This window comes from Cylas formicarius, unplaced genomic scaffold (genome assembly GCF_029955315.1).
Source record: "Cylas formicarius isolate icCylForm1 unplaced genomic scaffold, icCylForm1.1 PGA_scaffold_7__23_contigs__length_41026272, whole genome shotgun sequence".
NCBI lineage: Eukaryota > Metazoa > Arthropoda > Insecta > Coleoptera > Brentidae > Cylas > Cylas formicarius.
This window is the reverse complement of record NW_026844352.1, coordinates 34,053,789-34,611,855: the sequence shown is the minus strand read 5'-3', so window position 1 is coordinate 34,611,855 and position 558,067 is coordinate 34,053,789. Positions and strand designations below refer to the sequence as shown.

General features: G+C 36.4%; 14 protein-coding genes and 1 pseudogene across 36 annotated transcripts; 7 read left to right on the top strand and 8 right to left on the bottom strand.

Annotated features, from left to right (window-relative positions):
- Window positions 1–5,459: 5,459 nt before the first annotated feature.
- Window positions 5,460–7,092, top strand: LOC132705192 (uncharacterized). The gene is made up of 4 exons (XM_060675648.1): window positions 5,460–5,657; window positions 5,714–6,128; window positions 6,182–6,363; window positions 6,463–7,092. The coding sequence occupies exons 1-4, from the start codon at window positions 5,491–5,493 to the stop codon at window positions 6,692–6,694; spliced, it is 996 nt and encodes a 331-aa protein (XP_060531631.1). The 5' UTR covers window positions 5,460–5,490; the 3' UTR covers window positions 6,695–7,092.
- Window positions 7,093–161,217: 154,125 nt separating this feature from the next.
- On the top strand, window positions 161,218–164,830 carry LOC132705217 (GATA zinc finger domain-containing protein 14-like). Its single transcript, XM_060675686.1, has 4 exons — window positions 161,218–162,522; window positions 163,538–163,921; window positions 164,245–164,488; window positions 164,540–164,830. Exons 1-4 carry the CDS (start codon window positions 162,426–162,428, stop codon window positions 164,781–164,783), a joined length of 969 nt encoding a protein of 322 aa, XP_060531669.1. The 5' UTR covers window positions 161,218–162,425; the 3' UTR covers window positions 164,784–164,830.
- A 2,562-nt stretch (window positions 164,831–167,392) lies between these two features.
- On the bottom strand, window positions 167,393–170,035 carry LOC132704547 (general transcription factor IIH subunit 1). Of its 4 annotated transcripts, none has more exons than XM_060674603.1 (8): window positions 169,951–170,035; window positions 169,582–169,799; window positions 169,191–169,529; window positions 168,928–169,129; window positions 168,639–168,870; window positions 168,402–168,587; window positions 168,055–168,277; window positions 167,393–168,004 (listed from the first exon to the last, which is right to left on the bottom strand). In XM_060674603.1, the coding sequence occupies exons 2-8, from the start codon at window positions 169,733–169,735 to the stop codon at window positions 167,712–167,714; spliced, it is 1,629 nt and encodes a 542-aa protein (XP_060530586.1). In that variant the 5' UTR covers window positions 169,736–169,799; window positions 169,951–170,035; the 3' UTR covers window positions 167,393–167,711. The 4 variants fall into 4 exon arrangements, with proteins under 4 accessions (XP_060530586.1, XP_060530584.1, XP_060530585.1 ...); XM_060674601.1 differs by having other exon boundaries at window positions 169,582–169,788; window positions 169,840–170,022; XM_060674602.1 differs by having other exon boundaries at window positions 169,582–169,810; window positions 169,854–170,022.
- Window positions 170,036–170,073: 38 nt separating this feature from the next.
- Window positions 170,074–171,820, top strand: LOC132704548 (NADH dehydrogenase [ubiquinone] 1 alpha subcomplex subunit 9, mitochondrial). The gene is made up of 5 exons (XM_060674604.1): window positions 170,074–170,229; window positions 170,312–170,514; window positions 170,570–170,997; window positions 171,046–171,207; window positions 171,339–171,820. Exons 1-5 carry the CDS (start codon window positions 170,190–170,192, stop codon window positions 171,706–171,708), a joined length of 1,203 nt encoding a protein of 400 aa, XP_060530587.1. The 5' UTR covers window positions 170,074–170,189; the 3' UTR covers window positions 171,709–171,820.
- Window positions 171,821–171,919: 99 nt separating this feature from the next.
- LOC132704546 (synembryn-A) lies at window positions 171,920–177,469 on the bottom strand. Its single transcript, XM_060674599.1, has 8 exons — window positions 177,211–177,469; window positions 177,012–177,154; window positions 176,729–176,959; window positions 176,451–176,649; window positions 176,052–176,390; window positions 174,522–174,765; window positions 174,242–174,465; window positions 171,920–174,183 (listed from the first exon to the last, which is right to left on the bottom strand). Exons 1-8 carry the CDS (start codon window positions 177,373–177,375, stop codon window positions 174,010–174,012), a joined length of 1,719 nt encoding a protein of 572 aa, XP_060530582.1. The 5' UTR covers window positions 177,376–177,469; the 3' UTR covers window positions 171,920–174,009.
- A 1,003-nt stretch (window positions 177,470–178,472) lies between these two features.
- LOC132704617 (uncharacterized) lies at window positions 178,473–179,654 on the bottom strand. The gene is made up of 2 exons (XM_060674733.1): window positions 178,872–179,654; window positions 178,473–178,818 (listed from the first exon to the last, which is right to left on the bottom strand). The coding sequence occupies exons 1-2, from the start codon at window positions 179,652–179,654 to the stop codon at window positions 178,570–178,572; spliced, it is 1,032 nt and encodes a 343-aa protein (XP_060530716.1). The 3' UTR covers window positions 178,473–178,569.
- Window positions 179,655–179,867: 213 nt separating this feature from the next.
- LOC132704616 (probable asparagine--tRNA ligase, mitochondrial) lies at window positions 179,868–181,555 on the bottom strand. Its single transcript, XM_060674732.1, has 2 exons — window positions 181,203–181,555; window positions 179,868–181,150 (listed from the first exon to the last, which is right to left on the bottom strand). The coding sequence occupies exons 1-2, from the start codon at window positions 181,320–181,322 to the stop codon at window positions 179,873–179,875; spliced, it is 1,398 nt and encodes a 465-aa protein (XP_060530715.1). The 5' UTR covers window positions 181,323–181,555; the 3' UTR covers window positions 179,868–179,872.
- Window positions 181,556–182,582: 1,027 nt separating this feature from the next.
- Window positions 182,583–184,202, top strand: LOC132704843 (uncharacterized). The gene is made up of 2 exons (XM_060675120.1): window positions 182,583–183,129; window positions 183,187–184,202. The coding sequence occupies exons 1-2, from the start codon at window positions 182,786–182,788 to the stop codon at window positions 183,563–183,565; spliced, it is 723 nt and encodes a 240-aa protein (XP_060531103.1). The 5' UTR covers window positions 182,583–182,785; the 3' UTR covers window positions 183,566–184,202.
- Window positions 184,203–184,873: 671 nt separating this feature from the next.
- LOC132705393 (uncharacterized protein CG43867) lies at window positions 184,874–330,987 on the top strand. Of its 10 annotated transcripts, XM_060675952.1 has the most exons (14): window positions 184,874–185,028; window positions 224,481–224,716; window positions 224,835–225,042; window positions 227,745–227,967; window positions 312,114–312,176; window positions 319,892–320,197; window positions 320,383–321,037; window positions 321,129–321,302; window positions 321,851–322,074; window positions 322,135–322,311; window positions 325,572–326,183; window positions 327,029–327,386; window positions 327,773–328,662; window positions 329,906–330,987. In XM_060675952.1, exons 3-14 carry the CDS (start codon window positions 224,972–224,974, stop codon window positions 330,368–330,370), a joined length of 4,218 nt encoding a protein of 1,405 aa, XP_060531935.1. In that variant the 5' UTR covers window positions 184,874–185,028; window positions 224,481–224,716; window positions 224,835–224,971; the 3' UTR covers window positions 330,371–330,987. The 10 variants fall into 10 exon arrangements, with proteins under 10 accessions (XP_060531935.1, XP_060531939.1, XP_060531937.1 ...); XM_060675956.1 differs by having other exon boundaries at window positions 224,481–225,042; window positions 321,138–321,302; window positions 325,572–326,153; XM_060675954.1 differs by having other exon boundaries at window positions 224,481–225,042; window positions 321,138–321,302.
- On the bottom strand, window positions 283,433–288,092 carry LOC132705395 (probable cytochrome P450 6a13; annotated as a pseudogene).
- Window positions 330,988–331,229: 242 nt separating the features above from the next.
- Window positions 331,230–493,596, bottom strand: LOC132705392 (cadherin-related tumor suppressor). The gene is made up of 14 exons (XM_060675951.1): window positions 489,921–493,596; window positions 486,464–488,411; window positions 379,080–379,388; window positions 375,487–375,720; window positions 364,036–364,237; window positions 357,749–357,936; window positions 355,834–356,244; window positions 355,542–355,775; window positions 355,204–355,483; window positions 340,063–341,300; window positions 338,610–339,757; window positions 335,381–338,341; window positions 333,352–335,265; window positions 331,230–332,130 (listed from the first exon to the last, which is right to left on the bottom strand). The coding sequence occupies exons 1-14, from the start codon at window positions 493,160–493,162 to the stop codon at window positions 331,479–331,481; spliced, it is 14,961 nt and encodes a 4,986-aa protein (XP_060531934.1). The 5' UTR covers window positions 493,163–493,596; the 3' UTR covers window positions 331,230–331,478.
- Window positions 347,126–515,601, top strand: LOC132705394 (uncharacterized). 11 transcript variants are annotated; one of them, XM_060675964.1, is made up of 8 exons: window positions 502,295–502,535; window positions 512,306–512,496; window positions 512,575–513,034; window positions 513,091–513,421; window positions 513,474–513,734; window positions 513,939–514,117; window positions 514,173–514,353; window positions 514,677–515,601. In XM_060675964.1, the coding sequence occupies exons 1-8, from the start codon at window positions 502,418–502,420 to the stop codon at window positions 514,963–514,965; spliced, it is 2,010 nt and encodes a 669-aa protein (XP_060531947.1). In that variant the 5' UTR covers window positions 502,295–502,417; the 3' UTR covers window positions 514,966–515,601. The 11 variants fall into 11 exon arrangements, 1 of the variants encoding a protein (XP_060531947.1); XR_009619416.1 differs by lacking the exons at window positions 502,295–502,535; window positions 512,575–513,034; window positions 513,091–513,421; ... (2 more) ...; window positions 514,173–514,353; window positions 514,677–515,601 and adding exons at window positions 347,126–348,539; window positions 351,331–351,405; window positions 510,528–510,629; window positions 510,688–510,837 and having other exon boundaries at window positions 512,306–512,426; XR_009619415.1 differs by lacking the exons at window positions 502,295–502,535; window positions 512,575–513,034; window positions 513,091–513,421; ... (2 more) ...; window positions 514,173–514,353; window positions 514,677–515,601 and adding exons at window positions 347,126–348,539; window positions 351,331–351,405; window positions 510,528–510,837 and having other exon boundaries at window positions 512,306–512,426.
- Window positions 515,602–518,081: 2,480 nt separating this feature from the next.
- Window positions 518,082–522,331, top strand: LOC132705377 (vascular endothelial growth factor A-like). Its single transcript, XM_060675930.1, has 6 exons — window positions 518,082–518,647; window positions 519,030–519,132; window positions 521,514–521,555; window positions 521,613–521,797; window positions 521,849–521,959; window positions 522,016–522,331. The coding sequence occupies exons 1-6, from the start codon at window positions 518,396–518,398 to the stop codon at window positions 522,274–522,276; spliced, it is 954 nt and encodes a 317-aa protein (XP_060531913.1). The 5' UTR covers window positions 518,082–518,395; the 3' UTR covers window positions 522,277–522,331.
- On the bottom strand, window positions 519,152–522,737 carry LOC132705378 (uncharacterized). Its single transcript, XM_060675931.1, has 3 exons — window positions 522,345–522,737; window positions 520,717–521,000; window positions 519,152–520,661 (listed from the first exon to the last, which is right to left on the bottom strand). Exons 2-3 carry the CDS (start codon window positions 520,983–520,985, stop codon window positions 520,196–520,198), a joined length of 735 nt encoding a protein of 244 aa, XP_060531914.1. The 5' UTR covers window positions 520,986–521,000; window positions 522,345–522,737; the 3' UTR covers window positions 519,152–520,195.
- Window positions 522,738–536,269: 13,532 nt separating this feature from the next.
- On the bottom strand, window positions 536,270–546,579 carry LOC132705424 (uncharacterized). The gene is made up of 2 exons (XM_060676004.1): window positions 545,857–546,579; window positions 536,270–538,102 (listed from the first exon to the last, which is right to left on the bottom strand). The coding sequence occupies exons 1-2, from the start codon at window positions 546,263–546,265 to the stop codon at window positions 537,972–537,974; spliced, it is 540 nt and encodes a 179-aa protein (XP_060531987.1). The 5' UTR covers window positions 546,266–546,579; the 3' UTR covers window positions 536,270–537,971.
- Between the last annotated feature and the right edge of the window lie 11,488 nt (window positions 546,580–558,067).

Genomic DNA, 558,067 nt, shown 5'->3' with positions numbered 1-558,067 from the left:
CGAACCGGTACTGAAACTGAATATAAATATATATTTTATTCGTGGAGATTCCGGTGCGAACTGAATCCGCTGAACACAATGTATTTAAATCTGCTCAACTCGCGTATCACATATACGCTCGACTTACCCCAAAGTTAACGCAGAGTTTGAGCAAATTTGAGGCGACGACTGTCGCGTATTTAGCAAGACGCGAGAAAATAGACGACGTACAGTATGTACGATACAAAGAAAGAGTATTGAAATGGCAATGAGGTTATGGTCAAACTTTGATTCTTTGATAGATTTTAGCACAGAAGGGTCGGCATATCCTTGTTTAACTTTTGAAGTTAATTTTTACTTGTTTAGAATTAGCTGCTAAATAAAAATTCAAGATTTTTATTAGTTTTGGTTAGTTAGCTACGAAAGCGCTGAAAGGCCACCAAATGTTAAAATAAATTTTACTTTAATTTGCAAATTTTTGCGAAATAAGTCAGCATTTCTGAAAAACTAGTGTTAAATATTAGCTTTTATTGCTCCTCGGACATTTTCATCTTTTAAGTATGTATTTAAAGAAAACCCAAAAATACTTCGATTTTTTTAAATACGAATAGGTGACAAACCTAGAGAGTTAGGCGGCCTTTCTATAGAAAATTGACAATTTTTTCACATTTCCATCATGTTTCAACCAGAACTCGACAGATAAAAAAATATTATTCGATTTGTCTATTAGCGGCCTCTAGGAGCAACGTCCAAATGAATTCAAAATTCGTAATTGTTATATCAAGAAACAATAAAAATTTACCTCTACTTGAACTTGAATTTAAAATAAAAATCGTTTTATACTAATAATTTTTTTTTTTCGTAGGAAATTAGGGACAATGTTTAAGTGTTTTGTATATGTTTCAATAGAAATGGCGAAATAGTCTCGTTTGGATCAACTTTTCGGCCTCTCAAATCTGTAAATATTTTATTGCGAAATAAAGCGAATCGCTCTAACTTGCTCTAAAAAAAGACGCACGTGCATTATTAATTTGAAGACCAGACCTGACGGTCTCCTCGCGGTAAATAAAATAGAAATAGGTGATTAAGTATTTAACGTTTGTAAGTGATAGATCGGGTAGACATTGTGTGTGGCAACCGAACACGTCAGATCGAGTTAACAATGGAATCTATCAGTCGCCACAATGGGCATTTCCGTCAGCATAAAAACTTCATTTCGATTCGTCTAACTGTGAAAGGTGTCTTTTATGCTGTGGGTGATTTAATTTGCGGCTCATATTGTATTCGCGTCTGTACGTCGTCGGAAACTATAACTCGAGAAGGGTGCGTAGAGGAGTGGGTCAACCTTCAATTTTGACGCATTCGTTTTTATCGACACCCGAAAATTGGGCCTAGGTGCGATTCATTTTCCAAAAGTATACAGTCGTGAGTAAAATATACGTAAATGCGCGCTTTTTTAATGTCATTATAAAACCTCAACTAAAAAAAAATCTAAAATATTATCAAATTATATTTGCATTTGTGTGATTTTATCTATGGTTTCAGTTGACAGTTATGAATTCTTTCATCCGAGCCTTCATGTGTTTTTACGTTACCTCGTTACCTCCCTCTAACTTTATATTACATTTTAGGAAAAAAAGTTTAATACAAAAGTTGTAAGATTACATACTTGTGTATATGTACATGTGTATATGGTATATCAATTAAAAAAAAATTATTTATATATTATTACACAAAAACAAAGGTTAAAATTTTGAGGGCAAAGACTTGGCAGTGCATTTATATCAGGTTAGGTTTTTAAATTACATACGCGAAGGTATTATCGATTAACAGAAGAGTTTTGCAACAATCTGCAGATAATATTAATTGCAGTACTTTAAATAATATGTTAGATATGTTGGACAATGATCCACGGATTTCACTTACACTACTGTTGTATATAAAGTTAAAGGTTCTGGACCTCGATCCTTACACATATGGTGTGATAATGTAATGGAAGATATAGAATTGTTTTTAGAAAACTTCACAATCAATGAATTAACGAAAATTATATTGCAACAAGATGGCGCCACTCCTCATAATATTGCACCAGTGACAATATAATTATATATAATAACAATCGTTTTGGGTAAATTTTAATGATAATGACAATAATTCTTTAGTAATAGAGATATTTTAGATTTTTAGTTTTTTTACATTAATAAAAAGTGTAGAAAAGTGATTGAGCAAGTAAGATTTTATTTGATTTGATTTTATTATTGTGTTTGTGATTAAATAAAAATTACATTTTGTTTTGAATTTTTGATCAAAATGTTCTTAGGTTTACGAGTTAAATAAAATACAAAATGCAATGCCACATGGGTAATATTAATTATGTGCCTAAACAGTTGAAATTCGCAAACATCAATCGACATGTTTAAGATTTTTTAATACGCCCCAATATCATCAGCAAATAATTTGGGAAAATATTGACAAATTTTTTTAGGTTTGTGAAACGTGCCGAAGAAATTGATTGACAAGTGATTCCGAGTAAAACTTGAAATTAATTTCGCCAAAAATGACAAACTCACTTACTATTAACACACTGCACACTATATACACCGCTAATGATTTATATAAAATTATTATTTACATGCGTCGATTATATATATTTGAGTGCTCTGGTTTCTCTTTTCGACTAACTGATGAGCGAGCTCGGCGCTTTGCTTTTGTAGAACCCAACGCCTGCTCGCTATATGGGTGGAACATTGTGTGGAACGTTGTGTTTGTAAGCCTATGCTAATAATACAAGTCCTTTTGAAGCAAACATTACAAATTTTGAGATATGCACATGAGCGAGTCATTCCAAAACATTTAACCAATAAGACCTGTCATATCAAATCATCATCTGGATCAATAAAACCTTGCGGAAACTCTTGCGCCGTTCAACAATCAACATGATCGCTGGCAATTTGTCAGTTTGACAGATCAAATTAATTTTTCAAGGAAAAAACAAGTCCACTGTGCGGATAGCGTTTAAAAGAAGAGCAGCGCGAAGAGCAAGTTAGATTGTGAAACCTAGGTTCATGCGCGGTATTTACGGCCCTTATAATATGCAGAGGGGTCCATAGCCTGCAAATTAATTGAGTTGTCTCATTATTGGTTGTGTAGCAGTTTGTAGTTCCGGAAATCGCTTACAAGCGTTGTATTTGTGATTTATTTTTAGTGGTACCTTGTTACTCGAGTAAACATGACTGGCGTTACATTGGATAAAAGGAAGTCAGTTTTGGAGCTATATTTCAAGGAGTAAACCAGGTTCAACTGTATTGGCGAAATGATTATCAAGCAGAGCCACCGACACGTCTAACTATTCGCCGCATTCGAGACAAATTTGAAGCCGAGGGCTGTGTTAAAGATATACGCAAACGACGATCTGGACGACCTGTAACAGTGACAAGTCCATCTAACTGCTATCTCACTCGCTCACCACATCGGGTGAACTTTAAGAGCCCATCGTACATTCATGTGCAAATATCCTTGTAGTCAGTAGTTCGTACTGCAGTTCGGTGGTATCGTTTGTGTGTGGATGTAAATGGTGAACACATTTGGAACACCTACAATGATCTCTAGGTTGGACTTTAAGCTACACTTTCACAAAAAATGAAACAACTCTGTCAATCAGGTGGATACATTTTATTGGAACCTCTCTGTATAATTAATTAATTTACAAAAACTCTATCGTAACTTTTGTGAAATAATTTGCATTCATTCGGAAGGTAAGTTTTCGAGAACCATCCAAAAATAGACTCAGGCATACACCGCTCCTTCCTCGGCCCTCCGCGCCTCCACCCGCTCCCACGAAACTTAATTAACTCGTTCCGAAAGAAAGTTAATCTAGTAAATGATTTAAACAAAAGACGTAGAAATGTCGCCGACGATAAGAGAGAAAGCACAGCTCCCAATTAAATATGTAAAAGTTTAGTGAGTTTCGAATACCGTTCCCGCCGGCCCCTCCCGACGCTACCACCACCTTTCGCGCAAACGGGTTTAAAGTTAAGGGCTGCCAGTTTAAAATAATCTTATGTAAATCTGTTGGGGCTTAAGAAGAGCGAGAAAGCTACGCGGCGCGGTCTCGACTGCGAGCGAGACGGTGCGTTCCCAAGTTTCGGATGAAGAATAGAAGCATTTAACGAATAAATTTGCTTCCCACCTGGTTGTTCTCAGATTATTTAAACGTTTCTTAATACGGGCCATTATTTAAGATCCCGGTATGCTAATTACCGACTTAGCGTGTGTTCGTTTCATCCCCGAGCCGGGGCGGGAATCTCCGATGCTTCTTTTGACTTTATTTATATTCCCCAGGCTGGGAGTATATGTTATAGGGGGGTACGCAAATTTACTTAATATCCTCGGCTCGCAACACAAACGCAATCGGTTGTTTATGATCTCACGTGGGGGAACCGCTGATTATGCCATTCACGAAAGTCAAATTTTCAATTTCAACCAAATCAAGAAGTGGAGACACAAAACACCCATAAGAAACGTTCGAGTTCTTAATCTAAGGGCTTTAACTCAGACATTGAAATGGGTTTCAGTTTGGGAGTCACTGATTGATGATGCCTTTCAATATTCTTTAAATGAAGTAGGACTTATTGTTTACATAGTTGACGAGACTTACAAGATATATAAAATTATAGTTCAGGAAAAGAATATATGCAAAATAATACAAACTTAAAAAAAAAGAATCAAGCGAGATTTTATTTAAATCCTGACAAGAAAACCCAGGAACTCTCTTTTACAGATATTCAAGACAACATGTTGGCGTTGGAGCTACTAATTGGACAAGTTCGTCTAAAAAGTCAATTGTCGCATTTAAAAGGCTTTCACAAAGATCTGGAAAACACAGAACCAATACCAAGAAATGAACCTATCAGAGCCCTTAAGCACTGAAAGACTTCTTCATTTCAAACACCGAACCAATACCAAAAAATGAACCTATCAGAGCCCTTAAGTACTGAAAGACTTCTTTATTTCTAAGCAAGATGGGAAGCCATATCAGTGGAAAAGGAACATTTCAAAAGATATGTTAATAGTTCAGTGATAAAATCAAATGTATACTATGAAGCTGAACACTTAATGACACCATAATAACCAGAAGTACTTTTCTGCCAAGCTGGGGAGTATGATTCTAAGGTGGAAGAAACTTTATAATTTATCTTCAGTATTAATAACGTAAAGATTAATCTGTTCTATTAGAGATTTAATTACCAGAAATTATTTGGGAAGTACAGAAGAGGGTCAAACTTCTTTATTAATGATATTCCTTCCAGTCAAGAGAAACTCTTCAATTTCTGAAATAAACTAGAAACATTTTTTCCAGATTCAGCAGCAATTCCAAATGTTTGTACAGTTCATCGAATAAGTAAATAAAATAATGTTAATTTTTAATTTGTTAAAAAAATCTCACCACAGACGTTGCTAAGTGATGGACTGTCATTTTGACAGCGCTGCTTTTAAGAATCCAAATTCTCAATGGCTGACGAGGAAGTTCCTCCCCCCGACTTAGACGTAGAGCCCGAAATTGAAACACAGCCTCCACAGGAAGAAGCTCCGATGCTTCAGCAGCCTTCAATTACTTCTGCTCCACGAGAAGAAGATGCAACTAAGGCACCTCACGCCGAACCTGGCATTAGAATCCAGTACTCCCAATAACTCTAAGAAATATTAGGCCTGGTGATGACGCACCATGTTTCAGATCAGCGACTGATCCGCTGAATACAGAATTCCTATACTATAGCGCTATATTGAAGACGTTGGGACCGACATTGTCTCACGAAGACGACAGACGTCACATTATTCCATGGATCAGAAAACTGTTCAGGCCAGAATATCAAAGTACCGCTCTCAGAGAGAAACGAAACAAATATTTGGCGTTCCTGACCACCTCACTGCTACTGGACGAAGCAGTATCCATTTTCCGACAGTATCCGCCAGATGGCGCGTTGCCTGATATGAGCAGCATCCGCTCGACGCCAGTGACTGCGGCTCAGTGGGAAATCGACGGGACGTGGCAGGACACGCTCAGGAATCTCCCGGACAATTTTCAAATGCTGGATTGTTCCGTTCACGAAACTCAGGAGGAGTGTAACAAGGACCATTCTCTAGACAGGGTTTGTATTTAATGGTAGAGTCGAATGTTACATCGACGGTGCACTTGTCTTAGATTTTAGACCAAGAGTTTCAGTTTTTCCTGTACCTAGCAAAACCTTATGCCGCTATGATAACGGGAGGAGCTGAGAGGACTAGGGTGTCCGCTTGGCTCCAAATACTGTGCTCTATTCACGGTATCCAAAGTTGCTCGAAGATGAAAGCTATACGAAACGACTACATGATGGCTTTATTAGGGTACCGGGTGATCCGTTTTTTAAAATCTGATTATACCATTCGATAATAACGGAGTCTCCTATAAGGACAACATTAAAAACCGAAGATGATGACTTTTAGGTATATTCAGGACATGCGGGTGGTAGGTCCATTCGCAGAACTTCCTTCGTGGCAAACTTTGAAACCTCTGGCGGAGGCGGCGAAATTGGCAGCTGAACATTGCCCTATAACAGATCCGAGCGGAAGTCATGCCGATGAATTTTTGGCTGAACAGCCGATGCCGGACGATGGCGCTTTCTGTTATATAGCCCTTACGGGGGACCTGGTGTCGGGTAATTTGCAGCAGGGGTGAATTGTTTGTGAAGTACAAAGAAATTCAATATTCGAAAACGGACAAAGTTTACATTATATATTGAAATATATAATATACGCGCTCTTGCCATATTGTGAAGAAAACGCTTTAAACGGCGTTTACATATATTATTGTTTCATTTATAAAAAAAATGGCAATTTTTTTTTGGGCGCGCGAATATTTTTATAAATAATATTTCAGAATATATATGTATGTGTTTTAAAGTAAAACCTTTTAGTGCAACATGGAAAATGACTATAAAACGGGAAACAACAAATTCAAAATTTTAAAATGAACACATTTTAAAGCATTAAGTTTTAAACGAATCTGCAGCGTATTGACATGGCCCAATGATTCTCTATTTCTGCTAATTTGTCGAATAAACTAACTCAAAATAAAACTTGACTGGAAATATGTGTTTGAAATTATTTATATAATACTTGTAAACTGACTGAAGGCTCGCTCCTATAACAAATATTGTGAATTATTTTTAAACCATAGTTCATACACTAAACAATTTAAACTTTTTACTGTCTACTACTTCGCAAATCGCAAAGTCGTCAATATAATGTTTGGAATTGTCACAAATGCTAACACATACACACAGCACCTTTTTTTCACTTCTCGCTACGTCGGTCAAAGGTAGTTAAGAACACTCGTCCATTACAGACATTCGCCGAGAATTCAAAACAGCACATAGGAGAGAACTGAGCGACAAAACGTACGAAAAAGATCTCAAACCTAATCAATATTTTTGAAAACGTATGTACTTGTACCCAATTACGATGTGCTGTAATGTGTTGTCTTACAATTACGGCTTGTCGGCTCTTCACTTGTGCACTGAGACAATTCTCAGGATCTCTTCCCAGATCTCTCTACCAACCCCAGTTCCTTCATATGCCAATATCATAAAGCTTGTTGCATGGCCTATAAGTCTTTATTATTATTTATTATTTCTGCCGCGTCCCTCGCATAAGTGCTGTCTCCTGGTGGGTGAAGAAATCTTTTGGGTTCTTTTAAATAGGGTATCCCCCAGAATAAAAAGGTAGTCACGTTGAAGACTGATTCTAGCAGAGGTGACTGATAGCAGTACAGAAGAAAAGAACTTTGCTTATGAACAACAAAATATTTTACAAAATATTAGTTTACTAGAGAGAGACTAACGAGACAAATAAAAGGACGGAAACGGATTTACGCATTGAAACGTCGATACCTCAAATCTGGGATGACGGGAAAACAAAAGGGGACGCGCTTCGAAAAGTACCGCGGAAATAAATCGGGCAACGCGGCGTTTAAACGAAAACGATTTTTAAAATTAAGAACACCGTCAGAACAAAGAACGAGGTAATATTTCAGGGGCGGGTATATTCAAAATAATAGTGTACACATTCCGCGGCAACGGCCGTGTGCAAATCGCCTGTCAGACTGATTCAATTACGATCTTATCTTTAAAATAGATGACAGTTATTTCCATGAAAGGGCACCGAGCTATAAAGTCGACCGCCCTTCGGTTTGTCGTGAAATTTTCGGCCCCGACGCGCCAGTGCCGCGCTTATTTCGCCCTCCTTAGGGGTGAGGAACCGCGTTTTCATTTTCTTCATTTTTTTCTATTGTTAACACTGTTGATTGATCGGGATTTTAATTTTGAATTTTTTTGTAGCTTTAGTAGATTGACAAACAAGGCGGCTTAATCAGTTTTTCTCATATTTGAACTTTAAATAAACAGTCGCAAAATCCGGCAACTCCGCATATTGCAGCCTGTCGTTCGACGAATAAAAATGAAAAAAAAAGTTACGTTTTTCGCAGTCCGCGTGCTTGATCGGTTAATTGACGAACTGCTGAATCGCTAATTGGATCCTGTCGTAAATCGAAGCGAATAAACACTAACATTCACCAATTATTCAGCTCATTGTCGGATGTTGCCCCCCTTTTGAACTTAACCGCCACTGCAATAATGCATTTGCGCTTTGCCATCGCTTTAATGGATCCGAATTAATCTTTAAACGGGACACCGAGAAAGTCCTCTGAATTTCTGGTAACATCCGCGCACCAGATGATAGTTGTGAGGGAATACAATAGTGAACTCAGTGAATTCGATTTAAACTGGAATACAAACGAAAGAAAAAGAAGGCTAGTAATCGGGATTGCTGTCTTTCTCTTGCTCATTTATGTTAACGGGAGAATGGGGGGTGGGGGTCTCATTGTTTGCTTATAATATATTATTCGCTATACTTAGTAAACGTTTTTAGACCAAAGTCGATTTTCTTGGTCTGGTAACGTTATATATATATATATATATATATATATATATATATATATATATATATATATATATATATATATATATATATATATATATATATATATATATATATATATATATATATATATATATATATATATATATATATATATATATATATATATTAGTTTCTGGGCATATTTTTGCAAAACAAATCATTTACCCGAAAACAGTAAAATTGAGAAATAATATAAATCAATATGTTATTATACTTTTCTTCCATTAGTATCAATTTGTTTACAGAACTTAAAGAAAGGTTTTACTTTTCGAACCTAAATTTTACACATCAACCTGCGCCATTTTCTTTCTAAGCGATCTCCACAAATTCAATTGGTTTTTTCTCTCAAAATTAAATGGAGCTTGGGCATATTTTAACACAATAATTCCCAATCCACGCTGAAAATTGTCGAATTGATGCACGCTCAGCGGCTATGTTGATTGTTGACTGCCGCAAGTTGTTATTCGCCGAAGGAGAGATTTAAAATGATAGTCCTTATTGGTTGCAAGCGAGTTTTCAAAGAACTCGCGAACGCGCAACATTTTTTGCCTGTATTATCAGCATAAGCAAGGCTTTTGTTGAGCTGGTAGCTCCATGAATTTCCCTAGCAAAGCGGAATTTCAAAAGTGAATAATTATAGGGGTAACTTATTAAATAATAAACCAGTATTTATTATAATTCTTGGTGAATTGTGAATTGAGAAGTCAACGAAGCAAAATTGAACCCTTCGATTTCGTATTTAACCTAAAAATTGGCCGCCGTAATAAAAAGACGCCTCCGCGTCGTTTAACCCTCGTAAGCGATACCGTCCCGACGTCGAGCACCCGTGCCGGCATCAGTGGCGTCGCAAGCGTCCGCTTAACCTCGATGTCGCCGCCGTCCGGCCTCCGTCGACCCCGCGCCGCCCCCACCACGCAATTGCAGCAACATCGCTAATCTTTATTAATGATGTACTTAATTACGCCCTTGTCAGTTGGTGTCTATGTAGAAAAGCTAACCCTAATCCCCGGAATACTGCGGGGATTGTTTATATTAACGACTCAGATTCTCTTGCGTAATTTAAAAGGGATTCCCTGATTGATGCGCCGCCGCCGTCCTCCGAGAAAAACAAACTCTGGGGATGAATATTCCGGGTAATCTTTAGTTCGACGGAGCGTTCAAAAAGGACCGCGGATGATAGGGTAGTTGTGGCGAACTAAACGGAATTTCCTCTTTTCTCAGTGATAATGTCATTTAGTCAAGAGATTATTGCCCAGGTGTTATTTTAAAAAGTTGAAAAGCACCTTTTGAAAAAGCCGCGTTCATATACTTCAAAGGTCTATTCCTGATCTCATTGTCGTTGCCGTGTTATTTGTGTTTTTTAAAACTTCTGTTTTTAAATAAATGGAAGAAAATTGCTTTCAATACTGCCTCGCGCCAAGGAAAAAAATAAAACTCTCAGAGCGACCACGAAAATGTTTATTAACTTGCCCTTTGTATATGCCAAGAATAATCTATTCACAATTTCTTGTTACTTGGATTTATACACTCAGAAAAATAATGCATTTTAAAATTCGTAATAAATGAACTCTTTTCTACAATTTAACTAATCAAAATATAACATTTTATGAACGTTTCGATTGTAAATTAGTAGTTTATGCACTTTAAAACATTACCTATGTATTGCGTTGCGATGACTATATCAATCAAACTGGAACGTTTCTATTTTACCAGCCGATGGAAGAAACGGAAAAAGCCGCCATTTCGTCTGCAGACTTCTTCTCAGAGTCCGCTTGTTGGGTTGTTAGGTAGTGTAGCCAAAGGTTTGCATTTTCAATGTCCCACGTGGGGTGTTTTAAAAACTGAGGCTTATTGTACGGTGAGTACGTACTTGCTTGTGTCTATTATCAATTATTATAAACTAGCACTGTTAAGATAAGGATGAATTGCGATATGAAAAATGTCAAACATCGAAATTGTATTTGGCAATTCAAATGAAAACGAGCATATTGCTGAGGGCAGTGTCGTCGTTGTAAATTTATCTCTGGATGAACTAAGCAATTTAAACATAAGAGTAACAAACCATGGTGTTTCACTAGATCCCAACTCAGCCCAGACCGTCGATGAAGATTTAACTCAGTGAAATTTATTTCACCTGCTACCAGTACTAACAGGTTCATAATTAACTACCAAGTTCTAATTATTGAACATTTAAAAAAAGGTTTAGTTATTGAAAAATATTTTAAATGATTGAATACTTTAATCATTCTAACCAAAAAAATCAAATCAAACTAAACGAAACTACATAATTAAAAAAAATAATCAAATCAAAATAAAAAAATCAAACTAACCAAAACTACATAATTATTTTAGATAATGGTGTCACCTATAGGAGTTTAGTTCATTTTCCCAAAGACATTATTTACATTTACATTTACATTTACATTTACATTTACATTTACATTTACATTTATGATTTCGGATATTGGTTTGAGAGCAGAATTCCAAGAAAAGTTTTATTTATTTATTTTTATTTTTTTTAGCATAATGTAGGCGAGAAACAAGCTTGGATCCAAACACACCAACATTCTTACTAATTTTCTTTCATTGTGTAAGATTTTAAAAAATCTATTCGTTTTATTTAAGTTAAACGATTTTAAAAGTCGCGTTTTGTTTCTTTTTTAATTCGTGAAATTTAATTTAATTATTTTGCTGTGTTGGCAAACAAATATGCGCTACATTTTCATTTCCACAGTGGAATTCCACAGGCTACAAGTTTCTTTGAACTTCAACAGGTTACTGCAATACGATTTACAAATCTTCTGGATTCCTGCTAAATATCTTCACTATGTTGTGCTCACTGATTAGTGGTGTTAAATCACCACGAACTTGTTTAGAATAAATATCCGTTTTGACGTCACCGCGACCCTCACATTTCACACAACTATGATGCCTCCGCCACTCGCCTTCGCCGTTCCACTCATTTTCACACGAACTCGGTCTGGGGTCGGGGGAACTGTCGCGGTGGGGTACATCGGGTGTAATTAGTCGCATTTGGGGGCGACGCGACGCGGCCGGCCTCCCCGCACCCGTACCATTAATAGTAGCCCGGAGCGGACCGGACTTTCGGTTACTCCACGATAGCCTATCTACATCACGCAGACCTCTAATGGAATAGCAATGAAATTAGTAAAATAATGTCCTTAGTTTAATTGCTAAGCGGGAAGTCCTCGGCCCGGTCAGCCAGGAAATTAGTTTTGATTAAGGGCTCTCCCGGGGAACTCTGGCGGCGGCGGCGAAACAAAACTTGAGAAAAGTAGTCCAAAAAAAAACAAGAGCTTTGAATAACTATATTTAATTCTATTAGTAGTTGTTAGGGGTTTACCAGCAGATTTTTCGGTTCGATGTGCGGCGTTCTCTTTTTAACAGGGGTTGTCAGGTACTCCCCGAAAATTATCGCTCACCAGAGGACGCTTTGAATGCCGCGGGCTCAAAAAAAAGTGATACCCTGCGAAAATTAATTATCGCGAAAATAATAAATGTAGCTAAAAAGAATATGTTAACTTCGCATCAAGTTTCACGACTAACTAAAATTTAGGTGCATTTCAAAGTTAAATTTCTCGCGAACTAGATTTAAATTTAAGTTTTAGGCATGTAGAGAGAAACAGAGAAAAACCAGTTATGTACTCAACGTTTGTCATATTTGTCATAAATGCGGAATTTAATGTCCACCATCAAAATTACATTTTATTATAAAAAAGTTGTAAGATAATAAATATCAAACAAATAAAAAGCAAATAAAGGGTGTCTTGTCCCTTACTCTTTAAACCAATTGATATCGATGACCGATATTTTCAACCAGACATTTAATTTGTGCTTGATCGATATAAGCTAATGACATCTAATCTGCCTTTGACCTTTGATATTGACTACATTTGACCGCATAAATTTTCTGTTGGCACTGGACTGCGTGGAGGTCTCAATATTCACTTGATTGAGATTTCTGAAAATTTAGGCTACAATTAGGAAAACATAAATCCAAATCGAATCAGCAGTCACGAAAAATTACTATGAAGTTGACTCAAACTTTGCTGGCGCCTTAATTTTAATGCGAAGTTTATACAGGGTGTTTCAAAACAAATGCGAAAAACTTAAGGGCATAATTCCTTGTTTAAAATAAAAGGTAGTTTGTTATGTAACTTATATAAATGTTGGCCCAAAAGGCAACACGCTACAACGTTTTTTATTAATTAGAAATAATTTTTTTTTATATTTTATTTAGATCTACTTTTGTTCCCTGCATTTTTTTAGGATTCTTACCGTTTCCAAATAAAAAAAATAAATCTAAAGCATAATGTTTTCACGTCGTACGTATGAAAACTATTGGATAGGAAGAGGTGATTATTTATTATTTTTTCTATTCCCGCCTGTAAAATGCCTAATCACTTCACCACGTCAGTTTCGTTTCGCACGGATCCGAACCACTTCGGACATTTTCGGAATTTTTTCGCAAGGGCTTGGTAGCAATCGGATGTTTTCGGAAATATTGGCCACGCCTTGAATTTTGACGTTTGTCAAGTTTGACGGTCACGTCAGTGAATGTGTTCGTATTGTTTTGCGAAAATGTACCAAAAACTAACAGTCTTAGAAAAAGTATAGTATGCAACATGTTAGGTAATGTCGTTTACCGCACTTGTTGCATAATATACTATATCGTACAATATAAAATACAAAAAAAAACATGGTTCAATTTGCCCAAGTAGAATGAATAAACGAAGGTATATAATGTTCTGGGCTATCTATACGGTGAAAGTACTTAACTAACTAGTTGAACAAAACGTACAAAGAATAGTCAATCAATAATTATATATTATTTGAAATATCTACTAGATGAATTGCTTGAATTGCTACAGGAAAGTAGAGAAGATCACAAGAGAAGAAAAAAAATGCGCAAAAATAAATCAATTATTGGCTTTCTAAAGGAGATTTCTTTAATTTCTTTTTAAATTTGAAAAATGTCAATTAAATTAAAAGATAATGAACTAACATAATGACAAATATTACATGAGAACGATTTTTTAAAAAGGTTTTTTTCTTCATTTATTTATTATATCACCAGATTCATATCCTTCCTTCCATATCCAAGATATCGAAGACCTAATAAATTGGATAATTGCGCCAAGCCGCAAGAAACAATCCGGGCATATTCCAGAGTATCAGTAAATAAATCAACATGTGCGTTTTTCCTTTTTATTAGACTTGGACTGTCGTATTTCCAAAAGACATGCACATCCCCAGAAGCATATTCCCAATTGAAAGCGTCGTAGTCGCCAATCTACATAGCTAAATGAACAGGAAAACGATTATTTATATTTTAGATGCTGTCTGTATTACGAGGAATCATCTACAAACAGTTCAAAGTTTTGATACTTGAGAATGCCACACCGTTACAAAGCATATAATCTAGCGATATTAAGCGAAACAACAGCGTCCTCTGAAGCCGGTCGGAGAAGTATATAGAGCACCCGCATTGCATACGAATAGAGTCGTAAGCTTGCCAATTAACAACTCCTAACAAGATTGGCAATTTGGGCCCACCCTACTCTATACCCGGATCAAATATAATCGCCGATTTTTCTCCCCGGCTAATTATTTTACGTCAAAGTAATTCTCTCCTACGCTGTACTCATTTTAATTGGACCGCATTTCAGGGCCTCTCATTATCAAAAGCCCACGAAAACGAGACGGGTCCCAAAATTGGAAAAGTGCTAATGACTTAATTTCACGGAAGGCGGACTCGTATTCAAAACGGTCCAGTTTGAACGTCATTGTTTTACATACATCATTATTTTAATAGAGCAGTTATTTTGTTTGTTTGTCTGTAACTTTAATTTACTATTTTTATTTTTTCTTTTCGTTTCATGAATAATTAATTTATTGAAACTGATGTAAGTTTTATTACTTATACTGTGAAACGTCTTGCAAACTCAATAATTGCAATAATAAATTTCCGAGTGTCCAAGATAAGGATGTCTATTACCAAATACAGTTTCAGATCACGATACCGTATTATCCCATACAGGACAAATCTAACGTTTTTGGGTTTCCGCGTCAGAAAAGAGTTCTAGCAAACATCTAAAAAAATTGAAATAATTTGCGAAAAAAAAGCTGCATTTCTCATTTTCTTTCTAGATGTAATTGGAAACTTTCTGTGTTATGTACACCGTGTGCCAAACAAAACGATCCACTATACGATCTGGAAACCCATAAGAGATACGAAAAAAGTTACCTACAAAAGCTTCTTGGATTCTCCTGAATATTTAAAATATTATAATTTTGTTGCTACAGGGTGTCCCAAAGTGTCCCACCGACATAAACTTTGTTATTTTAAATGGAACGCAATGTATATTTCAATATTTTTGGAATCATTGGTTAAAATAAAGGTCACTTTCTTATGAAACTCCTACTCGAATATTGCATAGTTTGATTTGATTGATTGATTTGATTTTGATTGCTCCATATAAAATTGTGTTATTATGCTACTGATCCAGTTATTGCAACCAAAATTTAATCACAGACTAAGGAGATGATGCGCAACTAACCAATCGTTTGACAGATGCGCCTCAGCTTATACAGGGCGTCCCAAATAGGCGGTGCCGTTTAAGCGAACTCAATTAACAAAATCTCAAGATTTTCAAATGGAACATACTATATTTTTATTCAGATATCAATTCTAGGACAAAAATAAGGTAAGTTTGTAATTTATCTTATATTTAAATTTTACTATCTTTTTGAGATATTCGAGGTTTAAGATAACACCGGTATAAATTCTTGTTGAACTTAAAGCTGCCCCCATTAGGTCACTCTTTGGCAATTTTAGGTATTTTTTTAATAACAAAGACATGATAATACTTCTTTTAATGATATAATACAGACATAGGGACAAAACCTATTGCTAACATACAGGAAGGCCATTATTACGTGCAAATTTTGAGAAAAATCCACTGTATACTACACACTTTATTAGATCTAATACCTCTTTAGAATTCATATTTAAAGAAACATTTAGTAGTTAATTATCTAGCTTGACTGAAAATACCTAATAACAAAAAAGTTAATAATTAAAGTTTATAGGCTGACTAAACAAGGTAAAAAATTTGATTAAATCAATGTATAAAAAGAAAAGTTAACTAAAAAGACTTCGGGAATTCGATCCATAAAGTTCAGTTAAAAATGTTCCTCTTAAAATACTCGTTTAATCTGGCATCAAAACAACAAAAAAATATCAAAATATTTAACGTATAAACAAACTTTGATATTTCTGTTTGTTCTTGTTGTTTTTCATATTTCTAATTAAAAAGTATGGTGTGATATATCTTTTAAAGAAGTAGTATCATGTCTTTGCTATTAAAAAAATACGTAATATTGCCAACAAGTGACTTAATGTGGGCAGCTTTAAATTGAATAAGAATTTATACCGGTGTTATTTTAAACCTCTAATATCTCAAAAATCAAGTAAAATTTAAATATGAAATAAATTACAAACTTATCTTATTTTTTGCCCTAGAATTGATATCTGAATAAAAATATAGCGTTTTCCATTTGAAAATCTTGAGATTTTGTTAATTGAATTTGCCAAAACGGTGCCACCTATTTGGGACACTCTGTATAAGCTGAGGCACATCTGTCAAAGTGATTGACTTAGCCTGTGGTTAAATTTTGGTTGCAATACCTGGATCAGCATCGTAACCACACAATTTTATATGGGGCATTCAAAATATGCAAAAAAAAACATGTAACCTCAATTTCTGCCTAAACTGTGTAAAATTCGAGAAAAAATGTCGAAATATACAGGGTGTTTCATTTAAAATAAACAAAGAGTATGTCGTGGGGACACTTTTGAAACACCCTGTATCATAAAATGAAAAACAAAAATTCTTATGGCCCTGATACTGTGAATTTTGTAATATTCTGACTATATCCTGAGTCCATTGACCTCCTTCATAAATGCAACATTAGCATCTTAAAAAAGGGCGACAGGCATTCTGCAGAAAATTATAGCCCAATCTCAATCACATCATGCTTTGCTAAAGAATTTGAATACACCACGTTTGACAGCTTAACCGATTATTTAAGTAAAAACAAAATTTGGTCTGAACAACCCAACCCAACCCAAACAGCAATACATTCATTTTTGGATCTCGCTATCAACTATATTGAGTCTGGACAGCACCCTGCTGGGCTATTTTGTGATCAGAGCAGGGCGTTTGATTGTATGAATCACGAAATTCTATTGAATAAGATGAAAGAATATGGAATTCGTGAAATTGCTCTGAACTGGTTTAGATCGTTCTTAAAAAATCGTAGGCAGTATGTTCAAACAAGTGTTTAATTAAAAAATCTCCAAGTCCAATCGCTCGATAGAGGTGCACCGTAAGGTACAATTCTTGGCCCTGTTTTATTTATCCTTTTTATCCTACCTAGTTTGGGTTTATTAAAGTTGGCTGACGATTGTTAGCCACAAGTAATTCAGCACTTGTACTGTTAAAGAGCTGGTGTAACACAAACAAGCTGACTGATATTCAAATGCCCACAAAACAAAAAAAAACCTTTCTGTGAGTGTCTGGTCGGGCGGGCGGGGGAGACCGTTGAAATAAAAAAGCACGCCAAATTTTTAGGACCAGAAATAGATGAAATCAGGAAATTCAATTTTTTTGAAAACTGTACAGCTATTGTTTCCCAAAAAAATTAAAAATTGTTTTTAGTGAAAAATGCATGGTAAATTTCTACAATATTCACATCTATTTTTTATGAGGTTTATAAAAATAAAATTACCTTACAAAGAAACTGTTATTTCTACGACAATAATACACGTAAAAAGGACTTTCTCTATAAAAAAATAAACTAGAATTTTATACACGGTACACTACTTCAATAAACTTTCCCAGAGCTAAAGAGCAGTAGTAATGTAAATTAATTAATTTTCTCCTAGAAAACTTATTATAATTTAAACGAATATTTTACCTTTTAATATTTCTCATCACTGTATTGTTGTGCTCGGTGGTATATTTTTATTAAATATATTTTTAATGTAATTTTCTGCCTCATTTGCGTAATCTATATGGTGTACCTTATTTTCACCTACTTGACAATAATATAGATATTGTTATTATCGTTCTGATTAGTATAATATTGGTTTTGGAAACCATAGGTGATATGAAGATGGTAAAGTTCGAAAAAAAATGCAAAATTTAAAGGGTAATAACGTGCTGTTCAGAAAATTAAAAAATGACCATCACTTCCCAAGACAGATTAAAAAAAATTGCTGAGTTCGTTTCTTTTTTTTTTCTCGTTGGTATATTGGTATGTGCCGTTTTTTAACGCTGGTGTTACTTCGTTTTGCTGTTGGTTAGCTGCCAAATGGAAAGAAACCACATAAACCGTCCACGATATACGTTTACTTTAATAGCGTAAGATCTGCAAGGTGCAACGTTTGAAATGGGGTGACTATTGAATTAACCGGAAGAAATATAAAGTCCGGGCGGTTATTACGTCTTGGGCAATACCATTAAATTTAAGAGGATTCCTTTTTTGTCGGGCCTTAATTAAGAGAAGCAGCTAATGAACTGCTCGATCGCTATAATCCTACCGCTCGTTCCCCGCCCGTGGCCCCGGTCCCCCGCCGACGACGAATCTGATACAGTCCCCGCCAGCAGTTAATTTATTCAATACTTAATTATACGTACTTCTCTTTTATAAATGATTTTTGCGGACCTTTAGCTCGGAAATATTTTTCTCCGGAACGGAAACGCCGCGTCTTACCGTCTTATTGTTAATTTTCGAGCGGACCTTTTGTGTTTTAAGCGTCGCATTTTAATTAGATTTAAGACGCGGAAAAGGAAAAAAAATATGTCTAACGGGGAACAGAAAAATCGAGCATGCGCAAATGAATGAACGAACGCTTTGCGTGGTAAATCAGCCAGCAAATCTGAAGTCCATCGTCACTGGGGACACCTTTGCCAAACCCAAAAGTCGGTGAACTACTAATCACACGACAACCCCGTAAAAAATTTAACCGGAAAATACAATATGTCCACTTTGAACCTAATTTTTTTCAAAACCCTGAGGGAGCACAGTCTAGTGCCTTAACCCAACTCACGAGTAAGGTTTGTTGTCGACGAGGGACCGGAATAACAGATTTCATTAGAAATTTCGATACAGGGTACGCAAAAAATATGATTAAAAATGCAATACAAAAAAAAAACTGCCAAAAAACTTTGTTTTTTCAATTTTATTCTGTATAAATAATGTATACGTAATCTTTGGATCTTCAGAACCTCGCCGGCAAGATTATGGTCAACTATGAAATGGTAAATCATAGTGACAGCACTTTAGAACTTGTTTTGTTTAAACGCCGTCATAGCCACCTTACACTAACTGAACTTATCTAGAAACAGCATATTATTTGTGATAGACAAATATTTATAAGGAAATATTTCAAAAAGTAAAAATATTAGGCATATACAACTTTACATGAAATTGCCTTAATTTTTGATGCTATATATGACGAGACTTTAAAAAGCTTATTTTTATTTTCACCTATGTGAAAACCTTTTTAACAATTCAGAATCATTGTACTATTGCTGGTTTCCATTAAAAAAAAAAATTTTTTGTCAATTTTTTTAATTTTATTTTTAATATTCTTATGAAATCGGTTATTCGAGTCTTTGTCTACAACAAAACTTACTCAAGTAAAACAACAAATGTTTCCGACTGAATAAATTGGCAGATATTTTATGGCTTGCAAATGTCATTCTCTACATAAAGAATTTAAAATGTTAAAAACGGATAGACCTAAGTTAGGCCATTATACGCAAAATATGTCTAGAATTTGGTGTAGAATTCAAAAATGCTGTAATATACCAGGCGTTTCATTTAAAATAAGAAAGTTGAGACTCGCCTACGAAAAATGAAACGCCCTGCATATACAGCATTAATTGAATGAATGAATTCAATTGAAGGTTTGTAATACCCCCATTAACTTTTGTATTTAACTTCTAGATCCATTCCCTATAGTTTCTCAGATAAGGTGGTGTCCCAAGATAAACGGCCCACCCTATACACACAAGCGTGACGACTGTTGTATCTTGGCAGACCGCATTCAATGCAATTAATATGTACATAATTATTTAAACTGCTATATCCTCACACTCAATAAATTCGTCTTAATTAATAAAATCGTATTTTTCAAATATTTTCATAAAATACACAAATGCACACACATCCATACACACACTTACCTAAAAATATTCCTCCCTATAGACTCTACCTCATACCGGAAACCTTTTTGGCATTACTTCGGAATGTCTTAGCTCCTTCTCTATAGTCTCTATTATTTTGCGAGTTACTCTATCTATTCTCGTCTGCGTTTTTACGGGGGTGACTACGTCCTGATTGACTACGTCAGCTCTTTAGCTTATATAGGTAGTTTCTGAAGCATCCGTGACTTGTTAGTGTCTGGATTATAAAATAGTCAGTATAACCGAAGCATAGTTTTGCTGTCCTTTCCACTTTTGCTACTGTTTATTGGATGTTTTCTCCGAATGTCAGCTTTGCATCAAACTGAAGGTACATCTGGCCGCATGTTAAACTCCAGCGCGGTGAACATCCTTCTCCTTAAAAGTACGATTTTTGTTTATTCCATTGCAAGATGTGTTATTATTCACCTCCATTCAGTTGGGCACGGCCATCAGGCCCATATTGTATTACATTTTCTCGTGTTTGTCACTCGCAACCATCATCAGCGAAGCCAATGCTAGTCTGTCGGGTAGATCATAATCTAAAACAGTCAACGTCGTAAGTAGTCTTAAGAACAGACCCCTGAGGTATTCAACTGTTTACTAGTATCGTTTATGAGTCAAGCTCCACAATTTAAGAGCCTCTGACGTGCAATTGATGCCCAATTTGATTTAACTTTTACATCTGTCTGTCTGCTAGTTCTGGTTGATTTGGTTCAGTTCTATATTCGTTTCTCGATTAAGGTTATACTTATTTACCTCTACAACGTTCAATTTAGATCTGATGTTACCTGAAAAGCGGAATTTCGGGATAATAGAATGTCCTTCGTCCGGGCACGGTTCCGAGCATAAAGAAAAACAAATAGCTGTGAGCGGCGTGCCTCTTGCGACCAGAACAATTCGCCCTTTTTTGTTCTCAAACTTAAATTATAGCGGAAGAAAGTATGGAGAACATTAGGTCGGATGCAATTAGGCAGTGCCGCGTGCATTATTTACGTCTCGCTTTTATATCGCTGAAAAGTTGAAACAAACCGGTTGAGAACGCAACGTTTCGCGAGGTGAAGAATAAGGGAGAATTGCCGGAAGCGAATTGCCCGGGCTAGATCTCTACTGTTTACTCCACCGAAGGTTATATTCAAAGCAGGCCGGTATTATGTAGCCTACATATCAAATCCCAAACGTTCCCCCTGTCGACAGTTAAAATCTATTAAGCGATAGTTAAATAATAACATGTCCTCCTCTTAGAGCAGAGGTATTCTGTCACTAAAACCAAGTGTTCAAAGTTCTGGTCGGTTTTAATTAGTGTGTTAGTGGTTAGTTTTTAGGACCACAAACGCCGGTTTCGTACCAAAAATTATATATATCGTCTGTTTACTATATGATAGTTAATTTCTGTTTTATTATACAGCCATTCACAACTCAAGTGTCTCTGAGTGTATTTGCGGTTTAACTTCATTTATCTTTTAATTTTCTGATGGTAGTTTGGTTTAGTTATTATATTTTATTTTATAGGCCTTCACAACCTAGCTGTCTATGACATGCATTTTATGCTGAACTTTAATATATTTTAAATTCCTGTTAGTTTGGTGAGTTTGCTTCGGTTAGGAACATGCTTACATGTAAGGAAATAGACTTCACACTTTTACTTTGTTATTTTTTATTTAATATTTTATATGCATTATTCCCTATATTATTTAAAATAAATTTAAATTATTTTTAAATATTTTGCTCTATAACTACTAAACATAAAACCTCGTATACAGCAAGAAATATTCTATTATGCAACAAGTGATAAAAGGCCATTTTAACCATTAACCAGCCGTTTAGAGCTGAATTAGGCATAACCGGACTGCAGCGAGTGACTGGAGAAGCTTATCAACATATTCCATAATATACCTTTAGTTTTTGGGTACATTTTTGCACGAACACATTGACTGAGTGCGCTGCGCTGCTCTTCGCTGATAAAAAAAACTCTTGACTTCTGAACTTTATCAATGTGTTGGATGCTCTACAAAGAACAGAACTGTCAAACGTCAAAATTCATGCCGTGAAGTAATATCTCCGCATCAGTAGGTAACGAAACTGATGTCGTGAAATGACAATTTCTGCAAGTTAGATTTGTGTATAATTAGATATTTTAATTAAATTAAATTATTAATTAGATATTTTAAATTATTTTAATAATATTTTCGCTTGTGCTTCAATTTTGAGATGTGTATTCGTGTTGTTTTGCAAAAATGTACTCAAAAACTAATAGTAGCAGCAAAAGTATAGTATGCAACATTTGGTAAACTTTGTTTCCGTTTTCTACACTTATTGCATAATGTAGTATTATAACAACAATATTACAGATATGTCAAATTGTTAAACCTGTTTCATTTTACCGCGGCGGTTAAAAATTTGTACTTGAATTCAATGCGCAGAAAGCAAGATCGAACAGGTGATTTAAATTGTCAAACTTGATGGGCCAATTTTTTTACGCATTGTAGTAAAACAATTCCAATACAATACACAAGCCGTTTCTATTTTCTCCGTCTCCGTTTTCTTCCGGGTTTTCACCGGAGTCATTCTAATAACCAATATTTGTCAGCAAAATTGAAACAGCAAAGCCGCTTAGCGAACAGCAATGTTCGGAGGGGGTGAATGTGATCAGATAAGGGAATGAAATCAGCGCATAACAACGTGGTTTACTCCCATTATAACGCTGGAGGGGTAAAGAGACCATTTTCTCGCCCCCTCGGTGTGTGTGTGTATACCGAAGCTCGCCTTGGGCCACGTTATATTAAATGCATTTCCAGATAAACCGACTCGATAAAATATAGACTTTAGTTTCGTATTAATCCTGCCTGATTAATGTGTTTTTAACAAGCAATTTATGAGGTTTTCGCTGCCTCGTAAATGTTGCAAGTTGCACACGAGGCTAGGCAGCAAGAAATGCCTCAACTATAAATTCAAAAAATGTATTCTAATCGAGCTTCCTCGTGCTTTGAAGAATCAACAAGAAAATATCTTCATCTTCCTAATTAGTGGTTTCCGTTTATTTAGTTTTCCTTCAAACTAGATCCAAATTATGTTAGATATTGGTTGTAATTGTAGCTGATATTAGATCAATCCTTGTGGGTAATAAATAATATAAATTAGACACATATTGACTGCGTCTGTTTGCTGAGTCTTCCGAGTTCCGTTTTTCCGAAGTGAAAATTGTTGTTATCGCCAAGGGGCGGCGGCGGCATAATCAAAAATCCCCGCACGTACTTTGCCGGTCTTACAAGAGGTTTGATAAATTTTAAAAAGTACCTTAAAAGTCGTTTAGATGAGCCGTCGGCAAATTGGTCGGAAAATATGCTCAAACTTTTTATTTCCTCCGACAAAGATTTCCGAACTTAATCTGCGTCTCTATCAGGACAGGTTTCGGAGCATTTCTTGTAATTTAATGTTAGTTTAATAAGTCCTTGAAAACTATTGCTATGCATTTCTTGGGTGTTTTTTTTCAATTTCAATTTAAATGGAATTTCAAATTATATTGCTCAGTAAAAGTAAAAAGATTTTCTATGAAGGACTTTTTTATGTGTTGACAGTAAACTTTTCGGACTGTCAAAATGGTTTGAACAAAATGAAGGCGCAAATGCAGCAATGTTTTATTCAAAGTTAGAACAAAAATAGGTAATGGTAGAAATGTTTCATTAATATATTAAAAATTTAGGAACGACTGAAAAAAAAATGCAGCTCTCGTTATAAATTATATGCAACAACGAATCTCCGAAAACATCCGGTTGCTCCCAAACCCGCTCGGTAAAATCCGGGAAATGTCCGAAGTGGCTCGGATCCGTGGGAAGCGAAACTGATGTGGTCAAGTGACGCTTCCCGCGAGCTAGATCGGTGTGTAATTAGGTATTTTACAGAAGGGAGTAGAAAAATAATTTTATTTTAGTATATTTATATTTTTATATGGAAAACAAGGAAATCCTCGCAAAATGCAGTCCGGACCTGAATGGGAAACGCGGACCTACACCTTATAAAATTTATTTTAATTCCCCTGTTATCTTTTTTCTCGTCTTTCTTTTTCGCGTTAGCCTTTTGAAATATGGCCTTAAGTGGATTTTGATAAGTGGCAGTTTAAATCTGCGTAATCGTCGATTTGGCTTAATCTGCGTTTTTTAAAAATCACCCGCCGGAGAATATCATTAATCCGCACTTATCTGTTGTTTTACGGTCGGTTAGGCGCGGCCCGTTAAAAAGCAGGCGAATTTTCTCCAAGTTTTAACGCTGCGAAAATTTCGTTGCGAGTATATTTGAAGAAACATACTTGTTACCAACATTTAATTTAATTTATTTCAACATTTACATAGTTGACCGTTTTTCATTTATGGCTAATATTTTACTCCGGAAAGAGGCAATTTTTAGAGATTTATAGGTTTTGCCGATAATAAACCCACCCTGCACTTAGAAAATACAAGAAAATATCCGCGATACTGGTTCAAGAATTTTTCTGGTCGAGTAAAAGATTTTAAAAAAAAATTTTCTAAAACCCAAAACAACCCAACAAAATTTAAAAAAAAATCCTTAGGGAAATCCAATTGCGCATAGAATTTGTAGGGCAAAATTTTTACCCACCCAATTTTCAAGTCTATAACTACAAATTTCAAGCACTAACGCGCCTTGTGTAATATGCGAAAACCTAAATAAAACGAAAGTTTTGATTAATCGGCCCTCTAAAATATTGAAAATCCGTTTTCGTAAAAGCTACAGCCTGGATTTTGTATGCCTCATGATTCGATTATTTTTCGACAGATCTAACGGTTTTCAAGAAAAGAAAAATTTAGAAATTAAAAAAATACATCCTAAGTTTCGGACTTGTAGCCCGTTGCCTTTGGTTTGGTTATGGAACAGATAAAAACGCACTTTAGATAGGCTTTCACGTTGGCATGGCACGTGTGTCGTTGTTTCCACCTCTTCTGGATGCTACTTCAGCCGGCAGTGACCCATCAGTAGACTTGCAATTATTCTTACGGCTTTTCTTTTGTAGCTTAGCAGGTTCGCTGTAAATTTGGAGGGTGGACTTTTCACGAATTGCTTGGCCTGTTTTGGAACGTCTCTTCCAGTGTCGGGATTCTCCTTCTCTGATTTTAGAATGGATTTAGCCCATTCTGGTTCTCGTGCAATCAAGCGCGTTATCCATGCTTTCGTGCCCTGGTATCCATGGCAGCGTCATTTTATTCTGGCCCGTCTTATAACAATCCAAAACATTATTGCCCTTGACTATCTTGAAATTTTTATTTTCGTCCTTGGTTCATATATTCCAGCTCCTACTCCTTGAGGTTTTGAGCCGTACAGGTGGGCAGTTTCTTCATTCTTCTCTGGTCGCGGTTTGAGTCGTGTAATGCTTAATAAATCACAACTTGGTTCGAGTCCTCTCCATAGGCATTGGATTTTATCTCAGTGTAGAGCTTGTAATGCTTGTTGCTATGCCTTGTTCATAGATCTAAAATGGTGAAATATTACAGTAACGTACAGAGTCGCTAGCCTTTGCACACTACTCAGTTGCCTTGTCGCCTCCACCTACACTTGTCTTACTCCTGTTAAGTACAGTGAAAGTAACGACAATAAGCTTTTAACTACAAGATTGTGGGATGAGTTTTCTGATTGGCATACTGATCCTCTTGCTGCTCACAATATAAATTAAAATTTAATATTACTGGTACCATCTTCTTCCACAATCCACTTTTAAAGCAAAACTGATTTCTGGTTTAATTATATTTTTTATTATTCGGCTTTAAAAACGTGGAATTACAATTTAGACGATCGTTTAACCGAAATCGGCGACGTATACTAATCAAAACTTAAAATCCTCGGTCGCGCGTCGTCGACGAGGAAGCAGAACCGTGATGGGGAGCGGTCGACCCCTAAATCAAAGAAAAAATGTTGCCGGGCACCTATCGAACGAGCTCCGGCAGTCGGTGTACATTGTGTAACCGTTCATTTCGAATTCAGCAATAACCGCGATGGAATTCTGGACGGACGTGTTATGAAACTGTGGTTCGTAGTCCGCATATCGGCGGAGTGCGCGTTTCGGCTGTCAGTCAAAATACCTTTCGCTAATTAACTAATTAATAACATTACTGGCTTCGGATCAAAATCTATAATAACCGGGGATACTGCTCAAAACGCACATACCCCGCCAATCTAGTCGGGTTCATTATTTATCGACGAAACTTGTTTTGTGGAAGGGGCGCCTCGAGGACTGCTGCGTGAAGGGGTCAGGTCGAAATCGCCCCAGGTATTTTTCGGTTATCTTGGTGGGTACTGTGCATTTGCGTAAAAGTACTTAAAAAAAATTGTTCTTGAAGATAATCGATTGATTTTTGTCTTAAAGGCCATCGAAAACCAAGATTCTTTAACGCGATTGATTACCTTAAGTAATAATTCTTAGTGGAATAGCCGAAAAGGTATGTATCTATGATAGAAATACCAGGTGATTATAACTTGCCTGGACAGTGATTGTGAGTGATGGTAAATTTTACAGAGTAATTTGAATTCGCATTTGCGTGGGAGGAAAAACCAAAATTTTTATTTGTTTATTTTACACTTGATAATGATGTGCACGAATAATTTTCCAAAAAATGTGAAAAGTATTTGTATTATGTTTATGTGGTCAATAGGCAAAAGATATTTTTCTTATTTTTGGTTTCCATTATTTTGTAAATAAAATATTCATTTGTGTTTTAAGTAGGCACGCTTTATAACTACTATGAACAATTATTTTGTATCTGAAAGTACTTACTTATTTTAAGTTCAAGAGTTCAAAAAATTCAATAGCCTTTTATATTATTTTACTTTCCATATAATTTATACAATATAATTTAGTAAGTATATCATCGGAAATTGCCCATTACTTTTTGAACGTGCCCAATGCAAAGAAAGAAAATCCATGAATTTGTGAGAGGGCAATTTTGAAATCAGGGGTAAGCTCATCGTCCCAATTTAGTCTTTTTAACCAAGCATTTTTACGCTGATAACTACTGGGCCAATAAAATCAAGAGGAACAAACATTTGAACCAACTGCGATAACATCTGCCTTTGTGTTGTTGAGAGAATACGGAGAAGGGCCAGTGATATTGATAGCCTGTTAGAAATGGATTTGTTAGTATGTTTTTTTATGATTTTGTTTAAAAGGGCACCAGTTGCTAAAATAGAAAAATCTGGTGACGGACATTTCAAATGAACGCTTCCTTTCATATTAATGTGGTTGGTGGTTGAGAAACTGAGTCTAAAAGGTCACAAGATTGAATTTTGCAACAAGTTTTAGACTAGAAATAGCTGGAAGAATTTGAATGTTATTTAGAGACGAGCAAGAAATGTTATTTGGGGAAGGATCTTCATTTGAAGTGCTGCATGTTTGTTCTGAGTATCGGGTTCCTGACTTGCTTGAATATTTGAGCAGAGTTGCTCATTGATAGCCGGCAAAGGTGACAACATTTCACCTTGTTGGTTATATATCAACGTGTGATGTTTTTCTGCGCAAACTGAACAACATCGTGTGGGAGTACAGAAGTTACCTAGACAATTTAAACACAGCTTGTTCTTGCATCACAAATTGTTTTCCTTGAGCTGAGCTCAGTGATTTGATGATTGTAATGTATATTAATTTGAGTGAGAATTTCTGGTTTCTGGTGTCAATATAAAACTTTCTGCGATTCGTCCACCTCCTTAATCTCGTCTGGAACCGTTACTTAAGAATGGTAGCCTTTATTTATTTTATTATTTATTATTACCTTACAATGTCATTTTCAGTAGTTTCGCAATTTTTTAAAAGATTTTCTACGCGAGTTATTATGCTTGTTGTACGCGCGCGACACATCGTATGGAGTTGACTTTGTAAATGTTGACGAATCGAGACTGAGCTACTTTGATGCGCTGCCGGCTGACGTGACGATGTGGCTGGCGCGTGTGTTGTTTTGAGGTGGGTAGCTGTCTGGTCAAAACCTCGTTCCAGCGAATCCAAAAGTTCTGCGCTTACCTTCTCTTTGGGATGAAAAAGGGCCGTGTGCTTTTTTTATAGTTTTTTTTTCGGTCCTCGGAAACAGCGGAGTTGCTGTTTGGTCGAAACTAATTTCGTGTCCTTGAGTTTTTCTCGAGTTTTGAAAGCCTTCCTGGGAGTTTAAAAAGCCTGGTGCCTTGTTCCTGGCGAGTTTGAAAGCTGAGTGCTTCCTTTCTAAAGGTTTAGGAAGTCAGGTGCTTTCTTCCTGAGGGTTTAAAAGTCGAGTGCTTTCTTCTTGGTGCTTAGAAAGGCGGGTGCTTCCTTCCTGAAGGCTTAGAATGTCGGCTGCTTCTGAGGGTTTGGTGAAAAGAGTGACGAATTTATTACGTGGGGATTTTAATTACACTTGAAAACACTATCGCCACAATCGACGTACGAACCGAATAAATCATCCGGCGAGAAGACCAAAAAAAGGAAGTGCGGGAACGTAATTGGTAGAGTCCTTCGATAAAAACGAAATGCTTTCAATTTAAACCTTTTATTCGCACACTTGGACAAACACGAACAGAGTATGCGTCTAAATTCGGGAGGTGTTTTAAAGAGCTTCAGCGCGTTCAGTTTTTTTTGTTTTAATACTTAAATTTGATCTCAAATTTTGTTGTTTTATAATTTAGATGTTATTCTGAACTGAGCTATAAATTTGACTTTCCTTATTAATACACATTGATATTGAAGGTGCGATATTAGGGAAGCAGATGCTACCACTTTTTCGAATATTGACTATAGAGTGAGTATCATTTTCATTCATATCTTGTTCTTTAGTGCTCTTTGCTCTTTGGAACTCCGACAAGGCTCAAGAAATCTTTAATGCAAAGCCGGTTAAGAGGAACTACACTGTATAAGTCGTCGCCAAGCCACTAAATATTCGCAAAAGTATATGAATAATTATTATTCAGCCATATTTTTTATAGAGTTTCTTTAATGCCTTTGTCCAGACGCTGAAAGTCGCACATTGTAAGCGGTAATTTTTGCAACAACATTGTCGCGTTGTTCTAAACAAGACCATTTTCAACGTGGCTGGCGTGCCAGGCTTTCGTGACCCGCGTCAATTTCTCTCGACAAACTTTGACATTTTCCAGGATAAGAATCGCGCGTGCCGTGACAAACAGATAAGGCGTCGAGCTCACGATCTCCGCTCACATTCCACCCCACGAATTAAACCAAACTGACCTTCGATCGCGACAGGACATCGACTCCCTTTCTTTTACTTTTCGACTGTTCCCCGTATAACGTGCGAGCGCGATTAAATTAAATAACCGGTTATGGTCGCCGCGGAAAAATCACCGACGGGGGGGCATAATTCAATCTCGGCCTACCCCCCGACCGAGGGGGGGTGTTAAAAAGGTAATGAACGCGGGTAATGGGAAGATAAACAATAATGGCGAAGCTAGGCTTAATGAATGTCCTGTATCGGTAAAACATGCATGCATGCCATCTACTGTTCAATATTTTACGGGGCTAAATGCCCGCCGTTATGAGATAATGGCCGTTATTGTGCGGCCGGGGTCGCATTTAGTCGACCTCCGCCCGCCCGCCGCGCCGCCGCCGCCGAATCTGTATATACGTGTGTATCTATTATTGGAATGCTTTACTGCTGTCCGAACGAGTCTTTAGTTAAATATGACGTAGGATAAAAGTAATAAAACAGTTTATTTAATTATTAAATAATAAAATCCAAGTTATGTACAAAGATCATTGAACGGATGTTTTGTGTTATTTGTTGAAGCTAGATCAAACAGTTAGAAAAGACAAGTATTCAGGTATCTGTACAGGATGGCCGATTTTTTTTACCTTAGCTCGAAATCTATGAATGTTATAAAAAAAAGTTTGAGTATAAAAGTTGTTTCTAGTAAAATGATCTTTAATTTTTTTGTCACTCAATTATATACAGGGTGGCAAATAAATTCAGATTGATTTTTTAAATGGAACACCCCATATTTTATTACATTTTTAAATACCCCTCTAAAAGACGAACCCAAGTATGCATCCCTAAATATCTGTATATCGGTCTCTTTGTTATTTAACGTATATTTTAATGTACACGGTTCATCAGTTTGTATTGTACATTTAATTTATTTTTATTTTATATTCTTGACGATCCCACAATGTATTGTATGAATTAACTGTATGCATTACATTGAGCGGAGTTAATAAAAATAATGCACCGTTATTAGCGAATATCTTCGGGATTCAGTTTATGTTGGAAAGGTTTTTGTGACGTTGGATATTAACTTTAAGAAGATTTTTCTAGGTAACATATTTTAGAAAATAATACTTTCTCTTAGACAATACTCAAGATTGAAATATTGTTATCAAACACGGTGTTGCAATGTTTCACAAAATATTACTCAATTTTTTTTAAATCAAACACAGCGTATTTTTTTGCATTTTCGGATAGCCCCTTAAAAGACGAATCCAACGATATATATAAATATTGGTCTTGTAACGGGTTCAATTTGTCATTGGCTACTTCGACTTATGTTTCTCACATGTAGGTTAATAATGCTCGGAGACTACCTATTAAATGTTTTATTCTTACAATTACACACTGTCTTAATCCTCAAAACTACTGGTATTGCTACTTCATTCTGTTCGAACACACTGTAACTGTTTAATTGCTTGGTGTGATTTGCCTGTCCTAAAATAAATGTAAATAAGTGTAAGTCCTTGCATTTTTGCTGCAATTTAAGATGTTACTGCGGAATGCGGTTGGATTGCACGAGACGATCGTCCTGTATTCCTTCTTATTTCCGAACTAACGACAATTTCTATTCTTGTCCCTTGCTTTCATTTATTTACACTTGTTGCTTTTCGGAGAGGTTATATTTCAATCGTCTGTCAACGCGAATGCATTCGGCCATTAGTACAGTTAAGCACTCGACCTTTGGCCCACGTTCGTCTTCAATTTCCTAAGACGTTACTGTGTAATCTCATTCATGTGTGTGTAATAATTGATTATTATTGGTAATAGCGGGTAGTAGTTAGGTAATATTTAGTCTCCTTGCGTTGATTAACTTCTGTCATTATTGGCCCATTGACCCTAGTGGTGCCGGAACCGAACATCGTATTGCCAGCACCATCGGTCTCTTTTTTTGGAACTTTGTGAAACTTCATCGGTCTTTCTTTCTTTGGCTCTACGATTTCCGCCGGTGCAAGTGGTTGCAAGATTTCAATCCGAATAAGTTTGTGGCATCTCGTATAGAAGTTGCGGATCGTCGTCTTGTTGGTAGTATTTTGCTTGGACGTCCCCAACATTACAGCTTAGGCTGGATTAAAGCTAACCAACCTAGCACCTGGCACTCTTCACCGCCACCCACGATCATCAGGCGGTTTCTGGTTCTGGTTTTGGTTCTGTTTTTGGTTTTGGATTTGGTTTTCCTTTTGGAACCAGTTTTTGATTGTTGGACTGGTTTTGGCTTCCCCAGTTCCGGTTCAATTGGATTTGGTGCCTCCTTACATCGTGGACGGCACGTGTTATGAATTCTGCAACCCAAGAATTCTTCAAGTCTTCAAGTTAGCTCGGTTCAGGACGTTGCAGTGCATATCTCCTCGTCCAAGAGTGATAAGCATTCGTGCCTATCCCACTGACTGGTGAACCCGTAGGCAGGCAATTTAAATTAAAGAGCTCAGTTAAGGTAAAGATAAAGTACCCATTTATAGAAACATTTGTCTGTAAGAGTTATTTGTAAACGATCGATCGTAACCAAGCTTCCTGTGCTTAGTGTGTACTTGAGCCAATATATGGAGATTTAAACTGACGTGCCGGTTTATTTATTAATTATTTATTTGGTTTTTGGTTATTTGGGTTCGAACTTTGTTAACTTTGTGAGTTTGTTCGGTGGCTAGTGAGCAAGGACACTAGTCACTATCACTAACTTATAGTATAGGTTGGGGTTTTGTCCTAGCTGGCGCCCCGGTTTCCAACCTTTGATTTATTTACTTTCTTTTTTTATACCCCGCCCATATTTTGAGAAACTGAGCTGCTTGGGCCCTATACTTACTGCTTCCAATCGGTAGCAAAGTGAGCAAAGTATAGTAGGATTGCTTCGGTCTCCCCTCCACCTTCAGTGGAAAAAGAGACGTGGCAGTCTGCGATCACTTCGACCACAGTATTCGAAATGATTTCGGACCGCGAGTGAGACCTTTGCGAAACATCTGCAGGATTCCAGTCGGAGTTCAACAAAAAACGGATGATATCCTGAAAAATTTAAAGATCCTTTTACTGAAGAGAACTTTTGTATTCAAACTTTTTTTTTATAACATTAGATTAGATTTAGGCCCCTCATCAACCGGTTACTCTGTTCACTATAAACTTCTCGCGTAGATTTCCCCTCACCTGTCCTGATTAAAATCTACGAGTGAACAAACAGTCTACCTAGAGTTAGTCTAAGCTCTATCTAGATGATGGTAGAAGAGCAAGAGCTCCAGTGGATCCAATTCATAGAGTCACTTGTTGTGAGATTAGCCTTGGTTTACTTGTAGGGCCAAACACCAAAAGTGAAAGCTAAAGCTAAAGCAAAAACGCTAAAATTAATTGATCAGTATGAAATGCGTCCAGAGTTGTGGAAATGTGTCTTCAAAGAATATCGGAATAGAGATTAGAAGACGAGACTCAAGATGTCAAATGAACGGTAAAATAAGAAAAATGAGAAAGAACAGTCAGGACAAGGAACTGATGAAAATGTGTGTCAAAATAATTATTCGATTATTTGCAATTTATATGTAGACTGCAAGAGAGTACGGAAAACAACTTTGATGACACGGAAAGCAATAATTTTAAATTTAATATGTTGTAAATTTATTAGCAGATGATATATGATCCCGTTGCGGCACCTCACCTCACGAAGTAATTCCTTTATTCATTGCTCCAATTTTAGTTACTAACTGCACCATTAGTTTCATGATCGAATGTACCAAAGGGCGCATATGAATTTCTAGAATTTTCACACACGCACATTGCTCTTCTCAGAACCAGAAATCGAGCTGCTATTAATCTATAAGCATGTTCTATCACACAGCGCGGCGTGGAGACTCTATAGTTAAACTGCGATATAATCCAGCCCGCCCCTCCATGCTGGTTAGTAAAGGGAAACTATTTTAAAAAAATAGTGTCTCATCCCAAAAATGTCGTTAGCTATAACAACAACGTCATGGCAAAAAGGCCTTTGTAATTAAAATGAAGACTTCCGCTATTTTCTGAAGCTTCCATTCCAATATGGATCGTCGTCCCATGCACCAATACAGTTAGGAAAATCCCAAATTTCCTCAAATTCTTCAGCTACCATTGACCGTCGATGTCAAAATTCATTGTCCCAAGAGTAATCGAAGATTTTCAATACAAATATACCATCTATATCAAAAGTGCCTACTCCTCGGGCGAAGAAAGCTACGAAGGTGTTGGATAATGACAATGAATTGTTGTAAAAGTCTTCAATATTATTAAATACTTTATGAGATGAATTGCGATAAGAGACCAAAATAGGAAAATTATAATGCGTTATACAACTACAATAATAAATCTGAGTGAAGAAGATGACAACGAATATTCTACATCAAATGTTTCAACTCCTTCATCCCATTTATCAAATGCTTCTAGACTGCAATCGTTGGAGGATGCTCTTAGCACCTTAGCACCTTACCACCTTAACACATTAGCACCAGTCTTGGGGGAAAAATCTCCATTTTTCTCAAGTAACAAATTTTTAATCAACTTACTTGCAAGAAAATAATCTGTTTAAAAGACGTTAAATATAGATTCACACACTTCGGGAATAATCTTTGCCATGGTTGCAAAAAAGAATACAGAATAATGATAATGATAATACGGTGTAAAATGTTTTTTTTATGTTTCAGTTTATATTTCGTAGTGCATAAAATACATTTAATGGAAACGATTGTTTTTACATTAAAATATAATTTTTTTTAATTTGAATTTCAAATTATATTTAATGTAACTCGAAGTTTCTCACCTTTTGCCAACTCTCTTCCTGAAATCGTAAATCGTTATCTTGTTTTTTGATCAGCGGCTCCAGTTTCTTTAGTAGACATTCATAATCTTCTTGATTTTGTATCTTCATCTTCCAAATTCTTTCAATAATTTGTAGAGAAACCCATTTTCTTGCCTCTTTTCTATCCACTTTCAAACCCAATCTAAATCACTGCAAGTCTCTCAGTAAAATCTCGATCACGCAGGAATCGAATAGTCATCTCAGCAAGTGTACAATAAACTTTACGGTAACAATATATACAGTATAGACGAGATATAGATTTTAACCCTTTTAACGCCAATCGCAAACTGGTAGCGCTTTCAAATATTTTGCTATGCGTCGTTTTAATTTTCATGTTTGAACTCTATGAAATTCAATTACCTTAGTTCTTATCTAGAAATAACAAATAACGTAAGCTGCTATGCAAAAAATAATAATCATAAAATATATACATAAAGTTTACAAGGAGCCCACATATGCGGGTTCGTACATCACATGACACATTTTGCTTAGCTTTAGTTATAGTTTGAAAATAAAAATATTACCATTTCAATGAACAATACAATATCACGCACAATATCAATACTGATCACACAAGTTTGTAAAAATTATTATGTTATGAGCAAAGTGCAATAGTATTTTTTGAAACTAACCGAAACGAACAAAGCATTGCTGTTATATACCTCTCTTTTCACTATCCACTTTGGATGTTCAAACTCTTTAAGTGATTTAGATTTTGAATCTTTGGTTGTCGGTGCAATATTACGATATATCCAGAACTATTTTTTTTTTGTTAGTTAGGGTGGGTTTGTTCATTTTCCTCCTTTCTCTCGAGAATGCGGATGTGGTTTAAGCAAATCGTTTTTCTTTTAATATGGCGTATCCCAAATATTTGCCCAGACAACAACAACACGCGAGAATTTCGCTTGCTTTGTGCATAGACAATGGTCGCCGGATAAATCGATGGCAGCGATAAATTGCCGTATCCAAAGAAGAGAGACCGCGAGACGGCGTTTATAGAGATAGTTGTTGCATAAATTATACCTTAGGTTAGCACTTGTAATTGAGTTAGCGCGGAATTAGAGCTAATAAGGGTCCCCCGTATATATCAAAGTGTGTCGCCGTAGCGGTGCGCCGGCTATAAACAGAGATACCGGAATTTGCGGCCCGGATAAATCACCGGACTCTCCGGTCATTAGTTCCAGCCGCACACATTATCTGGTTACCTCCGGAATGGGCTCTACCGAAACCCCTTGTATGTCTGGAACGACTACTGTCCGACGATGTCGCGTCCAGATTTTAATCGTCCAAAAAAATGCAGGGACAGTTGGGGGATCGCCTAACATTTCATTATGGAATGTGGTTGGCAATAAAAAATAATTGATTACTTATTATTAAAGCGCGTTTTGCCGTTTTGCACTGAAAAATTCACTGAAGTCATTTTCACGTATATTGCAAACTCTAGAGAGATTTTTTATTAGTGTATCACGAAAGGCCCGGTCGGTCTTGCATTACAATGCGATTGTTTGCAATTATATTTTTTTTACTCCTCAGCTGCAGCAGAAATCCCTTGCGAAACAAAAACAAAAGACTGCGCGATCCTTCTAGTTAATCGATGCCGTTCAATTAGCGGATCCGCTATTTGTTTATAATCAAATCGACATGTCCCTCAGCGCCATGTTTGTCTTGCGGATACACCGTCATAGGGCTAATTAGCCCGTATCAGAGCACTAATTAAGTGTACACTTGTTTACGCGAACCCTCGCGTATACGTCATAAACAAACGTTTACACTTGGCTTTTTAACCGATGCCGCTTTTGCGTCCGCCATTTTGATGTTGACTCTAATGCGGGCAGGTAGATTCCGATTCACCCTCTTCGTGCGTTTCGGTTCGGTTTAACTAGACAAGTGAATAAGTAAAAAACGAAGCTAAGCGTAACATAAACATGATCTGCCTCCATTGAATATATAAATGCTGATTACAGATGGTTTGTCTAAGATACTGGACGTGAACACAATCCCTATACGGATTCTGTAGGATAAGAAGACGACTGAAACATCCACGAACTCGCTGGTTGGACCGACCATTTTTGCTCGAGCCAAAAATTGAGTGCAAAATATTTAACATGTGATCTCGCAGTTACAACACGACACTACAGAGATTACGATGAAAAAAAAAGAGGCAAATCCCAAGGATAAAAATTTATATACACTCACCTTAGCACTTTTTTAGGAATAACTTGAAAATCTAAATCTTTTATATACTTTTAAATACTTTTTACAAAACTTCTGGATTCCTCCTGCGTAGGTAGACTGACGTTTCGCTAATCATTCTATTGGCTTCTTCAGAGCTTGACTGAAACTACAGTCAGCAATTTCGACTGAGCAAAAACCGACGCAGGAGGAATCCAGAAGTTTTGTAAATAGTATTACGGCATCCTGTCGAAGTTTCTTTGAAAAAAAAGATTGAAGAAAGATTGGCGACAATTCAAAATTTCCAAAAGTGGTTTAGGACCGGCTTTACTCTACTACTGTGACAAAGATAGTTAAAAAACATGACAATTCGAACACTATGAAAATAGGACATTTTGTGTGTCCTCACCTGCGAATTTCGTGCAGAATCAGATATGCATATTGCAGACATTGGTGGTATTAAAAAACGATGTTTGGGACGTATACGTTTATACGAAGTTCTTTAAAGGGACCCAGAAATCCCATTCCGTAAGTTCGCGCGTGCGCACAATAGAGCAATCGGCTCAATTAACGTACACAAATAGCCGATAGAGTAATCCCAATATCCAATTACAAAATATCCAGCTCGCGTATAAGAGTCGAAACTTTTTTTAATTATCAAGTTTCGTGCGCCATGACCCCTCGGCGTGGAATTTCGACGTAACAAGGTAAATATTTTAATAAATAAGGGTCTTTACTGGATTAATTAATTAGTTGTTCATTACAAAGCATGTATCCGAGCGCTCGAAGTTTAAGGGAACAACGCCGGGCTGAAATTTCGCTAACAAAGTATCCTTCATATACCAGGTAATATTAAACTTGAAAATTCCTTTGAATTAATTTCGTTATTGTCGGAACTAGCAAAAACAATTTTCAAGAGTTACATCCGAGGGAGTTTCGGTGTGTATACTAATTAAAATCGCTCAGCGCGAATATTTTCGGTTTCTATTCGGCTCTAATTAAAAATGGAAGTCGGTTCGAAAGTATTCAGACATCTCGGCGCGATCGAGGCACCAAAAACAGTTGCCACATTCTAAACCAATGTTTTATTTGTTTCTGCCTGCACCATATAGAGATAATCGAAAAAAACAAGAACGAGAAGAGAAAATTTTAAGACTCCAGAATAAGCGCTTTAAAGACTAGGACTTTTTTTCTGAAATAAATATAAAATTATTTTGCAAATGTAAAAAAATATTATTACAAATGTCCAACACTATCGTTAAACAACTACCTCGGTATTCAAATAACAAGCACCAAGAACGAAAAAGTCAGAGCGCAAACTATTAAGGCGTGCGCTATATCTGGATACCTCAACCATACGGTGTGGTCGGACAAGCTTCTGGCAACAGGAACAGAACTCCGTAACTGTAAGTGCGGCCAGTACTAACATGACATGATTGGGGTCTGCGAAATGAAAACATTGAGAAGAACCGTGGGTAAGACCAGGATTGCCAGAATTAAGAATAAAAATATGCGTCCAAAAGAGGAGGGTAGGACATGACACCGTTAATTTATTGAAGATAAGTCGCGATCGACAGTACTGTCGATTAAATTCTACATAAAATTGTTATACCATGACTTTGCACGTCCCACTCATAAATGACCTTGGAAAATAAACATTGTTCGAAATAATTTAGCCCAGTGACGATTATTAGTATGACAAAAAACTTAACACAATCGAAATAAAATGAAATGTTTATGGTCAAATGTTAGTAGTAATATGATAAATATTTCATATCTGTGATTGTGTACTTTGAGCTCTATTTATAGTTTTTACCACTTATAATTCTTCTAGATTCCTCCTGCATCAGTTGTTGATGAACTGAATTTGCTGACGTTTCGCCATATTGGCTTCTTCAGAGCTTAGCTAAAACTGGTTAGTGAAACTAACCAAAACTAATTATAACTAGGTGTTTTAGTTAAGCTGTGAAGGATGAGTTGGGAAAAAACGGTCAGTTCATTAACAACCGAAACAGGAGGAATCCAGAAAATTTGTAAATAGTATTACAGTAGATTGTGGGAGATTCTTTGGTGTGTAATCAGTGTACAGCGAAAAACTAAAGAGGTTAAAGCAATAAAAAGCATCAATCGAACAACGGGAGAAAAAGTAAGTAAATTTTGGATTTGGTAAAATGAAGGTAAGGCCGATAAAGGATGAACCGCCGAACCGCTGAGAAGGATGGCGCTTTTCTCTTGGCATTTGAGAGTGACGAAGGGATCGACAAAGGGAACGAATGTGACGAGTGTTCCACTGATGAATTCAATAGAAGCAAAAGACACAGAGCAGAAAAGGAGGCTTTTCAGAACCGGAAAAGAATAAACCAAACTCAGGGCGGCAAAGAATATGGATGAAAAAATGTACGTACTACTGAACTAAATAAGAGAAATGAGAGTATACGCAGAACAAGTCAGAGAAATTAGAAGAATGGAAGTATACATAGAAGTGCAACAGTTAAGGAAATAAAACAATGACTTGAAGGAAGAATACAACAAAGTTAGGATAAAAAATAGAGAGTTGAAAAAAGAAGTGGGAAAATAATGGAACAGCGCAGCAAGGAAAGGAACGTAATAATAACAGGGCTTCTAGATAGACTCTAGCGATGGAAAGTTGCTTAAACGGTCGATGAGCAACTATTTTCAGACAGCACCTACAGATAAATATAAAACCAAGAAAAACCATCAAGCTCAAGATCAAGGAAAAAGCGAGGTAATGCAAAAATGGTAATTACAGAATATAAAGTAGGAAAAAATCTTTATAAACGAGGATAAAAGCAAGTGCTTAAGAAGAAATGTCAAAAGAATAGGAAGCCAAATGGAATGGCGGGAGTGGAGATGCAGTAAGTAAGAGGCTAGATAAAAAACAGGAAAAACAAGAAAGGATATACAGAAGCTGGGCAGTTGGAACGTTAGAAAACCCAATTGAAAGGAAATAGAATTAGTCATACCCGAAATAAAAAAAGACACGTCAAGGCACAAGCAGGTTGGATCATTCAAAGGGATATTAAGGATAAACTTTTTAAGTGGGGTATCACAAAGAATGTTGGTAATAGAGATGAGACGTAAAACAATTACCAGAACAGTAATAGCTGTATGTGGGCCAGATGAGAGAGAAAGCGTAGAAAAGAAGGAGAAATTTTGCGAAGAATTCAATGCTGGAATGAAATTGGCTAGGCGTAGCAGATATAGTAGATGACTTTAATTGCAGAGTAGAAAAAAGGGATAATGTAGATATATGGCACAATACTTTAATTTCATTTTCTGTAGTGTGTAGTAGACTTATGTTGTTATCCTTTTTTTTTTTCAGTCAATCGTGCACAATTTATTAATTATATAAATAGTTCTTTAGCGGTTCAGTAGAGTAACTATTTAAAGCTAGACTGCGCCGCTTTTGAGCTATCTGTTTACTTTGTTTCGAAAAATGTTAATATTGTATATTGTTTTTTTCATTTATTATTAGGCTATTGAATATTATTATTATTATTATTATTACTTGGAATGCACAGAGAAAAGATAAGGAACAACAATTTAAAAGGACCACTCGATTTTTGTATTGCGTTTCAGTTCAGTTTCAGTTAAGCTCTGAAGAAGTCAACGGGATGATTTGCGAAACATCAGCAAGTTTGATTTATAAACAACGAGAACTGGAGGAATCCAGAAGATCTGTAAATAGAGTAGAAGCTACTTGGAAAATCTTTAAAATGATAATTTTAGAGTCAGCGCAAAGAATATGTGGAACATGCAGGTACAATGAAGCAAATAAGAAAACAGCTTGGTCGTCGGAGGAAATTAAAAACAAGTTGAATATCAATATGTTGAAATGGCAAGAGTATTTAAAAAACAAAACCCAACAAAGTTACGAAGGGCACAAGGAATGAAAGTTAAAAATAAACTGGGAGGCCAAAAGAAGCAAATGGGAGGAGCTAGGGGATAAAGTGGAGGCAAAGAGCAAAGATAATCAAAAATTGTTGTTTAGGGAGATAAATAGCCTGAGAGAAAATAAGGAGGTGAACAATAGCGCTATAAAGAAGAATACTTCCAAACATTATTGAATACACAAATAGAAACAGCACAAGGGCATGAAGGAGACCAAGTATGTGAGAAGGACAAAGAGAAAATGAAGAAAAACTTACCAAGGAGGAGCTGATGGAAGCAATAAACGAGCTAAAAAGTGGACAAGCGCCAGACAGCGACAGAATTACAAGTAAAAGGAAATGAAATATCAATTGACTGGGAAATGGGGTTAATACTGCCTATATTCAACAGAAACTGCAACAATTATACTCAGCAAACTAATTAAAAATAATAGAAAAAAGGCGAGGACGGAAAATAGAACCTACACTTTCAGAAGTACAAAGAGGCTTCAGAAAAGGAAGTTGAGTTGCACTCAGAACCATGTGTTCACCATCAAGGAAATTCCTAGGCGTATTTCAGAGGGAAAAAAGACAGCATTTATAGCATAAAACTAAGATTAAGACCATTTTATGTTGGCTATAGAAATCTGGAACGTGTCAACCTTTGAGCATGCGAACTTGTAGAGGACTTAGCTATCACAGCGGGAAGAAAAGCAAGGTAATTTAAATATGTGGAATGACATACTGAAAGAAGAAAGTAGCAGAATAAAATACAAACAAGATTACTTGAATGGAGAGTTAATTGAACAGGATAGCAGCTTCCAGTATTTAGGAGCAACACTAAAGAGACAGTTAATGAAAAAGTTAAACTTAATACAAGATTGGATAGAGCCGGTCAAAAAAGTGTGGGAACGCAGAGCGAGTGAACGTAGAAAGATAGAAAGATCTGGAAGAACTTGGATCGAAACAAAAGACAAGATTTTGAGAAAAAAGGGAAAAATCGGGGATAAGGCAAAGCAATCACTGGACAAGAAGAAATGTAAGCAGTTGATAAATAGTTGATTATGTAGAGACATTATGTATGACTCTACAAAGAGAAGTTTTTAATTTATAGGGATTAAAATGGGTACACACCTTTAGCGAAGCTTGAGTACAAAATATTAAAATTCAAAGGTATCTGTGATCAAAATTTCATTGTAGCGCCCGGTATAACCAAGAAAACACTAAATTTATTTCAACCCTAGGAAATGCTCCGCCCGGTATAAAATCGTCTTAAAGAACGGAAAACCGTCGCCGAACAACTTTCTAGAAAACGTGAAATAATCCTTTAGGCGCGGAATTTGCATATTGTTCGAGTCTCGGCCGGTATAAATGTCCTTTTTAATTGTCCTGTCCTGCTCACCCCCTTCCGTTCCTGCGACGACAAACTGGTTAAACCGGAAACCAGCCGTTCTTTGTTCTGCACGCGAAGCCTGACTTTTGTCAAGTGTATATACAACCACCCCCCCGCGACACCGACCCCGTAGTCGCCCACCCTGATCGAGCTACTTATTTCGGATTTCCCGTTTTATTTTGTGAAATTGCAGTTTGCCTTAATTAGTATAAGCAAGATGCTTGGCCTTTCTTCCTTCTTGGACTTGACAGTGGCATTCGATTGCATATCCTTAGATATTCTTTATATAAAACTTAAATACCATAATTTTAGGGAGGAGAAGAAAGAAAGCAGTATGTATTTTTTAATAATGGGCAAGGCTGGCGTCCTGCAGGGTTCAGTCCTCATCTATTGTCAATCCTCTTTGCTGATATTTCAACAGGTCAATGCCAGTACCCAGTATAATATTAATCACTCAAACTAGAAGACTCGTTTTGGGCCAGAAGACTCAATCTTAACAATAATATACTCTAAAATCTCCTTTTTAACCTAAGATCGAACCAACAGATTGAAGTCGGTTAAGTTTGATATTGAATAAGAGCTTCGCATTATAACAATTTTGAAATTAAATAAAATCAAATTTATTTCCATATATCTGATTTCAGGTATCGGATAAAATCAAAAATATTAAACAATATATTTGAAACATTAAACATATACACAAATACAAATATAATATACAAATACAAAAAACGGTTACAACAATATGTTATCACAGTCACCAGCGCTATGTGTCGTCTGTTTCAGTGAAGTAGGCAAATGATTATACAGTTTTTATTGGCAAAACAACCGTGCTATTGGCACTACAGACAATTTATGCCTGGGATTTTTTTTAATAAAAATTGTTCCTTAACCGTTGATGCAAATTAGGATTTTCAAGTGGCTCATGGATAGTAGGATTAGATTTAACAATTAAAACACAATTATAAACAAAAAACCAGAAAGAGTTAGTATTCCCATATCATGAAATAGTTGATGACAAGAGAAAATCTCCGTTTTCTCCCCATTCAAAATAAGATTATTAGATCGACAATAAGATTGTATGTTAAGGACCGGCTTCGATTCAGAAATATAACTAGTGTTACCATCTTTAAGCTGCACCGCTTGACTTTTATCAGACAAAAAAGATTCAAGTCCATTTCTACGCACACAATAAGCAAATAACTTATCGAAAAGCATATGAATATTGATAACGTCGAATGTACGTTGCAAATCAAAAAATACGCTGGCAGTTCTCCGGTCTTGATCTAAATGGAGAAGAATATGTTTGTAGAGTGAAAGAATTGCGTGATCTGTTGCACGCTTTCTATTTCTATTATTTCGATTATTTTAAGCAAGATGGAAAAGTACCAGTGGAGAATAATTTACAAGATATGCTAATAAATATATAAATAAAAAAATTCAACCATATGCTTTAGGATCGAGTATGGCACACCAACACAACCGGAAGTATTCTTCTGTATAATGGAAGGAATAATAGCGACCATCTTCCCATCAGTAATTGGGGCAAGATAAACACTATTAGAGTTAGAGATGGTAAACAAATCAAAAGATACAGCAACTGGGTCACTACGCAACAGCCCCTGGACGCTATTGAGAAACTGCCCTCCAAGTTATCTCTTGATCACTCAAGTTAAAAAAACACTCAGGAAGTTTGGAAGATGGCCGCACTTCAGTATTAATAATACTCCATGCAGTTCTCGAAATATTATTAGATCTACTCAGAAGACTATTGTTGCAGTTCTCCTTTGCTAAGCTGACATTTTTTCCATATATATTTTTTTAATTCTATAGAATTTTCGTTGTCATCTATCACTCTCACTAATAGTGTCTGGGGTTATCCATGGTTTCCTGGAATAGGTATTTTTGGAAACTAGCAAAAGCATAATTAAAAATATCTAAAAATGTGCTATGAAAATAATTAAATTTAACTTATTGCCCACAGCCCCAAATAAAACAGATCAGTCAACTTTTGACAGTTCGAAGTGAAAGTTAAATATTTGAAGTTTTCCGTATCCTAATAGGAAATGAAATCAACACGAGAAAATGGTCTGAAATATCGGCACACACTACCTGGGAGCGCAAAATTGATGGTTTAATATTTAAATATATATAAAATATGACATTTAAAAAATGACCTGGTCTATAACGGCGCTGTGTTAGAGTTATCGCAGAATAACTCTAACACAGAGTTTATTGTAGGGATAAATTTACTACACTAAAACCCCTAACTTTCCCCTGCCTTTTTATCTTAAATTATGCAATATTAGATAGGTAAATAAGGCAAAACAAGCACCGTTCAGAACACAAAGTGCGTGTTTGTTGTGCAACGAGCAATAGGGATAATTTGGTTCTCAGAGAGTTAATAGAACGAGCCGTAACTACTTAGCAAAGCGTTCTACTCGTCTTAACAGTGTTATAAGTATTACTCAAAAGTCATATTTACCAACTTGTATTATAAATTGTTATCGTTTAAAGTAAATTAAATGGAAGGTAGGTATAGTAAACTCTATTGAATGTCATTTTGGTGTCAAAAAGAGATTTCCGATAGAATACGTTTTGTATTTTTCTGCAACATTATGTGCAATATTTTATTTATAAATTGAACGATACTAACCCAATTCAAAAGAAAAACATCGGGGTAAAACCAGACCGGATATTTTTTTGCGTTGTACCGATACCGTAACTAAATCATCCCGCCGTCACTAATTCTATATCATCGCGCGGCCACCCCCCAACCCGTCATCGCTTTTTATTCCCGCATTCCCCGTTGACGTTTTCTAATATCCGATGTACTTTAATTACGAAATTTTAATATATATCTGTCCTTGTATTGTGCACGCTTATAATTGCGGGGTTCGCATGCCTAGAATAAGTAGGGAAATTGGCTTTTCTAATTTAAGCTATCTAATATAAAGGGGTTAAAAGCGCGCGGTTGCCGCATTTACATCGTGCCGTCGTTTAACGCCGTCCGACGTTGCCGCCTATTTGTGGAAAGGAATTACGCGAGCCGTTGTATTCCAATAGTAATGTTTCGTTTGTTTAATGTTTATTACTATAAATTGAGTTTTTACGCAAACACGAATGAAATATCGGCACTAAGAACCTGATCTCAGATAACATAAAAAAGAATTAATCGTTTTCTTTAAACTCATATAAATCAAGGTCTCCGAAAATCGATTAAACACCAAGCTCGCAGAAAAAGTATCAATAATTAACCACAATCAATTAGAAAATATTAAAGTAGTATTATTAACTTATAACACAAATATAAAGATATAATACTTTGTTTATTTTATATTTTTTTTACACAAATGCACAAATGTATGCCAACGTCAAAGTTAGGTTTACCTTCAAGGTAAAATCTCAAAAAAATTTGAAATATAATTTTTATTTTATAAATGATATAAAATAGGAAAACCAAAGAAGGCATCAGAAAATGTAAAAACAAGGGCATATAAAATGTTTCCCACTTTAGTGACAAAAATAAAATTTCTTTTTTTCTTTTTGATTTTCTTCCGGTTTTCTTGACTCGCTTTTACTCGTGTTTACGTTTTTCGTTGTCTGTCCAGTCGCTAATTTTTTATGCGGCAAACTGTACGCGAAACATTATAATCACGCTGTCTTCGAGGAATTAACCGTTCCACTCCGGAAAGTTCTTTATTCCGGCTGCGGGCTCCGGGTTCCCTCATCAAAGTTGGACCGCGGAAAAAGCCGAACGCAGGCGTTGAGTTGGATGCGGCGGCAACGAGAGTTTGATGTTTTTATGAACTCATAACAGTTTCTCGACTGTTTTACAAGTCGAGTCGCCCTGACGAGCTTTAAACTACTTAAAACGGAAGATTTACAACTCTTACCGTGCGGTTTAGGAGCTTTTCGTTTCTAAGTCAAATGCGATTCTTGTTTCGGTCGGTTTGAAGAGCTTTGTCAATTGTATACAGTCCCAAGTTAGATAATTGTTTCAGTTTACTTTTCTTTAAAAAGGAATGCTTATTTTGTCCTTTGCATTGGCGATTGCTTGTCCCAAAAGTTAAATTTTAGTTAATAAAGAATACGCACATGTCTTTAAAATAACATAAGTAAAATCTTACAATTTTCGTTATTATTTCACAATTATTTATATAAGCATATTTATGTAGTAATGCAATGTTATGCTATGTTATAATGAAACAGATGTAAATGCTTCACTAAAAATTTTTGTTTTGTTTTCAGCCCGTTATTGACAGCTTCTTTTCACTTTATCTCACGGAGACAGAGAAAGAGAGAGAGAGAGAGAGAGAGAGAGAGAGAGAGAGAGAGAGAGAGAGAGAGAGAGCGAGAAAGAGAGAGAATACAATAAGCATATTTATTTCGTTTATACGGGGGTTAATAAATAAAATAAGATTGCTGGAGTTGAAACTGAAACTGTGACTCGAAAACGGCGTTGAATTGGAAAACGGACGCCGCCAGTGTAGAACGAGATAATGGGCCAACCCTTGGCCTAATTCATCGTCCCGGCTTTTACGAAATTAGCAGGTGTTGGTAATTGAATAGATCCTAGTTTACAGAAACGGGGCCTTATGTTTTATTATACACTGATCATACGGCTATTCAGATTGAGATTAGTTCTCTCTCTCTCTCTCTCTCTCTCTCTCTCTTTCCCCTCTCTATCTCTCCCCCCCTCTATCTCTCTCCCCCTCACTATCCCTCTCTCTCCCTCTCTATCTCTCTCCCCCTCTCTATCTCTCCCCCTCTCTATCTCTCCCTACCCTCTCTCTCTCTCCCTCTCTATCTCTCTCTCCCCTTCTATATCTCCCCCCCCCTTTTTCTTTCTCCCTGTCTCTCTCTTTCTCTCTCTCCTTTCTCTCTCTCCCCCTCTCTCCCCACCCCCTCACTATCTCTCTCTCTTTCTCTCTCTTTGTATCATTATACTGATACTTGCAACCTGTATCGGTACCCATCTCAAGGTGGCCATTATCAAGCAAAATAAGAACTACTCTACAAATTATGGAGAATCTTTTTATTACTATGAAAGGCGCCATCAGACGATGATACTCCATCGTCGGTTTAATTCGTGATACGCCCACAACTCGCAATAACCGGTTACGATTTGGGCTGGGGGGTTAACTAAAACGTGTCGGTGATAGGATAAAGCACCCCCTCTAAGTTTTAATTCCCGTCTGGACAAGAACGACACGTAAAGGCCACAGTTTGGCGGTGGCTTTAACGAGATACTGGCGCATAACGCGTTTCCGAATGCTATTAGTGCCATTATGGCCGATATAACTCGGATTTGGAACGCGTATAGGGCAATACACGGAATTTTACTTAATGTATCCGCTGGCAGTTTTTTATTTCTATCGCATCAACGATTGATTTTGGAAACTGGAAGAAAACTAAAACATTTATTTAAATATCTTTTTTATAGAAAAAATCCCCACACAGGCATTAAGGATTATATCTCGGAAGCTACCTCTCCTAGAACATGAGAAAAAAAAGCGACTAAAATGGGCATGAGAAAACTGTGAAAATTATTGTTAATTTCTGCATTGTACCGCAGAGGGGAGCAAATTGACTATTTCAACGAACTCAACAAAAAGAGAAATATTAGTTTTTTCAAACAACATTTGCGTTGATACTCTATAGCATCAAATAAAGTTGCTAGAGGGACCAAAGCAGCAATAATATTATTTTTTATTCTGCCGCAAGAATTGATAACATACAGTTTTGATATTTTGATACAGATTAATATCCTCGTCCGGTTCAATGTTATTCCGAAAAGAAGACTTTTTATCACCTTATTTAAAAATTTCAGATGGGGGAAAAACATATTAAAACCAAGCACCAAGTGGGTATGTTTTACTGGCACTATGTTTGTTTTTTTCTGAATTTTTGATAGTTTTGGTTAGTTCAGTTTTCAATTCCTTCATTTTGGTATAAAACTGTAAAAGTTGGTCACTTTTGATAAGTTTTGCTATTTTCGGTGTAAAACCACTTAAATTTAGGCATTAAACATTAACATACGTCCTAAAAATGATGTCAGTCGAACGCACTATTCCAGTTTTAATCTTTTCGTTGTTTGCATTCGATCCGAAATGAAAAATTCCCTTTGTGTTGTTATATCCCGGAGGGAATATTTGCCGCCGCCGTAATTAAAGAACATTTTTGCCCGGGTTTAATATCGAAAGCAATTTACCATGTTTATTGGATTTTTAAAAGTTAATCTGAATTTAAAGCCGGCCCTAACGAATTTTTAATTACGCCGATGATTTATTATGCTTTAACCTGTATTTTAATTTCAAATTGCGATTTTTCGCAGGCACTGTGCGAAGAATTACAAATTAGGCGGTTGCGGTACACAGGGTGTCCCATTATGAAAAACTCCGTCATTTTTGAAGGGACAAAGATTGTGCGTTACTGGCCTACTTTTTTCAGACTAGAAAATGGTATAATTATATTTTCAATATAATTGATAGATTTTAAAAACCTGACTTATCTTCCTTAATACAAGAGATATTTGGATTTTTCCATTGCCACTTTTCCACTTTTCCAGTGCAAATTTTTAACAGGAATAAAACGCAGCTTTTAAAATTTGACAGACCTGATATTTTTGCCTACATTTTTGGTAATACGGCCCTGTTTGCGGTTGTTTTTTGTTATATAAGAAACGCAGGAAGCAAGAATGAATATCCTTGATCGGTACTATACCGAAGTGGGAAATTATTTCATTTAAAAATCTATACAAGTAAAGGTCACAAATTTTCATTGTTTCGACATTTCTTCTTCGAGGGGTCACCATCAACTTCGTTATATTAAAATGCTAATTAAAATTAAATTATTATGTTGCGCCCCTGTTAGGAAAAGATCGGTTCACCAACAGGAAAAACTAACCTAGGTGAAGCGCGCCCGTGTCGCCCGAAACGATGGAGAAGTGGAGAGATCTGGGGAAAGCGGGAAATCCGCGGAAATAAAAACCGCGATAAATAACGCGGAAAATAAATACGTCAAGTCATATTCGGAGACGCGTGGTTCCCCCCGACCCCGAGAGGCGCCTCAGGCGTCGCTGGATGTGCAAGTAATCTGACGAGGAGTCTGTTAATGTTTCCCCGGGGGGTCGTTACGCGGTGCTCTTATCGTCTACTGAGCCACTGATTGCTTCATTTCAGACAATTGCCTGTTTATATTCGGAGGACCGCAACCGCGATACTTACACGCCGATAACGACGCCACGCCACGACCTATTTCCTCTTCCTCCCTTTCTCTCCGGACCCTCTTCCCGGCCACTTTGTTATTCTGTGTGTCTGTCTGTCGCCGTACGACGTTGTCCGACGCACGACGAGATGGTCCGAGTGTGACGTTTCATCGTAGCAGGCCGTGCCACCCGGCAGCGCCTTCGCGCATGCGTATAACCACTCACCGATGTTGTAATAATAATAATAAATTATAAGAAAACGTAGTCTTTATGATGCACCTAACGAAAAATATCGATAAACTGAACTTTCCAACACGATTGTACGAAATCATGCAAAAATGCAAATTTCTGAATGGGGCAGAACTATGAAAGAAAAAAAAACCCGAGCTTAGTCCAAACATACAGAAAACACCAAAGAAGTTATTGGGCAGGTGAAAGTTCCAGTTTCAGCTGAGGAAAAGAATAATAATAATAATAATAATAAGAAGAAGAATAATAATAACAATTTTAGTAATAAGACATTTATTAACTCAATATACTGCAACAACAAAAAACAGGGTTAAACAACAATGTCATCACAGTTAATTAGTTAGTTGTTAACATTTCAGTAAAATAAAAAAAAATAGTTGACTTGTTTCATATCAACTAACGAGCTAACAACTATTTTTACAATTTCATCGATCTGTTACGAGCAATTAATTTGGAAAATTAAAAAATTCAAATATTATTTTTTAGGGGGAGGCTTTCCTGGATATACCGAAAGTGGTTGTCAACTTTATTATTTTAAATGGAGCACCCTATATATTATTGCTTTCTTGGATTTCCCAGAAAATTCTAGACCATATAATTGTTTCTGAGACATTTAGCATTTTATGTCAAACATCAACAGAACAAATCTACTCTATTCACTTACCATTTATAAAATGCTCCGTTGAAGAAAATTAGTTAGTAATTTTGGTTATTAATATTATTAATAATACAAAATTTTGAAAAAAAACAATGAGAACAAAATTAAAAACCTTAAAAAATCGTTTTTTTTTTTCAATAAAACCATCTATTTTGATAACCATATCTTATCAAGAAATAAAAATTAGTACTACCCTGTATTAGGTTGTATATTCCAAATACCTATAATTTTTACTCTGCTAGACGGGGAGTTATATATTGGAAACCATTTTGTTGGAATTGAACTTCTCTAAGGTAAGTCGTTTAAGTCTAAAATTATATATCACATTTGGTTTCCAATATATAACACACGGTAGATGTAATGTACAATAACTAGAAAAAAACAAAAAAAAACAATACTGTCAAAAGATTCTAAGCCAAAATACATGTACTATTTATTTCTCAAGTTGGAATAACGTAAGTTACAAAATGAAATGCAAAATAAATAAGAACTAAAAGTTCAGATTTTCACGAAATTATATATTATGACATGACAATTGTTTCAACAACATCAATTTGATAAAGACACGGTGTTGTTCAAACAATTGTCATGTCAAAATATATAATTTCGTGAAAATCTGAACTTTTAGTTCTTATTTATTTTGATAAATGGATTTTCATCAAGTAAAAGCCATCTCAGTTCAAATAAAATGCATAATATTCAATGCATCTATCTAATTATGATAGAAAATAAATCTAAGTCGATGCCCGGGATTTAGTAATTGCAAACCGGCCTCAGCAAAGTTAAGTTTTTGTGCTAGCAATCTACCAGTCCACTACTCATCCAATACTGTCAACATTCACTCCCCCACAAGCGGCTGCGAATGTTATAGCATGTCTTGTTGAATGACTTTTAAATGTGTTAGTGCCAATGCCGCTCTGCTTAAGTACAGACTTTACCCATCAATCTATTGTTTGGATCCAGGTAGAATGAATCGATTTTTAAAAATAACCGTTTATTGTGTTCTGTTCGAAAAGGCTTTATGATTTCAGGATAACCCAACAAGTAGAAGTTATACAAAGCTCCAGTTTCTCGGAGAAAAAGAAAATGAAAGAAAAGCTAATTCCTATTGGCATGTGTGTCTGAATTCTGTGCGCCGAAGTGAGGTCAAGGAGAGTTGCTGCCATTAATGTCAATTCTGACCGTGATAACAAGTGTATATGGACTTGCGGAGAACTGACTGTGTTTGAAAACCCTTCAATTAGTAATTTTTCTTCATCGGTTAGCGAAAACACAAGTAGTACAAGAAGCTTGAAGGTTTCAGAAAAACTATTTTAGAAACATCTAATCTGCTAAAAAGTATATAACCACGCCTATGGAAGCCAGTGTGGTACGACTAATAACTAAAATTATATTGTTTAACACACGCGATATTAAAGCAAAGGGGATAAAAGTGAAAGAGAAACAGTCTCTACGTGATATTGAGAATGCATCCACTGCGCAACAGTCAGGATCTTTATGCTACGGCACATATGTTAAACATTCGGAGTTAGTTTAGAAGAAAAACGGTCCAAAGGTATGAATTGTAAACGCAATTCTATTGAAAGCAACCGAATTCAATTCAAATTCAGTTTTACGAAGCGGGACTCCTTATTAGCTTCAACATAATGTCCGAATCGAGAATATTCTATCTAGTCGAGCCTCCCACCTTGGCCGTTAGGATATTTCATTCCCACCGTTCGATTGAAATTTGATATTGTTGCAGTGCATATAGCTATTAGCTACTACGGTAACAAAGTGATGCGCCGAGAAAGTTTCAATGGATATTCGATCCACCAGTTAGTGTGTTGACCGAATCAAATAGGAATACTCATAATTTTGTTGTAGTCTTGTTTTCTTGTGAGTTTAGTCAAGCTAAATACTTTTTTTGAGTTCACGAAGTTTGAGTTCAATCATTGGGACGAACACAAAAGTGGCCTAGCTTGAAAGTGATAACTTAATCTCATACGATTTGAGCTGGGATAAGTGGAATCCTGAAATCATTTTCTGAACATGAATATCTAAGCAAATTATTGAATAGAAGAAAATTACCATCACGAATATCTCCTCACGAGATATTGACTATTAACGGATGATGAGGAAAGATGGTATTTAAATGTTTCGAAGGTACGGTGAGGGACTAAATTAAACTGTGAATTCTGCAAAGGGCAAATCTTCGTGCGAATTATTATTAGGATATACCACTCTCTGGGTTAGTAATCTGAGTTAGTTCTTAACCACGAAGTAATAATAGAATCGCAACGAAATCCGACCTTAAACGAAACTAGAGCTAATGTAAAGGGTTAAATTGACGAACAACAGAAGTTCCTAAAAGACGATGTTTGATTCAATTCGTAATTCAGGAAGATCATTTAATGTTGGGGATTAGGTTTTAATACAAACGAATCAGAGGTCTAACTATAAAAAAGTAAAAAGCTACTTCGAAAATATAGTGGATCATACGTTATAGCAATGAAGCTAGGCCACGATAGAGACTTAGTAGAAGACTAAGGGATCTTCCCAATCACAACGGAAATATAGTGGAGTCGTTTCAGTTCTGATTCCAACGAGGAATCGAGCGCTGATCGTAATTGATAAACGCTTATTACGTTATCGGCCGAAGATGAGCTAATCAACAGACGTTATTTTGATCACTAAATTTGTATGTATCAGTGTCTGTGATAAATTCTGAAATATGCATATTACTAAATTTTGAAACAGTTGATGCATCAACACTGGACAAAGTTTCACTACCCTTTAACTTGTTTACAGGCTTTCCAAAAGAGTAAGGAAAAGAATGGTTTTGCTTTCATTAGATTTGGCTGATCTCTGGAAATAAATCTCATTGTGCAGTCCGTATACATGGTCGTTTTCGATTTGAGTTCTCGCTTAGACTAACCGGAACGGAGTTAATCAGCTTTTTTTCTCGCCGATCGTAAATATCGACTTTATAAACAAACAGGGAGGCGACGCGTAATAAATCAGAAGAATCAGCTTAGCAGCAGGAACGGGCACCTGCGCGTGATTTGGACAAATAAAAAGATTTAAAAAGTTTATAAATGATACAGGTAAAAATCCCACAATTGATAGTCGGCCGGGGATTAAAGAGATCGTCCTGTGCGCATCCGCACACCTACGAAGCGCGTCCCTGGCCGTTGTCGCGACGGTCCCTGGCGCCTTCAATAATAACTTTATGATATTTGCTTCTGTCGCAAACGATAACTATTATTAGTGAACAAATCACTCGCCTTGGTATATGTTTCGCTATACTTTTGCTGTACGAAATACCAACAACAATATGTCAAATAGCCAGCAGCGGTTAATGTAGACGTTGCTTTATCATCTTTTCATTTGTAGATATTTTGAAACCCTTTTTGGGTGGGAACAAAAGTGACATCAATTCATGTAAAAATTCTTATAAAGCAGTGAGTTTGTACTGTTTATTTAAACATATTAGACAAGGCTAAATATTGATAAAATTAGATATTTTAGACTTTCATTGTATTTATAATTTACTTTCACAACTTTTAAACTGATTATGTCCAGGGGTCTACTGGCTAGATGTACATTTACTGTAAGAAACAGATACTGACTAATAAAATGCAAATAATAAGAGTACTATATTTTTTTCTCTTCCCCTATTCGTATATTCCATGCCCATATTAAGCACATAAAAAATGAATGTGCCAGTTTTTGTATGTTTTATTTGGTGCTGTTGCTAGAACCTTGCGGGGGACGAACTAGCAATACAGTAATAGCACTAACCTATAGTTGCTGGAAAGATATATAGCAAATGTACACCGTAACCCAAAACTCAATACTGCCAGGATCCAATAAGGATGCCATGTATTGTTCAAATGAAATATTTCCAATACAAGGGCGACTTGGTTGCAGACTTTTTCTCTGAATCCCCCATCAAAAATCCGTACTACGTTTAACTGGGTTATAGGTCTTTTATGCATATAGTAGGGCCGCCGGAATGGTGTTTAGCTGCCTGTAAGTTTGATCAGCGCCATAAATTAGGGGCCTAGCTTAATCTCGTTATGATCCAAAACTACAGCTAACTGCTACCTGTGTTTAACAAGCCGACATTTACGCTAGGAATGTTATTTATAGGACACTGAGTTATAGGTCTGCTTTGCGCGGGTGACCCCTTCGACATCTCTCGTTTTCATTTTAACCAATTTCGTGGGGCTTTGGTGTCGGCGAATTAACGTTTGGACGAGTGTTTACGACATCGCTTCATCACATTGGTCAGCAGTTTTGGTCGGTAATGATATGGGTTCTAAAACACTGAATTCTGTAATAACGTCCACATTTGTAACGAATATACCCTCTATGCATTTACTGTAAACCAAAGCTCCATTACAGATTTTGAATTAGCTTTTCTTAAGACAAAAAAATATGCTCTTAAATAACAGAAGGACGTTTTGGTTGGGTAGACATTTATTTTTCCAAGAAAGTGTTTATTTTGAAAAACAAGGATTTTTGTCTCATAGCGCCAAAAATTTAAAAGGTTTGAGAAGATCTTTGACGAATTCGTAAAAATAAAAGAAGTAAGTTAATCAACAATTATCACGAAAGCTAAAATTAGGCTGCAGCGTATGCAGGAGTTTTTTTGATTTGGACAAACTGAGTGTATGATTATTATTTTCGTGTTTTCAGTTGATAACAGAAATATTTGCACTCCTATTTAAGTGATCTTATTGGAGTTTAATTTTTAATTTTTCCCTATGTGAAACATAGTTATCAAATTTAAGAAATATGTTTAAAATGTATAACTTAGTATCGTAATATATAAAAATAAATCAATCTTAGAATTAAACAAATTCTTGAAAATGTAACAAGAACAAGGTTTAGCGACAATTTTGAAATTGTAAGGCGCAAGGAATAATGAGGTTACAGAGTTTAAAACACCTTAAAAACATTTCATAATTAATAACCGTGAATTTAAAATTAAACGTTAATTTGTGTCCGTTACGCGGAGAAACCAATTTACTTCAATTAAAGGTAAATGTATCGTATTGTTAATATAAGTATTCCACATTCTTAAATATAGATTTTTTTTTATATTAAAGATTAACCAACTATCCTTAATATACATTTGAGAAATCAGTTGTTGAGTTCACAGTCTATTACTTACACCCTACCAAACCGGAAATTTGAGAATAAAATAGCATATACTATTTTAGAGTCAAGCCACTTCTAAAAACCGGAATTTTAATATTTAGTGACTTAAGTTGACTTAAGTTTTTTCATTTTCAGATGAAAACATTAAAATTTTGAATCAATAATGTCATTTCCTTTTTAATATTAACACATGAACCTTATTATTTTGAATATGAAGAAGTTACTCTTTCTTAATAAAGAATCATTTAATTAATCAAATGTCATTTTAAGAAAACTACATTTTATTTCAAACGAAACACGTATTTATAAACATAAAACGAAACATAAGGATAAAATAAATATATAAACTAAAAAACAAACATAAACATTTCTTGAGGAAACCTAGAAAAATATCTTATGAAAAAGAAATAAAATAATTATTGTTTACATAGCGACCTTTGTCACCCAGTGATTTTCAAAATGGTCTATTTTATTATTTTTTATGATAAAAATTTGGTTAAACATATTTCGTTCCAAAGATCATATTATTAAAATTTTATTTATATTTTCAATTTTTAGAACTTTGTCTCTCACGTTTCGTAAGAAAAACAAACGAAGTTTGTTAATAATCATTATCACTGCAAAATATGAGCAGCACTGTAGGACTTAGTAAACTAAAAAACGTAGATACTTGAAATATTAGTAAAATATTAGTAATATGTAATATTAAATGTTAAAAACTGGCTTGAGCCGACAACAATGATTAAATAACTATTGCCTAGACAAAGATGTATGTAAACATATTTTTTTAAAATGCAACTAGAAGAGAGAAGAATTATAATCAATTCAAGATTATATTGAACAATATAAAATACTTGGTGTTGGGACTGGTCAATTGACCACTTCTTTGTTTTAGGTAACATCTTGCAATTTTAAACTGTTATCTATCAGTATTTAATAATAATATGTATTTTATAATAAATTGTTATACATTTGTGATGTTCGATTTACCTCTTCAAGGAATGTCCGAATACGATACTTGGCGATTCGGGAAATCCCAATAATAATATCGACTCCATTTGGTTCCCACGACGCGACGGCGACGTAACGCGCAATATAAATAAATAAATATAAATTCCATGGTATTTTAAACATCGACCAGTCAATTGACAGGTTAATTGACACACAAAAAATGGACCTTTTTTATCTTTCAGCCACTGATTTTTTTTTTCAATGTCTCTCTTCCCCAATTACTGGTATGAGTTGCCTCATTATCATGTTATCGACGATGTATGCTCACTTTCAATTTTGTTAGCCTGAAAAAGATGCATATTTTAGTCATTGTATGTCATATCCACAGTTAGCACAATACATTTTATATGCTCAAATACGCATACTAAATTGACAGGCATAATCAAAATAAGGGACCGAGAGAGTATTCCTATCCAGCCATGTTGGCACTATTACCTGCTTCTTCATTACCCAAGTATATTTATATACCAATCGATTCGCACTTCTTTTTTCAAATAGTTATTATTAATTTGGGTATAAAAGCAAAAGTAAAAAAGTTCTACTTTTGTCTAGTTTGCTATGAAATTTAATAAAAGTGTTAGAATATGGGATTCATTATCGCCATCTGAGGATCTTCGTTATTGTCATGTTCATTTATTGTGTTTTCAATACAACCATTTTAATCAACTTGATTAATTAACCGATATAGCTGTAAACGTTGGAAAATAGAAATTTCTTTTCCAGTGGCGGGCTCTATGAAGGTTAAACTTATTAAAACGGACGTAGGCCCTAACTCAAAAGTGTTTATTGGCCCACAACAGATTACTACAGTATCTTTAATGAACAAATGCCCGTCGGTTAATTTTAACAACCGTTGAATTGATTAGTCAGAAACGCGTTCAAATACGAACCGTGTCCCTATACGCGCTCGCAAGCAGGCCAAAAAAAGAGAGCGGTTAATTGATAAATTGTTGAGGGAAAACGTTTTAAATCGGAAAACGGAACAGCTCAATTAGGGGCCTCTAATGGAATGATTGAACGCGAAAGGGCTTCGAGGCGGTTTTCCTTTTTGGCCCCGTCGTCGACGCGGTGAGTAGGGGGGACCGTTCCCGTGTAACGAATGTGCCGAGAATTATGACAAACACAGAAACAATAGGGGCACTCAAGTTAGTTTACGGCTTTCTATAGAGGGCACGTCCATATTTAAAGGATTTACGGACAATGTAGGTTTAACAGTGGCGGAAAATTAGTTGTATAATTTGCCTCCATTGTTCGACGGGACGTGAGTTCAAAACCGGTAAAGGCTTATACGGCAGCGTGAAGGGGTGGGGGTAGAAATGGAAATGGTCAGGTGAACACAACTCGGTTTACCAGGACGATCGCTTCTGTAAGGGCTCCGTAGCAGGGCGAGTGTTAGGAAGCCCTTTTGTCGCTGCTAGAGGCGCGCTAATTGTGTTTTCTAATGAATTTCGAACCAGAAAATTAAAAAAATGAAATATCTGAAATGTCTGAGAAAAAACGCAAGATTAAAAACAAAAACAAAATCTGATGCCATGGAAAAATAAAACGATTGTGTCGTTGATGCAACTTCTAGTTAAAATATGAACAACGAGATGTGTGACTGGGCGACTTCTCAAGTGTTTTTACGTGTGATATAAAATATTTCTTTTTTGAAAGAATCAAAGTTTGTTTTTGCTTAATATCCTTTACAACCCTGATTTCTATTCGAACATATGTATTGGAAAAATAAAAAAATTTGAATTTGATCTTAGCTTAGCTCTTCTCACTCTCAAAGGCTTCGTGACATTTTGGTATTACATTTTTGGTAAAAGAAAATAAATTCTCAATCGTTTTTAGAAAAAAAGAACTTCTTATTGAAAGTCGTTAGGAGTAACCGTTTTCGAAATATTTTTTGGTTTGAAGTGATTTATGCAGGAGTTAAAAAAGGGACATAAAAAACAAAAAACATCTCAGTAGACTTGTGAGTATATTATACAATGCATTTCGTTACTGTTGTCACGCAAAAATACAAACAAAACAATTTGGACCTACAGTTGAGTAATAGTTAATTAATAAAAATAAAAATAAAACTTTGTCACCCTGTATCTCGAAAAAAAATCATTTGAGATCATAAATTTGTAGTAACTTTTTACTTTAAAAATAAATTTGAAATGGTCCTGCCAATCATTGGGCACTTATCAAATAACACCCTGTGTCCAGTGTTTTTTTAAAATTTGTCTCTAAAAGGTGCGAAAAAACTGCTACTCCAAATTTCTCAGTGCAAAATATGACGACCTGGTCCGACTTGGCTCAGTCCAAAATTGGATTCATTCGGGAACACAAAATTAAGCAGTAGAGACATATGCCGAACTACAAATGACTGCAGGAATGGTTCTGAATAATACATACAAAATCCCAGAATTGGTTTACCCAAGCACCTAGTAATCAGTAAAGGGTATGACGGTCAGAGGTGACGCGTGGATTGGTGACCCCCGCCGAAACCTTGGAGGTTGAGTTGTCATCATTAGTGATACGCCGTTTCTTGTCATGTTTGCATTTACAAAAGATGTTTTTAACAACATCAAAATAAAGGCATTACAAGCTGGAAAAAAATGTTTTATTGATTCTCTAAAGTTAAAGAAATTTAACGTCTCTGAGTTCAGACATGTAGGATCAATGATAGTAAATGAGTGAAAATTGTCTTTCATTCCAGAGTAAAGAAAAACCAACATTTATTGAATAGAGATCTTGAAAGTGGTCATAAAAATCAGTCAATCAGAAAATGTCCCGCAATAACACCAAAGACATTGAAAGAAAGGACGCCCTGCTATTGAATTGGAACCAGGAACATGTTTTTAACAACGAAATTTAGTGGTAAGGATTAAGTGTTAAATATAAAAAGGGACTTCCATGAAAAATTGTTTAAAAAATGAAAAAAATGGTAATAAATATATACTTTATACCATATGTTATCAATAAGAGAGAAATGGTTTTGTTGCTTGCATTTTTTATTATTTTGTAAACAAAATATTCATGTTTAGTTAAATAAATAAATCCAAGAGATTATCCATTATTAGGCTAAACATATAATGAAAACTCTGCATATTATAAATACTGAAACAACGTGAAGTTTGTATGGATTTTATTTTAAAGTCCATCTATTTCATAAAAAAAATTATTAAGCGTACTAAAAGAACGGCGCTATAAGCAATAAAAGGAAAAAAGAGCGTTTGATATGAGCTTTGGAGTGTTGAGTGACCTTACACCATAGTATCATAGTAGGTGCACGGACTGAGGCGAGAGGAAGCGTAAAGCAACGCATTGTATTTAGGGATTTTGGTGCCATACCGCCCCTAATTGAAATATGGAATTTTCGAAAAAATAATTTGTCAATAAAAAAATTGAAAGTTATTTGCTTTTTTTCGAAGTCTTTTCTTAGGAAGAAAGTTTGCGCAGGACTTCACGGTGTTCAGTTCAAAATAATTCACTCTTGACGATCCTCAAATACATTTCCTAATCCAAGTTTTCTCCCGATCGGGTTTGTTCCGATTTGCGCAAAAGTCGGGCGGCGGCATGTATAGGTTGACGCAAATTTGTACTAATGAAAATACGCACCGTTACACAACGTAATTAAAACGGAGCAGTGGCCAGTTCAGCTGTGTCGTAGACAGATTGCTGTCATGTAAATATGCCCCGCCCCGTCCCTCACCCCCGTCGACTGATTTAATTAACAATCTGCATATTGAAAATAATACGAGATAACGACGCTTCGTTTGCCGCGACCCTAATTTACTAAGCCGAACCGAGGGGGGCGAGAAGTTGATGAATTTTTTAAAAGGTTTTTCCAAATAATACTAATAATAATAACACTAAATCTAGAACAAGTAGGGAACCAACACTATTCGCACATAACTTTGTATGAGTCGGAAATAAGAGGAAAAGCGTCATGCAAAAATTTAAGACCCATTTTAATGTTATTTCAGAAATTGCTGGACATTTTTAAATGGATCATCCTGTACATTATAAGGTTTTTGAATTTTGTTGAAAATTCTAATTCGAATTTTAATTTTATTATTTGTTCTTTGAAAGAGAACTATAAACGCAAGAACCGTGGGGTGTCAGGTTTTTTTTTTTTAAATAACGTTCTTCCGGATATAGATATTGGGAATGAGAATTGTCATACATTTTATCAATATCCATTGTATATTCCGGGCCACTCCTTAGCTCTTAAGAATTTTTTACATTTTTTTATTTTTGATATATCAGAGAAAAATTAAAAAGTACTATATTTTCGTGAATTTTATTGTAATATTATTTGTTACCGGCAACGGAACCAAGGCCGGTCTGTATAAAAGCTTGGTACTATAGAGGGTGTTCTACCAGGAGATTTGTCGATCTGTTATGGGAAAACTAAATGTAGCAAAAATTTGTAAATTTGGAATTATACTACTGTTCCTGTAGGTGATCTGTCTAAAATATTTTCAAGATCGACATACTGGTTAAAATTGATTATCAGCCTTCGACACAACACAAGAGATCGGCCGAAAGCCCTTTGCATATGGTTTGGTTACACATCTGCCGACATTGTCAAGCGGCAGAAAAGAAAACCCTATATTTTTTGAAATTATTGGAAAATTCTAGACACATTTCATATAGGTATAATACCTAAATTTTACTGATTCTGATATATTTAATATTTTATGCTTGCAGGTCTAACAATATCTGTACATTCGGAATCCTCTAAAATTTTACTCTAATAACTTACCCTGTGGAAAATGGTATGTTGAACAAATTTAGGTATTAATACTGTACTGTACCGTATTCCACGGGATCTAATTGTTTTTAGTAATGATGCCGGTTGTAACAATATGGACTAAATCACCATTTTCGAAAATTACCGTTATCCCCGTGCAAAAAAACAAAAATCGTACCTTTTTAGTCAGCTGCCAACCGACAGTACTGCACGTCACTGCGTAAAGGTGCTGCAGTCTGGATCAGCTGTAGTGTACAAGGTTGGACAACACTCTATACATTTAACTTTCATTACTCCCACCAAACACGTAGACATAAGAAAAATAAAAATAAATCTGTCGGCATGTACTTTGATGAGGAACAATAGTTATTAATAATACCAGAGAACGTTTTAATACTGCTTTCCTTAGTCGTCATCTGTTTGAGTAATGACAATTGATAAAACATGACCTGCAGTGCCTCGTCTCCTGTTAACTTTGGGTACTGGAATTCTGACTGCTGTACCAACAAATACTGTAGTAAAGTTTTTGCCACTATATCTCCAAATTCTTCCTGATTATTGTTTTTGGTTTTCTTTTGCGGACTTTTAACATCTGGGACTCAAGCCCTTCATCACTCCTTGAATTATGTGATACAGCTTAGATTCCAACGGTTTCTCAAAAACATACATAACATATATTTTTTGACAGCTTGCTAGGTTTATCAAATCGGTTTTCTATAAAATCCGTAGGAAATGTATAAGTAATATACTTTATTTTATACAAAACCTGATAGTTTTAGGAATTCTGCCGTTGAATATGTAATACATTTTACTATGTTCATCTTTTACACACGAAAACTGTGCCTAGAAATCTCCCAGAATATTTAATATATTAATTAAAACTAATCAGATCTGTACCGCTGCTCGTTTCCAATATTCTCATAGCGGTATTCTTTAACTCGGAGCCAGGGTATATTTAAGTGATTTAGTGACACCCTGTACTAGTCAGCGCCATCAAAACGTCGCCACGTTTTGGGTAAAACCCGATCGGGTCAAACAAGCGGAACGCGTTTTATGTCCGCAGTTTTTTAGCTACACTTTTGCAATAAATTCGTTTCTGTAAGGGGGCGCCACGTGCGTCACCCCCGTCCTACCAACGTCCGCCTAGTTTTCTCACCGTGTCGCGGTCGTAAAACCGGGTTCGTTTGAAAAATGTCGCCGGTCAGAGCCTACTTTATGGTATGTTTGGACAACACATGCCTCGCCCCGTTTATTTCGAACTAACGACGTCATAATTTTGGTTTTACGCGCCATTTTTGTAAGCAATTTAACCGGGAGAAAATAAAGTCAGGTGGCTCGACTTGATGCGACAAAAATTACAATCTCAAGTAATTTAAGAATTCCTTTTTAATTTGCGCTTTCAGCGTTTCATATGTCCACAATATTTTTTGTACTGTACATTCTGACGGCCTAAGCCTAAAAGACGCGTCTGAATATCTTGACGATTTATATTTTATGATTCTTAAGGATCCCACACACTGTGTTTATCTTATTCCCGTATCAAAAATGAAGCATTTCCACTCCATAGCGCCTAAACAGTGGGAATAAAACCACACGATTATGAAAAAAAAATCGTAACCCAAAGATACCAGAAAAGAGAAAAAGACTTGAACAACGAATCTTTTATTTTTCATCGTTTCAGCAAGACCCGTGAAACCTTACAGAGTGATCTGGGTTATCAAATAAATAATACTTATAATTATACACTTAAAAATGAAAGCCTTTTCTACTGACAGCTCTTTAGCGGTTAATTAAATGTTTCAAAATGTCGCAACGATTTGGTGAAAAATTATTTTAAATCTTGTGGATTACTCGAGAAAAACATGCGGTCAACGCGCTTTTTGCCTTGAATGCTATACACAATTTACTATCTCCATACTTGAAACCATCTCGTTTGTATGAACGAGCAATTTAAGTTTCTAAAAGTTATTAATTTTTGTAGCGTGTTGCTGATGCATTAGATCTTTCTCTAAGATAGGTGCATAAGCTTGTTTCTGGCGGCATCAAAGCCAATCATGAACATAAAGTTAATGTTCAGACCAGTCATATCGCAGCACACGGAACAGCCATTTATAAAGTACACGAGCATAGCATAGGGACACGAAGTTATGCTATGTAGGCAGCAGGAATGAAATAAATTTCAAAAATTTTCCTTTTTTCCAAACGGACAATATAATTTGTGGCACTGGTTCTTTGTGCATAAAGTCGAGAATCTATATAACTTTTTCTTGGTTTTTGGATAGAAAAATTTCATTCATTTTAATTATTACTTTTTCTCCCTCGTGGGAGAACGTGTCACAGGAGAATCGCTACACAAAAATTTACAAATCGATGGAGTTGATGTTTAACACGGTTCATTAATTGATGGATTAAAAAGATTGAAATTTTGTTGAAAAAATTTCAAGCTGGAAAAATCTAATGTCTAATATAAAATAATTGAAAAATCAGAACGATGCCTTTTCATTCAATCCAGTATTTTTGAACGAGACTTGGATATTTAGTAAAGGAGCGTCTGAGTAGACCAGAATTTTTACAAACACTTCGGAAAAAATAGGAATTCACTATATAATTTTATATGCTGGCTCTAAAAATGGCTTTGTGGAGTGCGTTATTTTTAAATCGGGTTGCAAATCGGGGGACTACCATAATTTAATGAAAACTGAAGATTTTAAAAGTTGCCTTATATTTATTTCTTAAGTTAAAAGCTGACTTTTTCTAACCTATGAATAGAGATAAAAATTTTACTTTTATACCTACTTTCATTTGCTCAATACTAATATGCTTTGGGAAAAAAAATGACTTACATAATTATCTTTTTCTACTAACGTTTGTAAAATACCTAATTACTCACCGATCTAGCGTGCGGGAAGCGTCACTTTGCCACGTCAGTTTTGTTTCCCACTTCGGACATTTCCGCGATATTACCACACGGGCTTGGTGTTTTCGGAGATTTCTAACGGTCATATCAGTGAATGTATTCGTGTTAATTTTCAAAGAAACTTCTACAGGCTACTGTAATACCTTTTACAAAACTTCTCGATTCCTCCTGCTTTGGTTTTTGCTGACACGAACTTGCTGATGTTCCGCCAATCATCCTGTTGGCTTCTTCAGAGCTTGACTGAAACTGGCTCGCATTTTACTGTATCTACTTATATATTGTTTGACATGACTGACTGGTAACAGGTAGAGACCTGATTCGCGGTTAAGATTATTAGGTTGTTTATAAATTTCTATAGACTCTCGGATTTTTCGTGGGTAGAAGAATTGATTGCATGCAAGAATTTTAGTTCTATCGAATAAAATTTTATGTCCGGTTTCGTAATTGTATTCGGCAACAGCTGATGAGTTTATTTGTCTTAGTCGTAAGAAGGCTCTTTCGTGTTCTTTGAGCCTAGTTGATGTTTTTCGAACGTTCTCTCCAATATATTCTTTGCCGCATATGCATGGAATGCTGAAAACTCCTGGCATCTCAAATGGAAATTTGTCTTTGACGGACCTAAGATGTTGAGAGATTTTTGAACAAGTGGTAAATCCCGGTTTTTGAAGTTCTACTTCTTTAGAACTTTAGATATATGATTAGTAATGTTTTGAATGTAAAGAAGGGTGACAGTGGCAAGTGTAGGATTGCTTTCGGCCTCATTGCTATTGGAAGGTTGTGGTGAAGTGTATTTTTTGATGGAACGCTTAATATCTTTAATGTGGGAATTATTAGAGGGAAGAGCAGAGGTAAGGTGTTTAAATTCTAGGGCCAGTGACTCGGGCTGAGATAGTTTCACGGCTCTGTAAGCAAGAGAGTTGATAACCGATGATTTTTGGGCCGGATGGTAATGTGGCCATGCCCTGAAGAAGCCAACAAGCGAAACGTCAGCAAGTTCAACTCAGCAAAAACCCACGCAGGAGGAACCCACAAGTTTTGTAAAAAGTGTTCGTGTTGTTTATTAAACACTCGCTCAGCTGCTCTCCGCTCCTGCCAAACAAACTCGTGACTTAAATGCCTTTTACCGGGCTATATGCATTATATACTATTACTTTAAAAGGTGCTTCAGTCAACAGCTGTGGCCTAATCCTAGTGAACTTTCATTAATAATAATGAAAAATAGCATCGCATCACTATGGACTTGCTGAGCCAAAAATTAACTAAAACTGAGATCAAGCAATCTCCCATCGCGTGGATTCAAAAACGGAATATTCCATTTCAGCCAATTTCATAGCTGGATGTGGCGTAGGTAGTATGTAGTATTTTTGTTTGAATATGAAATTATTGGAAAATATAATTTTTTAAGAGTGGGCGCCTTATCATTGCCAATTTAATGCGATTGAGATGGTTTGGTCAGATTGGAAACGGTATTATGATGCAAAAACTTATTGCGTTGATGGATCGACGCACTTGCTCAAATAGAATATAATAATACTTCTGATGGAGTATTCATCGCACTTTGTTTCAGCAACACCCGAAAAATAAAAAAAAATATTGTAGGCACACAGTCCGCCTGATAAGTGAGTCTTGGGAAAGGGAAAAGGATATAATTGGTTAATTGTTGATGACGCTTCTGGTCTGCTTTTCGTCTCCTACTAAGCAGGTATTGGTACTTTTTTTAATGAACTTTTGGAAATTACTCGAAAACCTATAATGCAGTAAAATGGGCCCCTAAATAAATTAATTTACAATATAATAATCAATAGTAATATTTGATTTCTTTTATTTTAAATTCATGACATTGAAATATTATAAATTAACCATAAACAAAACAAAAAAGAAAAATACATATAATACCTATAACTTAAAATATATTTATAAATCATAATAGCTGGAGAATAAAGCTATCTAAATTTCACAGTCTCTAAATTGATATCATCTGCTCCCAGTAGAGATAACTACCCCCACTGTGAATTTAACATATAACATATAACAAAAAAAAACAAAAATGTTAGAGCCATCGGATTGGGAAACTGGAAGCTCTGTTCAAAACTTTCTTTTTGGATGGAATTCCAAGAACCTTTGGTTGTTTTTCTGGCGGGGAGTTTATAATTTCGACATGTCATAATATGGAAGGGAACCTCTTCGGACGCATCCTTGGACTATTTCATTCGCATACCGCAAGGGATCGAGTCGACCAAGTTTATATTGCGAAGAGTAATCCTCCCACATTAAAAAATGCTGTAATTCCGTTAGGAGAACTTCAGTTTGCCGTCAGGCTAGTTTTATGGCTTCTTCGGCAAAACCAATATATTCCCAGGTTCGAAATAATTTACAAAAGGATAACCAGTTCTTATTTTGCGCGGGCAAATATCAAACCATAATGTTATTATGGCAGCGTCTCTTTTGATGAAGAAAAACTGGTAAAATGTTTTTTTTTTCAAGTTGGTACTAAGCTCTCATTATAAACTGCTAGTGATATGTTAATTTTCTAAGCCATTTTTCATTAGAATTTTTCCTGATGCATTTCAAACTAAGGTCACTAGGAAGGTAAATAAGTTGAGGTGTATGCTCTCTGCGATAATACAAAATAGTGGGGTTGTATACTCCATTCAGAGCAATTGTGTAGTTGTGTCACGTATAGTGACTTAATCAAAAATTATCCGTATGTCTTAGCTATATTGCTACCATTTTTTAGATGCATTCCGATTCGAATTAGTTCATTAGTTTAAAGTAGATATGTAATCCTAAAAACTAAATTAAAATTATCTTTTGGAAGAAGTATCTTCCTCCGAGTTTGATTCGTTCATATCGATAACAACTGGGAGAATATCAGGTGCATCGATCAACTTTTCCCTTTCCCAAGACTCACTGAGCAATATTTTTTCAACATGGAATACCCTGTATAGTATTCTATTTCCGGATTTCTGATTATTTACTTATTTTCAACTGTTCGATTTGCTGTAACTTTAAGTATAGGTATTTTCAACGGTCAAGTCGATATAAAGTCGATGTAGAGTATGTATCAAGCTTTGATTTTGACACAAATGTTATTGGTTTTTATATAAAAGAAATATCAGTTCGCATAAGTTTTATTATTTTTTTTATTATTATTTTTATTATTATTATTTTATTATTATATTATATTATTATTATATTATAGTTTTGGAAATTTTTAAAGAATTGATGCTCGGTTTATCAATTGGAAGGATAAAAATAATCCGAAATCATCCAAAAGCCGTAGTTGATAATAAAGAAAACGAGGTAAATATTACGGTTTATTTTTAAGCTTATCCATAATGTTCGGCTTCACCAGCAGAGACGGCTTCAATACACAGAATATTAAGAAAACTTAAAACTCATCCAGCTTCCTTTTAAGATTGTCTGGACTGATGAATTAAAATTTAGCAGACCCTACTATTAAACGAAAACCTGCATGGAAAATAATCAACAGGCAAATTACAGTTTTAATGTTTTTTGCATTGCATTGCAATTATGCACAAAAGCATGGCCTAACCTAAGGGTATAGGATGAGAATTTCATTGGGGGTAAATATCTGGAACTACTTTGAGGGTTTTAACTTGATTTTCTAAATACCTCATGCAATTTATCATAAATATACACGGTGGTGCATTTAAAATAAGAATGTTAATGCTAACCGGTGGTGTGACTTTGAAAATATTTTGAAAGGAAGGAAAAAAAGATGTCTTTAAATAAGTAAAATCACAATAGGGAAACCACTGTGTTATCTTTTTTAACGGATAGAGTCAATAATAAAAGATTATAGGTCCATTAGGTACTTCTAGCTTTTATTTCTTTGCTTATTGCCGTTAGGTTTGAATGTTGACAGACATCACGATCATCCTTCCGATGTTCCGTATTTATTGAATTTTATACGTTTTTTACGAGAATAGTTTTTAGCTTGACGGATATTTTTGCCAGGTTTACTATCCTATTTAACTGTTATAACTGCCAATCGTGTAAGTAACAATAACGTATAGTATTTTGAAATGGCAAGATGTTTTTCCATATTCCTGAAGAAACCCACTACCCTAAGCTTGAAGAAAGAATCAAATTAAAATTAATTAAGTTAATTAAACAGCTCCCGCAAAAACTTTAGCAATACACGCCCGTGGTCGGGTGAACTGGCAGAGTACCAAATACCGAAGTTACCGCCATCGGCTCAGACCATTGAAATGTAAAAAATATACATAGACCGAGGACTCGGTTGCGGCAGTGTCGACGCCTATCTGTGTCTCCCCGTTCGTCGAAATTAAGGCAATTAAGTAGTCGTTGGCAGCCGCTGGTCAATATGGTGCCACCGTGATTGATTTCATAAAGCGAATATCCAGCTCCAATTTATCAACTAAAACCGTGTGCTGAATCCGATTTGATTACGCTGCCGGCAGGCATACGAGAGAATGGGGAAGTGGTCGGCTGGCGTTTCTGTGCGGAGATTTTTTTGTTTAGGCGAAATTTAAAATGAAAATGTACAAAGAGAAAATCGAAGGGTTTCATGAGAACAGCGCGCCTTGGAAAGGAAAACGATAAATAACAGCAAAACGTGTGGTGGAAACCATGTAAGTTTAAGTGGAATTGAGGAGAATGGTATGTAACATTTTTGTCTTCAGATGTTCATTCGGTTGAGGGAATACATGGTCACACGAAACTCTCGTGGAAGAACTCAATCATCATTTCTATTATCATGAAGTAGTAATTATTACACGAAATAATTTTAGCAACTGACGCGGTTTCTTATACAAATACAATCAAATCGCTTGACAGCCACCGATGTAATTGCTGAATAAGACGAAAAAATGGTTTGTGGATGATAAATGTTTGAGCAAACCGCAAAGACAAAAAACTGTACAATGGCGCATACTGAGTTAATTCGTATTTCCAAATTTGAAGTTACAAACTTCCAAAAACGAAAAAATATATTATCACTTTTTTAATTATGAGCCTTATGACTATTAATATTAAACAAAACGCACTAAAACCTTGTTTTGCTTATTGCTTCAACTTAAAGTCATGGCCAACTGAGACTATTTAACAAAAGAGAAAGAAGAGGGAAGTACTATTAGAGATTTTTTAAAGAATAAATTGCCGACGAATTGAGGAGTACTTAGAACTATACCAATATTAATAATGTTTCACTACATGGTGTTTGAAATATCGTTTGCGTCCCGCTTAAGGTCGTACATCGTTGTAAAATGTTTGATTACGGTTTGATTTTGATATTTTTTTGATGTTGGATAGATCTCTCAAAAACACACCAAAGCCTTATATTTCCTATTACATGAAGCCATTGCGAACTGGGACTAATTTTTGATGTCAAATATCGGAAAGGGTTATTAGGGATTTCTTTAGAATAAAATGTTAACAACACAGGGTGCTCAAAATATTGCGGGCGACTAGCTTCAGAATTCTTTTTTGCTGGATAGATTTTACTGAAAGAAACTAACTTAAAATTGACTTAAAATTGAATATGATTAGAGAGGATTAGATATGAACTAAACAGACTTTACAACGCTGTATTTTTTAATAGAAATAGTAATGAAAATAGCAGAAATATCAAGAGTGATTGACGTCGGCATACTGTGCTTTGTGAAACCAAGTTTGCCATATGCCGAATATTCGACAGTCAAATTCACTAGCTAATTTATATTTTAATTTTATTTACATTATATCTTTCGAATACTAAGACATATTAATGCTGTTATTTTAAGATGACACTAAAAAATAAATGTCCTTTAAAACGTCTTTTTTATCAATATTCTAGAAATTTGTATAATTAAAATTTTTAAGATCTTAAAATCACATACGAAATAATCGTTATTTACAACATTTATTTTGTTAAAACACTAGAACTTTGGTCATTGGTCTAGTTACTTTTAGGTAGTCCTGAACACGAATCTGTTGTCACTTTCAATTTGAAAAAATCTCTAAAAGTACTTCTCGACTTTCCGCATCAAAAAACTGTGTCACTTAGCCATGACTTTAGTCGATGCTATACGAAAAAACCGTTTCATTTCTCTTTTTCTTTTATCAAAATTGAGCTATGAACAAACATTCTACAGGAGCAATGCTAAAGCGAACATTAAGTTTTATATAGTCCCGAATAAGAATTAGTTGACACTTAAAGAGATCCCTAATAGCCCTTCTCGATATTTGACACCAAAAATTAGTTCCAGTTGGCCATGAGTTTAAGTAGAAACAATAAGCAAAACAAGGTTTCAGTGCATTTTTCAGAGATCTATCCAACAAAAAACATTATCAAAATTTATATTAAACCTCAAATTCGACAAGCTTTCTCCGAGATTTTAAATGAAGGAAGCGAGATGGAAGATAGAACAAAATGTTTCGTTATCCGTGTTCGTACATTATTATTATTTATTGATAAAATAAATTATTACTGCATTCCAGAAAATAGTAAATTTGTTGTGTTATTATTCTAAATCATTGAAAGCTTCACATTTTTTTGATATACATCTCACATAGTATATCTTCGAATTAAGGCAACGGAAGACATTCGTACGTATCGAATTTTCAGCATCCCTTGGCACAAAAACAAAGCTGACTGCTTCGCTTCGTAAGAGAGAAAAATAAATTGGCAAACTCATTTAAACGGTCTCGAGCGAGCGGGAACAGTGTCGCCATCTCCATCTCCTCGGTATTAACTAAAAGGTTAATTAACCGATTCGTGAACCGACTCAACGAAAACAATCATGCAATTGACAATGACATTTAATTAATTTTAAACAAGGAGCGACCGGGCGCCTCCCCCTTCGCCTCCCACACGGCCTGCGTTGCAGGAGCTTCGTTATTTCGAAACAATGTAGCAATAGACATCAATTAGTACGCAGGAGTGAACTTGTTTAGTTCCAATTACACGCGACGGACGGCCGTTTCGCGTGCACCAAACTGATAACTTTCCTGCTACAGCCGTCCTCAAAATCCTGTCATCTGTTTGGGGGGGTCTGATCCTCATCCCCCAGCCGCCAACTTTAAATTAGACCCCGGGCGAGAGCATTTAATACTGGAGGAACCCGAATCTCAGCTAAAATTTTAAAATTTCTAAAATCTCTTCATTTCATTCGAAATTTTAAAGAATGGAACCAAGCCTAGTCATATGGAACGCGAGAACAAGGAGAGGTTCACAGCAGTTTCAACTTCTTTGTGCGTTGCTATGCGAGCAACCTCATACAAAGCCATGAATGATAAATGACACCTTTGCTCAAATGATTTTAGATGTAATCGCTATGAGAATCTGCTGTGCTGTACTGCGCTTAATTAAATTTCCAACACATCACATACTTCGGGTCATAATAAATACAATTACTATTCGGTTCTGAGAGATGACCATTAGTTGATGGCTATGACAACTTGGAGTGAAACTTTATTTTGTAGTGTAGAATTTATTCGCTACGTTGTCTGCGATGCTTGTTAAAATGTGTGAGTTCAGGGACTAAAGCTAAGCAAACAATGAAAATAAGTAACCCATTCATCGGAAAATAGTGCAATGGGCTATAAAAATAGAATTAATAAAAATGCACCCAAAAAAATGATTTTGTTTTAAATTTCATTGAATTGAATTTCATTTTAGGGTAGCAAAAGCCTTGTACATTCATATTCATTATCATTATTTAATCAGTCAATAAAACAGGATTATACATTATTAGTATCTTTAGATGGGCTGGATATATTTTTAACTTACCTCTTTTTGACCACTTTTCCTACTTTGCTACTTTGGAGACAACCATTGTTGGTAATTATAAACACGTTATCATAAGAAGCCTGTTAAAAAAATACCTTCCATATTTCATTTGCCGCCACATGTTAAAAACGATTTTCAGCGAAAAGTACGCCAATTAAATCTCCCCAGCGTTAATACTAGAAACGTTGCGAGCGAACATCCAGAATATTCCTCACTCCACTCAATCCACTCACATAGGTGGAAATTTAGCTAAAAAGCAACTTTCGAATTAGGTTGGGTATTTTTCACGTTTGTTGGGGCTTTTGATGTCGCATAGTTGGTTATTTCGCGGCCCTTGGCGTGTTTGAGCCGGGCTCCTTGTAGCAAAATATGTGCTTAATTAAAACATAGCATGACAAATACTTAGCGGAGCGTGCTAACGGCGTTCCTCAAACGACCCTCTGCGTACACGCTTTCCCGACTGAAAACGGTCTCTCACCTGGATATTTAAAACGAAACATTTCTCTCTGTTTTAGTGGAGTCGGGAGGCCCCGCGCCCGCCTATGTCGAGGACAGGACAGGACTCGCGGATTTCGCGACCCTTTCTCAGTTAATAAAACAGAAAAGATCACTTAATATTTACTGACTAACAACAAACTGGGGAATGACCGAATGTTGTTACTCCTGCGTATCTATTCATTAAAGTTGCATTGATAGAGGAATCATTCTCATGCTAATACAGTTGTGCAGGTTCAAGAATTAGAACCCAGGGCGATTGCAAAGTAGTTTTCTTTTTTTTACATCTTATGGAACAAATACTTTTTTCTATAAACCAAAAACGGCAATTACTCAGTTTTTAAAAAATTCTCGTTGCTACGTACGGAAGTCCAACGTGCAAGAAAATTTAAGTATTTTTAAGAAGAAAAACTTTCAAAGGTTGGTATAAATTTCCAAAATTTGATGGATTTATAAATTTAAAAATTTAACGTAAAACAAAATGTCGTCACAACTTAGTTAGGAATGAATGAAAGATAAGAATTTACTGATAAAGCTAGTGCAGTGTAGATTCTACACTGTAAGTAGAGTCTACTTATTCCTAGTGTCTTTTCGAAAGTCATTTTACGATGTTTTTTTAAGGTACTATTCGATCTGTTGCATGTAACTTATTCTAATAAATAAGTGGTAACTACGTTAATCGCCTGCAGTCATAAAGCATAATAACAAAATATGCAAAAAAAAGTAATTATAAGAATATATTAGAGAATCTTTCGATTTGAAGTGAGTTTAAGACATATTTTGACGCATCGATCTAAAATACGCCATTATGATCTATTAAGATTTAAGGTTACTTTTTATTTTTAACAAACATATTTTATATTATAAAATCACCTCCCTCCGGAATTAACATACTACTTGTAAGTTGGGACCAATTTCAATATATACATTGAAATAGCGTCACTCTACAAATGTTTTCAATTTGTAAATATATAGTGTTCTACAGTTAGTAGAGAATAAATTACCTGGAGGACGGTCCTGGGTCCCACTTCATTCGGTAGCGAAACGAGTGGATTTAGTTCTCGTTTTTTTTTTTTATTTCGGTTTAAGTTTGCGCCGTGCCGGTGCGTTTTAACCAATCTGTGAAGTGCCTTAATTAAAAGGTTGAATCACTAAAAATTCGCGATTTATGGGTAATTTCTTTCTCGCTGGAGGGCCTCCCGGACGTTTGGTTTTAATTCGTCCCATTTAATCTCAGTAGAAACGAAAATGTTTGCTTTGCGACTAAAACGAAAACTACAGAACTTCAATAAGAGCCAATTACCATATACAAATGAGACGGGACAAAATACCGATAAAATGCTTAAAACTGTTTTATAATGTCTGTACATTTTTGCCCATAGCATTTGTCGGTTGTCAACTGTCGTTTGGGCCAACTAAATTTTTGTTGCAATAAAATATATACCATATTAATGGATGACCATGAACAACGTAAAAGTACGGTTTATGCCTTAATAAGTGATTTTTTGCTTCTAAAAATCAATTTTCACACGTGACCAATGTCATGACCGCAAATTTTCCACATGAAAAAATATCAACAAAAGTTATCTGAAAAAATTGTTTACGACGATATATTGTGGCTGTAGATAAAATTTGGAAGAAAAATAAAAACATAAAAAACAATCCAATTTCTTACAAATATAAAAAATTGCATAATATTAATTCCCTGTAGCAAATATTATGGGGGACACTGTATATATAAATTAACAGGCAAAGATTTTATTATCCCTAACCTAAGTTTTAAATTTTCGTTTACTTTTTGTCTTAAAGTTCTTACTTACATTGATGAAGACTAAATGCAGGTCGAAAAAAAACTAGTAAAATATGTCCAATAAATTTCAACTCATAGCAAACTATGTAGATTCTTCTTATAAATGCAATTACATAATTTTTTTGTAAGTAACGGCAAATAATTATTAATACAGGTTGATAAAAACATAACTAACAAAATAAACGAGAAAATAGGCTAAAATCTTTTTTTCCAATGGAAACCACAGCATTTCTTAATATTCTCTTATTTACAATTAAAAATGAGGGTAATTAGGGTAATTTGCTGTAAAGTTGTATAGCCCGAGTATTTATAGTTGTCGAAATATTGTCTTTTATTGTAAAACGCGTCAAGTTAATACCTAATAAACATGAAATTAAAAAAAGTGTTTAAAAAGCAGGTTAATACATTAAACATCTGCCAAACGTTTTTCATGGTTAATAATGATAACATATTAATTTCGCAAATAGGATGAAAACAATTGGCACAATTTTTGTTTATCAATGTCAAATGTTTTAATTTACATGAATTTAAAAAACTCACTACTTCATCTTTTTAAGCAACCACAATATTTATTATGAATCGTACAAACCACCCATCGCAGATAAAATGTTGTTCCTGTAGTTGTTTTGAAATTGGCTCAGAAGAGGGAAACCACTGGGGAGTCCAGAAAAAGACATTTTAATTTTTTATGGCATGGAATAACATTAACGAAATCAATAAATATTTGATACTAAACTTCAATATTTTTTTAGATTTAGTGAAAACAAACAATTATTCGAATTGGGTCAAATCGTTTCAGTGTAAATTCACTTTGATATGTAGTGCACGTTTTTTAACCTTCCATTCCTGCGCGTATGTATATTAAGCTTACAAATTATGTTTCATTACTTTAAGCTATCGGTGTTTTCTAGTGTGATAGGTTGCATCGATGGAACTTATATTAAAATCAAAACCAGAGTCCATAAGTTGATGAGAATATATAAAATGGTCACGATAAAACTTTGCAAGCTATATGCTATCGTCAAATCATATTTTTCAACTCATAGCGAAGAATGTCTGTAGATTCCTCTTATAATAGGCAACTTCATAACTTTTTTTGTAAGAAAAAGCCTAATTCGATAGTTATTAATAAATACAGTAATACAACGAAAAAATGAGCCAAAATATTTTTTTTTTCAAATGGAAGGCACAGAATTTCCTAAATTATCTTATCTACAATTAAAAAATGATGTAAAGTTTTTTTTTATAGTTATAGTTTTCGAAATAAGTCGAATAAAATATCAAAGTAAAAAAACATTAAACATCTGCCAAAAGTTTATGATAATATATTTTCTAATTTCGCAGATAGGATGAAAACAATTGGCACAATTTCACGAATTTTTATTTAAAATTCCCGCTATTTAATTTTTTTAAACAATCGCCTTTTTCCGGACTGTCAGTTGTCCATACTATTACTATAGAATTTGCGATGTGTTTGTATGTGCGTATATATTACGGCCAAATACCGATTGTGGTATCTGAATCTCTTGCCAAAAATGCAAATCCTTTTTCAGATTAGTTCATCCAGCCCCTACCTCCCTCTACGAATCAATATGAAAATCTTAAATCCGCATTTAAACTTTATCACCTTGAACGGAATAACTAACCCTTTACCTGGCAGTTGGCGCCTCTTCCGGAGAGTGTCCGCCTCCTGGTGATGCGCCAGGTCCGCCTTCATGCCCGCCCCTACCAATAAGGCCGAAGACGTCGCGACGCTACGGGAACACGTGATGCACCACGTGGGTCGGCGGCACCGCGACGACGCCGTATCCTGGGGCAGGGCCAAGCCTGAATTCTGATATTTTTCGAATCCTCTGTGTGGGAGTAACTACCGACGTCGTCGGGTGGCGGCCACGCGCTCTATGGAGGAGGCGGCGTGAATTCGTAAGGTTCTATTTTCCTTTTTTTTTGGGTTTTGAAAGTATAAGGCCCCCCCGCCGACCGGATTGGTCCGAGATTAAGTTTTATACACGAACGGCGAAAAACGACTTCGATGATTTTACTCGTTCGCCATTTGCTTTTTTAAAGTGACGTCTTTCATTTGGCGTACCGCCAACGGCTTAGGCTGTTTATTTTGCATGCAAATTTTTAAATATTCGACAATTCACAATTATTACATTTTATTAACAAACAATATTGATTAGAAACGAAATTTACAAGAACCAATAATCCAAAAATAAACCAAATTTTAATCGCAAGAAATTTGAAATTTTCTAAAAAAATGGTCTCTTTTTTAGATATGTTTTTTTGAAAACCGCCCACAAAGACAACTTACGATTTCCACTAAAAGAAGAACTGGACTGATTATGGATTCGATGCTCAGATGTATTGAATTTTTAAGTTATTCCTAATAGGAAAATATATACTCTTAACATTTAAAATTATTATTAAATATTATTTTTAATATTAAATGTTACTACTCTTAACACTTAATTACTGTAAATACTGCCCAGGCCTCATAACTCATACAATATATAAGTAATTGATCTTGGCGGCGCTGTACCTTGACGTCAGGGGACAAATGAAATCGAATCAATCCGAGTTACTAATCGACGGCAATCAATCAGCTTTGCATGTGAACCCCAGCTTCAACATCTGCCACCACACAGGCAACGAACCGGTGTAGAGGATGAAATAGTTCCGCTTGCGAAGTGACTCGTCTAGAATATGACACGCATTCCAACGAACTAGTCGGTTAATTAACGCGACTAATACGACTCACTCTCCTCGAAATTGGATGTTTGATATTCGAGGTTAAAGGAAAGGCGGGTAATTTAACGCATATAGGAAGTCAAATACCAACTGCAAAAACAAATTCCTCTTTGCTTTAAACATAGGAATTTAGGATAATGATAGTTGAGCTTTTTTTTGTCTAAAATATTATTCTTTGGTGATTCCGGAAATACTAAATCATGTGGAATGAATTGAGAACCAAATTCTTTTATTTTCTGGAATAAAGCCGATTTTTCAGAACTTTGATGTCAGGAGGTGATATTAATGCAAAACTATATATAATATAAACATGCAATAGATTACCTTGTCTCACTTTATTTTCGAGTTAGAAAATAAAATTTTATTTCTAAAACTAAAACTAAAAACTCGCTCCGCTGCGCCCCGCTCGTGTCAAATAAACTCGTGAGTTAAAAAGCTTACCGAACGTGTTGCATGCTATACTTTTTCTACGACCGTTAGTTTTTGGGTACATTTTCAAAATTCAAAACTCAAAGCGTGGGAAATATCTCCGAAAACACCCGATTGCTTCCAAACCCGTGCGGTAAAATCTCGGAAATGTCCGAAGTGGGTAGGAATCATGGGAGACGAAACTGACGTGGTAAAATGACGCTTCCCGCACGCTAGATCGGTGGGTAATTAGGTATTTTACAGACGGGAGTAGAAAATAGTATATTATGCAACAAGTGCGGTAAACGACATTTGACTCAGGAGTTTATTTGACACGAGCAAAGCGAGTTTTTAATAAACCAGTCAGTTAAAAAGTTCACCCAACGTGTTGCAGACTATACATTTTCTGCGAGCGTTAGTTTTTGGGTGCATTTTCGCAAAACAATATGAATATATTCACTGCCATGAGCGTCAGAATTGACAAACTTCAAAATTCAAAGCGTGGGAAATATCTGCGAAAACGTCCGATTGCTCCCAAATCCGTGTGGTAAAATCCCGGAAATGTCCGAAGGAAGGAAGGAAACTGACGTGGTAAAATGACGCTTGCCGCACGCTAGATCGATGGGTAATTAGGTATTTTACAGACGGGAGTAGAAAAAAACTTTAAAAGAAGATTCTTTTTAAGGAAGGCCACAAATCATTTCACCAAATATTCTACAATTCATATGCTGTTAAAAATCAGTTTAATCCGTAGTTTTTTTTTACAAAAAATAAGTGGAACTGGAGCAATTTGTGTTTAATTTTTTCAAAAACGGTGAGGTATTGAATGAAATGTATAACTTTTTGCATATAGCTACTACTACTACAATCACTTATAACTTATTGAGTCGGCAGAAATTTCTTTTATTCTATTAGTAACATTGAAATTAATAACTAAAATTTTGTTTTCGCAAACTTATATAATACACGAAATATATATTATGAATAAACAAAAATGTCTCATTCCAGATCAAATGCTCTTTCTGTAGTTATTATCCAAATAGGCTCAAAAGAGGGAAACCAATAGAGAGTGCAGGAAAACACATTTTATTTTTTTTTTATGGCATGGAGTAACATTAATAAAATAAATATATATTTGATTCTAAATTTTAATAATTTACTTAGGTCTTGTGAAAACAAACGATTGTTGGTAATGGGTCAAATCGATTCAATGTAAATTCAATAATGCATCCAATGTTGACAAGAGCGAGGAACTTTTTAGTCTCCCTAATATTGTCACAAAATTACATTGACTGACAATTTTATATGTAGTGCACATTTTTTAACCTTCCTTCCTGCGCATGAGTATATTAAACTTACAAATGATGTCTTATTACTTTGAACTATCTGGGTTTTCTAGTGTGATAGCATGCATCGATGGCACTTAGATTTAAATCAAAACCAAAGCCCACAAGTTGCGTTTTTAGTTTAAGCTTTATGAAAAATACAGTAAAAAAGGACCTTATTGATAACCCCCTTTGAGATTCGAGATACCTACAGTAATAAAGTTGAAAATATGAAGCTGTGTATTGCAGTAGATTTCTTTCATCTAATTTTAGTTTTGAAACCAGACGCATATTTTATTGTTAATTTTTTTAGAGGTAATGGATAAAGGTCAATTTTGTGTCGTATCACCATGCTCAAATAGGTCAGATTTCACTAAAGCAACTCTTTCAAAAAAAAAAAAATATATTGTATGTCTATTTCAAGGCCAACAAAGCAGAAAAATATTTGATACTCATTTAACCTTTTCTAAATAGTATATTATGCAACAAGTGCGGTAAACGGCATTTGAGTCAAGAGATTATTCGGCACGAGCGGAGCGAGTGACTTAAAAAGTTTACCAAACTTGTTGCATACCGTACGACCATTAGTTTTCGGGTACATTTTTGCATGACATGATCGTCAAAATTGACAAACGTCAAAATTCAAGGCGTGCGGTAATATCCCGGAAATGTCCGAAGGGGCTCGGAACCGTGGGACAAGAAACTTAAGTGTTATAATTTACAAAAAGAAGTAGAAAAAATATGTTACCATTTCCTAACCTGACATAATATTTTTGGCAGCAGTAATTTCGTTTAGAAATTTTTATAATATAATTATGGAACAAATACTGTAAAACCTAAATATTGGGTTAATGGCGTGTTTTATTTTGATGTCGGGCAGAATCTGAGACCATCATAATAAAGACAAAACACCGATTCCTTTTTAAACCGAACTTAAGGGCCATGAACTGTCCTCTTATCGACACGGTTTTATAGAAATTGCCTCAATCGTGCGAAATTTTCCCGACGGTCCGGTCGCTAGAAGAAAAAAAATCCGGACGAACGTGATCCCGCTGGACGCTGCGGCGCCGCCAACGTAAATAACGCGAAATTCCGGTGGTTGGGGGGCAAAAACCAGAAAAACCTGAAGGACGCATTTTAAATTTTAATTCCACCACGCGCGCACGGGCGGGGGGTTGGGGGCATGGAATTAAACTGCCACGATAAATTCCCGTCTACCGGACTATAGCCCCCGAGATTAAAATCCTCCCGAATCGGCGGCGGGACGGCCGGGCCGGGGGGCTTCGAGGGGGCGAAGCTTTGTATTTCACATCGGACGCATTAAAATCTCAGCTTTTCTGATATGATATCCACCACGCGCTCCCCTGACGGCATTAGAATAAAAACCGACTCAGGACCAATTTATAAACGGATTTACTCCCGGCGGATCCGCGGGGGCGAGAGAGAGAGGTGACGGAAAAAAAAACACAAATCAGCCAGAACAAATGAGACCGGACCCGAGAGCGGTCGCGGGTGGGGGAGAGGTTTAAATCCGAACGGCGCCGTTTCGACCACCCGCCGCCCCCGCTACCGCGGCTTCGCCCTCACCCCTCCCGCGAAAGCTCGTTAGTTGCCATAATTACCGTCGCTAATTACTGATTTTTATCGACGCACGTACCCTAAAACGGGACGTGTTTTTGGCCGCCGCCGCGCGCGGACCCGATGAGATACTAATTATGAATCAGCGTTGCATGTTTAACCCCTTTTGTTTCGCTGGTATACAATATATATCGATTGTCATGCAAAAACTCCGGCAACGACGCCAATTATTGAAAATGAACTCATACGATTATATTGAAAAATTAGGGCGTTATGGGAATAATTTAACAGGTGAATCTTAAACAAGTATACTGAGTGTAAGAGCACCGAGATATTAGGGAAACGGACGGTTCTAGAAATTGGGAAGAACATAATTAAGTATGTAAATCGACCAAGAGAAAATGCTCGATATTATTTATTGCTATGTTGATTTTTACACGCGGTCCTCGCTAAATAGTCTAGTCGAGAAGTTCATTTCCTGCCAAAAATAGTTGCCCGGCTCCTAAAAATATGGTTGGTAGTTCATTCTATCGGGAATATCATATGGAAAAAAAGTGAGTTCAGTTTTTCGACACAATCTTCAAAACTATAAGCAAATATTACAAAAGATTCTGAAAGAGCAAGAATTGCAGAAAAAAATTAATTTAAACTTGCGGTCATTACAGTAGCGGTGCTCGCATGCCGAAAACTGCTACGTGGAAGCTGATTTTCAATGTTAAATAAAAATTATTAATATTGGTCCTACAATTTCGGGAGTAGAGAACTTATTGCTCTTTTAGAATCTTTTGTAATATTTGATCTATCATTTATAGTTTTCGACATTTTGTCTTTTTTTTTTAGTTTTTTGTTAATAACTATTGTAAGTAAGATTCCCGATCGAATGAACCATCCAGTATTTTTAGGAGACCGGCAACGGGAAGGAAATGAACTTCTGGACTAGACTAAAACTGGAGATCTCGGTAACGGTAAGTCCTAGGGGACCTAGGGGACCGCTTGAACTAGACGGCACAAAGTAGGTAAAAATGCCCGCGGTCGAACGCCGGCGGCCTGTGGTGCAATTATTACAGATTTCATTTCAGATCATTACTTAGTTTTATGCGAGTTACGATTAGAGTTCAAGCAAAATGTGTACACTTTTAGGTCCTTCAAATTCTTTAGCGAGGACGAATTTCTTGGAGACTTGCAGAGTATTAACGGGGACAAAGATTAACTTTTCAAGAGTCAATATTGTAGCACTTCTTGATACTCATGTGCCAGTTAGAACAGTTACGCTAACGGATGCGGTAAAGCAACTGAAATAGATACAAAAGTCTACGTAACTATGCTTCGTCATCCCTCCGACGTGAAAAAGCTGCCTATTTAAAATTTGTTACCTCTGAAGATGCTGCTACAATCTCAGAGACAATCTTCGCAGAGGCTCTGGACGGAATCGAGTGTGGGATTAAGGTCAACGGGAAAATAATCAACAACATCAGATATGCCGACGACACCGTTGTGCTAGCCGAGAATGCGCAGGACCTGCAGAGGCTAATGGATCACATAGTGCGATATAGCGAAAACGCTGGCCTCCTCATAAACACTACAAAAACTAAGGTCATTGCATTTAGCAAGACACCTGTTCAGGATCGTCTGAATGTTGATGGTGCTGCGGTGGGACAAGTGTCTTCATACGAATATTTGGGGAATATCATAAATGATCAATGTGATCCAAGGAAAGAAGTCAGATGCCGCATAGAACAGGCCAGAAAAACATTCTTGAATATGAGACGACTTTTCGTGAGATCAAATTTGAGCGTGGAGCTCAGGGTACGCATGGTCAGATGCTATGTTTTCTCGGTTTTTCTGTACGGATGTGAGAGTTGGACCCTAAACCCATCACTAGAAGAGAAAATAGATGCATTTGAAATGTACATTTACCGTCGTATACTAAGAATATCATGGGTCCAAAGAGTAACAAACGTAGAAGTTCTCAATCGCATGAGAAAACAAAAAGAACTTATGCTTACCATCAAAGAAAGAAAAACTCATATTGGGCACATAATGCGAGGTAAAAAGTATGAACTTCTGCGCCTAATCATAGAAGGCAAAGTCCAAGGCAAAAGGTCGGTCGGCAGGCGCCAAAACTCTTGGTTGAAGGACATTCGACGATGGTTTGGTTGCTCATCGCTCGACATCTTCCGTATATCCGTATCTAGAACCACGTTAGTTATTTGGTTCGCCAACCTTCGAAAGGAAACGGCGCCATAAGAAGTAGAAATTTTCAATTCTGTTACTTAAAGATTGAATAATTGAAATGCATAATTAGTGTTCCCAAGAGAATCAAAGACCAAAATACTAGTAATAACAAGTAGATCAAATTTAGCAAAAATTGAAGTAGTAATTTACCTAATCTTTTTAGTTAACATTTTTGGAAATAGAGAAATTTTAACACGTTGCTTAGATTTTTAGTGCTAGTTGGTAAATTATTTAAAAATAAAACAATCCTATATGAAAAAGAACGTTTAAAAACTTCAATTACTTGCATTGATGGAGTAAAAGTTCAAATAATTCATATTTTAAGGTTATGTACATCACAACGATGGAATGCGGAATGAAAAATATTCTATTTCTTCTATTTAACTAATGTTTGAAGTGTGTGATCAATTCTAATTTTCGAACCTCAAAAATCATCTGGAGGCACGAATTTTGAATCTTTTAAATTCGGCATCCCGACAATTTAGTCCAGACAAGACTAAATAATCGTCAATAGCCAAATCGTTAACGCAGGACATTTAGAGCAGGACACTAAGGGGAAAAACATATTATAAGACAAAAAAATCATGACGCTGCGTTTCCAAATTAAATATGAAATTATTTCCCCCCAAGCGGCCCCGATATTTTTACATAAAAACGAAAAAATAAGAAACGGAAATGATTCCCAGGACGGTAATAAGTATAAAGATTCAGTTGCCTTTTCAATAATTTAGGCAGTGTCTTGCTAAAGACCGGGTGGTGGCAGTTGTGACTTCTCATTTCCGCTCCCTGACAAGATTTTTATGCTTTAAGGGTACTTTTATCAATTTCGCGCCCTGTGTTTAACTCAGAGATTGCGTTTATTATTTATTCTGATGGAAATTAAAACGGAACGCGAGTTGTCATTTTTTTCTCTTCTTCTTTTTTAGTCTCCGTCCTCCTTTTCGATCGACCGTCGTGGGACGCTTTCGCTTGTTCAGTTTAAGAATTTTTAGCATTTATCTATAGCATAAAAAGCATTTTTGGTTAAATTATTTTTAAGTACACTTTTAAAGGCACTACTTCTTTGTATTAACCTCAGTGGGAAGTTTATTATAGACTGCTTGAACTATCGAGTTATTCGCTACCTTAGCCAGCCTGTGCATAGGCAACGACAAGTTTAAATTGACCCTAAAATCATATTGACCGTTTCTGGTCTAATATATAGAGACAGGACCGTTAAATAAATAAATTTAGTTTAGGAAGTAATGTTTTGCAAGAGTATGTATATGGCTTAAATAAAATAAACACACGATATACCTAGCCATAATAGTAAAGTAACAAAAGCTGAACATCAACCTTATATCTCAATTGCCAAAATACATACGCATAAACTTACAGTTTCTTAAGTACTGCATCAACCTGATTAGTCCAAGTAAAGTATTCATCAAAGAAATCTCCCAGATATTTCACAACTCTGGATTATTTAACAATTACATTATTTAATTTAACAAAAATACTCTTATTATCTGTGAAGCTAAAAAGCATCATTTCCGTTTTTGATTCATTTAATGCAAGTCCATTTTCATTAACAAAAAAAAATCGTTTTATTCACCGCACAGATTGATATTTTGGAAAAAACTAGCATTTGAGGTTGTGTAATGACTAGGAAATTGCTGTTATCAAAGAAAAAAGCGCGTATGCCTCCTTGAGGTACTCCATTGATAACTGGAACATATGATGAACTAACCGAGATATCGTTATTTTTTAAATTGGTTTTTTATTCTCTTCCAGTGAGGTAAGATGTTATCCAACAATCCACCACAACCACCACAACCACCACCAACCACCAACAATCCAATTCCACGCATCCCGCACTTATAGAATTTTACGAGTATTAATTCTACACCTATCACATCAAAAGCTCTCCTCAAATGAAAAAAATAGAGACAAAGACTTACTATTCTTTTAATAAAATAAAACAAATTTAAGTAAAGACATTATAGCTTCATCTGTCGAATAGCCTTTCCGAAAAGCAAATTGGCAACCACTTAAACAAATGTCTTTATTCAAAAATGATTCTAATCTTTTATAAAAGCATTTTTCGAGGATTTTTGGGGAGACCGACAATAGACACATACCCCGGTAATTAGCCAAATGCCCGTCTCCCCCCTTATGACCATAACTGTCTTTTTCAATGCATTGCGGAATCGAGCCTTTCGTAAAGATAAGCTAACCAGATATGTCATGGGTGGTACTAGACTGTCAGCAACAAATTTGATAAGAGAGCACGGAATCCCATCCTCCCCAGCTGAATGCTTTTTACTAACAGACACAATAACCTCGAATATTTCATGCTCTTCATACAAGTTTAAAAAAAGTGAGATTGTTATTATTTTGGTTTTCGATATATTTTTTTGTTTTTATTAAATATATTAAAATTCTCAACAGATTCATGATGATTAATCAATCGGTTTCCGTCCTCATCAATAAAGTAATCTGGTTGTTTTTTGTGGCATTGAACGTATCGGCATTGAAGTATTGAAAATTGTTGTGGCAATACCTCCAAGAAGAATTTAATATTAACCTAAGCGCATTGCTCTTATTCGCTCTACTCTGTATATTACACCCTTATTACTCCGGTGGCTGATGTAATGTTGGCATTTTTACAATTACGTCCTCATTGTCACAAGCCTGATCGATTTTCTTCTCTATCGCCCGGGCCATTCGGACGTTTAGTGGGCACAGCATACAGTATTTAATATTCCATTTGGAACGAACCAGAAACCACGATGTTTACGGCCTCTTGCAATTGCAGAATTATACGTAATTCATGAGTCAAGTTGGGAAACTTACAAGTTGGCCTCCATATCTTGCAAACCACTTAGGGGGGCGGCTGCATATTTCATGGAATTTATGGCTGGAGAATTACGCGCCCGGAACCAAACTTAAACATTTACACAATATTCTCGTCGGGGTTCGTTACGAATTGATTTGCTTCGACGTCGGTGTACACTTATGAGAAATTCAAGATGTTGATACTAACGCTGTCGCCCATATTTGTTTCGTCGGTGAGGTGGGAAAATACGCCATCGCGCATTAATTTAACAGGCCAAAATACCCAGTATCCGATGTTATTGCAATTTGCAATAAAAATTTACAAAGTTTGTTGTTATTTGGGTGTTTCACTCCATTTCACTTCATTTTGTTCTCTAACATGTTCATATAGTTAGCATCAGTGTAAATCAGCAAGTTTAGTGAGGTTTTATTTTTTGAATATTTCAAGGCAATAAAAAATTTGTGATGACCAAAATGTTTTGTTGAGGTTATCTTAAACAGAGAAGTTTGGTAATGCCGATGTTAAAAAGGCGGGATTTCGCGGGAGTCTAACCAAGCTGCAAAGTACGGTATTAATTTTTTTTATACACACATGAATAATACAATACCTTTTTAATCATGAATTTGTCAAAACAATAATAAGAATAAAGCTAATAGGCCATGATTTAACGCAAAATATTAATTGAAAATCAAACAATAATGCTGAGTTATTAAAAGTTTTGGTAATTATTGGGCAGTTTGTATTTTGTTAAAAAAATTTGTTGTTACGTTTGTGTTATTGGTCTTTAATTTGTGGATATTTTAAAAACCACCCGTTTATGTCAAGTTTTTGAAGAAAAAAAAACACTTTAACAACACCTCTTCGCTTTAATCTTTTTTATATTTCTTACAGCGGTATTAGTAGTTGCTTATTTCAAAAATACTTTTTATTTTCGATCTGCAATAGGAAGAGAAATAACTTACGCCAGGAGATGGGACATTTTTTTAAGGAGTGATTAGAAAAAGGATATGTCAAAAAAATTATAAACACAAGTTGTTTAGAGCTGACATGGCGGCTATCGCACTCTGGTCTTATAAAATAATGTGCCATATAAAAAGATATATTTCGCTATTAGCGTCGATCGCATGCTACAGTGGGGGTGTTGGATAAAAAACCGTGGAAAATAAAAGAAGCAAAAATTCAAGTTACAAATAAAGGGACCGCCAAACATAAGTGTTTTTTAATAAAACATTTACTTTTATGAATATAATACCATTACTTGAGATATTTAAACTCATCTATTTCAATTCCAATATTTCAGAAAATATTTATACCGAAGATCATACAATCCAAACAAGGGCGGATGGTACACTGGCCACCCAGTTGGTGAGGGTTCGAGTAAAACTCAGAACAGATTTTTTATGACGCCCGTTTGCACACGTCGAATAGAATGACAAAACGAGAAAGGAATATAACTACAACAAAAAAAGGTTCGGGCCTTAAATTAACAGCAGGCGTTTATTAAAATGAACAAAACAAAAAAAAAGTTTAGTTTACAAACTAAATTGATTCAAAGGAAAAGGACAACCAAATATATGCAGTCGACACACTAAATATCGTTGTATGAATAGCAAAACCGACATTACGTAATACTTGTGGTGGTAAAAATATTTCCTAAAAAAGTTGATAGATATTGAGAATTTGCCATTTTTATAGTAAGTTCACTTAGTCTTGAGTATATGCAAAGCTTGCTTATGCTGAAATTGAGTTTACTCTATTTGAGCCAAGTATTTTGTTTTTCGGTGTAGCAGCGGGTAACCAAGTTCCCCAGCTAGCCAAACGAGTAACGTGAAATAGGTTAGGATAAAATATTTTTGAATTTTGTATTCCCTTAACCATATAGGGTGTAAAACTCCTGAGCAAAAAAAATTGTTAATGTTTCTTGGACAAATCTAATTAGACTTAAATTGTTAGTTTTCTGCAATTGTTTGGATGCAATTAAATAGTAGTTATCATGACCAATGGATTCATTGGTTTCCCCTAACACTCCGACCACTATGTATGCAATAAATCTCCCACATGAGTTGAGTCAGTTGTTTCATCAACCACAAGATAAAAATAATTTTCACAAACTTGTTTAATGCCTTTAACAGTTTGCTTGTAAATGAAATCGTTATCATCATATCACTTGCTACAAGTTATTGGATTAGAGAGTTCAATAGGTTTTTTTGGTCTTGCAAAATGCTAGTACATATTATGAAAGAGGCTTGAAAACTAAGAAGAACTTAAATTTGCTTAGCATATTATTTTTCTGAATACTATTTTAGTATTGTTATGTGCTCTTGTTATCAACAACCGTTAATTCTTTGCAACCTTCATTATTACGAATGCTAATTATATGTCTTTATTTTGGGACTCTTCCTGAATGTACATTTCTGTATCTGAAGACATTTCGCCCAACCATCAGTGAACTAGCAATAAAAAAACAACAACAAACCTTATCATATCCTGCTCATTACCGAACAGAAGGAATAAGATAAATGCTACACATGTACTTCAACATCAAGGAGCTACTAGAGGAAATGACGAAGTGCCTCATGATAGAAATAATTTTGTAAATTTGAATTCATACGACCCTGTTTCACTTTTCAGCATCCCCCTCAGTTTAAGACACATATAATGGCCTCCTTGCAGAATTTCAGCAACGATACACACGTCAGGGTTAATCACGGGAAGCAAACAAACCCATAATCGAGCAAGCTCGGGGTCTCCGTTAGACCAAACAACAATGGGCGAGGAAAAAAGGACCTCGCATCGTCCACCTTTCTTGAACGGGAGGCCGCGTTCCTTTTTCCGGGAAACTTTATAAATGAGTCGTTAGTGAATGCGGGCGTTGCTTAAAGCCGTTGAAATCGCCTCGGCAATTTTTCTTTACCGTCGAAGGGGCGAGAAAAAACGGGGGACGCCCGCAGGTCGTCAATATTCGGCGAAAATAATGGCTCCGGGACTTAATCCGCAAGTCCCACGGGAATCCCGACCCGGGCTCACAGGATGACCGGCAGTCTCTCACACACACACACACAGACACGCGAGCACTCACAATAGCCCCGGTCAACGACTGCATTATTTAACTACCGCTAACTACTAAATCGTGGTAGCCCGAGAGGCTTTCAAGGGAACAATTTCAAGGTTCCTTCCCGCCCTACACACAGAACAATGGACCAGTTAAGCAGTGCATCGACAGCTCCAAGACGACAATGATTTTTTTTTATTTTCGAAAAATCGATGAAATCGATTCTTTTGGAAAGTATTCGCGCTCGTCACTAAACTTGATATCTAAGAAACGGTAGCTCCTATGGGAGCGCAATTGGTACAGAACGCATCAGCGTCGAAAAAAAATTTTTTTTTTATGTTGTCCGTTCTCTGTTCTGCGTTCCCTGCTTTTGACTTTTACGTTGATAACTCCAGAACGGTTTGAGATAGACGGTTCAAATTTTGCTTATTTCAAGTCGTCCGCGAGTTGCACAAAACTTGTAAAAATGGCGACGAGCGAATCTCGGCGGCCATCTTTTTTTTTCAATTTTCGGCTTTATTTTGAACATCGCTATTAATCGCGATAAGTGTCCGAAATTTGAAGTTACCGACTTTATGGTTAGCTAGAAGACTGCGATTCAAAAGTCAATTTGTATTACACCAAAATATAGCTAAGACTTGTATTTAAGGTTTTTACCTATTGTACAGGATATTCGCGATATTTGCAGCTACCGACTTCAGATCTGGCAGAGAAGTAAAAGTCCAGACCCGCATTTGAACCATTAAAGTTGGGCTCAATCAAGTAGCGCAAAGTATTTTGTTTTAATTTTTGAAAATTTTGTGCGCTTATTTTGGTTTTTCGAAAAAAAAAATCCAAAACTTTTAACTCGATCGGCAAAATTCGTTAACCAACAGACACGAAAGATCCAGTACTATTACTTTTATTTTACGCACTTTTTCGATTATATCAGGGTTTTTTCAATTATGGACAAAAATCTAAAAGACAATGAAAATTGTCCTTTACCAGAGGAAATTATTCGGCGTAAATCAAAATTCGTAAAAACTATGCTTAATTCTTAATTGGTTTAAACAATGTTATAGGCCACATTACGGTTTTCGTCTGTCACATACGCTGTTCGAGATACTTGAAAAAAGTATGAAGATGGTTTCAGAAAAGTATTTCCTCGAAAACCATTGAATCTATTGAAAAAATTCATGTACCAGGAAACGTGGGAGATAAAGGGGTATAACGTCTATTTCGAACATTCACTGCAAAATGTGGTTCAAATTTCTGCAAAAAGGGCGGACGTCTGCCGACGTGCCTTTGCCCACCAAAATATTTCTACTGTATGAAATCATATCATACAACTCAGTTTGTCGAGAAAAAGTGTGCTTTTAAATCAATTCACTTCCTAACCCCAAATTTGCCCACCCTTTAGATGCTCGTTTTGAAAATATATTTGGAAAACAACAATTTATATTTCACAAAACGTAGATGCCCGGCTCGTTATTATTTTTATTGTTGTGCAGGCTTTTTCATATGTTGCGTTTTTGCTATTGTACTGGTTGGTTTAATTATTTTTTTTATCGACTCTGCGTTCTGCATACTCTATGATTATTACCCCCTCCACGTCTTAACTTTTTTGTCACTTCGTCTTTATTTCAGTTGCATTAATACATAAGTTTTGGTTATGGAATTGTTAATTAATTGGTGTTGATAAGGAAAAGAAATTATAGGACCGAAAAAGAAGTATAGCAATATTATAATTAAAATATTACGGCCCAAAAGTTGTGCACTTCCTTCACATTTTTGATACCTTTTACCTCGACCGATAGGAAACATTAAACGTCGAAACACATACATACCCGAAAAAAATAATAATAACGATTTTTCGCTTGGCATTTTCACCGCCCCCGAACCGGCGGCGGCGGTAGACGGGCAAAACATCGCCCCGCGTCGCCGTGGGGGCCGTAATAGTATTCAATGTACGCCCTCGCCTCTACGTAACTTTTTATGATTTATACGCGGGCCGTTCCGCGGCAAGTTTCCCTTATCAAAAACCAGCTAGTTTCAACTATACAATGACCGTTTGATGCTTTTTCTTTTCGATTCCTCTTTTTCGGGGGTCTTCCCGTCCGCCGTGCATGGATAAAATACTTTTTTTTTTCGTATATTTCTGCGTCAGAATGATATCGTGTGATTTATGGCGCGGATTGTTTCGGAACAAAAACCGACGCCTCGCCGTCCGATAACTGAGAAGTTGGAGGGGATGATTTAACGGTTTTTCGGACGCTAGCGATGATCCGTTTTGCGGTTTGGCCGCCGGAATCCATGTTATACAGAGCGTTTTCGAATTGTATGGATTTCTTGATCCTCTTTCTAATGAAGTGCACCAAAAACAAAAGAAAACGTTCCTACAACAGTGAGGAGCGTGCAACTCCACCAAAGCCCACCGCCCTAAAAGGCGTGACAATTATGAAGGGCACATCTTAAAGAAAGAGAGAGCCTCTCGCTGGAGAAAAAAAGGAATATGGTTCCCAAAGGCTGTGACCACGCCCTAAAAGGTATGGCGAAAATTATAGGAGTTACATTAACCGGGCGGGTGGTTGGTACCGATATGGGCAAGTGGCCTTAGTTGTTTTACCCCATCGAATATGGTCTTTTAGATTTGCGGAAAAGATACAGTGCGTTTCTCAACCCTATCGAATTAAAAAAAATAATCCCAAGAAAATGAAGGCTACGTCCTAAACGATGGAAGGAAATTCGCAATAACAAAATGCCGCTTGCCGAAAAAAAAACATAGAGCACAGGGTATGTGCCTGTGAGATGAGTATTCAAATTTATTTTGAGCAAAGATTTTTTTAGAACGTAGACGCACAAGATTTTGCAAAAAAAGGTTGTTTAAAAATCACTAAATATAAAAGACTTTCATATATCGAACATACATATGATTATATAGATAGTAGTAAAGATTTTTGAAATATTGGTTGTGTCCAAAAATAGCGCAAGAGACAACTATTATTATTATAATTATAATTATTATTATTATTATTATGTATTAGCTAATATAACTATAACGTAATAAAAATAACTTTATTATACATACCCCCTTTAAAATACATCTGTTTAAAGATCAAGTTTTTTTGATATCTTTACACTGCGGTCAGATCGATTATTTTTATTTGTAATGTTTTCATTATAAAAAGGAGCATACAAAATTAGTTCCCGACTTGGTTAATTCTTAATTGTCTCTAATGGTATTGGTTTAACATCATCTTGATCTCTAACAGCACAATCAGAACGTTAATTTTCAAATTTAATGTCATGCCTATTTCTATTCCTTCTAACAATGTTGCCAATCCTGTAGGACATAAGATCTTATACATCTGTTATCTATCATTTTAGCTAGATTTCAGGTTTTAGTAATAAGATCACAGAAAGTTACATCGCCTTCTTTTTTGTAATTTTGCAATTTTTCTTTTATATTTTGGCACAATGAAAGTTCCAATAACTCTACAGAAAACTGGACTGTAATATGTAATATCTATAATTTAAAAAAGTAGACTGACGATCAAGACTTTTTAGCATGTTTTTAGAAATTGAACTTGCTTTTTGGGCTAAACGAGATCAAAATTCTACTGCCGTAAATAAGTTCAATCCAATATACATCAATAATTGTGATTAGCAGGTTTAAAATATCCGACACTATTCTTTCCCGCGGACATTGTGGCCATTGATAAGATAAAGAGAACTTCTTTGGAATTTTTTCTTGAATGATTTTCACAGAAGTTGCAAGGCCTCTGACATAGGTAATGATTTAACATTGGAGTTAACTGCAAATTAGATTTCGTTGTTACTATTTATTTTATTTATTTATTTATTTATTATATTTTTCAAAATCAAACCCTTTATTTACACTATCATCTCTGCTGGAATCTCTATCTTGATCCTGTTTGTCTGACACTGCACTTCATGGATTTTTTCATGAAATGATTTCTCCCGTGACATTTTGCTGAAGTTTTCCCTATGCAACGCATTTTTCATTTGCTCTGTGTTCACAGCCAGAACAGGGTAGATATTAGGGATATAGTGACCCTGCCTATGCCGATAATACAGGAATTTATGAAGCGACTACGAAAGATTTTTTTGTGAATTTTCATTCAACATGAGCATACGCGAGATTTAATTTCGTTTTTAATCAATGACTTTGACTCATTCAATAAAAAACATCGCCGCGGCGAATCAATTTTTGCCATAATAGGGCTACAGTTTTATTTAATAACAATATGGACTCTCCTAACTTGAATTGCACGGTATGCATTAATTGTTGCTTTCTTTAGTTCTGATTGTCGAAGTAACTCCTCTTGAGTTGATTTATCAGATATGCCCATTACTATACTGTCTGGTATCATATCATCTTCTTTACTTCTTCTTTACGTAATTCTGTAACAAAACTGTCGAACAATTGTCCAACTTGTTGAACTATACCTGATTCGTTCGAATACGGCATTTTTCTTCGGCGAGAAGTATTGGTCAAATTTTTATTTTTCAAGCGCCACTGTTATTGTTTGACCACATGAGAACGAAAACGTGTGGGATAACTCCAACGCTTCATTGCCAAGAAGATTAAAAAAACTGCGAATTTCCTAGCATCATCTCTGTAATGTAAGTTTTAAATGAATTTTTGGCCAATTTTCGGAAATATTGCCGCCCGGCTGCAGGGGCCCTGATTAAATTTAGTTGAAACAGGTTCTGCAGTCTCCTAATTGCCTTGTCTATGTTTATATGTTCTGTATAATAGTTTATTACATACGATTAAGTAATTTCAATCGCAAAGAGCAAAATGAAAATTATAATTATCATAAAGTACAGCACACCCTTTTAGATTAATGTCTTTCAGAATTTTAACGAATTAACGAACCCAGTAGACATAAAAAAACACATTATATCTTGAAAAACGAAGGTGTCATCGATCCGGGGCCCTGCGGGCGGTCCAATTCGCCAAATAAGACATTAGAAGCACCGAGGCTTCAAATTTATAACTGAGCCGAACGTAACTGGTCCCCTGACGATACCTGCGGCCTCGGTCCCGGTGTGTCCACTACTGTCCGCCCCCCTTAACGACTCTCTGATCTTGATACATGCGGGGATCTGCCCTTAATGGAATGCTTACGTCACGGTCAGCGATTGTCCGACCAAAAACACACCAAATAAATCTAAAGAGACGACTGCCTTCGGGGTGATTTATAAACGAGCGAAAAAATATGGGGAAAATCGGACGGTTTACAATTCTCCCCCGTTGTAAAACCTGCCCGACGGTAATTTTACTTAGGACGAGAGTATCGGGGTCCCAAGTGTTTTAGAGCGACTGTCATACGTATAATTTTTATCGTGAAATAAAAAAATGACCGTCCGGTCGGGTAGATTGGGATGGCATGTCAAATACACCTCTCTGAGGACGTGACGATGATAGGTTTGACTTATAGGTAAATGAGACGGAGCTTCAAATTTTGGATACTTGTCATTTTCAATGTTTACTCATCGAAACCATTTGAAACACTGGGCGTTATCGGCGTATTTTATATCTTACGTCGAAGCTCGTAACAGTCTTGATTAGTCAGTATCGTCGCAGACACCGCCCACCGGATTATCGCGTTGTTTACTTCATCCGATGTTAATTGCGATATAGCAATTGGCTAACAGTTATTCCCTTAATGTATAGCAAGATATTAATGCACCTTGTTCAACACGAATAAATCGGTGTGGGGGACACTGTTTCAGTGGTGAAACCGAAAGAACTTCGGACGTCCATCGTTTACATACATAGACACATCATTCAGACATCAATTCCGAATACTGGTTTAATTTGGGCAGTTAGCCATGAAGTTAGGAAGACGCCAGCACTGGCGCACTGTATTAGGTTGTCAAATCTTTGGTATTTTGACGGTTGGGTTGCTAAAAATGTTTTTACTATTTACAGTGGGCTACACGGGCTGCTGGCAAGCATGTTTTGCTAAACCAATCTCAATGTTTCGCCCTTTTGGATGTGCTTTTTGTGTTCATTTACAGGATATGTGATCTCTTCAACAAACGACTCACGGAATTGGAATTGGTTGATATTCACTACTGACTTTATGTTGTATTTTGTCGCTATTCGCCTTCTTCTAGATTACATAACGGAACTTTAAGAGTGCGTCTTGATCAAGTGAACGTACTATTGCGTCTGTTTCACAACAGTTTATAATTCTATTGAGAGAGTTCCCGGCTATAACCATTCTGGTGCAAATCTATTTTAATATTATTCAATTCAGCATTGAAAGAAGCTGCTTAGTGGTGACACCCTTAAAAGACGAGTTAGAATAAACGACAGCATCTAATTGCGACAAAGACAAATAGCCTAAACCAATATACAACATTGTGCAAATTAGGTTAGTTTACACTAACGTAAGTGATGCACCTGTCTGACATAATGACAATGAAAATTCTTTTGATTTCAGCAGCACTCTCACAATCGGGGCAATCTGATTGCCATGGCGGTCGTGCGTTTTCGTTTTGTTTTTCTGAAACAGGTATTAATATTTTTCAATTCAACGCAATATTACGTACTTTAATATTCACGCCTATTCTTTATTTCTTATTCCATCCGTCACTCTCTCTCTATTGTAGCGATTAGACCACACCATATTTAAAGATTTCAGAAAACAGCTTCTTCGAATTTTTCAATCATCAGGGGCGTACGACCACCCGAACGAACCAAACGGCGTTGGGGGGTTGCATTTTCCCCTCAATCCCCAAAAGCTGACGTCACGCACTGATGGGCGACCCGGTTAAATAAACGGTCGACCCGCGGCTTACACAAACGCGCACAAAGTACTGATGATCGTTATGAAAACGAGTTCGAGCATCATTTATAAAGATAAGCCTCCGAATGTCGGCCTGACAGCCACTATTGGTGATCGATTAGGAATCAATCCGGCACGGAGAGCAGTCAATGGGCGTGTGACGTCATTTCCTTTGTGCCGTTATCGCACTTCTGGTTCATAACGCCCGAATAATGGCCAAAATGGAGCGAGCAAACACACACACACGTACGCGTTTATACATTCGCCGAACTGAGGACGCTTGTCGGGCAATCATTCTCGACGGCAACGATGATGGCGGTTTAGGACCATTATCGGTGGTTTAGGGAAACGAGATTGTGTGCGAACATAACCTCGAATTTTTTAAGAGGGTTATGCAAAATTCTACTTTCTAGTTAGCTTGTAATAATTCCTGTACACCGAAACTCCGTAGATAAAAATGATTTGGGACACGAACAAGTACAAATTAGGACACATTAACTGGTCGAGATGTGCGGTGTGAGTTTGCAAGCGACGCCATGGGACAACAACCCGAATAAAGGGATAGTTAAACGTAACGTATATCGCGTCAGATTGATAGAGTCGGAGTTTCCGGTCTGACGAGCTTTTTCCTTTGAGGAAACCGTTCTAGCTATGCAAAGAACGCGCCGGTAGGTTCATTTAATATTGGGCGATGTGTTATTTGATTAATGTGGCGGAAGCCATTTCGGTCCGTGTGAACACCACCGTGCCTGGAAATAACTTGAAAAAGCGACCAAAGGGGTGAAGTTTCATGCGGGAAGTGGAACGAGAGGCGCCGGTGACGACAAATGGAAAAAGAGACGAGCTTTCTGAAATGCCGGTTACGATGTTTCGTCCAAGGTTGAAATGTTTTGATTTATGTGATTTATGTGATATAAAATACCATACTGGGTATTACATTAATCCGCTCCCCTTGACATTGTTTTAAAAATTCTCCAATGTTATTGTTATATCTTGTGATAACCATAGTCCCAAGTCACACCCAGAATGCAGTGTGGGTAGAGATAGCGACACAGCGTTGCCGATAATCGTATAGCAGTCTCAGAGTCGATTCAGCCGAAAAGGTATGGTCTGTTCATAGATATAAGAAAATGACCGATTGCTTTTGAATGGGATTATCCAAGGGTGGTCATTAACATATAATGCAACAAGATTATTACCTAAAGTTTCGGAATTTAAATTCAGGTAAAATTGTAATAGAAAATAATTTTATACCTACCTGGGTTTAATATTCTCTGGTTTGGTATACTACTTAGTTTAAGTTTATTAGTAATCATTCTTATTTCGTGTGTAATACAGCGTGTGTTGAATCGTGTGCGAATTATGCAAAATATGTGTAAGTCTAGTGTATCTCAGGAGATAATCCCGCCCAAATGTAGAAAACACTATTCTATTGAGACTAAGGAAGTTATAAACAATGTTTATTTGACTCTCATTGAACGTGATGCCAGCAAGCAAGCATATTTAGAAGGAACGGCCACATTGACGAAAATTCCAACATCAACTGTGTGGAAGATTGTGAATAATCCCATTTCAGCGAGGAAAAAAAGAAGCGATGCTGACATTTTCTCGAGTGTTGATGGAAGTGATCAAGATATAAAACGGCGTAAAATTTACCAGTTATACGAGGAACAAAGCGTACCTACATTAAATATCTTAATTAGGAGGCTTGAAAAAGATGAAACCGGTATTAAATATAACAGAACTACCTTATGGAAGCGTATTCAACAAATTGACAAAAGGCAGGTTTTAATGGAATCTTTTAGAATTCGGAAATGGCGACTGGAATATCTAGAAAAAATTTGGATTTACAGAGAACAACAAAGGCCAAATATTTACTTGGATGAAACCTGGTTATAATACTCCGGAAAACGGTTGCGGTGACTCAACTGATAAGTGTAAATCAAACGCGCCATCAAAAAGAAATGAAAGAATAACTATTTTGCATGCTGGCTCTAAAGATGGTTGGATTCCAAATGTACTTTCTCTGTCTGCGAAAAAAATTAAAGATTCTTCTCTGGATTACCATGAAGACACCACCGCTGATTTATTTGAAAGTTGGTTTAAAAACAAACTAATTCCAAACATTCTTCCTAATAGCGTCATTGTAATGGGCAATGCAAGTTATCACAATAGACAGTTGACTAAAGCCCCTTCCTCGTGTGACACAAAAGCAACAATCCAAAAGTACATGTATAATAACGACATTTATTTTCACGAAGGTTATACCAAAAAGAAATTAATTGAGGTTCTACAAAGCTTGAACCTACAAAAGGATGTGATAATTATGCAAAAAATCTAGGACATCCAATTTTGAGGCTTCCACCTTACCACTGTATATTTAATCCCATTGAACATGTTTGGCACCAACTGAAATCTGCCATTTGTCGTGACAATATTTTTCCCCGTGTTAACTCCAATGTCCTCAAACCTATAGAAACCGAAGTTTTAAACATCCCTCCACACAGTTGGGTAAATTCTGTTAAACATATAGAAAAAGCAGAACAATCTTATATCCATATTTCAAATAATATAGAATAAATAATAACTATAACAGGCGATGATAGCGATAGTTATACTGATATATTATGTAAATACTTTTAAGTGATTTAAGTAGGTAATAAAAATAATTTGTAATTTTATTTTAGATTTAAACATAAATACATAAATAAATAAATATTGTTTAGTATATTTCCTAACAAAACCCCAAATAATTAAATTCTAAGCAAAGTACGGACCTGTTCGACCATATTTCATTCTTACAGCTCGCCCGGGTCTTTCCTTAATTCGTATCAGTTAGTCACTTTCTTATATCTATGAACAGACTTTACCCGCGTGTCTTGAATTTCTTTGTAAGATATGCAATAAAAGTTAAACAGTATCAGTGTTTAAGCGCAGGTATATTGGATTAGTTTAATGAGGTATTAATGACCGAAAGGAGCAAGTCCGTCAAAGTGGCTTATAATACCTCCCCAATATGAAATTTTTCTTTTGATTGATTTTGTATACCATTTGCTGTTTAGTGAATGATGAAGAGTTGGTATAACTATAGCTTGAAATGGCGCTTCAAAACTGAGTGGCATTAGTTATAAAAAAAAATAACATCAAGAAAAAAGCGGAACAGAACGACGGCGAATTTAAAAACTTACGTCAAGAAAAAAGCGGCCAAGTCAGTCAAATTCTCGTGATATACAAATGATGAGTTTACTCAGACAAATTGTTCATAATGATTTTTTTTTCAAAAACATTCTGCCAAATTTACCTGCAATTTATAAAATTTTTCCAGTTTTGCCAAGTTTTTCTTAAAGTACCTTAAGTGGATTAACGATTATATTCCTTAATGTAGGATTTTACTATGTGAAGCCTGATCGCAAAGGTATAATGTTAGAGCGAACAAACATTATTAATTGGCGACAGAGGTGTTTAAAGTCATCATCAATCATATCACATATTTAGATGAGAGTTCAATGCCGATCATACGATTACTTATGCAGATGTAGGTACGGTTTTTTAAAGGTTTTAACAAACGGACGCCCGCCTTTAGTTCTGCTACATGCAGGATATGCAAGAGAATTTTAAGATGTTACTGCTGCATGTTATTTGCACTGATATACATAACAATTAATTAAAGTAAAAATGTTCACATTTAATTTGGACCCGAACTGCAAAATTTGTTTGAGACCGGACCCTATTTTTGCACAACAATAGCAATGCTACTACGGCTGGCAATGGTGCTGCGCTCCATAAGATTTCATCTACAAGAGTAGATTTACCATTTTTTTTTGCAATACACACAGCTACGCCGCAAATAAGAAACTACCTCTTTTGCAATTATCGCGTACGAGTTGTAAGGCTAAAATGATGACGGCGATGTTGCTAATGTAGAGAATATTCGACGTGCTTTTAAAATACCTGAAATGGAAAGTAAGTCGAGGAAACATTTGGGTTTATGTGTCGGCAATATAAATAACAATATTAAGTTTGTTTTTCTTTCTAATTGAGAAAAATACTCTGACCTGTGTTATTATTTACTACTGAATATAATATTGATGAATTTTGACAGGAAGGAAGGAAGCCGTTAACCAACTTTTTTACCACACAATAATAATAGTAAGAAATAAAAAAAAGCATCGTGACTCGAGTTTTATATTTACATAAATTCTACTAACTACTCAAAAAATAATTCAATTAACTGATTAGGAACAACACTTTTTTTGTAAAGATATAATGGAGTTTTATAAATGATCTCCCTATTTAAATTATTGATATTTTCTTGTCCAAGTATGGATTGAAAAGTAGAATAATTATATTGTTTTACGACAATTCAAATTTTCTCGCCCAAAGTGGCTCCGAACACAGGTTACAGGTTAGTATACTACTAAGCGAAGTCCGTCGACGTCAATGAAGGGAAAAAAACAGAATTCAATGACGTAATCGCGGGGACGTTTTTATTTTGACTTACTCCGGAAAAATAACAATATTGTCATTTCCGCGCGATATAACCGGGCCCATTGTGCGGGAAACCCCGCTTGATTCGCAACGATCGAACAAAATTTCCACAATCAAATAAGCTATTATTCAATAGTTTATAAGATTTCGGGCAAACAATAGAGGCGCAAATGGCAACTTTGAATTTAATAGGGACAATAATGGAAACCTTGCCAGGCAAACAAGTTGCCAACTTCTAAATTGTAGCATTTAGTCAAACAAAAGCGTCCCCCTCCCTTTCGAGTCGGTATTATTGTGACTCGGTTCGGTTCACGGTTTAGAGCTGAGATTTAGACGCCGGGGGTCGGGGCGTGCGGGGGCGCGACAGAGGGGCAAGGGCGACGGCTTCGGCGGCAACACGGAGGGATTGTAGTAGGAGGCATTCCGAGATAACGGAAACTTATATGACAGGGTTAAGGGTGATGAAAATGATAGCTCGAGGGTTTAGTTTTGTGGTGGCCACTATAATAAAGTGATCAAGATACACTTCGGGATGCTTAAGGCTCCCCCTTTTCGTTGGAATTTTCGATAACCCACAGTTAGTAGGTATTTTTTCGTCGACCAATCGACGGAAAAACAAAATTTTCCTAATTGCAGAACGGAGTGAAAATGTTATTACTTTTTTGTTATTATGGACACTGAATGTTATTTTTTTAATCAGAAATAAGAATAAGAATAGTAACAATATTTAGAAGTAAATATTCCGTGTTTAGGACGAATTTTAGAAACAACAGGCTGACAGTGTCATCTTAATATGGTTTAAAAAAATATATTTCAACTGTGCTCCTCCAACGTCCGTGAAATTAATAACGAAACTAATAACCCCTCTCTACTACTGACCACGCCCCTTTCGAATATTTAGGTAAAAAACTTTTACCTACTGAATTCCTTGTCCGCTTGTCCGCTCATTCATTATAACTGAAAAACCCCGACCTAACTTTCTCTAGCCGCGCACGCATTACAAATTGTACCAATAAATATCGTTTAAGTCGAGCAGCTTTCGTTATTAAAAAGATATGTGCCCGTTTTATAGGCAATTGCCAGTCCGAATATTGGAACAAATTGCCTCGCAACCCGTGAAATATAAATAAAACGCGCAATCTGTCTGCGTTTTCGCAAATCCCCTTTATGACGGCCGCCGACCCTCCCCCGCACTACCCCCCGACGGCAAAAATACGACCGTACGTCTTGATTTTTCCTGGAGATTTACTCCGAGTCGCGACAGCAGGCCGGACAACCGCCCATGACGTTACAACAGTGATAGTTATGCAACCAAGATTACATTCCTCAACACACATTGATAACGTGGTTCAACTTTAATTTTTTTTGTCATATATTCAAAATCATAGTGGCCCGTTTTTAGTCTTAATTCCTAAGAAAGTTATAACAATTTTTAATTTAAATGAAATACAATTAAGGAAGACTGAAGCACTGGCATTATTTTATAAAAATCTGCTTGGTGCAAAACAGGAAAGGCGAAATGGTAACGAAACATAAACTTAAGAAGAATAACGCTTATTAAGAGGATTGGGGTGAAGATCTTTTAGTAATATTTTTATAAAATAATTAAATAATATTTGTTGAAAATAACGAACTTGTAAGTCAATATATTTACAGGTTATAAAGAGCTGTATAATTTGTGGGGTGACTGTTATCTCTTTCACGTTGTAAAACTTATTCTAAGACGGTGGGGGTACGAATGGTTTTCACGACGTTACGGAGGGGGTCAAACGACCGTCGACTTTTGCGCGTTTTTTGTCAACGACTTGTCTGGTCTGCTTTGGCGTAATCCTACATCGGTATCAGCCATTAAAATTCTAAACGAGACCGTCATTTATACCACCAAAAGAAATTAAAGCCGGTCGGACGGAGGGAAGACCTAAGCAATAATTAAAATTTAAATGGAGATTTGTCCGTGATAAATGACAAGAGGAAAAGGGTTCGGATACACTCTAATACCTTCGATGGCTATTCGAATGTCGACTCGACACACGCGAAACTCACAGGAAGGCGTGAAAAAGCTGCTGCAGCATCTGCGCGACCCTCCTCCGCCGCCACCCTAATTAACACATTCCGGAATTAGGGAGACAAGGATAAAATTTAATTCCACTTTGTAATGGAACGAGATAACGGCGAGGCCAATTAGAATTATGTCATAAACAATTGGTCATATCCCGAAGCTTCTGAAATGGTCCTGAACACATGCTGCCACTATTCTGTCAGGATAATACCGCCGTAGCGTTGCCGGACAGCGGCGCGCGGTATCCTTTTGCTGCGGGCGAGCCCTTCGACTCGAGCGATGCAGAGTAGAGAAGGAAGAAAACAAGAACAAGCTTCTTGAATCGTTATATTTACCGGATTATAATTAGATCGAAGAATTTTTAACATGATCAATAACAGAGAGAGCCTAAAACCTAAAACAGAGACAGAGCAAAGGATTATTAAAGAGAAAGCCAAAAGACCTTACAAGCAGACATATGCTATTTAATGAACCATGAGTAAGCAGCTGAAGGAGAGTCTATGAATAAATTAGTCAACCAAAAGAGTTTTTTCTAATACAGTTATTAGTTCAGTTGTTAGAAACTGTACTACAATATCACTCACTTCTTCTATTCTTTTATTTTCTTAGTTCTACAACAGCAAGATCAAGATTATTCATAAAGCATTCTAATAAGAGTTTTATAATAATCATCATATGCTCACTCACGTTCACACTCAAAAACGTGAAGTCTTAATTGGTTATTTGAATAAAATATATTGGAAACGACCACATCACCCGCTGAGCCATATCTCGCAATTATTAATCATGTCCTTATTCCTTGTTAGCTGATGCACATAGCTGAGGCGATTACGGTTCACTAGAAAAATTTCAGTATTTACGGCCCTGCAGCATTTTCCTTAATCCACAAAAGTCTTGAAAAATATTCGGGCAAACCTAATGTTAAAGTCGTTCCATTCAATTCAAAAAATTCCTGACATGCAAATGTCTTTTTTGTAACTTGGAAAAGAGGAAGAGTAATCTAAACCGTAATCTTAAAAAATCGAAATCAAAAAGGCAGAAGCGAGTTCTGATTTCCACCAATTCGCTCCACTAAAAAATGCGATCGAGAATGTACAACCCATTTTCCGTACCGTATTTTGTCTACGGTGCGTCCCTGTTCTAACGTACTTCCATTGCGGAAGTACAGTACCTCTTTCATAGAGAGTTGGGATAGTTCCTCAGGCTTCTAGTACTCGTAATCATGGTACGCAGCCGGTTATGAGGTGCATTGGAGTTTCCGGCTCTTCTAAACACCACTTACATATGCTCTCGTCATCACCCCATGATATGAAGGTGCCTTTTTATATGGCAATCTCCTGTTAGTAGTCGTAAGTGACTGATACTGAAGGGTACTGACGTACAGGCTTCCGCCATTGGAACCCTTATTGCATTAGTCCCTGTAAACTCTCCCAAGGCAGATCCGATTTTTCCAGCACACTGTCTACTATTCCAAAGAAAGGCTCCGGTCCAAAACATGGCTCTATGGCCGTATTTGGGGCCGGTATCATTTTTCCGTAAAGCTTATAGTTACAGCGATCTCCTATCGAAACATCCAAATCTTCCCGCCGTGTACATTCTTTCTCCCCGCAACCCTCGGGTGCTGTGGCGCCGCCGCTGCTAATCTAAAGCACAGGTTCCAGTTAAATTAACAAAGAGTAAACAGCGATACGGTCGCATATTATTCGGTGCTCTCTCTGTGATTTCCGAATTGGTTGATTGATAGATTCAATAAGTTGACGTCACCGGTGAGCGCGCGGATATGCACAGCACAACGCACACACGTGCGCTCGTGTGTGTATGTGTGAGCCGTGTGTTTGCGTCGAATTGATTGCATACAATTAGGGGATTTTTGTTGTTCGAGCGCGGCGTGTATAATTGGAGGTCCTACGGTGTTTGCTTTAAACTCATTAGCGACCGAACTGGATTTGTTGTAATTTGGTATTTGCGTTTCAAATTAACAATAATTAATTGGGTGATTAATTTGATCTATGCGTTTGCCGCGATTCCGCCGCGCCGCCGAGAAATATTTGATATTCGACTCATTATGCGTAACAACAGAATGAATGTTAATTAAACGTTTAGGAGATTATGGCGGGCGGATTAAAAAAAATTGATTGCCTATATCGACGCGATCCACGCTAGATATGATTTGCTGCACTTGGTAACCGATATACAGGTCGGCTCTGCATAATGACTATGCTAAAACGGGATAATATTAAATAAATACGCGGAAAGTTAATATGAAAAAGAAAAAAAACAATGAGCTTATATTGAAACTATAATTATTATTTATTCCCCATTTTCTTTTACGCCTTCTAACTTCTTCATAATAGTTTTCATCTTTGATCTGCTTCTTCTCTTTTTCTTCTGAAGCGGTTATTCACCATATCTCTTATCAAATTACAATAGAAAGTTTTTTGCAGCGACATTTTTCTTTGTTTCCTTAATTCTACTTTAAAGAATAAAACGTCTCTGTATTATGCGTTCCATCTCATGATTATATTCAAATACTGAAACCTGAAGTATAAACTAGCTAAGAAGATCCACAAACCATGAGACCTGTCAAAATCTTCTGTCTTAGACCAACCTTATTCATGCGGCAGTGGAGTGTGATACATATAGTCGGCACGATTTGCGATGGCATAGTTGGTCTTAAAACCAAGAGAGAAGGTGCCTCGGTATTTTACCTGTTTCCACTGGTAAACGAAGAATGGCAAAATCCACCCATTTACCTGTCAGTGTTCTACCATTGTCTATCAAGTCCCCGTGTCGTACACTCTATTACAATAATTTCCACTACAAAACGGGTCGCATTTTTGAAAAACTGCTGCCGAAAGTCGAATGGCCGTCTTTAATTATTACGGATAATACACGATATCATTTTAGACTTAGTGAAAGTGTACCAAATGCATCGACAAGAAAAGAAGAAATTATCAAGTGGCTGGGCAGTAAACGGATTAATTACCCAGAAAAAGGAATAAAATTTGAGCTGTTAAAAATTGTGATAAATTACAAAACAAACTTGCCGTGTGCTACAGACGAAATAATTGCTGAAATGGGTCGTCAAATTTTAAGATTGCCTCCTTAACATTGTATATTCAGTGCCATAGAATTGGTGCAAAATATTTTTTAATAAAAATATTGTAAGTGAGGCAAGGCACTATAGTACTACAGCAGTATCTATTTGGAAGGCAGTTACCAAACACAATTGGATCAGTTGCATAACACATACAAAAAATTTAATAAAAGAATACTGGGAAAAAGGGAATGCAGTATATAAAGTTACCACCACTTGTTATTAAGGCAGTGGAAGGATCATTTTCGCGTAGTACAGCTCGAATTTTGGCTCTGAGGATGAAGATATTTCTTCGTAAATACATAAATATTTACTTTTTTAAATTATATTTTATAGGATATAATATGTTTTTTTTTATTTTCCGATTTTTTTATTTAATGTTTTGTAATTGTCATTGCTTGGACAGAGTTTTCCGACCCTTGTCTTCAAAAGCTATATATTGGTATTTTGGAAAATTGACTGGAATAAGCATACATTTCCTAGATCTAATGAAAAAAAAGTCAGTCAAGGTCTTAACTTCAATCAAAAAGCAAGCTGAGTTAAAGGGAATAAAATATACTGAATTGGAACTTCTTGGAACTTAGTTAAGAAAAAATATCCTTATCAATGCGTCCATTATTTATACTTTTCAGACCTATAATATTGAAGAAATAAAAAACAAATTATCATTAAGGGTATTTGTTTAATGAGTGGTACGTAAAACCAAAATAAATAATAATCGTAACACTGTACTGACCTTAAGATTATGTTTATTAACTTGGAGAAGTCAAGCACTTCGCCGGAGTTCGAACCTACAAGCTTCCACATTTACAGTGTTCTATCAACTGAGCTGTCGCATTGGCTCATCGGTTCTGCATTTTTCAAAGGAAAGCTCAATTATATTGCGATTTCAAAAATAACGTAATCCATTTATAGTTTTATTTGATTTTTTCTTTTTAATTTTTAGAGGGTACTGAATTCCACTATTCTAAATATGAAGGACTACTGGTACATTTTTAACAGGCCTCAAAGTGGCATTTAGTTTGGGTTTTATTTTGAATTTGGATTATCCGATTCAAATTATATATTTTTTTTAAATCTATCCGGATCAAGGCAACAAGACGAAAAAGGTGTCCGCCTCAAGAAATAAGGTGTTTACTTTCAAGACCAAGCTGAAGAATAAAAATCTTTGACATCATAATTCATATATTTCATTTTGGTTTTTAAAATATAGTTAATTTTTAAAAAGTGATAATATTCTTGTTTTTTAGGGCAGTATAAGTGAGTTAAATAAACTAAACGAACTATGAAAGAATTTTTAAGACTTGTATATGGGTAGTTTTGACAAACTTTTATTTATATTTATTGCATTTTTTATTTAATTTGTTTATTTTTCTTGTAAAACTTGGTGTTTTTTCCCAGAGCTGTAAGCAACTTCGGAAATATTTCTTATGGACTGAATTTTGGTTAGTTTTGGTTAGTATTTAAAACAACCTGTGTTTCACAAAATTAACACTTTGAAAACCACATGACATTAGGATAATAAAAATAATAAATATAACTAAATTCTCCTAAAATTATAAAAGGGCATCATAGCAAATAATAGAGGTGTGATTACACACCGAACGCACATTACACCCATTTGTCAGCAAAATCTATTTAAAATTGAAGTCTCCTTTCCGGCCATCGCGACGGTATTGGCGGGAGGTCGGGGGAGTGTTGGTAATATCGGATTCGGGTTTTCCCGGGGTCCTAATTTACGAAAATGATTTTTATCCGGTTTATTTAAGTGGTCAATTTGTCACTTTAATTCGTGCACAAATCACAAGGAAAATCGACTCTATTTAGAACGGGGGAGTAGTGGTAATCGGGAAACAGGAACAAAACCTGCGGTGATATAGTTGGTCAGTTGGAATCGACTGACCGCCGCGATATTTCAGTGTCCGGCCTGAGAAACCTCAAGTTAAATTTAGTTTGTTAACGGTCAGGGGTGGACGGGGTTTATCCCGTTCCATATGTGAAATGGTATTGGCTTGGAAAAATAGATACACGTAATGGCCAATTTATTATTTACATACATTTTAAAAAATAATAAAAGTAATATTTCATTTTAAAATATAAATTTTATAATTATAATGTTATTTTCAAATGCCGAAGGTGTAATTTATAAATTTAATTCAAAAGAAAAATATTTTTTACTATTGAAATTATTTTTTTTTTAATTTCATAAATTGATAATTGATAATTGATTATTGATAAAAATTAATAAATTTAAGTGGTCGATATTTTCCCATATTTCGCTTTGGGCGTTATGGAATGTTTATTTTTGACTCGTATTATTTATTGATCTAGCATAAACAGTTCCGTCATTCTGTCATTCGTAATATTGTAGATCTATGGGAACTCACTTAGGTGTTTTTTACAAAATGTCCGAGAGGTCTAACCCTGTGTCGCATCTGTCGCCATATCAGGACCCGCCACTCCGGGATTCTATTTCTGTTTTATTATTTTTATTATATTATTTCGAAATCTAATTTAAATATAATAAAATAATAGCATCAATGAAATTTGTAATTTACATATAAAATATTAAAATAAAAAAAAAAAAATTGTAGTCTAAACCGAGGTTTATTTATTTATCGTATGGCTCTACAAGTGCTATATAATAGGTAACAAACAAAATTCTTATGAAAGGTAGGTATAAATGACAATTAATACAAGTAATGTAAAACACAGTAATACACATTAAATATGACACAGACAGTACATATAACAGGTGCATGCGAGCAACCTAGCGGTATGGGAAAATCAAATCTACAGGTCCAAATCCAGTTCAGATAACCATGCAATGGCAGCGGGGCTTGCATCAGTAAAGTCTTTCCATTGTCCAGTAAATCTTCTCAGTGGGCAGTCTTGGACTATATGTGTTAATGTTTGCTCTTCAACTCCACAGTCACATGCTGGATTGTCGGCAATTCCCCATTTGTGCATCGCTGATCTCGTTTTTGCATGTCCAGTTCTAACTCTATTTAATAGGGACCATGTTTTACGAGGTAGTTGCATCCCTGGGAGCTGTTTATTAGGATCTTCTATGTTGTGTTGATTGACATTGCTGTTATTCCATACGGATGTCCATGATTCAGAAGCGTCGTAGGTTTTTCCTGGAGCAAGTGCTTCCAAGTTCCATATTGGGGCCCTTGATTTCAGTCGATTCACACAGGGTTGATCGATTACCTTGTGAATAGGCCACGTTCTTGGCTGGTCTGGGTGATTTATCTTTTGCCATTCTTGGAATGTAGCCTGTTGTCTTCGAATTCCTGGGGGAGCGATATTTGATAGTACGTGGAGCCATGGTAAAGGAGTCGACTTCAGTGTCCCTGTTACTACTCTCATGGCTTCATTAAGTTGGGTGTCAATCTTATTTACATGAGAGCTTCTGCCCCATACAGGAGCGCAATACTCCGCTACAGAGTACACAAGTGATTGTGTTGCAGTGCGTAAGGTAGCTGCATTTGCTCCCCATGTGGTGCCTGCCAATTTACGTATGATGTTGTTTCGGGTTTTAAGTTTCTGGTATGTCAATTCAAGGTGCTTTTTAAAGGTGAGAGACCTATCCAGGACTACGCCTAGATATTTGGGGTGTTTGTTGTGTTTGACTGGTTCTCCACAAAACGTGACATTTAGTTCTCTGTGCGCCATCCTGTTATTTAAGTGGAAGGCACATGTCTCTGTTTTATTTGGGTTCGGGCGCAGTCTCCATTTTTGGAAGTATTGGTTTAAGGTTTCTAAGTCGGCTGTTATGGTTGTTTTTCCTTCTTCAAGGTGTTTATTTTGAGTGGCTATAGCCATGTCGTCTGCGTAACAAAACTTACGTGACGTAGTATTTGGGGTGTCACTTATGTAAACATTAAAAAGTAGTGGAGCCAGTACTGAGCCTTGAGGGAGACCGTTTTTATTGCTTCTTGATTTGCTACTTGATGTGCCTAAAGTGACCTTGAAATAGCGACCTTTCAGCATTCTTTCCAGTAATCTGGTTAGTTTCATGCAAGGGATCATTTTCATGAGTTTAAAAAGTAAATAATCGCTTAGGTTTTTCTGGGATCGTCTTATTTTTGTGTATCGTAGGTCGTCTTATATTTCAAACAAACACCGTTTTAAAATTGTATTCGTATTGTAAACTCAAATACATGATAATTTTTCTCCGGAAACTTAATATGACCATTATTTGTTATTTTCTACTGTAATTTGGTTTGTAAATTTGTAGCTGTGAGAAGTTATGCTTAAAGTAAGAAAAATTAATACTAGTTCACAAGGATCATTTTTCTCTCTTTGCAAATGCAATTTTTTAAAAAGCTAGCACCAATTTGTACATATTTATTTTGCATAAAAAGAGATTCCTATAATAATAATATTCTGCAAATTTTGGAACTTTTTTTAATGCCTAAATTAGGAATGGTTTCTTTTTTGTAATATGACGACAGTCCTTAATTGTTACCAAATAGAACATGCAACAGCAAACCAAAAAAAAATAAAAAGATGGATTGGAAGGGGACAGAAAAAATCGAAGAAAGAAAAAAAGAATTGAAGATTGAATGAAAATAACAAACAGAAGAAAGCGGTATTGCTAAAAATTAAATTGAGAGGAAAATTCGGAGGCTCTTTCGAGGTCCTGCGTCGCAACAAGCATTGTAATTCGAATCAGGTTCCGAAACTGCGAGAAATAAATACGTCGATAAATAAAGCTTAACAAAAACCTTGTCCTTATCCCGACAAAGATACGGGGCGGTAAAACTTTTGAATAGGTGCGAATTGGCCTCCTAAAACGACCGAAAGGAGGACGATAAAAGTGAACCGTGACGTATTTTTGAATAAAACAACCGGAAATAGAAAAGAGCAAGATAAAACGGACCCGTCTTCTGTGCCCGCGCTACAAGACGATATAACCCCCACCCCTATCCTGCATACATATATTCATGCCGTCGGGTTATGCACGACGGCTAAATTGATTTCGCTGGATAAAATCACTTTAAACAAAAGGCGGTGTCGTGGAATTTATGGTCACTAGAAAACTGTATTTAAATGCCATAAATAAAATGAGGTTATGGGTTGCGGCGCGGGATGCTGCCGTTCGACGGTTTCTTCTTCCTTTGTATTACAACACAGCGACGCACAGGAAGGCGACAAAAAAGATGATAAAAATCTACAATCTAAAAAAGAAATAAATAAATAGGTAAAAAGTAATTTCTTAATACTGGCCAATCATATCATCTCATATTATCATATTAAATATTAAAATATGGCTCCATCAATTACCTGGTGTCATACAAATCTATATTTAATTTCCCAACAACTCGTTTGATTTTTCTATTGCGGTCGGCGCACAATTCTTGGTTTTCAATAAAAATACCACTGTCTTAGGAAAAACCTAAATTTCCCTTAACTACAACAAATCCCTTTCATTAACTCATAGTGTAAACAAAAAATAGAATTCTTCGTTTATAGTGACGTCTCAATCGCAAGTGAAAACAAATATGCTGTTATTAATACCAATATTTACTAGAGATATGGAGACCCTGCATATACCGATAATACTGAGACTTATGAATGCTCTGGGAAACGAGTTAAGTGTGTGGATACCGCTGTTCGGAAAGAAAATGGAGCAAAGTGCAGGTTAGTGCCATGGGAGGAAAGTCACTACTTTCTCTATCAAAATATAGATGCCGCCTGCGGCGCATCAACTTTTACGATTTTGCTAATGTGTTTCTTAAATTCCCCATGGTACGTCGAAAAAGCGACTATGGAACCAATATATCTAGTTGCATGGCGTTCATAATATCAAATAAGGGCGAAAGAGGTTAAAAAACACGTTTCAAAAAAACAAATATTTTGATCTCACACATAATTCCATTGGTATCAAGGACGTCGCGAATACTGTTTGTTGTCATTTATCATCACTTTTCATGATGACTCTTCGATTGTTTATACAGTCTACGTTTGACCGCCTTATTGTAGAGGTGATGGTGAGTGCAGTATTATAAAGTGAAATCGCAGTAATGAACATAGTCTGGATAAATGGGACGATTGTAATATATTTTGACTATTTTTGACGGTGACAATCAAGTGTATACATTCTATTTGTTGGTGCATATATTTTATTTATAATTCGGCAAAAAAAGTTCATTTTTATGGGTGAATATAATAGCATTTCCATAGCAAACATATTGTATATTACATGGCCCTATTTTGTTTTATACATAAATTATAACTTATCAAGTCATGGTGTAAATAAAATATATAAGATGAAGTGTTTCTGTGTAATAAATGAAATTCTTAATTCGATTTTATCATTTATAAGCTATTATAATGTACATTGTGCGTATAAGTGAAAAATAAAAACTAGATCAGTATTTTGATATTCTGTACCTAATTAGTCGTCACCAAAACTTAAACAGAAAATATTTTTGTGCCTTTTTTGAAGAAATAAATACTACTCAAATACTGCGCCTGAAAAAATATATATTGCTTATTTCTGTTCAGCAAAATTGTTTAAAACGTTGAAACGAATCTTTACAAATTCTAAAGTATGAAGTTAGATTAATAAAAAAAATATGCATATATTTAAAAAATATATTGTTTGGTTACAAACCTTTTTTCCCACATTTAATAAGTTCATATTTCACATGGTGATTTTTAAATCATTTTAAGGCAAACAGATATGTTTTCTTTTTTTCAAGGGGCATTTCCAGTATTTATTGTGCTTTTACTCTGATTTTTGCAAACGCTTTGCTTTAGTGTTTGTCTTTTTAATGTTACTTACAATAACTTATGTTGATTAAGTTACTTTACAAAATTGCTAGTTCTAATAAGAGGACCTTTTTCAGGTAACAGTGATCGATAAAATAAAATACGGGGTCGTGCAAAAAGTTAAGAGCCTTTGAAAGTGGAGAAAATACATTTAAAGCTAAATTAAGAAGAAATCCAAATTTATAAATTAAATATACAGAAATTATACAGAAAAAACATAAATAAAAATTAACCTTTGAACCCTATGAAATATTGGTAAGTTATCTGTATAAATGATCAAATTAAAGAATACAGTCGCTATTACCAGCTATATTTCTCTGTTATTGTAAATTTGCCTAACTTCTGTTGCCATTATAGTTTAAATCAAGTTCAATGAATAAGTTTGCTGATTTCTCAAGTTGAAGTTATTTGTCGACTATTCCATGGTTATGATTACCAACTTAGCACCGATACCGACCTTGAGCCTCGTTGAGGTGAGGTTAGATTTTAGTTTTCAACAGTTCCCAAAGGTGGTGGTTTCGGCAGCAACTCAACCGATTAAGGACGACCGCAAACGGCCAGCCCGCCCCCTTCGGACAAGTCAAAAGCAGATGTTACATGCTTTATACTTGTTAGTAAAGTTGCGCAATTTGTCACCCCCGCGTTTTTGGCCCAAATTAATCGGAAACAAGGTCTACACGGTTTCCAGAAAGTCCCTTATTTATCGTTTTCGTCTATTCGTTTGGGCGCTATTAATTTCCAGTACATCTCGGACTGAATGAGGTCTTGCAAATTGTAGGTACTAACTTGCATTTTAGAAAGGATATAATAAATTAAGCCAATAAGAATATGTAGAGACCAAAAAGTGACAATGCTCGTCACATTAGGAATAAATAACATTATTTTTTACATGCAAATGTTGAACTTATATACTGGTTTGGTAATATTAGTATTTCCAGTTTTGGTTAGTTTTGGTTAGTTTGTATTGTTAGTATAAGTTCCAGTTTTTTATATGTCTAGTTTGATGAGCAATTAACTAATTTTATTTTGTGACCATTGTTTTTTAATTAAGAATTGTACTGCTATTTTTTGGAAATAAGAATGTTTGAATTTTTATATTTTATTTGTAATAAATATTTTTAAAACGTTTTAATTGCATTTCAGTGTCCCTTTCCAAAATTTGCATGGCAAATGCTCAATTTTTGACACAATAAACGCAACGCTGGTTTCGGAACACCTACTCCGAAGATCTCTGCGAATGTGCGAGAACTTAACCCCGAACAAGGTGTGTGAATTTGAATCTCCACCCACCATCGCATCATCGGGAAATAGAGAAAAAATTTCACGAAGTCTTTTTAATCTTATCAACTGGTAGTGTGCCTCTTGAATTATTATTTATGTTACAAGAGTATTTTGTAACATCAAACCGAATATTACCACCAAAGGATATTAAAAAAAAATTACAACTATTTTTAACGAAAAAGCTCTCCAATCAGATTAAAACTCGAAACAAAATCAAGCGAAAAAAAAACGGCCGACACCATCAAAAAATTTACAGGCCCTAAAAAACCGGCCCGCATCAAAAACCCAACGTTTGACAATGAACTTTGTGTATTCGCCAAAATTACAGCGTTTTTTAATTAAAAACGAGACAGTTCGCACCGCACTCACACACATGCAACCGCGAAAGTTGTTCAGTTTCCCGTATACGTCACAAAGTGTCTCAGTTGGTCCGCTTATCTTTTGACAGCCTCCAGTTTTGAGTTAATGGAATGTTTTATTCGCGCTCTGGCTTTCCGATAACGCTGCCCCATTCAAAACTATAACGGAATAATGGCGGCCTAACTGACTTGCAGACACAATGCCTCATACTTCGGTATTGTCTCAGCGCTTCCATTATTTGGTTTGAAGGCTGTACAGGTACATTGCCGAACCCTATCTTAATACCAACACACACGCGTTTCATGTCGACCATCTTTGTCGAACGACCTTGCTATGTTTTTTTTTAACGTAATCTTTCCGTTCTTATTTCCTTAGTTTCAAATAATGCAGACGAGTATTTAACATGTTAGTATATTTATAAATCAAAATCATAATGCCGTGCCATTACATGAAATACACAACTGTCAGCACCTTTTAACTGACTTGTTGTATTATAATCAACTTGTTTCCCCTCAGGAAAGTTACTCTAACTTGGTCACTAATTCTCGTTAACTTTCAATCCTAAAGATCTCCTCCAACTTCACATATATTTTCTTCGATCCCTATGCCTTTGTATATGTATCTAATCTCATTCCGTTAGATTCCTAGTTTCTTTTAGTGATGGTATTTTCCGGATTCTGCTCACACAATCCCAATATAGAGGAAACTCGCGGGTTCCAGCTAAAATATAATTCTTAGATTTTATAATTAGGGTTTCACATCTTTCGATTTTATTGGATTTTGGTTATTGTTGACAATATCGATTTTGGTTTCTAGAAACAAAACTAGGGATGCGACTGATCAGTGAGCAGAAAAGTAGAAAGGAGCTTGTAGGGTTTTAAAATTAAATTTTGCCGTTTTCGGGATTTCCTCCCCCAAGTATAAATCGCAAATGGTTATAGTTTTGGTTTGCTTTGAGTGGTTATCGATATTTCCTCCGTAAGGGATTTAATAACCGTTCTGCCTAGTTGACAAAACACATCCACTTTTTTTGATCTACCAACGCAATTGTTCTTACTTCGTGAACCGTCCAACTACTAGTTTGAGGTAAGCTCCAAATCTCCGTTTCTCCTATTGTCTAAGTAGAGTATTATGCTTTTTGTAAGGTTTCTTCTTCTTCTTCTTCACATTTTTCGTCTTAGCAAATATTTGGAGCTATTAAATTCCGAGCAAGACGGCCTTCCGCCTAGAGACGTTTTCCTAACCTATTGGAACCAAAGTCAGTGCTGCTAAGTACTAAGGGGTTTTTTTTTTCCATGTATAGAACTTTAAGTTGAAATAAAACAACGATGGATTATTCGATTGACATGAATTTAATTTATCCGAAAGATAATCTTGTGGCATTACATTTTAAATATGATTTCAGGCATATGACCGCCACGGCTGGCGCGGATGTAGTCCAATCTGGACGTCCAATTTTCGATGACTTTTTCCAACATTTGTGGCTGTATATCGGCAATAACACGGCGAATGTTGTCTTCCAAATGGTCAAGCGTTTGTGGCTTATCCGCATAGACCAATGACTTCATATAGCCCCACAGAAAGTAGTCTAGCGGTGTTAAATCACAAGATCTTGGAGGCCAATTCACAGGTCCAAAACGTGAAATTAGGCGGTCACCAAACGTGTCTTTCAATAAATCGATTGTGGTACGAGGTGTGTGACATGTTGGGCCGTCTTGCTGAAACCACATCTCCTAGACATCATGGTTATTCGATTCAGGAATGAAAGAGTTAGTAATCATAGCTCTATCACCGACCACCATTGACTGTAACGTTCTGGCCATCATCGTTTTTGAAGAAGTACGGACCCATGATTCCACCAGCCCATAAAGCGCACCAAACAGTCAGTTTTTCTGGATATAACGGTGTTTCGACATACACTTGAGGATTAGCTTCGCTCCAAATGCGGCAGTTTTGTTTGTTGACGTAGCCATTCAACCAGAAGTGCGTTTCATCGCTAAACAAAATTCGCTTATGAAAATAGGGAACAACGGCAATCTCGTTTTGGGTCCATTCGATGAATGTACGCCTTACTTGATGATCGTTTGGCTTCAATTCTTGCACAAGTTGGATTTTGTAAGCACGTAAACCAAAATCCTTCCGCAAAATCTTCCATAAAGTGGATGGACACAGATCCAATTCCTGTGCTCCATGGCGGATGGACTCATTCGGGTCTTCCTCAATGCTACGCTCTATAGCAGCAATAGCGTCTTCTGTATGCACCGTACGTACGTACATTGCCTTTTTTTACCCCTGATATTTTTTTATAAGATTTCGTAACTCTTGAAGCGACAGGGGAAGAAACTCGCAGCAACGTCCTTATCCGACCTGCAAATAAAAAAATATATATAAAGTGTTTTTTGTTTTGCTGCTGTTCATAATAAATAAATAATAGCCATTTAAGTCATAGCTTACGTAACATGCCCCGGCATTTTACTGGACGAATGGGCCTGCGAATATTTAAAATCACTTTTGCCACGTGTTACTTACATTTTATATTTTTAAACCGACTCAGTGTTGTTTTTTTTTTAATGCTATTAGAAATGCTTCCATGTCAGTACTTAAAATAAAAAGTATAATACTATATTATTCAAGATAATTTATAAACGACAATAAATAAAGTATGAGTCTGGTGAAGTTTGTTGAAGTGTTAGTTATATGATAGAAGATGCTAATGACTTCGCAGGAAGCGCTAACTTCAACGTTCATATTATCTACTATGTTCTAATAGGATTTTAAAATATGTGTAAATGTGCTTTATAGTCATTCTTTACCTTTCGTTTGATCGAAAGCTCAAACAAATAATAAAGTTTTTAAAAACGAGATTTGGGGCAGTTTCTGGTTAGTCTTGGGGGCATGTTGATCGAGAAACGTGATTACAACAAATGATAGACTGTTTTACACATCCAAAATGATTGAGTTCGACTGAGGGCAGAAGACGACAAGACAAGACAAGCAAGTAAATAATTCAATATAATTCAACATTCAATAATTCAATTTCATTGGTCGAAATATTTTTAAAAATCAGATATAAAAGTAGAAAATAGTCAAACTAATTTAGAAGTTCTAATCAATCGCCAACTGCACAAGGTGTAAATTACACATTACTAAAAATCTTTATCGACACTATTTTGCCATATCTTGGCGACCCTAGTCCTTTCAACAAGAAAACTACAAAGTTTAAAATATTATAGCAGCTTCGTTAAATTGTTTTGGCGTTAGAGGAGATCGGGATTGTTTAGAACGCGAAATAAAAAATGTTGCACTTTTTTAACCTTTCTAATATTGACCACTGATGTTCAGCAATATTTAGTCTGTGGAATCATAGAAGACACGAAATCGAAGGAAATCGATTTAGCCTGCCAATCGATGATTGTACGACAACCCTCACCAAGAATGCCAAAAATAAAATCCAACTAGTCGATATATATTTTGATAATATCATCAACACAAAAACTTTATTTGCAATTGGATTGTCGAACTAAGGAAATTTGTTTTATTGTTAAATAAGAACAAATCTTCCGAAAACAACGCTTTGTCTTGTTGTTTTCCAACACGAAGGCAGCGAAGATGCTGGTGACTTCACAGGAAATGCAGCATTTCTATTTTCTGCCCCGTTCCCGCAGGAATGTTATAAACATGTTTAGAATTGCACTCCTCCGTGTACAGGTATGACATAAAATCGAACGCTTGAAGTGAAATATTCAGGTCAGGATTCGTCGACTCCATCAAACGCATAAAAGAAATCGAAATAATATGGAGGGGCGTGTCAAATGGCATGAAAGGTGTAATTTTAAAATTAGGACCGATTCGCGGTATAGCCGTTTTATCTTTTCGGTTGCCTGACGTCACGGTTGGCAACGATTGGACGAACGCCAAACCGTCGAGACGGGCGCAGAAAGTTACATTAGTTGGCAAAAAGAAATTTATGAACACCTTTATTTGATATTTTGCCCACATTATTTACATTTAAAACTCTCTGGTTTTTCTCTGACGCTTCCGCCAACTACAGTGAGAATTTCGCAAGTGAATGATTTTGTCGAGTACACTCTGGATAAATACCCTTTCGTACCCTGGCGTTTTCGCAAGGGAACCTGAAAAAAATCACTGGCGACCCTGTGACTACGCCGCTGATTAATTCGAAAGACGTGAACCGGATAAATCTTGGATGCACGGAAAGTCCTGCGGGCTACCAACTCCGCTTCCTGTCGGACAGTGATGTATTCCCGTGTCCACGATAACATCTTCATCTGCCAGGAGGTTTATTTTTTTCGACTTAGATATGCCACGTATTAAATCAAACAGAAATAGGAATCCATTTGTAACTTTTATCCCGGAGACGTTAATAAATTCCGGACGTTCTGCGGCCGAAGATAAAACACTGAAATTAATGCCTATGTACGTGATAGTCCATTTGGAGTAAAAATGATGCTTAGTACAACAACTATATAAAAAATCTAATGACAATAAATCTGTGAAACGTGCTGGTTATTCTGAAGAACTGCGAGTCTGATTGTTGGGGTTAGGCTGCTGGGTTAATGCCAAAGAACCCAAGGAACTCATAAGATGATAAGTTAGAAGGACCTGCAGAGAACAAAAGTATACAGGGGAATCAAGAGGTAGGAGGTTGGTATCCACGAAAGAAAAAATATTCTAAAGTAGATTTATGTGAAATGTATATATTATGTATTATTATTAAAAGTGGTTCTAGATTATTGAAACTGAAACGAAATTTCAATAACCTATGAGAATTCCGATAGTTTTGCTCCGGTAAAGAATCCTACATAATTTTGTTAGGTGTTAAACTGTAATTTAAAAAAAAATTCGCTACCATATTTAAAATATCTTTGCTTGGTGACACTGTGACACCAAATGCCCGATTACAGTCTTCCCAAATCCTGAGATTATTATAGCTTAGTTTCCGGTCAACTCGTTTGCCAATTTTTTTTCTCGGAGATTTCTGCAAGTCTGCGCTATTGTTTACGAAGATGTTTCTTAGACTTTAGGGGAAAACAAACCAAACTGAAGAGGATAGCATTATCTCCGTTACTACCGCACTCGCGGGCGGTTATTGTTAAAGATTGGGAAACGTATAGAAAAGTTCGGATATCGGCGACGATGTGTTTTTGTAAAAAGCGCATAAAACGGGCATTGTTGCCGTTTGCGGGGGGAAAGGATCCGTCCGGAAACTGGAACGATAAAATTCACGGAAAAATGCGAGAGAAAAAGAGCCAAAGCGCTTATGTCGGCGGGTAAATGTCGTAACCGATAAGAATAACTCCCCAAGTTTTGAGTGTGCTGTTATTCTTTTGCCAATAAATCCGTAGTTTCGCTTATTATTTGAAAATATTTGGTGAGTGAGGGCCGTAGTTATTGATCCAAATGGAAGCAAATTCTAGAAGACGAACCTTCGACGCCTACAAGCTACATTAAAAAAAAATACAGGAAATTGCTAAATTTTAAACTAAAAAAATGCACGCCCCAGTCAATGAATCTGGTAAAAAATGTTAGGCAAAATAGAGTCGCAGATTTACAATGCAAAAAAAAATTTGATGAATTTGATATCTTCCTCAGTTTCAATTTCACCGTTTCAACAATTAATTTGTCACGACACTTATTGAATAATTTTTTTTATTTTAAATTATTTATATCAGCTATTGATCTATGACGGGTAAGTTATGGGATATTACTGTGCCTTAAGATTTTTGAGTAATTTTTTATTTTTGTTTTCTTTTTTTCTTCTCGTACAAAAATATGACGAATATGACATTTTGGTTAATGACGGTATAATTAAATAGCGAATAGTAGATATAAAGCAGTATATTATTCAACAAATTCGGTAAACGGCATTTATTGGGCACGAGCCGAGCGAGTGTTTAATAAACGAGTGACTTAAAAAGTTTACTAAAAGATTAGGGACACGGTACAGTCTCCGAGTTGAAGATTGTAAAAGCAATTGAAATATATGTAAAAAAACATTTGTGATCAACAAATGACCTCTCGATCGCCTTTTTCAGTTAAGACCAATCTGGTTAGTTGCAGACGTACCTATTTAAACTTTATATGATTGCTTGAGTGAAGAGTGCTGCGGAATATGGAAAAACAAAAGAGATATCGGATTTTTTATTAAAAGTAGTTTATGATCAGGAAAAGGCCTCCTCCTGGAGCTAGGACCACGACTTATGAAACACCCTGTAAACTTCTTAGATGTTTTCTTACGTCCGCGAACAAGCCTTCCGGCCTTCCATCTCGGACAAGTGATGCTTAATTCAGAGTCCAATGTAGTTTAGTTAAACCGGTCCAAAGCTTCGGCCACGCGGGAACCCCGTACGAAAACAGCCGTAATGTTTTGAAATAATCTCCCCCAAGACTCTATTATTCCACCCTGCTATCTCCCAGTATATAAACAACCTTAAGGAAACCCGAATTACCTGAATATCTCATCATAACTGACGTAATTCTAATTATAACCGCTCGGGAATGTTAAACCAACATAACCCGGGACTCCGTCTCAGCCCTCGAAAATCTAAACAATAAACAAAGACGTAATATAGAGTATACGTATCGTTGCAACGCAAATATCTCGATTCCTTATATTGCTGAATTATGCGTGGGGTGTGACGAGCCGAGTCGTTTTTGAACGTTAAGTCGCCGAGCAAACCCGGCGAACGCGTATCTGGTCCACAACGTGGCGTCTTAAGGGAAGGTTTAAGGCATCTTAGAACAACATCGCGGCAATTATACGCAGTAAGACGAGGTTCATCCGAATTCTCGGGATCCCTGGCGCGTAGGGATAACGTCGGATCTGCCCCGAGACGTTGTGTTTCACTTGGTGCTCGTCTGAAAAGGGACACCGGCCTTGTTGTCTTTGGAAAATTAGGCGCCGCCATCAAGCAAAATCGCGATACGGAAGAGCGAAGGTTAGTTTGGGACAAAGATTCCTTTAAACCATTTTTTTTTTACCGGAATAAGTTGAAATTTAAAGATCTGAACAGTTTGAAGAAAAAACGGAATCAGTCTGTTAATTATAATATTGTGACCAGTGACGCGGCGTCTCTACCAGCAACTACAGAGTCCGCCTGTGCGGAGTTAATTCGAACATTCCATACTCATCACGGGGAGGCGCTGTCATCTACAAAACCGAAAATATTTGGGCTGAGAGCAGAGTAGATCTGGCTGAAGTTAGATTTGGATTTAGATTCATATTTGCAAATATTACAGTGGCCCAGTTCCTTACTTATCTTAATTCAAAAAAAAACATACTCCTGTGGATGTGCTGGGTAAGTAAGCACGGAAATATTGTAAGGGAACTCCCAAAAACCATATCCAATGTAGCTACACAAAAAATATCAATTTTTCCCCTCGCATCTCCACAAAAAAATAATTTAATAACTATTTGGCAAACTCGAAAAAATCTGACGTTTTCCCAAAGACTTGAAGAACATTGAAGAGCCACTTAGGAGAGCTTCAAAATAATGCATTACTCAAACCACCTTGAAACCGTCGGGAAGGTATAAAACTACCCCCCATAATGAGATACCATAAATTTCGTTTTATTTATTTCGGAATCTCAAAAAAATCAGACGTCCCGGATATTGAATTAGACCATTGAAGAGCCACTAAGGAGAGCTTGAAACTGATGTATTGCTCAACCACCTTAAAACCGTCGGGCAGGTATAAAACTACCACCGATAAAGAGATGCCCTAATTTTTTTTTTAATGGTTGTGTTATTTAAAATGTTAAGATGCATCAATTTTTATTGCTTAGTTTGGTTGGTATTAATTTTACCTCATCATTGATTTTACCTCATTAATTTTACCTTTGATCGTTTAATTGATAATTACTAAAATAATTAATAAAATTTTCCAAGTTTTTACTAAATAATTGACAAAGGGTCAGGGCTTAATTCTTGACAGCTAATTTACTTTCTAACCTCAATTTTGCTCACCCATTACTTAAGACCACTGGATTAGGTGTATCCATAGCTCTGATGAATACTTCAAAGTTGGTCGGGATTGCTTTAGATTACTTAAATAATAGAATACCTAAATAAAATTATTAAAAATGTAAAAGTTTATGAATTTATACAAATTATTTATATCCTTTGAATACATTTGATTGACTGAAGTATTCTTTTAATACACAATGAATTACTTCAATATACAAATATAATATAAAATGGTGTCATTTCCCTCTGAATAATTTATTTTAAGACCAAGATTAAATTGTAAAAACGTAGAATTAAACATTTTATATCAATGACATTATATCCAGAGGAGACCCCACGAACTCTTAATATTTATTTATTTTAATCTAATCACCTACGTGATTAAATTTTTCACCAATCAGATTTGACAATTCTTTACATTTTGAAGCAGTATTGCAGCATTTCCTTCGGAAACACTCTCAATATAATGCTTACTTGGTATGTGATAGGACAAGTGCACGTTATTTTTACAGCCTTTTTTTCTGGAAATAATGCAAAAATTCTCTTCTTATTTCAGTTACTGAATGATTTACGTCGATCGCTGATTTCACGTCGTTGTTTTTCAATTTTGCCCCTAAAAATGATTCAACCGATATTATACAGCGCCCGAGCGAGCACAGAAACTGACTTAACGCGAACCGGCCCTAATTGCAAGTTTCTAGACGGCTGGGGCTTGAAAACTGTCAGACAGGCATACATTATGGAACAAGGAGGCCATGAAAGGATTAGTGCGGCCGGTCCGGAAGTGGATATGCTTGTTTGACTAATGCAGACACAGAACTTCGATAAGTTAGAAACCTGTAAGACTTTGCCGTTATCCTTTCGGAAGACTTTATCGATTCAGCCCAGCTTAGAAGGGAACTTGGGTAATTATCATTGGAGTCTAAAGTAAGTTAGCGTAGGGATTTAGTTTGAACAAAAATGATTCTTTGAAGTTGATCGAAAGTAGTTCAAATAATTATCGATACTTTGTTTGCTGTAAAGGATTCCTTCCTTCCTTTCTTGCTACTAGCCCGCATCCCTCCCAATGAGTGATACTCAGAAAGTGGAATGCATCGAATAAATTTCGTTTTCTCCTATTTTATGCCTAGCCTATGCTTTGGGTCACTCCAGCCAATTCGTTCCTTGAGTATTTGTCTAAAGGTCCACAGTGTTAATTCTATGTCACTTTAATTTTCCAAATTTTCCAATATTTCCAAAACAACTGTTTCTGATAATGACTGTGTGCTTGTGCTTCTGTTTAATTATTGATGAGGTAAGACAATATTAATTAAGATTCTATGATTAATGTAGTCTCTGCTTGTGGTTAGCGATAACCTGTGGTCGTTACCTGAAGGCAGTATGTTGGTTAAGTTAGGAGGGTCTGCCCCAACTTCGCCTTTTGTAGTCCTTGCAATAAAGTGTTTTATTATTATTATTATTATTATTATTGTTAATATATCAATTCCATTCATCAAAATGAATCTTAATTCATATTTCGCCTAATATACTACTATTCACGACTGAAGCAATATTTATTGCTTGTTTGTAGTTTATTATATTACGACTCACTCATTATATCACGACTTACATTTGACTCAGGAGTTTATTTGATACGAGCGGAGCGCAGCGAAGCGAGTGTGTAATTAACAAGTGACTTAAAAAGTTTACCGAATGTGTCGCATACTATACTTTTTCTACGACAGTTAGCTTTTGGGTACATTTTCGCAAAACAACACGAATACATTCACTTTCCGAAAACATCCGATTGGTCCCAAATCCGTGCGGTAAAATCCCGGAAATGTACGAAGTGACTCGGATCTGTGGGAAAAGTGACGCTTCGCGCACGCTAGATAGATTTGTGTGTAGTTCGGTTTTACAGACGGGAGTAGGAAAAATAACTTATGGATCAATATATTCAATTGGACCAGTTCCTAATAATTCAACTATAACTATTTTCCAACCACTAACATAGCATACGTCTCGTTAGCTGTGGTTAGCACATTCCGTTGTCAGCGTGCTTGTCGGCAAATATTACAAATAATTCGGTATTCAACAATATTGAAGTACCATTTAACAGTAGTGCAAAAGTGCAGCGTATTGTCGACCTGACGTATCGGGCACGCAAGCCTGGCTAACCTATATCACTTCCAACTATAAAAACAATGTGTTGGCAAGGCAAACTTAACAAAAACTGTATAGTTTCATAATTTCTTTACATCGAAAGCTACAGGTAAAGTATATCAGCTGGCTTTGAAAAAATCGGTAGTACAAATCGTCTAGTGACAGCTGTCACGTAGTCTTTTTTCATTCGCACATTTTGACCCACGCAAACCCCGCGAAATTCAAATTTCGCCTTAAGATTGGGATTCGCTTTTCTTCGAAAGGTAGATCTTGACGATTATTACTATCATATTTGTTTAGTCACGGCAACGATTCGAGACTGCCTCCAAGCTGAAATCAAATGTCGTGATCGGGTAGGGCGGAGGTTTTGGCGGCGGATTATAAACAGGCAATATCTGGGTCCCGGGGGAGGGTTCCCTCCCGGAACGCAACCGCAACATTGCTTATGACGTCAACTGTCACGAAAGTAACGCCCGCGAGCGACAACGACTGTGTATAGTCGAAGCTTTTGTCCAAAGCATTGTTTAAGGTAAACAGACGTGCGGTTAACAGACGAGTGTGTAACGAGCGAAGAACACTGCCCGAAGCCTGCGGGCTAAAAGGTTAAACTAAACAGAAAATCGGACAATCCCTCCGCGAGGAAACGAGGGGGGCGGCGGGGGGAACGGCGGACAGCGGGGACGTTCCGTATCAAAGGAAAATTTTGTTTGGTTTGTTTTATTCGCCAGTTCCTTTTGTCGTGCCGAGTTAATGCGGTGGGTAAGAGGTAAGAGACGGTCGGTACGGTTTTTATTGAACCAAATACTCGCTCACTCGCTACAGGAACTCCATCGTTTAATAGTAATATTAATGGTAACGGATCTTTTCGAAATTTGACTACCATTTGATACTTGAAATCATTGATTTTATTAGCTGTAGGCAAATTGAACCTACATACACTTACACTATATACAGATATGTTTTTTTTACTGTAACACATGAAATAAATACTACTTGTTTTTAATACATTTAATCGTTCGATCTAAACATTAAATGCGTTGCGAAGAGTTGTGCCGTTACATTCAAAGCTTTTAACTTAATAACTGAAAGACCCAAGCCTCAAGTACTCAAATCTTTTTTCGATACTACTCAAATAAATACTCCGAAAGTATCGATACCTACTCGTATTGATACTTTTAGCACTTTATTGTTTTAAGGAAACTAACAATGAACTTTGAAGGGCAATATTTAAAACAAAATTAAAGGTTTGCGTCACGTTAAGCACGTACTTTAAACAAAACACTCCATGATAACATTGGAATTATAAGCTGATGATTACAATAAATACAATTATTCGTAAGCAATCTCTTGTATGTTTGACAATTTACGTTGGTTGACAATGAAAAAAAATGAAGGGCGGACGTCTTTCTCGCGTTTGGCTCGGGCTCGGTCGAGTGAAGTCGGACGAGTTCGGCTTGGCTGGCGCGAGACAACGCGTCACCATAGATCAGATAGAGATTGTTTGTCTGATGCGTTCGGTTTTTTTTTTTTAATGGTGAGGCTGATTCGTACTTTTGTTTCGATACCGAGTAAGTATCGCAAGATTGATTCGATGCTATAAATACTTGGTATCGAATCAAAAGTATCGAGTACCTACTCGTATTTCCTAGTATCGGAATATCCCTAATTTGGGAATACGGGGTTGAGTCGCTGGTAAAGGATGCCTGCCGAAGATATCGTTTTGGGCGGATGACGTGACAGCACGTCGCCAAGATGATAAAAAGGGTGTCGAGGGCAATGTTAAACTCGTTTTTCTATTTAGAAATAATAACAGAGACATTTCCTATGCGGCCCATGAACGATTCGGTATTTCTATCTCAAAAAGTTAATTCCGAAACACTCTGCATATGTGTTTTCGTCAATTTTTTAAATCCTCTAAAACCTGCACAAATTTAAACCATAGGTAGCTTCAGGAAAGTATAAAGTAAGAAAATGGGAAATGTATTATTATAATCTCAAGAGGAGATGCCAGTTCCAGATATGAGTAAGTATAATGCTTAATATAAATTTAGGGTACCTAACAGCGAGGGGTAAACCGGGAAGGGACAAGTGACAATTTCTTGAAATTCGTCGAGGAATTCGTTCATACTCTACACCAGAATTCCTTTGCAGTTGATTGCTCGCGTAATATTATGTATATAATGTCTAATTTTTATTCTGTTAGAGTAAAATTCAAACAGTTTTACGAGTATATTACGTGGAAGCTTTTGGCACATCATTCTCAGTGTTGGTTCGTTGGAAACCAACTGGATACCCGTGTGGTACTACCTGCACTCGATAAAAAGAAAGAATTTTGCAATGAAATCAATGGAATCGATCAATCGATCGATCGAAACCTATAACTATAATCTTTAACGGCTGGTGGTATTGGTGATAATAAATAGAAAAGATCTTGACGATGTTTACAAGTATAATTTGAGGAACAATGATAATTTTCATTGGTCCAGTTGTCAAAAATGAAACTGTAGAGAGCGATGTATAGTAATACATAATTTTTGGATAACGCTAAGTCCGTTTTAAATATCCGGAACAGATATTCGATATTATTCGCATCTTGTTTAGCCTCTCTGTCGATAATATATAGTATTTTGAATGTTGTAAAACCCTTTCTAAAATATACTGAGTACATAGTATATTCAGCCCGTTAATTTTAATAAATTCTGCCTAATCAACCACTTCGTTAATATAAATGCCTAGGCATCTAACAATACAAATGGTTGTATATCATTTTATTACTAAATTTTTTAGCATTTTACAAAAACGGTGTCATTAAAACGTGAAAATAAAGCCCAAATAAATATTAAGTATAAGTAATATAGAAACGATAAATAAACAGTTGAAACTTCGTGAACTTCAGTATCTACCTAACACAAATATGAAACTGTTATAATTTACTTTAGGACATTTACGAATATAAAACTATACCTAAATATTGAAAACAAATTCTTTATTACTCGATGTTATACTTCCATGACTTTTGGAAGAGCATCTTTCAAACCTACTGACGATTCTTGAATATCATTTGAAGTTTAGTTTAGGTATTTTTTCAAATTTTGGAATGTGATTATGTGTATAAGATAAACGAAGATTTTCAACTTTGTCATGAGTAATATTTGAAAGACTATCGAACTCGAATGAGGAGAAGATGGAAGCAATTTTAAGATTTAAATACAGACAGACAGAATCGGTCCATTTCTTTATGGGTGTGATGAATTCTTTCTCGAAGTAAAGCAAAACTAGATTTACGAATAAGCAGATAAGAATTTGATATGAACTTACTAACGTTTCGGCGATCATCCTGTTGGCTTCTTTAGAGCTTAACTGAGCATTCTACTCTGTATCTGCTCATATACTGTTTGAAGGGAACGAAGCTCAAGGAGCCGCATGGTGACTGTAGAGAAGAAGTTGAAAAATTTTTGGACATATGGTTTTAACGTTATATTTCTTAAGAGTGATGTTTTGAATGTAAGCAACGCCCTCGACGTGCGGGGTTGCTTTCGGACTCATTTTCTTTGGAAGATTGTGATGAAATATATTTTGTAATAGAACGCTTCATATCTCTGATTTATTAAATTCTTAGACAGTAGAGCAGTTTTAATTCTAGGTTCAGTGACTCAGATTGAGATAGTATTTCGATTCTGTAAATATAACGTTAAAACTAAACCATTTGTCCGAAACTCTCTCAACATGTTCGATCCGTCAAAGATAAAATTCCGTTTCAGATACCAGGGGTTTACAGCATATGCGGCAAAGAACACACTGGAGAAACAGGACAAAAAGTATCAACTAGGCTAAAAGAAAGAACCTTAAGACTACAAATAAACTCATCACCAGTTGCCGGACACAATTATTAACCAGACAACAAATCTCATTCAACCCATGGAAATCTCTAACCAACCAAATAATTTTAACCGCGACTTATCGATATGGGACAAGTTTATGTATGAAAAATAATTTAAAATTTAAATGTAGCTTTAAAAACTTTGCCTAAAATAAATAAATTGTTTCGTAAATACATCTAATATTCAATCAATCAATCAGTAAGTAGCCTTTAAAAAAAAAAATAAATTTAACATCTGTGCTGTATGATTAATATCAGTGAAGAAAAATCTAAATGTAGGGTCGCAAAATTTTAAATGCAAGTGCAGTATTATTAGTGATGCTAAAATGCTGATGAAAATTGTAGCGACCATGTTTTCCGTTCTTTGCCGTCTTATTCTTAAGCGATACTAAACTGCCTAAGTTCAAAAAATAGACGCTTATTATAAATAAAATTTTATAAAGTAATATTTCAAAAGTTTTTGACTAGATAGTTAAATAAAATTTAAGTATAAGTTAAATCCTCATATTTTAAGTGGAAGCAGGTCATTGTAGTTATGGTCAGTGATAAATAAAACCGAAATATCGCCAACAAAATGTTTTTTATTAAACCTTTCGATCTTAGATTAAGGACTTGATATTAAAAACCGGGTTCTTTAACTTCACTTCCTATATAAGGGATGAAGCAATAGTTTCTACTATTGACATTTTAGGACAATGTTTTGCATTCACTTTTATGCATTAAATGCCTCTAATCCGGTGACAGCTGACCTTTTTTTCTTATTTCGCGAATTTACCGGACGATAACCTAATTTTAAGTATTGGATTATGTAAGGGGTGGTCCGTTTATGACATTTATTTTATTATATTACTCTTGTACTGGTGTGTACTGTTGGTCCGGGTATTACATATGAGTAAAAGAAATACCTTAATTACGAGTGCCATTAGTAATCAAGTATCTAAGAGTTCAATATAATTTTATTACTTTGATCAAACAACAAATAAATTTTTATTGTACCAAAATCGAAAACATGCTCGGTAAACAGAAACCGACGAGTTTTCGTTCGCCGAAACGACTAACAAAAGCGATTAAAGAAAATTTAATAAACGTTATTAGATGCGCGTCGGAATTGCTTTATTCCGGATTTAATACGTTTACGATAGGTCGTTACAGTTTGCGTTATTGCACTAATAACGTTTTATTTTGTTTCCCGACAGCGGAAATCAGCGTCGTTCCGAGCCGAATTCAAATTACGAATTTTTATCGGTATTCCCGAGTCACGGGCGTAACCAGTTAAGGGGCGTCAGTAGTGTCGGTTCTAAGCCACTGTTGACGGCAGATTTTGATTTTTCGCGAATCTTCTTCGGCTACGTTAGGGCTGATTAACAATAATTACATTGAATCCTCCTCACCAGTATTATATTAGTAGATATACGAGGTGGTTTTGATATATCGATTTTAGAAATTAGCTTCTACGACTAGAAACGTACAAAAGTCAACTAAAGATATATCGTACAAGGTAAAAGAAGTAAGTTTTTGAAATTAAAATTACAATCTAGTTCCAAAACTATAAATTAAAAAATAGAACTTTTAAAATTACAATTACAATATTGTTAATATTATTATTACAATATATTATTATTACAATATTTCAATATTACAATTACAATGACTGACCTAAACCCCCAGGTTTAAAAACCTAATTAACTAATTTATCTAATTACAAATCTACAAAATTAAATCCTAATTAAAATCAGAAATGTTAGGCGTACCAGCCAAACCTGGAAGAGTTTTATGGAAACTCTCTCCAGAAAATATCTTAATTTTTTTAATTTTTCCTACACATATAGCAAGCAGACTGTAAAATTTTTCCACTAAATAAATTATTGTCTGCTGATTAATGGACGACGACATTTCGGCGCATATTAGCTTTAGTTTCATATTTATGGTTGATTAGTGGCTGCCTGAAGAAATGTCTGAAAATGTATATACATGTACTCAAGGTAAACAATGTGCTAACACTGCAAATATCTGTACCATGAAGTACAAACAAATTCTCGTAACATATATAATTTCTGCAATGATGATCTGATTTTTTTTGTTAAGTACGCGACATGACCCAAGGTTTTTGTCAACCGTCGTTCCCAAATATTTCATAACATTAATTTCCTTAATTGGTTATATTAAAGTGTCAATATTTTTTCTGAAAAGTCGTGACGATTTTTCCCTGTTATAGATGAGGCTATATATCTAGTGTTATTTATATTAAGGGAGAGTTTAAAAGTGTCCAAAAACATTTTTAGAATTTTAAACCATTATCCATTTTCACCTTCACACCTCACCTTTCCAAGAAGAACCAATAAAAACACTCACTGTGTCGTCCGCATAGGAAACAGCCCTGCCTCCAACTTCTAACTTTCCTAATTCATTTATATATTACATTAAATAATAGAGGCCCTAGCACAGTTTTTCCCGGTATATCCCATCTTGGCAAAGCTTTAACCATTTTTGTAAATTGAGGCCTATCGGTTGATAATTTCTAAACAAATCGCCAACAATGTCGCGGACTCCAAACTTTTCAAGTGTAGAGAAAGACAACCACCAGCAGACAGTTAGTAATTTCGTTCAAATTGATAACTGTTTTAATAGATCATTACTTGTAAGAAAATCAAAATTATGATGACATTTTTCAAATATTTTGCTTAATTTGGAGATTTCCATAATTGGTCTATAATTACAGGGGTCCGATCTCCATCCTGCTTTATGTAGATGTGATACTACAGACATTTTAAACCATTTCGTACATTACCAGACTCAAATATCATTCTTATTATATGACATATAGGATCAGCAATGCGTAAGTGTAAATATTTTTAAATTTTTGAAGAAATTTTATGTTTTTCTGGAGCACAATTGTTTTTTAAATTATTCTCATTTACTGCGACTGGAGTGACTGAAACATTGATCGTACCCTTTTATTTAGCCACTTCTTTTTATTTGTATTTATTCCACTAGTTTCTAGCTTAGTGGTCGAGGAAACAGTGTCCAGTGAAGAACTATGAATAAGTATGCCAACAAAAGAGTTAAAGCTTCCATGGGCATATTACAAAATTTTTATATTTGGACCAGGAAATCCCATCTCTAGTGAATTAAGAATACGTTTAGCTTTTCGTTTTTCTGTAATTGCAGATTTAAACGTTTAAGACTTGAGAGTAACGAAAATAGCTTTGTAACACTTTTGACTAGTGAGTTTAGTATCTGATGTTGGTCTGAAGAAAGGCCAAAATTTATAAAAAGTTTGGTCACATCTGCAGAAACTGACGTCTGACTGAGCGTCTCATTTTCTTTTTTCAAAAGTCTGTTTTCTGCTACCCGTAAGTTGCCCTTAGTTCTTCTATTCCCGTATTATTAAAAACCAAGGATTGTTGACATTTCCTTCATCAAGTTCTCGATTTCCGAAATATCTGTAGTTCGAAGTCCTCTCGATTTTTAAAAAAGAATATCAATGCTTCATAAATATATAAAGCATATACAGTAAAAATACCTTCAGTCTTGAACACCCCTCTACAGCTCTCTCTAAATTGCATTTTTTTGACAGTGCGAAGAGTCCTATTTTGAACCACGAAAATTTTCTGCACTTGACCACTACCCCCCCAAAAGATAATTCTCTTCCTCATGCGCGACTGAAACTTTGTAAAGTACATAATTTTTAAAGTTTCCTTATTCATATAATTTGCAACGACTCGAATTCCATAACAAATTGAATTTAATTTATTTACCAGATAATCAATATGTTCAGACCAATCAAGAAATTCGTCAATTTGTAAACCTAGGAATTTAGTGCTATTTACAATACTAATATTTTCTTTACCTATATATTAAATTCGCTTTCTCTTTGTTTAACATCAATTTATTTCCAGGAACCAGTCATAAGCCCTTGTAAAAATATTGTTGCTTTTATCACTAACCTCAGTGAGATTATTTCCACCTACAAGCAGGTTTGCATCATCCGCATAGCATATTATGGTCTCTTCTTCTGACAGTGTTACGAAAGACAAGTCATTCACAAAAATGATAAATAAAATTGGACCAAGAATACTACCTTGTGCTATGCCCAGACTATTTTCCTTAATTTCCTGAATTTCCTTCCTATTAAGTATGATTCAAACAATTTTAGATGATTTTCTCATTAATATTAGATCAGCCTGATATGTTCTTCTTCCGGAAAAAATCAAAATAGTGCATCCAGCCCAGAAACTAACAACAATTCTGTGCCGTCGATTACGCCCGGAGGAATCTGATTTCTCTCTTGTGAAGTGAGACACTTATATTACTGATGAACCACTCTTTCACAATGTAATCTACCCGCAAATTTCGATTTTTGGTCATTTCACTCAGCCACGTTTGAATACAGTGTTAGTTCTTACCGTCACACACTGTTAGACAACTGAAAGTTTTTTTAAGCATGTTTCTTATCTACCTATAATAAATAGCTTGTAATTAATTTTAAAGTATTTGCCTCTAAAGAGGGTTTTATCCCAAATCTCACTAGAGATCTTTAAATCAATATTCCAAAAGGAAGGGATACCCAGAGGCCCCCGATAAGAACCTACTAGGTAAATCCAACTTCACCTTTTAATTCCAATGATTTTCTGCAATATTTTTTGCATATTTGTAAACTCCGGTATCGGGTCGTGACTCGCCCCGTAAGCGACATTTTGCGCTCGAACCTTGCAGACCCTCTCGGTAAAATCTCGGAAAATTCGGCGCTCGTAAAACACAAGCAGGTTTTATTTTCATCGATACGATTTGCGGAAATTTTCGACGGCATCCGTGGCGTGACGACCGACGGGCGGACATGTTTTTGTTGGTTTTGGCGAGTGTTCCCGCAAAATCCCATCCGCGTTGAAAACGATCCTTACTTAACGATAGTTTGTCACGGAACGGTACACGAAAATCTAACGAGTTGGTTAATTAGGCTGTTTGATTTATTACCGAGGCACGTACGAGTATTTAACGTATGAAATATCTCCTCACGACCTCCGTTGATAACAAAACGAAAAAATAATAAAGATTCCTCCACAGATATACAATCTTGAAGGAAACCACATTTTGTATTTTAAACTGCACCCTAAATATTTTTATTATGATTACATTACATTATTATAAAACTCCAATTTTTTTCCGAATATATTGGAACATGCATCAAGTCGAAAATTTGTTATTAGGAAAAAATTACTAAGATTAGTTAAAGAGCAGTTAATTCTTTTCTTATAATTTGAAAATCAATAACTTCAGCTTCGTAAATTCAAACAAGTCTTTAAACAACTAAACCTGGGAATACATACAATAACAATTAGTCCTTTTTCTTTATTTTTTAACACTAAATTACTCCTCTTTTTGAAATAGCAAGTAACATTTTTTTAAATGTAATTTTCCTGGTTTAGTACAAAGTCATTATTGTGGTTATATTTATACCGGGTGATTCAAAAATTACTAATAACTGGTAAGATTCGATTTTGGTCTGATGGTATTCCTATTTTTCATAGCGTGCTATACTCTTTTTGGCATTTTTGAAACAATTGTTTGCAGTTAAATGTTTTTCTTGTAGCACCAAAAAGATAATTTTTACTTGAAGAAAAACCAGCGGAGTGTGTAACGTTCTTCCAAATCTACCTCACCCACACCGTTCAAGGAAGCCATTAGTAGCAAAAAATAAAAAATATTCTGCGTCCATGCCAATAGATTTTCAAAAGGCGTGTGCCAAATTTCATAAAATATTTCTTTTAAATTAACCACTTTGTAGCTTAAGAGGTGTGTAAAGTAAATTTTATTTTTCCGAAAGATAATCTTGTGGCATTACATTTTAAATATGATTTCTGGCATATGACCGCCACGGCTGACGCGGATGTAGTCCAATCTGGACGTCCAATTTTCGATGACTTTTTCCAACATTTGTGGCCGTATATCGGCAATAACACTGCGAATGTTGTCTTCCAAATGGTCAAGCGTTTGTGGCTTATCCGCATAGACCAATGACTTTACATAGCCCCACAGAAAGTAGTCTAGCGGTGTTAAATCTCAAGATCTTGGAGGCCACTTCACAGGTCCAAAACGTGAAATTAGGAGGTCACCAAACGTGTCTTTCAATAAATCGATTGTGGCACGAGCTGTGTGACATGTTGCGCCGTCTTGTTGAAACCACATCTCCTTGACATCATGGTTATTCAATTCAGGAATGAAAGAGTTAGTAATCATAGCTCTATACCGATCACCTTTGACTGTAACGTTCTGGCCATCATCGTTTTTGAAGAAGTACGGACCAATGATTCCACCAGCCCATAAAGCGCACCAAACAGTTAGTTTTTCTGGATATAACGGTGTTTCGACATACACTTGAGGATTAGCTTCGCTCCAAATGCGGCGGTTTTGTTTGTTGACGTAGCCATTTAACCAGAAGTGCGCTTCATCGCTAAACAAAATTCGCTTATGAAAATCGGGAACAACGACAATCTCGTTTTGGGAACATTCGACGAATCTACGCCTTACTTGATGATCGTTTGGCTTCAATTCTTGCAAGAGTTGGATTTTGTAAGCACGTAAACCAAGATCCTTCCTGTGCTCGATGGCGGATGGACTCATTCGGGTCTTCCTCAATGCTACGCTCTACAGCAGCAATAGCTTCTTCTGTACGCACCGTACAGCATCTCTGGAGATGCGAGTTATCAATAAGAGTAAACGTGTTGCGAAAACGTTCCATGGTTAATCGAATTAACTGCTCTGATGGACGATTTTGTCGACGATAAAATAGACGTAGTGTTCGATTATTTTCGAAATAAAATTGTACTATTTGCAAGCGTTGTTCAGGCGTGAGTCTATTCATGATGAATTGCCAAACCAAACTGAGAATAAATCACTTGACAGCTGTTAAATCAGTCGCCATCTTGAACAGTAATGCCAACTTAAAGTTCTATACATCGAAAAAAAACACCCATTAGTATTGACACCTTTAAGGATGAACGTATTTTTCTCAAATCCTATATAGAACTTAGTTGAATTTTAGCAGAATTTCACTCGTCAGTCAGGGGAAAAATATCGGAGAATTTTTTTCAAATTTGCTTTTAAAATCTCGTATCCGTGAGGTTCCCTATTTGGTGAGGCTTAAGCTAATTGTTAATTTATGCATCTGCAAATCCCATCGCGTTTGGGCGTGTCGCACACCGCAATTACGGAAATGGCCTTTTTCTCTCACCGACGGATTAAACGCAATTTGAAAAGTTTTAAATGGTCGTTTTTTTTCCGAATCCATTACAAATAGACTCAATCGAAACCAATAGCTTACAGTAGCAAAATAAGAAAAAAACTTTTAGGTTACCTTTTTTAGGTTAGGTAATGTTCGGTTAAAACGTCATCAAAACAAAAGCAAATTAATAATTTCACTACCATTCTGATGTTATCAGTACAAAAAAAGAAACAATTTGGAGTGTAAAAACTATTTGTTCGGATTTCCATTGCTTTTATTTTAAACTATATCTCAACGTTTCGGTTAGCATGTATCTCCAAACGTTATCATAATAAAATTCTTAAAACAACGAACTGCTGTTTGCACCTGGTGTAACTTCTGATTTTCTCATCAACAAGATCTCAACTTTGCTGTTGCGCAGGCAAACGTACGAAGTTTAGTAATCTAGTAATGATTTCAGTGGTGTAAACAGTAAAACTAGAATCAGCACTTGCTAATACCAGATGGCAAGTCAGAACGGAACTACAGAGGAGGAACAACCAAAAAGCAAAATAACGAGGGAGCAAGAGGACGCCATGAACGAACCACGAAGAGACGAAACTATCAAATTTTATCAAATATTTAATAGAAAGAAAATTCTTTTCAACTGCAAAGGAACACAAGCATTACATTGATGACTCAGAAAGAAGTAGACCCACACCACGCCACCTCTATTTACTGTCGAAAATTCATAAACAAAACATGCCCCTCAGGTCGATTACCAGTTCTAGAGATACTCACACCTATAATCTAGCAAAGTATTTTTTGCCGATAATACAACCCCTCCAGAATGGCACCTCGTATGTCAAGGGTACGCAGCACTTTCTGGAGTTAATAAAAATAAAAACCCAATCCAAAGATTAGTTCATCAGCTTCGATGTAGAAAGCTTATAGTCTAGCGTGACGCTGACGAAGCTCGTGAAAGCATCAAAGAACTAATGGACAACACTCTCATACAGGACAAACCCTAGCGATTGCAATCATCATTCTTATTTTCAAGTTAACAACACTTTCTTTTCACCAATGTTTTCATGAACTGATTGGAAGAAGAAACTACCAGAACACAAAGACAAAACCTAAGACCTGGCTTAGTTACGTTGACGATACCTTAATCATCTGCAGCCACAATGAAGGGGAGTTCAACATTTTCCTATCGCATCCATATATAAAAAGCCGGCTCACACCGGCTCACCTTAATGCCGTTACGACGTAACACACAAAAAAATTCGAATACATCAACAAAGATCTGATTAACAACACTTCATTCAAAGGATCCAGGCACCTATGGAGCAGAAGAAACAACTAAACAAGCAGAGAGAAAAATACTCAGTATCCCATATGTCAGGGGATTATCAGAAAGCTCCAACGCATCGCCCGCCAATAGAAGAATAAAACAGCTTCAAATCTGGTGATCATTCCGCTACGCACTCACTAAGCAGCACTCCTAGCAGAGCGACATAAAAAACTGCATATATGAGTCCCATGTCAATGCGGAGAGGGAAACCTGTAGATCTATGGAAACCCATAATAGGGTGCACAGGAATAATGTACAGCATGGCGAAATATCAATGTTTCGGAGTAGCACAACAAGCATGGGAAAACAGGGGAATAGCATCACTGCGTCCTCTCGTCAGCAACAACAATAATTCATAGATACCACTGGTATACAAGGTATTTAAGGAAGCAGCTTTTATCCAGGCAAGCAAATAGGCCTTCAGCAATCCATCAGTTGAGGTAAAAACAGGTAACAAGGACCACCAAAAAAGACGTCACACACAAGCAACCAGGAATCACATTCCGTCCACCAGCAGTTACAATCCAGCGGTCAGCTGTCACACCCACTGTACGCAGAACTATATTTACGTTTTACGGATGAAACTATGTGTATTGGTGGTAATCCGGGTGTTCATCCGTTCGTTGTTTGACTCTGGAGTAGAATCATTCGCCTGACGTTTCGCAAAAATATCACTTGGCATCTTCAGAGGCTGCGCGTCCATGTCACTCGTACGTGTCCGCACTTAAACTGAGGTGAAAATGTGCGGTGCGGCGCTTTTTATAATCGCGGTCCCCTCCGCCGTAAATTGTATCCTGGCGGGGTGGGGGACACGGCTGCCGCGACTAGCGGTGCTACCTCGCTATTGGTTCGACTTGATTGCGCCGCGGTGGTTGGCGCTTCCTCGCTATTGGTGGTGCAATCACGCTGTTAGTGTGGTTTAGTACCACTTTCCAAACTGCAGGGAGGGTTGAGACATCATCTCTGTTGTTTATGTTATCATGTTTTTGAATTTCAATTGCTTCCTTATTGTTCTCTGTTTGAATTTTGTAATGTTTGCGATCTCCTTGCTTTCTCCAAAATTCATTCTGTGACCCGTCTGCAGGTGGTCCTTTGGATTTCCTATTAGGAAATCCAAGGACCCTTCCCACCTAGAAAATCAAGGAGTCTATCTAATCCCGTGTAGAGACTGTCCAAAATATTACATAGGACAAACTAACAGAAAAATATCAGCCAGAATCGAAAAACACATACTGGCTGTAAGCAACAAACAAATGACATCGACAATCTATATATATATATATATATATATATATATATATATATATATATATATATATATATATATATATATATATATATATATATATATATATATATATATATATATATATATATATATATATAGACACTTCCAGAGGCTACTGTAATACTATTTACAAATCTGGATTTCAGTTTCACTTAAGCTCTGAAGAAGGCAACACGATGATTGGCGGAACGTCAGCAATTAGCATTTTATTTAGTATTTTAATTAAACACCCACTATTCGTATGAACATGGTTTGCCCGAAATGCCTGCGTATATTTTAGTCAATATTGAACCCCATTACTCACACGCATGCATGATACGTGTGCCGCTGCATATTTTACACGTGTCACTACCTTGTTTAAACGTTCGTGAATCTGCGGGTGACAAACGACTGCGGAGATATCCGCGCCATTTTTTACCAGGCTTCAATTTTAAATTCGTCGTCATTGTTTTCGAAGAAGGTTTTGTTCCCAATCCCCCCCATTCGACGAAATGTGTGTCTTGTTTTGCGCTGTGTTGATCTAATTTTATAAGGGGCTTTAGGTGAAGCTCGACCAGTCGCAGCTACTTGTGTAGATCAAAGAATTTCGGACCCTCTTGTGAGTATTTTGTACGATGTATTTCTGCAAGTTCACTGGAGTTGTGCTTCAAAGCACCAAGTGTATTAATGATCAGTGGAACAGCTAATCTTGTACGAGCGGATTTCTCTCCTTCATTATAAATAAAACTAAAAATGGCTTAATATACATCCAGCCTTAGTCGTTAAGGGCAACTTCTTTTTCCTGAAGAGCATCCGGTTTCTAGTTGCTTTACTGACTACGTCGGGAAGTTATAAAAAATGTTGGTTAGGTTTCCCATATTACCAAGCCATAGGCATTACTGGCAAACTCACACAGACCAAACTTAATAAAAAGCTTGTCCCGATTTGCTAGTTTGTAAATTTGGGTTGTTCTACGGTTATATAAGCTCAATTAGCTTATAGACGCAACAAAATTACGAGCTTATTTCTAACTAACCAGAACTCCACCTGCTGATGGGGAAAACTTCTATCCTGAGGGAAGGGCGCATAATGTTGCTTTATATTATTATTCCGAAGAAAAGTTTTGATGGCTCCAAGCGCGGCAGGCTTCGGAAATTCCTAGGCGGTTATCTTTCGGCGTGCATAATTCATGTTGTTCGAGCTATCGCGGCCAGATAAAGCTTAAGTTGCTAAAAGTTAAATCTCCTCGTCGTCGCTTGTCTGGGATGCGCCTTTTTGGGAGCAAAATGGAAGGCACTCCCGAGTATACGCATGCCGCCTTTATCGAATATCTGTTTGTATGGACAAAGTTGCAAACGGATTGGAATGTCCATAGTGTGTCTCTCAAGGAATCACGTTTTTTTAATTGTGAATTGTTTTCAACAATCTATAATGAACCATAGTATGTGTCGTTTATAATGCATTTTTTTGCCAACGTTTTGTATAAATTTGGCTAAATATCGTGCTCATATGTTCTGTCCATTTTTGTATTTTCTTTTTGTTTTCAGAATTATTTTTTAAAATGTACTTTAACCCAGACTGACACTTTCCGCATGCTGGATCGGTGTATAATTAGGTATTTTATAGAAGGTAGTTGAAAAAAAATGCTGTCGGCCCCTGTAGGAATAACCGGGTGCGGCAGTTTTATGTGGTGTCGTGCTCTTTGTGTTGCCCATGTTTGTTGAAAATTATATAAAAAGTTTTAAAAAATGGCCGAATATGACATCAGACTTGCAAGGTGCGTATTTTGCAAAAAAACCTTTTGATAATTCTAGTCCAAATAAATGCTAGCCGTTGGCAGCAGCCCGCCGTCCAATATGGAGTTGGCTACGAATTACAGCTACTGTATGCATAATTGATAATGATGGATGGGATCTTCTCCTTCTATCTTCTATATATATAAAAAAAAAGACGAGAACGGGAGAAAGGATTTATCTTATCTTGGTCTTGAAAGGTTCGGGGAGGTCTAGGGAAGGTTTAAAAGGTGAGAAAAGTTGTAATAATTGCCGGAAAAACCCTAAAAGCAGCCCTTTTCTTTTTCCTATATAAACTTTTTTTTTCTAAATAAAATGTAGAGTCAATTTGAGCTTTATTGTTATTTAATAATGTTCTTATTAAATTATAATCACTCACTGTTGTCTAAGAAATGTAGGTATATTCTTAACTTCAAGGAATCCATTGCACAAAGTTCAAATTCAATCATATCTATCCAAATAGTCTCTGCGTGCGCATCGTTGGCTTCATCTGAAATGACTGCGACTCTGCTAGAAGGCTGGCGAACTGCCTTGAAATTACCGTTAAACGTGCAAATAATCGAAACACCAATTTGCAACGTCGCAAAAACTAGCGCAATTGCCAAGATCCTACAGGTATGAAAATTAATTGTTTGGGATGAATGCACCACGGCCCATAAGAGGTCACTGGAGGCACTGGACAGAACTTTGAAAGACCTTCGTGACAACCAAAATATTTTTGGTGGGGCCATGATTCTGTTGTCAGGTAATTTTCGTCAGACTTTTTCAGTTATTCCCCGATCAACCGTTGCTGATGAACTAATTGAGTCAGTACGAAGTCTGCCGCGTCTGTACGAATGTACGAAGCGCAAAAGCACAAAAACGGAGATACCTATGAGGATTGAGGTCAAGAAGAGAAAGTGTCTGAAATACAAGTCTCAGTCTCGGAAGACGATAATATTCCCTTGGCCCAACTAGTTTCTAAGTCGCCATAACCTGTTCCAAAACGGGAAAAACAGCACAAACAGCACAACCAAAACTCTGTGATGTCGCTTATTGCAGTAGAATCTCTCAGAAAGTATGACCATATTTCACAGTGCCTCTCTGATTCGGGTTGGCTCAAGCTTGAGGACCGATCTAAAGTTCAGTTAGCCACTTCTGTCTTTTAACTAAACTCCAATAAGACCCCGTCGTACTTGTTTGATAAACTTTGCAGAGGAAATGATATTCATAATCGAGATACCCGTCATTGTTTAAGATATTGCGTTCCTAGACATACTTCGGTAATTTTCCAGAGATCTTTTAGCTATAACGCAGTTAAATAATTTTTTTTACTCCCGTCTGTAAAATACCTAATTACCCACCGATCTAGCGTGCGGGAAGCGTCACTCTACCTCGTCAGTTTCCTTTTCCACGAATCCGAGTCATTTCGGACACTTCCGGGATTTTACAAGTTACAACGTCAGCGAATTTGATAAAAAACGGGATTTTATACAAAGAAGTCGTGTCATCTCGCAGGCAGATTCGTCGCCAAATCGCCGTTAAGAAAAAAAGATAATAAAAAATAACATTGACGACTACTGAAGTGTTAATTCGACTTCGGCTTCCGCGTTTTAAGGAAGGGACGAGATTTTAAAACTTTATAATTCTGGAAGGCGCCCTTCCCGTTTGCCGACAAACTTCTAATCCTTTTGCGACTAAAAATGTTATCTACGGAACAATTATCTGAGGCGAAATAATTCCTTCAAGGCTAATAAAGTACGAGATTTAAAAAAAATATTAATTGCCAAAGTTGGCAAAGCGTCAAGTGCTCGTGGGAGTACTCAAGAAGTAAGAAGAAAAGCACGAGAGGGTCACATAGTCACTGCATATTCCATCGGACCGGCCACGAGCGGAACGCACGGATAAAAATAGCGACCGGAAATTATTCCATGCTTTTAAATTTGACCTAGTAAAGTTTGACGACATCGAGCATGTGAAATCGATAATCGCTCATGACACGCTATTTTTTAATAAGCGACTTTTGCCACGCTATATTTTGTAATAACAGTCATTTTAGTCACTAGTTTTATTTGACGCGAGCCGAGCGAGTGTTTAATAAATGAGTAACTGAAGCATTTTAACAACGTGTTGCATACATACATACATGAATTTTTAAGCCATTAGAGTGACTAAATCCGAAGTGACTCGCGAACGTGGATAACAACGCTGGCGTCTTCTAAAAGTGCCACTTTCCGCGCACTTAAATAAAATTGCTGAAACAGTCGGAAAATTTTTGAAAAGATGATGTTTGAAAAAGAAGGTAATAAATATTTGCAACATTTTTTTATTGCCATATTTATCAGAAACATTAAAAAAGCTAAAATCATCATTGTTGTGAGGCCATGAAAAAAACTACCACGAAAAATGCTAAGAAATCGTCAGTGTTAAATAAAATGGATATTTAACATGTCAACGGTAAGAAATTACTAATACATTACCTGTCGCCACAACAAATAAAATATTCATTCATAATGAATGGAGAAAAAACACTAAATTTATATAGAAAGAATACATGTATAAGGTTACACCCAGCCAACTTTCCTCATCGTACAACTCTCCATAACTTAGAATAAAAGAAACTGCAATCAACAAGTCGGTGGGATACATACAGTAGGCAAAGGCCCCTTCCAAAAAGTTACTTTTATTAAATCACCCAACCTAGAGGAATCCGGACTTAGCTAACAATATTCAAAACGCGCTCAGTTAAAACACACAATAAATGCTAATATTAGAAATAATGTTTATAGTTTTTGCTAAGCCCTCAGATTTTTAAAATTTGGCAACCTTCAAAAATAATTTTACTTCGGGTTGGTATAAAGACGTAAAAAATTGTTTATAAAATAGTAATAAAAACGGAAGAATTGCAAAATAATATTTCGATAGTGCAAATTTCATATAAAATAAATTAATGGTGTTGGGGCCGATAACTTCAATGTGTTAAATATACCTAAACGTTATTTTTAATTTTTATTTTTGATTAAATGATTTGATTAATAGACTGGATTTAGCCACAAATGCAAAATGTTTGAACATTAAGAATCTAAAAAATTACTAAAATAGATGCAGCCTGTTGGAAATAGCACGATTGCCTCTGGTTCCTCTTGGATTTCCATTGACTATAGAAAAATAATCGGCCATGAAGAATTCGTATATACACTAATTCTCTGTACAAAGAAAAATCAGCCTGAAACGTCGAAGAATTAAGGCGCCAGAGAGAAAATCCGTCCGTGCGGTCGGTATGCGCCCAACAAAACCGAAGACTAACTTAAGGGTAGAACTAACTACAATTTGCTCATTGTTCCGGTAGAGGGGTATTATCTTTATTAAGTTTTGCTCGAATCGCCGGCTAACGCTCCGCAACAACGCTCAACTGTCTGCGCCAAGACGTCGCTCCAGATATTTAATATTGATAATGTAACCCCTTCACGGCTATCCAGTGTGAAACCGCGACTGAAGAGGGGTGGGCCGGGCTAATTTATTTCCCGCTGGAAACTCTTCGAATAAACTCCTAACCGTAATAATTAAATCTGCCGGAATAAGTTCTAATCTTTAATTGTGAATCGTAATTAAATTTTACAGAGTCCAACGTTGCTATGATTAATAGTCTCTCAAGACAAACGAACCCGACGGGGAGTTCGCTTTTCATAGAGACGTGCCTTGTGATTATAGGAAGATAAAACATTTTCTTCGAAAAACACGTTCAATCCGAGTAAAAATATTTTTCAAAAACTATTGAAACAATAATTATTTATTTAAGAGAAAATATGTTTTGGAAGCCAATTAATTTAACAAGAGGTACATCGTTCGTATTGTAAAAATAGCTATTTTTTATGCCAAAAAGTTCAAACCTTTATTCTTCTCATTATTTTAAGAATGAGAATTTAATTTACGTGAACATTACTGTCAACAATTCTAAATTAAAAACGAAGTAAAATTTATCTGAATCTTCTTAGCTTAAATCTGGTGGTTCTATGCCCAAAAACATTAAATCTTTTTTTAAAATTCAAGATTTTTTTTAATTTCATAGAAAATAGGGTCGAATTTGGAATTAAATTTATTTTAATTAACGTAAAAATTTAACGTCAAAAAATGTAAATTAAAGATGAAGTAAAATTTATCTATTTATACTATTTAATACACGATTTTAAAATAAGTAAATTTCACTAATACATTTAATTTTCTTTTCTTTACTTAAGTCAAATAAAATGTATTCCTACTCTGCGAAAACCTCACACCTCAATACAATAACCAATAACTTCGAAGATTTCCAGAATCTATTGAGCGGAAACGCGGAATTCCTCCGCTACTATAGTACTTAATATTAATTCAAGTTTTCCTGCTATTGCGAAAACTATAAGAGAAACAAAATTACATAAATTGGTAATTTACGTAACCCTCGAAGAAATTACAAAATGTTTTGAAAAGAGATGCGCAATCTTTTTTCACTTCTTTCTATCACCATTGGGTCTCATCCCATTTTCTTATCATCTGACTTCTAGTTGTCTAAAAACAGTTAACTCTAACTAACTAACTAACTAACTCTACTCTCTAAGTTTCGTATCGTAAGAAAAAAGTCCACGTTAACAGTTGATTGATTCGCAATCAGATGGCGCGCCTATGCACTCGTTTGACGCCATCCCTCGCTAATTACTTCAAAAATTGTTCCCTGAAAACTTTTAAGATGCCACGTTACTTGTTACTTTTATTTTATTTCCCTACTTTGCCGACATTACCCATCTAAATTCCCAATTTACATACTTCGAGCCTCGTTGCTTTTAATTCTCGGGAAAAGAAAACTTCCCGTTGTGTTTTTATCGTCGCGAGTGTCGGAATTTTTAATTTTTACCCCCATCCACTCCCTTACCCTCCAAGAAGGAAGTTTTTCTGTTTCCTGCGGATGTATCAAAAATAAATATATTTAAAATATAAATGAGGGATGAAATCTATGCGATTGAGGCATACGTGTTGAAAATATTTGGAATCGTTTGAAATCCGTTTAGAATATTGATGGGGTTCAAATCTTGAATTATTCCGTGTGCGCGGGGGGTGCGCTGAATATTGTATGATATTAGATTTCGTATTGGGAGGCAGATTTGCTACAGAAAGATTAATGATTCTTTAAGCACTACGTCTTCTCTATGTTGAATCAGTTGTGCGTCGGGAGCTGGCAATACCCACGAGAGAAAAGGCAAATGAAAAATAAAGAAAAAATATTCGAAAAATAAAACACTAATTATAGTTTTTTTTTTTGCGGTCAATACGAAAACTAAAAAGGTGCGGAAAATGTGTGAAATTGACATATAATAATTTAGCCGCTCTCTTCCGGTTATGGTGTACCTCAGGGCACGGTCTGGGGCCAATCTTGTTTACATTTTATATGAATGGAATATTTTCGATTTTATCAAGTGACGGTATTGTCTGCTATGCGGCTGATACGACATTGATTATCGTAGAAAACGCTTGAAAAGAAGCCATTGCAAAGGCTGAAGAATTGCCGAAGAAAATGGCTAGATTATACCCTTCTGTCATTTAATTTAGGTAAAACTCAATTCATTACTTATTCCACAATGAAAGCTAGTGCTCCAGACTTGCAAAGATTATGAAACGCTTCCCTTATTAGGAAATATAAATCTTTAGTATCTACCTTAAAAGAGTCGCCAGAATACCAAGTCGTAGGCTACTATTTTATTTGTAAAGAAACAATCTGCCATTCAGTACAAACCAGATTTGTATTAAAGCCAGGCCAGGCCTTGCCACTAGTACCAATGGTAAAATTTATTTCAGTGCAGAGCAACTGTTTGTTTGTAGCGCCTAGAATATACAACTCCCTTCCAATATATTTGCAAAATAGAGAACATGCAAAAATTAAAAGGGCCTGCCGACTCCTGGTTGTTTAGTGTTGACTATGACATTTTCGAAGTGATAAATTAACCGAGAATAAAATCAAGTAACCGTAATAATCAAGTAAAATTAATATAATTAGTTTCAAATTATAATAAGAACTTAGCCATTCATTATAGATTTGATATCTTTTTGTATGGATTATTTAATTGCTGAAAAACATGGTACCTTACCTTATTTTATTTTCTGCAAATAAACATTTTTATTTTTATTATTATTATTATTATGTTGTTTCAACCTTGTTTAGTTTTGGATTTTTCTTGCGATTTTAAGAATTTTTATTCTATTTCTTCTATTTATTCAATTACATTTTTGCGATTAAAGTGTGTCCATGAGAGTTGTGATATGGCAGACTAACCAGACCACCGCTAAGTAAACTGATTTTTTCATAGATGCAGATTGTGAATCTTGCTGCAGTTAATTCATATGAAGCGCAATGATATTCTAATAACTATAAAAAAATATGAAAATATGAAAAACATGTTACTTTACCTTATTTTATTTTCTGCAAATAAACATTTTTATTATTATTATTATTATTATTATTATTATTATTATTATGTTGTTTCAGCCTTGTTTAGTTTTGGATTTTTCTTGCAATTTTAAGAATTTTTATTCTATTTCTTCTATTTATTCAATTACATTTTTGCGAATAAAGTGTGTCCATGAGAGTTGTGATATGGCAGACTAACCAGACCACCGCTAAGTAAACTGATTTTTTCATAGATGCAGATTGTGAATCTTGCTGCAGTTAATTCATATGAAGCGCAATGATATTCTAATAACTAGAAAAAAATATGAAAATATGAAAAACATGTTACCTTACCTTATTTTATTTTCTGCAAATAAACATTTTTATTTTTATTATTATTATTATTATTATGTTGTTTCAGCCTTGTTTAGTTTTGGATTTTTCTTGCAATTTTAAGAATTTTTATTCTATTTCTTCTATTTATTCAATTACATTTTTGCGATTAAAGTGTGTCCATGAGAGTTGTGATATGGCAGACTAACCAGACCACCGCTAAGTAAACTGATTTTTTCATAGATGCAGATTGTGAATCTTGCTGCAGTTAATTCACATGAAGCGCAATGATATTCTAATAACTATAAAAAAATATGAAAATATGAAAAACATGTTACCTTACCTTATTTTATTTTCTGCAAATAAACATTTTTATTTTTATTATTATTATTATGTTGTTTCAGCCTTGTTTAGTTTTGGATTTTTCTTGCGATTTTAAGAATTTTTATTCTATTTCTTCTATTTATTCAATTACATTTTTGCGATTAAAGTGTGTCCATGAGAGTTGTGATATGGCAGACTAACCAGACCACCGCTAAGTAAACTGATTTTTTCATAGATGCAGATTGTGAATCTTGCTGCAGTTAATTCATATGAAGCGCAATGATATTCTAATAACTATAAAAAAATATTATTATCTGCGACTACAGTAATCGTAAAGAAAACACTCTTACTGTCCTACGATCTACGGATTTATACAGGGTGATTTTCATAAGTGTCCGAAATTTCACAGGATGTTATATATGTGTGTGTGTGTTATATGTCTTTTCTGGATAATTTCCCAAATAATGCCAAAATCTGACCGAAATTGTTTTGAAATAAAAAAATTGAATTCCTTTTATTATGTTTATACTGTTTAAGCTAGTCTAATAAGGGGTCCTTATTTATGTCAAAACGATTAAAGATTTCATTCATTCATCAGAGTTAGTAAATGCATTATCAAATTCAGAAAAGACGTGGGGTAAGTTGGGGTTTTCAAAAATCTCCTGCAACTCTTTTGTTTCTGTTGGACTAAGATATCCCACAAAATGCCGATCCAATGAACAATTAGTATGTATACTAAAGGCATATCTCCAGAACTGCAACATTCAACTTTTTTTTGGAAAAAAAAACTAAAAAAAGTAAAAAAATGGGCACGAAAAAGCAAAAAAAAAAAACATTCTCTGCATGTCACGAATTCGAGCGATGTAGGTAAGGGATCGTGCATCGTTCCCCCTTCCCGACGGAATCATGCACCCAAGAGGCGGCAAGAAACGAGCTAACGACAGTTATTTATAAAGGTATGTGGGAATATGGCAGGTGCCTCGCATTAGCGTTATCTCGGCCGTTTTCTTGCTCTCCTCCCGGCCTCATTCGAACTCATCAACTCGGGAAATGTCTTCATTGTGCCCATAAAACGCCCCTTTTTGATAAAGCCGCAAACGCCGATGGATGTTTGTTCGGGGAGAACGCGTTATAGATTTTTAAAAGCGCGCGCTTTCGAGAACGATTGCGTCAACAGGAAATGCGACTTTGAAGCCGGTAATTTTTATCGCCCGCCTCGCCAAACGAAAGTGCGGGCGACATTTTGAACACCGTCGAACAAAAGCCAGTGCGAACTAAAAAAAATCTTATTGGTTACAAATCGTTAACGTCCGTGGCAGTCGTAAAATGAAAAACGACGTGGACCATTTCACGAAATATTAATTAATGAGAATCTTAAAAAACGAATGGGTATTTAATGCCGCAATGCTATGCACGTCTCTGTAGCACTCATTGCATAATCGTTACGACCTACGACTTATGAGATCATTGGTTGGAAGTCAATTTAAACTGGAATGACATTTTCATCAAAAAACTTTTTAATGAACCTGATAATATGGCCACTAAAAATAAATATAGATTTTAGTTTAATAAAGCAAACGTTTGAGTACTAAGAATTTCTGAAAAATTAATCAGAAAAAATTCTTGACATTATTAAATGCAAGTAAGTCAGAAACCGCCAGAGTTAGACGATTTATTAAAAAAAACACCCAAGTAAGGTTCAAATTCGAAACTGTCATTTCAAAAAACCTCAATGTGTTCAGAGCTCCTCGCCACCAAAATTCAACATTCCGAGTTACAACTTGGACTTGTGCACGGGGAGAAACGCGGCCCCATCAAATACCCACCTTTAACAAAATATTGCCTGAAATGGTAATGATTTCATTCCACCCATTTGTAAGAATTCTGCAACGAAAAGTATGAAGAGCCACCTGCTGAAGAATGGATTCAGTGCTTCAAATGCGAAGATTGGTGGCATGAACAATGCACTTCTTATGACACAGGGGTATACCCCAATGGGAGGACAAGTGCGCGCATAATAACTGAGAATCCTAAAGTTTATGTTTTTTATTTTCCATATGTTTATTTGTAATGTGTCAATCTAATAAATACTTGGTTCTGTACTTCCTAAATATAATAGTTTTCTTTTTAACATACTTTAAGCGTGAAACTGCGTTCACTTACCCCAAGCGACTCTAGCAAGAAAGCACTTTTAGTCTTTCCAATGCTGCACCGAACCTCTCGAGAATTGTCCCACGATTCATTAATTATAGTTTCCAGGTAATTATATTGTGAGACTGTGTGGATTCTACTTTGATATATTTATAGTTTGATGTCTTTCTTACTCACTATCGGTGTTTATATCAAGTCCATATTAATTAATCACTGGGTTGGAACGAATCTATCGTAAACAATCTGTTATTAAGGTGTATGATAAAGAAGAATTCGTTGTTTTCATGTGACGTCTTTTACCCATTGACAACGACAATCGCTAGTCTTCGGGCGCGTTTCCCACTTGAAATTCCGCAAGGATCCCCGTCATAAGGTTTAAATTCGCAATAAGGGCGGTAGAATGGAGTGTACCCGCGGTATACGAGCGAGCGCGATATTATAGACAGGAAGCATATGTATCCAAGAAAAATTTAATCTGACGGCACAGATTTAAAAGTCGGGCACGTACGGAATCGGACAGCGACGCGCACAGATGCTGTTCGATATTAAGGGTGCGGGGTGGAGGGCTAGACCCTTTCGAAATGCCGTTCAGGCATTACGTACACGGTTTACGTTACCGTAACGACGTTTGGATCGGTGTCGCGAGGGCATACCGACGCCCTTTTGCGATTTTATTTCCCACCGCGAACTAACGGCCCGTCGGTGGCGGGGAGTGGGGGAAGATATTTATATTCGAGTTATAAAGGTAGTGAAGGGACAACCACCGTACAGGGTATTAATTTTAAACATTTGAAAATTAAAGTGAAGTCTGAGCTGAGCTGAGAAATCCTATAAAAGCTCAGCACAGGGCTTGGTGCTTAGGTCGGTGCTTTTCCCATAATCTATTTCATGTAGATGTTGATTTTGGAGCGCTCTGGAGTGGAAGAGGGAAACAACCCGGGCACTTGAATGTGATAAAATATTGAAGATACTCGATAATTTTGATGAAAACAACAATTAAAGGATAGCACGTTTAGAATACAATGGAAAGTAAAATCAAATATTGACTGACGCAAGCAAAAAATTTCGATTTAGCGTCTGGACAAAGAAATGTAACTAACAGTAATTCTGTTGACATAAATGGCTAATCGATTAAATTTTTGCAATATCTGCACGTTTAGACAAAGAGGAATACACTTATTGTGCCTGAGATTAGTGTTGCCTCAAGATTATTATTTTCTTAATTATTTACTTGTATCAATTGACAAAAAGAAATTTAAAAATACAATGAAATTTATACTTATTTATATTGTCCATTACTTCGCCTTCGCGTTGTTCTGAGAACTAAATGGAATGGATATTTTTATTGGGATTCCCCGAATCGCTAAGTATCGTATTAGGTATTCCTTGAAGAGGGTTATAGGCAAATTGTACATCACAAACGGATAATCATTAATTATAAAATATTATTATTAAATACCTATAGATAACACTCTACAATTACAAGATGTTATTTAAAAGGTTTTAATCGAATCAACTAGTCAATTAAGAAGAGGTCAATTAACCGACCCCAACACTAACTGTTATTGACTATAGCAATAACCATTGCAAGTAGAGAAAGGAGTTTCTCTACACTAACTAACCTATCAAAACTAATCAAGAACTTTTTACGTCCTACCACTACACAAGATCGTAGCCATTTTGGCAAATGAACAGAAATAATAAATAAACTCAAAAGGCATAATTATAATAAAAAGGGTTTCCAGAAATAAAAGTGAAAAAAGAATTTTCTTTAGTTTTTGCGTTTTTTTTGATAAACATTGTTGCGGTAGCATTAAAAATGCATTTTTAATTATAAATCATTTCTTTTAGTTTAGTGTATCCTATATAATATATTGTAATTCAATTTATAAATTATTTTTATGTATGTTTGCCCGGGTAGGACTTACCGCTAGAGCAAGAGTTGTGTTTTCCGTCAAAAACACAAATATATATGATATGCAACAGTGATGCTCCCAGACGACGATCGCTATGGGTTAGATTTATTTACATTATTTATTGTGGATCTGTTAATTTCAGTTTTTTAACATACGGTAGGAGTGCCGCGGAGTACTCAGGAATATTCAGAAAAAAGAAACGCTACGTTAACCTATTAGAGTGTTCATTTTATATTTTTTAAGTTCGACGCTGTTGGCCAGCTTAGATAACATATCGTTTTAGAATAAAAGTGTTCTGGATAACGAACCGGGACTTACGATTGTCTCCCCTCCGCGTGTCACGAAGCTGTTTCCCCGAGCGACCGCGACTCTATGAATTAGAGGCGTTCCTGACGTCGCCGTCAACTTACTCGTTTAGTTTAACATGTTGTGCAATCAGACACCGCACCGAATCGACTTCGTCGTAGGTGTCAGAAGATCTCGACTCGCATAATTAATCTACTTAAGATGTTTAACCTCTACCGCGCCGTCGTCGCCTGGCGCGAAAGATTCAATTTGGCGTGGGGAACAGTCGCGAGTTGTTTGGATAACTCTCTGGCGGGTACCGACACGCCGCAGCTTCCGTTATCGTTATAGAGCAACCTGTCGTCGATTTTCTCGGCATTAACTGCGGAAAAAAAATTGCAAAGGTGGAATCGGAAAATATTGCCAATAAGATCCGAAAAGGGAAAACATGATGCACGTCACATAGATGAAAATATTCTCCGAATTTTTAAATATCTTTTTGGTTGTTAATAAGCGAAAGCTTAACTAGGTACCTGGGAAATCATAAAAAAATATACGTAGAATTATTATAAAAAAATATGGAATGAGATAAAAATAAAATAATAAATAAAACTGTCAAAAAAAAAGCTACAAATATTTTTCCGAAACTGCTTCGTTAATGGGATACAGGATGTTGGATTTGTATTTTTGTGTCTCTTTATTGATTCTGCGTTCCAAGAAACTCGAGGAGCGGGGCATGGATAACATTGCATTACATTCCACAATACACACTATTCGACTCGCGATCTGTAAATGCAAAGCACTGCCCCAGTCGAAAAGTAAAACCGTACACCGTGCAAATATCAACTGATATAAAAATAGTAGGGCTAATTTGAGCGAATACTATTCATAGTAAATCTGAAAAATGCAATGAGCGCCCCGTATTTTTTTTGCAGAAACATTATGCCTATTGGAAGTCGTTCAGAGGAGCAATTGTCATTTTAAAATTAAATTTTAAAAATAAAATATATCGCAAAACTAGATACAGTCTATTTAATTCTCTACCTTTCATGTTTACAGACTTATTTTTTCCTCCTGCAATACCATATGAGATTAGATACTTCTTTGACATCTGTAATTAATATTAGTATATTATTAAACAAATTTGATGAACTGCCAAATCAAACTCTGCTACGAGTTTCATTTGGCCCCAGTCGAGCACAGCGAAACGAGTACTTAATAAGCAAGTTAAGTATATCAAAGTGTTGCATACTATATTTTTTTGCGACTATTAGTTTTGAGTTGAGTGGCGTGTGGCGTGGCCATCAGAACAAACAAACGTCAAAATACTATGCTAATACTACCGAAATATCCGATCGCTCCCAATCCTGTGACTTAGGTACCTGAAAAAGCCCGAAGTGGCTCGCGAGAGTGAATAATGAATCTGATTTCTTAAAGCAGTGTTTCTTAAAGTGGGCGCTAACGCCCCCTTGTGGGCGTTTAAGACCTAGAGGCGGGCGTTAAGGAACCCAGAAAAAAAAATGGGGGCGTTGACGTGGATTACGATTTGTAATTTCATTTACTTCATATTTTAAATTTCACTCAAATTAAACCTACCTACTAGACATTAAAGAATAATTAGTGTATATTTCTACACTGTAGGATGGTATAAAAACTTAATTACTTAAAATAGATCCGGTAGCAATCAGCTGGTTCATCGATACGATACAGTACGATTGAGCGCCGAAAGAGATAAAATAGTCTGTGAGTGTTTGTCTTATTCCTGTCGGTGTTAAATTCTATATAAAAGTTCATAATTCATTAGTGGTTTCGCGCGCTATCCTAAAACAACTATTTAAGTTCAATACTTCATTTGCATATTTGTGAAACCATAGGCATGTCGGACGCAAAAAAGAAGAAACGGCAATACAGTGCAGAATTTATTAAATATGGATTCATAGAAAATTCGACAAACCCATATTGTCCTTTGTGCCTTCTTTGTTCAAAAACATTTTCGCTGTGAATGACAGATTATTTAAACAGCTTCGTGTATTGATCTTTCACAAAGAAGTGCAGAATTTCGCGAAAACCTCATCGCATCAAAGAATAATATCCCATACTTGTCCGACCTCTAAACATTGCTTAATGATTTGAATCTCCGCTGAAAAATAATTTATTTTCAAAGGGGGCGGTAAAAGAAAAAAGTTTGACAATCACTATATTAAAGTGACACTTTCCTAACAATAATTAGATATGTGCTATCTACGTTATCTGGGACCGCTTTTACCCCCTTCACATCACAATACCCATTCTACACGAGTGGTTTTTCATCGGTAATTTCAATTTCGTCGAATCAGGCATAAGTAAGAAGTTTGCCTTTTTGAAAAAAAAAACGAGGTAAAACAATGTGGAAAATCAAAAAATAAAGAGGTGGTGGCATCGCCGGAGAGTCCGCGGCAGTAAATCCAAGCCAAATTACCCTCGCCCTTCCGCCCCTTCGGCCGTACACCTGCGTGTTTCCCAACGCCTCGAAGAAGAGGTTTAACAAATGACACGCGATTTGAGCGGTAATCGAGAGGGCCTGGAGATAAGACTAACGTCACCGAATGTGCTCCGCCACTATAACGTCGCGTTTTGCATAAAATTGCCGGATACCGCAAAGTAAGATTAATGATCCGGGATAAAGCATAGTTTTTAAGTTGGTAATTTGAATCGGGAAGCGACGGCGACGGTGACGCCGAAAGGCCGTGTTTATCTTTCTGAACCCAACGTTATTGGTGATTGCGCAACAACTAAAATCACCTAAGCGAAAGGCATGTTAACTCAATAACTTGATAGACCCGGCAGTCTCTTCTTTTCCTTCGATTGTTCATGACAATATGAGTCATGAGTCATCATTTTCTGCTTAATGTGCAATCAAGGTTATCTTGTTGACAGCCCAAACCATTGCTTCAAATTCTTCAGCCATCCAGGCCCTCCATAACTTTCGACCATGTCTTCCATTAGTAGTCATAGAAGACCACGTTTCTCTGGATAGTGCCTAATAGTATTTAATAGCGTTGGACCTTGGACAGCTTTCATACCTGCTGCAAAAACTAAGGCTGGTTTAACTTCATAGTAGAATTCTTTCTACGCAAAGAGTACTCTTTTATGGAACTGAGGTGGCTTTTACTTGATGAAAATCCATTTATCAAAATAAATAAGAACTAAAAGTTCAGACTTTCACGAACTTATATAATATGACATGACAATTGTTTCGACAACACCGTGTCTTTATTTTTTTAATTTGATTGTGAATACACCCTGTATACAGTGTCCTTCAAATCTCGTCAAACTTCAAAATTACGGCACACTTCGGTAAATATTAAAATTTTTACTGATAATTGCAATTTAAAATTATATTTTTTCAAATATCTTGCGTCCCCTGTATTATAGACGAAACCTTAAGACAGTTTAAGATACTGTTCATATCAAATTATCACATCTATTAGAATTTTCTGATCACAAACGACGCCCTGTATATAATTCCAACAATGTTTCCTGTATCCAAATTTTTCCATGGTTTTCAAAAAAGTGCTTGTTTTCTGAAACCATGCAACACGTGGTAATATTAAATGACTTCATCGCGTCTAGATTGAGGGCGAGAATAGTGATTTTCATTTGGATTTTTTCAAATATCTCGTGTATGTGATAGACGAAAATCGTAAATACAAAAATTGTAGCCCTTGATACGGCCTATAACACTGTTTGAACGGATTAACGTATATCGGATGTAAAATTTTTCCCATCGGAAAGGAAAAGATGTTTTTCTGGATGCCAAAATTACCACAAAAAAAATCAAAAATTAAAAAAAAAATACTTCGCGTTCTTTTATTGCTCCCAATTTAAAGAGTCTAAATGCGGGTCCAGACTTCTACTTCTCTCCCAAGTCTGAAGTCGATAGCTGCAAATTTGGAGTACTTATTATGTGTTTTAATATTGCACGGAATATCGCGAACGCCCTGTACAATATTTAAAAGCCGTAAAATAAATTTAAGCTGTCTATATGGGCTATATCGTCATGTAAAAAAAACTGACATCTAAAACACACATTTGAAATTATTGCCAATTTTCAATAATAGGGGGACCCATTTTTCAGATTTTTTGAATTTGCGGCGCACCCTGTATATTTTTGAAAAATTATCAAGAATATGGAGTCGTTTCCTCTGCGTCTTCTGGTTCAAGAATTTCTTCGGTATTGTAAACGGTTTCTGAAAAATGATCTTTTTTGTAGACCCTTGCACACGAGATTTTTATTTTTTTTTTTTAATACTTCTAAATAATGTTTTTTCCCTGAATCCACCGTTTGGGTTAATAAAATTATGACGTCCTTCGATCAAGCGACCCATCCGCCATAATGTCATCACGGTATTATAAACGAAAATTGAAAAGGTCAATCGTACGGGCGAAATCCCTGATTAAATTATAAGGGCAATAAAGATAAAGGTTAGTTTCCCTTTCATATTACCAAATTGACAAGCGGATAAGGCGGAAAGGTCGATATGTGGCGGAACGGGATCAGTTTTTAATTAAACGCGTTAAATTTTTAAGATAGACAAATCGACGCCCTCGCCCTTCTCCCCTCCCATTGCGATTTATTTATTGTTAGCAAAGGTCCGAAACTTTAACAAAAAAACGACCTTTTTCGAGTATAGCGATGCCTGACCCACTCATGAGGGGCCGATATTAAAAAAAAACTGCCGCGTTGCCATCTCCCAAAGAATGGAATGTAATAAACGAAATATTAAATAAAATTGAAAAGTGTCCGTACAAAGAAAGTTATATAATATTGAAGTAGTAGTATGTCGTGGACACACGAGGTATTGTCTGCGCCTTTCTGCACAAAGAATGCCCCAGAAATCGAATATAAAATATCCGTAGTCAATTTTCTTGTTATGTGCCCCCGCGTCCTCGAGTTCATATTTTTATTTATATAAAAATCAAGTTTTATTTTGTTATTTTGTACTTGTCGAGAAACGCTTTGCATAAATTTTTGCGTTTGGTTTTGATTTGTATTTGTTTCTTTGTTCTGTTAGTTTTATTTGTTCTTGTTTCCATTTTAAAATAGACTTTCATATTTTCCATACCAACGACATAAACGTCGGAATTCAGTTACATAAAAATAAGTTTCTACTTGACAACAACACTTCGCAAATTACTTTTCTGAACATAAACACAAAAAAAAACTGAAACTAACCTAAAATTTGCCCTTAACCAAGGATTCGCGAGGGAATCATTGCACATAGCGGACATTGCTCCTGTCCGGTTGTATGATGTAAAATACTGTTTTTTATATTCGTTATCTGAACTGATAGAGGCTCAGTGCCTATAAATTTTTGAAACAGTTTTCGTCTTAAGCAGATGTATATGGGTTTGTGATATGTTATTCCAGTAATTGAAAAATTTGAAAATTTATTTTATTGAACTGAGGTGGCTTTTACTTGATGAGAGTCCATTTATCAAAATAAATAAGAACTAAAAGTTTAGATTTTCACGAAATTATATATTATGACATGACAATTGTTCCAGAGGTCTTATATTCACGCTGGTAACCAGGCCAGATGGGATCGGTTATCCCGTATGAGATTGCAGGAGCCGTAAGAAGAATCGGTTGTCATTTTGTGACTATTTATTTAGAAGTTGTTCCACTGTACAAATATGTTAATAAACCTGAAGGATGATGGATTAGTCCAGAGCCTTTCCTTACGAAGGCTTCCTTCAGGAATTTTTGTTACAGTTACCTGTTGTAAGCTGGCTGAATGACCTTATGTACTCGTGGCCATTAGAAGTAAAAAAAAAAAGAATAAAATAAAATTTAGTTAGATTTCTGTGGTTCTGTGGTGGAGCATTGCACGCGGCGGTTTAACCTCCGTTCGCTCCCGACAGAATCCCATGTATTCGTCCCAAAAAGTTTGATTTCCACGGTGTGGATTTAGTGTTTTGAGTGTTCAGTGTACGTCTTAAAGTGATAATCGTCGTCGGCACCGTCGTTTTTCTCCGTTCACGCCGGTATGGAGGCCGGATGGGCCCGGATGGTCCGGGGTGGAAGCGGGGGGAAGCCGATTTTTTTTGGTATCGGTCAGAATCGTTTTTTGCTAGCTGAGCAAATTATTGGTTATTTTTCTTCTTTGTACGTGGTGGTCAATTGACCAGAAGCGAAAATCCTCGACGGAAGTCGGCAATGGGCAAATGATCCTAGCAGTCGCGCCCAACATTTTTTGTGAAACGCATAATTGACTTGACTTGATTTGTGTGGTTAGACGTTGAAGGTTAGAGGATGAAATTCATCCGCCTAACGACAGGTGACAGGTGTTCTATGTCGGTAGATACGTTTTGACATATACACCTAGTTTCTTAATACGAGAAAGCAATAAAATGTAAATTCGTATTTTTGAAATTGCTTTTTATTTAAAGTAAGGCAATGAATGATGTCATTTTTTTAAAGAAGACATGGGTATTTTTGCAGATTGGTAGCTATCAGTGCGTTTTGATTAAAATGCTAGTAAGCCACGGCGAACAGATCCCTTTTTGCTACCAATGTGAGTAATTATTCTAGCGGGCCATCTGGTCATAAAAGCTTTTCGTAATGAATTTTTTATTTATTATTTATTATATTATTATTTTATTTATTCGTAACCAATATTCATTCATTTATTAGTTTTTTTTTTCCTCTACTTCTCTTTGGTGATAAATAGGGCCGGATTTATTGCTGAGTGTCGAACACGTTTCAATTATTTTTGCAACTCCAAATATTGAGTTTTGGTGATGAAAATCTTTGAACACATTGGGAATAACAATTTTCTCATTTTTAGACTAATCCGTTTCTCAGCAACAAATTTAGAAACACCAGCCATTTTCGAGGAAGAACTTTGCCAATTATGTACTTGACACATAAATAATTTAAAAGGTAAAATAAAAAAAAACTAAATCGGCCCTCATCAAATTAGTTAGATAATATACCATCCGTTGCATGGAAGATATAGAGAGATTTTTCCCTGATGACAATTGTATCCCTTACCACTTGACCTTGAGTAAACCTGTATAATAGCCAATTTCTGATAATCATGCAAACACTTGCAATTTTTTTCTACAAAGCTTTTGCGCGACATTGACAATTGAAACTTATCCATTTTCCATATAAATAATATATATAAAATGATTTAAAAATGGGACAATGTGCCCTATTAAAAAAGCTGAATTACTAGCTGAGGTGTACTAATGCAAAACTAATTCTCAGACTTGGTTTCCAAAGTATAAGTCTACATAATCATATTTCTTGTCAAAATTAATACAACGTCCTTTACCCGAATTGCTTTGTGGCGAATGCAAACGGCAAAACTCCGTTTCTTTCAATTGAGATTAATTAAATTAAAAACACCGTGTTTCCACAATTAACCTTAACACCGACAAGGTCGTTCTACGTTCTATTGAGCGATTTTCCGTTACGATCAATCGGTCTAGAAATTTTACGATTGGCTGTGCCCCCAAAAATTAAATTGAAATTTTCGTATCCAAATTTACACCACTATTTGTTTCAGTGCAAAGTCTCTAGTGAACATGTATAAGGTCAAACCATTGTATAATTTGCGTTCCGATGATACTTAAGGATCTCAATCGTTTTAACAATTTTTTTTCTATCCAAACATTCAATATCCTGGTCAACCGTGAAATTAAAACCTTTTGTCCCAAAAAACAAGTATCCATGTATGGTGCCTACCAAATCACAACAAATTACCAAAAAGTTGTAATTTGTTTGAAAAGTACACGATTGTTAAATTAAGCATGTCAATTAATGTTGTAAACAAAATGCTACGACCAAAAAGTGGGGAGACGTTTGGTTTTACATGCATACCTTTTATTTCCCTTTGTTGATATTGACGGCGTTTTGTCAATGACTGATTCCTTTTCTTTCGAACTGATCGATATGGCCGGCTTTGTGTAATTTTTCTAGCTGGTTGTCTTCAACATTCTCGTGTCTGAAGAAGTTCGCAGCCGCATAAAAATTAACGGCGCTTCGCGCTCGAGAACTTATTATCAGAAACCGTTTAAAAGTAATTAAAAGTAACATTATTTTTAAGAAGGTTGCAGGCAGTAAGGAGTTTGAAATTAGTTGGACGAGCTAACGTTAAGTGTCCCGTCGGACGCCTTTTTTATTGTCTTGTTTTCGAGTCGAAGTTTGCGAGAGGCAGAAAATTTTTAGAAAAATTGATACTTGCATAAGTTTTCACTTTCTTCTCATTTTGTGACGCTGCTCCCTATCTTTTTCTTAGTGTTATCATCACCGTCGGCTACTTTTTGCTTTGTTTTTTTTTACAAGTAATTTTTAAATTTCAAAGCAAAAACCATCCTTTGAGTGAGTCGCTCTTTTGTGTTCTTCAGGAAATATGACGCAAATCTTCATAATTTAATCGTTTTCCTAGGAGAACAACTTATTTCCAGAAGTGCCTTGTATCGGAGATTTTTGCCAAGAATTAAAAAAAGACATATGTACAATCGACTATCAAATTGATTAAAACTCAACTCAACAAACTGAGGAAAGTGGCCTTTTTCTTCACAAGTGAGGAAAAGTAAATACGCAAGCTTATCATTGCTTCCGTGATTTCTTTTTACTGCTTTCTAGCGTCCAGATTTAACAGAAAAAAAAATAGCTTTTTAAGAAAACTTGTATTTTAGAACCAGCCACTTAAAAAACATCTCTGGGAGCAGAGTACTAAATGTAATTCAGTAAAAATATAAGTGGAATTATTAATACTAGAAGGAATAGATATACAATCATCCCGATTTCACCACGTTTTTAGTGTCAGCGGTTTCCAGAAACCAGTAATTGCATTAGACGAGAAGACAACCCTTGCGGAAATGTTCAAATCATTGTTGTTTTTGTATTTAGACTTAATCTACTGTTACTTAAAGCTTGGTTGAATTTCGAATATTTTTTAATATTATTTAAAAAAAAGATGGTACTAGATTTTAAGTATGATTTCCGATTTTAATGAAGATAGAAAATGTTTGGGTACATTTTTAAGCACTTGCGAAATGGCTATTAGTTTAATTGATACAAGTGTTAAGCAGGATCTTGAACCAAAATTATTACAAAAAATTTGGGTAATGAAATCAGAATGCTCGTATATCTATTTCTTCTAGTATTACGAAGAACAATTGATACTCGGGTATTTTCTGTTCGAGATGTTTTCTGCTTTAGAACTAACACTAGAATACCTCATAAAATCTACCTAAAAACCTTTTGCCCTCGCACAAACTTTTACTTGCCGCCTTTCCGAAAATTACCTACTGGTTTATTACGTTTACCCAAAAATTAGGAATCCTCGGAATTATAACTGAAAGTGTTTTTTGAAAAGTAACCTAAAGCAACTTAAACCTATGGTACATTATTATTATATGACAATTGGACAGCCGTCTCATAGCGCAGTGGCGAGTATGTGGCTGTCCTTTTTTTAAATTGTGGAAAAATGGCTTCGCTCATATAGCCAACGCGTGAAGAAAAGACACCAAAACACTCAACCCACAACGCCGGATTTTTCGAAGCCCGTTCTGCACCAAGGCTCAGCCTGGTCGAAAAAAAATGCAACGCGCCAGACCACTCGAATTACGAACAACTCGTCGACAAACGACATTTCGTCCTCCCCCTCCCCACCGGTACTCAGTTTAATTGCGAAATAAAGTTAAACCCCGACCGGTGCCCCGTCAGAATTAAAATTAACACAAACAAACGGGTAAGACAGAGAGAGAAAGAAAGGAGGAGGTGGGATACAGTTATCTCTTCCCGGAGAAAATCTTCGTCGCATAAATCTCGAGTTCGAGAGAGTTTTCGGCTATACCTTAGTTAGCAGTTTGCGAAAGCGGGATAATCACACGTTTGTTTTCGACCGTTCCCGAACGATTATTAGCTTGTTATTCCCCTAATAGGACCGCTGTATCTTTCTTTCTTTAGACCCCCTCGATCCCCCCGGCCGTGAGGAGTTCCGCAGGACTGACAAACGGCGCCGAACTTAAACTGATCGAACTAAACGGGTCGTTTTATTTACCCGACGAGCGTTGTTCTTTAATTGAGAAACTTCGAGGATATAGAAGCGAACGTTCGAAGGGTTATTCTATGCCCGCGCTAGTGATTTGTTTTAAATAACGACAGGGAAGAGTGTAGTTAATAAATTTTGCTGTTTGCGAATCAATTGGTTAATGAATTTTCAGACTTTTCCCGGGTTTGGCAGCATCGCATTATTAAACATCACTGCTTCCTGCGCAAAAATTATTTGTAACTCTCTCAGATCTCTATTGTTTTTTACAGTTTGTGTGGAATGTAGAGCTGCATTACTTGAGTGGCAGGAGAACGTGAAACAGCGTGAATTAAGAGAGATGAACAATGTTTTTGTCTAGCAACTGATGACGTCACTGTGGAAAAGCCGAAGCAATTTGTAATGAAAATCATTTTAGGAATGTCTACCAAGAGAGATTGCTGGAAAGTTTCATTGAACGTGGAAAATTCATAGTATAGGTGAAGAAAAATTCTTAAAAATTCTAAAAAAATATTGATAAAAATCTCATTCCCATAAATTAGGTTATAGTGTTATACTTTATAATTTCTTCACCATATTGATAGTTGTAACTGTTTTTTTCCCATATCTGCTAAATATTATAAATGCATAAATGTCATTATCTATTTGTAAAAAGGGAAATAAGGACATTTTTCACATTTTTTTGGTTTGTTAACCGGTTGTGACGTTACTTTCGACCCAACATTTTCAGTTTTTTGCCCTGGGTATGAACTTCTGAGTGTATGAACTGATACACTTTTAGATGCAGAAGAGCGTTCTAGGATTCATTTTTCATGATCAACGATGCAATGGAGTCCTGGGAAGACCTTCTTGTAATTTAAGAAATAAGGACCACGATTTTTCAGTCAGTTCTAAATGGTCCCCTGAGTCCTTACTGCAAAAGTATTCCCATCAGGGACATAATGTTGTTCATACATTATACCTCGGATATTGAGGTTTAAAAATAAATTTCAGCCTAGAAATAATATTTAAGATGGTTCACGTGAGCCCGAGCGTATGACTACCAAAATTCTAGTGCATTTATTGCTTTGACGTTTTAAGTGTTTAACAGTACCTTAACCGCAGATCTTCGCCAGACCGTGGTAAAACCCATCCAAACAGATTTATTCTGCATTAAGTAAGTCTTGCCTGAAATTAAGCGTAACGAATATTTGTAGAAACTTTCATTTACGTTTCAGATTTTCATTTGAAACGTAAATTGACCGTTTTAAACTTGGTTAAGTATTGACGCTGGGGGGGTATTTTCGAATAAGTGAAGCGTTTATGTTAACAACAAGTGATTGCAATATGCTCGTATATGTTACGGAGGTGTTTGAATGTAATCCTTCCAGTAAGTACGTATTTATGTACCTGATTCTCGACCTTTGACTCCAGGGTAAAGATACTCATCTTACAGCTAAGTTTGAAAATAATCATTTTTGTCTTGTGTGCCTGTCGATTCAAAACATTCTTCTTATATTTTTGTGCCTTCTACATAGTTCTTACCTTCGATTATATTCGCGGTAGATAAATGTATATCATAAGAATACAGATAAATATTTATTAGAATCTTACAATTAAACATTTTTGAAGGTTCCTGTGTTTTAACACTTTAAAATGTGAAAACCGTGGAAAGAACCAAATATTCCCCCTTGTTAGAAGGAAACATTAAAAACAACGCAGAATTATAAGATGAAGTGAAGATGGTAGTCGAACCTAATGACAATTTAGAAGACGAACTACCTCGGCACATAAAAAAACAGATCCATCCAAAGAAATTATCAACTGGCGGGGCAGTAAGCGGATTAATTGCCCAGAAAATGGTCTAAAGACTAACTAAATATTCGCATATCATTAAGGAACACCCTGACCTATTATGACATAGAAAATACATGAATCCGTCTGAGTATGGGCGTACTCTTGCTCCCAAGTAATATAATCGTGATCGTTAGTGACGGCTGCCAAGATCTACAATCTATTTCGTATCGACTATATAAATGTCTCTGCTACAAAAATGTTCAAACCACTGACTCAAATATGTAACGACCATAGAAACTACTTCTTTAGTATGACGAAATTGTTGTTGATGTATTTAGATGTATTTTAGAATAAACTACAAAGGAAAACGTTATTTCTCATTTCTCAAATAGGGGATAAAGTAAAACAACGAGAAAATGAGAGGTGCAAGAAGTCCCAAATTATTTGCGTGGTAAAACCCGCTTAGTTTTTTCACGAGATTCAATTACCGCTCTTTCTCGTTACCTCTGGACTAGCGAATCACTTCTAGACCCTGTTTTGTGACACACAAAAAGGCTCGTCGGAACCGGCGGCGATACCATTACTTGGCGAAAATTCTCCTTATTCAAACCAATACGGCGTGACCGAAACGAACCGTAAAAATCTTATAAGACAGGATGCGAGGCATAATAGCTATTTGGAAGGACGAAAACACAATGACCCTATATATAAAAACCCAGGAGTGACGATTTGTTTTGCCAGTTTCTGATCGCGTCTCAGTGCAACGTCGCCGTAGACGACATGAGCAAACTTTTCACATCAATCCACGTCTTGGTGACTCTAGTGGTGATTTTTGGAGGAGGCCTCGTGGCTCCAAGTTCGGTCGTCATCAAATCGGGTTAGGCCAATCAGATTTTGGTGTGACAAAAACGCCACTAGGATACCGGTAGTGCTGTCATGAGAAAGGTAGTAGTTGTACAAGATGCCATATTGAAAATGCTATATTGAACTCGCTAATATTGTGCCAACTTCATACGATAACTTTATTATTAAAAATTATGGTAGAGTGACAGTTTATAATAAAAAAAATGTATACTGTAGCTTTCCCGACTAATCAATTTATTTTAAATATGTTTCTCTTCTAATATAAGCTTTAAACATATAGCCACTATCAAACATCAAAAGATGTTGAGAACGACATTCAATAAGCCCACACGCTATTTTCTTCAGCGTTAGTTTTTCCCTTCACACTACTCGCATTCCAGCTAAACTTAGATTATTCCACTAAATTTACGTACAAAAGTTTGTCATATAAATTGAATCATGCTGAACTTTGTCCAATCTAAAACCAATAGTTCTCTTTAATGAAAACCTGAAACGTCCTGAAATATCTATCTGCCGGCGTCCATGTTAATTGTTTGCTTCAAAATTATCAACACAGACAAGGCCTCTATGCAGAACATGCGCCAATACTAAAAGGGGTATTTCTTGGACTTGTTTTAAGAAAAAACTTTCTATGAAACGTATTAACTTTTGAGTGTTAAAAAAAATATTATCTAAAAAACAATTCTAGGTATCTTTGTAAAATAAGCTGAAGAGTGGCTCAAGAGGAGTTTCCTGGTGGACAACACCTATTCAATTTCTGCCGGTTGCGTGCCTCTGTGGTTTTTCTTTTCATAGTCATAAGAAATAAGACTGTATAACTAGTAACTATATGGTTTTAACAGTTTGTTTGTTACAATAGGTTGGCACATTTTTGGTATTTTAATATCACTTGAGCTGTATAGAAATAATAACGTTTCATTTCCAAAAAAAATCAGCAATAGACTACCTTTTTTGTGACGGCACGATGGGTACTTCGGTAGTATTTCAATCGCAAAACTAACCATCTACTTCTCCACTGGCGGATCTAGGTATCAGCAAAAACGAAGGTCAAACTAAAAAAGAAAATAACGAAGGAGTACAAATCCGCAAAGGTATCGCGAACTATGAAGGAGAAGAAGGCTTCAACAAGGACGACGAAACAAAATCGGTAAGCGCCCAAGACGCCGGTAGATACGGAGAACAGGCTGCCAATAATAAGGCCCATTTGGACTCAAAAGACTTCAACGAGGAAAACTTCAGACAAAATGGCGGATCGCACAACACGGACTTCGGGACGAAGGTGGCCCACAAAAAAGGTCACCACAAGTCCGGGTTCCAAAACAGCTACCACAAGGACGAGAGTGGAAGCAACTCGAGTTACTTTGATGACGGCAGTGACGAAGGGGACGAGGTGGTGAGGAAGACTTCGCAAGGTTTGTAACTAAATATATTTTATATAATTGTGTGTTAAAGCAGGTGACACTTTTTCGGAAGCGAAATTCTCATGCGGTGATTCCGAAGAATTAGCGAACTTGCAATGCAGTCAAAAGTAGAGCTACTACAAAATGAGCTTAGCCCACGGTTTACATATATTTTCCTTTCTTTTCTAATGAAACATTTAACATCGGAGAGAGGGTTAGCGACACCGAGATAACAAACTAGAACATCGGCTATACAAACGGCGAATCTAACCACCTGGGGAACAGCGACTCTTCCCGTCATCTACAGAACATTTTAGCTTTGATTTGGTTTATAGGAGCTTACGGTGATGCTGGTCGCCAACACCAAAATGGCGGTCACCTGGACAGTGCCCAATTCAACCAGGACCAGGCGAGACAGGGCAACTACAACAACGCCGGCAGGTACGACAAAGACTACGGCAACCGCCGTAACTACAACCGCAACAACAACTACTACAACCAGGAAGATTTGGACAGGAGGAATTTGGATAATTACTACCAAGGCGGTAGAAGATACGCCGAGGAAAATTACGAGCAAAGGTAAGTTCGACACGAAAATTGCAGAATTTTGGATTAAGGTTGTATTTGCAGGCCGCATTATTACCCGCAACATCCGATTCCGGTGCCGCATTATCAAGAACACTACCGCCCCTTACCTGTACCTTCCCCCAAGCACATCACGATTTACGAAGATCCTCGGTACGTCGAATCTGATTTGAGATACCGGAGATCAGACTACGGGGACGACTATGTTCAGCTGGACGTACGAAGCCCTCTGGAAAGACCTAATCATTACAGGGTTCCCGACAGACTGCCAGATTATTATTACGATTAGGTTTCTTTTCATATTGTTTCTGGCAGCGGTCTGCTGCTAGTAGGACTTCGACGACTTCTTATATTTCTAAATAAATTATTTCCATTTTTTACTTGCATTGTTTATTGTGCTCACTGGCTGTGTCCACCGTCACGCAGCGGATATATAAAGCGCTGCACCGATAGCGCAGAAATTTTAGCAGCAGCTGGAAAGACGTTGGACGCACGTTAGGCGATAGGTGACGATAGGTTCGACTAACCATAACTCAACATAACCACATACCACCCAAAGAAGTGTGCCGTCGTCCGTGGTGGACGTACAGACATATAAATTAGTATTTTCAAGCGCGCGTGTGTGTATATGTTTGGTAACCATAACAAAGAAAGTCTGGTCGTTACGAAAAAGATTGAAATCTCAAAATAGAGATCTTATTACTCTACTAACATAAAAAATAGGCGAGAAATACGATCAGTTAAAGCAATTAATCAATAATGAAATAGACAAGAAATTTACAAGCAAAATGGCTCAACTAAAACTTAAACTTGGTGGTATTTATCGTGCCCGAACAGGAAGCTGAAAATTTTGAACAAATAGTTTTGCATATTTTCTAGAGTCAGCTGGGCTCCTCTATAACCTCTACTCCGTATTTCGCTTAGCTCATAAATTAAAGAGCACAAAAATTAAAAAAAAAAAATAAAAAAAATCAATTTCTCTTCGTGCAAATTCGCAGTTGAACTAACTAAAATAAATTTAAAGGGAATGTTCGATAATATTCGGCAGCAGATTCGCCATCGTCACCTGCACTACTTCTGCTATCTGCATCAGTAGAAGTCCGTTTAAGTCGGACGGCGTTAGCCAGGCGAGGCAGTGATGACAAGCGGGTCCAGACTCTGACGCTAAACGACCAAGTGACTTTCGTCAAAACTATCAAAACCTTCAGTGCCTAAGAAAAAAACTACCAATGTTGAAGTATTCCGTAGTGAGACCGAACTAAATGTTTCTGTTGTCTGTGTATCCGAACGTTGGCCTAAAAACTACGAAAAATATGTAAAACTTCGGAGATTTTTTCTGATTTCTAGTTTTTGCCCTTAGAATTTTAACAATGAAGAAACTGCGATATTCGAAAAAAAATCTTATAAATCGAGTGCAATTCCGATTAATTACTTAAATTTAGTATAGTTGCTGTACTTGAATTCGTAATAATATGCGTTTAGGTATCATCAAAATCGAATTTTAATGAATTTTTCTTTAATTTAGAAAATCTGTTGATATTTTGGGTACATTTTCGTAAAACAACACGAATACCAAACGATACCAAATACGATCTTAGAGAAACCCGAGTGATTTCTATATATTTTTCTACTCCCGTCTGTAAAATACCTAATTACCCACCGATCTAGCGTGCGGGAAGCGTCACTTTAGCACGTCAGTACCTTTCCCACGAATCCGAGCCACTTTGGACATTTCCGGGATTTTACCGCACGGATTTGGTTAGTTTTGGTTAGTTAGTTAGGCAATCGGATGTTTTCGGAGATATTACCCAGTGAATGTCAGTGAATGATCTGATTTTTTATTTCACTTGTTAAACACAGATAAAACATTAGGTAAAATAGGTCTTTGCTATGTGGGAACAAATTGAAAGGGTACTGCCGAATTCCAAGCTGGTTTATATGATCTGTACCCTATACAGATTTAAAAATAACAACGAAACAGCTAAGAAACGGGATTGTTACATCAGCACTTTCCAGCGTCAACCACTCATATAAACGAAAAACTTTGCTCCAACCTAGGCACGAGGCGAGCAACACCATCTCAACCGGTCCCGATATCGAAAAAAATATATCGCTAAAATGTAAAGCCATTTTTAGAAGCTATCCGCTTGGAAAAAAATATGTTGTATTTTATACTCCCAATCGCACCATCTGGCGGTTGAATTTTTACCTGCAAATGTAGCCGATTGTGCAGCGCCATCTGCCGGTCCACACTCGAGGTGTAGAGCTAGAACAGACCTAGATTAACTTTGGAAATATTTAAAAAGCAGTTATTTTATGTTTTCGGCGCTAGGATATTAATTTTGATAGTCCTGGGATAGGCATTTGACAAATTCATGGTTCTAATTATACCGTCATCTAGCGGTATCGTTTTTCAGCTTTTTAGAACTAGACTGAGGGGTAAATCATGCTTCGAGTCTAGTGTCCTACCTCTTTGTGAAAATTTTTGTTAAATGACAACGTATTTCTACAATTTTATTGGAGATTCGAATAGTTTCCATTGATTGTGACGCTTGCTGGCACCTTGACCAATTTTGACAAATGGCAGTGGGTAACTATAACAGCTACATAATATTAATTTAGATTTTTCCCACTTAACTAACTATATCGTCGCTGCGTTTGTTGAAAATCGATTTAAACATACTCATTTGGCATACTTTAGGATATAAGATCAGATAATGAGAAATAGGCAGTTATGCTTTAGAAAAAAACTATTTCCACAACTTTTTTTTCTATTTGGCTTCAATTGTAAGTAACCTATATTAATAGTTACTAATGAAATGTATTTCTTCCATGAATACGTTTGGGTAATAAAAGTTAAGAAGAAAAACTATTAAGAAACCAATTAAAAAAATATTTTTAAGTCCGTTTTTTAAACTTGTGGCATTTATAAAATATATTAACCACTTCTTAATTCACTATTCAAATTCAATATGTATTTTATAATAAATTATTATGCGTTTACGAATTTACCAATAACCCTATTTAAGGAATAGCAGGTGGTTATGTGAAATCTGGTGTCCGAATTTTGGATGGTGATTTGTACCTTGTTAAAAGCAAAACGCAGAAAAAAAAAGACACTCGCATTTATTAAAATGCCTAAAAACATAATAAATTATCACAAAGAACCAGCTAAGGGCTGCAAACAAAAATTCGCGTTGAACATTATCTTCCGCCACTATCTGCCTTTGATCTTTTGCCAATTATTAAACTTTTGGTAAGCTGCATTCAGCAGTTGATTCAGGTGTTTGGTCAAGTGATGCGATAATGGCGAAAACTCCCTAATCAGTTTATCCTCGAAGGGTTTGAGTTTCACGGTTTGAAATCGTTGCAGGGCCTCGTGCATTTTCATCACTTTCTGCTCCGAATTGCTCGTGGTCGGCGGGAAACATTTCCAAAAATGAGCCAACAACTCGCACAACGCCAAATACAAATTCCTAACCTCCTTTTCAATGTCGGAAGGCACCAATTCTAAAACGTCATCAATAGACAACTTCAGAGATGCAAAAAAAAATAATTACGTGCTAAGGATTGTTCCTGAAAACCCCTCATTAAGGCGCCTCCCGGCGACAATTCGCCCAAAGCACCTACTGCGGCGGCAGGACTGACTAAACTGCCTGTGTGAGATCTAGCCTGCCACTGTCTTGTTTCCTGAAGGACTCCTCTTAGAACAGAAGACGCTTCATTGGGACTAATATGCTCTGCCGACGAGTCGGGCATAGGCCCGTGCAGGTACCTTTCCACCTAATTTTAAATTGAAATTACACCACTATTGCAAAATAATATAATGGGCCTTTATTTTATGTTTAAGTTTAAGAACAAGTTTCTTTTTTATAACTAGCGGTTAGGTTGAGAAAAATTCTCATACTTTGGACAAGTTTAGATGAACTCCATTAGTATGGCCCATATCTTCACTTTCCAAGTCCTCATAAGTTATTTTTTCTATAATTTTTTGCTTTTTGTTAACGGGTACATTGCTAGTATTATTCGCGCTAGCTTTATCGTTATCGCTGGCAGAGGGTACATTTGATTTACCATTACTCGCTTTTAATACCTATAAAAATGATTATGCTAAATCAAATAAAACATTAGCGTAATTATCTACCATAATCGAGTGCTGGTTGAATCTTTTGATCATAGACTGACTCACGGTTCCAATATTGCCAGCTGGTTTGTCCCTAGCGATCCCATATCCCTCATCTAAAGATTTATCCTCAAACTCGGTTAAATTGACCAAGGGATCATCAACACCTTTTTGGATATCTTTTTTCATTTCCTGATCATCTAGCTTGCCACATTCCGTAAAAACATCTTTACTTTCCGCATACTTGCGGTCTCTATGAAAGAAAAAAAATTATATCTCGCAGGGGTTTGAAAAGTTATAATCACCTAACCTGTGAAAGTAATGGGACTGAAAGAACTTGGTCCAAAATTGAGTTTCTGTCAATTTTGCAGGGACATTTTCTAAGTACTTTTTCTTAACGGCAGGGTAAGTTTTGAATATACACTCTATTATGTCAGGAGTGATATTATATTTCAATCCGTTGCAGCCGTCAGTTTGTGGCTTAATGTCAGCCAAAAATGCACCAGAGACCCCTGAAACACCACAAAAAGAAAACTCCTAACATATTTAGATTTGCTTAATCTATCAACCCACCTATGCTTTGCTGGGGTTGTTTGTGCTTTTGAGTATACTGCACGGCGTGTTGAGCCCAAAATTCTTCAGAAGTTACCACTTCAGTCATAACCAAATCCTTATATAGCTGAAGCAAGGTGGGGTTGGTCGACAATAATTTGTTTTTCTCTTCCAGCTCTTTGTCGACCTTTCTTTTGAACTTTGGCAGCAGACTTTGCAGCATTTCTTTTACTTTATCTCTGTCAGCCAGTTGACCCTGAAGGCCGTTTTTGTTTGTAAAGTGGAAGGTTGATGAAACTCCATTGTGAAGAACAACCTGGAGTTGCACTTTGGCTTTGCCTTCTGGTGAAATTTTCTGAGCTAAAATTAATTGACTGTAGGTGAATATTTATCAGTAGCAGCATACCTATACATTTAATATCAGCATAAGAATGGGACACTGCGACTGTGTCTCGGTTCTCAACCATCCAAATTAAACGGGTATCCATTAAGAACAAACTGCCATCTCCTTTTTTGTAGCGCACACTGGGGACTTGAAGCAACACATCTTCGCTAGAGGTCGACATTTTAGTTGTTCCTAAGCTATCATCAGTGTTCGTACATCATCCCAATTACTAGCCTTAAAGGAGCCTAAAATTACGCTGAAGGACAAATCTTGCTGCTTCATTACCTATCATATTTTACATTAATAAATTTATTTCCAACGACAAACAAATGACAATAAACTAGGCACTAAAATGCTCTTGTGCCACTCAATTGGAATTCTAAGCAAACACCTAACCTGAAAGGTATAGAAAATTTTCGATTTTCACTGCGCTAACTCGACTATTCCATTTGCTTTTCCCAGCACTACTAAAAAACTCGCGTTTTCCATTGACAACCATCTGTGTTCTACCATAGAAAAAGGACTATTAACTTTGACAGATCATTTCAAAAGCAAAGAATATCCAGAAAATGTCAAGTTGCAGTACATCCTTACTTTGATATTTTCAAGTTCTATATTTTCAAAAAGCATAAGAAATGACCGCGAATGTATTCGCGATTAGTGTGAAAGCATTAAGTACGTTGATTTCGATGTTTTTAACGTGAAACATACATTCTAATTATCAGCCTTGGAAAATTGTTATGTAAGCAATTTTTAGAACCACAAAACGGGGTAGTTAGCATCGCATACGTAGGATGTAGAAACTTTGGCACCGAAGACAATGGCTATGCAAACTTATCTAATTATAAAAGAGGCACGGGTGGTCGATCCAGTTTTAATGGAATTGTAGCTACTGTTTTTGGAAGTACAGGATTCTTGGGCCGTTATGTGTGCAATCAGTTAGGCAAAATAGGCACTCAAGTAATAACTCTCTGGTCATACTGATTTTTCTTTTTACGGAGGCCTTTACTTCTAGCTAATTTTACCATATCGTGGCGATTGCTATAACCCAATTAGATTAAAGCTAGTAGGTGATTTGGGGCAAGTCTATTTTCACCACTATAATCTCAAAGATGAGGAATCAATAGCGAAAGCAATAAAATATTCGAACGTTGTCATAAATTTAGTGGGACGCGACTGGGAAACCAAAAATTTCAGCTTTAATGATGTTAATGTGGAGGGAGCTAGAAGACTAGCCCGGATAGCTCGGCAGTCTGGAGTAGAGAGGTTTATTCATGTATCTGCATTGAATGCATCCGAGACACCTCGAAGAGTGGTTCTTAAAGACGGATCACGATTTTTGGCCAGCAAAGCACGTGGGGAAAAGGCTGTGCTGGAAGAATTCCCAGAAGCAACGATATTCAGACCTTCAGATATTTTTGGGCAAGAAGACAAATTTATCAGGTAAAAATCTATAGGTTGATATTGCCTTTCTTTAATAGTTACATGCAGGTATTATGCCCACCATTGGAGAAAGACAGGAGAAACCATAGCCTTGTATGATAAGGGGGAAAAAACCATTAAGCAACCCGTTTTTATAAGCGACGTCGCTGCCGGTATAGTTGCCGCCATTAAGGACCCCGATACTGCGGGAAAAATATATCAGGCAGTGGGGTGAGTAAAATTTTTTGATTAAATCAAAATTGTTGACAGAACTAAATGTTAGCTGCACTGAACATGTGACTGCAAATTTAAACAGGGATTAACAACCAAACTAACCAATTTTTGTATGGTTCTTCTTTCAGACCCAAAAGGTATTTGTTGTCTGAAATTGTGGATTATTTCCACCGGGTAATGAGAAAAACCCAAGAATTGGGTTACAAACGGACTGATCTCAGATGGGACCCTCTTTTCCAATTAAAAATTACATTAACAGATAAACTGTCACCCAATTGGCCAATCGGTCAACTGCATTGGGAAAAAATCGAACGGGAACATTTAACAGATGTTGTGGAGCCGGGTGTACTGTCCCTTGAAGACTTGGGAATAAACTTGACCCAGTTGGAAGATAGGGCGCCTTGGGAACTGAAACCGTTTATGGAAGCACTTTATTACGGGTTCGAACACATAGATGAACCAGTAGAAGAGGCTGAGCCCCCCAGGTCCGTTGCATAGAGCTCGATCTGTTATCGAGTAGTTATAAGGTTTAATTGAAATTAATAAAATATATAAAATTAAATACATTTTTATACATTACCATAGGCTACGACGACAGTTAAGGTTATTTTTGTGATTATATTTCTAAAGAAAATCAGACTGCTTAAACATTTTACACCAAATTCTCAAGTCCTAAACGTTTACAATCCAATCAGGTAGCTAGGTTGTTGTCAGGCAAAAAAAATGCATAGTCAATTCTTTCACATTTATTTCAAGTTATTAGTAATAATAATTCTAACCAAAAAAACCTTTGCGATTACCACCCAACTTTTATTTCATACGAAAACCTCAACTTTTTGCAGCGCATGCTCCTTGGGTCTTGGTAATTAAAAATATAGTAAAATTGAAGATATGCCATAAATAATCCATGACTTCAATTTATTGTTAACTCCTTATAGCTACAACAGACATTGAGGTCATGCCTATAGCGTTAATACATTAACTTACGAGGCAACTATGAAAATTTTTTTGAAAAGGCTCATTCAACATGCGCATGCGCGAGATTTAAGATCTCGCTTTTAACCAATAAACCTTTCAACATTTAACAACGAACATGGTCGCTGCATTCTTGCTCTCCAGATCCCATTAAATCTTAAGACAAATGGGAGTTTTCTGCGCATGCCTCTGCATTTCAGCCACTAACCTGTAGTTTGGGCTAGGTATGTTGAGAAAATATAACTGTACAAATGCCTCATCCAAACTTACTGACGATCTGCCAGCGGCCATGTTGGTTGTTGAATGCCGCAAGGTAATTGGTTAAAAGCGAGACTTCAAACCTGCTGAAAATGTTTTTCATAGTTGCTTCATAAGTTCCTGTAGGCAGGGCCTCTATATTTTTGGTATCTATGTGGTTAAAACTCATTAGCATGTCAAAATATCAATTACACAGTGTTTTCGCAAAGGCGCTTTGAATGTAAATAATTAAAAGTGTGTTTACATTATAAACCTTCCATTAGAGGACATTAGCGTAAAAATATCTTATGATTGTCAGCTGGATTCGATTTTGACAATCAAACTATCTGATTTTATTTGTATTTTGATATTCGGAAATAATGGCATTTTTCGTAACTGTAGTATCATGATAAAATATAAAGTCTAAAAAAAAAATTAGTTTGAACGAAAAGATAACAAACATCGCTGCTACTTCATTGCTAAATTTATGTTAAAGTTCGGAAGTGCGGCCAAATGAAAAATAATTTTTAAAAAAGCCCTATTGGTCAGAAAATGGCTCCTAACCGTCATAACGAATGACATAGTGTTGCAAATTTAGTATTAGATGAACTCGGAATATTCCCTAATTCCAAAAACTCTACTACGTTTGAGAGTTTCTTCTGAAAGTCGCACATTGCAGCTATTTGTTAATAACATATTAATAGTAATTTTACACACTATGATTATTTTGAATGTGGTCTGTGGCATTTTACAGACTTCGCAGAAATAAAACACTAAAGAAACATAAAAATAACTCTAAATACACCATTAGCGAGTTGTTTGGCATGCGCGTTGCATAATCGGACGATAATAGGTGCTGTTTAAAAGGGCGAGTCAAGTGTAATATCTAATGGTGTGAATACATACATTTTAAAAGCGGAATCGAAAATCAAATAAAAAAATCAGACAGTGTAAACACACTTTAATATGAGAAATATTAATCGACAATAGGTAATTGCGACTTAAATCGGGATAGTAAAATATTGAAAACCGGTTTGGCAGTTAAATCACATGAGCGATACATCGACAAAGACGACGACGACGACGACACTGAAAAACTGAAAGCTGGTAAACCCAAAGCCATCTTGTCTAAAGTAAACGTCAACACCATATAGCTATCAGATAATATAATTTTTCCACTATGGTAAACATTGATGCACCGCAGGCGGCAGTGATATTGTCGAAGGGAACGTAATGATTCTCAGCGCATGCCTCTACATTTCATCCGCTAACCTGCACTTTGGGCCATTTTCTGTCTAAACAAGTATTTCCCACACTTGACTCGTTTTTCCAAAACATTTAATGATATCTAGGCATGTACCTGAATGTCGCTAGGTCATTGCTTAAAAACGAAATTATTTTTCATAGTTGCTTCATAAGTTCCTATAGTACTGGCATAGACAGGGTAGCTTGTGGCTATATGGTCTACGCAAATAATCTCGAATGTGGTGAGGACGTCTACTAAGAGTTTTCGCTTTGTACGTTTTAATATACCCGTAGATAGACGGACATTTTGTGTTAGAAGGGACATTAAGACGCAAAAAATATTTAATCAGTATCGGAATCGTCCGCCGCCTCGCGGATCTTCAACCCCTGCTGCAGCTCCAGAATGTGCTCAATGACGTGCGGCTTGCCATCCGCCCCTACCCTGCAAGGTTTTATCGCTCCCGACCTAGTCAAACTGTCCATCAACTGGACTAATTTCATGGCCTCATACTCTTTCTGGCAAACGTAAACGTTATTGGTAAAACCCCGCTGGTGGTCGCTTCTTTTTAAATACCTGTTCGTCCGTCATACCGGCCATCGGATCTTCGTGGGGCTGCTCCAAGCACCCCAACACCGGATTTATGAGGTGTTTCTGCTCGGCGTACTCTTCGGTCTCGCTATCCTCGCTGCTGGAGCTATAATCGGCTTCCGCGTTGTCTTTCCTACCGCCCAGTAAACCTCTCTGCGCAAACAACCCGGCAGCATTCCCATACCCAGTATATTTAATCATTCGCGACACTGAAAATCATCATCGCGAGGGAGTTGATGATGCGCCCGTCACTCTCACAACTCACCATTGCATTTGCAGAGCACGAATAGTAACTCAGCAACCAGGTCTCTGACCTGAGTAATGGGCGTAGTTAGCATTTTGCAGAGGTAACCCCTTAGGGTGTCCGTTTCCTCTGGCCTCTTGTCCACATCTTTCAGAGGTGGCAATATATGCAATCGTAAAAACTTTCTTATTGGTCTATGAGTCGTGGCACCTTTTAGCAGTACTGTTAATACTGGTGAATAAACCTCCAATTGTTTGGACACCCCCTTGAAACACACGTCCAAAAAAAAGAAATTAAAAAAAACTGACTAATACCACAGGTCTACAGTGATTTTGATGTTTGAAAGATGTTTGCTTATTTGTATATTTTTTGGGGGTGGGGGGGCATTTTTCCAAAAAAAGCCATATCTTTGCTCTATCACGTATTTTTTTTATAGCGCTATATATCTTAAAAATGTTATTTTACTAATATAATATATTAATATAATGAATTGATTTTTATGAAATTAAATGTGATTTGGCAACACTGTATATTATTAGATTTCTCTGCAAAGCAACAGAGTTGGCGCAGAAGCGTCAATAGAGCGTTATAACCTGCTTATACGTAGTTTGGTTGTATTGGTCGTCGTGCTACTGTGCTAGGGGCTGTTGTCTTTGTTGCATATTTCTAATATTCTCAACCGTATAAGGAAAGAAGACATTGTATGAACAATTCAAATAACTTTTGTTACATCTGTGGTAGTTTGTCATAGTAAAACAAAGGCAAACTATAACTTGTTTTGTCCTGGGCTCTTCTTACAGTTTGTTCCGTTTGCGTTGAAGCCTTAAAAAACTGGCAAAAAGTTAGGAAGAAATGTTTAAGCTTTGGTGTTTCTATGGTATTGCGAGTGCCTAGGAATCGCATTGAAAAAAGAACAGAAACATAAGAAACAAATTGTGTATCCTAATCTTGACCTTGGTATTCGACCACTTCCTCATGGACCAGATGCACCGATACCTACCGTCCCAAAAGAACTAGAAAACGTTATATTGTCAGAATCAGAGGAATCTAATTCCGACCCAGATGACTCAGATTTCACACCACATTTATAGAGAACCCGAAGTATTTAATCAGAGCGAATTAATAGATTTAATTTGAGATTTGTATCTTCCAAAGGATGTATCCAAATTGTTAGTGTCCAGACTTCGTGACAAGTATTTACTGGCACCTGGCATCATGTCATATCAAGCTTTTACTGGGATCATGAAAAAAAGTTATGTCAATAGTTTACTCAGGAAAGACCGCTAGTGTATTGCAACAATATTCTTGACTAGGATCCTAACTGGGATTACACTTTTTTACTGAATAAATGAAATAAATTATTTTAGAACTATCGTTTTTTTCCCTATATTTGCAAAAAAACCTTAGGTGATAAAAATAAATCCATAGAATTTTGGAAATCACCCTACCAAAATTATATAAAATCAGTTTAAAAAAAAAACATCTGTCAACAAGTTTAATTTTGCAGACCTGTGCATGTAATGAGAAAAATAAGAAAATAATAGCTCTTACCGTTTCATCGCTGAACTTAGCCTTCAGGAACATTAGTATTTCATATATAACAATCATATTCAAACCTTCAAAACATAAAACCTTGGGTACAGTAACAGAACTGTCAACAAGAGTGAGCAATTCCCGATAACATTCAGAGGGTATGTTGGTCAATAAGTTAACTATATCATTGCGCAGTTGCCAAGTTTTTTCTATGCTCGCGGTCGACGCTAAAAGGTAATCCCTAAGTACGCGCACTAATTCATTGTACTTTGCTAATGAATCGTCGTCACTTGAGCAGTTTAAGGTTATGTTAAAGAGAGCTTTCAAAGTCTCGCAGCTGATTTCTGCCTTTTGGTCCTAAAAAGAGGAAAATTAAATGAATCCTAAAAAAACACTTAAAAAGAAGGCCTATTTTACGTCAAGAATGGCAGGAAGGAGATCGGACTGTGCCAAGTTTTCGGCGGCTTCCCTCAGGATAACCCGCAAAACATTTAAAAAACATATAAACCCATTCAATTCGTCCTCCAATTTTTGTCGTACATTAATGGATAAAGCAGATATCAGAAAAATAATTTTCATATCATAAAACTTAATGCTATCTGGGACAGGGGCCTTACTGAAAATAGAAAATAATGATTTCATCAAATTTAACATTTTGCTTCTGTCTAGCAGTACACTTAGCATGCCATACTTACTCATATGTTTTGATCCTATTTACAAGCTTCTCCAGGAGGCTGTTTGTCACAGTAGCTTCAACTTGCTCTCTGCTGTTAAAAAGGACATTCCATAGGACCTTGTGGGCTTCTTCTATTTTACACAGAGTAACTTCGTCATAACCATAATCTCTGTCATTTAAACCAATGTGCATTAAAACTAAACCAATCCATTCATCTGTGACCAGTTTGTTAACTGATGATTTATCACGACTGCAAAAACAAATCTCAACATTCCATTAAAGATGACAGGAAACCATAATACCTAACGATTCGAAATACTGTAAACACGTCCGCCAAAAGAGCACTTTTCTCGGGATTTGCGATTAAAATCTTCAGTAGAGCATCCCACAATTTTTCCCTCTTGTTTTCTTTGTTTAGTTCTAGGATGTCAAATTCTTTGGATTCCTGAAAAATTACACACAGCTAGGTGTCAATAATATGGAAAATTCTATATAAACTACCTTGACCAAGAAATTTACCAACGCTTGTTCGTAGACTTCTTTAGTATTATCTTGAACGCCCATGATGATATTTTGTATATCGACATCCAAAGACGTCTCATGTATCGGTTCGTATGCAAGCAATTGATATGATACATCGTTAATTTTCTGACTATCTGTTGCCATCCTATTTTATTAAAAATAAATGTGTTTGAATTTCTTTCTTTCAAATAATTTTCAAAGGCATCAATCGCAGAAGAAGTTCAAGTTAATTATGCGTTTCATAATTCCAGTTGGGCAAGACTACTAAGATCATTCGCCCATTGCCGACTTCTGTCAAGGATTTTCACCATTAGTTATAGACCAACACGTAAAAAGAAGAGATATAACCAACATTTGCTCGGCTAGCAAATAAGGACTTTGAACGATGCCTCCGCTCCCTGCAGACGAACCAAAACCACTGGGCCCTCAGTAAACACTTAAAAACGATCATCAAACACTACCGATGTAAAATCACACGAAAAAAGACCGATATCAAGGTTTTTGGGATGAATGCAACGGATTCTGCTAGGAGCGAGCTGAGGTCAAATCGCCGCGTGCAATGCTCCACCACAAAATCAAGAACAAGAGAGAATTAGAGTGAGAAAACTTTTCACAAACAGTTGGACAAATCCACAATGGTCATTCGCCCAGTACCGACATTCGTCGGTAAAAGGCCAACACGTAAAAGAAATATTACCAACATTTGTTCTTTGACCAATAACAAAAAAAAAAGTTCTCCTCCCGCTACCACCACGGACCAACCGAGCCCATCCGGCATCCAACCGGCGTGACGGCCAAAACAGCAGCGCCAGCAGTCTTAAACACCTTAGAAAGTTCACCAAACACTTCCGAAAGAAAAAACACGATATCCAGGTTTTTGGGACTTATACAACGGATTCTGTCGGGAGCGAGCGGAGGTAATCACAGAACAATTTTTTTCGTCAAACATATTTTTAACCTATAAATTGGATGGAAAATGCTCAAATGATCCCAGTAACTTGTCCAATAAAAGTAAAAGAAGAAGAAAAACATATAATTTGGACGACTATTCAATGAGGATGTTAAGGTCCATAAAATGGTCATCGTTTAAATGATAGTAATATTCTTGGTCAATAGAATTAAAATAGTGAAAGTAGAATAACAGGTAACTAATGGACATGTGTGAACATTACTTTTCTGCTTTCTTTCTGATTTAGTTAAGTTGGTAATAAATTTTTTAAAAATAAAAATATATATGCATACACAGTAAAATTTATTCTGAATATAATATAAACTTACAAAATTAAAATTACAGTCTTCATTATGAAACATGTATAAACAATAGACCCTTTAGTTTTATTATACAAAAACTTTCAAGCTCCTATCAATATGAGTCCGGCAGATGGGACACAAGTCATTGTAGTACCTCAGCTCAGATTGGCATTCGGTGCATAGGCACAAATGTCTGCAGGGCAACAATAAAACGCATTTGCTACGCTCCTGGCATATAACACAGGCCCTTTCATCTGCAAGTTCTGACTTCTCTGCAACATGTGCTTGTCTGTTTCGAAGTCGCTCCAACGGACGGCCAACACGCGCGCGCCGTCTCTACAAAAAAGAGACTTTTATTCAATGGTATAATAAAAAATCCAAAATCTCACCTCAATCTCAATAGTTGTACTTCTCCCATATATCTGTTCATGCCTTGCAGTTATCCTCAGGGTTATGGTCCTTCTAAGCCACCCTTTGAGTTTGCCCAATAATAATTTCAACCATCTCGAGGTGATAGTGTAGAATTGAGCGAAAACGTAAGAAATGCTTAAAATTACAAACAGTCCAGCTAGGGATTCAAGTGGCACGTCTAAAAGAAACTTTATGGTATCTAGAGAGACATTTTTAACACTAATGGCGATGTATATAATAATTTCGTAAGTCTCAATAATGAGCCCTGACATAAATTGAGCGAACAATGAGCAGAGATATATAAAGAAAAATGGAAGTAGCGTTACGGCGAACCACGCGCCTGACCCACACAAGAGAATCAGCTTCTTTGTTAATACAATCAATTGCATCACAGTATTCCAGAAAACTAGAATAACGTTGGTGATTGTGGAGTAAATAAGTGCTAATGATCGAGCGCACTCGGTAAAAAACCACGCAATTTTAAGATAGACGGCAATCACTGTCCCACAAACAAGTTCTGTAACTGATGTGACGCCAAAAAATAAGCTCTGCAAAATTTGTAATATATCAAGACCGAATATCGACAGCGATTCTCCGAAAACGCATAAACATCTTTGTAGACCATTTATGTAAGCCCAGACGAATTCGAAGATAGTTCTGATAACGGTTACGAGGACATGGCCGGTTTGACAACTGTAGTAAATAACGCCCCACACGAATGCTTGAGTACAATTCACTACCGATACTAACGTTGCCAGCATTGCTCAAATAAATCGCATAATGTCTATTTTGAATAACTAGGATTTGTTATTTAATATACCTATCGATGAGGTTATAATTACTGCGCCACCTGCAATTTAAATCTTTTGACAGTTACGTCCCAGAACAGAAAAAGGTGAGTTAAGGCTTAAAATTTCATTAAACATCGTAGAAAAAACAGGATTATTAATTGTAAAGGTTTAATTTACGTTTTTATAGATTATAACTGGCAATTATGGGGCCACCGAGGAAAAGGTATAACGTCCTTTATACTACTGATGCCTAAAATGGATTGAATATATCTGTCAAAGCCTAATCCAAAACCGGCGGTGGCAACCCCACCGAATTTTCGTAAATCGAGGTACCATTTCAAGTTATTTTCATCTTGGGAAATTCGGGAATACAATTTTTCATAACTGTCTTCGCGCAAACTTCCACCCACAACCTCGCCCACTCCCGGCGCAAGCAAATCTAGAGCAGCAACGTTTTCACCATCCTCACACTCTTTCATGTAAAAAGGTTTCATTTGCTTGGGCCAATCAATTATAAAAACCGGAATATTGTCAAAATATTCAACAAGTTCCAATTCATATTCTTTAGGTATTTTTCCAGATATGGGCATTTCCTTGTGCATTTTGTTTTTAAAAATATTCATTGCTTCCTTGTATGTCACAACTTCAAAGTTCTTATTTAACCAAGTAAAATCCCTTTTGTCACCTCTGCACATTTCGATATCACCTGCGCATTTGTCAATTAAAATTTGTGTCACACTTTTTATTAAGTCTTCTATAATACCCATCAAATCTTCCAACTTTGTCAAAAATGCAATTTCAGCTTCCAGCATATAAAATTCTGACAAATGAAACCTAGATTTCGAGTTTTCGGCTCTAAATGTGGGTCCCAAGGTGAACACTTTGCTCAAAGCATGTGCCGCCACTTCTAAGTGTAATTGACCTGACACACTTAAATACACCTTATTATCAAAATATATCTCGTCGTGTGAAACATTTTCTTTTGCCATAGACTTAACCAAGTCGATTCTCTCTGGCACCACGTTAAATGTTTCTCCTGCCCCTTCGCAATCATTTGAAGTTAAAATCGGAGTGTGAATATTTATATATCCCTGGTTGTTTAAATAATTATTAATTTCAATTACTGCCCTGTCTCTAACTCTTAATACAGACATAAAAGTCCTAGTTCGTGGCCTCAAGTGTAAGTATTCCCGAACATATTCAGGAGAGTAGTGTTTTCTTGGCGCAAATGGATAGCCGGCATTCACATCACAATCACAGTAAAGATGCACGTTATCAGCCGACACCTCTAGATTACCCTTTGGTGACAAAGTGATGGTTCCAGTTGCTTCAATTGATGAGCCGACTGTTAACTTCTGTGGACTCATTTTGGAAGGCAGCAAAATTTGAAGCCTTTGCGGTGTTGAACCATCGTTAAGATCGATAAAAATTAATTCCTTTTGTTTTCTTAATGATTTTATCCAGCCCTAAATAAATACTCAAATCAATAACATTGCTAAGATGAATAGCGTTTTTTACTTTTACGGTTATATCTTGTCCCACTTTACCGTTTTTCAAAAAATGTGCTATACTTTCATTTACCCTGTACAATCTTTTAAAAATTGGGTTTACGTTTCTGAAAACAAGGTGTTTGAACATTTCGCAAATAGAAGCTTTTTAAATTTATATACAATTTTTTTTTACTGACAATAGCCTATATGCCGGGGTCATTCGGCCAGGTTTTTGTTTAATTTGGCCAATTCTTCATTGGTAATTCGGCCACCTTACAACAACCTAGTTTTTAAACTTTTTTACAAGTTTCCAACAATTAAAACACAGGGTCCGGGAAAGAATCGAACCCACAACCACTGGCAAGTCGAGTTGGCTGGACTAACGCCTTGCCAACAAAGCCATCCTCGGTCACCAAAATTAAGGTTCTGTTTTCCGTCTTCTTCACTTATAAAACCCAATTTACACAATGCAATTGAAAAGTGGATATTTCAACGGGCGTATGTGCCATTTTTTGATATATCAACATTTTGCGTTAGAATTGTAAGTGCCCCGTCGCATGTCCTGAGAAAAGTGCCTATCGTAATAAATGAGTAACCTGCATTTGCCTTGTTTTTACGAACAACGGCAATTATAATCATTGTTGTAAATTTAAACAAGTTTTCTTGATTATTTCAAAAATGTTATTTTGGCATATACTGCCTTCGGGATTTCCACGCTTCTGCCTGTATGTTTTCATGTAAATATTGCTAACAAATTGAAAGACATTTGGCAGATAAAATTACCGAGTCTTTTTTCGCGAATTTGTGCCTGGAAAACGGCGCAAAGCGCTTATTTTCAAAATCTTGTAGGAGGAGTGCAGTTTACTGAAATTTTAATATTTTTAAATTTAAAAAGAAATTTACTAAACAAACAAATTCCTAATTTTATAGCATGTTAAAAAAGTTCACTTATGAACTTCAATTATATTAAACATTTTTGCATAAAATTGAACCATTTAAAGAAAACGTCGTTTATTGCGTCAAAATTTAAGAAATATCTGTTACAAACAAAATTCGACCAACATATTTTGATTGAAGCAATTGCATCGACCATCATGGAAAGAAATCTGAAGTAGATCTCTTGGCTCAAAGATCTGCGTCGATGGACCTCTATAAAAACCTATAGGGATGCAGTCTCACTCACCCGAGTGTTAGTTTTCGACGGGTTGAACAATAAATAATTTATCGTATTATTTTGACGGTGTGTCTTGCACTCTATTTTGCCTTTTAATATAATTTTTTGGACAATTTTGAAAATTTATTACCAGCTGACTATCGGCGCCATCTTGTGTATTCGCATATAATTATATGTAATAATAATGAACGTCCAGATATTTCTGGAATTTTTTTGCCGGCTATAAACTATAGAATGTGCAGTGCGCATAAACATGTTTGTCAGGTTTCTGCAACGGCAGGTTTCTGTACTCGTTTGGTGTATGTAAATTGTTGGTCTAAAGAGTAAATAAGAATAGTCCTAAATATATTAGCTTTTGTTGTGGTTTTGGAGATCTCTAAACTTCTGTGCAATTTTTGGTAAAGTTTTTGACCAGATACTTGAGGTAAACCATTTGTATGGACCGCAATCAAATAACTGGCGATCCTAACCACAAAAGTCCTCTTTCTGTTTTTGGTTTCGATTCTTATCCCGGACCCAGCAACCTTCCGCAGGGGAATACACAATTGCCCCCTAATTTTCGCAATGCGAACGTTCCGTTTAGCAATTTATCGTTTCCGCAAGTTCCTATCCAGCCCATTCAACCATCTAGTTTTCCACAGGTGCCTGACACATTTTCCTTTGGTTCTCAGAGGCACAACGAACAAGTAGTTCAATTTCCATTCGAAATTATTGATCATGGTTTTGGTAACAGGACTTTCACAAATACACTTCGTGGCAAACGAAAGACTGACTCGCCCCCGTAAGTATTAGGCGTATTTGTTTGGTTTTCTATTTATGTTAAATAAACTTTTTTTAGGTTACAACCCAACAAACAACACATAACGGAAGAAAAAATGGCTGAACACCTTTCAAAGCTTCACATAAGTTCAGAAACTCCCCCTTCCCACTTGGAACCTGAATCAGTAAAACACAAAAGACTCTATATGTGCGAGGAGATGAGAAAACTTCAGGCAGATCCTATCATACCACCTTGTCTTATGTCTCAGCTACAGCGACCTTGCATGGCCTTGGTTTTGTGGCAGCCACCTAGTAGATTATTGCCAATTTCAGATGATAATAGTCAGTCAAGTGAATGGGAATTAAATAGAAAAGAAGGTGATTCAAACAGTGTCTGTGATGTGGATCAGTTAGATGTAGACATCCCCTCAGGGAATGTCATGGAAATGGATCTTTAACCTTTTCCTATATGACTTTTAAGGTAGACCCAAGACTGATTGTTCTAACAAAGTTTTTTTTTATGTAACAATTTATAAGTAAATTTTTATGAGTGTCATTGTTGGGACTCCTCGACAAAAATGCCAACTAAATAATTGCATCAAAGCTTCTCATTTATTTAAATATTTGTAAATATTTTATAGCGCGAAATTCAAAATTGTTTCAAAATGTTCCCTATTCTTGATAAAGTAATTTATTCACATATATTTTGGTTACATCTTTATTAGTTCTACTGATAAACTGATAAATTAACATATGTATTATATGCCTTCTTTATTAAATTCCTTCATAATTTGTGATTTTTATATTTTTCCTTTTTTAAATGGTCCTCTAGTGAGTAGCCAAAATATTTTGTTTGTGATAATTTCATATACCAGATTTATGTAGGACTCAGTTAGCTCATGTGGGAAGAAGTGGATCAATTGGTAAAGCAATGTTGCAAATTTATTGTTAAGCCTTTCAGCAGAAATCGCGCATTTCAGGAAACATCAAATGAAAATGCCACTATCCACATCACTGTGTTTTCCCATTTGTGAACGTTTGTCTTGAAATATAATTTTTAGTGCTTTTTAGTTATCTGGGTTTTTGAAATAAATACGTTAAATTGAAATTGCTTTTTATTCACTAACCACAATCATGAAATTATTTGTTTTAACGATTATGCAACCATTAATTTTATTTAGATCATCCAGGCTAGGACCATAGAACGAGAAGCGTTAAATGTTTGACTTTAATCCGTAATTACCAATTTGTACACTCTCCTGTGTTGGTATTTTTAAAAAATAGTATAAATACGTATAGGCTCTTTCTTTTCTGTCCACCCAACAGCAGAAACAAACCAAATACTTGCTTATTTCTATACAATTAAAACGCAAAAAGTCATCGAAATAGATTAGTTTTGGGAATGCATAAATTTTACAAAAATGTGTTCTATCACTATCATCGCTGAAAAAAGCAGCCAAAGAATATGAGCTACAGTTTTCTCCAGCAGCTTTAAAAAACGGCTTCCATTTCTACCGACGTTGTATGGGTTTTTACCTGTAGCTTCCGCTATCGGACAAAGTGTGTCGCTGATTCTGGGAATCTGGCATCCTATTTTATTGATGCAGTTTTATAGGCAAATATTTATCAAGTAAATGCTTTTCGTTAAAGAATGGTGTTAATTGGACAACCTAATCATATCAAACAAATTAAAAAAAAAACACAAATACAAACACAGCTGACTGATTTCGCGCAGGCGCAACGCTCACTCCAGCGAACAGCATGGAAGTCCTCGTTCAGGGTGGTGTAAATTTTAATAATAGATACGTTATTTATGACTTTTCAAGGTCGGAAAACCTCGGTGCGGTTTTGTTTACGTTTGAAATAGTTTATTGAATCGTCCGTTATATTTCGGTGTTTGTTTTGCTAAATCTAATCATCGGTGAGTCGAATATTTGTTTAAACGATTGTTGTTTATAGTTATTTCGGCGGTTGGCCGATGAATGTTTGCTTTTTGCCTCGGTCAAAATATCCAGATGTCTTGTGAAAGGTTTGCTCGGCCGTTACCGCAAGGCGTGTACAGGTTATAATACGACAGTAGGCGTAATTAGCTATGACCTATATTATAAAAGGTAGCCTTAATATTTTGCAGGATTTTATTATGGATGGTCTGTCTATTTTAATAATAATCTTAAACAATTAAGCTTTTATATTCTTATACAGGATGTTCTTAGGACGGATTTGATACATAGCTACATCTAAAATTCAGGTAAAATTCAAAATTTTATTCGTTAAAAATTGGAGGGTTTTTTTCAAAATAAGCAAGAATGAGTACGTGTGTGTAAACACCCTTTTAATAAAAATTGCCATTAATAAAAAACACTAAACCTCCCAATAATATCAAATGATGGATGGTTGTGAGCAGCTGTCAAATACTGAAAATATAGCGGCCCGTTCCGGCGAAAAGAATTTTTATACTCGAAAAAACTGGGGGAGGGGGTGGTCGTTCGGTAGGCTATTGGGATTTATCCCCAATAAACTATGTGACCCGCGAAGGCTACGAGGCCTTCAGAATCTGCGTGAAATGGCGAGAATACACGTAAAATCTAAATAACGCAGTCGTAAATATCTGTCGCGTATATTTTGCGGCAAATACCCGGGGATAAATATCGGACCCTTTTACAGTACACGACTCGCGAAATCGTGGAAAAATTGTGGAAGAAATTCGTATTCGTCTTTTTGGTATATACTTTGGGCGTTTAAGTTTTAACGGAACTTATCTTGCTTTTTAACTTCCTACTCCGAATATCTCGACGAGCCCAGATGAAAAATAAAAAACAACTTAATATGTATTATTTAATTATTATAAATTGTCGCTCTTTGTACACGGAAACAAAATAGTCAACAAGCTTGATAAACGCCAATTAGTCACGAGTTTCATTTGTCGAGACAAGTTTATCAAAGTATTGCATACTATACTTTTTTATGACCATTCGTTTTCGGGCACGTTTTTGCAAAACAGCACGAATACATTCACTGAATGATTTGTGATGTGACCGTCAGAATTAGCAAACATCCAAATTCCATCCGTGGCAAAGATGGAAATGTCCCAAAGATGCTCACGACCGTGGCTAACGGGGACTTCTTAAAGTGACACTTTTCTTACGGTTCAGCAGTTTTGAACAGTAATTGGGTATTTCAGAATAGGTAGTAGAAAAATATACGCAATTATATCATTAAATTTGTATAAACACGCATATTACTTATTAAATACTGATTTAACTAAAAATGTAGGAACTAAATGTTATAATAACTCTATTTAATAAAAATTAATATATCGTAATTTTAATAAAAGTATCCTTAAATGATTATTACTGAAGATTCTTAACAATTATTTTATTTAAACTGTCCAAAACGCCTGTGTCTCGTTGTAATAAATATTTAAGTACTAAAAGTAGCAAACATTTTTTAAAATATTAAACATCTCATAAATCCTATACCGAGACCTATACAATTAACAAATAAAATAAACTGTACATATAAAACTAATTATACTAAAAAATGGAACAAAAATCTTATAACGGTAAAATATTAAACGATTCTTAAAACTTCGCTTAAAACTTTACAAGAAAAGAAAAACAACTAACGAAATTATACACGAACGAAAACAAAAACATTTTGAAAACGGTAAACAAAATAAATATTACGTTATAATAAATAATATTAAATATGACCGGTGAATGAGGCAAACATGGTAACCCAAAAATGAAGATGCAGTTGTGCGCTTTTAACCACTAATGTCTGCAAAATTACACAGAAAATATAGGTAGTAGCAGTAAACAAGTAACTATCTATAAAAAAAAACTCGTTCGAACAGGGTGGTCACTAAGGCAGTCGAAGGTTCTAATTGTGGGAACCTCTAAGCCTCAAGATCAAAAATGAACACTGAAATCTATCATGGAGGGGCCATGTCATGGAGGTATGCTACAATTCATCTCCAGCTGCGCACCACTAGGGAGTAACCGACCAAGAGCGGAATTCATTGACCCGAAGAACTAACTAAACTCCCAACGAATGGTTAATTAAATTATATTGATATTTAATAACATTTTATTGATTCCATGAGAGGTATTATGTAAAAAGTATAAAACTGTATTTGCAAATTATGAAATAAGCAATAACCATAAATGAGTTATAGGAGAGAGAGTTATTAGTTTTATAAACAACACAACTTCAATAATACATTGTTTATAAATACAATCTAATGTGTCATCTATTTAACTATTATATCGTGTTCATCTTTTCAGTGTGACTGTCTATGCCCGTTGTTCATCGTTGTTGTTTTTGTAGCTAATAACAAATATTACTTTTCAATGTGAAGAATTGCAGGCGCACGCCATTGGAATTCCCCTCATATTGAATCTGGAAAATTCTAGTGCAGCTCTTGAGAAGAAAGCGCCCAAAAATCTGTCCTCTCAAACGACAGAGCTATGCGTAATATTCAAGAGATTTTCAATATATTCGGCGCCTTTCAAGCAAACAACCGTTTCCGGAATGCTTTCAAACGCCCGCTACGTTGTTAGAGCCCTTTGGAGGGACATTTTTTTCCCTAAACGCAACCTAACGTCGCGTCGGTATTTAATAGTGTGGCGTTGCCGTACTAATCGGCTTAAGCGTTAATTGGCGCAGTCGCGATAGGTTATGATTTTCGCTTTCGATTAAATTGTTTTTCTCGTCCATCCGTTTATCGCCCAGACAACCGATCGGCGTCGTGGCGGGTTTAGAAACAAAACGACCCCCTTATTTTACGAAAGCCTCGTTATAAATCAGAAATATTACGTCATAAATAACCGACCGGCTTTACGGCGGAGGCCCCGTTCTATTACAATGGCGTTATTGTCAATATTGTTGCCGGTGCGTTCTGTTTGGACGGGTTCGTCTGTAAAATTCGGAAGAATTAGCAAAAATCTTACAATGTTTTATTCAACTTCTTGCTAAACGACAACCCCGCATCATCGTTTTGAAGCTTTATATGAATATACCGCGTGTAATAAGCCCTTCTAAATTTTAATTAAAGTTAGACAAAAGATAAATAAATTCGTTTTATTTTCTATTTTCAGTTTCTTTTTTTATTTTTGTTATCTATTAATTTTTTTTGTAATAGCGAGGTGCAATTGTCTGAAAAGTATTGCCTTTGTGTAAAACATTATTTTTTCTTTTTTTTTTTGGTTTTATATTGGACTCGGGTTAGTTCAATTTTCTTCTATTGCGCCTTTTTTTAGTTATTCATTATTTTGTGTAAACTATTTTTTTACTTAACTCACTCATTTTTTGTACTTCATCTGCTCTAAAAATGCAAAAACAGCACGTAAAATATTAAGGGAACATTTTAAATTGACTCCCACCTCTCTCTTCGTTGACCGTCATTATTACAAATAGTTAGCGTCTCCACCACCCATCCTTAAAAGAATTTATTAACTCGGTGCCCGGAAATCTCTTAAATCGATTAAATTCGGTTTCTTAGATTTCGGCAATAACGGTTAAACGCGTCCGGGAAAACTTTTCTTCTCCCCCTCTCGTTTCCCACGGACTTTCCGAATTTTAAAATAAAACTTTTCAGGCGGCCTTAGCGGATTTAAGACGTGCACCGGCCTAAAACGAAGACGTCCCTCCTACCCTGCGACCCCCGCGACCGAATAATTTAAATTGATTTTGTTTCGGATAACCTACGCAACCGCCGCCTTCTCCCCCTCCCACTCCCCATTATCCCCACAGTCGCGAAATCGGGGACGATTCGCCATTATTAAATTCCGACGATAATTTCTCGAAAGAAAATTTTCTTCGACATTTTAATTTATAAGCTGATGTCGATATTTTTAGCCTGGTATCTGTCCTGGTAAAAATAAACCACGGTATCGAAATTCAATGTTTCATTTTTTTTAGATTAATTTTGCAAGCCTTTAATAGTAAAAATGAATAGTAAAAATAACCCTTTTTTATATAATTGAACTGAGGTGGCTTTTACTTGATGAAAATCCATTTATCAAAATAAATAAGAACTAAAAGTTCAGCTTTTCACGAAATTATATATTATGACATGACAATTGTTTCGACAACATTTGATAAAGACACGGTGTTGTCGAAACAATTGTCATGTCATAATATATAATTTCGTGAAAATCTGAACTTTTAGTTCTTATTTATTTTGACCCTTTTTTATTATTAGTTATACTACAGCTAATTTCTAGAATATTAAAAATTATGTTAGATAGGTTAACAAACATGCTTATATAAAATTTTTCTTATTTCTGAATTGTTTACTTATATGAAATGTAGACAACAGTTACGTCTGATTGGTTGACAAAAGTTACCGCAGCCATGATTTTAATATTTTGTTCAGTTGCTATTGCAAAAACTTTTTTTAGCGGGGATATTTTTATTTTTTTTGCTCAAAAATAATATTATTCTACTCCCTTCTGTAAAATATCTAATTATACATCCATCTAGCCTGCGGAAAGTATCATTTTACAACTTCGGCTGTTTCCGGGATTTTACCGCACCGATTTGGGAGCAATCGCATGTTTTCGGAGATATTACCGCACGGCTTGAATTTTGAAGTTTGTTAATTTTGACGGTCATGTCAGTGAATGTATTCGTGTTGCTATGAAGTACGAGTAATTAAAATTATATTGAACTTAAAAAAGGTTGTAATTGTATAACATTAACACAAAACAAACAAAATACACAATTAAAAAAAACAGTGAATAATACAAAATAAAAAAATATGATTGCAATACTTGCGTCACAGTTCTTACACACACAGTGTTTTTTTCATCGGGAACACTTTTCCCCAATGTTAACAGTATATCAAATTTTAAACATTAGAAAGAGTAGTAAGAGAGTAGAGCAGTAACTTTTGTGAACCGTTCAAAAGTATTTGTGGTCTAAATTTCATTTAAATATCTTAAACCGTTTCAGAAATAATAATAATAAACGAGTTTTGGGGCCCCTTTCACCTATCTAGATATATACCATGGAGAATAAAATGTTCTGTATTTTGTTTTACAATTTTGCAATTTTGCAAAATTATTTGCGTGTATAATATATAACATGTACATAATTCAATAATCTTTCGCTATTATTTTCCTTTTCCCATTGTCTTTTAAATTGTCGCGTCGAGTACGTCCCTTGCTCCGTCGGCGTTGGTAATCGGTTAAAGAGGTGACACGATAGGGTTGCGATAAACTGCAGTTAATTCGGCCATGTTTTATTAAGCAAACACTTTTAATTTTGCCTGGTGCTGCAAACCCCTCGCGTTTGCGACGGGCCCGCTTTTGCTGGTCTGTTTTTTACATTGGTTAATTAAAATTTTTCGCAGTCCGTTCTTTTTTGGGAGGTAAATTTTTTATTGGAAGCGGTTAGAGCGACCCTTGCGGGCAAATGCATTTGATGGAAAAAAGCGAAATTTTTTTGTTTTCGTGACTATGTTTTCTAATATTTGTCAATTTTTAGACTTGCCGTTTTGCCTATACGGATTTATTTAGCTCTATAACTATAACACAAAGAGCTTGTTTTGCAAATTTAACATAAAAAAAAATAGTTACTTGTAACCAGGATTAGAATTAGAAATACTTTTATTCCCGCCAGTTTCAGGCAGATTAAAGATGTTTGTTCCCATTGAGTCACGATACTTCTGGTATTATAATTAGGAGAACTAGGAGCTGAATTCATTGAGCCGAGAAACTATCCAAACTCTCCATGAAAGAGGTATTTCCCCTTCTATAAGAGATGCGCGGGCATCATGAATCGGAAGACCTGAATGCAGCGTCCTTGTCCTTAGGACGGAGATAATCTGCAGATAGAATGAAAAGGAATAGGAATTACATGTTTCACTATTTAATATAAATGTCAACAATTGCCTGCTCCTAAAATGGGCTATACATAACTATGAAAATCGAACTGAGGTGGCTTTTACTTGATGAAAATCCATTTATCAAAATAAATAAGAACTAAAAGTTCAGATTTTCACGAAATTATATATTATGACATGACAATTGTTTCGACAACACCGTGTCTTTATCAAATGTAATATTTACAAACCACCTGCTACTATATATACCGAAAAATGACCGTAAAACCTTAATTAATGTCGTTGCGAGAATTTAAGTTCAATAAAGGAGAGGTATTTAAATCTAATTGATCGTTCAATCGATTGATATCAAAATCTCTTCTAACGCAACTCTATTGTCTTTTGATGTACAAAACTTATTTCCCAGTATTCCATCTATGGATGTGATAGATTTAGTAGATTCTACCCTAACTCGGAAAAAGGTTAACCCATTGGTGAAACAAGATTTATTAGATTGCTTAATAGTATCTTTAGACCAAAATTATTTTGAATTTAATGGACAGATTTATATCTCTAAAGAAGGTTTGATTATGGGAAACCCACTTAGTCCTTTGTTAGCCGAGATTTTTATGAATAATTTGGAAAATATCATACTAGAACATCCTTTAAGTAAAAGTTTTTTGTGGTTGTATAGATATGTGGACGATGTCTTTGCTTGCTTTGTTGGTATGGACAGACAATTGAATTCTTTTTTAAATTACATTAACTCAATACATAATCGTATAAAATTCACTATCGAGATTGAACAGGATAACTCTATTAATTTTTTAGACTTAACTATTACGAAAGTGCAAAACAAATTAGATTTTTCAATATATCATAAACCTTCACACACGGACACAGTCATACATAACAACTCAAATCACCTTTATACACACAAAATGGCTGCATTTAACTCTTTTATACACAGACTTCTTAATACGCCACTCTCAACAGAAAATTACAACAAAGAACTTAATATCATTAAACAAATAACACTGAACAACGGCTACAATCCGTCCATTATAGATAAAATTATAAATAAAAAACAAATACAGACAACAGTAAACTCTATTTATCCGAAACCAAATACAGAACACAAACAATTTAAAACAATTACATACGTAGGAGAACCTAGCGAAAAAGTTTCAAAACATTTGTCAAAATGTGGTCTAAAAATAGCTTTCAGAACTAACAACACAATAGGAAAATATTTAAAAAACAATAAATCGAAATGTCCAAAATACCAAAAATCAGGTGTCTACAGGTTGAAAAGTGGATCTTGTCCTAAAATTTATATTGGACAAACAGGTAGATCCTTCAAGAAACGCATTAACGAACATATAAGAGCGTTTAAAAACAATAGTCTAGATTCTAATTATGCTACACACTTAAACACAGAAAAACACATTTTCGACGACAATTTTTATATATTACCCACAGCCACAAAAAGTAGAAAATTAAATTTATTGGAAGCCATGGAGATTAACAAAATGAGACATTCAAATGTATTGCTTAACGATCAATTAGATTTAAATACCTCTCCTTTATTGAACTTAAATTCTCGCAACAACCTTAATTAAGGTTTTATGGTCATTTTTCGGTATATATAGTAGCAGGTAGTTTGTAAATATTACATTTGATAAAGACACGGCGTTGTCGAAATAATATATAATTTCGTGAAAATCTGAACTTTTAGTTCTTATTTATTTTGACTAAGAAAATCATAGAATTTCACCATCAATGAAGGAAGTGCTGATGACCTATATGCTTTACTTACATTAAATTGTTTTCGAAGAGTAAGCGTTGAGAATACTTCGTGGACGGTATGCGATATTCCAATCGGAATTCAACAAACTAGCGGAAGAAATAAATGTATCATTAGTTGAGTGAATACTCCAAGAAATCCAAATTGCGGCTTGTGCTTATGTATTCTTCTAACTTTTGTGGTTGCGAACAATGCTATTTGTCAAAATTTGTTACGGTGCAACCAAAATAAAGAAAGAAAAGAAAGAAAACCCCCTGGATCTACGAACAATAAAGGAAAAACGGCAAAGGCGTAACGGACCTTCCGCCGTAACCCCATTACGGACTTCTATAGCAGAAACCCTTGCCGATAAACTGCCGGGAAGCGGAATTAACGACCTGGTATAATTAAAAAAATCTAAAGAAAGCGGCCGGCTTTCATTAAGGAAATATATCACTCTGTTACTGATGACGGCGAGATCTTGGAGTGAGATATGTCGCAAATTCGGATCCTTGTCCCGCTCATAATCAAATTTAATCAACAAATGGAGCGAAAACAGAAGGAAGTGACCTTGGCTGAAACTCTATCGGAGTTTTATGCGAGTTCGATGTTTTTTTCTTTCCGGTTACGCCTCGCAGGTCGCTGTTAGTTTATCCCGCAAAAGCTTCCTTATTACGTTCAACGTTAATTATGGGTTTAATTAAAGTCAATGCTGCGTTCTCTCTCCTTGCCAAATGGCTGGCGATTTACGCCGAGTACTCCGCGAGTGCTCGAGATGTCATTGTTTAGACTGGCAGACTGCGGAAATTTGACTCTCGATGCGAGCAATTTAAAAGTGTAATTGGAATTTTTGAGACTGATGATATGGATCAAGTAAAACGCAAATAAAATAGGCATACCTAGAATAAAAATTACAAGGAACAGCAAAAAGGGCCGACATAAAGAAAAACAAGCCCAAGTCCCTCATTATTGTCATAAAATATTCTGTTAATAAAATAAAATGAAATGGAATCAAACGTTCGTCATAAAATTGGTGAATAACCATAGTAGTTGCGCCAAAAGTTGTGATGGTTTAAAAATTGGTAGGGGTATACTGTGTGGTGGTGATGTACGGAGCGCCCTCTATTGCTAATTGTCGGAGACGAAGTCGGCAAAGGAGCGCGGAGTGGCCAGTTCCTTTTTAGGGGACGAACTGTGTTGACGTGCTATTGATTGTTCTGTTCGATTTCGATCTGCTGGACCAGAGTCGGTACGACCGGTCCATGCAATTTGTACTTTTGTTTTTCACGTATAGTAATACACTCCGTTAGTATAGTATAGTGTGTGTATTGTTTTCGCCGCTTCTGAACCCGGTATGCTTCGGTAGAAACATATCCATCACAAAGTGAAGAACCTAATATGAATTTAAGGATGTCCTAGAAAACTCTGTACTTGTTTGCAATCCTGCGGTTCAGGAAATTTCATCACAGCTAGTGTTTTTGAAGTTTTTAATGGATAAATATGTCCATTTTCATTTAACTCCACCCGCCTTTTTAGAAATTGACCTTTATGCCACTTAATTTGTAGACCCTGCTTTCGGCTACACTCAGCACTGCGCTTAATAGACGTAAGGCCTCTCGTTTTTTGGTGGATCGGCTTATTATCAGCGACAACAATTTACATTTTTATTCCTACGTTATCGCATAACTTAGTATTTGAATTATATTTTTGCACCAATCATTCAACCACTTCTTTCTTGTGACACATGTGTCGTCGTTTACTCAACCACTAATTATCAAATACACACCAGGTTTAAGATAACGGTGATGATTGGGCGGTAATAATCTTCAATATGCCTTTAATTTTCCAAGGACTTCAAGGATCGCTCCCTTACTCCTGTATTGTATAGAATCTTGATCTTTGACAGGAGCAACCACCAAAAGTGCAAAGGGGTTCGAGATGTGGTTCTGCCGTAGGATACTAAGAATCTGTTGGGTAGATCATGTGACAAATGAAGAAGCGCTTCCAGCAAAGCGGGGACCTGCCAGACGAAGAATTTCTTAGTTACAGAACGTTAGAACTTGGTTCTATTACTCTTAAATTTTGCTTTTATCACACAATGTGGAGCTTATTATAAGTACAATAAGGATATGAAAATTTGATAGGACGAGGTATAATCTAGTGGAAAATAGCGAGATAACCGTAAGAAAGGAGCGAAGACATTCGATTAGTTATTATTAAGTTTATTTTTATAAGAATCACATCGCGCAAAAGCGCGATAGAATAATTTGCGAATTGTTAGTTTAAAATTTGGTCCCTGGACGAGGCAATTTAATTTTCCTCCGGAAACGGAAAACCAGGAACCCGGTAGTTATGCAGTTGTCAATTTGGTTGAATTACTTCTAGCGGAAACCGCGGAGTCTACAGCCTACGTGTAGACCGAGCTTTAGAAATTTTCTTTTTTTATTGACGCGTAAAGGGTGGGTGGCGGGTGCGGGGCGCTTTTCCAATTATTTCGTCAGTGTCACCGAAAATAACGCCGATGTAAATCAACATGCGTGTTGGTCGGCAGTAAAAATGTTGATAGGCAGGTATGCGGATAACTACGGTACAGGTTTGGGAAAAAACCGTCGTTTTGAGCTTTATAAATTACCGCATTCGTGTGGCTAAAAAAAGGTGACTTTTCGGCTTGTAATTTAAGGTTATATCGGTTCGACACGAAGTTCTTTTCTAGTGTAGATTAGAAAGCAACCGTTATATTGTTGCACTATAAGATTTAAAGCTCTGGTGTAATTTATGTAGTTTGGACGATATAAAGCATGTTTCGCGATAGTATAACAATACTAGATGAGAAGATAATTTCAAATCAAAGTAATTTATATTGTCAATCTTACCATAATTTATAATATATAAAATATATATTCAATTAAAATTATAAAAGTGATTTTGATAAAAAAAGGTCTTTTTCGCGATCATTTGTAATCCGGAAGTAGTGGATAATTATAAATAGATAGAGTTGCGGCTAGTGTTACACAAGTCATGATACAATGAACAAAAAATATTCGTACCATTACAGACACAATCTATGTTTAAAAATTGCAAACAGTAGAGGATTAACTATGTATCAAAAGGCATTATTTAATGTACCAAAATTTTTGTAATCTACACCAGTGGCAGATATTGATGGTACGTCAGTCATTTCTCTTAGAATATAAATTATTCTTACCAATCTCCAAGCATTTCTAAAGAAATTTCGTTTGTTGATTTTTTTCAATTCGATGTAAGGTTTTCGCATAAAAAAATAAAAGCCTCTTCTCGGCATGGTCATAACAAAATCGTTAATATATCGTTATAAATATATCTTATTATTGAAGCAAGCTGTGTCTGTAAGAATTATTAACTCTGTTTTTATTTATTTTATTTTTTTTATTTATTTATTTATTTAGCACTTTGCTATTTACATAAGCAAGTAAAATTTGCATAAACAAAACTCTAAACTTCGCAAATACCCCGTAGGTTTCTTCTTGAACACTCTTGGGCAAGGCGCGCCCTTAATATTATCCGGCAGTTCATAAAAATTACAAACACCATCGTAGAATAGAGTTTTCTGTAAATTTGTTGTTTTTACAATAGAAACATTGAAGTGCTGATTGGAACGTATATTATCTTGATAAAAGTTTGACCTTTTTTCCAACCATAATTTAAGATAGCATGGTTGGTGATCGTGCGCAATTCCATAAACCAACATTAAACTTTCTCTTCTAATGAACTGCCCTACATTTAGCCAATTTAGCTGGTCTAACATACTCTTTATATGAGTATATCTATCAAAGTTCAGGATGATTCTCACTTATTTATATCTTCTTTTGTACAAGATATAAGCAATGAACAAACATATGAAAAATGAAGCAAAATTATACTGTTATACACTAATATCCTAGTCCACTGTTATAAAATCCGCGATACACGGTTAAAAAACCCTATTTTCTTACCAATTTTTTTGCATATATATATATACAAATATTTAATTTTCGAAACAAACTCAATTTTATTACCCTGTATATCCACAGAATACCCCGACTTATAAAATTTTTGACAGTTAACCTTATAACCGATAACCATGCACTTGGTTTTGGAGCTATTTAATTTCAGTTTATTTTGACACAGCCATTCATAGAAATACTGCATTTCGGTGTTCAGTTTGGTAGCTATTTCTTTGCAATCGTTTCCAGAGACTGAAATAAGCGTGTCATCAGCAAATAAGTTAACAAAGGAGTTTTTTAAAACCTGATACATATGATTTATATAAGGCGGTTGTTTGACATCAGTTGTTAAACTCAGCTCTTCGCGTCTTATCAATTCGGTGTTTAAAATATCCGAGCATTGTTATTTCTAAAAAGAATGTTTACGATTTTACTAATGAGGAGTTGGCAGATATGCATTTTATGTATGGTTTGGCTGATGGCAGGCAGTGCTCCGGAAGCTAGGCTAGAGAGCTTTCCTAATAGAGTGATCCCAGGTAGGCGTACATAGAAGGTGGACCGAAACAGGTACTTTGAGGGCAAATAATCATTTAAAAGGGGCCGAAAGGACTCTAAGAACTTCAGAAATTGAAGAAGCAGTTTTAAATTGTAGCGTCGTATTCTCCCTAATATTTACATAATAATAATAATAATAGCATTTTATTTCCAACAGGTAACATGACCCAATTACAGGAAACATTAAATGTAAATCATCCAATATATATACTAGGGGACGTAGAAACTAATCTTAAATCTACTAATCTTATTACTTAAAAAAATGAAGAAGGATAGAATGAGAAAGAGAAGGAAAAGGATAAGACTTATCGGTACGCATAACCCGACGCCATTCGAAGTTGCTGAAGTATGGCCTGGAGACCATCATAATATAAATCGCAGTACGATGATAATTTGTTGAAGGTAGCACACATATTGTAAATAGGGTTTTTAAAATAGATCTTCGAGCTGGGTAACTGCGGTAAGAAAGTTAATTGATGTCTCCCTTCCAGCCGCGGCACACGAAAACGTAATTGTTCCAGAAGAAACAATCGACTCCGTAATGAACTAACTTATAGAGAAATGAAACAGATTGCAAGTCTCTGCGCAAACTCAGGGGCAGTACAGCGAACCTTCTTAGTAGAAGATCGTGATCAACTCCCCTCTCAGGATAGGAACCGTCCTCCCTGAATGTTAGATACTTTAGTAACCTTCTCTGCACACTCTCAATGGACTGAGTGTGGCAGTTATAAATTGGTGACCATATCAGCGAGCCATAGTCAAGCTGGGACCTAACGTAACAGTTAAATAACAATTTAACAGTAGCTGAGCTACAAAAATGCCTGCAATTTCTTATTACGAATCCTAAAATTTGCATTGCACTGGAAACCATTTTTGTAATGTGAGGTACAAAAGAGAACGACTGGCCAAATAAAATCCCCAGATCCTTCACAGTAGCAAGCCTAGTCAGGACAGTACCATCCATATTGTAATTAAAGACTATAGGAGTTTTTGTGCGCTGGTAAGAAACCACATTACACTTGCTGATGTTAAGATGCAATTTATTTTTAGTACACCATTAACAGACAACATTGATGTTGTCCTGGAGAGTCATGCAGTCCATGCCAGTTTCAATGCTCTCGTATAGCTTTAGGTCATCCGCATAGACATAGCTTATATTTTAAATTGGGAGGGTTAAAAGACTTTAAGGTTTTGTATATTAACACAGCGAATAGGTACTATTGTCTATTCTCAACCACTGCAACCGTTTAATTTTAGGGCACATGGTCATATTTCATTAAGCCACACAAAAACCTACAACAATACGGGGCAATATGACAATGCAGACATAATATATGACTCACACAGTTTTTCCTAACTTTAAATTTCAATATTTGCTTATTGGCGTAGAGTCTTAAGTAAAAGGTAAGTTCTTTTAGTTAAATTTGAAATGTGCCCATTAAATCTTCCATTACCCCTAAATTTTTGACGTTGGTAGCAAACGACAAGGTTTCTCCATTTATCTCAAGCTGTAAGTATCTTTTCAGAAAGTGCATTGCTGAGTCGCGAGCTAAGAGTAGCACCTGAGTTTTAGCGGCATTTAACCTTAAAGCATGTCTCTCACTATAAGTAAAAATCTGGTGCAGATCGAAATTAATATCTGCTTCGACCTCATCATAATGAAACGGGTCAAAAAAATAAACAAGCTGTGTATCATGAGCATATGACTGGCAGAACTGCGGCGTGGTACCCAAATCAAATGTATACAGTAAAAATAATAGCGGCCCCAAGATTGATCCTTGAGGCACCGCTTCTGAATTAACATTTATTTGCGAGTGGTAGCGTAAAGAAGAGTTTACTCATTTTTCACTCTACGCTGTACAAGATCATTTAGTTTTTAGGAGAAGATTTGCCAATATTTTATTGGGAACAGAATGTGGTTCATGCATTACGCGGCGCCTGCTCACTTTAGTGTTGCAGTAAGAGAATATTTACATCACACATTTAATAACCGATGGGTAGGTCCGGCGGACTTCAACCATGCCCTCCTAGGTCCCCATATATATTTGAATAGCTTGGACTTTTTCTTGTGGGACCATCTTAAAAGTCTGATTTATCGCACCCAGTTAACACTCTAGAAGAGCTGAAGGATTGTATAAGAGCGTGCCGCGATTCAGTAAGAAGCACTGGATGTATACTTCATAGAGTGGTCGGCAATATGAGGAAAAATGCTGAACTGTGTATCCGTCAAGGTGGAGGAGACTTTCATCATCTATTATATAGTTTCTATGTTCTATTTTTTTTCAAAAAGTGTTTTTTGTTAACAAACAATTTTGTTAAAAATTATTAATAGTAGGTAGTGTGTTTTTTTAAAATATGGATGGTCTATTATTTATCTTGTTATGTTATTTTATTAAAACTGTAAAAGTAAAAAGAACTGTCTTCTAATATTTTTTTTGTGAAGGACACTAGTTGGTAACTAAAAACTAGATATTTTTCTTAGATATTTTATTTTTCACAAAAAAAGTTCTCGATTTAACCAGTGCTGTGTCGGCCTATTTAATCAAAATATTATTTGTTATGTTGTTTTTACTTAAAAATAAAAACTGATATCCCTGCTTGCGGTCAAATTAACGATATTGTTATCACCATGCCGAGAAGAGCTTTTATTTTTTTTAGCGAAAACCTTATATGGGATTGAAAAAAATTAAGAAACTAAATTTATAAATATTGTCTCTTTATACATAGTACATGTGTGCCCAATTTCCTTAAAATATCTAAAGTGGTATTGCATATATTAAAAAAATATATTCAATGTTTGAAAATTTTCTCGCCCTTAATTATTGACTTAAAAGGGATTTGAATAAAAATACTAGAAATCATTCAGCGAAAATTGGTACTAGGTTACTTGTGTTATAGTTGTAGGTATCAATCATGTATTACAACTTTTTAATAGAATAATATAAAAGAAAGAGTTTCATGAGATACAAATGCATCTCTAGAGTCCTCACTGATTTCCAGCTTAACCAGCACTCACCCTGCGTTTTGTATCAATGTGTGTAAAGGTGTACCCTTGCGATAAAACCCTAAGGAGATTATAGAAATAAAAAATTAAGCAAAGCAAAATGCATAAGAAGAAGTTCAGGAATATCCAGACTGTATTATAGCAACAGAATGAGCAACCGTAGTTAGTGACTATGTAGAACCTCTTAAATGACATGGGCTTGCATGGAAAGCCCATGTCATTCATTTAATTATAATTCATGGACGATGGATGGATTTGTGTTTGACTAATATTTTTAACCACTGTTTGTCCGCAAGCAATATACAGGTTGGTACAAGTTCTCTCCTCGCCATTGAGATCTGAGTAACTGTACGAGACATGAAGACCACAAAATAGATACAAATTTTGCGTTCTCGAGCTGAGACCATTTTAATCAATTTAATTTAAATTTTAATTACTGATACTTTAGGTCTAACCGATTGCTTTTCGTTGTAAATTTCGTCCTGCAATCCCACTCCTGATTTAGTTCTTTGTAAGTCGAAAGAAGTTTCCGGGGATTATAAATCACCACAGACGTCGCATCCCCCTTCCCCTCGTTTCGTATATATAAAAATGCGGATCATCAAACACAACCACGCCGCTGGTGTCATAAGCTTTGCCCTCCGAAATTAAACTTTTTCCGTACGAGTTTTTCGCCGCCGAATGAGGCCGATAACAAACGACGTTGTGTTATAAGAAACCAGGACCGAGCGCCCCCCCCACGGTCCCTCCTCCGACGGTTTTTGCCCTGTCCTCCAGGATCGACGGAACCAGAGACACGAAATTCGGGATTTGGACTCGCGCGATACTTAATTTGGTTCCCGAAACGTCGACAGGCTATTTTCTCTTCCCGAACGAAAGGCTTAACGAGCGGAAGTTGTTAAGCGCGAACTTTTTTTTTAATGCCAGTGAGCGACGGATGAAATTGAACTCAATTAGCTATTTAATTTTTTAGGTCGCCTTACTGCATTATAATAGGATGTTTTGGTGCAGTTTCTGTTTTCAAAATGGTTCATTCTTTCAGTTTTTTTGTTCGAAAACCCTTCTTCTCCGCTTAGTTGCGGTATATCAAAGTTAGAGCAAAATTATTGCTCAATTTTTTTCGTTCTTCATTTATTTTTTTTATTCATTTCTCAACAAATTAATGATATGAATTGAAATAAGAAGCAAGATAAATTTTCATATTAATCTATAATCAAAATCGTATTTCGCAGATTCCGTTATGTAATTTTTTTCAATTTTTATACAGTTCCACTGTTTTATACAAAACCACTGTCTGTTGTTGTTGGTCCAAAATACTTTGATTCTCAGTGTAATATTAACATATGCTTCTTTATTTATTTAATTTAATTTATTATTCGGCTGTATCTCTACAATTCACCTTTTTGTTTCATTAAATTACATAAATTTTAATCGTTCCGTTCATATAGGGTCGTGTTTTTCATATATTTTTCATAAGAAACCCTTTCTTTTCAAGTTACGGTTTAACGCATTTGCCACATTTTTTGGAGATGTCTATATGGCACCAACCACTGAGAACATCTCTGTGAACAAAACAAATCTCAATTCTTGTATTAGGATAAGCTATCTCTCGGATGAAGCTATTTTAGGAGCAGCAAAGAAGTTATAAAATAAGGCTACCCAGGGACCCGATAGAGTACCATCCTTTGTTGCCAGAGGTTGTATTAATGCTTTCCTTAGACCTATCGCTTACATATATAACCTCTGTCTCAAGTCAAGCACCTTCCCTAGAGTATGGAAAGAGGCGAGAATAACTCCTGTATTCAAGAGGGGCTGTACGATATTACTAATTACAGACCCATTTCCATCCTATCGGTCTTCGCTAAGATTTTTGAGTCTTCTGTGTACGAGTGCATACCAATAGAAGTACTGCCAGTAATCTAACATGTCTTGATGTACTATACACAGATTTGAACACTCTATCTTTCTGAAGAAGATTGATGGAATGGGATTCAGCAATAAACTGGTAGACTTTTTTGCTTCATATCTACAGGATAGATATCAGTATGTGGAGATTCGTGGACACCGCTCTTCAAGGTTTATAGCCACAAGCGGGACACCTCAGGGCAGTAATCTGGCTCCACTGATCTTCCTATTATTCGTTAACCACATAGCCGACCACATAACTAGGTGCGCCCTATTGTTTGCCGATGACCTGAAGCTGTTTAGGAATGTGGTGGTCATTGCCGACTGTACGGCATTGCTGAGGTACCTGGAGTCGTTGAATAACTAGTGTGTGACAAACAATCTTCATCTGAATGTGAAGTGTTCGGTGATGACGTTTTGTAACAGACAGCGCCCAATAGTTTTTAACTACAGCCTGGAAACTTCTCCAATTACCAGATGCACCTCTTTCAAAGACCTTGGCATTTTGTACGACCCTAAACTGTCCTTTGCTTCTCATATTGAAACCATTTGCAAAGATGCAACAAGAACGATGGGCTTTATATTTCGTAACGTTAAAGAGTTTCGCCTGAATGGCTCTCAAAGCATTGTTTTTTAGCTATGTCAGATCCAAGCTTGAGTACAGTCATTACTTTTAGAAAGATTCGAACTCCCGTTTTTAAAATGGCGAAGAAACTATCTAGCGGTTATCTTCCTGTGCAAAATTGTTCTGTCCAGGATTGACTGCTCGGAGCTCTTAATGCAATTACCTCTCCATGTTCCTCAAAGATCTGTAAGCAGTTCGCCGATTTTCCACCTGCCTACCCCATCTACAAATTTCCTTATCAAAACCCCCTTATGCAATGCTATGTATCTTTTCTATGACCGTTGTAGTGATATTGACATTTTCAACCTCTCCTGTAATCAGTTATCAAACATTCTCAAAACAAAATTTTTTGTTTAGGCAATTGATATTGTATCACGCATAGGCAATAAGGTACGAGTACAAGTGTGAGCTCTTTAATTTGTTTATACATTTTGCTATATTCGATTTAAATGATGTATCATATGCTTGTCAGATTGTCTTGTAAATGGATGTAGAATCTGTTAGACAATAAATGATTATTATTATTATTATTATTATTATTATTATTATTATTATTGAAGTTATTGTCTGAGTAAAATTTTTTCATTACTTATAAAACAAAAGTGGAATATATATATATATATATATATATATATATATATATATATATATATATATATATATATATATATATCCTCACGTATTGATACACGGATGGAAACATGTGTGATGACACTATATTCCGGGATATTATCCGTTCGCTCGTTGAACTCCGACTGGAATCCTGCATCCGACTGGAATCCTGCAAATCCTGCATCCGACTGGAATCCTGCAGACGTTTCGCCAAAATCTCACTTGGCATCTTCAATGCTCGCGCTCCGAATATATATATATATATATATATATATATATATATATATATATATATATATATATATATATATATATATATATATATATATATATATATATATATATATATATATATATATATATATATATATATATATATTCTCACGTATTGATTCACGGATGGAAAAATGTGATGACACTATATTCCGGGATATCATCCGTTCGCTCGTTGAACTCCGACTGGAATCCTGCATCCGACTGGAATCCTGCAAATCTTGCATCCGACTGGAATCCTGCAGACGTTTCGCCAAAATCTCACTTGGCATCTTCAATGCTCGCGTTCCGAAAACACTTCGAACGAGTGTTCGAAGTGTTTTCGGAACGCGAGCATTGAAGATGCCAAGTGAGATTTTGGCGAAACGTCTGCAGGATTCCAGTCGGATGCAAGATTTGCAGGATTCCAGTCGGATGCAGGATTCCAGTCGGAGTTCAACGAGCGAACGGATGATATCCCGGAATATAGTGTCATCATATATATATATATATATATATATATATATATATATATATATATATATATATATATATATATATATATATATATATATATATATATATATATATATATATATATATATATATATTTGACTTTGTTTGTTAGTTTATTTTATTTATTGCTTGGTATACCTATAATTAGATAGAATAGATTAGTAGGTGCTATAATTTTCTATATTAAAGCTTTATTCTTCAGCTTGTTTATTATTTACTCAAATAATAAAAAAAAATAAACATCTTTACATCTCATAAATTTAAAGTGACACTAAAGAGAAAGAAGAGAAAATAGAAAATTTCTTATTAATCCTTTCATTGATAAAATTTCACAATTTTCAAATAACAAAATATTTTAAAACTTTCTTTACTTTTTTAAATTACTGCGACATAGTTGAAAAATTTGAAAATAGTTTTTTTTTTACTTTTTGAACATTTTTTATATTTTACTATTTTTATAATTATTTCACAGAATACTTAAAAATTTATTAAACCAACTTCCAATTAACTTATTGTATGTTTTACTGCATTTGTTCTATTTTTTACTCAACTTCGAATAAATCTGTAGATATTTGCCGCAGCTGGTTACGGTCGAGTTTAACTTTGTCGTGCCTTTCCCATGTCGCTCGTAAACATGGAATTATAAATTTAAAATTTTCCACCCCTGTGAAAAGTTATATTGAGTTTAAAATTGATCGGGTTTGTCCATCGAGTCCGGCGGGAACTCCGCATGAAATGCTTCTACTCGGAAATCGCGTTACTGACATAAATTCGATCGAACCGTCATCATCTCAACAATAACCGCAGAAATTTAAAAAATGAAAAGTAATTCACCCCAAAACTAAATTTTATACTTACAAAGGACCGCATGTCACGATGAAAGTCAAAGATCGACTAAAATTCGTAATAAAACAAAAAAACACGTGCAAATGTTTATTGTAATGTCAATTTTAATACCAATAATATCTGTAAATAGAGAACCAGTGCGACAACAGACATCATTATCGAACTAGAAAAATTGCGAATGTTTTCGAAGAGAGAATTCAGTAGTGTGATACGGCGAGCTTTACGCGTTCGTGTCGTCGAAACCCGTTTATGGGAGCGTCGTCGCTTCGGCAACCCAATTTTAAAAAAGAAACATGTTTTTATCATAAACCAATCATCCCCCCGTGATGTTTTCGCTCCCCCATCTCGCGCGCCCCGAAATATGGCGCGACCCGTATAAATAAATAAGGTCGGTTCGCTATCTGGCGAGTCGCCTCGCATAATGCGGAACTTAAAATATGCAAGCCGGTCTTTTGTCACATCCATTGCCATAATTTTGAGATTTGCGCGATATGATGCCCGCGGGGGGTGTTATCGTCCTTTCACGCTTGCGCCCTTTATAGACTGTGTAAATTTTTATTATTTATTTTTTTTTTTTAATATTTTATTATCGTACCCCTTTTTTAAGTTTTTGAATTTTAAGAAATATATATTATATATATTTCGTGTTCGTAGCAGTCAGTTTTTTACGACTTGTATAAATTTTATTAAGTTTTCGCCTTTTTTTCTGCTTTCCAATGTCCATCTAAGCCGGACCCTGTCAGTAGTTATATATATGCCTTGCCTCCCAGGTCATCCAGGAAATAATTTTTCTGGACAAGCTTGTGTCGATTTTGTTTTTTTCTTAATCGTTTTGAGGCTAACGTTTGGTCACTTGCCGGATTAGCCGATATGAAGAGATAGTTGAAATATTTTTTCCTTTTTTCGTTGATCTTTTTTTTTTTGGTGCTCAGCGTCCCAAAGGCAGTATCGCTTTTTTCGTACTCGCGGTTGACCTTCAAATGATTTGTTCGAACCGCTTCGGTTAAATAAAATAAGTGGCTAAATTCTTTTCGCTTTGTGCCTTTTGAAAATAAACTCGAAATAATTTATTATTTATAATATTATTTCTTTTTTTTTACTTTGATTTAGTATTCGCTTGTTGTGATAATTCCTGAGGATTTAGCTCTGACTGAAATAGCGTCTGGGAAACCTTCATCATTATGTCGTATTATCATCAACAATTGTTAATAAATTATTGAAATTGCCATTTTTAGTTTCTTTTTTTCTTTCGGGATAAGTAATCGCGGATGTTTATTTCAACAATAGTTCCCCGTGAATTTTATTTGATTATTTTGTAAACTATTTTTTTTTGCCCATTGTTTTTTATTTTTGCGCTGATAACAAAACGTAAAAATGTGTGACTCTAAGACAGAAAAGAAAAGAAAGCAGTTGGCAGTTTAAAGGATTGGCTTACCTTCATTGGTTGGGACTTATTTGTTGAGAAACCCTTTGTCCATTGTCAGGGCAGTTCCCAATGTAGGCGACAACTATTTGATTTCAGTTGAGGCACTGAAAAATAGGTACGATAACCCTAGTTTGTGAGCCCTCGTCTATTATCATGAAATTGTGGACTTTTGTGTATCGGAAAATTTGGAAGCTCTGAAGGCGACAGGACTTTCAACTCAAGAATGGTCGTTTGGTATTTTTCAGAACGTTCTAAAAAAAATAGATTCGACGACAATTCTGCAGAACCAATGTACCGCTCTGGAAACGACAATACTATAGTTTAGTTTCTAAAAATATTGGTTCAACTGTAATCCACGGCTTTAGTAGAGGTTGAGGTAGAGGTATGGCATGGGGAGCCTTACTAGATTGTGAAAGCCACTGAAATATGTCTTAATATTTTGCGTGTTAAGTCCGTGCATACAGATCGTTCCATTCATGGCCTCGGAGATCTGTCCATTAGAGTCACTGCCACCATAACTCGCTTAGTTCGGTCATGCTATTCAAGAGACATCCCATAGAAGTGGATTTTGTTGTGGTTGATACGATTCCATTTGCTGTACCTGGAAGATATTAGATTATTATTTCCCCAATTCGAATTGATTGGTGTAGCTTTTATGGGAAAACTATCTTAGGCATTATGTCAACCTTCAACTTTGTTCTGTGGGTTCATAGACACTTCAACTCGACTTAAAGACGATTTGAACAGACTCTGTCTTTTGATTCTTGATTGTAAGAAGCATTTATTCACCTTTTAAGGGACCGGAACCCCCATTTGGGAACTCGAGAGCGGTAGAGAGATAGAGATTTGCAAACGATCCATGGGTGCGTCGTTCATTCGTAGCATTCTGGACCCTGGGTTTATGGAGAAAATTTATGATAAATCTTCTGGGAAGCAGCCCGCCAAATATTACTACCGGGTATATCATCCAGTTTCTTCTATTCGCTTCGTTGTATTAATTGTATTGTATTGAACTTTCCCGAAGCTCGTAATGTCCTGAAGTCTGACATTTATATCGATGATGTCTGCACTGGTGCTTCCAATTTAGAAGGTGCTGTACACCGGCAATCGGAACTGAATGAGGTCCTGAAAAGAGGAAGGTTCACCTTGCGAAAATTTGTCAGCAATAATCGAGGTTTGCTGGAATCAATTCTTGTGGATTTTTGTAATCAGAGAGCCTTAGATTTCAATAGAGAGCAGACAGGTATCAAAATCTTAGGGTCAAGATGGAATTCTGTCACAGATGTATTTATTTACAATCGAGGACAGACCTTGCTGTAAAAGAGTGATCCTATCGGAATTATCTTCGACCCATTGCGATTTTTAGCTGCGGTATGTTTTCTCTTAAAATATATATGTTTCGTTCCTCAAATTGGATTGAGAAGAACCACTTTTAGTTTTTTGTTCGCAATTTAAAACTCAACTTATAGCTTTATCACGATTAGATATTCCTAGATTTGTCGATTTTGTGATAGCGCAGAAAAGGGCTATGCGGCTGTTATTGGCCTGAGATATCTAACTTCGGATAGGATATACAAATATTCTTTGCTTTGCACAAAGACAAAGGTAGCCCCATTAAAGAAAATTTCTCTGTCCAGATTGGAATCGTGTAGTTGCCTCCTTTTGACTTACCTGTTCAACTTTTTTTGGTAATTCTCTCGCCACAGCTTGAGCGTAAAAATATTTTTGCCTGGACTGACCCTTCTGTTGCACGTTATTGGATACCTTGAAGACATTTGTAAGCAACAGAGTCAGTTCTATCCAGAGAAAAATGACCCCTGACAGGTGGTTTCATGTTCGGTCTATAGATAACCGATGTAGCTTCACTTTAGTAATGAAATTACGGACGATGAGAGTCTGATTAGAGTGGAAGGAAGACTGGTTAATTCGACACTTTCTGAGAAGCACCCTTTACTTCTCCCTAGAAATAGCAGTTTCTGATATCAACTTCTGATTCGTCGCCACCAAGACTTCTGGAAGATATGGTTATGGCATTTGCACACGTTGATGCATGGAAATAACAGCGTGTGGTGGATGTCGTTTTTCTACTTCCATCTGTAACATGCCTAATTATACACCGATGTAGCGTGCGGGAAGCGTCACTTTACCACCACCAGTTTCGTTTCCCATGGATTCGAGCAACTTCTAACAGTTCTGGGATTTTACCGCACGGATTTGGGAGCAATCGGACGTTTTCGGAGATATTTCTCACGCTTTGAATTTTGACGTTTGTCAATTCTCACGGTCGTGTCAAATTATAGTATGCAACACTAGTGTATTAAACACTTTCCCCGCTCCGATCCGTTCGTGTCAAATAAACTGGTATATATGTTTAATGTTTTAACATTGTGTTTATTCCGTTGTTTATATGACATATCCAATAATACACCTCTCTCTGTCTAACGTACACAGTTAAAAAGAGACAGCAATAGCACAACCGATCGGAACAATAAACAAATAGGCTTAATGGCCTCTAGTAAATATTTTGTTAGAAATTTAGTAATCTGACAATCTGTTATTATTTTTAATTTGTTAAATTGTGATTTTTTTCGTGAGGGTCGTAGAGAAAGTACAGTACGCAACACGTTTGATAAACTCTTTATCTCACTCGTTTATTACACACTCGCTCCGCTGCGTTCTGCACTTGTTGCATAATATACTATTTTATTAGCGACTTATCGAGTGGTTTTTCTTGTTTAGTGATACCAACTGAAGGGATTAAGGGGCACAATCCAATAGGAGACTCGTGCTTAATTAGAATAACGAGATTAGAAAATCTCTATATCCATAAATAAATCTGGATGTCTTTAAAGAGGAAACAAGTTATGAATCAATCCCGAACTATAAATAAAGAAAAGGAGGAAACGTTTCGTTTTTCGGGACGTTTCGTCAGTCGACATAGTTTAATTTACGATCTGGCCTGTTATTGAATCGAGTTGGAAATAAACCTTTCAGATGGTCGTTTTATTAGATATCCGACGAAGTCCGGACGTCTACGATGTAAATGTAGTGCCGCCGTCGCCGGGCCCGGGTATTTTCCGCCCCAAACAGATCATTAAGCGCAGGTTAATTTGGAAAGTTGCCAAAATACTTTTAGTTGTGCGCGGATGACGTTCGCATTACCTTCCAAAGAAAGTAAGTCAAAAAATAACCGGAAATTCAAGTTTTGCTTAAAAAAATCCTACATAAACTTCTCTTATTTTTTCATTTGTTCGTTGCTTTTTCTTTTTTAATTTATTTTGCCATGCGGTAGAAGAATATGTATTTGAGAAGATTGAAAGGGGAAAAAGATGGGTGGGGTAATGGGCTAAAGAAGTGTCGTTTTAGACTAAAAAGGGTGATGATATATCAAAAACCAATGGTTAAATTAAAACTCAATTATCGTAAATGTTAACTCTATTATATTAGATTTCCTTTTCTTTTGCTTTCTTTTTCTTTACCATTTTTCTGTTTTCTGAGTATGTCCTATCGTTGGTGTAGTAAGTGCTAAATACAAAATTCCTTTTCCTCTGTCGTGAACACTCAGCGTTATCGGCGCTGGTCCAATACGGATGGCCAAAAACAAAACTTTTTTTATCGGAAATGGTGCAACTTTTTCAATTACGCGGATGTTTTATCACCGGCCCAAAAATCGAGTAAAATATGCCTTCGGACCGGCGGAAACGCGCCGGGGTAAATGAGAATAAGATAGTAGTGCTGGGGGAATAGAGATAATGACCACGCTCGTTGAGATAAAAAAATATTACGCATTCGAGGTTGCATTTGTTTCGAATAAACTCCATAGGACATGAACATTGACGCTCAATGAAGTAGACTCTTAAACTTTCACAAATGCTTGCGAACAAAATATACTTACAGGAGTTTATAATTATAGTTTTATATATTCCAAAATGTAGAATAATTTGAACCAAAATATAATGGCAAAGCGGACCTGTTGAGGGACACCCGCCCTCACCTATCTCGTCGTAGAGGAAATTAAAGCGAAATTGGTTTGGATCGACGGCCGATCTGGTGGACATGTATAAATAGGGTCGGAGGGAACCTGAGGGCCGGACGTGGTGGTAGATTGGCTTTATTTCCGCATATACGGACTGCAATCGCGATGCCGGAATTTGATAGAACGTTTTTCGGGTAAAAAATGTCTGGAAAGGTTTTTTGGAGTCCATTTTTATCGAATGCCTCAGATAGAGTTGAGTTTTTCATTATGCACGCCAGCAATAGTCGTATAGGGCTTCCGAGAATACTACTAATAATAATAGAACAGAGTGCATTAATTGAATTGCAGCTACAACTTTCTTTGCTGATGTTCGATTTCAGTCAGTGGTCCAAAGCGTCATCCTTGGTTCATTTGTTGCAAGCTAGATTTAATCCAAATCAGAAAATTGCTTTTATTTAAATTCCTAAGTTTAATCCAGCAATATTAATTAACATAATTTTAATAGGTACCAAATATTAGGCATACACACAAATATGAAAGGATACTAATTATTTTCAGCTCAGCTATATGGATTCACGTCTCGTCCTTCTGGGCTCGAATCCTGCAGTTGCCAGTAAAACACAAAAAAAAATAAAAAAGCAAATTTATAAAATTAGTTTTAGGAATATCTATCGGTTACTAAACTATTTAACAATTTTTGGAGCGACTTTCCTTAAATTCACTTAGGTGTTCGTCATAATAAATAATAACTGGTTTCGCTCAATTTCACTGGCGACATCCAGGTTTCCAATCCAAATTGATAGAATATTTGACATTAGCGGAGATTTAAATTACTAGTTGCGTTACCTTGGCCCGGAATTACTAGTCGCGCATTGAAAATAGGGAGGCGATCCCAATCCCCAATTTAATTCTAACTTATCTCAGCTACATTGTAAATAAATGTAATTAAGGTTAGAACTTCCAAAGTTTAACACTCTCACGTAAAGTAAAAGGTAGCACCTTCTATTTTGTCATGCTGCGTTGGCGTCGCATGATGTAACTGGGTATGGTCTGTTCATAGATATAGGAAAGTGACCAATTGCTTTTGAATGGGCTTATCCTAGGGTTGTCATTACCATACAATGCAACAAGATTATTACCTAAAGTTTCGGAATTTAAATTCAGTTAAAATTGTGGTCCGTAATAGAAAATAATTTTATACCTACCTGTGTTTAATATTCTTTGGTTTGGCATACTACTTAGTTTAAGTTTATTAGTAATCATGCTTATTTCGTGTGTAATACAGCGTGTGCGAATTATGCAAAATATGCGCGAGTCTAGTGTATCTCAGGAGATGCTCCCGCCCAAATGTAGAAAACTCTATTCTATTGAGACTAAGGAAGTTGTAAACAATGTTTATTTGACTCTCATTGAACGTGGTGCCAGCAAGCAAGTATCTTTAGAAGAAACGGCCATATTGACGAAAATTCCAACATCAACTGTGTGGAAAATTGTGAATAATCCCATTTCAGCGAGGAAAAAAAGAAGCGATGCTGACATTTTCTCGAGTGTAGATGAAAGTGATCACGATATAATACGGCGTAAAATTTACCAGTTATACGAGGAACAAAGCGTGCTTACATTAGATATCTTAATTAGAATCAGAATTAGAACTACCTTATGGAAGTGTATTCAACACATGGGTTTTAGTTGGGCAAATCCTGTTAAACATATAGAAAAAGCAGAGCAATCGTATATCCATATTGCAAATAATAATTAAAACAGGCGATGATAGCGATAGTGATACTGATGATAATTTAGGTAGGTGATAAAATAATTTGTAATTTGATTTTAGATTTAAACATAAATAAATAATATTGTTTGTATCTTTCCTAACAAAACTCCAAATAATTTCTAAGCAAAGTACAGACCTGTATGGCCATATTTCCTTTTTACAGCTTGCCCCGGTCTTTCCTTAATTGGTATCAGTTAGTCCCTTTCTTATATCTATCTACAGACTTTACTTAAGATGTTTCTGCTGCATCAGAATAACAAGCACTAGTTTGTTCAGACAACCAGCGACGCGCATTTTTTTGTCAGTACCACCAAGAAGGTCGACCAAGGTGAATGGTGAAGCGCGTGTCCCGGCAACCGTTGAAACTGGGGACCGTCCCATTCTAGACCATTATGCTTTCCTAAAGTGGATTGTTTTGATTTTGGGCTTTTGTGTATTACATGCCTGTTATGCGACCGGCTCATGCAATATATATGTATATGTATTGGTGGTAATCCGGGTGTTCATCCGTTCGTTGTTTGATCCTGGAGTAGGATCATTCGCCCGACGTTTCGCTAAAATATCACTTGGCATCTTCAGAGGCCGCGCGTCCATGTCACTCGTACGTGTCTGCACTTAAACTTATATATATATATATATATATATATATATATATATATATATATATATATATATATATATATATATATATATATATATATATATATATATTTCACGTATTGATTCACGGATGGAAAAATGTGATGACACTATATTCCGGGATATCATCCGTTCGCTTGTTGAACTCCGAGTGGAATCCTACAGACGTTTCGCCAAAATCTCACTTGGCATCTTCAATGCTCGCGCTCCGAAAGTGTTCCAAGTGTTTTCGGAGCGCGAGCATTGAAGATGCCAAGTGAGATTTTGGCGAAACGTCTGCAGGATTCCAGTCGGAGTTCAACAAGCGAACGGATGATATCCCGGAATATAGTGTCATCATATATATATATATATATATATATATATATATATATATATATATATATATATATATATATATATATATATATATATATATATATATATATATATATATATATATATATATCCCAAAGCTCGCCATATAGCGCCAGTACACTTGACAAACATTAGGGCGTCACTGGTATACGTTTTTTCATATACTTATTCGCATTTAAAGCGTCACCAACGTTGCCGCATTTGTTCTTTCAAAAAGTGCCTAAATTTTTTACATATTCTCGACGCTCACTTGTAACGTATTTATATGAGCTCCAGTTAAAAAATACCTCCACATGACATTGTGGATCAGAGTTTTTCGAGTCCGTAGGATATTTTCATTTTTTGGTTAGTCTGGTATGGAAGCATTTCAATAGTTTTTTACGAATTTTTCTAATCTATCTGTCAACAGGAAAGAGTTGAATTTTAATATGAAAAACGGTCAAAAATTTTTTGGAATGTTTGAATGTTTTAGAACCACAGAGTGTTGAAAATGAAATTTAGCAAAAATAAATAATTTTTCAAAGAAAATTCCACAAACTACAACATCCTGTTGGCCTCTTCCGAGCTTAACTGAAAGTGGCTCGCATTTTATTTAATCTATACCTGCTTATATATTGTTTGAGACCAACGTGACTTTCCTCTCCTCAGCCACCCTCCTCAGTACCCCTTTGCACTCCTTTATCAACAAGGAGCGCGTACGCAGTGACTTCAGCGCCATAAGTGCAGCCGTACTATCCGAGCAGAAGAAGACCCTCCTGCTTCCGTGGTTGAGCCGAAGCACCTCTCTGGCCGCCATCAATAAAGCGAAAATTTCCGCCTGAACACAGTGCAGTACTGACCCAGAGGGACCGAAAAGCTCGATCCCGTTGTCTCGCAGTACGCTCCAGCTCCGGCCAGATCTCCCATTCTGGACCGGTCCGTGTACCAGACAAGTCCATCCCAGGAACCGACTCTGCCCTCTCTTCACTCTTCCCTTGATGGGAAGAGAAAGATCAATTTGTCAAAGAAGGTCATCTCGGGGATCATGACGTCACTCGGCATGCCCATGACCCCGCGATCCCCCGCGCCAGCCCCCTAAAATGTCGTACGGACCCCGATTGAAGGTTCCCTCCCTCCAGAGCCCGCAACTCGGCAGCCTCACAGCTGTCCTGGCCACCTCCATCTGCACCCGATCCGCCAGAGAGGGCAACCCCACCAGAGCCTCTGAGCCTCAGAGGAAATTATTTAAAACGTAAAAGACAGAGGAAATTATTAAAAACGAAAAAGACAGAAGAAATTATTAAAAACGAAAAAGACGAAGGAAATTATTTAAAACGCAAAGGACAGAGGAAATTATTAACAACGCAAAAGACAGAGGAAGTTATTGAAATCACAAAAGACAGAGGAAATTATTAAAAACGCAAAAGACAGATTAAATTATTAAAAACGCAAAGGATAGAGGAAAATATTAACAACGCAAAGGATAGAGGAAGTTATTAAAAAAGGCAAAAGACAGAGGAAATTATTAGAAACGCAAAATAAAGAGGAAATTAATAAAAACGCAAAGGACAGGGGAAATTATTAAAAACACAAAAGATAGGAAATTATTAAAAAGGCAAAATAAAGAGGAAATTAATAAAAACGCAAAGGACAGAGGAAATTATTAAAAACGCAGAAGACAGAGGAAATTATTAAAAACGCAAAAGACAGAGAAAATTATTAAAAACGCAAAAGACAGAGGAAATTATTAAAAACGCAAAGGATAGAGGAAAATATTAACAACGCAAAGGATAGAGGAAGTTATTAAAAAAGGCAAAAGACAGAGGAAATTATTAGAAACGCAAAATAAAGAGGAAATTAATAAAAACGCAAAGGACAGGGGAAATTATTAAAAACACAAAAGATAGGAAATTATTAAAAAGGCAAAATAAAGAGGAAATGAATAAAAACGCAAAGGACAGAGGAAATTATTAAAAACGCAGAAGACAGAGGAAATTATTAAAAACGCAAAAGACAGAGAAAATTATTAAAAACGCAAAATAAGGAGCAAATTATTAAAAACGCAAAAGACAGAGGAAATTATTAAAAACGCAAAGGACAGAGGAAATTATTAAAAACGCAAAAGACAGAGGAAATGATTAAAAACGCAAAGGACAGAGGAAATTATTAAAAACGCAAAGGACAGAGGAAATTATTAAAAACGCAAAAGATAGAGGAAATTATTAAAAACGCAAAGGACAGAGGAAATTATTAAAAACGCAAAAGACAGAGGAAATTATTAAAAACGCAAAGGACAGAGGAAATTATTAAAAACGCAAAAGACAGAGGAAATTATTAAAAACGCAAAGGACAGAGGAAATTATTAAAAACGCAAAAGACAGAGGAAATTATTAAAAACGCAAAGGACAGAGGAAATTATTAAAAACGCAAAGGACAGAGGAAATTATTAAAAACGCAAAGGACAGAGGAAATTATTAAAAACGCAAAGGACAGAGGAAATTATTAAAAACGCATAAGATAGAGGAAATTATTAAAAACGCAAAGGACAGAGGAAATTATTAAAAACGCAAAAGACAGAGGAAATTATTAAAAACGCAAAGGACAGAGGAAATTATTAAAAACGCAAAAGACAGAGGAAATTATTAAAAACGCAAAAGACATAGGAAATTATTAAAAACGCAAAGGACAGAGGAAATTATTAAAAACGCAAGACAGAGGAAATTATTAAAAAGGCAAAGGTCAGAGGAAATTATTAAAAACGCAAAAGACAGAGGAAATTATTAAAAACGCAAAGGACAGAGGAAATTATTAAAAACGCAAAGGACAGAGGAAATTATTAAAAACGCAAAAGACAGAGGAAATTATTAAAAACGCAAAAGGCAGAGAATTATTAAAAACGCAAAAGACAGAGGAAATTATTAAAAACGCAAAGGACAGAGGAAATTATTAAAAACTCAAAGGACAGAGGAAATTATTAAAAACGCAAAAGACAGAGGAAATTATTAAAAACGCAAAAGTGAGAGAAAATTATTAAAAACGCAAAAGATAGAGGAAATTATTAAAAACGCAAAGGACAGAGGAAATTATTAAAAACGCAAAAGACAGAGGAAATTATTAAAAACTCAAAAGGCAGAGGAAATTATTAAAAACGCAAAAGACAGAGGAAATTATTAAAAACGCAAAGGACAGAGGAAATTATTAAAAACGCAAAGGACAGAGGAAATTATTAAAAACGCAAAAGACAGAGGAAATTATTAAAAACGCAAAGGACAGAGGAAATTATTAAAAACGCAAAAGACAGAGGAAATTATTAAAAACGCAAAGGACAGAGGAAATTATTAAAAACGCAAAAGACAGAGGAAATTATTAAAAACGCAAAAGACAGAGGAAATTATTAAAAACGCAAAGGACAGAGGAAATTATTAAAAACGCAATAGACAGAGGAAATTATTAAAAACGCAAAGGACAGAGGAAATTATTAAAAACGCAAAAGACAGAGGAAATTATTAAAAACGCAAAGGACAGAGGAAATTATTAAAAACGCAAAAGGCAGAGGAAATTATTAAAAACGCAAAGGACAGAGGAAATTATTAAAAACGCAAAAGACAGAGGAAATTATTAAAAACGCAAAGGACAGAGGAAATTATTAAAAACGCAAAAGACAGAGGAAATTATTAAAAACGCAAAAGACAGAGAAAATTATTAAAAACGCACAGGACAGAGGAAATTATTAAAAACCCAAAAGGCAGAGGAAATTATTAAAAACGCAAAGGACAGAGGAAATTATTAAAAACGCAAAAGACAGAGGAAATTATTAAAAACGCAAAAGACAGAGGAAATTATTAAAAACGCAAAGGACAGACGAAATTATTAAAAACGCAAAGGACAGAGGAAATTATTAAAATGCAAAAGACAGAGGAAATTATTAAAAACGCAAAGGACAGAGGAAATTATTAAAAACGCAAAGGACAGAGGAAATTATTAAAAACGCAAAGGACAGAGGAAATTATTAAAAACGCAAAAGACAGAGGAAATTATTGAAAACGCAAAGGACAGAGGAAATTATTAAAAACGCAAAAGACAGAGGAAATTATTAAAAACGCAAAGGACAGAGGAAATTATTAAAAACGCAAAAGACAGAGGAAATTATTAAAAACGCAAAGGACAGAGGAAATTATTAAAAACGCAAAGGACAGAGGAAATTATTAAAAACGCAAAGGACAGAGGAAATTATTAAAAACGCAAAATACAGAGGAAATTATTAAAAACGCAAAGGACAGAGGAAATTATTAAAAACGCAAAGGACAGAGGAAATTATTAAAAACGCAAAAGACAGAGGAAATTATTAAAAACGCAAAAGACAGAGGAAATTATTAAAAACGCAAAGGACAGACGAAATTATTAAAAACGCAAAGGACAGAGGAAATTATTAAAATGCAAAAGACAGAGGAAATTATTAAAAACGCAAAGGACAGAGGAAATTATTAAAAACGCAAAGGACAGAGGAAATTATTAAAAACGCAAAGGACAGAGGAAATTATTAAAAACGCAAAAGACAGAGGAAATTATTGAAAACGCAAAGGACAGAGGAAATTATTAAAAACGCAAAAGACAGAGGAAATTATTAAAAACGCAAAGGACAGAGGAAATTATTAAAAACGCAAAAGACAGAGGAAATTATTAAAAACGCAAAGGACAGAGGAAATTATTAAAAACGCAAAGGACAGAGGAAATTATTAAAAACGCAAAGGACAGAGGAAATTATTAAAAACGCAAAGGACAGAGGAAATTATTAAAAACGCAAAAGATAGAGGAAATTATTAAAAACGCAAAGGACAGAGGAAATTATTAAAAACGCAAAAGACAGAGGAAATTATTAAAAACGCAAAGGACAGAGGAAATTATTAAAAACGCAAAGGACAGAGGAAATTATTAAAAACGCAAAAGACATAGGAAATTATTAAAAACGCAAAGGACAGAGGAAATTATTAAAAACGCAAGACAGAGGAAATTATTAAAAAGGCAAAGGTCAGAGGAAATGATTAAAAACGCAAAAGACAGAGGAAATTATTAAAAACGCAAAGGACAGAGGAAATTATTAAAAACGCAAAGGACAGAGGAAATTATTAAAAACGCAAAAGACAGAGGAAATTATTAAAAACGCAAAGGACAGAGGAAATTATTAAAAACTCAAAGGACAGAGGAAATTATTAAAAACGCAAAATACAGAGGAAATTATTAAAAACGCAAAAGTGAGAGAAAATTATTAAAAACGCAAAAGATAGAGGAAATTATTAAAAACGCAAAGGACAGAGGAAATTATTAAAAACGCCAAAGACAGAGGAAATTATTAAAAACTCAAAAGGCAGAGAAAATTATTAAAAACGCACAGGACAGAGGAAATTATTAAAAACCCAAAAGACAGAGGAAATTATTAAAAACGCAAAGGACAGAGGAAATTATTAAAAACGCAAAAGACAGAGGAAATTATTAAAAACGCAAAAGACAGAGGAAATTATTAAAAACGCAAAGGACAGAGGAAATTATTAAAAACGCAAAAGACAGAGGAAATTATTAAAAACGCAAAGGACAGAGGAAATTATTAAAAACGCAAAGGACAGAGGAAATTATTAAAAACGCAAAAGACATAGGAAATTATTAAAAACGCAAAGGACAGAGGAAATTATTAAAAACGCAAGACAGAGGAAATTATTAAAAAGGCAAAGGTCAGAGGAAATTATTAAAAACGCAAAAGACAGAGGAAATTATTAAAAACGCAAAGGACAGAGGAAATTATTAAAAACGCAAAAGACAGAGGAAATTATTAAAAACGCAAAGGACAGAGGAAATTATTAAAAACGCAAAAGACAGAGGAAATTATTAAAAACGCAAAGGACAGAGGAAATTATTAAAAACTCAAAGGACAGAGGAAATTATTAAAAACGCAAAAGTGAGAGAAAATTATTAAAAACGCAAAAGATAGAGGAAATTATTAAAAACGCAAAAGACAGAGGAAATTATTAAAAACGCAAAGGACAGAGGAAATTATTAAAAACGCAAAGGACAGAGGAAATTATTAAAAACGCAAAGGACAGAGGAAATTATTAAAAACGCAAAGGACAGAGGAAATTATTAAAAACGCAAAAGATAGAGGAAATTATTAAAAACGCAAAGGACAGAGGAAATTATTAAAAACGCAAAAGACAGAGGAAATTATTAAAAACGCAAAGGACAGAGGAAATTATTAAAAACGCAAAGGACAGAGGAAATTATTAAAAACGCAAAAGACATAGGAAATTATTAAAAACGCAAAGGACAGAGGAAATTATTAAAAACGCAAGACAGAGGAAATTATTAAAAAGGCAAAGGTCAGAGGAAATTATTAAAAACGCAAAAGACAGAGGAAATTATTAAAAACGCAAAGGACAGAGGAAATTATTAAAAACGCAAAGGACAGAGGAAATTATTAAAAACGCACAGGACAGAGGAAATTATTAAAAACGCAAAAGACAGAGGAAATTATTAAAAACGCAAAGGACAGAGGAAATTATTAAAAACGCAAAAGACAGAGGAAATTATTAAAAACGCAAAAGACAGAGGAAATTATTAAAAACGCAAAGGACAGAGGAAATTATTATAAACGCAAAGGACAGAGGAAATTATTAAAAACGCAAAAGACAGGAAATTATTAAAAACGCAAAAGACAGAGAAAATTATTAAAAACGCAAAAGACAGGAAATTATTAAAAACGCAAAAGACAGAGGAAATTATTAAAAACGCAAAGGACAGAGGAAATTATTAAAAACGCACAGGACAGAGGAAATTATTAAAAACGCAAAAGACAGAGGAAATTATTAAAAACGCAAAGGACAGAGGAAATTATTAAAAACGCAAAAGACAGAGGAAATTATTAAAAACGCAAATGACAGAGGAAATTATTAAAAACGCAAAGGACAGAGGAAATTATTAAAAACGCAAAAGACAGAGGAAATTATTAAAAACGCAAAGGACAGAGGAAATTATTAAAAACGCAAAGGACAGAGGAAATTATTAAAAACGCAAAATACAGAGGAAATTATTAAAAACGCAAAGGACAGAGGAAATTATTAAAAACGCAAAAGACAGAGGAAATTATTAAAAACGCAAAGGACAGAGGAAATTATTAAAAACGCAAAATACAGAGGAAATTATTAAAAACGCAAAGGACAGAGGAAATTATTAAAAACGCAAAGGACAGAGGAAATTATTAAAAACGCAAAAGACGGAGGAAAATATTAAAAACGCAAAGGACAGAGGAAATTATTAAAAACGCAAAATACAGAGGAAATTATTAAAAACGCAAAGAACAGAGGAAATTATTAAAAACGCAAAAGACAGAGGCAATTATTAAAAACGCAAGACAGAGAAAATTATTAAAAACGCAAAAGACAGAGGAAATTATTAAAAACGCAAAGGACAGAGGAAATTATTAAAATCGCAAAAGACAGAGGAAATTATTAAAAACGCAAAGGACAGAGGAAATTATTAAAAACGCAAGACAGAGGAAATTATTAAAAACGCAAAGGACAGAGGAAATTATTAAAAACGCAAAAGACAGAGGAAATTATTAAAAACGCAAAGGACAGAGGAAATTATTAAAAACGCAAGACAGATGAAATTATTAAAAACGCAAAGGACAGAGGAAATTATTAAAAACGCAAAGGACAGAGGAAATTATTAAAAACGCAAAGGACAGAGGAAATTATTAAAAACTCAAAAGACATAGGAAATTATTAACAACGCAAAGGACAGAGGAAATTATTAAAAACGCAAAAGAAAGAGGAAATTATTAAAAACGAAAAAGGCAGAGGAAATTATTAAAAACGCAAAAGACAGCGGAAATTATTAAAAACGCAAAGGACAGAGGAAATTATTAAAAACGCAAAGGACAGAGGAAATTATTAAAAACGCAAAAGACAGAGGAAATTATTAAAAACGCAAAAGACAGAGGAAATTATTAAAAACGCAAAAGACAGAGGAAATTATTAAAAACGAAAAAGACAGAGGAAATTATTAAAAACGCAAAAGACAGAGAAAATTATTAAAAACGCAATAGACAGAGGAAATTATTAAAAACGCAAAGGACAGAGGAAATTATTAAAAACGCAAAAGACGGAGCAAATTATTAAAAACGCCAAGGGCAGAGGAAATTATTAAAAATGCAAAAGACAGAGGAAATTGTTAAAAACGCAAAGGACAGAGGAAGTTATTAAAAACGCAAAAGACAGAGCAAATTATTGAAAACGCAAAGGGCAGAGGAAATTATTAACTACGCAAAGGACAGAGGAAGTTATTAAAAACGCAAAGGACAGAGGAAATTATTGAAAACGCAAAAGACAGAGGAAATTTTTAAAAACGCAGAAGACAGAGGAAATTATTAAAAACGCAAAAGACAGAGGAAATTGTTAAAAACGCAAAAGACAGAGGAAATTATTAAAAACGCAAAAGACGGAGCAAATTATTAAAAATGCAAAAGACAGAGGAAATTATTAAAAACGCAAAGGACAGAGGAAGTTATTAAAAACGCAAAAGACAGGGGAAATTATTAAAAACGCAAAAGACGGAGTGAATTATTAAAAACGCAAAGGGCAAAGGAAATTATTAAAAATGCAAAAGACAGAGGAAATTATTAAAAGCGCAAAGGACACAGGAAGTTATTAAAAACGCAAAAAACAGAAGAAATTATTAAAAACGCAAAAGACAGGGGAAGTTATTAAAAACGCAAAAGACGGAGCAAATTATTAAAAACGCAAAGGGCGGAGGATATTATTAAAAATGCGAAAGACAGAGGAAATTATTAACTACGCAAAGGACAGAGGAAGTTATTAAAAACGCAAAGGACAGAGGAAATGATTGAAAACGCAAAAGACAGAGGAAATTTTTAAAAACGCAGAAGACAGAGGAAATTATTAAAAACGCAAAAGACAGAAAATTATTAAAAAGGCAAAAGACAGAGGAAATTATTAAAAACGCAAAAGACAGAGGAAATTATTAAAAACGCAAAATAAGGAGCAAATTATTAAAAGCGCAAAATAAGGAGCAAATTATTAAAAACGCAAAAGACAGAGAAAATTATTAAAAACGCAAAGGAGAGAGGAAATTATTAAAAACGCAAAAGATAGAGGAAATTATTAAAAACGCAAAATAAGGAGCAAATTATTAAAAACGCAAAGGACAGAGGAAATTATTAAAAACGCAAAAGACAGAGCAAATTATTAAAAACGCAAAGGGCAGAGGAAATTATTAACCACGCAAAAGTCAGAGGAAGTTAATAAAAGGCAAAATAAGGAGCAAATTATTAAAAACGCAAAAGACAGAGGAAATTATTTAAAACGCAAAAGACAGCAAATTATTAAAAACGCAAAGGGCAGAGGAAATTATTAACCACGCAAAGGACAGAGGAAGTTATTAAAAACGTAAAAGGCAGAAGAAAATATTAAAAACGCAAAGAATAGAGGAAATAATTAACAACGCAAAAGACAGAGGAAATTAATAAAATTCAAAATAAGGAGCAAATTATTAAAAACGCAAAAGACAGAGGAAATTATTAAAAACACAAAATAAGGAGCAAATTACTAAAACGAAAAAGATAGAGGAAATTACTAAAAACTCAAAAGACAGAGGAAATTATTAAAAACGCAAAGGACAGAGGAAGTTATTAAAATCGCAAAAGACAGAGGAAATTACTAAAAACGCAAAAGACGTTACTAAAAACGCAAAGGGCAAAGGAAATTATTAAAAACTCAAAAGACAGAGGAAATTATTAAAAACGCAAAGGACAGAGGAAATTATTAAAAACGCAAAAGACAAAGTTAAAATAAAAAAGTTTCCTTATCTGGAGTAGATTATAATAGATATATTTTCTTCTAAGTTGTAGGACTAACATGAGATATGGTCCTAACTAACCAAAACTAGCCTGACTAGGTGACGCTCTAATTATTTATTTTTGCTTTTTCCCTTATTTGGATATTTTGTTTAATGACAACAAATGTTTATTGTTAACTTAGGACTCAGACCATTTTTTTAGCTTATACTCCTGTTTTGTGATAATGAGTTTTCCACTATTTGGGGGGTTACTTCCGGTGAAAAAATGTAGGACGTACACCGCAATTTTAAACAACTTTCGAGTAGTGAATCACCGAGTACAATTATCGATTCCGACCACCCGCAATGTAACGCTTCGGTAAGAGGTTACTTCCCTGGTTTAAGTCTCCGTTGAAGTGTAAGTGTAAGGCAACGAAAAATTTCAATTTTTTGGGAACAATTTGTAAAGAGCGAGAGTCGTATGTTGAGCCAGTCATTGTAATTTAACATTTCTTGACGTCTTTGGTGCATTGGCTTATTATGGAAATATGGAAATTCCGCTGTTATTTTAAAATGAAAAGTAAATAAAAGCAGATACGGTTCAAACTGCAACTGCAATTTTATTTTAGGTTTTTAATAGTAATGCTGGAAATAAATTAATTAATTGGAATGAGTTTAACATTGAGTTTATTGTCTATATGTGTCTATTGTTTATTGTCTATAGAGTTTGAGCTTGATATGTTAAATATTCGTATAGTAATAATAAGGATTTGGCCCGTCTCTAACCTAATTACTGCCCTATTTTATAACCTCCCTTTGCGCGCCGCTGGTTTTTATTTAATATTTAGTTCCAATTTTAAAATACCTATAACTTGTATATCATGCCACAAATTTGATAAGCTAGCCTGTGAAGAAGTTTATCGACTTGTTGCGTACTATACGATTTTACAACCATTAATTTTTGCAACAACCCGAATACAATCGCTGAGTGACTTATGACGCGACCATCAGAACTGACAACCGTCGAAATATCAGTGTTTACATTCTAGCGAAAACATTCGATCGGTCCCAAACCGATGATTAAAGTACCGGAAACGCCCGATGGACTCCCCTTTTTCGAATAGATATTTTTGGTTGTCTTACATTCAGAAAGGATTTTAAAAAATCCTGTATCAAACTCATAGACCAAGTATGACTTACTGAAAGCCTAAGATCAGCAAAGAAACAGCTAATCAAATTTAACCGACTTCTTTGATTTGTCACTTTATCTGCCCCTCAGTTTAGTTAACACATTAGCGATTTGTTAAATAGTGGTAAATACGTTTGTGATCTGTGGCGCGAGGCATTTACACCAAGGTCAACAAATTCCGCGGACTTTCGCATCTATATTAGGTGACTCTGTCGCTAACATCTTTGCCGACTTGGCGTATATCAGATCTAAAATCTGTCGTCGTATTCAACGCTAAATCGCATTTTTTTTTCTTTCAGGTACGACAAGGAACCTCCCTCCACTACCCGAACGAAGCGCTTCCTTCCCTTAATTAAAATAGACCGTAATTTATATATATCCAAACGTAGAAGCTGAAAATTGAATGAAAAACCTCGGAATCAATGAGCTCGCGGCATAGGAGGAGGAGAGGAGTCCCGACCTTAACTACCAACTATTATAAGGTCATTGGCCAGCCGTTGCATTTCTAGCAAAAGACGTCTCGGTCCTATACCCAGTAAGCGTGATGCTCTCTGTTACGTCGCCCGTTAGATTACGTGAACGAAATTCGGTCGTTTAACGCGGTTGTGATACATCCCTCCATCTAGTTCACAGGGTAGTACGTTGTTTTGTAGTTTTTAGTGTGATCCTTAATAACAATGTCCCGTACACGAAGGGCTTCCAATCGCGGTTCGCGCTGATGTCGTTTTTAGTGTTCGAATTGCGATTCGGGTTCGGTACGATGGAGGTGACCTGATACGGGGATAGAAAGATGGGAGAGGATAATCTCAGGAGGTTGAGTGGAGCGTTCGATCCACTGTCGAGGCTGGGAGAGCTTACCAGGTAAGAGATCTAAGGAAAATCAGTTTGTCGTAGTGGTTTTGGTTTGGGGCAAGAGTTTTTCGTCGACAGATTGTCCTCATGCCCGACTTTAATTTCAAATGTGCCCAGAAAAAGTAGTTCTCTAATGAGCGGAAAGAAATACAATATTTTTCCAAAAAAAAAAATCTGGGTTACCATTAATTTTGTCCGACAATCTATATTTTTCTTTTGGTATTCCTGTAAGGGTGTTTCGATGTTTTGTTAATATATTCCTTGAATTTTTTAGTTTTAAACTATATCGACCATGCTGTAGTACAACTATTCGATGCGGCTTTCTTAGACCTGCCGGACCTATCACATATTGTTTATAGAAAATTGGTTTAGAAGTTTTTTCAAAATTTTTCATACATGTAATAAAAAAACAGATTATAAGATTCACATCTAATTAATGAAATGGTCGTATTTTTTTCACTTTATTCCTATTATTTTCTGGGAATCGAAGGTTGTTTTACCATCGAACTGATGACCATCCCAACTGATGACTTATTATGCGAATGGTTTTTGCACAGAGGCCTCTCAGCTGTATGTACAGAAATTACCCTTCATTACGGGTATAAAATTTCTCTCAGCAACTTTATTGATTGTAGAAAATAAAGTGTTGCCGTTTAGTGTTTAGTGTTTAGTGTAAGTGTATACATTTATAGAGGTTTAGCCTTGTCAAAAATATCCATCTCTGAGTTGCCGTTTGAAATTATGAGTTTGTTTAAAGTAGCAAAATGTAAATCAACTAATAACATTAAAAATAAAATATTTGTCATCTCTGAACATTTAAAGTCGCTATACATAAGGATATAACTGGAAACATAAAAATTATGTTTGTTCAGACGTTGCTAAGTGTTTGTTTGAAGTGGTGAATGTGAATGAAGTGGATTGAAAATCCCGGATAGAGTAGTGTTAGTGTCTTTAGGGCTGCTGGTTATTTTCGACGAGTTCCTTTTTACTAAAGTAAACCTATTCCTGAAATTCTCATCATTATTTCAGGTAAAATGTTAGTAAAAAGTACCGCAAAGCTTTAATATCTCGAATACTGCCAAAGCTGGAATGATAAAACTCAATACCTGGGGATTTTGAACATGCAGAATTTAAAAATGCTAACAGCAATGTCGTCAGATGTACCACTTTTACGTTATACGTCATAATTTTGTTATTTTAATAAAATGCCCTATTTATTTTTGTTGCAATGAATTACGCAGGTCGAATTTAGTAAACTCCCGTATTTTTAGTTTTTTTTTCTATTCATTACGGAGCTACGGCAACGCCGTAAAAACTAACGGAATGCTAAAATATCTCCAAAACTGTCCAAGCTGGAACGAGAAAATTAAATAGTTGTTGTCTATTTCTTGATAATATTTGTAATTCTGGTAACCTTTCACTGATACATTTCTAAAATTTTCAATTTTTCAAAGAGTTTTTTTCTGGTTCTGGTTATTTAAGTGTTCCGGTACTTTTTACTAACCCTGTATATTAAAATCCGAGAATCTGGAATCAAACCTTTTCATTTTAATTGAAAAATGCTTGTCTGGAACATGTTTTTCTTGTGACGGTCAAATTTATGAATAAATATCAAAAACACCCATTGGTGTTATTATCATGAAATTATCATGAATTATCATGAAATATCATGAAATACAGAAGCTTTTTAGACAAAAGCTCTGGACACCTTCTATCTAAAACTCAAACTATGGAAACCCTGCGTCGATGATACGTTTGTTATTCGACCTCATCTCCCATACTTCCGAGATTTTCTTAACCATTTAAAGTTTGTACATGTTAACATACCTTTCACCAGTGAATTAGAAACTAATAACAATTTCCCATTCTTAAATATTCTTGTTAATAATAAATCAGGCCTAACAGTGGGTCATTCAGTATACAAAAACCTAGGATATCTTAATGAATTGTCACATCACCATCCGACCCAGAAATCTTCGATTATCGACTCTCTTGTTTCCAGATCCGTAAAACTATCTCAACCCAAATTATTGAACCCATAATTAAAAACCTGACATCTGCTTTTTTCTTTAATAATTTACACATTCGAGATATTAAGCGTTCCATTACAAAATACACGTCACCACAACCTCCCAAAGAAAATAAGTCCAAAAGCCACCCCACACTTGCCGGTGCGGTCCTTTCTTACATTCAAAACATCACTGACCACGTAACACAGGTTTACAACATTCCATGCATATGCGGCAGAGAATTGGAAAAACGGGACGAAAAATATCAACTAGGCTAAAACAACTCGTTCTAACAAACTAAAATTCTTGCATGTAATCAATTCTTCTCTCTAAACAACCAAACAATCTTAACCACCCTTTCACCAATATGGGAATCAGTGATCCGAAGCAATATATAAGCAGAGTAGAATTTAAACCAGCTTCGGTCAAGCTCTGAAGAAGTCAACAGAATGATTGGCGAAACGTCAGCAAGTTCGATTTATCAACAATCCACGCAGGAGGAATCCAGAAGAGTTATAAATAATTTATAAGTAGCCTGTATAACTTTGTTTGAAAAATTTGTTAGAAAATAAAAGTGGTTATTCTGAACTTTTAGTCAGGCCTAAAGTATTGTTATTCTAACATTTTGATGTGGTAATGTGGTTTTTTCTTTTATCGAATTCATTGCAAAATGTGGATCAGCGCTATTATATCCCGCTCCAGGTTATCCCAATCTACTCCTTCATCCCCGCGGCTCTTGCCTCGCAGAGCCCGCGACGCCGCGTCATCGGCGTCCACCATACCCCGCGATCACTTCGACAGCGGACAAGGTTCCTCGACCGATGGCGCCTCCGTCAACTGGTACGAACGATGCCTGGAACTGCAGCTTGAGTTGCAGAGGTGCAGGACCCAAGCGACGCGAACGAGAGACATGCTCAGAGAGAAGGTAAGTGTATGCGGCTTTTAGCGAACAACGGTTAGCGATTTTTTAATTGGCGTATTCGATACTGAGGAGCGCGCGGGAGCTCGAAACCAAGGCGACCAGACGAGCCGTATTCCGCTGCTAGGCGACGGTATCCTCTTTCATCCGTTCGTCTGGTAAACTAGAGATATTTTTGTTGTTGCAAATTTTGGCCGTTCTGTTTATTCTATTGTCATGGGGGGCCGTTTATTATGGGATGACACCTTATCCCAAAACCTAAACAAAAGTAAAAAAGACTTAAAGACAAAAGTTGTTTGGATTCACTTGTACTTTTAAAATATTTGGATGTTATATACGCAGAGTGTTTCTCTTTTCGTGGACCTGTAACAACTGTCTTATTTTTAATTTACTTACAGTTAACCATTTATCAGTTTCAAACAAATGAAAATGAAATGAAAATCATTATTGGCGTTAGTGCCAATAACTGGTTGTTTTATTTAATTATTACAATTTAAAATTTTATGTTTTTCTTGCGGAAAAACAAAAAAAAACTTTACAATGTCCTTTAAAAAATCATCAATAAATAAAATCCTACGACGATGAGGCGTTTCAGATTGCTCTTGAATAAAGAATTTTATATATGTAAAGTTTGCACGCTCCACATGCTTAAAATTAAACATATTCTATTCGATCCTATTTGCGTATTATTTTTTATGATATTTTCAGTATACACCTGTTTAATAATTTTTTTTTTTTTAATGAAAAATCAGAACTTTGCCATCAGTCAATCAGTGGATCAATAGCATTTCAATTATCTGTCTTGCCTGCTCGAAGCAAGTAGATGAAGAGAATATTAATAATAATATCCGAGCCACTTCACACATTCCGAATGTTTTCGGATATATTCCGGCTTGCATTTTAACCTGTTGTTTTGCAAAAATTTGCCGAACAACTATCGGTCGTAGAAAATGTATAGTATTCAACATGTTTGGTAAATTTTTAAATAACTCGTTTTTTAAAAGTGCCATTAAATGCCGTTTACCTAACCTAGAATATACTATTACCGTTATTTTGAATTTTGCTTCAAAAGTGACTTTTGCAGGTAAACAGTGAACGACTGAAATATGAAATAAATTTATTTTTCTACTCCCGTCCGTAAAATACCTAATTACACACCGATCTAGCGTGCAGGAAGCGTCACTTTACCACGTCAGTTTCGTTTCCCACGAATCCGAGCCACTTCGGACATTTCCGGGATTTTACCGTACGGGTTTGGGAGCAATCGGATGTTTCCGGAGATTTAACCGCACTGTCACTGTTTGTCAATTCTGACGGTCATGTCAGCAAATGTATTCGTGTTGTTTTGCGAACACGTAGCCAAAAACTAACGTTCTTGGAAAAAGTATAGTATGCAACACGTTTGGTCAACTTTTTACTAAACGCTCGCTCCGCTTGCGTCAAATAAACTCGTGAGTCAAATGCCGTTTACCGCACTTGTTGCGTAATATAATACTATTACTTCATTACAAAAACAGTCGCTCCACTTGTGCGAAATGTCGTTTACCGCGCTTGTTGGAGACAGGCACACGTCCACCATAATTTTTTCTTGGGCATTTCTTGCAGTAAATATAGAATATACAGGGTGGATCAAAATTAGATGTCGACACAAGTTCCTTTTTTAAAATAGAGCACCAATTTTTTAAATCCATTTTCCAATTCACAATTCATGTAGCGTGCCCTATACCTATCTCTTACTTTTTATGAGCAAAAAATAAAAAACAGAAATTTCATTTTGAAATGAACAGGTAAATAGATAGTAACAGTAAATTAAAATGTCACAATTACATGTCTGTCAGTAAAGACAGTTACTGTGGCGCATCTAAATGAAACTCATTGCCATAGACCCATTTTAAGATCCTTGAAAATAAATTTCTTCACAACATGCTTATCGGTTTAAAAACCCTTCATTAATTTGCGTTATTTCGTATCTGAGGACCGCTCTACCGAACTAAAAAATTACCTTTTGGAATATATACACGGTGAGTCAAAAAGTATATACCAAGTTCCTTTTTTTGAATGGAATGTGTTAATCCAATTTCGAAATCTACCTCAAATTCATTATCTCGTATCTAATTCTAAATTTTGTGCTTTTATCTTATACACTTTTGATTTTAAATATTCCCAGGGGAAAAATGTTGTCGAGAGTAATATCTGAAAATTGTGCAGGCCATTATATTGATCCCCTTCCATCAATCCACTGTCCGAAAATGCCATATTTAATTATTCAAGGACCTGTCGAGCAAAATGGGGCGGACACCATCAAGTTGAAACGCAATCTGTCTAACTGGTATATTAGGCTGATGTGGACTTGGAAAAGAAACTGCCAGCGTAAGAATTAAGTCATTTTGTAGAAATTGCAAAAAACAAGCTCTAATATCATTTTGATTGAAGAAATAAGGTTCAATACTTTTGCTATTCAAAATCTCAAACATCTATTTTTTGTGCACGTTGTGTATGATTTTTTCTCATCCATCGGGGACTATTTGTACTCCAATTCCTACAATTTTGTTTATTTATCATACCATTTAAACAAACGTCGCTAAACAGTATCTGACGATGAAAAAACGGATTTAAGTTGCACATCTTAGGTTTACAAAACTATAGTCTGCGGTCGGGATCATATTTTTTAAGCTAATATAGTAATGTAATCTTGTACGGATGATACTTTTTTTCTTTTAATACACGCAAAGCGTTGGCTAATATCATTATTTGGAGCTACTTCAAAAGATCCTTGATGGGAGTTATCCTCAACGTCGAATAAAATGTTTAATCTTGTTGGTTTTCGGACGACCTGGCCCATAGACGATCTTTTACATGCGTATAAATTTTCTCTCAATTTTACTCACTGTGGATCTTGTAATGGGTCTTTCTGGATTTTTTGCGCTAAAGAAATTCGTCTTTTTGAGCTCTCGTTTCGTTTCCATATCAAATAAAAATTAAAATTTCAATTCTCTGGGTTTCGTTCAGTTGCACTTTCTTTACTGACAGAAATGTAATTACGATAATTTCACAACTTTAATGGTACAGCTAATTACATGTTAATTTTAAAATTAAATTTGTTTTTTATTCCTTTGCTCATGAAAAGGAAGAGATGGGTATAGGGTATCCAACATTGAATTATGCATGAAATTTTCTGCAAAATTATCAACAAACACCACTAAAATAGATCGGCCTCTATAAGGAAATCAACCGAAATATGTAACAAATATTATTCAGAAGAATACTCGCACATATCCATCAGAATTTTTTCTTGCTTTTTTATTCAAAGATTTCTTTTTTATAATTTATATGTAGCATTTGAAAAAAAGGCCACTTTATATAAGGATGCCTAGTTGAAAAGGGCGTTTTTGCATTGTAAATACTATTAATTGGCCAAGCAGGTGAAAGCGAAACATGGCACACAAAGAAAGCAATCGGCAGTAAAGAAATGGTACTTACTATTTACTGTCGTTTGACACACAAAGATATTTAAATTTATTTGGTTTCTTAGATTGGAAACATTTTGATATTTTCTGAAAAATATTCATCGTTATGAACGGTGTTAAACGAATTTAAAATTTTAAAATTAATCCAAACAATTACGTAATTATACAAATTCGGCCATTAGATCAGAGAAAAAAACTTATTTAAGAACTAAGTATTGTCATAGTAATGCCAAAGAGAAATGGAACGAACTAAGGAAACTTAATGTTGTAAAATGTAACAGGGGTACTTTGCCAATTCACTTAGATAATGTCGATCAAATTAATAATTTTTTTATAAACAGTGTGGAAAATAATGATAGCCCAATCAAGAACTGCTGAATTTTTATTATAATAATAGGTTAAATGACAGAACGGATCACTTTGACTTTGTATTGTCCACGGAAGATGAGATTCTCAACATTCTGAAAAATATAAAATCTAAAGCTGCTGGCCATGATGATATAAATATATCATTAATACTTCTTTGCTGTCTATATATTGTCCCATACATTACGCATATAATAAATGAGTGTATCTTAAATTCGTACTTTCCGTCAACATGGAAGCGGGCATAAGTCATTCCCTTACCGAAAATAAACAATCCAAGCGAATTTAGTCACCTGCGGTCAATTAGCATATTACCTGTTCTATCTAAAGTACTTGAAAGAATTATGAACGATCAAATGGTAAACTTTTTAAATTCTAATCATATTCTACCAGAGAAACAGTCTGGTTTTACACCTAATCACAGTTGTGAGAGTGCCATGCTGGACATTACTGATGACATTTTTAGAGCGACTGACGATGGAAAGATAACGGCTTTAATATTGTTGGATTTCAGTAAGGCATTTGATATGATAAATCATTCAATTCTCTTGGCCATTCTCCATTACGTTGGTTTCTCCGAAGGTGCTCGAAAGTTTCTGTGTTCCTTTTTGTCAGGTCGGACACAACGGGTTGTCTACAATCAGCAGCAGTCATCGTTCCTAGGTGTTCGCATGGGTGTTCCACAGGGCAGCATTCTTGGTCGCTTGTTGTACACTATTTTTACTTTTAACTTCATTGGAGCCCTCCACCAATGCAACTGTCAATTTTATGTGGATGACACTCAAATTTACTACTCATTTTTTCCTCAAGAAATAGCTACCGCGGAGGATGTCATCAATACTGATTTATCAAATTTTTTTAACATTGCAACAGATCACCTACTAAAGCTTAACCCTAATAAATCTTCAGTAATACTCTTTGGAAATGATAATCATTTAACCCATGCAAAGTATAACATAACAATTAAACTTAATAACATAAAATTGCCACTCTCTGAGTCATGCAAAAGCTTGGGTCTCACTCTTGATTCGCAGTTGCGTTTCAGAGAACATATTACTAATAAACTAAGGGTTGCCTATGCTAATTTGAAATTAATTTATGGCAATAGACATGTACTTTTTCAGGGAACTCGTAAGTTGCTGTGTGAATCACTTGTTCTGTCACAATTTAATCACTGCAGTGCTGTGTACGGACCGTGCCTGGATGCGTCCGATCGTTACCGTGTCCAGAAGGTTCAAAACTCCTGTCTAAGGTTAATTTATGGGGTAAGGAGGAGAGATTATATCTCCCCGTACCTTGCTGCGTCGGGTTGGCTTAATATGCACCTTCGATGCAATTATTTCAACATTCTTAAAACAAAATTTCCTTTTTATCTTTACAGAAAAATTACTCTTAACATATCAATACACAATTTGAATCTGCGTGGAAGACACCGACTAGTTATACCCCGTCACCGCAAAGAATTATTTAAAAGATCATATTCCTATAATATAGCCATTTGCATTAACTCTATTACTAATTTTGATATTAATCAGTCCAACGCGACGTTTAGGAATAAATTCAAAAAGCAGTTGTTACGTACGCACTAATATTAAGCTCTTCTACAAAACATGTGCCCCTTTCCTTTCCTTTCCTTCCCCCTCCATTTCTTCTCTTCTCTTTTCTTTAGAATTATGTGTATCTACGCTTGGCGCTTTCAAATAAATTCTATGAAATTTTTTATTATTATATTTTCACTGTTAAATTGAGGCCTGAACAGTATCTAGAACTTCTAGATGGCTGCCCTAACAAGGCCTATTGTTGACCATTATTTCATATATTTGACTTTGGTTATGTAATTATTTCTATGTAACGTTGATGGTTATAACAATAAATTTATTATTATTATTATTATTATTATTATTATTATTATTATTATTACTAATTGCCAAACATTGATTTCTAAACTCACAGGAAACCAAAATAGTGTAGTACTCGATTGTTTTTTTTTTTCGCTGTGCCGCCGTCATTGTCATGGTCAACTAGTAGCAAAACATAAAAGCCGTATAGGATTTTTACAGTGTTAAAACATGTTATTGCTAATATTTCGAATTTCGACAAAATTATAAGAATTGGGAAAATTAATTTTTTATTTAAATTTATATTGTGTTAATTATTGACAACCTCATATTTATTTATTTTTAAAATATCGACGGGGTCTCAGTCATATAAGGAAATCGACCCCAAATATATAACAAAGGCTTTCTTCACTTTTGTTATAAAGGTCAACATGTCAGAATACTTGGGTATAGGATATTTTATATAAAATGTCTACACTTTACTTTTATATACCGGGTGTTCTGTTTAAAATAGTAAAATTTGTACAAGTTGTGCATCCTGTATATATGACAATATAATATTTAAAAGCATAAGTGAATCGCACCTTTCGTCTTTAAGATTTTTTAAAATATTTTTTACAGGTTCTGACATAGACTGTCATCTCATAATAAATGGATCATGCGAGACTCGCCTTCTTTTTGGTTGTGTCGAGGTTGTACTGAAATGTTCCTCCGCAGTTTTCGGTTCTCTGCGCTGTTCGCGACTCCAGTGAGGTTATGTTACCAATTTTACTCGGTCATTAAATCGATTTTGAGATTTTCCTCGTTTTCTTCTGTCATGGACATTACCCATCACTCAGCACCGTAATTCTTTGGATGTCTAAATCGATTGTCGTCTCAAAAATACACCAGGAACGTTTTTATCAGCGAAAATATCTTCTATCAATATTGTCGCGTCGCCGTTTGTCATTTTTCTCGATTTCCGGATAAGGACGTTCTCCTTTGTCCTGTTTGTACGTGACAGTTCCAGAGATAAACAAATGCGCACTTATATTTCTCGCATATTCGATTCTATCGCCTGACAGTTGTGGGAAAACAGTTTGTCTCTATCAGTATACATTTGTTTGTTGCAAATAAGGAAAGATCGTATCGAATCGTTCGATCGCTTTTACAGTTTTTAATGGCCCCGATCGTGGGTAAAGTAATAGGGAGAGCTAAAATACTTAGCGTTTTTTTTATAAAAATATACTCTTAAACGAAGAAAAAGTACAAGTTGAATAACAAGAAAAAAAATTGAGAATAATTTTATTTTGGTTGAAAGTAGTATAGCAAACGAGATTCTGGGACACATGTCAAGATGCTCGATCTATTGTATCATGATGATGGTGTTAAAAGAGCTTCAATTTGACCTAAAACCACCACAAAGCATTTTGCAAAAGAACATTTTGCTTATCGTAATGCCCGTCCATTAAGAAGTTCTTTAAAAAAATAGTTTGCATTAGCTAGTGCGTATATATTTTTAAAATTGTTTGCTATGTTTGTGGTAGCCACTATTCCTGCCTATAAGTTATTCATCTTTTTTCTAAAATACGAAGTTTTAGAATTTTTTAAACCACCAATAATATGTCATCGTTATAAGAGAACAGGGAAAAAATAATGGAAGTATACTTTTCCGTTCTGGAAATTGAAAGAGAAAGAAAATATTTAACATCCGCGACGAAGTTTTCGAAAAAACCGATCTACGCAGGATGCCATTCTCTCTTTAAATAAGCATATTCCTACCCAGTTAGAAGAAAGGCAGCAGACCGCATGTGTTTTGTTCGATCTACAAAGAGCATTTGACTTGGTCGATGTTGATATTTTAGTGGACAAGACATATGGTATTAGAGGTAACGCCTTAAATTGGTTAAGGTCTTTTCTTGGGGGTCGTACGCAGTTGGTCAAATTGAGAGATACCTTTTGAATTTGAATACGTCCCTGATTCCAGGCCAGTGAATTGTGGTGTACCTCACGAAAGTATACTCGGTCCTTTATTTTTTATAGTGTTTATAAATGATGTATTTTCATCTTTCCCCCATACTTACTTTTCCCTTTTTGCGGATGATGCAGTTTCTACCCTTTCTGCAGCATCGTCTGAGCAACTTAGCATTGCAACTAAGACAACGGTTGAGCAAATGAAACATTATGCAGAAATTAACAAATTGATATTGAATAAAAGTTAACCTGAGATGATCGCCTTTTCAACACGGGATTTAAATAAGAGTTTATTAGTACGCTTTAATGAAAGCACAATTCAACAGAAAAGTGTTGTAAAATTCCTCGGAGTTTATGTAGACTGGAGACTCTCCTGGTTCGAACAGTTGGACCACGTTGGACCACATTCTCAGAAAACTTTCTGTTTACTGCTTTGTCATATGGAGGCTCCGCCATCAGGTTTCTTTCCCCTTGTTAAAAATGTACTATTTTTCGTATGTCTATTCGTGTCTCAACTACGCTTGGGTTTGTTGGGGAGGTTCCCCACGTGCGAAGCAAGTCTTTAGGATGCAGAAACGCATTTTACGAACTATACTGTTTAAGCCTTGGAATTTTTCATGGCGGAACCCATTTCCACAACACTCTTTATTGACACTTCCTAGTATGTACATACTAAATTGTGCCACGTATGTAAAAAGTAACCCTAATCTTTATATGCCCTCAAGAAACTCAGATATTCAGAACAGTTTAAGACCCAATCTTAACATAAAAATACCTACACGTCGATTGTCTCTTACAGCAAATAGCCCCTGTGTTGACTGTAAAAAATTATAATAAATTGCCTATCGAACTGAAGGAGATAACTAGTCAAACAAAATTCAAATGCACTCTCGCCTCGTCTATTACAATATTAAGGATTTTCTTTGTTGTGATACCTTTTAATACGTATTCGTTGTTTGTTATTGTTTCTAGATTTGTTGTTTATCCATCAGTATTACTTATTATTATTATTATTATTATTATTATTATTATTATTAATTTTATAATTATACTAAGATAATTTTATATTTTTACATTATGCTGACAATATCCAACACTTGTAAATCAAGTCTTATGGAAATAAAGCTATCTTTATCTTTAAGTATAAATCTGCCTTGGTGGATTTTGCTTCGATTTGCGTACACTGAAAATATGGTATTTTTATGAAAATTTATGAGCTCCCACGTGATTGTTGCACTTTACATAAGTACGGGGCCATAATGCTTTCAAGAAAACTTCCTAACTGGGGAACACTTTCGGGAACGCAGCTCATCACATATAGCAGATAAACGTAATACTGCTATGTTCCTCTTCCCGTTTAAAGAACGACGGTTGAAATTTTAGCTGACTCGAAAATATCGCGCCTCCTGGGAAGTTTATCTGGTAGTGAGTGCTCGTCGCGAAATTGCCCAAACACAACAGCCGTAAGCGGCCAAGAGGGTAAAACAGCACTGCAGCAAAAGGAGAAAGAGAAAATTACAATTCATAAATCTGTCCCCATGTCTAAGTATTTCCATTAAAAGCTCTCAGATTAATTGTTTGGCGAGCAGTGGTCTCTGCAAGGGTTTAGACCGAAGCGAAGGGAATGGTGGTGGAGTTTGGTCGTCACGGGTTGTTTTTTTTTGTTTTAGTCCTGTTTGCAATATTATTGGAAAATTTTTTTGGTTAACGATAAGAAAACTATGAAGCGCCGACGAATGTTATACAAAATTTCCTTTAAAGTAGGGCGAGTTTTTGGTCGTGAATCGCACTCGGTATGGAAATCAAATCGAAATCTTTTACGCGTTCCGGTCCATTATTATTTATGAATTCAGGAGTGCCGCGTCATGACGCGTGTACCGAAGCGTAGTCTCCTGAATACATCAGACTTTCCGATGGAAAACGAATAAAATTTATAATAAAAAAGTACTTTGGAGATGTACTTTTTCTTGTTTCCCGTCGTCTATATTTTTCCGCGACTACGACGAATCTCTTCGAATACGAGCCGTAATACCGCGCTTAGTGTTTGACTTTGCAAAACTCGCTTTGCGATATGGGAAGCGTTGGATATGAAAATTATGTTTGCTATACGCTATTTACTCGGAACGTCTCTCGCATTTCCAACGGCGTTGGCGCTTCTAGTATTTCTTTGAGAAAATTGGTTGTTTGAGTTTTGAGTCTTATTTATTTCTATTTATGGACAATAAAGTCGATTTAGGTAGTATAGCGAACTGTGTTCTGAGCCAGTTTCTAAAGTAGAATATTAAACTGGATTCGGGAACAATTAGTGATTCGTTGCTATTCAAGGCAAAAGTTTAAATTAGTATAGCAAACGAGGTTTTGCACGCGTCTACGAGCCGAGACCTAATACCTATCTTCTAATCTTCGCTGCATAGCATCTGTCAACGTTAATGTTGACATATAATTGAATAGAATTAGATATGAACTACAGGTCGGTTAAACAACTGCGTTGATTCCATTGAGCCGATAAGTCAGGCAGGCGCCAGCTGGAAGTTTTGGATAACTTGAATCTTCTCTTTTTTGATTGACAGTTCGCTGTTACAGGGAAGTACGAACGATAGGAAAATTGCGCCAAAACATTCTTAATTGGGATTGAGTATCAACCAACAGCCAATTGAAAGAGTTGGCACGAATGTAAACAGTCAATGGGGTCACATAAAGCATATAGCAAAAGCCAAAACCGCATTTATAAAGATGATCACCGTCTTTGAAAGCCACGACCTGCCGCTTAAAACCAAGATCTTCGTACTAGAGTGTTATACATTTTCTGTTCTATTATACGGAGCGGAGACTTGAACGCTCTCTACGGTTACTATGAAAAAACTGGAAGCGTTCGAGATGTGGTGTTACACCCGTATCCTAAAAATTCCCCGGGTCGACCAAGTCACAAATAATGAACTTATACGCAGAATAGGAAAGAAATGAGATGTTATTACAACAATTAAAAAACGTAAATTGGAATACCAAGGCCGTACTATGCGGAACGAACAACGGTATAATTTCCTCCAATTAATTCTACAAGAAAAAGTGTATGGCAAAAGGGGACCAGGACGAAGACGAATCTCCTTTCATCAAAACTTAAGAAAATGTTTTAAAATGACCACGACTGGACTGTTCGCAAAGTAAAGTAACGAATAGGCACCGCAAGAAGAAGAAGAAGAAAAACCGGGTTAATTTGGTTACTGACATAATGACAATTTTTTGGAATTTTGCATATAAATTTTGTTAAGGAAAAAATCTGCTAGCGTTCATCGGTATATATTTATATTACGTTTCTTCGTATTATGAATTCTGGAACATAATTTATTATATGTAATTAGGGTAGGTCATCTATGGTAAATAGGAGGGCATTCATCTTACTTCTTACGTCCGGAAGTCGATGCGTTCAACTAAACGCATTAAAAAAAAAGAGAATTAGATTTCTCCGGCAAATCCTAATGGAATTTCAGTTCCACTCGCGATTAAACTTCGTTTACGGCCGTGTTTACGTGCCCTTTTCCTTCGGCAATAAGAATAAAATCTCAAATTGTCTTCAACAAGTCGCCCGCCTTAGCTTCGGTTAAAATGCCGGGCGATGTAATGGCGGATAAAAGGAAAATGGCGGCTTTTACCTGAACGCCATGAATAAATGATAACATTAAAAACGGCCTTCGTCAACTCGGCTTTTCTCTTTCTTCGCTCTCTCCTCAATCCAATTTTCCACTTACGCGCCATAAAGATGAATATATCCTCGGCACTGGCTGACGTTCCTTTATATCGCTCATTCGTTAATTTTTTCGATATCTTTCGGCCTCGCGGGCGTCATATTTTGAAGCCTTTGAAAAAAAAATCCTTTAAGAACAGAGAATTAACGATAGAATCGCTTCGTTGCGGGATGGTACTGATACATCGAATAAAATGTTCGTTTTAATTGACATTAAGATAGGATGTTCACGAGTTTATCTTCCGAATCAATTTTTTTGTCTTGCTTTCTCCAAACACCCCGTACATTATTGAAAAGGAGGAACATCGGAAGAATGTCTTACATCCACATAATATGTTTAGTGGTGTCTGTACCCGTTAACGCGGTTACTTTTTTCCTTCATTTGTCTCAAAAAAAAAATCAAAAAAAGATTTTTTCAATAATTATCGAAATTGCCATCTATCGTTTGACGGTAAATAAATAACTCCACAACCCATTAGGCGATTCATAATTTTGATATAAATTCCGCTAGCATTGGGAAATTTTTTGCCTAATTTTATAGGGCTGGATTATTCGCCCGGAAAATTAACGTCGTGTGTCATCGTTCCAGGTAAAATCCGTTTTCCCCCACCCCCTCTCACCGGTTTTAGTTGTATTAATCTGCTTTAAATGACGTCCGCTTGAATAATTCATGAGCACGGATAGAAACGGGATTAAATTAAATTGAAGGGAATCTTTTGTTCATTTGCGCGCCACTTCCCCCACCTTTTATAACGGGACTTTCCCCGTTAAGGCGTCTCCCAATTAACAATGGCGATTACGGGCGTAATCTATATGACGCCGTTCAAACTTGTGCATTAGCCAGATGAAATTTCGCGAGGTTCCTTCAGATGATTGATCGAAAGCGCAGATGCACGGGGACACCATCTCGGCGTATGGAATAAGTTGGATTAGTCGAAATATGTACTTGTCAGCGCCCTTAACTTTAGGTGGTCGATAGTTTCCCATATTTCGTTTTGGGTGTTATGGAATGTTAATTTTTGATTCGCATTGTTTGTCGGTCTAGTCTAAACAGCTATAATTCTGTTATTCGTAGCATTATGGACCCATGGGTACACCCGGTTAAGATAGTGCGGCTTTATAGAAGCGCTAGAGAGATTTTGAGTAGCTCCGGTAGTTTATTTTTCATTAGCTATTTTGTAGTTGGTCTAGCAGGTCGCGGGTGGTTGTGCATTCGTTTGATATGTCCCTATATCGTCTTGCTCACCATCAGCCCGCGTCTCTCCGAGTTTCTATGTTTATTATTTTGCGATCTCTGACATCATACTTGTTAATTTAGATATACAGGATCGAACACTATAAATATCAAAAATTTGAGAATAATTATGTCTCATTATGACACATTGATCACATGTTTTGTAAAGACGCAGTCACCATATATAGAATCTTGGTATTCTACATCCGTTGGTATCTTTTGTTTTGTTGTGCCTGGTTGCCGCGTTTGTCGAATTTTGGCGGGCTTGGAAACTCGGTATGGGGGTCAGGCGGGGGACGGCGCATGATATTGGAAAAGTTTCGTGCCGCATTGTGGAACATAAACTTGCTGCGGCTTTAATCGGTGTTCTGTGAATATTCGCAGTAGATTTGCGAGTTCCGTTTGACGCACGTGGTGGAAATTAGTCAAGTCGGGAGCATTTGGGAATAACGGCATCCGCCCGTGTCATACCGGGACCTCGTAAATTATTTAATGCCGCGTTAACCGCCTCCAGCGGCGGGCGATGCGACACGCGTGGTCGACATTTTAGGCGATTGAGAAATTTCGAAATGGTATTCGAAAATGGGTCTTGTTGATATTGGTTGGCTACACAAAATCAATAACATAACTTTAAAAATTTGATGAACTCAGAAGAGCTTCTGAGGAACACGTACAACGTGCCAGTTAACCTAGAGACTACAATCACTTATTCATATTTAGTAGAGACCCCTGAACACTTCCTATAGTGTGGGAAAGTTGTGTGGGCGAATTTTTTGAGTTACAATCACTAGGCTATAACCAGTTTTTGGTTAGAAGTACGAATTCCTGAGTGATTGAGATAAGAGGAGCTCTTAAAACCCACTATGGGTATGTTCCCATCAATGTTTGGAGAATTCATAGTAACCTTGTCTCTTGGTCAAGTTTTTCATACCGGTAATATCGGTATCATCGGTAGGTAAGCAATCGTTTTAAACTTTGGGGCATAAGAAGATAAAGATTTTATATAGAGTAATTAAGCGATACCCTGGTGTTGGTCTCCGAGGAAGGAAATCTCGCATTCCTGTTCCGGAAAACCCCGCACACTTTCTTAGGGAGCGGGTCGTGAAGTTTCCATACCGCTTCCCTTTCCGAGCCCATTTACCCTACAACCCATCTGTTAATTACGTCCCGGGGAAGTCTTTCGGTTTCGTCCCTCCTCTCTCTCTGCTTAAACTGCGGCCTAACATTTATAGTTTCTTTGTGCGTGACGGGTTTCGGCGGTCGGGAAGTAAAATACGCACTTCCGGCAAACGTTTGAAGTGGTTTCGCCCGGAATTGACTGTAGGATTTTTTTTTCTTTTGTGCCTCGCCGCGGGCCGAAATTTCATAAAGGCGGAGAAAGTGGCAAAAGATCGAAAATTTGCATGTATTTTTTTAATTGTCTCTGAGAAGGCGGGCTGTGTAGTCAGGTGTTGTTTTTGTTGCTGGTCCAGTCGCATTAATAAAAATATGTAAAATATTCTAACAATTTTATTAATAGTTACATTGCATTGGTAACATCAATATTATTCATTGGGCAATATAATTTTAGCCACAGCCGTTATCGTTAAATCAATTAAATAAATATCGTTCCGATTGGAGTATGGTGGCCGGGGGTGATGCCAAATTTATCGTAGCGGTTATAGCGATTTGATGATGGCCGGGAATATGGCCCTTGCGCCATAAATACAAATTAACGCTTCATAAAATATTCGGGAGACTTTAATTAATACAAAATTAAGCGTGACCGGGGGAATATCAATTTATAATTAGAACAACGTTTCGGCTTTTGTATTTGCGCTGCGGCGACGTCGAATGCGGGGTTTACTTTTTGAAGTTTTAATGCGGCCCGAACGCGTTATTCACGCCAATGGGCCCCGCAAATAATTTTCCAGTCCGGTGCGTCCGGCAACAAAAGCCCTGAGTAAATGCGCGACGTCCCATGTTGTTTTGGTCGTTTATTGATTATTATTATTATAATATTGTTTTAACCATAATGATAATTTTATCATAAAATAGTGCTGCAAATATGTACAGAAGCTTTTGTTAAAGAGCTTTGCAATGCAAGTCAGTCCCTTAAAATAATTTGCGAGAGAGCTGTTAAAAATCGGCCTGCAGACTCAACAATTTCCCCATGTGCGATGATCTCAGATAATGGCGCTATAGCTGCAGAGTTAATTGAAGAGAGTTATACTCAGTCAAATAAATAGATCTGTTCCCTTAAGGGATCCTACACAGACACAAACAGATACAGTGTTATCGAAGTCGTGGGATTTATAAGAGAGCATCATTTTCTACGCCTGCGTTCATTTATAAAAGAAACAGTCTCTACTACTACCTAGTTTTTCAATACCATACTTTTACTGTCATTATTAGCAGTGTCAACAATACTGCCAACTCCAAAAAGTTGGTATAAATAGTTTACCATTTTTTAAAAATGGGTATATACCTAATTGTAATTAGTATTAGAAAATTCAAACGAACGGATCGCGGGGTTGTGATTTGCAGAACATGCAGGAATTCGACTATTTCCTCTGGTTTACAATTTCTATTAGTCAGCACCCTTTGGTCTGACTTGGCTCGCGGTTCGTTCTAGGATCCCCTGGGTCTCTTACACCTTTCTTGTCTTCGGATTGCCAGTGCCCTGCCCCGCTTAGTCGGTGTGTCTCTACTCCTTGACGGCTTTACTCCATCGTCTGTTGGTCTGTTGCACTCGACGTTCTCCCTTTGTTATCTCTTCAGTGCTAGCGATGTGCACTTAGGAGTATTGTTGTCAAGAAGTTAATAAGGTTATAGTATTGTAAAAGAAGCTACTAGCTATTGAGAGCTCCACCTCTGAAAGCTGCTTTACAAATATTTCTGATCACTTCTGATTGGGTACTACTATCCATAAAAAGGATCAGTTTCCGATGAAACAAACTACCACATGCTTATATCGGGAGGAGGGGAGGATATCGCGTGAAAGAGCTCCAGAATGTAATAAAAGAACGCCGAGATGGAGGAAAAAAACGTGCAATCAGACATCTCGAGCCCATAGCGTCCAATAACATCATATCTGATGCCCGGATAACGTCGGGAGAATAGGCAATATCCTAAACGTCCGATACGATTGCCATTTTTGCTTTGCAATTTTACGCAGCCGGCACCCGAACATCTTTCACCCTTTCCTTCCCGGGAAGCCGCCCTCGAAGGTAACCAAAAACGCGTAAAACGCCTGAAACGTCTGCTCTTAATATCTTCCGAACCGCCGCTGCTGCTGCGGTGCTGTACGTGTCGATGATTTTTTTCCTGTTATACGTTTACGCCTCGACGAGAAAATTCAAATCGTTAACGTCCATCCCTATTTCGTTCTTCTGGTCCGAGTTTCGTTTTTTTTCCGGAGGGGTAATTCCCGGAGAATTTACAAGGCTTCGCTAATTGTTCCGTCCAAACAGGGCGCGATCAGTGTAACGAAGCAGTTAATAACTTTCCGCCGCGTGCTGCAAGAAAGTTACAATGGCGTCATTTTATTTTTGCCACGAATTAGCTAACGAAAATATGAGCGGCAGCAAAAAATGGTTGGTAAATGGAGCAGTTCAAAAAGATCTGTTACAAAAGAAAAAAATTCATTATTATGGAAAAGACAGTTGATTTTATACTAATGTTTAGCAAAAGAAAGTACTGTAATAAGAATATTAGCACTTTTTTGTATGTTTGGTTGAGGTGTGATGTTTGAAGGCTTCTTTAGCTACAGAGTCCTTGAGTAGGATTGATCTTTCGATCCAGTAGGGGAGACCACTTCCTCCAAGCTTATAACGAGTTAAGTGTGGACTACCGATTTTTTTGGCAGACGACACATTTTCAAAACTTAAGAACGTCTTACTTCATATAATACCATCCTCTCTAATAGTTAATTTTTTTAGCGAGATTTAAGTTTTTATGTTTTGGATGGGTGTTACGCAGAAAATGACAAATCAGGAATTTTAAGACGCGCCACACCCGAAAGACATGAAAAAAGTATTCTCGATCCGCGACTCGTCTCGTATACAAATTGGCAGCCATCTCTGTCTGTAATAAAGATAAATGGTCCTTGCAGCGTAAATTCCTACTTCATTTTTTCTTGTACCGTCGATCAATCACCGTTTCCTGCCTCTCTCCCCGTCGCTCCCTCCCTCTCTCTTACTCTCCCGCGAGGAATTGCACGTGTCGACTCTAATCACTTAGCAGCTTAGCTTCGCCATCTTCGTTCGCCATTCTGGCGATCCCTTTTCCCTTTTTTTTCGTTCCTAAATCGTTTCGGGTTAAATTCCAGGTGAACGAAAACAAATTGTTTTAAAAAGTGCCGATTCTTTGGGTATATTCAAGTCGGACGAACCGCGTACTGAATGTGCTGGAGGCTGCCACCCTAGACCGGCTCCGACTCCATTCACACACGGCGTATTCAATTGCTGCTCCGGCTCTATAATTTCATACGACTATTCCGGATTGGACGATAAAAGGGATAGATTTACTACTTATATTCTCTCCCGTTTCCTTTTGTGCGACGTCTTCACGTATAATGGACACGTCTGGGCCGCGATAAAGCATACATAACTTTTCTTCCGGATCGGAAAATTCCTTTAGAATAACCGACCGTAAAGTCTGCCAAAGTGTAAGCGGAAAAATCTCAAACGGCGCAAGATGTACAAATCAGAAATGGACTTTCAACAATGGTAAAGGTTGGTCGCGTTTTTTTTTCTAATAAAAAATTGAGGCTGTGACGCAAAATTTGCTTTAATTCGCTTTTCTATTTTTTTATATTCTTTGTTTTTCTTTTGTAAATTTATAACCTGTATTTCAATATGTATATTTTTAGTATTTTTATTACTTTGACTCCAGCCTTACGCCACTTAATGAAAATATATCATTTTATTGACCGTGAGTATGGACTTTTTGTATCGTTTGACTTTACGTGCTAAAGACCCCGCATAGCTTAACTACTTTCCGTGTATTCTTCAGACTCAAATTGGATGTTATGGCTATATAAATATTCTTAAGCCTGTTTTAGATTATACAATTTATTCTACAAGAAATTTCTTGTACCATTTAAATTGAACAGTTTGATTTGGTCAGAAATTGTTTCAATTTATAAGCCAATATAAATGTGATGGATTCTGCGCATTAATTATTTTCGTTTGGAGATTTTAATTATCGCCTGTTGGTAATGAAACTTTTTAGATGTTGGCAATATGGAATATCATAGACGCTTAGGATTTTGTTTTATTCTTAAAGGTTTCATTTGCGAAGTTAACCTACAAAGAGACTAAAATACTTTTTCCGACACTTTTTCATTTTTATTTGCGATTTTCATCAAAATTTGTGCTTTGTCCGTTTCCAAATGTTAGCGGCCATAGATTTGCAAAACCATTTAGCAGATGAGTGAACCATAGATAATTTGGAGTCCAGATAAGAGCCCTACTTAACTGTTGTAACCTTCAAAAATAATTGAAAAAAACCAACATTCTTTACAAGCACTTATTTTTTATTTACAATTTAAACAAATAAAAAAAGGCAAGCAGGTGTATTGTTTATCATTACCTCGTACCAATTATATAATAAAAGCATATAAAAAGCAGATTGTGAAAGGCGCTTTAAATTTTCCGGTGACAATGCCATCAGGAAACTGCGCTCAAAGAGAGTTGTACGATTGATAAATTTTATAATTTTACTTTAATGTCTTCATTCATCAAGCACAGGATTGAGAAACGTATGCCATAATAGTCGCCGATCTTGAGAGAGACGGCACATAAGAATAATGGATCTGAATCAAATATTTAGGTTAACACGGGTTTTGAAAACAATAACGCTTATGGAGTAGAGATGATATTTTAAACAAAGTATTTTGTCATAAAAACATGTCAATCCGATTACAGTAATTTATTGCAAATATGATCACGTTTTCTTCGTCGTTAGTAAATGTCAAAAAATAGTTATCCACGAGCAGTATTTTTCGGTTGGTTAACAGGGCTGTACAAAGATAGAGCGAGATAATGACATAAGCGTGTTTTATGTTATGTTTTTATCTCTTTTATTTTATTTATAATGTATATTTATGATATCTATAGCATATTTTATCTATCATATAAAAATATCTTTACTTTTAGTATTGTTGTGTAGTCGAGGGAAGTTAATAAAATTTTAAGTGTTTTATAACTTCTAGAGTTATTTAGCCTACCCCTGAAAATCTACATATCCTGGTGTCATTGTCAGTAAAACTTGACAATATTTTTGTGGTATATGATTTTGAGTGATAGACCCCACTTAGGTAGTTCTCCTGACACGCATTTATTTCGTATATTTTTTAAGTTTAAATCCTACCTGAGAGTGGAATTTAATATTTGGCTGCTTCACCTTGTAAACAGTAAGGTTTTCCACCCTGTAAACCGCAAAGATTACATTATCGCTAGGAGACTATTTCCAACGCATCGAAACGGCCTTATCTCATATTACATCACTTAAGTGCCGGCGAATCTGCTTGGCAATCTTTCTCCTTCCCCATAAAAAAAAAATCGATCACCTCTAGCGAGAAAAAAAGGAGCCCGAGTCTGGATGGAACTGCCATTTTCAATCGGCTCCCGATTTATTACCGAAGATTTGCGGATGGATTTTACACGAACAACCCGTCGAAATATGGCGGCATAATCCCATTAAACATTGGAAAACGTTGTTAGTTGGAAAGCGACGGCGGCGCTTGTGCGGTTAGTTAAGATTCTAAGATACAATGAGATTGGGGGTATACCTACGACTAATTTAACGCTGCCCCGTAATTCTCTGAGTAATTTGGGTTTAGTATTCTAATTAACTCCGGCAAATGTATGCTTATAGTTTATAGGCGGAGGTGCTTTATTGCTGCGTAACAGTACAGTATCCGCATGGGTTAGTTTTCGTCGTGGAAAACGAATTTGATTTTTTAAAAAACTTTATTCAAGCGAGATGACAGAAAAGCTAGCGTTGTGGTTCGCACCGTGGTTTTATATAGACAAATTGCTGACACTTTGAGAAACAAGTAATATAATATGTATGGGAACCTTTACTCAGCAGTTTACAGTATCAAAGCGTTTATAACTGGTTGGAAGTCTATTACGTCATGGTCCAAACTCGAGTAAATGATGTCCTATCATAGACACGTGAAAAAAAAATGTTTGGCTGACCTGACTTTGTAATCAACTCAAGGATATTGTGGTGATGTAATTTATTCATTTAAATTATTTAATAAATTTGTCATTCAAATATGTTATCTTTCCTACCAAATCCGCTCTATATTAAAAACTATAAACTGCTGCTTCTACAGATATTTTTAAAAATTTTACAAAAAGTTTTTAAGTTACGCATTACATAATAATATAAGTCATAGGAGTCGATGCACTTAGGACGCAGCTTCATCATTAATATCAACACATGCTAGAAGCTTTTGAATACAGGGACTTTGGATATACTCTTCGATGTGTTCAAGGTTTTTGGTACCAGAGAAACTTTAAATTATTGATATAACCGCTTAGATGAAATCCTGCTGGTGAGATAGCATCCATTGCAGATAATGGACGCAAGTGTTTCGAAGGAAATTAAAATTTATACGTTCTGGGTGTCTTGTTATTCGATTGATATATAAATTTTGTCTGGAATCTGTCAAAAATACGCTTGTAACATTTTTTGCTTATGACGTTTCTCCGATGGTGGGCTATTTTCTTAAATTTGCCCAAAAAAGCTAGCGAAACCGGAGATCAAATTAAAGCATGGGGTACTCGGAACAAACTCGTACTAAAAACAACAAATACGGTTCATTTTGCTCTGGTGGGCATTAACCATGTTTTAGTTTGTTAATACAAAATGATCAAAAATAATCTATTTAAAGTTCTTAAGTACACCTGCTTCAGATAACATTACCATCTACGTCTGCCAGTTGTGTACTACTCTGTGGGTTGTCTTGGTATGGTTGTGTGAAATAGTTTTACACGAATTGATTATTTTTGTCTACTCCCTTCTGTAAAATATCCAATTATACACCGATCTAGCGTACGAGAAGAGTCATTTTACCCCACGGGTCCAAGCCCCTTCGGGCATGATTCATGCTGAATAGATTTTAATTGCACTTGTACCTGTAGTTCGAATTTTTAAAGAGCAGAGCCAAAGCCCCTAGACCAAAATTGATGGCTCAACAAACCATGGAAAAGGTAATCGTATGTTATTCATAGAATACTCTTTAAGACCTCCATAACCAGATTGCTCTGGAAGGTTTTTCAATCATATATGCCCCTATGGTCGAGCAGAGAGGGAGGGGTCATTGGCGTGTCCAAAACAAATAACACCAACATTAACGGTGGCAGTAAGGGGTATCCTAACTGAATCGACCCGGCATTCATAAATAATACCCGTAATATACTGTAGACCCGCAGCCTTGCGTAATTCACAATTTCGGGCCTAATTTTAACCGTATATTTCAACGGGCCTATATTTTAGCAGCCGGCGTACGATCCATTAACCAATTATCAAACTCCAAATGGTATAAAGCTGTGTCCCCGAAATTTACGGCTCTTTTTGAAACGAGACGCGACGTTGCCGCGCTGGTGCGTTAGGGGATCAAAATTAAAATATATTATTAAAAAGAAAAAATTATATAGCTAGTGTTTCTAAAAAAATAATTTTTGCAGACCCTCAGAAAGCAGTCCAGGCGACTCAGTTTCCGGCAATAAATCATCCAATTTTAGTCCGGGCCTGTATTGAGTCGGGCGGTTGGGGGACAGCGAGTTTAATGAAGTTAACGTATGCGTGGCGACGATGCTGAACCGTTTCAGAATAAGCAACCGTAATGGTGTCTCGGTATGCAATAAACCAAGGAATGTTCCAAACAGCGCTAAGGCCTCCATGTTCCTGCGTCGCAGGACTTAATATGTGACTTACGGCCCTATAAACGGCGCATACTTAATGATATCGTCTGCTATTAGGATAGTGGTGGTTTGTGTCTTGATTCCGTGTCGAATGCTTGGATTACGTCTGCCTAGAGGAACGTTGCACCCTAGTTTTTCGAATTTGCTATATGTTTCCTTCCCACGTAGAGTATTTAACAACATTTATGTTGCATAAATTAAGCTCACTGTAATTCTCTGGTCTTTAATAAATGTGACTATTAATTCGGAAATTTATTTGGTTAGGTTTGTTCTGTCCCCAAGTATTTTTTTGGCATAAAAACGATTGTAAAATCTACAATTTTATTCTAAAGAAGAAACCTAGAAAAATGAGACAAGTGCAGATTTCGTGGGACCCCTGGAAAAAATTGAAAAAATTGAAACTGCATAGCAGAAATGCAAACTTTATTTCTTGCCATATTACAAGACGGTAAGAGTTCATGTTACTTAATGGTCCGTGTCTCCCCCGGTCTTATAGAAAATTTGTACGTTCCCTCAATTACTAATAACACGAGGTACTCACCGACTTGGTTGCTTATTTTTCTCTTCGCGGACACTTTTCCTCGCTCTGTAAAAGAAATATGGGTGATTGCGGGAATGGAGAACAGGACATCGAGGAATTTGTTCTCTTGTCTTCGGTTATTACTTACACTCGAGAACATTTGGATAAGTCCCTTTTGTTTTGGTGCTCGAGAAGTTCTGAAAAGACACCCAACCTGAATCATAAATTTTCAAATAACTTAGTTATTGTTCTGCTTAAACAACAAATGGCACCTCTAGGACAATTAATGCAAAATTTGGATTCTCGCGACGCGACGTGTCGTAATCGTGAATAGGCCTGTCGCGCAAATAGATTTTCTGTGGTTAACGGCGAAGCTTATCTCGTGCCCGCACTAATGCAGGGGTGTGAAGTGCGATTTCGTCAACCCTAGTCTACGACAAATAACGTTACATTTCGTCCCTCGCTACTGTTTTTTTTTTCGTTGCACCGCATGTGAATATTTAACCGTTATCTTTTCTTCACCTCGCAAGGATATCCTTTTTATCCTTCGGATATATTTTAATGCTCTTCGTCTATCCTAAATAAACACAATTTTCCATTCAATTTGGAGCGGTCCCTTTCGCATGTTTGCGTGCGTGAGATGGAAATGTTCAACGCGTGGCTTCCGTAGATTTGATGCATTGAGGTTGCTACTCATGTTTTATTGGTATTAACCACTATAAAAATAATTCTTCTTCAACGTAGTTTGAACACCAACGTCAAGGAACTTGACAATTTTGAAAGTAGATTGTAAATAGATCTCGTTTTATAGTCAGTGGAATGACTAAGAACAATTATATCGTGAACTCATGACACCCGAAGGAATCCTTAAAATATCACACTGGTGCCTGAAGGATTATTGGAAACGAACAACTTTTATTTAAATTGTCGCATCCGACATTTTTTTGTCTTAATGTATATTTCCCGTTGCAACGACAGAGGGAAAACTTGGAAACTCGTCCTGAGTGATGGCCATTTATGGAGGATCAACCCCCGTCAGGCGTAACGGGGCCGAACGAGCCTGAAGAACACCTGGGACCTCGCCGACCGACGGGAGGGCCCCAAAACGAATACCTCCACTTAAGCCCGTTGACATTTCACTTACGTCACTATTCATCTCCTTGCGCACGACGTGACGACCGGCGGTGCGGAAGGGCGGCGAGAAGGGGGCAGCGTTTTTATTTTTTGGAGCCCCAAGAATAGCTAATGGATTTCGTAAACGCCTTCAATGGATAAAGGTAAAACGTTGCGCGGTTCGAAATAATAAGCCGACAGCGCTTATGAATAAATAACGAATGCGTGGCAACAATGGAACACTGCCTCTCAACCCCCCAAAGTTCGGTATTCTGTTGTAGTCTTCGCGGTTTTCACGTACTTTGTATTTTAAGTGCCGAAAACCGAGTGAAATATTGCCTGGCTAAATGTGCTTTTATGTTTTACGTATCGATCTCGTGAGGAAGTAATTATGAGCACATATACTCAATAATTTTGTTCTAAAATAAAACAACTACTTCAGGTCAAAATTGAAAGAGGCAATAAAAGGTGATGTGTCCTCAAAGATTCTGTTAATAAAAGTTGGTTGTTGTTGTTGGTCTTCCAGCCTCAATGCTTAAATCGGGTTGTATGTAATAATTGGAAAAGCCTTGAGTGTAAAATTCTGTCCAGTTGCTTCGTAAATTTCTTTGTCGGTCATAGGCGTAGGTAAACTTGGTGCAATTCAATTATTTTCCTACTTTAAGTGTGTTTCCTAATGCGAGAGTGTTGTTATTCATTAATTAATTAACTAATGTTGTTGACGATATAATCAGTGCATGTGACAAAAATATGGTCAGCATATTGGTATTTTTAAAATTTTCAAAGTCATTTGACACCATTAATCACAGTCTGCTTCATATCATATCATATCTATCACACACGTTTCAGAGAATATTCTCTAAAATACATATTCCGATCAGGTTACTTTGCTCTCTGGAGTCCCACAAGGCTCCATTTTAGGGCCATTGCTCTTTTAGTTTATGCTGCTGCCATTTTGAACTCAGTTCTGTGCAGTAGGCTACAGGCATTTGTCAATGACACGCAGCTCTATTGTTTTTTTGATGTCGACGATTATGTTGAGACGGAGTCTAATATAAATCGTGATTTACATATTAAAAGTGGCCACAACCTCAAATTAAACCCTACGAGAGTAAAAACCACTATGCCTTGAGTCGGTAGACTTAACATTAGTAAAGTTAATGACACTAAATTAAAATTTATAACTACTGTGACTGTCCTGTAAATATTTTCAAAAAAACCTACTGCTCACTGAAGATGCTTTATAGTAACAGGCATATACTAGGCAAAAGGTTGAGACAAAACTTATGTGAGTCACTTGTCTTGTCTAACTTTAATTATTGTGATTTTGTCTACGGTTTTTGCTTGGAACCCGAATACAAAGAGTTCAGAACTCATGTCTATGGGATCCGAGCGTTAGCGTTGTTTTTTAATTGAAATTATCAACGAACGCCTTGCTCCCATCTCTATTCGTGAGCGATTACTATTTCGTTATAACGTACAAAATTTAAATATTAGAAGTACTATTAAACTTCAAATGCCCCATCATCGGACCTCCATGTTTCGTCCTTTTTTTCGTATAACGCACTGCGTTGTTACAATTCAATACCCAAGCACTGTGTTTGGGTCTCAACGTTAAAAGTTTGAAATACACATATAAATAATTTTTGTTAAATCTGGTTTAATCTGACAATAACATTTTCTTATTCTATAACTGTTTTTATAGGATTATTTTTTATATAGGTACTGACCCCTAAAAAGCTTGGCATAGTTCGTTCTTTAAAATAGCTAGTGTTTGTAAACTTGTTCCCAAAAAAATGGATTAGCAAAACTGCGCTTTCTATAAATGAGAAAATTATTATTCTCAATGTGTTCAAAACTTTTCGCCACCAAAACATTCAGGTAGCAAAAATGGTTGAAGTGTGTTCGAATGTGAACAGTCAAAGATATATCGACTTACACTGGGATAAACGCGGTTCCATCAGGCCACCAAAAAGAAGTACAGAAAGAAAAGAAAATGTAATAAATAAAGATGAAAAGACGACCATCAGCACAATTATGTACTTGTTTTACTTACAAATGCTTACCTTGTACAAGATACTGAAAATTACTTGTAATAGGGAAAAAAATTATCTGCTGGAGACGACGAAATTTAAGAGCAGTTAGACGGTTTCGAAGGGAAAACAGGAATATCTATTATCCGGACGAAACTTGGGTAAAGCTTTCATTAAAGGATTAAAATTACTCACAAAATGGATTTGTCGGTGGTCTTACTAGTATTTTAATGAAATCAGACTGGAGACTAACACGAAGACATCAGTGAAGACTATTCGGCAAATCTTATTCCTCATAGGTCTGTTATAGTCATGGATAAAGAGGATAAAAAGGATATTGGAATTTTTATAGCCGCAAGTAAAACGGTTGCAAGAGGGAATACAAACAGAGCGGTTTGTGAAAAGTGTAGTAAGTGCGTCGAACTGTAATTGAAATAGAAGAAGGAATGTGGCAAGTTGATGAAATAGTAGAACACTGTGGAGTCCTTCCACAATATATTTATTACAATTTTTCTGTTTTCATATTATTACTTCAATATAAATTTTTATTTATTTAGAATAACTAATATGTTAATTACTGTGTATAATTGTATAATTATTATTAATATAGGTATTATTATCTTTATTATTGTAATAAACAACCTTTAGTAACGCGTCAGTCACATTACTTTCATTCACAAACTAGTCTTTTTATTAGATGCAAATTAGTGTGCTCATAGTTTATGAACGATTTAAGGTGTGTAGGCCTTAAAAACTGAAGAGTAAAATTTTTAAAACTAGCACTGCAATTTATCAAAATTTTACGATATAACATCTAAGTTGTCCTTCCTGTTCAATGATCCTTGTGATTGCAAATTTGCGTTTTATTACTCTCTAGTATTTAGAAGCAATATATAGCCTTTGTTGGCATTTTTGGCCACTTAAGCGATAGAATTGTTTGCTGGCAACGAAAATATTTAAATAGTACTTGAGAGAGCAGAAGAAAACGTTTGATCTTGACAAGACGTATATTGCAACGGGTATCAGGGTGCCTCCAGGTAAAGGGAGGAGACTAATAATCGTCCATCGTTAAATGAAGGTTTTAAAATATCAAACATATAGAACATAGAACAAACATCGTTGAATGAAATACTCCGTGGAAGATATAACAGAAAAACAAAGTGTAAGTGTGCTCCTCACACCGTCATATTATTGCGATCTAAATCCTATAGAAATTAAATAGGAGCAAGACAACACGACATTCAAAAAGTGGGGTCTTGACATAAATTGTGAAGAATATTATGATATTCAATAAAAATACGGGTACAAATCAAATCAGATTATTTCTTGTTTATCAGTTTCCTTGGGGGACGCCTTTGGCACACCATGTTATTGACCCAAACCCGGGTGATTCTACCTGGTCTGGATAAAAATAAAGAATTTTGCAGTGAAATCAATGTCCAACAACAAGAATGGCTTAAAGATTTTTTTGGGTCAGTCTGTAGTGTAATTTTAGCATATGTCCTTTAAAAAGATATCTTTTATTTTTCGGCAATGTATTTTTAAGTATTTGTTTAATTTGTCCCAGGACACTACTACTACCACTACTAACAGATATTTCAATCATGTGACATTTTATTGCGTTAACTTCATCACACATCACGGCGGTGAAAACAACTTGAAATATCGCCCGGTTTAATGAACTTTTAAGTATCGATCTCTGCAGAAAGTAAACGCTTTTGCCGAACGGCGGGTTTATACCTGCTAACTTCAAATTTTGTAGCCCTTGTTTTTCTGTTAATAATAAATTTATCTTTGTGCGCCGCGCGGGAACTTTTCCTAGATAAAAAGCCTGAATACGACAGTTCCAGGAACCTTTGTTGAACGGAAATGACGTAGTAGCGTGGTCGACGACGGGACATAAAACTTGCATAGAACATTCAACGCATAAATCCTTGTAAATTCCGTTAAATCATCAATGTTAGGTTAGGTTCATTATTGACGCATTGTTGGGGATAGATAACTCAAACGCAACCAAACTATGGTTACATTATTTTAAATGATTGCAAATCGACTGAAAAAATTGTAAACCATTACGGTCTGGAAGAGAACTTGTTTCCTGGTGTGTATTCATCATATCCTTATGACCTGAACACTTCTGTTCTCTTTAATTCGCCTGCAGATATAGCAAAATTGCAGAAATTTCAGATTTAGAGTGCTGTCATATTTTTTGTAAACTGAAACTTTCGATTCCGGCTTTTGCCACTAATTATCTTTCCGACTCTAATTTTATGCATGAAAATATATAATAATATTGTCACAGATGATAGTCGCACTAATTAGTAGTAACATATGTACCTTATGTCTTAATTTGGTTGTTAGTGGAGGCCAAAACATGTTTATTGTCAAAAGTTTGCATTGCATTTATTTTATTATTATGTTTTATATTGAGTATCATGACTGTTAAAGTTCTTAAAAGATGTAGGGGAATACGGGCGCCAAATATTATGCATTTTGAAGACTGTGTTCGTTACTAATTTACGTTTGTGATTTACATTTTACGTTTACAATTTTTTAAAGTAAAATTACACTTTGTCCTGCACCAAGATAAGCCTCGGTTAAGTGTACCGATGAACCATAGAGATAACATTTTAATATTCGGGGATAAAAGCTTGGGCGCAATAATAAATCGTTTTCCCAAACCCGAACGTTAACTCCAATAACTCGGGAATTATGGGAACGGGATCGCGAATGATGACCGTTCGGGAACGGCGACGTCTTAGCAGTGTTGCCAACTACATAAATTTCCTGGCGCGTCGAACGAGTTATTGACATAACGCGAAACAACATTACTGGCGAACCGTCAAAAACGCGCGGAAAATAAAATCATAAATTAACTTAAAAGTTAAAAGTTGATCACAAATATAATATCTACTTTATTATTAAAATTGAAAACATGAAAAGAGTTTTGGTTAGTGGTTTATTTTTATAAAAAACGCTAACCGCACCGGGTTTGATCGTTCTGGCAGGAATCTACAGCGTTGTACTTTTTTTTTTTACACTAAAATTGAGAGAAGTGTGAGATTCTTTTAAATAGTCTTATTTATAGAAAAAATCATAATAAAATGGGAAAAATGCTTTTTTTTTGTTTGTTTTTCCCCCTGTTGATATTGCTCTTGTACAACCAAATATATTTTTTGATTTTCACAACCCAAGTACTAACAGAATATTTGAAAACTATTGAAAAATGCCCCTAGATATTTGGACTTGAGTTCTATAACAATATTATAAACAATAATTTTTTTTCATCTTGTCAGGTCTTGCTCCAAGGAATGTCTGTTAGCCTTTGACGACCGCCACTCTCTGTTAAGAGGAAAACGTACATCAAACTAGGGGAGGAGACACTCCGGTATCTAGTAGTTTTACAATTGGCAACACCGGTCACTAGGTTTAGTTCGGAACCCCGCCGAACTCTCGGTCAACCGCATTGTTAAGGCATTAAGGGCTAATGAATATAAATGTAGTCTGGAGAATTGTGGCGCGAAAGGCGTTGTTATCCTTATCTCCGTGATAAATCTTTGACATGTACCCCCACCCGCTTATCTTGTTTGGTTAAATAAAGGGTCCAACCTGGTAGCTTAGCACGGTAACGATTAGATAAATGGGAAAATCTTTTCAGCTGGAAAGCTTCGAAAATGAGCTAACCTCCGCTTTTTTGTAATATTTATCTATTTATATTTATTCATTATCCTTTGTCTGTAGTGCAAGGTTGCCAGTGTGAAGATGAAGACTTCAATACACTTCTGTAATATTTGTATATTCTATGTGTTTATAAATCGCATCAAAACGGTACCTTGGTTGGTACCATCTCAGCTACACACATTTTGTTCAGCTTTGCTAATTATCCGTCAGATCCATGGGAATGATCATATGATTAATGTTAGATCCTCGCTGATGATACCACACTTATTGCCAAAGGAAATCTTGAGACTTATTTAATGAATAGAGTTGGAGTTTGGTCTTCAGTTGAACCGTGAAAAACGAAACTTATGGTAATAGATGGCACTCACAGCATTCAAGCTGCCGAGAACTTAGAGGAAATAATCTATCTGGGTGCCCACATCAGCGAAAATGGCCAAGAAATTAAAAGAAGGATAACTCTTGCTAAAATGGCAATTTTAACAAATCAAACAACCTAATATATATAAAATAATGAGTTATTTATGCAATGTTTAAAGCAACAAGCTACAGGATAAAACTTAGCTATGAAAGGATAACCTTACTTCTATTCTTCTATTCTTCTTCTAATCAAAGTGGATGGGAAGAACTCTGAACCTGGTAACTTGGAACATGGTGTTTGACAGGGTTGTGTTTTGTCACCCATATGTTTTTGGAGGATACGGAATACGGAAACCCTTGGACGGTTGGGAAGGAGAAGTCAGCCAAAATAAAACGTGACAATGATATGACATGACAATCTCGAAAATCTTGTGGTCCAAGGAAAAGCAGAAGAGATACGACCTGATTTTTGGTGACATCATCTTCAAATATAAAAAAAATATAATTGAAATATTTGTCTCTTATATAACGGCCACAGTTGCTTATCATAATATAATTTGTTTTTTTTTGTACTTTAAATGGCATTAATAATTAAAGTGCAAAAATTATAAATATTTCTGTTTTTTTAGTTTTTACTTTAATGATTTGTCAAATGTCACTAAAATTTTGCTTCGATTTTCCAACATTTTGACATGTTCAGCTCAAAACGTTCGTCATCACTGTTTTGTCCCATATTTTTCCTAAAGTTTTATCACTGTCCGCCAAAGAAAATCACTTTTACCCTTGCGTTTCTCGTTCTTGAGAATTTTTATTTTTCCGTGAATCAGTGTTGCCTTAATCTTTTCAATGAGGAAGGGCTGAGAATCCCTTGCGTGTAAATTAATTTTCTAATAAATGCTTTTAAATATTTTTCTGGAAAGAAATAATCGCAATTTTGAAACTTTTTAGCAATAAAACTAACAAAAAAAATGTTTCATTCATTTTTGAAAATTTAATCCACACTTACGACTTTTCTAAGTAGATGACGTAACGGAGTTCTAGGTAAAAAAAATTAGCAGCGAAAAGGGCGGTGGAAAGCAGTTGAAAATAAGTTAACATGTTTGAGCAACTCGAGGATGAATTCAATTTCTGGACCGGATAGTAAATCAATGTTGGCAGAGACTGACTTTGATCGTTTTATTTCTAAATTGCAATCGCCGAAAGTTACGAGTTACCCCCACCTCCCGGTCCGGTTTTTTGTTTGTTTAAAAACGCGGACTTTATTTGCAGAGCTCGTGTCTCGAAACGTTTACGCTTTTAAAGAAATATATTATCGCTGACGATAAAGTATTTTACGACGTAACCGTAATTTATCGCATGCTTTTATTTGCCCCCTCGTCACTCTATGTGTGGTGGGATTCGCCGGAAATTTTATGTCGTTATTTTAGATTGAAACTTTTGTTTCGGAAACTTGGCCTGGGGCGTCAAAATTCGAGCTTTTTGAAGGCCCTCGAATGCTAAGAAAAGTTTCATTATGTCTACCAATATTGTGTTAAAAAGCAGTATTTTTTTTTCAAGTTCTAGCAATGTATTTATAAAACAATATAATCATAACACTACAAATTACAGTTTATGGCATCAGTTCTAGATATACAGGGTAACTCATTTCTGTTAGCTAATACATATGTTGTTACAACTATCAACAATTATATGTATTTTATAAACAATATGTTGTTGCGCAAGATGTGTTCCACATAAGCTACTTTTCGTGTCTTCATAATGGTTAAAAGCTTTCGTTGGATATCCCGTGCGTTTCAGGGCTTGACAATTCCATGTGTCCAGCGTATCCTTAATATGCGACGATATAGCCACATATCAAATGATTCACCTTTTTTGATAGTTTCAGTTTTAGAAGTGCAAGTTTCCACTTCGTATAGGAACATCAACCAAAAATAACATTCAATGGACCTCAATCTAATGCGTAGGTTTAGGTTTCTGTTTGTGAACAATAAAGAGTATTGGACGTATGCCTTTCGAGCTATGTTTATTCTAATCTTATTTTTTTCGTTTAGTTGGTTATTTATTTCTTAACATGCTTTATTTAGTCCGAAAACGGGATTATTGTTTAGTGTAGAGTTTTACCCATGACCATGAATTTAATTTTTTGGATATTGGTGGCGAGTCCTGCTTGTTTTATACTGAGCATAAAGTTTTTTGGAAAATTCCCATTGTAACTGCTTTACAGTTGCTTCTGTATAAATTAAATTATAAGGACGAATTTTTACCGTACCAACTATGAGCATTACCAAATTTTATGGAACAACTGCCATATTGATATGGATTTTTTTTTACACAGTGTGTGGTTTTTATGCCATCCGATTAGCTATATTATAATACTCCAAATGTGTTGTTATAATCTTATAGGATTTCGAGAGTTTCTTGGAAAAGTATTCATCTATATCCATTTCTTAATCGATAAAGAGGGTAGTTTTGGTTACAGCAACTCGAACCTACTCGGCCGAATCTTTTATATCACGCTTCTGGTGGGTTGCTTTTAAACCGGACGAATTAATTAAAATTCCACTCCGGCGACGAAGTGGGTGGGAGAGACGATTTCGATTTTGAAAAGGGTAAATTAAATTTTTGTTTATAAAGTGTCCGCGTTAAAGGACCTCGACGGCAACTTTCCCTCGTTCGACGCGAAGAAAAACAAGGACGCTGATGCCGGAAATTGAATTTGAATCGATCGACTGGAAATGCCCCGGGCGGAAATACCACGCAACAAGTAAGCAATCCCGCGGGAGGGGTGGGGGGATGGTTTTTAAACAGCACGTTCCGCACTCGGCCTGCTGTCGCAGGAAAAATAATTTTTGCGGTATTAGTTTTGATCAGGCGGCAACCTGGGATTTTTTTATTTTTTTTTCTTCAACTGACTCATGAAATAAATCCAAAAGCAGGTCAAAAATCTTTTACCAAAAACGTTCAGAATTTTATAAAAACAAACATCTATTAGAAAATATAAAATTAAATATTATTTATTAATTTAATAGTAAAATAAAAACTGGTAGCACCATCCTTTGCAATTCGCTGATAGCATTTCCGCCATATGTTGAAAATATGAACACAGGATTGCTAAAAAACACAGCAGGTCGAAAATAGTTCGCAAAAAAACGGGCAGAATTTTTGAAAAACATAATTAGTGTTAAAAATATGAATCTAATTAATAAGTATTAGTTGTAATAATAATATAAAATTTGATAATGCGATAGAAACTTTTTACCTGGTATAAATACGTTGCGAGTCAACTTGGTGCCGTGAAAATATGCTAGGCAGACGTATTAAAAGTTTTCGAGTCATCATTAAAGTTTAAGCCCGTCGAGAGCACCCTTTATGCAAAAATTGACTGAAATTATCCCTAACCTTTCCGACGGAGATTACTGCGCGTCGAGGGCAAACAAACCTTAAGAAGTTTTCTCCTTTTTCTTGTTGCAACTCGTACATATAATCAAATGCAACGCGGCGAAACGGAATAGCCCGAGAAATAAAGTTTTTCAATTTTATTTTCGACAGCACGCCTCATCAGTTCGCGTCGACTTATTCTAAACGTTGCCATATTTTTTTTTTTAATTGCGCATATTCTGAGCTACGTTTTCTTTCCTTATGTAGTCGACCCAGGGATATAAGAGAGTAGAAAACACGAATTAGGGAACCTAATGTAATTGCAACTACCCGATGCTGTCATTCATATGGATTGATGTCCTGGTTTTGAAGATGCAAATAAATATCTGTATTTCTTTAAATTGTTTTATTAATATACTACATTTTATAGTAAACAAGACCTTTTTTACCCGTAATGTGTTTTTAACAAACTATAAGTCGATAAAGTTAAATCACTTTCATTTGGGATATTGATTGATTGGTACCAATTCACTACGTCTATCTATATCTATATAAAGAGAAAAATAATTCAAAGAATTCATAAGAATATTGAAAACGTAATGTTAGTGCTTTAAAGAAAAAGTAACACCCTAAATCCTAAATGTTATTAATACTTTAATATTAACATTCAAGAAACGTACTTTCCACGTGCGGCCGTCAGGACCTCGCTCGTGTTTCCAAGCCGAACTATGCAAAATACAAAACGTCCGTGCCCTGGCATGGCATGCCAGGATACGAAAGAACGCCCGGTATGCACGTGGGCATTAATTATTTTGCGCCCGGCTAATTAGTCTGGCCTGCATTAAAGAACATTCCGGAGCGTCGTCGTTAACCGGGAATAATTACAGGAATTTCGATGCTATTTCTGTTTTTCGACTCTCTCGGTCCCGAGAAAACGAACGCGACAGCTGTTGCGGTGCCTCGTTTTTTGTTCTCGGTTTCGTCTTGAGCTTCTCGAGCTTTTTGAGCAACAACGCGAAGCAATTAAGCGACGAAAAGCTCTTTTAAATGATACCCGATTTGTGGTTATCGTGGAGTTTTCGTTTCTTTTACCTTCTCTTTCAGCGTTTTTTGTAATAAGCAAATTCTTTTTGCGAACTTAATATTGAACTAAAAATTTTAAGAAAGCAATAATATACATTAAAATTAAAAAATAAAATGCAATTAAAGAGGTTAGAATTAAAATTTAAATCATTCAGTATTAGAAGATGGAAAATTATTAGTGATAAGAATGGAAATAAGGTGTTTTAATGCTGGGTCCAGTGACTCGGACTGAGATAGTTTTACGGCTCTGTACACAAGAGAGATGATATCCGATGAATTTTGGCCCGGATGGTGATGTGACAATGCGCTAACGTATCGGTCCGTTGTGCGAAGATTTGGGAAAACGTATGTTAGGATGTATACAGTTTAAATGTCGCTTGACCATGAGGCCAAATAACAAACGTATTATGAACGTAATCTTGGTTATAGATGGAAAGTGTAGAGGGCTTTCTTCTCAAAGCCTTCCATATTCGCGATGACTGGTGATAATGGAGAAACCATAGCTGTTCCCGACGTTTGTTCATAAATTTTGTTTGTTTGTTATAAAAAATATGTTCCAGGCAAGCATTTTTCAATTAATTGGTTCCAGATTCTCAGATTTTAATCTATCTGAAATGATGTTGGGAGTTTCAGGAATAGGGAGTAAAGTAAAGAGGGATTGTACTCCGAAACTAACCAGAATATACCTGAATACTCTAAATCTGTTATTCTTATCTTTTTATCTATCAGAATCCGTGAAAAAATCTGTAATTCTAAAATTCCTCGACTCTACAGACTCCCTAAGATTCACAACAATTGTCAGCACCATTGGTTCTCCAACATATTCCCTTGCAAAATATCTAGCTTTTATATTAAAACCTTTTACACGGAAAACTGATAGCTTCGTACTTAATTCCTTTCATTTCATTGATCAATCAAAAAGATTAGATCCATAGGATATTCTAGACGATTCCGACGTAGAATTCTTCTTTACTAAAGTCCTATATATTAAAATTCATGAATCTGGAACCATCTTAATTGAAGAACAAACGTCTTCGCACCTTCCATCTAAAACAAAAATTATGGGAACGCTACGTTCGTGATACTTTTGTTATTTATAATCGTGGTCAAGAATCCGTACTAAATTTTCTTAGTCATTTAAACTCCGTACACAATAACGTACACCGTGTGCCAAATAAAACGATCCACTATATGATCTGGAAACCCATAGGAGATACGAAAAAGAGTTTCGTACAAAAGTTTCTTAGGCTCTCCTGTATATTTAAAATATTATAACTTTGTTGATACAGGGTGTCCCAAAAGTGTCCGCCCTGACATCAACTTTGTTATTTTAAATGGAACACCCTGTATATATCGACATTTTTGGAATCTTTGGTTAAAATAAAGGTCACTTTCTTAAGAAATTACTATACGAATTTTGCATAGTTTAGGCAGAAATTGAGGCTATGTGTTTTTTTTTTTCATATTTTGATTGCTCCATATAAAATTGTGTTGTGAAGCTATTGATCCAGGTAATGCAACGAAAATTTAACCTTAGATTAAGGATGTGATGCACTACTCAATCAGTTTGATAGATGCGCCTCAGCTTACATATATGGCAAAGAATATATTGGAGAGTCCGGACGAACAGCATATGAATAATATGAAGGAGCCTTAAGACCACAAAGCCAAATAGTCTCGTGAGAAGCTGCCGAACACAATGGCGAAACCCGACATAAAATTTTATTCGATAGAACTAAAATTCTTCTTCTTGTATGTAATAAATTCTTCTACCAAAAAAAAATATGAGAATTTAGCTCATTTAGCTCCGCCCCCTTAAATAATATATAAGCAGGTACAGAGTAGAATGCGAGCCAGTTTTAGTTAAGGTCTGAAGATGCCAACAGGATGATTGGCGAAACGTCAGAAAGTTCGATTAAACAACTGACGCAAGAGGAATTCAGAAATTTTGTAAATGAGAAAATGTATTGCCAAATATTTCTGCAGTAGCACTTTGCTTGCCTTGCCAAGAAAAATTGGTCCCTTGCTATGGACACCGACGGTTGCTGTCTCGCGTTAGTAAGGGTTGTTGTCCACTTATCTATCACTGCACAGGGCGACGCTTCCCGACAAAATACGGATAGAATTGTCGCAACGTGTAAGTCTCAAATCTTAGACAATATCGCTAGAGCATATATTTCTCGCTTCTTAGATTCCAAAGGTCAAAAGAGTGCGATGAAAACGTTTTTACATGGTCTTAAGTGGCTGTTATTTTGAGCCTCTAGGTGTTTGAGATTTGGTACTTGCACAACGTCGAAATTTTGGTGGAGATGATCTTCCTGCTTGTATCAATAAACCAAACCACAATACTCGTAATGAGAAAAACCAGAATTCAAAACTAAAATCATCAAAAATATGGTTTTCTTAATCTTAGTCGGACTCACAGCAGTTATGGCATATGTAATATCTTTTCCCTTCCGTACCAGTTTCGTGAGGCCATAATGTACATCCTGCTTGACATTGCATCCAGCTCTCTCGAGATCGACTTGATGATGAAATTTGATGTCGAATCAGGTGGTATAATGGCCTTTTTCTTCCCTTTATCTTTACATTTCTCCTTATCTATATTCTTCTTTCCACCCACTATTCTGCACTTTGCGCCATAATCTTTCTAATCAGCAATGTCCACACACCGAATTGGTGAACGTGAACTTATTGGTTGAAAACGAGATTTCAAATGACGATATGCGCATGATATTAAATGCGTCATCTCAATATTTTTTTCATCGTCGCTTCAAAAATTACTGTTTTATCAGCATAGGCAGGGCCTCTACATAACTAGTAGCATTCGAAAAGTATTCTTAAAAGTAATATTCTGTTTCATGAATAAAATAAAAGAAGAAAAAGTCTTTTATCTTGCACCAACATTTGCAGTTACCAGCGGTCAGCTATTCGTGTCATACGTTTTAATCGCAATGCCGCCATGAAATGATTTTGTTTTATATCAGTATCATCCGTAAATGAGTTTGACAAACATTCGCTCTGAACTTTTCCCGCACAGTTTGTCTATAAATAATGGTTGGTCGTGGCCCGAGGGACTTGAGTAAACGACGGTATACAATTTTCTTAATTCCGACTGGCGCGTTACAAGTTTGTTGTTGTCTGCGTATGTTTTGGCACGTACTTCATTAAACTTTTCAAACTTAATGAGCAAACGCGCCCCGCAACTTTCAGTATGTTAATTAAATACAAATGTTTGCCGTCGTCCGCAGGTGTTTGTTTTAATCGCGAAATAATTTTACTCGGTTCATTGATTAAGGTCCGTGCGCCATTATAATCCGGTTCCCTGCATTGAATAGTTAATGGGTGAAGTGAAATGGTTTTTAAAATCAAATTTTAGGGTTTCGGCTACAAAGTAACAGTTAAAACTAAATTAAAAATCAAAGAAATACAACAAATACTGAAAAAATAAAACTTGTTACAAAATGTTGTATTTTTGGTTAGTTATAAGTTAATCAGAATTAAAATAGATATTAAATAAAAGCTTAAATTCATAAAAAAATAAATTTAAAAGATACAAACCAATACAAAATCTAAGTGGTGTCAAGAATATTGTATTTTGGTAGTTTCTTCGTTACTAAATAAAAATGTTTACGTTTTGCTAAAATATTCTTATTAATATCGAGTACTTTGGTCTCTTTTGATTTGTTTTTGACATTTTGACGATACCAATTAATCAATAATCATTGAAGTGTCAAGCATGGATAAATGTTAATATTACAATCGACTATCACTACTAAAATTTTACGTCCGTTAGGGGTAAGCGCGTCTATAAATCGGACACCGATTGCTGTTCAAATTTTAATACCCGAACAATAATTCGTTTTTCCTTCGCATTCCCCCATTCGGTGATCACTTACTGGGATCCCTCGTAACGTAAACAAATTGTAACGGGGTGGGAACATACAAATAGTCCTGGGGACGCCCACCGATCCGTCTAGATAATCTCTCCCGCAGGTCGCAGACGACCGCCGATAAATCCAATATAATCCCTCTCCCACCCCTAAGCAATGTCGGAATCACTGTGTGTCAATTGCCTGGTTACCACCGACTTAACGTTCACTGAGTCACTGTGTCGTGTCGAATTAAGTTCCACCGAAATTAATGGCGTTTAAGCGACCCCCACTCCCCAAAATCTATAAAAAAGCGTTTAGGATTCGTGCACTAGGAGAATTTTCTGATACATATGCGCAATCAATATCCTTAAATCTTCACGACCAATTTGTTCAGAGAATTGATTCCGGTAAGGAAATCAGACCCTTTAACAATAATAGTATCAATCTAAAGCTACAATAGAGGAGGGTGAGGCAACACTCTGGTGCAGAAGTCTGGAGTGTGAAAGAAGTAACTACCGCCATCGGTAGTAAAGTTATCAAGCGAAGAAGAATAAGTTATTCGAGGAACCTCGACAACAATAATATGTAAAGACATCTCCTCTATATTATTTGTAAAAGTAGACAGGTTACACAGGTTTAAAATTTTAAATTTAGGTATTCATCGGTACTTTAAAAACAGTTTATTCTCAGTAGCTCTTTTGAAATAATTGTTACCAATGCGTTTTATGTGACGAGGTAATTTATTCTAGTTCAAGTTTAAACAAATCCTAATTGATTTACTAAGACGGTATCGGGGAATCATTAACTGGTATGCATTACGCGTTGCGTAGGAATGAGTGTTAGACTCACCAGAAAAACTTGATTTATTAGAGTGAATCTCGGTTAGGAAGTAGATGGTAAAGTTATAATATGAATGCTGTGAAAATGTGTTCGACAGGATTCTCTATAGTCCAAACGAAGAAGAATTCGAAGAATTGAAGACTGCATAACTACATCCGGCCCATATGGTGCATTTTAGAGTAAAATAAAGCGAAATGCACACTTCTTATTACTTAATTATTAAGAGATCGCTTAAGCGTTCGCATCATAAACAGTGCGGATGACAATGATTTACAGAGCGAGTCAATATGAACTGACAATTCAATCTATTGTCAATAGTGATACCGAGCAGGGTGACGCTGGTGTCTTGCGTAATATTAGCATTTCAGGAAACTAAGAGATTTTAGTTCAAAAACAAGTCATTTGCCGCAAAACAGGTTCACGCCCGTGTCTCAGCAACATTATTTCTACATTTCTACTGTTCGGTTCTTCTGAAGGCGAACTTCCCTTAGACAATTGAGGTGTCGTCTACAAATAGTGTACACTTGATGGGCTTTATAATTTGTGCAAGATCATTTAAGGAAATGAATAATACTCCAAGCATTATTCGCAAAAAAAAGTTCAGAAGATGTCAAACTGAAAAGTCACCAATCACTTGAATCCTTAAAAACTGAGAAAAATATTTTTTTCCCTCTTCTTTTTCTTCTATATGTGCCGTATCCTATAAGAAGGTTGGCTATCATCATGGTGATTCTCACTTTGGACGTGCAATTGATGTACGGTGGTACCAGTCTCTTAAGTTTTTCAACCATGAAGCGCGCCTTCTCCTTACACTTCTCTTGCCTGGTATTTTTCTCTGAATTGTTAGTTGTAGCATGTGGTATCTTTTTCCGTGCATAACGTGATCCAGGTAAGCAATTTTCGTTGTCTTTACGGCCTCAACTATCTCTGTTATTTTATCCACTCGTCTTAATATCTCTACATGTGTTACTCTCTCTGACCAAGAAACTCTAAGCATGCATATGTATACCCACATTTTAAAAGCCTGCAGTTTTTTTAAGTCGTCTTTGTCCGTTGTCCACGACTCCATTCCATAAAGAAGGATTAAAAAAATATATGATGCTAAGTTTGATGTTTAGATCTCTAGCGCAGAATACTTTTTGCATGTTGGTACATGCAGCTTCAGGGCGAATAATGCTTCCCTTATTCCCGTTGCATTCTTGAACCCAATCTGACTTTCGCTAATGTAAAGCTTGTTGTATAAAAATATCTTTAGGACTTATAGTCCTGTGGTCACTGCATTCTCTTGCATTCGGCTTTTTCGGAATAGCTAATTGGGATACGCCCGTTTTCTAAACGGTATTAAGGAGGTTCGTTCGTTCCTGCTATAAATTATCGACAAAACTATCTACTGAAGAATTGTGCCGAAAGTGTCACTTTACACGTCAGCTTCGTCAACCACGATCGCGAACCACTTTGGACATTTCATGTACTTTAGCCACGGCGGGTTTTTGCCATGGTATTTTGACGTCAGTTCTAACAGTCACGTGACACGTCACTCAATTCAAGTTCAAGTATGCGTTTCACAAAAAATGTTGGGCTCGACTGCTAGGATCATTCGCCCATTGCCGACTTCCGTCGAGGATCTTCGCTTTTGGTCATTGACCAACACGTACAAAGAAGGCATATAACCAATATTTGCTCAACTAGCAAAAAAACAAATTTGACCGATACCAAAAAAAACCGACACCCCCCGCTTCCACCGCGGACCATCCGGGCCCATCCGGCCTCCATACCGGCGTGAACGGGGAAAAACGACGAGGCCGACGACGATTATAACTTTAAAACATGCACTGAACACTAACAACACTAAGTCCACACAGTGGAAATAGATATCAAACTTTTGAGGACGAATACAAGGGATTCTGTCGGGAGCGAACGGAGGTTAAACCGCCGCGTGCAATGCTCCACCACAGAATCCGACACGTCACTCGTGCCGTTTTCCACCAACATTTTCGTTTGTCGGTAGAGCTTACTTATCCAAACGGAGATTAAATTCAGCACTCTATTTTCGGCCCTTGTAACGACCGTCCTGTAGGATCCCGGTGGGTAATTTTTTAAAGGTTCCCGACGGATATAGGTTTTCCTCTACGAAGAGGCGAATTAATCAAATGATAATAAATTGGGAAAGGAATCGAATCGAGGCGAGTCTATTTTTTTCTCGCGTCAAAATTAGCATCTGTCGTTTCATTCTCACGGGCTTTACAAAGAATTCAATTTAATATCCCCTTTGTGAAACCAATTTCATTTAAGGAGTAATAAGAGGGACGGGCGGGGGAGTTCCGAAACTTTTATTAAAATTTCTATTCAGCGTCTAGTTCTTAACGACGTATTTTACGATACCATTATGCATAGTAGATAATATAACCGTGAATATTAACTATAAAAGAAAAGTGGATTTTTAGTATCCGAAGCAGTGAAGTGCAGTTTAATTGCGTAGTAAAACTTAAAAAGTTACGAACATTTTCGTTAGGCTTCACCTGCTCTTTACTTGGCAAGCTCGAGTAGATACGCTTCACTTTAATATTTCTTATGTTACAGGCGGGGTGTTGTTTGTAATGTTATAGTGGTGAATTTTAGACCAATTTATAAAATTATAGCAGGTAAGTTAGAACTCACCATTTTGATTTTACGTATGATGTTAGAAAAATTTCCCCCTGCCGATTGTCGTAAAAACCAATGGTTCAGGGGCGACTGGTAGATATGCGCTGCAGTGCTGTAGAGTTCCCAAAAAATTAAGAACTTACATGAAAAATAAAATGAGGTTTAACCCCGCCCTCCCTCCCGCATAAATAGTGGTATAATTTCTAATTGTAGTAACCAAGATTGTAATCATCACATTCACCTTCCTTCCAAACTTTGAAGATTAGGTCATCGTAATCTTCGTTGTCAATGACAAAATTTTTGCATTGTTGCAGATTTGACATGGTAAATTCCAGTATATACAAATAATTTTCTATGCAATTTGGAAATAATCCCAAACCCAAGTTTACTATTTGCATTTGTTTTATTTCGCGCAGAATCGGTTTCGGAGTTAGATTCTAATTAAAAGCGGAACTTTCTCACTCACGTCAAAGTTCCTATCCGTCTGCCGCCACCGTCGTCGGGGGGTCGCAATTTCTCGCATGAAATGAAATAAATTGAAGCAAACGATCAGACGCGAGAGGAAACAGTCGCAGCAATTTGCTACATTCGAACCAAATAAATAAAAAACATCAAAGGCGGTGCCTCTCTCCGGCGAATTCTGCACTGATGAAAGCATAGAAATTAGCCGGAGCACGTTTCAGTGGCGGCTCGTTAATTAACCGGAACTAGACTCTTGTTGCTGGCTCTTGGTTTATAGCAAAAGCAATGCAGCATCACCCTTTTCTAGTCCCTCGCAGCCCTTTAAATCAGAAATAATAACAATAGGTACTGGATTAGGTACTGCGAAAAATAATTCCCCCATGTTCTATTTCTGAACGCGAACAAAAACTACGACAATTACCAGAAATGCAGCTGAAATGCAGGGCGTTTTAGATGTTCTAATACCTTGAAACTTATACGTAACGCCTCCCTTCCAAATTGCAAAATATTTATTACCATTACCTTTGTAACTTGGTACGTTGATTAGGCATTTTTATTTCTCATTGTTATGTTTGCTTATACCGTAACCCTATTGCTAATAAAATTGTAGTAACAATGGGTGTTTTTTTTTTTTCGATGTATAGAACTTTAAGTTGGCATTACTGTTCAAGATGGCTACCGATTTAACAGCTTTCAAGTGATTTATTCTCAGTTTGGTTTGGCAATTCATCATGAATAGACTCACGCCTGAACAAGGCTTGCAAATAGTGCACTTTTATTTCGAAAATAATGGTTCTGTGCGGACTACGTCCATTTTATCGTCGACAAAATCGTCCATCGGAGCAGTTAATTCGATTAACCATGCAACGTTTTCGCACCACGTTTACTCTTATTGCTAACTCTCATCCCCAGAGACGCCGTACGGTGCGAACAGAAAAAGCTATTGCTGCTGTAGACTGTAGCATTGAGGAAAACCCGAATGAGTCCATCCGCCATCGAGCACAGGAAATGGATCTGTGTCCATCCACTTTATGGAAGATTTTGCCTAAGGATCTTGGTTTACGTGCTTACAAAATCCAACTCGTGCAAGAATTGAAGCCAAACGATCATCAAGTAAGGCGTAGATTCGTCGGATGCATCCAAAACGAGATTGCCGTTGTTCCCGATTTTCATAAGCGAATTTTGTTTAGCGAAGAAGCGCACTTCTGGTTAAATGGCTACGTCAACAAACAAAACTGCCGCATTTGGAGCGAAGCTAATTCTCAAGTGTATGTCGAAACACCGTTACATCCAGAAAAACTAACTGTTTGGTGCGCTTTATGGGCTGGTGGAATCATTGGTAGGTACTTATTCAAAAACGATTATGGCCAGAATGTTACAGTCAATGGTGATCTGTATAGAGCTATGATTACTCTCTATCTCTTTACTATCTCTTTCATTCACGGCGCAACATGTCACACAGCTCGTGCCACAATCGATTTATTCAAAGACACGTTTGGTGTCCGCCTAATTTCACGTTTTGGACCTGTGAATTGGCCTCCAAGATTTAACACCGCAGACTACTTTCTGTGGGGCTATGTAAAGTCATTGGTCTATGCGGATAAGCCACAAACGCTTGACCATTTGGAAGACAACATTCGCCGTGTTATTGCCGATATACGGCCACAAATGTTGGAAAAAGTCATCGAAAATTGGACGTCCCGATTGGACTACATCCGCGCCAGCCGTGGCGGTCATATGCCAGAAATCATATTTAAAATGTAATGCCACAAGATTATCTTTCGGATAAATAAAATTCATGTCAATCGAATAATCCATCGTTGTTTTATTGCAACTTAAAGTTCTATATATCGAAAAAAACACCCCTTATAATATATCTTCTTTTTTTCTTTTAGTTTGGATAGTTTTTTAGCCTGGGCAGCAATGGTGAGCCGAGTAGAAGATGAATAGAAGTTCCAAACGATGATATTTCACAAATCGTTAAGAATCAGGTTCGGTTCGTTGCTTGAAGGATGTTCATAAATTCTGCATGCACGCTACTGCCGCGACGTCGTCGCAGTTCACGCAGACTATGCCCGAGACGGTTTCGTACAAACGGCGACGATATTTCCAAGTCCCAAACGGTTTACTTTCTCGTCGACTTCTCGTTTGTTTAGCTTCTCCTCTCTGATCGTCTTATTTCACGGCTCGCAAATTTCAAATGCCCATCCTTTCTGCAGGAGTTGGACGGCGCCTCCTCCTTCTCCTCGCCCACCCCCTCGCGCCACCCGCCCCCTCTATACACATCTATTTCCTCGGGTAGCCTGTCAAACTCGTGTTATATTTTCCCTGCGTTCGAGCCGCCGTCGAATCTAAGCCGGAAAAGTCTCGGATAACAGCAATTTAAAGCGTTTTTCCGTCCCATGTATTTGACTGTCGTCCATTTTTATCGGTGCTCCGTCATTCGGATCGGCCCCCTTAAGTGGCTATTATTTTTGGTTTTGGTTACGAAGGATGCCTTTTTTGATGGTTTAGTGAAGATTCTTCAGATGCAGGAGAGAATGGTAATCTCTTCGTAATTTTCTAAATCCTGACCTAGCTGTAATTTTTTTGTCTTGAATTGTAGTAGTGGCATTCTGCAAGATTGATGGAACTAGAGCCCAACATGTATTGAAACCCACTGTTGAATAAGACACCGATATCGTTCCTGTTGAACCCAAATGATATTTACTAACAACTCTGAACTTCTGTTTATTCATAATTGAATTCCTGTCAGAATAGTCATTGTGGCAATCTTCTGTTCTACATGGAAATAAGTGTAGAGGACTCATCAAGCGTTATTTTCAAATCTACTAAAGATCTACTAGATATAACAATATAGAAAATTTCTCAAATATTTTGCCGTAGATTTAGCTAATTTTCAAGTTTGGATTTTGTTTAGTTTTTGAATATTTTAAATTTTGTCAGCTATATATCAATCTTATTCTGAACAGAACACTTAATCTACTCCAACTACCATATCTTTGTAATTATATGATGTCAGCACCTCGATTAGTTGCTGATAATGCTTTTCTTTAGGCAATAATCAAATTTAAAATATTTTCGTAAAATACGCGGCGTTGCCACGTTTCGCAAAAATTATGCTTTTCTCAATTTTCTTAAAGAACACATTGGATTTTCGAATAGCCACTTTAATAGCATTTTCAATTATATGACATAGTACGTGTCTCTCACTCACCGTTTTGGCTTAATTGACAGATAAAATTAAAAACTGGGTATAAGATTTAACTTATTAAGATATGAAACTGGGAATTTGCTCCTTATCAACTTGTTCACAACCGATTTGGAGCATTGTTAAGAAGTCATTTTAAAAACAGCTTTGCACAATGTTGCCAAATTTCGCAAATTACTTATTTCTACGTTTAAAAAATTAACAATAACTGCTAATACTTACAAGTAAAATTAATTTAATTAGTTTTTCAATAGGTCCGCCGTTTTGAAGAATACCAGTAGTATATGCTATTTCTAAATGGTATATAGCATTTGAGACGTAATTTGTTTCAATTCCACTTCCAAAACTAACCATATAATAAAATTTAAAACTGTTGCCTTGGTTACCTAAAATAAACGGTGCTGCTTATCGTCCAGTAGAAACGAAGCGAATGGACGGTCAGATAATATAGTAATTCCTTCTCGTCGACATGCTCGTACATATAATCGACAATACTTTGATGATAAGAAATTGTTCATCTGGTGATTTTTTCTTATAAATATGCCAATAAGACATCTTCACAAATATTTACAACCTTTTCTTTCAGGTAATTTTTCCACGGATTCCTCTAATACTATACTTTTTATAAAACTTCTGGATTCCTCCTGCGTCGGTTTTTGTTGAGTCGAACTTGCTAACTTTTCGCCAATCATCCTGTTGGCTTCATCAGAGCTCGACTGACACTGAAACTTTGTGCACATGCAAGAATTTAATTATATGAACTTTTAATCAAACTCCATTTTTGAAAATCAAGATATTGTCTTTAAATTTAAGCTACAACCTGTCAAAAAATCGGAGTCTATCCCGTAAGTAACCGCAAAGACTCGTAAATGGTCAAAATGTAATGTTAACCCTTACTCCGCAAAGTCCTGAGACAATCAAAGACTATTTTTGGTTCGTGTTTAATTCGCAAACTCATACAAAGTAAACAGCGTGGCGCAGCAAAATTTGAACGTGACACAAAACCGACGGGAATATATGTCTCGGTACCGGACGGGCAAAGCTCTCGCAAATAGAGACACGGGTAATAGAAAACTGTCCATATAAATGCGGCTCTAAAATCGTTCGTCTCGGGATTGGTTGCGAATAAATATCTCGATCCAATAACAAATTGCTATCAGATACTGGAACCGAGTGTACTTGAGTTAGGAACACAGAAATAAATTGGAAAGCGGGAAGGTTGAAATTAGAGAGAATGCGGAAGTTTGATCTGCTCGATCGTTCAAATTATTGTTATGGTCGTCAAGCTTATTAATCAGATACAGGTTAAAACGTATTGCCGGTTTTAGGTTTGGGAAATGTATGTCCTTCTCTTTTTCTTTGTTTATTTTTTTAACTCGATTCTCCTGATGGGAAAAGTGTTGTGAGAGGAAAACACATATAAAAGTGAAATAAAATCGCTTTATTACTATTTAATTTAATTATGATTTTGCTCTCTTTTTCTAGGTATTTTGGTATCATTTTTTTGAATCAAATGTTAAGTTAAGTTAATAAAGTTAAATTATCAACTGAAAAAATTATGTTATTATGTACAAATTAATTGATTTCGCACACTATATAAACACATGTACAATTTACCTTTGGCGTTACTCTTTTTATGTAGATTTTGTAAATAAAAACGAACTAGTACCAGAAAAATGAAAACTTATTACTTTTCATGAAGCCCTTTCTTTGCCTTATTTTTTCTCTCCTATTTATTTTTGATAGTAGTTGCAGTTTTTGAGACATTGTTCATTAATTACTAAATTACAAATTAAAAAATGTCCATTAGTAAATAGCATGTTTTTTAATTTTAATTGACAATAGCAAAAATGCCTTAAATGTAAAACTACGACGCTCCTTGCCCTGTACCCCAAAGTGAAATAATAAATATACACAAGATTCATATTTTTATTATTAATATTAATAATTTTTTACAAATGTAGTGTTGGGACTGAAAAATTGAACGTGGTTAATTGACCACTTTTTAATCGACTAGTCAAAAAATGTTTTAAATAGCATCTACAGTCATTATTTAATAATAATATGATTTTATAATAAATTATTATGATTATGTGAGGTCTAATTTATCTATCAAGGAATATTCGAATACGATACTTAGCGATTCGGGAACTCCCAGTAATATCGACTTCATTTCGTTCCCGGAACGACGCGACAGCGGCGTAACGCATAATATAAATATAAAAAATAAATAAAATATAAATTTCATGATATTTTAAAAATTATTTCGATCAAATGACCGATCAATTAACACAAAGAAAAATGACTGGTCAATTCCACACCCTTAGTAAAGACTTTAGCTGTTTTTAGACATCAAATAAATTTACCTGCCCGCTTGCTTCGTTAATCTTTCGACCATATAGCAATTAGATTGAATTTTCACTCAAAACAGTGAACAGAGTGAAGAAATATATTTACGCGTATAATTGGTTGCATACTTACGTATCGAAGAAAGTTAAACCATCTCTCCCATTATTAAAATATAAAAAATATTAATGTTTGAGATTAATTAGAGGCGGAAAGAATGGTACAGCACGTGACCCGGCCTCCCAGTTTGTTTGTATTGTTATTATTTACACGGTCGCTCGGCAACGCTGGCATCGTAAAAGCACGTACCCTTGCAAATACGTCGACGCGTAATTTAAAACCGCCCAATTTTCCCGTTAAAAATACAGCGCGCCGTTTTTGTAAATAATGTTAAACGGCGATCGAAAATTTGCTGCGGCCATTGCGCGCTATATTTTCCGCATTATTGCGGCGGGAAATGTTTATTTTGGGCGGTTAGCGCTGAGATAAATGGCAAAAATGGGTCCTGGGAGTTTCCGCCGATTTAGTAGCCTAATTGTGCGAATTCAGTTGAAAATAGTACGATCTTACATCTAGTTCTCTAATATTAAAAGAAGTAGTGAGAGTTTTCATAATGTCTACTTTGAATAACTGTTTTTGTATAGTTTTTAATAATTTTAAGTAGAATTGTCCTTGCTGTTCTTTCACCTGTTAAAAATCCTTCTGTATTTTCCCTGATTTCCATTAGAAAAGGAGGGTGACCGACGAAAATTTCTTGTAATCATTTTGCATATTTTTTAGAGGATAATTTAAATTTCCCTGTAGCGTGAGTGCCAAGAAGCGTCTGATCTGCCAGTGATCTTGGCTCCTAAATTTTTACGAAGGGTGTCTTCGTAGACGTGTAAATATAAATTATTTAAAATTTAGGTTCTCAGATTTTTTTGGTTAATGTTGGTTAGTTTTGATAAGTTTCGGTTACTTTTGGTTTTACTTCGACAGTCAAGTTCCCCGGCTGGCTAAACGTTAGTAAGTGTTAAGTACGTGTGAAAGATGGGTTAGGGCGAGTGTTCGTCTTATTAATATCCGCGGTAGCTGTCGATAGTATTAAATTAAAAACCCCCAATTGTTTCTTATCCAAAAATGCAACTGTTCCGCAGAAACAGTACTCGCCTTTGTGAAAAGTATAACAGCTTCTTCTTCAAATATGCAATATGTGTGTTTAAGTTTCATCAAAGCTGTTCTTGTGTAAATAGGTCGCAGAGTTCTTGTGTTTTCTACATACTATTCGAAAGTATGCAATGTATGACCATTGCTTACTTTCGAATATATGAATATTACGCATAATTCCTCTACATTTTTTTAATTATTATTAATATTCCAATGTCCAAGATAAGTATGTATACGCAATATTTTGCACAATTTCAAATACTTATGCAAGGTTTTAAAAACAATATAAATAAATATAAATGAATTTAAAAAATTCAAAACAACACAGATTTGTACATATTATGTACTAGAACTAAACAGAGGATTAAGCCAGCGTTTATCATAGCGGTATAAAATTAGAAAGGCGAAAACTAGGACCAGATGATGGATGTAACAATTATTTCGTCTTTGTAAAGAGTGCTCTGCTACATTGAAAACTATTCGCCCCCCTAATTCTGAACGCGTCGTTTTTATAAAAAAATAAAATAAAAACGTATAAAATAAAGACTTCTTTCGCTCAGATCTAAATGTTATCAATAAAAAACAATGTTTTGGAGGCAAAGACAGCTATCGAAAATCTGGCATTTGGCGTTTTTTAAAACAAAGTTTCTATTAGGTAGCTTAGTTTTTATTCGAATATCGACATGTACAAGCACCTATCTACTGTAAATATGATTTATACTATGCAACAATGAATTAAAATTATAGGATTATACTACGAAAACAATAAATCTGCAAGGGCCACAGCTAGATAGTTTTTTAATGTTCATCCTGGAAGAACTGAGTACGCAACTGAGTTAACGCAATTTTTTTTTGAAACAGGATGAGTTTCCAATAAAAAACACCGACCACAATGAGTCCTTAACAACGAGGCTACGGAAGTTGCCGTTTTAGGACAGTCCATTTTACAAATTTCGAGTGCAGTGGGTGTTTTTCGCAGCAGCGTTTTCAGAATTTTGATAAAACAAAAATTCCAAGAGCCACATGAAGAAGGTTTGATAAGTGAGGTACTCTTTATTGAACAATAACTACTTCTCTGGCGAATTTTTATTTGGACTAAACGGTGTAGTAAACAGACATAGTCGTAGATATTTGGCAGAAAATGACCCACGCGTAATGAAGGTGTTTCAAACACTGCAAAAATGTAACGTCTGGTGTGCCATTTTTGGTGACTATATTGATAGATTATTTTGAGGGAAACGAAAATGTTGAGTCTTGTCAACAATTATTGAGAAAACATTTTGATCCCGATAGAACGTGAATACTTACGAGGTCTGTCAATTATATTCCCGGAAAAGTGCCCGGACGGTCCGGAATATACATAATTTCTTAAAATTAAGTTATAATCCTTCGCAGTAGTCTCCCTCTAGCTCGATGCACCGGCGCCACCGTTGGATCCACCATTGGAAGCACCCCCTGAAGCCCCCTGAAGATAGGTCCTTCAGCACCCGTGTCGTGACACGTTGCACCTCCTCGACGCCGTCGTGTCGGTTGCCCTTGAGGTAGGACTTCAATTGTGGAAAGAGATGAAAGTCGCAGGGGGCCAGGTCCGGGCTGTAGGGGGGGGTGCGGAAGCGTTGGAATGCCGTTTTTGGTCAAAAAATCGCGAACTGCGAATGAGGAGTGGGCTGGAGCGTTGTCGTGATGCAGCACCCATCCACGTTCGGCCAATTCCGGCCGTGCACGAAACACACGGGCCTTCAGACGTTTCAAAACTTCAATGTAGAACTTCCCATTGACTGTCTGACCTGCTGGAACGTATTCGTGGTGTACAACTCCATTAATATCGAAGAATGCGATGAGCAAAGATTTCACTTTTGATTTCGACATTCTGGCTTTTGTGGGGCGCTTCCTCCCCTTTTCCACCCACTGCATGCTCTGTCGTTTGGTCTCAGGGTCATACTGGAACACCCAAGACTCGTCTCCGGTAATAACATTTGACATCCAGTCTTCTCCTTCCTCCTCAATTCGAGAAATCATGTCTTCACAGATGGATAAACGAAGCTCTTTCTGCTCAACTGTGAGCACTTTGGGAACCATTTTCGCGCACAACTTGCGCATCCCTAAATCCTCGTGTAGCATCTGTCGAATGGTTTCCTTGTTGATACCCAACTCGTCTTCCAACATTCTGAGGCTTACCCGACGGTCTCCGAGCACACGCACGCGCAGGCGATCGACGTTTTGTGCCGTTCGAGAGGTGGAGGGAGCTCTCTCACGTGAATCGTCCTCCACCGACTCCCTGCCTTCCCTGAACCGCTTAGCCCACTCGTAGACAGCTGTTTTTTTCAGGCAATCATCCTTGTACACGTCGGTTAACTGTTTCATAATTTCCGCGGAACTTACACCACGTTTGACCAAAAATTTGATCACTACTCTTTGTTCAGTTTTTTTAGCACACATTTTCGCGACAAGGGGTCCAAACACGCCGATGATCATAGTACTGTAACACACGAACTGAACAACCGATCGAGACGAAACTTGCACAGACTGACGCAGAAATGAATCCTCTTTCGAATGACACAACGCGAACGCCGTAGCATAACGAGAGTCGCAGTGTTGCCACTTTTCCGGGAATCTAATTGACAGACTTCGTATGCAATACAAAATGGCGCAACTCCTCTTCTGGTCGGTGGATGGCTGCCATCTAGTTCACTTATCACAGTCACTGTCACAGATTTAATCGCCCTAGACTTTATTATGGGGATATCTGAACACCAAAATGTATCCCATTCAGCCAGCCTCTATAGGTAGAAATGTAATGTTCGAAACTCAACTGATTCTCGATTGTATTGTCATATGGAAACCAATGGAAGTCAATTCGAGTACATTGTATGTTATATGTTACCATTTAGAATTGGGATCCTCTAGAAATAATGTATGGTATGATCAATAAAAAAAATTTGGGAAAGGTGACTATAGAGGGGAGGGGTTAAAGTTATAACGTCCACACATGAACAAAAAGACGCCTCCTTTATATGATTTCTGACGTGTTTTTTTCAGTTTTTCATAAAACTAACGTCTTTAGAATTATGTCGGATTAATAGTATTGGTTAGTTGAAATGCTCTTTGTAGCGGAACTAGCAAGGAAAAGAGTTCCTCTGCACAATGACGAAAACGAAAGGTAGCACAGTCAATACTCATCCTTCTCTCGTATTATTCGACATCCATAACAGAAAAGAAGACTTAAGATTTGATATTGCTTGTCACTAAGATTACCACTTAGGACAGCAGTGTAGTTAGCGAACGTCCTGAAGAAAAATTGGGCTTATATTGTTGTAAGAGTGTTAAATTGCCCTTCCACAATGCGGAATAATGCACGGCCATTATTGAATTCTCTTAATACCCCAACGCGGCCTAGCGCAATTATCGTAGCAGAAAGGCAAGACCGAGTTAACAACTATGGTGCCTTATATTGCCGTCATTAGCGCAGATTTAGTTACCTTGTATTAATTCCGGTTTACGGCCGCCCCGCTTGGGCTTTAAGCCGACCGCCTAAGGGGCCACGGTTGCAACCCCTACGCATATGTTTTTGTTACGGGGGTGCTTTAATTAAGGTGTCCCCGCCCCTCGTGGGACATTTATGTCATGGAAAGGGTCAAGCGTGGACGACACGTCAACCTGTTATGATGGGGTCCCGAAAAAGGTCCTTAATGGGGTAAATTCTGTTTCGCTAGCGAGAAAATTTAATTTTATTCAAAATTAAACTTCTCGCTCTAAAGCGTAAGTAAAAACCTTTTGTTCTTTACGGAAAAAAAAATTCGGGCGTCGTCGAAAAACACGGGGACCACTACCCGTTCCTATTTCTCTCCTTTTCCTCCCGGACGTTCCCTGTAAACTGTTTTATGTTTCCCCCTCGTTCGCGGCCCACTAGTTCGCCAAATCGCCGGCGTAAATGCGAAATTATGAGACGGGAATTAAAATTTAAATTCCCCGATAGCCCGATACAGTCGTTACGACAAACTGCCCCAATAACCGTTTCAATCTGCTGTTTAAAATTTTATTATTGCCTCTCCATTCGAGAGAGAACGGATTATAACGGAACCCGGGCTTTTATATATCCGTACGTCACATAATCCGGGAAATATGAAGAGGCTCAATACGATACGTATTCCCGAATGGCCTTTTGTGAACGTGGCTAACCGTTGTTCGCCGTCTGCGATACGGGGGTGGGGCGCACGCAGGGTATTTTTTTGTTTGAAAAAAAAAACACTCAAGTTCATTGATTTGGTTTTGTTGATTTTTTGTAACAGCGATAATTCGTACGTACGGGTGTTAAACTTATAATTGGTCGCGGAATTTCCTGCAACTTCCCCGTAATTCGTTAGAATTCCGTCCTATCTCAAAAAGTTTTCAGTGTAACATTTTTAAAAAGATTCCCTATGACAAAAATGACTTAATGAATGTTTAGATCAAAATTATACTCACAGAATAATGCATGTTTCCCATGGACCTTGGGAAACATGCATGAAACTAATTAAAAGTTAAACACATGTTTGGTACCTTGAATTGATCAGGGTTTTAGTTGTTTGTTTAAATAAGTTTTATCTACATAATGTTCTCTGACCCTGACATTGCCATTAAAATAATCGTTATTCTTTAAACAATTCGCTACAATTTAGAAATTTATTTTCTATTTCTATGCGGCAAGGAGAAATAGAACATTTTTCTCGCTCTTTGATTAGCAATAATAATAAATTAATAAAATGCGTCCAAAATAAATACTCGCACGTTTTTATAATATCTGTTCAGATATAATCCAAATTTTCATGGTCTTCATACATCGACCGCAGTTCGAAAATGTTCACTGGTAAATATTAAATATATAGCAATAATAACTATTCTCCCCTTTTTACCATGCTTATAACGAAAACATAACAAAATGGCATTAAATTTACTTTCGTTTACCCTTTATCGTTTCATTATCAATAATTTTCAAGTAAATAATAATATTTTTTTTTCGGAAAATCGGCCAACAAAATGATATTTCCCAAGCCGCTCCCCGCCGGACGACCATTCCTTTAAACGTCTGCTGAAATTTTCTTGAGATCGAGCCAGACATCTCCCTTTGTTTTCAATATCAAACCGGGCGTGTCCAATTCAAACGGAGACGGCGTTTTCGGGCTTAGCTGCAATTCATAATTCCTGATGATAGTCAGTAGTCCGAATTTCGTTTGCCACAGCCCGAAACGTTTACCTAAGACGACAATCTAATTTTTGCGAAACTCGAGAAATTAAAAAGAGGTTTAACTCACCAATGCATATCCTTGGACCTTCCCCAAATGGCAAGTACGAGCAATAGGGTCTTTTCGCTTTGTTCTCCGCGGTGAATCTGTCGGGATCGAATTTTTCCGGGTTCGGGTAATATTCCGCATCGCGGCCTATTCCCAAGTTGGAGACGATTAAAAAAGTACCTTTTTCTAGCACAACTTCGGTACCCGGGACTGGGTAGTCTCGTTCGCAAGATCGTGGTAAAATAGGAAAGACTGGATATTTCCTTAATGTCTCTACAAGAATGCGGAAATTATATTAATATGCGAAACGTTTTAAAGAGGGAAAACCCGTAATTTATAATAGCTTATCTTTTGATGATGAGCAGTTGAAAGTGCCTTACTTACCATCCACGACCCTATCTAGATATTCCATTTCGTTGACAGCGTCGTAGGTGACTTCTCCATTATACTTCTTCAAGACTGTATGAATTTCCTGCCTCAATTTCGACTGGATACCCGGGTTGATCGCTAATTCATACAAAGCGAATGTCTGGGTACTAGACGACGTCTCGAAGCCAGCTTCGAAGAAGACGTACATCTGCGCCGCGAGTTCTTCAAACGTGAGCGGATCGATAACGCCCCTGCCATCGAAAGCTTTCAACTGTTTGCCCTCTTGGGCGAGTTCGATGAGCTGATCGGCCAAATCGCCCCTTTTGACGATCTCATTGGACTTGTGCGCCACGATGTCCCTGAACATGTCCATGAAGTACTTGGTGGTATCGGTCGGGAACAGTTTGAATTGCATGGCGCCTAGAACGGTCCTGGGAACCAGCAAGACGAGCGTGTTGTTTATCCTACTCCATTGGTGATCGAAAAATTCCCTCCCCTGTTTCATCAGCGTTTGGTTCTCGTTTTTGAGGGTGTTGCTCTCCATTCCGAACGCCGACGCCGATATAATATCAGTGGCGTAACAACTGAGTACCGTTTTAATGTCGACGGATTTGCAAGTGTCCGCGAACTTATCCAATTCGACAACGAGGTCCCTGCTTATCCTTCCCATAATCTGCACCATTTGTCGCATTTTCGAAGCGGTGAACGCGGCGGGTATTTTGGCTCTCAAGTTTTTCCATCGGTAATTTTCCATGTTGAAAATATGACCGGACATGGGGTCCAAAGTTTCGTTAATGTAAAGGCCGTGATTGGGGAACGTCTGAAAATCGGATACGAGGATGCGCTTGATGATTTCGTTGTCTACCGGTACGTAGACGGGCTTCCCGAAAACGTAGACGCCACCGTGCTTCCACCCTCGTCGTTTAATTTCCAGGTAGGCGTTCATGAAGACCTCCCCGAAACCTACTTTGCCAGTGAAGAAGTCTTTCGCATTTCCGAATGGCATCGTAGGCTCCAAGTAATTCAGACCTCTAGTTTTCCAATACGAAAACCAGTATCTGTACAGTTGCACTATTACTATCGATAACACCACTAACACGTAGGTGAAGTAAAGAGGATTAAGTGCCATCACGAGTTTGTACTGAGTAAACCCGTCCACGAGCAGCTTCTTGTTATTGAAGAGCGAAATACTCGATACCGACTCGCGCAACGCAAAATGTTTTTGTCGAATCAATTAAAATTGCGCTGAATATATGGTTTGTGATTTATCGATTTGTAATAATTGGTGCGGTACTATCAATGTTTACTTGTATTGAACGGATTTGGATTTTCCTTCTCACGATAAGGAATAATAAATGCTCCTCAAACGTTATTTCTCTTTTAGTTTTTTGTGGGTGATCTAGGTCGATAAATCTACAAAGAGCGTTCGATGAGCACTGCCAAATCGTCTTTGCAACGAGCGTCTTGCACTTGGGCTCTCTTTTTTTTATTGTGCGAGGTTGTTGAGTTTCGTGACAACACATTTCTAGTATCTTATTCTCTAGCAGATTATAACTGTTTTGTTAGTTAAGTCGTGGAGTTATAAAAAGATAACAACCAATTGGGATCTTTGTATTTTGAAATTACTAGAAATTAATTTTGAACAAAGAGAGGTTTTTGGTTTCAGATTCTGAAGTACTTCGACAGCAATAATATACAAATATTGAAAAACAGAATATATAAAAAAAAAATTAATAGCGGTGGTTTTTTTCCAAGCTTATCCAGACGTCTCCCTTCGTTTTGAGTATCAATGCGGGGGTGTCGAATTTAAAAGGAAGCCGCGTCTTGTCGCTTAGGGTTACTTTGAAGTTGCGAATAATCGACAATAGCCCAACCTTCGATTGCCAAATTCCAAATCGTTTACCTGAAATAAATGAAAAAGGAAGAAAATAAAAAAGGCAGAGAAGAGAAAAGGGCATTTCCAAAAACAGCAAACAAGAAAAAAAGTTTGCTTAACTTAATAGATAGAATAAATAGAATAATAAAATTTGGCATTTGGTTTCAACCTGTGTCACACACACAGACAAAGTTCCGTTTTTAGATCGATATTACAATGGCAGCAGATGCCGGATTGAGTTCCCCCTTTTTTTTTAACCAAACTATTATTAAATCAACTCTGCTCATATCACTTAATTATTATAACATTATCAACCTAGTGGATTATCTTAAATACGCTTGGGCCACGATATGAGATTAAAGTGTTTTTTAGCATTGTTTATTAACGTACAATTTTTTTTTTAAATAAATTTCTAAATTTATCAAACGAATTGTGGATGGTACCTTTAATAAAACTTAAAACTTGAAAATTTTAAAGAATTTTAAAGTAAGTAATGTACGTAAATATTTTTACGTCGATTTTTAAAACGAGAAACAATCTTTATTCACTCATATCTAAGAAACGTTTGCCGGTGGAGATTTTGTAGATAAATTAGTGATTGAACTTAACACTTAACACAACAGTAACAAAGTTACTCAAAATTTTGGTCAAAACCAGAAGACGTACTGCTCAATTTTTTCATAAACTTTTAAGGAGATGCTTAGCGCGAATCACACTTTGTTTTTATGTATTTTTAAAATGGCATGCCCAAAACATTCTAACACAAACCTCGATTCACTTAAAAAAAATTATTCGCCCTAGTGCCCACCTTTTTCGGACAGATATTTTGGGATACACTTTTTATTCGGCCGGCGTAATAAGTTAAGAACATAAACGTTACGCTCACCAAGGCAAATTCTTGGCCCTTCTCCGAAAGGGATGTAAGAACAATACGGCCTTTTGGCTCTATTTTCCGGTGTAAACCTGTCCGGATCGAACTTGTCCGGATCCGGATAAAATTCCGGATCGCGATGAATGCCCAAGTTGGATACAATGACGAAAGTTCCCCGGTCGATTACGACATCTGTTCCTGGTACAGGGTAGTCTTTCTCTCACAATCTAGGAAGGATTGGCAGTATCGGGTACTTTCTCAACGTCTCTGCAACCAGAAACAATAGCGACGAATGTTGGAGACTCAATTTGAATATGTTATGAATAACTAACTTAGTAGTAAATTTCGGAAAATCCCAGGTAGTCAACTCACCATCGAAGAGTCTGTCGAGGTATTGCATGTCGTTGACTGCATCATACGTCACTCTCCCGTCGTGCACGTCCGGATTGACGGCCATCTCATAAAGGGCAAAGGTCTGAGCGCTCGACGACGTCTCAAAACCAGCCTCGAAGAAGAGGTACATGTGAGCCGCCAATTCTTCGAAAGTTAAGGGGTCGATTTTGCTTTTGGCATCGAACCCGTGTCTTTCTGAGCTTTCTTCGCACAGCTCCATCAACATGTCAGCTAGGTCGCCTCTCTTGACGGTCTGCTTCCTATTGTGCTCCGTAATGCTCTGTAAATCTGTTGGTTTCATCTGTGAAGGTTTTGAACCTGATCAATTTTAAGATCGGTCGAGAGACGACAATAACCATAAGGTTGTTGAATCTACCCCATTGGTAATCGAAGAATTCTCTTCCGTTCTTCATCAATGTTTGATTCTCATTCTTTAGGGTATTGGTATCCATACCGAAGCCCGAGGCGGATATGTTAAATTTAAACACAATACCTTGATTTTCTAAAATGGAGTTTGAATAAAAGTTCATAAATTCTTGCATGTGCACAACGTTTCAGTGTCAGGCAAGCTCTGAATAAGTCAACAGGATGACTGCCGAAACGTTAGCAAGTTCGACTCAACAAAAACCGACGCTGGAGGAATCCAGAAGTTTTATAAAAAAGTATTACAGTAGTCTGTGGAAGTTTCTTGAAAAAAAAGTAAATATGCCACTCATTTACTGTGAGTGTCTTTCAATAAAAGATAAGGTAAAATACTGTATGATCATCCTGATAGAATTTCACTCAATTCGTCTTATTTTCCATTTTAGTTCATTTTAGAAATCTTCCTGAAAATGGAAAAAAACGGTTTTATTGTCAGTGAACATGTTTTATTGAATTGCGCTTTGAATGAGGCGTAAGTAAGTGTAATATTTTTTGTTCTAGCATAATTCTTTTTTTTTTCATAAAATAAATATATCTTAATATTATGGTAAATTTTTGAATGGCTAAAAACTAATAATTTCAGAGATGGAGTATTTTAGATAAAAGATATTTAGAATTGTTTAGCGAGTTCAAGAAATTACGAATCACGGTGTTCCATTTAAAATAACAAAGTTGAGGTTATATCCGGTGAAACCGGAAACAACATTCAATGATTTTTATACTCCAAATGTTCACAATATTCAACCCTATTAACTTACCAAATTACATATTTTTATCTCAAGCTAATTTAAAATACCACTGTGGACAGTAGTTTCGTGTCCACCGGGTATATTAGTATTGTAAAAACACGCTTTTGTGGAGAGGACTGAACTAGAATAGCCCTATCATTGCTCCCGATAGTTTCAATACAAAATACGACTAATTTAATCAAAGGTTATTCTCTAATCATTTCATTATTAAATAATAAAAGTTTTTATTTGAGTTACATTGTTTAAATCAAATATTTTGGTTCACGCATGAATAGATCATCAATGTTCATTAATAAATGATTTTTAAAATGTAACTGTTTAGAATATAATTTATAAATGCTGGTACAAAATACAACTGTTTGACAGCACCCAACAAAATATTTTTTCTAAAATAATTTGGCATTGATTTACAATTTTATTTTTTTTTGTTTGGAAACTGCAAATTTTCTAAAAAGAGGGCAGGATACAAAAAAGTTATTAGAATTATTTTTTTTCATCTCAAGGCGTAAGTTTTTTTTTAAATTTAATTTATATAATATATAACTTATAAATTAATAAATTTAAGTTAATAATTCACTCTCCTCCACTAATTAAAAAGAAATATATATTCAGAAAGTTAATAGTAATACTTTTATTGTTCTATCTATTTTCATTTTGAAGTTAAAAATTGAAAACATTATTTTCCGCTATATTTGTAGCCCGATAACTCCACAATGGTAGCCCTCGTTGATATAACAAACTACCCTTTAACAAGGAACCATCGCCTTAAGTTTTCCGCATTTGTTTTAAAACACCCTGTATGTGTAACACAGTTTTACATTTTGATTATTATTTTTTTAATAAACGATTAGGATGTCGCAAACGTTATGATTTTTTTGGAAGTGCAACCTTATTGCGAACAACCCGGGGTCAGTGCTCCCGAAATAAATTATAATTGATAATGTGAAAGTATAATCCGTTATTTCTTTAAACAAACAAGCGATATTCCCATGTATGACGAAATTTCTTCGCGAATCAAAAGCTTAAAATATTTTTTTAAAATTGGTTACGCTACAATGTCGACGAATATGTATTAGTGACGTATAAAATGTAATGTTTTACCACTCCTTCCCAATTATTCCACTGATCAAGCGTGCTCAGTGTCACTTTAAAGTCTCAGGTTCGCTTTCGGTACTTTATAAATATACTTTTTAAATGTAAGCACACCATGCGTCTTTAAATTTACACCAAAATTAAAAATTCTTTGTATGAGTACAAAATACAATGTGGCAATCCAATGTACAATGAACCTAGTAAATTTTTCCAGTCACATTATCGAATCGGGTCACGTGATCACTATCCGCACGATGCCGCCAGTGCGGTGGCAGCCATTTTGTATTGTCATTTAATTTAAAGTAATATACCGGGTTAGTAAATAGTACCGAAACGCCTAAATATCTCCAAAACTGTCCAAGCTGAAACGGTAAAATTCAATACCCTGCGTTTTTGAACATGCAAATCTTAAAAATGCTAACAGCAATGTTGTTAGATTTTGCGATGATATTTATAATTCTAGTGAGCTTTCGCTGATACACTTCTAAAATTTCCTACGTTCAAAAACGTCTCAAATTCTGCGATGGTAGGAATTTGCCACTCCACTCTGGACTTAAAAAGTTTACCAAATGTGTTACATACTATACTTTTTCTACGAACGTTAGTGGGTACATTTTTACGAAACAACACGGATACATTCAACAACATGACCGTCACAATTCAAACCGTGTGGTAAAATCTACGAAAACATTCGATTGCTTCCAAACACGTAGGTATTAGTTATTTTGCAGGAGGGAGTAGAAAAAGGTATTTACGTATACTGATAAAACTTTGTACATATACATAGTGGAGTGTGACTTAAAGGTGTAATTAACTTTATTATAAAGCTAATGTAATTTTCCACAGTAAGAGGTAAATTTACATTTTACAGTTTCGTATGAAAAATAGAATACATACTGAATTTCAGGCAATATATAATTTTGCACGGACTTGTCTGGACTGCAGGTGGTCAAGGATCTAGTGTGCAATTTACATTTTTTGCAGTGTATATGCACTAAAGAATATTTATTTATTGTTGTGATTTATGCGCATGAAACGTATTACTTTATTTAAGCAAATAGAAAATTCGTTTGAACATACAAGAAATAATTAAATCCTTGCTATAGTTGATCCCTAAACCTCGCATAACAAAATGTACTCGCGAATATTCGAGAGGACCTCCATCATTGCAACGAACTATAATTTCAGAGCAATCGTTTTTGCGGAAAACAGCCGTAAAAGTTTAATAATTTTCCCGGGAGATTTATCCCCGGTTATGGAACGGCAAATTTAAAACGCATCACTCACAATAATAATCCGCCACGCTTAAAGCCTTAAAAGCTGTTTCCTCGACCGCGTTTATTATTTCCGATAAGCTCTTCTCCACGACCGAAACTTCTCCAAAGTTTCATGTAGTGCGTGGAGGTTATTCTGAAGGAAATCCCTTAATCTCTTTACGATTTCTTAAAGGCACTTTAACGCCCCCACCCTGCAGGGGGTGGAGATGGTGCACTGCACTTGGCGTCCCTTGCGGAGGACGAATTTCAACTAGTTGCAAAAGACGCGAGTTTTTTTTTATAGATGCCAGATCAGCAAGCGAGTACAGTCGATCTGTCCTTATGTAAAATTCTTTAGACGTCCAAATTGCTGTTGTTGTGATGGAAATATAAACATTTAGGCAAGGGACGAGTGGGGTTAAGAGTGTGGCCTAAATATACACGGTTGCCATGGTAACCATATAAATTAATCCGAGCGTGCTTTGAAAATCTGCAATCATTGATATTAAGCACAAATTCACGAAACAAAATAAGTACTCCCGCCTATAAAACATGTCTTCTATATGTTTACACTTTAGAATTCAGTTCGCCAAGTTCATTTCAAACTTCATAGTATTGCGGCATTTTAGTGTCAGTCTTTATTATCTTAATATCCAAAAACACCCTTTCACTTTTAGAAAGTCACTTTTCTCATAAAAAATAAGCAAACGCAGTTGTCACATGGAAAAGAGACACTTCTTATAAGCCGTATCGCCATTGTTAAAAAAAGAATAGAATTATTATTTATTATGAATTGTCACAAAATAAAATTTTCTAGTTTTCTAGTTTACTTAATTAAGACCACAAAAACCTTCGAACCTTACCAATTTTGATACGTGAAATTTAATTTCCCAAATCAGGTTTTTTAATAGCCTATAAAAAAGTACAGGAATAATTTGTGATATTTTATATCCTCATTCGAATAAGAAAAAAAAAACAATTCCAATCAAGTCCACTGCTATTGTTCCGTTGTCACTGTCAATTAATCAGCTGTCTAGAAGAAGGAAAAATGGAACGCCGTGTGGCAGCGATGAACGCTGACAGATCAATTAACATTCCCGCCATTTGAGATCGGAAATAAATAAAACCATTAATCCGCATTCGTCCGGCATTAAAGTATTTCTCGTCTTTGGCGGGACGGCTTTTCGCCATTTTGGGTGTTGTGGAAATCTCATTTATGCTTTATATTTATTTCCTACATGTGGATTTGAAATACGAGCTTAATATAGTTATGCTCTACGCCTCGATAGGGAAGCAACAAATGTAAGAGCAAGTGACATTTCATAAGTAACAAAATTTTTTCAATTGTGTTAAATTTAGCTGAGCAATTCTATTTTTTTTAAGAGTCCCGGTCTGAGACAAACAATGTTATCAAGTTGACAAGCAGATTTGCTGAACCGGTTGTGCAATACTTTCATTAGTTTTATGAATGTAAAAGAGAGCTTCTAAGACAGTTACAGTATTCTCTGAACAAAAATAATTTCTTGGATATAATATCCTTTAAATGCCCAAGTTGAAGAAGATCCTGGTGATTATATATTTGAGGTTCCCACAGTAAATTAGTATCAAATTTGAAGACCTACAGAAATTTGATTCAGTGATTTTTACCCTTCTCGTATCAATAGACTGAAAAAAAAGAACCTTATTCTTTAGGAATTTAGTAACAGTACTCTAGTTAAAGAGGAAACTGGATATGCTTCATAGAATGTTTTCCTTATTTTCTTCATTTAAAACATTATGATTCGGGTATACCTTTTTAGCATTTATTATTTAGCACTTTTATTATTCAAAAATTATACTTGAGCTTTTTGAGTGTTGCAAACTTTTTTGACAGATTCAGACCATCATTTATATATAAAACGAACAACAAAGAGCCCAGAACACTTGGTAACCCCGTTATATTTATTTGTATTTGCTTGTATAATGAGCAAATCGAACCTTCTGAACCCTCTCTGATAAGTAAGATATATTCCAGACTAATGCATTGCCCCTTATACCAATATTATACAGTTTTTATCCAATAGGTCGTGATTTTCTATTAAAGGGTATAACTAATAGTTGTTACTGATATTTATGTTTCTCAGTCATCATCTACGATTTAAAAATAACGCATCGTCTTTGCTCCATTGTCAAAAGCAGAGCGGAAAAATCCGTCGGTCGGGACGACCCAATAAAACAGATGGCAATCCGGGATGGACGACAGCGGAAGAAACATTTTCCGGAAAAACCCTCGTAATCTGCGCACTATAGATACACTTTATCTTCTTAATCTCACGGAACCACCGTCGTAAAATACCACGTAATAACTGACGCGGTCCGCAAAGAATGATGGGAATAAAAAAAATTACGAAAAAGACCCTGCGTTGCTGCCGCCATTAGGGGGGGGGGAGCTTGGTTTTAATTGAAAACGTTATTTCCCCGCCCTCCGCCTTCGAGCGATGCATCAGTCGATAAGGGGTGTCTTTTAGATTACTTTTTTTCTTTCGGTATAATAATTATTTCTCGACAAAAGGATAGCCGGAAAGTGCCCACCTCACCCCCACCGAGACAATGGATTTTTGTATTTTTCCCTTTTTTAATATTCCGACCCCGAAGGCGTTTAAAAAAAAATGCTTATAACTTGACGTAACGTTTAAGTCGCGAGATGGCGGTCGAGCTTTTGATTTTCTTTTTCAATCGGAGCTGTTAAAATATTCAGAGAGAAATTTACTTATCCAGTCCAGCGTTATCTACAGATAATTTTTCAATAAATTGACTAGACCTTTTTACATTTAGAACTTCTATTTCGCACCTGAATTTTAATGAAAATTATTGTAAATTGTATCGAAGAAATTAATTAAAAAATGTTTATTAAACCCGAATTCAAAACTTCACTTCAGAAGATTTTGCAGATATGGGTTTCGAAAGGTCCTGATTAACACTGAGTTGTAGTTAAGGATATAAAACAAATCGTAGTAGAACCCACGGTTTCTTGTTTTATTAATTCTTTCTCGTTGAAATTGACATTGACAGCGTTGAAATTTTGAAATGACTTATAATGCCATTGAAGAGACTGTAAGACTGTACTACGGCTCGTTTCTCACATGAATAGTAGCCACATGGTCATGAGGTCCGTTATCGAATATTTTGACTACAATCATATCATTCAACATGTTTAAGGAGACGTCAGGAATTTGGTCGCGTTTAACATTTGATTCTGGTCTCATAATGTAGCCCTCAGGATTCGACAGGGGACAAAACTTGCATGGCAATGATTTCTTTCTACTTTTTCTCTTATTTTTTGCGCTCAATCTATCTAAGCGTTCGATGCCAGTTGAGCAAGTGTTTCGAAGCCCCCGTTATGGCGTGTGTTTTAAAAACAGGGGCGCTTTGTCAACAACGAAATAAAACCCAGTTAATTTTTTCGTTAGGTCAAGTGTCAGATGTCATGTGTTTGGCACTTAATTATCTTTATCTTTATCCCAGAGCCTAATTGGGAAGAGGGTCCCGTGGCATTTTGCGAATGGTGCCGCGATAAGCGGGCCACAGAACGCGTATCGAAAGACAAAGCAAAGACTAGATAGGGCCATGGGATATCCATATTTTTGAACGTCGATTAATCTGCTCCTTTTTTGTCTGGTTCGATGCAGAGTATCGTGGATTACGAACATCAGTTATTATCAGTTATGTTTGTTTAGCCGCATTAGCTGCTAAAAGCATTCTCGTTTTCCGTTTCTCAACTGTGAGGAGTAAAAAGTGTCGGGTATAAGATTTTGCATCATTTTACATTGAATGGATTATCTATTCCATTTAGCGAGGTGCAGACTTTAGATGTTATGTTCTAAAATAATTTTTAGTTAATTTTGGTAGGATGTTATTAAATCCTATTATTTAAACATTGTTTTAACAATCAAATGCTGCATTCTGATAAACGAAAACTGTTGACTAGTTTCAGAGTCATATTTTAGAAAACCGAGTGTTGGTTGTTATCAAAATCCTCTTGTGAAAATGTAGGACGCTTGTGTAATATACCTTAACAAGATAAGATCAGTATTTCTTAAGAATGTTACCAAACTTCACTAAATGATCAACATTTTTTACAAAAAAATATTTGATTTTTCTCGGATTAAGCACAAAAAACAGACAAGTTTTTGTTTGTTTTTTTATATTGTTATTTAATTATAATATTTATTTATACAGGGCTTTCCTGGCAACACACTGTGTTTCAAAAAAGATTTGCCCAACTTCTAGGGCATTCTTATAGAAAATTTAAATTAAATATAACCTAATTTAATTATATTTCTTTTAAGTTCAAAATAATTCATTATTCATTATTTCCTAAACCACTTTTCGTACTTATAGTAATATTCTTTAACCCGTGGTATTGGGTGCAGAACTTTACCAAACGGGATGCCTTTGGGCTGCTCAGATTGATAGCGGGAAGGGCGTGGTTCAGGTTATCTGTTTCCTTGTCCTTTTTCTTTTCCTTTTTTTTTTGTCGGGCGCCAGTCCTTTTTTATACAACGGAATGAAAAAAAGTTAGGAAAGGGACAAATCTGGCTTCCTACTGTTTCAAAAAAAAAATTGGAGGCAAACAAGATAATATAAAACAGTTAAAAGTTAATTCTGCATTGATTCTACAGCTTAATTAATTCCCAACTCCTTTACAAGTACCCTGTTACTTGTCTGAGGTTTGACTGCTGATGCTTGACTGGCTGCAGATGTCACAGCACGGGGCAACTGGTTCCGTCAACCTGGTCGCTCGACTGGTTTGGTAACAAATTTCTAGGTTATGTCGGAGTAGAACGGCAGTTCCCCGAGATCTTGACACCAATGTTCCCAGCGTCCTTCGAACTGTCGGTTCGGGATGATTTAACCCCAAATAAGACAAGGCAACAGCAGTAACTTGTAACGGGGGAATTTAATTTAATTTAAATTTAAAGTAGACTGAAGGTCTAACGGCTAATGATTAAAAATAATTAACAACAATGATGATGGTGCTCAGGCACCCTAACAATGGAATGAAAATTACAACAGAATCTTAAAATTAATGAAATTATTACAAAATTGTTTTTTTTTTAGCCCAAATACAAAAATTAAAACACTATTCGACGAAACGTGTTGAGAATAGAATTTATCAAATTAATAAAAAAAAAAACAAAAATAAATGTTTCTTTTTCTTTATAGCAAATTGTGTAAAAAAATCACTTTTGTCCCCAAATTAAAAATATACCCATAACACAAAATGTTGGCAAAATAAATAGCCCCTAAATATTAAAATTTTGTCAGCAGTAATTTTAATGGCCCGGTTCCAAAATAACAAATAACGATTTTTGGAGCCCCTTAGATGTCTTCTGTAGCAGGCATTTTGTGACACATGATAACCAAAACTAACCAATTTTTAATATTCTATTTATCCTAGAAATTAACGGAATGTTTCTTAAAAGCTCAAATCTAAATGCAGCGAGTCAACGCAGTCTGTCTCGCGCCAAGTCAAAACAGACTCCGAAAAGGAACGTTCAGAAACGTGACACAATGGCGAATCAGCGCGGTCAGTAACTGTATTTTCGGGATAAATCCAATTACGTTTTCTCTGCCGGAACTGCGATTCTTAAAAAAAAAATATTTCCTGCCGTTTCCTGAGAGCAGCGGCGTCACGTACTTTCGAAGAGGACGCCTCGTGAGTTACAAGATTGGGTTCTCGCGTGTTTATTGGGAATTTAATCTGAAAGCGAGTTCCATATTGGGTTAAATTAATTGCGTTTGATCGGCGGGATTGTTTGCTACACACACACGTTCGCCAAATAATTTCCTGATGGATGTAATGAATTATAACAAATAGGTGTTGCTTTTGATATCGAACACGCCGGAGTTTAACAAACAATCACCTGTCTAGCTCTAGGTGCCTTAAATGTTTGTCGGACCGATCCTCCTGTGCCATTATGGGATGAAATTTTCGAAAATTAACTTGACGTCCCCTTTATGGAGACAGAAATTATACGCCCGACATTGAGATCTCGGAAACTATAGCAGATACGACCTGGATCGTTAGTTGGTTCTAATTTTGGAGCGTTTAGATTTTAGAAAATTGCAGACTTCGATTTTACTTTTTTTTGGCGTTATTTGAGGAGGTAATCCAATCCAGAATCACATTTTCATTACAATTTTCGCTTTCAGATTTGCAATGCAACGTTTCACTTTTCTGGCCACCACCATCAATTTTTTATTTAGGATGCCATATTTTGTATTTTAAAATACAAAATTTGTTCCTACTGTAGCTACTCTTTCAGTGCACTATACGTCGTCTGTGAACTGTAGTAAGTAAGTAAAAAATGAATTTACAGAAATGTTTCACATTTTTAGTTTTGGTTAGTTTTCCTATTTATTGTGAATGTTTAATATTTCGTTGACGGTACAACAGCATTATATTTGAGTTCTTAGATCAATTTCATGGTTCTTATTATGTAGTATTGGGATGTAGATAGTAATATCCTAATACTTTAACTGGTTATACATATTTGGACTTTTTTAGCTGAGGGAACTTTATTGTCGGGCTATTCTATGCTTGGGTATGACGGTCTTCGATCTACTGCGCCTTCAATCGCAATGGAAGATAATGTGGTCTACGGTTTTTAACGGTAGACTTATGTAAGAAACTGAGCTTGATTTGGTCTGTCGCATTAAGCCAGAACTTCTTAATTCGACTAATTCGAATGCAGGTATTCTGGATCATTTGCACGCTTCTCCATGCTAGAGCCCAGGTTAATAATCCGAACGGCAGTAGTTTTCACTAGATTCAGTATCGTTGCGTCTCAGTCTTAACCTTATATGCCATAATCTTTGTTTTAATAGATCATTTTCATTGACCAATAAGGTCAATTAAATATATTTTTCCCCTCTCGTCTGTAAAATACCTAATTACACACCGATCTAGTGCGCGGGAAGCGTCACTTGCCACGTCAGTTTCGTTTCCGTTTCCGTTTTCGGATCCGAGCCACTTCGGACATTTCCGGGATGTTTCCGCACGGGTTTGGAACAATCGGATGTTTTCGGAGATATTTCCCAACCTTTGAATTTTAAAGTATGTAAGTCACGAGTTTATTTGACACGATCGGAGTCATTTTATTGTATTTGTGGAAATGTTTGCTTGTCAAATTCCCTGATATGTCAGGATTTCCCGAATGTTTGTTAACATTATTGAACATGTTCCCTTTCAAAGGGTTAAGCGCTACCCCCGAGCCACTGACTGTGCGGCAAACACGACGAAATGATGTTAACCTATCAGACCGTTAATGAGGCTTTGATAGTGGACGCGCCAGAAGCGAAATCGATAAAACGGTTCATTTTTCTTTATGCAGCAGAACGAACTACGACGATGGACGGTAATTAGTTCTATTAATTTATGGTCATCTAGCTCTATTCTTTAATGGCAATATAAAAAAATTGTCGCCGAAAATAAAAAAATACCGCCGGAAACAAAGGATTTTAATGCCAATGATTTTTTCTGAAAATATCTGTTACTGCACTGTGGTTCGGAAAATCACTACTGATGAGTTGCGTAAAAAAAACCATAATAGAGGTTTTGAACGTTTGCAATGTGATTGACGTGAAAACCAATTTTATTATCACGCTTCATTACTGTTCTATATTATTTTGAGTTTATTAACATTAGAGTATTCTACTAATAGTTTCCTCAAGTACATCTTTTATATAAGACATAGTAATAAACGTAGAAGTATTTTGTATAAAAATAGCGACGACAATCGACTATCGAGAATTGAATTTTAATAGTTACAAAGAATTTTTTTAGAAATTTATAGTAAAAAGTTGAAAATACGGAACTAACCAAAAGCAATCGAAATAAAAAATGTTTTATAAGCTCTGAAAGAAGCTTGATAATAATGTAGAAAAATGAAGAATGAGAAAGAAACATCTCTACCCAGTGAAAGCCTCAGTCCTAGAAACGCTGTATATTGAAATATATCTAGCGTAATTGGTGTTCGAAATAAAATGAGATAAATAGCACATGGGTAAACATAACAGATTTGGATCCTGAGGATGGCCCACTAATGGGTAGAAACGACGGCATATAAGCAGTGTTTCTTTCTTCTTTCTAACAGACATGAAAATGGTGCAATTTTGACTCCACCGTTTTCCTTGATGCTTGACGTCACGCAAATTCTGACAATCCTCTTCCCCCCGTGTATCTCTATCGAGCTTCTCACCTGTGACACATGCGTCAATGTGCTTTATTTCCTCTCTTTCTTTGTTCGAGATCTGCGTCGTATCATAGTCTAATTTGGCATTCAATTCCCATAAACAAGTAATTAATTCGGCAGTTCGCCAGCTCGCGGCGCCCTCGTCGCCCTTTTGAACGGTATGCTAATCACGGAACAACGTTCTGTTTCCGAAATCGGTCACCGTTTTGTTTTCGCGAACATTTTTAAGCTGCTATTTAGGTATTTGCTTTTTTTCGTCTTTTGGAAAATAAAATTTAATTTCCATCCACGCGGCTTCATGCTTTCTGTGGCTAAGGAGGAGTAGGAGTGGGCTGGGGGAGATAAATTCATCAATCGTTTTGACAGTTTAATGGCAAACAATTTTGTTGTTCCTTTTGTTTGTATTGAAGGGGGGATCAACCCCGCAGCCAGATTCGGATTTTTCGTATTTAGATGTCTTAAAAGAAGTACTATTAAAGTTGCGTACCTAACCAAGCGAAGTTGTCGTCCTTCATAAATGAAGAAGGGCGATGGATCTCTAAATAGGATTTCGGTTCTTTCTCTCGTGGTAAATTTCGTTTTTTTGAGGTTTTTAGATGTTTTTTTTTACGCTAAAACCTCTTGGCTACAGTAGTCTTTTTAATTTATGTATAGCGAAAATATCACTGTTAGTAACTCATACTTTGCAATAATCAGACTATGCGTTTCTGGCAACAAGGCAAAGTTCTTAAATTGATTTGTTTTAATTTTGACAATATCCTACACACAAGTGTAAATGGAAACAATTTGAAGTCTAACAAGTTACTTACAGAACTTTGAACTAATGATTTTTGCGTATTAACAAAATTAAATCATATGTAACATCCAGTAGTGGCGCACAGTATTTGGAATTGCTTTATGAGTAAAACCTCGAACATATCTATAAAAAAACTATTACTCGTTTTCTTAAATGAATAAAAAAAGTAACAATTTTTTTACTATTTTTCAGAATTCGTAAATTTGTGGTTTGATGGTTTCCGAATGAAAACGTGGAAAATAAAAATAGGCTACGGGAAAAAGCGGGGGCCCCTCCCATCCCCTCACCCAAACGGCAAATATTTGTGTTTATGATTAAAACGGAATCGAAGTAAAAAGTAGCGATAAAACAGCGCGTTTGGCCGGACGACAGCGACGTTCTAATGGATTACCTTTTCCGTTCGATTTTGGTGCGATGGCATCCTATCCGCATATACTTGTTTTTTGGGGTGATGAATGCGCATGCTAAAGGAATGAGTAAATAAACCAATTTCCAAAAAAAAAAAAATTAATTTTAGCACACAGTTATATCCTATAAAGCTATGCAGGAGAAGGAAAGTAAAATTACAAAACGATGAAAATTTAAAGTATCCCGTAGGCTGGACACAAAAGGCGTAATAAATTTTTTCTAATTCCTTCTGTAAAATAGTCAATTATACACCGATCTAGCGGGCGGACAGTGTCACTTTACCACGTCAGTTTCGTTTCCCACGGATCCGAGCCCCTTCGGACATTTCCGAGATATTACCGCAGGCGTTTGGGAGCAATCGGATGTTTTCGGAGATATTTAATTTTGACGTTTGTCAATTCTGACGGTCTTGTCAGCGAATGTAATCGTATTGTTTATTATTTTTTATTTTATATATATATATATATATATATATATATATATATATATATATATATATATATATATATATATATATATATATATATATATATATATTTATTTATTTATTTATTATATTTTATATATATATTTATTATTTAACTCGTGAAATGTCGTTTGCTACACTTGCATAATCTACTATGTATATGTATGTCTTAAGCTTGATTTATTTCTTTGGACTATTATGTATTCATTAGTTCCTCTCTTAACATTGCTTTCTTGTTAATTTTTTCGTTTTTATAAATTTCTATAAGAAAATCTTGGTTTGAAATGTTTTTAGTTTTGGTTCGTTCACTTTAATTTATTGTTATTTATATTTTAGGAATGAGCTACACTGTGTTTCATACCTCCAGAAAAATATAAATACCTCGTATTTTCCAATTTGTCTCTTCAAATAGTTACAGATTTTCCCATTTTCTTGTTTCTTTTTCCCAATTTTCGTTCTTTTTTTTCTAATTAAAATAAACGCACGAACAGTTCAAATGACGGTTTGAATGCAATTAAGTCGTATGTGTTAGTTTCATCCTTCAAATTGTTGTTTTTTTTTTATTTGCTCGTTTTATTTTCCAATACCAACAAAATATATATAAATATAAACAAGTATAAACTCCCAACTACCCATCTTAAGTTTAAACCCAGAGCTGAGACAGGATAAAAAGTTATTATTTATCTTTGTTCTAAAAACTTAACTCTTAAAAAAATTATGTAAAAGATTGTTGTTGTATTTTTTAATAACTCATAGAGTTCATTGTTGAAAAAAAAAGATGTGACAGCACATTTTCAGTCTGTCTCAGTTGTTTTGGTTAGTTAGAATAAACCGACCGACTTAAAGAAAAAGTGGCAACAAAACGATCCGTTCCAGACCAACGACGTTCTAATGGATCTGCACGATTCGCCCCGATAAATTCGAGTAGTAGACGATGCCCGATCCAGAGCCTACCTGTTTATTGGATGATGAGTGCACATGATGTGATGTTATAGATTAGATTTGTGAAACGCGCATGTCATTTTCCGACAGACCGTGCCAGCTTTCAGGTCGGTGTTTGCCCGACTACTGACGTTTCGGGCATTAAGCTCGCAGCTTTCTCTCGGTTTTCAGTTCCCGCATCCCGGTCGCCTTTCAGCGCGATTTCGCTTTGTGTACGGGACTTTTCCGCAATATTTTTCATACGGCCGGGCCGGGTGTGTGTTTTTTTCCTCTGGATTCGGTGCGAGACCAGAGTGGATTTCGCGGAATGACTTTTCATCAGCCGTCGTGGAAATGGTGGTGGTAACTTTTGCCAATTTTTTTTTTTGGTCGGCGAATTTTTAAATTTTTGTCATTTGTTTCTTCTTGAAATTAAAAGTTTGTGGCGAATTATCTAACCAAAAGCCTGCATGGAGACGGAGCATTTTTGTCTGACGACATTTTCGTTTTTGTTTTACTTCATTTTCTTTATTTTTCCGGTAGCGATTTGTTATAAAAAAACATTAACCGTTTCCACTGATTATGGAATGACGGAATTGCTTGACAATTTATGGGTAAATAATGATATTTTAATTAAAATCAGATTTAGAACAAAAAAATGTTTTCGATTGGTTATTTAAGTGAGGTTGGTGTCAGGTTTGGGGGCAAACGCATTCTTCGTTACCATTTTAATTTATAGAACATATAGTGCCGTTTTACTGAAATAATATTAATAATGGTTTTTTATATATTTTTTTTAACAATATAGATCTTAAGTAGGTATTGATACGTTACATTTATTTATTTTTTTTTACTTCTAATTTTAATAAAAAATAGGTGCTTTTTTGCAAAATGTTGCCCTTGTTGACTTTTGGGGAAATCTTGAAAATGTTAAATATTTGTTATAAAATTAATGTCGGCTCAAAATTAAAAACGCCATTGACGCAATCAAGAATAGGACCCTTTTTGAGTTTGTTGAGTTCTAATTTCCCCAGAAGATTTTTACTATTTGTGCACTCGTGTAAGACAATGACCTCACTATCTGTGTACTTTTTCACCCGACGGAGATCTTCCAGCAAGACTGTCCGATATAAATTGCACTACAATCCTCACAGTTCAAAGAATATACTCCTGATCTAGAAAAATAATCTATTGGATCCTTAAGTTTTATTATAAATATTTTTTATATATTGCTTGTTTTAAATCTATAGATAAATTCAGAACAATTTTGCTAGGTGTAACGAAATATTCGAAAAATAAGTCAAGCATTGGAATTTACGACCTGGAGGTTTTCATTTTATTATATATTATGATAACTCGTATTTATTGCCAAATTTGCAAAATAATTTGTTGATTGAATAAAGTTGATAATTATTGCCTTTGAAAGTAGAACATTCTGACTTCCTTCTACAACGTAAAATAAATTTATATAAGCGTTTGTTGGCTGCCAAATAAACCAAAGATGAAAAACTGAACATTCAAAATGTTCATTCAACCAGTTGGATATTATGTGCTGTATCTCACTAATTATTTTTGACACAGGAATCTGGGCAACAGACAATTTCTAATAATTGATACTTAAATTAAAAGGCAAAGGCACTGTAAGACGCCCTGTAGAATTCATTGTCTTTCATACTTATAAAAGCACCTAGAAAGTACTTGAGTGAAATTTGAACGTCATGGACTATTTGAAGTAAAATTTGTGAGATATCGTAGAGATTTTGTTTCGAATGTTAAATTATCAGCGCTTAAATCACATTTTAAACAGAAAGAACATGCAAAGGCTGTAATTTGTGGGCAAACAAACAAAGGCACAAAGAAAAAGTGGTGAAAAATCTCGAAAATTCGAGGTGATCGTGAGGCTTCACTGGCAGGTTGGTTGAATTCGCATACATTTTTCTCTACCAAGGTGCCAAGGTGCAAAATTTAAAGTGGAGGCTTGAAATTTATTACGGGGATGACAAACTTTCCTGTAGATCTTATGGCAAAGCCGAATAAGTGGTGGAAAGAGATTGGGTAGAATCGCGCCAATTCATTTTTTTCAACGTCTATCTCTTAATACTGTTCGTCTGCACATCAATAAGTGGCCTCAAGATTTTTAAAAAAGTCAAAGGAACGATCGTCGAGGTCTAAGCGGACCCGGGCGCATTTCCCAGCCGAATTTTCATATCTAAGCCATTTATCTTCTCCTTTAAGCGCGTTGCGATTTTTCTAGATAAGGATTCGACAAAGTTTCTGGCAAGTGCGCGTGAAAAATCTAGTCGATGTGTCTCCCTTTAAAACGAATATTCCGGCGTGTACAAGAACAATGACTAATTAAACGGATATCTCTTCTCCGCGACGGTCTATTAATTGCGTTGCACGACTGCCCAAATCGTATCTATTAAGTTTAGATTTCATAAGTTCGTTTGTTATAGACTTTGCATCGCGAAAAAGGGGTCACGAAATAAGAGTATTGGCAAATGCTAGTTTGAAACAACTCTTAAGTAGTTTATTCTCGCTAATTAAATATTTTAGTACAGCGGAGTATCAAAACTCCCATTTTCCTTCCCCGTAGAAGCACCCGCTTTGTTATGAGATGACAACTTATTTTAGAACAGGTAAAAAATATATCCAAAAACCATCCGCAATGTTTTCCATATAGTTACTAGGAATATAGAAGTGCTGCCCATGCCGATAATACAGAAGCTTATCATGCAACTATGAAAAATTTTTTGAGAAGGTCTCGTCTCCAAACCATGACCGTGCAGCATTCAACAACCAACACGGCCCCCTACAAATTGTCAATAAATTTGGATGCTGCCCTTTTACGGCAATGTTTTCCCGAAATATGTCTAGATCTAAATTTCAAATGTTCTGGAAAAATCGCTTTTTAGAAAAAAATGGCACAAAGCGTCTTTCCATTTGCATCTACTTATTTTTATTAAAATCAGAACACAGACTACTACAGTATAGAGAAATAAATTTCGAAATATATAATATTTCAGTTGGAAATATATATATAAACCAGCCAACGTCACATGCAATGTGAAATAGGTTGTCAGAAACTGTATATTTGAAATACATGGTGCAAAAACATGCGCCAAGTCCAAACAACTATTATTTTTAAATTTGTTTGATATTTTTACAGGTTCAAAGATAAAGAGTCCCTTTTACACTGGGAATGCTAAATCTAAATCCGGGTCTTAATTTTCTTATATCAATTAAAATTATTGTATCACTGTGATAATTATCATAACTAAGAGCCTGGCGGAAAAAGTACATATAAATAGAACATTTCTAATGAACAAATATGCATCTAAAACAATATAAATATCAAGTGTCCATACGGGGCTACCGAGTAAAGTAAATGGGCACAAAAATAAAAATTAAGCAAAGGAAATTAAATATTTATGAATGAATGAGCAGTTACAATTTCAAATGTAACGGAAAAGTTAAGCGTTACACCTACATCATTCTCGTAAATGGCGCGAGGCCATTTAAAAATCGGAATACTTTACTTTCAGAGTAGAATAGTCTTACGAATGTCTCTTCATTAAAGTTCATCCTCAAAAATTATATTGACGCCATCATTGACCTAAAAATTATCTAGAGTATTTCCAGAATCTTTAAGAGTTTGCACGCTTGAAAAATTATTTTCGTAACATACTTATACGTTCTTAAACTTTTTATAATGAATTTTTTAATAAATTCCACTCCCTAAAATAAAATTTCAAGTCGTGGGTTCTTTCTGGCACGCGAAGGTGTGTGATTAAAATTCGACACGGGCTCCCCCTGGTGTTTATCCACTAAACCAACTAATCTTTCAGGCGTTTACTCGACAACGATCACCTTTCGCTGCGGATCAAATTATCTGCGAGTTAATTAAATTCGGAACCGTCGATTTCGTTTTTCCCAAGATGAAAAGAGAACTGTAAGGGGTTAATTAACGTTTGACAACGGATGCTGCTTCTGTTGCCGCCGCCGACGCCCCTGGGTGCAAACGATACCGTCAAAGTTGACGATTATATTTAAATATTTTAAATATCGAAGATGGTGTTGAAGCTTCGGCGATTAATTTTTTTTTTTTACAAATTTTGGATTTTAAAATGTTTTTTCTCTGTGGTGTTAGTCGTTCCGAAAAAATACCCGCATTCGCATATGCACTCGCCAGCTAAACAAACCGGCTCCAACTTCAAAGTTGATTTCCTCTTGAACCGCTTGTTTTAGTTTGATACTTTTTAAATTGTTGAGTGAACTCTATAGAATGCAACGGCAATGCCAGCCGTTGTCAACTGGAATCACATTCGAGCATGATCTTTTCTGTTTTTTTTTTTTTTAATCACGGGTATCTCTAGAGATACGCTGCTTCAAAGCTAATAAACATCACAACGAAAGTCGAGCCAGAAATTCAGTGTAGCCTCCTCGAACCAAAATGATTTCATTCAGTCGATGTCATCAATAAGGCAACGAATGCGTTTTTTGCGATTTGTTGGATCACTTGGATCACTTAGTCTAAATAAGAAACGATCAGGACGTACTTTTACATTAAAATAACATAAGCAGAGTATATGAGTGGTCCTGGAAAGATTGAAAAATACTTCTCTATATCAATAACAAGGAAAAAGCAGAACGTTGATTCTTCTGATACAGTTAACAATAAACTATTATGCAGTATACCAAAACCAGGTGGAACAAGTGCAAAAGAAATTCTTAATACATGTGCAATTTCAGTTATCAGACTTCTCTAATTGAAATTGAATATGGTATGTTGGAAACACCACGAAAAGTTGCAGGTATCGATGGTTAGTACTTTAAGTATAATTAAGGAGAAAACTATTATGGAAACAGCTCTAAAGAAAATAAAGTTATGCCTTTCACTTACAGTAAAACAATGTTATCGGGTTAGTTGAAAATTATGTCGGTTCTTGTGTAGTTAATTTCTTAATAAAACAAATAAATAAAACATATGTGCTACAGCATTACATTGTGCATTAATTCGACACTATCTCCGATAAAATGACAGCAGCGCGTCCTGAAGAATATCTTCGATATCTAGGTGTTCATTTAAAGCTTTTCCACAATAAAGTCAGTTTTTCCAATGCGTTGTCTTTGAAACTGTATATCTCTGTATAACGGCGTCAAATGTGATTCCAGTCGAACTGATAAAAGCCAAAATGCTATAAAGAATTATTTAACCATTACAACAGAGTTAAATTTTAAAAAATACATTGGTGTATGGTGTGACCATAAGGTCGGACGTGCTGAATTCAAACAACCAGAAGAATTTTTTTAAATAAAATTAAAATTATTATTTTTACCGAAAAATGTATTCTATTACGTATTGTCATAACATAATGTTATCATTTTAATGTTGAAGCTCGAAAAGGCCGTTGATAAATAACAAATGCCTTATATTCAAATCTGGAAGTCCGGTTTAATTTAACTTTTACCCCTGGCCGGGCCAACATAAATAAATCATCGGCGTAACCCTTTTTTGTTTGCAGGTGGTTTCATGAATATTGAATTTAAAAGTTTTTCGCGGGCCCGCCAAAGTTCGCTTTTTTCTCCCCCGTGCTGCCGGGGCGGTTTAAATAAAATCAAGAAGAGGGGAGAGACTACGACTAACCCCCAGGAAAATTGCTTTTATTAATGATGTTTACCGCCGCCCCGGAGCCAGGAAACGTTTGATCGCCGCCCTCTTCCACTCTTCGATTGCTCATTGATTTATCGAGTGAGGAGGAGTTGTGGTTTATATAAACATTACTAGTGTTTTTTTCTTCTCCCTCTTTCACTACCCCACTGGCAATAAGTATGCAGAGACTCCAAGACCGAAAAACAAGCGAAGAATGAGAAAACTGAAACGGCCTGAAAATTTTCGTATATCTTACTATGTAACAACATTTCATATAGCGAAAAGACGCAAGTTTATAAAACCGTTGCATTCGATAGATGTTATACATAACAGTTTTTTAATAGAACTATGAGTGAAGTCTCGGATGATTCTAAATAACATTTCTGTGTTCTTTCACAATACTATAAAATTAATTTATAAGTATCATTTCGAAAGTTTATTTGCTGTAAAACAGCATTACTTATAAATTAATTTGTTAGCAGCGTTGAAAACGTGTTGTATGGGACTTTAACAACTTCTTAATGACATTCTCATCTTTATTTTTATGTGATAATAATGTCTACAAAAGTGATTTCAGAGGCTTTCGCTCAAATTGGATTGGTTTATAATAACTTTATGTACAATGTTACCAATCTGATTGTGAAATACTACTGACATTATACATATATATTTGTGGTTTAAATTTTAAAGCGCTTCCAATTGTGCCCATATTTACAAAATTTGAAAAAAAAAGTTATTATTAAAAAAAGAATTGTCTCTAATAAAATTAAAAAACAATGCGTACACTCTTAATGCCAAATCCGATATTATAACCGAAGCTTTTAATTGAGTATTGATTGATGTGATTTTTTATATTAATGACAACATAGTTGCCTCAAATATGAGTTCATTTCGATTTCAACAAGGGAAAACATAGCGACTTAAATTAACACAATTCTGATATATAGTTTACCTATTACCTATAAAGTTGTTTCTCTATTTACATGCCTACTTCACCAACTACAATGTTGTCAAAATCATATTTTATTTATATATATATTTTATGGAAATTATTGCTTTTTTGTTTTTATAGTAATTTATTTTGAGAAATATAGGCTATGATGTAATCTTATAGAATCCATCAATCCCTGCTGAGTTTATCATCTTCTTTAATGCAAAGTGACTAATATTACAGGAAGCAGCCCATAGTCGGATACGTCGATTCACCTTAATATTTTTATTACCCTCGGACACTTTTTTTATCATAATTTCTAGTAGGCTCTCAAAAGAACTAGAATTTACATTTTGATGTTCTAAATCTGTGACGATAGATTCCAACCTAGCAGTGGATGATGATGTCGCACCTATTTGATTTACAGTATCTTGAGATGAATTTCAAATTTGTTTCGAAATCTGTCACTTTTTTCCCTGAAATTACCACTACCTTTAATTTTGAAATTAGAAATTTGACCACCCGACATTTTACACCTTTGCAGTAGATTGGATTCTGAATTGGTCTTAATCAAAAAAGCACTTTTTATTTTATTAGCTGTTTCAATCATTTTATTACAAGCGTCATTAAATATTATAGTAAAATACTTTTATTAAAGTGGTCTTGAATGCAGAAATGTCGCAAAATGCAAATTGTTTTAAAGGCAAATCTTCAGAACAACTATAAAATCTTGTTATTCCTCCAGGCGGACTTTGCGTTTATTATATTGTCTAACCACTTTGAACTAACGCCTAGACAAGTATACTAAAACAACCTACACCAAAAATATCTCTCTTAATTTGACGTTTTCTTTTTTGGTATTATACATTCATCACATACTCGCAAAAAAAAAATTATTATTGTGGTTATGTCTTTGTTTTATCGTATTTCATTGTTTTAAGTTACTTTTGCAACACAACTACGTGACATACCAAAAACGCGACGTTTTTATTGGGCCAATAAAGCGAACGGCGGGATTGCCGCGTCCCTATATCGTTCGTCAACCCCCGTGTTCGTCGGCGAAATGTTGGATGTGTTCCACGTATCTGGAGGAATCTGGAAGTATCACATTAAGCACTTAAATAAGTAGTCTCCTGACGGCAACATGCGGATGCGGTGTTCGTTCCGCCTAATGCTAAATATTGATTAAGACCGCGTTGCCAGATCGCTCGAGAAATACCCAGATCTGGCATATTTGTTATTAACCTTTTGCATAATCTTGTTCGACAAAAGGGCAAACTTACGCTTCATCTTGTTGCGATCTTTTTTGTTCAAACTCTTTTAAAGCTAAGTCAGAGTCGGTGCGTTATTCAGAATTCTCTGAATTTAAGGATGAATGACATATTAGATAAAATTTTACCGTAATTTTCCTCTCCTGTTTGAGTGGTAATTTCTGCTACTCAACGCGTTAACAAAATCTTCACAAAATCACATTTTGAGGTGAAATTTCAAGTTGGACTGGTAAACTTGGCAACGATGTTGAACGCGTCGACCCACATTCTTCGCCGTCGTCGCCTGTTTACGTTGACAGTTCGTTCGCAACATCCCCCTGGTGTCACTGGGCCAACGCTTTTTTCTCTTTTAATTTATTAAATGACGCCCCCTTCAAGTGGGTCTCGCTCGACTTAATGGAGAGCGATATGCCTTCGTTATTATACCAGACGTTCGCCCTGACACTGGGCAAGTAGAACTGGGAAGTTAAGTTCACGATTGCGATTCCGATTTCGTTCAGTAAATCTCTGGTTTAACCATTTTTTTGGCTGTGTTCACGCTGTTGGAAGTTTCTAAAAAATAATCTAGGAGAAAATGATAATCTAAAAAATGCTGTAGTGTTTTGTGGACCTATGTATATATTTGAAATAACCGCTGACCTTTCCGTGGCTGTGATGCATTTATATCTGAACAATGCGCGTTCGTTGAAGCAAACCTCCAATGTGGATGTTTTTTCGTTCATTATTAAATCCGTTCATGCGTGTTCGAATAATATTCGCAGTCATGTCAACCGCGATAGACGTATCTAATTTCAAATTTATGCAAAACTGAAATTGAAATCGTACCCTGGATAATGTTCGGAGAATTATCCAAGCGGGTCTCGCGCAAAAATTGTTTTGTTGCACAAGACCGGTGAAGCTTTGTATTAACCAGTCCTCCGGTTAGTATACATAGAGTGTACGATAATGAAGTGCACAAGATATAAGCAATTCATTGAACAAAAAATGTGCGCCTCTGAGTTTTTAATTTTTTGTTTTTCTAATATTGGGGCATTTTAGTGTACAAGGGCAAGAAATTTCAAAGCAATTGCAGAGTATTCAGGAGATTGGGATATTGTGCGGGTGAGTTTCTGGATATTTTGAGGAATTTGAAAGATCTTATCTGGAGCACATTGAAAATACCTGACGAAACTTAACAACAAACCAAAACTATTTTGCGGTCTGTAAGTAATCGAATAATTTAACAGATATCCCGTCAAAGCTTGAAAACTGAAAACTATGCACTCGTGGACCTATGCCTCTTAAAGCCTCGCAAAGTAATAGCAATTTTTTTAACACCTTGAATAATACAGCTTCTTGTTAGTTTTTATAGTACATTTTTTCGCAGTAGTAGGATTACATTCATCAGAACTAACAAATGCCAAATTTATCAATCGCTCTCAAACGGAAAATGTCCGTAGGGGTGAAAGGCTCTTTAAACAAAGTGCGCTTATATCAATTTGTGGAAGTGCCATCGTAGTACGAATAATTAATAAATTAATCCTTTGGTTATTACCATAGATATTGCCTATTTGCTTTTTCGTGCATATCAACTGATTTTTCAAATATTCGACTTGGCCCGTAGCGAGATTAACTATTTTTAATTAGTGACGACCAAAGTTAAATCAACAATACACCACCATTTGCCCACCGGTCGAAATTGTAAGGTGAAGGAGCAAGTACTACTAGTGAGTGAGTGAGTGTTTCACCATGTAAACGAACCGATGATAAAGTAACGTGCACGAGTAGCTTCTACGAGTAGAGGAGCCGGCAAGATCCCGAACCCTTTCGGAGGTTATCTACACATGGTGCAGCCGAGCAACAATAACAACGGAGGCTCCGACATGGACTCGCTGGAGGACATGTTGCGGAAGGTGAGATCGCTGCTACTATACAAAGACGCGTACCGCCGGGGGGTTGGATTGGGGGGAGGGAGCGGGGTGGCCGCCCTCTGCGTGCGTGCCTATGACGATATTCCACTGAAGTGTCATAAATAACAGGCACGTCTACCGATCCGTTCGGGAATTGCGTGATATACCTCGTGTCAATTGATACAAATGTCGGTAGGATGATGAAGGGGGGCTGGAGTAGGATTCCCTCGTATACGTGTTGTATGCAATATCGGTTTGTTGGGGAACACTATGTCAATATTCTCAACTCGTCATTCATAAACTTTCACGACAGGTTAAATAACTCGACAACACATCATTGCTTCTGCAATATGTCAAATACACGTAAAATGACATAGTCAACGTTAAACAGACCAGTATTTATATAACATTTAAACGCCTGTCAAGTTTAAAGAACCGTTGACATTTTCACACAGCACTTCCCTGTATAAAATAATATGCGTACGAAGATCATATTTCTAACCAAGCATAGTCCTGATACAAACTCTGTAACGTGATTCGGTCTACTCTGCCATATACCCTGGAGCAATAGTGTTGAACATCAAAGGCAGACCAAATTTTCTTAATTGCGCTGCCGCCATATTGCAAATTTGTATTCGTTAATTATCGTGTAGGCAAACGTAAACGTACTTGTATAATTACATCGACTGATGGTAAGAGGTGAGCTAGATTTTATGAGTTAGCAGAATAACAGTAAAACTCATCAATGTGTTTGCAATGAAAGGAAAATTTGATACATAATTTTAGTTTGTTACTACAAGGCTATTACTTTTACATGGTAACAGTAATAAATCAAAATCGACCTTACTGAACGGGGTTTACGTTACAAAATTAGGTGCGGGATTCACGTGCTTCGGATAAAAAATTAACACGTTCCGCTATAGCCGAAATTTTTATTTCCACAGCTCCGACAATGTTTTATCGTTGTCGTGAAAAGCGGTCGAGGTTAGGAGAGATAGCGGCGAGGCTCCCGGGGGAGGGGATAGCTTAGGTCCCCAAACGTGACGTGAAAATCAAGAGCATCGCTTGGCTTACGAAAGGGAATACATGCAACACGTGGTTGAATCTTGGCAAGATTCTGCACGCCGCGGGTTTTTTTTAAATAAATTTAATATGAAACTTCCATGGTTATGTTGTAGTGTCAAGTCGAGAAAGAGACCGTTTTGCTGCAACTGAATATACACTTATAGACGTTCAAATTTATTGCAGTTGGGTGTTTAAAAAAGTGACAATCGTAACCGTTCAAGTTGTGAAAAACAGCAGGGTGGAGGTTTGTTAGAGATAATGCGAATTCTTCATAATACCTTGAAGGCCGGAAAAGTAAAATTTAAAAAAAGTTGCATAACTTTGTCATCTCTTTTATACCATCTTATCCATTATTCCATACATTTAAATCTATTATATGGCAATAAAACGGTTGGGATTATTCGTTATCCGAATCAGCCAAAACTTACCCCAGGGGACCATTGTTTACGTTTAGAGGTGGACGATCTCGAAATACATCTCTCTCAAAAACGATGTATCAAGCGGAATGGCTTGCAGTATATATTCCTGGCGACGCATTGCCTGGGGATTTTCGTTGACCCGACGGAATTTGGCCATAAAAACGACAGACTTGACAAAGGAAATAAGCTTAATAAAATTGAATCGCATCCACCGGGTGTTTTAGAATTTGCCGTGTTCCGTTTTGACCATTGAGTGGATAAAAATTTAGTGTCCTATACGCGACGATCCAATTCTCTTGAAACTCGGGAATCTATTATTGAGGTTTTCCTCAAGAATCCATTCATCCATGCGTTTCAAGCAGGTTGTTGGAAACTCAACCTAATACTTGTTGGATTCCAATTTAGTTCTGACATAGGGATACGTACGTTCGCACCCTTTAATAAAATTTAATGGAACAGTGTGTGTAGTGCGGGATGTCAAGTGGGACATCAATAAAGGGCGACACAGGTGCAGTCGGGATCCAATCAACAGGGCTAAAATAGCGCTTGGAAACGATCGCTATGTTGTCACGTGAGATCTGGCGAGGGTATTGTTTCAATTTAGATTTCCTTTTTCAGGTTATTTCAGGTTAATTACTATTATTCGTGGTATTATTACCTTTGGCAGTTTGAGTCGATCCATTGTTTTTCTTAGTTTAAAATGAGATTTGAAATCTGGATTTATCAATGGTTCCGGTCTGTGACCTCATCCCACTGGTGTCTAAACTGCGGGACATTGTGAACCCAAACTCTTAACACTTCTTTCTAAAGGCAACATGTTCCAAACTCTTTTTCGTAAGAGTTGGCAACACAGCTGTCATGTAACTCCCCAAAAACAAGCAAATGGTACTTGGGAACACGGCCGCGTGGTGTCGGCTCCGCAGTGTTTATATTAATTAATCAAGCCGAATGGAGGCCCGTCCCCTCCCTTCCCGCAATAATTAAAACGCTTGTCATCGTTGTTTATCGACGTTAAAATATTAAGCGAGAATACGCCACGCAAAAACTGCTAATTTCGTGTTGATAAATTTCCACGCCTTTTCACTCCGTTAATATATTATAAACTTACGCCCTCTCCTCTTCTGTAATCCCTTCCCGTCACAGATTTCTCAAAATCTCTGCATCGCGTACGCCTAATTCCCCTAGATCCTTGACTAGAATGTTGTTACAGCTACTCAAACATCATAAGGCTATATCTGCGAGACTAGACATGTTCCATCCTGCGGTGGATAAAGTTCCTCCCGCCGCCGACAACTCCGACTAACCTTTTTTGTTAAAGTATCGACGTAACTCGTGGCGCCACCTGGTCCTTGCGTCACGAAGCTTCGATTAGCCAACGACTCGATAGATGGCGATGCGTGTGATTTCGGCGAATAGGGAAATTGTTACTGGTTTATTTTTATTTGCTTTTTAAAAATGACGCTATAAACAAGTCATAACATAAGCCAAGGAATTGGTTACCTGTATTCCTTCTCGGGTTTCAAACACGGACAAAATAATTTTAAAAAACAAAAATAAAAATGCCTTTTAAATATTATTTTTGTTTCAGCTTTCCGAATTGGAGCAACGGGTTTTGGAAGCAGAGGGAAGAGCTGAGGAAGCAGAGGATAAGGTCAGTATTACCCATGAACAAAATCGCGTTAGGAAAATAGGATGATCAAAATAGACGTTGGGCTGATTTATAAATTCTTCTGCGGATTCACCGGCGAAATCAAAATTTTTTCAAACTTTTTCGTTACTATAAAAACCTTTTCTCAAATGTTTACTAAATCGCCTGTTTTTATTTATTTTTACTGTTTATAAATCTTCTCGATTCCTGCTGTGTCGGTTATTTATAAATCGGTTAAGCTCTGAAGAAGTCAACAGTATGATTGGCGCAACGTCAGCAATTTATAAACAACCAACGCAGGAAGAATCCAGAAGATTTGTAAATAGTATATATTTATTTATTTTATTTTTTAATTATTTTATACAGCTGTTTTCTGTATCATTTGATGAAGACTCAAATTATGATGCAAAAGAATTTAACCTTCTCCTTTTAAAGCAGAAGCACGAACATCTGAGTGAAATGTAATGTAATGTAAACACGCAGCAGAAGAAGGGAAAGACATATCCATGGTGCGGCTCAATTTTACCAAAGTAAATGTGTAGCAATAGAACTTAACTAACCTCAAAAATACGGTTCTTTTCGAGTAGTATTCAGTTGAATCATTTCCTCTGAGCAAGGGGCCTTTTCCCCTGGAATTGACAACGCAGGGATTACGGTCGTCTTGCGCGCAATGCCTGTCAAAAAAAAAACGCTCCCCCAAGCCAAAACCCTTGCGTCCCGACGCGTGGCGTAAGGGATAAAGCCGAGGGGTTGCCTGGGCGACCCAAACTTTCGCTATCGTATACGTATATTGATTATTTTTCGTCTCGACGCGCGACCCGCCATGATGGCGGCTTTCAGCTGACAGGCGAACACTGAAAAGTCCGCGGTCGGTTTTTGTTTTTTGCGCGTTCTTTTGTTTTTCCCGGCGGTTTCGTTTGTGGCCGAGGTGGCGCGGGTGATTTTTCGGCGAGATGGACTCGGATGAAATGTAAGTTTGACACGGGGTTTTCGTTGTTTGCTTGTTGAGGCTGTCGCGATTGTATCTAACCTATAAATATTTAGGGGCGACTTTGGTTCAGTAATCTGGACGTGAGACGACGAAGCTAGTCCAAATTTGCAAGCTTCGTTAGCGTTTGAATTTTTCCTACCAAGTAATCATTGAATTGATAAAACAGCAACTATGTTTTCGGAAGCGTAGTAAACGCAGCAGCAGTGCGGGCCGAAATTTTTGCGAATAGTCACTACCATTGTTTTTGGGATTCTTTTGAAAGTCACATGTGTTGTTGCCCATTGCTGGCTGTTTAATAAATTAGTTGAAAGTCGGAGCGTTTCGTTAACAGGTGGCGCCACGGGTGTATAAATCGAAATTTGGGTAATCTATTCCTGCGGTTTTTGCCACTGGAATTGCACTACAATGTTGTTTCGTTTTGAAAACATACTGAATAAAGATTTTGAAAGGCGTATTGATAATTCAACAGTGTAAAAATAAGTTTTTTGGAGCTTTGAAACCATCATTATTACAATAAATTCAAATAAAAAAAAAGAGTAAAAAAAGTTCTTTATGTGATGTTATGATTTGTAAGACCTTCTCTACTTATTCGATTGCAATGGGTCTGAAATCTAAATTTACCATCTCTTAGGTGATCGACGTGTTATGACTCACTTAATTTCAGCTATCGGCGGCATGTGTGGGGTAATGACCCCCCATTCACTGTTCGTTCGCATGGAAGGATTTATTGTTTTATGCTCTAATATTCCTCTTCTGTTTTAAAACCACCATTCTTTGTATCGAGTTATCCATGTTACCAGCGCTCTTTGTCCGATGATAATCGCGCAACAGCCACAGGCGTAACTAGCTTTAAGTTATTAGTTGGTGTAGACTTAGCGCCTTTTCTTTGAATCACTTGCACTGAGCGATACGATAGACTGAATTAAAAAAAAATAAAAAATTACAAAAGAAACATAAAAAGGATATTACAAAACAGTCGATCGATCCGTTAAGTCTACATTAATTTCACTAAACCAATAGAGCTTTGCTTATTTATTTAAGGTTTTCAAGCATCTTCAAGTATCTTTTAATTGAATAAAAGAAATTGTTTCATTTTGTTGAATCTGATAATTTTTAAAAAAGTAAGAAATTTCAAATCAAAATTTTAATTAAGACAGAAAATTGGACGAAAGATCAAACTAATTCCAAAAAATGAACTTCAGATTTATAGATCTTCGTCAGAAAAGGTACGCTAACAGACCCCTTTCTGTTATTTTTTTCATCACTCTGAGCTTTCTGCTAATAAAAGTCATACCGAAACTGTGTTTCTGTATATGTATTTTCAAAAGTTAACTTAACAAAACATAGGAAATCCTATGTAAATTTTTAAGTAGCCAAATATTGTCTCCCATGTACATTTTATAGCATAGTTGTAATATAACTTCTTGAAGGGGCCCGTGATGATTAACTCATGTGCCGAGTTTGAATAAACTTTAATAAGCCAATCTTCAGTTATTGAATTAATTATGAAGGCAAAATCTGAAAATTATTATTCGAGTCCAGAGGCACCGTAATAAATAAGCGCAAATGTTCAGCTGAAAATGTCGATAATAGAGCAGAAAAAAGGGGTATTAGAGATTTAAGCATTTTGCAGCGTGTGGAGGCTTCTTGGACAAACTGTAAGTAAACATCAAAACACAGTATTGCGCACATTAAAAAACACAAATATTTTTCCTACAAATACGAAAAGCACCAAGAGCTCCGGAAAGGCGATGAAGAAAAAAGTGGCATTTTGTTTTGAAATGATGGAAAAAGTAAATAATAATACATATATTTTTTTAATATTCGTTTCACTGATGGAATGTACATTCTTACTCGACAAAGAACCAAATGTTCAAAACTGTCGGTATCGGAGCCAAGACAATGAATATCGTTTTGTTCATACTCGACGCAAAAAATATGTGTTGTGGTGGGCATTTGCGTTGGACCATTTTTGATGGACCATAACCTTTCGGAACCTTTCGGTAGAAAGATATTTGGATTTATTACAAAATCAAATTGAACCCGCACTAGAAGAAGTTGTTCGTGACCTGGTACGAGATGGATGATGGATAAGTCCCGTATGGCTAGCGAGAGTCACCTGACCCATCGCCGAACGACTTCTTTGTGTGGGGTAAGTTTTATCTATAAAAATGTTACATTTGAAAATCTTAACCACCAAAACGTTTCCTCAGGAATGTTAGAAATGATTTTTATGATCACTTAATGGTATTTTTATTAAAAATTTTATTTTTAATAAAGGACTTGAGGGTTAAATTTAGAGTCGTTCTTTGAAGCTTCCTTGTTGGTTAAACCCCCTTTAAATGAAAATTCAAGAACGCTTTAAGGGACAACGAGGTCTGAAGAACTGAGTATGAGTTTGGTCTTAAGAAAAACATGATGAGACTAAATGTGCATGTCTTTATTGTAAACCAACTTTAATTTCATATGCCATTGTCCAGCTTGACGTCAAGATTTGGAAATAATAGTGTTTGTTGTATTGACTTTTTGCAATTTTGCCATCAAATTTAATTCAGTAACTGAAAATTGCTGTAAAATGTACAGGGGAGCCAATATTTGGCCACCTAAAAATTTACGTGGGATTTCCTATGTTTAGCGTTTAAAATGACGGATTCAAATCGACCTACTTTTTTGGTAACACCCTGTATAGATTGGCCCAAGAAACTTGTTTATCAACTCTTTTCGTTGAAGTAGTAGTGGTGTCCCTTTTTTTAACGTTTCGTACCAATTCATTTGATTTCCTGTAAATATGCAAATCAGAATAAAGGTCGTGTAAACGAACATTGAAATTTTTACATGGAGATTTTTACTAACGTCAACGTTTAACTTTATTTGATAGGGTTACTTACGCCACTGGCGGCGGCAGTCTCATTTCTCATATACGCCATAATATCTCTGGCACCGAGCCAACGAAACCGGAGGTCTTTAACATTCGGCCAATGGCAAGAGGGTGGATGGTCTATTTTTAAGATGCCCGAGTATTTATACGTATTTCTGTAAATTTGTAAGCGCCCAACAGCACTTAATTCCATCGCTGACCAAAGTGCTCTTATCTTTATAAATGTGTTACTTTGGTACAGTGTATGACAAAGTGCCCTTTAGACCACGCTAGTCATTATTCGTTTTTTAGCGTCTGTGCTATTCCGATATATATATATATATATATATATATATATATATATATATATATATATATATATATATATATATATATATATATATATATATATATATATATATATATATATATATATATATATATATATATATATATATATATATATATATATATATATATATATATATATATATATATATGATGACACTATATTCCGGGATATCATCCGTTCGCTCGTTGAACTCCGACTGGAATCCTGCATCCGACTGGAATCCTGCAGACGTTTCGCCAAAATCTCACTTGGCATCTTCAATATATATATATATATATATATATATATATATATATATATATATATATATATATATATATATATATTCTCACGTATTGATTCACGGATGGAAAAATGTGATGACACTATATTCCGGGATATCATCCGTTCGCTCGTTGAACTCCGACTGGAATCCTGCATCCGACTGGAATCCTGCAAATCTTGCATCCGACTGGAATCCTGCAGACGTTTCGCCAAAATCTCACTTGGCATCTTCAATGCTCGCGTTTCGAAGTGTTTTCGGAGCGCGAGCATTGAAGATGCCAAGTGAGATTTTGGCGAAACGTCTGCAGGATTCCAGTCGGAGTTCAACGAGCGAACGGATGATATCCCGGAATATAGTGTCATCATATATATATATATATATATATATATATATATATATATATATATATATATATATATATATATATATATATATATATATATATATATATATATATATATATATATATATATATATATATATATATATATATATATATATATATATATATATATATATATATATATATATATATATATATATATATATATATATATATATATATATATATATATATATATATATATATATATATATATATATATATATATATATATATATATATACTGTGTTTACCCAATCAAAAATGTTCCTTCTTCCATTTGTTCATGACGCGTCATGCGATATTTCGATGACTAATTTTACCGTAGCTGTAGGCGTATGCGGGGCATGTCAAAGTAAAACGGCCCCAAGGATTCGTGGAACTAATTAAACTAAACGCCTTTATAGGGTTGGTGTTTTATTCGGATCCATCGTTGCCGTTTTAATTGGCATTCTCTGTCTGCAAAGCTCTTGGCGGGAAATGGGAGGTTTAATGGTATGTTTTATATTTAGGGGTCGCATAGATAAAAAAGCAGTCGAATATTTCGATATTCCTCTTGGTTCTTGGGCGTTTTCTTAAAATGCTTTTATTGTCGATATCTTATACCTCGCAGAAACTAACATCAAAACACTGTTTATTTTCAATTTTTCATTATCTTTTAAACTACTCCTGTATCTTCAACGAAGCTTTTTCTACTTCCGCTTGAAGCAGAATGTTTTTCCTTTTCATATGTGTGTTATGAATATCGGCGATAAGTAAATCGATTATTTCAACACCCCGTCGACATATAACGACGGCGAAATCCTAACCCTCATTTTAGCCCCTCCTTCACCTATGTCCACCCCAACCTTAAACGTATTGAATCATACTGTAAACCGTCCGTCGTTGCCAAAACAAATCGGGTGCCGATGACCGAAGTACTTTTGTCGGGAAAGTTTCGTGACGACGACGACGACGCGCGTCGGGACGCTGTGGCGTCTCCCTCGGTTCCAGTCGGTGTAATCGCCTCTTCTACACACACTTTTCCGTCGATGCAGTGAGCCCGAGTGCTTTATATAAACGCGTTTACGGGGTGTTGTTTTGTTGAGAGTGCTCGAGGAATTTTTTTGGATGCTAATAATGGAGGTTTCCGGTTGCGGTAATATTACCTTTCTTTTTCTATACACTTTTCCGCCACTGCGCACACATAAAATAACAAAAATTGAAAAATCGTATTATATGAAAATGTTAGATTTTGCTATAATTTTTTTTTTTAATTTTGCATAAGTTTTTCTGAAGAGTTTTCAGAAATTTTGAGTCCGTGCACCGGCGCCTCTATATTACCACTAATACCTAAGTTTTATTTAAAATTAATTTTCAAATTAGAGATTACAAATATATCTACACAAAATATTGAGATCAATGAAATGGTAATAAAAGTGATGAATCTATATGATTTGAACAAAGTCAAAGTTAATACAAACCATTTATAAACTAGGACACAGTGACAGAATTTGAATTAAAATATTTGGAGGAAAGCAATGGGGATAAGATCAGTTTTATGTCAAATGTACCCAGAAAGACACTAATTGGTAAATTATTATTGCTTAGTTGGGTATTTTAGTATAGGGAGTAGAAAAAATTATTATAAGGCGAATATCAACATTTAACTTGTATTTCTTGACAAATATACGATTATAGCGAATTCAAAGGAACACTTCTGACAAAACCTGACTTTTTGTGGCTTAGAATCCGAATGTGTAATAAAATGGCGGTCTCCCTCTAAGATTTTAAAGTTGCTCCCAACCCAATGTCCCACCGCCAATCGGTCATGTTTGGTGTTATTGAACAGTTTTCTTATTCAATATTCAATATGTGTTTTGGATTGAAGGTATAATTCCTAAGATATTCCGCCTTTGCATTACTTTTTGAACAGGGTATATTTATTTAAATTTTTAAGTGATCCTAATGAACTTCTGTTTTTTGCTGTAAAAATTATGCTTTAGGTTTCATTTCATTTTCCTGTTAAATGAAATAAACGACTTTCATTTTCTATCGAGTGATCTTTTTTGACATCATTTTTGACTCACCATTTTTTGTCTTGAATCATTGCAACGGAAAGTAAGTAAAACAACATTAATCGCTATCAAAATTTTATTTATTTTCTCGGTCTAATCACCGTATGTGTCATATTAGTGTTTATCTGTTTGAAGTCTCGAATCAGCGCCGTATCGTCTAATTAGTACAAATGTTGGACTATTTCAGTTTATATTTGTATTTAAATTGGACGCACGGTTGTGATGTGTCCATTAACAAACGTAAGTAAATGTTTAAACGGCATTAATAAAGCGGGTCGAAACTATCGGGATATCCGATCCGATAGACGCCCGGTATTTATTTATAAAAACGCTTGCCTCTTTGTATTCAGGGAACCGCGTCGAAGTGACATAGCGTGTGTTGTGTTTCTACAGCCGTATATTTTTAATAATCCATGCGGTAGCAGATGGTTGAAATTTAAATGAACGCTGGTGCATGTTTTAAGCAGTTTTGTGACACTGCAGCTGCGTATACCTGAATGGTCGATAATTACCCGCGGGAGTTTTGTGAAACAATCATTTATCGACATCGGATCCGCCATATTTTAGTCGGAGAATTTAATGATCTTCGCCAAAATTACTATAAATTAAAAGCAAAATTGAAAAATAAATTTTTCGTTTTTTTTTTTATATTTTGACCAAATTTTTTCGAATACCTTGTTGGAAGTTTTTATTTTCTTCATTTCTTGTCTGAATTTCTAAAATCGCTTACTAGGTTTCGTTTTCCTGATACCGTTATTGATTTAATATTTTCCTATACCCCTTTCATTATCCTAATCATGAAATTACCCTCAAGGTACGAATAATGGAACAAAAGCTAGCATGGTCAGCTCAAAGTGACACGAACAGCGCCCAGATACATCGGCTAGAGGGCGAAGTGGAAGAACAGCGGCAGCTCCGCCTCCAAGACGCCCGGCAAGTCGAAGCCAAGGCCGCCCGCATCAAAGAATGGGTCACGAATAAGCTCAAAGAACTCGAACAGCAGAACCAGCACCTTAGGGAGCAAAATATCAAGTGCAATCAGCAGTTGGAACTGCTGCGAAATCATTTGGCTTTGGCAGATCGGAGAAGGTCGGAAAGCTGTTCTCCCGAACCCAGACAAGTAAGTCTTTTCCTACAGTGAAAGTACTTGCTTAAATTTTATTTCTAAAACTGCAATTGAGGTATTTTCTTCAAGTCTTTTGATACTATTTTTGTTCTTAATAAAAAGTATTTGTGCGTGTAAATAAGTCAGTTGTTAAATCTTCCGCTGCACTATTATCACATGAGCTATGTTATTCCTTGTAGCTACCTCTATCAACCACGTCATCATCTCGAACGGCGAGGCATCGTAGACACCAGTCGGTGTGTCTGTCGACCAACACCAACTTTGAACCCGTCGTACCCAGCACATTAGTAACCAGCGTCAATTTCGGCACTACGAGCAACTCTAGCATGGACCCGCTGACTGATGAGCTGAGAGCTGCGGTCGACAATCTTAGCGTTGGCAGGATACCGAGCAGTAGTGCCAGTGATCCAGACCTAGCCCATGATTACGCAGAAATTTACACCCCAAGCCGCGAGAAAGTGACTTGGCCACGAGCTCCCACTCCGCCCCTGCACAGGTTTCCCAGTTGGGAGGATAGAATATATCAGGTGGCAGCTGACGGCCTAACTCTGACCGGTACCACACCTAGTGATATCGGACCGGAACAGGCCGGTTACCAAGACATTCCAGTACCCGTATACGCTACCGTTAAAGGGCGAGCTAGTCAGATAAGGTCGATGCCCTTTACGGGAGATTCTTCAGACGATTCGAGTGACGGTGAAGGCAACAATACGGGAGGAGTGGATGGTGGTACGCAGACCCATAGCAGAAGTTCTGGCGAGACTTCCGGTTCTAGTCCAGGAAAACGGACAGGTTCCAGCAGTAGCGGGTCGCCCAGCAAAAGCAAAACCAGAGGTAATTTATTGGTTTTCGTTCCTTAGTGGTCTCGGTATTTTGCTTGTTGTCTTCTCGCTTTAGATATTCTTTTACTAATAATAAACTGAAGGTGTTTCAGATACATCATTCGAGTCAGGAATGTCTGATGACTACGCCGTACCGCCGGATGCTTTGAGTTGCGATACGACTAGTCTAGAGTCATCCATGATGTTGCGGACGTCGTTCCTCGACAGTCCGAAGAGGATAGAGAGCTTGGAGAAGAGTGGGTCTTTAGCGAAATTGGGTGAGTTCTTTTAGTTGATAGGGACGAGATTAGTATATTGTCAATGGTTAAAGTTAGATTTTATTACTCTTCCGACTTTATTTAGTTAGATGGTGCATTAATAAATAAAAATAAATAATACAACTGACACCATCAGTTTTTTTTTAATGTGAACCTAGTTTTGGTTAGCCACAATCGCTTTATTCATAGCACCAGTAATAGCGTAGGAAAAGTACTTCTAACTATACCAAGTTTATTAAAATCGGTTACACCTTTTTAGAATTGTAGACATTTATTTGGGAAAAACGTTAGAATATCCCTTTCATATATAGACTAAGGCGCATTAAACAAAAATATTTGTCTCAGCCTTAAAGCAGTTCTCAAACTAACTTCGTGAATATAAGAAAATTTTACAAAAAACGAGCTCGAAAATAATTTTGGGCATTTTATCTTGTCCGACTAAATATTTTCTTTGTTTAATTTTTAGGCCAATCCGTTTCCCTAATACCCCACTTACCCTTACATAAATTAAGTGAAGACATCTTAAATGTTTTTCGCATGATTTTTAGGCGGAAAATTGAAAACGTGGCGTAAAAAATGGTTCGTTCTCAAGAACGGCGTGCTGACCTATTACAAGAGCCAAAGCGACACCAACAGGAAACCCCAAGGTCAAATAGTGCTCGACGAGGTGTGCAAAATAACAAGAGCGGACGGCTCCAACACGTTCGAAATCGACACTGGGAAAAAAACTTACTACCTTACCGCCGACACCATTACCGCCATGGAGGACTGGGTAAGTGTCCGTCACGCCCTTCGAAAATAGACGATCTAACGCGGGCGTGTGGCTTCGCAGGTGAGGATCTTGCAAAACGTCCAACGCAGAAACGCCACGAAGATACTCCTCAGCAAAGAAGAAAACAAACCCTCCGTCCAAGGTTGGTTGACAAAAGTGAAAAATGGCCACGCCAAGAAGTGTTGGTGCGTGCTAATCGGGAAGATGTTTTTGTATTTCAAGTCGCCATCCGATATGGTAAGAGTGATTTCCGATTTTTTTTTCAGTTTAGTTTTAATTAATCTTTTCATTGTTGTCTTGTTTGCCTTTTGTTTTATCTTCAAGAGTTCTGTTATTATTTGTAACCAAGTAAATACGATGTGTTACATTGTCATAATACATGTATTATGACAATGTTGATCGATTTTCAAGTCGTTTTTATTCAAAGATGCATATTATCACCCTCCTTTTTGACGCTTGAAACGTGGTTTAATCATAACAATTAAAATTTGTATAATATGATTGCGTAAACACTTTTTTGCAACTTTTTAAATTTGACTCAAAAAGATTTTGCTTTTAATGTCAATCCGAAGATGATGCGAAGGTGGTCAGTTTAGGTTTTATTGTCCCGATGTTCTCCCAAAAATTTTAGATTTTTGGTCAAACGGGGCTTTTTTATTTAATTTTTTTCAAAGAAACTTCCACAGGCTACTGCAATACTTTTTACAAAAGTTCTGGATTCCTCCTTCGTCGGTTTTTACGGAGTCGAACTTGCTAACGTTTCGCCAGTCATCCTGTTGGCTTCTTCAGAGCGTGACTGAAACGTCAGCAAGTTCGACTCAGCAAAAACCGACGCAGGAGGAATAAAATTTTATGTCCGGTTTCGTGTTTGGCAAGTGATGTTTTGAATGTAAGGAAGGACCACAGTGGCAAGTGTAGGATTGCTTTCGGCCTCATTGCTATTGGACGGTTGTGGTGAAGTGTATTTTGTGATGGAACGCTTAATATCTTTAATGTGGAAATTATTATTATTATTATTATAAGAGAAGAGCAGAGGTGAGGTGTTTTAATTCTGGGTTCAGTGACTCAGGTTGCGATAGTTTGACGGCTCTGTAGAGAAGAGAGTTGATAACCGATGATTTCTGCCGCGGATGGTGATGTGCATTAAGCTATCGGTCTGTGTGCGTAGGTTTTCTGTAAACACAATGAATGACTCAATGTTAGGTCTGATTTTCTATTCATAAGTGTATCTAGGACTATCTAAGAAAGTTTAAATGAGGCCAAATAACAAAAGTATCATCGACGTAGGGTTTTGGTTTTAGATGAAGGGTGTCGAGAGCTTTCTTCTCAGAGTATTCCACAAATTTATTCGCGATTACTGGTGATAGTGGGGAACCCATAGCTGTTCCCGACGTTTGTTCAATAATTTGACCGTTTTAAGAAAAATATTTATTTATTTATTTATTTATTTATCAGCGGGCCAACCGCCCAATATAAAATAAGATTCACATAAACAAATTAGTAAAAAACAAGATAAAATAAAATAAAACAAAAATTAAACAGAATGAAATAGATAGATAAAGACCCAACATTAATATGAGAAACATTGGTTTTTCCAAAATATTAATATTAATATAGGAGTCGACACGACCGTAAGAACACATAGTAGCTAGACAGCAACACAATGTTATAAAATATCATTCAGAAGTCAGACAAGGGAACAGTTTTACTGACAGTCTTTAAGTTTTTTCTTAAATATTCTTGCACTCTGGAAGCAGTCAAGTTGGTCCGAAAAGCGATTTGCTAGTGCGGCTGGCCTAGTAGGAAAAGAACTCTGCCCATAGTTAGTACGATGGAACTCTACCTGGAAAGAGTGGTCTTTTCTGGTTGGCGGGATGGTGGGGGGGTTAAAGGCGAAGCCCAATCTTACATAACAGCTCAGGTCCATGAGAATTTGACTGCAGTAGGTAATAAAAAATGGTGAGATCCCGATGCATGCGACGAATCTGGAAAGTTGTAAGTTGGAGAGAGATTTCGAATTCCGAGTAATTAACGTCCTCAAATGCTTGGTCCTTCTTAAATGCTATATACCGCAGGAACGTATGCTGCACTGTTTTTATGGCCTGTATGTGGACGTTATACGAAGGTGGCTATACATAGGAACAATAATCCAGGTGTGGACGCACGAGGGAGCAAGTAAACAGTAATATGTTCCAGACAAGCATTTTTCATTTAAGGTGAGAAGGTTTGGTTCCAGATTCTCTGATTTTACTATATCTGAAATGATGTTGAGAGTTTCAGGAATAGGAACTTTAGTAAATAGGGATTCTACATCGAAGCTAACTAGAATCTATATAATGTAATGTTTTTTAAGTGTTCAATGAAGTGAAAGGAATTAAGTACGAAACTGTCAATTTTCCCTGTAAAGGGTTTTAATAAGAAAGCTAGATATTTTGCTAGAGAATATGTTGGAGAACCAATGGTACTGACAATCGTAGTTTGTGAATCTTCGGGAGTCCGTAGACGAGGAATTTTAGAGAGAGAAGGAGCCTTACTAACGGATTTAAAATTGCGTTCCATAGATGACATATGATCTTTTTTAAGTTGATGATATGATCCGTCTGTAAAAAACCAGATTTACCACTTGTCCAAAAATCTCTCATCATCTTCGCTCCTTCAAAGACAAAATTCCATTTGAGATGCCAGTAGCTTACAGCAGACCGGACGAAAAATATCAACTAGGCTCAAAGAACATGAAAGAGCTTTAAGACTACCGGATATACAATTTTATTCGATAAAACTACAATTCTAGCATCTACCAACGAAAAATCCGAGAGTCTATAGAAATCTGTAAGCAACCTAAAAATCTTAAGCGCGACTCAGATCTTTACCTGTCACCAACATGGGAATCAGTCATCCTAGATGGTGTTTATGCCCTTCATTTAGCTCCGCCCCCCTCAAACAATATAATATGATTGGCGAAACGTTAGCAAGTTCGACTCAACAAAAACCGACGCAGGAGGAATCGAGAAGTTTTGTAAATATCCTTATAATAAAATTATTATTTATTATTAATTCTATTTATAAATTTTCACAAAATATCATTTTCTAGTTTGAGTAGTTTTCTTGTTACAGAGAGTATATTAAAAAACTTGATTTTAATTTACTTTATTTTTATAGCTATAATGACACTTTAGAATCCTAATTTAATTGTTCACTGCGATGACCGACATCAAAACAATTACTTCATTATAACCATATCAGAAAACAAGAATCATTAAAGAAACAATGGAATTGTATGACCAAGCATCTAGAATCTCAAAGGTATCATATTTAATAAATAAAACATTGCCAAAATAAAATTATTGGCATAAAGATATAAATACTCGTAAATGCTAGGCACATATCTTCCTAATATATTTTAAGCGGTCCATTCGCCTCATTTTAATTAGCGTATCAGCGTAAAAAGTTTATTTTAAGATTTTAAGATTAGTACGCCGTTTCTTTTTTGCGCTCAGACGCCCCACGGCCAGATCAACATGCGGGAGGCTAGAGTGGAGGAAGTCGAGCACCTATCCGACTCAGATTCAGAGGAACGAGACTCCGAGCAACCGGATCTTACGATCGGAATTTTTCCGAACAATTCGGGACCCACTTACCTGCTCTGTCCCGGGAAACAAGAAAAGGACGCCTGGCTGTACCACCTGACGATAGCGAGTGGCGGCGGCCCAAACACAGGTACCCAATACGAGCAACTGATTCACAAACTGATGGAGGTGGACGGAGATCCCAACTGCGTACTGTGGCGACACCCCGTGCTTCTCCACGTGCCTTGCACCAAAGATGGCGCCGTTCCTTCGTATTTTCCGTTGACGAGTTTGCCTTCGGAATCGCTTCAAGCAGAGGCCATCAAACTCTTCAAGTGTCTACAATTATTCGTTTCTGCGGCTGTTGATCAAGCCGGTATCGATTATCACGTGATCCTCGCACAGAACGCTCTCCAGCAGTGTCTCGACACACCCGAACTGCAGCCAGAGCTCATCTGTGCGCTCGTCAAGCAGACAAGCAAAAGCGCTGCGTTGCCAAAGTTGGGAGTGCAGGTACCCACCCAAAAATTGCTTAAAAAGAGCGTAAGTGTGCTTTTTATGGTTTTGGCGGGAAGGAAGAGTGGGATTTTGGTGTTGGGTGGTGGGGATAGCGCGTAACTCCCATAGTTTCGTCGTAGACGCATGAAAATAATTTTGCACGCAAATTTTGTAGAATCAGGGAAAAAGCTTGCTAATAATATAAAATAGTTATTAGCAAGCAGACATTCTTGGTTATTAATATTTTTCTCTGTTGATTTTTTAAAGATTAATTGGTTTTGGTTTTTAGTGGCTAAACATTAAATTACATTTTTAAAATACCTCAAATTTTCTGTGGTATCGTTCCTCCAACCTTTAGTAGTCATAAAATGTATTCGATCGATTGCATGCTATTCGTACGTTTATTTTCGTTTTTTTTCTTCTTTCAGCTGACTAAGAATGTTGGTGTTTCATTATTCTTCTCCTTATTTTAGTTTCATATTTTTTAGGCATTTGGAGTTTAGCAATTTCGACTCGATGTGAATGCCATTGTTTTATTTCTTAGATAGAATCCTGCAGGATAATTAAATCGCCACATAATTACATATTCTTCCAGTAATTATTCAAAATTCCGTCATGCCATGAATTTTGATCAAAAGGACTGTAAATAGCTTAATAAATAACCCTAATAATTGGTCACCTTCACAAGAAAGGAAGATTGTATTAAAATATATTTTCTTCTATATATTTGTAAAAAAATATTCTCATCCAAACATACGGACACACACACACATAAGTCATCCACACCGCATACTGTTCCATGCTTGATTCTAGCTGTCCTACGCTTCTATTTAGTAGCGCAGTTCTACGAAGACGACGGCCAAAAACCGAAACACCAATAATCTTTTCAGCAACTGCTTCTCTGCGCGACGCAAAGTCTGTTTACGTGCGAAACCAACGCGCCGAGTATAAACAGTACGATATCTGATGATCAAATCGCATTGTCCAATATACAGGCCGCCCAGGAAGAAAAGTACAAGGAGCATAAGGAGTGTTTCAAGGAGCATAGAGATCCTAAAGCGCCACCCGCTTACACTCTGCTGCAAGGATGGCAGCTGTTGGCGCTTACCGTTAGTCTTTTTGTGCCCAAATCGTCGAAACTTTTGTGGTTTCTGAAACTGCACCTTAACAGGAACGCAGACAACCGAACCGAGTGCGGCAAGTACGCCGCTTATTGCGAGAGGGCGCTCGAGCGGACTATTGTTGCAGGTTCGTTATAAATGTACTTATTTATTTGCACATTTACGGCAGTTCGAAACGAATTCTATGTTTTTATATACGCAAGCAAAGACTTTTGCTTGTTTTGTTAGTATTATCTGCCTTAGGAAGATTTAAATTACGAATGGTTCCCTTGTTACTTGTTTACAATTTTTTGTTATAATTTAATGTGTGCCTATGTGGGTGTTTGTAACATTTTTTGTAGTGTAAGTGTGCTGTTTCGAACAATTTCACGGAAAAAAGCATCGATCCGGAATCCGGGTGCGTTTCAGATTACCTCATTATTTATATATATCATTCCAATAAGACCCATTTTGCAGAAAAATAAAAATTCTTTTGGCTAACGTCTTCCGCCATTTCCACCAATGTTTTTTCAGGTGGCCGTGAACTAAAACCATCCAGGATGGAAGTGCTAAGCATCCTGCTGAAAAACCCGCAACACCATTCTCTACCTCACTCGATGCCCGTCCACCTCATGAACGGAACATACCACATTACAAGCTTCGACGGTTCGACGACCATCAAAGAGTTTCAAGACTCGTTGGCTCACGAAATCGGGTGTCGGATGAACAACGGCTTCGCCCTCTTCAGCGACGATCCAATCGAGAAAGATCTGGAACACACGCTGGACCCCCACGCCAAATTATGCGACCTGATATCGAAATGGGAGATAGCGTTGAGGGAGAAAGGTCTAGGAAAGTTCGAAAACAGCAAAGTGATCCGGCTGACGTACAAGAACAGGTTGTGGTGGAAGAACAGCGCGAGGTTGGAGACCGACAAGGAACGCCTCCTTTTGTGCTATCAAGTCAACAAGCAGATAGTAACCGGGCGGTTTCCTTTGAGCCGCGAGCTCGCTCTTGAATTGGCGGCATTGATGGCCCAACTGGACGTCGGGGATTGTTCTTTGGGTTCCAACAAGAACACTCTATCTAGTCAGGGCACTTCGGCAAACATAAAACAAAGTCCAAAGTCTACAATTAACGGCACTCTGAGCCCTCAGGGTTCGATACAGAACAGCGCGACGTTGAGCGCTTTGAACAACGTCCAGGGCATTTTGGCCGCGCATTCCAATCAAGCGCTCAATGCGATCGATAAGTTTTACCCGTACAGGTACAGGGACCAACTGAACACTGACGGTCTCGCAGAACTCCAAGCGAAATTGTTGGCGAAATGGAGGGCCCTCAAAGGCAGGACGCAACTAGATTGCGTAAGGATCTACCTGACGTGCACGAGAAAGTGGCCGTTCTTTGGAGCTACATTGTTTCAGGTGAGCCGCAGATTTTCCTGCGCATGAGCAGGTTGGTTACCAAAATTGTACTTATATTTTATTTTATTGTTTATTGTGTATCAGAAATCACATTTCTGCAACAAGAAATCCGCATCAGACATCACATAAGCCTAAAAAAGACAAAAAAGTAAACTATCATCATGTGATTTCAAATACACAGGTACAAGCTAGTGTTATTTTTACTCATTTCTTAGAAAGACACGGACGGGTCTTTAATATATTTATAATAAGATAAGTAAGACGTTTTTACCCACATTAGTCCAAATTTTTTAAAGCTGTAATAAAGGTATTGTTATAATTTGTTTCAAATTGATTATTGTTATATACAGAGCAAATCTGATCAGGTTTAATGAAGGAAGCGCAGCCTTTAAAATGGACATTAGCAATTAGCAATTTAAATAGCTGAGTGGTAGATCAGATTGCACCCTCTTGAATAAAAATTCGTGTAGTGTGAACCAGCTGCAATTGCTTCACCACCCGCCATAAAACAACTCACGAAACAGCTCTCTAATCTGACATGCAGTTGACATTGGTGTGTTGATCAGAGAGGGCTAGCGATCAAAACACAGTCTCAGAAGACGACTCTCTTAATACTTTCATAAGAAAGGTGAGGCAATTTAAAGGTTTGGTAAATTTAGTGTTACTCGCTCAAGTATGTAGGTATAAAGTATGCCCCAAAATGGAAGACATCTGGAAAAAATATTTAGTATGGTTGTTTGGTATATTTTTTGAATTGCGTCACCAAAAAGAATGCTTACTCTTTCTCAGCATTGACAATGGAAATATAAACCGCTATTTCTGCCATTTCTCTAAACAAAGAGGAAGAAAGGAATGTCGCACCAAGGTAATTAAACCTTTTAGCCACTGTCCAGTTGAGGCTATGAAACGCGTCAATAGAGAGGCCTTGAAAAACCATTGAAGAAAAGTACTCGTCAATATGCGCAAGAAAAAGGGAAAAAATAAAAGGCTAAGCGATTCGTCCTGAAGGACACCTGCGGTGATATCGTACTCTACTTTTACCGGACTTTGGAAAAGTATTGCAATAAAACATGATCTCCCTATTCTGGTGTAAACTCTAAGTTATAATGTCACACCTCCTACAAATTTATTTGCTTCTCGCTTCATAAGAAAAGCAAAATATCTAAACAAATAGCTAATCAAAGAGAACCCAAGGATATTTGCGGCCTCTCGGCTATTCGTAATCTTTCATCGGAATTTTCAGGCGAAAATGAGTCAGCATGAGTCACCGATGATATGGCTCGCCGTCAACGAAGATTCCATCACGGTCCTAGATCTGGCGACGATGCAGCAACGCGTTCGTTATCCGTACACCAACGTACTCACCTTCGGTGGTTGCCAGGAAGACTTCATGCTCGTGGTGACCCAAAACGACCAGCAACCGTCTCAGAAACTTATATTTTCGCTGAGCAAGCCGAAAATCCTCGAGCTCACCCTGCTGATAGCCGACTACATGAATTTACTGATCAACAATCCGGGAACGCCCCTTCTCGGGACACTGAGCAGAGGTACAATGGTGTCGGTTAACCAATCCATCGTTAACCAGTCGATCATCAGTCAAACGCTCGCCAACCAAACGCAGCCCGATATTTTGAAGTCAACGCCTGACCACGGCGTCCAGAGATGCGATTCGAAACGTCGAACTCACATAGATTCAGGTCTGGCGTGATAACGGCCTCGCGAGCTACAACACCCGTTTTATTTTTTTGTTGTGATTTTTTTTGTCCGACAGCTTTTTTCGTGCCAGAGAGATGGATGTGATGCGTGTCTGTGTGTATATATTTCGATGGGACCGTGTAAATATGGCTTGTGTGTTTTGTTTTTCTCTTTCCATCAAACGGTTTTATATTTGTTTTTTTTTGTTGAAAAAATCTTAATTCCACAATTTGCAGCTAATCCTAAATGAACCATTTCTATTATTAAATTGTACGGAGCACCGTCATCAGCGATGAATATTTTGTCCCTCAGTTTTATGTTTTCTCCATTTCGACAGAATCTTTAATTTGATTTGAGCTTCTACACGTTATCACAGTCATACCCCTACGATATGTATTATAGCATGTATAGTTTGTAGGTTAGGTTATTTTATAGACGATTTTTGGCCCGAAAATTGTTTAATACTAGTCCATCATTATATTTTTAAAATTTATTATTCTTAACGAGTGTTGACAATATGATATAGATATGTATGGTTACCATTTTTTTTTGTTTTTCGATTTTGATATTAATTCGTACCTAACGCCATATTATTTTGGATTGTGTTTTTTTACTGTCCCTTGAATATATTTTTACTGAAAAGTGATAAGTTTCAATTGCGCTGGAGAACACGGAAGAAAAATTCGGATTTTAAAAAATATTGTCGCTGCCTGGGTTAGCGGAAAAAGTGAGTACCTATTTTGAAAACTGGTGTCAAAGAAAAGAACAGAGGCGACAAAGCTCAGATATAACATTCTAGACGTGAAATTTGATTCAAAACTGGAAACAAGGTGCATCAGTTTAATGAAACCCGTAACTTCGATTTAATTAATATTTACTTTTTTATTTAAATATTTAACTTCTAGCAGTGACTTTGTAAAAAAAACATTCCATAAAGATATATTTACAAGTCTTCGCAAAATAGGACAACTATAATACAAATTAACGTACATAGAAACAAAATATGGCAAGACGATCGCAGTATATATACCGGGACGTCCTTGATACAAGGACTGCACGCGATCGCTTATTACTTAAACGGCACACACACACCCACACGCACACTTTCCGACCCTAAAAAACTACACGTATTCTTCCGACGGCTTGGGGGCGGAGTTCGCGAGTCGTAGCGACGCTGCCACCCTTCCATTGACCGCATCCGGCAACTCGGCGATATCTTTAAACACTCCCGCTAAACTTTCAAAGTTCGGACCCCAATTGAGGTAATAGTCCCACCCTAAAGCGGTGGCGGTAGGCGATGCCACCCCCGTGCTGTACATCGGCCCCCCGATTTCGTCATCGGACGCCACCAAAGTACTCATCGACCCGCGGTACGACGAATCGAAACCGTCGTAGGACGGGGGCGGAATATTATTACCCTTGTCGCCCGAACTCGTGTCGTTTCGTCGCGACTCGATCTCGTTCTGTTTGTATTTACCGTCACCCGTCAAGCTCGTGTTGTCGTACTCGATTTCCGAACACGTGAAACTGTCGTTTCCGCTTTCGTCGGTCGTCGTCGAACTGTGATGCGTTTCCGGTACCGGACTGTGACGCATATGGTTAAGGTGATTCGTCACGCCGCCGACGCGTGGCGCTTCGCTCGAACTCGATACTGCGTCGAGGGTAGACACAAGGCTAGAGGTCCGAGGACGCGAGTTCAGTCTTTCGATCTCTTCGGCGGTGAGGCCCATCCCGGGGGACGTCGATGTGACAGGCGGTGGTGCGGCGCCCTTCCTGCCGAAGATAAGATATGGAATTTTGTTCTGTAATGTCACAGATATCAGAAGATGAATAGATCTCTCCCCCTACCCTTGCTAAAACCAATGAAATTATGTCCAAAAAAGTCATAAACCACTTTTCATCCCATCATTAATTACTCAACGTTTAATTCAAAAGAGACACAAAAAGTGAAAATTTAATAGACCCGTACTATGTTATATAATTGAAATTGCTATTAAAGTGGCTATTAGAAAGTCCAAAATTATATTATTATTAAGAAAATTGAGAAAAGTAGCATTTTGGGAAACATGGCAATACCTTGTATTTTAAGAAAATATTTTAAATTTGATCATTGACTAAAGAAAAGCATTATTTTCGTAAGAAATAATAGTTATTAAAAAGTTAAAAAAGGTAATAAGCAAGCAACCCAACAATGATGGTTTCAACATAACCCGAATTCCGAAGATGATCGCTAATAAGTTCGATCCATAGATCCATACTCATATATATTGGCGACTTTGTCTTTGAAAGGACTATCGAAATGCAATAAAAGGTAAAGTGTTTTATTAAAAAAAATGTAACTTTGTTTTACCACCCTGTATATAAAGAATTAGGAAAATAAAAAAAGGGCCATTATAATATAAACAACTTTTGTATTTATTTGTAACCCTGTAGGTTTCGAGATAAAGTATGGGCCCCTCTTCAACGGACCACCACCCTGTACAAACTTGGCGTGTGGCGCGCGATGTACATTTTTAAAAAACATCAAATCAAAGGTTGGAAATTTTGGAGCGTCGCGTCAAGTTTGTACGCGGCCAAAAGCACTGAGCAGTCGGACAAATTTATTGCACTGTGGAGGGGATTAAAGAGCACTTTGAACATTGAACATTTTTCTTTGTCCATTTTTCAAGGCAGTATAGGAAAAGACCGCCGAAATTCCAATAGCTAATATATTAAAAGTATGAAGTGAGGTAATAAAGTATTTCTGGTGGTAAAAATATAAAGTAAGGTGATAAAGCATTTCTGGTGGTTCATAATATAACAATGAAGCAGTTTTACTACTTTTAACATAATAGTTATCGCAGTGAAAGCTCCGAAAAGAAGTCTTAATTTGCGCTTGTATGGTCGTACCTGTAGAAGGTCATATATTACGAAACCTCGATAAAACAGGAAAATAATTATTCGTAAACGCAACTTAAAGTACCGATATCGCCCTACTACGCTTAAGACACTGACCTGCTGTTGGAACTTTGACCGCTTAATTGCGACATGACCGGACTGTTCAGACTGCGCTCGCTGTTACTGTGCAGCACGTCCTTTCCGACGCCTCCCGAGCTGGACGTCGTCGCCAGCAGCGCGCTCTGCAATGGTTTACCACTAATGTCATGTAGGGTGAGTATCCTCGGCTGCTGCGCGCTCATCTCGCTGCTCGGGCTCAACCGAGCCAGTGGTGTGCTCTGATGGGGTCTCGCCCCGGGACTAGTCACCGGTAACGTCCTCGGAGGGTACCCGGTAGGATGGTGCGGCGAGTGTCTGTGCTGCGCCTGCGCTTGCCCTACTGCGTGCTTATGATGGTAACCGCCCACGGACGGGGGCGCGGCCTTGTACTTGCGCACCCCACCTTCCCTGAAGCCTTTGTAATGATACACTATATCTATGTCGGAAGGCGCTATCGAGCTAGCGTTCTCCAAATCGTAATGTTCTGGCATATCTGAGTTCATATCGTTGGCCGTATGATCGTGATTGTGTACGGAAGAGGGCGGTAGCGGCAAGTGATGTTCATCCCTTAACGGCGGATTTTTCGTCACGATTTCTCTCTCAATGATGTCCGGCCTTTGGGGTCTCGGCAAGTCACCTTGGATGTCACGCTCCTTGAACTTTTTCGGTAGCAGTTCAGGTCCGACCAACGGGTGGCCGCCTATACCCCGAATAACGTCACCTTCGGAATGGTACGACATGGCGCCGTCCACGCCATGTAGGTTCCGGGATAGCACGTTCTCGTTGACGACGTTCAAACCATTCGCTATATTAGGGACGCCGTTCTGCTTACTTTGAATTGCGGTCGCGCCGCTCGGACCTCCTCCTTTCTCCTTGTACTGTTTCCTCAAACGAAACACGACGAACGACACCAAGATGGCGACTAGGAGAACGATGAAGAAAACAATCACGAGAGTGATACCGATACTCAACGGGTCCTGGATAGCGGCGTTGCCGACGCCTACGGCACCGTTACATTCTTGACTAATCTTGCCGTGAGCGACGGTCTCTGAGAATATAGATCCGGTGCCGTTGAACGGCTGAATCTCACCGTTGACGGTGAAATTCGCGAGGCAACCTTCGAAATAGTCCGGGAATGAAGTGTTGGCGTGGTACGCGCTTCTGGCCGCCCCGCCTATCGACAAGTACGTCAGGTAGGGATCCAAAAAGTCGTGAACACCTGCCGCCTCGAGTTCCTCCCCCAGCAACTGACCATCGAGATTGATTTCGACGGCACGGTCTCGTCCTCTCAAGGTCAAGATATGCCACCTGCCGTCGGTGACGGAGGGATGTGATCCGCTCATGTTTACCGCCGATGACAGTTTGCTCTTGTAGACGACCTTTCCAGCGACTAGTTCCACGGACGTGTAGTACTTGTTACTGCTGGCGTAGAGGAGTAACGCGTTCGACTTCGACGTCCTAAAGTTGATCTTGACAGTTTTGTCGACCAGGGCGGACCTGGGGCGGTCGGCCCACAAGGTGGTACCACCGTAGATGTTATCCAGCAACTGCATCCTACGGTGTTTTTTCGACACGCGAAACTCTATGAAGCCGCCATCGGCAACGGTGATGGGTCGAAGGGCGGAATTGCAATTGGGCGCGATTCGATCGTCAGCACACGCACACGAAGAGCTACTCCAACGGTCGACGCAGGTGCCGGAGCCGCCGCACTGGTCGGAGAAGGACTTGGTGCACGTCAGGGACCGCGAGCATTTTTTTTCCACGCCCTCTGATCTGATTGGTTTGCTCAGGTTCAGCTGCCTGCCGTTGACGGATACGCTGTGGACGCACCCGACAAAGTCGTCCGAATGCACTTGTCCCGGTCGTTCCAAGATCGGATCCGGACTGTCCAGTCCACCGATTATCAGTGGGTGGTTATTGAAATTCAACGTTCTGGAAACGGGGCTAATTATAGTAAACCTTCAAACAATTTATTTTAATTTTAACAATAACTTCACTCATGAAACCAACCTCCCCAGGTGTATCTAAAAAGTAAACGTAAACTCACCCGCTATCCCCTGTATTCTCGGCGTAGCAAGCACCGTCACCAGGTCGGCACTCCTCGCAGATGTCCCCCTGGTCTGTGCATGTACCCACGTTCAGTGATATAACCTTGCCATTTCTCGTCGCCGTGATCTTGTACCAGCTTCCGTCCGCGAGGTTATTAGACCTACCGCCGACGCTAACCGAAGTTACGGCGGTACGGGCGCCACCAAATGAAAAAACCGCCCGCCCTTTTACCAATTCAACCGCCACGAAATCGCTCCTCCCACCCGTTTGCACCCCGTAATTGTAGACCAACAGCGAGTTCTGCTTGGTGGTAGCGAAAACGAAGGATATGTCGTTGGTGGTGGCATCTAGCGGCGGGAACGTCATGTACGAAAGCTCGTTGAAACCGAACGTCGTCTTCTCGCAATGGCGGCCATACCGTCCGTCGGTACAGCTACACTTGTACCCGGGTTTCTGGTTGACGCACAGTCCTCCGTTCAGACAAGGATTAGGACGACAAAAGTCCGCCAAGACTTCGCATCTGTTGCCCCTGTACCCTGACCGACAAAGGCAAAAGTACGACGATCCATCTGGACTCTCCTTGCATGTACCGCCGTTTTGGCACGGATTTTCCGAACACGCGTCACCGCGTTCAGTCTCGCAGTGGCGTCCGTCTCTGCTGTGCGGACAGACGCAGTGATAATCGAATCCCTGTCGTCGGCACTGACCGTTGTTCTTGCACGGATTGGGCATGCATGGATCTTGTCGCTTTCCACACGTGGTACCGCTGAAACCGTCCGCGCAACGGCACCGGTACTCGAGTACTACCGACGGCGAAGTGAACACGATGTTTTGGCTATCCGTGATTTTGGCGTTTCGTTTCACATTTAGAGATTCTGTACAGGTACCGTCGTTAGCGCAGGTGTCGCCCGCGCACGGCGAGTACCCGACGGTGACGGCGCGCGAGTTAAAAAGTGCTGCCAGTGCTTCCCGTTTTTCGCGAAGTGCGTTTTCAGTGTACGACTTGGTTTTGTACGAGATACCGCTTCTCAAAGCCGTAGCTAGTTGGAGACCTTCCGTAGATTCGTGAAGACTGTACAAAACCAAAGTTTCGTCAGCCGCTAGCGACGATTTCAATGTTTCCAGAAAACCAGCGTAGTAGTGCCCTAAGAAATGAGCGGCGGTGAGGTTCGCTACCAAGAGTACCACCGAGTTATCCACGGTGTTGTTATCGAACGGCACAAACTCCACGGTGACGCTCGAGATGACCGGTTTGTGTTTTCCGTCGCTGCCCGATACGGATAAGGAGTACCCCTGACCGGACATGCACTTGGATGTGTGCAAATCGCATCCGGCGGGTATGGACAGTATGTCGGACGACGCGGACTTTTGGATAATCTTGCACTTATAGTCGCCCACCAAGTCGGGATCGTTGGGACGCACGTTGGCGATCATTCCCACAGGAAACTCGCCGTTGAAGGTGTACACCATGACGTGGACCGAACGGGGAGTGGACTCGCTGTCATTCTCGTCAAGGATGTCGATCTTGACCGGGTGCTGCGATTTCATTTTCGGCGTACCGCTATCTTCGATTTCCACCAGGATCTGCAGTTCCGGGTTTACTTCCCTGTCGGCGGGTCTGGTTGTGAAAACTACCCCTGTGTGGCGGTCGACGGTGACGAAGTCCCGATGCTTCCCGCCTACGAGTTTATACGTGAACGGGGCTCCGTTGGGGGGCAGGTCCGGGTCTTTGGCTGATAACGTCATCACTTTGGTACCCGATGGTTCATTTTCCAGTACCTTTCCGACGGGTTGAGGGGGGTCGAATACCGGTCCATTGTCGTTGACGTCGAGCAGGTGGATTTTAACGGTTGCGGTGCCTGTTTGCGGAGGCACGCCGGTATCTATGGCGCCGAGGATAACCGAGTACACCGGTACCGTTTCTCTATCCAGATCTCTTACAGTGATGACGTCGCCTGTGCGGGAATCGACTCTGAAAGCTTGGTCGACGTTGCCTCCGATGATGGAGTAACTGAACTGATTGTTTTGGGATCGGACATCTTTGTCGACGGCTTTGACAGTCGTTACTTTGGTACCGGGCAATGCGGATTCGGAAACTTCCGCTTCGTAGATATTTTGCAAGAATTCTGGTGGATCGTTACCGTCTTGTACAGTAACGATGACTTGCGCCTCGTCTGTGTCGTTTCCTCTGATACCTCCGGCGTTCTTCGCCAGCACAGTCAACACTATTCGACTCTGAGTTTCCCGGTCGAGGTTTCTGGAGACGCTGATTGCTCCCGATTCCGTATTGATGCTGAAGCCACGGTCATTGCTCGATCCGACAAATAAATAGTAAACTTTACCGTCGTCGCCAGAGTCCTGGTCCGTAGCTAAAACGGTACCGATTTTGGTACCGAGCTCCGTCGATTCTGACACTTCGAAGTGGAACGCGGATTGGATGAACTTGGGAAAGTACTCGTTGACGCCGACTATGTGAACCAGGACTTCGGCAGTACCGTACATCGACGAGTCCGGATTCGCTGCCACGACATTGAGGAGGTAGAGGTTTTTGTATTCATAATCGAAGCTGACTTTGGAGGTTATCGTGCCGGTTCTTTGGTCGACGTCAAAGTACTCTTTGTCTGGGCTTTCCGATATAGAGTACAGTATGACAGCGTTTTTGGGTGAATCGATATCAGTCGCCTGGACCTTGAAGACGAAACTGTCCGGGGCGGAATTCTCCGAGAGGAAGGCGTCGTAAGAAGTTTCGTCGAAGTTGGGTGCGTTGTCGTTGATGTCGGTAAGCGTGACGGTCAACATGGCCGTCGATTTGCGAGGTTTGAAGCCTAGGTCCTGTGCGGTAATGTTTAAGTGGTAAGCTTGGATGATGTCGTAGTCCAAGGGTTGGGATATGGTTACCGCGCCGGTCACCATGTCGATGCTGAACTCTTTTCGCTCGTTGCCTGCCGATATTTCGTATCTGGGACCGGAAGATCAGCATTAGAATAGTGTTGATTGAGCTTGAGAGTTTATAAACATTTTTTTTTAAACATTATGTTTAATTAGAACAGAAAATGTTTCGGCTCGTCGTGTTCACAGTTAAAATCAACAGATTTCAAATTTCGGGGTCGTTAATAATAATAAAATTCTACAGTGCGAAATAATTAAAAAAAAAATAGTACTCAATATTCAATCGCTGATAAGTCTTAGATTCTTGTTGGATTTAAACCTAGACTCTATGTACTTACCTTATCATGCCATTCGGGCCTTCATCTTCGTCAGAAGCGCTGACAGTGAGTATCGTCGATCCCAAAGGTTCGTTTTCTGGGACTATCACCTGGTAACTGAGCGCAGTGAACGTGGGACTGTACCTGTTCTCTCCCGTCACTATTATAGTGACTGCAGTCTCGTCCATTTGGATAGGGATGCCTCTATCTGTGGCCCTTATTCTCACATTGTATACGGAGCCGACACGTCGAATATTCTTCTTTAACGACACCCATCCTGTTGACCTATCCACTGCGAATTTATCACTACCGTTTCCTCCCACGATCGAGTACTCTATCTCCGCGTTCACGCCGGCATCCAATTCGTCTTTAGCCACGACTCTGACTAAATGCTGACCTTCGACCGCATGTTCTGGCACGGGTGATAAATACTCCTGCTGTTCGAACTTGGGGGCGTTATTATTAGCGTCTACTACGTTGATGGTGATGGTGCATTCGGACGACATTGGTGGTTTCCCGTTATCAGTCGCCAACACGGTCAAAGCGTATGTGTTCTCAGGCGAAGTTTCTAACTGGGTATGCTTGAACCTAATACTCTGTTTGCTGAAAATTTCTCCTGAGGCAGGATCGACGGTAAACAAATCGGAAGGTTGTTGTAACGAATAACTGATGACGGAGTTCGGTCCTTGTTTGTCCCTATCGGTGGCGATAACCTGCCCTACGAAGACGACGTCTCTCTGCAACTCGGGGAAGTTGAAGCTGTAGTACGAGTGCTCGAATTCTGGTGCGTTGTCGTTCTGATCCTGGATAGTAATGGTGAGGGGTGTCTCGGCACGCCAGGCGCCGTCCACGGCGGCTACTTTTAGCAGGTATTCGTCCTGCTGCTCGCGATCCAAATGACCCGCTACTGTCACGTTGCCTGTGACGCCATCTATTTTGAACTTCTCCCCGGGGTTCTCGGTGAAACTGTAGGTGGCGTTGGCGTTCTCGCCGACGTCTTGATCGGAACTGGTCACTCGGATCACGAACGATCCGATCTCGGAGTTTTCGGTGACGTTGACACTGAAGAGTCTCGTGAATCTTGGAGGGTTATCGTTTTTGTCGACAACCGTTACCAAGACGGTAGCGGTACCTGTCAGCTGAGGTTCACCCAGGTCCACCGCCAATACCTATCGAGTTATTTTTTTATTACCATTGATGTTCACCATTCAGTTCTGTAATGTTAATGGCCTAAATTGTTTTCTGACTTCAAGCTTTTTTATATTATTTATATTTTGATTTTACTCAAGTGATTTTCATTTCAATTAAAAAAACTGGCAATACTCCTATCTCCGTATATTTTAAATGAGTATACTGCTCTGATGTGCTAATTTGGTTTGGTTAAATTTTCTTATTATTTATTTCCTTTTATTATAACTACTTTGTTTCAAAATAAATATAAATGTATAAACCAATGCCAAAACGACAACCTTACCGTCAGCTCGTAGTTCGGGATATCTTCCCGGTCCAGCTTGGTGCTGGTGTATATCTCTCCGCTCGCAGCGTCCATCTCGAAGGCGCCTTCTTTGTCGTCCAAAAGTTTGTATTGGACTTTGCCGTTTTCACCCGAATCGGCATCCGTAGCCGATATCCTTGCGACCAGCAGGGGCGGCGATTCCTCCTCCACGACCGAAGCGTTATAAAGCTGCATCTTCATTACCGGCGCGTTGTCATTGGCGTCCGTCACGTTGATGTTCAGCTGCAGTACGCTTCGCAGCGGCGGTACGTCTGAATCTTGAGCCTCTATCCATACCTCGTATTGCGTCGACGTTTCGTAATCTAATCCCGCGCCAGACACCCGGATTTCACCGGAGTTCCGGTCAATTTTTAACGATTCCCCCACGTTGCCTCCCGCTATCGCGTACTTTATCTCCCCGCCTGGTCCTTTTTTGGGCGACGTCGCCCTGACTTTTGCGAACACTTTCCCCTCCTCAACGTTCTCCGGCAGTACGAACTGGGTACGACCTGTTGAAGTGAACCTGGGGAACGAGTGGTCTTCTTTCAAGTGAACTTTCAGCTCCGCGCTGGTCTTCCTGCTCGGTCGACCGCCATCTTTCGCTTCTATCTCTAAACGGTACGTTCTGGTACTTGACCTTTCAAGATTGGACGACGCTCTGACCACTCCAGTCTCTCGGTTCATGGTGAAGTTGACGGAATGCTCTCCCACTAGGGAGTAGCTTATTTTGCTATTGACACCGACGTCATCGTCGGTCGCCCTTGCACCGAAAACGAACTGGCCCACATTGGTTTTGTCGGAAATGTAAACCTCGTACTTTGAAGAGGAAAACGTGGGCGAATTGTCATTTTCGTCAGTGACGACGATGCTCAAGTTGACAGCGCTAGCTCTGGGTTCCGTGGCGGAGCAATCTTGCGCCATCACCGTAAGTGAATAGAAACCGACTCTCTCCCGGTCTAGTACGGCCCCGGTGGAGATGGTACCGGTGTCTTGATCGATACGGAAATTGTCCACCTTGTCTCCCAGCAAGCTGTAGAGTATTTTGCCGTTCGGACCGATGTCCTTGTCGATGGCTGCCGGTGTTAGTACCGAAGTACCGACTGGGGAGTTTTCCGTTACGCTAGCGACATACTCTTGACGTTTGAATTCGGGACTGTGGTCGTTGACGTCTTGGACTATGATACGGAGAACACCGCTGCCCGTTAGAGGCGGTGAACCTGGAAAAATGAATTTGTTACGCTTAAACTTAAATTTTTCGAACTGGACCCGTATGCAAGTACTCTGCCGTAATAAACGAGAGCATGGGCAGATGAAGAGTATAGAAGAACAGGATTTTACAAAAAAAAAAATGTCGATGCGTATCTTAATTTTTATGCCGCTTCTTTATTTCTCTGCGGTTAATAGGGGGACCTGATGAGCTATAAAATTACCAAAACGTCGTCACTCGGCGGTTATCTCGTTTATTGCGAAAAATTGTGCATAAAAATAAATCAGCCAGTAAAATCGTTGACAAAAAAGGTTCGCATAGCACAGCACGACCGAGAAACCACCTAAATGTATTTGGAATGCGCTTTATTTGCCATAAAAAATGATGATTACGATGATACATTGGAATCGATTGAAAACTTGCAAAGTTTACTAGAAAACATAACAACAGCAATTTGTTATCATCATCATAATACAGGTTAATCTTCATAATAAAGTGGATATATGGGCATCAATAAAAAACTCGTACAAACCCCAGATAGAATTCTAAATTATTATTGTAGTTAAATTTTCCTTGACCTCTGCTCAAAATTTAAAAAAAAAATATATATATATATATATATATATATATATATATATATATATATATATATATATATATATATATATATATATATATATATATATATATATATAAAAGTAACCCCGCCCCCGGCTCCGACATCAACTTTGTTATTTTAAATGGAAAAGCCTATATATTTAGACATTTTTTTAAATCTTTGGGTATAATAAAGGCCACTTTCATAACAAATTCATATTCGAATTTTGCATAGCTTAGGCAGAAATTGAGGTTATGTGTTTTATTTCATATTTTGATTGCCCCATATAAAATTGTGTTGTGACACTACTGATGCAGGTGTTGCAACGAAAATTTAACCACAGACTAAGGAGTTGATGCACTACTTAATCAGTTTGACTGATGCGATTCAGATCATACAGGGGGTCCCAAATAGGTGGTGCGGTTTTGGCGAATTCAAATAAAATCTCAAGATTTTCAAATGGAACACTATATATTTTTAGAACAAAAAATAAGTTAAGTTTGTAATTTATCTTATATTTAAATTTTACTTACTTTTTCAGACATTCGAGGTTTAAGATACCACCCGTATAAATTCTTATTGACTTTAAAGTTGCCCACATTTGGTCACTTGTTGGCAATATTAGGTATTTTTTAAATAGCAAATACTACTTCTTTTAAATATCTAATACTCCAGATATACGAATAAAACCTATTGCCAACAATACAGATTTAATAAAACTTCAGAATTCATATTTAAAGAAACATTTAATACCTAATTATCTAGCTTGATTGCAAATAGCTAAAATAAATAATCGAAGATAACAAATTTGAACAAATAAATCTATAGAAATGGAGTTAACTAAAAAGGGTTCGTTAAATCGGTCCATAAAGTTTTGTTAAAAATGCTATTCTTAAAATGCTCATTTGGCATCAAAACAACAAAGAAATATCCAAATATTTAAAAATGTAGTTGGCTATGACATCACTTTTTTTTTACGCATTAAGGTATAAACAAACTTTGATATTTCTGTTTGTTTTTGTTGTTTTTCATATTTGTATTTAAAAAGTTCATAGTTGTCAAGTGTTTTGTTAGTATATATTTTATCTGTATTTTAGATAAGTTATAGTTTTTTGGTTAACCTATAAACTTTAATTATTTATTTTTGTTATTAGGTATTTTCAATCAAGCTAGATGATTAACCATCAAATGTTTCTTTAAATATGAATTCTGAAGTTCTATTAAATTTGTTAAAGTATAGAGTCAATTTTTTTCAAAATTTCCATCCACGTATTGATGGACACCCTGTATTGTTGGCAATAGGGTTTATTCATATATCTAGAGTATTATATCTTCAAAAGAAGTAGTATCACGTCTTTGATATTTAAACAATACTTAATATTGCCTAATGTTAGCTTTAAATTCAATTTATACAGCTGTTATCTTAATCAATTTCTGCCTAAATTATGAGAAATTCGAATAGGAATTTCTTAAGAAAGTGTCCTTTATTTTAACCAAGGATTCAAGAAATGGTGTTCCATTTAAAATAACAAAGATGATGTCGGGGACACACTTTTGACACACCACACACATTTTTGGTCAGCTAAAGATCGAAAATTAACTTAGGAAGTTACTTACGTTGCATGCTCAGGGGAGAGAGGAAAATTTTCATATGCTTCAATACAGACCGTAATTTAAGAAATAATTGCACCCTGTAACATGTAAAGAGCTGCTCATAATTAAATTTACTGCTTAGCTGAAAGGTTAGTTAGTAGAGTTAACTACTCCAAAAAGTTTTACTTTTCTCCAAAGTTCTGGCACACATTTTATTAAATAACTTCTTAAAGTGAAAATTAACAACTTGTATTTAGTGGCCTGTTGCCACCGTCTTCTCGCAAAAGGCATTTTTATATTTTATAAAAATTTCTGTTTTGTAATGTACTTGAAAATGAAAACTTAACAAACTTAAATAGTAAAAGAATTATTATTTTAACAAATGCTCAAAGTGGTGTCCATTATTCTGGATGCGAACTCTTTTTTGAAATGAGTGCCGAACTCTGGATAACATTTCTTCTGGTATGAAACGGTCTTCTTATCGTACTATCATATCCTTAGATGTCCTTGGCGGTACATTGAAAACAATATTTATGATATATCCTCATAATAAATAGCCTTGACTTGTCTGCCTGGCCAGTTCTGTCGACCTCCTCGTCATATCCATAACTCTTCCTCAGTATGGGAGTTGGAGAGTAGAACGCCGAGGGCTCAGTACTATACAATGCCATTTTTGCAGACCCACTTGTCTTATTAGATTTAGCTAAAATACTCCTGATAAGTTTTGTTTGAACCTAAGTATTGTATCGTCAGCAGTATTATTTCAAAATTTTGAGGAGTTGAATGTTGAACCGAAATTTTGATCTTTGATTGGTTTTTGGTTGTGTATTCCTCGAGAGATGATAGTTTGCTTTTAATATAGTGACCAACTATACTCGTTTACTGAATTTTGTATTCTTTTTTTCGCAAACCGTACTCTTTTCAAATCCTGTACTCTGAAAACATCCGTTTGTATAATTTTATTCTCATTTGTATTTGTAAAACATTTTTTTAGATTATCTTATTTCAATTTCATTAATTAAATATTTAAAATTATTTTGACAGTGATTTCAATTTCACGCGCGCATATCGCACCAAACTCCAGTTTGACAGTGATAGATACTACAGACCTCTTTTTCTAACAACGTCAAAATTACATTTGGGAAAAGATATAGATATATCTATCTCCTCAATATTTGCGTAGGTAATCCCCAGGCTAATCTTTGATGTGCAGTATGCATGGAATGCTTGAGAGTCTTGATGCATGCGTAGTATGAATGGCAACGTTTTATGGCAATTCCTTTTCTGTTTGATTAATTTGAAAACCAACAATTTTGTACTTTTTGTTCAATTTAACAAGATTTGAATTGAATAAAATAAAACAAAATTTTATTTTATTTATCTAGTAAAGGTGAAATTGCATGTAAGTATTAATATTATAGTTTCACTTTCATTTTACTTAAATAGTATCAGATTACAATATTTATTTAAAATCAAAATAAAAATTATATTAGTGATATAATTTTTAGATTATTAATTCAAATATGAGGGAAAAAAGAGTTTCCGTTCATTGTAGTCAAAAATCGTTAAATGCACAGTCTGCAATAGGAAATTTTCATTTGCAATTCATGGACGTAGTACAATAACGGCACACATTGAAACTAAAGTACATAAAACTTTTGGAACTAATGAAAAAAAATTGGCAGTTGTGGAGGGTACTTTCACTTTTCAGACAATAATCCATAATCAAAGTAAATTATTTAAAAAAAATTGTGACGAAAAATTTTCTTGTGCGCGAACAAAATGTGAGTCTATCGTAACCAGCGTATTTAATGAATACTGCAGCAAAATGCTATCAGAAAATCTGGATTCTGTGTCATATATATCAATGAAATAAAACTTTATCCAAATTTAGTAAGGTATTTTGATATTAAGAGCGGTATTTAAATTAATTAATTTGGAATCAATCGAAGTGGAAACATCATACATATTTTTTAATGACTTATTTCGAGTTATAACAGACAACAATTTGAATAAGAAAATTTTTGCGCTCTCGGCTGATAAGACAAATACTAATTTTGGAGGACGCATCCGTAAAGGTGTCAATAATGTCTACACAAAATTACAAGATCTTCTGAAACGAAATATTTTCAATATTTTCAAAATAAATCAAGTTCAATATCAATAGATGTGGAAGTAATTATAACAAATATATATTTATATTTCAAACGGTTTACAGTACAGGTAGCAAGTTTCAAAGAATTTTGTGAAGGGGTGTGATGTTCAATACCAAAAACTGCTTGTTTACTCCAGTCATATGACTTGCTTTTACTCCAGCATTAGAACGCGTTTTGCAGTTATATGATCCACTACGTTCATATTTTTTAAGCCTTGACAAATGTGCTACAATTTTGAAGAAATTCCTTCAAAACGATGTCTTAGAAACTTTTCTTTATTTTATTCCCGGTCAGGCGTCGTTGTTCCATAAAATTACTCTACAAATTGAAGGAGATAAAATTGATATTCAATATAAATCAAGATTTAATGATGGATTTTTACCACTAATTCTAAAGAATAAAGTGACCATTCTGAAAGATTCCAATCCCGGAATAAAAAATGAAATTTTAAAATAAGTTAAATTTTTTTATAAAACTTGCTATGAACATATCGAAGAATGGTGAACTTCAGAGGCATAACTTGTTTCAAATGGACACTCCTAAATAGCAAAATTGAATGGAAAGAAGTTTCTTCAGCAGTCGAATTTATAATGAAGGAAGTAATAGTATATTATGCAGCAAGCGCGGTAAACGGCATTTGACTGACGAGTATATTTGAAATGAGCGGTGCGAGTGTTTAATAAACGAGTGACTTAAAAAGTTTACCGCACGTTTTGCATACTACACTTTTTCTATGACAGGTAGTTTGGGTACATTTTCGAAAAACAACACGAATACATTCACTGCCATGACCGTTAAAATTGACGAACGTCAAAATTCAAGGCGTGGGAAATATCTCCGAAAACATCCGACTGCTCTCAGACCCGTGCGGTAAAATCCCGGAAATGGCCGAAGTGTCTCGGATCCGTGGGAAACGAAACGGACGTGGTAAAATGACGCTTCCCGCTCGCTAGATCGGTGTGTAATCAGGCATTTTACAGAGGGAAGTAGAAAAAAGATATTCTTATTAATGACAATTTTCTCTTTTAAATGAAGAAAAATTGAATAAATGGTACGATGAGGAAATAGAACTTGACAAAAGATGGATAGAAATCTTTGTGCATTTTAGACTAGAACATATCCCACATGAAAATTTAAAAGTTTTAATAGAAATGTCCTTATGTTGTCCAGGCACTGATGTTGCTATTGAAAGGGTATTTTTACTAGGGAATGATTATGAACATCCTAATTCAGCAAAAAAAATCTCTCCCAAGAAAAATGTGTTTTTACAAGAAAATAAAGTTTTGATCGTTTTTTTCTTCTTTTTTTTTTCACCTATGAAATACCCGCAAAGAACAAAAAGTAGTACTTTTAAAAACTTAATACAATTGATTTAATTTTTCTTTCTTTTCGAGTGATTTTAGAGTTGCGTTGTCATTTTGAAAACGTAATTTTAATAAAGCGAACATGTGGGTCGCGACTAACGTTATTATTATTATTATTATATGTTACACCTCTTCTATGAAATCAATATACGTAGTCCCCCTTCTAGTCGCTAGGTGGCACCACAGCTTTAAAGCAGAGCCAAAAAACTGTGGAATAACTTACCATGGACGGTATATTCGCCATCTATGGTCTTAACCTCATTCCTCTTTTTGTGCTTTGGTGGCACATGTTCATTTTTATTCGGCGTCGGTGTTTTCAGCTTTTTTCAGCGTTTTTGGAAGTTAAATGGAGAAGTACAAGTGAGATTTACGTTATTCCTTATCGGATGAAGAAAGAACCTACCTACGACGAAAGATTAAATCTTTCCATCCGCGATTACATAATCGCTAGTGGCGTGGTTCCCATCAACGAGATTTTCTTACAATTGGGAGACGATTTCTTCATCGTCCGGGTTCCGATCGGAATCCCCAGAACTCGAAAGACCCCCCATCTTTCCCACTTATACGACAGCAGTCGTATGTAAGTGTTTCACAATTGGAAGCAATCCTTTTGTGAGGGGGTCGGCCATACATATGGTTTTATATTTTTTCGACATCGAAAAAATAGAGTTTTCTGGCTCGTCCGGCTATGGATGAGGCGCCCGGGATACTGGGACATAATGAACAATTTTTTATGGCTGTTGGAATGCATTTACTCCATCGTAAGTATATTTTTTAGGCCCTTCAATTAATTCTGATGTCATTGTTGAGCCCCTTGAGACGGATTTAAAGCAAAATGGCCTTTAAGCTATGGGGTCGATAGTCCCAACACAAAGTTTGATGTGTCATGACATTTTGGCAAGTCAGATTAATACCTTTTTGAAATCCGGTGTGTCCGAAGATTGTCTCAGTGACCTTTTGCGTTGATATCCTGTGCCGAAGAATTGCCGCTCAATAACTCTCCTAAATTGAATGTGCAGATGAAATCTGCCATCAACAAAGGTGGAAAGAAAAGGGATGAGAGACTGACTGCAACAAGGGGTGCTTTGATGGTGGTTGGTAGGACGCTCTTGACCTTGCTTTTGAAACCGGTTAAGGATGAGTAGTACTTACTTCTCATCGAAATGTTGAGTAATGCAATATTTGTTTTAAGCAAAATACACCATTTAGGTTCAGTATATAGAAGTTCAGCCGCGTTAAGCCTTTCGCTGCATGTATGAAGGAAGTGCTCGTTGATGCTTCTTTGCACTCTTGTTTATATGGAGAAGATTTGGCTGATAGGCTCAAATCAATCAGATTAGCTGCAGATTAGTGGCCGAGTTAAAGTCAGGTGCATCCGGAACAAGGCTTTTATAGCATACAAATTTAAACTCGACCGTCCCACTTCGTTCCCGGAAGTTGCAAGGCTGAAGTGGGTGAAAGTCATTGTACCCTCAAAAGAGGGAATACAGGAAGGTTCGAGAGGAAAGGGGGTGGAGTTGTGTCCCCAGGAAAAAATAGTAAGTACTTTTGTTGAAAGATTGCACGAGTTTCGGAACATTTGGAACTCTAGAACTCAAGATGCACAGATTCTACCTTGGTTAGATGGATATAAAATTCCATTTGCGAGGCCAGTTATACAGGACTTGATTACGACAGATCCTGTTTGGTCCCAACAAGAAAAAGATTCAATTTGTAATGTGGTCAAACACCTGTTAGAGATAAGTGCAATTGCAGTTTGCGAACCTTGTAAGAATCAATTTATTTTACAGATCTTTTTGGTTTCAAAATTGGATGGTTCGGTTTGATTAGTTTTAAATTTAAAGAAACTGAATGCTTTTATTGACACTTGTCATTTTAAACTGGAAGACAGAAAATTAGTAGAAACACTCTTCACAAGGAAGTCCTTTATGACCACTCTGGACTTGAAAGAAGCTTACTTTCTAGTCCCAATAATTGAAAATCAAAAGAATTTTCTAAGATTTTATTTTGATGCTCTCTGTTATCAGTTTAACGTGTTACCCTTTGGTTTATGCACCGCCCCGTGGGCCTTTACAGAATTAATGAAATCTGTGGTTTCTTATCTCCCTGCCAAGGCTTTTCCCTCAATAGTTTATTTAGATAACTTTACTATTTGGTGATAGTTAGCTATCCTTAAAAAATGTTCCAGTAACTTGCAACACACTGATTAGGTTGGGTTATGTTATTAATTATAAGAATGTTTTACATCCTTCGAAATCCCGTAAATTTTTAGGTTTTGTTTTTTTGAATCCCACCACTTGTTTTTTCTGATGAGTAAGTAAGTTTTGCAATTTGAACCGTTGCGAAATAAGAGTCTTTGCCGAGCTTTGTGCTGTGCTAGTTTTCAGTTTGCCCAGCAGTTTGTTACAGTTGGGTATATACTAAGAATTTTTGAGAGAATCAAATATCTAGCCCTTCAAGACTCTGTCGATAATTATGATATTTGGATGATAATTCCTTGTAATTTACGGAGGGATTTTATGTGATGGCTAAAAAGTTTACAGAATCCTGAATGCCCTGTAAGGCAGCAATGTTACAAACTTGAGATTTTCTCAGATGGTACTCCTTTGGGTTGGGGAATTGTGCCAGAGAACTTTGGAGTCCTAGGGAAGCTCAGTTTCATATTAATGCACTAGAATTAACTGCGGCCTCATTTGGTCTCTAATGCTTCGCCTCGTATTTGACTAACTGCGAGACACTTTTGAGGATTGATAACACAACTGCTATTTTGTATGTAAATAGAATAGGGTGAGTAAAATTTCCTGTTTTAAACGAAATTTCGAGGCGCCTTGGGGTTGGTGTGAAGAAAGGAGGTTATGGGTTAAAGCATCTTACATTCGATCTTCCGATAATTTTGAAGCGCATAAGGAACCCACGAATTTGAATTTTGATGGTGAATGGTACCTTTCGGACAATGCTTTTGCTAAAATAACAAGCAAATTTGGATTCCCATAAATCGAACTGTTTGCTTCTCGCCTAAGTAAGAAATGCGGAAAGTTTATTTCCTAATTTCCAGATCCGGAGGCATCTAATGAAGACTCGTTTACTGTTTTTTGGAGCGACAGTTTCTTCTATGTTTTCCCCCCGTTTTGCTTGTTGCCACTTGTTTTACGAAAAATCAAGGCTGATTGAGCTACAGGGATCGCAGTAATCCCTTACGGGCACAGCCAGCATTGGTTTGCTTTTTTTTCATGGGAGGCGTTGTAGTTATTTATTGTTTCTAATTCCAGACAAATTACCTTCTTCTTTTGACAGGAGAGGTCACCCTTTGTGGAAATCCCTTACCCTGGCTGCAGGGATTTTGTCAGGCAAGCATTCCAGAAGATTTGCTGGATATTTTTCTATCATCTGTTCAGAGCGCTACCTTGAGGCATTTAATACCTGCATGCATTTAAACTTTGGTGGAGCTTCTACGAAAGGAGGGGAGTGGAGTGTTATTACTTCTCACCTAGGCTGTATTGGATTTCCTTACTATTCATTTTAGACAAGGCAAGTCCTATGGCTCATTGAGTTCTTTCAGTGCAGCACGGCCTTATTTTTGGATCAGGTTTATTTAACAATGCAAATCTAACTAGGTTTTTTAAGGTGTTTATAATCTAAGGCCAAGTAAACCAAGATATAACAGCACTTGGGGCCCTAGTTATGTCCCTGACTTTGTAAAAGGGTTACGTTCTAATGACTTGTCATTAGGATTTCCTTACTATTCATTTTAGACAAGGCAAGTCCTATGGCTCATTGAGTTCTTTCAGTGCAGCACGGCCTTATTTTTGGATCAGGTTTATTTAACAATGCAAATCTAACTAGGTTTTTTAAGGTGTTTATAATCTAAGGCCAAGTAAACCAAGATATAACAGCACTTGGGGCCCTAGTTATGTCCCTGACTTTGTAAAAGGGTTACGTTCTAATGACTTGTCATTAAAGCAATTAAATTAGTTTCTCCTACTGAAGTTAACGATTGTACATAGAGTCCAAACGCTCTCTCTTATAGAATTGGTCAACATAAAATCATTTCCAGATGGATTAGAAATTAGAATAACGAATCAAATTAAGATTTCAGCTATAAATAAGACTCGACCTGTTTTTTAATTTTGCATAAATATGAAGATGTAAATCTTTGTGTGGTTTCAAATATATTATTGAGAGGGCCAGTGCTTTAAGAGGCAGTGAATCTCGTTTACTCATTACATTTAAAAAGCCTTGTAGGGCAGCAACTATACCCAACAAAAGTAGATGAATAAAGATAACTTTAGAAGATAGTGGTGTCTACACTTTTATTTTTACTGTTCACAGAACTCGACATGCCTCAACATCGTCTGCGTTTTGTAAAGGTGTTTCAATTGATATGATTGGAAAAACGGCAGATTGGTGAGAATGCTCTAAATGTTTTCCCCTTTTATATAATAGACCTATTTGTACAGCAAGTGCAGGCCTTTTTGTTAATGCCACATTTGGGACATAGAATTTTTCAGAAGGTTTGTTTTCTCGGATAGCCATTTATTTTGTATTTGTACTCGAGGCTTTCATAAACTTTCTGGATTTCCTTATATAGCCGAATAAAATCGTTTTATAACAAATTTGCTGAGTTGCCTTTGAAAGTCTACGTATATTGATTTCATAGAAGAGGTGTAACATATAATTCAATGATCAAACGAACTTACCTGGTAAGTGAAGTTCGATCGTAATTATATGTTACACCTCTTCGTAGAAATCACCCATTCCCGCCCAATTTACTGTTCTGAACAGTACTAAAATGCCCTTTGGCAAATTTATTATAAACGGGCTTTAAAATAGAATGAGGTTAAGACCATAGATGGCGAATATACCGTCCATGGTAAGTTATTCCACAGTTTTTTGGCTCTGCTTTAAAGCTGTGGTGCCACCTAGCGACTAGAAGGGGGACTACGTATATTGATTTCTACGAAGAGGTGTAACATATAATTACGATCGAACTTCACTTACCAGGTAAGTTCGTTTGATCATTGAATTATTGGTCGAGTGCCTCGCCCGGCGCGTATCGACTCCGGCAGAAAAAGACAAAGTGGTTACGGTGCACGTAGATTGCCGGCGGTAGTACTGTGAACGGAAAACGTCACCTCCGCGCGCGGAAACTACGCGCTGCCGCGGGTCGGCGAGCGGAGCGTCGGGGACGGGGGGGAGGTCAGAAGAGGTCAAACAACCAGCGCCCCCGAGGCAATTCAAATAAATACTAAATAATATCGCGAGTGGGCCCCGAGGACTGAAGCTCGTTAACGTAGCCCCGACGTGATGATTCGATATCGATTTTTTTTTTAATTTGCGGCGTATTTGTTCGCCGTTAATATCTATAAATTTATTGCAACTCTACTGTGCACTTGATGGCGGACGAGTTTTCGCTTTTTCGTTGATTCGGGACCAAACGATTGAAAAAATTTTACCCGACGAAGATAAAACAGACAGGGGCGTTTACGAACTGGTTTAAATTAGAGTCAAACACTTTTTCCCCTATCTATAAAAATAAAATGGCAGAGGGTGCTTAAGTGTTTTTGTAACAAATTGGAACAAACAAAGTTAGAGATGAACTCAAAACAAACTTCTTGTATAAAAGAAATTTCTTTCTGGGCAATAAAACGAATCTCGACGTTCTTTACGTTACATTAGCTCACTTGCTGCCCGATATTTTTTGAAAAAGTTAACAATATTTCTCGAAGCCACTGGTTTTAAGTTGTGCGCGACTATTAAAAAAAAGAAATTTCTTCGGATAGTCATATTTTAAAAGACAGATAGTTTATTGTATTTTTTGTCATAAATGGCTACAAAATATATGAAAAAGAAGAAATATGCAATTCAATTTTAAAACATGACGGAAAAATTAAATTTGTGTTGAAGTGTTAGAAGTAATCGTTGGTAGCATTGAAAATCTTTGGCAGTTTGAGCAATATAGACATATCAGGACCAGATTTTTTTTTTATAAGGATTGATTTTTGTTGAAAAATAATATTTTCCGGGCACGCACAAATATGCATTAATTAGGCAATCGAAACCACCTGATCAATATCAATCAATATCTAGGGCGAATATTTGTAACAGGTCAAGAAAATCATTTGTGTGGTGAGTATTGAAGTGTTCAAGTCGATTTTTGCCGCATCCTATTTTGTATATTCTTTATTATTACAAGAAAATCTCGATATTGGTAATATAAAACAACTGTAATAATGTTTTCTTTACTATATAAAATGCTTTTTTTAGATATCAGATGAAACTACAATTAATAGATAGTTTCCATTTTTTTTAGATATACTATTCAATTAATGGAGTTCCATCAGTCACCAATATGAATATTATAATCTGTTTGGTGTTTTCCTTATTTTTTCAAAATTGATTTTTCGGTTACCAGGGAAGAAATTTCACAGATATATGGTGGAAGAGGAAAAACACCACTCTTTTGTGATAAATGAAGTCGGCCTCTTAACAAGTGAAAAGTGGCCTCGACAGTGTTTTGGGCTGTTATAGTAATATAAAATTGCTACACTAACGAAAGTCGATGCTTTTACACACTACTTACCGAGAGCTAAGTAAACCAAAAGGCATTTTAAAACCAAAAATTAATAACAGGTCGTTGGATTGTCTAATTCATTGTCAGAAATAACCTAGAAGTTTCCGAGATTCCAATATATACATCACCGAAATGGCCCTCGCAGTATGCAAAACTATTGACATATTTCAATTTTTGGTGGATTTCTTTGATATAAATTTAATTAGCATTGATCCCAGAGCAAGCGGCAGATGAAACCGTTCGTATGGTGTCTTACTGCTGCTGAAGAGCCAAGGCAAAAGGCCCTTAAGGAATTCTTTGGCAGGGGCGCCGCGGCCGCTTCCTTATACGGGCTCCGCGTCATTTTTACCAAACTCAAAAATAATATGCCACGACCGCGGTACGGTATACCGCCCTCGGGCATCCGTCGGAACCGTAAAACCGCACCGGCGATCCTATCTGCTGCGCGAGCTCTAATAGTCAACCGACAACGACCTGTTTCATTCGTGTCAACTCTGACCCCATCGGATCCGAGCAAACCGCAACATCACTCTCGATAATTTGACGGCCGCGGGGCAGCCGCGGCTCCGATGGACCAGAAATAGTTAAACGGCAACGCTTTGTCCCCGATCTTCGCGTGCACGACTCCACCAGATCCCCCCTTATCGCCGCCGCCGCCGATCTTTTCGTTCTCCTCCATGTACGATCGGTAATGCAGAGAGATGCTAATCTGAGGAGGTTATCGTGAGAACCGTGCCGGGAATAATGTTATTTGTTCACAGTTCCGATTGGTCGGACCACCTAGACGAACTGGAGCTAGACAACCTGGTACGAAACGCAGAAAGGAAAAATCTGCTGCGCACTTCAAGTAGTCAAGTGCACTATAGCCATTAATCGGTTGTTCACAATCCATATTTACATTAGTTTGTATTGGTGCCATTGGTTTAAGGTTACTACGACTAAATGGTTAAAATGTTAAGTTAAGCATTTAAATGCTCCCTGAAACAGATTCGTTTCTTTTGAGTTTTACTTTGCGCTTTATGAAACTCTAACGCACTTCCATTATTCCAGTGACCAAAACATTGTGTACGATACAAGAATGAAAGTTCCGTTTTAACTCCTTTTAGTGTCACTATTGTGCCTACCACCTACAAAAGAAGAGTTGCTGTCTTACTTAACTTAGTTGACAACCAGCTCGTCGAACATCAATTTAGTCTTCCACCCATTGCTTTTGAAAACGGGTTTGATGATTTTAATGTACTTTTTTTATATTGCTGCTTTTTTATGCACTGACCAAGTGCTGCCCTATAGTGTGACCTCCTAAATACAAATAATACAGAGATAGAGTTGACCTACTACAACTTGGAGCAGATGAAATGTGTGTAATACAAGCGTTAGCGGTGGCGTACACAAGAGACACTTTCTGTCGCTCTTGCGTCTTCTTACAGTAGATTTCTTGGAAAGAACTCATCACATAATTATGCACCAACCGTTGTTTACATAATACAACATTATATAGCTGTCAAATTATCTAGCAATCATAACGTTGCAATACCAGTTATCACTTAAACTAGTTCATATAGACATCTAGCCAAGGTATTCTACTGTACCTAACCGAGACGCAGAAGTAGATATAATTCGATATCACTCACCGGTATCCATGGCGACTAAACTGAGCTGGTACTCGTCCTGCACCTCCCTATCCAACGCCCGCAGCAGTGACACATCTCCGGTGGAAGCGTTGATCCTGAAGATGTCCGTGTCGCCCTCCTTAATGAAGTACTTCACTAAGTTGTTGAACGGCGGTGTATCTGCGTCATAAGCGTGCACAGTCACCACGTAACCCCCGTTGGGTGGTATGACGTTTTCCATGACGTAGGCAAGGTATGGCGAGTCCAAAAACGTAGGTGGGTTGTCGTTAATGTCGGAAACCTGGCGATCAAGTTCGAGTTAGTCCCCGACGCATTAACCATTTGACGCCGTTACTCACGGAAATCGTAATCTCGGCCGTATCGGATCTGACGACGCCCTCGCTGACGTCACCGGCGCAGTCTTCCGCCGTTACGTTCAAAACGTATCGCGATTTCCTCTCGTAGTTTAGGTTCTTGGCCACCCTCACGACACCCGAGTCTTCGGCGATGCTGAAGTCGCGATTGTCATCCCCGTTGCTAATGGAGTAACGGACTCTGCCGTTAAGTCCGTCGTCTACGTCGGTGGCAGACACCTAAGGAACAAACGTGGAGTTTAGGAGGGCTCGTGGTTGGTCCTCCCTTAATACATACCTGCAAGACGCTAGCTCCGATAGAAGCGTTCTCTGCAATAGACGCGCTATACTGTTTGGGATCGAAAACAGGACTATTGTCGTTTTCGTCCAACACCCTGACCGCGATTGTGGTGTTGGTGGATCTGGGAGGATCGCCTCGATCTCTGGCCGTTACCAGAAGCGTGTAGTTGTTCCTGGACTCTCTGTCGATGTTTCCCGCTACTCGGAGCAGCCCGTCCACCGGGCCTAAAGAGAACACGCCGTTGGAGGCTAAAAAGTACTCCACGTAGCCGTTTCTGCCTTCGTCTTTGTCTACGGTTTTAATCGCCATCACTACCGTGTTCTTATCGGTGTTCTCCATCACGCTGGTTTCGTTCGGTGTTACGAATTCGGGAGACATGTCGTTCACGTCTTTTATGATAACCGTCACCTGTGTTGAAAAAGATGACGTTAGAATAATGAAAAATGAGGTTTTTAAAATAAAAATAAAAAATACTGAAAGATTATAATCCATGATGACCAAAGCGGAGATGGAGGGACCAATTTGATGGAAAAACTGTTGAATTTTCGAGTTAAGGATTGCAGGTTTGAGGAAAGTATATTTTAAATGAATTTCATCAAGGATCGCAACCTAAAGCTACTTTGGTGTGCGAAAGTGAGGTTATTGGTAGAGTATAAAATGCCAACTTATACTTTCGGTTACTAAATTTACAGAAAACCCCCGTTTCCACTATTTTAACGAAAAGAGAATGTAAATGGACTTGGAACTTTGAAGTTTAACAGACTTTACTGTAGTACACAGAAAATCAACTTTTTTATGTAGGATGACATATGTGGGATATGATTAACTTGGACTTGGGCGAAATTAAGGAGTGTAAGGGCATAAATATGATACGATGATATTGTCATCAATATCTAATTTAGAAAAATTCCAACAGATCAACGTTACGTGAGACGACCGCGTGGCCTCGAAGAAGAAAATTTCTTTATTAAGCGCTAAACAAACAACGGGTGGAGGTGCCGCATCATTAGCGTACCGTCCGAGTGTTTGTCGAGTAAACATTTGAACGTTTATGCAAGGCTTTAACGCCGCTAGAGAAAATAAGGAACGGCAACGAAACAATTTAATCACCTTCACCATATACGGGTAGTCTGTATTGTATGTATACAAGGTGATTCACGAGCAGCTGATTGTGTCCAAAAATTGACCACTTGATTAGTGGTGAATTTGTTTAAAATTTAGCATGTTCAGATCAGAATTTATATAACATCTTATTGTATTGAATGCTCATCTTCTTTGGAGTGGTTGGTTTCCTAATAAATCGTTCCATCGTCTATATTAGTCTCCTCAGAAGTACCCTATTTGTTCCCAATACTCCCAGAAATGCGCGGTACACGAAAATGAAAGGAGCTCTGAAAAAGACTGCCACGAGCATCAGAGAAACTAGCCGTTTGTATTAGTGAACCATTAGCAAAATTTAAGGAACATCAAATCTCTGCATCTTCGAAAGTACGTCGGATCGGCGAATTCAGGTATTCCTGCAGCGCGATCAAGCGACTTGTGAATCACCCTGTATACGTACGTATTTCGTAGAAGCACCGGGTTGTCGAGTCACGCTCCGGCGGGCGTTTTGAGGACAAGCGCATCACGTATTGAATGTTTAATTAGATCTGATTGGGTTTAGATGAAATGCGGGTTCGGAAAATAATATCGACATCAGGCACGTTGTATGCGATATAACGGAGAGGCGGCGTTTCGGTTGATCGAGAGGATTTTCGTTTTTAATTTAGTTGATAAAGAGTTGGCAGTCGCCAGAGGATAAAGGGAAAAAAAGGCGAACTAGGAAACTCAGAGATTGCTAGAATTTCCTTAACTGGTACTATGTAATTATTTCTCTATCGCAGGATCGATAGTAGAAATCGACAAAACTCACTTGAACCGTAGACGATAGCCGTTTCTCTGGTTGGACCGCCTGGTCCGTTGCGGTGACGACCATATTGTAGAGAGCCGTCGTCTCTCGGTCCAAAAGTTTCCTTGTGGTGATTGAACCATTTTGCGCGATCTGGAAATCGCCGTTGGGATCGCCGGACGTAATGCTGTACGATATTTTACCGTTGGTACCTGACGAGGGAAGAATTTCGAACGTTAGTTGGTTTTCGGTTTAGCCGATTACGGATGAACGTGCCCCTTGACCAAGCAATTTCGCATGGCCGTCGACGACACGGGCACAGACGTACAAATTTTATGAGCATCGAAAGCCATTATTCTCGCAGATTTCAATAATCGTTAAAGTAATGTCCGTGATGGGAATGTTAAACCTTCGAATCATTAAGTTTGCAATGTTTTTGCGTCACGAAACATGTTTTCGTTTGTTTATTAAAACTGTGACGTAACGTTAAAGGTATATACGACTAATTAAAATCAATGAAAACCGTGTCCGAAGTCAAAGCGTTGACGAAAAAGCAAATAAAAGAATTGAGAGAAAATTATGAACGGAATGCCATATTATCCTCTATTTTTGGCGATAGAGCATGTACAATGTAGCGAGCCCAAAATGCAACTCCGAGCAAAATGGGGCAATTGCTAGTATATACAATAAAATAACGCTTATATTAATGCATGGAAACAGTTCGTTGGGCAATAGAAACGTGGAACGCAAATTGACCAAATTTCCATTTCAGTTCGGTTTGGTCGGACATAATGTTATAATTATATGCATATATTTAACGATCATTTAATAAAATAAAAAAATTAAAAAATGGAATTACGTTCAATACGGGTCAATTTCGGGGTCGTCCATACGCGTAGATATAATAAAATGAAATTATATAGCTAAAATGTTATTATACTCGGGTAGGTAATAAAGGCAGGATATAATTAACCCCGATGGTTCAGTATGCTGTTAGCTTTAGTAAAATTACACAAACACGGCTTTATGAGATGCACCTCCGGTGGGAGAAACAGCAGGAAGATAAAATTACTAGTATGCTAATATTCCCTTAGCAGTATACAGCTCGGAACTAAATCCCTTGGAATACGTAGACGAAAGTATTGCCATAATGAAATTTGGAACTGTACAAACGCATATGCCAAAATAATACTATTTTTATAGAAAATCTTAGCGTATAGATATACAGAATACAGAGTACAGAGTGGTATTCCGCAATGATACTATGATTTTGAACAGATTACTTTACATAGCACTACTGGCTACTTACCTGACTACCGATAAACTTTCCGCAAAGAAAACTGGTAGAAATCAAAGGAAATATTTTGTAAAAATGATCAGAAAGTGACATTGGAGTAGGAAACGAATCAAAATACATGGTGTCTCTATTCCTGTTCCTATTCTATCTGCGGTGCGTCCCTATTCTTTATGGCCAGTGCGATGCATTTAGATTTTTCGATACATTATACCCGCACGGCTTTACTGCCTCCCCTAGAACAGCTCTGTACTTTCGTGGTATATCATAGCAATATCAATTGTCGAAATGAAAATCCTCAGCGTTTTAATTGTAAAAAAAAAGAAAACCTTTTGGTCAGAGTCGCAGTTTGGCTTTAGTTCGTGTGTGAAGATTTGCCCAAGATGGTTCGGAAACGGTTATTTTTAATGACGGCGGTGCACCACAGCATTCGTTTCGAGAGAGCGCGTATATGAAAAGGCCGCTACGCCCTTCATCGCAAAATTAAGCTCTCAAAGGAAAAAGAGAGAGAGATAGGCGTATCGAACGCACCGGACCCGCTGGGCGAAAATAATTTTTAAAAAATGGCGACTGGCCCGCGGCAGTTTTTAACTGTGAAGAAAAGAAACCGGAACGCGAGAGAAGAATGCTGGTTTTCAGCACGAAGCGAAATGCTGACGAGGTAACGCAATGGAAGGATAAGGGCGGCTCGTGGTCAACCCATACGTTGGTACGTTTCCTATTATACTTCAAAAACCAAAGCTAAGTGTGAATGAAATTTTTGAGTTTGGTATTTGAATTGCAGAATTGCATTTTTTACAAGCGGATTTATAAAATTTTATAAAGATATAAACACTCTATATATTATTTTAGGTTCCAATATTACAAGTACAAAAGATGGCCTCCCGAAATTGTTTTTTGTTACATTGGCCATAGAAACATTGCTTTTGGCGCAAATGCTCATAAGGTCATGTAGAAACTAAAAAATTTTTTGTTGTAAACATAAATTTTGGAAACAATTTTCTAAATAGTTGTGTTTATAGGTTAATTTCGGGAGAGATGAGCCACCGAGGAAGATGGCCACTTTCAATATATTAAAATTTTTTATAGATCTTAATATGGATCTTATTTTCTCTAGATGTTTGTGCAATGCTGAGAAACTTATGAAAATTGTTGGTCGTAATTCTTGCTAATCTTTATTTTATGGTTCTTTGAAATTATGTTGACGTATCAAAAGTTTCAAAATTGCATTGATAAATAAGAAAGATGAAAAAAGGATAGAAAATGTGTGATGACAAAAACTTAAGAATAAAAAGACTAAAAAAAAGAAATGAATGAATGAATGAATATTTCAGATAAGTTGCTGATGGACCAGAAGAATGGGACAAATACCATTTGTGGGTGTAGTGAAAGTTAATATTAAAAATGTATTGATTGTATTATGTATTAAAGGCCATGAAAATAGTTCAAAATATATGTAATGTGTAGCAAAACATTGTCAAAAAGATAGTTTACGTATAGTGTGGGGAGAGTTAGTCCAGTTGTTTGTTTGCTATGCGAGTTTTGATGTTAAATATTTCGCTTCGAATTATCCCTTTTGAGTTTTTTGTTTTAAAGAATGGACCAACTCTTGCCTATTTATATTAGTATATAGTATTAGCTGTTTCTTATTTTTCAAAATCTAACTAACTAAATTTATTTTAAATGGCGGTAGGTGGACACTTTTGCAGACATATTTGTCGCATCAAACGTTAATTTTCTATGCGAAACCAGAAACATTGGTTGGGTAATTTTCAACACCGTCAATTGTTTTAATTGAGTAATGTGTTACGTACGACTTTCAGGAGGCGTGGTTCAATCCAAGATTCATTCATATAAATTGTAAGCCGCATCGGTGGAACGCCACGTGATATAGGACTGACATCAGTGACATCTGCGAGCGTACGCGGCGGTGCCAAATCGCACGCCACGTTTAAAATAATGAAAATCAGATTTTTTAAATCGCCTGACCGACCAGATGTTTGTTGTCACCAACGCGACACAACAAGTACCTAATCCGTGGTTACCGAGCGAAGCGCGTCGGTAATTGTTAATAAAAGTGACAGATCGTCGGACCGGCGAACAAAATTACAAGTTAGCTTCGGCGATTGTACCGCTGAATTTTTCTATTCCGCGTTTTCCCGCCGCATTATTCTACTACACTAGCGACCGGTGGTGGGGGTGAGGTGGTGACCTCTCTCGCGAACCTTACCGGTGTCGGTGTGGGAAAAATTGCTTGGGAAGCGGTTTTTCTTTTTGCAAACGTTTTAAGCGCGAGTCCAATAGTGAGGACTTCCAAAAACATAACAGGTTCCAAGTTGGGAACCACCTTCTAATGCGAGGAATGTGCGTGTGAAGCTCGTGAAGATCAACACGTTCACAGCATCTGCTGCCCTACATAAGGTCGAATAGAAATAATGAAATGATAAAAGTCACTGATAACTGATAAAGAAAACCATACAATGTAGAATTTGGTTGGTTAGATACAAGAAGATATGAAATCCCAATGACTCAAAAGATCTAAGACCAATCAGTATACTTCCAGTTTTTCCAAAAGTCTACCTGTATCAATTTGGCCAAAATCATTCAAGACTGTCAATCAAGGTTTAGACCACATTTTAGTACTACTACGTCACAATGAAGATAGGAGGGAAGCTTCTGGATTTTAGTAAAGCTTTTGACACGATTGTTGGCAAAACTTCATTATTTTGGTTTCTCAGCTGGACCTGTTTTTACTTCATGGAGCAATATATGAGCAATAGAGCGCATTGCATTGCAGTTAGAAAACAATTTAATCTAGAAAAACCTGACTATACCCCAATCACTACTGGAGTGCCCCAACGTTCTATTTTGGGACCGTTATTGTTTAGTCTTTATGTAGCAGATATGAATGAGCGAATCAAATATTTAGTGATGCAACAATATGCGGATGATTCTTAAATTTACATTTCTTTTTCTACAGATGACTTAAAATGTTCTCTAATAAACTACAATCCTGACTTGAATAGTATTCTATGAACCATAATCTCAAACTCAAAAATAAAATAACGGGCAGTTTTGAGCATTGCATAAATAATTAATTTTTACTCAACGTTACCGAGGCTAAGAATTTATTAGTAATTTTTGACAAATCTTTTGCTTTTCAATCGCATATTAATAACAAACAAAGTTTGTAGGATTGTCTCATCTTTGATTATGCGGACGTTGTTTATGGAAGCTCACCAAATACTCACAGAAAGTTCCAAATTCTTGTATGCGTTTTTCTTACAATATCGCATTTTGTAATAATATTACGCCATATTTAAATAGCAGCAATATACTGAATATGACTAATCGCAGAGAGTGTAATATGCATAATTTTGTTTATATAACTTTAAACTCCGGTCAACCTGAATATCTTACGAAGCAGTTCAATGTTCTTAGGACTTCAGGGTCCTAAACACAGAATGGCGACTTTTCAAAAGTTATTTATTTTGGCCGGTCATATGAGGGAGCTCTCAGTTACACAATTTGCCTTTCACATAAAAAAAAAGACATTAATGGAAAAGCAAAAGCGCATTAGTTAATTTTTTGGTATTTCATTGTTATCGATGGTCTTTACATAGATACTTAAATACTGTGTGTTTGTATATTTTTGTTTATTTGTGGCACATATGCTTAAAGCTTGTGTGACCGTTTTTTTTTAAATCGAAGTGCAATCCTTTTTGTCAATGTTATTATTTTTCACTAATTGTAAATTGATATTAATAAAATAAAATAAATAAATTAATATCCGAAAAAAGAATGAAGGTTTTAATAGTGGTTGCCATTTTTAGACATTAAAATTTTAAATAAATCGCTCTTGTCCATTTCAAATAATCGTTATCGACCGAGAAAATTTTGTTGTTTGTAATATTTCTTCACTGCCGTCTTACTTCATATATAAACGGCATTTTTATTTCTCTTTATTTGAAACCGCCGTCTTCCAATTGATATAATTATTTTGAGTACACTTCACGTTTTATATTGTTTGTTAAGTTAAGTGCTTTGGAACCGGACACAATTCTTATTTTATATTGCAAAAACCTAATCAAACAAAGTTATTTCTTTCTTCTTCGTAAACCAGCGCCCTTTTGTCTCAATAAGAACAACTAGGTACGGTATTGAGGAAAAATATTAATAGTTATAATAGTTGGAGGGCATTTTGTGCGGTTCGAAGGTATTGTAAAAAGGTAATAAAAACATTATTGACAACTGGAAGTGGGAATGTTTCCCAAAATTGACGTAAAAAAGCCATACCATTGTATTTGAAATTATTTATTCGTAAGATAGCCTTTTTAATGATTTCAAGCATACGAAAATGTTTTAAACCTTTTTGAAGTTGGAGACATTTATTTTCTAATGTGTTCAAACATCTGCTGCCGCTTCGTTTTCAGAGCAAAAAGATTTGAATTTTTGGAATCAAAACTATGGGTGATCTAAGAAAGTTTTGCAGGCAACATGACAATTATGCCCTCATTTCGGAAACTAGAAAGCGATGTCCGGCATTCTATTCCAAAGCGATTTACTCAACATTTTTTTCCAAATATCAAGGACGTTCTTTTTTTGTCTTTTGAAAATCCAAAATAACTAATTGCATTATTTATCGGTTTTCGTTTTACGAATGGAATATATTTAGTTCGCATTTTTTCGCAAGATGCGACGGCAATACGAAACACATCGATTCTTCGCTATCCCACGCATCGACGAGCGACGAACGTACCAACTAGAGACGTTCGCACGACGCGACGTCTTCACCTACGAAAAACGTATGCAAATAGCTCCGTGTCGGACGTTTAACCGCATGCAAAGTACCCAGCGTCGCGTTATTACGTATGGACGTCAAGATCCTGACGGTCGTTCATTCTCGGAATCGACAGGTTCATTGGGCTGGCCCGCCGCGTGCGAAAAATTCGTTATAAATTGCCGCGAAAACGCGAAAACCGAGACAGGACCGTAACGGTTTTTGTCGGTGTCTTACCGGAGTCCATGTCTGTCGCGCTGACGGTGACGATATGCGTTCCCACCGTGACGTTTTCGAACACCTCGTTACTGTACGACATCGGATCGAACAATGGCGCGTTATCGTTGAGGTCGAGCACGTTGCAGTAGACGGTAAGGGTGCTGGATAGGGGTTGGAGGCCGGAATCCTGAGCTTGGACCACCAGGATGTAGTGCTGCACCTGGAACGCGAAAAATATTAGTCGTGGGCCACGCATATTCCTTTATTGAAACAACAATGATAGCTCTTGATCGTATTTCAGAAAGTAACGTGCCTAGATTTACAAGAAAAAATTTTTTTAAGTCACTCGTTTATCCGCTGCGCTCCGCTCGTGTCAAATAAACTCATGAGTCAAATACCGAGTAACTGAATGTTTTCAGAGATATTACCAATGGTCGTGGAAAAAGTATAGTATGCGACACGTTCGGTAAACTTTTTAAGTCAGTCGTTTATTAAACACCGGCTCAGCTGCGCTCTGCTGGTGCCAGATAAACTCGTGACTCAAATGCCGTTTACCACACTTTCTACACAATATACTATTTAATATCGATGCTTGAAATATTCTTTTTTTTCAACTACGTGTTTCATAGTGACAAATAAGTAGTATGGTTGAGACAGTTCTATCGTTCTATCGCGAAAATTTTTTAACCTTCCTTTGACAATTTTTGACAAAATTGCAAGAAGGAAAACAAAATAATTTGCGCTATACTATTATCAAAGAAACTATTAGCTAAAAGTTATAATTACTTAGTTATATCTGATTTCTCTTTAGATGTTGCCTACATTCATGTACCGATATTATAAATATAAATGTTTCTACCAACAATCAATTACTGATTAATTTTTTCGTTTTTCACTAAATCTGTTATTATCATTTACCGACAAAAAGAACCTCCTTTTAAAATGTTTAAATGTGCACGAGGGAGGGCGCTGGGATCGTCTATTTCGCGGTCATGTCATCCGCGACGAATTGTTACGTTTAGTATAAATAGCGGCTAGTATTTTAATACTTCTAAGGTAACTGGTTCGGCCTTCGAAGACATCGGTCTCGTTATTTCAGTCGCAATTTCCATAATCCGTTAAAACATTGATCCCCGCAACTATTTTCCAAACGCGCGGACTTACAAATACGAATACCGAAACGTATATCTTCGCCATTTTTCGATCGCATAATAACGCGGGATCGATTAATATTAAATACCGTCTGAATAATAAAATCTTTTAAACATGGCGCGTGATTGGCATCGGATGCGTATAATATATGTACAGGGTGTTCCGTGATAACGTATTTCTTTTAATAAGGCTCAAACAAAAGAACAAAAATTTATTCATAACAAATATTATCTAGCCAATGTCACGAATTGAACCTACGAATAATATTAATTATTAGCTTCATAACCAGGGGGCGACTTTAATTCCTTACGCAATGTGTTTGCCTACAACAAGAATGGATGGATCTGGATGTGATTATGCACCGGAATGACTGTGATCACAAGTTTATGAATTAATGCGACTGATAACGGAATTCAGTTTTATTATAAAGAGAATCTGGGCATTTTCTAGTAAGTCACATAATTTTTAGCAACTTCTTAGTCACACTCGTATTTCCCGATGCTACACCTTTTAGTAGAACGCGGTGAGAGAAAAGTGGTGAATTACACCGGTCGACAAAAAAAACAACTTTTTTTTGGGTTTCTGTTCTCATGAGTAAATTCTGATTTTAGACATCGAAAAACATACAAATTTCCATCTTTAGTCCATAAAGTTCGCTTTTGTGTGATTTACATCGATTTAATTTATTTTATAAGTCAAAGATGCCAGCACTTTGACAAAGTTTGTAGTAACTGGTCTATCTCAACTGTAACGACTGTATTTATGTATTACTTAGTTAGTGTAAATATGATGTTGATTCATTTTTTAATTTGTTGTGAATTGATTAATGTTAGTTAGTTATTTTAACCTAAAAATCAGTAATCAGGATCAAAATTGACTACCACACTTTGCCTGTACTAATTGTAAAACTACTTTAGAAGGTAATAAACTGAAATTTAAGAGTTTTAAAAATGCCTACCAAAATTAAATCATAATACAGTAGTCGTAATTATGTTATTTCTAGCTTCTTCTAGAGAAAAAAGTGATCACGTCTATGACTGTTTTATTTATATGGTTAATCCAAGTAAGCATCGATCTGGTGAAAATGCAGGAAAATGGAAAATTTTCCTGTGCTATCACGTTCAGATAGTTCTGTGGTTCAAACGTCACAAAGTTCAACAGCATCCGATACTCCACTAACCAACACTAATGGAAGAGAAATCATGATAAAATTCCAAAGTTTCAGGCCACATTTTATCAGTCCAATTGAATTTAATGATTTAGTCCCAGACTTGAACCTTTTCAAGAGTAAAACGGAAACTCTAGGTTCACGACTAAAGCTCGAAGATGACGTAAAAATAACTGACCAAAGAGGGCGCCATAAATGGTTGAGACAATTTGAATGCTGGGGACTTTTTATCCATAGCTCTTATTAAAGATTAAAAGCAGTTCTGCTTCACAACGGAAATGTCTTCCTCTAGCCCATTATGTATTATTGAGCGACAGCGTGAAAATAATACTAGAAAAATTAAAATACACAGAATATCAGTAGCCAGTGGCAATGATGGCAATGCATACTAAATACCCCTGTCATCTTTGCTAATAGGCTAGCAGAGCAGATTCAGTGTATTTTCAACAGCGCAGATCGCTCGGTCGAGTCGAATTTCATATTGGAAAACATAACGTAAAGTTGGAACCAATCGCATAGCCTCAAAATGTACTGATGCCGCCATTACATGTAAAATAAGGCTTAATGATGCAATTTGTGAAAGCTCTGAATATATATAATTTTTTCCTAAGTTATCTTAAGCTAAAATTAAAGGGGGTATTTTCGTTGAACTACAAATAAAACAAATAATGAAAAATGATGACTTAACGAAGCTTCTTAGTGCTTATGAAAAACAAGCCTGGAAGAGTTTTAACGCAGAAGTTGATGGCTGGCTCGGAAATCATAGAGCTGACAATTTTAAACAATTGATTGAAAACCTGCTTCAAAGCTGAGGCTGCAGAATGTCTCACAAACTTCATATGCTACAATTTAATTTAGAGGAATTTAAAGATAACATGGATTAACAGTAGGCGAAGAACCAGAAGAACGTTTTGAACGACATTATCAAGGGAAGTACAACGGGAATATGATGGGAGAGTACATTTGGAGTTTAATCCGAGAGAGCCCATACGAAGAATATTCATTTTTAGACACTTACTTCTTGTTATTTTACATTTATAGGCTATTATTTATTGCAAATTATAAATAAAAAACACTAATATTAAAAAAAACCTTTCTTATCATAACCTAAAATAAAACCATAAAAAACTTATTTTTTTTTGCAGAAACAATGAAAAATTGCTCTCGTTTCTAGGAAAGCAAAATTTTATTCAAAATTTTTTTTCCTTGTTTTTGGTGAAAGAGAAACTGAAATTTAACATGTGGGACTCAGACCCAAAAGTCGTGTTGACCGGTGTTATTTAACCAGATTTTTTTAAATTTCAGTACAGTACAGATTCCTTATTTGATTTTTACCAAAAAAAAACTAAGATAATGAAAATAAAACACTAATAAATAATTTAAAATTGCTATCAGGGCGGGGCGGATTTATTTTATCTGACTGTGGTCCAGCAGCAAAAATATCGTCGGTTAATTTCAAAAATTTTTTTGGACCACTTCAATTGAGAAAAAATTGTACTGCTTAACTTATTTCTCATTTCTCAATGTTACGGAAATAACGTATAGCAGGACATCCTGTATATATTGAGCGCGCAGCTTTCGAAAGAGACGCGATTATTTGCGAGGCTCGTTTTAAATATTCAATTTGCCGTGGGGTTTGCCGATATTTTATTTGCGAAATGCCGGAACTGTAATTAATATTTGGCCAGTTCTGTGTGCCTGAAAAGAGAGAAAGAGAGAGAGAGAGAGGTAAAAAACGCACACCGTTAACTACGAACGAACGCGCAGAAGCCGCTCCGGGCGTAACGTAGTGTCGTAAAATCGCGCGCGGGTAGTAAAATTTTAAATATTTTCTTAGGTTTATGCGGAATTCTTTTAATTTTTTTGTTCAGGAAACGATTTATCCATTTAAAAAAAAAAACTAAAAATATATGCGGGGGGTTAAAAAAATACGCCGCCAAACTTTGAGGGACTCCTTACGTGATTTTAGGACACAAAATTTTCAAAGAAACTTCCACAGGCTACTTTACAATACTTTTTACAAAACTTTTGGATTCCTCCTGCGTTGGTTTTTGCTGAGTCGAACTTGCTGACGTCTCGCCTGAAGAAGCTTGACTGAAACTGTTTCAGTCAAGCTCTGAAGAAGCCAACAGGATGATTGGCGAAACGTCAGCAAGTTCGACTCAGCAAAAACCGACGCAGGAGGAATGCAGAAGTTTTGCAAAAAGTTAGGACATAAAGTTCGTACAGAGGGTAAATAAAATGTACCCCAATTCACAAGGATTAAGCAGGTAAAACTCAGGAGATCAAAAGTAAAAGTCGAACAACAAAAACTTTTTTAACGAGAAAAATGAATTTTTGGTTGCTTAATCCTAAAAAATCCAAGTAATAAAAAAAATCATTTGTCAATTATTACCGCAAATGTGGCTTTCAAATTAAAACAAAGTATTATTTTCTACATTTAGGCAAAATGTTTTTAAGTTTGATACCTTGAAACTATGCCGTTTCGTACGTATATTTACGGGATTTTTTTGTTGGAAAATCATGAAAGAAAAAGTTGGCTGGATATATAATTAATTTACAGGCTGGAAAATTTTTGGAAAAATTCTATTTCTAATTGGGAACTATGTTTCTGGGATTTTTTTGTTGGAAAATCATGTAAAAAAAAGTTGGCTGAATATATAAGTAATTTACAGGCTAGAAAATTTTAGGATATATTCTACATGTAATTTGCCCACACGAACGTCACTGATGTGAGTGTTTTAGCAAATATTTTTGTACAGGTAAATGTAAAATTGTAAAAGTTTGGCATGTATCAAAACTCCCTCGATATCTCAATACCCCGTATCAGGGAAATGAAGTATTTCCTGATCCACGTTTATATAAACTTTTTTCACTCTTTAAAATGCAGATTTTTTCACGAGATTCTGTAACTGTACATAAATAATCTAAAAATGTAACGACCTAGCATTTTATTTATTAGATTCTCGAAATTTTAAATTGAAGGGTTGGTCTTTATGAACAACCTAAAATAAATTGAAAGTAAGTATTGAAATGCAACAAAAACTTTTAGATCGGTAATCATTTTTAAGGCTTCATTATAGATGTTAATTGTGCTAGGTTCCCTACCATCATATTCTTGATCGTTTTTTTCTTCCGGTTCAGGTTCTTTCATGTTCTCAATTGCATCTTCAATGTTCGAACTAGTCTCTTCAGACGCTGTAATATTGTCGATTGCAACATAGTTTCCAAGAGTTTCTTGCGTTATATTCATTTCTCTAACACATCGTTCCATTTCAAGTATCGTAGATAGTGGGATATTATCTTCTGGATCTCATTCCATCGATGTAGAAAAATCATTATTTTTTGATAACCAGCTTTGTTGAAACCATTTTGTATAGTTTCTGAAGAAACTTTATTCCAGGCTGACTTAATAAAATAAAGTGCTTCTAAAATATTTTCACGCGGACATTACTTGATCCATCTTTGATAAAATGTGCTTCAGTATGACTTCACGATAATAATTCTGTACGATTCTCTGATCTTGAGGTTGACATACTGACGTCTTATTTGGAGGCAAGAAGATAATTTTTTAAGTTTTGTGATTTTACCTCACGGGAGTGCAACGCTGCGTTATCCAAGAATAATACAATTTTTCGCTTTTGTAGAGCCAGTTTTCTATCACATTGTAACAACCATTCATTCATAATGTCTCGTGGCAAAGCTTTTCACCACTACATTTTTCGGATTTCAAAGCAAGTGTTTTGTTAGGTAAAACTCGAAAGAAAAGGCATTGTAACCATCGTGTGGCTGATATCCGAGGAGTAGTGTGGGCAACTTAACAATTTCCATTTGTCTAGCAAAGTAAGAAGTTAGTAGGTGCCATTTTAAAAATTGTGAAATCCACTTACGGCACTTGCTTGCAAAATAAAACTGCAAGTCACGGCGTAATAAATAATACGATATGATATGAAAAATGAAAAAGGTAATTTCCCTATAGGATTAGGAAAAAGGTAATTTTAGCATTGCATTGTCCTGTTATTGGAGGTTCACGTCCATTTCAGAGAATTGTTTTTTTAAGTCAAAACAGTGTTGTTCTTGTCCGTTTAATGAAGTGTCAGGTTAAAGGAGGTTGTTTTGCAAGTAAAAGAGTACGCAAATATTTCGTTCCAAAAAATATGTACGTTTAAAAAGGAGTGTCCGCCTAATAGAGATGTCCGTATTGAGAGGTTTCACCACTATTTTATTTGTCAGTTTTGAAATCACAGTCACAAGCGGCGTCAAAATTATTTTTTTTTAGCTAAGACATACCAAGTTAATAACATTCCGTGTGGTCGAACCACACTCCTACTAAGATGTTCTTTAGTCATACTTTTCAAATCTTAGTTTACTTTTTGCAGACGCTTTGTGTAAGCCCTAGCCTTAACAATGATAGCCACGTAAATATGGCAGATCTCTATGGTCGGTCGAATTTCAAGTATAATTTCAGGAATAACTTCAAAATTCTGGGGCTGGGGATATGTCAAAATCTTGAACGTGACGTCACTTAGTGTCAGATTGGAAGCGATAACTCCCACTCTCTAAGAATCCAAAATTGTACTTTCGACGTGTAGGTGTGTACGCTCTGACACTGCTAACCACAACATGGAGGAATGTAGAAAATATACAAAAATCCAACCAATTTGTTTTATTTTTAGTATTGTTTTAGGATTAAACCAAAAAACTCTAGTTGTGTCTGATCTTAGTTATATTGTACTAAATTGAATAAATATTGTACATTATTCAAGACGGGACACATAAAGAATTGCTTGATGGTGCCCAAGCAAATACAAGCCCTTAAGTGTTTTTTATTCTACAAAAATGAAGCGAGGTATCATGAAAAATAGAGAAACAATAGAACTTGATTTTTAGTTGCTCTCCTCTCCTGAACTGAATACTTTTAATTTACTAGAGGCTGAAGAAGTTACTTTACTTATTACTAAAAAAAAAAATGTTTTAAAAGTGATTACGAACTCGATTTAAAAAAGAAATTTTGACAACTCTATACATGTCATTCCTCTCAACACAGATTACAGAAAATTTCTGCCTACAAGGGCACGTTTTATTCTTTCATTAATTTGTATTAAATTTACGCGTTTTTTTCCGATTTTTATCAAACTGTCGCGGGCAATGAACGACCAAAAAAAAAAAAAAAACCTTGCAATGCGTTTCGAGCCCGCGGGCCGTTATCAGTCAAAATCACTCTCGGTCCATTATGTGCGGCGTCGCTAATGAACCTTACAGAAATATTTTAAAACCGAAATTCGGTTTAATTCGCGGCGGTAATTAATAAACGACTCCGGGAGTAATTTCCAATGTCGAACGTCCGGAACCCGGGGGGGAGACGATTTGCATAAAAATGTGGTCCGTGAATGCACATACGCTCGTCGCGCATATACGCGCAGAGAAATAATACCGATATGGCGGACAATTTCGAGGCTATAATTATTCGCGTTTTGAAATTTTTGATGTAATTTGTACGCGTCGATGCACACCACTGCCTTTAGAAAATTCACTAATTAACAAATTACCACTGCCTTAATCGAGAAAATAAAAACTAAAGTAAAGGAAAAAAGGCGTTCATCTTGTTAAAAAATGAATAAGCTTGTTTTAAAGAAAATAATAAAAAACTGAAATACTTGGCATTAGCCAAAAAAAAAAATAGGAAAAGGAATTAAAGAAAATTTCTGCAACCAATATTTTAAAATCATTTTTTCCTGAAATAGATTAGTATACTTTAAAGAAAAAAAATCAGTCCAGAAAAAAAAGAGAAAAAAATAAGAAAAATTTTCAAACCACTTCTTTACCCTAGAAAACAAAAAATTAATAAACATATTGTTTACGGAACACAAAAAACGTTTTTTTCCTGATAAAAAATGAGGAGTTTATTTTTAAAAAGTCGAAAAAAAAAGTACTCCTTTAAAAAATAGTCCAAACAAAAAAATGGAAAAACAAGTTACATCCTAGATAATAGAAAAACGATCAAAATGCCTATTGAGTATTGAGTCATTCAGTTAGAATAAAAGGATGTCCGAGGTGATGTCACAACTTAAGAGAAAATCAAACAATTTCTAAAAAGATTGGGGACTAAACATAGGAAAATTTGTGGGAAAAATGGGATTTTTGAAAAATTGTGATTTTTGTGAGGCGGCTTCTGACATCTCCACTGCAATTACAATCACTACTTTTTTCGTCTTTTCTTTTGACATTTTTGCAATTTTCCTTCATTCTGTTCTCCAAATTTGTTTGATTTTTGTTGACGAAGAGTTAATTTTATTCTATAACTGTCGAGACGTATTTTGATCGACGACCTCGCTTTGTATGAAAATTTGTCTCAGTGTACGCGAGCGGTTTACGTAACCGTCTGCTAGCGATCGACGCAAGTTCATGAGAAAGAGCATAAAAAGCGCGTCAAGCTTCCTACCAAGTTCACGGTCCCTTGTTTTACCTCATTCCGATTCAATTTTCTTATTAATATTCTTTGCGCTTTCCGTCGAATTGCGACGAAAATTTGCTGCATATGGAACGTTCATTATCACTAACGAGTAACGATAATCCAAACCTAGTGACGCGGCAGCACTATTCCAATCAATCGCTGGTGCTTTTTTTGCAATGTTTACTGATCTCCGTATCCATATAGCTGGAGGTAACTTTGGAAAACTTAACGAGCGTGGGACGTCCATTATCATTAACGAAAAACAACCTAAATGATCAAATGTACCTTTCTTGCAATGATTACGTTTACACCGGCCACCAAGACCTCCAGATACTTCAATCTAGCTATGATGTTTTCGTTGAATGTGGCAAACCTCACTTTGATCACAAGATTCAAGTTCAGAAAATGGTTTTAGTACACATAGCATAGCCAATTCGTATTTAGATTACTATCAGATCGTGCAGGTGCACAATTAATATGAATTTATGAATTTAAAATAATATCAACTGATATAAAACGAAATTAAAACCTAACAAATCTTTTACATTCACAACAGATTTTTTACCAGAAAGCTTGCTTACGGAAGGGGTTATTTCTCACATTTACATACTCTAGATGAAAGACCGCGCTAAAAGTAACAGGAATGTGGCTTGTTTTCGTTAATGCTGTCCCAGACACAGACGATGACATATATTTTTTTCAAAATTTCGCAATCTTTTGCCAACTGCAATCAAAATTTCAGCCTTATGTGTTCTCCAATAGTAGTTACTGTTGAAGTTTTTGTGGGATAATATATTTTGAAGAAAAAAAAACATTTCGAAAACCGTAAAGTATCTAGCAAAAATAATCATAAGACATCAGTGTATCCAAATATTTAATAAAATATGGGATATGCCATTTAAGATAACGATGTTGCCATATGTTATGTTTGATGCGGCAACGTTGTTTAATGCAAAATATTTTAGTTCGAAAGAGAAACATCCAACCCACGATCGACCATCAATCATAAGATATGAGAAATAATCCTTTCCATTAGCTAACTGACTGAGCTTCAGCTAAGTCGCACATTGAGACGCAGCTGATGCAGGAGGTGAAGTGTACAGCATTTTATAAACCTGGGAAGCAGTAGGTGATGCGCAGTATTATTGCATACACATTTGACAGCAGTTTGTGCAGGGAGCCAATTTCACTATGATCCCTGAGACTGTCAACCCAACCCAAAATCGTAACTAACCAACCAAATTAACAAACAAGCTAGGTCGCGGCTTGGTTCCTTTGCTTTTACCAACTGAAAGCACCCATCTGTATAGAAGATGCCGTCCGTTTGGTCGGTATATCGAATGAATGAGCGCGAAATCTGAACGAGACGAATGCTAATAGTCAAAGTCGGTTAACGAGCAGACCGGAATACTAATTGCGGGTTAAGTGATCAACCGCACAGGCCGGTCCAACGAAGAAAAGGAAAAACAGCCCGCTAACTTTTACCGGATTTGGTCATGTGCTTCCACACGCGTACCTAATGGGAGTTTATTAATAGATCGAGTTGTCCGTTAAAGTACTTTTTTTCCCGCCTGTTTTCTACCCTACAATGGCACCGCATTGGAGATTAGAAAGGGTGAATGAAAAAGTTTCGATACGACAGAGGAAAACTGAATAAAAGTCACAAAACTTTTTAAGAAGAGGTTCATTTGGTATTATGCGTTTCAATCAAAAATTTGAAAACTAAACTCCTTACTACAAAATTAAAATGTTTCAACGAGATTAATTAGGAAAAGGCCTCAGTGTCAACATTTAATTTAAAGTATAGACAAGTTTATTTTTACTTCTAAATCATTGTCTTTAATTTGAAACAGCTGTTTTAAAAACATTGGTGTTCCGGGTTTAAAAGAAGTTTCGAAGCTTTCCATTTTCCATCACTTTGCTTTCTGATAGCAGCTGTATTATGCAAGTTCAACTAAAAGTTTCCATTTCCTTAAAAGGTTAACTTGCGTTCCTTGTAAATTAATAAATATTGGTTAATAGTTAGAAATCCACCGACTATTTATTGGCTAGAGCGAGCGAATCTAGAGTTAGAAGATAAAAGTATTACAGTAGAATTCGTAGCTTTGTTTGTTAGTAGTGCAGCTTTAAAAATGTTTACTTGCTAGTTTAAGTATACAAAATTATCACATAGACGCACAAACTTTTAAACCTGGCTAAGATTATTAATATTGAACTTTACACCATTCTAAACATACGAGGAGCTCTGATAAAAACTGTAAGCTCATTTTCGTAGCTATGTACAGAAACAGAAGTGCTTCAAATGCTATAGAAGAGAAACTCTGGCAATTGATTTTTACTAAGTGGTAAGGTGTAAGAAGCAAAAAGAATTAAGAGAAGTAAAAGTAACACTTAGGGAATAATTAGGGATATAAGAGAGTACGCGTGTATCTAAAATCATCTCAGCTACACCGAATGAACTTATTAATATGTTTGTATTTTTTTTTACAAATTGTCTACTTCGTTTATAAAGTTATAAAAGCACATTTTTGCATGAAAACAATATTTAGGGGTCTGACGCTGAGTATGAATATAACTTTTTGAAAATAATTTTGCGGCTAAGTGACCTTACTAATTTCTTCCCAAGGATTTATAAATATTCGGCGAAGATATTATTTTCTTTAGAGTAGTGGCGGTCTTAGAAAGATTAACTCACCTCTTCGTAATCCAGTTTTGAAGTCAGCGTAAATACGCCAGTCTGGGGATTAAGCGAAAACACATCATTCGCCCAATCGCTGATCACGGTGTACGTCAGCTGAGCGTTGACGCCCAAATCCGAATCCTTGGCCTTCACCTGACCAACCTTCGACCCTCTAATGGCGTTCTCGGGGATGTCGAAGGAATAAGCAGTCTCGAGGAATACCGGCGGGTTGTCGTTCGTGTCGTTTACCTGCAAAAACAAAAAGTCACCATCAGAACGCCTAGGTTATCGCGTCTCAATGACAGCGCATCGTTAATAAAACGCAATCATGCCGGGTATAGAAAACGCACAGCGCTTGTCGGATGGTTTTTCACGCCGCACAAAAGGTCGCCCGTACATTAATCACATACAAATTGATCTTATTATTGTGGTCTTCCATCGTTTGGCCTTGGTACCGGACTGGACGCTAGCCGTGAGTCTTATTCCCCACAACTCTAATCTATCTGATGGTGACTTGGGTATACATTTTTGTATCATAGTTGGTTATAATTAGTTGCAACCCCTACTGACTCAAAAAATAAAAGAGGTGCTGCCTGGCTGCTTAATACCCATCATTGGGTAGGATTTTACGATTGTGAATTACTGAGGGGCGCTTAACTTACTCTACAAAAATTAAAATGATCAAGGTGTTTCCAAAGAAGCGGAAATTTTAATATAAAACTCTTATAAAAGTCTAGTTTTTCATAACAAGATTCACCTTCCTACCACCTACGAAACGTGTACATTTAGTCCACATCTCTAACCATCAGCATTAGATATCTGAGATATTGATCACCTCTAGCTTTGATATTGACAAGGACCTGATACTTTCATGATTCCCCAAAACCTCTTGATTTAATCTTTCAAGACACTTGCAGCCCTTATCTTTAAAGTTTGTTTTCAAAAGCCTATCTTTAAATCTGATAATAAGTCACAGTGGTCAGAACAATTCCTGAAATTTTTGAAAGCTTAGTCTGCCATTTTCTGACCCTTGAATTATTTAAGCAAAATTTGGGTTTTAGGTAAGTCGGAAGATTTAAACTTTTGACATTTAGTGTGGTGGATACTATTTATACCGACTTCTCCAAAGCCTGTGACTAGTCTCATGAAGTTTAAAATGTGGCTGCTCAATATTGTCTCCGTCATTTGTTTGAGCCAAGTCGTTCCTCCGTTTCATTGAGAAAATAAACAATTCTCATTAAGCAAAAGTCTAGTACAACCGTTAGTACTGCGTTATATATTAACTGAATTGTTGCTACGATAATTGAGTACCGGAGCACTGTTTACTTCAAACGAATATGTATGCTTATTTCAGTTCCATCCAGGTCTTGCTCTTGACATTGCCTTTTGCGAGAGGATTCAGAGACCTGTTAGCTTATCCCCCAATCAATACACGCAGCAAGACCTGAGCAATAACGCAGCACCCTAAAGTTTGTTTTGGTGATATTCGAGGGCGTCTATTGCTGGCAGTTTAACAACCATATTTCACGTTGCCCACGCCCGAGCACTGCCGGGGCGGTGCAACGAACCGTAGCCGTCGATGGTACTGACCGATTGCTCGTCAATACTTCTATTATTAATGTTGCGTCGGTTAGGTTAAGAATGTGGCGGCCATTTCGCGACATATGTCGGTCGATTTTGGAATTCCTCACGTGCGTAGCGAACCGCGTGACGACCGTATACGCGATTTATCCTCACCGCGATCATAAAAATCTCTTAAGATTAATTATTGGTACGGCCACGGTACGAGACAATGCGTCGTAAATCCAAAGAAACGTCTACGAGCGGTGCCGATCATTTGCGCCGCGATATGACCAATCGTTCCCTATCTAACAAATAGCGCCCAGTCAAGTTGGGCAGGTTATCAAAGGCACGTCAAATATTGAAATTCAATTTTATATATAGGAACCTAGTGTCTAAAATTCTTTAATATTTTTATTGGAAACATTAAATTTTGCCTTCCATGAGAACAGTTTGCTGGCGGAATATGTATATTATTTTTGATGATCCTCCGGACTCTGACACAATAAACTCCATTCATCAAAGTACGACGTCTGCTTAAACAGCGTCATTCATTACCAATATCATATTGAGATTTGGTAAGTCTTCCTAAGTAACCAGAACGGTGACTTATATGGGAATATTTAACATCAATTTAAAAACTCGACTTTTGAGTCTTGGAAATCTTTTAACTTGGCACGTTCCGCCCTGTATACACCGCGACCTTAACTTCGCGGGCAAATACGGCGTTAAACCCCGGGTGTCCGATCAAACGACGGCCGTTCCGTCTATTAATTAAAGTACCAAACGTCGTGGTACGACCGTAAAATAAAAGACGTACGGTACCGTCCGCAGAGTTTATCATAATATAATTGACAACGCGTGTATGACAGCGACGCGGGATCGATAAGAAACTGCTTTTCAGTTGTTTGATCGGGACCACAAATTTCCCGGCGTTTACGAAACACCTGTCTAACTACTGAGAGTAGAGAGAAATCCCCATGCCACATTCCGGTACCATCTCTTGTGTACGCTCAAGCGAAGATCGCAGCCGATGCAGTACCGTACCGCCCGATTTAATCTCGTCGCCATGAGTATAATCTTTTTCAAGGATTTTAAAGCTAGCGACTCAATCAATTGTTAATGAATAACCATCCGAAATCCGCTGACGTCCATATTTGGCGTCATGAAAACATATAACTTAAACCATGTCTCAAAGAGCAGGAGTTTTTGTTTGGTCCAACGTTTAAAAATATTTTCCGAATGTACGAAAAAATCTTGATCGGCCGGGTAGTACCTAAATACGGTTCTGGACCGTCGTGACGTTCTCTTCGTATTTAAAGTTTTAGTTACGGGCGTTTTGGTTTTAGACAGGAATGATTTTTATCTAGACGAGAGCGCAAATGTTTTTCGACTTTGAAACGGGACCGAATACGTCTGTCCTTTTTTTAACGTCACAATTATTCTGAAAAAAGTTGTCTTTTATCTCCGACGACGTCGCGATCGACGTTAATAAAAACGGATAACCATTTGGTGGCAAATCGAATACCGTTTTTTTTTATTCGTAAATAATAATTAAGCTTTGGTTTTAAAAACGGAGACGTGCTTTTTAAGTTTGACGAATGGCCTAATCAAATTTATGCTAATACGAGATAAAGGTGGTATTCTAAAAGGTTTGTCGAACACAAATCGGGTGAGCACGGATGCCGGTAGACACGACGGCTTTTAAACGAAATTTAGAAAAAAAGAGACGTCGCTAGCAGCGACGACGAAATTCTGTTAACTCAAACCGGTTTGAAAATTGTGTTAAATATATATTCAACGTTCGACATGACAAATACTCTTCCTCAGATACACCAAGAGGAGCCGCAAGGTCTATTTTACGAACCGCTCAGTCGTTAATAAGCAGGTATACAGGGTTAACCACGTTGTCATTGTGGTCAAAATACAAAAGAACTTCGGCGATCTGTTATGGGAAACTAAAACTTGAGAATCTGTCTCTTAGTAACATGGCTGTCACTGGTTCATCGTTGTCAGTTGCGGTTCCGCGTAATCAAAATCTTACTTACATCTACAATCACGATGGTGTCCGTGTGCTGATTGCCGTCACTACATCTAACCCCCAGCTTGTAAACGTCTTTGGCCTCCCGGTCCAGCGAGTCGATCAATCGAAGAACACCACTCTCTTTATCTAAAGCGAATTTGCCATCGTCTCCTCCAAGGATGGAATATTCCAGTTTGCCAATGGTGTCCGGGTCTTCCGCCCTAATGGTGGCTACAGATTGGCCTGGCCCGAGATCTTCCGATACCATGTACTGAAGAGGCGCGTTCTTAAACGAGGGCGGGCTGTCGTTTTTGTCCAACACTGTAATCTGAACCTGGAATGAAGCAAAACTAAGCGTTAGTTTTAGATTATTTTTTGCCGATACTTGATAATTATTTTTGATAATCAGACTCAAGTCAAAACGCGCGTACAAAATTGAGTAAATTTCTTGTCTAGGCATTTTTCAGAGTTTTTTAGTGAGTTAGCTCAGAAGAAATTCTCACTTTTTCAACATTCTCATAGCGTTGAAAGAAAAGATAAAGAAGAAGAAGAAGAAGAGAAATCATAGTTTTTTTGGAAGTGTGTACTAAGCTAAATCACTCGAACCGTATTTGCACTCTAAATTTTAAGTAGTTAAAAAGTCACGGCGCTCGCGAACTCACGATTTAGACGTACGTCCAGATCGAAAGAATCGCGGTAAAAAATGGGCGGGACCGCGATACGACAAGCAAAGAAACTAGAACTTTTCTTTCCCCGTTGTGTACCCGTAGACTCGACGACTCACACATTCCATATCGGATGTTTATGGGTCTCCTCCGGTCTCGGATTCGGTTTTTGTCTCCCCCCTCCCGGCCCGCGCGCGGGGGTCCGGTCGGGGACGATTTTGAAATATTTGCGGCGTCGTTTAGCGGTCGAAATGAGCCGGGACGACGGAATGCGGACCGCGGCGGTACCTTTTGCCGTACCGTTTTTGGATTAATTCCCCGGAATACTAATGAGCGAGCCCCGGGTATTAACTAAGTAGTGTGGTTCGTGTTTTCGCCCGTTTTCTTAGAACGACGGCGCGGCGGACAGCGTCGCCGAATTGCGGACCCCACGCCGAACCGCCCGTAGTACCCAATTAATCGAATTCTGCGCGAGTTTCTGACGATTTCCGTTTTTTTTGTGCGCCGGTTGCCAGGGAGAATCTTCGCCGATTCTGGGCGCCTGAGAATCGTAATTCGGGTTCTGCGCAGAACTATTTTTTTAATCTCGCCCTGCATCCATGTGTGTTAATAGGTCGTAAATGTCTCGGGAGGATTCCCGGCTGGGTACTGTATAGGAGTAATTCTAATATAATGGTCAAGTATTATTAAAAATTATCATCCAATGTATAGGAATTGAACCCGGGACCTTAACATGACGAGCAACAGATTAAACTATCCGCTGGAAAACAGCTCCGGCTTTGAAAAGCAGTGGTCTACGGTTACTTACGACACCAGATAATCTTACTGAAAAAATCCAATTTGCTCAAATTACAGATAAATAATTTGAACTAATTGAGAAACTATTTAACCAAAAATAATAAAAATAAAAAAATATTTTTCTACTCCCGTCTATAAAATGCCTAATCAGACACCGATCTAGCGTGCGGGAAGCGTCACTTTACCACTTCAGTTTCATTTCCCACGGATCTGGGCCACTTCGGAGATTTCCAGGATTTTCGGAGATATTTCCCACGCCTTGAATTGTGACGTTTGTGAATTCTGACGGTCATGTCAGTCAATGTATTCGTATTGTACCCAAAAACTAAACTAAAAGTATAGTATGCAACACGTTCGGTAAACTTTTTAACTCAGGAGTTTATTTAACACGAGCGCAGCGCAACGAGTATAAGCTGGTTTGAAATTTTGGGATTTAGGATTTCATTTCATTTGAAAATATTAAGATCATACCACACCGGAAGTCCTTATTTTTTTCGAAATTTTTACAGATTAGATAAACGATTAGATTACTTTCAAAGTAATAAAAGGTCCTTTTTTAAAATGAGACATCCTGTATATTTTTCGATAATAGGATGCAGAATTCAATTCTGTAAAAAGAAGTAGAAAAACAATCCGAAATCGCCCAAAATTCATAGATGAAATCTGGCTTATAAAAAAAGCTTATAAAGAGCTAGTGTATTCTACGCCTGTGCGCATTAGGGACGAGTTGTTAAAACGTGTTAAACATGCATTTACTAATCCATGCTCAGACGAAATCCGGAGGTCTGTTTCGCAAGGATTTATTTAATGTTCCAAAGAGCATTTAAAAAAAATTTTAATTATTGAATATTGAATATTGCATCCTACTACCAAAAACAATACTAATGAACTTTTTTGACTTGAAAATAATGTAATAGGTAATCAATCAAGTGTCAATACTCATTTTAAAAGTATTACTCTCCTGCTTTATTGCAGAAGCATTTATCTGTTAAAAATAGGGGTAAATATGTAAAAATTGTCAAAAAAATCAACATATCTGAGAAACAGTTCAAATTAAGTAGGAAATCTAATGAAACCCATCCCAAAATTCCCTCAGTAATGGTAATGGTGCCCTCCGGTTTAACCAGAAGCGATGTGACCTAGAAAATATTTTTTAATGAAAAAGTTCCAAAATTTCAAACTACAGTGAGAAACTCTGACAGCTTATACTGGACGGATGTTCTATAGACTTTGACGAGCTTAAAATATGTAAAATGTTTTTCCTAACCTCACAAACTTCTAACGAACAGGTACCGTAAGAAACCCGGTATTGACCTTTTGTGCTTAGTCACTTAAATTACTCCAAAAAGAAACTACATGGGCGGAATTGAGCTAAGACTTTCTATCGTAACCCAAAGGTGGCTCCCAGCAGAAGACTATTCTCCATATACCACTTCTAATCTCATTTTTCAATTAGAATACAACAATGCATATACAGCAAAACATCAACAGACCCAAAGTGGACCCTAAGTAGTGAGTATTTTACTTGCTAAGTCTATCAGACTCAGTAAAACGAAGTTTCAAAATTTCGCTGCTAGAAACTGATTGCTCTCTTCTGTAAATCTGCCCTTTAAAATACTCTCCATGACTTTGCTAACTAAAGAGACGAGATGAATGAATTATAAAGGCTCGAACACTCTTCGTCTGAAAAATGACAGTTAATTGATGAAACGGCGATTACTAGAGCGGCTCGCGCTCGTATAAGTTCTGCAATTAATTAAGGAAAAAAGATGAAAACCCGACCTTACCTTAGACGGGATCTCGTTTTTGCGCCAATCATATAATCGTTGACAGGATTATTGCCTTCGTGTGTAAACACGGAGTTTCGGTTCCGATTAGAGACGAATTCCCAATTCGTTCCAAATAAAACTGAAGCGGAACCACAAGATAATCACTTCAGTCGAAGTTTTTCTTCCGGAGGCCCATCAAATTAAATTAAAATAGGAAAATGATTTGAGTATCGATTGATTTTAATTAGTTGCTTGTTTTTAGGTCCATATTTATATGTTATTTCCATGTGTGATGAATTTTCCAAGTGAGCCCCTGACTGCAATACTTGCAGCACAAGAACATTGCTGATTGCAGAGTCTACAAAAATGTTCGCGCCACACCACACGTTGCTTATTGCATATTTAATAAATTTATGATTTAAAATGAAATTAATGAAATAAAGCAATGTTGTTATGGTACATAAAGACAAGTGCTCTTTGAGCTATTATACCTTTGTGTGGGGAAAACTTTTCCAAGAAGTGGTTATTTGACTTCACTTCTGCAGTACTTGACTAAAAGAATCCTGCTGAAGAATAATAAAAAATAGTTTACTCTAGGAGTAAAAGGATGAACTCCTTGAAAATTTCTATTCTATGGGAGTAACTAGAACAGCAGTAGATAGTACCGGTGATCTTCAAAGAAATTACCTGACCAGAAAAGATTAAATGTTGTTTTTTTTGTTTCTTAGAGTCGCATTATCCAGATTTTATTTATTTTTAAGTTAGAAATCATCCCCAGAAATATCTACATCATGAATTGCAAAGGACAAGAAACTACAGAAGCTGATTATTATTCAGCTTTACAAAATGATATGATTTATTTCCAAGAGAGCAAATAAATTTTGCAAATTGCAAATTTAAATGGCATGACTAGTTAACAGCTCAAAAAATTAGTTTTTATACGAGCCGCTTACACGAGTGGTTCCAAGGGCACATTGCTGGACCCAAAGATAAGGAACTGAATACCATAACCTACAGGGCGTAGAATGGCGAGCGAAAAGAACGCAGATAAATGGAACTGGTTAAAATTGAAGCGAAAGTATTTGCAATCGAAAACATTCGAATTGAGGTCGGTTCACGAACATTCAAAGCTAGTTAAAAGTTGAGGACAATCGACACAATGAATTAATAGCAACGTTGTATAATAACCGCATTAACTCAATATTGGGGCCGAGCACTTTTCTACGTGGGTGGCGTACCGAACTCGTCTGTCATTGTATATTGTCTTCATGTAAATGAAAATTATTATTACATCAAGTACGACGTAACGTAATTAACGCGAACCGGGCCTCCTTCGCCGCACCCTGTACCGAGAGTTTTAATATTTATACGCAGCGATTTTTTTCCTTCGCTCCGCAACGTTTCGAGCGTTTTGTTTACTATAGAAGACGACCATATATACGTAAACATAAGATATTAATAACCTTGAACTTTAGACAAGCGCTGTGTTTGAACGGTATGATATACGAGGTATTTCATACTTCATAGCCCGTTAAAAATGTCTAGGGAACTGAGGGAGATGTTAGGAACTTTTTGCTTATTTCGGAAATGTTTTTCTTTTACCCTTATTTGAACCGCGCGCACAGAAATAATGTTATAGCTTACTAACCAAAAAACACTACAAACAAAGGTTAAAGCGTACGCTATGTTAATATGTGAAGTTTCGAAAATATTTTAGAAAATCCTCAGTCTCGTTATCTAGTACTTCCGTTTCGAGCGTAATCAGTTACCAAATTTAAAGTATAAAAACCAAATTTTTTCTGACTTCGGCTACAATTACCGGCTTCAATCTTTGTTTTAGTGCGTAATCGGTCGCATCGCATTTTTTACAAAAATAATAACAAACAACGGGATAACAAAAAAAGTAAATTATTTAAGTCTGTTTGGGATAACAGGAACTTAGTGTTTGAGATAACAGTAAATTATTTTAGCCTGTTTGGAATAACAGGAAATTAAATTAGACTGTTTGGGATAACAGTAAATTCTTGGTACATTGTTGGAACAACAGGAGCTTAAATTTTACTGTCTGGAAAACAGCAAATTATTTTAGCCTGTTTGGGATAACAGGATGCAGTTTTGTCAGTTGGAGATTGATTACACTGACCTTATACAAACCGAAAATCAATTAAACGGTTTTTTTAAGTCAGATATACACATGCTATAGACCATCGCCTGGATGTTCTGCGGGATCGAATGGGTTCGTGTTTGTCTGTCATTGTACTAGTCGTAACGGATTTGACCAAAGAAGATGAAGGGGGAACAGGGAGATCAAGCAACATATTGAGAGATAAAAATGATGCAGGCTGTCTCTTTTCCGAAATTCGTTACATTTCAATACGAAATCTTGTCTCCATGAATTTAAATAAAGATCTGAAGGAAACACTTTTGGACTCACTGGTTGAAGGGTGTCTCTTTGAACAAAACTTGAATGAGAGGCTAAAAGCGAAAAAAAACCTTCAAATATCATTCCAACAGCTCAGAACCCTTCAATGAGAAGCCGAGGGCTGCTGGAGTCTGTTTAAACTTCAGAGATTCATCCTCTCATAAGCAGTGCGTGGGAGCACGGCGGGATGGACGTTATAATAAAGCTTCCAATAAGCAGAGCTAAAGGGTTCAACAATCCGGGCATTAGGTTCGAGAGAAACAGGAGAAATACGGACTTTACCTCGATAATTTAATGTTTTTAAACTGAGATCGAAAAATTATGACGTTTAAGATTTTAAACTTTTTACCACTACTTTCTGTTAACCTATTAATTAGCCATGCATGTTCTGAATAATACCTGTTAGCTGCGTGTCCAGTGCTCCAGCCTTTGTAATCGTATTTAAAGGCGTCCTTTTTTTGGATTTCTAATTAATACGGAAAATGCGTGATAATATTCTGCGAGCCGGACCTTCTTCCGTATGCAACCGTCCGGTCACACGATTGCGATTATTTGTTACAAGCCCTTTTTTTTTCAAAATAATTGATCTACAATTGGTTCAGTGATATATAAGAACTGAATCTAAAAATGCACATTGCAAATTTAAAGTATGCGGTAATTTAGTAGATTGTCAGAATTTGACTATAATGAAAAATTTTTTCAAAAAAAAACGCCGGCTTGCATAAACAACAAGCTGAAGGTAAAGTGACGAATTTGGAAGCATAGTTATTCGCCGTTTGTTTCAAAAAATAAGCTTTGTAGTTACAACTGTTTCCTACTAGACGTTCACAAACCGAAAGTTAGGTACTCTTCCCAAAGAAGTTGTTGAAGAACCAAAGCTTCCAAATTTTATTATCAAAGCAAATCTCGTACCTGCTACGATGCCGATTCGGAAGCAATAGGACAATTTCTATACTTGACTCCCCATTTATATTTTGTAAAGGTTGCATGGTTTTTATTGTTGCTTTTTTGTTTTTTGTTTATTAATTACAATTACACTTTTAACACTTATAACTTCGCTTAACCTCAAGCTTATCATTAATATTATAATATGTAAAAACACGACTCAATTTAATAATATGAAACTTTAGTAAACTTAAGATGGGTGTATTTTTTCACACACAGTACAAGAGTTTTCACCTCTTCGAAAATGGACGTTAATATTTAACCACATTGAAATTTATATGGGGAATTTATTTTATACGTTCCGCTAATACTGTCAATTGGAACACTGCATCAGACTTTGGGTATAAGCGTGTTGTACTAACAAAAAGAAAAGACCAGCAACTCCCCCGTCTCTATATCACCGCAGCCTCCAATCGATCTACAGATCACACGGCACCATCTTTATAGTACTGCTCGGGTATTTATTTCGATCGCGTGGTATTTTTTATACAAACGGCATTTTATCATACATCGTTTCCCTTCGGGGCCCCTATGATGGCGCCGAACCATTCTCGTCTCTATACCGTCTATACTCTGGGTCGTCCGGTGTCACTTCGACGTTCGTTTGTTTCGTTTTAGACGCGCCCGACGGCCTTTTGTTTCGTACCCCGCATATACGTCACGACTCACTCCGTGTTGTGCTTTTTGCTCCTCGTCGTTCCTTGTGGTTGTTGTATCTTCGCAGAGTTTCCCGATTTGAAAATGGAAACTTAACACCTGACGGCCATCTATTTATTTTTACTTTGTTACTTTTAAATTTTCGTTTCACTTAGACTGCAAGTTTTGGTTAAGATAGATAAGAAAGATAAAGCACTCATTTGGAAGGGTGAATAAAAGTGCGATAAATAGTTATAGGTTTTTCTAAGCCGGGACTGTCTTGAGGAGCAAACTCTCATACATCTCCTAACCTAACTGATTAGAAGTACTACTACTAGGTACCATTCTAGTAATAGGATAGGAAGAAGTTTCGAAGGTTACATACTTAAACTGAGCAGCTCTAGGTATAGTAGGTCTAGCAGCACAAATTTCAAATCGCCGAGGTTTAACCCGACACAGTTAACACACGGTGACGCGTGAATAATTGTAGATAAGATAATAGGCTCTAATGTAACGCATGTTACCGATAGGTTCGGGTGCCCATTTACCTTTCACATAAAACGTGTAGATTCCTTTGGTGGTTATTGCCCGTTAATCCAATAGAGTAATTTTAAGTAGCGTTCCGTGTACACCGACCCTTATCACATATTTATTGGAATCTCTTTATCGCTTGCATTATATTAATCCGCCAATTTTGAAGTTTTTACGAGGTGGACAACCTCTCTCTCTCTCTCTTGGATTTATGAGGGTCGTCCCTTTATTAAAATCAATTTTGGGTCGGTCAGCGTCAGCGATTTTGCACAACGGCGGGCGAAAATATTTTTCGCTACTCAACCGAATACTCGTAGTTTTCGTTAGATTCGTTTTTCTTATTCTGCGCTTTTCGATATTTTGAATACATCGTTCCGAAATTAATTTTTATTTAATTTTTTTAATAAATACTAGTCATGTCAAAATATATAATTTCGTGAAAATCTCAACTTTTAGTTCCTATTTATTTTGTTCAATAGGGAAAGTTTTTAATTTTTATATTTATTTTAAATATTTTGTCAACACGTTTAAATTAATCGACTGTTATACAACGTCTGGATATTCGATCGAACGAGACTTGAATGTCGAATGTCATTTTCTCAAAAATTTAAATAGGGATGTGCAGCGTTAATTCTCACAATTTTCAAGGCACAGAGTGTCCAAAGGTCACTTTTGTTTTGTATTTTTATCAATTATCCCTCAATGCAGCGATCGGAACTACCGTATCGGGGGGCTTATTATATAAAAAAAAAATTTAAACCTTAATATTAATCTTGATATTAATTAGTACGGAAATCCTAGTCAGGAATGAGTTTTTTGACTTATAAAATATTATAACAATTTTTGTTTTATCCTATGTAGAGGGTATTTCATTTTTTTGTTTTAATTTTACCAATATCCGACGCTTGGTCTCAAGTTTCAATGGGAATAAACCAATTTTAAATTTTAATCATACGTCCAGCCCTGCTATAAACGTTTGCGCGCGACGCTGGTTTTGATTAGCATAAAATATGGGGTCGGCGGGCAATTTTTTGACGCTGCTCGTCGTATATGTATTGTAAATCGTCGCCCGAATGCCACGATAAAAATCCACGGACCTGGGACGCCCGACTAATGGTCACGGCAAATTCATCTCTCTCATCATTTATCTCCCGCGCGCAACCCTAATAAATCTGCTAAACTTAAAAGATTACGGAGCATTTCTCGACCCCGATAAGAAAACTCTTAAGAGCGCCACGGCTCCTCGAAAGTTTAATTTTTTTTTTGTTTGAAGCTCTCTTCAGTTTACTTTGTTGCTTCTTTGCCGTTTTTTTACAAAAAAAGATTTCGCATCTGCGTTATTTAGTTAACAGTTATGCAAGCAACGTGGCACTCTAAATGCCCAATTAAATGTATAATATGTACAGTTAGAAAGACACAAGACGTCGGGTAATTATGAATTTATTTAATGAGGATCACGATTGATAGTTTTAATCGGGGACTAATTTCAATGGCATTTTGGTGTATATAACGGGTGGTTAAATTTCAAGGGCCGATATTGATTTTGAATAAAACACAAACTATTTAGGAAATTATTGTAATTTTATTTTATTATGATATATTGGTATTACTCAATTATGTATGGAATAAAATATCGGCCAAATGGGGGCCGCGACCACGGCGGCACACCTCCATCCGATGGTCCAAATTTTCGATGACCCTGAGGCATAATGGAGGTTCTATGCCGTTAATGTGCCGAATTATCTCACCCTTTAGCTCTTGAATTGTTGCTGGCTTATAGACGTACACCTTTTCTTTCAAATAACCCCAAAGAAAAAAGTCCAACGGTGTCAAATCACATGATCTTGGCGGCCAATTGACATCGCCATTATGTGAGATAACACGACCATTGAATTTGTTGCGCAAAAGAGCCATTGTTTCGTTAGCTGTGTGGCAAGTGGCACCGTCCTGCTGAAACCACATATCGTCCACATCCATATCTTCCAATTCGGGCCATAAAAAGTTCGTTATCATCTCACGATACCGAACACCATTCACAGTAACTGCCTGACCGGCCTCATTTTAGAAAAAATACGGCCCGATGATGCCGCCAGCCCATAAACCGCAGCAAACAGTCACTCTTTGGGGGTGCATTGGTTTTTCGACAATCACTCTTGGATTCTCATTCGCCCAAATGCGGCAATTCTGTTTATTGACGAATCCACTGAGGTGAAAATGTGCCTCATCACTGAAGATGATTTTCTTCGAAAATTGATCATCCACTGTTGCCATTTCTTGCCACCATTCTGCACATTCACGACGTTTGGAATGATCAAGAGGCTTTAGTTCTTGAGCCAATTGCACCTTGTAAGCGTGTAAATGCAAGTCTTTATGCATAATGTTTATCAACGACGAGCGTGAGAGGTGCAATTGTTGGGCACGACGACGAGTTGAGGTGGACGGCTCTTCAGCCACACTATCGCGAACAGCAGCAATATTTTCTGCAGTACGAGCTGTACGAGCATGCACTGGTGTTCTCACATCTTCTACAGACCCGGTTTGCTCGAATTTTTTCACGATTTTTGCGATTGTACGCACATTTGGACGATCAAATTGACCAAATATATCACGAAGTGCACGATATGCATTTGAACGCCCATTTTCATAATAAGTCTGGATAACTTTAACACGTTGTTGGATTGTGTATCTCTCCATGGTTCAAATTGAGTAAGTCTGAAATAGAGAAATGTCAAATAAAATTCGGAAAAAAACTTGGCGTTTAGGTGTGGTTCACATTCAACATCGGCCCTTACAATTTTACCACCCGTTACATATAGAAGGATTTAAATTCAAAAACTACGGATGTATTACGGAAACTGTCAACGGTCAACGCAGGTATTTCATTACCTTACATTTTACTACCATGATGGTAAAATTAAAAAAAAAACTGTAATTTTTAAAGCTTGCTAAAAATTCTTTTTCGGCGTTGCCAAATATCCTCGAACCGATTGGTATACTCACATTGCACACACAATCAGTTATGTAGAAAGTGTTTTCCGGATGGCGAATTCTTGCTGGATGAGAGTCAGGTATTGTCGAATTGTCTAATATAAATGTCATATATGAATGTGTTATTGTTGTCATTTCACATTTTATGGTTAAATTTAAAAACATATTATGCAACAAGTTAAGACCATTTGGGAATATTTGTGCAAAACAGCACGAATATATACACTGAGCGACGCGTGACGTGAGAATTAACAAATGTAGAAATGTCACATATGTTTAAAATCTACCGAAACGATCCGATCGCTCTCAAACGCGTGAGTAAAGTACCGGAAATGTCCGGAGTGGCTCACTGCCGTGGTTAACGAAGCGAAGGAAATTTGTTCGATGCCTCTTTTTAATGCTACTGTAAGATCTGAAACTTTTTCCAATAACCAAATTTTTTCCGTAATTTGGTTATTGGAAAACACCTTTTCTGCGTAATCGTTAAAACAATTGATTAAAATTCAACTGGAAAGAAGAATCAAAACGTCGTTTTTCGTCAAACCTCAATAATTTCCTCAAATATCTATAATTAGCTGCATACTCTTAAAGAAAGGCACCAGAGTAGCAGTTATGCAGTTTTTAAGTAAATATTTCTAAAATGAGTACCGAAAAACGGAAATTGGGTTATTCGAGCAGGTTGATGATATGAGTGGAGGAGGGACGTTTTGAAAAAAAATAGGAAACGAGAGACGAAGAAGGAGAGAAAACGGAAACAGCGGCGTGCGGCAAAAACGGTCGGCTCATCAGCTCTGAACAAGAAACTAATCAAAGTCGTATCAGAGCAGCTGCCTCAAATCAACACCGCATTAATCTGGTTTGAACGAGTCGCGAACGCGGCACCGCGCAAGCTAGTCGCAATAAAACTCAATTTATAACGTCCCTAGGTTTTTAATAAATTTATGCGAGATTAATTAATATAATCTCAATATGCATATAGCGATAAGGACTAGCTTACGCCAATTAGAGTGCTAGTAACAGAATTATTTTCATGCCGTATTTGTTTGATATATTAACGTGTGATTTCTACCAACAAGAAATGGTCTTTGTGAGCCCGTATGTAGGTATTTTCTTTACAACGATTGTCACCACGTAATTATCGAACATCGTATTACTATTGTTATATATTTTGTAATGTCCACAGCACACAGAATAGCTGAATCCAACAATCTGGTTAGGCACTCCACTGATGAAAACGGTTTTCGCCGATCATTACGCGTATTTCCTTAGCTCCACGAGAGAATGTCAGCACAGCGTCTCGACTTGACATCAGTTATCAGTCGTTTGCTAAAGAGCCGAGCGCACGCAGTAATTTTTCGTGAATTTTTAAAAATTGTGTTTGCTTACTTTTGAAATTGCTTTACATATTACTCTCAATCAGGTTCTAATATCAGTATACTTAATTTTATTCGATATTTTTGACCGACATTTGACTGTAGAGGTTTTTCACTATATTATAATGCTTTTTTTGTTTTTTTGTTATGTTTATAAAAAGTAAAGAAAACTATCTTTTAAATTTCTTATTTTGTAATGTTGCTTTTTTTTCTTCTATTTTGGGTCTTTTTCAGAGACTTTAAATCGTTAAGGTAATTTCCCTTTGTTACTTGCTTTAGCGTGATGCAGTTCTCGGCACTTGGTGAAATGCCTGTGTTAGCTGCCCTATAGTTGTTTTATTTAGAAATTGTGATGAAATTTAAATAAATCAACCCTAAAGTTAAGCTTATAGCTTAATGTCTTGTAGACGCCGCTATTAGCTTGATACAAAAAGAAAATAAGAGGAAATTATCGATAACTGCTTTATTGATTCAGACAGCAAATTCGATCCAATAAAAGCATTGCATGAAGAAACAAATATGAATCGGGTGGCTTCTGTTGGTTAACGCAATTCTGTAGCCTACGAAAGTCCCAAGCACTGACAATCGCTGCTACTTGTTGAACTAGCAGATTTATTTGCTACGAATAGCGGCCGCCTTGTTTCGCCATCTTTATTATAATCATTTATTTAATGAGCTTATCGTGAGACCGAATACATTAAGAGTATCGTTTTTTCTTCCGTCGTAGCGACCGACCTATTATCTAGACATCTACCAGACCTACGAGGCGGGTCCTGTGACGCATCGGCTACCACAAACGTGTAATTGCTCCTGGTGAGTTATAGAGTAGCGAAGTCGAAGGTGACACGTCAAAGGGGACTGTATCTTACATCGACAGCGCCGCCGATATACCGTCAAATTCGTGACCAAAATTGAAAATTATTTACAATAACTCCAAATACAATTTACAATTATTATTCGGGACACATGATATAAATCAACTACTGCAAATTGTTGTTCATGTTCAAATTCATGTTCTTTTAAATTTAAGCACTACAGGATTTTTTCTATTCTTGGCATTTTGCTCTAAAAACGCTAAATATTTCATTGGTGGGACTCCTAGAAACGTAACTTAACCAAAAATAAAAAATATGTATTTGGTAAACGCAAATTGGAGCCCCTTTTGTTACATATGGATCAGAAGTATGATCAAAGAAATCACGGAGAAATTCTTAAGAGCAAAGGAAAGGGACTTCTGGAGGCAGAATCTCTAGAAGAGAATGAACGAGTTAGGAAGATTATGGGTACCACACACAATTATAAGCAATATTTAAAATCAACTACTGGTATATGTACAGAACATGCCTCTGAAAAGACTCCTAAAACAAACACTGGTTTGGAAACCCAAAAGTTGGAGTTGAAGAAAGGGATAGATAGAGAGATTAGAGAACAAGAGAGCGAGGGAGACATATTGAACACCCGAGGAAAGACGGTAAAAGAAGTCAAAGAACGTTATGAAATGATCTGTATATTCAAAAAAATAAAAATTGTGAACCTACATCGAAAACACGACGTTACCGATACATTTGCTTCTGTTTAAACTTTTGTAATTCGAAAGGAATTATCAGATTAATATTACAAAAATTATTTTAGCCACTATAATATAACTCACTTGTCTCTGTACGCCGTCGAAATTATTGTGCGTCAGCTAGCTTACAGTTAGTTCGATTAGGTATTCGGCTCGAAAGGCTCTCGAATACCTAACGATAGATCACGCAGTTTGATTTTGATAGGAAGATTACAGCGGCCAAAGTACCTCGGGCTCGTACCATAGCGGCGTTCGTAAAACCATAATAACAGATGGTTGATGCTTACAAGGTGTGCCCGCATAGAAAACAACCGACAAACTAACGAACCAATTCGATGGCAATGGATAAACACGCTTTGGATAGATTTTAACGCGACACGTTGAATCTTCCGTGTTTTGGCCTGTCGCGTGGGCGTAAAAAAAACAACGCTTCGAAAACGATACATTCATGATGCCGTAAAACTACAGGCAGCAAAGGGGTTCTTGCACTTGCAACGCATGTGCTATTATTCGATAATTTTTTCCAACTGTTTTTCGTGGACATTCTTGAGATGATAAAGTACACCAATTTTCACTTTTAACATCTGGGACAACGAAATATTTGGTTAATAACCATGAGGACGCCGGTGGAAAGGGATTTTATTACAACAATAATGAAAAATAATAGTCAATTTTTCAAAGAAATTTTCACAGGCTTCTGTAATACTTTTTACCAAACTCCTGGAACCGACGCAGGAGCAATCCAGAAGTTTTGTAAAAAGTAAAAATAATAGTCAATCAAAAAAGAACAATATAATTCGATACTATAAAATATCTTGAAATAATCTCACAAAGCACCCTCTAGCCTAGCAAGTTTTCTCCAAAACTCCAAACAGGCTGAGAAATAATATAAAACAATCTCTTATTACACTTACTATTTCCTGTTTGAAAAGGTCTTCCTTTTTACAAAACTTCTGGATTCCTCCTGCGTCCGTTTTTGCTGAGTCGAACTCTGATGAAGTCAGCAGGATGATTGGCGAAACGTTAGCGAGTTCGACTCAGCGAAAACCGACGCAGGAAGAATCCAGAGGTTTTGTAAACAGTAAAAATAATAGTCAATCAAAAAAGAAAAATGAACAATATAACTCGACACTATAAAACATCTTTTTTCGGTCCATCAAAAATTTTTTTATTGGACTAAGCTTTTCTGGGCACTATGGAAACTGCCGAGCTAGTAAAGCCATTGGATTCGGCCAAAACCAGATCATCCATTCATCTCTGCGGTAATTTGTTAATAGTAAATCGATATTTAATCAATCACTGTTGCTCTCACTACCCTTTTGTGAACATAAGCCATCATTTGATCCTTCGAGTCGGGTTTTTTTTTCAACATTTGAATACTAATGTCTAGTTTACGATATTGGTATCGATTTTTTGTTCTTTGTTTTTCGGTGAGCAATAATAAACACTTTTGAGCACACCGCTTAAGCTTCGCGGCCGATGCAACGGACGTATTGATACTATGTGGGCCGATGACGCCTGCGGCTACTTTGGTCGTCACTGGCGAGAATTATTTTCGCTACGTTTCAGTGCACTTTGTGCGAGAACGTCGACCACACACACCAAACCAAACTTATATTCAAAGCAACGGATTTCTACTGGAAGTATGCCAAAAAATAAGCGGAAACGTTATGTATCCGAAAATAAATGATGGTGTTTTGTGATCTCTGTTGGACGTGACGGATACACATCAGTGATTTAAAGGACGATAAAAACACTAATCTTGCCAACCTCTTTGGAATCAAATCATCAAAGATATGTATGTTACTTATACTAGAGAATGTCCAAGAGTCTTCGAAAATGCGCTAATTATTCAGGAAATGTGATTCTCCATTATGACTAAATAAAATGAAGTGCGCAAAACACTTAATGATCATAGAAAGAAACTAGAAATGAACATCAATTTTAACTGAATTACTAGTGTGAATTACTAATTGTGTGAGGTTACGCTAGTGAGAAATAATCTTCTTTCACTCTTAAGCTATATTCTATTCCTTTATTCCCAAAATCCTAATTCCTAAATTTAATATTTTTAATGCGAATGGCATTCCAGCTTCCTTAAAAATTTCATGAACAGAGTAGCAGAGTTGGTAAAGAAGAACTGGTCTCTTAGGTACTGGATTTTTCGTCATATTTCTTCTATTTTGAATTCCAGAACCGAAAATGTGGAGGAAACTATTGACATTAAAGTGAAGGCGCAAAAAAAGCGGTCGATTCCAAGAAAGCCTTAATAAAGAAAGTGCTTCAATTAATAAACCTCGAACAATGCGCCCGGGTAGAAAGTTTTCTTCTCGATTCTGTCGCAACCGGAATTGTTCCGTTTCAAAACGACGATAGATCGATCATTTTTATCTAAATATGCGATTGGATTCCGTTACAGGCCCGATTAGCCCATTGTATATCAATCAAAATAAATGGTTCCTCAATCGTACAATGATGCGATTTCGAAATTCGACGATTGGTACGGCTCGACTTGGAAATTGGACTTTCTCGTTAATAAACGTTCGTTAAGAGAAACTGGCCTTTGTTGTGTATATGGCAGCGATAAGATGAGCGGTTCCTTTTTGGTGCCGCGCCATTTTTTTCAGCTTAGTGGACGTTTCCCTAGGAAGAACGGTGCACCTTTGTTGTTCCCGGTCTCGATGATTCTAGAATTGTGAAACGGCTGTATGACGACATAACGTCTAAATTCTGTTAAAAAAGTCATTGTATCGAAAAAAGGTTTAAAATTAAAGGTTAATATAATTTATTAGCCAAACTAATCTAACACAATAAATTTGTTAAAAAATATTTTTGTATTATTTCCCATGCGGCCATATTTCAAGAGCTGATTCTCTGAGAAGCTGGTTTCAAGATACAGAGTGTCAATTTGTCATTTCAAAGGAGAAAAACCAAACAATCAACAAAGAAACTTCCACAGGCTACTGTAATACTTTTTACAAAACTTTTGGATTCTTCCTGCGTCGACTCAGCAAAAATCGACGCAGGAGAACTGCAGCAGTTTTGTAAAAAGGAAGACCTTTTCAAGCAGGAAATAGTAAGTGTAATAAGAGACTATTTTATATTATTTTTCTGCCTGTTTGGGCTTTTGGAGGCAAATCTATTGCTAGGCTAGAAGGCACGTTGTGAAATTATATCAGTCGTTTGTACTGCTAATGATTTCATGTCGTAGTTATTTAATAAACATTTTTTGGAATGCTAACTCCAAAAATCAAAATTTTGCTTAGTTAAAATAGAAATTTAAAATTGTTTCCTTTTTCAAAAAGTAAAAGTTATTGATTAAATGTACATATTTCGGTAAACAGCATTTGATTCATTTTTGAGGTATTACTCCTGCAACATACATATAATTTTTCTGACTTAAAAGAACTTAATTATTTAGAATTTCATTTTTTATGAACTTTTTCGGAGGTTTTTTGAGAATTGTAGTTTTTTTTCAATCAAATAATAATTTGTAATAAAATAGTAATAAGTGAGCAAAGTAAATAAATAGTTAAATCATAGTAGTAATAATTTCAGTAAGAACAGGGTAGCTAAATTAATAAAACAACAAGAATTCCCCATTACTTGCCAGCTTTTTTTATTGTAACACTGAGGCAAAGAGTAACGAATACTGGGGTATTTAGTAAGATTCCAGACAGTGGCTATGCGAAAAGATTTACAAAGAAGGCAATTTGGTGGCAAAGGAGAAAAACCAAACAATCAACAGGAAGACCTTTTTGTCTCAAAGAAACTTCCACAGGCTACTGTAATACTTTTTACAAAACTTTTGGATTCTTCCTGCGTCGGTTTTTGTTGAGTCGAACTTGCTAACGTTTCGCCAATTATCCTGTTGCCTTCATCAGAGCTTGACTGAAACAGAGTTCGACTCAGCAAAAATCGACGCAGAAGAAATGCAGAAGTTTTGTAAAAAGGAAGACCTTTTCAAGCAGGAAATATTAAGTGTAATAAGAGACTATTTTATATTATTTTTCTGCCTGTTTGGGCTTTTGAAGGCAAATCCATTGCTAGGCTAGAAGGTACGTTGTGAAATTATATCAGTCGTTTGTACTGCTAATAATTTCATGTCGGAGTTATTTAATAAACATTTTTTGGAATGCTAACTCCAAAAATCAAAATTTTGCTTAGTTAAAATAGAAATTTAAAATTGTTTCCTTTTTCAAAAAGTAAAAGTTATTGATTAAATGTACATATTTCGGTAAACAGCATTTGATTCATTTTTGAGGCAACATACATATAATTTTTCTGACTTAAAAGAACTTAATTATTTAGAATTTCATTTTTTATGAACTTTTTCGGAGGTTTTTTGAGAATTGTAGTTTTTTTCAATCAAATAATAATTTGTAATAAAATAGTAATAAGTGAGCAAAGTAAATAAATAGTTAAATCATAGTAGTAATAATTTCAGTAAGAACAGGGTAGCTAAATTAATAAAATAACAAGAACTCCCCATTACTTGCCAGCTTTTTTTATTGTAACAATGAGGCAAAGAGTACCGAATTCTGGGGTATTTAGTAAGATTCCAGACAGTGGCTATGCGAAAAGATTTACAAAGAAGGCAATTTGGTGAATAGCTCAAACATACGGAAAGAGCATAGAGCAACAAATTATCTTCCCCTGTCCCGTAGCCCCGTCAAATGCAAACGCGTATCGAAGGAAAATGGGACGGAGTGTATTTTTTTGACGTCACACCTCGGACGACAGACGATATTCAGCGTATAGAAATAACCGATTGCCGGCGACCGTATCTGTACGCATTTTAATTAATATTTACGCGTAACGGGCGGCCATTTATTAGAGTTAACATCGTAATAACCTCTCGGTTCTATTATGACGTGCGCGAAAATAGGCGTCATTGTTCATCGCGCGGGGACTACGAGACAAAACGCCACAGACGCACAAATTGCCAATTAAAATGACGTACGACGCGCCGTACGCTTAGGAGATGCATTATCAACGCGTGAAACTTTTGCGCACTCGAGCCCCAGAAGCAACACCATAGAGATGCGACAGAATAAGGATTCGGTTCAAAATGAATGAAATGTCGAACCGTCTATGTCAAGGCACTATAACAATAATGTGGATGAACAGTAGATATATATTTCTTAAAAGTTAAAGTTAAAAAAGAAAATAGAAGTATAGAAGCAACTATCTCTGGTTAGGAAAGATAGACGATCTTAGTTTTTGTTAGAAGAAAACTTTCAATGCATATTTTTAAATTCTTGTTAGTGTTAACTCCTTTACCTTTCTATAGCGATACGTGGTCGCGTCTTTATGTTGTTTGTTCTATTATTAAGCGGCGATCCACAGAGTGGCGGAAACGTGGCAACGTAGCTAACAGTTTCGTAGTCCCGAACGAGGTTTTTGTTTGTCCCGCTTACCTGCTACCCTTTTCACTAAACATTTAAAGCAAAAAACATCCCTAATCGAGTGTTCCCATCTTGCCACGATATGGTGCGAGGTTAAAACTACGCGTTTGGCTTAAACCTGGGACATATTTATGTCACTTTGAGTAAAGTATTTTGGACGTCCGCGCTTAGGGTACTGGGGGAGCGAAGTTTACCACTTTAAGAGTTGTTATCCAGTTACTAAAACTTTAAATTATTATTTAGGAAGCCAGATGATAATTAGAATCGAAATAAAAATGTTTATTTATCCTTTATTACTTTTTTTGCAGTACCAGTACCCAGCATCTGATATTATTTCTATCATTAATTGCTAACCAAAACATGTTATACGAATGGAAAAAAAGATCGTCCCTAAGTTTACAAAAAAAAACCGTTGATGATAAAAAGTTATTCTGTTCTTACTGGGACCATATACCCACTAGATACATAGATGCCCGGCCTATGCTGATAATGCAAAAATTTTTGAATCCTGTATCAAAAAAAGTCGGGAAGGGCCATTCAATATGAGCATTGAAATTTAACCAATGAATGAAAAATAACCAATACAATACGACGTTCAACAACCGCCATCGCGGTTTGCCTTTTTTTGGTTCACTATATTATCTAATAGCTATATGGTTGGGACTAACTAGTTTTGAACCATAATCAAAAAATTGCTTCAAATAATGTAACTATAAACTTATGAAAATAAAATAAAATTGCTTCTTGACGAATGATTCTTAAATTCGGATTGCACCTAGAGATGGTAGAGCGATCGAGTTGTTGGCCCGGTCATAGACGTACTCGGTGTTAGTCTCTTTTTTGAAACTAAAAAGGAAAAAAGCGCCGGACAGAACACGACAGCGCGACAGAAACGAATACGGAATAAATAAGATTTCGAGCATAGGGAGATCAGACAACATGTCCGTGCAGATAACATCTCCCTCATCGAGATGTTACACTTAATCACGAGTATTTTTTTCGAAACCGCCGCTGACATCTGAACCGTTTGTTATCCATTCGAAGAAGACACGTTCGCCATTCTAATAATGAAACATGTCCACTTCAAACAAAGCGGGAAACATTCTCCGACGGTTAGACTCTCAAATATCCAGAGTATTTTCCAGGAATTTAAATAGAGCGTTAGACGCTATATTTTAATTTTTAGTTGATACTTTTTTCATATCTCACTAGGATTTTGATTTAATTATCTTGGCGAGTGTACAAAATATTCAACAGGCAAAGACATCAGCAGTTTTTTTAACAACATCTATCTTAAGCGCAGTATATACGATGCAATTTCTAGACGTATTTTTAAAGCATATCCGTCAGAAAAAATATGTATTGGATAAAAGGGTCGTCTCCCAAATATTATTATTCAAATGCTAATAAACAATTTGTTGAAAACACTGCAGATGTTAATCAGAAAAAATACGAACTATTATTATAAAAACTGTTGGTAAACAATTTAAAAAAATCCCAAAAATTGGTTTTTGAGAACACAAAAATTCATACATACGAGTGATTATATTGTAGTAAATACCTTTTTGTATTAGGTTTGGCCGTTCGTAATTCGAACATCACAATACTAAGCATTGTGGAACAGCCTTTAAAAACAAAAATCTATATATTTTGCCCTAATTTCATTGTGTCTACACAAAAAAAGATTACATTTTTTAAAAAAACTTTTATCTGTAGAAAATAATATATAAATTCAATCGTGTACACCGGGCTTGAAAAATGAACAAAATTTTGCAAGTATACAGTAATTCCAAAAACCTTTTAACGACCAATATACTTTTTTTCCAAGACTCCATGTAGACTCAAATTTTGAAATTTTAGAGATTGACCATTATGTTGTTCCTATATATTTTTGTAACGGTTTTGCTGAATTTATGCAGATGTTAGAACCAAAGAAAAATAAATAGCAATGTTCCTGCCAAGTTCGAAGGTTGAGCTAATTTTATTAGACTTACAAAAGTTTTATCAATCATCAAACCAATCAAATCAAATCTAAATGGGAACAGTTTTAGAAGTTTAAGCAACATTTGTCTGATTAAAATCAAATCAACCTTTTCTTTCAGAGAATCCAGACATTACCTAAAAAAATTGTGCCATTAGACGTCCTTGACGTCAAATAAATATATTTTTTTGGAAGAACCATTCTATTTAACCAATCAAACCAAAAGAAAAAAAAGAACAGCCTCGGTGTAAAGGTCGAGAGCGATCACAAGAACTTTATGAATTAAAAGTCTTCTGCGCAAACGCGGAATCGATCTTGTAATTCGGTAGCTCGGTCGCCCGTTCTTTGACAAATTTAGACACAATTACTTATCGACACGGCTGACGATACGACCGAACCTGTTACGCAGCTTTTGCCGAAATGCTTCCGAAAAACATTCCTCTTTGAACGAAAACAAAACAAATCGGTTTACATTAGCAGTACACAATTTTCGACCCAACCCAAACCCGGATGATTTCGATCGTTGATCGCTTGGAGATCAACGACATCGAAACGAATCAGTAGCGTGCCGCGATGCCACGTGGTGGTGAGCACTACTGTAATTTGGTACAAATAAATTCGAAGACTTTCACCGCAAAAAAAAGAAAATTATTCTAGATATATTTAATAAATATTCTTAATTTGTTATGTATAAACACTGTTAACACGTGTTTTCCTTTCATATGTTTCTCCAAGGGAGGTACATCGGACACATCGGAAAGTTATATTTCCACATCACAATCTAAATTATAAACACAGTTATAAATATATTTATTTCAAATTGTTTAACTTACCACACATAACCCTTCAACTCAGATATTAATTTACTGATGGATGGAAAATTTGATAATGATTTCCATTTTATATTTATTCACTCGAACACTAAAATCAACCAGATTAATTAATTTTGCAATTCACGTTTTCTGTCAGTACTATATTACAAGGAAGCATCTAAACCGGACGCCTCTGCTGTCTGTCGTATCTCGCGCGTCTTCTTTGCTTAATTCATGCAACGCAACCTCTTCGACGGTTACCGAAGAAAAACTGCTGGGTTCCTTCACAGACCACTTGCTCTCATGTTAATTACTCTAATAGAGTCCTTTGTCTTTAACTGGGATTGAGATTTTGCCGATCATGCGATTGGGTAATACTCGTACGTTTCACTTGATGGCTTCCTGCATCCACTCGTCTACTATTTGAAAGTTTCACTCCCCTTGCCCTTCCCAATGGACGGAATTAAATATTCCAATGACACCACCCCAATTTGCAATTGTTCTTATAAAATATTTGGTGGTTTTTTGTTGTATAATTTTTCAAGAAACTTTTGTAGGATTCCAGAAAAAAAATACGAATTATGCCAAGGGTTTGTACATATTGAGGATGTTAATACTGAACCAAACAATATTTTAAAATAAAAAAGGTACTGGGTGTGTAAGTTTTCACGGAAAGGTAAGTGTAAAACCTTTTCATAGGTAACTTTTTTTAAATATAAAATTTGCATTCTGTTATACCCTCGTATAGATATAAAAAAAATGATTTCATTATTATTAAATCGAGGAAACGTAAAAAAATCTTTGTTATACAGGCGTGATTTTTTTTTAATTAAATTGATCATGCTTTTTCCAAAAACGACAGAAAAAAGTTACTTAATACTGATATTATTTTCGGTTCGAGCTGGCAACTCTGCATTTGCAAAAATATTCCGAAAGCATACCTTACCAATGGTCGTATACCACATTTAGTTTAGTTAGGTTAGTTCTCGGGAAATTTGAATAAGGTTATGTTTACAATTATCCTTTTAGTTTCGCGGGCCCGTCGGCCGATGGCGTTGGTGCGATGACTACGTCTCCATCTCCACCGCGAAAAATAAAATGAATACGAAACAAAACCTGGGACAACCGTAGCGGCCACAAAATTCTCGGTCTTGACTTTTATGCTTCGCGTTAATAGTGTGGATCTCTCGGACAATAAATTCACGAAAATTACTTGGATACGCACGCGGTCAGTGGCGGAGCAAAGAGACCCATTCTACAAAAGATTGGGCTAACCGATAGAACAGTAGAAAATTGCCACGAACTGTCAGTTTTCAATGCTGCATTCAAAACTAAAAAGGAAAAAATTATACAGAAAACAGCTCTAGGTCTTCTGACTTACATTTCGAAAGATAGTTTATTATTCATATATTTAATATAAGCGATTATGGTAAAATCTGAATATCAATCGACTGCGATTGATGTGACTGTTTTCTTTTATCAAGAAATATATAAATGTGTATGAAAATCTATAATAATAATAAAATATGATGATTGTACTGGAATTTATTAAACATTTAGGTCTTTGATCGTGCAACCTATTGACACCTTGCTTAATTGGGACAATTAAATTTTACAAATCGTTTAGTTTTTACGAAGTTGACGTATTTTCTTAATTTTGCCATAACATTCTATAGGTTCGATGTTACTGACATACTAAATACTAAAATTTGGATCAAGAGAACCGCTGAAAAAATTGAAACGGGTCTGTCACTGGTACGGGTCCGTCTTCAAAATCGAGGTAATAAATATGTAAAATAATATCTGGACAGGATAGCGCTGCATTTCTTTGTTTGTTTTTTTTATGCTTTGTTTTCTGAATGTTATTCACCTCATTACTTCTTACACGAATTTTACCTTGGGAAGGGGGAACGGGGCAAAAATATTTTCTTTTTACTTTTTACTTGGTGTGGGTAGGACGATGAGTCGGCTGGCGGAAATGGCCTATATATTTTTCTTGAACTGTTATTTGACGTCATGTGATATTTTAATCAACTCAAGTATGTTTCAGTTAGTTTCAATCTATCTATCTTCCTCTTCAAGTGTCATGTTGAATGTTGACGACTGTCATGTTCACGATGTCTTCATATCTTTCCCGATCTTGTGCTACATAGAGTCTTGTCTGCGTTAAGGCCTGTCCAATGTCTCAGGTTTTTTAGCCATGAAACCCTCTTACGCCAAATCCACTTTTTTCCTTCTATTTTTCCGTTAAGGATAAGTTCGAGATCCTCTAATTATATGGTATTCATGTTTTCGTCGTTCGATAATATTCAGAAGTCCAGCATTCTCTTATTGAGCATTTCTTTATTAAGCATTTTGCATCGATACATAAGAATCGACCATATGCAGCATTTTACGAATTTTTCTCTTGTTTTGATATTATTACAAAATTATAGAGAGTTTTCCGATATTTACCTAGTTTTGATATTGATTTATTTTTTATCGATATCTCGCAAATTTTTTTCGAACTCTTCTACTCCCTAGTATAAAATACTGAGTTATACGCAAAGTGCCGTTAAACACTTTCCCGAGCCAATTTAGATAAATCCGGTATTTTAGTCACGGGTTTGGGTGGGATCCGATGTTTTCTTTAGATTTTAAATACTGACGGTATTTTAACTTCGCCAATTTTACCGCTCAGTGGCTCAGGTAAAAAAGTAGGAAAAGTGAACTACTCAGGAACTCATTTATTAAACACTCGCTCGCCTCTTGTAAAAAACATACTCGCCACTAAAGTGTCATTAATAAACTCTTTGATTATGATTAAAAACTTAATGCGACCGGTGTGGATCGTACGGAACGGATTTTTTAAAAACGTCAACGCGTTAAACGGACGCACGTGAAATTGTATAATTGAACGAGAAATAACGAACGCTCATTGCGCGGGACGTTTTGGACTCTTTTAATTGGTCGACGGAATATTGGATAGGCGTGATTATAAATTTACATAATCGGATGTAACGTATCTACTTCGCCGCATAGCAAAAATTCACTTGTCACGAGCAACGACATTGTTGGTGATCCACCATCGCTTTACGGAAATCGATTTCGGCTCATTCCCGGCTAATCGGTTGGAAATTTAATTGCACTAATCACGTATACAGGGGTTTAAGGAGTTGAGTAATTTTTTATTAGATCATAGATTAATCCGAACGAGTGGTTCAAATTCTTTTTTTTTTCAATTCAAAAAATGTTATATTGGTGTCAAAATAATTTCGGAGTGTTCTGTGTTCTGTGTTTGGAGTAGGAATTATGAATTATTTTTAGGATGGTATGTAGGTTTTATGGTCATACCATACTGGTATTATAAAGAGCAACTGGCGGCCATAAAAAACCTCGTATCGGCAAATTCACTTGTGATTGTCGCTAAAGTGGAATGTTGACCGCGATATTAATATCGAACTTGGACGTAATGAGATTAAAATAAGTAACGAACTGAACCGAAGGACGCGGTAAAAAATTACAGGAAACCGATTTAACCTACTAAGTCGCGAGTATACTACTATTATATCCTGTGAGAGATTCGTATTCAGTTTTATTTGTTTAAGCTGATATAGAAGTTGATTTTAAGAAACATCTATGGTTAAACTCTTAATTTGTAAGCTATAGGATATTAACACTTACTCACTTCATATATAACACTGCTTTTGGGACATCAGTAAGTAGAACGGGTACTGTGACAAAATTACAAATTACTTCAAGCGCTAGTTCCGGTTTATGTTTTAAATTGATTTGTTAAAAAATACATATTATATTTACTTCCTAATTTTAAGCAAAACGTGTATACTACTGTATGCTACTGCTTATAATTAAATCTTTGTGATGGAAAATTTAGCATATTAAATTTATTATATAAAAGTTGTAACGGTTTGGCGTAAATAATATTAATTCATTAAAGTGCCTTACCTTAACAAAGATACTGCAACCAAAACGAAAATAATAGTCTATAAAAATGAACGAAATATAAGCACCCACAAAACACAGCCACGAAACTTAAACAACCGGAACGATTTGATCCACGTCAGTGGCATTTTCGAAAGACAGGTGACTGCCGTAAAAGAAAATTTCTGGACCTACATTTATATGAACTTTGTCGGCATCGAGTAATTATCAATATATGGATAATATTGTAACGCCACTGTGTTAAAATAAACACTAAGTTCAAGTGGTGGTTCGTTGCATAAGCCTGGGGTAAAGGAGGGCGACCGAATTACCACGTGCCTTGAACCCTATGGGTTCGTCTAGTTCTTTTCCCGCAATGCCTAACATAGCTATTTTTTGGGTGTCGGATCTGCAGACCATCGTTGGTGCGTGTTTTTCGAAGCACCGTGTATTCTGGACATCGTGGTTCTAAAATTCGTCTTTCTAGAAGATTAGTTTGGTTGATGACCATCCCAAAAGAGCAAGTTTGAAGAACATATTTTTACAACCAAAAATCGATATATACGCACCAGCATATCCAGGAAAATAAATTGTTTTCAACTCTTATTTTTTAAACATTTTTCACACCAAAATCAACCGAAACTACTTGAAGTATCTGCTCAAGGCAAGCAAAAATCAACAAATCACATACTCAAACCATGAAATTAAAAAAAAGCCAAATCCAGGGAAGAAGACAAATGAAAATGTTGGAATATTTCTTATCGCTGCCTAGAGATTAAATGTTTACAAAGCACTAAGATCCAGTATCACTGATAACAAAAAAGTTTCTTCTAAACAGCTTGGATACTTCTTTGCTGTTTCCTCGCAACTTGGGGCGGCCGCCTCGATTGCAGTAGAGTATCCATTTAGGATTGAGTCGTCTATAAATTTAAGTTTCTTTTAAAGCTGTCCCTTAGGTCTCTGATTAGGCCGCTAGCTCTAGGGAGTTGTGTGAATGAAAGCATTGCTCAAAGTCGGTCGGGTCCAGACCTGTCAGTTTCCGAGAGCACATCCGAAACCGAGATTGCGTGATCTCTTAAAAACAGGTTGCGTCTATTTTTTTTCTTTTCAGTTAGCGGCGGCAACGCGGAGTGAAATACAAAAACATTTACCGGAATTTAAATAAACCGATTTAATTAGAAAATTACACTCCAGCGAAAAGATACAATCAAGACCGGTTATTAGTCTGCCGGCGCATCAAATATTCCGTCCGGATTTTTTTTTTCGTTCCGAATGAGTTCGGTATTAAATTTCACGTTCAAATAGAAGACGTCCCGCTTTAAATGTGATCGAATATTTTAATCTCGTGTCATCTCGCGGTACTATAATTGGAGTCTCGACATTGTTAGGGACGTTTACACTCGGCCGAGTGGAAAAAATCGTAGGACTGTGTCAAATTAAATTTAATCACCGGTCTTCCCCCTTCATGTAGTGTTGTAGTGTATCCGTTTCGTAGGTCTGCTATCGTCGTTGCTATATTAATATTAGAAGCTGCGACCTTAAATAGATCAGATGACATCATCACGCAAATCAGTTTCATTTTTATTTATTATCTGTTCCATTTTTATAAAACAGTATATTCAAGTTTTATTCTCCGTGATACTATTATTGGTGACAGTAACACCTTTGATTTTGATGTTTTAAAGCTTGAAAATCAGGGATGAACATTTTTTAAGCACCGTGCATGCTCTAACTTAACTCTCATCTCATAATATCTCCAAAAGAACTTGTGAAACTTTCATAGTGTTTCATAGAATCTAAAAATGTAATAATAGGGGGACCAAAATGTAGCGTCGTTGATTGGTTGATTGTTAAAGTAAGTCTTGATATCATCCACATTGTTAAATTTCTTTCCAGCTAGGAAGCTTTGCAGTGATCTAAACGAATGATATTCACATGGCGCAATGTCTGGTGAGTATGGTGGATGAGGTAGTAGCTCCCAACCCAGATCGTTAATTTTTTCAACAGTCTTCTTTGCGCTATGCGGTGTGGCATTGTCTGTTTACCAAAACTGGACATTGTTTGGTCAGACATTGGTTGACACGATCCAACTGTTGACACTAAAGGTCAGCATCATCTTTTTGTCGAGCGCGAGGTCCACCCAAACACACAAGAGCGCCTTCCTTGGGTGAAGGCACAGTTTCGCAGTCGGTTCCGCTGTTTCCTTTGGGGACAGCCATTGTATTTTGCATTTCGGATTATCATATAAGACCCATTTCTCATCCCTTGTAATCAAGCTATCCAAAAACCCTTCCTTTTTGTGCCTTTCTAGCAATAGGTTGCATGTGGTAGTCCGATTAGCTTTATTTACCTCGGATAAGTCATGCGGAATACAAATACCTGCTCTGTTTCGCTAACCTATCTGCACCTCTACTTTTGAATAGTCGACCAAGGTTGGTTAAGTGCTTGTGACAGCTCTTCAATTGTGTGACGAGGATCTGCTTCCATTTCCACCTTTAATAGGTCATTATCAAAAGTTGCTGGTCTTCCGGATCGAGATGAGTCGGAAAGGTCAAAATGAAACAGCATACAATGGCGAATATGCAACTGGCCGGGTATTTTGCTCGCCACTTCTATGAAAATTGTATTTTTTTTAATGGTCACAAGCCAATAAGCCACTCTTACTTTTGAATGTATCTTGACGACGTAAAGTGTACGGATATGCAATAATTGATGAACAAAAACAAAACGACAGTACTTTCCGGTCCCCCTATTATATAATTTAGAAAAATGATGTTCGTATCTGATTTAATATCATAGTTTCTCTATTTGTTAGAGGTTTAAAATTGTAGGTACTAATTAAACCACTGGCTGTTCATGTTTGTGAAGTAATGTGAGTTCATTATACGCTGTAGATCAGAAAAAGTTTGATTTTTTTGGAATTCCTTGAATAAATATTTCCTTAGAACAAGGAAAGCATAATTTTTCCTGTTGTCGACGAGCATACTAAAAGCTTTAAAAAAATGGTCATTTCTAGGTTAGAATCCGATACGGTCCTGGGCACGAAAAGCGCTTGTTTGTTGATCCCGTTGTCGAACATCTCTCGGTGATGTAAATTACATTTGAATACAATTACTACGCGGTCCGTAGCTCGTACATAAAATTAATTGTGGCGGGACATATAGAAAGTTTTAAACACTTCAATGGCAAATCTGAGATGCGGGCGACCGATAACCCACATAAATTTAAATTCAAACACCTTGTTTTTGCGAAACAACGCAAAAAGAAGAAGAAGATCGGACCGTTTCTGTGGTAGAATACAATCCGGCGCCGCGTGCGTTCGTTTGTGTATGTGTGAGTGTTTGTAAGTTTAACCCGCGGTGTTTTATTTATTTATTCGGCTGTAATTGGTCGCACGGTGCGACAACACAATTAAACGAGGAAGCACGAAACGAGAAACAATCTGCAGGGATCAAAAGCACATGCTTCGCTAGTTCTAAAACTATCCGTACAAATTTTGACATATCATATCGATTTTATTCATATTGTTCTATCAAATTCATAAAGTTGCAGTCATTTTCTGCTGGCCAAGGAGCGGCAGATTTCCTCTGGAAAGCAAGTGGCCTTTAATCCAACTTGGGATGAGCATATTGTCGACTGGAGCGTCAGCGAGGGCGTGCCAGTTCTGACGTAAAACGGAGTCTATGAAGTACCAAAACTGCTTGTCTGCTGTATACATACAGGCATACAGTTTTAAGAGTAACTTTGCACGTGGTGATTTATTTTGCGGCTATAGTCATGCCAGCAAGCTTGTTAAATTTGAGGCATCCCGATCCTTTTTTACTGTTCAAACTATGGGAGTAGATTTTAACGTCTGCCTCGTTGGTGCCTATATTTCCTTTGGTGTTTGTCGTGTAAGGTTAGTAGAATATAAATTTTCAAACTTCACGGAGACGCACCATAGTCATCAAAACCACTCCTCCTATGTACATATCGAGAGGTGTGAGAGGCCAGTATTACCCTCAAAGGTTGGGTTGGTGTGGTTGTGTTCCAATTTACGGCTGGCATTTTTCTGTCACTGATAGCAAATGCAATAAAATAGTCACTTTCATAATTGGGGAGTCAATAACCATGTTCCACAGGAATTGTGATACAACGCCTCCTTGTGGGTAGCCCTCAGTCAACTGGCCTCGAATAGCTTCATTTCCTTCAATAATTTTTGAAGAGCATATTAAATATCCATCCAGTCACTGTCTCCGGTGTGTCCCTTTGAGCGAGAGATTTTTAGGAAGGTGGTTGATGACGTTAGTGATTTTTACTAAATCATATTTTGTCGTTGCCCTATGGCACAAAATCAAAGAATTTTGCCCCTTAAATTTGGAAAAAGTGGGCATTTCCTTTAGTGTGTTTTTTTCTTCATCAGAATAAGTATTAGCAGAATTTTGAAGAAACGTACATTAGCAATAATAATAATGATAATAATATATCAAAGAACTGTTTTTTTTTGTAACCGGACTAAGTATTGCTTTAGGAAGTCAGCTTTGTTAGCCGCGGCAGTCACTTCCGGTATTTTTTATTGGTTTGGGAGCGATCAAATGTTTTCGGTATATATAAGTCATGGTATTTTGACGTCCAGTTCTGACGGTCACATAACAGGTCACTCAGTATTTGTGCTCTTTAGCAAAAACATATCCAAAAACGGATCAATTGATAAATTATTGTTTATTTAGCACTAGATCCGTTAGTGCCAAAACTCGTGACTAAAATGGCATAGCATTTATCATAGTTGTCACATAATATAATTTAATAAAAACCGAAATTAGTTAATAAGATTTATAATTTTTATATACAAACACATATTATTATATTTAATAAAAAGTAATTCGTAATTGTGCAATTAAATTAGCTAAAAATAAGGTTTTGGAGACCTGTGTTATCAGCGATCGTCCCGTTGACGACGTAAGCACTCGCGATACCTGTCAAATGTCACAAACGCGAAAGTGCAACCGATAAAAGTGAACGAGCACCATTATTTTATGCAAGTACCTCCGGGTCGAGAAAGTGGTGCATTCCGCATTGCTGCGAACACTTTTACTTTATGCCATTGTCTCCAAGCTCGTACAGCAACAGCGATCGAAAATATCGATGAAAAAATGACGAGGTCATAAGGACGGAATATAATAGGGGTCATGGGGCCGACGAGAAAATTGAATCGGGTCGAGTCTTTTTCGCGTTTGTTAATTTCACGGGAAATCTGTCCGTCCGTGTTGCACACTCGGGGTTATTGTTTATTATGAATAACTGCCAACTTAGATCAAGATCACCACCACCAAATATTGCACTTTAAAAATTTAAAAAAAATTTTTTTTAATTTAAAAACAAGGAGCTGGAACAATTGTAATGCATTAAAAAAGCTGTAGCTTTCTAAAGCATTCATTCTATTCTAAAAGCTTGTTCTGAAAGCACTTAAATCAGCACCTACAAAAATTCCACGGCAGTTGTTTTACACTTCTTTATTTAGTTAATTAGAAGACAGAGAAGGAATGCAGATGTCAACTGAACATCATCAAAAGTCCACTAAAATCAAAGTGGTATCCAAGCAGTACCAAAAAAATCGTTTCCCATGCGATAGATCCATACTACCTACGTAGTACCTACGAGCGATTATAATAATTCAGACGAAATATTTGGAGCACCCATTCATACGTCGTGTCGGGCTCACGGGTGCCAATTTGCAAGCATTATGCAAATACCGATCGTGACTGGCAAGTAAATGGACGTTGCCATTATGTTGTTTGAAGTTCTATGAAGACAAAGCCGAGAATGGTACCCCAGCCGAAAATAATAACAGCCATTTTTCACTTCGTTGCACGATCGTAGTCGTTTAGATAACATCTTTGTTGCTAACGCACCCCGTGGCCTTCTGGTAAGATCGGAGGGTGGTCTAAAGTATACGCGAGGGGTGGAATAGTGTCGAACGATCTTCGGTAGATAGAATTATCGTACCAAATAGAGAAAAGACGGGAAAGTACAAGCTCTCGACCATAAAATAAAACAATAAGTTGAATAATAGTATTGTTTTGGGTAGATGTGAAAAGTCTGCTTCTCGTGGACTGTATCACTTTTATTATAAAATAAATTGAAAACATGTTATAAACGGGGTGGCCGTACATGCCACCATTTCGCTTACTACACGCACAATCCTGTAGCGTTGCCAAGTATACCTAAAAGAAAACAATGTTTCCACTTTGAACAAGTATATTATGTAAATAAACGAGTGTCTGAAAAAGTTTATCACCGTGTTAATTATGTGATAGAATATGCTGATGACTAACAGGAAATGCTAGCTTCAGTATTCTAAGTACCAGCGACGCTACGCTTGCATAAAAACTTTATATATATGACTATTTTGTACTTTGCGTTCAGTTCTCCTTGTAACAGGTGAAATAAAACCTCGTAGTTCTGATTGTAAAATAAAAAAAGTGTTTTTTAAAAACGAGATCCTTCGTTCGAAAACCTTAACTGGCGCAGTCGGTAGGATTTGGGGTAGTTTTCGGTCAAAGGCACGTCATCGGGACGATTTGATCGCGAAACGTGGGTTTCAACCATTAGACTCCAAAACGAACCAGTGATAGACTGTCTGACAAACCCAACGTGATTGAGTTCGACTGAGGGCAAGGAAGGCAAAAAATCACCCTCGCAAGCAGTGCTACGCAAGGAAAATTCCAATAGGAAGAACAGGCTGACGACTAAGAGAAATCAAGGTTAGTGCCCAAAATTCCTATTGTTCTCCTTTCATCTTCCATGGTTAGGACGGTGGAAATAATTTTAGGATTCTTAGTTTTAAGTTCAATTTTAAGAAATTTCAAAATCAATTAAATTTATGAACGAAGATAAAGACGTCGACAATTTTCAATTTGAAAATGAATTCTAATCAATCGTCGAATTCAGGTGTAAATTACACTTTGTTAAAAATGTTTATAGATAGTATTCTGCCATATAATGGTGATTCCAACACTTTAAATAGTTTTCTATCAGCTGGAGATTTCCTTTTTGATACATATGGCCAAGGAAACGACGAAATTTTAAAACAATATTTGTTAAGAACTATAAGAATGAAACTTGTTGATCTAGTAGGCTGTAGAATGGAGTTAGTGACGTGGGACAATATTAAAGTAGCTTTGTTAAATTGTTTTGGCGATAGACGAAACTTAGAATGTTTAGAACAGGATTTGTTTATGGCCACCCCCTTTAAAAATGAACATCCTTTAGATTTTGGGAAAAGATTACAAGTTTTAAGAAGTATCCTTGCTCAAAAAATTAATGCATTTCCTGCCGACACTATGGATAATGCAAGCAAAGTAATTCATTTACGTCAATACGATCAAATTTGTTTAAGGACGTTTATTAGAGGATTACCAGGACAATTACAAAGTATTATAAGACTTAAAAATCCAAGCTGTATAGAATTAGCTATGACCCAAATTATTGAAGAGGAAAATTTTCAATATACACAAAATATCTTCAGAACTCCAATTAAATCAAAAGTTTTGCCTAATACTTCTATCGAACCCGTTAAACAATTTTCACGAAATCCAAATTATTTTAGTAACCAAAATTTTAAATATGCACAACCGATTCGCCCTACAAATTATTTTCAAAACAATAATCACCATAATCAAAATTTTAGAATTAGGCATGATCAAAATCAGTTTACTCCCCAGACTAATAGTTTTCCCAGAGGTCCAATTAATATGCCTCAACCACGCGAAGTTCCAAGAAATTTTCCTATAAATAGGCAAGTTTTTGGCCCACCTAAAAACGTATTTAAACCGACAGGTCAGGTACCTAACAATAAACCCGAACCTATGTCAACAAGAACAAACTATACTATACCACGTCAAAATAATGAAATTAACCATTTCAAACCTACTGGCCCTAGAAATTTTATTTCGCAAGAATTATACCAAATCGACGAAAGTAACGCGGTACAAACAGATGAAACATCTGCGGTATTTCAAAATGAAAATATTCACCAAGAGGAATACTCTGAAATTGAATTTTCAAATCAAATTGAATACTTTAATGACACTCAAAATTTTGACGAACACCCTGAAATTGAAAATCAAATCTCTCAAAATTTTACAATAACGAGCCAATGCGACTCAACGAAATGACATTAGAAATGTATACCGAAATTAATAATAGTTTACCGTACATCCAGATTAAAGAACGACCAGTCTTCCGAAAACAACCCTTCGTCCCTGTTGTTTTTCACTTCGGAGGGAGGAATTATGTGGAAATATATATGGAAATGCTAGCTTCAGTATTCTAAGTACCAGCGACGCTACGCTTGCATAAAAACTTTATATATATCACTACTTTGTACTTTGCGTTCAGTTTTCCTTGTAACAGGTTAAATAAAACCTCGTAGTTCTGTTTGTAAAACAAAAAAAGTGTTTTTTAAAAACGAGATCCTTCGTTCGAAAACCTTAACTTGTTACACAAAATACTTTCTCTATGCAGTCCAAAGTACTTGAACCTCTAAATACATTTAATTTTTTTTTATATTTAGTTTTTCAATTATCAGTTTGAAGAACTTAATTGTTTTAAAAATAAGTGGAATCTGTTACAGCAAAAACGCATATTTTTAACTCGATTCACAAAATACACAATATAAAAGAGTCAAGGGAGTTTTAGGAACATCGAAACGCAAATTGCATAAGAACCAAGCAAAAAATTATAAAAAATGATTTTCCGAATAATCGAAAACTTTTTTCCTAGTGTTAGATTAAGTTTATTAATTTTATTTTTCTTTTTGTCGACTAGGTTTCAAATCGCTACATAATATCGATATCTGACAAACTAACCAAACACATCTATTTTTCCCAACTATAGATGCCACTGAGCGTCGGCGTCGCTGATAATTAATACTCTGGAACCGCTGAAGTTATTGAAATAATTCGTTTCGACGCGATCTCAAAGGCAAAGCAGCCGTCGTCACCTAATCCGTTGAATATGCAATTTGCACGGGTCGAAGGCGCGACTAGATATTTCAAATTCCTATCATTGTGTGTCTAAACTGGTAATATGAGGTATCGAACCGGCCAAATCTTGTCCGTGCCAAACGCGTGGGTTTTAATAAGAAACTACTGCACACACGCATTTAGTCTGTTCGACGAAAATCGCGTCGCTCTTTTATCATGCGCATTGCACAATTTTCCAAGTTGCAAATTGAGAATTTGACAGTTTGACATTGGCAGGACGAGTAAAATGTTCCGAATAATCACGCGCGCGTATTTATTATAATAAATACTACTATTGTATAATTACCACTCCGGATTAAAAATTCTATGTTCGGAACTTGTACAATACGTTCTGGAATCGGTACAGGGGTATTGGCTGAATTATAAGGTTTTTGCAGAGTATAAACACGCTTTACTTGACTAGAACAAAAAAACGACAAGAATAATAGTTAATGATATGATGTTAAATATGTATGTTTGTTTCAGCATTTAAGAAATATAGATATTAAATTATAGATCAGTTTTAATTAATGATACTATGAGAATTGTATTAATACTTTGTTTATCTTTCTAACGAGAGGTTCACGGAAAATATTTAAAATTCCAATAAAATTGCAACAATAATTTATTTACGTCGTTGCTCAACAACCACAAATTAATATGAGTCTATTAATTATTTCTTTAAGCGGTCTTCATTTGGCAAATTAGTACCTAAATATTCAAATTCTTAAAACCACACGGTCCGTTCGATTAATTTGATAACAAGCATGCGTGTTAGTAAATTCCATCACTTAAAGTTTGTTTTTGTTTACTTTCTCAGTTGTTTTGCAAAGTCAGGACATGTTTATGTTGTTAGAAGATGACGCAATAATCGATATAATTTTAAGAAGAGATTTTGTGCTTTTAAAAGCAGACTTAGAGGTAGGTACCGTTTTTTATTGTGTGGATATGAACCATTTAAATGAGTGTGAAGAAGTATTTAAACATCTCCTATGTGTCCGTTTTATATTTCCGACGCCTCTCGACACAGGAGGAAGAATAACGTGAAGAAAACACGGTAATTTATAAATTCGCCGAAGCGAAAAAACATTGAAACGCGCTCTGCGCGGCTTCGCACACGGCCACCGCGATAGACAAACACGACGAGTAGGCGTGGCTGCGCGTTGCGCAACACACGCCGCCTTTAGAAATTCGCTTCGGCATTTTTCACGTTTTGTTAAATCGGATCGGGTCGTTTGTGCTTCGTAGCGCAACCGGGTTCTATTCGCCGGTGACGTAATTGCCTATATTCGTCTATTGTGCGTTGTTGTTTTCGGGTTGTTGCAAATGGACGCCGGCGGTGGAAAGTGAAAGCGAAAAATGAGGTTCCGATCACGGCCGAGATACTATACATTCGAGGCGCCGTGTGTGTGTGACAGAGAGAGAGACAGAGAGAGACCAGCAAATACAGTATACAGGATTGAGAATATAAACGTTGATAAAACTAACCAAAAGAAACACTTTTTTAAAAATGTGCAGGGAATGAAACTGGTTCAAGCACGTCTATTTGTTAATTCCACAAACTGTGGTTTAGGAAAATGTGGAATTATCAACAAAACATATAGACTTAAGTCACATGCCGATGCCGATACATGCAGATCAGAAAATGTTTTAGTCCTTGTTACGTTTGAGGCGGCAGCGCTGGTTGCTTGTTTATCGTGACGTCAATTATATTTCAAAATTGGACCTTACCGCTCACTGTTTACGACGTTATTAGCCGGAGACTATGGCATTCGCCACGTCAGACCCGGACGATTTATTACTAATTGATACATACGATTCTCCAAGAAACGGCCTAAAAGCGGCAGGAGGACTTTCGCTTCGGCAGCGATTCTAGGTCAGTCCGGTTTTCTTGCCCTGAAATAGTACCTTCGAGCGTTAACGCGAAAGTTAATAACAAAGCGGTGCTGGGTTGATATTATACCATCTTTAGCCCCACCTTGAAGGATCGAGAGGGGTAATACCTTAAAGTCCAACTTAAATCCAACTTTGTGTCTTCTGACTTTATGAACCGACAAGCATGGCTTGCAAATAAGGGGTGTTTTTTTTAGATGTATAGAAGTTGCAATAAAGCAACGATGGATTATTCGACTGACATGAATTTCATTTATCCGAAAGATAATCTTGTTTCATTACATTTTAAATGTGATTTCTGGCATATGACCGCCACGGCTGGCGCGGATGTAGTCTAATCTGGACGTCCATTTTTCGATGACTTTTTCCAACATTTGTGGCCGTATATCGGCAATAACACGGCGAATGTTGTCTTCCAAATGGTCAAGCGTTTGTGGCTTATCCCTATAGACTAATGACTTTATATAGCCCCACAGAAAGTAGTCTAGCGGTGGTAAATCACAAGATCTTGGAGGCCAATTCACAGGTTCAAAACGTGAAATTAGGCGGTCACCAAACGTGTCTTTCAATAAATCGATTGTGGCACGAGCTGTGTGACATGTTGCGCCGTCTTGTTGAAACCACATCCCCTGGACATCATGGTTATTCAATTCAGGAATGAAAGAGTTGGTAATCATAACTCTATATCGATCACCATTGACTGTAACGTTCTGGCCATCATCGTTTTTGAAGAAGTACGGACCAATGATTCCACCAGCCCATAAAGCGCACCAAACAGTCAGTTTTTCTGGATGTAACGGTGTTTTGACATACACTTGAGGATTAGCTTCGCTCCAAATATGGCAGCTTTGTTTGTTGACGTAGTCATTCAACCAGAAGTGCGCTTCATCGCTAAACAAAATTCGCTTATGAAAATCGGGACCAACGGGGATCTCGTTTTGTGCCAATTCGACGAATCTACGCCTTACTTGATGATCGTTTGGCTTCAATTCTTGAACGAGTTGGATTTTGTAAGCACGTAAACCAAGATCCTTCCGCAAAATCTTCCATAAAGTGGATGGACAGATCCAATTCCTGTGCTCGATGACGGATGGACTCTTTCGAGTCTTCCTCAATGCTACGCTCTACAGTAGCAATAGCTTCTTCTGTACGCACCGTACGGCGTCTCTGGGGATGCGAGTTATCAATATGAGCAAACGTGGTGCGAAAACGTTCCATGGTTAATCGAATTAACTGCTCTGATGGAGGATTTTGTCGACGATAAAATGGGGGTAGTGCGCGATACGTAGTCCACACAGAACCATTATTTTCGAAATAAAATTGCACTATTTTCAAGCGTTCATGATGAATTGCCAAACCAAACTGAGAATAAATCACTTAACAGCTGTTAAATCGGTCGTCATCTGGAAGAGTAACGCCAAGTTAAAGTTCTATACATCGAAAAAAAACACCCATTATATACAGATAAAGAAAAATTGTATCTAAACTTATGGATGGATGGAAAATATTATAGTATTGCCAAGACACAGACGATTGCTACTTGCAATAGTATATTGGTCAGCCGGAGCATATCTTTGCTACACTAGAAATTTAGAAGTGTCAGTGTTCATTTGCAATTGCTTGAAACACAATAATTTGAAGATTCCATCTGATGAGCGTAACCAAACCAAAGACAACATTATGGAACACTATCCAAGCTGCAAAGTCTAAAGTGGTATGATAACATTGAATAGAAACTACAGCACACATTTGGTCTCATGACCTGCGGCCTTTGAGCCTTGCGGGACGTTAATTTGTTTACAGCAAAATTATTAGAACATCTTTTCATTAGAGTAAATTTTGATATTTATGAATTGTTCCATAACACTATTAACAAGATGGCAAATACTAACATGTTTAAAACCCCATGACGAAAGTATTTGTAGTTGGTCTATATTACCTGCCACCATTAAGTACTGGTTATCTATGTGTGTCTAGAAGAGACCTACAGGGATTGAGAAGGATCATTATGATTTCTTTATAATTCATTAAATAAGCGTAATAATAACCGTAGAGGCGAGTTAGTGTATTGGCGTTGCAGCCAATTCCCCCAACCCCGTTCTAATTGCAAAATTCAACCGGAGCTCCCTGAAATACGTGCTTGGGAACCAATTTTTCCACAAGCACCACATTCTACGTCAAAGGTTTTTTTTATGTTGAACAATAACTTGTCTGGCCTTTTATAATTTGTAACTAACTCAAATCTTATTATTTGGCCAAAATTGAAGAAACCAACGCAACGAGTGGAGGAAGCAGGTAGTTTTTAACGAACTCGTTTTCACTTGTTCCTATAAACAAGTTTCTACTGGAGCGTCGCCGTTAGCGGCTGCTCGATTCTTATTTAACCGTAGCGCCCCGACTCAGACATAACCCACACATCCGCTAATAACGTGTAAATACGAGAAATTGTAAAATAAACTTGGGACAATGTTTGTTCGGTTTACGACGACGTATGAAACCACTGGTCCTTTTTAAACCGAAACAACAAAAGGTTCGCTCCAATCTCGAATCGCAATACTTTTTACTGTCGGCAAAAGCGGTTATCAATCATATACGATCTTTATTCAAATTTCCTCTTAGCGTCGAATTCTCTGTGTACCTATTTATTGCTGTTTTTAGGCATTAAAGTAATAACATGGGCTACTGTTGTCATCTTTATTAGAACTTTGCAAATATGAAATTGGTGAAACTTCGTTCATTATAGTTTTGGTCACTCATATTTATGTTGCACATATGCACAAGTGTCGTAAACGGGATTTGCGTCACGTGTTGCATACTATACTTTTTCTACGACCGTTAGTTTGTGGGTACATTTTTCCAAAACTCGTGTGGTAATATCTCGGCTCGAAAAATCGAAATGATTTTTCAAAGAAACTTGAAGAAGCCAATAGGATGATTGGCGAAACGTCAGCAATTTCGACTAAGCAAAAACCGACGCAGGAGGAATCCAGAAGTTTTGTAAAAAGCAAAATCGAAATGTTTCTTCAAGTCAACGTATTTGTATACCAACATTATTTTTCCAGTCCCTTCTGTAAAATACCTAATTATACACCTATCTAGCGTGCGGAAAACGTCATTTTACCACTGGAGTTGCTTGTCCCATGGATCCGAGCTCCTTTGGACATTTCCGGGATATTACCGCCCGGTTTCGAAGCAATCGAATGTTTTCGGAAATATTACCGTTCGGCTTGAATTTTGACGTTTGTCAATTCTGTCAATGTCAGTTAATGTATTCGTGTTGTTTTGCGAAAATGTGTCCAAGAACTAAGGGACGTAGAAAAAGTATAGTATGTTACACGTTTCATAAACTTTTTAAATCACTAGAACAAATTAAAAATTTGCTGTTGGTTGAGTTAGTCACTTACTTAACATTTTTCCCTCTGCAAATTGTAAAAACAAACTGAGATATTCGATGGTTCTCGTGCACATATTATAAACAAAATGAAAATGAGTCTCAGAGGACAGACAACGCGAACCGGCAAATGCAAAACGTAGCTGCAGTTCACAAACGTGTTTGAAATTGAGATGAAACAGAAAACAAACTATTATCTACCTCTCAGTGACTTGCGTTGCATCGCGCTTCACGCCATTGCGCATAATGCTGAGTGTAAGAAAAAATTTCGGTTGGAACGAACTTAAAATGAAATATCGGTTCATGGTAAGAACAACATTATTACTGGAACGTTGTAACAATTTAAAGCGGATGAACGTCTGTGCGAGTTGTTCACAGAAAAAAAGGGCATAAGCGAACCAAATTTTCGTACAACTTCCCATTGCGCAAACAATTTTCCGTCGTGCGGTTAAAAACAAACGCTATTTATCATCCCGTTTGCGGTTATTACTCAGCGTCGATTGATTTCGTTTCCTCGCCCGTTAAATTGATGTAGATTATCTGCAAAAGGAAATGTTTAATTAAATACCGAACGTTTAAGTGCGTCAGTGAAATATATTTCAAGACCCGGTCGTCTGCATAAGTAATTTTGCTCGTCGTGTTTCCCGGTGTTTGAATTTGCCCCACCCGCGTACAGAAATAACGTAATACAAAGCAACGAACTCGGTTCAAACTGGAATGCCAACTGCGTGATCGAAAAGTGAGGCAAATTTATAGTAGAGAATGACGGCTGTTAATGGGGATTGTTGTCTTTCTCTTCCTAATTTATTTAAATAAGAGAATGGGGTTCGTTCTGTCCACCGATGTCATTTTTACTGAAATTATTTAGGCATTAGTTATCCACTTATTTGATGATCAAACATGAGTAAACATCAAAATTTATAATAATCTAACTTCTTAAAAAAACTTCGAAAAAAGTGCAATTAGAATGATATACCTAGAAATTTAAAATATTTGAGTTTTTTTTAACGTTAAAAAAATTGTTCTGAAAAAACAGTAAAAAAGCACTCGTATTAACCTAAATATGTACAATCGTATCGTAAAATTATTATTAGGTATTCTACACACGAAAGACAAAAATAATAAAAATATATCACACCCATTTAAAGTTATTAAAAAAAAAAAGGTGGAGCAATAAAATGGGATGTTCCAGTTTTCTAGTTCCAGCTTCGCTGAGTATAGATTTTAGATTTAGATTTATAGATATAGATTTTGCCTACGAGAAGCATAACCCCAAAGAACTTTTACTGGAAAGCGACGAAATTCTTTGCTGGCGACGAAACAGAAGTATAAAATAGTACCGAAGCACGATGAACGTTATAAGGTACCAAAAATATGTCAAGAAAACATATAACCATTTTGGAAGTGAAGAGGGATTTTTAAAAAAAGGTTTGCTAGGCTTTCAGTCGTGCCGTGCCGAAGAATACATTATCTACATCTTTCCGGGATAGATTTTAATTCAAAGAAGATAAAATGACTAAAATAATTTTAGAAAGAAGCTCCTAACAAATTATTTACCCTCAAAACCCCCAGACAGGCAGAAAAATGGAGAAATAATATAAAACAACCAGGACCATTCCGGTTTAGATCGAGTTCACTGAGAGAGTCACTGGTCCTATGGAGACGGAGTTACGGCAAAGTCGCTCTTAGCTAATCTCCTTGGCGGGAAGTCTCAAAATACTGCGCAATGTTTATTATTAATGGAATTAACTAAATATTCCCGCAATCATCTAGGCATGCGCTCGGCACCCAGACGTTGGACAGAATGTCTCTAACACGCGGATAATCGTCCCGAATTCCATTCATAATTATCGTCTTGATTAATGGAGAATCTTTACTTTAATATCTACGCGCGTATCACGTAAATTACATCAAAAAGGAAACACATAATTAGATTAGACTTATTAATAAGTACGGATATCTTGACTAAAAGTCATTTGAGTGTACGGCGCGCCTAATAAATAGTTACAAGCGAAAAATTAGGAGAGCGATAAAATATTCTTGTTAATTCGCGTGCGTCGCCAATGGCGTAGTCGCCGTTTTAGTTGCGGGGGCCCGTGATCAATGAGTATAACAATATATTATGCAACAAATATGTTAATAAAAGAGCGAAAGAATATATCAATTTTATTATTATTATTATTATTAGATAAATATGTGGGTATTTTAAAATGAGAAATAAAAATTATTCCGATAAAAAAATACGTACTCTCTGACCAATGACGCAAAACATTTTTTTTGAATAAATTAATTAAACGAAAAGAACACCAAATGAGCAAGGCAAATACTGGAATCTATTTCTAATGTAATATTTAGATCAATTTTCTATTACTCCCACTCCAGTTTGGATAGAGTTCACTGATTATCAGTATCCTCGATTTCCATTAATTCAATATAAGATTTTTAATTGAATTTTTCTTTCTGTTATATCAAAATTTCAAATTTGACTGTTTTAGTAACCTCGGTACCACCATGGAAGATAAATATATAAAGATAGCCTTGGGTTACAAGTGTTGGATATTGTCAGTATAAAACAAAGATAAATAATATAAAATTACGTTAGTATAATTAATTAATTAATAATAATAATTAATAATGCTAGATAAATAACAGATATATAGACAACAAACAATAAATTCGTACTAAAACATATCACTAGAAAGAAAATCCTTGATATTGTAATAGGCGAGGCGTAGCAAGTTGTTTTTAAGAGTGCATTTCGGCAAACAGTCGGTGTTTAGCTATTTGTATGTCAAGATTCGGTCTTAAATTGTACTGAATATCTGAGTACTGAATATCTGCATTCTAAAGAGTTGCTCCGCAAGTGGGGAACCTCCCCAACAAATTAATGCGTATTCAAAACAGCAATAGAAGTAGCAAGGGAAAAGAAACCTGATTTTTGAGAATGTGATCCACCTGTTCAAACCAGGACCGTCTCGAGTCTATATAAATTCCGAGGAATTTTGTTTTCTGTTGGATTGTACTTTCATTGAAGTGTACTAATGAACTCTTATTTAAATCCCGTGTTGAAAAGGCGATCATCTTAGTTTTACTTTCATTTAGTATTAATTTATTAATTTCTGCATAATATTTAATTTGCTCAACAGTTGTTTTGGTTGCAATCCTAAGTTGCTCAGACGATGGTGCAGAAAGGGTCCGCAAAAAGGGACAAGTAAGTATGGGCGAAAGAAGAAAACACATCATTTACAAACACTATAAACAATAAAGGACCGAGTGAACTTCCCTGAGGTACACCACAATTGACTGACCTGGAATCAGAGACGTATTCAAATCCTAAGGTATCTCGCAATTTGACCAGCTTCGTACGATCTCCAAGAAAAGATGACCAAATGAAGACGTTACCTCTAATACCATATATAACAAAGCTTGTCCACTAAAATAGCAACATCAAATGCTCTTTGTAGATCGAACAAAACGCATGCTGTTTGCTGTTTTTCCTCTAACTTGCCAAGAATATGCTTATATAACGAGAGAATGGCATTATCCTGCGTTGATCTCTTTTTTCGAAAACCAAATTGCATGTCGGAAAAAAGGTCACGACTTGCCACAAAATTTGAAAGTCTAGAGTTCAGTGTTTTTCCAAAGATTTTTGAAAAAAAGCAGATAGGAGTGCTCTATATTACTAATAACATTATTATATTATATTACTATATATATATATATATATATATATATATATATATATATATATATATATATATATATATATATATATATATATATATGATGACACTATACTCCGGGATATCATCCGTTCGCTCGTTGAACTCCGACTGGAATCCTGGATCCGACTGGAATCCTGCAGACGTTTCGCCAAAATCTCACTTGGCATCTTCAATGCTCGCGCTCCGAAAACACTTCGAACACTTCGAAGTGTTTTCGGAGCGCGAGCATTGAAGATGCCAAGTGAGATTTTGGCGAAACGTCTGCAGGATTCCAGTCGGATGCAGGATTTGCAGGATTCCAGTCGGATGCAGGATTCCAGTCGGAGTTCAACGAGCGAACGGATGATATCCCGGAGTATAGTGTCATCACATTTTTCCATCCGTGAATCAATACGTGAGAATATATATATATATATATATATATATATATATATATATATATATATATATATATATATATATATATATATATATATATATATATATATATATATATTATATTATATTACTATATTACTAACTTTAAAGCATTGATGTTTTTCTGCCAAATTACTATGATGTGGCAGTCCCAAGTATTCATTTTATTTTTTACATTTGGCAGATAAGTGGTCATTTCTTCAAAAATGTTGTTAGCGTGAAGTCTTGACGCTATGTAACATGTGTGGTAAACGCCATTTAAGTCAAGAGTTTATTTGGTACGAGCGGAGCGATTGTTTAATAAACGAAACGAAACTGACGCATGCCAAAGTAGGAGTAGAAATAAGTATTATTTTACTTTTACTGTCAAATGTACCTTTTTTTGCAGAATAGCGTAATGTTTAGCAATAAATAATTATAGTTTTCCAATCATTTTTACGTTTTATATTACCCGATTTTATTTATTTAACCTAATTTTCAGCTCTGCGTAATTTCTGGGCGACTTCGCTTAAACCGGTGCAGAGTATATTACGCCTTTCTGAAGCGGGGAACGATATTTCAGTGGGGTTTCTGTGCGAACGACGCTACCAAACGTCCGATGAAGACATTTTCCGTATCTCGACACGTATCTTATACGTAAACCGATACTGAGAGTTTCACTTTTTGTGCAGCCGCGTTCGAACTGGAATCGGGCGAATTTCGCAACAATGCAACGCGCCGGCGCGTTTTTCTTTTTATGCATTGCAGTGACGAACAACAACTGTCGAGTGAAAGTTGCGCGCGTGGGTGTATAGCAGCAGCACATGGTTTCGATTTCATGAAAAGTTTATCGTGGACGTCACTCGCATCCCCGTATATCACGTCTCACATCACTCAATCGTTAATAATAAATAAATATAAATACATTTTTGCTTATTAAATGAATGAATGAATATTCTTCTTACAGTGCCATTCAAATTGCTGCATTGGCGTCCTTCGTTTCCTTAACATATAACTCGATCCATTGCAGCTCGTTGAAGACACTGGAAGACATTGAGCCCCGTCAAATGACGAATATTGCAAAGGGTTAGAAGTGGTATGGTTCTCCACATTAACGTGTTCGAACAATTCTCGATCTTTCAGTTGAGTTAGCCACATTTCGAGTGCTTCAATTTTATCGATTGTGACTGCTTGAAGCGTCCGCGCTTCGATACCATAGAGATAGGACAGGTGAAAGATGGCATAAGCCATTCGGTATCTAGGTCCAAAATGGAGATCTTGGTTTGTCAAGGACTTCTAGAGCTTGAGACACGTTTTTCTTGTTTGCTCTATGCTACATTCAATTTCTAATCTCGGATTCCAACCCAAACGTTTTAACTCTTTCACTCGTTCAATTTTTTGTTGGGCAGGCGGATCTACGCCGTTTCATTATCGTCTAGACCAAGCTCCTAATGGTATATTATTGACATTATCAAAGGCATTTCGTAGTCAACGAAACAAATAAAAACGTATTTTGGCCAGTTCTGGACCAAGGTTCAAAGAGTGTAGATAGCTTCGTTGTTTTGAAATGCCATTTAAAACCGCACTGGTCAGATCCACCAACTTCTTCACACCTTCTGAATAGTCTGATGTACAGTATCCACAGAGAAAGCGTCAAAAGAGTTATGAGACTATAGACTTTAGATCTTTTAGCGTGTTTTGAATTTTGTAATGCTATGAGTGTACTCAGTCCGTGAGGGGAGCATTTCAGAATCGTAATGACTTAAATGTTTGATATCAAAATCATTTCTTCAATTTAAGAAATCGTAAGATTTTCTATGGAGCTTATTAGATCGTTAATATCGTATAGCCCTTTTCACGGTACGAAGGCATATACGTCATAATTTTAAGTATCGGCGTAATCTACAAACATCGCCATCTTAATTATCAGCTTAACGCCGCATTCCCGCGGATAATGGTATTTGCGCTTGAGCTTTGAGCGCGACCATAGTAATATAGATATTTTACTAGGGTATTAATATAAAGTTATGTTCCAATTTATAACGATCTAGCCTGCGACGCTCTCGCTAAAGGACTTATATGCCCCGGTACCTGCGTAGCATTTTCTTCACAGTCGACGAAATAAAATAGAACGTTAATTTTTCAAGCGCGCGCTGCCTTTACTTAGAAATCGCCGAGTAAATTCTAATGAGGCTTATTCGCGACTCCACGGTGTTCCTATTTGATACAGAGTGTTTTTAATCGAGCGTGGAAATTGGCGAAGGTTCCGAGAGACATCCGCATCTTACTAAATACAAGCTCCCCGATCTGTCAAGCGTCTCCAGATTTTCTTTGGATTACTCGTCCACAAGACTTGTCAGTTATTGACCAGTCAATTGGCCGAAATTATACTTTTTATAAAACTTCTGGTTTCCTCGTGCGTCGGTTTTTTGTTGACTCGAACTGGCTAACGTTTCTCCAATCATCCTATTGGCTACTGACTCGCATTTTACACTGTACCTGCTTTTTTTATATTGTTTTAGGGGGGCGGAGCTAAATGAAAGACAGGTGACAGGTAGAGACCTGAGTCGCGATTAAGATTGTTGTCAGGTCTCTACCTGTCACCAATATGCGAATCAGGTGGAATCCAGAAGTTTTATAAAAAGTATTACAGTAAAATGTGGAAGTTTCTTTGAAAAATTAACATGGCAGAAATTGTTTTAAAAATACAATGAATTTATATTTATTTATATTGTACGCCTTCTGAGAACTAAATGAAGTCGATATTGTTATTGGGTTTCCCCGAATCGCTAGGTATCGTATTCGGTATTCCTGGAAGAGTTAAATTGGACATCACAAAAGCATAATAATTTCTTATAAAATACACTTTATTTTGACATTATTGGAAAACAATCCCAGGTCTTACCACACTCCCGCCCAAGTTTATATTTAAAACTTTCTTTCGTATTCATAAGCCAGGTTTAAAATAGGTAAGTATTCTTCAGATCTTATTAGTTTACTTTTAATTGTTTGTTGCGTTTTTTATTTTTTGTCCACCATTTGAAGATCAAGTAATTAATTTATTCATTAAAGATTACAGTTTTAAAAACATGTTTGTTTCAAACTAAATAAATAACTAAAAAATTATTGATATTAAAAGGTCGCAGAATATCTAAGAACAGTTTGAATTGTGGTAGTAAATGAGTTTGCTCAACAGACTATTAAAAAATTCTCGAAATTTATCGTCTCTCGAAGCGTATCAAAAAATATTTAAATATTATTTATGTATTTAATTAATTAATCGTTTGCTTCGTTTAATTTATTCATTCCTCCTCATAAAAAAAAAGCAAAACTATTAATCCGAAAAGGATTGAATTTATCTTTCCGACTTCAAAATTTAATTGATAAGAGTGGGTTAAGCGTTTCTCTATAATTCAGAGTAATTTGTTTGTTGCTTTTATTTAACACGCCGTTTATTGTCACCGCGTTTCTATTTTCGTTTTATCAATTTCGCCATGTCGTTTAGTCAGGTGGGCATTACTTAGGTGGAAAAAATCTTCTTGCTATGGAAATAATTGATATAAACCATCCGTTTTTTTGACATACTTAACACAATTTTTTTAAGTTTTTTTTTTGATCTGTCGAAATAAATTTTCAAAAGAATGTATTTATGTCAATGTCATGTCATGTCAAAACAATGTCGATAAAAATATTACCTTATATGGAAATATATTTTATTTCGGTGTTTTTTATATTTGCCTTTTTAAAAATTTTAATGATTTTTATTTTATTACTTTTTATTACTTTGATGAAACGTAACAACTTGTACTACCACAGGACGCACCAGCTACTAAACTACAATACTATGTTCTAAGCTCTTGTCTTTTTAAAAGATAAATAAATTAAAAAGAAAGAATTGTTTTTTGCTGGAACAAAATGGGTATTAATTAATTTCAGAGATTTGAGATAGTGTTAAAAGAAACCCCAAGTTGCCAGATTAATATTAGGCCTATTCTTTAAAAAAATCGCAGGGCTCAATTTTTTATTCGTTGGCGCAATATATTAAATAATTTACCAGATTTTAACTTGTACTAAACTTGTATTAAACTCGCTCTATTCAAAGAAGGGTGGCACTATTTTTTCGATGGCACAAAATACGCGCTAAAAGTTTAGTTGTAACTTGTGCTAAGAAGAAACGTGGAACGCTGGGTTAATATTACGGTCGTTCTTTCAAAATGTCACATCGTACCATTTTGTATTTAGTTTTGCAATTGTTTATTTTGTAGTACAATATAATATCTACTAGGTTTAAACTTATACTAAGAAGACCAATAGGTTAATATAACGCTGACATTTTTTTAGGTGATGTTTAAAACATTTTTTGGGGTACAAAATAATTTAGTGGGCCTTTCCTTGTGGCAAGAAGAAAATTTATAAATTTTAAGAAAATCTGAAAGTTGTATATTTGAGATCCTCTTTCTTAAAAAAAAACACACGGTATATTATATAATAGGCGTGAAACGTTCTGAATAGTCGATGCTGCCAGGCTTAGGAGGGGTGCTGGTATTTTGCCGCCAGAGTCCGGAAACTTAAATATGGTAATCGGCCATCGTACGAGTCTATCCGCATATAAGTAAAGACTAATAGACGGTGTCCGTTGGACCGATAATAAAAACGGGTTTGGAGAGATAGCCACACTATAAAGTCTACCTGACGTCGCATTTTGGAACGAATGATTAATGACGCACGGTTAGGGGGCGTTCCCTTGCCTGCGATAAATGTACACACTTCTAGCTCGGGTTAATACCAATCGACTTGGCCGCGCACGCGCACTTCTTTCTATTTATTTATTTTTATAATTATACACCGATCGAATGTGCAGAAAGTATCATTTTACCGTCTTAGTTTCGTTTCCCCCGGATCCAAGTAACTTCGGCCATTTCCGGGATTTGGGACCAATCGGATGTTCTCGGAGATATTACCGCACGGCACCGTCATATCATAAGGTACAAAAAAGTTTCTACTTTAAACTGCTCAGCTGATTGTACGGGCATAGGCTGGTCCTCTAATTTTCTTGATCGGACCTCAAGTATGTTTTTCAACAAAATTTGTGCAATTCAATATCAATTTCACGAGAAATTATCCGAATATAACAATATATTTTTTTTAATGCCTTTACTATTAAACTTCTCTGATCATTGATTTTTACGGCCGTACTCTCAACATTCAAAAAATTTTGTTTGCAAAAGACAAAACCGTTAGAAACCATTGTAATGTTTTTTTCTACAACAGTGCAAACTTATGGGCATCAGTATGAAAGGCATTACTTTTGCTATAACCGATGATTTTGGACCTCTAGATCTCTGGTTCTTTCAGAATGGCATCCTCTTGGCAGTTTTCGGTTTGAGCAATGACCTGACCAATTCGTGTACAAAACCCGATCTGGGCAGTTTCGCTCGTCATGCAGACACCCAATTCTTCGCCAGATACGTATATATTCGCATAAATTAAAACGAGAATTCAAACATTTCGGTTTGACTTTAAAAACCTCTTCTCTCTCTCTCTCTCTCTCTCTCTCTCTCTCTCTCTCTCTCACTCCGTGTGTTTGCACAAAAAACACCGGACGATTTGTCCGACGATAATATTGATTTTATAATTTAAGTACATGTGTAAACATTTCGTTTTACGATCGTGACGTTGTTTTTTCTCATTACGATTTTGGTCGGCCGTTTTTTATATTTTTTGAACGAAATTAAATCGATGGCAGATAAATATTCTGTAAAATATGAAGTTATTTATTACTTATTAACTTTGAAAACCGCAAATATTAGAAAGAGACGAGAAGCTTGTTAAATAATTGAAGCTACGAAGTGAACATTTCTTAAATATAGGTATTTTAGAGTAGGAAGTAAAAAAATCTGTAAAAGAAATAGGCCCACAAAATAACGAAGATGAAACAAATATGTGAAATAAGATCAGCGCGTCGTCAACTTGATGTGGGAAGAAAGCTGGGAAGATCAAGGATGAGATTAAGAGATAATATTACAGCGGATTTACGAGTCCTAAAAAAAGGAACTATGCACTCTATCAAAAAAGATAACGATACCGAACTATGAAGCACTTAATTAATAAAGCTTCTTTGGAAAACTAACCAAATACCAACTAAACCACACCAAACTAACCAGTCAGTCAATTAAAGGTATATTTAAGGAAATTTCAGTTTACACAGCAACATTAACAACAAAAATTATTTCTTTTTTCCGGAAATTTTGAAATATTTTTTTAGTATGTTTCAGTAAAAAAGAAAATGTTACAGCAATAAATTTAAATCCGCAACGCATTAAACTAGAATAAAAAATAATTTTATTAAAAAAAAAATTCATTTTATTTCATTGACGAAACTAAGTGTTCGATGTTAACTTTTTTGCCTCTTTTTCAATCCCTTTTGCTTCCTACTTGCTTTTGGAATTCCTTTTGTTACTTGTCTCAAATTAAAAAAACATCCAGTGCTGGATAATGCATTTCGTTTTTGCAAAAGTAAGCTAATATTCCATGCACAACTTTTTTTGTTTTTGTTTCTTTTTTAATAGGTTTCCAATGTAAAAAGCAAATTTCAAAAATTCCTAACAATTTTTGTATCCATCAAGGTGTACGCTGTAATTACCTATTAAGGTAAAATAGTTTTCCAAAAGACCGAACTTTTACAAAACGTGCACCCGTCCCACTTTAAGACTGATGCAGTGGAGTTATCAAAAATCGTTCTGATTTCATTTTCCTAATCTCTCGATAAATCCCTCTATAGAGTACCATGAAATAAATAAACTTCCTCGGTTTGGCTATTACAACTTTTTGGTAAGTTACTATCGTTTGTACATTTTTCATATTCGCCTTCGAAATTGCGAAAAACGTCGTTCAAATCGCATCATGCAATCACAACCCTTTTAGACATCTGACCTGATAGATCTTAAATAATTATTTCCATCTACTATCAACTTTAAAAAGTCCCAAACAAGTACCTCGCGGTTAAGCGTACGGGAAGCGTCTCTTTTTTTCCTCCTTCTCGCGTTTAAATTGCCGCTCTACAGGGGATAATTAAGACCTACGAGGCTGCCTTACTTACGCGATAATTCCCTGATTAATACGCGATTTTGGTATAAATTACACTCGAAGCGGTCATTACTTGCGTATTACCCGTCTACGTTATTATTGTCCACTTTAGCCCCTCCCCCGCTCTTTTTCGAAAATTAGTTGGGCAGCTTTTTCAACAGATTTCGCTTTTGGGAGACAAACGATGAAATGAAGGGACAGATAATAAGGCAAAGGGGTCCTGAGCTAACTCTGTTACAGTTATGTAAGATGCGCGATTGCCCAACTCTTTCATGGGGCTTAATTGAGATTCTTAGTAGGCTCCCTGATCAAATGAGAGTTTCCTCCTCCTCTAAGTGCATCGTATAAATTTAATGAAGTCGTCGAGAACCCCAAGGTTTGTCGTTACAAATGTACTGATATAAGTAATTTTTGATGCCTCATAACATGATTTCCTACTTATTATTTTTTCGATGCCGGAGCTATTAAGCACTGCGCAGGAATATAAACTGTAAAAAAAGTAAATAAAGAAGTTATGAAATAAAAAATTATTGACAAAGAAATGGACGGAATTATCACCTGAGGGAAGATTAACTTATTTAATTGACTTATTATACAGTTCTGCCTGGATAAAAAAGAGTTGAAGAAGAATGATTAGTAAAGTAGTGAAGTAACCTCCCGAGCTCCACCAACAGAGGAATTTTGATCGTAATTGAGGTTGATCGAGACTTCGACATGAAGAAGATGGTTCTCAATTCCGCGTTTTTCGGCCTGTCAGTTTAAATAATTAAATGGCAGCCTGTCGCAGTCTACAATAGAGGATATTGTTTTTAACGTTGGGCCTGTAGGGTCAATAGCGGGCCATTTATCTCGCGTCACTTTCTCTTCATAAATAAACCGCTTCTCTCTTGTTCTCTGCGACCATTGTTACTTAATTCGCGAAAAAAAAACGAGTCCTATATAATTCTTTCGCCTTTATTTACTTTGGTTAGAGTTAATAGTAAACCTTGAAGATAAACTGACATTTTTGGTGCCGAAAGAAGAAGGAGAATGGTTTACGCACGGTTTACAAGTTAGCTTTTTATTAACGTCACTAAGTAAAGAATTTTTTGTCATTCCATTCTGTAAAAACTTAAAAATAACTTTCTCGCATATTTCGTAAAAATTTGAAAACCGGGCACCACCGCGTCACGGGCCGCACGAGGTTCGACACACGCAACCAAAAAAGAACGAAACGCTCAGTTTTGACAGATCCAAACGTTATCTATTCTGCTCATCTCTTAATGTATGCAAATTCCTTAATATTCAACGCAATTATCTTTCGGGGCACCGGCGAGAAATTTTGCATCCCGAAAAAAATCGATAATAATCGATATAAAAAAACAAACTCGACATTGCGGACGGCGGCCATGTAAAAAATCGCATGGCTGAGAATACGGCACGAATTTTGTCGTCGAATTTAACGATCTTGGTGTCCAATAAGGCCATATATAAACATATATAACATATTCCAATAAATATGAAACCAACAAAACTGCCCATAAGACCTCCTAAATAATTATAAAATGTAATAATAATATAATCGGCATAGGCGGGGCCTCGATGTCTCTAGTAATTAATATTATATGGTTTTTAAGCAAACGGGAGGGAGCAGTTTTTACTCCAAGACAATCAGATTTGTTACGTGTTTTCCTTAAATTCGCTTTAAATTTGTAATTTCTTACTTTTCCTGTTACCCTGTTTAGACAGGGAGTCAAAAAAGCCGGTCTAATATTGCCATTGTTTTTGAAATAATTCAGATTGTATATGATATCTCTGATACATGATATATCTCTATTAATCCTTTCCTATTAATTTATTAACTATAAGAAGTTTTTATTTAATTCCAATATCAAAACAGACTTCGTGCACGTGCATGTACCAAGAGGAATTCAGTAATTCTTCACATCTGGATTCTCTCGAGTTTTGACTGCAACCCAAAGAATCTCTTAATCAATAGCCAGAAATAAATAATGACACTGACTTGACTTGATTCTCTCTCTCTCTCTCTCTCTCTCTCTCTCTCTCTCTCTTTCAATATCTCTATTTTTATATATCTTTTTCTTTCTATATCTCTCTGTTTTTTCTTTTTCTCTTCTTCTGCATCCCAATACCTAATGATCAATGATTCTGAGCCACCAATGCCCAATTCTGGGACGACTATAGAACGCAGACGGCCGGAAAGAATACACCAACTGTCCGGGCATTTTTCATAAGAAACGACCGAATCGCACTTTAACTTACGATTCGGTTCACCGGGGCGCAGTGGTCTAATAAATATATAACCATGTATATTACACGTATAAGTGATAAGTTAACCGCGCATTAAAAGCGAACGCACGCGATACGAGGGTTAAGTAGCCGGCTTCACGCCATTTTCGTATTTTCGAGACGGATTGTGCGCGGTAGGTGTTCCGCCGTTTTACGACCTACCCGGGCCGAGATCGCCCGAATAATTGTTTCAATAAAGTATATTCCTGTCGGTTTTGTTAATACACCTTTTTTATGTCGGTGTAATTACACGTAAAACGATCGCTCGGACTTGGGACGGCCCGTTTAACGAGGAGGGTTATTTAGTGTAGTCGGTTGGCCGGCCTGATCGTCAGGCGACCGAGACTCCGCAGAAAAATATACGAACCCATTCAAATAACTCAGAATTATATAAAAACATCATTATTAGATTTGAACGAAATGCCCTTAGCTCACATCCACCAACATACATCGAATCAATCTTGCGATACATACTCGGTATCGAAACAAAAGTACTTGGTATCAAATCGAATCAGCCTCACCAACAAAAAAAAAACGGAACGCATCAGACAAACATAATCTCTAGCTGATCTATGGTGACGCGTTGTCTCGCGCCAGCCAAGCCGAACTCGTCCGACTTCACTCGACCGAGCCCGAGCCAAACGCGAGAAAGACGTCCGCCCTTCATTTTTTTTTCATTATCAACCAACATAAATTGTCAACAACAACATACAAGAGATTGCTTACGAATAATTGTATTTATTGTAATCATCAGCTTATTATTCCAATGTTAACATGGAGTATTTTGTTTAAAGTACGTGCTTAACGTACTTTAAACATTGTTAGTTTCTTTGAAATAAATAAAAATATAATAAAGTGCTAAAAGTATCGATATGAGTAAGTATCGATACTTTAGGAGTATTTATTTGAGTAGTATCGAAAAAAGATTTGAGTACTATCGAAATGAGTAGGTATCGATACTTTAATGGTATCGGAACATCCCTAATCCGTTGGAATCATCGGTGTCGGCGGGATCAAGACACCCCCTCCTTTGAATTTTCCATTTATGATTGTTGCCTCAATGACGTCATTCATCAGCTGTTTCACAGCCAGTCTTGTTCCATTCCACAGTCGAGGTTGATTAATGTTACGCAGCATGATGATAACTGATCCTACAAATTGTGAGGTGGTAACCCAGATAATTCCGGTGAATTTAAAAACTCCGTGGGATGGTTACATAACGTCTTCATAACGGTGTCCACTGATTTGAAAGAAACCAACTGTCCTGTCCATTGAGATCCTCGACATTTTTATTTCTCGCCGTCAATATTGCTCGTTCACCCAGCCAATTGTGTTTGTTGTGCTATATCTGGGAAAACACCTAAGTCAGGTCGTCTTCTAAAAACAGAGACATCCATATAGCATTCATAGATATAAGAAAAGCTTATGACTCTATACCCAGACAACAACTTTGGAAAGCAATGGAAGATATTGGGATAGAAAGAGAACTAATAAAAGCCGTAGATACAATGTACAAGAACAACGAGTTGTCGGTTAAAATAGGTAATAGGTACACAAATCGATTCACAACATCAAAGGGCCTACTACAAGGATGCCCTACATCAACAACGTTGTTTAAAATCTATCTTGAGAGGACGCTAACACAATGGAAAAGAAAATGTCAAGGTATGGGAGTCCCAGTACGCGACGACCACTTATACACCCTAAGCTTTGCCGACGACCAGGTGGTCATAGCCCAGGATGAAGACGACTTGAGTTACATGCTCAGAAAGCTGAAAGAGGAATATGAGAAGGTAGGTTTGGAAATAAACTTCGAAAAGACAGAATATCTAACAACAAAAGAAGGGGAAATCGAAGATTTGGAAATAGATGAAAACACAACCGTAAAAGCAACAGACAAATTTAAATACTTAGGGTGTATAATAACAAAAGATGGATCAACAGAAGAATAAATCAAATCTAGACTAGGTCAGGGTAGAACATGTATAAAACAACTGAACTCCATTATATGGAACAAGAAATTAACAAAGAAAACAAAAACAACAATATTTAAGACAATAGTAGAAAGTATAATTACATACGGAGCAGAAACCTGGCTATTGAACAAAAAGAACAAATCTAAAGTAACCGCCGTAGAAATGGAATATTGGAGAAGGTGTTGCCAAGGTGTTGGATAGAATACGTAACGCAGAAATCAAGAGGCAAATGAATGTAGAAAAAGACTTATTAACTACAATAGCAGAAAAACAGCTTAAATGGTATGGTCACGTCAGACGAAGTGACGATAGACGGTGGATAAAGAAAATCACAGAGTGGAGCCCTATGGGACGTAGAAAGAGAGGAAGACCCAGAAGATCGTGGAGGGATGAAATAGATGAAGCCATGGAGGAAAGGGGGTTGGAAGACGGAGATTGGAATGACAAAGATGAATGGAGAGTCTGGTTGAGAGAGGGAAAACGGCGCGAGCTGTAACAAACCCCATATATATATATATATATATATATATATATATATATATATATATATATATATATATATATATATATATATATATATATATATATATATATATATATATATATATATATATATATATATATATATATATATATATATATATATATATATATATATATATATATATATATATATATGAAACTGAATAAGCTTGATAATTCAATAAACTTGACAATGTGCAAGCGTCGCCGGTTGTAGGCTCATCGTTGAAAGGCATCTGATTAAGCACTCAACTAAGGCCGTTGTTGCGTCACTCTGGAATAGATACGTTATTTAACGAATATTTGTGAGCCTGAAATTTCTGTTCTTTTTTTGTGTCCGTTGATACATGCTTAGTGGCAACACCTGCAAACCTTTTTTTTCTCGTCGTTGAAGTCGAATACATAAACAAAAAGTTCTCCAATGATGTCACTTGAAACCGATCACATCTTAACGCTACACGCCTTTATCAATTTCCACTGGGAGGCCGAAAATTTTGAGCACCCTTTGACGACCGTTGTTGCCAAGTGTACCGACACTCCTGCAAGCAATCTGATGGCGGCAGCCTAGCAACAACGCTATCCGACAAAAACAATTCTATAATAGGATTTGCCGGGGACGGCATTTAAGTCAAACCTACACCTTATTAGTTTTTTGCTCGCTGTCTGTGTTCAATAAACATCTGGGCTGCCTTTGAGTTTGAATAAATCTAGTTTGCAATAAGCGTCCCTTTACGATTGGGAGATTTGCATCGCGAAATTACTCTTGGCGGGGGCGTGAATAGGAGCGCGTTCATTGACGTGCGCGTGGGAAAGTGCAGCGAAATTGGTAACGTCCACCTCGAGGACGGAGCTTACGTGTTACGATTTATAGTTGGGAAACGATATGGACGAGAGGTCGTTTTTTATGGATTCCTCGTTACTTACGAGTAGCCCTGACTTTCGTATGTCATGATAAAAAAATACGCCTGACCCATTAATTTAAAATCTGGGTTACGGGTACGAGCAGTTGTTGAGTCCTAAATTTTAAACGTTGCAAAAGTGGACTGCGATTTTTTTTTTGGGAAACTGTATCATGTGGCGAAACACTCAGTAACGCCAGTAGAAGTGAGGAAATATTGCGGTGAAATTTTGTTTTCTGCTCGGTAAAAGTGCTGCTGAAACTGTTTCAATGTTAAAAACAGCTTATAAAGACGATGCGATGGGAAAAACTCAAGTGTACCAGTGGTTTGTTCGCTTCAAAAATGGCGACGAGTCAATTGATGACCGACCTCGTTCTGGACGTCCATCAACTGCTCGAATCGACGAAAATATTGAAAAGATTCGAGAGTTTGTGCTCACAGACCGTCGACAGACAATTGAACAATTATCAAAGATTAGTGGGATGTCTTGGAGCACGGTTCAGCGAGTTTTAACCGGAGATTTGGGAATGAAAAGAGCTGCCAAGTTTGTTCCTCGTGTTCTGACTGACATGCAAAAAGAACATCTAGTTCAAACATGTCGTGCTTTGAATCAACAGCTTGAAACGGATCCAGATTTTCTTTCAAAAATCATTACTGGTGACGAGTCATGGTGCTATGGTTACGATCCAGAAACGAGGCAACAGTCCAGCCAATGGAAGACGTCACTGTCTCCCCGTCCAAAAAAATGTCGTCAAGCGCAACAGTATTCGACAAAAAAGATCCGATTTGTGGCGAACAGGGGACTGGTTCTTTCACCTGCACACACAGCCATTTTTGTTAAGCAGTTTTTGGCTAAAAATGGCATGGTTCCTCTGCCCCATGCACCTTACTCGCCTGATCTCGCTCCGTGTGACATGAAAGGACAGCGATTTGACAACATTGAAGAGGTCAAGAAAAAAACGAGGGATGAGCTGTCGGCTATAGATAAAGATGAATATAAAAAATGTTTCGAACAGTGGAAGCACCGCTGGGACAAATGTATTAGTTGTAATGGAGAGTATTTTGAAGGGGATAAGGTCGTTCTGTGATTTTCGAAACAATCTATAAATTATAAAAAATGATTCCGGTTTTTTTTGGGTACCCCCTCCTATACCTAAAAATAATTTAAGGTGGAACCGGGACAATCTGTGAAGGTTGAAATTTAGACCCTGTCATCTACACTAATGCCAAAGAAAAAATTATTTCTGATTTTATTTTTACTTTTTTCGCTTTTTCTATTTTATTTCTACTGACTTTTGTAAAACCTGTAGCTATCGTTTTATGTTATAATAATAGCAGGCGTAACAACAAACATTCTAATTTTTAAATATTTATAAAAATCGAATAATATGCAAAGGAAAAAGTTTAAAATTTCAATAATGAACGTAAGAAAACGTTTTGATCGTTATAGTAGTATCTTGCAATTGTAGAGTCATTATTTATAATTATTTTTGTGATATCCAATTTACCTATAACCTTCTTCAAGGAATACCCGAATGTCTCGTATTCGGGGAATTGCAATAAAAATATGACCCCCATTCTGCTCTCAGAACGTATAATATAAAGAAATAAATATAAATTTCATTGCATTTTAAAAATTATTTCGGTCAATTGATAAAAAAAAAATTGAAGGGCCAATTCCACAACCGTAGTTGAATCTAAATTACAGTACGCTATACTTCTGTGGAGTAAGGGCGCTTGAACCTCAAAATGTCGTGTAAAATTATATACCAAAAGTTGCATTTCCGACGAACCAGCTTTAAAAAAATTGGGATTCAATTCCGTAGCTAAGATTCTTGCATATACAGATTGTTTGTAATTTAGATACAAAATATAGTTAATTTAAGTTAAGTTAATTTAGTTACTTGTTTAAAAATGTACAAAAATAATATTTTTAAGAAATAAAAGTAATTAGATCCAAATAATTAATTTTTTGCCTATTTGATGGTTGTGATCAGCTACAACGCACAAATCTACCAATTTTCATCAAAAACTCTTAACACCGCGTATCTGTGAAACACTCTATATAGTGGCCCAATTAAAAATGTCGATCCCGTAACGAAAGAAGATAAAAACCAGACCGTGGTCTTGCATTGCAATCCCTTGTTAATCGTCAACGTATGCGTTACCATTAATTATGTTTTTCTAGCGAAGACCCCGAAATGGTCCGTTCGAAAATATTTCGAAATGGGACGTTTTTTTTGGTCTTTTTCAACGGCCACCGTCTCCTCGACTGTCCGTTCCGGCCAATTATTGATGATAATAAAATTCCGGCGCGTAGAATTCTTAATTAATTTATAGCCATTAAGTATTGTTTGCTAAACACCGGTGGGATATTCAGCGAAAATCATCCGCTTTTCGGTCCATCTCCCAAACCTTCCCTCTCCCGAATTGTTTTTTAGAATATTTTCGATAACGTGGATTTTTCTCCGTCAAAATTTTGTGTTCCCTTTGTTTGGTTTTCGTTTGATTATATTTTTGTTGTATTTTAATAAAAGATATTTAACGCTCTCAGTCCTTTTGTTCTTCAGCCTTCATTTTTTGATGATCACCTAAAACCGGAATTCCAAAACCAAACGAAAACTGTTTTCTCTTTCTGTTTTGTGTTTTTTTTTGTCTTTAGCTGTTGCACAGTAAACCATTGTTGAATTTGATCAAGGTTGATGATCAACAAAATCATTCTAAGTACGGTTACATTATTCTTCTTATCGCGTCGTCTCCTTACGAAGGTTAGCGATCCAAATAGCTAAACGAACTTTGGAAACTGCTGTTCTGAGAATATCATTTGACGAACATTCACACCATCTTCGCATGTCTTTCATCCAAGAATTCTGTTTTCTTCCAATAGATCTTTTGCCCTTAATCTTACCCTCAATAATTAAACGTAGGATTTTGTATTTTTGCCCTCTCATGATATATCCAAAGTATTGAGTTTTTCTTATTTTTATAGTTGTTAAAAGTTCTTTTTCTTTGTTCATCCTTGTTAATGCTTCCGTGTTTCTCACTTTCTGTACCCAGGGGATACGAAGAAGACGCCTGTATATACATTTCGAAACCGTCGAGTCTTTTTTCGAGGGTCGAACACTCACATCCATATGAAAGCACAGAAAACACATAGGCACTCGCCATTCTCATTCTAAGTTCCAGATTAAGTCTAGTTTTATGGTTTTACGGTTACATTAGTAAGGTGATCTTTTGATATGCCCTCTTTTTTATATTTCGTTATGTTTGTATTTCATTTATCTTGAACCAACGTAATACACTTAGATATGGATATCACAGCTGCGTTTTTCAGCCAAGTGCCAATGATCACTTAAAACAGAAATTCTTAATTTTTCAAAGAAACTTCTACAGGGTATTTACAAAACTTCTGGATTCCTCCTGCATCGGTTTTAGTTAAGCTCTACAGACTAAGGAGGAACCGAGAAGTTTTGTAAATAGTAGAAATTGTTAAGTTAGTAGTTTTAGTGTAATATTTTTCTATAACTTTATGCATTTTTATAAGCTTAGTAGATATTAACTACATTTATTTTTAACTAATGAATAAATATATCGCAGGATTTCCAAATTTTTTGCTCTGTTCTATTTTTAACATTCATTTTCACTATTCTTAACAGTAGGTCTCGATTTCAATTTCTCCAGCAAATCGTTAACGCAAACCGAAGGACACTCAATTCACCTCTATGTTTACATAGCCTAGAGCGGTGGAATGTACTTAAATCGCTGTCGCTGGCAAAAACGTGGATGCCAACTAAAAATTTTTAGATAATTCCTTGGCCTATAAATTTTATTTAATTTTGCGTAAAACTTGTTATTAAAATAATGAGTGCAAATTGCCCAGTCCGGACGGGGAAATTTGTCAACCGGGTGACGCGCAGCGGCGTAACGAAAAAAATTTCTCGATCCCAATATGTGTTAATTTTATTTTTGTTTCCGTAGAAATTGGCTATGCGTGAAGCAGCCTCTATCTTATTTTATATTGCACACACAAAAATGTGAATCATCGCGTATCCAAGAAGCTCCAAGACGGTTCCTTAACCTGAAACGACCCGTTTTTTTCCACGTCTACGCCAATGAATCGCTCTTATCGACCCAGACGCATCGGCCAAAAAAAAGCCTTTAGGGACAAATTTGAGCGCTGCGCTCTTGTCTGTCTTCAATAAATCAAGCACCGGCTTTATGTATATCGATGCATATTTTGATATTCATGCCGATCTCATTGGCGCATGTTCTGGAAAGTGCTTTCGAAAAAATGTTAACCCCGCCCATAGAGCGAATTTATAGACTGTAAAAAGATCGCGGCGTCCTTGTCTGGTACGCGACCGTCAAGCATAAGACGGTCGCATTCACCTAGGGGCAGTATTAGGATAATTGCTCGATGTAGAAGAGGGAGATACGTCGGGACGATAAACTCAGTCGAAGAGCGTGGAACCTGGCCGAACCTATCGCTCACGCCTAAACCTCGGGGCTAACTTCAGATGTTTTCGCGTCGACTCACGCCTGCGCGTAGGCTTAAACCAGTTCGAGGGATTAAATTTGGTGGTAGGAAAGCTTTTGTGGGGCTTGAACATAACTGGTCAGTCATACAAGTATAAGTATACACACTATTATACGCAAAGTTATCATTTTAAAAAATATTATTTTTCAAAATTCTAGACAAACTGGCAACGCTGGGATATTTTTTTTTGGATCACGCATAAAAATATTTCGTTGGAAGTAAATAATACAAAAATTTTAGCTCAAGTCAAATTCGAGTTTTCTTCCTTAAATTTTTATTTTTGACAACATGCACAACTTTTATCCTGTGTTCAAATAAATTGAAAAATGTTACGCTACCTTAAATGACATTCCTATAAATTTAATTTTTACTTTTATTATTGTCTGACTTTTTCTATCATGAATAATTGTTGATATGCGGTCTAGTTATCCTATGATATGAGTAATAGAAAAAAAAGGGTTTGGGGCCAATATATTGCCCCCTTTCCATCATGTTATTATTTATCTGTTATAATTTTATATCATTTTCCATCTTTTACAGTCGTTTTAAAAATAGCACCGCACCGAAATTGCACCACATTTCAATGGCCGATATATCGCCGAACGTCATTTTGCTCTTACCTTTTCTCGAATACCGAATGAAACAACAAAACGTACCTGAAACAAAAAGCAACTGTTAGTGTGATATATAAAGTAGGTTTATTTTTTATTATGTTTGCCAGCGCCAAAGATGGCATCCGGACATTGTCGGCTATAGTTTACCGGTTTAAATTTTGTATACCGTATTTTTTCTTTTACGTGTCTTTGTAAAGTGGTTTTTGACGAGGCAATTTCCTCCTCGCACTTCTGGTTTCCAAGTACTCGTCAATAAAATGATGGCGCTGTCAGAATCGAAAATGTCATGTCAGTATCCGCAATACGAATATGCCTTGTGCATAAAGTTAGGTTATAATTTTATTGATTTATCCATGTCACTACAAAACATATAGTCCTTTTCTTTTGGTACTCATTCGGATCCAAAATCATTTTGCGGTGCACGTATACCCCGACTTAGCGTGAATGTCAAGCAGGGTCTGGCGATCACCGTAGAAAAGTCATGTATGAAACTTCAGTTCTGCAAGGAGCATCAGACTGCAGTTAATAAGGACAGCAACTGCAAGATCCAATTTTTCAGCAATACAAGATCGCATACCGCCTATTCATTTCAATAAATTTGTTCTAAAATGTCATCCATTGTTATTCATATTAATCAAAACGCCTTTTCAAAATATTAGGAACAAATATTTACATTTGTCATCTTATACAGTGTAAGTAGAAAATATTGTTGTATATCTTTTTTTCCTTCTCTTTTCTGTTTTTGCCGATAACCGTTAATTATCTCTCGCTATCGTGGCGTGGCAAATTTTGCGGTATCAAGTGTAAACCGACAATATGCAGTGAGTGAGTTGTGAAACGCACTAGTACGTCCACCTGACGAAGGATATAACATCAAAATAGTTTTCAGTTCAATAGCGACTTTGAAAAGTGCGTAACGTCCTCTAAATAAATATACGAATCAAAGAACACAGAAAAAATGAGCACTGAAAAAAGCAGAAACGTTTTTCGCTTCTTTTGGTTTTATTGAAGATTTGAAGATTGCTGTGACAACTCCAAGCTACGATAAAACAGACCGTAACGATGATTTCGACAAACATTTGGCAGCGAGCAATTCGCCGTCTGATTTAACATCGTCCAACCTGCTTAGACTGTAAAAATATCCGTCTTAGACAATAACCGTTATGTGGGACCGCTCTGAGCGGTGCCAACGGCCAACACAGCCACGTTAGAAAGGAATGCAGTTTATTTTCACAAAGAGATTGAAGCCGGGGCCCCGGTTAATCTTTCTACACGGGGGCATCGAAACGTATAGGGTGTGGTATCATAGGTAGGTAGGTAGAAGAGTTGCTGCTGCCGCTGCCGCTGCTCCCGTCGTCGCCGCGCCGTACAAAAATACTCACGCGGATGTATAAACGTTCCAATTTTCCGCAATCTCCGCAGCTAAAAGGGTTACCTCTACGAGAGTGGTTCTAATATTTTATCAAGATGGCCGGCGCGGCTCGACGATACAGTCTGATACGATCTCGCTCCATGGGAATCCTTTTTGATTCCGATTAGAAATAGATAGTGCCCGTTTCTCTGACTCGCTGATCCGTGACTATTCTGAATAAACTATACACGGGAAAGAACCGAGACGATCAAACTTGTTCTTCGGGCGGCGTGTGTTCGATCGATTAGGGGATTAGCGGCGGCTGTTCCTCCTCGCATCGCCCCCACCGCACCGTCGTTGCCGGGTATCACTTTTGGATATTTGGTGTGCTTTTGGGTGGATTTATTAGAGTACAGAGGAGGAGCCATAAATCTCTTGCCTCTCCTTTAGGTCCGCCTCCCTCAAACAATATGTAAGCAGATACAGAGTACAATGCGAGCCAGTTCAAGTTCATCTCTGAAGAAGGCAACAGGATGATTGGCGAAACGTCAGCAAGTTCGATTCATCATAGTAGCCCGTAAAAATTCCTTTGAAAAATGAACAATTCAATTCTGGAATTTCGATTGTTTCCTTTATAATTAAGAAAATAAAAACTATCGGTTTCTCGGTACGTGTTGTTAGTAATCTTTGCATTGTTGCTAAACTCGCCTTTGTTTCTTAACACTAAATGAAGCCAGCAGAATTGATAAAACGAAACAGTGTTCAAATATTAACTTCTGTATTAATCATCACATATGAATGTGTATACATTAAGCATTCCATTAATTTTAAGAAAAACTACGTGCTTGCACGTTTTTGTTCATAATAGTAAATTTAAGATATAAGATTTAAAATTTAAAAAACGTCCTAGCACGGTTAGCAGGTTGACAAGTATCTATTTGGATATTGGTAATTTAGACCCAATTTTTACTATAAATCATTGTTTATTTATTATAAACACGACACCAGAATGTATATCCCGATCCTTTGCGCCCATAAGGGTTCGTTTCGTGACCTACTATCGATGTCTTATTTATAAACCCATATAACACCTGTTAATCAGTGTAGATATTGCCTTATTTGAAACGCGCAGAACTAAAAGTGGTTGCGCACAACCACGCGTAAAATTCCTTATCCGAATGCGGTTTTCTCTATTTGAAACTACGTCGACGACATCTTTTTAAGATTCCGATATGAAAATAATTCTAAAGCGAGGGTCTCGCGCCCCACCCTGCCAGCGGTTTTGCCGCGAAAACAGACGCGATGTTGCCGGATTTCGTAAAAATTCCGCAAAACTTGGGAAGCGCGCCAGCGTGAGTAATTACCACGCATTAGCTCGTACCTAATTTATTTTCAACATGGCGGACGAATGGGTGAGAGACAGCAGGCGCCCGAGCAAGGTTGAGGCACGCGCGACGTAGGCGTGGACTATATTAGGTTATGTAACAAGCGTGGTAAGGTTAACCGGGTTTGAAACATTTGCCTGTAATAGTGCGTTATTGTAGTGACATCATGTAATTAAAGTATTCGAGAAAGAATATTTGGAGTCTCTGAATTTAATATCATTTAAAAGGATTTATTTTTGTTTATTAGCGCAAAAGATGAAATTTGGTTGTGTATTGAGGTAGCTAAATGGCGTTTTGTAATATTATACGAATTTTTTCTACCTTTTTTGAAAAGGTAGCCCAAAATTAAAAGCAACACTTTATTATTACTATAATCAACTTTGTTTTTTCTTGTGGGGGCAATATTGTATTTTTACTGCTAAAAATAGTTTGTTTTGTTCTGTTTATAAAGATAATGTCGCATTTTCTTCGCCAAATGAAGAAAAACGAAGTATATAAAAAATTGTTGTCAGTAGTTACCAAAATTTTGCTTTATCCGTTTTTTATATTTGTGTGTGTGTGTGTGTGTGTGTGTGTGTGTTTTATATGTTGCAAAATCCAAAGGCGCAGTTTCTTTTTAAAAAAAATGTGGTTGCATGAACGCAAAATATTATAAATTATACATCAATAAAATCAGAACAAAAATAAATCTATGATTTATTAAAATCGAATATGGCACAATTTAGATAAATTAAAGTTCAAATAACACTAGAAAAATATCTCTAGGTATGTTTCGAGATGGAATCTCTAACCCTTAATGCAAGGCTGGAACAGTGTTTTAACTAAAATGTAGAAAAGATTTTTTGACCTTCTGAAAACTTAATTTCTACTTCAGACAATAATATTTAAAGTAATACTGCCCGGCTTCCAAAATTTAAAGACCAAAAATAGAAAAATTATAAGAATTTAAAAGAACAGCCATAATAATAACGGACAAACTATATTGTCGGTTAGTTTTGTACCATAACCACGAACCATATGAAATTAACATGAAACATTTACAGGAAACGTTTCGATCATTTGGGAACGTTAGGTTATTTGATACGTATCGCGATTATCAGTTTGACTTGATTCACTAATTATATTCTATGATGTCAGTAAAATAACTTCCTATATATAAACTACTTAACATATTTGGGATACATATTCAAAAAACCTATTTTGTTTAAGAGTTTAACCACCGTTTGAGTGATATGCACAAAATTGAGTAGACTCTTAGAAGTAGCGACTCTATTGTTTAACGAGTAACTGCTCCTCTATGTGAGAGCGTACTCCGTTTTAGTATGCATAAGAGTTATAACGAAAAACAGACACCGTACTGAGCTAAAATGAAATTCTCGAGTCGGCACTTCGATTTACGGGTTTTGACTTGTCTTGATATCTTTCCAATTTTTAATAAATTTGATTAAACAACGATGTCGAGGTGTTTTGGAGAGGGTTCTTCTGAGAGTCAAACCGTATTTGTAAATATAATTATAAGAAAGAGAAAGCACTTTTCCTATTTCGGCGCGTATTGGTTATGTAGTATAGGAATATGCCGCATCTCTCTATTATAACAGTGTATTTGTTCTGGGGTACCTACAGCCCTAAGAGGGATCGTGAGGCACAGAACTATACCATACCCAGAGTCTCCCAACCCTGTTCCTAGATTCGTGTACCAATCCTGGCCAAGCGACATCCCCACTTGCGAACTCTTCATTTGAATTACACGTTGCCTGCACATTTATGCTAGGAACGTTTTTTCAGTTAATATATTCGTCTCGGTGATCAGGTTTCAGTATAGGAACATGAGTACAGTCTATAGCACCAACAGCTGAAGGAAAATTAAACTTTTCTTGTCGTCTATTTCTAGCATTCTGTACATCTTCAAATATTTGACTTCTGCACGATACGTGCTATGACGTTGATAACGGTTCTGGATACCGTCGATGGATGGATTCTTTCTTCAATATCTCCATAAAAATGAACATTAACTCTGCTAAACCAATACAAGGCACGACAGTCTACTTCCCATGATTCACCTACGAACCTTAAACACCTTACGCTGATAAATAGGCATAAATTCGACCATCGCGAAGTAGACGCTCGCATTTACGCATATAAAAACAAAAGTCGGTACTTCATGAGTTGGTACATCCTCACGGAAAGAGCAGACACTCACAAGTTAGAGGTTACACCCACATTTTTATGCATATCAAATGTAGTGACTTCTTTTGTAAGTAAAAAGTAGCCACTTAATTTTATGTATATGCATTGTCAGGTTTTTGACAATTGCAGTCGTCATGTCAATTTAGCAAGCGCTTAATGGTGATTTCTAATCAAACTTTTTCTTGTAATTCTACGTTATGGTAAAATGAATGCGATAATCATCATTAGTAAACTAAACCCGTTTTCTGAAAAGGACGAATATTTCTAACAATAGCAAAAACTATTTAATAAAAATGTAAATACACATTATGGTAGCACGATTTTTGAGGTTATAATTTTATGTTTCGCCTATTGGAAAGAACTTGTTCGCAGATAAAAATAACCGCTTCTTTTGCGCTTTGTAAAGCACTGAAGTTGAAGACTTCGCCTCTCGTATCTATTATAATATCCCGATGCCGTTGGTGCCAATCTAATTTGAATCACCCTGTAAAAATTGTCACGCCTCCGTGCAATACGTAAGCGTGACAACGTCGCGATCGACGAAACGCAGGCGCGTTACGCAAGCACGCAGCTCGCGTACCGACCGGGCGGCCCGCGTAATTAATTAAAAATAACGAACAACGGCGGATTTATATTCGAATTCCGAATATAACAACAAATACGTACCACGCGGCCATCATTAATTTATACAACGCGAGACGCGAGTGTTATTTGAGCCGTGATTTTTTTTAAATGTGAATTTAATGCAAATCGGGCCCGGGTTTACTTTTTATTTAACCATAGATAAACCGGTACGGGAAGGGGGGACGGGGGAATAATATTCCTCAAATCGTACGATATTAATGGCGTCTTATTTTAAATCGCCGCGGGACGCAATCCAAGATGGACGTCCGTCTAATGTTAAACCGCGGGGAGCCGGCATCCTTTTTAAGCGTCGGGCTTTGAGCAGCGGTCGGATATAAAAAAAACAACATTTTTCGGGACAGGATGATTTTTTATTCCGAGTATTTCGTTCGCGTCAGGGCGCATCTGCTAACGAAGTCCGGTTATGCAACTGTTTATTTCGTTACGTGTACTATTAGTTGCCGCATTAAAGGGGCAAATATTTGGCAATGCAGCCGATATGGATTTTGTGAGGCAAATTTTATTTAGGGTCAGAGGGGTGATAACGGGGACTTGTCACACACTTTATTGACAGAATTTTTTACTCCACACTCCCTAATCAAGTGTGTGGAATGTGGATAGTTGAGACCTCAGCTTCATTACGTCACGAGTTACTTCGGACTTTTGCACTAAATAACTCTCAATTCCATTCTCAATGTTTCTGTCTGTTGGGGTTTTCGTGGTAAAATAATTTCCTCGATAATTTCAATCGTTTATCTTTTGAACTAACTGGTTGTCACACATTTTTGGTGGTCATACACCATCCTGTAATGTAGATTATCTACTAATAATTTTATGCTAAAATTCTTGTGTGGCATATGGTAATTATGTAAATAAAATATATAAATATGATCACGTAAATAAAGTATTGTTACAACATAACATAGGTAAAACAACTCTATAACAGGATAACTAAAAATGTTAATTAGATTTTAGAAATTGTATGATTTTATTAATGTGTTGTTTGGGTGTATCATTAATATAAATAAAAAATCAATCAGTATTTTGCCTATTGATTTTATTCACAAAAACTATATTTTTTTCAATAACTTGGTTGGTTGGTTAAATGTACAAACGTAAAACACACGATATTTTAATTTTTTTTAATTTTTAATTATTTGTAATGCATTTTTTCTTAAGATTTTTTTAAAATAACATTATTATAAATTTTATTTTAAGCAAATATTTAAAGAAAATCTAGTTTGCTCACTAGAATGAGCAAGAAAAAAAAACAATCCCCAATTACAATAGCCTTCGTTTCTAGAGTAAAATTGGACTCACTTTTTATCAGGACATTGCCATTCCAGTTGCCTATACTTATAAGGAAAAAATACGCTTTTTGTATATGTCAGATATAATAGAATATGTCTGTTTTAACAGACAAAATATCAACTCCAGACAGCCCCCGCAATATCGGTAATGGGGTAAAAACGGTTTTTAAAAATTATGGTATTACACGCGATGGTAAAAAAAAACTGCCCAAAGTACACGCCGATCGAAATCTGCTCCGGTAAGTGTATGCCGTCCGACAAATAAAAAAAGGGAACGAATCCGCCTCAAATATGTTAATGCGGGTTTGCGAAAACCAATAATTAAGATAATCGCAACAATAAAACATTTGAAAGTACGGTGCTGCAGACGTTTATCTCCCGACGTTGTCAAATTTTGAGCTGGGAGCGTATCAGGACCGGGCTGTTGTTTTCGGCCCTCGTGATTTGTGACCCTAATTATAACCCGGTTAAGGTGATATTTTATTTTATTGGTACCTTTTCTCTGTAATTAGTCTTCCTCGGGGTGGCCCTACTGTATTTAAGTGGGCGTTTCGAAATTGTTAACTAAAGTTAAGTGGAGGCTTTCCATGCCGTTTGGGAACCGTATAAAACTCTCCATAAATAGGACAAATATAAAGAATATATTAAGTATTTATGTAAGTCATTATGATATACTGACACAGCAAATTACAATTTTTAGCTCAGAGGGAATAAAACTACAAAAAAAAAGAACGAAAAATGAGGGAAATATTGTTCATCTAAAAAGAAAAAAGGAAAAAACAAACTAGAAATTTTTATTTACCAGTGCTTAAAATTGCATAGGCAAATGGATTTTTTTGTTTGTGAGTGCAATAAAGGATTATATCTCCTCCAAAACTAAACAAAAATCTGTCGGCCCCAGGTTTAGATGAGATCACCTATAAATTAAGTAATAATCTCCCAACAAATATGAAAAAAATTCTCTCCACTCCCACAATTTTGAAAAAATATATTATACTTAATCTTTTAAAATCTAACCAGGGTGCAAATGATCTTGAAAATCATAGACCTATTTTTCTATCTTCGTTTAATTTATGATAAAAAACAAATTGGAATGGACAAACCAAAATTTAAATGATGCCAGATAGGCTTTAGAAAACGGATTATCGATCTTGAAATTCCATATGAAATTAATAAGGTGATACTTAAGATATTAGAAAATTAGTATACTCCAAGAAGTTTTTCTGGCTCCTTTATAGGACCATATAAGGGGTGTTTTTTTTTTTTCGATGTATAGAACTTTAAGTTGCAATAAAACAACGATGGATTATTCGATTGACATGAATTTAATTTATCCGAAAAATAATCTTGTGGCAATACATCTTGATTTCTGGCATTTTCGATGACTTTTTCCAACATTTGTGGCCGTATATCGGCAATAACACGGCGAATGTTGTCGTCCAAATAGTCAAGCGTTTGTGGCTTATCCGCATAGACCAGTGACTTTACATAGCCCCACAGAAAGTAGTCTAGCGGTGTTAAATCACAAGATCTTGGAGGTCATTTCGCAGGTCCAAAACGTGAAATTAGGCGGTCACCAAACATGTCTTTCAATAAATCGAAACTTTTATTCTTTCAAGATATGCTGATGACTTTACTAACCAAGGGAAATAATATTAAAGATATGACAAAAAAACAAATGCGACAGAATATGTGAGACAGAGACAATTCGGTTTCCGATTGGGCTTTGTAACTAGAGAGGCACTGTTTGAGTTTAATGTGTTTATGCAAAATTGTAGAATTTGATTTTTCTACGTCAACAAATTTTTAGAAATACCTATTACCAATTTTCTTTGGAAAAATGAGTAATTACTTTAAATTTTATCGAAATTTGGGTTGGTCCATTGGCGTATTACTGGTTGTGGGAAAAAAGAACCTGTTTTAAAACTGAAAAGCCATGTTAGACGGGGTCTTTTGACCTAGACGCTCACAAATTAGGCCAAACCGTATGGTGCTTGGCGTTTTGATTTTCGGGTTAGTGGCGAAATGCCACGCCGTATCAAATAAGAAAAAGCTTTTTTCTTTTTGGGCAGTCATCGCTGATCTATATGTAAAAGACCCAATTTGCATAATTTTGGCCTATTAATACCGAACTAGGGCTAGGAGAACCGCCGAAACATATTCCCAGGCCTGTATCGGGAATAATATGTTCGAATGTAATCAGAGTTTGATATATTGTTTCTTCAATCAGTGTTCAATAAATCAAGCTTGACTCTATTTAAAGAACCAATTTTGAAGTTATGTTTTCTTTTCTTAAAAATTATAATTTTGTTTGTTACGTGCGTTTGTTTTCAAAATGAGAGTTTTTCTTCCCTTGCATTTTAATTTTACTTTTTTTTAATAATGGAAATATCCAGACAAAAAAGAGAACCGACCTTCATTCTAAGATCACATAAAGAGAAACAGTCTCTTCGCTCAATTGTCAAGCAAGATCACGGAGTTGCATCGAAAGAGATAGCATGGTCACATGCAATTGGTAGAAGAGTTTCAAAAGGCACATGTTTAAGACGTTTGAAAAACATGGGCTAGGAAAATCCACTTCTTTCTGTAAAACAAAAACTAAATCGACTTTTACGGGCAAGGGAGCATTAAGCCTGGCTGCCACATCAATGGGACTTAGTTATTTGAAGTAATGAATCTAAGTTTGAAGTTTGCGTGGGCGATTCAGGAATTCGAATCATCCGAATGCCAGGGGAAGAATATCGCGTAGACTGTCTCAAAAAAAAAGTTAATTTTCCTGCACCTGTAATGGTTTAGGGCCCCATGTCTTCACAAGGAATTGGACGTCTGTTTTTTATTAACGGCACCGATAATGATGCAAAATACAAAGTTATTTTAGAAAAACAATTGCTGTTGTCCACTGAGTTGATTTAAATACCGGAAGAAGGATTCATATTTCAACAGCATGGCGCAGTATCTCACACTGCTCGAACTGTCAAATCATTGGTTTGCATAAATGAATCTACCTGTTATGCCTTTAAGTGACCCGAACTCATCTCCAATTGAGACTTTATGGCACCAAATGAAAAAAGGAACCCGAATACTGTAAAACATTAGTGGACACTACGCAGAAAAGAAGCGATGCCGTTGTAAAACAAAAAGCTTTTGATTCAATTAATATATAGCATCAAATTATCTTAGTCGTTTTTGTTAGAGTTAAATGAAAAAAAATAAAAATTACTCCGAAAATGCAAGATTGTGTTAATATGTCCAAAATTCATACGCGACTGGGCTCGTATACAAATTAAATCCTCTTCTCTGACGTTTAGGACATATGTTCATATGAGGTTTTGTCCTCTTAATTAGTGACACTCATTTAGAAAACATCCTGTAAATAAAAACGTTTCAAAGTGTAACGTTGGCTGCATAAATATTGGCGCGTACCCCTTCGATAATAACATGGGTCGTTCCCGGCAGCGTCAGTCGGGTGACAGCAACTCGAGTTCGCTCTCTCTCGCGCGCGCGACTCTCGGCATCGCAAAAAATCGAAACCAAACTGCCTCAGAACACGAAACATTTAAAGTAAAATAAATTATTCACCGGAGGCAGGCGACGTTTAATACGAAACGTACTGTTAAGGTGAAATTAAACGACCGTTAATTGATTGGTTTATCTATTAAATTATTGGTATCGACGCTGCGCGATCGTTTCGCCGCCGCAGTGTCAACCGCCTAGCGTAACTATATTCAACGCCTGATTTATAGAATTATCCGTCTAACGCAGTTAATACTAATGAAAGAATTATTGGCGCGGTGCCCACATATCGAGGGACCCGCCCTTCCACCACGCTAACAAGTAAAAATATGGGTATCGTTTTTATCGTTCCCCCGCCAACAATGAAATTAAATAAACTGATAGGTTTTCCAGGAAAAAGCAAACCATTTCCATTCCATTGTCAAGAGTTAATTACTTACTAATTATTATAAATGAATGAATGAATTATAAAAATGAATTTAATTAATAATTACAAATACATGTTATTAATGAATTCATAATGATTAAAGTAATTGATGATAAATAATTAAAGAATAATAAGCGATTAATATAATAATAATTAATTTGTATTAATTATAATGTTTATAATTTATTAAATTAATGATTTCATAATAATTATAAAAGAGTTACAATTAATCCACGCATTCATAAAAAACGCAAATTTAGTTATGTTAAAAAATTCTCCGAGACATTTGACACCTTTACGCAGAAAGTCTTCGGACAATGGCGGGGACGAAAAGTTTTTAAAAGGAATTGCGAAAGATTACTGCGAAATATTTTATGGGAGATGTTTTAAATTTTTCTTAAGTTTTCTTCAAAAAAAAAAATCAAACAGACGCTGCTCCCTTATTGTTTCTTTGATGAAACACACCGCTCGATATTGAAGTTAGGCGTCCGGCTGACGACCTTGGTCCGGTCTGCTTATCAGTAACACCAGTAACTGGCGTCGTTTGGATTCGAGATCGCTATTAGGCAATCTGCCAGTGTACACTATGACGTGATGACTATGACGTGTGCTCAAAAGTCAATAAATACTATTTTATGATAAAATGCTTAAGTACTATCTAAAACTACTGATATCCAAATCAAACAATTAAGCATAAAAAGTAGAAGTGTGAAATTTAAAAAAATCCCTTCCACGTGTATTAAATTGACGGTAAAGCGACTGAAGGCGCTGAAAATTAATAGACGTAACATTCGCACTCGGACTATCTTTTGTTGTTCGGCTTGGTTGCCGGTGGAGATTCGTGTTTTCTTGTTGGATTAATTACTTAATTGCCGAGTAATTTATCTTCATTACCCGATTATATTATGTTTACAACTAGTAATATTACTTATTCTTTTATTTTGCCTTCGGTTTTACTTTATTGCATTATATGAATACTCGATTTAAAACCTCTTTAATCGCCACCGTTACGTGCTACGAAGCCGTCGAGACACACAAACCTCCCCGGTTGTCGGACAGCCCCGGCCCGTCGACGCGACCTCTAACGGTCTACCGTTTCCACCACACCGAATACTGAATATTTCAAGGTCATATTTTTGACGTTCCAGCTTAATTTTTTTCCTCAACATTGTAAACCACACACGTGAAGAGCCAAGGATTTTCGTGCATCAAAATTCGGTGACTGACTAACACCTAAATAGTTATTTTCAAAAGTCGTTATGCAAGATTTGTTGTCTTTTTAAAACTGAATCCAAATTTATTCCGTAGAAAATGATTTCATATTTCATTTTAATTTCGATTTACGCTGGTCAGAGTACTAATTTTCTCAAATGTCTCTTCTCTTTATTAAGAGATTCTAAAGTAGTCCAATGATGTCATGTCATTGACCTAAAACTGGCATAGAAGGTAAATGACATTTTTGCAACAGAATAAAAATTCTGTTAGGGTTGCTGGAACATAGTACAAAACGGAGTCTAATAAAAATCTTGCCGTTTGACAGACATCGGCCTTGTTTGGAAAATGACAACTTTCAGTGTTCAAAGTCATTACCGGCCATCTTTCATTCGCTCAACATGACCCCGTCACGAGTCAAGAATAGTGCCCTGTAAACACCGGCTCTTCAAAATTACAGTGTCTATAAAACTATCCAAAAGGAATATAATATGGACGATGACGGAGTCGTTTGCTCGCGGCGGCATGGACGGAGGCTACACGCATTGGCGTGCCGTAAAACCCATCGAGGAATATTTAATTTAATATTTTGATAAAAAACTTGACGACCCCCGCAGGACCAGTATTGCAAAAACAAATTAATTTGGTGAAAACTAATTTTCGTACGGTAAAAATATCCACCTCATATAAAAATGCGTGCGCAAATGTCCACTTTTCCGCCAAAAAAAAGAACGACTTGAGCGCATTATGGTACGTACACATTTCCATGGAAATTTATTTCGCTAAAAACAATTTTCGTCTCTTTAGAAAAATATTTCGCACGCCCGTGGTCCGGGTTGGGGGGAGCGCTTGAAAAATATGGGAATTTGTGCCCAGTCACGTTTACTATTTAACCGGACAACGGACGTTCAATTAAATCTTTTTCGATTTGAATTAATTAATATCATACAAAGTCGAACGGAATGAACCGCAGAGGGGGATGGGGGGGTGTAAACGTGAAGACGTCTCGCCGACGCGGGATGTGAAAATATTACCTGAGGTTTTAGATTATTTTTGTAGCTTAAGTCATTTAATTTAATATAATATTTTTTTTAATTATTAGTAAAAAATAAAAATTATAATAATCTTCCTTGTTATAAACCGCAAAAAAACGGTTTATGCTTTACTTAGCCACAACTATAAACTTCGTCCTACCGGATATACAGAGTGTCCCAACGGAAACTTCGTCGATCTGTTACGGAAAAATATGTTGGAGTGGGCAATAAAAATAAAATATAATCAAGATGGCGGTACATCCGTATATACTGCAAGCGGGTGTCAATTTTCTTATTTTAATTGCAACACCCTATATGTTATTGTTTTTTTGGATTCCATTTTACTTTGTCTTTATTAATGCCCACCGATATTATTAGTAGGTACTTAGTTCAAAGAAGGATCTTCTTTTTTGAGGGTCTCTCGCAATTTGTCCACCGCCACTGAGTGGTGCTCTTTCCAAACCGGATTCTTAAAGTGGCAAGCCAGGAAATTGTTCTTCTGTCCGAGTCCATCTTGCTGTCAATTTTTCCATAATACGGCCCAGATATTGCAGTTTCCTGCATTCGACAATACTTTGGATTTCTTTGGTTTCATTCATTCTTCGTAGGATCTTGGTGTTCGTTATTTTGCAGGTGCCTGGTGCGATTAAAATGATGTCACAAAGTAAACATTAAGAATCACTATTAAAGAATATTCGTATTAACGTGTATGGCAAATAACAGAATCCCCATTGCCATTTTTTTCCTCTAAATAAAATTTGCCACACAAAATCGATATTGACTGCATTACCGAAACCCATTCCAGTTTGGTTCGGTAGACACTACAGGCGTGGAACGTGTTAAAACCAAACCGCAGAATAACCATAAATCTTCGACGTTTCACGGCTTGTTAGCCAGAGATCCGGACAACACTTTGGTGGTTTGTTATTATAGTCGCCGCGTAAAAGTGATAATTAAATCAATTGTTTTACCGCTAATTTTTACGTCGCCTTCAAGAGCAGGCGCAGGTACTATTCTATTTTTCGGTCTCTCGCGCTGTCTACAGGGTGTCCGGAAATGCCGTTAGAATAATTTACACCGGCGGAATGGGAGTGCCGTAATAGGCAGAATAATATGCGGCGTACGCAGATGAATTTTTGTTTTAATATATCTCTGGAACCTGCAATGAGGTTTTGTTTTAAGTCGGTTCGCGCAGTTCCGTAAAGAAAACAATTTTTCTTTTCATTACCGCTTTTCGCGAATTATTTCACGTTATAAAAGAAATACCAAAATAGGATTGATAGAGAAATCAAAAGAAGAAGAAGAGATCTGTGGCTGTCAGAACCAAGCATAATTGCTGAAATTCCTGAACTGCAAGTTGGTGCGAAGACTGTGGACTATGATGACGATCAGTTGAGGAGAAACTTTGTAGTAAACATCAATTGGTTCAATTCAATTTTATTTATTATTTTGTATATTAGGAGATACAAGTACTCCTATAACACTGATCTCTAAAACGTAATGCACTGAATGCTACTCTAACAGAACACCTACTGGAAACCAAAATTAGATATAATAAACAAAATAAAATAAAACAAGATGTTAATATTTAACCTGAATAAAGAAACGACCTAAGTTTTAGAATGGACGTATTCGCGCCATGATATTCACCCAGGTTGTAGGTGTAACATTGTATTAGCCCAGTCATATTAGGTAAAAAAAGGGGTCAACCTCGGAATGAAAGATAATAAGCTGTAAATTGGTATGGACCTTTGTTTTGTTATTCTAAACGTTGTCTCAAAAGTCACAAACGCTATCGTGGCCGCGTCTTAAGATATTCTTAATATTGCCTGCTCAAATTGCTATTGCTCAAATAAGATTTGCACTTATCATAAAAGTTGTAGGGTATAAAATTCTCTACAACTTTTGTTTAAGCTTTTTTTTAATACGACCAACCGTTTTTGGAGTAGAGCGCGAAGAGTTCACAGCGTACAGTCATATACGGCCTAATGCAAGGTCAAGCGTGATTTATGGTTATCAGTACGTTGTATAAAGTCAATTATTTACTTGAAAATTCTAATTATTAAACAATGCCCATTATTTATGTACTAATTATTAATTATTTATATTTAATTAAAATAAGTAACTTGATTATTTATATATAATTATTCATATTTAGCTATTTAAGTATAGCATATTATTAATTCTGGAATATATATTTTAGTTACATTTTAAGTTAAAATGACATTATATATGTTTTCTCTAAAACGCGTAAATTTCTCAGTACTTATATACCTGGAAATACTTGTCCCAACCCTATGCCCTTTTCTATTCATTGCCTGGACACTCTCATTTTAATAAATGTATAATATGCCATATTTAATGATAAATAAAGATATGTGTAAAATATATTCTCTTACTGTCATTTTAATTTAAAATATAATTATATATAAATAATCAAGTTACTTATTTTAATTAAATATAAATAATTAATAATTAGTACATAAATAATGGGTATTATTTAATTATTATAATTTTAAAATAAATAATTGACTTTATACAACGTACTGATAACCGTAACTCACGCTTGACCTTGCATTAGGCCGTATATGACTGTATGCTGTGCACTCTTCCCGCTCTACCCCAAAAACGGTTGGTCATATGAAAAAAAAGTTTAAACAAAAGTTATAGAGAATTTTATAGCCTACAACTTCTATAATAAGTACAAATCTCAATTAAGCAATAGGAAGCCAGATATTCGCGAAAAAACGATTTTTGTGACCATTGACCTTGAATATCTTAAGACGCGCGCACACGATAGCGTTTGTGACTTTTGAGACAATATTTAGAATGACAAAACAAAGGGTCATACCAATTTATAACTTATTATCTTTCATTCCGAGGTGAAACCCCTAATATGACTGGGCTATATAGTTTTTCCATAAAAAACTCCACATACACGGGGAACTACTGCTGAATGGCAGACGCTTTTGCGATTTGTGTCTCAGCAGGTTGTTGGTGTTATAAAAGCAATAAAAAATAGAATACCAAGAGTCTCATCTATTAAGATAGTACGAGGTGTTTCCACCACTACGGTGCAAAAGATGGTAACGTAATATTATTTGATACGCACAAAGAGAGATGTTAAATTCTTCTGCCATTAAAATTTAAAGAAAATAACAATCTTAACTGTTTCTAAAACCAGTAATTAAGCTGCAAATTAATATTATCTAGAGTTCTACCTATTTTGTGTTTTAATTTAAGCATAGTTTTGACACTTTGATATCCTTTTATGATATGTACCATAATAACTTTCTTGTCCTTTCAGCTGCAAATTAATATTATCTAGAGTTATACCTGTTTTGTGTTTCAATTTAAGTATAGTGTTGACACTTTTGTCTCAGAGGGGGCTGGTGCATATGCGCTGTAGTGTTGCAGAGCTCCCAAAAAAAATCTTTTATCAACAATAAAATTCATCATATTTCGTCATAATGATAAAAAACTGCAAGACGCAGGTAAAATCGTCCGGTGGAATAACCAACCCATAATAGCTCTGTCAAAGTCGCCGAGTTGTTATTTAGCTGGACCACAGCCACAACCTCGTATCAGCGAGTAAATTAAAGCAGTATTTCCGTGCATTTCTGATAATTTATATTTACCGGGAACTATGGAGGCAGTCTTTAATTTAATTAACGTAAAGTGATTTTTTAAATGTTAATACGAATAAAGGTTAGAATTAAAAGGCGGGTCATTAGCAGATATTAAACTGGTGTAAGTTGAGGAAAAAGTTTTACACGGAAATTTCGTAAACAAATTTATTCAAAAAATGACTGAATTTGTGGATGTAAGAAAGAAAATACTCTATATTTTTCGCTGCTTTTTGGTGACGATAAAGTATGGACGGAAATAGGGGTCTCGGGCAGAATCTGTCTACTACTTTGCAGCAAAATTTTGCAAAGTTTACTTTAAAGGCACACTAAAGCAATAATTTCACGTGAACGTAGCAATACCAAAATATACTGGCTCACCTAAAAAACTACTACCGCACTTTAATTAAAGGTAGCGGGTAATTGTAAGTTTATCAGAGATCGGAAAACCGAGCTCTAACGCGATTTGTCGGACCTCCTAACGTCATCGGTTCAAGTCCACGCATCGGGCAAAATGAATTGCCGTGAGAATTTTAATTCGTTTCTTGCGTATTCCTGAAAATCGGCCTGAGAAGGATTAGACCTCGAATTAGATATTCGCCGCTGATAAATTCGACGAACATGGAGGTGTAAGAACATTTGCAAATAGAGGGTTAACGACGGTAAATACGTACGGTCCGCGAGCGATCTGCGATTAAGGCTGGTTTCCCTTTCTTCCTTCTCTTCTTCTTTTTTTTCCGCTCAGCGTCGCGGTGCACAGCGGAGCGTTTAACTCTTGGCGCAGTCGGTCGCCCATGTCGCTTTAATGTCGGTTCAGCGTTATAGCTATCGGCGACGTATTATTAGGAATTTTGCTCGCTGTTGAATTTCATAACGTTTCTGTTTCAGTAGACGATAAATTATCGAGGTGGACCGAGAGCTAATTTTAGAGAGATTGTGTGTGTGTCGCCATTTTTTTTAACCCGGAAACGACTACAGTAATAACGATTTTCATATTTTTTACGATACCAGACAATGGTTTAAAGATTTTGCAGAATTACGGCAATCGGGAAGTAAGAAAAAAATGACATTAAAATAAAGTGATTGATTTACTACATACTGTACAGTTGAATGTCAATTTTTAATTATTTTACCAATATCTCTAAAGGATTTTTTCTCTTTCCATAAATCTATTATGATTTTTGGAAGCGGAATTGGAATTTCGCAATTTTGAGTGCTCTTTTTGCTTTTACTCCAAAACCACAAAGTGGTGTTAAAAATAAACAAGTATAAAACATTTGTTTAAGCGAAATTTGATACAAGCTGACTTGATAAAATATTGATTATGAACGGTTCTAGACTATCGAGACTTATTTGACAAAGTTTGTTGCTTCTAAAACTGCCTTATTTTTTTCTTTTATTTTTATCACTCTTAATGAGATTGCGGAATATTACTTAAAATATATTTCTCTTTAAATGTAAATGAAAGAAGAAACCGAAAGAAAACTGAAAAAATGCTATGTGTACGGAGATTTTCTTGAGCGACTGTAGGTTATATAAAAAAAATGCTAAATACAAAGGGATTTAATTCAGTGTTTTTCTTTTATTTCCCTTATTGAAATAAAATTTTGTTTAATTTCCTTTTACATCTTTTAAATCTTTTGTATTTGGACAGTGGACAAACTACCTAAAACTAACTGCGATCAAACTTATCAAAAAGTAACCATTTTGGAAATTTCCAAGGACTGCTATCAATAACTCCTTGGTTGAAGTTGTTCGTGCATATATCTTACTTATAAGTTGTTTACCGATATTGAGTAATTTCATTTTTAACAAAGTACTGCTCTGTTCAGTTTGGACATGAGGTATCCTAAATAAACGTTTTTTTTTATATTTTGCATTTGAAAATATTTTTAAAAGGTGCACTAGTACCATTGTATATACTTATAACAAAATTCAAAATATAACGAGCCCTGCGTAGCTAGTTACTCCATAACAATCAGAATTTAGGGACACGTAATGAACATAGATGGCGTTTTATTTACAAAAAGGTTTGTTAAATTCTCGGCAAAAGCGCAAACCACTGGAATCTATGTAAAATTGTTCTGTTAGAATAGTTTTTTACCTTTCCGATATATTACAAGATGAACAACCTATTATACAGCGTAGCATTGAAATGACACCGTATAACCTTTTGAGGGAATCTTGAGCCCGACATAAGTCATACGGGTTTGTTCTATGAAATTATTTTCTGTCATATTTTTCTTATGTTGGAAAGATTTGACAACCAGGCACTAATACAAACATTATGCTGCCTGCCATGCCAACAAAACCCTGCAGATTCGACTTACTTTTAAAAAATGACAGTATACAAATTTTACGGAACTTAAAGTTGAAATTGAATTTTTTATTGGTATGTTTTCCGATCTTTCGCGCTTTAACGTTTATAATTTTAGCGTTTTTACTTTAATTGATAAATTACTTTTATGTAAATTAAGTGAAATAATTTCACAAACATTGACAAATGCCTTTAATAATAAATTATACTACGACATATTTGATAGGTATACGTTTACAAAAAGCATCGACTGACACGATGCCAACACGTCCGAGAAAATCAATTGCATTTAACAAAACATAAACTTTAAGTTCAAAGTTGATTGTAATATAAGTGAAATATCATAAATCGAGAAATTTTTAAAAATTTCAAAGTTACATGACAATATGGCACCCGCCAGAGAACCTTTTCTGCCGTGTATAAACCGAACGGACGCCCTTTCCGCATCTATATTATGGTAAATATCGTGTACCATAATGGTCGGTAATTAATAGGTGATTAACATGTAAATCCTCTAACGATGACCCTATCGCGTTGGAAATTTTAATCATGTGAATTCGCGCGCCCAACCAATAAATTTCGCCGCGAAGTAAACGGAAAAAAATGTGCGCGCGCAGCGCCACAGTCGACTCGTCGTTTATCATAATTTTAAGTGGGCGCGCGATCGTAGCGACGCCGCATGGCGATAACGGTAAATGTTGTTGAACGAGTGCGTTTGTTTATCGTAATGAATTTCGCCGCAGTCAATAAACGCTAATAACAATAAAGTTAGACGAGAAACAAAAAGACAAAACGTTTGTTGCAAAAAAAATCGGGACATCGAGATGATATAGGGATCTGAAGAACGAAGACGAGCTGAATCGTCCGACCGGACTTCGCGAAGAGGATTGGAGTGATTCGTCATGGCGACATTTCAAGAGTCCTGTATTAATTCGAGCAAAGAACTAACACCCAGATACCAATATCAATTCAAGCTCAATTTTTATGTTTATGTTTATCAAAGGTGCTTTTTGAGCAACCTAAAACAATTGCTTTATATTGGTGCTACCAATAAGAGAGAAAAATACACTGCTGAAATGCAAAATACAGTCAACTCGGTCTAATCGGAATCTGGGGATTGTTGTTTATCTGTCTTGCTAACTTATAAAAATGCTACACACAATGCTATTTAATGATATAACAATATTTTCTTTGGATATTTGTATAAATTAAAAAATTCATAATCATCTAAGTTCTTGAATAACCTTCAATACAAATTGATTTTTTTCAGCAGTAATACTTTCAGCAGTAATACTTCAAAAAAGACTTAAATATACACGTAACTACCAATTAAGAGTCGGCCCTAACTAAAAAAAAATTTATAACCAAAGCGACCAAAAGGAAATGCTGGAAATCGTTTTCAACTTTGTGGGATAAATTCGATTCAATTCATTGAATGGCTTTTACTCTGTTAAGGGAAAGTGATGCGGGGTGTTCAAACATTTTCGGAAATAAATAACTTCAGAGTGATTGAACGCATTTTGTCACCCTTGGAATTGTTATTAGGCTATCAACGGCATTCTGAGCAGTTTGATTTAGATTGATTGCCACGCCTCTATAGCACTTCTTCGACAACACAACAAATAAAATTTCTCAAAAAAATTAAATACAACTATATCACTTTTATTGCTAGATTGCCAAATAAGAGTCTAACGCGCTAGTGAAAACCGCATTTCCGATTACTTTTTCGTAACTTCTAATATAAGAAAAAGAAATAAAAACTCAAATGTCAATAATAGTTATATATAGTTTGAATATAATTGAATATTGCCTGTTTCTCTACACGAAATTCGAATTTTTTAAAATCCAGGTGTGCTTTGGTAAACAAAATTGCAAAAATTATAAGATGTCACTTGTATTAAGCAGCTATCTATGGTGTAGTTGGTCTTATTTATAAAAAAATGCTTTTCCACCTGTTGAAGTGTTTATTTTCAAACGCAACTGTTTCATGTCAGTCATACATAACAGCTCAAATCACCCTTATACACGCAAAATGGCTGCATTTTACTCTTTTATACACAGACTTCTTAATACGCCACTCTCAACAGAAAATTGCAACAAAGAACTTAATATCATTAAACAAATTGCACAGAACAACGGCTACAATCCGTCCATTATAGATACAACATCAAAGGCTATTTATCCGAAATCTAATACAACAAGAACAATTTAAAACAATTACATACATAATAGAACCCATTGAAAAAGTTTCAAAACATTTGTCAAAATGTGGTTTAAAAATAGCTTTCAAAACTAACAACACAATAGGAAAATTTTTAAAAAACAATAAAACGAAATGTCCAAAATCTCAAAAATCATGTGTCTACAGGTTGAAATGTTGATCTCGTCCTAAAATTTATATCGGACAAACAGGCAGATCCTTCAAGAAACGCATTAACGAATAGTCTAGATTCTAATTATGCTACACACTTAAACACAGAAAAACACATTTTTGGCGACAATTTTGATATTTTACATATAGCCACAAAAAGTAGAAAATTAAATTTATTAGAAGCCATGGAGATTAACAAAATGAGACATTCAAATGTATTGCTTAAGGATCAATTAGATTTAAATACCTCTCCTTTATTGAACTTAAATTCTCGCAACAACATTAATTAAGGTTTTATTGTCATTTTTCGGTATATATAGTAGCAGGTAGTTTGTAAATATTACATTTGATAAAGACACGGTGTTGTCGAAACAATTGTCATGTAAAAGAATATAATTTCTTGAAGATCTGAACCTTTAGTTCTTATTTATTTCGAGATAGAATTGAGTGCTGTTAACTGGTCACCCGGTATATATATATATATATATATATATATATATATATATATATATATATATATATATATATATATATATATATATATATATATATATATATATATATATATATATATATATATATATATATATATATATATATATATATATATGATGACACTATATTCCGGGATATCATCCGTTCGCTCGTTGAACTCCGACTGGAATCCTGCATCCGACTGGAATCCTGCAGACGTTTCGCCAAAATCTCACTTGGCATCTTCAATGCTCGCGCTCCGCACAGTGTTCGAAGTGTTTTCGGAGCGCGAGCATTGAAGATGCCAAGTGAGATTTTGGCGAAACGTCTACAGGATTCCAGTCGGATGCAAGATTTGCAGGATTCCAGTCGGATCCAGGATTCCAGTCGGAGTTCAACGAGCGAACGGATGATATCCCGGAATATAGTGTCATCATATATATATATATATATATATATATATATATATATATATATATATATATATATATATATATATATATATATATATATATATATACTCGTACATTCATCTCTATGAAGCCCGAGATATTGATAGGTCGTTGTTTAACCCTACCCTAGATTTCGTATATGCATCTCTGTAAAGCCCAAGTCAAGATACAGGATAAAAGAAATGAAACGTTCGCTGAAGAGCCCTATTTCTATTTATAGACATAATTGTCTGAAAATCGTGTGTGGTAGCGCATTTTCTGTGATGATTTCGCTGTGTTTGTAACTGGTCGTTTTTTATCAAGGTAAGTAAGTATTTAGCGGTATCTGGCGTTATTTGGGGTACAATATAATTTATTATAGTGGCTCTAAAAATAAAATGTTAAATGTTATAAACAATTTGGTCTTACACCAACTAATGGTGCAACTTTTGCGTGTTTTTTTTTTGTGAAAGAAGAAAGGTTTCAATTATGGCTAATTTAAAGTAACACTTGGCACTTTTTCTCGCAGCAGTGATGCGATTCTACATTTTTAAATGGCAATAATGTGAAAAGTATAAACAATTTCGAATAGTCACGTTTTGGAATTAGGGGATGAATAAAGGCTTCAATAAATTTTTAAATGAAAGCGAAAATTTATTAATTTACGTAGGATGTCCATTAAGTGAAGAAGTTAGTAGAAGTGAATGAAAAAGTTCAAATGTTGATAACTAGCATAATTTAAAAGCAACACCCTGTTTTTTATTTTGGTACCGGATTTTTCAAATAGAATATAATAGGGTTATTAAGATATTTAAGTAAGTTAAGATATTTTGTATTTTATGAAATATAACAAGAGAAGTGAATAGTTAAATTCATCATGTACTTAAATCAATTTTGAAGTCTACTAAATAAATGAAAAGCAAAATACTAAATTGCTCACTACTACAAATTTAAAACTGTAATAACCATGTCATCGGAACATTTAAAATTATTTGCTTCATATAAAAATCTATTAAAAATTGTTCATGCAAAAGAAAATAACTTTTCGGAAAAATGAAGGAAATTTTTAATTCTATATAGTGCGGTCAGTTGTGCAACATATGGGAAAATTGTTTATTAATTGCATATTCTATAGCCATTTTAGGTGAGTTTAAGTTAAATAGTGTACAAGGTTGGTCATAAAAATATAAAATTTTCACTGAATTTTTTTTCCAAATCTCATTAGGGAAAGTATTTTCGAATTAAAAAAAAAACAAGAATATAAAACAATATAATTTTAATACTTTTAGCGTTTTTTACATTGGGGAAACTATGCCGTATTGGAAAAATTTCCATACACTCTTATAAACTGTGAAATTTTTGGCAGGGAATTATACATAATATACAGTAGCTTTGTCATTTGATACGGAATATTTGGGCTAGAGTATTAGAGAGAGTTATTAGAGGTTTACAAAATTATATTCTAAAATTTCTGGGTGTGGTACATAGTTTTAAACTAAATTTGCAGGAGCATCTAGATATTGATCGCTGTATGTCAGATTTTAGTTAATTTGTTATAAAAAATTCTGAAACCATCTGGTTTTAATTTTTTACGTGTATTTTTTTTTCGAAATATTGCGGTATTCATGTCTTACCTGATTTTCGTTAGACAAATGTTTCAGATGAACAACTGGAGAACAAAAGTGATTTTGGGCATGGTCATGACAACCGATAAAAAGTTATTAGATCTTCCAAAATATGAAACTACAAAGGGTACAACATCGTACGAACGCATGCATATACAGGAAAAAGAAAGAAGGTTATTGGGAGTTGAAAAATCTCAAAAATGGTTAACATATAATACACTACGTGAGGAAAAACTGGAACTGGAGAAGCATATGGTGACCGTATCACACATTGGACAATTGGACGGCACTGGTTATCAATGTCGAAGTATTGAAGGGAGGACTAATGCACAGGAAAAGAACCATGAGGAAACAGGAAAAGGAAGGACTGAGAAACACACAGAGAAAGAATTTAGAGAAAAAACACAGGAAACGAAAATAGCAATCGAACTGAAAACACGGATATTACATATGAAGTGGACAAGGGACCTGTATCTAATTCCTTAGTAGCAATAGCATCAAAGAACACCCCAACAGAAAGTATTAATTGAATTAAAGACGCCAGAATATGGCGCCGGTGTTAATTCAAATTTACTTGTTACCTCGAAAAGTTTAGCCCAATTTAATGACAATGCTGAAAAATCTTTTGCAGATGATATGGAACAAGTAAAAATTAAAAGGAATTATAAAAAATCAAAATTAAGAGATCACGAAGAGGAATATTCTAAAATAGTACGTAACAAAAATTTGCAAGGGCAGGTGGAACAATTTACAGAAAAAAAAGAAATTCAAAAAAAAGACGGACAAGGAGAAAATATGGGTAATATAATTAAAAGGAAAACACAAAAAGTGATTAAGGAATCAAAAGGGTCTAACAATCAGAAAGATTACTATAACAGCGAGTCATCATTGACCGACATGTCAGAGGAACCATATGAAAGCTCGGAGTCAGAATACATTCCTGATACAACAGATACAGAAGATGATGATAATTTCATTAAAAGTACATTTTTGAAAACTCCAAGAGAGAAAGATAATGTCCAATTAAATGGTTCAGATTTACCATCCACTTCCACGAGTTCATATAAACCGAATATCAATACAGATAGAACTATTGTCAATTTCGGTAAATTTGTAGCGACGGAGTCAAAAATAGAAAACTATACAAACAGTAGGCCGTGGACAAAAAAAAATACATGCCCATATTGCTTCAGAGATGTAACACATTTTTCTCGACACATTTTAAGAAGACACAGAAAAGAAGGAGCTGTTAAAGAACTATCCTCAATAAATTTAAAGAGTCCGAAGAGAAAACAGTTTATTAATGCTATACGCCGGCAGGGAAATTTTGTCTCAAACACAAAGACGAATATCGTTCGTCCCGTCAGAAGACCAAAAGCGCAATACAAAAATGACATAGAAGTTAATTCTGAGGAATTAAAAGAGAGATACGTTATTTGTCAGAGTTGTTTGGGATATTTTAGCAGAAATTATCTGAGACGACACAGAAAAAAATGTGCAATGAGAAATGATGTTTCAAAATTAAGTAGAGAACAACATTTATCACAGGCCCAGATGTTTGCCATTTGTACGAAAGGTGATGGTGAATTTTATGAATCGTTAAGAATAAAAAGAGAGGTATTTCCATTCATGAGAAATGATGACATATCTAGAACTGCCATAGAAGATCCTCTTATATGTTTTTACGCTGAAAGTTTACTTCGCAAACACAAGCGGATTCAAATAAAAAATGTTATCTCCAACAAGATGAGAGAGTTGGGGCGTTTGCTTTTAATTATTAGATCGGCAACAGGAACAAACACATTTTTTGATGCAATGAAGCCAGAAATGTTTGACCATTTTGTGACGGCCACCAGGGTAATCAGCGGCTATGATTCCGAAACTCGAACATTTAAAGCGGGTAGTTTAGCCCTTCATATGGGAACATCTTTGAAACAAGTGTGTGACATAGCAACAAAGTTAGTTATAAAGAAAAGCAATGTGTTATCTTATGACAATCAAGAAAGCACTTTGAAGGAGATAAAATGGCTCAGAAATTTAATACAAAATCACTGGAACTCCGAAATTTCAAGTTTAGCTTTAAAAAATTTAAATGAAAAGAGGCATGAGAAACCTACTTTCTTGCCTTTGACAAGCGATGTTATTAAATTTCATAAATATGTGAAGGAAGAAGCTAACGATGCTAAAAATAATTTGTTACGAGAAAACAAACATAAGTTCGAATATAAGCGTTTATCTGAATGCGTTTTGGCTTTGACTTTGTTACTAAATCGAAAAAGAATCGGTGAAATACAATACTTAACAGTAGATAGATATAATCACTCAATACCGCAAACTACTCAGGAAGAATTTTTATTAACGCTTTCATCAGTCGAACGAAAATTGACAAGTGCGTTTAAAAGAGTGATAACACCGGGGAAAGGCAGTAAACCAGTGCCCATTTTGTTTTCAAAAGATATGCAAAATTCGATAGAATTATTATTACGTCTTAGAAATTTAAATATTTCTCAGGAAAATCAATATTTATTTGCAAATCCAAATACAGATACAAGTGCTTTAAGTGGATATCATACAATTCGAAAACTAGCTGAAAGATCAGGAGTTGTTGACAAAACATTATTTACATCCAACCGTTTGCGAAAACAAATAGCCACCATTCTCCAAGTGCTAAATATTACGGAAACTGAGTTCGAGCAGATTGCAAAGTTTATGGGACATACAACAGACACAGACGCAAGCTTTTATCGGTAAGCACTAAATTTGTTGCATACATATCTTCTGGATTTCTCATGGGTCGGATGTTGACTGTCTCGCTGACGTTTCTCCAAACATGCTGCTGGCTTCTTCAGAGCGCCATCTGAAACTGATTTGATGAGTGCTCTGCTTGCACCTTAAATACCTGCCTGGAAGACAGGTTGAAACCTGTGTTGCGGTTTATGTTATTTGGGTGTTTCATTATTTCGTTAGACTGACTTGGATAAAAAAAGTGTTATATTTTGATTAGTTTTGCTATTTTTTGGTCTTTTCGAATAAAATCTGGTGTCCTATTTCGTAACGTTGTTCAGTAATAGTTGATTTAGTTATTTGTCGGTGTTGGTGTTTGACTGATCTCTGGTTTTCCATTAGTCTGGTTGATATTTTTCGACCTAATAATATAAACCGCGCCATAGATTTCTAGCTGCCTTCCATTGGGGATTTGGGGATCGTACCTCCCCATACCACTCGCCCCTCCCCGGTAGGTATTTAATGTGCATGCAGAGCCATCACTAAATCAATTTCAGACAGCGCTCTGAAGAAGCCAGCAGCAATTTTGACGAAACGTCAGCGAGACAGAGTCAATGCCCGACTCAGGAGAAATCCACAAAATGTGTACCCACAAGTTCCACAGCCTGCGGAAGTATCTTTTTAAAAAAATTACTTATAGCTAATTAGCTTTGCCATTGCATCGCCTTGTTATAATTTGGTTAAGTTAATCGGTAGTTGGATATTATATTATACTATTATTATATTATGACATTAACACTGGATGCTAGGAATTCATATAGACATACAAACGCTCCTCATGGAGCCCTTTCTATGTATTATTGTCATCTTGTGTAGCCCACTTTACGTTGTTGAGCCCGTACTCGTGCTCAACAGTGTCATATGTATGTATAACAAAATTATATAACGACTAGTACTAGATCACAAATTTATTTTCTAAGGCTTCCCCAAGATATATACCAAACTGCAAAAGTTTCGAAATTACTATTAGCCATTAATAGTGGAAAAGGTCACAAATATAAAGGAAAATCGTTAGAAGAAATAGAGATATCAGAAGTTTCAGATTCCGACATAGGTAATGTTGTAATGATACTTATAAATAATAATAATTATATTATTTTAAGCTGAACCTACTCAAACACTCGAAAGGGAAGACACATGTGAAGAAAGTGCAACAAACTTTGATACGGACTTTGGAAAAAATGGTACGTTATTGTGTAGCAACGAACATATCATGGAATATTTTCATTATCTATTACGTCTGGCTTATTCGAAAATAAAATAACATTCTCGGTGATGAATCACATTTTTTATAGAAATTTTTATCAATGTCATTCGTATTATCCATGTACATAGTACATAGTAGTTTTTATATTTGTATAATTCTTCTGTTGTTATTACCCAACTAACAAGTACAATATTCACATTTAGTATTAAGTAACCACACCAACGTGTCGATCAAGAAGAAATCAGTGCCGGCAAAAATAAAAGAAATTGGTAATTAATCAGGTGAAATAAAAACATAATTGTATGACAACTGTTTCGAAAACACCATGGTTTTACACAGGTATTTGATAAAGACACAGTCTTGTCGAAACAGTATTAACATTATTATTAATTACATTAATTAAATTAATTAAATTATTTAAATTAATTTAATTAATTAAATTATTTAAATTAATGAAATTAATTAAAATAATTAAAATAATTAAATTAATTAAAAAAAATTGAAAATCATGTGTTATTATTAAACTCGCAAAATGAATTTTCACAAAGAAATAAGCACGCGATACCTAGTGAGGTAACATTCTTTAAAAAACCTTAACTAAATCATCAATGAAATGAAAAATCTCACCGGCTCTTAGACTAGGTATTATTTCTTTTATGATGCGCGAACTATCGATAATTTTTTTGTTTTTTCTGTTTCTGTTTCTCAAGATAAAACAAGCAAGAAAAAAAATACGAAGTGTATAGAAAAGAATGTTGGATGGACCCAAAAACAAAAAGAGCTGATAAGGACTGCTTTCGAAGAACATATTAAGTCTAAGAAAGCGCCCAGAAAACATGAAGTGCAAGAATTTATGAAGAAACAATCTAAGCAATTTGAAAATAAAAAGTGGATACAAATTAAGTCATACGTATACAATTGCTACAAATAGGCAGTCACTGGATGACTGTCAACTTAAAAAAAAACGACAAACTAATTCACACGGTTTGTTGGAATTTTACATAACAACTTTTTACAACAATTTAAAGTTTAGTTTTTTAGGTATACGATATTTTAGGAAGAATATTTCATTTATTGGAAAAAGTTGTCTGATATTTTTAGAAAGAAATTTGATTTAAAGTGAAAGCGCAATACTAATTAATAATTTTGATATTTTGGAAATAAAGTTTTTTCGAGATGTTTGTTTTGTTTATTACATCACTCCCCTAATTTCATCTTTTTTCACCCGTTAGAGCATTTAAGTAGGACATGGAGTTATTATGGTTAATTCAAAACATGGTACAATCTTAATCAAATTGCTTTTTAAATTTTCTAATTAAATTAAGGACGTCAGCGATTAGGCGGAATTTATTAAAATTAATCACAAAGTGCGAATACTATGAACTTAGTATATTTTAGTTTTGGCATCTTTTTGTAAAATGCCTAGGCAGAAAAAGGCTAAATTTGCATTATGTCTACGATATTTATATTAACGAAGTAGATAATTAGGCAGATTGTATCAAAATTAATAGGCTAAACAAGGTGCGAATACTATGCACTGAGTATGTTTTAGGAGGGGCTTTAAAACATTCAAAAAGCGAATACTGTATACTGTATATTACCGGCAAAAAGGCTAAACAAGATGCGAATATTATGTATTTTGTATATTTAGAAGGGCTAAAGAAGATGCAAATAATATCTACTCCGTATATTTAGTGCGGGCTTAGCAAGATCCGAAAAGTATGTATTACATAAGGCGCCCTCTATAGGTGCATGCTTTGAACTATTTCAACGTTTTCCTATGAATATACGCGTAGCTGATGAGCCCCCGAAATATTTAGGTGGGACGATGGCAACAGCCAATGAAATCAAATGGTGAGAATATACAGGGAAACCGTTGTTGAGCCCACGCCCGGGCTCGACAACGTCTCAAGGGCTACACAAGATACCATTAATATATAAAGCTAAAGAGTACCCAAGAAATGATTTATTTTTTATTCCTATATAATAAGCACAAACATATGGTCATGTTATACAAGTGATAACAAATTTGATACGATAAAAACTGATGCGCCGTAGATGGTATTGCAATTTTCGCAGAGAAAGTAATTTCCACACAGGAAATCCAAATTTCACCTACTATGCGCCATTTTCGTTCTAAACAACGATATCCACAAACTTAACTTGTGTACCCAATTGCATGCAATTGATTGCAATACAGCAATTGCAAACTTATGGACAATCTATCAGAGGCCATATTGTTTATCCAATGCCGCAAGGTGATTGGTTAAAAATGCGCATGTTGAATGGACCTTCACAATTTTTTTTTCATAGTTGCTTCGTAAGGTCCTGTATTATCAACGTATGCAGGGTCTTAATATTGAACTGAGGACACTCCATTAATCAAAATAAATAAGAACTAAAAGTTCAGAATTTCAAGCAATTATATATTTTGACATGACAATTGTTTCGACAACACCGTGTCTTTATCAAAGGCCACTTTATTATCTTATAGCTACAGCATTTGCTATAGCTATAAGATAATAAAGTGGCCCTGCTACGGTAAAAAGTTATGCGCCGCAGGTCGCTATGGTATTTTCGAAGAGAATGTGTGAATTTTTGCGCATGCGTCACTCCCCACTGTCTGAGTTGCTACATTGCCGTATTTTTTCTGGAAAATTGATCTATTTTTATAAGAACGCAACATCGATCCCTGAAATCCGGACATAATTGGCAACGCCGAGATAAAACAGTCAGTGCCCTGTGCGATTGTTGTTTTCATTTTTGGTGTCAACATCTCCGTACCGTACTCGCAAACTTGTATAATTTGTGCTTTCAATACTTTGTTGTTTTACGGAATTACAGCAAATGTGGCAAATATGAGGACCTAATAAGATCTTAGAGAAACAGTAATTCCTATATATTTTACATTTAACAAACTGGAAAATAGACTTATAGAAATTATTAAACAGAATTCCCTAAATTTTTAGCAACACTTAAAAAGCTACGAAGAATGTTTGGGTAATATATTTTAGCGTACAAGAATTACAGGTACAATTAGAATACAATTAAGCTACAAGTTGACTTTTTTACCAGAGCAAGCATACGAAATACCCATTGCAAAGTACTGTCTATAGCAAGTGCTTCTTGAACATTTTTTTCCACTTAGGATGTTGTTTGTGTGATACCTCAAAGTTAGTTCAAAAGGTGTTGAACCCATGAGTTTATGAAAATTAATGCTTTACGCCGATTTACAGGCTAAAAAAAATCGGAAAACAGCTTACATGAAAAAATACATGTAGAAATTGAATCGTATCTACAATACTTAATTATTTGTGCATGTCGGTGGCTACAACATTATTTTTCTTAAAAAATGTATCACCTTTTTGTGACTGGCAATGAAAAACGATTTCTATACCTTGAGACAACTATTATTTGAATCATATAAACCTGTGTGTATTTTTGCGCAGTTTGACAGTTGAATGTTGAAAGCAATTTGTCGGTAAAAAAATTACACGCACTTAAATGTTCCGAATTCGTGAGAGCGTTTTTAAAAAACATTTATTAACACCGAAAGCGAAATAAAGTTTTATTTGGACTAGCCGATATAGAGGTTGGAACAATTAAGAGTGTCTTTTACAAGACAACAAGCGAATATATATGGCTTTTAACGCAAAGTCAGCGAGGTGTTATCTTCGCTTAGCTTTGAACTTCGTCTGCTGTTCAGGGTATATAACTACGTCAATAAACCATCGACTTCTATTTCACGGATAACTTGCTGATTGTATGAAATTAGAGTGTGGGGTACCGTAGAGAACATTTTTTTATTTCGTGTCCAGTAATGTCACAGGAAGTACCGATCATCCGAGAATTGGTTCACGCTAAAATGGAACCAGGAATTCGGAAACACTAACGATTTACAGGTTCAAAAAGATAGGGACTTCATATGGGACCCTTGCCTTCGCAACGTTCTACCTTATGTCTTATTAAAAATATAAAATGAATAGCTTCAAAACTTGTTGATAAGACGATAGATACTAACAAAGTTATTTAGATCGACGAGTTGACCTTTCATTCTTCGGGAAATAGCCAGTTAGTTAAATACGAAGGCCCATTTGAAGTCATAAAATCGCTGCCAAACGACCAAACCGAAAAATTTATTGTGGAAAAGAAAATGCGTTGTTGCCAAGGACATAGTCGGAATTTGTTTTATTATAAAAGTGCGAGAGATTGTAAAGGTTGAATCAAAACTGTTTTTTGATCACTTTATTTAGTAATAATTTTATGTCATTGTTGGGAAAATAATATCTACGACGTCGGCATGCATTACATATCGATTCAATAACGCTTTGCAGTGTAACTGTTGAAAGCAATGTCTATTGCGGTTGCTAAAGTTTTCGCAGTTGGTCTCTTTGCGAGTCGTAATTGCCTCGATTTGACAACAATACTGCACTGAGATTGTCAAGAAAATAAGGTTTGCAAAAAGTAAATATTCGAAGCTGAGCTTTGCTGAAAACGCTGTACCAATATCGATGGCGGTTTATTAAATGGCAGTAAAAAAAAGTATATATTTTTAATATTCTGCGATGACTGTGCGCTTTGCACAATGGTGTTGAAAGCACCGCGCTTTGCGATGGCTTTTGTGTTGTTGAAAGTTCCGCGCTTTGTACTGGTTTTTCTGTTGTTGAAAGCTTCATCCTTTCCATTGATTTTGTGTGATGTTAAAAGCTCGGCGTTTCGCACTGGTTTTTGTAGTGTTGAAAACTCCGCGCTTGTCACTGGTTTTTGTCTTGTTGAAAGCTCCGCGTTTGGCAAAGGTTTCTGTGATGTTGAAAGCTCAGCTCTTTGCACTTGTTTCAGTGGTATTGAAAACTAAGCGCTTTGTACCTGTAGTTGTTGTGTTGAAAGCTGAACGCTTTCCACTATTTTTTGTAATTGTGCAGGCCACACGCATTACATTTTATTTAACCATGTGTAAAAAGTAATTAAAAATTATTGAAGTCGAGAGACTTAACGATTTAGGCTTCGTAATATTTTTAATTATTGGAGTTATTTTGGGATTTATGCACCAGGCGCGTACTATAGTGCTTTTGTCTCTTTTGTTTCTGTGCGAGGCTAGTCATTCGAGAGCGAATTACGTGGCAGGTAGGCCGCGTTAGCGAACGCCTTGTATCTGGATCAAATGCACCCGGAACCAAATTATCTAGCGTTAAGATAATAACTTTCAGTGCTTTTGAAATCTTTTGAGAGAATTTATAACCTTGCGCTTGTTTTAATATGATAGTTTTGGCAATATGCGTGAAAGCTCGTAAAAATGCATGGGACACTTGCGTTTGGTTCGCCTAGACCAAGTCTTGGGCCGTAATTTTAATAATAATAATTTTAATAGTCTTTTTTTGATAAAAATGGGGTGCGTACCCCTCCGCCCATTCGCCCGAATCGCGGTCACCGGTCTCGGAACTAATCAGTCGCGGTCGTGCTTTTATTTATTCTCTGCGTCTCGTAAAAATGTCGTGCCATTCAAAACCGCGCACTGGCGACCAAAATGGCGTCGCATACACGTAATGCGGCGACAAAGGGCAATTCATCACGCGACTCGAGCGTTATTCGCAGGGGCGTAATTTTTTTTTGTCTCGCCCGGTAATACTTTTTTCTCTCCTTTTTCAAACTGCACACGGCCGCTCCCTTCGAAACGGCTCGGGTATCGCATTACCGCGTCGTAGACGAACGTCTCGACTTTTAAGAGTTTATAGTTCTTAGTCGTTACATGTCGCAATTATATAGTCCGAATATCCTGCTTAAGAAACATAGTTTCGGGACTTAGTTTGCTCAAAAAAGAAGGAGCTTTCAGTCGGCCTGTGGAGATATATTTTCTCGTGTTTTAAAAAAAAATTTTTTCTGAAACTAGACTTTACTATTACAACCACCATCAGAATAAAATTATTGATTCCAGTGAAAGCACCAATAGTACCAAAATATTGGGGCCTTTTCCATTTGCTGCATTTTTTAAATAAAAAATAAAAATAAAAATAATGCACTTATTGTGAGTTTTCGTCTCTAATTGGGTCCTTTCGTGTTAAAACGGTTGCATAAGAAAATATGCACCCAGCCAAAGACTATTTTCAAATTTTTTCAAAAAACAAAAAAAAAACAAATACTCGCTCTGCTCTGCTTTCTGCTTCAAACTTCAAACCGTGGTCGTGTTTCATAACGTTTTTCGAAAAACAACGAGCTCAACAATAACAATGATTGTTAATAAACCGTATTCCGGTTTTCCACTTTGACCGTATGAATTGTCAAGTTAACAAGACATTAATAATTTTATGGTTAACTTGGCAACCACATTTGTAGCATGCTTATGAACCATCAGCAATAAAGCCATATTTAAGTAAAAAACTTTTTCGTTGCTTAGAAAAGTACAGTTTTTAATTAATTGTATACATCACATAAACAACGCCAAAATATAGCGATTTATGCAAGCCCCAAAACGAAAACAATACTTCTCATGGTTCCACTTAAAATCAGTTAAAATTGACATAGACGTACGCCCAACAAGCAAGTAGTCACCCAATATTAGTTAAAAACTAACAGTAGGACCCGATTATCCGTAAGCGGATTATCGGGGCTACGGATTATTCGCCTCATGGTTTTCCATTACATTTTAAAATTGCATTTTTAAAATTTTATGGAAAAAGCGCAACAACCGCACAATCTGCCAGTTCACAATTATAACCAACTAACTGCTAAATAACTTGTGAAATCTCCTTTATTTGGAGAGGGAAAAGTCACTTCGTCTGGATGATGCTCGTTCTCGTCCCAAGAACTTAAGATCTGACGATGGAAACTACTTTGCTCTGTTGTTCTCACCCAATCTTACATCAATTGGAACAAGGTGTTATTGAATTAAGGTTTTGAAATCATTCACAATCAATGAATGGAGGAGAGTGAGAGAACTGATTTTTAAAAAAGCTTTGAACAAAATAATAATGTTAAAGGAAGATAAAATCATCGTGGGATCTGATCATTAGGAATCGTCCGGAACAGAATCAACTACATTAGTGTGTAGCACCGATGACTTTAAAGAAATTGATGAAACTGAAGTTGATAGGTGGCCACAAACGACACAGGATGTAGGGAGTAATAGGGAGGTATTAGCCAAAAAAATAACTACCTGGGAGGCTGAAGAAACTATCAACGTTCTATTAGACTATTTTGAGCAACGAGAATCTTCGGTCTTAGAACTTGCGCAGAATACGACAAACGAAAGTGGCTTCCTAAAAGACATATTACTTTACTGTACATAGGAATGCAGAGTTTTTATTTTTCTTATGCAATATGGAATTCTATTTTTTATTGTAGTACAATTGTAATACTCATATGTATCAGGTACCCCGTTTATTATGGGATGATGCCCCTCACAATCTGTAAAGAATATGAAAAAAAACTTAGTTCTTTGGATTCACTTGTACTTAAATACTATATTGCTATATATACAGGAATTGGAAAATGTGTTTATATAACATTAAAAATTTGAATTGAAAAATCATTACACCCTTTCTCCTTATTTTGCCATATTAGGCATTTAAAAAAAAAAGTGACATTGTTTCCTGTTTCAAAAAGTTGTAGATTTCGAAATATTAGCAATAAAATAATTTTCCACTGTAAAAATTCTAAACGGCCTACTAATTAGCGAAGAAGATGAAGGCAGAAAAAAAAACATTTTACTGAAAAATATTCAGATGGATAAAACCTACAAAGAACACTGTTTTAAATGAATAACAGAAAAAATTACACATTATTGGACTGTTGTAAAGAATTATTAAGAATAATATATATATATTTTTTCTTAAAAATCTCATTTTCATATATTTTTTTATGAAAGTTACAAAAAACATTTTTTTTATTTACTATTAGTATTTTCTCCATCGTTTATTTTTATTAAAAAAAACGTTTTATACATATACTTGAGATCTTTTTTTTCATTAAAATAACTATAACAATAAAAAATGTCTAAGTTGAGTGACATAAAACTGTCAGAAATCGTTCTCCAAACCAACAGCATGTCAAAATAGTGACGTTTCTATAGTACTTGATGGTATTTTTCGGAATGTTTCGCCGTCACAGCGTTTTTACAGCGAAAAAACGTTTTATTACTAATATTTCGAAATCTACACCTTTTTTCGAATATCCTTTAAGGTTCCAACAATATCGTTATTAAACCCCGCTCGTAATAATGTAGAAACAGAACGCGTCTGATTAAATTTCGTATTTGATTTGGAAATTCCCGCCGAAATCGACACAATAACTCCGTTTGCGCCGTTAAAGTCCATCCGTTCACGCGGAGTTATCTTCCTGCTTTCATCAAACCCATAAAATGTATATGGTAATAATATACAACGGATAGGTCCGTGTTTATATAATTTACCATATCGGGCGGGAATCTTAATTAAATTTAAGTTAAATTAAAAATTGCGTATAAACGCGCTCGCGCACACACATAAGTATTTAGATAAGTGGATATGGGCGTATACAAGTTTAACTGTAAACTTTTATGTAAATGGCGCTTAATTGTAACGCTGCAATAAGTCCGGTCGATTGACATTGATATTGCGGTAGTTTATCGAGCCGAACGCTTAATTTCAAACCTCTAGCGGTGATGACAATTTCTCGCATTTTTTAACCGTAATGGATAATCGCGCTGCAATCTGCATCATTCCGAATCGCGATTATTATTAATTAACTGACGGCGATAACGAATGTTTTTTTTTATCCTACATTGCTCCAAAATTGTATAACTGCCTACCTGAAGATATTAAAACAGTAAATGCTTTAAATTTATTTTGTAAAAAATGTAAACTTTGGATAACTGAAAAACCAAGAAAACTTATGCGCGATTTCATAGATTCTCGAAATATGCATTCATTTGTCAGTATATAAAAAAAAATGAATAAAGTAATAGGTCCAAAAATGCAATTAATTTATTCTTTAAATAATCCATTTATCTGTTGATTTTATCTTGTTGACTCAATTATTATATTGATAAAGATAAAGATAAGATAAATAATTTTAATTGTATCGTTGATTGTTGGTGACGCTATAGACAATTCATTGTGTTACAAGTTAGTGAAAATTATATATATATATATATATATATATATATATATATATATATATATATATATATATATATATATATATATATATATATATATATATATATATATATATATATATATATATATATATATATATATATATATATATATATATATATATATATATATATATATATATATATATATATATATATATATATATATATATATATATATATATATATATATATATATATATATATATATATATATATATATATATATATATATATATATATATATATATATATACATATATATATATATATATATATATATATATATATATATATATATATATATATATATATATATATGATGACACTATATTCCGGGATATCATCCGTTCGCTCATTGAACTCCGACTGGAATCCTGCATCCGACTGGAATCCTGCAGACGTTTCGCCAAAATCTCACTTGGCATCTTCAATGCTCGCTCCCCGAAAACACTTCGAACACTTCGGAGCGCGAGCATTGAAGATGCCAAGTGAGATTTTGGCGAAACGTCTGCAGGATTCCAGTCGGATGCAAGATTTGCAGGATTCCAGTCGGAGTTCAACGAGCGAACGGATGATATCCCGGAATATAGTGTCATCACATTTTTCCATCCGTGAATCAATACGTGAGAATATATATATATATATATATATATATATATATATATATATATATAAATATATATTATATATGCCCTTAGCTTTAGGTGGTCGATATTCTCTCATATTTCGTTTTGGGTGTATGGAATGTTTATTTTTGACTCGAATTATTTATCGGTCTAGCCTAAACAGTTATAATTCTGTCATTCGTAATATTGTGGACCCATCCGAACCCACTTTCGTATTTTTCGAAGTGAACGAAACGCGAACCGGCGAAGATAGTCTGGCTTTACTTTATAAAAGCATCGCTTAGTTCCTATTTTAGAAGCTCCGATAGTTTACTTTTAATAGGTTATTTTGTAGTTGACCTCGCGGGTAGCGGATTCTCTTTAATAATCAATTAAGTGATTAGATTATTCATATGTTTTAAGCACTGTGTTGTGCTTGCCATCAGAACCCGCCCCACCGGGTTTCTATTTGTATTTTCTTATTTATATTATTTATTATTTTTATTATTTATCATACGATCTCCGACATATATTAATTAAGGCTGCCCACGCTCAAGAGATTTTTTTAGTGGGTTTGTTTGTATTATATTTACCGTATTATGAAAAAGTAGAATAACTGTACATTATTTAATGTTTTGCTAAATACGTTATTATTATTATTAACAAAATAATGGCCCTGCTAAAATTTGAGATTTTGCTGAGTACTAGTTTTAATTAACAAAAACCTTTCTTTTTTAGTTTTTTATTGGCCCAAATTGAAGCTTTGATGATTCAGTCAAATTTAAATTTCAACTTCGAACGGTGAATAAATAAAAATTTTGTTATTATTACTTATAAACAGATTTGTCAGACGTCATAATTAACTGAAAATAATGTATTAAGAAATTGTACATAAAAAATACTTAAAATTCTATATTGAAATCCACAATTCTATTACGATATTCCAAATCTACGTGACGTTCTCATTAAAAGGTATGACATGTCAACAGTTCTGCCCAAGATGGCCGCCAAATCAGAATCTATTAATTAATCTATAAATATAATATTTAAGTGAAAAATTTCTCGTTCATGAATCAAAAGGTTAGTCTCCATAACCAAACTACCTCTGTCAATACCAGAGCACTTTTTAACAGAATTATTGACACCTCGAAATCAAAGGATGAACTTATCAAATATTTTTTGTACGAACTTTCACCATATCCTTTGGCTTTTTTTGTAAAATGCTATTTGCGAAAAACTACAAAATCGACTTTATACAAAATGATTGACAAAAAGTGTGTGGGTACAAACATGATATATATTTTGTTATAGATAGTTAATATCTGATACACAAGATTGTTTGGCAATTTCCAATAAAAAAACACCACCATTGTTTTTGACTCAAAGTTAACAACAAAAGAACAAGAACAGATTCGAAGCTAACAAAAGCATCTTACAAAGATCTACACTTTTCCGAGTCAACTACAACCACTCTATCTCAATCAAATTTTTTTTTCAACAAAATCAATCAACACTGTTTTATATTACAACTTAGTCAACACCACGAAATATTTGGTGTATCAGTACTCCATGCAGAAGATGATGCCGATAATCTTATAGTAGATGGAATTGAGAAACACTCAAAACTCTGTTGGAGGAAGATACCGATTTAATGGTTTTACTTATCTTTAAGAAGAAGGTTTATATGTTAAGGCCAGGATTTTCTCCAAAACCTGACAAGCTTACAGGAATTGTAAAGCTCCAAGAAAAGCTAGGTTCAGTGATCAAGCATATATTGCTCTCCCAAGTCACTACTTCCGCTTTGTTTAAGCACGGAAAGCTTACCTGTTTTAAAATATTAGAAAAAGGGGAAGATTTGTAGCAAAGGGTAGTTTTTCTATAACCGAAGGCAGAAAAATCTAGGGAATCTGCGATATATTAAATATATTAAATATACCAAACATCTTACAAATAAGGAAATCTTTTTACTTACATTTTTAATACAAAATAATTTTTGCCACATTTCATTTTATTTATTTTTTTTAAATATAATTAAATATAAATTAATAATGCATAATAATAATAAACTCAAAAATATGTATTTAAAACTACATTCGTACCAAAAAAATTTATTTCAATTTTAATTTTCTTATTACCAAAACAAATTAATTATATATAAAAATATTATATTCAACAGTTTAGTCACGAGCGGAGCGCAGCGGAGCGAGTGTCTAAAAAAACATACCAAACATCTTACAAATAAGGAAATCTTTTTACTTACATTTTTAATACAAAATAATTTTTGCCACATTTCATTTTATTTATTTTTTTTAAATATAATTAAATATAAATTAATAATGCATAATAATAATAAACTCAAAAATATATATTTAAAACTACATTAGTACCAAAAAATTTTTATTTCAATTTTAATTTTCTTTTACCAAAACAAATCATTATATTCAACATAAAAATCTTATATTCAATAATTTAGTCACGAGCGGAGCGCAGCGGAGCGAGTGTCTAAAAAAACATATGGTTAAAATATATTTAATTAACGGATATTTCCATTTACATCTCATTTTCAGTTTTATTTAATTTTATTACATATAAATTAATTAAATATAAAAATATTATTTCAAACAGTTTAATCACGACCGAAGCGCAGTAGGGCGAGTATTTAAAAAAAAAAGATAAATTGATTGTTTATATAAAAATATAATTTCTTTGTGGAAACAATCTATTTATGAAAGTGTTCTCTCTATGAAGACGGTCCATATACAAAGACGGTCCGTATACGAAGGCGGTCCATATACAGAGGCGATATGTATATGGAGGCGGTCTGTATATGGAGGCGGTCTGTACGTTACTGGTCTCATCCGCAAATGTCAGCAACCGAATGGGGGATGGAAACAACAAAACAATACAATAAAGCCTCTTACTACAGATAAAGCAATAGCCCCGGAGTTTATTCCTAAACTCGTATTTGTAACCGCAAAATAGATTGCTTATGCAGCTGCAGAAAAGTAACCACGAACCACTCCAGCTTATGTGGCCGATGCCAAGGAAATTCCTGCAGCAACGTTTATAAAGAGGAAGATTTTTCAAAAGATAAGTTTTAGGTAATGAATGTATTAACATATCAACCTGCTGCTTTAAGGTTATTTTGTTTATGTATTTTTTATTTATTTATTTATTTATCATTTGACAATATAATACTAAATTCTTCTTGTTTTTGCTGAATCCTGGTATTTTTCCAACCCCTTTGTTATAACGTGCTAAACTGAATTTATTTTATTACGTAATGTTGATTTACACTGCTTAAATTTGATTGATTATAAGTCTATATAATGATTTTCTAAATCAAATTTGTATTATTTTATCTATTTCAACCCTCTGTAGGACGGCAATGGCTGATCTGAATAGCAACCAACTTCTTATACACCCTTGTAAGTTTTTCTATAAAAATGGAAAATAATGGCGATATTCGTCAAAGAGTGAAAAAATGTGCCTTTGGAGTGGTTTGTGGGAACTTTGCCATCCTCGTAGTGGTGAGGACTTTTAGTATGTTAAACAGTATCCCAAGAACTACTACTCCTCCAATTTCCAGCTTTAAGGCAATTTGTTCCGGGCCAACCTTAAAAGTCCCGGAGTACCCTTTCGATTTTTTCTTTAAATATTTTACATACAAAATGTTAAAATGTAGTACGTAAATTTTGAATTGAGTAACACAATTAAATGATTTCTATTTAAAATTTTGGGATTGATATCACTTGCTATAAAACCGGAAGTGTGTCATCATCTTGTATCACCCGGCTACATTAATAACAATCAATATATATTGTTATTTGGAGAGAAAAACAAATCGTAAAAAGGTTTTTGGAATATTTTGAACAAATATATAGCCGCCTTTTTTTCAAAATCATTTTCTATTTATTTTTATTTTAAGGTTTGCTGTATCGGAAACGCAACGACTTTTTGAAATTGAAAATATACATACAGGCCCGACCGGTGCGAATGACATAAACCTCGATACACCCCTGGATGAACGCCCAGGTACCCGAATCCGTATTTTAATTAGCACGCTGTCGCGGAGAAAATGCAAAGACAAAAGCCTGTCACTTCCACACGTACGGACGTCATTTAAAAATATGGCGGCGCGTTTGAAGCGGTCGATTTAATTTATCGCTTCTCGCCGAGCGATTTCGGTTGTTGTCCAGTTAAATTTAAATCCCGAATCGAGGGGGTCTTCGAAATTCTCCTCACGGTTTCTCCTCTGATGACTGAAGCATCATCGGGTCATCCGTTGGTGGCTTTTATCGTTATCGTTCGAATTTATGCGGTCAAAATATTCTAAAATTCTTAGTCGCTTATAGAAAAATATTGACGAACTTCGACAATTTTTTTAAGTTAAGCGAAAAATATTTTATAAGAACCAAGTGAGACACGAAAAAATATCTAAAATTTGCCTCAAACCTGAGATTAAAACATTAAAAGGGCAATGAAGATTTAATAATTAAGAAAATGGCATGTTCTTCCTACACTTGTGTGGTATATTATGTAACAAGTATTATAAACTACATTTTAGTCACGAGTTTCTTTTGTACATACTATAATTTTCCTATCACTATCACATTTTGGCAAACAGACTGATACAATGAATGTAGAATTCATGTAGAACCATAATAACTGACATGCTTCAATATATTATCTCGTGACAGAATTTAATGAAGCTGACTTTTTGAAGTGACTTTATACTAGGGAGTAGAAAAATAGTGTTTAATATTATCGTAATTACGTGCGTATCATTAATCATTAAAACCTATATTAATTACAGAAGTTGATGCAATTGTCTTAATATTCCAGATTTCGTTTTACTTTTTCGAATGATCTCATGAAATTTGGTATATTATTCCATTTGTTAAGAAAAGGATCTACTGTTATTATATTTCTACTTATTTTCAATTTTTCCGCGTGCTATGGACACTATGTCGATATACCAATATTACGTAGGTAGGACTTCTTTTTAAATATGCAAGTATTCCAAAACATAAAATATTTATTTATTACTAAAGTCTCTTTGTGTGTAGCAGCATTTTAGTAACAAAATATCTAACAATGAAAATTGTTTGATTTCTTTTTCTTTTTTTGTTGAATATCCACTGAAATTATCTCTTTCTTTACTTGTACATTGACTATTTTCATTTTTGACTAGGACATCCATTACAAAAACCATCATCAAGAATTCGCAAGGTTATGTTCTGACCACATCTTCTTAATAATGTAAATTATATTGAGGTTATGTTAACCACAGTACATCGTCGACCATAGCAACGTGAGAGATAACCAATTAATTCGACCAATAAGAATCAAAACCGGACGGGTATTATACTTTTACGTTTGGGCAGTCATTATAAAGTAATAGGTTCGCCTCATTAAAATATTAATATAATTCACGTCGGGGTATTGCAGGGAAAAATCGCCGCAGTTGTTAAATGAAGGCAGCCGCAACGGCATGGGGCCCCCTCTCGGGCACTGTACGACTGCCCATTCTTTGTTCTTGCAACGTACACAAACATATACTCGCATAAATCGAAACCATCTTCCTCTTCTTCGTTGTTGTTGTTGTGGTCGTCGTTTTTTTTTTTTCACTTCTTCTCCGTTCTCCCCGACCAGTACCATTATATATTAAATTTATCGTCTCTTATTAATTTGTTCTTAGTGCTATCTAAATTATTTCGGTACAAATATATGGGCAACCTTTCCGCCGTATTTTTCATTTAAATTGCGAGGCACCGGTATTTTAAGAATAAAAATATACGAGGCGGGGACCGTTGAAAACCGTCCACCCCGTATTTTGTTCAGAATTTAATTTTAATTTTTAACCAGTGGTGGCAACGTTACAACAAATAAATTTTAATTTTGCAAAAATTATTACGTTATCAAAGTTTCATTAATTATAAGCAGTATTTTGCGTTTTGTGTAACCTCCATGTAGCTTCAGAATGTAAAGAGGGGATGTGCATGGGCTAGCCAATTCTCGTATTTAAGAAATTGGCTGCGTAAATAAAATATTAAAACGTTGGTTCGGTTAATAAACAATAATTATTTTTCTTATTTCATTTAAGGAACCTAAAATCAACTCATTAATTAAAAATTGAAGCCAATGCACAAATCTAGTATAAAGTCAAATCACGCGGGAGATGGCTGAACCTTTTTTATGGAGATATTTTTTGGGTCAAAATTATAGTTTTTAACCATTTGCCTCATAAAAAGGTGTCTGTGGACTGAATTTCAGTTAGATATCTTAAATCGTTTCATAAATGAAGAGTCTTATCGTTTTCGAACAAAATATTTAAGCAAGAATTCCGTAAAGGAATGTTTTGAAAAATGCTAGCACCCACGCCACTGGCGCAAGCGGACCGATAGCAACAATTTAAATTCCGTACAATTTCACTAACTCCGTTTTAATTACGGAACCACAATGGCCAATGAAATTGAAACATTTTCTTCACAATGTCAGCTCGCGAGACCGATGGAGGTGTCCGTATACACTCACTTAAAGGTAAAAGTCATCGAATTCTATTGTGACACCACCTGGTAGTTGGTACAATCAACCCGTTCCTTTGCGGTCGACATTTTAATACGTCGAAAGCGTACGGGGTATTTAAAAATTTCAACTGTTTTCGTGACGACAACCGAAACAACGTGCCTTTTCTTTTCATTTTGATTGCAAATATTTTTTATAAATTTAAATACGACAGTATCAGTCAGGATTTTAATTTTAATAAAGTGTACAATATTTCTATGTATACGGATAAAGAAAAGGTAGTTTTTGAACCCAAATATAAAACACTTTATGTTGTTGATGACTCAAAAAACTTTTAAACAGTTTATTGGAAAAATTGGGTTTGAAAAACAAAATAAAAATCGTAATCATACAAAAATCCAAATAACTTAATATTTGAATATTTAAAATTGAAAAATTAATGATAGTTCACTTAGCTTCATGCGCAAATATTGTGTGCACAAAAATTAAACTGGAGCAATATTTCGACTTCCATATTTTTAAAGAAAATTTTATTTTTACTAGATTCGTATATACATTTTGTTAAATATTATAGTATTATATAGTATATATAGATTTTTGAAATGCATAGCTTCTTTTAGTTTTTTTATTTATACATATTTTGCTAACATCACTGTGTTTATATTTTTTAAAATTTGTGATTTTAGGGATAAACTATAACAAAATCAACGTTGTTTGATATAAAATTTCTCCCATTCATAATTAACTTTCTGGGGTCAAATAAACTTTGTTTATATCCTGAATAAATATTAACCAAATTTATTAAAGTTTACCTTACTTTAGCATCTAGCGCTTTAACGTTTTTAAACAATTCGTAATGTTAAATAATAATGGCACCTAATAGAAAATAGAATATTTTAGGACATTATCGATTCGTTATATAAGAATCATTCAAAATCAGGAAGATCCTTTTAAATTATAATTACTAAATCTTACAGCAAGTTGCTCTAAAATATTTTTAAAATTTTCCTTTTAAGGCCCAGAGCCAATAGTTTTTGACGTTTTCCGTTACATGTTCGAACATGAACGCTCCCCATGTGAATCGACTTTGTAGAAATCGAAAATGAAAAGCTATACCTTTATCTTTGACGTTTTCGGCTTGCCGGGCGCATTGCTGACTATAGCGTAGACCTCGACGTCGTACACGTCGACTCCTGCCTCGCGATCGAGCTGCGTGGCTGTCGACAACACGCCGAGTTTCGTATCTATATCGAACAATCTGTCAACCTGTACGCCGCCACCTGTCACGTTCGTTACGTAATACTCGACGTCTTCGCCGTGACGTCGCTGCCTCGCCGACACCGACAGTATGCTTGTGCCGGCCGGTTCGTTTTCGAAAACACTACCGAAAAACTCGTCACGTTCGAATTTCGGACCATCGTTACCGTTATCATCCACCGCTATTATCGTCAGATAAGCCTCGGTCGATTTCCTCTCACTCTGTACCGCCTCGTCCGTAGCTTTAACAGACAACTTGTAAGTTGGTTCTAGACGTTGCGGGTGCCTGCGTAGCTTTAACACTCCGCCGCTTTGATCCAGCGCGAACAACTCGCTCGGATCGCTCACCAATTCATAAGTAACTAAACCGTTGGTGGCCGAATCCAAATCTCTTGCGAACACGGTCATCACGGTGGATCCTGATGATGGTAGTATCGCCGCATTCATCGACACAAACACTGGGGCGTTATCGTTAACGTCTTCCACTATGACGGTCACCAATTTCTCCGCGGAAAGTCTAGCGGATTCGGGTTCGGCCCTATCGGTGGCCACCACCGTCAGCCTGAAGGTATCTACAGTTTCCCGATCTATGGGAAGCAGCGTATGGATCACTCCGGTAGTAGGGTTGATCCCGAAATGTCTGCGACCATTGTCTGGGTCTTGGTTCGATATAGCGTACGTCACTTTGCCGTTAAGTCCCGAATCTGGATCGTCAGCTGTCACTGTCACTATAGGTGTGCGCACAGGCATACCTTCGGGGAACTGCCTCACTATTGCCGTACTAAGGAACGATGGTGGGTTATCGTTGGCATCCTCGACGGTGATGGCGAACAAAATGGTCGTCGACAGTCTCGGGTTGCCGTTATCCGAAGCGGTGATGTTCAGTTGATAAGCGCTGAGCTCTTCGTAGTCCAAAGGTTTATGCAGGTATAAGATACCGCTTATGGAATCCATGTGAAATGTGTCTTTCCTGTTACCCGCGGTAATAGAGTACACGACTTCGTTGTTGACCCCCAGATCAGCGTCGGAAGCACGGAAGTGCATAACCTCGGTGTTCACGGGGGTAATTTCGCTTATGGAGATCTGCACTTCCGATTGGGTGAACTCAGGAGCGTTATCATTCTCGTCCAACACGTCGACCACCACAGTGGTAGTCGCGGTCAGCTGCTTCGATAAACCGGCATCTCTTGCTTGGATTGTTAATGTGTACTTGGGAGTGGTTTCTCTGTCCAGAGGACGAGCAAGGATGATTTGTCCGGTGGCATCTTCAATCTCGAAACGTCTGTCTTCGTTACCGCTCAAAATCGAGTAATATACATCCCCGTTGAGACTTTCGTCAGCGTCGCTGGTATACAACCTTAACACTTGACTCCCTGCCAGCGACAATTCCGGGATTTGAACTTTGTAAGGCACCCGGAGAAATTTGGGTGGGTTGTCATTCACGTCGGTGACATATATATTCACTTTGACCTTATCGCGGAGTTTTTGGATACCGTTGTCCGATACGATAGCTTCGAGGGTGACGAAATTCTGTCCGGTAGTCTGCACCAGCTGTTCCCGATCGAACACTCGGGCGGTTTTTATGAACCCGTTTTTCGGATCGATCGAAAAATCGTTTTGTAAGTGAGACAAGGAAAAAATCAACTCGGCGTTGCGGCCGATGTCTTTGTCCGTAGCGGTTAGTTTGCCGACGAAAGTGTCCGGTGGCTCGTTCTCCCTCACCCGAAATGTGAACGTAGTGTTGGTGAACTCGGGCGCGTTATCATTTTCGTCGATCACGTGGATCACCACCGGCACCGACGACGACCTGAAAAATTTGAAAAAATTATTATTTGCTGGCTAATAACGTTATTTTTAATAAGACACCCTGTTTATATTTGTTTTACACCAAATTGATAGAAAAATCGCAATTTTCTTCGAATATCTCTCAAAGTTTTTCGCAAACAAATAATAGGAACTTGGTTTTAAGACCCAGTGTTTCAAAAGCTAGACTCTGTACATGTATGAAAATTTGCAGGCACATTTAAGAAACAACCTCGGAAACAACTTATTCAGTGGTCAAGGAAGTGAAAAATCAAACAAGGTAAAAATTTTTCTTGAAACTTTTATCCAAAATTCAGTTTTTTTTTAATTTCAAACATTTCGGACATCAATTTTTCCTTCCCTTTAAAGCGGTGGGAGAAAAATATTGAAAAAAATTACCTAACAAATAACCCACTAATTTTTAAACGCTGCGTATTTATAATTGAATTGAATTTTTGTGTCAATTTTAACTCTTTAAAGCCTTATCTTTTGAGACACAGATTTTTAGCTTAGCTTTTTAAAGCTTTTTTAATTTTAATAGATTTGAGATTGCTGTATTCGAATAAAGGTGTATTGTGGTATGACATGAAAATAGAGTTATGTATGAGTCTTAGAAATTACATTGGTTAAAAATGAAAAAATATTTTCAAGCACAACTTTCTATGCTTTTTGAAATGTGTAATAAACTCCAGCATTCCTGAATTTTTGGACGACAAATTAGTATTTAGGAAATCAATTTATGACATGAATCTGAGACACCGAGCCACGCTCACTATGCCGTTACATAGAACTGCAAAAGTTCGATGCTCTTTTCTTGGTCCATGCAAAGCTTTAAGCTTTTATTTAAAAATACATTTAGTTCTTCCTGGCGAAATAACTAAATTGTAAAAATAAAGTGTAAATTTATATGTTCTAATAAGGTTCTTTATTATACTTACTTTTACTTAAAATGTGTAGATTGTATTTGGATATGGGTAAATTGTGAGTGGCCTTAAGACCTGACTATTTCGAAAGATATAATAAAAATAAAGCAAAAATCAGATTCAAAACTAACTAAAACTGAGCTAACTTGGCCAATTCAAATTAAGAAATAAAAAAACAAGGAGATCTGCACAAGCCATGGAAAAAAAATCTATTTAGTTGCAATACAATAAAAAAATGTGTCGAACCAAGCTTAAGAAATACAATAATTCTAAAGAGAGACCAGCGAAAGCTCTCACGAATGGTCAACAGAGCCCAAAGATATCGATCTGACTTAGCTCTTTACAAAGTATAAGACCAATAGTTTGAGTGGCGAGGTATTGCAGAATTGATAATTTTGTGGATAAGTTAGAGGTACCTCTGCTTTATATCACAGTAAAGGATGACAAGATGACTACATCACAAAAAATAATTTATTTTTTTACCAGACTACATTTCAAAAATTTAGGACCATGGCCAAAAGTCAAGTATTTATTTATAATCATACATTTATTCGTTCCAATGAACCGCTAAAAATTGCAAGAACACCTACCTCGTAGGTGTGCCCAGGTCGCTCGCGGTCACCGTTAACGAGTAGTAATCCTTATCCTCCCTATCCAGAGGTTCCTTGACGTAGAGAAACCCATCCGGAAACACCCCGAACTTATCCTCCCCATTTCCTTCAGTAATAGCGTACGATATCCTCCCGTTCAGCTCGAAATCGGCATCGCTAGCAGCCAAAGCAAAAAATCTCTCGTTCACGGGAGTCGACTCAAGCAATGACGTTTCGTATGACGTATGATCGAACACCGGAGTGTGATCGTTAACGTCCTCCACTACGACATCCACCGAGTGTTTCGAGGAGAGCGGGGACTCTCCCGCATCAGTCGCCGTAACCTCCACCCGTAATACCGAATTAGGTTCCGCTCTTATCGGCTTGTTTAGATAAATCACTCCCGTCGCTTCCGATATGCGGAACTGCTCGTCAGGATTATGACTCAACGCGTACGTGAGCCTGCTGTTAATGCCTGCATCCAAATCTCTAGCTCTGGCCAGATAAACTTCCTGACCTACCGCGGCATTTTCAAAGAGTTTGATTTCCCTGTCACCATTTAAAAAAATCGGCCTGTTATCGTTCAAGTCTTGCACCTCGACGCTAACGTTGGTCGTACCGTACGATAGTCGAACACGTGCCGCCACTGTCAGCTTGTACGTAACAGTTTGCTCGCGGTCTATCGGCTTCATCGTGCCGATACGGCCCGTTCTCTCGTTTATGTAAAAATTTTTGTTCGGGTCGCCGTAGACGATCGTGTACGCGGCCTCGCTGTTCCTCACGGCCACGATCCCGACGTCTCGGCTTTTAAACGCCTCCCCGTCGACGTCTTCCAACAACTGAAACTCGTAGCCGCCGTAATTGTCGAAATGCAGCTCCTCCATGTACGACTCTTTGATTATCTCGACCACCGCGTCTTCCGGAGTGCGTCTATCGCCGTGGTCCTTAGCAGACACATGGAGTTTGTAGATAGGCTTAGTGGACGTCTTCAATGTGCCCCGCAGGCTGACGGACCCGGTCCACTCGTCTATGGAAAACAACCCATCCGATTCGTTTTCCAACTTGTAAGTCACCATAGCGTTCTCGCCTTCATCGCGATCTCTAGCAGTCACCTTAAGCACAGTTGTACCGGGTTTGACGTCATCCGGTACCGCTACGAAGTACTTCTGGGGGTAGAATTCGGGGTTGTTGTCGTTTACGTCGGATACGGTGAGGTACACGGTGGCGGTAGAAGATTGAGGCGGAAGGCCTTGATCTTTGGCGGTTACCTGTATTACGTAATCGGCGATAGTTTCCCTGTCCAGTTTTTTCTTAATTGTCAGCTGACCGGTGAGGGCGTCCAAAATGAAAGTGTCATCGTACCTTTGCCGTACTGCGGGATGCAAAGTGTACGTCACGCTACCGTTCGCGCCTTGATCATGGTCGGACGCCGTCAACATGGCGACGAGAGTACCCGGCGGGGTACTCTCCGACAAACTGACGTTTATCTTCGTCTGAGAGAACTCTGGCGCTTCGTCGTTCTCGTCTAAAATCGTAACTTTTAACTGAGTGTACGCCCATTTCGGATTAGGTCCGCCGTCCCTCGCGGATATGTTTAGTTCCACCGTACCACGCACTTCCCTATCGAGATGAGCTTGCGTCGTGATTAATCCCGAGTCGGGGTTCATCAGGAACCAGGCGTTTTCGTTGCCCGATACGAAAGAGTAGTATATTTGAGCATTTACTCCGGTATCTTCGTCGGTAGCCGTAATACCAGCTACGTAAGTACCGGGAGGAGCGAGTTCGCTGAGTACAGCCGAGTACTCGCTCTTCTCAAACACCGGCTCGTGGTCGTTGACGTCGTTCACGTGTATTATTAAAAAAGCAGTTGCCGTACGTGGAGGAGAACCTCTATCCGTCGCCACTATCGTCAAGTTGTATTTGGAGATCTCCTCTCGATCGAGCACCCCGTTGACCCTCACTATATCAAAGCTAGGAGTGTAATCTAACCGGAAATTGTTCAGCTCGTTACCGGAAACGATTTTCACAGTAGTGTCCCCGTTTAAACCCTCGTCCTCGTCTACTACAGAGACTGCGGCCACCACTGATCCATTACCAGCGTTCTCGTCCACGGTGGCAAAACCTGCGGTCGCTGGGAAGTACCGGAACTTGATTATGGGATCGTGATCGTTCGCGTCCACTAAATTCACAGTCACGTAAGTCCGGCCGTCTTGGCGTGGAGAGCCGTGATCCCTGGCGTACACAGTGAACACGCAACTCTTGGGGCAGCTCGATTTCGAGTTGCTTTGGGGACAGTTCTGCTGCTGGGGACAGTTTAACAGTTCGGAAGTGAAAATTAAGCCGGTTTCAGGATCCACGGCGAATTGGCGCTCTTTGTCCGCCAAATAGTATGTGATTTTGGCGTTGTCTCCCAAATCGTTGTCGGTAGCCATCACTTGCAACACGGTAGTGCCCGGTGTCACGCTCTCGTTCAAAGAAACTATGTAGTCGCTGTGGTCGAAAATCGGTGGGTTGTCGTTTACGTCCAGAATGGTAACGTTCACCTGCAGGTACCCGTAATTAGGGATTTCGCCTCCGTCTCTCGCAGATATGTTCAGGGTGTAGTACCCCTGTGTTTCTCTGTCTAGTTTACCCGTGGTCTCAAGGTGTAAGTACGAAGAATCGCCGATAGGGTTGGAGGTGACGATAAGCCGGAACTTATTCCCGTCGTTACCGGCTATGATCCTGTAGTCGTCGCTCACGCCGTTGACACCAGAGTCTTTGTCGGTGGCAGCGTCCAACAGCAACCTGGTACCCGCCACCGCGCTTTCGGAAAACGATACCGCTATACTAGGTTCGGGAAATTCTGGCGGATTGTCATTGACGTCGACCACGACGATACGCACCTCGATGGGGTAAGTGGGCTGACTAGAAAGCACTACCAGGTCGTACCGGTCATTTTTCAAAGCCTCGCGGTCTAGCACCGTCGCGGTTTTCACTTCCCCAGTGTTCCCGTCCAAAGAAAACTCTTTCGGAGGTTCATTGAACCGGTAGACGAACCCCGGCTTGGTTGGTATGCGACCTACCAAGCTGCCCTTCGGCCTACCTTCCGATATGTCAAAGGTGACTCGGGTGTCGACGGCACGAGACTGCATCTGTACCGAATAATCATACGGCGATTCGGTGGTGACGTTCCCTTGTCCACCACCGACCAGCAGTACCGCGTTGACGATCAGAACCCGCAGAAAAATAGCCCGCATCATGACTTGGTCGTACCTAGCGCGACATGGCCGAAATTCAAGTACACGTGTTGTTCGTTCCGTGCTCTAACATTCCTCGGCTTGTCCCCGCTCGTCTCTCCGTACGAGAGACTCGTTCAGCCTCTGGAGAGTACCGTACCGTCTCCGTCAGTCGCGAGGCTGTAGGCCGCGTACCGTCTCGCTCGTTCTGGTATGCAATATGGCCGGCGAAGAGTGGTCGGAGGAAAATAAACCCGCCGCGTTGATTTTTTCGGGGTAGTACCGGGACGTACGCGTCGCGACGCTATACTGCGTTCCAGGTCGAGACACGGTAGCGCGATTGTTTTCAGATTCACGTTCGTCGCGGGCACCTCACTCACACACACTTTCGCACCGTCTGTGTTTTTCTTTGCTGCGCCGGAGAGAGGGAGAAAGAGAGACAGAGTACCGTATCGGTCCGCGCGCGGATCTCGACTGCTCCGGCAGTACCGATCGATCTCGCGTTTACCTGGGAGGAGTTCTTGGCCGCATCCAATGGTAACCTGTCGACGTTGCCGGCTCACCTGCGCCTCAATCACACGGCCTAAACATAAACAATATTTATGACTATGTCAGTCGGACCGGGTTTAGATCGTAAATCTATCTGCGGATAATGTTTTTTTTCTGCGCGTCGCCGTCGTTGTCGTCGTCTTTTTGCGACGCGGACGCACCGACACACAGTGGCAATAACCCCAAATTTAAGCCACGAACAACATTTTTTACAATACTTCAATCAAAGCGAATGCTTTTTAACATGACGATGACTACTAGTTTTTATTCATCCAGTTGATACAATTCTAAGCGTAGATTTTTGCATGTTCTAAATTTTTTTTTTATGTTCCGCAAATATACCTTTTTAGTGATACACATTTTTGTAATGTTTTAGTTATTGGAAATAATCTAAAAATTTGCGCTACGAGTTTTAAACAAATTTTTGAAAATGCCTGTGCCCTAACTCATTGAATTCTGCAATTAATAATATTATAAATAAATAATAATAATTAATAACTTAAATACACCAAGTCATGGAAGATTCATACTTTATTTTATATAAGACTTAATTCTAATTTTCCCTGCATTATGGTGAAATAATACCAATTAAAATTTTTCATTTTGCATTACAATTTTATCTCCTTTTTATGTAAAGTCTAACGCACAAAAATATGCCTGGCCATTTTGAACTAGAAACACATTTTTATTATTTATCATTTCTCGGTTTAGGATCCTGTGTAAAAAAACTATACAAATTAATAAACTTCTGCAACCACTTTAGTGACTTAAACCTCACTACAGCAATTTGCTATTTTAAAGGTATCCTCGCGGGATAACTCTTGCTCTTCCGCAAAAAGCCGATCGAAAGTGATAATTATTAACCAATTATTACGGCAACTATAATTAGACCAGTAATTGCATTCTTATTCACGCCTAGTTTTATAGTAAACGTCAGTAATATGTCAATAAATCATAAATAGAACACTATTTTGATTTTATCTGTCGTTACAACTTAACCAATTTAGCTGCAAATTTTATGAGAACTGTTCAATAAATTAGAGTTTTTGTTGTCTTTGGTATAGCAAATTTGCTGACTGATTTCATTTATGTACAAATTAGTTAAATAAAATTATTTTTACATTCCTCGAAAATTACGTTTTGGAACTTAAAAGTTCCGACAGCCTTATTTCAGAAGATGTTATTGTCAATACAGTGCAACCTCGTTGATCTGAATCAGAATGGCCTGAAAACCGGTATTCTTCACACGTGTGTGTGTGTTTGTGTGTGATTGGAAGCTTGCGATGGTGGGGCATGAAATTTTATGGGCGGTATGCTTTTGCTATTTAGTTGCATTAAAAAATGTTCTTCTTTTGACAATTTACAGTCATCATAATGACATCTTTTAGTTCTCTTTCGGATTTCCCTTAGTTCAAAAAAAAAAAATAAAGCATTTTTTGCGACGCCGCGGACGACCTATATCGCGAACACCGTTTCTTCGTTTTGACAATCGATATACCGGGGCATCATTAATTGCGTGCCAGGAACCCCCGGCCAAAGACACGCCTGTCAATCCGCATTAGGAATCTTCGTTTAACCGAAAACGTTATTATTCGCCATCGCGTTTTTGGGGCCCAGGTGTCGAACGCTTATTTTTGTTCTTTGGCTGTCGGATCTCTCCCGTCAAGTGAATTACCTGTCCGGTTGAAGAGGGTACAAAACGATTACGTACAATAACCGAGAGCTCCCGCCAGGTAGGTCAGAAATTTTTTCTCTGATTGGAATTTTTATCGAGGACTGGAACCCGACGTGGGTCCCGACCCGGGCGGGCGGGGGGTTTTGTTGGGATTTTCTGGAACGCAATATATTAACCTCGGTATAGTCTGGTTCGAATTATACTGTTGAAATTTCGGCGATAACACATTAATCATCACTCTGTTCAAGTGAATTAAGGTTATCACCATTTCGGACAGAAATGGTGATACGGGATGTTGCAGCTTCAATAAATCTTCTTCTTGTTACTTTCGAAATATTCGATTTTTCGAAAGTATCAACGCTCGTATAAACAGTAACGGTAGGTCCTATGGGATCCTCATTGGTACCGAAAAGTTCTCCGTTCTCGTCTTTTCGTTTTTCCTGAATAACTTTTGAACCGTGGGAACTACAAAATTAAAATTTGCCTCCTTTTTAAACACCATGTACATGTTTACTCAATTTGCTCTGCCCCGTGACAGAACCTATTGAAAATGGGGGGCTGGGAGGTCGGGAAGTATGCTAAAAATATAAAAAATCGCGTGTGCAGGGGTCTACAACAAACATCATTTTTCAAAACCGTTTACAAAACCAAAAAAATTCTTGAACCAGAAGACGCAGAATGTACGGCTCCATAAACTTTTATTCTTGATAAATTTTAAGAAATATACATGGTGCGCCCCAAATTCAAAGAAACTGAAAAATGAATTGAAAATTGTTTATAACTGAAAGACTATGATTCAGATGTCTTTTACATTGCGATATAGCCCGCACAGACAGCTAAAACTTTTGTATTTAGGGTCTTCATCTATTGTACAGGGTGTTCCCTATATTCCGTGCGAAATAAGAAATGTGTTAAGTGTCCTAAATTTGCAGATATCAACTTCAAATTTAGCAGAGAAGTAAAAGTCCGTGTCCACATTGAAAGAGTAGAAATTAAGTGCACTCAAATTTTACCAAGTATTTTTTCTTTATTTTAGTAATTTTGGCTTCCAGAAAAAATATGTTTTCCTCCCTAATGGGCAAAATTCTTTACCCAGCAGACGTGAAAGATCCAGTGCAATACCATTTATCTCAAGCATATACAGGGTTTTCAAATTATAGGCAAAAATCTAAAAGACCTACAAAATTGTTCTTTTACTGAGTAACTTATTAACCGCAAATCAAAAATCGTAAAAAATATTTCTAATCAATTCAAACAGTGTCATAGGCCGCATCAAGAGATGCAATTTTTGTATTTGCGGTTTCCGCCTATCCATATTAAAATCGCTATTTCGGTGGCTCAGTCAAGACGCGATGACGTCATTGATTATTAAGGCGCACTGCATGGTTTCAGAAAAAACTTATTTTCTCGAAAACCATTTACTATTTTGGAAAAATTCTTGGACCGGGAAACGTGGAAGAGCTATAACCTCCATTTGCGGATTTTTTTCAATTATGTACATGGTGTGTCAATTATGGGTACAAATAATCTAAAAGACCCTAAAAATTGCCGTTTTTGTGGATAAATTATTAGCCGTAAGTGAAAAACTATAGAAATTTGGTTTAAATAGTCTCGAATATTGTGTCGAGAGAGAGAGAGAGTTTCAGGTTTCGTTTATCATACAGGGTGCGCGAGATCCTTGGAATATTATAATTGTAAATCGTTATTACTTGTACAATTTTTTTATATTTATCAAACTTTGTGGTGACTTTGAAATACAGCGATAAGTAAAAGACGTTTTATACAGGGTATGTACACAATATAATTACATCGATTTTTAGGAAGTTCCATAGTGGTCCGCAGGAGCACGATACAAACCCAATGCGTCCCTCTAGTACAAGGAAACGCCAAGCGACTTCTTTTTTAACATAAAAAGCTGCTTCGCGCTACGCGCTACGAACTTGTCCCGCCCAGCGACGATCTTTCGAATGCAGTTTTGTTTATTTCCTTAAGCTAAACATATAGCAGATACATGTTTATCACCCAGACACAGATTGGTTGAAATATTCACGTAATAAAAACATTCCCAAAACATTTTGTCGGCCGCAATTCTAAATTTTACTCCCAATATCTTTGTAACATACTTTACTCAATTTGAAGTAACTTATACCATTATTGTCAAACTTGTGCAATGTTGACTTGAAAATATTTATTTCTATATATTAATACTTAAACACTTGTACATTCGGTACAAGCAAAACAACATAAATTACAGAATTATAGGATTTGGACCACACTGTAAAAAACAAAAATTTAGTTTTGGGTTAAAAGAAAGCTCGGTGATAAAATTTCACATACACTCCGGTTCTGTCTCCGAAAGGGTGGTAAATTCATGACATTTCATGGCGAAATGGATAATTAGGGTTTTGTGGCAGTCAAAATATCAACTGTATAATTCGAACCGCACTATACAGATTAAATTCCCGTAAGTGTACGCATGTCGGTAATTACTTAATTTTATTCCACGTCGAGCAAACGCATTAAAAAGTTGATTATAATTATGAAGTCGATACAAAATGATAGACTAAGTTCGCGTTGCTATCGGCGGCTTATGAATCCGTAAGAAAATTATTTATATTTGTATATATTTTTTTGTTTTGGATATTATTATATGCGCTTAGTATTCATCCATCCAAAATGACGTAATTTTATATTTCGTAAATAATAGTATAGTATTGTACAGTACATACAAAAGACCAAGGATTTTACTACTTTTAAAAACTATACCATATTTTTACAGATTTGTTTACTATCCAGTTAATATTTTTTAAATTATTGAAATTTAAGTGCACAAAATTTTCTCGCTTTGATTTAATAAGGGATTTTAATCTCAAAGTGCCAACTTCTGCGTTGTGCTTTTAGGCCACTATATATTAAAAATCGGCTAAAAACGTTTTGTTGTGAACAAAGGCCTCAACAGACGAACCTTTATGTCAGAGTTAGTGTATATCATACATCTCTATGCTTGCAAAAATGTACACTACTTCTGCGTACAGACGCGCTTACAAAATCCGCAGTGATTTATTTCGCGCTCGCATACACGAGACATTCTCAGTCATTCTACAAAACAAGAAATTACCGAATCAAACTTAAAACGAACACAGATGTTGGACACTCTGCAAGATTCATGACAAAATCGGCGAAAAGTTTTTTAAAAATTTACTTCAGTTTTATAAAGTCTTGGAACCGACAACACTTAATGCACTTATCAGCAAACGGTTCGGAAAAGCTGCATTTTAGTTATTTGGCTTCTGCACCTTATCAACATATAACTCGCACAAGATTTCTCACCGTTCTTGTTTACTAACGTTCTTCTGTATACACATTAACGTTTATATATGTACGTTCTTTCAATACGTATGTCAACTCGGACATAATCGTGCGTTTGTAGGGGGCCTTAATAAAGCAGGAATATGGGTTAAACGATTTTGTACCATGTTAATATAAATAACGATTGTGAATCCCATCGAATTTTGAGCATAAGTAAGGTTCGTGTTCTAGTCGACTGTTGGTATCTCTCAATGATTCACGCCAGATTTGCGTAGTTGAGCATTTTACCAACTTTTTATAACCGAATTTCTAACCATTTAAAACCGGAAGTGCAATATTATTTTATTGACAAAGTTTTTCGAAATTGAGGCGCGCCTTTCATTCTGGTAGAATTATTGCGGTCGCCGAAGAAAGTTGCACACTGGGAATATACAACTGATACTAAAACAGCTTGTGTGTGGTTAGGTTTTAAATTTTATAGAAAATAGGGGGCCGCATTAACAATAATTCTGTGCCGTTTTAGTCTGTCCTGTAGAGTAGGCAATTCCCAGCACGAACCGAGCAGTAACTAAATTTAGTACTTTTTCTCTATTAATTATTATATGGCCTCGAATTGTTTTTGCCGATTCAAATTTAACCGTTTGGTTCTGGTTAGTTCGGTGATATCGTCAATTAATAGAATGGTAACTAACCAAAACTTCACTCTATCGATTTACATTTTATTTAACACCCGCAACTTTTTTGCTGCCACAATTTTTTCTTTTTGCTGGCATTGCTTATGTCGATATGTTTTGTTGGCTCCAGATACGTATTCCACAACGAAGATGATTTGATCTTTTCTGATTTTTCTGATAAACATGAAAACAAAAATCTTCGCAAATGTCTCTTACCAGTCAGTCAGTTGCGTTATATTCGACAAAATATTTTGACAAATAAATACAAATAAATACATAATAGAGCAAAAAGAGGGATAATTATGAATCAATTCCCATTAAAATAAAGACCGTATAACAGCAACAATTAAGATAGTTTAATCGAACAACCTTTCTTGACCGCTGTCTAATGGAATTAGTAGTGTTTTGAGAGCGAAATATTTTTAAACATAAAACACAAACATGGCTAATTTGAACAATTTTTATGAAAGTTTCTCGCTGCGCGTCCCATGGTCTTGCCCATCACTGTCAATTTTTTTAGTGTATATTCTTAAGAGACTTTCCTGAAGACCTTCAGAAAATCAAACGTAAAGGCTGCAGCATTTTTTTTTTTAAATAAAATTATAATCATATTCTTTAGGTTGGAAATCAAGTGCAAGCGCGGCCGTATCATTTCAGTATTCAAAACCCTTTTTTAATTGCATTATGTTGAAATAACTCAAAGAACGAAAAAAAAAAAAACATTAAACGAATGAGTTACAATGTGATAAAACTTGTTTTTTTGCGCTATATCTCTCTCTAGACTTCGTAGTTTTTGCATTGTTCAAACTCAATTTTAGAAAATTTATTTATCATCGTGTATGAACTTAGGATATAAATTCAAAGGCGACTTAGATTAAAAATTTAGAGACCTGTAATAGTATATTCGGCAACAAGTGTGATAAACGGGAATTTGAGTCATAAGTTTTGTTTTGGCACGAACGAAGCGATGTTTTAAAGAAGGGAGACTCTAGCGTCATTCTCTCTACAATCCTCTGGCTCTTTTAGGACGATTTTAAATATATACCTACTAACATGTCTACCTCGACCTCCTCGCGTTTGGCACAAGGGTAAACAGATTGACAATAATTAATGTCGTCCATTAAGAGCGCATCGATCGCCATGCTCCGGGTTTATTAATCGTTGGGTCGTAGATATTTATACCGGATAAAATGACGATCGGTCCGGGTTCGTTTTCTATCGCGAGGAAAGTCCGAATAATAGTTGCTAATGATGCGATATTGCCTTGCCGAGACCGTCCGATAAAATTTAAACCGTCCGTCAAAGTTATTCTTTAGTAGTTTTGTTAGTTGTATATCAAAGCGTTTTGCCGCCATACTCTGCCGTACGGAGAGGCACCTATTATAATTGCGCATTGAATCTGAATTACCGGACGTAGGTACATGGTGTACCAATTAAGTGCGTCTGCGACTCGGTCAGTTTTGAATTTAATTAATTAACCTGCGACGGACTTCTCGTAATCTGCTGCTAAAATAATCGGTAACGCCAGGGTATGTACTAAACTTAATTTTAAGTTTAGTACATACCCCAGTTAAATTTTTTATATTTCGCATATCTCTAGATCTTTCTTTGTAACTCGCTTTTCGTTCTCTGTAGTTGCCATTCAATTATTTTTCTGAACCATTTTTCATCTTTTATCCGTTCACATGCTCGTATCATATCAATTGCCTTGCACTTTCTGTAGTTCGTCTTCTTTTTACTTCCACTGGTCAGAACTAAAAGTTGGATTAGAATTTAGAAATTAGAGTCGAAGTATTTAAAACGATGGTTTCTAAACCTCCGGAAACATCCGATTGCTCCCAATCCCGGGCGGCAATATTCCGGGAATGTCCAAAGTGACTCGGATCCGTGGGACATGCAACTGATGTGGTAAATTGGTATAATTGGGTATTTTAGAGAAGGGAGTAGAAAAAAATCATTTTCGAAATGATCGAAACATTTTTTGTTCTATTCTCGACCTCCGAAATTCGAACCCTTCGAATAATTTTAGGAACTTTCGTTTTAGAGGCCACTACCATTCATCAACAGGCCCAAACAAAACAAACTCTACCTGAATAGAAAGATCCCCGCTGACACGGACCCCCATAAAATATTGAGTTACGTCGTATCGTTAGAAAAGACCGGACCACATTTTTATCTTGTTCACCGGATCTATACAAGGATCGTTTTCGGAGTGGCTATTCGAAATAAATGAGCAAATCACTGTTGCCTCAAATATATGTGTGCTTCGTTCGCCTCTCAAGAGATCCGTTGCAATTGAAAAATTTCCACTAAGTCGCCAGAGAAATATCGAGGAACCGGCTCCAGAATAAACATAAAATAATCATTCGAATAAGTAAATATTCCTAAGGTAAAATATCTAAATCGGGAAATCTACTGGTTTGAAGAACTGCGACATCTGTGGGCGGATTATTGAAACGAACCTAGTCCCGAATCGATATGGAAAACTGTTTAATCTGTTTCCTTGTGGGTTGCGGTCAACTAGACGCAGATGGCACCACAATATAATGAAAGGCGACAGAAGGGAAATGCTGAGATGTAAAAGTTTACTTTTAATGTAACTAACGGTTTGTCTATCATGATAATTGATTTAAAAAATAATTTTTCTTGCTAACATTGATATATTGCGCTCTTTTGCGGGTATCAGTACAGGCAAATTTGTATAAATCAATAAATATTTTCTTATTATGTTTTTGGTGTTTCCCACAAAAACGACTGCGACTCCAGTGGTGTAGTCAAAATTTTTCTTCGCAAGGGTAAGCATCACCGGCCGATTCTTACTGATCGTCGAATTATCGCGCTCGCTTTAGCTACCGTTTGCCCGTTGACAATGGCAACGTTGACCACAATACCAAACAAAAGACGCGCCTGCGCCGACTCCACGCCCCAGCGGTTCACGTTTGATCAATTCGCGCGGAAGTCGTCGTGCAGGTGAAATAATATGCGCCCAAAACCTCTTCGACTGGCTGGAGAGTCGCGTCGCGTGCTTAGCTGGACGCCCTTTTCGACGAGGGGTTCAGCCCCGGGCGTCTTATGGGGTTTCTGTGGTTGCTGATGGTCGTCGCGGACGTGACGAGATGCACGGAACAAGAAAGCTCAGGATATACGACGGTCGACAACGTGAAGCTGGCGACGGACGTCTACGGAACAGGTGGTTACCACGATTGTCAACTTATTGTTTCAGAAAAATGCCGCGATGTTTATACGGTGGATTTTAAATGGAGTAATATACTACGAGTAGGCCAAATATGACAATTCAACCCTCCTGACTCAATGTATTCAAAGAATATTGGAAATTCATGTTGGTTCTTAATAAATAATTTTTTTTAATTTATGCAACGGCTTAATCATCTTCATCGTAAAATTGTAAGCTGCCGCCATTTCAGTTCCTTTAATTTTTTTGGACCACACAGATAAAAGTTCTAATTCTCAACGTATTTTACAGCCGTTTCTACACCCCGTATATTGAAAACCAGACATTTTAGGACACATTCAGCGTTTCGCAATAGTGTAGCAAATATCTAAATGTTTTAAGAGATATTTCATAATATCTAAATATTTTCAATTATATAGGGTATTTCATAAAAGCATGGTTATTACTATACCGGATTTCCTGATAACGCCAATGAGGTACGTTTTTGGAGAAACGGGCGGTCCCACAAATTTGGGATAAAAATTAAAAATTAAATTTTAAAACTGGGTTATTACAAAAATTTCTATTTCTATTTCTGTTTGCTCTATATCTACAAGGGAAGTAGTGAGGGTGTTCGAACATTTTCCTAAATAAATGTCGATATCTCCATACCAATCGATGGCGCCACCTTGTGGCAAGGTAAGCAATCGCAAGAAAAACTAAAAATGAATAAATGCAATCACTTGTCACAACCCAGTAAAGACCGCATGTCATGTCTTTATCCTAACCTAAAATATGAATATAAGAACTTTACTTTCAAAAGAAACTTATATTTTTGGAATTTCCTCTTTAGAGGAGGAGACTATTAAAGAATTTAGCTAGTAAAATTTAAAAAATGAATAAAACTTCTTTTGACAGAAATAAATTATTTCTAATTATCAAGATTGCCATGAAAACAAATTTGGTTTTTATATGACCATGTCGTTATTTGATGCCCCTTAAACTCTTTTGATTGCCTACCGTTTTAATTACTTCAAGTTTATTCAATGTTCAATGTTCAGCTACTATTTTAATACACATTTTTCTAATTTTGTTTGGTTAATCTTCATTAATTTACCAGGTTTATTTAGTTGACTAAACCTAATGAAGAAATTCGCGACAATAATAAAAACTGAAATCGAGGATATCAAAACGTCAGCTACTGGGTAATTTTGTGCTAACCAAAGGTATTGTAAAAAAAGTGAAAGATGAAAACAAAATTTTATTTTGATCTTAAATATGACGTGGCGTTCTAAAAAAGAAATTATCTAGCTTTTTATTTGATAAATTCTATACAATTGGACATTAATACCAACCAGTAAAGTGAATTTTTCCCCAAAATGCTATTTTTTGAGCATTAACTTCTTTTAATCATATTATAAGTTATGGATAAGATATTGAGATGCGATTTTCGCTAGGTTGTTTGACTATCTAATGACATAAACAAATTCAAATTGTTGCATTAATTCTTTTTTCGGAAAATCCTTTTTTGTGATTATGACAGAAAACGTCACCTAGTGGCAAGGTAAGCAATCGTAATCGCGTCACACATAGCAAGAATGTCTAGAAAAAGCCACCAAGTTTATTAGCGATTTGGACAATTACATACAAAACATTGCCACCACTTTCCTTGCAGAGACAAAGAGCATGTAACAAAAAAGATAAGAATTTATCTCAGCTTTAAAACAATACTTATTTTAACTATGGGCAGATCAGAAAATTTTGTAGAACCATTGTTTTAGATTTCCTTTTTTTTTTCAAATTTCTGGACCCGCCTTCTTCCCTAATACCATACCTCGTTGCCCTTTCCGGAACACCGGGTATATTTGTTTGTAACGTCCCCAACTCATAGAGTATTTTTTTAAATCATGTTTTCCTATAACATCCTGTATCTTTCAATCTGCTGCCTTTATAATATTAAAAATAAAGCCTACCTGACGAATTTTAAACTAATTTTTCTGTGATTTTTTTATCTATCTATCTTTGCGACCCTCTATTTGTATGAATTGTTCTAATTAATCCAGAATTAGCACTGAAGGTAAATAAAATTAAATACCTCCCTGTATAACTAATATAACTTAAGAATTGTATGTGGTCGGTATTTCCAATGCCGCCGCCAGTCCTAATTTGAGTAATCGTTAAAACTGCCGGCGTACAGTTCGTATTTTTGCTATAGTGCTCTTTTTTCGGGTATCCCGTTGTTGGTTTAGCGGAAAAATTTATTACCCAATCGAAACAATTAATCAACGTCTGTTATATAACAAAACAAACAATGGACTTTTAAAAAAATCAATCTATGTTGTTCTTTATTTGTTTAGAAGCGGCAAGTCGTTAACCTCGACGACAGGATATTACTTCGACGTTCCCAATTTGTCGGGGTAAGAGACGAGGGTGCCTTGCACCTTAAATTGGCAGGGGGAGTCGAGGAATGACCCAAAGACACGATATGGCCTCGGACCCCCCACGCAATCCCAATAAATCGCGATCTTACGCAATGGCCATCAGTATCTGCTCAAAATAAACCATTTTCAATAAATTCCCTTTTGTTGAAGCGTTAATAACCCCACGTCATTATTTGCTTACTTTCGAAAAATCGATGAAATCGATTATTTTCGAAAGTATACGCGCCCCTCACTAAACTCCAAATCTCGATAACGCTGCGTGCTACAGCGTAACCGTTGGTACAGATGGAATCAGCGCCAAAAAAAAAACGTTTTATTTTTGTCTGTCCGTTCTCCGTTCTCTGTTTCTGGACTTTTTCGACGATAACTTCCGAACGGTTTGAGCTAGACGCTTCAAATTTTGCTCCCTTTTAAGGGTCCAAGCGATGCATAAGATATGCGAAAATGGCTGCGGTCAAACTTCGGCGTCCATCCATTTTTTTTTCGATTTTGGACTGTTTTTTGGACATTGGAATTTGAAGCCACCGACTTCAAAAAAGCACACATATTAGACTTGGTCCTCTAACGGAACATATTGAAATTGGGAGCCTGGGGGGTCGGGAAGTATTTTAAAAAAATTAAAAATCCCATTTGCAAGGGTTTAGGAAAAGACTCACTTATCGAAAACCGTTAATGCCATCGAGAAAATTATTGAACGAAAAGACGCAGAAGATTCGGCTCTATAAACTTTTATTCTTGATATTTTTTTTACAAGATATATTCAAAAAAAACTATTATTATTGAAAATTGGCAATAATTTAAAATTTGTGTTTCAAATGTCAGTTTCTTTTACATGACGTATAGACAGCTAAAACTTTTGCATTTAAGGTATTTCACTATTGTACAGGGTGTTTTGCAGCTACCGACTTCAGACTTGGCAGAGAAGTGGAAGTCGGGACCCACATTTATACTCTTTAAAGTGGGAGCAATAAAATACCACGTATTTTTTTAAAAATTTTGTTTTTTTGGTTATTTTGGCTTACAGAAAACATCTTTTCCTTCAAACCGTGATACGTGGGAGATCCGGCGATATAATATTTGTTTCACAAATTTTTTTCTATTGTGTGCAAGGTGTTTTACTTATGGACAAAAATTGTTCTTTTAGGCAGTAAATTATTAACTGTAAATCGAAATTCGTACAAAAAATAGCTAATCCGTTGAAACATTGTTATAGACCAGGGGTGGGCAAATACTTTAAAGCGCTGGCCAAAATGAAATTTTCAAAATGTCTCCCGGGCCGGAGGACTATACCGCGTATGCTTTGCACAAGCGGATGTTTTGGATGGAGTTTTTTCCCTGCCCATTTTTTTTTTTTGACAAAAACACTAAATATCATTTCAATTTGAATAAAATATGTCACGTAATTTTTAAAGAAATATTATTATAAATAAATAGCTATTAGATAAACCAGTCAATGAAAGATTTTATTTTGTTACTTATTTATGTCTTAACGATACAAATTATTTTATATTGACACATAGTTATTACAATTTAACATTTATATTGCATTTCGTAAATATAATAGTAAATACAATTCAAAAAAGAAAAGAAAAACATCAAACGTTAAAATAAATATTTAAAGTTAATGCGAAACGTGAAATCTCGAATGTTCATCTCACATTATTTCTTCAAAATTGGGTTCCAAATCACTTGTAACAATCCTTAATACCGAGTGTAGATTTTCGTCAGTAATTTGTGATCGATATTTATTTTTCGTGGAAAAGTTCTTTCACAATTATATGTCGAACCAAATAAAACAAGGTATTTTTGAACATAGTTCAAAAAATGTTTGAAATGTTCGTTATTCAAAGCGCCACAGAAAGCACTCAATTCGTTTGAGTGAAAATTTTCTTTTAGTAAATCATTTGATTGTAAGTCAATTAGTTCTAGTTGAATTTCAACAGGAGCTTCTTGCACATCGAAATTGAAAGGGTGGCTAATTAATGATAAAGGTTTTTCAAGAGCTTTGAAATCTTGAAATCTTCTTTGGAATTCAGAATGCAGGTCTTGTGTTATTGCACTATATTTAAAAAAATCTGTATTTTTCAATGATTCTCGCCGTGCTTGCAATGAGGGGAAATGATTTAATAATTTATTATTAAAGTTTTCAGCAAATAAATTGAGTTTTGTCATAAATGCTTTGACGTTTGAGTGCATATTGAAAGCGAATTGGTTTTTCCCTTGTAGATTTATATTTAGTTCATTCAAATATTTTACGATATCTACTGAAAACGAGAAATCGACAAGAAGGATACTATTTCATCAAGCAAATATTGAAATCTGTCCAAAACTTTACCAATGCTAAGCCATCTCACTTCAGTGTACTAAGGAATTTCGTAGTCACTTTCAATTTCTTTCAAAAATGCAACAAACTGTCGATGATTTACGGCACGTCCTTGGATAAAATTCACAACTTTGGTTACAACAGTAACGACGTGATTCAATTTCAAAACTTTTCTGCATAGCACTTCTTGATGAATAATCCAGTGCACAAATATTATATCGTGTTCTGGTTGTAACTCTTTTACTTTGTCGCGAATTCGTTTAAGTAAGCCTACATTTTTCCCTGTTAAACTAGGACAACCATCCGTAGTGACGCTTACTATTTTATTCCAAGTTAAACTTACTTTAACTAAACACTGTTCAACAGCGAGAAAGAAGTCTTCACCAGTAGCTGTATCTTTCATTGGATGCACACTAAGAAGTTCCTCGCTAATTTCACATTTCTTGTTAATGCCGCGAATAAATATTAATAATTGACTTGTATCAGTAATATCGCAGGACTCATCTAAAGCCAGAGAACAATAGGTAAAATCGGCAATTTTTGTTCTTAGCTGGTCAAGTAAGTTTCCTGAAATATGTTCAATCCGTCGTACTATTGTTCTTCTCGAAAGGCTTACATTTTCAAAAATATGTTTCTTTTCAGGACAACATATCTCCGACACTTGTACCATGCATTGTTTAACAAATTCTGCCTCAGAAAACGGCTTACAGAACTTAGCAATTTTGTGTGCGACAACATAACTTGTTGCTTATTCAAGTTTTTTGCTACAGTTTGAAGTTCTTTTAAAGAAAGTGATGCATATTTTGGATGTTTTGTTGTAAAGTGCCTGTTTAAATTGTATTCTTTAAAAACAGCAATTGTTTCCTGACAAACTAAACAAATTGCTTTCTTATTAATGTTTGTAAAAAGATATTTTACCGTCCAAGCTTCATTGAAGTTTCTGCATTCCAAATCAACTTTTCTTTTTTTAGATTGACTCATTTTACATAGGTCTACAAATAAATAATTTAATTAATACAATAAAATAAAACCAATGTTTTAAAATTTTACTTACAAAAAGTTCACTTTTTCAATTTTATATTTGCAAACTAATATTAGACTCGAACAAAAAAGAGTATGCGATCAGTGCTAAATCAAAATTAACAATACGCGTGATGCGACCTGTCGTCCCTCGAAAAGTGAGAGGAGTGCAGCAGCATATGCCGTCCACACATGCATTTCGAACCTAGCGCGATCTCCTTTGTGTTCGACGAAAAAACCGCCCTGAGAGCGATCGTCGCGCGCGACCCGCATGAGAATCGCGCGAGGATTGTTTCAAGCTCGCGACATCGTCCACACTAGTGTAGTCAGCCGACCGCCCATTTTATTACGCCTATTATATATACAGTACGCACACTAATAATGTTGATGTCAACAAAATCTCATAAAAGAGTTTAAAAAAATTTGCGTGCGGAATTTTTCAACGGGCCGGATGAAATTAGCAAAAGGGCCGGCTTTTGCCCACCCATGTTATAGACCGTATCAAGGGCTACAATTTTTGTATTTACGAATTTCGTCTGCCACGTGCGCTGTTCGAGATATTTGGAAAAATCCATTTGAAAATTGCAATATCTCACACTCAATCTAGATGCGATTGCGTCATTTACTATTACGGTGTACTGCATGATTTCAGGAAAGAGATATTTTCTCAAAAACTATTTATCCTATTGAAAAAAATCATATACCAGGAAACGTGGGAGATCTAGGGCTATAACTTATGTGTATGTATGTCGGTTATTTGAAAAAAATTTTAGCCGCAAAGGAAAAACTATAAAACATATTTATATAATTTAGTTTAAACAGCGTCGAAAGAGAGTTTCAAGTTTCGTCCATCATACAGGGCGCGCTGGATATTTGAAAAAATATAACTGGAATCGCTATTATTTGTAAACATTTTTAAATTTACCAAAGTTTGCGGTCACTTGGAAGTTCGACGAGATGTGAAAGGGGCGGCGTTGTATTTAGACGTTGGGTTGTCCAAACGTAGCAAAAAGAAAATTTCTGCACAGATAGTAACCAAAAACACCCTGTATAGAGGATTACAGGGTGTTTTTAGCACATGGTACAAAAGTGTAGAAAATATAGAAAAAGAGAAGCCCAAAAATTGAATTGTTTTCAAGATACAGGTGATCAAACTTACATTAAATGATAATAATCTTTCAGCTGATGTATTCGTTCGATATTCCGTTGGTTGGTCGCCGGCCAGATATAAACGGTGTTTTCTAATTGAGTGTCAATAATTAAGGGTGCGATTTTTGCGTCCATTTCACAAAGAAAGCTTCAGATGTCCTAAACGTCTTAGCTTTTGGGATACAGGGCGGTAAAGTTTTCAAAAATAAAATATATATTTTTATATGTGTATACAAAATTTTAATGAAATTTGGCACACATGTACTATGTACCAAGAGGCATTACTTAGTAGACCAGCATTTTTTAAAAATACACCTGTCGCAAGCGTACGGAATTTCACCTGTCTACTTTGGCAGACATTGAAGGTACGCCACTGATTTCTCTAAAAATAAACATTATTCTTATAATCTCCGATCATTTCTAAAGAAATTTAGTATCTTGTTTGTTCCAATCCGATGTACGGTTTTCGCTTAAAAAAATAAAAAGCTTTTCTCCACATGGTCATAACAATATCGTTTCTTACTTAAGTATTTGTCCATCTATTTTATTAAAACACTTCAAAAATTGAAGTAAGTAAAGTCTGAGGTGTATTTTGAAATCTTTATAATTATTTATCATTGCAGTTAGCTGTCTGTGTAAGAATTATTAATTATGTTGTCAATGCGGTTGTTTGACAGTTGTTTGACATCAGTTTTTAAATTCAGTTATTCGCGTCTTATTAATTTGGTGTTTAATGAGCAGGAGTTGGCCGATCGTTTGTCTGATCGCAGTGCGCCATAGAGGGTAGTCTGAAACAGTTACAAATAATCATTTAAAAGGGGTCCATCGGACTGTAAGAACTCCAGATGTTAAAGCAGTTTTAAATTCTATTGATGAAAATCCTGAACTTATTACTAGAAAAACTGGAAATAACCTGAATATTTCGCACGTCTTGGTTTGGAAAATTGTTCACGATTTCCTATTGTACCCATGTCATATTCAACGAGTCCAAGCGTTACTTCCCAGAGATATTCCCTTGCGTGTTAATTTTTGTCAATGGTTTAAGGACAAAATTGCGCATTATCTCTTGTTTTTCAGGAAACTAATTTTTCTAGAAATACAATCAGAAATTTCCATAATAACCATATTTGGGCCTATGAAAACCCCCTTGCAGTTGTAGAATTTAAACATCAATTTGCGGTAAATGTTTGGGCTGGAATTGTTGCAAATTACTTAATTACACCCTTTTTCCTTCTAGAAAGACTAAATGGCCATAATTATCGCCGGTTTTTATGAAACAATTTCCCAATATTGCTAGAAGAAGTACCATATTTCATTAGGAACAGATTGTTACTCAAGTATGACGGCGCGCCTGCTCACTTTAGTGTTGCACTAAGAGAATATTTAGGTAGGTCGCGGCGGACCTCAACCATGGCTCCCTAGGTCCCCAGATTTAAACAGTTTGGACTTTTTCTTAGAAGTCTGGTTTATCGCACCCCAGTTAACACTGTAGAAGAGCCGAAGGGTCGTATAAAAAGAACAGTCTTTTAATATTTTTTTCTGAAGGACTCTAGTTGGTAACTAAAAACTAGATATTTTGTTTTAGATAGATATTTTATTTTTCACTTGTAGGTTTTTATTAATTTATTAACAAACAATTTTGTTAAAAATTATTAATAGGAGGTAGTTTTTTTTTTAAATAGAATCCTTTATTATTTATCTTGTTATTAGGACGTTATGTTATTTCATTGAAACTGTAAAAGAAGTATTTTAATTTTTTTTTCTGAAGAACCTTAGTTGATAACTAAAAACTAGGTATTTTGGTTTAGATAGATATTTCACACGCACACCATTGATTTTCTTAAAACAAATAATGACATTTCTCTACATGCTGTCATATTAACGATATTGTTATGACCATGCAGGGAAGAGATTTTTATTTTTTTTAAGCGAAAACCGTACATCGGAATATAAAAAAATGAAAAATTTAAATTTCTTTAGAAATGATTGGTGAAGGTAAGAATACTTTTTATTTTCAGAGAAATCACTGGCGTATGTCTACCAAAATAGACAGGTGAAATTCCGCACGCCCGCCACTGACGTATTTTTAAAAAAATGTGGTACCCTAAATAATGCCTGTTGATACATAATACAGGTGTGCCAAATTTCATTAAAATATCTGTGGTATTACATTGTGTCTCAAAAGTTAAGACATTTTGGACATATGTTCATATGAAGTTTTCTTTTTAAATTGGCTCCAAAAATCTTCCCCTTAATTATTGACATTGAATTAGAAAACACCCTGCATATTTCGCACTCGCTAATCACTTTAAATTGATTTGCCCTGCATTCTTCCCTGTTGCCGCTTTACGGGGAAAACTATAACTAGGTCTGTTTGCCGAACTAAATATAAAATTTCGTGTCAATAACACGAAGGTGTGCATAGAAAAGAGCCAAACACGGTCATTTAGAACACGAACCAATCAATTTCCTTCATGATTCCCTAAGTTCAAAATCAATAACGCGCTATCTATATAAGACTTAACTCAATAATACATGAAATATATGTTTTCAGAAGAAAATAACTAAAACTGCTTGAAATTTGTTTCTTATTTATAAATCAAAGGAAATACTGTTTAAATTAATTAAAAATTGTTATTTATTTTTTTTTAAACATCACTAATAAATATACAAATAAGATAATTTTAAAAAGATCTTTAAAAAATGAAGATTTAAATTACTCAGAAACCGTTTTTTGTTGCTTTTTAAATAAATTAAAATTTATACTTTTTACAAATTAAAAATAAATAAACAATATAATTTTTTTAAGTAATGATTTATTCGACTGTTCAATCTGACTTAACTAACCTCTCTAGATCTGCTCCACCTGGAAAACAGATACCGTGAATCGCAATCCTACCGTTTCGAGGACTTCTTCTGGACGGGGTCTGGAGACGGACCCCCGGACGACAACGTCTGGACCACCGAACCTCCCGCTACGATCTACAAAACGTCCACCATCGTCTCCACCGTGTTCATCAAAATTTCGGACTCATTCCACAATGAGGCAAGCGATAATTCAAATAGCTTTATTTGCCCTATATCCTCCAAGAACCCCCTGCTTATATACTAAATCGAAATTTAGACGACCACGCCAAAATGCGTCTTCAATTGCGAATCTCCGCACACCCCTAACGGTGAAATAACTCCAAGCCCCACTCAGACTGAAGGAGATTCCTCCGAGGCCAGCCAACAGTTCTGGATCGTTACCATTTTAAAAAGCGACGGGCGTAACCCGATCGTCACCAATCTGACCAACAGTTTAGCAAAACTATACAAAACAGCGTTCGATAGGCAACAAGAAAGACACCTGGGTATCACCCATCGACTTAAACGATCATCTCCGTCGGACAAACCAGTGAACGTCTTCATCCACAAGGTGGACAGACAAAAATTTAACGGCGACGATCGGATAGAAGTCCTCTACCACGTGGAGGTGCTGGGCAAACCGGTAGACGCCGTCACCGCGTCTAACGACATGAATTTTGTCAGCGACGACGAAGTGAGCCAAGCTTTAGGTTACCCTTTCATCGTCAAAGCTGAGCGTAAGCGATATCTCGCAATGGAGTGCAGTAGAAACTACAGAGAACGAAATTTTCAGCTTACCTAAAGGCTGGAGAACCCATGGGTCTGGCTAAAGCCAAAAACACGTGGATCTTCATCGGGTTTTCTCTACTAGGGCTACTCGTGTTGCTGCTGGTGCTCGCATTTTTGATCCTCGGGTTCACCAAACGCAAAAGGGTGCAGCAGCCTCAAAACCCCGCGACCGATAACAGAAGGCATGTCTTTGAGCGGGGGGTGGGGCACGAGAACAAGGGGTTGGTGCGGGACGATGAGAAAAGGGGCGGAGACTCGCCGACTTACGTCAATTACGGTGATAAGCACGAGGTGGCTGTCGAAGTGAGAGCAAGAAGTTCTTTCAGCTCCTCTAGGTAGGGAAGTTTCCTTTATGGTTAAAGCAATCTTGGTACGGTTTCTTCAAAGTTCTAGCAGTTTGGATATATCGCCGCTGATGACGTTGGGAAAGAAACACAGGGTGCCTCCGAAAAAGCCACCCAGGCCTAAGGCAGCGCTGAACAAGACCGTTCCTCTGAACGTTACGGCGGTAAGGAAGCTGCCTCCGGAGGTTTTCGACTCGGACAGCGGCAGCAGCAGGAAGGATTCACCGGATACCGCATTTACGGAATACGACGTGTTGAGTCCCAAATCGTATCTATCGATGCCGTCGGTGAAATCGTTCCCCAGGTCAGTGAGGCTGCTCTACATTAAAAAAAAATGTTCAATTTATAACACTTGTGGTATCAAAGTAATCAAAATCTTCTTCACCAAGTTTTCGTTGAAAAATATTAGGCCAAATATTTATTGTTTATGAAAATTTTCGTTACTTTGACCAGAGATTGACCCAACACCCTATACGGGAAGTAAGGATATTATAAAACTCCGTTCTAGATGCAGCATTCCCGAACCTTTGGCTAAAGTCTTGGAACCGGTGAGCATGACTCACCTAGATATGCCCGACGACGAGCCAGTGGGGGTTTTAGAAAGACATGGCAGCGTTGGGACGGCTCACGATCCCGGAGTAATCGGACCTGTAGTTTGGAACCTTCATTGCGAGCGTTTACAGCATGGTGATCACCAACAAAATTGACGAGGAAACCGAAGTTCAAAAATTTGGATTTTTAGGGGTCAGCGTAGACGAAGGCATCAACGACTTGAAGTCTGGCAACGTATCCAGGATGCGAAAAAGATTTCACGATCTGTTGGATGACACGTTCAGTCTCTTCGGGAGTAAAAGGGATACGCCGGTATCCGGGCTGTCTAGACCACCGATTGAGGTCAAAAGTCACTCGGCAAATGAAAATCGGTAATTATAATTAATATCCGACAGCTTTTTATCCACGAGACAGTGTAGGCAACTGCCTACGGACCCGTGTTATATTATACCACGTACTGATGTTACACCTGTGGTAATATCCCTTCATAATATTGTCGGTTTACGATTCGCCTAAAGAGTATTAATTTATTTTAAAATTGCGTGTACTAAACACCACGTTTCACCAACACGAAATTTTTGGGGCTAATGTTGGTTCTCTTTAATAAGTCTTTCTTAATTACGATGAAGTCAGTCGGCTTTGAGAGATTGACATTCTGAATGATTTTTTATCCACTTCATCAAATTATTTTCAGCGAAGGAGAACAACACGCGATCAAGCCTAGACCAAAGACTACGGATCCGAGGAAACCGGATCCGAGTGCCGTCGGACCTAGGGGAGCATGGTCGAGCACCGCTCCTTCGCCGTTGGTCAGGCCTTTGAGTGCCGGAGTAGTGTACGCTCCTAGGGTGAACGTCGACCACGTTCTAGCCGAAGGGAGGTTTAGACCGAGCGACCCTGCCATACCCCTTATCGAAGCCATAAAGTCGGAAATTGAACGGGTATCACTGCCAGGAAGCACCACTAATCTGGACAAGCAATAGGGACGCGTTTTTTTTTTTTAAATTGTAGTGCCAGTTTGTCAGCTAAAATTGCGGCCTCAATTCCAGTGGGAATGACCAGCGGCGGACGTGATGGCCAGCGATTTTATCCTGAGTGGTTCGCGAAAAGATCTTAAAATTTTGTGAGATAAATTAAGTTGTTGTTGTCGATTTTTTTTTAATTATACAAACGACCTTTCCTCGATCGCACGCTGCATACAAGGTGTCCGGGAGAATGAGTCCCTAAAGGACGCCGTCGTAAATTGGTTTTTCTTGAACAACTTTCCTAACTAAGTGGTACACTTAAACGCATGATTTGTTAACACCCTGTACACTAAAAACTTAACAAAATATTTTTGAAAAATCAACATTTGTTCGAATTTGTAGCGCGGCCCTGCAGAAAAAATATAATGTTCTTGTATCGTATTATATATACATCCCAGAGACTTTCCCGGACACCCTGTAAAATATGGACAGCCCGAGTGGTTGTTCTCTGTTCTAGTCTTTGTTGTTGCCTCCTGTAGACCCTTAGAATACTTTACGTTTCTTGAATTTTTACATACGCGTTTGTTATTGTTTTGTATTACGTGTTCTATTTACGTTTTATACAATCAGTATTAAATAAATAAATATATATATATAGCAATCGTGGTACATGTTTTAATAGCGGAAATGTCCGCCGTTAATTGTTATTCTGCGTGTAGAATATTACTCACTGGTTTTCGTGTGGGTACAACAAATTACGAATATCAAGCGACATGAGTAACCAACTAGAATTTGAAATTTTTAGTTGGGATATTGTACGAAACCCCGGGGTTCACAAATGCTGAAATAAAAACAGAATAACGTTAAATTCAAAAAAGTAAACGCGAATCTCGCATATTTTGTTTTGTGGAAAATATTACAACACGCACGCGTCTTTTTTATATAAGTTTTTGTTCGATAATACAAAGGAGATAATCCTGAAGAGTAAAAAAATTGTTTTCGGGTAATTCCACCCTATCGCATTTGTACCATAAATGTGATTAAGAACAAAACTATCGCCATTGCATTAATTATAGTCGATTAAATTAAGAATGCGGTTGAACGAAACAACTTTGTACTTAGGGAACCTGTTAATCTGAATTTTGAAACTACTTAATGCTTCGGTGATTTACAAGGTTACGTTAAAGTCTCCCGAAAGATAAGCGGAAAGGGTGTTATAGTTTGGACCTATACTTCCAACTTTTTAACATTTAACATTGACTTTTCTTGTGTTAAGTTATGCATTTTTTGATTTTCTATTCGATTTAAAAAATGCTGTATTTGTAACTTCACACCATTACGTTTGACACCGGACTCGTATGTTTTGAATGTTGTATTTATTAATTTTGTGTTTAATAAATAATTTTTAATAAAAAGTATGAACATAAGTACCGATTAGGATTCCGATGTAATGGTTTGAGTAATCGATAAACCACATGAGACCTTTTCTGGTGAACATTAAATTGTCTGTAAGGATAATTGAAAACATATCAGGATAATTATTTTTCAGTCAATAAGAAAATTCAGAACCAAAAATTATTTTTCTTTAAATTCTTCAATCTTTCACTTCGAATATCTTTGAAATGGTTAATTTGCCAAAAAAGTATAATAGAACATTTTTGTAGAGAGTTCAATTCCCATAAAAAAATTATCAAAAAAATTGGCTTAATGATCTATTAGTGATAAGATGTGATTATTTATATATTATGAGGATAATCTTCCCATTAATAATAAGAGCTCATAAGTGGAAAGTACTTTCTAGAGGTAACTAGCAACTAGTTTTTTTGTGTCAGATCCAAAAAAAAATAATCTTTTTTTTTACTCACCTTAATCATCACGTCTTAGAGGCCATTTTCAGGTCTACAGCGGGTATTAATTATTAAGGTTACAAAAATTGGAATTAACTCGAATATCAAATCACAAACAAAATCAACTTGAATATCAAAACCGCCCATTTGACAATTTACACATTTCGTGTAATTAGTAATAGTTATGTACTCATTGCAAAAGTTAGTAAAGAGAAAAACTAATTTTTATTTACTGCATCTAACTACGAGAGAAATTATATTTGCCTCTTTCATTTTTTGATACTTCTATGTTTCGTTTCTTTCTCTTGTCAACTCAAGTCCTCTTTTACAACACGCCACAAAACATTATTATTATTATGCGCACTTCTAGTTCTCAGCGTTAGCCATTGATTTTAGTTTTTGGATTTTTTGGCAATTTTAAGAGATTTCTGGGATCGTAATCCCTACATCAAGCCGAAAAGGATTGATGAAAATTTATTGTCATATAATATCGAATGCAAATCTACTCAACTCAAAAACATCAAGTAAAATACGTCCTGCGTAATATCATAGATATATTAAAAAACCGACAATTATGGATGTTTCAATGTGAGATGGCGTAACACGTTCTCACTAGCCCGTTTTTTAAGACGAACTTGGTGAAGATTACGTTGAAAACGCTATATCGTATTTTGCTTCAGAGGTGTATCAACAAGTTCAATTTTTTGAGCAACTTACAATTACTATGAACCATAATGCTACCAGATATATACAGGGAACCCCCGTCAATGACACTGTTAATGCAGGAACTGTTGAAACGAATTTGAAAACAATGTCGAAAAGGCCTATTCAATATGCGAATGTGCGGACATTTGAAATCTAGTTTGCAACCAATATGACCTAGCGCCCTTCAACAACCTGTAAGTCAAGTCAACAGGTTTCAGTTTAGACATTCTTACTGCAGTATTTTCTCAAAATTTGCCCAGATCTTGTTCAGTGTTCTGAAAAACGAGTGAAGTGTGTGGGATTAGTGTTTTGGTTAGTTTTAGTTTTGATGTTGGTTTGGCTAGTTTAGTGTTATATTCGGAAAATGATTCCGTCTTCTATGAAAATATCATTGTCGCCTGAGACACATCAATTTTTACCATTCTTAGAGGAATATATTTTCTAGTTATGAACGAACAAAAAAGGGTGACGCGTGTGTCCGCCTACTTTCCAAAGAGCCTAAAATTTGCACGCTCGCAATGTCGTAAATCCTAACATTACCCTCTCCATACGTCCACTTTATAATGCAATTCGGTACCGGATCGGACAGTCGCTTAATCGTCCCGTTCGGTAAGAAAGTCGCCGGTAACGATCAATCGCGATATCACGTCTCCGGGTGCACGTAATTTTTGCAACATCCCAATTAGCGATACTTTGCAGTTGCCCGTGGAAAACCGAATGTAAAAAAGGATAACCGCGTGCGGCACGGATTCCCCCAAACGCTAAAAAAATCCAGCCGATCGCCACGGATTTTCAGTCAGTATCGTTCGCGAGTCGGATTAGTGTACCCACTCCGACGAAAACTTGTAACACCGAATAAAAAAAACGATCTTAAATGTAAATGTATAAAATCTTCAATGTCAAACGCGAGAGTGGATTTTTCAAACGACGCGATGGTGTTTCTGACCTTCTTCGCGACTATCTTGATCGCGTTTTGTGACGGGGTTGATTTTGTTTACCCCGAAGACCCCTACAGAAGAGGCAGTAGCGATTATTATCATCACGGTCACCATCAACATGACCATCGTAATTACGGTGGTTACGGTACCCGTGACGGAGGATCTTACGTGATCACCGAAGATCCGAGCGTGGACAATAATAACATAGGGGTGAGCAGTAGTCTAACGCGGTTTATAACTTAATGCCACATTTTAAGTGATGCATGGTAGATTGTGTAAAAACGGGGTTGGGGGGAGAATGTTTGACTTTTATTAGTTCTTTTTATCCCCATGGTTTGTGATTAATGCAAAACAGTACTACGATTGCCGCTAACAAAACAGCCGTGACTAAAAGGTGGCTCGCGACCGTGGATAATGAACCTGAGATCTTGAAGTAAGATTTCCGTGCATTTTTGAGTAGGGTGTGGATTTTATATATCTGGTCACCTCATAACCTCAAAGTTATTTATTAAATTTTACAGCATTTGCGTATTGCTTTCTTTAGTTTTTCTTGTAAGAAAATCACGTTTAACAATAAGTGTTTTTTTTTTAGATACCGGTGGATTTTGCGAAAAACCTGAGCGAGTATACCGTGTCGGACTTACTTTTGAATTTCGTCGATGGTCCCGAGGATTATGACAAACCCCTTCTCATCAGTACGTACAAATCTTAAAATTAAAACATCGACAAATTTCGGTCATTTATTTCGACATCTAATACAAACTTTTACAAAAATATAACTTTACATAAATACAAACGGGAGGTTGCTCAATTTTATTGTCGCAACCACGCCCTTTACTATTATATCTGTTACGATGGTGAACATCTATAGTGCTCTTATTTATTGGACTTACCGCAACTGAATTCGGGTTGCACGAGTCAAACTAAAAAAACATTCGGGAAAAAAATATAGGTAATAATCCTGGCAGATTCCTTAAAAAATGGACGATTTTTTAAAATAAAATCGTAAACATTTGGGCTGCACCGCAACGTAAGTTAAAATAATATAACGAAATAGCTACTTCATATTTATCCCAATATGTACAAAATACGTTTGCACTGTCCAGGTACGAATATTATAAACACATATAAACAAAAATATGAAAGAGAAGGAAAGGCATTGCACAAGGGTTTTACAAAAATCACGGATAATAATAAGCCCTACATCACCAGAACGAATAAGCTATTGTAGAGATTCAACTCAAAAGCCGCTACGTACATATGTACATAACAATTGGAAGCAAAAACAAACGTCAATTTTTTAATTGACATGAAATCCAAACAGCCGACTTCAAAGTTTCTTGCAAATCAAATTATCATTTTTGACTAGACTGTTAGCTCAAGCAGAAAAAATTCCAAAGAAGTTGAATGACTTGGTCTGCAGCTCGATTTTGAAATTGCCAATCTTCATAAAGGTCTTACCTGTTAAAAAAAAGCAGAAATAACGAAAAATTTTCTCAAGTTAGACAAAAAAAATTAAAATAACTGAAAATTTTAGCACACCATTATCGAGTGGCACACCAGTTAAAGAGTTGCAATTCCCGACAAGTCAATACAGAAAGGAGGAAAAAAGTTAGAATCAACTGTTAAAGAAAGACAAAACCAAATAAAAAAAACTAGAAAATTCTAACAAACAAATAGCCAAGAGGCAATTCCGCTCTAACAATAACTGAAACCGATAAAGTTACATTCAAAAATGTCGCGCTCGCAAACACCACATCAGTCTTCCGGCTCACCCGACTCGAAGTCTTTCAGCAGGTTTCTGCGACACTTCATGTTACCTTCGTAAATAATAAGGTAAATTGTACTGTCTTTCACGTCCTTATTGTATGAGTACGCTATGTGAAGTTTCGCTGGTCTCTTCCACTTCGTTTCGGCCTGCAACTTCTTAATGCTCGGTCTGCGAAATTCGACATACCCTTCCGTTGTGAGGTACTTGACGTTCACTTCCGGCACGTCATTCTCCATCTCTAGTACCTCGGTACTAGCGTCGACGTTGTGGCTGAATTTTAATTTTTTCATGGCAGAATCCACTACGGGGCGGTGATTCTCAACGTCGCGTTTCTCCTGGTTCTTTTTGACGCTGCCGGATGCGCCGGGCTCCTTCTTGGGCGTCCTCGGAAGTGACTTGTTAGGACATGGACGGGGAGGACTCATGAACGAACGCAGTATCCGTCTGGGGTACCTGAAAGTCCGCCGGGTTGACGCAAGACGTCGCGACCTCTTCCGAAACAACTCACTTTGGTGTTTTGATGACGTGGGTGTCCCTGAAACCTATACTGTTCGCGGGCAAGGCCCTCGAGAAGTAATGCTTCACGGGGGTTACGTTGACCTTGAGGAAGGCCGATACGTTTTTTTGACCTTTGACCGTCTGACCGAACCAATCGAGAACGATGTCGTCCGAGAAGTAATATTTGACGTATTGCTTCGAGTTCTCCATCAGGTCGCAGAAAAAATCTTTGAGATTTTCAGCCTCGGTCAGTTTGTCTTCTTCGGTTGATGGATCCATGTCGCTTCTCGGCCGCTAAAAATTCGAAAGGTTCGGATGCCACTAGAAAATAACTCCATGGCGAGTCACAAGCACAAGAGAACGTTTCCGAAATATAATAAGATGTTTGTCTTATTGTTCATAATATAATTTTATTTTAGAAATTCTTACAATACTAGGTACTACCACACAAATGTAATTTTGCCACATGTGACGTCCCAGGACATCGGCCAGCTTCACAAACAATTTGCATATTACAAATTACATACAATTTGCATGCCTACCATAAATCTTTTTATAACTTAATCATTAAGCGAAAATGATAGGAATTTGTGTAATTATTTTCAAATATTTTACGCAGACCCTTTTATATACTTTGAAGCCATGTCTGAACGTTGTAGTATTGAATACTATTCCTAATTTTGTTTTCTACAAAAAAAAAAGTGTGAAATATTTTTCGTTAAGAATGAAAAAACTGATGTTTAAAAATCACGAATGCAAAAAAGCGTTATAATTAAGAATTTTCGATTAAAAATGTTTGTTTTTTAGGTACCCGATTCGGGGATACAGATGAATCGAACTCCGAAAGAAGTATGTAACACTTTAGAGCAAGGTATCCGCCAATTACGTGAAAACTGTCGCTTTCAGATTCCGCAATGATACCCAAACCTGCAAAGTGCATGCCCGAGCTGCAAAGCGTTAAAATCGCGGAGTCCCACAGCCCCAATGTCCTATATATACCCCAATGCACGAGGGTCGAACGATGCGGAGGCTGTTGCTCGCACGTTTTGCTCTCCTGTCAGCCCACGAAAACCGACACAGTGACATTTCAAGTCAGTAAAACTACTTAGACTCGATTAAGCTTAGCTACAGGTTGTTTTTAGGTTATGAAAACCGAGTACACGGGAGCCAAAAAGCTAAAATATGTGGGTAAGGAGCTCATTTTGGTCGAGAAACACGTCTCATGCAAGTGCCACTGCAAAGTTAAGGCCGAAGTAAGGCGTTTGCAAGTCGCTCTCTTGATTGCTGACTCTAACCCTTGTTTTTCCAGGACTGCAATACTTATCAAGAGTACCGAGAAGGTGAATGTAAGTGCGTGTGTAAAAACCTTGACGAGGAGAAAAAATGTGCAAAATCGAGTTCTAAAAAATTATGGAACCCTGACGTGTGCGCCTGCCAGTGCCGCGAAATCATGCCCTGTTCAACAGGATACACTTTCGATTTTAATGAGTGTCGATGCATCCCGGCACAGGTCAAACGCAGGTATATTTTGACGACAGACGAAAATCGACCAGATGAGCCCCTCGACTGATCATTTTGAACGTATATTTACTGTATGTAATACATTTTTTTAGGTGCACTGTAGTTTGAATTACTTACCTGGTAATGTTCCACTGAAAGTATAGGTTAATGTTGTTTACATCATGGCCACTATGTCGCCTAGTAACCCAAATTCGAAACGATGCGTGTTTTTCAGTAAAACAATAGCAGTCATAAAAAGAAACTTAAAAAACGTGTCGCCAACCCCTTAAATATGGTAAGACATTTCGTAACCCTGACAAACTACCATTGTTTTGAAAAATCTAATGCGTTGCCTCGTTTGAAACCAATGTCGACTTCCATTCGCCTGAAATACTGAAAAAGAAACACCCAACCCGAAACTCAACGCGTTTGTCTATTAAATTCGATAAACAAGACGAACTTCATCACAGTTCGTTTCCAATCACATAACACCAATGTTTCCATCAATTTTAATAGCGTCAAAGCGTCATTGTAAAATACACACGCCGCAATAGATGGCGCAGCTTCGCAGAAATCTATATTGGTTAACCTTGAAACAAATCACTAAGGCCGAATGGTTTGACTAGAATTACACCACAATGCGGTCGCAATTACCAACCAGACCGGTAGATGGCAACAGTTGCGCTTTTTGTTTGCTTTAATAGAGTAAGCGCAGGAATTTTAATTTCCCGTTAGAAAATGTTTTGCTGTTCCTCATGGAACATGTTTTACGATTTCCTAAATCTCAGTTTGCTTAATTCCAAAATAGTACATTAATTAGCAAGCACAAAGACGGAATAAACTTTTACTTAAATTTACTAGGCGTGTGAGATTTGCCAAAGTCTAAACCAGTTTCAGACGGAAGCGTATTATAACGAATATGTAGGTCTAATTGATAGCTATAATAGTTACATGGTGGTTTCAATATTTCGGACTTGTAAATACCCTAACTTTGTGCTAAAATTAAATCATTAGGTGAGTGAAACGCATATTATAACGAAGTGGTTACAATGAATTATTTTCAACGTAGACGGGTCATAAGTCTTTCAAACCCACTATGTTCACAACATAATAATTTTATCTTACTCGTTCATCCACGGCCTACTGTCGCTATGTGAACAGGAAGTCGCCGGACACTGATTGCGTCTCATGTTTCTTATGTGACGTCGTGGGTTCCCACACTACGTATACGCGATGCGTAATAAATAGCGAAAAAAGTTGCCACCACCGGTTTTTATTCCTGATGTTGCTTCAGCTTTTTTACGCGGGTGCGGATATCGTTATAAAAGCGCTTAAAGCGATAGAAAATCTAAGTCTCCTATGTTTAGGTCGATAATAACAAATATTCGTTAGTCTGTATCTTTGCGGGCCCAACCCCGATGCCGGAAAACGACCGATCCCAGAAATTCTAAGTTAAAGAGCCGCGGAGGACATAAGTTAATGATATTTCAGCGTCAAACCGTTAAAAAACGATTTGTTGACGCATCAAAGCGTGAATCCTCAGTTGCTACGACCAAATGGGTCCTAACCCTGGTTTGTTGACAGTCTGTCACACGCTAGGGCACAGATAATTAGAAAAACCTCGCTACCAAAACGTCTGATCGTCTATGTTATGGTTTTCCACCGCAGTCTTTGCGTCGCTCAAATCGTTTTACTTTTCCTCTGAAATCTGTCCCTTCCGCCACGAAAACGAAAGAAAAACAAAAAGATGGAGGATGCAATCAAGAAAGTGTACACGCGGGTCGTGTTATTAAAAGAACATAATTATGTTTTTCGTGCGTCCTCATCGCGCACGGCATTAAAATGAAATAACGTACCTTGGAATTATAAATTACGGCCGCGCTACCTGGAATTAGGCAACGCTACCGAGATACCCGTTGCTACGCGACGTGATTGGTTATACAGGGCGAACACCGCACGCGCGCAATTTATCTCGTTTTAGTTTTTTGACGAATATTTTTATTTGAGATACTATACTTTCAGAATAGTCGTATTTTCTTTTCAGGTGCAAACGATACCTACGATATCTAATTAGATATTTCTTAGCAGAAACAATCCCTAACTAATACTTGACAAATATCCAACATATACCTGATTGGTGATTACGCGTGCGCGGTTGGAAATACGTTCAGGATGGACAGTTCTCCGCGAAGGGCTTTTGTCGATGTTTTTTTTTGCAATTCCTCGATTGGCGGAAAATCGCAGTAAAATCAAAGAAGTTAAAACTTCTTCTAGAAAATATAAATTAATAATAAATATACAAAGTTTATCTGTCAAATAATTTTTGTACCCCATCCACCACGTCAGTATCAGTATCAGTAAGTATTTACTAATTTAAAATATGTCTTTTGGCCTATGAATCAGTGTAAGTTTGTAAAGAATATATTTTAAATCTTGTTCCTCTCTGTAAATACAGAGGGCATTCTAGCAATCAGATAATTTTTTGTGTACCTATGCTTTATTCGATACATCAGCAGCATTGTAATATTTTTTTACGTTGTCTCCCTTTATTAGTATTTATCTATTACGCAGCGGAGCATCCACTGACTTTAGAGATTCATTCGTATCAGCGGAAACTGTTGAGGATCGCTGGTGTATCGGTTTAAGAGCAGAGCCGTTCATGAAGAAGAGGTCGCCTTGAACTCGATGTCAGTGACTCTCGGTCAACGGCGTAGCCCCTCGTCCCCGTGCACTGTGCCAGTGGCTCCGCGGGGTTGATCTATCGGCTACGATACAAGGTGCGATAAAAATATCCTGTATATTAATTTCTTCATTTTGCTCGTGCATCTGGTTTCAAGATCAATCAATCAAGATAAACCTAAAGGTGGCGGCACAAAAAAAAAACGCGACGCCCTAAATCAACGTATGTGAACCAGTGTGTGAGGTCAGCGTAACGAATTTACTACAGTTAAAAAATCGAGACATGTCTGAAACTAAAAAATCATTGGTTCCTATGTTTGTCATGATCCAGGTTGACGTATACTAACAAAAATGATTCAAAATATTTTGTATTGTTAAGAAGTTATTTGTAAATACACCAACAAATTATGCTCACCTACTTAAGTTACCAATGGGCGAATGATCCTAGCAGTGTTGCCTAGGCCAGCATTTGGATTTGGACGTAATGAGAAATGTTTTAATGCGTTTATGCTCACATCAGTAAAAAAAATGCGTATGTGTTAGCGGGATTCATCGGATGATTCTAACCAAAAACAACTGCGGATTCAATTTAAGCTTCATACGATTACTACTTAACATAAACAGTCCACATGTAATTGGTTAAAAAACGTTTAAAAATGTACAGCGCAAACCGTTGTTCGTACGGTAACTGTAGTTTGACGTCCGTCATTGTTTTCAAGTTTGTTTTGCGTACCGACGACGTCGCTTCCGTGGTTTTCCGCCTGCGTGAGAACGTAAACAACGTAGTTGTATATTATAGTAATAAATTTATCCGACGTAGAGAAAGAACGGCACGTTTCTTTCAATGGTTTATTCACCTCTCTCTAACTGGTACCTTGCCTTCGCCTGAATAGGAGAGGTCAAATACCAGATGTTCATATTTTAATTACGGAAATGAAAAGCCTATATGAGACGTCTCGAAAACAGTTTGAAAAATGTTCATGCTAGGTGTATACAGTGTGATTTTTAAAACAATTATCTCGCAACTGCCACTTTATTGGCTACCACTGCTAAATCCAATCCAATTCAAAAATGTTAATAATAAATAACTACAACTTTTGGATTGGACAAAATTTGAATTTTCTATCTGAGATGGACTTAACTCCTAATCTCGAGATGCAGGTTAATACCCCCTATCTCCTATAAGTTCTCAGCGCTTCCAAACATGCTTTGTGTCTCAATCAAATAAATCGACAGGAATCAACAATATATAAATAGCTATTCAGCAAAATGGAAAACGAAAATAGTAAGTGCGCCTGTTGTCGTACATTTAAGCTCTGCTTACCATGTCGAAAACATTTGTGATTTTGTCTGCAAACAAACCGTTATAAAAGCAGCAGTTGCAATTCGAATAACTAACATAATGCACTACCATACTAAGTAATTTGTACATCGAATAAGTCTTTTCATTCAACAAATCTAGAAGATTTATTTTTAACACTATTTCATATACCTACAAGCTATATCCACCTGTAGAGTCTGAGTTCAAATCCAAAAATGTTATTGGACGCGTTTGCCGGATCTAAATTGCCTTTCAAATTTTCAAAAATTTCTTTTTATAATGTACAGCCGCTTCAGAAATGTGTTATAATTTTCCCAATCCTGGTTTATCTGTCCCAAGCAACACCAAAAAGGATAAAAAACAATTACTAAACTAAAATTACGTTTATTTTCGGTTATGGCCACGCAGTGGCGGCTCGTGGGAAAAATTTTAAGGTGTTATACATTTCTTGCAAAAAAAACTTACCTTAACCAAAAAACGGAGAGTTATTAATTTTTTGCAATTGTTTGTTCATGACCAACTTCAAGCATGCACTGTGGGAGTGCTCTTAAATATCGAAAAATTTTTAGGTATTCGCTTAGGTATTCCGGGATTCTCGAAAGTTTCGCGATCATCATGTCCCGGATAGCTGCGCAAAATTTAATACAATATTTAACACATTTTAATTATGTTGCTGCATATTTACCCAATAAGCAGAATCTAATTACGCTCTAACATTGGATTACCCTAATAATGCAAATTCTGTACAGGTTCCACTGGTCGATTTTGACTACGCGTTCGGCGGCATTTCCATTGCAATTTTTTATCATTATGACGATGCGAATGCGAAAAATTATGAATTTTATTGCCGATAAAAGAAAATATTTTAGTGAGCCTGTTTAAGTATGATTTGTTTCTGTGAGTTCTTAATTTTTTGGGAGCTCTGCACCACTGCAACGCATATGTACCGTTCCTGTACAAATGTCAATTTTGAAATACGTATTAAAAATATATATAATGTACTAGTAGTAGTTTTAAGTACTTACTAATTACGCGATTTCGCTATTTCTTTATAAACATTTTTTATATACGGTTTTATAGAAAGAATAATATTGCCGATGATTACACATTTTCCATAAATATATTATTAATATGAATATTAGCCTTTAACAAATGCATTTCATAAACATTTTTTAAATTTCGTAGCCCAATGATATTATCAATATAAGTATAGAATAAAGAACAAATAAACATTAGCCTGTTTAGTTATAATTAACAAAATCCCATTAGTTATAGTCAAATATACAAGTTTATTAATGTTTTATAACTGTGTGAATATACTATTTACGAACGCATCTTCGGCACATTTCGGCATTAGGATCATAGATAACAAATCGAAGCTCTCCATGTAGATCATGTGACCTTAATTGCGTCTATCAGTTTTTCGATGGCGTCGGTCTGCCGCATGCAGGTGTTACGAATTTAGTGTATTAAAACTAACCAAAACCAGATATCAACCTGGTCCAACATCAATACGAACAATTATTGATAGCCGTTTCTATTATTGATAACATACGCATATAATTTTTTATCGAAATACACATTAACGATATGCAAAAATAATACGTTGTTGCTTGGGGTGATACGTTGGGCAATCCCCATTCTAGTTATTCCCATTCATAACATTAGTTCCAGTCTATATCACCGCTTAGAATTGTTGGAACAAAATATTCATGAGTTTTATGAATAATCTTTTATATAGTCTGAGTTACTAACCCATTAAGATAATGTAGTGGGAGTACGGAAGGTACTAACTGATGCGCTATACTTTTGTAAAAGAGAGAATGGTCTTCTACGCATGTGCTTGCATTCCACACATAAATCCGCCCTTCGTGGGGTTTTGCTTCTAAACAGTGACCTACATACCCTTAACTTCTTGAACATTTAAACGGGATCTGGCCACACCACAAATCACAGATTTTCATTTTTTATGTGTATTGTCCATATAGCTACTAATAGCTATTACAGGCGCCCTGCCTTTGCTGAAAATCTTTTAAAGGTACCATTAAAAATGTTGACATAAGCCCTTCCGTATGCGCGCCCATTTTAAATCTCGTTGACATTTCCATTTCAACCAATAAGGCGATCACCAACCAACATGGCCGCTGGCCTCGGATGAGAAACCTCCAATAACTAAAAAAGCATCTCGCGTATTATGCAGCTCTGCTGAATAATCCAAAGCAATCGACAACAAAAGTAAGCAACGTGTGCCCAAACCGAAACACGATAACAAACGACTCTCGAAAGAGGAACCCGGTAGCAAGCGAGCGGTAGTACGTCATATAATACACAAAGAAGCCGCCCGAAGACACTATCGCCGTCGGCATCCTTTGGCCGGGACCTTATCACTGGATTACCTTCAAAAAAATAATCGCTGGCCCTTTTAATAATGCAAGCCGCCTGCGGACGGGCCTGATTGGAATTTATAATTGTTTACAAAGTAGGTACAAATTCAGGGCGATTAGTAATACGTAGCATCCCAACAATGGCAGACTTGTTTCTTAATTTAATTAATTTAATTGTTATAAACATTCGACAGATTTTGTGCACTTAACATAAGGGAACAGGGCGTATGCAACCAACGTTACCCGGGCGTGACTGATCGGTTACTTTCACGTACTTAAAACGAAGCAACCTTCTAAATGTTTAATGGTAATTAAACGCTGTTTATTTTTGCTTTACCCATGAAGAACTTGTCGACCTCTTTTAAATATATTAAATATAAAACGCAAAAAAATAAAGTACCCCTTTATTGTGTGTGTGTGTGTGTGACAGTTTCTTGGGCGCCCCGGGGGACACTTGTACTGTTCTCATATGCCATGAACCCCATGCGATCGCTTTTAACACTTCATAAAACGCTTGTACATCAATTACCAAACCGACACAGAACAGGGTCAGTTCAATGAGTGCCAAACACAATTAAAAGCGCCAGCTAAGTAACCCTCCTTTTACCTATGCTATTGTCCGGTCAGTGGCGGGGCTAACAACAATTTTTTATTAATGCATTGACGTTTCGTTAATATGATTGAAACTTAACCTGTACAAAGTAAATCAGGTGTCTTCTATTAGTCGATTTTCGAAAATTTGTTGGAATAATATTTTGAAAGTCTAGTTCAATTGTAGTCGTAAATGTTAACAATTTTTAGTTTTTTATAATTTTGTATTTAAACTAGTATTTTTGCTTTATAAATTTAATAAATATTTTTGCGTCTTTCTTTATATATTCGCGCTCTAATTTATTTTTAGATTATTTTTAACTACTTTTTTTTTTGGACGATTTTCAACCTAGCAAAATTGTGGCAGATTTTTTTTGTCTTTTGTATGGTCGTTTTAAAAAGCAGTTTTTTGGTGATCGGCCCCCTAAACCTATTAAGGGCCAAACGGCAACGTCTCTATCTCCACGACAACGAAAACACGACCTATATTAGCGTCACCGCAAGCCCATTTCACACGTTTTTCTTTCCTTAACTCGCAGCGCCTAGCGCTCTCGTGTGTGTGTCCAAGGGGCAACAAACCATAGCTGCGATAGTGGGGCGAGGGGAACAGTAAATAGAACCGCGATACTGGACGGTTTATACGGTTCCGTGAGCAGGATTCGCAACCCCTTCAGTCCAGGGGTTGATTTGCATCTCACACAAAGGGGTTGTTTAACGAAAAACCTTTTTGTGCGAATAGGTGTTGAAGAATACACCTGAGCCACTTGAGGCAGATTAAGGCGCCGGTGTTTGTTATGTTAACGTGAATTTATAGATTCATTCACCCCTAGTCGATAACGTAGTCCTAACGGAACGTATCGTTGACAATTTTGAGAATCTGTATTTGAAAAACCCTGCTAGCATGCTGTACGACCCGAAGATATTTTTTGAGCCTAACTAATAATTTTAAGTTGGGAGTTGGACAAAACCTGCTAGCGCCACTGCTACAGCCACAATTTTTGTATTGAAACCTTACTATCGAAAAAATAAAAAATTATTCATTTCAAGTGGGAAATAGATCGAATCAAGTCTTGCTTAACATTTATATTATTTTATTTTAAGGTGTTATTGTATTTTTCTTTTTCTCTTTCACTAGTTTGTTGTATATACGTGAATGTCAAGTTTCAGCCAGTATTTTGCATTCTTAATCTCTATTGTGATTGTTTTGTTACATATTGTCCTGTAATTGGTGTAAACTGTGACGCAATAAAATCCATTATTATTATTATTATTATTATTACGAAACATTTTTTAAGGGGTTTAAACTTAATATTTGTATGTCACCTTTTTTTGGAGAAAATGTGGTCCATTCAGACCCCTTTCGCACCCTGCACCTTTATGAGGAAAATTTTATTTTTTCTTAAAACACCTCGAATATCGACAATTACGACGGCTTACGACATACGCATTACGTTCTATGGGGCGGAGTTTAATTCTCCTAGTGTTTGGGAAAGAAAAGAATGCTTTAAAAATAAAATTTTAAGATTAACGTTTGCTATATTACTTTTTTTGGATCACCCAGTACAATGAAACTTACGGTAATGTACGTGGTAAACAACGTAGGACGCTGACCCCTTGCCAATGTTCTTGCTTCGCAAATAATTTCCCCCCGCGTATCACCGGTTCCTCTTTTATTTCGATGGCCATTCAAAAAACGGATCAAACGAGTTCGCGAATAATTTTGCACAGTCCTATGTAAGGGTTGCGACGTGGAAAATGGAGCAGCCAGTGGTCCCTTAAAGGCTATCTCATGATTTGAATAAAATACACACCCGTAGGGCACAAGATCAACGAACGGAGGAAATCGTTAGAATGAAGCAAAAACATGTTTTTTCTCTCTCAAAATGGAAGATGCTCTTGTCGTTTTGTATAACGTTGTCTTTCACGATCAATTTTTGAACGAGGAAATGTTTAAATCCACACTGGAAATATGTATTTTTTCTTATCCAGGCTGCTTCGAAGCTGCTCCAAATATGACGTTAAATAGTGAAAAATTCAATAGGCGCACTTCTGAATTTTTTTCTCAATAACAATAGTCAAAAAGAACAAAGCAAAAAACTGGAATTACATAATTTTGTAACCTCAAGGCGGTGGATAAGTTTGCAAAAATAATTGTGCACATCCTTACTTCTAGACGTTTGATTTAAAGGCTCCTTGCAAAGTTTTACAAAGTTTGTATTGACCACAAAAACGGAGGATACTTCTTTTACAGATAATTGTGCACGGTTTTTTTTTTAATTAATTTAATTTTGGACCGCTGTTTCTTCGGTGGTAAGCTTTCTATGGCGTGAAGTTAATTAATAAAAAATTTAATAATTGCACATCTGCAAAAAAATATATAAAAAAAAAATACCAAAACGGTGAATACGTTCGTACAAATTATTGAGGTGATAAATTATTTAGTAATGTGGTATAAATTTGGAATCAACCACCAAAATAGATAATTGTTTTATTTCTGAAACATCTTTCTGTCTAAAGTCTTTTTTCTAAGTTGTTCAGAAATAATAAAAATAAATTTGGTTAAAAGGCTTTTCACAAACTCCTCGTTTTAATTGTCTATTCGTTTGAGTTTGAAAATTATTTATTTGGTTGCTAAACTGCGTCAAATGCAGCTAATTATTTACACAGTGTGTAACGAAATTGTCTGGCCTATGATATTACGTCAAGTAGGTACCAAATTTAAAAAATAATAATACTCCGCCATTTGTTTTTCAAACCGCAATGTAATAATTATTGGAAGTTGAAAAAATTACAGTTTGCAAGGAAACTGCAGCGTCAGCGGTCAGGGTTGAAAATAATCTTTAGACAGATGTTCATAAAATCGCTCTGTATCCTAAGGTGCGTTTCACGAGGCCAGTTTCGACGTCCATTGTAAGTCGTAACTCTTTTCTGACACATTTATTACCCCTTATTTACCTGCCTTGTGCATTTTACTCTTTCGATCGGAGAAATTCGTCGCTACAAATATTTATTTGTTTGTTTCAAGACGACCATAAAGCACATGGGATGGGTTTTGTTTTGTTTGCGGCCTTGGGAAGACGCGAGTTAAAATATGCGGAGAGAAGTCACGCGTTCATTTTCCCGCCAAAACCTCGACATATTGTAAGAGAACGGGAACCTTACTTTGCTAAATACATTAAGGTCGACAAGTTTTATATCAACAATATAGCCAATCTCGCGTGTAACTATTACAAGGCCAGCTTTAATTCTCTATCCGGCGCCCACGATTGGACACCATCTCATATTTTCTGTTTATTATGTAGTAATCAATTAAGTTTTAATGACGACTTAGGGAACATCTAAGTTTTAGTTTATTGTACCGTCTGTATTTTCGGCTTCCCCTCGCAAGGAACATGACGGTCCCATTGCCAATGTCTTTTCCATATACCAATTTTAATCGACAGTCTATTCTCATTTCTTTGATTGCCGCCAAATATTTTTTTGAAAACACTTGGAATTAACAGACGGAGTTGCATCTGGTCGTCTAAAGTTAAGAATCTTAAAATTTAAATATAATTCTTTTATTTGATAGTTTATTTTTGGTCTAAGGCGTCAGTTGCGTAATCGATTGGTAGGCCTCTTTTTGTTTATTTTTTGCTATCTTTGCTTTGTTTGTTTTTAAAAATAATAATGCTGGGGAAGTAGGGGCACGCAACTGGTTAAAACTTTCACTGTTGCCATGATATTTTTTATGAAGACTTGCAACAATTCAGTTTTTTTTACGTTATATAGTTTTTTATACTATATATTAATTTACTTATATTGGTGCACGCTGGTTCCAATTAATATTGCTCCGTAAATCGTTGCTACAAAACAACTAACTCAACGTACGTTTGACATTTATTATGACGTCACCGAATAAACAATACTGTTTTTGTGCACTTTCCAAGATCGTATGAATTTGAAAGTTTTTAACTTGCTTTCTAGAATCAATTTTCTCTCCGAAATAAAGGCTTATCCTTTTTTTGTAGGGCCAAACGCCGTATCAATGGGTTAAGTGTTCCGTACACGCAAACGGGGTCCATTTCGAAACAAAGGGTGCCTAGAAATAGTTGTCCACCGGTGTTGCGTCACCTAGAAGGGCAAACAGACTATTTTCGTTGTGCACCGTGCGATGTCTCCAAGTTGGTCCAATGTCGTAAACATAATCGAGATTGACGGCGGACTACTATACCGCGTGACGCGATATGCTCTGGCAAATGTGTATTTATTGTACCCGTACCACTGAAAAATTCATTCCCCAGATGAGACCGAACGGACTAAATCTTTAAAAGAAGTTAATAAAACGTTCCGCAAATTCTTAAGATCTCTCAACTTCCTCTCCAACCGCCACAGCTATTTCTGACGGTTGTCCCGGAAGAATTCCGGTCTGCTGGTTGCATATTAGGCGCGCCGAGGTTCGCACTGTAAACTCAGGTGTGCGAAATTCATTCACAAACAACAAAAGAGATTTTAATACCTGTTTGAAGCCAACGGTAATAATCTGGACCACTTTCCCATAACATACATACAACTTGTTCGGATGGGATATGACCTTTATAAGTAGGTATCTATCGAGGTATTATACAGACGACACCCACTTTGTGAACATGCCGATCGATAGGTCGATATTTGGTGACGAATAAAAGTGTACGAAAATCTGTTTCTAAAAGGTGGGGAGTAAGAAATTGGGACATTTCGTTCAGTAAAGTTCACCAAACAATATACCGTTTAACAACCTTTTATGGGTTTGAATTCGGAATGAGTTAAGACCCGCCTGTTGTAAAGCGGAAAGGAGCATTCTTTTCAGCACGTGTAGCACAAGTTAGGACCGTATTTAAGATGTTAGCCGACAAGAACTGTGCCGTTTAAGAGTAGAGAAATTTTCTTTGATTAAACTGTTATATTAATTCATATTAGTGTGGTTTTTATAAATCTTCCGTACTTGAAGTAGCTCGATTTCAAGTTGAGTTTGCCCATTAGATAGGTTGATCTTCTATATTACAAACACATTAGAAAGTTCAAACTGATTTCCAATTTAAGGGTATAACAAAATGACTCTAAAATTGTTTTCTAGAAAAGCAATACAAAATCTTATGTAAATAATTGATTTATAATCGCTGATTTCCCAGTTTGTTATTGGTTGATTTTTGGCGATTGGCGAAATCGTGAAAATTAACGCCCGGGATGACTAAAATACCGGATGCCACATTACGTGACATAGTTGTGAATGGCGTTCAAGAAAAAAAAACACGGAAATATCGTGGGGCCCCAAAAAGTCTGCTTGACGTGTATCGTGCCGCAATAGTGAGACGGTTGATATATGATCCTTATCAGAAGAATATTATTTTAACACTTAAAATTTGGCATGAAGAGTTGATTAATTTTTTGAACATTTACTGTTCCCAAGAGACTTTGCGCGAGTTCGTACAAAGAATTGGTTTTTATTACAAAACCATCAATAAGAGACAAGTTTTGATGGAATCTAGATTTTCAGAGTGGAGGACAAGATATTTAAGAGAAATCTAAGAAATTCGTGTTAAAAACGTCCCATCATATCTTAAGATGAGACCTGGTTTGATAGCCACGATACTGTCAAGAAACGATGGACTGATGGTAACAGCAGGAAATATTCGTTGGATGTGCCAGTTTTGCGGGGCATATCTACATTCTGCGAAAGATGTCAAAGAAGTAAAGGTTCACTACCACGAAAACATCGACTAAAGACGTCATTTAACATTTTTTGCTTGAAAATGATACGTATTTTGCAAATTCATACACAAAGAACATTGTCTTCATTTATATTTATAATAAACATATTAAAATAAGAATGGATTATTCACGGCATGGATGAATAATAATCGAGGAATCTCACCCATGAAACTACACAAATCGGTCACTTTTCAGCATTTGTATGCACGAAGTACAGAAATACGGATCTGGTACGTCATTATGGAATATATTTATTGAGGGTTATAAGCGAGGTAGCCCTGAGATTAGACCTTCATAAACATTTATCAAAGTTAAATACCGGATTATGTTGCAAAAACGGTATATTGTCTGGAGAAATTTACGATCAAATGTAAAGGTAGTCCATCGATGCGAGTAGAATGTTATAGAATGACTAGAATTGCATTTAAATTCTTATTGGAAAGACACAGTAACTATTCCTTGAATAGGTAGAAAAGTGCTATGGAGTATATCAGCGTATAAATTTTACATGGGAAAAGCATATCTAATCTTAAATTCGTTTTACTCGAGACCGATGAAATTGTTTGTTAAAGAAAATACTTGAAAGGTAGAAACACTACCGCATGGAGTAGAATATTTTTGAACTTTATGATACGTGAATTGGGGCTTATGCAGCTAAAGATATTACTACTTAGTTAAGTTTAATAGATAGTCGTACCCTTTTAAGGTAAAACTGGATTTCTTCGATAAATGGTAATTAATTATCTTTCGACTTACTCAGTATATGTAGTTACAATTTTATTGTTTTATAAAAAAATAAACATTTCTTGAATTTCTTTTTAGCAAGTCATGCAAGAAGGAAATGTGGATGTTATTGTAACGCTATTCTTTGATTATATACATTAGTTAGTTCCCAATAACGTCATGTCGTCCCTCGACTGGTACGCTCGGGCCATCACTGCAATAATATATAACAAATAAATTGCGTATTAATAAACAGGTGTCAAAATTTTTTAACCCGGCACTTTAATGAATGTTTTGAATTTTATTTCGTCAACTCTCAGAAACGATCCTGCTATATTCAAAGATTTCCGCATGTCTGATTTTTTTCACTTGCAATATTGTGACGTAGCACCAAAAATCGTGATTTGATTGTCAGCGTCCATTTTTTGCAGTTATTTCTTTATTAAAAAACGTCTACCTAACAGGCATCAAGCCCAACTAACACGTAGTGGATGGAATGATTATGATAATTATAATATTATTAAACCTATAATTATTAATGGCAATAATCCATGTTTATTAATTGTCTACAGTATTGCCAGTTTTCATCCTCAAAACGCGTGGGGAAGGGGATTAAATAAAACCACAAGCATGTATACTAACAAAACGAAGCTTTAATTACCAAGCTCCACGATATACTTTAAAAATCGTTATTTTTTACAACAAATTTACATTATTCTTCATTACATCTAAATTACTTTGCCGTTACTCAAAATTGGAGTCGGCCGCCCCCCGGGAACCGCCCTCGTGCCCACCCCCAACTGCGGATCGTGAACCCTGATTAGCGCAGTCGGCGAAATAGGGGATGGGGGAACCGGACGGGAGGGCACGACCCCGCCCCCCGCGCACACGATATAATATATATTAATATATTTGCTTTTGAGATCATATTTCTAATACATCACAGATGTTAACAAGTAAATAAATGTATTTTTTCATCTCAAAAAACGCGTCCCACGCGCAAAAAAAAACACCTCCCCTGCTATATCCCTAAAACTACAAACAGAAAAAAAATATACCGCGGAATCCGCGAGCTGATGAGATGACGGGCGCCTACGATGGGCAGGCGCCCGGCCGGAATGCGGCCTTAGTGATGTACGCTCAGGTATGTTAAGGTATATATAGTTCAACCAATTCGTCGTCCCCCGTTCTTCCACGTCGATGATAGAATTTTGGAAAAAAAAATCTGTAGCCGCAAAAATCCCCGACACCCCGTTTATGGTTTCTATTTACAATAATTGCACGTGGTAAACCGCCGGGGCGCAGCGGCGCGCGTCCCACCCCGAATGAGGGAGACCGCGCCGGCCGGTTCTGCTTAACAATACGCGATTTTGGCCGAGAGATCACAAGGAAAATAAATATGTTATATAGCCTAGAGACCGTTATGCAAAAAAAATATATACGAGTCCGGTAACGCTTAAGCGAGCGGCGAATTAAAAAAAAATGGCTGACCGCGAAGGTGGTAAACGAAAACAAAATTCAGAGGTAAAGTTTCGAGAAAAAAAAACCTTCGTCAGACCACCATGGACGAAAGGACGCGGCAAAATTTCCGACACCTTGCTTCAATGAATGAAATATAATACTCAAATTTTCATTGGCAAACAGAATATCTATCTGAAAAGACGAGTTTTCGTAGGGTGGAAAATTTCGGGACACCCTGTAATAGTATGTTGCATTTTTTATAGTTTTACAGTGGTATCTACCTTATTAATAAAGATAGCGTGTTAAGACTTTCGTGATTTTTTTAATGAAATAAAAAGTGTCACAACACGCTACCTTTATTAACAAAGGAAATACGCCGTAAAACCATGAGAGATAAGACACACTGTATATAAAAAGAAAGAAAAATAATGGTGGTTTCGAGCAGTACTAATTTTTGAATACGCAAAAATTCAAATTTTTGGCAAAACACTGTTACTTAATTTCTTCCCTTCCGATCGATCCGCCATTTTTTCTATTCCCAAATTTATTATTTAAGCGTTACCGCACCGACAAAAAAAATCTACAATAGTGCAGTGGGCAGTGCGAAACATCGAACGCCCCTCCCACTGCATAGTACTTAAGCTGTACAAGACCCCTAATATTAAAAAACAATCGAGTAGCGACCCCCCGCCCGCCGCAGCAGGGGAAGCGCCGCCGGAAACGACCGAATTGTACTCTCTAGTTATATCAAATAATTTTTTTTTTCGGAGATCATAAGTAATTTGTAACAAGTGCACGCGCGCGTACGTTACGCGGGTGCGCGTGTGGCTTTGTGGAAGAGGGTACAGAGCGCTGCTCTCTATACGGGGCGATCTTTTAACTGCTAAACTCCGGAAGCCGCGGTATCTTCTTCGGAGGGGCTGTCGCCGCGGCCCCAACTTGACCCTGCTCCCAATCGGATCTCTTTGATAGTTCCGACAGCGGTCTTTTCGCTGCCCTCATGTAATCTGAAACCAAAGAAAATGTTTCAAACTGATATTTTTCCATCGTATCATATTGCAATAATCAAATCTCTTTTTTTTCTTAAAAATTGGAAATAATTAAATTTTCTTCAAAACTCTAATTTTACAATTACAAAATTATTATTTTTCGATCATTGCCTATTTCAAATATTACTCCCGATTTTCTAGATCTTTTTTTTTGTAAATTCCAGTAAATTTGCGTAATAAATATTACAGATTCATTCATTTTAATTAAATATTCAACATTCAACGTTTTCGTGCGAATTTAAAATGAAGTTTTAAACTTAAAACGATTACTCTGATGTCTTCAATTATTTTAATTAAATTTTGAATGGTCCATAGGATCAATTATTATATTAAATTTGAAACTTAATGTCGATCAGATTAATAGTTAAAAAAAAATAATTATTATTAATGGATTAAATTTTCAACATCGACCAAGAGACAATTTGCGAGGAGTTTTTGGGGTTTAATTAAGTTTTCCCTGTGTGAATTTAGTTAAACTTGAATCATTGATTAATTAACAATTATTTTGTTATTTTAATCAAATTTTCAGCATTGACCAAGTGACAATTCACAACGACTTTTCTGATTTAATTAAGTTTAAAACTCGAAACGTCAACACTGTTTTACACTCCGGTGTCTTTAATTATTTTAATTAAATTTTGAAAGGTCGAAAGGATCAATTATCTCAATAAATTTGAAACGTCGTGCCCATCAGTGTAATAATTGTAAAAATGTATGCGTTTCTTTTGTAAAATTAATTAAATTTTCAACATCGACAAATTTAATTAAGTTTTCCTTGTGTGAATTTAATTAAACTTGAATCAGTGTCTAATTATCAATTATTTTGTTATAAATAATTAATTTTTCGGCATTGACGAAGTGACAATTCACAACGACTTTTCTGAATTTAATTAAGCTTAAAACTTGAAGCGTCCATTGGCTCGTAATAATTGTCGATACGTACACGTATTGAATTATTTTAATTAAATTTTAAAGGTCGATCGGGTCCGATTATTTAATTAAATTAAATACTTATGCGTTTTGTGAATTCAGTTCACTTGGACCAATTAACAATTATTGCAGACATTCCTTTCTGATTTTAATTAAATTTTCAATATTGACAATTTAACAAAGATTTTTAAAAAATCAAGTTTAAAACGTGGAGCGTTTATTGGATCGCAATTGTAGATACTCTCATTGCTCAATTATTTTAAATAATTTTGAAAGCTCGCCAATGTCTATTTTCATTAAATTTAATTATTAAATTTGTGACGTAGGTGGTCAGTCGTAGGACATCCGCCGCTGCCAGAATGTAGGTTTTTAGAACGACTCTGAATATCTGCTAGACAGTCGTATAGTACAATGGCGGATTGTTGTTGTATCGCAAACCTTGACTTTGTCGTCACCCGTGTTATCTGGGCTTATCTTCCGCGCGTAAATAAATGCGAAGAAAACAAATAGGGAACAGCGTAAACACGCGTGGTTTGCGCAAATATTTCGCAGCCGAAAACTATACCGCAGCAAACAGTAAGGGATACGAAGTAACCGGAACAAGGATCAATTTCCTCGTCGCCTAAACCGCCTTCGACTTTGATGTTTCTTGAGGGCGCTCTATTGGATTTTTACAGTCTCCGCTAGCCATATCTTTTACCCCTTCAAGGATGCATTACACACACCTTAACGTTGATTTAACCAAAACTAATTAATTGCTTTTTGGTTGCATCATCCTACACTATCTATTTTCTACGTCGCATAGCACCCTGTACGTCGCGCTCTCCATCATTTGTTCCGAAAATTGCCAAGGCTGCGAAACACCGACGACCACCGCGTATGCCGCAATAAATTGTGGGCGTGGCCGGCGGCACGAGCCCGAACCACCACACGTCAGGAAAATGCACACGGCCGGGAGTGCGCATCGCGGTAGCTGTGGACGCAAATAAGCGAAAAAAAAAGGAAAAAAACAAAGGCCGCCACGGCCGCCTACTCCGACGCGCGCGCTGCACATTGTCGATGAAATCACAAGCGCGCGCGCGCATACGGTTCGCATTTTCTAACCGATTTAACTCGATGTTTGGGTTTCTACGCTTGTGGCGAATTTACCGAAAACCAAAGATGCGCGATACCTCGATCCAAACCGCCATTTCTAAACGGCTTTCTACAAAACTTTGGTCATATTCTAGCATCTATGGTTTGCGCAGTTTTATTTTGTACGGCGCCGCCATTAGGAAGAGTATTTCACCGATTTCAATAGGAATGCGGCGTTGCTAACTAGTAAATTTATGTTAGATGTATTAAACTAAACTAAACCAACTACTGTCAATTATTTTTTGTTATTTTTTTGAGACACGACCGGTATGACGCAATTTCTAAACATCTATTTTTTATTTTTGAAATTGATTTGAAAGTTAAAATCACTTTTTTTTACTTTATTTTAATTTTTGTTTTGCATTAAGTTTTTTCTTCATTGGTAGTGGCTCTTTTTTAGTGTTTCTCAGTTTTACTAGGTTTGTGCAATCGTCTTTCTGTTTTAATATAACGTAGTACGTAAATTTTGACATCAATAAGCACTCTTGTATTGTAAGTACCTGTTGAATACGCTTTCTGATACTCAAATACTTTAAGTTTTCTACTTTGCTGGCGCCCATCACAGGGACTATCCGATTGAACGCTATCGTTGGTAACCATGCGTCGCCGGTAAATTAACGAATGTTCAAAACGGGCCCGGTCGGAGGCGGGCGGGGCGGCCATGAACAAATTGGTCGCTCGTAGGATGGGTGCAGACCGCAAGCGCTAATCGTCACGATCGTCTTTTGTGTGTGCATGGAAACTGGCCGCTGCCAACCGGTCTTACACATCAAGGCCGTGGTGTTTTCTTCTTGTTCCGATGCACCTCGCGGCCACCGCAACGCAGCAGCGTCCCCACCCTCCAACCGCCCATACGCCCCAGAACCGGAGTGCGCCGTTGCCGGATCTCGAGATTACTCGCGAGATATCAAGATTTTAAGTCCCACTTGTCAGTTCAGCCGGCTGAGGTTTTTTTTATTGCGTTGTTCGAGTGTCTGGGCGGCCAACATTCCGAAATATCACTAGAATAAAACTCCTTTACATAACAGAGCTGCTTTTAGAATGTTTTTGTTAATCCGAGTATTTTTCTTATCATTTTCATCGCCAAGGGACCAAAAAACTAGCACTTTTATTTAGAAGTTGTATTGAAGAATGTAAAACAACTACCAACGGTAATTTTAAATGCCCAATCTTGCCCAAACGGTCTTTAGCAATTTCATAAATTTGATAATTTAGAATTGTCTGACTGAACATTACTACACCGGGACCCGACTAATTCATGACACAATGGGTATGTATGATATATAAAAATCGTCGAAAAATTTGCGCCATATACAAAGGTGTTTTGTGGGTCGTAAATGACCATTACTGACCCCAATTCAATTAAGAAGTTCAAGAAAAGAAAGGTTTATACCGGGTCCCACCTACTAATTAATTCATAGGTTCTGTGTTGATATATCGGTTATATTAGGAAACAACCCGAAAAAAAAAATCGAAAACCAATGCCGATTGCTGCAAAAAGAAAAGAAGAAAAAAAAAGACGGAAACCCCGATACTGATAATAATCTAATGAAAGTAATTAAATGAAATATATTACGCGGTTTTTTAAGCAGAAGCTTCGTTTCTTCGTAGTGCAATATAATTCATAAAAAATAATACAAAAGAGAAAAAACAACAAACTGAAACTCTTAAAAAGAATGACTGACTATAATGTATGTAATGTAATGTATTTTCCATGAACCATTGGAAAATTCATATTACCGATTTTTCAATAGAAATTTGTATTTTTTATTCTAACCTCTCGGTTGCGCATTTAAATACTTTATTAAAGAGGCTTTTATTTATTTTTTTGAAAAATGTATATAGTTTTACGATTTCTGATTAATTTTTCAAAGAAAATTCCACAGCCTACTCTAACAGTATTTACAAATCTTCGGGATCTTCTGGATCTTGCTGAAGTCTCGCCTGGTTCAGTTAAGCTCTGAAGAAGCCAACAGGATGACTGGCGAAACATTAGCAAGTTCGCATCGACAACCGACGCCGGGCACACCCGGCAACACCGGAGAACGCAGCGCGCGCGCACTCTCTCCCACACTACTTCAGATACACGGGGACGTTCCGGTTTTTTTTTACTCGACAACGTTGTAAAATATATGATCCCGTATTATACGCAGACGTGTAGGTACTGAATAACGTGTGCACTTTCTCTCGTATATGGAGGTTAGTGTAATAGACACGATATGCAAATGGCAAAAAATATATTGCGTAATCGCGAGGTACGCGCGCATCTTCAACCATCAGGGCCGTTATTTATTTATTCCTTTGCCAATGTATTGATGCCGCGTTGGAACGGTACCAACGACTTGGTACAGCTCAAACGTGTTGAATGTTAGTGAACGAAGCTACATTTGATTACATTCATAAAATATTCTATTAACTATTATGCTATTAGGAAAATAAACCCACTAAGTAATGGATTTTACCAATGCGCTTGCTTGTCATCGAATTAATTCAGGATATTTGGATTCTGCGACCGGATTTTATTTACCAAATAAAGACCGCTTAGAAAAATAATTAATATACCTATATTAATTATAATTATTGATTAATTGCCTACCTGGCTTTAGAGTTATCTAATATAACGAGTTCAACAGGAAAGTAAGTTTTAACCGATTAGTGATTTTACCTTATAATTGTAAGCTATACGCATATTACGTAGTATGTCGAGTACAACAAGCTCAAAAAAACCTATTTGAGCTTGTGTCACTGTAGTCACGGGTTCGGCCCTACTACGCTCTTTAAAAAAATCGAAAAATCCAATATGACGACCATAAGAAAAATGAAAAGTAAGGCGGGTTACGACATAACAAAAGACGATTGAGACACATGCTATTTTTAAACCTTTCCCCATTTAACTAACCTTTGCCGTAAGCATAATAGGTACGGAGAACCCTGTATAGAGAAGCGAATCTGGGACACATTGTATTCATTTTATGCATATTTTAAGGGACTGGAAGATAATTCGACTCGACTTTTTCCTATTTACAATCGAATCAGCTAACATTAAGAGAAAAAATTCTTCCTCGATCCGCAGCGAATCAAAGTAATAAACGGCCCCAATGAAAAAACCATCTGTCCGGCGTAAAATGCTCTCCGATTAGGTTGGTTTATGTACTCGGGTTTATATTACACCGAGATCGTGCTATCTCTATGGCCGTAACAACAACAACCTCAGAGAGGAGACCGAAGAAAACCTTTGTTTAGATTTTAAGCGTGAACTCGAATGCGGCGCGCCGGTGTGAACGACCTCTGTCGGTCGTGTGGCTGACGAGAAATGACGTACCCGCAAGTACATGGCAAAGGGTGCCCGTGTCATGGGCGGCCCTGCCATTTACGACTTAAATGACGCGAAATAACGCGGAAATGATGAATTTCGATAATCTCTGCGAAGTATCAAAGAGATTACCGATAATCGTGTCAACGTGAATTTTATGATGCAAATTTTGTATTTAGAGTGATACGGGTTGTAGTGGGGATTGTTTTCATTGTCGAATACGTTAATGCCAATGGCAGTTAGGGATTTCTTGGGTTCGTTACCGGGTAGTTCTGTGAAATCATTTTAATCGTTTATCTTTCTCTGAACTAAGTGGTTTTGATCTATAATAATAATGGCATACTGGTCTTATGTTAATAAACCTGTTTTTTCAATGGTAAATTCTTGCGTTGCTTATGTCTGCAGTAATAATCAAAAACTGTACACATGTACACTTAGGCAAATGTGTGTATTTATAGTCTTTCTTGAAACAATGCTCCTGAAAAAATTTCAGACCAATCAATTTTCAAAAATACTTTTTTAAACACTAGAAAAAATTAAATATTTTTAAGAAGTTATTATTAGATATTTCATTTATGTATTATTTTATTTCACACTAATCTTTAATAAGAATATTGTTTGATCACCAAAAAATAATGAGTAAATAATTTCATTAAGAATATATCGGTCGCCATATCGGTAAATATATCAAACAACGCGAAGCAAGAGAAAGACCAGAATCCCCATTCTAGCGGTCGGTTTCTATTGTAAAAATTCCCTTACTTTCGTATCATGCTAATGCTGTTCTAGTTGACCCGTAAAAAAGCCATAATAGGATTTAAAACAAAATAATTACAAAAGTTTGAGAACTTTTTAAAAAAAATCCATGTTTAACAACGGACGGCCTAAGAGATGGAAGCGACTGCGAAGGGGCGAATTTTCGCAAAAACATAGGCCTAATAATAATTCATCAAACAGCTGACGGGACAGATGCAGCGGCGATCCCACCTAGGGGAGAAGGCTCAATAACACGTGACGCACAAATTTAGTGCACACATATAGGTAGGGGGTGTTTAACGGTTTTTGTGCCTGCTGAGGTTTCCAAATACATAACAAATTTATGCCGTTGTATTTTCTCGGAATAGGCACAATTTTTTTTTTAACTCAACATATTTTTCTCATATACCCAGTGTCTAAAAAGTATGGAGGTGGTGGTATATCTCGAAAATTAAAAAAAACCTTTTAAATATTCTATAAAAAGCTCTTCCATAATAGCAAAATTGAAATCTTAAACATATTTTATGCTACGAAAGTGTCAGCATTTATCCAAAGTTTTTTTTGGATTCTTGGTAGATGGCGCTGTAATCGCAAAAAAAGTTTTATCTTATTTGTTTAAGAAATACACGGCTCGATCTTATGAATCCGACTTTAGTGTTATCATTACCTTCGTTTTAACATATTTTTGCTATTCTCTACTCTAAAACGTTAGTTTCATTAGACACTCTCGCAAGCCAATTCGACCGTTAACCCTATTTCAGGATAAGCGTGGTCCCACAGGACAGATTGAAAGACAATATAGAGTGGGAACAAGTAGTGAGAAATAGAACGAGATGAAAGGCTGTGGTGGTTAGGGCCAAAACGCTCAAGGTGTTGTTCGGCTTTGTTAAGTAACAGCAGTAGTATTTCTTAACAAATCGGAGAAATGTTTTTTTTTGCGATTACAGAGCCATCTGCAGAGAATCCAAAAAAAAAATTCGGACAGAACCTGTCGCTGAACCTGATACTGAGGACCTGCATTTAACATTTCAAAGTTGGCCCCTCCTCGCCACCAGTGGGTTTGGGAGAGCAGGTCATGTTTGGTTTTATTAACACCAGTTCTTTTATTCATTATTGTTTTTTGTTCTTTGATCAATTGTGTAATTCTCGGGATATACACGTGGTATGTCACACCACGCATAAACTGCTCATTTTGGTTAGTTATTTCATCCTATTTTGGAATGGAGATTTTAAAAATAGTTTTTATATTGCGAACAAGCAGAGGCATATATAACATTTTGTCAAAAATATTTGTTTTACGTTCACTTCCTTAAGTTAAGGACCGAGGATATAGGTTCACTTCTTAGAATTCACTCAAAGATTTGGGTGTTTTTAAGGAATCAACAGTTTTTGCTAAAACACTATAGCTAAAATACATGTTGCAAATATTCTTTTCTAATGTCTTCTTAAGTAATTTTTATCGTATTGCGCTTATTACTAATCAAATGGTGCCGATTTCTCCTATTACGGTTTATATTAGACCAAAATAGTCGAATATATCTCGGCTGTTGTTCTCGTAACCCGACTATATCAGACGTACCTGTTATGTGACTCTGTTGCGTTTTGCAGGATGCGGTGATCCTAACGGGAATTGGCCTCACGATCTCTATACGACACGGTTCGCAATACAGTTCGGATGTGTCGAAATCAGATTCGGGTCGCCGTTTAATGGGCCTGATACACTTCTTCGGGGTCGCAGGTTTCCAATCGTACGCTCCCTCAGGATTTAAAGTCCGCTCGCGTTGAAAATCAAAGTTCCATCGTTCTGAAGTGGTAGCGAGTATCTTTTTTAGCTCATCGTCGATGAACCTTTGCGTGGCTTTTGGGTCCGCGGGCCCGAACAAGATCCGTTTCACCTTTTTCACCTCGGGTTGATTGCTAATAACCGTGTCCTGATTCCGGGACGATAGTACCATCGCCCTATGTGTCGGGTAAACACTCGCGCTCATCTTGTTTGCAAAACACTGCGGTTTCGTTGTTTGAGGTTAGGCAACCAAGCTTACAATAGACACGCGATACTTTCCACTTGTTTTAGGCCAAGCTGGCGAAGAAACTGCGGCAACAAACGCGGGAAGGTCGTTTCGACAACGTAGTCAGTTTTCGTGACGGTAGATTTTTCGATTCGGCGCCGCGCGGGAACGAAAAAAAGTAAACAACCCGGAAAAAGCACTCGAATCCTCGACGAAGTCACCGACCGCAAACTCTAATGCAACGAACCATACGCGACTAAATGCGTCAGCAAAATAACCACGCCACAAGCCGCGAGAGCGAGCGCGACGCATCAACGCCAGCGTCGCTTGTATGGCGTTCTTTTTCTAAACCCACGCATTAAACAAAAACGGCGGCCGCACTCCGGCGAAGGGAGCGGTACGATTTAAATTCGTCGAAGGCCGCGCAAGCGCAGTTGTCGCATCGCTCTAATCGCACCCAATTTTAAATTTTTAAAACAATACCCGAGGCGACGTTCCAGTTCGGTTCATTAGAAACGACCGACCTGTTATTTGTAAGGAATGCGTTACGCACGATGCAACGTAAAATCAGTTGCCTGGGTTATTTTTTCGTTTCGGCATGGCGTGCGAGTTGGTTAGTCACTGCGACTTTGCATTTTTTTGTCTGTACGTTTCTGCGGCAAATCTGCAAATGTGTTTGGTACAGGCTTCATATGAACAATTGACAAGGAACGTAGGTTAATACGCGAGCGCGATTAATAAAAATGATCTTTTAATGGAGCGACAAGTCAGTCGTGAACAAACGAAGTCGAAGTTTAAGGCCCGTAAAATTTTTGCGTGGAGCCTGCGAGGTCTCGAGGGGTACTACGAACATCCGGCCGATAGGCAGGAAACTCTCTCACCCCTCGTAGCTTTTTCGCTCTCAGGAAATATCAATCAGCGCCGGCACACGGTGCGAAAAGTGAGAATTTTCACACGATCGATCCTATTTTACCTGAAGACTGCTGTTTAATTACAAACTGTGCACCCAATGCTCATAATCTGATATATGATTCAGCGGTCCTAATTACCATCTAGTTTTCTGTAATACCAACCTTAAAATTAGCTTCTAAAGAATTCGAATTCATTTGGCACAATTTAATATTTATTAATGTGTCAGTAGAACAAAACACTATTAATTTGCTTTTAATATGCATTAAATAGCTTTTTATTTATTTTTGTGGCCCTACTACAGTAAAAAAAAAAAGATTTTCCGTTCGTTCGTTCAAAGTCAGATTTGACAGCGTTGCATTTCGTTTCTATGATCTACCTAAGCTGGAGTGACAAGGGCGTGATACAAAAGTGAGGCAAATTTTACAACAGAAAAAAAACGGCTAGTAATGCGGGTTATTGTATTTTAATTGTGTCTTAATTGTTTTGTTTATATAAATGGAACAATGAGCTAGCTGTTGTATTTGGTTAGTTTACTAAGTAACGTTTTTAACAATCTTTTTTTTAATGCTTTTGAAAATAGCGTATAGTAGCACGTTAAAAAAGGTATTATTTTAGAAAAACCCTTAAAATGCACATTTCGTATTTACCAAATCATCAATTCACCAATACTTTTTCTCTCTTGACAACTAACGCGACAGTCAAATAATAACAAAATATTAATGTTTAAATAATATCCACGAATATACGTGGTGATGCCATACAAATGATAAAATCAAATTAACGATTTTCGTTATTACATGGAAATACTTTATTTATATAATATTTATTTATATCATCATTTGAAGACTTCATAATTATTTATAAAACGGGATCAGATCATTAATATACAATAACGTCTTTCGGACACACGAACTTCTCGAAAATTTGTATCCCATGAATTGAAACGGTAAATAACGATAAAAAAAATTGCAAATTATAGGAGCATTTTTTCCAAAAATAAATAAAAAAGTTTATAGTGATTACTTTTTTTCTTATATTGTGCCGTATTTTTTAACCAGAAAACATCTAATACCTGCTAATAATAATGAAATGTTGATAAAATAACCTCAAGATTTTGGATGTACGTTGGAAATTGCTATAGAATATCTAAAGGTTAGTTTTCGTTGACAGCAATGGCAGAAAAGAAATTGGGGACGACGTTGCTAGATTTTTAAATTACAAAATTAAAATAGAAACACCATATAAAACCATATAGCTATTAGATAATATAGTGACCGTACTAGCGGTAAAAATTATATATTGACATTGATATTCTCGTAGTCGCACATGCCTCTACATTTCTCCATTAACCTGCACTTTGTGCCATTTTCTTTCTAAACAACGATTTTCACGCACCTAACTCGTTTTCCCAAAACATTTTAACCAGATCTAGGCATATTTTGAGAAAACACTGTCGTAAAAATGCCCCATCCAAATTTATCGACGATCTGTCAGCGGCCATGTTGGTTGTTAAATCCGGCAAGGACATTGGTTAAAAACGAACGCGTATGCGCTTGTTGAATGGATCTCAAATATATGTATAAAGCTAATTATTTTTTTAAATTTTATATAAACTATATGTTCTCGAATTTTATAGTTTAGTATATATGTTTTTTTTATGAACTAATCAAAAATCAATCGATTTTTGGTTGGTTCAGCTATTCTTTATTTTACAATATTTTGTCAAGAAATGAAAATGACTTATTTTTGCACCTCGGTGCAGTTGTCAAATATTAAAGAAGCAAAAATTTCAGTTAAAACGAAAAATTATTTTACATTTGATTTTCATTGTTTTATTAATTTTCTAAAATTTATGAATAATCTGCCATGTTTTCCGATAAATGTCATTGTAAATAAGAATTTGATAAGAATAGAAAGTTTTATAAAGACCACTTTAGTCATGAGATTTATTTGTTTCGAGCGGAGAGAGAGGTTAAAAAACGAATGTCTGAAGAAGCTAATCAACGACGATCATTAGTTTCTGGATATATTTTTGCAAAACAGTACGAAGACTATTATTTACTGGTTAAAATCTCAGGAAATCATTCCATCGCTCCCAGACCCGTCGTCGTAGCTCCGCAATCGCCCTAAGTGGCACGTGGCAGTCTTTAACGAAGTTAACGTCTTGATCAATGCATAATTTGTATTTCAAAGTTAGTAAGGAGTACCGCCAAAAATAGTCAAAATATATCACGGCCACTTAATTCGGGGATGAACGACTGAAAAATCCAAACTTCAATAATAATTAAGAAATAATATCAAAAATATCTTATTGTATGACGAAGAAAATAATTTCCATTACTACCCATCTCGATCTCGATCTCGACCAAATCGTTATTGCCTGCATTACCGGAACTATTCTAGTTCGATAGATGGAGTTCACTGGTTTAAATTTATACTATATTTTCGGGGTCTCCACCTAATTTTTGGGTATTGTATTTATTTCGTTGGTGTGCAACTGTGTGTATCGGCGGATGCGCCGGGGCCGAGACGCATAAACCTTATCTATTTGATTTGCGTGTTGGACGCGATGCAATCAAATTTGGATAAAAATGCATACGCGTCACAGATAAACGAAAATGAAATAAACAATTTTCGCCGATTTTAGCATTCGATTGCGGGACGACTCCCTTTGACAAACCTCAACGTCAATTGTTTTTCAACGTCACCCAGTGTTTCCGGTTTCCGCGGTAAGTTTCTGGGTGATTTTCTGCTTCTGGACCGTTGAAGCGCGAAAACCTGTGTGGGAAATTTTAGCGGCCGCGAGAAATTTCTGAAACAATGGTCCATTGTAACGTTTTTTTTTTCTCCTCCCAAATCGCGCCGGTAGATACGTTTCCAACCGACAGACCGTAGAGCCGGATATATCGTATAATTAATCCGCATAATAGTCGGAACACGGGTCGGGGGAGGGAAATTGCAGTGGCGTACACGCGCCATACTGTGATTTACCGAACAGGTTCGAACCTGTGCGAAAATACTGAATACTACTATTTTCTTGTCGATCCGGCAACGGCGTATTGCAGGGGTTAGGTTTGTGCTTTTCTCGAGTGATTTTAAAAAGTTGCGTTTAAGGATAAGGATAAGGCTGGAAACACAACTATTTTCTGATTTTCGTATTGATTTTTCTAAATTTCCGGAAAAACAGTTTCCGTTTGGTGTATTATGTATTATATCTATTATGAGAACGACAAAAAATACCCAATCACTTATGAATAATAATGATAATAACACCTTTGGTTTGATTTAACTCCATTTCTTGCCATAAGAAAATATAAAGACACACAGATGATCAAACAGATAACTGAAATTAAAAACAAACTTCGGCTAACCTATCACAGGAGGTAAGTTACATTCGATAAGACGTTTTCGCTTACTGAATCTTACTTGTGTTAGCTATGACATCATGTGTTACGCTAGAAAATCCTTACTTTACCTTACCGTCTCCAGAAATCCCCTCCCATGTTGCGGTTGTTGTACTAATTTAGGTCATGTAAAGAATAGTTAATTTATACTATTATACTAATAATGGCAGCAGTTACGTTAGCGTTAATACTGTGAAATACTGTGAAATAGTAGTTAAGTTTAATACTGTAGCTTTAATTTCAATTATGCTAGCAAAAACCACAACCAAATCAAAATGTTTCCGATAAAATTTAAATTTAATTAAAATACAGGATGTTATTCTATAGAGCGTTTTCTTTTAGGCTTCAATTTGTCTCGGCAATTAGGACTTAACATTAAACACACTATATATATATATATATATATATATATATATATATATATATATATATATATATATATATATATATATATATATATATATATAATATATATAATATATATAATTATTACCCAGACAGATAACTGATAACATTACTAACAATCCCAGTATTTATACCGTAAACAACTGTAAATAAGTGTTTAAACACACAAATAGTGCTTTAAAAATAAATGAATTAACCATGCAAATCTACAAAGTGAAACAACGTTCATGTTGAAAATCCGTTTTTAAACAACAGAAAAAATCAACCAAAACGGAGTCAAAACAGGAGTTTATTTTTGAATTTACAAAGTCGAATATTTCTATGGAGAAAGTCGTTGCTTCTATTGGAAAAGCAGGAAGGGAGAAGATAAACAAGTTTATTATATTATAAAACAAGATTTATTGATTTTTTACTAAATGGCAATAGACGGAGAAATAGCTTTAATTTCACAATGTTGTTGACTAGGAAAACTGGTAAGGAGCACCACGATCTGGTAACATGGTATATTGTGCCAAAATCAGGGCGCCAATGTCGTTTTAAAATTGACAGAAGAAACGTCAACGCATTTAAAGTTAAACTGTTACATAGTATATCCGAAAAATATAGTTACCAAAGAAAAAACACTATATTGCTAGAAGGAAATATCTCTGTACGTCACTGGCCACCGACGAACGCGTCTCATTGGTCCGCCGATGGGCGATTGTTTTTAGATCGCTCGCTTCAAATTGCCACAAAACGAGTGTCGGTGCGTGTGCCCGCGGCAACATGGCCGCCGCTGGTTAGCAGCCCCATAATGTATGTGATGTGAACCCGATTTCGAAAAAAATCCGATCAAACATTCACGCCCGATTAGAAAATCCTGCTTGCCGTATTTCGCCCGAAAACGCGCAGATGCGAAGTTATCGAGCGTCCTGCGAGGGAGCGAGGCTCCTGCGACGCTGTCGTCGACGTCGGTGTGTCTCGGGCGGCTTTGAAATTGCATTTCCACGTCCAGAAATAGATCTAACGACATTCTAAAAACAAAGTGCCGCAGCCTTGGTTGCACGTAGAAGCTTGCAGCAGTATCGGTCGGGCGTTGCAGGAACGTCAACTCGGGAAAAATTGGATCGTGTATTTTTTGGTGATTGGTTTCAGCGCGCGCCCTCCTGCTGCATCTACGGGGTGAGTTCGTTTCGCGACTATCGATTGTTTGGTTTTGGTACGTTACTGAAATACAGTCTGCACTTGATAATAATAATAATAATAATTAATAAAATGTTTGTATTGCGTGCCATAGAAATTGCATCACCCAGTATACGTTTAGTTATATTTATGTTTTGTGGGTCGATTGTTTTTAATTAAAACAAATCTGGTTTTATTATTATTTTTTAAGGATTTAGTATTCCGTTTTATTGCCTTTGGAGTTTTGAAAATGTCGAAAATTCGGAAAATTGAAGGCTGTATACAACGGTGATACACATCATAGAAGTGTCATTAAAGGCTGTTTCAGCACAACCATCCCAGTCGGCCGTGAGTGGGCCACAGTCCTGGATTGGTATTGCCATCGACCAATAAACCTAGAGACTGATAGACATCTCTCATGGTACCACTCTCACGGGAATTAGAGGTGGAATGGTGTAGTTTTAAGTGGCATTATTGTTTGGGCTCACGATGGTCATATATTTTTTGGACAGAAAAAATAACGTGTTACAACATTTTTTTAAAGAAACTCCAACAGGCTAAGTGCAATAGTATTTACAGATCTTCTGGATTACTGCTGTTTGGGTTGCCATTGTGGTCATTCCTTACATGTAAGACATAGTAAATAAAACTAAAAACTAAACTTCTTACATGTAATCAATTCTTCTATCAAAGAAAATTTCGAGGATCCATAGATATCTCTAAACAAGCAAACAATCTTAACCGAGAGGTATAAAGTACATGGCAAACCAGCTTCAGTTAAGCTCTGAAGAGGCCAACAGAATGATCGGCAAAATGTCAGCAGTTCGATTCATTAGCAACCGACGCTGGAGGAATCCAGAAGATTTGTAAATACTAGTACTAGACGTCGCGTTCCCCTAGCTCCAGCAACTTCACGATCAGCAAGACAATGCCAGACCACAGTTACTAGAGTTACTCGTTACTTTTTCCTTGGCGCCCTAGGTCGCCGTCTTATCGCCCCTTGAACAAGTCACTATTGAAATTTTGAGAATTCATTCCAATAAATTGATTTGTTTGTTGTTGCCGTTTCAATATCATACATTATATTTTAAAACGAATGTGTCTTCCTGACCTCATTTGCAGGAATATTTTTAAATAAATGGCAATTTCGTCATAGCAATGGTTTCGTTTGACCAAATTTGAATTTGTTGTTTTTGAGGAAATGAAGATGATAAATAATTAGATTTCTGAAAACAAAATGTTTTTCAAAACTGGTAAATATATCAAAAATCAGGATTCGTAGCTACAGTGGATAACATTTTTGTTACACTATATCTCCGGATGGGTCACTAACTTCAAGATCACTAGACCCGTTTTTTTTGCAGAAAACATGTCCCACGAGTCTCTAGCCAAAGTAAAAAGAAGACTGAATTTCGATGGCGAAAAATCCATCGCTGATGTCGACGCGACAAGGCCCGTTAAGATCGTGGACCTTTCTGCGCTGGACAGGGAACAGAAAATGAAAGAGATCGAGAAATGGAACTTTGATTTCGAAAACGAGGTACCTCTCGAAGGGGACTGGGAGTGGGAGAAGATCGAGTCGTCTCCCAGCCCACTCGACGCGAAAGAGAAAGTTTCGATGCATCACCAGGAAACAGATAAGTCAAACAGGGATATCTAAAGTGTGATATTATTCTATATTTATATGCTATTTATTTTAATTAGACAATTTTTATTGTAACTCGGCCGTCGCCTAATTTAAGAGAGAGCGCGAGAGTGTTTTTTTTTATATTTCTACCTTATTTATTGTATTCGACAGATTCAATTCTAATTTGAGTCTAAATACAGCTGGAATGCCAAAAAATTGTATATAAATATTTTGTAGGAGGATTATAATACTGATAACAATTGTAAACGAAATTAAATTAATTAAAGTGCAATTAAACAATTTAAGTGTTTATTTTAATTAGCGACGATCTATAAAAGAAAGTTTTCATTTGTATTCGTTTCACGGGACGCTGGTGTACGTCGCATGGCTAAATTGAATGTACTGTACAGGGTGGCCAGTTAGGAATGCATCGATAAAAAATGTATTACCAAAGTAGCCAAGAAAATATTATCAATAACCGCCATCTTGACGTTTTAACATGATTTTTCTCTGAAATCCATCCGAAAAATATATGATCTTAAAAATTATTTAAGCATTTACGTTGAAAACTGTTTGACATATTTTATGTATGTATTTCTTTAAATTAACAGCTATACCTTTAAACGGGGTGAACGGATTTTAACAAACTTGGCCTAGTTGGAAAACCGACTAATTTGCTCTCTCAAACACATCTTACCTGTGATATTGTTTAGTGATGCCCACTATAGCGCGTTTTTTAATGCAAAATTCTTTAAACAATTAAGAACAATATACGTGAAATTTAGATAAAATAAAATTTTAAATAGATTACCTTTATTAATAAGGTTTTGACAATTCTTTTGGAAAGTCATAGCCATATGTATAATAAAAATTGATATACACGTAACATATATTACGAAATCCGATGATAATGGAGAAATAGTTACTGCGCCGAAATCCTGGTTCAAATATCATTTTTGCAAATATGCAAATTGCTAACGTGCTAAATTATTACTTGCAAAACGTCAACTGTCATCGTACGCGGTCAACGAGATAAGTGGGGATACGCGCCAGCGACTAATTGATTTAGGAGAGCCTATGCGGAGCCATTCATTCAATCGACTAGTTCTGTTGGGTTTTTAACATATTGCGGGACGTCGCAAAAGTACCAGGTAAGTCCTGAACACGGAACAAAAGGACGCCGTGAATTGGTAACGACTCGTACAGACAAGTACCGACACGGATAGACACGTCTACTCGCTGGCTGGGAAAAAACTACAAGAATGCAACGTCTTCGCTCTGTACTCGACGTGCTGTGTTACTTCGGGGAGATTAATGGGTACCTAATGGTACTTGATGTAACTCACGATAAGATTTAATGGCCGAGAATGATTTAATGGCGTCGTTATAAAATATATGAGGACGACGAAAACACGGGGTGCGACGCTTGGCGTTTCCAAATTTCGGTAATAAAAAAATCAACTTTTTAACATTTTCTTTGTTCAATTTTTTAGACGTTTTCAGACAATAAAATGTCAATGGAATTTCGCAACAATAACCATTCACGTCAAAAAAACAGATCACTTCGCCTACAACGTGCCCACTTTCTGAAGATACAAGACCAAAGTTATTATTAAAATCATTATTAGAGGTGAACTAATAAAGAATTTAGAGAATCCAAATTCAGCTAAGCTTCAAAACTAAGTGCATTTTATAAATTAGTACAAAATAAGAAGTGTTCTATTTAAATTTACAATATTTGTAATAGTAACATAAAATAGACAAGACATGTGAATTCCTGCAAATTTTGAAGAGTGTAACAAATTTAGTATATATCTTTTTTTGAAAATAAATAAACGTACTATAAAAGGAAAAAATAAAATTAATGTTCTAAAATATTTGTACTGTACTGTACTGTGCTGTAGTGTACTCCTCATAATTTAATTTCTGCAGCTTCAGGTCATTTGAAAGTTAAAAATACAATCGATAAAAGTGGCCACTTTAATAAGCATATTTTAGGTACCCGTTCTGTATAAAAAAAAATTATAATTTGATTTAATTTTTGTATTAACTGATTGATCGACTTTACATTTTGACAATATATTTATTAATTTAACGAATGAATTGGAATTTATTCTATTATTGTATTAAGTATTACTCGAATATTTTTTGAAACGTAATTAATTAATATGGAATGTGAAATGATCAATCAATCAATCATCCTGTTGGCTTTTTCAGACGAAGTTTAATAAACAACCAACTCAGGAGGAACCCAGTTATTTATTCAATTGTTTGAATTCTTTGTTAGTTTTGTTTCTTTTATTGGGATTAATTTAAATTATAGTCAGATAAAGCTGCTTTTTTTCATGATTGTTGTACAGTATTAGTAAATATGTTAGTATTATACTTTTGCGAAGTATTCGAGCCTTTAAAAATCTGCAATTTTGCACAAATAGGAGAAATTAATTTAGTATGTATTATATATTATAAATATTTCTTATTTTGTTGCTGTGTTTACTATGATTTGCCCCACCGAACCTTACGTCTTACAGAAAGAAACTCCCGCAAAGAAATATTCTCCGCCGATTCAACAGTAACTTTGTGCCACATCTAAAAATGGCCGCAATCGCATGTTATTATTTCGGTTGAGTTTTCCCGCTCGTTCGACCAAATAATCGCGTTCCCATTCAACTGTACCATCTCCCACATCTGATTACCTTCGGTTTATTTAACTTATTCAAAAAAAAACACTCGAGATCTCCGCTAGGCTTATCATCAGGCCACTCATTAACCAATAACAGTTACACGCAGCCTGCGTTGTAACGAATTTGTGCACACATGAAGAGTGGGGGGCGCAATTGACAGATGTTCGCGAGGGCTCTCTATCGAAATGGGAAGCGGCGTTTAGAGAGCAGTGAAAACAAAGTACCCGCACCATTGGTACATTTAAAACAGAAAGCGTATATGGTTTTTATCAGCTTCGTATCAACCCCTTCGTCGCACGTGCTAAATACCCAGCGAGGAGTGGGGAGGGCAACGAGCAGTTATATAAAAAAAAATTGTCACGTGTGTCGTAGCATGTAAGGCGTTGGCTCGTTGTCATTCTTTGTACATAGCGTCCCGCAAAACGAAGGAAAATTTCTCCCTGATTTTTATAAATTATCTCTAAAACATATATACTGGCCGGATTTTTTTGTTTTTTATAAAAGGAGACCATATTCTTTAGGCTCGTTTAGTTTCGTTCTTATTGAAAAGTACAGATAAAAAATCCAGTGCTTGAGCCAATGGACTTATTTTATTGTTTGTTTGAAGTTTGTTATTTAGGCTGAAGAACAAAAAAATTGAAATTTTTTCGATGACTTATCGTATTTCACTCCGTTTTTGTATTAAAATAAGAAAATAATTAATGACTGTTAATAATTTTAGTGGAAAATGCTTTTATCAATATGCTACACTTTTTTTTATTTTTTTATTGTAAGGTTTAGATTGCTAATTCATATTTTGCTGATATAACCTTTATTTCAAATAATACTTCGTGCACTTTGGGCTGTCGTTTTTATTACTCACTGTTTCCAGCCAGCCCCTGAGTCACAGGTTTTGGTGTGATCGTTTTTCATTTCATACGTCACACGTCACTTAGTGAACGAATTCGTGCTGTTATGCAAAAATGTACTAAAAACTAAGGTCGCAGGAGAAGTTTGATACTATCAGAGGTGATGATTTTTGATAATCACCTTAACGGCTTTGATTTCGTTTTATAGGTACAAGAGTAAGATGCTTATTGTGATTGACAAATTAAAATTTAATGAACGGGAGATGTTTTTCTAAAGAAAACTTTTAATTTTTTTAAAAATTCTTTCTTTCGTTCCTTTTTATTAGAATTACCAAATTTCTAGTCTTCCTTATACAAACTCGCAAAGTTATATTTTTATGTTCCGCATAAATCCAACATGTCGATCAAATTTTCACCACCTAAATTGAGACTCTTATAATATTGAATTGAAAGCTCTGTCCAGAGAAATTAAAATTAACAGAAGTTTTTAAATGAAAACCAGGCGTCGTATGTCGTTTTAAGTTTTCGATCCGGAATGGTTAAAATGATCTCCGCATACCTGCGTCTGTATTACCTACTTCTATTAGAAAATCAATCTGAAAGTCAGACAGACGCTGCGCAGCCCGCGTGACTCTAAACCCGATACGAATTAATTAAAGTCGTTTAGTAGATTAATTAAGCATTTTCCGCACGAGTTTGCACGCATATGGCCGGCGTCTCGTGTTAAAGGGTGTCGCCTT

Excerpts from the sequence above, each read along its gene's own strand:
- LOC132705192 (XM_060675648.1), top strand. The coding sequence starts at position 5,491 with ATGGCTGACGAGGAAGTTCCTCCCCCCGACTTAGACGTAGAGCCCGAA. Across the intron at positions 5,658-5,713 it reads GAACCTGGCATTAGAATCCA|ATCAGCGACTGATCCGCTGA; the intron begins GTACTCCCAATA and ends ACCATGTTTCAG. Across the intron at positions 6,129-6,181 it reads AGGACCATTCTCTAGACAGG|ATTTTAGACCAAGAGTTTCA; the intron begins GTTTGTATTTAA and ends CACTTGTCTTAG.
- LOC132705217 (XM_060675686.1), top strand. The coding sequence starts at position 162,426 with ATGAGCAAACTTTTCACATCAATCCACGTCTTGGTGACTCTAGTGGTG. Across the intron at positions 162,523-163,537 it reads TTCGGTCGTCATCAAATCGG|GTATCAGCAAAAACGAAGGT; the intron begins GTTAGGCCAATC and ends TGGCGGATCTAG. Across the intron at positions 163,922-164,244 it reads GGTGAGGAAGACTTCGCAAG|GAGCTTACGGTGATGCTGGT; the intron begins GTTTGTAACTAA and ends TTTGGTTTATAG.
- LOC132704547 (XM_060674603.1), bottom strand. The coding sequence starts at position 169,735 with ATGTCGACCTCTAGCGAAGATGTGTTGCTTCAAGTCCCCAGTGTGCGC. Across the intron at positions 169,530-169,581 it reads TTCTTATGCTGATATTAAAT|CTCAGAAAATTTCACCAGAA; the intron begins GTATAGGTATGC and ends AATTAATTTTAG. Across the intron at positions 169,130-169,190 it reads ACAACCCCAGCAAAGCATAG|GGGTCTCTGGTGCATTTTTG; the intron begins GTGGGTTGATAG and ends GTGGTGTTTCAG.
- LOC132704548 (XM_060674604.1), top strand. The coding sequence starts at position 170,190 with ATGACCGCGAATGTATTCGCGATTAGTGTGAAAGCATTAA. Across the intron at positions 170,230-170,311 it reads GATTAGTGTGAAAGCATTAA|AACCACAAAACGGGGTAGTT; the intron begins GTACGTTGATTT and ends AGCAATTTTTAG. Across the intron at positions 170,998-171,045 it reads CAAGAAGACAAATTTATCAG|GTATTATGCCCACCATTGGA; the intron begins GTAAAAATCTAT and ends AGTTACATGCAG.
- LOC132704546 (XM_060674599.1), bottom strand. The coding sequence starts at position 177,375 with ATGGCAACAGATAGTCAGAAAATTAACGATGTATCATATCAATTGCTT. Across the intron at positions 177,155-177,210 it reads TGGTAAATTTCTTGGTCAAG|GAATCCAAAGAATTTGACAT; the intron begins GTAGTTTATATA and ends GTAATTTTTCAG. Across the intron at positions 176,960-177,011 it reads ACAGTATTTCGAATCGTTAG|TCGTGATAAATCATCAGTTA; the intron begins GTATTATGGTTT and ends TTGTTTTTGCAG.
- LOC132704617 (XM_060674733.1), bottom strand. The coding sequence starts at position 179,654 with ATGCTGGCAACGTTAGTATCGGTAGTGAATTGTACTCAAGCATTCGTG. Across the intron at positions 178,819-178,871 it reads GTACAACTATTGAGATTGAG|AGACGGCGCGCGCGTGTTGG; the intron begins GTGAGATTTTGG and ends TCTTTTTTGTAG.
- LOC132704616 (XM_060674732.1), bottom strand. The coding sequence starts at position 181,322 with ATGTTCAAACACCTTGTTTTCAGAAACGTAAACCCAATTTTTAAAAGA. Across the intron at positions 181,151-181,202 it reads GACAAGATATAACCGTAAAA|GGCTGGATAAAATCATTAAG; the intron begins GTAAAAAACGCT and ends GTATTTATTTAG.
- LOC132704843 (XM_060675120.1), top strand. The coding sequence starts at position 182,786 with ATGGACCGCAATCAAATAACTGGCGATCCTAACCACAAAAGTCCTCTT. Across the intron at positions 183,130-183,186 it reads CGAAAGACTGACTCGCCCCC|GTTACAACCCAACAAACAAC; the intron begins GTAAGTATTAGG and ends AACTTTTTTTAG.
- LOC132705393 (XM_060675952.1), top strand. The coding sequence starts at position 224,972 with ATGGGAGAGGATAATCTCAGGAGGTTGAGTGGAGCGTTCGATCCACTG. Across the intron at positions 320,198-320,382 it reads GTTCTCCCGAACCCAGACAA|CTACCTCTATCAACCACGTC; the intron begins GTAAGTCTTTTC and ends TATTCCTTGTAG. Across the intron at positions 322,075-322,134 it reads TTACCGCCATGGAGGACTGG|GTGAGGATCTTGCAAAACGT; the intron begins GTAAGTGTCCGT and ends GTGGCTTCGCAG.
- LOC132705392 (XM_060675951.1), bottom strand. The coding sequence starts at position 493,162 with ATGATGCGGGCTATTTTTCTGCGGGTTCTGATCGTCAACGCGGTACTG. Across the intron at positions 357,937-364,035 it reads CGCGACAGACATGGACTCCG|GTACCAACGGTAAAATATCG; the intron begins GTAAGACACCGA and ends TTCCCTCGTCAG. Across the intron at positions 332,131-333,351 it reads GGTCAAAGTTCCAACAGCAG|GAAGGGCGCCGCACCACCGC; the intron begins GTCAGTGTCTTA and ends TATCTTCGGCAG.
- LOC132705394 (XM_060675964.1), top strand. The coding sequence starts at position 502,418 with ATGGGGTTTCTGTGGTTGCTGATGGTCGTCGCGGACGTGACGAGATGC. Across the intron at positions 512,497-512,574 it reads CGGACTCATTCCACAATGAG|ACGACCACGCCAAAATGCGT; the intron begins GCAAGCGATAAT and ends ATCGAAATTTAG. Across the intron at positions 514,118-514,172 it reads TTGCGAGCGTTTACAGCATG|GGGTCAGCGTAGACGAAGGC; the intron begins GTGATCACCAAC and ends TTGGATTTTTAG.
- LOC132705377 (XM_060675930.1), top strand. The coding sequence starts at position 518,396 with ATGTCAAACGCGAGAGTGGATTTTTCAAACGACGCGATGGTGTTTCTG. Across the intron at positions 518,648-519,029 it reads TGGACAATAATAACATAGGG|ATACCGGTGGATTTTGCGAA; the intron begins GTGAGCAGTAGT and ends TTTTTTTTTTAG. Across the intron at positions 521,556-521,612 it reads TGAATCGAACTCCGAAAGAA|ATTCCGCAATGATACCCAAA; the intron begins GTATGTAACACT and ends TGTCGCTTTCAG.
- LOC132705378 (XM_060675931.1), bottom strand. The coding sequence starts at position 520,985 with ATGGATCCATCAACCGAAGAAGACAAACTGACCGAGGCTGAAAATCTC. Across the intron at positions 520,662-520,716 it reads CACGTCATCAAAACACCAAA|GTACCCCAGACGGATACTGC; the intron begins GTGAGTTGTTTC and ends GCGGACTTTCAG.
- LOC132705424 (XM_060676004.1), bottom strand. The coding sequence starts at position 546,265 with ATGAGCGCGAGTGTTTACCCGACACATAGGGCGATGGTACTATCGTCC. Across the intron at positions 538,103-545,856 it reads GCAACAGAGTCACATAACAG|ATTACATGAGGGCAGCGAAA; the intron begins GTACGTCTGATA and ends CTTTGGTTTCAG.